Source organism: Durio zibethinus, chromosome 3 (assembly GCF_047325235.1).
Source record: "Durio zibethinus cultivar Kanyao isolate XHJ-2024 chromosome 3, ASM4732523v1, whole genome shotgun sequence".
Lineage (NCBI taxonomy): Eukaryota > Viridiplantae > Streptophyta > Magnoliopsida > Malvales > Malvaceae > Durio > Durio zibethinus.
The window spans coordinates 18,435,685-19,012,400 of record NC_143164.1 but is presented as its reverse complement, the minus strand read 5'-3'; positions in this window follow the sequence as shown (position 1 = coordinate 19,012,400).

Sequence of the window (576,716 nt, the reverse complement as noted above, 5' to 3'; positions counted from 1 at the left end):
TAAGTCAACCCATGAAATGAGCGTGCGGACGCTCAGCCGCCCAGAGAGGCAGGATGTGCAAGCCAGGGATCGAACGGGTGGTAGGTGGGTTCAAGCACATCTTCATATTTCTGCCTTGCCAATGCCATTTTTATGGCTTGTAAATTCATACAATGGTCCCCTATGCCTTCATGTGAAGTTTCATGGCAAGACGACCCGTTTTCCATTTTTCACGATTTTCAAAACCTTTTGCGGTTCGAGATTTTTTAAAATTTTTTTAGAAAGAGTTTTGTCCCCAAATTTGGTAGAGATGATCCTTGTATTTTTTTTCGCATGTTCAAAAAAATTCAGCTAAAAATTCTAAGTGGAGAAGATTTTGTGACCGTTTGAAAAAATTATCCCCATTCCAGACACTTTAATGGCTACTCGCAGCAAACCTATAAAATCTCAAATGCTCTTTAAGGGGGTGTGAGTTCTCGAGGTTTGATGAGGGATAGGGGGCCAATATAAGGGCCAAGTGCCAGCACCCATCGCACATCATGTGCGCAAACCCCCCCGGCCTCCCAATCACCGGAACCCCCAATGCCGCCAGTTAGGCTCTCCGACGATGCTCCGACGATGGTGCCCCGTGCAAAAAAAATGTGGCACCAGCACATGCCCGAGCCCAGCGTGTGCACCATGGCTCAAACTCTTAGACTGGGAATGAACTCCGTATGCTTAGACATGGAATGAACTCCGTATGCCTGAGCCAACCCACGAAACGAACGTGCGGGCACTCAGCCGGTCGGAGAGCCAGAATGCACAAGCTGGGGATCAGCCCAATCCCTCTCTGTGTGCTACTGGTCCCGCTACCACTACCCTCGGTTTGACTGGGGCTTAAACATGGAATGAACTCCCTATGCCTAAGCCAACCCATGAAACGGGCGTACGAGCGCTCAACCGATCGGAAAGGCAGAATGCGCATGCTGGGATCAGCCCGATCCCTCGTGTGTGCTGTCGATCCTGCAGCTGCAACCCTCGGTCTGGTTTGATCTTAGATTGGGAATGAACTCCGTATGCTTAGACTGGGGATGAACTCTTTATGCCTAAGTCAACCCATAAAATGAGCGTGCGGGCGCTTAACCGATCGGAGAGGCAGAATGCTTAAGCCGAGGATCGGCCTGATCCCCCTGCGTGCTGTCGATCCTGCTACTGGTCCTGCTACTGCAACCCTTGGTTCGGTCCGATCTTAGACTGGGAATGAACTCCATATGCTTAGACATGGAATGAACTCCGTATGCCTAAGCCAACCCACGAAACGAGCGTGCGGGTGCTCAGCCGACCGGAGAGGCAGAATGCGTAAGTCAGGGATCGACTTGGTCCCCACTGCGTGCTGTCGATCCTGCTACCACAACTCTCGGTCCGGTCCAATCTTAGACTGGGAATGAACTTCGTATGCCTAAGTCAACCCATGAAACGAGTGTTCAACGCTGAGCCAGCCGAAGAGGCATAATACGCAAGCCGGGGATCAGCCCAGTCCCTCTCTGTATGCTGTCGATCCCGCTGCCACTACCCTTGGTCTGAATGGGGCTTAAGCATGGAATGAACTCCCTATGCCTAAGCCAACCCACGAAACGGGCGTGTGGGCTCTCAGCCGACCGGAGAGGTAGAATACGCAAGTAGGGGATCGACCCGGTCCCTCCTGCATGCTGCCAATCCTACTATCGCAACCCTCGGTTTGGTCCAATCTTAGACTGGGAATGAACTCCATATGCTTAGACTAGGGATGAACTACGTACGCCTAAGTCAACCCATGAAACGAGCGTGCGAGCGCTCAGCCGGTTGGAGAGGCATAATGCATAAGTCGAAGATCAGCCCAATCCCCCTCTGTGTGCTGCCGATCTCGTTACTGATCCTGCTGCTACAACCCTCAGTCAGGCTAGGGCTTAGACATGGAATGAACTCCGTATGCCTAAGCCAACCCACGAAACGAGCGTACGGGCGCTCAGTCGGGGATCGAACGGGTGGTAGGTGGGTTCAAGCACATCTTCATATTTCTGCCATAAAAATGCCATTTTTATGGCTTGTAAATTCATACAATGGTCCCCTACACCTCCACGTGATGTTTCGTGGCAAGACGACTCGTTTTCTATTTTTCACGATTTTTGAAATTTTTTACGGTTCAGGATTTTTTAAAATTTTTTTAGAAATAGTTTTGTCCCTAAATTTGGTAGAGGTGATCCTTGTATTTTTGTTGGCATGCACCAAAAAATTCAGCTAAACACTCGAAGTGGAGAAGATTTTGTGACCGTTTGAAAAAAGTGTCGTCATTTCAAACACTTTAATGGCTACTGGCAGCAAACCTATAAAATCTCAAATGCTCTTTAAGGGGGTGTGAGTTCTCGAAGTTTGATGAGGGATAGGGGCCAATATAAGGGCCAAGTTCCAGCACCCATCGCACATCATGTGCGACCACCCCCCGGCCCCCCAATTGTCGAAACCTCCAATGCCGTCGGTTAGGCTCTCTGACGATGCTCTGACGATGGTGCCTCGGCTAAAAAATAGCGGTACCAGCACATGCCCAAGCCCAACATGTGCATTGTGGCTCAAACTCTTAGACTGGGAATGAACTCCGTATGCTTAGACATGGAATGAACTCCGTATGCCTATGCCAACCCACCAAACGAACGCGCCGGCGCTTAGCCAGCCGGAGAGGTAGAATGCGTAAGCCGAGGATCGGTCCGATCCCCCTCTGCATGCTGCTAGTATGACTGCCACAACCCTTGGTCCTGCTGGGGCTTAGACATGGAATGAACTCCCTATGCCTAAGCCAACCCACGAAACGGGCGTGCGATCGCTCAATCGGTCGGAGAGGTAGAATGCGCAAGCCAAGGATCGACCCGATCCCTCCTGTGTGCTGTCGATCCTACTACCGCAACCCTCGTTCCGGTTTGATCTTAGACTGGGAATGAACTCCGTATGCTTAGACTGGGGATGAACTCCGTATGCCTAAGTCAACCCACGAAACGAGCGTGCAGGCACTCAACCGATCGGAGAGGCAAATGCGTAAGCTAGGGATCGACCTGGTCCCCCCTACAAGCTGTCGATCCTGCTGCCGGTGCTGCTGCCACAACCCTCGATCTGGTCCGATATAGACTAGGAATGAACTCCGTATGCTGAGACATGGAATGAACTCTGTATGCCTAAGCCAACCCACGAAACGAGCGTGCGGGCGTTCAGTCGACCGGAGAGGCAGAATGCGTAAGTCAGGGACCGACCCGGTGCCCCCTGCATGCTGTCAATCCTACTACCGTAACCCTCGGTCCGGTCTGATCTTAGACTGGGAATGAACTCCGTATGCCTAAGCCAACCCATGAAACAAGCGTTCGGGCGTTGAGCTGGCCGGAGAGTCATAATTCACAAGCCGGGGATCAGCTCGGTCCCCCTCTGTGTTCTGCCAGTCCCGCTACCACCACCCTCGGTCCGACTGGGGCTTAGACATGGAATGAACTCCCTATGCCTAAGCCAAACCCGTATGCTTAGATTGGGAATGAACTTCAGACTGGTCCGATCTTAGACTGGGAGTGAACTCCGTATGCTTAGATTGGGGATGAACTCTGTATGCCTAAGTCAACCCACGAAACGAACGTACGGGCGCTTAGTCGATCGGAGAGGCTGGTCAGAGAGGCATAATTCACAAGTCGAGGAATAGCCCGGTCCCCCTCTGCGTGCTACCGATCCCACTGCCAGTCCTGCTACCATAACCCTCGATCCGATTCGGGCTTAGACATGGAATGAACTCCGTATGCCTAAGCCAACCGATGAAACGAGCGTGCGGGTGCTCAGTCGGTTGGAGAGGTAGAATGCGTAAGCCAAGGATCAGCCCGGTCCCCCCCTGTTTGCTATCGATCTTACTGCTGGTCCTGCTACCGCAACCGTCAGTTCGGTCTGATCTTAGACTGGGAATGAACTCCGTATGCTTAGACATGGAATGAAGTCCGTATGCCTAAGCCAACCCTCGAAACGAGCGTGCAGGCGCTGAGCCGACCCGATCCCCCCTACGTGCTGTCGATCCTGCTGTCGCAACCTTTGGTCCGACCTGATCTTAGACTTGGAATGAACTCTGTATGCCTAAGTTAACCCACGAAACGAGCATGCAGGCGCTGAGCCGACCGGAGAGGCATAATGCGCAAGTCGGGGATCGGCTCGATCCCCCTGTGCGTGCTGCCGGTCCCGCTGCCACAACCCTCGGTCTGGTTGGGGCTTAGACATTGAATGAACTCCCTATGCCTAAGCCAACCCACGAAACGGGCGTGTGGCCACTCAGTCGGCCAGAGAGGCAAAATGCGCAAGCCGAGGATCGGTCCGGTCCCCCCTGCGTGTTGTTGATCCTACTGTCGTAACCCTCAGTCCGGTCGGATCTTAGACTGGGAATGAACTCTGTATGCTTAGACTGGGGATGAACTCCGTATGCCTAAGTTAACCCATGAAACGAGCGTGCGGATGCTCAACCGACCAGAGAGGCAGGATGCGCAAGCTGGGGATCGAACGGACGGTAGGTGGGTTCAAGCACATCTTCATATTTCTGCCATGCCAATGCCATTTTTATGGCTTGTAAATTCATACAATGGTCCCCTATGCCTTCATGTGAAGTTTCGTGGCAAGACGACCCGTTTTCTATTTTTCACGATTTTTAAAACTTTTTATGGTCTGGGATTTTTTAAAATTTTTTTAGAAAGATTTTTGTCCCCAAATTTGGTAGAGATGATCCTTGTATTTTTGTTGGCATGCATAAAAAAATTCAGCTAAAAAATCGAAGTAGAGAAGATTTTGTGATCGTTTGAAAAAAGTGTCCCCATTTTAGACACTTTAATGGCTACTGGCAGCAAACCTATAAAATCTCAAATGCTCTTTAAGGGGGTGTGAGTTCTCAAGGTTTGATGAGGGATAGGGGGCCAATATAGGGGCCAAGTACCAGCACCCATCGGACACCATGTGCGCACACCCCCCGACCCCTTAATCGCTGAAACTAGCTATGCTGCCGGTTAGGCTCTCCGACGATGCTCCGGTGATGGTGCCCCAGGTGAAAAAAATGTGGCACTAGCACATGCTTGAGCCCATCATGTGCACCGTGCCTCAAACTCTTAGACTGGGAATGAACTCCGTATGCTTAGACATGGAATGAACTCCCTATGCCTAAGCCAACCCACGAAACGGGCGTGCGGGCGATCAGCCGGTCGGAGAGGTAGAATGCGTAAGCAGGGGACCGACCCGATCCCCCCTGCGTGCTATCGATCCTACTACTGCAACCCTCGGTCTGATCTGATCTTAGATTGGAAATGAACTCTGTATGCTTAAGCTAACCCACGAAATGAGCGTGCGGGCACCAAGCCGACCGAAAAGGCATAATGCGCAAGCCGACGATCAGCTCGGTCACCCCCTGCGTGCTGCCAATCCTGCTACCGCAACCCTTAGTCCGGTCCAATCTTAGACAGGGAATGGACTTCGTATGCTTAAACATGGAATGAACTCCGTATGCCTAAGCCAACCCACGAAACGAGCGAGCGGGTGCTCAGTCGGTCGAAGAGAAAGAATGCGTAAGTCAGGGATCGGCCCAGTCCCCCTTATGTGCTGTCGATCCAGTTGACGCAACCCTCGGTCCGATCTGATCTTAGACTGGGAATGAACTTCATACGCCTAAGTCAACCCATGAAACGAGCGTGTGGGCACTGAGCCAGCCGAAGAGGAATAATGCGTAAGCCGAGGATCGACCCGGTCCCCCTCTGCGTGCTACCAGTCCTGCTGCCACAACCCTCGGTCCGGCTAGGGCTTAGGCATAGAATGAACTCCCTATGCCTAAGCCAACCCACTAAACGGGCGTGCGGGCGCTCAGTCGGCTGGAGAGGGAAAACGTGCAAGCCGGGGATCGGTCCGATCCCCCTTTTGTGCTACCGATCCTGCTGCCGCAACCCTCGGTCTGGTTTGATCTTAGACTAGGAATGAACTCCGTATGCTTAGACTGGGGATGAACTCCGTATGCCTAAGTCAACCCACGAAATGAGCATGCTGGCGCTCAGTCGACCAGAGAGGTAGGATGCGCAAGTCGGGGATCGAACGGGTGGTAGGTGGGTTAAAGCACATCTTCATATTTCTACCATGCCAATGCCATTTTTATGGCTTGTAAATTCATACAATGGTCCCCTAAGCCTTCATGTGAAGTTTCATGGCAAGCCGACCCGTTTTCTATTTTTCACGATTTTCAATACTTTTTGCAGTTCGGGATTTTTTAAAATTGTTTTAGAAAGAGTTTTGTCCCCAAATCTATTAGAGGTTATCCTTGTATTTTTGTTGGCATGCATAAAAAAAATCAGCTAAAAAGTCGAAGTGGAGAAGATTTTGTGACCGTTTGAAAAAAGTGTCCCCATTTCAGACACTTTAATGGCTACTGGTAGCAAACCTATAAAATCTCAAATGCTCTTTAAGGGGGTGGGAGTTCTCGAGGTTTGATGAGGGATAGGGAGCCAATATAAGGGCCAAGTACCAGCACCTATCACACATCATGTGCGCACACCCCCTGGCCCCCCAATCGTCGGAACCTTCAATGCTGCCAGTTAGGCTCTCCGGCGATGGTGCCCCGGGTGAAAAAAATGTGGCACCAGCACATGCCCCAGCCCAGCATGTGCACCGTGGCTCAAAATCATAGACTGGGAATGAACTCCGTATGCTTAGACAAGGAATGAACTCCGTATGCCTAAGCCAACCGACGAAACGAGCGTGCGGGCGCTCAGTCAGTCGGAGAGGCAGAATGCGCAAGCCGGAGATCGGCCTGGTCCTCCTCTGCATGCTGCCAGTCCCGCTGCCACAACCCTTGGTCCTACTTGGGCTTAGACATGGAATGAACTCCCTATGCCTAAGCCAACACATGAAATGGGCGTGCGGGCGCTCAACCGACCGGAGAGGCAAAACGCACAAGCCGGGGATCAACCCGGTCCCCCCTGCGTGCTGCTGATCCTGTTGCCCAACCCTTGGTTCGATCCGATCTTAGACTAGGAATGAACTCCGTATGCTTAGACTGGGGATGAATTCCGTATGCCTAGGTCAACCCATGAAACGAGAGTGCGAGCGTTCAGCCGGTCAGAGAGGCATAATGTGCAAGCCGAGGATTAGCCTGGTCCCCCTCTACGTGCTATCGATCCCACTGTCGGTTCTGCTGCCACAACCCTCGGTCTGGCTGGGGCTCAGACATGGAATGAAGTTCGTATGGCAAAAGCAACCCATGAAACAAATGTGCGGGTGCTTAGCCGGTCGGAGAGGCTGAATGCGTAAGCTGGGGATCGGCCCGATCCCCCCTGCGTGCTGTCGATCCTGCTGCTGGTCCGGCTGCTGCAACCCTCGATCCGGTCCAATCTTAGACTGGGAATGAACTCCATATGCTTAGACATGGAATGAACTTCGTATGCCTAAGCCAACCCACGAAACGAGCGTCCAGGCACTCAGCCGGCTGGAGAGGCAGAATGCGTAAGTCAGGGATCGGTCCGGTCCTCCGCTGCGTGCTGTCGATCCTACTACTGCAACCCTCAGTTTGGTCTGATCTTAGACTGGGAATGAACTCCGTATGCGTAAGTCAACCCACGAAATGAGCGTGCGGGTGATGAGCTACCGGAGAGGTATAATACGAAAGCGGGGGATCGACCTGATCCACCTCTGCATGCTGTCGGTCCCGCTGGCACAACCCTCGATCCAATTGGGACTTAGAGATGGAATGAACTCCCTATGCCTAAGTTAACCCATGAAACAAGCGTGCGGGCGCTCAGTCGATCGGAGTGACAGAATACGCAAGCCGGGGATCGACCTGATCCCCTTTGCATGCTAGCAATCTTGCTGCTGCAACCCTCGGTCCGATCTGATCTTAGACTGGGAATGAACTCCATATGCTTAGATTGGGGATGAACTCCATATGCCTAAGTCAACCCACGAAACGAGTGTGTGCGTGCTCAGCTGACCAGAGAGGCAGGATGCGCAAGCCGGGGATCGAACGGGTGGTAGGTGGGTTCAAGCACATCTTCATATTTTTGCTGTGCCAATGCCATTTTTATGGCTTGTAAATTCATACAATGGTCCCCTAAGCCTTCATATGAAGTTTCGTGGCAAGATGACCCGTTTTCTAATTTTCACGATTTTCGAAACATTTTACGGTTCAGGATTTTTTAAAATTGTTTTAGAAAGAGTTTTGTCCCCAAATTTTGTGGTTGGCATGCACAAAAATATTTAGCTAAAAACTCGAAGTAGAGAAGATTTTGTGACTGTTTGAAAAAAGTGTCCCCATTTCAGACACTTTAATGGCTACTGGCAGCAAACCTATAAAATCTCAAATGCTTTTTAAGGGGGTCTGAGTTCTCGAGGTTTGATGAGGGATAGGGGGCCAATATAAGGGCCAAGTACCAGCACCCATCGGACATCATGGGCGCTCAGTCGGCCGGAGTGGCAGAATGTGCAAGCTGGGGACAGGCTCGATCCCCCCTACGTGCTGTCGATCCTACTGCTGCAACCTTTGGTCCGATCCAATCTTAGACAGGGAATGAACTCCGTATGCTTAAGTCAACCCATGAAACGAGTGTGCGGGTGTTGAGCTGGCCGAAGAGGCATAATGCGCAAGCCGGGTATCGACCCAATCCCCACTGCGTGCTGCCGATCTTGCTCTCACAACCCTCGGTCCGGCTGGGGCTTAGACATGGAATGAACTCCCTATGCCTAAGCCAACCCACGAAACGGGCGTGTTGGCACGCACAAAAAAATTCAGCTAAAAACTTGAAGTGGAGAAGATTTTGTGACCATTTGAAAAAAGTGTCCCCATTTTAGACACTTTAATGGCTACTGGCAGCAAACCTATAAAACTCAAATGCTCTTTAAAGGGGTGTGAGTTCTTAAGGTTTGATGAGTGATATGGGGCCAATATAAGGGCCAAGTACCAGCACCCATCACACATCATGTGCGTACACCCCCTGGCCCGCCAATCGTCGAACCTCGAATACCGTCGGTTAGGCTCTCCGATGATGCTTCGGTGATGCTCCGACGATGGTGCCCCAACCCTCGGTCCGGCTGGGGCTTAGACATGGAATGAACTCCCTATGCCTAACCAACTTATGAAACAGGCGTGTGGACGCTCAGCCGACCGAAGAGGCAGAATGCACAAGCGGGGATCGGCTCGGTCCCCCATGCGTGCTACCGATCCCGTTGTCGGTCCTGCTGTCACAACCCTCGGTCTGGTCTGATCTTAGACTGGGAATGAACTCCATATGCTTAGACATGGAATGAATTTCCTATGCCTAAGCCAACCCATGAAACAGGCGTGCGGGCGCTCAGCCAGCCGAAGAGGCAGAATGCGTAAGCCGGGGATCGGCCCGATCCCCCTTACGTGCTACCGATCTTACTGCCACAACCCTCGATCTGGTTCGATCTTAGACTGGGAATGAACTCCGTATGCTTAGACTGGGGATGAACTTTGTATACCTTAGTCAACTCACGAAACGAGCGTGCCGGCGCTCAGCTGGTCGGAGAGGCATAATGAGCAAGCCGGGGATCAACCCGATGCCCCACTGCATGCTGTCGATCCCGCTGTCACAACCCTCGGTCCGACTAGGGCTTAGTCATGGAATGAACTCCCTATGCCTAAGCCAACCCACGAAACGGGCGTGTTGGCGTGCATAAAAAAATTCAGCTAAAAACTCAAAGTGGAGAAGATTTTGTGACCGTTTGAAAAAGTGTCCCCATTTCAATCACTTTAATGGCTACCGGCAGCAAACCGATAAAATCTAAAATGCTCTTTAAGGGGGTGTGAGTTCTCGAGGTTTGATAAGTAATAGGGGGCCAATATAAGGGCTAAGTACCAGCACCCATCGCACATCATGTGCGCACACCCCCTAGCCCGCCAATCATCGAAACCCCCAATGCCGCCGATTAGGCTCTCCGACGATGCTCTGGTGATAGTGCCCCAACCTTCGATCCGGTTGGGGCTTAGACAAGGAACGAATTCCCTATGCCTAAGCCGACCCACAAAACGGGCGTGTGGGTGCTAGCGGGCCGGAGAGGCAGAATCCACAAGCCGGAGATCGGCTCGGTCCCCCCTGCGTGCTACTGATCCCGCTATCGGTCTTGCTACCACAACCCTCGGTCTGGTTTGATCTTAGATTGGGAATGAACTTCGTATGCTTAGACATGGAATGAACTCCCTATGCCTAAGCCAACCCATGAAACGGGCGTGCGGGCACTCAGCCAGCCGAAGAGGCAGAATGCGCAAGCCGAAGATCGACCCGATCCCCCCTACGTGCTGTCGATCTTACTGCCGTAGCCCTCGGTCCGGTCCAGTCTTAGACTGGGAATGAACTCTGTATGCTTAGACTGGGGATGAACTCCATATACCTTAGTCAACTCACGAAATGAGCGTGCGGTCGCTCAGCCGATCGGAGAGGCATAATGCGCAAGCCAGGAATCGGCCTGATCACCCACTGCGTACTGCAGATCCCGCTGTCACAACCCTCGGTTCAACTGGGGCTTAGACATGGAATGAACTCCCTATGCCTAAGGCAGCCCACGAAACGGGCGTGTTTGCATGCACAAAAAAATTCAGCTAAAAACTCGAAGTGGAGACGATTTTGTCACTGTTTGAAAAAAGTGTCCCCATTTCAGACACTTTAATGGCTACTGGCAGCAAACCTATCAAATCTCAAATGCTCTTTAAGGGGGTGTGAGTTCTCGAGGTTTGATGAGTGATAGGGGGCCAATATAAGGGCCAAGTACCAGCACCCATCGCACATCATGTGTGCACACCCCCTGGCCTGCAAATCGTCGGAACCTCCAATACCGTCGATTAGGCTCTCCGATGATGCTCTGGCGATGCTCCGACGATGGTGCCCCAACCCTCGGTCCCACTGGGGCTCAGACATGGAATGAACTCCCTATGCCTAAGCCAACCCACGAAATGGGTAGGTGGGTGCTTAGCCGGCTGGAGAGGCAGAATGCACAAGCCGGAGATCGACCCGATCCCCCCTGCGTGCTACCGATCCCATCGTCGATCCTGTTGCAATAACCCTCGGTCCGATCTGATCTTAGACTGGGAATAAACTCCGTATGCTTAGACATGGAATGAACTCCTTATGCCTAAGCCAGCCCACAAAATTGGTGTGCGGGCGCTCAGCCAGCCGAAGAGGCATAATGCGCAAGCTGGGGATTAGCCCGGTCACCCCTACATGCTGTCGATCCTGCTATCGCAACCCTCTGTCCGGTTTGGTCTTAGACTGGGAATGAACTCCATATGCTTAGACTGGGGATGAACTCCGTATGTCTAAGTCAACCCATGAAATGAGCGTGCGGGCGCTCAGTCGACCAGAGAGGCAGGATGCACAAGCCAGGGATCGAACGGGTGGTAGGTGGGTTCATGCACATCTACATATTTCTGCCATGCCAATGCCATTTTTATGGCTTGTAAATTCATACAATGGTCCCGTAAGCCTTCATGTGAAGTTTCGTGGCAAGACGACCCGTTTTCTATTTTTCATGATTTTTGAAACTTTTTACGGTTCGGGATTTTTTAAAATTTTTTTAGAAAGAGTATTGACCCCAAATTCGGTAGAGGTGATCCTTGTATTTTTTTTGGCATGCACAAAAAAATTCAGCTAAAAAATCGAAGTGGAGAAGATTTTGTGACCGTTTGAAAAAAATGTCCCTAATTCAGACACTTTAATGGTTACTGGTAGCAAACCTATAAAATCTCAAATGCTTTTTAAGGGGTGTGAGTTCTCGAGGTTTGATGAGAGATAGGGGGCCAATATAAGGGCCAAGTACCAGCACCCATCTTACATCATGTGCGCACACCCCCCGACCCCCCCAATCACCGAAACCCCCAATGTCGCCGGTTAGGCTCTCCGACAATGCTCCGACGATGGTGCCATGGGTGAAAAAATTACGGCACCAGCACATGCCCGAGCCTAGCATGTGCACCGAGGCTCAAAATCTTAGACTGGGAATGACCTCCGTATGCTTAGACATGGAATGAACTCCGTATGAATAAGCCAACCCATGAAACGAGCGTGCAGGCGCTCAACCGGTCGGAGAGGCAGAATGCACAGGCTGAGGATCGACCCGGTCCCCCCTGGGTGCTATCGATCCTGCTACCACAACCCTCGGTCCAATCCGATCTTAGACTAGGAATGAACTCTGTATGCATAAGTCAAACCATGAAACGAGTGTGCGGGTGCTGAACCGACTGAAGAGGCATAATGTGCAAGTCAGGGATCGGCCCGGTCCCCCTCTGCATGCTACCAGTCCCGCTACCATAACCCTTGGTCCGGTTGGGGCTTAGACATGGAATGAACTCTCTATGCCTAAGCCAACCCACGAAATGGGCGTACGGGCGCTCAACTGGCCAGAGAGGTAGAATACGCAAGCCGAAGATCGGCCCAGTCCCCCCTGCATGCTACCAATCCTGCTGTCGCAACCCTCAGTTTGGATCGATCTTAGACTAGGAATGAACTCCGTATGCTTAGATTGGGAATAAACTTCATATGCCTAAGTCAACGCATGAAACGAGCGTACGGGCGCTCAGCCAGCCGTAGAGGCCGGTAGGAGAGGCATAATGCACAAGCTGGGGATCAGCCCGATCTCTCTCTGTGTGCTACCGATCTCGCTGTCGGTCTTGCTACAACAACCCTCAGTCCGGCTGGGGCTTATACATGGAATGAACTCCCTACGCCTAAGCCAACCCATGAAACGAGCGTGCGGGCACTCAGCCAGTCGGAGAGGCAGAATGCGTAGGTCGGGGACCAGCCCAGTCCCTCTTACGTGCTATCGATCCTGCTGTCGCAACCCTCGGTCCAGTCTGATGTTAGACTGGGAATGAACTCCATATGCTTAGACTGGGGATGAACTCCGTATGCCTAAGTCAACCCACGAAACGAGTGTGTGGGCGCTCAACCGATCATAAAAGCATAATGCGCAAGTTGGGGATCAACCTGGTCCCCCTCTGCATGTTGCCGATCCCGCTGTCGGTCCTGCTACCACAACCTTCAGTCCGGCTTGAGCTTAGATATGGAATGAACTCCATATGCCTAAGCCAACCCATGAAACAAGCGTGCGGGCGCTTATTCGATCGGAGAGGTAGAATGCAAAAGTCAGGGACTGGCCCGGTCCCCCCTACGTGCTATCAATCCTGTTGCCACAAACCTCGGTTCAGTCTGATCTTAGACTGGGAATGAACTCCGTATGCCTAAGTCAATAGACGAAATGAGCGTTCGGGCGCTGAGCAGGTCAGAGAGGCATAATGCGTAAGCCGGGGATCAGCCCGATCCCCTTCTACGTTCTACCGGTCTCGCTGCCACAACCCACGGTCCGACTGGGGCTTTGACATGGAATGAACTCCCTATGCCTAAGCCAACCCACGAAACAGGCATGCGGGCGCTCAGCCTACCGGAGAGGTAGAACGCACAAGCCTGGTATCGACTCGGTCCCTCCTGCGTGCTGCAGATTCTGCTGCCGCAACCCTCGGTCCGATCTTAGACTGGGAATGAACTCTGTATGCTTAGATTGGGGACGAACTTCGTATGCCTAAGTCAACCCACGAAATGAGTGTGCGAACGATCAGCCGACCAGAGAGGCAGGATACGCAAGTCGGGGATCGAACGGGTGGTAGGTGGGTTCCAGCACATCTTCATATTTCTGCCATGCCAATGCCATTTTTATGGCTTGTAAATTCATAAAAGGTCCCCTATGCCTTCATGTGAAGTTTCGTGGCAAGATGACCTATTTTCTATTTTTCACGATTTTTGAAACTTTTTACGGTTTGAGATTTTTTAAAATTTTTTTAGAAAGAGTTTTGTCCCAAAATTGGTAAAGGTGATCCTTACACTTTTGTTGGTATGCACAAAAAAATTTAGCTAAAAACTCGAAGTGGAGAAGATTTTGTGATTATTTGAAAAAAGTGTCCCCATTTCAGACACTTTAATAGCTACTGGCAGCAAACCTATAAAATCTCAAATGCTCTTTAAGGGGGGTGAGTTCTCAAGGTTTGATGAGGGATAGGGGGCCAATATAAGGGCCAAGTACCAGCACCCATCGGACATCATGTGCGCACACCCCCCTGGCCCCCCAATCAACGAAACCCCCAATACCGCCGGTTAAGCTCTCCGGTGATGCTCTGGTCATGCTCCGACGATGGTGCCCCGGGCATAAAAAATGCAGCACCAGCACATGCCCAAGCCCAGCATGTGCACCGTGGCTCAAACTCTTAGACTGGGAATGAACTCCGTATGCTTGGACATGCAGTGAACTCTGTATGCCTAAGCCAACCCAAGAAATGGGCGTGCAGGCGCTCAGCCGGTCAGAGAGGCAGAATGAGTAAGCTAAGGATTGGCCCGGTCCCCTCTGCATACTGTCGATCCTGCTGCTGCAACCCTCGATTTGGTTACATCTTAGACTGGGAATGAACTCCGTATGCTTAGACTGGGGATGAACTCCGTATGGCTAAGTCAACCCACAAAACGAGTGTGCGGGCGCTCAGTTGGCCTGAGAGGCAGAATGCGTAAGCCAGGGATCGGCCCGATCCGCCCTGCGTGCTACCGATCCTACTGCTGGTCTTGCTGCTGCAACCCTTGGTCCGGTCTGATCTTAGACTTGGAATGAACTCTGTATGCTTACACATGGAATAAACTACATATGCCTAAGCATATTGCCATGCCAATGCCATTTTTATGGCTTCTAAATTCATACAATGGTCCCCTAAGCCTTCATGTGAAGTTTCATGGCAAGACGACCCGTTTTCTATTTTGCACGATTTTTGAAACTTTTTACGGTTTGGGATTTTTTAAAATTTTTTTAGAAAGAGTTTTGTCCCCAAATTTGGTAGAGGTTATCCTTCCATTTTTTCTGGCATGTATAAAAAACTTCAGCTAAAAACTTGAAGCGAAGAAAATTTTGTGACCGTTTGAAAAAAGTGTCCCCATTTCAGACACTTTAATGGCTACTGGCAGCAAACCTATAAAATCTCAAATGCTCTTTAAGGGGGTGTGAGTTCTCGAGGTTTGATTAGGGATAGGGGGCCAATATAAGGGCAAGTACCAGCACCCATCGCATATCTTGTGCGCACACCCCCCGGCCCCCCAATCGTCGAAACCCCCAATGCCGCCGGTTAGGCTCTGCGGTGATGGTACCCCGAGCAAAAAAAATACGGCACCAGCACATGTTTGAGCCCAACATGCACACCGTGGCTCAAACTCTTAGACTGCGAATGAACTCCGTATGCTTAGACATGGAATGAACTCCGTATGCCTAAGCCAACCCACGAAACGAGCGTGTGGGCGTTCAGTCGGGTGGAGAGGCAAAATGCGCAAGCTGGGGATTGGCCTGGTCCCCCTCTACGTTCTCCGATCCTGTTGCCACAACCCTTGGTCCGACTGGGGCTTAGACATGGAATGAACTCCCTATGCCTAAGCCAACGCACGAAACGGGCATGCGGGCGCTCAGTCGACTGGAGAGGCAGAATGCCCAATCTGGGGATCGGCTCGATCCCACCTACGTGCTGTCGATCCTGCTATCGTAACCCTCGGTCCAGTCTGATCCTACGTACACAAACTGGCTTTCTTGCCTCTTCCATGCCCATGCTCTTGGGCCTCTGGTTGTTGGCTAGCAATGTCGCTTTGGGATGCCATCTCTTCAATCACGATCTAACCTGCACAACACAAACACGCAGAATCGAACTCGCTCTGATACCAACTGTCACGGGCTCTGACCTTAGACTCAGAGACCGTGCGGTCTTAGGCTTGGAATCTCCTCTTTTATGCCTAAGTCAGCCTAAAACACAAGCGTGCGGGCATTAGAACAATGGGAAGGGCTGATTACGCATGTTAAAGAGAAACACGATAAGAAGACAGAATTCTGGAAATGCTCTTGTATTCACTGAAATAGAAGTGTTTGATGGTGTACAAATGAGGATGGACCAGCCCTCTATTTATAGTTGAGGCTCCAAGTACAACTTAATGGCATATCCCTCGAATAAAGGCTAAAATCATGGGATTATACAGATTACAATCAACCAGGATGCTAACTCCTGATTTTCAGGGTCAAGCAAATCTGTCGGGATGCTCCAGCTGAACCTGCCTGCTTCCAAAAGCTTCCCTTGCGTGTCCAGCACCTTGGGCCCTTCTGGATGTGGTACGGGTAGCTTGTATGCCAGGCCTTGGTCTCACGGGCTGGCCTGCAAGTTGGGCGGGCGTTCTGAACTCATTTGCTAGGCTTTGCACACAGATACCCGCCAGCATGCCTGGTCTACGGACCTTAACCTCTGGCTTGCCTGCTGGTGCACCTGATGTGCCTGGCGTGCCTGTCCAGGGCGTGACATTCTCCCCCACCTGATTGCATAACACCCTTGTTGCATCTTCTGCATAGTGCTGCCCGATCTGGTCCTCGAACTTCCCTAAGTCATCTGCTGGTTCCCAACTCACCTCACTGTCTGGAAGTCCCTTCTAGTGCACCAAGTACTCTTGTCTTGGCGATAATTCTTTCATCTCACCTCCCGGTCAACTATGATGCTGTGGACCTCCTTCTCATATGAGGCCCTTGCTCCCAATGGTGCATGCTTTGACTCTGCCTGTCCTGGATCTCCCTCATCCTTATGGAACGGCTTAAGCATGCTCACATAGAACATCGGGTGTACCCTCGGCTTGGGTGGCATATCCAGCTTGTAGGCAACCTTACCTACCCTCTTGACTACTCTGAAAGGTCCCTCATACCTCCGAACTAGGCCTTTGTGCAGCCCCTTATGGCGCACAATGGGATGCAGCTTCACCAACACCAAGTCTTCACCCTGGAACTGCACGTCCCGCCTATTCTGGTCTACCCACTTCTTCGACCTCTTGGTCGCCTTGTGTAGACAAACTCTGGCCAAGTTAGTTTGCTCCTACCATGCCTTGGCAAACTTGTATGCTGCTGGATTCAGCCCTGTATAACCTGCAGCAATCGAATCGGGTGTTAGTGGTTATTGCCCTATCACAACCTCAAATGGGCTCTGGTTCATTGCCTCGCTCCTTTGTAAGTTGTAGGAAAACTGCGCAATATCTAGCAGCTTTGGCCAGTCCTTTTGTGTGGCACTCACATAGTGCCTGAGGTAAATCTCCAATAGTCCATTTACTTGCTCTATCTGCCCATCAGCCTGTAGATGCATGCTGGTGGAAAAGTTCAAGTCTGACCCCAATAGCTTGAACAACTCAGTCCAGAACCTGCCTGTGAAATGCCCATCCCGATCACTAACAATGGTCCTCGGCACTCCCCAGTACTTAACCATGTTCTTCAAGAACAATCGAGCTGCCTCCTCGACTGGGCACTCCTTGGTTGCTGGAATGAAGATTCCATACTTGGAAAACCTGTCCACCACTACCATGATGCTTCCAAACCCTTTTGCTTTAGGTAGACTGACTATAAAGTCTAGATAAACACTCTCCCATGGTCGCTCTGGCACTGGCAATGGCTCTAAGAGACCCCCTGGTTTCTTGAGCTCCACGTTGTCCTGTTGGCACATAAGACAAGTCTTCACATAGGCCTCCACATCATCCCTCATGTGCGGCTAGTAGTATCGGTCCTTGATCAGCGCTAGGGTGCGGCTCACTCCGGGGTGTCCAGCCCATCTTGAATCATGGCATTCTTGCAAAACTTCCTTGTGGAGCTTCCCGTGCTGCGACACAAATAATCTACTACCCCTGGTGTACAACAACCCATCCTGCAACCAAAACTACCTAGTTTTACCTTGTTGGGCGTACTCCATCAAAGCCTTGGCTATAAGATCATGCGTAAGTCCCTTCTTGATGCGCGGCACCAGTGACCCCTCTGGTTGACTAATGACAGCAAGGTTAGCCTTTCTGCTCAGGGTGTCTGCCACTAGGTTCACCCGTCCTGGCTTGTACTCTATCTGAAAATCAAATTCTGTAAGAAAATCTTACCATCTCACCTGCTTGGGGGACAACTTCTTTTACGTCTGGAAGTAGCTGGTCACCACATTGTCCGTCCTCACCACGAACCTCGACCCCAACAGGTAATGGTGCCAAGTGCTCAAGCAGTGTACCACTGCAGTCATCTTCTTCTCTTGGACCGTGTACTTACGTTCAGTCTCGTTCAGCTTCTTGCTCTCGAACGCGACTGGACGTCCCTCCTGCATCAACACGCCCCCTATGGCAAAGTCTAATGCATCCGTATGTACCTTATACGACTTGGCATGGTCTGGCAAGGCCAAGACTGGCTCCTTGGTCATAGCCCGCTTCAACCTATCAAAGGCTTCCTGGCACCCTACGCTCCACTCCCATGCTCTCCCTTTCTTGAGCAAGTCAGTCAATGGCGTGGCTATTGCTGCGTGACCTTTGATGAAGTACCTATAGTAGTTAACCAGCCCAAGGAATGATCTCAACTTAGTGACCTTGGCTGGCGGTTGCCACTCCAGGATGGCGTGTATCTTGCCTTCATCTATGAGTATCCTACCACCTCCCACTATGTGGCCTAGGAACGGGATCTCTTGCTGGGTGAATGAGCACTTCTCCCTCTTGACAAACAGCTTGTGCACCCGCAACACCTCGAACACCTGTCTCAAGTGGTCTACATGCTCTCCCAAAGTCTGGCTGTAGATCACAATGTCATCCAAATAAACCACAACAAATCGATCAAGGAACGACTGAGGTACCTTGTTCATAAAGGTGTAAAATGTTACTGGGGCATTCGTGAGTCTGAAAGGCATCACCAAGAACTCATACGAACCATACCGAGTGACACATGCTGTCTTTGGCTCATCTCCCTCCATGATCTTGACTTGATAGTAGCCCGACCTCAAATCCAGCTTGGTGAACCACCTTACGCTCCCAAGTTGATCGAACGAGTTCACAATGAGTGGGATGGGGTACTTATTCTTGATGGTTAGCTTGTTCAAAGCTTGGTAGTCTATGCACAGCTACAACGACCCATCATGCTTGTGCTGGAATAGAACCGGTGCACCATAGGGCACCTTCGATGGCCTGATGAAGCCAGCATCAACTAACTCTTTGAGCTGCTTCCTCAACTCTTCCAACTCTGGTAGAGACATTCGATAAGGGGCTCTAGCTGGTGGCTTGGCCTCAAACACTAGCTCGATCTTGTGGTCCACCTCCCTCTTAGGTGGTAGCTTGCTAGGCAGCTTTGCGTGCATCACATCACTAAAGGTCTTCAGCACCTTTAACACCTCCAAGGGTGACTCGGTCTCTTTCTCCCTTGGCTCATCATATTTCAAAGCTGCCAAGAAGGTGTCTTCTTGTCTGCTTATCGCCTTGGCAAATTGGATGGTTGAGACCACCCGTGACCCAACTTCGAACCCTCTCCTCAATGGCACTAGGCATTGGCACTGTGCATCCAAGATGCAAACACAATCGACAAAAGGCACAAAGAGGGCATTAATCCGAACAAGGAAATCCAACCCAATCACAAACTCATAGTCGTCAAGGGGTATTACCTTTATGGTCTCCTTGCCTTTCCGGTCTCCAAGTTGCAACTCCATTCTTGGATTCACCATTTTGATGGTACCAATCCCTTTCTACACCTTTAGTCTGAGCTTCCGGGCTTTATCACCTGAAATAAAAAGATGTGAGGCACCTGTGTCCACCAGTGCATTCACCTTCTGACCCACAACCATTAGATCCGCAAACATCAAGCCCTTTGGCTTGCGGTTCCTCTTACTCTGGACAGCATTGAGCACCAACGACCCAAGCTTTGCTGCCCCTGACTCTGGCTCCTCGTCAAACTCCTTGTCTATAGCAGCCAGTTTGCCCTTCTGCGGGCAATTACGTGCTATGTGGCTCCCTCGACATAGGTAGCATGCTAGTGGCTCTCGGTCCCCTTTTGCTTTCCACTTGCCTGCTGGTGGCTTCCTCTCACCATCCTTGGTCAAATGGTCTCGATCTCCATCCTTGGACTCCTGGTCACGGTCCTTCCCTTTGGACTACTTCTTTCGATCCCTATCGTCCCTGCCCTTACCCTTGGGCTTGGTAGACTCGAACTTGTTCAAAGGTTTGAACTCTATCAAGGCCTCAGCAGTAGTCATGGCTTTAGCCAAGTCATGAACTCCTCTATTTTGTAGCTCATGCTTCACCCACGGCTTCAGCCCATCCATGAAAGCAAGTAAGGCATCCTTCTCACCTAGATTCGAGATCTGTAGCATCAGTTCAGAGAATTTTTGGACATACTCCCTTATGTCCCCTTGCTGGCTCAACCTGTGTAACTTTGCTCGCACCTCATCATCGGCATACTCCGGGTAACTCTGAACTCTTTTTGGAACTCTGCCTAGGTTCCAATCTTGGCGCTTCTACACCTGACATCATCACACCTGCACCTCCACCACAAAAGGCTACATTAGTGAGATACATAGCAGCGGTGCTTACCTTGATCGCCTCGTCTTACATGCCCATGGCCTGGAAGTACTGCTCCATACCCTATAGGTAGTTGTCTACTTCCTTGGCTGCCCTAGTCCCCTTGAACTCCTTAGGCCTGGGGACATCCAATCTGGACTTGGACACTCCAACAAACATGCCATTCCCTATGGCAGTCTTGCAAGCAATAAGCTCACTGGCAAGCTCTTCCATCCGCTGGCGCATGGCCTCCATGCCATCACGCAAGGTCAGCATTTCAGCCTCCAAGGTTTGATTCTTTTGGGTGAACACGTCCATGCCTTTGTTGAGAGCAGCTTCCATCTCACTTTGGATCTCCTCCCCCATGGAGTCTAGCGATGCAATGTGAGTCTCTACCTCCTCAAGCTTCTCCCTCATGTTGCCTACGATCACCTCTACCTTGGCCAGCCTACCGTCCATGGTAGACTAGATATCTCTAGAACTGGCTTACTTGCCTCTTCCACGCCCATGCTCCGGGGCCTCTGGTTGTTGGCTAGCAACGTCGCTTTGGGATGCCATCTCCTCAATCACGATCTAACCTGCACAACACAAACACATAGAATGAACTCACTCTGATACCAACTGTCACGGGCTCCGACCTTAGACTCAAAAACCGTGCGACCTTAGGCTTGGAATCTCCTTCTTTATGCCTAAGTCAGCCTAAAACACAAGCGTGCGGGCACTAGAATAATGGGAAGGGCTGATTACGCAAGTTAAAGAGAAACATGATAAGAAAATAGAATTTTGGAAATGCTCTTGTATTCACTGAAATAGAAGTGTTTAATGGTGTACAAATGAGGGTTGAGAAGCCCTCTATTTATAGTTGAGGCTCCAGCAACAACTTAATGGAATATCCCTAGAATAAAGGCTAAAATCATGGGATTATACAGATTACAATCAATCAGGATGCTAACTCCTGATTTTCAGGGTCAACCAAATCTGTCGGGATGCTCCAGCTGATCCTGCCTGCTTCCAGAAGCTTCCCTTGTGTGTCCAGCACCTTGGGCCCTTCTGGATGTGGTGTGGGCAGCTTGTATACCAGGCCTTGGTCTCACGGGCTGGCCTGCAAGTTGGGCAGGTGTTCTGAACTCGTTTGCTAGGCTTTGCGCATAGATACCCGCCAGTACGCCTGGTCTGTGGGCCTTAACCTCTTGCCCACCTGCTGGTGCACCTGATGTGCCTGGTGCGCCACAACCCTTGATTCAGCTGGGGCTTAGACATGCAATGAACTCCCTATGCCTAAGCCAACCCACGAAAAGGGTGTACGGGTGCTCAACCAGGCATAGAGGCAGAATGCGCAAGCCAAGGATCGGCCAGGTCCCCCTACGTGCTGTCGATCGTACTGCCACAACCCTCGGTCTAGTTTGATCTTAGACTGGGAATGAACTCCGTATGCTTAGGCTCAGGATCAACTTTGTATGCCTAAGTCAACCCACGAAACGAGCGTGCGGGCGCTCAGCCGACCAGAGAGGCAGCATGTGCAAGCCGGGGATCGAATAGGTGGTAGGTGGGTTCAAGCACATCTTCATATTTCTGCCATGCCAATGCCATTTTTATGGCTTGTAAATTCATACAATGGTCCCCTAAGCCTTCATGTGAAGTTTCATGGCAAGACGACCTGTTTTTCTATTTTTTATGATTTTTGAAACTTTTTACGGTTTGGAATTTTTTTAAATTTTTTTAGAAAGATTTTTGTCCCCAAATTTTTTAGAGGTGATCCTTTTATTTTTCTTGGCATGCACAAAAAAATTCAGCTAAAAACTCGAAGTGGAGAAGATTTTGTGCCCGTTTGAAAAAAGTGTCCCCATTTCAAACACTTTAATGGCTACTGGCAGCAAACCTATAAAATCTCAAATGCTCTTTAAGGGGGTGTGAGTTCTTGAGGTTTGATGAGGGATAGGGGGCCAATATAAGGGCCAAGTACCAGCACCCATCGTACATCATGTGTGCACACCCCCCGCCCCCCAATCACCGGAACCCTCAATGCCTCCGATTAGGCTCTTCGATGATGCTCCGACGATGGTGCCCCGGGCGAAAAAAATGCGGCACCAGCACATGCCTGAGCCCAGCATGTGCAGCATGGCTCAAAATATTAGACTGGGAATGAACTCCGTATGCTTAGACATGGAGTGAACTCCATATGCCTAAGCCAACCCACGAAACGAGCTTGCGGGCGCTCAACCGATCGGAGAGGCAGAATGCGCAAGCCGGAGATCAACCCGATCCCCCCTGTGTGCTATCGATCCTACTACCGCAACCCTCAATCCGATCTGATCTTAGACTGGGAATAAACTCCATATGCCTAAGTCAACCCACGAAACGAGCGTGCGGGCGCTGAGCCGACCGAAGAGGCATAATGCGCAAGCTGGGGATCAGCCCGGTCCCCCTCTACGTGCTGCCGGTCCCGCTGCCACAACCCTCGGTTCGGCTGGGGCTTAGACATGGAATGAACTCCCTATGCCTAAGCCAACCCATGAAACGGGCGTGTGGGCGCTCAGCCAGTCGGAGAGGTAGAATTTGTAAGCCAGGGATAGGCCCGGTCCCCCCTGCGTGCTGTCGATCCTACTGCCACAACCCTCAGTCCGATCCGATCTTAGACTGGGAATGAACTCTGTATGCTTAGATTGGGGATGAACTCCGTATGCCTAAGTCAACCCATGAAATGAGAGTGCGGGCACTCAGCCAGCCAGAGAGGCATAATGCGTAAGCCGAGGATCAGCCCGATCCCCCTCTGCGTGCTGTCGATCTCGCTGTCAATCCTGCTGCCACAACCCTCGGTCTGGCTGGGGCTTAGACATGGAATGAACTCTGTTTGCCTAAGCCAACCCACAAAACAAGCGTGCAGGTGCTCAGTCAGTCGGAGAGGCAGAATGTGCAAGTATGGGATCAGCCCGATCCCCTCTGCGTGCTGTCGATCCTGCTGCTGGTCCTGCTGTCACAACCCTCGGTCTGGTTCAATCTTAGACTGGGAATGAACTCCGTATGCTTAGACATGGATTGAACTTCGTATGCCTAAGCCAACCCATGAAATGAACGAACGGGCGTTCAACTGACCAGAGAGATAGAATGCACAACTCGGGGATCGACTCGGTCCCCCCTGCGTGCTGTCGATCCTACTACCACAATGCTCGGTTCGGTCCGATCTTAGACTGGGAATGAACTCTGTATGCCAAAGTCAACCCATGAAACGAGCGTGCGGGCGCTGAGCCGACAGAAGAGGCATAATGTGCAAGCCGGGGATCGGCCCAGTCCCCCTCTGCTTGCTACCGTTCCCGCTGCCACAACCCTCGGTCCAGCTGGAGATTAGGCATGGAATGAACTCCCTATGACTAAGCCAACCCACAAAACGGGCGTGCGGGCGCTCAGTCGATTGGAGAGGCAGAATGCGTAAGCCGGGGATCAGTTCGGTCCCCTCTTGTGTGATGTCGATCCTGCTGCCGCAACCCTCGATCCTATCCGATCTTAGACTAGGAATGAACTCCGTATGCTTATACTGGGGATGAACTCCGTATGCCTAAGTCAACCCATGAAACGAGCGTGCGGACGCTCAGCCGACCAGAGAGGCAGAATGTGCAAGCTGGGGATCGAACGGGAGGTAGGTGGGTTCAAGCATATCTTCATATTTCTGCCATGCCAATGCCATTTTTATGGCTTGTAAATTCATACAATGGTCCCCTAAGCCTTCATGTGAAGTTTCGTGGCAAGATGACCCGTTTTCTATTTTTCACGATTTTCAAAACTTTTTACGGTTCGAGATTTTTTTAAATTTTTTTAGAAAGAGTTTTGTCCCTAAATTTGGTAGAGGTGATCCTTGCATTTTTGTTGGCTTGCATAAAAAAATTCAGCTAAAAACTCGAAGTGGAGAAGATTTTGTGACCATTTGAAAAAAGAGTCCCCATTTTAGACACTTTAATGGCTACCGGCAGCAAACCTATAAAATCTCAAATGCTCTTTAAGAGGGTGTGAGTTCTCGAGGTTTGATGATGGATAGAGGACCAATAGAAGGGCCTGGTACCAGCACCCATCACACATCATATGCGCACACCCCCCGGACCCCCAATCGTCGGAACCCCTAATGCCGCCGATTAGGCTCTCCGACGATGCTTCGGCAATGCTCCAGCAATGGTGCCTCGGGTGAAAAAAATGCGGCACCAGCACATGCTCGAGCCCAGCATGTGCACCGTGGCTCAAAATCTTAGATTGCGAATGAACTCCATATGCTTAGATATGGAATCAATTCTGTATGCCTAGGCTAACCCACGAAATCAGCATGCGGGCATTCAGCTAGTCGGAGAGGCAGAATGCGCAAACCGGGGATCAACCCAGTCCCCCCTGCATGCTGTTGATCCTGCTGCCGCAACGCTCGGTCTAGTCTGATCTTAGACTGGGAATGAACTCTGTATGCATAAGTCAACCCATGAAATGAGCGTGCAGGCGCTGAGCCGATCGAAGAGGCATAATGCACAAGCCGGGCCGGTCCCTCTCTGCGTGCTGTCGATCCCACTGCCACAACCCTCGGTCTGGCTGGGGCTTAGACATGGAATGAACTCCCTATGCCTAAGCCAACCCATGAAACGGGCGTGCCGGTGCTCAACTGATCGGAGAGGTAGAATGCGTAAGTCGGGGATCGGCCCGATCCCCCCTGTATGCTGCCGATCCTACTACCGCAACCCTCGGTCCGGTCCAATCTTAGACTGGGAATGAACTCGTATACTTAGACTGGGGATGAACTCCATATGCCTAAGTCAACCCACGAAACGAGAGTGTGGGTGCTTAGCCGATCGGAGAGGTAGAATGCGCAAGTCGGGGATCGACCCGATCCCCCCTGCGTGCTGCTGATCCTGCTACCGCAACCCTCGATCCGGTCTAATCTTACGTTGGGAATGAACTCTGTATGCTTAGATTGGGGATGAACTCCGTATGCCTAAGTCAACCCACAAAATGAAAGTGCGGGCACTCAGCCGATCAGAGAGGCAGGATGTGCAAGCTGGGGATCAAACGGGTGGTGGGTGGGTTCAAGCACATCCTCATATTTCTGCCATGCCAATGTCATTTTTACAGCTTGTAAATTCATACAATGGTCCCCTAAGCCTTCATGTGAAGTTTCGTGGCAAGATGATCCGTTTTCTATTTTTCATGATTTTTGAAACTTTTTACGATTCGGGATTTTTTAAAATTTTTTTAGAAAGGGTTTTGTCCCCAAATTTGGTAGAGGTGATCCTTGTATTTTTTTTGGCATGGGAAAAATATTCAGCTAAAAACTCAAAGTGGAGAAGATTTTGTGACTGTTTGAAAAAAGTGTCCCCAATTTTAGAAACTTTAATGGCTACTGGCAGCAAACCTATAAAATCTCAAATGTTTTTTAAGGGGGTGTGAGTTCTCGAGGTTTGATGAGGTATAGGGGGCCAATATATGGGCCAAGTACCATCACCCATCTCACATCATGTGCACACACCCCCAGCCCCCCCAATCGTCGGAACCCCAATGCCGTCGGTTAGGCTCTCCGGTGATGCTCTGGCAATGGTGCCCGAGCAAAAAAATGCAGCACCAGCACATGCCTGAGCCCAGCATGTGCACCGTGGCTCAAAATCTTAGACTGGGAATGAACTCCGTATGCTTAGACATGGAATGAACTCCGTATGCCTAAGCCAACCCATGAAATGAGCGTGCGGGCGCTCAGTCGACCGAAGAGGTAGAATGCCCAAGTCGGGGATCGGCCTGGTCCCCCCTGCATGCTATCGATCCTGCTACCGCAATCCTCAGTCCAATCTGATCTTAGACTAGGAATGAACTCCATATGCATAAGTAAACCCACGAAACAAGTGTGCGGGCGCTGAGCCGGTCGAAGAGGCATAATGCACAAGCCGGTGATCGGCCTAGTCCCCCTCTGCGTGCTGCTGGTCCCGCTGCCACAACCCTCGGTCCGGCTGGGGCTTAGACATGGAATGAACTCCCTATGCCTAGGCCAACCCACGAAATGGGCGTGCGGGCGCTCAGCCGACCAGAGAGGCAGAATGCGCAAGCCGGGGATCGACCCGATCCCCCTTGCGTGCTGTCGATCTTGCTACCGCAACCCTCGATCCGGTCCGATCTTACATTGGGAATGAACTCTGTATGCTTAGACTGGGGATGAACTCCGTATGCCTAAGTCAACCCATGAAACGAAAGTGCTGGCGCTCAGCTGACCAGAGAAGCTGGATGCGCAAGCCGGGGATCGAATGGGTGGTAGGTGGGTTCAAGCACATCTTCATATTTCTGCCATGCCAATGCCATTTTTATGGCTTTTAAATTCATACAATGGTCCCCTAAGCCTTCATGTGAAGTTTCGTGGCAAGACGACCCGTTTTCTATTTTTCATGATTTTCGAAACTTTTTGCGGTTCGGGATTTTTTAAAATTTTTTTAGAAAGAGTTTTGTCCCCAAACTTCGTAGAGGTGATCCTTGTATTTTTGTTGGCATAGGAAAAATATTCAGCTAAAAACTCAAAGTAGAGAAGATTTTGTGACCGTTTGAAAAAAGTGTCCCCATTTTAGACACTTTAATGGCTACTGGCAGCAAACCTATAAAATCTCAAATGTTTTTTAAGGGGGTGTGAGTTCTCGAGGTTTGATGAGGTATAGGGGGCCAATATATGGGCCAAGTGCCAGCACCCATCGCACATCATGTGCGCACACCCCCCGGCCCCCCAATCATCGGAACCCCTAATGCCGTCGGTTAGGCTCTCCGGTGATGCTCTGGCGATGGTGCCCCGAGCAAAAAAATGCAGCACCAGCACATGCCTGAGCCCAGTATGTGCACCGTGGCTCAAAATCTTAGACTGGAATGAACTCCATATCCTTAGACATGGAATGAACTCCGTATGCCTAAGCCAACCCACGAAACAAGCGTGCGGGCCCTCAGCCAGCCTAAGAGGCCGAAATCAGAAGATGGGGATCGGCTCGGTCCCCCCCTGCGTGCTGTCGATCATGCTGCTGCAACCCTCAGTCCGGTCTGATCTTAGACTAGGAATGAACTCCGTATGCATAAGTCAACCCATGAAACGAGCGTGCGGGTGTTGAGCAGGCCGAAGAGGCATAATGCGCAAGCCGGGGATGGCTCGATCCCTCTCTACGTGCTGCCGGTCTCGCTGCCACAACCCTCGGTCCGGCTGGGGCTTAGACATGGAATGAACTCCCTATGCCTAAGATAACCCACGAAACAGGCGTGCGGGTGCTCATGCGGTCGGAGAGGCAGAATGCGCAAGCCAGGGATCGGCCAAGTCCCCCCTGCGTGCTGTCGATCCTGCTACCTCAACCCTCAGTCCGATCTGATCTTAGACTGGGGATGAACTTTGTATGCCTAAGTCAACCTCAAAACGAGCGTGCGGGTGCTCAGCCAGTCGAAGATGCATAATGCACAAGCCGAGGATCAGCCCGGTCCCCCTTTGTGTGTTGCCAATCCCGCTACCGGTCCTGCTACCATAACCCTCGGTTTGGCTGGGGCTTAGACATGGAATGAACTCCGTATGCCTAAGCCAACCCATGAAACGAGCGTATGGGTGCTCAACTGGCCGAAGAGGTAGAAAGCGCAAGCCGGGGATCAGTCGACTGGAGAGGCAGAATGCGTAAGCCGAGGATCGGCTCGATCCCCCTGCGTGCTGTCGATCCTGCTACCGCAACCCTTGGTCCGGTCTGATCTTAGACTAGGAATGAACTTCGTATGCCTAAGTCAACCCACAAAATGAGCATGTGGGCACTGAGCCAGCTGGAGAGGCATAATGCACAAGCTGGGGATCAGCCCAGTCCCCCTCTACATGTTGCCGATCCCACTGCCACAACCTTTGGTCCGGCTGGGGCTTAGACATGGAATGAACTCCCTATGCCTAAGCCAACCCATGAAACGGGCGTGCGGGGGCTCAGTCGGCCAAAGATGCAGAATGCGTAAGTCAGGGATGGCCCGGTCCCCCTTACGTGTTACTGATCCTGCTGTCGCAACCCTTGGTCCGGTCTGATCTTAGACTGGGAATGCACTCCGTATGCTTAGATTGGGGATGAACTCCGTATGCCGAAGTCAACCCACGAAACGAGCATGCAAGCGCTCAGCCTGTCGGAGAGGCCGACCGGAGAGGCATAATGCGTAAACCGGGGATCAGGCTGATCCCCCTTTGCGTGCTGTCGATCCCATCGCTTGTCCTGCTGCCACAACCCTCGATCTGGCTAGGGCTTAGACATGGAATGAACTCCATATGCCTAAGCCAACCCACAAAACGAGCATGCGGGCGCTCAACCAGCCAGAGAGGCAGAATGCACAAGTCGGGGATCGACCCGGTCCCCCCTTGCATGCTATCGATCCTGCTGCTGCAACCCTTGGTCCGGTTCAATCTTAGACTAGGAATGAACTCCGTATGCATAAGTCAACCCACGAAACGAGCGTACGGGCACTGAGCCAACCGAAGAGGCATAATGAGCAAGCTAAGGATCGGCCCGATTCCCCTCTGCATGCTGCCGGTCTCGCTGCCACAACCCTCGGTCCAGCTGGGGCTTAGACATGGAATGAACTCTTTATGCCTAAGCCAACCCATGAAACGGGCGTGCGGGCGCTCAGCTGGCTAGAGAGGTAGAATGCGTAAGCCGGGGATCGGCCCGGTCCCCCCTACATGTTGCCGATCTTATTGTCGCAACCCTCGTTCTGGCTCGATCTTAGACTGGGAATGAACTCCGTATGCTTAGATTAGGGATGAACTCCGTATGCCTAAGTCAACCCACGAAATGAGCATGCGGGTGCTCAACCGGTCGAAGAGGCATAATGCGCAAGTCGGGGATCAGCAAGGTCCCCCTCTCCGTGCTGCCGATCTCTTTGCCGGTTCTGCTACCATAACCCTCGGTCTGGGTGGGGATTAGACATGGAATGAACTCCGTATGCCTGAGCCAACCCATGAAACGAGCGTGTCGACACTCAGCCGACCGGAGAGGCAGAATGCACAAGCCAGGAATCGGCCCGGTCCCCTCCTGCGTGCTGTCGATCCTGCTGCTGGTCTTGCTGCCACAACCTTCAGTCCGGTCTAATCTTAGACTGGGAATGAACTCCGTATGCTTAGACATGGAATGAACTCTGTATGCCTAAGCTAACCCATGAAACGAGCGTGCGGGTGCTCAACCGGCCAGAGAGGCAGAATGCGCAAGCCGAGGATCGGCCCGGTCCCTTCTGCATGCTGTCAATCCTGCTATCGCAACCCTTGATCCGGTCTGATCTTAGACTAGGAATGAACTTCGTATGCCTAAGTCAACCCACGAAACAAGCGTACGGGCGCTGAGCCGACTAGAGAGGCATAATGCACAAGCTGGGGATCAGCTCGATCCCCCTTTATGTGCTGTCGATCCTGCTACCATAACCCTCGGTCCGGCTGGGGCTTAGACATGGAATGAACTCCGTATGCCTAAGCCAACCAACGAAATGAGTGTGTGGGTGCTCAGCCGATCGGAGAGGCAGAATGAGCAACCCGGGGGTCGGCCTGATCCCCCCTCCGTGCTGTCGATCCTGTTGCCGCAACCCTCGGTCCTGTTCGATCTTAGATTCGGAATGAACTCCGTATGCTTAGACTGGGGATCACCTCCGTCTACCTAAGTCAACCCACGAAACAAGCGTGCTGGCGCTCAATCGGTCGGAGAGGCATAATACGTAAGTCGAGGATCAACCCGATCCCCCTCTGCGTGCCATTGATCCCGCTGCCGGTCCTGCTGCCACAACCTTCGGTCTGGCTCGGGCTTAGACATGGAATGAACTCCGTATGCCTAAGCCAACCCATGAAACGAGCGTGCGGGCGCTCAGCCGGTCGAAAAGGCAGAATGCGTAAGTCGGGATTGGCCTGATCCCTCCTTGCATGCTGTCGATCTTGCTACTGGTCCTGCTGTCGCAACCCTTGGTCCGATCCGATCTTAGACTGGGAATGAACTCCATATGCTTAGACATGGAATGAACTCCGTATGCCTAAGCCAACCCATAAAACGAGCATGCGGGCGCTTAACCAACCGGAGAGGTAGAACGCGTAAGCCGAGGATTGGCCCGGTCCCCCCTACGTGCTATCGATCCTACTGCCACAACCCTCGGTCCGATCCGATCTTAGATTGGGAATGAACTCCGTATGCCTAAGTCAACCCACGAAATGAGCATGCGGGCGCTGAGCCGGCCAGATAGGCATAATGTGTAAGCCGGGGTTCGGCCCGATCCCTCTCTGCGTGCTATCGATCCCGCTGCCACAACCCCCGATCCGGCTAGGTCTTAGACATGGAATGAACTCCCTATGCCTAAGCCAACCCACGAAATGGGCGTGCAGGTGCTCAGTCGACTGGAGAGGCAGAATGCACAAGCCAGGGATCGGCCCGGTCCCCCCTGCGTGCTGCCGATCCTACTGCTGCAACCCTCGGTCCTGTCCGATCTTAGATTGGGAATGAACTTCGTATGCTTAGACTAGGGATGAACTTCGTATGCCTAAGTCAACCCACAAAACGAGCGTGCGGGCGCTCAACCGACCAGAGAGGCAGGATGCACAAGCTGAGGATCGAACGGGTGGTAGGTGGGTTCAAGCACATCTTCATATTTCTGCCATGCCAATGCCATTTTTATGACATGTAAATTTGTACAATGGTCCCCTAAGCCTTCATGGGAAGTTTCGTGGCAAGACGACCGTTTTCTATTTTTCATGATTTTCAAAACTTTTTTGCGGCTCGGGATTTTTTAAAATTTTTTTAGAAAGAGTTTTGTCCCTAAATTTGGTAGAGGTAATCCTTGTGTTTTTGTTAGCATGCAAAAAAAAATTCAGCTAAAAACTCAAAGTGGAGAAGATTTTGTGACCGTTTGAAAAAAGTGTCCCCATTTCAAACACTTTAATAGCTACTGGCAGCAAACCTATAAAATCTCAAATGCTCTTTAAGGGGGTGTGAGTTCTTGAGGTTTGATGAGGGATAGGGGGCCAATATAAGGGCCAAGTACCAGCACCCATTGTACATCATGTGCACACACCCCCTGCCCCCCCAATCATCGGAACCCCCAATGCCGTCGGTTAGGCTCTCCGGCGATGCTCCGACCATGGTGCCCCGGGCGAAAAAAATGCAGCACCAGCACATACCCGAGCCCAGCATGTGCATCATGGCTCAAAATCTTAGACTGGGAATGAACTCCGTATGCTTAGACGTGGAATGAACTCCGTATGCCTAAGCCAACCTACGAAACGAGCGTGTGGGTGTTCAACCGATCAGAGAGGCAGAATGCGCAAGCCAGGGATCAGCCCGATCCCCCCTACGTGTTGTCGATCCTGCTGCTGCAACCCTCGGTCTGGTCTAATCTTAGACTGGGAATGAACTCCGTATGCATAAGTCAACCCATGAAACAAGCGTGCGGGCGCTGAGCCGATCAAAGAGGCATAATGCGCAAGCCAAGGATCGGCTCGGTCCCCCTCTGCATGCTGCTGATCCTGCTGCCACAACCCTCGGTCCAGCTAGGGCTTAGATATGGAATGAACTCCCTATGCCTAAGCCAACCCACAAAATGGGCGTGCGGGGTCTCAACCGGTCGAAGAGGCAGAATGAGCAAACCGAGGATCGGCCCGATACCCCCGGCGTGCTACCTATCCCGCTGCCACAACCCTTGGCCCGGCTGGGGCTTAGACATGGAATTAACTCCCTATGACTAAGCCAACCCATGAAACGGGCATGCAGGGTGCTCAGCCAGCCGGAGAGGCAGAATACGCAAGCTGGGGATCGGCCCAGTCCCTCCTGCGTGCTGCCGCAACCCTCGGTCTGGTCTAATTTTAGACTGGGAATGAACTCCGTATGCTTAGATTGGGGATAAACTTCGTATGCCTAAGTCAACCCATGAAATGAGTGTACGGGCGCTCAACCGGTCGAAGAGGCATAATGCACAAATCGGGGATCAGCTCGATCCCCCTCTGCGTGCTGTCGATCCCACTGTCGGTCCTGCTGCCACAACCCTCGGTCCAACCGGGGCTTAGACATGGAATGAACTCCGTATGCCTAAGCCAACCCACGAAACGAGTGTGCAAGTGCTCAGCCGGTCAGAGAGGCAGAATGTGTAGGCCAGGGATCGGCCCGGTCCCCCCCTACGTGCTGCCGATCCTGCTGCTGGTCCTACTGCCGCAACCCTCGGTCCAGTCCGATCTTAGACTGGGAATGAACTTTGTATCCTTAGACATGGAATGAACGTCGTATGCCTAAGCCAACCCACGAAACGAGCGCGCGGGCGCTTAGCCGACCGGAAAGGTAGAATGCGCAAGCCAGGGATCGGCCTGATCCCTCCCTGCGTGCTATCGATCCTGCTACCGTAACCGTCTGATCTTAGACTGGGAATGAACTTCGTAAGACTAAGTCAACCCACGAAATAAGCGTGCGAGCGCTGAGTCGGTCGGAGAGGCATAATGCGCAAGCCTAGGATCAGCCTGATCCCGCTCTGTGTGCTGTCGATCCCGCTGCCACAACCCTCAGTCCGGTTGGGGCTTAGACATGGAATGAACTCCCTATGCCTAAGCCAACCCACGAAACAGGCGTCCGGGAGCTCGACCGGTTGGAGAGGCATAATGCGTAAGCCGGGGATTAGCCTGGTCACCCCTGTGTGCTACTGATCCTACTGTCGCAACCCTCGGTCCGATTTGATCTTAGACTGGGAATGAACTCTATATGCTTAGACTGGGGATGAACTCCGTTTGCCTAAGTCAACCCATGAAACGAGCGTGTGGGTGCTCAACCGACCAAAGAGGCAGGATGCGCAAGCCGGGGATCGAACGGGTGGTAGGTGGGTTCAAGCACATCTTCATATTTCAGCCATGCCAATGCCATTTTTATGGCTTGTAAATTCATACAATTTTCCCCTATGCTTTCATGTGATGTTTCGTGGCAAGATGACCTATTTTTATTTTTCACGATTTTCAAAACTTTTTACGGTTCGAGATTTTTTAAAATTTTTTTAGAAAGAGTTTGGTCCCCAAATTTGGTAGAGGTGATCCTTGTATTTTTGTTGGAATGCACAAAAAAATTCAGCTAAAAACTCGAAGTGGAGAAGATTTTGTGATCGTTTGAAAGAAGTGTCCCCATTTCAAACACTTTAATGGCTACTGGCAACAAACCTATAAAATCTGAAATGCTCTTTAAGGGGGTGTGAGTTCTTGATGTTTGATGAGGAATATGGGGCCATTATAAGGGCCAAGTGTCACACCCTGGGTGGGTGCACCAGGCACATCAAGCGCACCAACAGGTGAGCCAGAGGTTGAGGCCCGCAGACCAGGCCTGCTGGAGGGTATCTACGCGTAAAGCCTAGCAAACGAGTTCAGAACGCCCGCCCAACTTGCAGGCCAGCCCATGAGACCAAGGCTGGCATACAAGCTTCCCGCACCACATCCAAAAGGGCCAAGGTGCTGGACACGCAAGGGAAGCTTCTGGAAGCAGGCAGGATCTGCAGCAGCATCCTGGCAGATTTGGTTGACCCTGAAAATCAAGAGTTAGCATCCTGATTGATTGTAATCTATATAATCCCATGATTTTAGCCTTTATTCTAGGGATATTGCCATTAAGTGTAAGCTGGAGCCTCAACTATAAATAGAGGGCTGCTCTTCCCTCATTTGTACACCATCAAACACTTCTGTTTCAGTGAATACAAGAGCATTTCCAGAATTCTACCTTCTTATCTTGTATCTCTTTAACTTGCGTAATCAGCCCTTCCTATTGTTCTAGTGCCCGTACGCTTGTGTTTTAGGCTGACTTAGGCATAAAGGAGGAGATTCCAAGCCTAAGGCTGTACGGTTTTTGAGTCTAAGGTCGGAGCCCGTGACAGTTGGTATCAGAGCAAGTTCGATTCTGCGTGTTTGTGTTGTGCAGGTTAGAGAAGATGACATCCCAAAGTGATGCTGCTCACCAACAACCAAAGGCCCAGGAGCATGGGCATGGAAGAGGGAGGAAAGCCAATTCTAGAGATATCTGGTCTACCATGGACGATAGGCTGGCCAAGGTGGAGGTGACCATGGGCGACATGGGGGAAAAGCTTGAAGGGGTAGAGACTCACATTGCATCGCTAGACTCCATGGGGGAGGAGATCCAAAGTAAGCTGCAAGCTACTCTCAACAAAGGCTTGGACATGTTCACCCAAAAGAATCAGACCTTAGAGGCTGAAGTGCTGACCTTACGTGATGGCATGGAGGCCATGCGCTAGCGGATGGAGGAGCTTACCAGTGAGCTCGTTGCTTGCAAGACTGCCATTGGGAATGGCATGTTTACTGGAGTGTCCAAGTCCAGATTGGATGTCCCCAAGCCTAAGGAGTTCAAGGGGACTAAGGCAGCCAAGGAAGTAGATAACTACCTTTGGGGTCTGGAGCAGTACTTCCAAGCCATGGGCATGCAAGACGAGGCGATAAAGGTAAGCACCGCTGCTATGTATCTCACTGATGTAGCCTTATTGTGGTTAAGGCATAGGTGTGATGATGTCAGGCATGGGAGCACCAAGATTAGAACCTGGGCAGAGTTCCAAAAGGAGTTCAGAGAACAATTTTACCCAGAGTATATTGATGATGAGGCGCGGGGAAAGTTGCACAGGCTGAGCCAGCAAGGGAACATAAGGGAGTATGTCCAGAAATTCTCTGAACTGATGATATAGATCTCAGATCTAGGTGAGAAGGACGCCTTATTTGCTTTCATGGATGGGCTAAAGCCGTGGGTGAAGCATGAGCTACAAAGGAGAGGATTTCATGACTTGGCTAAAGCCATGACTATTGCCAAGGCCTTGATAGAGTTCAAGCCTCTGAACAAGTTCGAGTCTACCAAGCCTAAGGGTAAGGGCAGGGACGATAGAGATCGAAAGAAGCAATCCAAGGGGAAAGACTGTGATCGGGAGTCTAAGGATGGAGACCGAGATCGTTTAACCAAGGATGGCAAGAGGAAGCCACCAGTAGGAAAGTGGAAAGCAAAGGGGGACCGAGAGCCACTAGCATGCTACCTATGTGGAGGGAGCCACATAGCGCGTAATTACCCACAGAAGGGCAAGCTGGCTGCTGTAGACAAAGAGTCTGATGAGGAGCCAGAGTTAGGGGCAGCAAAGCTTGGGTCGTTGGTGCTCAATGTTGTCCAGAGTAAAGGGAACCGCAAGCCAAAGGGCTTAATGTTTACGGATCTGATGGTTGCGGGTTAGAAGGTGAGCACACTGGTGGACACAGGTGCTTCACATCTTTTTATTTCAGGTGATAGAGCCCGGAAGCTCAGACTAAAGGTGCAGAAAGGGACTGGTACCATCAAAACGGTGAACTCCAAGGAAGTTCCAGCCATTGGAGTATGCGAGGAGTGAAGTTGCAGCTTGGAGACTGGAAAGGCAAGGAGACCATTGAGGTAATACCCCTTGACGACTATGAGTTTGTGATTGGGTTGGATTTCCTTGTTCGGATTAACACCCTCATCGTGCCTTTTGCCGATTGTGTTTGCATCTTGGATGCACGGTGCCAATGCCTAGTGCCATTAAGGAGAGGGTCTGGAGTTGGGTCGTAGGTGGTGTCAACCATCCAATTTGCCAAGGCGGTAAACAGACAAGAAGACACCTTCTTGGCAGCCCTGAAATATGATGAGCCAAGGGAGAAGGAGATCGAGTCACCCTTGGAGGTGTTAAAGGTGCTAAAGACCTTTAGTGATGTGATGCCCACAAAGTTACCTAGCAAGCTACCACCTAAGAGAGAGGTGGACCACAAGATCGAGCTGGTGTCTGAGGCCAAGCCACCAGCTAGAGCCCCTTACCGAATGTCTCCACCAGAGTTAGAGGAGTTGAGGAAGTAGCTAAAGAGTTAGTTGATGTTGGCTTCATCAGGCCATCGAAAGCACCCTATGGTGCACTGGTTCTATTTCAATGCAAGCATGATGGGTTGTTGTGGCTATGCATAGACTACCGAGCTTTGAACAAGCTGACCATCAAGAACAAGTACCCCATCCCACTCATTGCAGACTTGTTCGATCAACTTGGGAGCGCAAAGTGGTTCACCAAGCTAGATTTGAGGTCAGGCTACTATCAAGTCAGGATCGCAAAGGGAGATGAGCCAAAGATAGCATGTGTCACTCGGCATGGTTCGTATGAGTTCTTGGTGATGCCTTTCAGGCTCACAAATGCCCTAGCAACATTCTGCACCCTTATGAACAAGGTACTTTAGTCATTCCTTGATCGGCTTATTATGGTTTATTTGGATGACATTGTGATCTATAGCTAGACTTTAGGAGAGCATGTAGACCACTTGAGATAGGTGTTCGAGGTGTTACGGGTGCACAAGCTATTTGTCAAGAGGGAGAAGTGCTTATTCGCCCAGCAGGAGATCCCGTTCCTTGGCCGCATAGTGGGAGATGGCAGGATACGCATGGATGAAGGCAAGATACACGCCATCTTGGAGTGGCAACCGCCAGCCAAGGTCACTGAGTTGAGATCGTTCCTTGGGTTGGTCAACTACTACAGGTGCTTCATCAAAGGTCATTCAGCAATAGCCACGCCATTGACTGACTTGCTCAAGAAAGGGAAAGAATGGGAGTGGAGCGCAGGGTGCCATGAAGCCTTTGATAGGTTGAAGCAGGCTGTGATCGGGGAGCCAGTCTTGGCCTTGCCAGACCATGCCAAGCCGTATGAGGTACATACGGATGCATCAGACTTTGCCATAGGGGGTGTGTTGATACAGGAGAGACGTCCAGTCGCGTTCGAGAGCATAAAGTTGAATGAGACTGAGCACAAGTACATGGTCCAAGAGAAGGAGATGACTGCAGTGGTGCACTGCTTGTGCACTTGGCGTCATTACCTGTTGGGGTCGAGGTTCTTGGTTAGGACGGACAATGTGGCAACCAGCTACTTCCAGATGCAGAAGAAGCTGTCCCTCAAGCAGGTGAGATGGCAAGATTTTCTTACGGAATTTGATTTCCAGATGGAGTACAAGCTGGGACTGGTGAACCTAGTGGCAGATGCCCTGAGTTGAAAGGCTAACTTTGTTGCCATTAGCCAACCAGAGGGGTCACTGGTGCCGCACATCAAGGAGGGAATTGTCCATGATCCTACAGCCAAGGCTTTGATGGAGTACGCCCAGCAAGGTAAGACTAGGCGGTTTTGGTTGCAGGATGGCTTGCTGTACACCAGGGGAAGTAGACTATTTGTGCCATAGCACGGGAAGCTCCATAAGGAAGTTTTGTAAGAATGCCATGATTCAAGGTGGGTTGGACACCCCGAAGTGAGCCGTACCTTGGTGTTGATCGAGGATCGGTACTACTGGCCGTACATGAGGGACGATGTGAAGGCCTATGTGAAGACTTGTCTTGTGTGCCAATAGGACAAGGTGGAGCTCAAGAAACCAGGTGGTCTCTTGGAGCCATTGCCAGTGCCAGAGCGACCATGGGAGAGTGTTTCTCTGGACTTTATAGTCAGTCTACCCAAAGCAGAAGGGTTTGGAAGCATCATGGTAGTGGTGGACAGGTTTTTTAAGTATGGGATCTTCATTCCAGCAACCAAGGAGTGCCCAGCCGAGGAGGCAGCTCGATTGTTCCAGAAAAACATGGTTAAGTACTAGGAAGTGCCAATGACCATTGTTAGTGATCGGGACGAGCGTTTCACGGGCAGGTTCTGGACTGAGTTGTTCAAGCTGTTGGGGTCAGACTTTAACTTTTCCACCAGCATGCATCCACAGACTGATGGGCAGACAGAATGAGTGAATAGACTATTGAAGGTCTACCTCAGGCACTATGTGAGTGCCACACAAAGGGACTGGCCACAGCTACTAGATATTGCATAGTTTTCCTACAACTTGCAAAGGAGCGAGGCAACGAACCAAAGCCCATTTGAGGTTGTGACAAGGCAACAACCACTAACACCCGATTCGATTGCTGCAGGTTATATAGGGTCGAATCTAGCAACATACAAGTTTGCCAAGGCATGGCAAGAGCAAACTGACTTGGCCAGAGTTTGCCTACACAAGGCGACTAAGAGGTCGAAGAAGTGGGCAGACCAGAATAGGCGGGATGTGCAGTTCCAGGTTGGAGACTTGGTATTGGTGATGCTGCATCCCATTGTGCGCCATAGGGGGCTGCACAAAGGCCTAGTTTGGAGGTATGAGGGACCTTTCCGAGTAGTCAAAAGGGTAGGCAAGGTTGCCTACAAGCTGGATATGCCACCCAAGCTGACGGTACACCCAGTGTTCCATGTGAGCATGCTCAAGCCGTTCCATAAGGATGAGGGAGATCCAGGATGGGCAGAGTCAAAGCGTGCGCCATTGGGAGCAAATGCCTCATATGAGAAGGAGGTCCACAGCATCATAGCTGATCGAGAGGTGAGACGGAAGAACTATCAGCCAAGACAAGAGTACTAGGTGCACTGGAAGAGACTTCCAGACAATGAGGCAAGCTGGGAACCAACAAATGACTTATGGTAGTTCGAGGACCAGATCAGGCAGTACCGTGCAGGCGCTCAGTCGGTCGGAGAAGTAGAATGCACAAGCCAGGGATCGGCCCGGTCCCTCCTGCGTGCTACCGATCCTACTGTTGCAACCCTCAGTCCTATCCGATCTTAGACTAGGAATGAACTTCGTATGCTTAGACTAGGGATGAACTCCGTATGCCTAAGTCAACCCACGAAATGAGCGTGCGGGCACTCAGTCGACCAGAGAGGCAGGATGCGCAAGCCGGGGATCGAATGGGTGGTAGGTGGGTTCAAGCACATCTTCATATTTCTGCCATGCCAATGCCATTTTTATGACATGTAAATTCATACAATGGTCCCTTAAGCCTTCATGTGACGTTTCGTGGCAAGACGACCATTTTCTATTTTTCATGATTTTCAAAACTTTTTTGTGGTTCGGGATTTTTTAAAAACTTTTTAGCAAGAGTTTTGTCCCTAAATTTGGTAGAGGTAATCCTTGTATTTTTTTTGGCATGCACAAAAAAATTCAGCTAAAAACTCAAAGTGGAGAAGATTTTGTGACCGTTTGAAAAAAGTGTCCCCATTTCAAACACTTTAATGGCTACTGGCAGCAAACCTATAAAATCTCAAATGCTCTTTAAGGGGGTATGAGTTCTCAAGGTTTGATGAGGGATAGGGGGCCAATATAAGGGCCAAGTACCAGCACCCATTGTACATCATGTGCGCACACCCCCTACCCCCCCAATTGCCGGAACCCCCAATGCTGTCGGTTAGGCTCTCCGGCGATGCTCCGACCATGGTGCCTCGGGCGAAAAAAATGCGGCACCAGCACATACCCGAGCCCAGCATGTGCATCGTGGCTGAAAATCTTAGACTGGGAATGAACTCTGTATGCTTAGACGTGGAATGAACTCCCTATGCCTAAGCCAACCCACGAAACGTGTGTGCGGGCGCTCAGCTGGCCGGAGAGGCAGAATGTGCAAGCCGGGGATCGACTCGATCCCCCCTGCGTGCTGCCGATCCTGCTGCCACAACCCTCGGTCCGGTCCAATCTTAGACTAGGAATGAACTCTGTATGCTTAGACTGGGGATGAACTTCGTATGCCTAAGTCAACCCATGAAACGAGTGTACGGGCGCTCAGCTGACCAGAGAGGCAGGATGTACAAGTCGGGGATCGAACATGTGGTAGGTGGGTTCAATCACATCTTCATATTTCTGCCATGCCAATGCCATTTTTATGGCTTGTAAATTCATACAATGGTCCCCTAAGCCTTCATGTTAAGTTTCGTGGCAAGACGATCCGTTTTCTATTTTTGACAATTTTTGAAACTTTTTGCGGTTCGGGATTTTTTAAAATTTTTTTAGAAAGATTTTTGTCCCCAAATTTGGTAGAGGTGATCCTTGTATTTTTTTTTGCATGCATAAAACAATTCAGCTAAACACTCGAAGTGGAGAAGATTTTGTGACCGTTTGAAAAAAGAGTCCCCATTTCAGACACTTTAGTGGCTATTGGCAGCAAACCTATAAAATCTCAAATGCTCTTTAAGGGGTGTGAGTTCTTGAGGTTTGATGAGGGATAGGGGGCCAATATAAGGGCCAAGAACCAGCACCCATCGTACATCATGTGCACACACTCCCCTGGCCGCCCCAATCGTCGAAACCTCAAATCCGTCGGTTAGGCTCTCCGGCGATGCTCCGACGATGCTCCGACGATGGTGCCCTGGGTGAAAAAAATGTGGTACCACCACATGCCCGAGCCCAGCATGTGCACCGTGGCTCAAAATCTTAGACTGGGAATGAACTTCATATGCTTAGACATGAAATGAACTCCGTATGCCTAAGCCAACCCATGGAATGAGCGTGCGGGCGCTCAGCCGGCCGGAGAAGCAGAATGCACAAGCCGGGGATCGGCCCATTCCCCCCAGCGTGCTATCAATCTTGCTGCTGCAACCCTTGGTCTGGTCTGATCTTAGACTGGGAATGAACTCCGTATGCATAAGTCAACCCACGAAACAAGTGTGCGGGTGCTGAGCCTACCGAAGAGGCATAATGCGCAAGCCGAGGATCAGCCCGATCCCCCTCTATGTGCTGTCGGTCTCGCTACCACAACCCTCGGTCCGGCTGGGGCTTAGACATGGAATGAACTCCCTATGCCTAAGCCAACCCATGAAACGGGCGTGCCGGCGCTTAGCCGGCTAGAGAGGCAGAATGCGCAAGCTGGGGATCAGCCCGGTCCCCCCTGCGTGCTGCCTATCCCGTTACCGGCCCTGCTGCCATAACCCTCAGTCCAGTTAGGGCTTACACATGGAATGAACTCCGTATGCCTAAGCCAACCCACGAAACGAGCATGCAGGCGCTCAGTCGGCTGGAGAGATAAAATGCGTAAGTCAGGGATCGACTCGGTCCCCCCTGCGTGCTGTCGATCCTGCTGCTGGTCCTGCTATCGCAACCCTCAGTCTGGTTCGATCTTAGACTGGGAATGAACTCTGTATGCTTAGACGTGGAATGAACTCCGTATTTCTAAGCCAACCCATGAAACGAGCGTGCGGGTGCTCAACAGGCCGAAGAGGTAGAATGCGCAAGTAGAAGATCGGCCCGGTCCCCCCTACATGCTGTCAATCCTGCTACTACAACCCTCGATCCAGTCTGATCTTAGACTAGGAAAGAACTCCGTATGCCTAAGTCAACCCAGGAAACGACCATGCGGGCGCTGAGCTGATCAGAGAGGCATAATGCGCAAGCTGGGGATCAACCCGAACCCCCTCTACGTGCTGTCGGTCCCGCTGCCACAACCCTCGATCCGACTGGGGCTTAGGCATGGAATGAACTCCCTATGCCTAAGCCAACCCATGAAACAGGCATCCGGGCGTTCTGCCGGCTGGAGAGGCAGAATGCACAAGTCGGGGATCAACCCGATCCTCCCTGCGTGTTGTCGATCCTGCAGCTGCAACCCTCGATCCGGTCCGACCTTAGACTAGGAATAAACTTCATATGCTTAGACTGGGGATGAACTCTGTATGCCTCATTCGACCCATGAAACGAGCGTGCAGGCGCTCAGCCGACCAGAGAGGCAGGATGCGCAAGCTGGGGATCGAACAGATGGTAGGTGGGTTCAAGCACATCTTCATATTTCTGCCATGCCAATGCCATTTTTATGGCTTGTAAATTCATACAATGGTCCCCGAAGCCTTCATGTCAAGTTTCGTGGCAAGATGACCCGTTTTTTATTTTTCATAATTTTTGAAACTTTTTACGTTTTGGGATTTTTGAAAATTTTTTTAGAAAGAGTTTTGTCCCCAAATTTTGTAGAGGTGATCCTTGTATTTTTTTTGGCACGCACAAAAAAATTCAGCTTAAAACTCGAAGTGGAGAAGATTTTGTGACCGTTTGAAAAAAATGTCCTCATTTCAGACACTTTAATGGCTACTGGCAGCAAACCTGTAAAATCTCAAATGCTCTTTAAGGGGTGTGAGTTCTCGAGGTTTGATGAGGGATAGGGGTCCAATATAAGGGCCAAGTACCAACACCCATGTGCGCACACCTCCCGGCCCCCCAATCATCGGAACCCCCAATGCTACCGGTTAGGCTCTCCAGCGACGCTCCGGTGATGGTGCCCCGGGCAAAAAAAATGCTGCACCAGCACATGCCCGAGCCCAGCATGTGCACCGTGGCTCAAAATCTTAAACTGATAATGAACTCCGTATGCTTAGACATGGAATGAACTCCGTATGCCTAAGCCAACCAACGGAACAGCATGCGGGCGCTCAACTGACCGGAGAGGCAGAATGCACAAGCTGGGGATCGGCCCTGTCCCCCCTGTGTGCTGTCGATCCTATTGTCGTAACTCTTGATCTGATCCAATCTTAGATAGGGAATGAACTCCGTATGCTTAAGTTAACCCATGAAACGAGCGTGTGAGCACTGAGCCGACCGGAGAGGCATAATGCGCAAGCCGGGGATCAGCCCGGTCCCCCTCTTCGTGCTACCGATCCCACTACCACAACCCTCGGTCCAGCTGGGGCTTGGACATGGAATGAACTCCCTATGCCTAAGCCAACCCAAGAAACGAGCGTGTGGGTGCTCAGCCGATCGGAAAGGCAGAATGCGAAAGTCAGGGATCGACCCGGTCCCCCCTGCGTGCTATCGATCCTGTTGCCGTAACCCTTGGTCTAGTCCGATCTCAGACTGGTAATGAACTTCGTATGCTTAGACTGGGGACGAACTCCGTTTGCCTAAGTCAACCCACGAAATGAGCATGCGAGCGCTCAGCCAACCAGAGAGGCAGGATGTGCAAGCCGGGGATCGAACGGGTGATAGGTGGGTTCAAGCACATCTTCATATTTCTGCCATGCCAATGCCATTTTTATGGCGTGCAAATTCATACAATGGTCCCCTAAGCCTTCATGTGAAGTTTCGTGGCAAGACGACCCGTTTTCTATTTTTCACGATTTTTAAAACTTTTTACCATTTGGGATTTTTTAAAATTTTTTTACAAAGAGTTTTGTCCCAAAATTTGGTAGAGGTGATCCTTGTATTTTTTTTTGGCATGCATAAAAACATTCAGCTAAAAACTCAAAGTGGACAAGATTTTGTGACCGTTTGAAAAAAGTGTCCCCATTTCAGACACTTTAATGGCTACTGGCAGCAAACCTATAAAATCTCAAATGCTCTTTAAGGGGGTGTGAGTTTTCGAGGTTTGATGAGGGATAGGGGGCCAATATAAGGGCCAAGTACCAGCAACCATCACACATCATGTGTGCACACCCCCTGAACCCCCAATCGTCGGAACCCCCAATACCGTCGGTTGGGCTTTCCGACGATGCTCCGACGATTGTGCCCCGGGCGAAAAAAATGCGGCACCAGCACATGCCCGAGCCCAACATGTGCACTGTGGCTCAAAATCTTAGGTTGGGAATGAACTCTGTATGCTTAGACATGGAATGAACTCCGTATGCCTAAGCCAACCCACAGAACGAGCGTGCCGGCGTTCAGCTGGCTGAAGAGGCAGAATGCGCAAGTCGGAGATCGGCCCGGTCCCCCCTACATGCTGTCAATCCAGATGCAGCAACCCTCGATCCGATCTGATCTTACACTGGGAATAAACTCTGTATGCATAAGTCAACCCATGAAACGAGCGTACGGGCGCTAAGCCGACCGAAGAGGCATAATGCGCAAGGTGGGGATCGACCCGGTCCTCTTCTGCGTGCTGTCGGTCCTGCTGCCACAACCCTCGATCTGGCTGGGGCTTAGACATGGACTGAATCGCTATACCTAAGCCAACCCACGAAACAGGCATGCGCGGGCTCAGCTAGCTGGAGAGGTAGAATGCGCAAGCTAGGGATAGGCTCGGCCCCCTTGCGTGCTGCCGATCTTGCTGTCGCAACCCATGGTTCGTTCCGATCTTAGACTGGGAATGAACTCCATATGCTTAGATTGGGGATGTCTGTATGCCTAAGTCAACCTATGAAACGAGCGTGCAGGTGCTCAACCGATCGGAGAGGCCAAACGGAGAGGCATAATGCGCAAGTCGGGGATCAACCAGGTCCCCCTTTACGTGTTGCCGATCCCGCTGCTGGTCCTACTGTCGCAACCCTCGGTCCAATGCGATCTTAGACTGGGAATGAACTCCATATGCTTAGACATGGAATGAACACTGTATGCCTAAGCTAACCCATGAAATGAGCATGCGGGCGCTCAGTCGGTCGGAGAGGCAGAATGTGCAAGCTGGGGATCGGCCCGATCCCCCCTACGTGCTACCGATCCTGCTGTCGCAACCCTCGATCCGATCCGATCTTAGACTGAGAATGAACTCTGTATGCTTAGACAGGGTATGAACTCTGTATGCGTAAGTCAACCCATGAAACAACCGTACGGGCGCTCAGCCAACCAGAGAGGCAGAATGCGCAAGCCAGGGATCGACTCGATCCCCCCTACGTGCTGTTGATCCTGCTGTCACAACCCTCGGTTCGGTCTAATCTTAGACTGGGAATGAACTCCATATGCCTAAGTCAACCCACGAAACGAGTGTGCGAGCGCTGAGCTAGACAGAGAGGCATAATGTGCAAGCCAGGGATCGGCCCGGTCCCCTTCTGTATGCTGTCGGTCCCGCTGCTACAACCCTCGATCCGGGTGGGAATTAGACATGGAATGAACTCCCTATGCCCAAGCCAACCCATGAAACGTGTGTGCGGGCGCTCAGCTGGCCGGAGAGGCAGAATGCGCAAGCCGAGGATCGACTCGGTCCCCCCTGCGTGCTGCCGATCCTGCTGCCGATCCTGCTATCGCAACCCTCGATCCGATCTGATCTTAGATTGGGAATGAACTCTGTATGCTTAGACTGGGGATGAACTTCGTATGCCTAAGTCAACCCACGAAACGAGTGTACGGACGCTCAGCTGACCAGGGAGGCAAGATGCGTAAGCCGGGGATCGAACATGTGGTAGGTGGGTTCAATCACATCTTCATATTTCTACCATGCCAATGCCATTTTTATGGCTTGTAAATTCATACAATGGTCCCCTAAGCCTTCATGTGAAGTTTCGTGGCAAGATGACCCGTTTTCTATTTTTCATGATTTTTGAAACATTTTGCGGTTCGGGATTTTTTAAAATTTTTTTAGAAAGAGTTTTGTCCCCAAATTTGGTAGAGGTGATCCTTGTATTTTTGTTGGCACGCATAAAAAAATTCAGCTAAAAACTCGAAGTGGAGAAGATTTGTGACTGTTTGAAAAAAGTGTCCCCATTTCAGACACTTTAATGGCTATTGGCAGCAAACCTATAAAATCTCAAATGCTCTTTAAGGGGGTGTGAGTTCTTGAGGTTTGATGAGGGATAGGGGGCCAATATAAGGCCCAAGTACCAGCACCCATCGCACATCATGTGCGCACACCCCCCGGCACCCCCAGTCGCCGGAACCCCCAATGCCGTCGATTAGGCTCTCCGGTGATGCTCCGACGATGCTCCGGCAATGGTGCCCCGGGGGAAAAAATGCAGCACCAGCACATGCCCGAGCCCAACATGTGCACCGTGGCTCAAAATCCTAGACTGGGAATAAACTCCGTATGCCTAAGCCAACCCACGAAACGAGTGTGCGGGCGCTCAGCCAGCCGGAGAGGCAGAATGCACAAGTCGAGAATCGGCCCGATCCCCCCTGCATGCGGTCGATCCTGCTGCCTCAACCCTCGATCCGGTCTGATCTTAGTTTGGGAATGAACTCCGTATGCATAAGTCAACCCATGAAATGAGCGTGCCGGCGCTAAGCCGGTCGAAGAGGCATAATGCGCACGCCAGGGATCGGCCCGGTACCTCTCTACGTGCTATCGGTCCCGCTGCCACAACCCTCGATCCGGCTAGGGCTTAGACATGGAATGAACTCCCTATGCCTAAGCCAGCCCACTAAATGGGCGTACAGGCACTCAGTCGACTGGAGAGGCAAAATGCCCAAGCAGGGTATCGACCCGGTCCCACCTGCGTGCTACTGATCCTGCTACCATAACCTTCGGTTCGATCTGATCTTAGACTGGGATTGAACTCTGTATGCTTAGACCGGGGATGAACTCCGCATGCCAAAGTTAACCAACAAAAGGAGTGTGCGAGTGCTCAGCCGGCCGGAGAGGCATAATGCGTAAGTCGAGGACTAAGTCGACCCACGAAACGAGCGTGCGGGCACTCAACTGGTCGGAGAGGCAAAATGTGCAAGCCGGGGATTAGCCTGGTCCCCTCTGCATGCTGTCGATCCTGTTGCTGGTCCTACTACCGTAACCCTCGGTCCAGTCTGATCTTAGGCATGGAATGAACTCCGTATGCCTAAGCCAACCCACAAAACGAACGTGCGGGCACTCAGCCAGTCGGAGAGGCAAAATGTGCAAGTTGGACCGGCTCGATCCCCCCTGCGTGCTATCGATCTTGCAGTCACAACCTTCGGCCCGATCCGATCTTAGACTAGGAATGAACTTCGTATGCATAAGTCAACCCACGAAAAGAGTGTGCGGGGGCTGAGCCAACCAGAGAGGCATAATACGTAAGCCAAGGATCGGCCCGTTCCCCCTCTGCGTGCTATCGATCCCACTGCCGGTCCTGCTGCCGGTTGGAGAGGTAGAATGCGTAAGCCGTGGATTGGCTCGGTCCCCCCTGCGTGCTGTCGATCTTGTGCTGGTCCTACTGCCACAACCCTCGGCCCAGTCTGATCTTAGACTGGGAATGAACTCCGTATACTTAGACATGGAATGAACTTCATATGCCTAAGCCAACCCATTAAACTAGCGTGCGGGCATTCAGTCGGCCGGAGAGGCAGAATGCGCAAGCCGGGGGCCCGGTACCCACCAGCGTGTTGTCGATCCTACTACCGTAACCCTCGGTCCGGTCTGATCTTAGACTGGGAATGAACTCCGTATGCATAAGTCAACCCATGAAACGAGCGTGCGGGTGCTAAGCCGAGGATCAACCCGGTCCCCCTCTGCGTGCTGCCAGTCCCGCTGCTGCAACCCTCGATCTGACTGGGGCTTAGACATGGAATGAACTCCCTATGCCTAAGCCAACCCATGAAATGGGCGTGCGGGTGCTTAGCTGGCCGGAGAGGCAGAATGCGCAAGTCGGGGACCCGCCCAGTCCCCCTTGCGTGCTGTCGATCCTACTGCCGCAACCTTCGGTCCGATCCGATCTTAGACTGGGAATAAACTTTGTATGCTTTGACTGGGGATGAACTCCATATGCATAAGTCAACCCAAGAAACGAGCGTGTGGGAGCTGAGCTGACCGAAGAGGCATAATGGGCAAGTCGGGGATCGACCTGGTCCCTCCTGCGTGCTGCCGATCCTGCTGCCGTAACCCTCGGTCCAGTTCGATCTTAGACTAGGAATGAACTCCGTATGCTTAGACTGGGGATGAACTCCGTATGCCTAAGTCAACCCACAAAACGAGCGTGCGGGCGCTCAGCCGGTCGAAGAGGCCAACCAAAGAGGTAGAATGCTCAAGCCGTTAATCGACCCGGTCCCCCCTGCGTGCTACCAATTCTACTGTTGCAACCCTCGGTCCGGTCCGATCTTAGACTGGGAATGAACTCTGTATACTTAGACATGGAATCAACTCCGTATGCCTAAGTCAACCCACGAAACGAGCATGCGGGCGCTCAGTCGGTCGGAGAGGCAGAATGTGCAAGTCGGGGACCGGCCTGATCCCCTCCTGCGTGCTATCGATCCTGCTATCGTAACCCTCGATCCGGTCTGATCTGAGACTGGGAATTAACTTCGTATGCCTAAGTCAACCCATGAAATGAGCATTCGGGCGTTGAGCCGGTCGGAGAGGCATAATGCGCAAGCCGGGGATAGGCCAGTCCCCCTCTACTTGCTGTCGATCCCGCTGCCACAACCCTCGATCCAGTTGGGGCTTAGACATGGAATGAACTCCGTATGCCTAAGCCAACCCACGAAACGGGCGTGCGGGCGCTTAGCCGACCGAAGAGGTAGAATGTGCAAGCCGGGGACCGGCCCGATCCCCCATGCGTGCTGTCGATCCTGCTGCCGCAACCCTCGGTCCGGTCTGGTCTTAGACTAGGAATAAACTCCGTATGCTTAGACTGGGGATGAACTCCGTATGCCTAAGTCAACCCATGAAACGAGCATGTGGAGAGGCATAATGTGCAAGCCGGGGATCAGCCCGGTCCCCCTCTACGTGCTGTCGATCCCGCTGTCGGTCCTGCTACCAGAACCTTCAGTCCGACTAAGGCTTAGACATGAAATGAACTCTGTATGCCTAAGCCAACCCACGAAATAAGCGTGCGGCGCTCAACCGGCCGGAGAGGTAGAATGCGTAAGCCGAGGATCGACTTGATCCCCCCTGCGTGCTACCGACCCACTGCCACAACCCTCGGTCTGGCTGGGGCTTAGACATGGAATGAACTCCCTATGCCTAAGCCAACCCACGAAACGGGTGTGCGGGCGTTCAACCGGTCGGAGAGGCAGAATGTGCAAGTCGAGGATCAGCCCAATCCCGTCTGCGTGCTGTCGATCCTGCTGCTGCAACCCTCGGCTCGGTTCGATCTTAGACTGGGAATGAACTCCGTATACTTAGACTGGGGATGAACTCCATATGCCTAAGTCAACCCATGAAACGAGCGTGCGGATGCTCAGCCGATCGAAAAGGCCGACCGGAGAGGCAGAATACGCAAGCTGAGGATCAACCTGATCCCCCATACGTGCGATCGATCTTGTTGCTGGTCTTGCTACTAGTCTTGCTGTCGTAACCCTTGATCCGATCCGATTTTAGATGGGAATGAACTCCGTATGCTTAGACACGGAATAAACTCTGTATGCGTAAGCCAACCCATGAAACGAGCGTACAGGCGCTTAACCGATCGAAGAGACAGAATGCGCAAGTCGGGGATCAGCCGGGTCCCTCTTACATGCTGTAGATCCTACTATCGCAAACTTCAGTCCGATCCCATCTTAGACTGGGAATGAACTTCGTATGCCTAAGTCAATACACAAAACAAGCATTCAGGCGTTAAGTCGGTCGGAGAGGCATAATGCGAAAGTCGGGGATCGGCGCGATCCCCCTCTGCATGCTGCCGGTCCCGCTACCACAACCCTTGGTCCGGCTAGGGCTTAGACATGGAATGAACTCCCTATGCCTAAGCCAACCCACGAGACGGGCGTGCGGGCGCTCAGTCGATCGGAAAGGCAGAATGCGTAAGCCGAGGATCGGTCCAGTCCCCTCTGTGTGCTGTCGATCCTACTGCCACAACCCTTGGTTCGGTCCGATCTTAGACTGGGAATGAACTCCGTATGCTTAGACTGGGTATGAACTCCGTATGCCTAAGTCAACCCACGAAACGAGCGTACGGGTGCTCAGTCGGTCGGAGAGGCATAATGCGCTTGTCAGGGATCAGCCCGGTCCTCCTCTGTGTGCTGCTGATCCCGCTGCCGGTCCTGCTGCCACAACCCTCGATCCAACTAGGGCTTCGACATGGAATGAACTCTGTATGCCTAAGCCAACCCACGAAACGAGCGTGCGGGTGCTCAGTCGACCAGAGAGGCAGAATGCACAAGCCGTGGATCAGCTCAATCCCCCTCTGCATGCTGCCGATCTTGCTTTCGATCCTGCTGCCACAACCCTCTGTCTGACTAGGGCTTAGACATGAAATGAACTTCGTATGCCTAAGCCAACCCACGAAACGAGCGTGCGGGTGCTCAGTCGGTCAGAGAGGCAGAATACGCAAGCCGAGGATCAACCCGATCCCCCCTGCATGCTACCGATCTTACTACTGGTCCTACTACCACAACCCTCGATCCGATCTGATCTTAGACTAGGAATGAACTCTGTATGCCTAAGTCAACCCATGAAATGAGTGTGCGGGCACTGAACCAGCCGGAGAGGCATAATGCGCAAGTCGGGGATCAGCCTGATCCCTTTCTGCATACCCTCGGTCCCACTACCACAACCCTCGGTCCGGCTGGGGCTTAGACATGGAATGAACTCCCTATGCCTAAGCCAACCCACGAAACGGGTATGTGGGTGCTCAGACGGTCGGAGAGGCAGAATGCCCAAGCCGGGGATCGGTTCGATCTTAGACTGGGAATGAACTTTGCATGCTTAGACTAAGGATGAACTCTGTATGCGTAAGTCAACCCACGAAATGAGCGTGTGGACGCTCAGCCGACCAGGGAGGCAGGATGCGTAGGCCGGGGATCGAACGGCTGGTAGGTGGGCTCAAGTACATCTTCATATTTTTGCCGTGCCAATGCCATTTTTATGGCTTGTGAATTCATAAAATGGTCCCCTACACCTTCATGTGAAGTTTCGTGGCAAGATGACCCGTTTTCTATTTTTCACGATTTTTGAAACTTTTTACGGTTCAGGATTTTTTAAAATTCTTTTCGAAAGAGTTTTGTCCCCAAATTTATTAGAGGTGATCCTTGTATTTTTGTTGGCATGCACAAAAAAATTTAGCCAAAAACTCAAAGTGGAGAAGATTTTGTGACCGTTTGAAAAAAGTGTCCCCATTTTAGACACTTTAATGGCTACTGGCAGCAAACCTATAAAATCTCAAATGCACTTTAAGGGGGTGTGAGTTCTCAAGGTTTGATGAGGGATAGGGGGCTAATATAAGAGCCAAGTACCAGCACCCATCACACATTATGTGCGCACACCCCCTGGCCCCCCAATCACTAGAACCCCAATGCCACCGGTTAGGCTCTCCGATGATGCTCCGACGATGGTTCGACGATGGTGCCCCGAGCAAAAAAAATGCAGCACCAGCACATGCCTGAGCCCAGCATGTGCACTGTGGCTTAAACTCTTAGACTGGGAATGAACTTCGTATGCTTAGACGTGGAATGAAATCCGTATGCCTAAGCCAAACCATGGAACGAACGTGCGGGCGGTCAGCCGGCCAGAGAGGCAGAATATGCAAGCCGGGGATCGGCTCGGTCCCCTTCTGCATGCTGTCGATCCTGTTGCCACAACCCTCAGTCCGGTTGGAGCTTAGACACGGAATGAACTCCCTATGCCTAAGCCAACCCATGAAACGGGCGTACGGGCGTTCAGCAGGCTGAAGAGGCAGAATGTGCAAGCCGGGGATCGGTCGGGTCCCCCCTATGTGCTGTCGATCCTACAACCGCAATGCTTGGTCTGGTTCGATCTTAGACTAGAATGAACTCCGTATGCTTAGACTAGGGAAGAACTCCGTATGCCTACGTCAACCCACGAAAGGAGCGTGCGCAAATCGGGGATCGACCTGGTCCCCCCTGTGTTCTGCCGTTCCTATTGCTGGTCTTGCTGTCGCAACCCTCAGTCTGGTCTGATCTTAGACTAGGAATGAACTCTGTATGCTTAGACATGGAATGAACTCCGTATGCCTAGGCCAACCCACAAAATGAGCATGCGGGCCCTCATCTGGCCGGAGTGGTAGAATGCACAAGTCGGGGACCGACCCGATCCCCCCTACGTGCTATCGATCCTGCTGTCGTAACCCTCGGTCTGGTTCGATCTTACATTAGGAATGAACTCCTATGCCCAAGTCAACCCACGAAACAAGCGATCGGGTGCTGAGCCGGTCGAAGAGGCATAATGCGCAAGCTTGGGATCGGTCTGGTCCCCCTTTGTGTGCTGCCGGTTCTGCTGCCACAACCTTTGATCCGACTTGGGCTTAGACATGGAATGAACTCCCTATGCCTAAGCCAACCAACAAAATTGGCATGCGGGCGATCAGTCGACCGGAGAGGTAGAATGCGCAAGCTAGGAATCGGCCTAGTCCCCCCTGCGTGCTGCTGATCCTGTTACCGCAACCCTAGGTCCGGTCCGATCTTAGACTGGGAATGAACTCCGTATGCTTAGACTGGGGATGAACTCCGTATGCCTAAGCCAACCCACGAAACGGGCATGCGAGTGCTCAGCCGGTCAGAGAGATAGAATACGTAAGCTGGGGATCAGCCCGATCCCCATTGCATGCTACTGATCCTGCTGCTGTAACCCTCGGTCCAATTCGATCTTAGACTAGGAATGCACTCCGTATGCTTAGACTGGGGATAAACTCTGTATGCCTAAGTCAACCCACGAAACGAGCGTACGGGCGCTCAACCGGCCGGAGAGGCAGAATGCGCAAGCAGGGGATCGGCCCGATCGCCCCCTGCATGCTACCGATCCTGCTGTTGGTCCTGCTGTCGAAACCCTCAGTCCAGTCTGATCTTAGACTGGGAATGAACTTCGTATGCTTAGATATGGAATGTACTCCATATGCCTAAGCCAACCCAAGAAACGAGCGTACGGGCGCTCAGTCGGCCAGAGAGGCAAAATGCGTAAGACGGGGATCGGCCCGATCCCCCCTTCGTGCTGTCAATCCTGCTGCCGCAGCCCTCAGTCCGATCCGATCTTAGACTAGGAATGAACTTCGTATGCCTAAGTCAACCCACGAAATGGGCGTTCGGGTGCTGAGCCAGTCGGAGAGGCATAATACGCAAGCCAAGGATCTACCTGGTCCCCCTCTATGTGCTACCAATCCCGCTGCCACAACCCTCGGTCCGGCTAGGGCTTAGACATGGAATGAACTCCATATGCCTAAGCCAACCCACGAAATGGGTGTGCGGGCACTCAACCGACCGGATAGGCAGAATGCACAAGTCGGGGATCGACCCGGTCCCCTCTTGCGTGCTGCTGATCCTGCTGCCGCAACACTCAATTCGATCTGATCTTAGATTGGGAATGAACTCCGTATGCTTAGACTGGGGATGAACTCCATATGCCTAAGTCAACCCACGAAATGAGCGTGCGGGTGCTCAGCCGGTCAGAAGGCCGATCGGAGAGGCATAATGCGGAAGCTGGTGATCAGCCTGATCCCTCATTACATGCTACTGATCCTACTACTATTCCTACTGTCGCAACCCTCGATCCGGTCTGATCTTAGACTGGGAATGAACTTCGTATGCTTAGACATGGAATGAACTCCGTATGCTTAAGCCAACCCACGAAACGAGCGTGTGGGTCCTCAGCCGGCCGGAGAGGTAGAATGCATAAGTTGGGGACCGGCACGGTCCCCCCTGTGTGCTTGTCGATCCTGCTGCCGCAACCCTCGGTCCGGTCTGATCTTAGATTGGGAATGAACTCCGTATGCGCAAGTCAACCCACGAAACGAGCGTGCGGGCGCTGAGCTAACCGGAGAGGCATAATGCGCAAGCCGAGGATTGGCCCGGTCCCCCTCTACGTGTTGCCGGTCCCACTACCACAACCCTCGGTCCGGCTAGGGCTTAGACATGGAATGAACTCCCTATGCCTAAGCCAACCCACGAAACGGGCATGCGGGCGTTCAGCCGGCCAGAGAGACAGAATGCGCAAGCAGGGGATCGGCCCGATACCCCCTGCGTGCTGTCGATCCTGCTACCGTAACCCTCGGTTCGGTCCGATCTTAGACTAGGAAGGAACTTCGTATGCTTAGACTGGGGATGAACTCTGTATGCCTAAGTCAACCCACAAAATGAGCGTGCGAGCGCTTAGCCGACCAGAGAGGCAGGATGCGCAAGCTGGGGATCGAATGGGTGGTAGGTCGGTTTAAGCACATCTTTATATTTCTACCATGCCAATGCCATTTTCATGGCTTGTAAATTCATACAATGGTCGCCTAAGCCTTCATGTGAAGTTTCGTGGCAAGATGACCTGTTTTCTATTTTTCACAAAATTTGAAACTTTTTACGGTTCGTGATTTTTTAAAATTCTTTTAGAAATAGTTTTGCCACCAAAATTCATAGAGGTGATCCTTGTATATTTTTTTCGCATGCACAAAAAAATTCAGCTAAAAACTCGAAGTGGAGAAGATTTTGTGACCGTTTGAAAAAAGTGTCCCCATTTTAGACACTTGAACGGCTACTGGCAGCAAACCTATAAAATCTCAAATGCTCTTTAAGGGGGTGTGAGTTCTCGAGGTTTGATGAGGGACAGGGAGCCAATATAAGGGCCAAGTACCAGCACCCATCACACATCATGTGCGCACACCCGCCGGCCCCCCCAATCGTCGGAACCCCCAATGCCGCCGGTTAGGCTCTCTGGCGATGCTCCGATGATTCTGCCCCAGGTGAAAAAAATGCGGCACCTGCACCTGCCCGAGCCCAACATGTGCACCATGGCTCAAAATCTTAGACTGGAATGAACTCTGTATGCTTAGACATGGAATGAACTTCGTATGCCTAAGCCAACCCACGAAACGAGCGTGCGGGCGCTCAGCCGATCAGAGTAGCAAAATGCGCAAGCCGGGGATCGGCCCGATCCCCCTCTACATGTTGCCGGTCCCACTGCCACAACCTCGGTCCAGCTAGGTCTTAGGCATGGAGTGAACTCCCTATGCCTAAGCCAACCCATGAAATGGGCGTATGGGCGCTCAATCGACCGGAGAGGCAGAATGCGTAAGCTAGGGATTGGCCCGATCCCCCCTGTGTGCTGTCGATCCTACTGCCGTATCCCTCAGTTTAATTCAATCTTAGACTGGGGATGAACTCCGTACACCTAAGTTAACCCTCGAAATGAGCGTGCACGCATTCAACCAATCGGAGAGGCCGGTCGGAGAGGCATCATGCATAAGTCGAGGATCAGCCCGATCCCCTTCTGCGTGCTATCAATCCCGCTGCCGGTCCTGCTACCACACCCTCGGTCTGGCTAGGGCTTAGACATGGAATGAACTCCGTATGCCTAAGCCAACCCACGAAACGAGCGTGCGGGCGCTTAGCCGACAGGAGAGGCAGAATACGCAACCTGGGGATCGAACGGGTGGTAGGTGGGTTCAAGCACATCTTCATATTTCTCCCCCTCCAATGCTAGTTTTATGGCTTGTAAATTCATACAATGGTCCCCTCAGTCTTCATGTGAAGTTTCGTGGCAAGATGACCCGTTTTCTATTTTTCATGATTTTCAAAACTTTTTGCCGTTCGGGATTTTTTAAAATTTTTTTAGAAAGCGTTTTGTCCCCAAATTTGGTAGAGGTGATCCTTGTATTTTTGTTGGCATGCACAAAAAAATTCCGCTAAAAACTCATGAAATGGGCGTGCTGTCGATCCTACTGGCACATCCTTCAGTCCGGTCTGATCTTAGACTGGGAATGAACTCAGTATGGTTAGACGTGGAATGAACTTGGTATGCCTAAGCCAACCCATAAAATGAGTTTCATTTTTTAAAATTTTTAACGATTGAAGATTTTTTAAAATTTTTTTAGAAAGAGTATTGTCTCCAAATTTGGTAGAGGTGATCCAATGGGATGAACTCCGTATGCCTAAGTTAACCCTCGAAACGAGCATGCGGGCACTCAGCCGGCCAGAGAGGCCGGTCGGAGAGGCATAATGCATAAGCCGAGGATCAGCTCGATCCCCCTCTGTGTACTGTCAATCCCGCTGCCGGTCTTGCTGCCACAACCCTCTGTCCGGCTGGGGCTTAGACATGGAATGAACTCCGTGTGCCTAAGCCAACCCACGAAACGAGCATGCGGGCGCTCAACCGATCGAAGAGGTGGAATGCGCAAGCCGGGGATCGGTCGATCCCCCCCTGCGTGCTGTCGATCCTATTGCTGGTCCTGCTGTCGCAACCCTCGGTCCGATCTGATCTTAGACTAGGAATGAACTCAGTATGGTTAGACGTGGAATGAACTTGGTATGCCTAAGCCAACCCATAAAATGAGCTTGTGGGCACTCAGCAAGCTGGAGAGGCAGATGCGCAAGCCAAGGATTGTCTCGATCCCCTTCTACGTGCTGTCGATCCTGCTGCAGCAACCCTCGGTCCGATTTGATCTTAGACTGGGAATGAACTCTGTATGTCTAAGTCAACCCATGAAATGAGCCTGCGGGCGTTGAGCCGACCGAAGAGGCATAATGCGCAAGCCAGGGATTGGCCCGGTCCCCTTTTGCGTGCTGCCAGTCCCGTTACCAAAACCCTCAGTCCGACTGGGGCTTAGACATGGAATGAACTCCTTATGCCTAAGCCAACCCATGAAACTGACGTTCGAGCACTCAGCCGATCGGAGAGGCAGAATGCGCAAGCCGGGGATCGGCCCGGTACCCCCTGCGTGCTGTCGATCCTGCTGTTGCAACCCTTGATCCGGTCTAATCTTAGACTGGGAATGAACTCCATATTCTTAGACTGGGGATGAACTCCGTATGCCTAAGTCAACCCACGAAATGAGCGTACGGACGCTCAGCCGACCAGAGAGGCAGGATGCTCAAGCCGGGGATCGAACGGGTGGTAGGTGGGTTCAAGCACATCTTCATATTTCTGCTGTGCCAATGCCATTTTTATGGCTTGTAAATTCATACAATGGTCCCCTAAGCCTTCATGTGAAGTTTCATGGCAAGACGACCCATTTTCTATTTTTCACGATTTTCAAAACTTTTAACGATTGAAGATTTTTTAAAATTTTTTTAGAAAGATTATTGTCTCCAAATTTGGTAGAGGTGATCCTGGTATTTTTCTTGGAAGGTACAAAAAAAGTCAGCTAAAAACTCGAAGTGGAGAAGATTTTGTGACCGTTTGAAAAAAGTGTCCCCATTTCAGACACTTCAATGGCTACTGGCAGCAAACCTATAAAATCTCAAATGCTCTTTAAAAGGGTGTGAGTTCTCGAGGTTTGATGAGGGACAGGGGGCCAATATAAGGGCCAACTACCAGCACCCATCGCACATCATGTGCGCATACCCCTCGGGCCCCCAATCGTCGGAACCCTCAATGCCACCGGTTAGGCTCTCCGGTGATGCTCCGACGATGGTGCCCCGAGCGAAAAAAATGCGGCACGAGCACATGCCTGAGCCCAGCATGTGCACCATGGCTCAAAATCTTAGATTTGGATTGAACTCCTATTGCTTAGACATGGAATGAACTCCGTATGCCTAAGCCAACCCACGAAACGAGCGTGCGAGCGCTCAGCAGGCCAGAGAGGCAAAATACGCAAGCCGGGGATTGACCCGGTCTGCCCCTGCTTGCTGTCAATCCTGTGGCAGCAACCCTCAGTTTGGTCTGATCTTAGACTGGGAATGAACTCCGTATGCATAAGTCAACCCACGAAACGAGCGTGCGTGTGCTGCACTGGTCGAAGAGGCATAATGCGCAAGCCGGGGATCGGTCCGGTCCCCCTTTACGTGTTGCCAATCCCACTGCCACAACCCTCTGTCCGGCTGGGACTTAGACATGGAATGAACTTCCTATGCCTAAGCCAACCCTCGAAACGGGCGTGCGGGCGCTCAGCCGACCGGAGAGGCAGAATGCGCAAGCCTGGGATCCACTCGGTCTCCCCTACGTGCTATCAATCCTGCTGCCACAACCCTCAGTCCGGTCCGATCTTAGACTGGGAATGAACTTCGTATGCTTAGACTGGAGATGAACTCTGTATGCCTAAGTCTACCCATGAAACAAGCGTGCGGGCGCTCAGCCGACCGGAGAGGCCAGTCGAAGAGGCATAATGCACAAGCTGGGGATCAGCCCGATCCCCTTCTGCGTGTTACCGATCTCACTGTCGATCCTGCTACCACAACCCTCAGTCTGGCTGGGGCTTAGACATTGAATGAACTCTGTATGCCTAAGCCAACCCACGAAATGAACGTACGGGCGCTTAGCCGGTCGGAGAGGCAAAATACGTAAGCCGAGGATCGGCCCGGTCCCTGCCTGTGTGCTACCGATCCTACTGCTGGTCTTGCTGCCTCAACCCTCGGTCCTGTCTGATCTTAGACTGTAAATGAACTTCGTATGCTTAGACATGGAATGAACTTCGTATGCCTAAGCCAACCCACGAAATGAGCGTACGGGCGCTCAGCCGGTCGAAGAGGCAGAATGTGTAAGCCGAGGATCGGCCCGATCCCACCCTACGTTTTATCAATCTTGCTACCGTAACTCTCGATCCAGTCCGATCTTAGACTGGGAATGAACTCCGTATGCCTAAGTCAACCCACGAAAGGAGCGTGTGGGCATTGAGCCGGTGAGATAGGCATAATGAACAAACCGGGGATCGACCCGGTCCCTCTCTACATGCTGTCGGTCCCGTTGCCACAACCCTCAGTCCGACTGCAGCATAGACATGGAATGAACTCCGTATGCCTAAGCCAACCCACAAAACGAATGTGCGGGCTTTCAGTCGGTCGGAGAGGCAGAATGCGTAAGCCGGGGATTGTCCTGGTCCCCCCTGCGTGCTGCCGATCCTGCTACCGAAACCCTCGGTCTGGTCCGATCTTAGACTGGGAATGAACTCTGTATGCCTAGACTACCGATGAACTCCGTATGCTTAAGTCAACCCACGAAACAAGTGTGCGAGCGCTCAGTAAGCCGGAGAAGCTGGCAGGAGATGCGTAATGCACAAGCCGGGGATCGGCTTGGTCCCCCTCTGCATGCTGCCGATGCTGGTCCTACTACCACAACCCTTGGTTCGGTTGGGGCTTAGACATGGAATGAACTCCGTATGCCTAAGCCAACCCACGAATCGAGCGTGCGGGAGCTCAGCTGGCCGGAGAGGTAGAATGCGTAAGTCGGAGATCGACCCGGTCCCCCCCTATGTGCTGTCGATCTTGTTGTTGGTCCTACTGCCGCAACCCTCAGTTCAGTCCAATCTTAGACTGGGAATGAACTCCGTATGCTTAGACATGGAATGAAATCTGTATGCCTAAGCCAACCCATGAAACAAGCGTGTGGGCGCTCAGCCAGTCGGAGAGGCGGAATGTGCAAGCTGGGGATCGACCCGATCCCCCCTGCGTGCTGTCAATCCTGCTACCTTAACCTTCGGTTCGATCCGATCTTAGACTGAGAATGAACTCCGTATGCCTAAGTCAACCCATGAAATGAGCGTAGGGGCACTGAGCCGACCGGGGAGCCATAATGCGCAAGCCGGGGATCGACTCGGTCCCCCTCTGTGTGCTGTCGGTCCCGCTACCACAACCCTTGGTTCGGCTGGGGCTTAGACATGGAATGAGCTCCCTATGCCTAAGCCAACCCATAAAACGGGCGTGCGGGCGCTCAGCTAGCCGAAGAGGTAGAATGCACAAGCTGAGGATCAATCTTTGAAGATCTTGTGACCGTTTGAAAAAAGTGTCCCCACTTTAGACACTTTAATGGCTACTGGCAACAAACCTATAAAATCTCAAATGCTCTTGAAAGGGGTGTGAGTTCTCGAGGTTTGATGAGGGATAGGGGACCAATATAAGGGCCACGTACCAGCACCCTTCGCACATCATGTGCATACACCCCCTGGCCCCCCAATCATCGGAACCCCCAACACCGCCGGTTAGGCTCTCCAACGATGCTCCGACGATGGTGCCTCGGGCGAAAAAAATACGCCACTAGCACATGCCCGAGCCCAGCATGTGCATCGTGGCTCAAAATCTTAGACGGGGAATAAACTCCGTATGCCTAAGCCAACCCACGAAACGAGCGTCCGGGCGCTCAGCCGGTTGGAGAGGTAGATGCGCAAGCAGGGGATTGGTTCGGTCCCCCCTGTGTGCTATCGATCCTGCTGCCGCATCATTCGGTCCGGTCTGACCTTAAACTGAGAATGAACTCCGTACGCATAAGTCAACACACGAAATGAACGTGCGGGTGCGAGTCGACCGAAGAGGCATAATGCCCAAGCCGGGGATCGACTCGATCCCCCTCTGCGTGCTGTCGGTCCCGCAGCCACAACCTCGGTCCGGTTGGGGCTTAGACATGGAATGAACCCCCTATGCCTAAGCCAACCCATGAAACGGGCGTGCGAGCGCTCAGTCAGCCGGAGAGGTAGAATGTGCAAGCCGAGGATCTGCCCAGTCCCACCTGCATCCTGTCAATCCTGCTGTCGCAACCCTCGATCCGATCTGATCTTAGACTGGGAATGCACTCCGTATGCTTAGATTGGGGATGAACTCTGTATGCCTAAGTCAAATCATGAAACGAGCGTGTGGGTGTTCAGCCGATCGGAGAGGCAGAATGCACAAGCTGGGGATCGACCCGATCCCCCCTGCATGCTGTCGATCCTGCTGCTAGTCCTACTACCGCAACCCTTGGTCGGATCTGATCTTAGACTGGGAATGAACTTCGTATGCTTAGACATGGAATGAACTTCGTATGGATAAGCCAACCCACGATACGAGCGTGCGGGCACTCAGCCGGCCGAAGAGGCAGAATACGTAAGCCAGGGATCGATCCAGTCCCTCCTGCGTGCTATCGATCCTGCTGTCGCAACCCTCGATCTGGTCCGATCTTAGACTGGGAATGAACTCCGTATGCCTAAGTCAACCCATGAAACGAGCATGCGAGCACTGAGCCAACCAGAGAGGCATAATGCGCAAGCTGGGGATCGACCCGATCCCCCTCTGTGTGCTGTCGGTCCCGCTGCCACATCCCTTGGTCCGGCTAGGGCTTAGACATGGAGTGAACTCCGTACACCTAAGCCAACCAACGAAACGAGTGTGCAGGCGCCCAACTGGCCGGAGAGGTAGAATGCACAAGTCGGGGATCAACCCGTTCCCCCCCTGCGTGCTGCCGATCCTACTACTGCAACCTTCGGTTTGGTTCGATCTTAGACTAGGAATAAACTCCATATGCTTAGACATGGAATGAACTCCGTATGCCTAAGCCAACCCATGAAACGAGCGTGCGGGCGCTCAGCCAGCCGGAGAGGTAGAATGTGCAAGCCGAGGATCGGCTCAGTCCACCCTTGCGTGCTGTCGATCCTGCTGCCGTAACCCTCATTCTGATCCGATCTTAGACTGGGAATGAACTCTGTATGCCTAAGTCAACCCATGAAACGAGCGTACGGGCACTGAGCCAGTCGGAGAGGCATAATGCGCAAGCCGGGGATCAGCCCGGTCCCCCTCTGCGTGCTGCTGGTCTTGCTGCCACAACCCTTGGTTCGGCTGGGGCTTAGACATGGAATGAGCTCCCTATGCCTAAGCCAAACCATGAAACGGGCGTGCGGGCACTCAGCCGGCTGGAGAGGTAGAATGCGCAAGTCGGGGATCGGCCTTTGAAGATCTTGTGACCATTTGAAAAAGTGTCCCCATTTTAGACACTTTAATGGCTACTGGCAGCAAACCTATAAAATCTCAAATGCTCTTTAAGGGGGTGTGAGTTCTCAGGGTTTGACGAGGGATAGGGGGCCAACATAAGGGCTAAGTACCAGCACACTTCACACATCATGTGCACACACCCCCCGGCCCCCCCAATCGCCGGAACCTCCAATGCCGCTGGTTAGGCTTTTCGACGATGGTGGCTCGGGCAAAAAAAATACGCCACCAGCACATGCCTGAGCACAACATGTGCACCGTGGCTCAAAATCTTAGACGGGGAATGAACTTCGTATGCTTAGACATGGAATGAACTTCGTATGCCTAAGCCAACCCACGAAATGAGCGTACGGGCACTCAGCCGATCGGAGAGGCAGAATGCGCAAGCAGGGGATCGGTTCAGTCCCCCCTACGTGCTGTCGATCCTACTACCGTAACCTTTCATCCGGTCCAATCTTAGACTGGGAATAAACTCCGTACGCATAAGTCAACCCACGAAACGAGCGTGCGGGGGCTGAGCCGACCAAAGAGGCATAATGCGCAAGCCGGGGATTAGCCTAGTCACCCTCTGCATGCTGCCGGTCCCGCTGTCGCAACCTCAGTCCGGCTGGGGCTTAGACATGGAATGAACTCCCAATGCCCAAGCCTACCCATGAAACGGGCGTGCGGACGCTCAGTCGGTCGGAGAGGTAGAATACACAAGCCAGGGATCGGCTCGGTCCCACCTGCATGCTGTCGATCCTGCCGCCGCAACCCTCGATCCGATTTGATCTTAGACTGGGAATGCACTCTGTATGCTTAGACTGGGGTTGAACTCCGTATGCCTAAGTCAACCCATGAAATGAGCGTGCGGGTGCTCAACCAGCCGGAGAGGTAGAATGCGCAAGCTGGGGATCAGCCCGATCCCCCCTATGTGCTATCGATCCTACTGCTAGTCCTACTGCTGCAACCCTCGATCCGGTCGGATCTTACACTGAGAATGAACTTCGTATGCTTAGACATGCAATGAACTTCGTATGGCTAAGCCAACCCACCAAATGAACGTGCGGGCGCTCAGTCGGTCGGAGAGGCAGAATGAGCAAGCTGGGGATCGGCCTGATCCCCCCCTGCGTGCTGCCGATCCTGCTGCTAGTCCTGCTGCTGCAACCCTCGGTCCGATCCGATCCTAGACTGGGAATGAACTCCATATGCTTAGACATGGAATGAACTTCGTATGGCTAAGCCAACCCACAAAACGAGCATGGGGGCACTCAGCCGGTCAAAGAGGCAGAATGTGTAAGTCAGGGATCGACCTGGTCCCCCCTGCATGCTGTCGATCTTGCTGCCGCAACCCTCGGTCTGGTTCGATCTTAGACTGGGAATGAACTTCGTATGCCTAAGTCAACCCACAAAACGAGCATGCAGGCACTGAGTCGACCAGAAAGGCATAATGCGCAAGCCAAGGATCGACCCGGTCCCCCTCTGCATGCTGCCGATCCCGCTGCCACAACCCTCGATCCGGCTAGGGCTTAGACATGGAATGAACTCCCTATGCCTAAGCCAACCCATGAAATGGGCGTGCGGGTGTTCAGCCGGTCAGAGAGGTAGAATGCGTAAGCTGGGGATTGGCCCAGTCCCCCCTGTGTGCTACCGATCATGCTGCCCTCAATCCAGTCCGATCTTAGAATGGGAATGAACTTCGTATGCTTAGACTGGGGATGAACTCCGTATGCCTAAGTCAACCCACAAAATGAGCGTGCGGGCGCTCAGCCGACCAGAGAGGCAGGATGCGTAAGCCGGGGATCGAACGGGTGGTAGGTGGGTTCAAGTACATCTTCATATTTCTACCATGCCAATACCTTTTTTTATGGCTTGTAAATTCATACAATGGTCCCCTAAGCCTTCATGTGAAGTTTCGTGGCAAGACGACCCGTTTTTTATTTTTCACGATTTTTAAAACTTTTTATAGTTCGAGATTTTTTAATATTTTTTTAGAAAGAGTTTTGTCCCCAAATTTGGTTGAGGTGATGCTTGTATTTTTGTTGGCTTGCACAAAAATTCAGCTAAAAACTCGAAGTGGAGAAGATTTTGTGACTGTTTGAAAAAAGTGTCCCCATTTCAGACACTTTAATGGCTACTGGCAGCAAACCTATAAAATCTCAAATGCTCTTTAAGGGGGTCTAAGTTCTCGAGGTTTGATGAGGGATAGGGGGCCAATATAAGGGCCAAGTGTCACACCCTGGGCAGGTGCACCAGGCACATCAGGCACACCAGCAGGTGAGCCAGAGGTTGAGGCCCGCAGACTAGGCGTGCTGGCGGGTATTTGCACGCAAGCAAACGAGTTCAGAACGCCCGCCCAACTTGCAGGCCAGCCCATGAGACCAAGGCCTGGTATACAAGCTGCCCGCACCACATCCAGAAGGGCCCAAGGTGCTGGACACACAAGGGAAGCTTATGGAAGCAGGCAGGATCAGCAGCAGTATCCTGGCAGATTTGGTTGACCCTAAAAATTACGAGTTAGCATCCTGATTGATTGTAATCTGTATAATCCCATGATTTTAGCCTTTGTTCTAGGGATATTGCCATTAAGTGTAAGCTAGAGCCTTAACTATAAATAGAGGGCTGTTCCTCCCTCATTTGTACACCATCAAACACTTCTGTTTTAATGAATACAAGAGCATTTCTAGAATTCTACCTTCTTATCCTATTTCTCTTTAACTTGTGTAATCAGCCCTTCCTGTTGTTCTAGTGCCCGTACGCTTGTGTTTTAGGCTGACTTAGGCTTAATGGAGGAGATTCCAAGCCTAAGGCCACATGGTTTCTGAGTCTAAGGTTAGAGCCTATGACAGTTGGTATCAGAGCAAGTTCAATTCTGCGTGTTTGTGTTGTGCAGGTTAGAGGAGATGGCATCCCAAAGTGATGCTGCTAACCAACAACTAGAGGTCCAGGAGCATGGGTGTGGAAGAGGGAGGAAAGCCAGTTCTAGAGATATCTAGTGTACCATGGACGGTAGGCTAGCCAAGGTGGAGGTGACCATGGGCGACATGGGGGAGAAGCTTGAGGGGGTAGAGACTCACATTGCATCGCTAGACTCCATGGGGGAGGAGATCCAAAGTGAGCTGCAAGCTGCTCTCAACAAAGGCTTGGAAGTGTTCACCCAAAAGAATCAGACCTTGGAGGCTGAAGTGCTGACCTTGCGCGATGGCATGGAGGCCATGCACCAGCGGATGGAGGAGCTTAACAGTGAGCTTGTTGCTTGTAAGACTGCCATTGGGAATGGCATGCTTGCTGGAGTGTCCAAGTCCAGATTGGATGTCCCTAAGCCTAAGGAGTTCAAGAGGACTAAGGGTGCCAAGGAAGTAGATAACTACCTTTAGGGTATGGAGCAGTACTTTCAGGCCATGGGCATGCAGGACGAGGCGATAAAGGTAAGCACCGCTGCTATGTATCTCACTGATGTAGCCTTATTGTGGTAGAGGCGTAAGTGTGATGATGTCAGGCGTGGGAGCGCCAAGATTGGAACTTGGGCAGAGTTCCAAAAGGAGTTCAAAGAACAATTTTACCTAGAGTATACCGATGATGAGGCACGGGCAAAGTTGCACAGGCTGAGCCAGCAAGGGGACATAAGGGAGTATGTCCAAAAATTCTCTGAACTGATGCTATAGATCTCGAATCTAGGTGAGAAGGACTCCTTATTTGCTTTCATGGATGGGTTGAAGCCGTGTGTGAAGCATGAGCTACAAAAGAGAGGAGTTCATGACTTGGCTAAAGCCATGACTACTGTCGAGGCCTTGATAGAGTTCAAGCCTCTGAACAAGTTCGAGTCTACCAAGCCTAAGGGTAAGGGTAGGGACGATAGGGATCAGAAGAAGCAGTCCAAGAGGAAGGACCATGACCGAGAGTCCAAGGATAGAGATCGAGACCATTCAACCAAAGATGGCGAGAGGAAGCCACCAGCAGGCAAGTGGAAAGCAAAAGGGGACCGAGAGCCACTAGCACGCTACCTATGTGGAGGGAGCCACATAGCGCGCAATTACCCACAGAAGGGCAAGCTGGCTACTGTAGACAAGGAGTTTGACGAGGAGCCAGAGTCAGGGGCAGCAAAGCTTGGGTCGTTGGTGCTCAATGCTATCCAGAGTAAGGGGAGTCGCAAGCCAAAGGGCTTGATATTTGCAGATCTGATGGTTACAGGTCAGAAGGTGAGCGCACTGGTGGACACAGGTGCCTCACATTTTTTTATTTCAGGTGATAGAGCCCGGAAGCTCGGACTAAAGGTGCAGAAAGGGATGGTACCATTAAAACGGTGAACTCCAAGGAAGTTCCAGCCATTGGAGTAGCGTGGGGAGTGGAGTTGCAGCTTGGAGACTGGAAAGGCAAGGAGACCATTGAGGTAATACCCCTTGACGACTATGAGTTTGTGATTAAGTTGGATTTCCTTGTTCGGATTAATGCCCTCCTTGTGCCTTTTGCCGATTGTGTTTGCATCTTGGATGCACGGTGCCAATGCCTAGTGCCATTGAGGAGAGGGTCTGGAGTTGGGTCGCAGGTGGTGTCAGCCATCTAATTTGCCAAGGCAGTAAGCAAACAAGAAGATACCTTTTTGGCAGCCCTGAAATATGATGAGCCAAGGGAAAAGGAGATCGAGTCACCCTTGGAGGTGCTAAAGGTGCTGAAGACCTTTAGTGATGTGATGCCCACAAAGCTACCTAGCAAGCTACCACCTAAGAGGGAGGTGGACCACAAGATCGAGCTGGTGTCCGAGGCTAAGCCACTAGCTAGAGCCCCTTACCAAATGTCTCCACCAGAGTTGGAGGAGTTCAGGAAGTAGCCCAAAGAGTTAGTTGATGCTGGCTTCATCAGGCCATCAATGGCACCCTATGGTGCACCAGTTCTATTTCAGCATAACCATGATGGGTTGTTGTGGTTGTGCATAGACTACCGGGCTTTGAACAAGCTGACCATCAAGAACAAGTACCCCATCCCACTCATTGCAGACTTGTTCGATCAACTTGGGAGCACAAAGTGGTTCACCAAGCTGGATTTAAGGTCAGGCTACTATCAAGTCAGGATCGCGAAGGGAGATGAGCCAAAGATAGCATGTGTCACTCGGTATGGTTCGTATGAGTTCTTGGTGATGCCTTTCGGACTCACGAACGCCCCAGCAACATTCTGCACCCTTATGAACAAGGTACTTTAGTCATTCCTTGATCGGTTTGTTGTGGTTTATTTGGATGACATTGTGATCTACAGTCAGACTTTGAGAGAGCATGTAGACCACTTGAGATAGGTGTTCGAGGTGTTGTGGGTGCACAAGCTATTTGTCAAGAGGGATAAGTGCTCATTCGCCTAGCAGGAGATCCCATTCCTTGGCCACATAATGGAAGGTGGTAGGATACGCATGGATGAAGGCAAGATACACGCCATCCTGGAGTGGCAACCGCCAGCCAAGGTCACTGAGTTGAGATTGATCCTTGGGCTGGTCAACTACTACAGGCGCTTCATCAAAGGTCACTCAGCAATAGCCACGCCATTGACTGGCTTGCTCAAGAAAGGGAAAGCATGGGAGTGGAACGCAGGGTGCCAGGAAGCCTTTGACAGGTTAAAGTGGACTGTGACTGAGGAACCAGTCTTGGCCTTGCCAAACCATGCCAAGCCATATGAGGTGCATACGGATGCATCAGACTTTGCCATAGGGGACTTGTTGATGCAGGAGGGACGTCCAGTTGCGTTTGAGAGCATGAAGCTGAATGAGACTGAGCTAAGTACACGGTCTAAGAGAAGGAGATGACTGCAGTGGTGCACTGCTCGCACACTTGGTGCCATTACCTATTGGGGTCGAGGTTTGTGGTTAGGACGAACAATGTGGTGACCAGCTACTTTTAGACGTAAAAGAAGCTATCCTCCAAGCAGGCGAGATGGCAAGATTTTCTTGTGGAATTTGATTTCCAGATGGAGTACAAGCCAGGGCGGGTGAACCTAGTGGCAGACACCCTGAGCAGGAAGGCTAACCTTGCTGCCATTAGCCAACCAGAGGGGTCACTAGTGCCGCGCATCAAGGAGGGACTTGTGCATGATCCTATAGCCAAGGCTTTGATGGAGTACACCCAGCAAGGTAAGACTAGGTGGTTTTGGTTACAGGATGGCCTGCTGTACACCAGGGGAAGTAGACTATTTGTGTCGCAGCACGGGAAGCTTCGCAATGAAGTTTTGCAAGAATGCCATGATTCAAGGTGGGCTAGACACCCCGGAGTGAGCCATACCTTGGCGTTGATCGAGGATCGGTACTACTGGCCGCATATGAGGGACGATATGGAGGCCTATGTGAAGACTTGTCTTGTGTGCCAACAGGACAAGGTAGAGCTCAAGAAACCAGGCAGTCTCTTGGAGCCATTGCTAGTGCCAGAGCGACCATGGAAGAGTGTTTCTCTGGACTTTATAGTTAGTCTACCCAAAGCAGAAGGGTTTGGAAGCATCATGGTAGTGGTGGACAGGTTTTCCAAGTATGGAATCTTCATTCCAGCAACCAAGAAGTGCCCAATCGAGGAGGCAACTTGATTGTTCCTGAAGAACTTTGTTAAGTATTGGGGAGTGCCGAGGACCATTGTTAGTGATCAGGACGAGCATTTCACAGGTAGGTTCTGGACTGAGTTGTTCAAGCTGTTGGGGTCAAACTTGAACTTTTCACCAGCATGCATTCGCAGACCGATGGGCAGATAGAATGAGTGAATGGACTATTGGAGGTCTACCTCAGGCACTATGTGAGTGCCATACAAAAGGACTGGCCAAAGCTGCTAGATATTGCATTGTTTTCCTACAACTTGCAAAGGAGCGAGGCAACGAACCAGAGCCCATTTGAGGTTATGACAGGGCAACAACCACTAACACCCAGTTTGATTGTTGTAGGTTATACAGGGCCAAATCCAGCAGCATACAAGTTTACCAAGGCATGGCAGGAGCAAGCTGACTTGGCCAGAGTTTGTCTTCACAAGGCGGCCAAGAGGTCGAATAAGTGGGCAGACCAGAATAGGCGGGACGTGTAGTTCCAGGTTGGAAACTTGGTGTTGGTGAAGCTGCATCCCATTGTGCGCCATAGAGGGCTGCACAAAGGCCTAGTCTGGAGGTATGAGGGACCTTTTCAAGTAGTCAAGAGGGTAGGCAAGGTTGCCTACAAGCTGGATATGCCACCCAAGCCGAGGGTACACCCGGTGTTCCATGTGAGCATGCTCAAGCCGTTCCATGAGAATGAGGGAGATCCAGGACGGGCAGAGTCAAAGCGTACGCCATTGGGAAAGGGCCTCATATGAGAAAGAGGTCCACAACATCATAGCTGATCGGGAGGTGAGACAGAAGAACTATCAGCCAAGACAAGAGTACTTAGTGCGCTGGAAGGGACTTCCAAATAGTGAGGTGAGCTGGGAACCAGTAGATGACTTATGGCAGTTCGGGTACCAAACCAGGCAGTACCATGTAGAAGATGCAACAAGGGTGTTGTGCAATCAGGTGGGGGAGAATGTCACGCCCTGGGTGGGCATGACAGGCACATCAGGTGCACCAGCAGGTGAGCTAGAGGTTGAGGCTCGTAAACCAGGCGTGCTGGCAGGTATCTGTGCGCAAAGCCTAGCAAACGAGTTTAGAACGCCCGCCCAACTTACAGGCTAGCCCGTGAGACCAAGGCCTAGCACACAAGCTGCCCGCACCACATCTAGAAGGGCCCAAGGTGCTGGACACGCAAGGGAAGCTTCTGGAAGCAGGCAGGATCAACAGCAGCATCTTGGCAGATTTGGTTGACCCTAAAAATCAGGAGGTAGCATTCTGATTGATTGTAATCTGTATAATCCCATGATTTTAGCCTTTATTCTAGGGATACTACCACTAAGTGTAAGCTGGAGCCTCAACTGTAACTAGAGGGCTGCTCCTCCCTCATTTGTACACCATCAAACACTTCCGTTTCAGTGAATACAAGAGCATTTCCAGAATTCTACCTTTTTATCCTGTTTCTCTTTAACTTGCATAATCAGCCCTTCCCGTTGTTCTAATGCCCGTATGCTTGTGTTTTAAGTTGACTTAGGCATAAAGGAGGAGATTCCAAGCCTAAGGCCGCATGGTTTCTAAGTTTATGGTCAGAGCCCGTGACACAAGTACCAGCACCATCACACATCATGTGCGCACACCCCCCGACCCCCCCAATCATCGAAACCCCGAATGCCGCCGGTTAGGCTCTCCGGTGATGCTCCGATGATGGTGCCCTAAGCGAAAAAAAGTGGCACCAGCACATGCCCGAGCCTAGCATGTGCACCGTGGCTCAAAATTTTAAACTGGGAATGAACTCTGTATGCCTAAGCCAACCCACAAAATGAGCATGCAAGCGCTCAGTAGGTCGGACAGGCAGAATGCACAAGCCAAGGATCAGCCCGGTCCACCCTGCGTGCTGCCGATCCTGCTGCTAGTCCTATTGTCGTAACCATCAGTCCGATCCAATCTTAGACTGGGAATGAACTCCGTATGCTTAGACTGGGGATGAACTCTGTATGCCTAAGTCAACCCATGAAACGAGCGTACGAGCGTTCAGCCGGCTGGAGAGGTCGGTCGAAGTGGCATAATGCGTAAGCCGGGGATCAGCTCGATCCCTCTCTTCATGTTACCAATCCCGCTACCAGTCTTACTACCACAACCCTCGGTCCAGCTAGGGCTTAGACATGGAATGAACTCCATATGCCTAAGCCAACCCATGAAACGAGTGTGCGGGCGCTCAATCGATTGGAGAGGCAGAATGTGCAAGCTGCGGATTGGCTCGGTCCCCCCTGCGTGCTGTCGATCCTATGCTGGTCTTGCTGTTGCAACCCTCGGTCCGGTCTGATCTTAGATTGGGAATGAACTCCGTATGCCTAAGCCAACCCATGAAACGAGCGTACAGGTGCTCAGCCAGCTGGAGAGGCAGAATGCGTAAGCCGAGGACTGGCCCGGTCCCCCCTATGTGCTATCGATCCTGCTACCGCAACCCTCGATCCAGTCCAATCTTAGACTGGGAATGAACTCTGTATGCCTAAGTCAACCCACGAAACGAGCGTGCGGGAATTAAGCCGACTGGAGAGGCATAATGCGTAAGTCAAGGACCGGCCCGGTCCCCCTCTACATGCTGCCGGTCCCGCAGTGACAACCCATGTTTCGGCTAGGGCTTACACATGGAATGAACTCCCTATGCCTAAGCCAACCCACGAAATGGGCGCGCGGGTGCTCAGCCGGCCGGAGAGACAAAATGCGCAAATCAGGGATCGACCCGATCCCCCCTGGGTGCTATCGATCCTGCTGTGCAACCCTTGATCCGGTCCAATCTTAGACAGGGAATGAACTCCGTATGCTTAGACTGGGGATGAACTCCGTATGCCTAAGTCAACCCATGAAACGAACGCGCGGGCACTCAGCCAACCAGAGAGGCAGGATGCGCAAGCCGGGGATCGAACGGGTGGTAGGTGGGTTCAAGCACATCTTCATATTTCTGCCATGCCAATGCCATTTTTATGGCTTGTAAATTCATACAATGGTCCCCTAAGCCTTCATGTGAAGTTTCATGGCAAGATGACCCATTTTCTATTTTTCACGATATTCAAAACTTTTTGCAGTTTGGGATTTTTTAAAATTTTTTTGGAAAGATTTTTGTCTCCAAATTTGGTAGAGGTGATCCTTGTATTTGTTTTGGCATGCACAAAAAAATTCAGCTAAAAACTCGGAGTGGAGAAGATTTTGTGACCATTTGAAAAAAGTGTCCCCATTTAAGACACTTTAATGGCTACTTGTAGCAAACATATAAAATCTCAAATGCTCTTTAAGGGGGTTTGAGTTCTCAAGGTTTGATGAGGGATAGGGGGCCAATATAAGGGCCAAGTACTAGCACCCATCGCACATCATGTGTGCACACCCCTCGGCCCCCCCAATCGTCGAAACCCCTAATGCCGCCGGTTAGGGTCTCCGACGATGCTTCGACGATGGTGCCTTGGGCGAAAAAAATGCGGCACTAGCACATGTCCAAGCCCAGCATGTGCATCGTGGCTCAAACTCTTAGACTTGAATGAACTCCGTATGCTTAGACATGGAACGAACTCCATATGCCTAAGACAACCCACGAAACGGCCGTGCGGGCGCTTAGTCGGTCGGAGAGGCAGAATGCGCAAGCCGAGGATCGGCCTGGTCCCCCTCTACATGATGCCGATCCTGCTACCACAACCCTCGGTTTGGCTAGGGCTTAGACATGGAATGAACTCCCTGTGCCTAAGCCAACCCACGGAATAGGCGTGCGGGCACTCAGCCTGTCGGGGAGGCAGAATGCGTAAGCTGGGGATCGGCCCAGTCCCCCCTGCGTGTTGCCGATCCTGCTGCCGCAACCTTCGGTCCGATTTGATCTTAGACTGGAAATGAACTCCGTATGCTTAGACTGGGGATGAACTCCGTATGCCTAAGTCAACCCACGAAACGAGCGTGTGGATGCTCAGTCGACCCGAGAGGCAGGATGCGCAAGCCGGGGATCGAACGGGTGGGATGTGGGTTCAAGCGCATCTTCATATTTCTGCCATGCCAATTCCATTATTATGGCTTGTAAATTCATACAATGGTCCCCTAAGCCTTCATGTGAAGTTTCGTGGCAAGACGACCCGCTTTCTATTTTTCACGATTTTTGAAACTTTTTATGGTTCGGGATTTTTTAAACTTTTTTTAGAATGAGTTTTGTCCCCAAATTTGGTAGAGGTGATCCTTTTATTTTTGTTGGCATGCACAAAAAAAATTCAGCAAAAAACTGGAAGTGGAGAAGATTTTGTGACCGTTTGAAAAAAGTGTCCCCATTTCAGACACTTTAATGGCTACTGGCAGCAAACCTATAAAATCTGAAATGCTCTTTAAGGGGGTGTGAGTTCTTGAGGTTTGGTAAGGCATAGGGGGCCAATATAAGGGCCAAGTACCAGCACCCATCGTACATCACGTGCGCACACCCCCCGGGCCCCCCAATCGTCGAAACCTTTAATGCTGTCGGTTAGGCTCTCCGGTGATGATCCAGCGATGGTGCCCTAGGCAAAAAAAATGTGGCACCAGCACTTGCCCGAGCCCAGCATGTGCACCGTGGCTCAAACTCTTAGACTGGGAATGAACTCCGTATGCCTAGACATGGAATGAACTTTGTATGCCTAAGCCAACCCACGAAACGAGCATACGGGCGATCAACCGGCTAGAGAGGTAGAATGCACAAGCCAAGGATTGGCTCGGTCCCCCTCTATGTGCTGCCAGTCCCACTGCCACAACCTTCAATTCGATTGGGGCTTAGACATGGAATGAACTCCCTATGCCTAAGCCAACCCATGAAACGGGCGTACGAGCATTCAGCTGACCGGAGAGGCAGAATGCGCAAGCCGAGGATCAGCCCGAGCCCCTCTGTGTGCTGTCGATCCTGCTGTCGTAACCCTCGGTCCAGTTTGATCTTAGACTGAGAATGAACTCTGTGTGCTTATATTGGGGATGAACTCCGTATGCCTAAGTCAACCCACAAAACGACCCTGCGGGCAGTCAGCCGATCGCAGAGGCTGACTGGAGAGGCAGAATACACAAGTCGGGGATCGGCCCGATCCCCCCCTGCGTGCTACCGATCTACTGCTAGTCCTGCTATCGTAACCCCCCGGTCTGGTCCTATCTTAGACTGGGAATGAACTCCGTATGCTTACACATGGAATGAACTCCGTATGCCAAAGCCAACCCACAAAATGAGCGTACGGGCGCTCAGCTGGCTGGAGAGGTAGAATGCGCAAGCCGGGGACTGACCTGGTCCCCCCTGCGTACTGTCAATCCAGCTATCGCAACGCTCAGTCTCGTCTGATCTTAGATTGGGAATGAACTCCATATGCCTAAGTCAACCCATGAAACGAGCATTCGGGCGCTGAGCTGGCCGGAGAGGCATAATGCGCAAGCCGGTCCCCCTTTGCATGTTGCCGATCCCACTACCATAACCCTTGATCCGGCTGGGGCTTAGACATGGAATGAACTCCCTATGCCTAAGCCAACCCATGAAACGGGCATGCGGGCAATCAGCCGGTCGGAGAGGCAGAATACGTAATCCGAGAATCGACCCGATCCCCCCTGCATGCCGTCGATCCTATTGCCACAAACCTCGATCCGATCTGATCTTAAATTTGGTATGAACTCTGTATGCTTAGACTGGGGATGAACTCCGTATGCCTAAGTCGACCCACGAAACGAGCGTGCGGGCACTCAGTCGACCGAGAGGTCAGCCGAAGAGGCATAATGCACAAGTCGGGGACCAGCCCGATCCCCCTTTGTGTGCTATCAATCCCGTTACCGGTCCTGCTGCCACAACCTTCGGTCCGACTGGAGCTTAGACATGGAATGAAATCCTTATGCCTAAGCCAACCCATGAAACGAGCGTGTGGGTGCTCAACCGACAGGAGAGGCAGAATGCGCAAGTCGGGGATCGGCCCGATCCCCCCTGCGTGCTGTTGATCCTGCTGTTGGTCTTGCTGCCACAACCCTCGGTCCGGTCCAATCTTAGACTGGGAATGAACTCCGTATGCTTAGACATGGAATGAACTCCGTATGCCTAAGCCAACCCACGAAACGAGCGTGCGGGCGTTCAATCGGCCGAAGAGGCAGAATGTACATGTTGGGGACCGGCCCGGTCCCCCCTGCGTGTTGTCGATCCTGCTGCCACAACCTTGGTTCGATCCGATCTTAGACTAGGAATGAACTTCGTATGCCTAAGTCAACCCACGAAATGAGGGTGCGGGCGCTCGGTCGATCGAAGAGGCCGATCGGAGAGGCATAATGCACAAGCCGGGGATCAGCCTGGTCCCCCTCTACGTGCTATCGATCCTATTACCGGTCTTGCTACCACAACCATTGGTCCGGTTGGGGCTTAGACATGGAATGAACTTCGTATGCCTAAGCCAACCCACGAAACGAGCGTGCGAGTGCTCAATCGACCGGAGAGGCAGAATGCGTAAGTCGAGGATCGGCCCGGTCCCCCTTTGCGTGCTGTCGGTCCCGCTACCACAACCCTTCGTCCAACTGGGGCTTAGACATGGAATGAACTCCCTATGCCTAAGCCAACCCATGAAACAGGCATGTGGGTCCTCAGCCGACCGGAGAGGTAGAATGCGTAAGTCACGGATCGACCTGGTCCCCCTGCGTGCTGTCGATCCTGCTACCGCAACCCTCAGTCTGGTCCGATCTTAGACTAGGATGAACTCCGTATGCTTAGACTAGGGATGAACTCCGTATGCCTAAGTCAACCCATGAAACGAGCGTACGGCTGCTCAACCGGTCGGAGAGGCCGACTGGAGAGTAGAATGCACAAGCCGGGGATCAACCCGGTCTACCCTGCGTGCTACCGATCCTGCTGCTGGTCCTGCTACCGCAACCCTTTGTTCGATTTGATCTTAGACTAGGAATGAACTCCGTATGGTTAGACATGGAATGAACTCCTTATGCCTAAGCCAACCCATGAAACGAGTGTGCGGGTGCTCAGCCGACCGGAGAGGCAGAATGTATAAGCCTGGGATAGGCCCAGTCCCCTCCTGCGTGCTGTCGATCCTACTACCGTAACCCTCGGTCTGGTCTGATCTTAGACTAGGAATGAACTCTGTATGCCTAAGTCAACCCATGAAATGAGCATTCGGGCACTGAGCCATCGGAGAGGCATAATGCGTAAGCCGGGGATCGGCTCGGTCCCCCTCTGTATACTGCTGGTCCCGCTGCCAGAACACTCAATTCGACTAGGGCTTGACATGGAATGAACTCCCTATGCCTGAGGCAACCAACGAAATGGGCGTGCGGGCAGCCGATCGGAGAGGCAGAATTCGCAAGCCGGGGATCGACCTGGTCCCCCCTACGTGCTGTCGATCCTGCTACCGTAACCATCGGTCCAGTCTGATCTTAGACAGGGAATGAACTCTGTATGCTTAGACTAGGGATGACCTCTGTATGCCTAAGTCAACCCACGAAATGAGCATACGAGCATTCAGTCGGCCGGAGACGCATAATGCGCAAGCCGAGGATCAGTCCGATCCCCCTCTGCGTGCTACCAATCCTGCTGCCTGTCTAACTACCACAACCCTAGGTCCGACTGGGGCTTAGACAAGGAATGAACTCCGTATGCCTAAGCCAACCCATAAAATGAGCGTGCGGGTGCTCAACCGACCAGAGAGGTAGAATGCACAAGCCGAGCATCAGCTCGATCCCCCCTACGTGCTGTCGATCCTACTATTGGTCCTACTGCCGCAACCCTCGGTCTGGTTTGATCTTAGATTGGGAATGAACTGTGCATGCTTAGACATGGAATGAACTCCGTATGCCTAAGCCAACCCATGAAATGAGCGTGTGGGCATTCTGTCGACCAGAGAGACAGAATGCGTAAGCTGGGGACCGGCTCGGTCCCCCTTGCATGTTGTCGATCCTACTACTGCAACCCTCGGTTCGGTCTGATCTTAGACTGGAAATGAACTCTGTATGCCTAAGCCAATGCATGAAATGAGTGTGTGGGCGCTGCACCGACCGGAGAGGCATAATGCGCCAGTCGGGGATCAGTCCGATCCCCCTCTGCGTGCTGCCGGTCCCGCTGGCACAACCCTCAGTTCGACTGGGGCTTAGACATGGATGAACTCCCTATGCATAAGCTAAAACATGAAATGGGCATACGGGCGCTCAGTCGGTTGGAGAGGCAGAATGCGTAAGCCGGGGATCAGCTCGATCCCCCTTACGTGCAACCTATCCTATTACCACAACCCTCGGTCTGATCTGATCTTAGAATGGGAATGAACTCCATATGCTCAGACTGGGGATGAACTCTGTATGCCTAAGTCAAACCACGAAATGAGCGTGCGGGTGCTCAACCGACTGGAAAGGCCGATCGGGGAGGCAGAATGCACAAGCTGGGGATCGGGTCGGTCCCCCCTACGTGCTGCCGATCCTGCTGCTGTAACCCTCGGTTCGGTTCGATCTTAGACTGGGAATGAACTCCATATGCTTAGACATGGAATGAACTCCGTATGCCTAAGCCAACCCATGAAACGAGCGTGCGGGCGTTCAGCCTACTGGGGAGGCAGAATACGTAACTCGAAGACCGACCCGGTCCCCCCTGCGTGTTGTCGATCCTACTGTCACAACCCTCAGTCTAGTCCGATCTTAGACTAGGAATGAACTCTGTATGCCTAAGTCAACCCACGGAATGAGCGTTCAGGCACTGAGTTGGCCGAAGAGGCATAATGCGCAAGCCAGGGATCGACCCGATCCCCCTTAACATGCTGCCGGTCCTGCTGCCACAACCCTCAGTCCATTTGGGGCTTAGACATGGAATGAACTCCCTATGCCTAAGCCAACCCATGAAACGGGCATGAGGGCACTCAGTCGACTGGAGAGGCAGAATGCGCAAGCTGAGGACCGGCTCGATCCCCCCTGCGTGCTATCGATCCTGCTGTCGTAACCTTCGATCCTGTCCAATCTTAGACTGGGAATGAACTCCATATGCTTAGATTGGGGATTAACTCCGTATGCCTAAGTCAACCCACGAAACAAGCATGCGGACGCTCAGCCGGGGATCGAACGGGTGATAGGTGGGTTCAAGCACATCTTCATATTTCTGCCATGCCAATGCCATTTTTATGGCTTGTAAATTCATACAATTTTCCCCTAAGCCTTCATGTGAAGTTTCATGGTAAGACGACCTGTTTTCTATTTTTCATGATTTTCAAAACCTTTTACGGTGATCCTTGTATTTTTGTTAGCATGCACAAAAAAATTCGGCTAAAAACTTGAAGTGGAGAAGATTTTGTGATCGTTTGAAAAAAGTGTCCCCTTTTCAGACACTTTAATGGCTACTGGCAGCAAACCTATAAAATCCCAAATGCTCTTTAAGGGCGTGTGAGTTCTCGAGGTTTAATGAGGGATAGGGGGCCAATATAAGGGTCAAGTGCCAGCACCCATCGCACATCATGTGCGCACACCCCCCGGCCCCCCAATCACCGGAACCCCCAATGCCTCATGTTAGGCTCTTTGACAATGCTCCGACGATGGTGCCCCAGGCGAAAAAAATGTGGCACCAGCACATGCCTAAGCTCAACATGTACACCGTGGCTCAAACTCTTAGACTGGGAATGAACTTTGTATGCTTAGACATGGAATGAACTCCGTATGCCAAAGCCAACCCATGAAACGAGCGTGCGAGACTCAGCTGACAGGAGAGGTAGAATGCACAAGTCAGTGATCGACCCGATCCACCTCTGTGTGCTGCCAGTCCTGCTACCACAACCCTCATTCCGACTAGGGCTTAGACATGGAATGAACTCTGTATGCCTAAGCCAACCCCCAAAATGGGCATGTGGGCGCTCAGCCGACTGGAGAGGCAGAATACCCAAGCTACGGATCAGCCTGATCCCCCCTGCGTGCTACCGATCCTGCTACCGCAACCCTCGGTCTGATCTGATCTTAGACTGGGAATGAACTCCATATGCTTAGACTAGGGATGAACCCGTATGCATAAGTCAACCCATGAAATAAGCATGCGGGCGCTCAACCGACTGGAGAGGCCGGTTGAGGAGGCAGAATGCATAAGCTAGGAATCGGCCCAGTCCCCCCTGCGTGCTGCCAATCCTGCTGTTGCAACCCTCGGTTCGATCCGATCTTAGACTGGGAATGAACTCCGTATACTTAGACTGGGGATGAACTTCGTATGCCTAAGCCAACCCACAAAACGAGCATGCAGGTGCTCAGCCAACTGAAGAGGCTGAATGCACAAGTCGAGGACCGACCCGATCCCCCCTACGTGCTGTCGATCCTGCTGCCGCAACCCTCGGTCCAGTCTGATCATAGACTGGGAATGAACTCCGTATGCCTATGTTAACCCATGAAACGAGCATTCGAGGGCTGAGCCGATCGTAGCGGCATAATGCACAAGCCAGGGATCGACCCGACCCCTCTCTGTGTGTTGCCGGTCCTACTGCCACAACTTTCAGTTTGACTGGGGCTTAGACATGGAATGAACTCCGTATGCCTAAGCGAACCCATGAAACGAGCGTGCGAGCGCTCAACCGATCGGAGAGGCAGAATGCCTAAGTCAACCCACGAAATGAGCATTCGGGCGCTGAGCCGGCCGGAGAGGCATAATGCGTAAGCTAGGGATCGACCCAATCCCCCTCTGCATGTTGCCGGTCCCGCTGCCACAACCCTCGATCCAACTAGGGCTTAGACATGGAATAAACTCCCTATGCCTAAGCCAACCCATAGAACGGGCGTGCGGGCGCTTAGCAGACCGGAGAGGCAGAATGCGCAAGCTGGGGAACGACACGGTTCTCCCTGCGTATTACCGATCCTACTGCCAAAACCTTCGGTCTGATTCAATCTTAGACTGTGAATGAACTTCGTATGCTTAGACTGGGATGAACTCCATAAGCCTAAGTCAACCGACGAAACAAGTGTGCGGGCGCTTAGTCGGTCAGAGAGGCAGAATGCGTAAGCTGAAGATCGGCCCGATCCCCCCTGCGTGCTACAAATCCTGCCATCGCAACCCTCGGTCCGATCTGATCTCAAACTGGGAATGAACTCCGTATGCTTAGACATGGAATGAACTCCGTATGCCTAAGCCAACCCATGAAACGAGTGTGCGGGTGCTCAGTCGACCAGAGAGGCAGAATGCGCAAGCCGAAGATCGGCTCAATCCCTCTTACATGCTGTCGATCCTACTATCACAACCTTCAGTCCGGTCTGATCTAAGATTGGGAATGAACTTCGTATGCCTAAGTCAACCCATGAAATGAGCTTTTCAGGTGCTAAGCCGACCAGAGAGGCATAATGCACAAGCCAGGGATCGACCTCGTCCCCCTCTACGTGCTACCGATCCCGCTGCCACAACCCTCGATCCGGCTGGGGCTTAGACATGGAATGAACTCTCTATGCCTAAGCCAACCCATGAAATGGGCATGTGGGCGCTCAGCCGGTCGAAGAGGTAGAATGCGCAAGCAGGGGATCGGCCCAGTTCCCCCAGTGCTACTGATCCAGCTGTCGCACCCCTCGGTCCGATCCGATCTTAGACTAGGAATGAACTCCGTATGCTTAGACTGGGGATGAACTCCGTATGCCTAATTCAACCCATGAAACGAGTGTACGGGCGCTCAACCGATCGAAGAGGCCGACCGGAGAGGCATAATGCACAAGTTGGGGATCAGCCTGGTCCCCCTCTGCGTGCTGCTGATTTTATTGCCGGTCCTGCTGCCACAACCCTCGGTCCGACTGGGGCTTAGACATGGAATGAACTTCGTATGCCTAAGCCAACCCACGAAATGAGCGCGCGGATGCTCAGTCAACTGGAGAGGCAGATTGTGCAACCCGGGGATCGACCCGATCGCCCCTTGCATGCTATTGATCCTGCTACTGGTCCTGCTACCGCAACCCTCAGTCCTGTCCAATCTTAGACTAGGAATGAACTCCGTATGCTTAGACATGGAATGAACTCCGTATGCCTAAGCCAACCCACGAAACGAGCATGCGGGTGGTCAGCCGACTGGAGAGGCAGAATGCGTAAGCCGGGGATCGACCCAGTCCCCCTTTCATGCTATCGATCCTGCTGTCGCAACCCTCGGTCTGATCCGATCTTAGACTGGGAATGAACTCTGTATGCCTAAGCCAACCCATGAAATGAGCGTGCAGGCGTTGAGCCGACCGGAGAGGCATAATGCGAAAGCCGGGGATTGGCGCGGCCCCTCTTTGCGTGTTGTCGGTCCCACTGCTATAACCCTAGGTCTGACTGGGGCTTAGACATGGAATGAACTCCCTATGCCTAAGCCAACCCATGAAACGGGTGTGCAGGCACTCAGTCGGCCGGAGAGGCAGAATGTGCAAGTCAGGGATCGACCCGGTCCCCCCTGCGTGCTGTCGATCCTGCTGTCGTAACCCTCGGTTCAATTTGATCTTAGACTGGGAATGAACTCCATTTGCTTAGACCAGGGATGAACTCCGTATGCCTAAGTCAACCCACGAAACGAGCGTGCGGACGCTCAGCCGACCAGAGAGGCAGGATGCGTAAGCCGGGGATCGAATGGGTGGTAGGTGGTTTCAAGCACATCTTCATATTTCTGCCATACCAATGCCATTTTTATGGCTTGTAAATTCATACAATGGTCCCTTACACCTTCATGTGAAGTTTCATGGCAAGACGACCCGTTTTCTATTTTTCATGATTTTTGAAACTTTTTGCGGTTCAGGATTTTTTAAAATTTTTTTAGAAAGAGTTTTGTCCCCAAATTTAGTAGAGGTGATCCTTGTATTTTTTTTTGGCATGCACAAAAAAAATTAGCCAAAAACTCAAAGTGGAGAAGATTTTGTGACTGTTTGAAAAAAGTGTCCCCATTTTAGACACTTTAATGGCTACTGGTAGCAAACCTATAAAATCTTAAATACTCTTTAACGTGGTGTGAGTTCTTGAGGTTTGATGAGGGATAAGGGGCAAATATAAGGACCAAGTACCAGAACCCATTGCACATCATGTGCGCACACCCCCCGGCCCCCCAATCGTCGGAACCACCAATGCTGTTGGTTAGGCTCTCCGACGATGGTGCCCCGGGCAAAAAAAATGCGGCACCAGCACATGCCCGAGCCCAGCATATGCACCATGGCTCAAACTCTTAGACTGGGAATGAACTCCATATGCTTAGAGATGGAATGAACTCCGTATGCCTAAGCCAGCCCACGAAACGAGCGTACGGGTGCTCGGCCGGTCGAAAGGCAGAATACGCAAGCCGGGGATCGGCCCGGTCCCCTCCTGTGTGCTGTTGATCCTGCTGCTAGTCTAGCTATCACAACCCTCAGTCCAGTCCAGTCCAGTCCAATCTTAGATTGGGAATGAACTCCGTATGCTTAGACTAGGGTTGAACTCCGTATGCCTAAGTCAACCCACGAAACGAGCGTACGGACGCTTAGCCGGTCGGGGAGGCATAATGCACAAGCCAGAGATCAGCCCGATCCCCCTCTGTGTGCTGTTGATCCTGTTGCTGGTCCTGCTGCCACAACCCTCAATTCGGCTGGGGCTTAGCCATGGAATGAACTCCGTATGCCTAAGCCTACCCATGAAACGAACGTGCGGGTGCTTAGCCGACCGGAGAGGCAGAATGCGCAAGCTGGGGATCAGCCTGATCCCCTCCTGCGTGCTATCGATCTTGCTGCTGGTCCTACTGCCGTAACCCTCGGTCCAATCTGATCTTAGACTGGGAATGAACTCCGTAAGCCTAAGCCAACCCACGAAACGAGCGTGCGGGCGCTCAGCCAATCGGAGAGGCAGAATGCGTAAGCCGGGGACCGACCCGATCCCCCTCTGCATGTTGTCGATCCTGCTGCCGCAACCCTTGGTCGGGTCTGATCTTAAACTGGGAATGAACTTCGTATGCCTAAGTCAACCCACGAAATGAGTGTATGGGCACTGAGCCAGTCGAACATGCATAATGCACAAGTCAGGGATCTGCCCGATCCCCCCTACGTGTTACCGGTCCCGCTGCCACAACCCTCGATCTGACTGGGGCTTAAACATGGAATGAACTCCCTATGCCTATGCCAATCCACTAAACGAGCGTGCGGGCACTCACTAAACGAGCGTGCGGGCACTCAGCCAGCCGAAGAGGCCGGCTAGAGAGGGAGAATGCGCAAGTCGGGCATCAGCTGCATCCCCCCTGCTTGCTGCCGATCCTGCTGCTGGTCCTGTCGCCGCAACTCTCGGTCCGATCCAATGTTAGACTGGGAATGAACTCCGTATGCTTAGACATGGAATAAACTCTATATGCCTAAGCCAACCCATGAAACGAGTGTGCAGGCGCTCAGCCAACCGGAGAGGCAGAATGTGTAAGTCAGGGACCGACTCGGTCCCTCCCTACGTGCTATCGATCTTGCTATCGTAACCCTTGGTCCGATCCAATCTTAGACTGGGAATGAACTCCGTATGCCTAAGTCAACCCATAAAATGAGCATTCGGGCACTGAACCGGCCGGAGAGGCATAACGGGCAAGTCGAGGATTGGCCCAGACCCCCTCTGCGTGCTGTCGATCCCACTACCACAACCATCGGTTTGACTGGGGCTTAGACATGCAATGAACTCCCTATGCCTAAGCCAACCCATGAAATGGGCGTGCGGGTGCTCGACCAGCCGGAGAGGCAAAATGCGTAAGCCAGGGATCGGCCCGATCCCCCCTACGTGCTACCAATCCTGCTGCGGCAACCCTCGGTCCAGTCCGCTCTTAAACTGGGAATGAACTCCATATGCTTAGACTGGGGATGAACTCTGTATGCTTAAGTCAACCCACAAAATGAGCGTGCGGGCGCTCAACCGACTGGAGAGGCCAACCGGAGAGACATAATGCACAAGCCGGGTATCAGCCCGATCCCACTCTGTATGCTACCGATCCCGCTGTCGGTCCTGCTGCCACAACCCTCGGTCCGGCTAGGGCTTAGACATGGAATGAAGTTTGATGCCTAACCCAACCCATGAAACGAGCATACGGGTGCTCAGTCGACTGGAGAGGTAGAATGCACAAGTCGAGGATCGGCCTGGTCCCCCCTGCGTGCTGTCGATCCTGCTGCTGGTCCTACTGTCGCAACCCTCAGTCCGGTTTGATCTTAGACTGGGAATGAACTCTGTATGCTTAGATATGGAATGAACTTCGTATGCCTAAGCCATCCCACAAAATGAGCATGCAGGTGGTCAACCGACCGGAGAGGTAGAATGCGCAAGTCGGGGATCGACCCAGTCCTACCCAACGTGCTGTTGATCCTGCTACCACAACCCTCAGTCTGGTCCGATCTTAGACTGGGAATGAACTCCGTATGCTTAGAGTGGGGATGAACTCCGTATGCTTAAACTGGGGATGAACTCCGTATGCCTAAGTCAACCCACGAAATGAGCGTGCAGGTGCTCAGTCGGTCAGAGAGGCAGAATGCGCAAGCCGGGGATCCGCCCGGTCCCCCTCTGCGTGCTGCTAGTCCCACTACCACAACCCTCGATCTGGCTACGACTTAGACATGAAATGAACTCCCTATGCCTAAGCCAACCCACGAAACGGGCGCGCGGGTGCTCAGTTGACCAGAAAGGTAGAATGCGTAAGTCGAGGATCAGCATGATCCCCCCTGCATGCTGTCGATCCTGCTGTCGCAACCCTCGATCCAGTTCGATCTTAGACTAGGGATGAATTCCGTATGCTTAGACAGGGGATGAACTTCGTATGACTAAGTCAACCCACAAAACAAGTGTGCGGGTGCTCAGCCAACCGAAAAGGGAGAATGCGTAAACCAGGGATCAGCTCGGTCCCCCTGCGTGCTGTCGATCCTGTTGCTGGTCTTACTGCCGCAACCCTCGGTCCAATCCAATCTTAGACTGGGAATGAACTCCATATGCTTAGACATGGAATGAATTTCGTATGCCTAAGCCAACCCACGAAACGAACGTGCTAGCGCTCAACCGGTCGAAGAAGCAGAATGCGCAAGCTGAGGACCGACCCGATCCCCCCTGCGTGTTGTTGATCCTGCTGCCTCAACCCTCAGTCTAGTCTGATCTTAGATTGGAAATGAACTCTGTATGCCTAAGTCAACCCACGAAACGAGTGTGCAGGCATTGAGCCGGTCGGAAAGGCATAATACGCAAGCCGAGGATCGACTCGATCCCCCTCTATGTGCTGCCAGTCCCGCTGCCATAACCCTCAGTCTGACTGGGGCTTAGACATGGAATGAACTCCCTATGCCTAAGCCAAACCATGAAACGGGCGTGCGGGCTGTCAGCCGACCGACGTGGCAGAATGCGCAATCTAGGGATCTACTCGGTCCCCCCTGCGTGCTATCGATCTTGCTGTCGCAACCCTCGATTCGGTCTGATCTTAGACTGGGAATGAACTCTGTATGCCTAGACTGGGGATGAACTCCATATGCCTAAGTCAACCCATGAAACGAGCGTGCGGACGCTTAGTCGACCAGAGAGGCAAGATGCGTAAGTCAGGGATCGAAGGGGTGGTAGGTGGGTTCAAGCACATCTTCATATGTGAATTCATTTTTATGGCTTGTAAATTCATACAATGGTCCCCTACGCCTTCATGTGAAGTTTCGTGGCAAAACGACCCGTTTTCTATTTTTCACGATTTTTGAAACTTTTTACGGTTCGAGATTTTTTAAAATTTTTTTTGAAAGATTTTTGTCCCTAAAATTGGTAGAGGTGATCTTTTCATTTTTTTGGCATGCACAAAAAAATTCAGCTAAAAACTCGAAGTTGAGAAGATTTTGTGACCGTTTGAAAAAAGTGTCCCAATTTCAGACACTTTAATGGCTACTAACAGCAAACCTATAAAATCTCAAATGCTCTTTAAAGGGGTGTGAGTTCTCGAGGTTTGATGAGGGATAGGGGGCCAATATAAGGGCCAAGTACTAGCACCCATCGCATATCATGCTTAGACTGGGGATGAGCTCTATATGCCTAAGTCAACCCACGAAACGAGCGTGCAGGCGCTCAACCAATCGGAGAGGCATAGTGCATAAGCCAGGATCATCCCGGTCCCCCTCTGCGTGCTGTCGATCCCGCTGCCAGTCCTGCTGCCACAACCCACGGTCTAGCTGGGGCTTAGACATGGAATGAACTTCGTATGCCTAAGCCAAGCCACGAAACGAGCATGCGGGCGCTCAGCCGACTGGAGAGGCAGAATGCACAAGCCAGGGATCGGCTCGATCCCCCCTGCGTGCTGTCGATCCTGTTGCTGGTCCTACGGCCGCAACCCTTAATCCGGTCTGATCTTAGACTGGGAATGAACTCTATATGCTTAGCATGGAATGAACTCCGTATGCCTAAGCCAACCTACGAAATGAGCGTGCGGGTGCTCAACCGACCGGAGAGCTAGAATGCGTAAGCCGAGGAACGGCTCGGTCCCCCCCTGCGTGCTGTCGATCCTGCTGTTGCAACCCTTGGTTCGGTCCGATCTTAGACTGGGAATGAACTCCGTATGCCTAAGTCAACCCACGAAACGAGCGTGCAGGTGCTGAGCCAGCCAAAGCTGCATAATGCCCAAGCCAGGGATCGGCCCGGTCCCTCTCTGCGTGCTGCCGGTCCCGCTACCACAACCCTCGGTCCAGTTGGGGCTTAGACATGGAATCAACTCCCTATGCCTAAGCCAACACACGAAACGGTCATGTGGGCGCTCAGTCGGCCGGAGAGGCAGAATGCGAAAGCCGAGGATCAGCCCAATCCCCCCTGCGTGCTGCCGATCCTGCTGCCGTAACCCTCGGTCTGGTTTGATCTTAAACTGGGAATGAACTCCATTTGCTTAGACTGGGGATGAACTCCGTATCCCTAAGTCAACCCAGGAAACGAGCGTGTGGGCACTCAGTCAGCCAGAGAGGTAGAATGCGCAAGCTGAAGATCGGCCCGATCCCCCCTGCGTGCTGTCGATCTTGCTATTGGTCCTGCTACCGCAAGCCTCGGTCCGGTCCGATCTGAGACTGGGAATGAACTCAGCATGCTTAGACATAGAATGAACTCTTTATGCCTAAGCCAACCCATGAAATGAGCATGCAGGCACTCAGCCGGTCGGAGAGGCAGAATGCGCAAGCCGGGATCAGCTCGGTCCCCCCTGGATGCTATCGATCCTGCCGCTATAACCCTCGGTCCGATCTGATCTTAGATTGGGAATGATCATTCGTATGCCTAAGTCAGCCAAGGAAATGAGTGTTCAGGCATTGAGCTGACCGAAAAGGCATAATGCGCAAGTCGGGGATCGACTCAGTCCCCCTCTGCGTGCTGTCGGTCCCGTTGCCACAACCCTCGGTCCAGCTGGGGCTTAGACATGGAATGAACTCCCTATGCCTAAGCCAAACCATGAAATGGGCGTGCGGGCACTCAGTCGATCGGAGAGGCAGAATGCGCAAGGCGGGGATCGACCCGATCCCCCCTGCATGCTACCGATCCTGCTACCGCAACCCTCGATTCGGTCAGATCTTAGACTGGGAATGAACTCCGTATGCCTAAGTCAACCCTCGAAAGGAGTGTGCGGTTGCTCAACCGGCCGAAGAGGCATAATGCACAAGCCAGGGATCAGCTCGGTCCCCCTCTGCGTGCTACCAATCCCGCTGCCGATCTTGCTGCCACAACCCTAGGTTCGGCTGGGGCTTAGACATGGAATGAACTCCGTATGCCTAAGCCAACCCATGAAATGAGCGTGCGGGCACTCAGCCAGCCGGAGAGGCAGAATGCGCAAGCCGGGGATCGGCCTGATCCCCCTACGTGCTGTCGATCCTACTGCTGCAACCATCTTAGACTGGGAATGAACTCCGTATGTTTAGACTAGGGATGAACTCCGTATGGCTAAGTCAACCCATGAAACGAACGTTCGGGCGCTCAGCCGACCAGAGAGGTAGGATGCGCAAGCCGGGGATCGAACGTGTGGTAGGTGGGTTCAAGCACATCTTCATTTTCCTGCCATGCCAATGCCATTTTTATGGCTTGTAAATTCATACAATGGTCCCCTAAGCCTTCATGTGAAGTTTCGTAGCAAGACGACCCATTTTCTATTTTGTGGTTCGGGATTTTTTAAAGTTTTTGTGGTTCAGGATTTTTTAAAATTTTTTTAGAAAAAATTTTCTCCCCAAATTTGGTAGAGGTGATCCTTGTATTTTTGTTGGCATGCATAAAAAAAGTCAGCTAAAAATTCGAAGTGGAGAAGATTTTGTGACCGTTTGAAAAAAGTTTCCCCATTTCAGACACTTTAATGGCTACTCGCAACAAACCTATAAAATCTCAAATGCTCTTTAAGGGGGTGTGAGTTCTCGAGCTTTGATGAGGGATAGGGGGCCAATAAAAGGCCAAGTACCAGCACCCATCGCACATCATGTGCGCACACCCCCCCGGCCCCCCAATGTCAGAACCCCAATGCCGTCGGTTAGGCTATCCGGTGATGCTCCGGTGATGCTCCGACGATGGTGCCCCGAGTGAAAAAAATGTGGCACCAGCACATGCCCGAGCCCAGCATGTGCACCGTGGTTCAAAATCGTAGACTGGGAATGAACTCCGTAAGCTTAGACATGGAATGAACTCCATATGCCTAAGCTAACCCACGAAACGAGCGTGTGGGCGCTCAGTCAGCCGGAGAGGCACAATGCGCAAGCTGGGGATCGACCCGATCCCCCCTGCGTATTGTTGATCCTACTGCCACAACCCTCGGTCTGGTTCGATCTTAGACTAGGAATGAACTTCGTATGCATAAGTCAACCCATGAAACGAGCGTACGGGCGCTGAGCCGGCCGAAGAGGCAAAATGCGCAAGCTGGGGATCGGCCCGATCCCCCTCTGCGTGCTGTCGGTCCCGCTGCCATAGCCCTTGGTCCGGCTGGGGATTAGACACGGAATGAACTTCCTCTACGTACTGCCGGGGATCAGCCCGATCCCCGTCTGCGTGCTGTCGATCCCGCTGCCGGTCTTGCTACAACAACCCTCGGTCCGACTGGGGCTTAGACATGGAATGAACTCCGTATGCCTAAGCCAACCAACGAAATGAGCGTACGGGCGCTCAGCAGGTCAGAGCGGTAGAATGTGCAAGCTGGGGATTGGCCCGGTCCCCCCTGCGTGCTGCCGATGCTGCTGCTGGTCCTGCTGTCGCAACCCTCGGTCTGGTCCGATCTTAGATTGGGAATGAACTCCGTATGCCTAAGTCAACCCATGAACAAGCGTGCGGGCACTGAGCCGATCAGAGAGGCATAATACGTAAGCTGGGGATCAACTCGATCGCCCTCTGTGTGCTGTCGGTCCCGCTGCCACAACCCTTGGTCCGACTGGGGCTTGGACATGGAATGAACTCCCTATGCCTAAGCCAACCCATGAAACGGGCATACGGGTGCTCAGTCGGGCGAAGAGGCAGATGCGTAAGCTGGGGATCGACTCAATCCTCCCTACGTACTGTCGATCTTGCTGCCGTAACCTTCGATCCGGTCCGATCTTAGATTGGGAATGAACTCCATATGCTTAGACTGGGGATGAACTCCGTATGCCTAAGTCAACCCACGAAACGAGCGTGCGAGCGCTCAATCGACCAGAGAGGTAGGATGCGTAAACCGGGGATCGAACGGGTGGTAGGTGGATTCAAGCACATCTTCATATTTCTGCCATACCAATGTCATTTTTATGGCTTGTAAATTGATACAATGGTCTCCTAAGCCTTCATATGAAGTTTCGTGGCAAGACGACCCGTTTTCTATTTTTCATGATTTTTAAAACTTTTTGCGGTTCAAGATTTTTTAAAATTTTTTTAGAAAGAGTTTTGTCCCCAAATTTGGTAAATGTGATCCTTGTATTTTTTTGGCATGCACAAAAAAATTCAGCCAAAAAATCGAAGTGGAGAAGATTTTGTGACCGTTTGAAAAAAGTGTCCCCATTTCAAACACTTTCATGGCTACTGGCAGCAAACCTATAAAATCTTAAATGCTTTTTAAGAGGGTGTGAGTTCTCGAGGTTTGATGAGGGATAGGGGGCCAATATAAGGGCCAAGTACCAGTACCCATTGCACATCATGTATGCACACCCCCTGGCCCCCCAATCACCGGAACCTCCAATGCCGTCGGTTAGGATGTCTGATGATGCTCCGACAATGGTGCCACAGGCGAAAAAAATGTGGCACCAGCACATGCCCGAGCCCAGCATGTGCACCGTGGCTCAAACTCTTAGACTGGGAATGAACTTCGTATGCTTAGACATGGAATGAACTCCGTATGCCTAAGCCAAGCCACGAAACGAGCGTGCGGGTGCTTAGTCGGCCAGAGAGGCAGAATGCGCAAGTCGAGGATCGGCCTAGTCCCCCCTTGCGTGCTGTCGATCTTGCTGCCTCAACCCTTGATTCGATCTAACCTTAGACTGGGAATGAACTCCGTATGCAAAAGTCAACCCACGAAATGAGCGTGCGGGCGATGAGCCGACCGAAGAGGCATAATTCCTAAGTTGGGGATCGACCCGATCCCCCTCTGCGTGCTGCCGGTCCCACTGCCACAACCTTCAGTCCGGATGGGGCTTAGACATGGAATGAACTCACTATGCCTAAGCCAACCCACGAAATGGTTGTGTGGGTGCTCAGTAAGCTGGAGAGGCAGAATGCGTAAGCCGGGGATCAGCTCGATCCCCCCTACGTGCTGTTGATCCCGCTACCGGTCCTGTTGCCACAACCCACGGTCCGACTGGGGCTTAGACATGGAATGAACTCTATATGCCTAGTCTGATCTTAGACTGGAAATGAACTCCGTATGCTTAGACTAGGGATGAACCCCGTATGCCTAAGTCAACCCATGAAACGAGATGCGGGTGCTCAACCGGCCGGAGAGGCATAATGTACAAGCCGAGGATCAGCCCAATCCCCCTTTGCGTGCTGTTGATCCCGCTGCCGGTCTTGTTGCCACAACCCATGGTCCGACTGGGGCTTAGACATGGAATGAACTCCGTATGCCTAAGCCAACCCATGAAACAAGCATACGGGCGCTCAACCGATCGGAGAGGCAAAATGCCCAAACCGGGGATCGGCCCGATCCCACCCTGCGTTCTGCCGTTCCTGCTGTTGGTCTTGCTGTCGCAACCCTCAGTCCGGTCTGATCTTAGACTGTGAATGAACTCCGTTTGCCTAAGTCAACCCATGAAACGAGCGTGCAGGCGCTGAGCCGGTCAGAAAGGCATAATGCGCAAGTCGGGGACCGACTCGGTCCCCCTCTGCGTGCTGCCGGTCCCATTGCCACAACCCTCGGTTTGACTGCGGCTTAGACATGGAATGAACTCCCTATGCCTAAGCCAACCCACGAAATGGGCTTGCTAGCACTCAGTCGGTCGGAGAGGCAGAATGCGCAAGCCAAGGATCGACCCGGTCCCCCCTGCGTGCTGTCGATCTTACTGTAGTAACCCTCGATCCGGTCTGATCTTAGACTGGGAATGAACTCCATAAGCATAGACTAGGGATGAACTCCGTATGCCTAAGTCAACCCACGAAACGAGCGTGCGGCCGCTCAGCTAACTAGAGAGGCAGGATGCGCAAGTCAGGGATCGAACGGGTGGTAAGTGTGTTCAAGCACATCTTCATATTTCTGCCATGCCAATGCCATTTTTATGGCTTGTAAATTCATACAATGGTCCCCTAAGCCTTCATGTGAAGTTTCGTGGCAAGACGACTCGTTTTCTATTTTTCATGATTTTTGAAACTTTTTACAGTTCGGGATTTTTTAAAATTTTTTTAGAAAGATTTTTGCCCCCAAATTTGTTTGAGGTGATCCTTGTATTTTTTTTGGCATGCACAAAAAAATTCAGCTAAAAATTCGAAGTGGAGAAGATTTTGTGACAATTCGAAAAAAGTGTCCCCATTTCAAACACTTTAATGGCTACAGGCAGCAAACCTATAAAATTTCAAATGCTCTTTAAGGGGGTGTGAGTTCTCGAGGTTTGATGAGGGATAGGGGGCCAATATAAAGGCCAAGTACCAGCACCCATCACACATCATGTGCGCACACCCCCCGGCCCCCCAATCACCGGAACCCCCAATACCGCCGGTTAAGCTCTCCGGTGATGCTCCGGCGATGCTCTGGCGATGGTACCTCGGGCAAAAAAAATGTGGCACCATCACATGCTCGAGGCCAGTATGTGCATCGTGGCTCAAAATCTTAGACTGGGAATGAACTCCGTATGCTTAGACATGGAATGAACTCCGTATGCCTAAGCCAACCCACGAAACGAGCGTACGGGCACTCAGTTAGTCGGAGAGGCAGAATGTGCAAGTCAGGGATCCGCTCGATCCCCCCTGCGTGCTATCGATCTTGTTGCCGCAACCTTTGGTCTAGTCTGATCTTAGACTGGGAATGAACTCCATTTGCATAAGTCAACCCACAAAATGAGCGTGCGGGCGCTGAATGGGCCGAAGAGGCATAATGCGTAAGCCGAGGATCAGCCCGATCCCCCTCTACGTACTGTCGGTCCCACTGCCACAACCCTCGGTTCGGCTGTGGCTTAGACATGGAATGAACTCCCTATGCCTAAGCCAACCCATGAAACGAGCGTGCGGACGCTCAACCGGTCGAAGAGGCAGAATGCATAAGCCGAGGATTGGCTTGGTCCCCCCTACATGCTACCGATACTGCTGCCGCAACCCTCGATCTGGTCTGATCGTAGACTCATAATGAACTCTGTATGCTTAGACTGGGGACGAACTCCGTATGCCTAAGTCAACCCACAAAACGAGCGTACGGACGCTTAGTCGACCGGAGAGGCCGGCCAGAGATGCATAATACGCAAGCCGAGGATCAGCCCGATCCCCCTCTACATGCTACCGATCCAGTTGTCGATCTTGCTACCACAACCCTCGGTCCGACTGGGGCTTAGACATGGAATGAACTCTGTATGCCTAAGCCAACCCGCAAAATGAGTGTGCGGGCGCTCAGCCGATCGGAGAGATAGAATGTGCAAGCAGGGGATCGACCCAATCCCCCCATGTGTGCTGTCAATCCTGCTACTGGTCCTGCTGTCGCAACCCTCGGTCTGGTCTGATCTTAGACTGGGAATGAACTCTATATGCTTAGACACGGAATGAACTCCGTATGCCTAAGCCAACCCATGAAATGAGGGTGAGGGCGCTCAGCCGACCAAAGAGGCAGAACGCGCAAGCAGAGGATCGGCCCAGTCCCCCCTGCGTGCTATCGATCCAACAGCCGTAACCCTCAGTCTAGTCCGATCTTAGACTGGGAATGAACTTTGTAAGCCTAAGTCAACCCACTAAATGAGCGTGCGGGCGCTGAGCCGACCGGAGAGGCATAATGCATAAGCCGGGGATCGGCCCGGTCCCCCTCTGCATTTTGCCAGTCCCGCTGCCACAACCCTCAGTCCGATTGGGGCTTAGACATGGAATGAACTCCCTATGCCTAAGCCAACCCATGAAATGGGCGTGCGGGCGCTCAGTCGACCGGAGAGGTAGAATGTGCAAGCTGGGGATCGGGCAAAAAAAATGTGGCACTAGCACGTGCCCGAGGCCAGCATTTGCACCATGGCTCAAAATCTTAGACTGGGAATGAACTCCGTATGCTTAGACATAAAATGAACTCCGTATGCCTAAGCCAACCAACGAAACGAGCGTGCGTGCGCTCAGCTGGCCAGAGAGGCAGAATGCGTAAGTCGGGGATCGACTCCATCCCCCCTGCGTGCTGTCGATCTTGCTGCCGCAACCCTCAGTCCGGTCCGATCTTAGACTGGGAATGAACTCCAATGCTTAGACTGGGGATGAACGCCGTATGCCTAAGTCAACCCACGAAATGAGCGTACGGGCGCTCAGCTGACCGAGAGACAGGATGCGCAAGCCAAGGATCGAACGGGTGGTAGGTGGGTTCAAGCACATATTCATATTTCTGCCATGCCAATGTCATTTTTATGGCTTGTAAGTTCATACAATGGTCCCCTAAGCCTTCATGTGAAGTTTCATGGCAAGACGACCCGTTTTCTATTTTTCACAATTTTCAAAACTTTTTACGGTTCGGGATTTTTTAAAAATTTTTTAGAAAGAGTTTTGTCCCCAAATTTGGTAGAGGTGATCCTTGTATTTTTGTTAGCATGCACAAAACAATTCAGCTAAAAACTCGAAGAGGAGAAGATTTTGTGACCGTTTGAAAAAAGTGTCCCCATTTCAGACATTTTCTTGGCTACTAGCAGCAAACCTATAAAATCTCAAATGCTCTTTTAGGGGGTGTGAGTTCTCGAGGTTTGATGATGGATAGGGGGCCAATATAAGGGCCAAGTACCAGCACCCATCGCACATCATGTGCGCACACCCCCTGGGCCCCTCAATCGTCGAAACCCCCAATGCTGCCGGTTAGGCTCTCCGGCGATGCTCCGATGATGGTGCCCCGGGTGAAAAAAATGCGGCACCAGCACATGCCCGAGCCCAGAATGTGCACCGTGGCTCAGAATCTTAGACTAGGAATGAACTCTGTATGCTTAGACATAGAATGAACTCTGTATGCCTAAGCCAACCCACGAAACGAGCATACGGGCTCTCAGCCGGTCGGAGAGGCAGAATGTGCAAGCCGGGGATCGGCCTGATCCCCCCCTATGTGCTATTGATCCTGCTACTACAACCTTCGATCCAATCTGATCTTAGACTGGGAATGAACTCCATATGCATAAGTCAACCCATGAAATGAGCGTGCGGACGCTGAGCCGGCCGAAGAGGTATAATGCGCAAGTCGGGGATCGGCCCGATCCCCCTCTACGTGCTGCCGGTCCCGCTACCACAACCCTCGGTCCAGCTGGGGCTTAGACATGGAATGAACTCCCTATGCCTAACCCAACCCATAAAACAGGCGTACGGGCGCTCAACCGACCGAAAAGGCAGAATGCGCAAGTCGGGGATCGGCCCGATGCCCCCTGCGTGCTGTCGATCCTATTGCCGCAACCCTCGATCCGATCCGATCTTAGACTGGGAATGAACTCTGTATGCTTAGACTGAGGATGAACTTCGTATGCCTAAGTCAACCCATCAAGCGAGCGTGGGGGCGCTCAGTCGACCAGAGAGGCAGGATGCGCAAGCCAAGGATCGAACGGGTGGTAGGTGGGTTCAAGCACATCTTCATATTTCTGCCATGCCAATGTCATTTTTATGGCTTGTAAATTCATACAATGGTCCCCTAAGCCTTCATGTGAAGTTTCGTGGCAAGACGACCCATTTTCTATTTTTCACGATTTTCAAAACTTTTTATGGTTTGGGATTTTTTAAAATTTTTTTAGAAAGAGTTTTCTCCCCAAATTTGGTAGAGGTGATCCTTGTATTGTTGTTGGCAAGCACAAAACAATTCAGCTAAAAACTCAAAGTGGAGAAGATTTTGTGACTGTTTGAAAAAAGTGTCCCCATTTCAGACACTTTCATGGCTACTGACAGCAAACCTATAAAATCTCAAATGCTCTTTAAGGGGGTGTGAGTTCTCGAGGTTTAATGAGGGATAGGTGGCCAATATAAGGGCTAAGTGTCATGCCCTGGGGGGTGCGCCAGGTGCATCAGGTGCACCAACAGGCAAGCCAGAGGTTGAGGCCCGCAGTTCAGGCGTACTGGCGGGTACCAGCATGCATCCGTAGACCGATGGGCAGACAGAATGAGTGAATGGACTATTAGAGGTCTACCTCAGGCACTATGTGAGTACCACACAAAAGGACTGGCCAAAGCTGCTAGATATTGTGCAGTTTTCCTATAACTTGCAAAGGAACGAGGCAACGAACCAGAGCCCATTTGAGGTTGTGACAGGGCGACAACCACTAACACCCGGTTCCATTGCTGCAGGTTATACAAGGTCGAATCCAGCAGCATACAATTTTGCCAAGGCATGGCAGGAGCAAACTAAGTTGACCAGAGTTTGTCTACACAAGGCGGCCAAGAGGTCGAAGAAGTGGGTAGACCAGAATAGGCGAGACGTGCAGTTCCAGGTTGGAGACTTGGTGTTGGTGAAGCTGCATCCCATTGTGCGTCATGGGGGGCTGCACAAAGGCCTAGTCCAGAGGTATGAGGGACCTTTTCAAGTAGTCAAGAGGGTAGGCAAGGTTGCCTACAAGCTGGATATGCCACCCAAGTCGAGGGTACACCCGGTGTTCCATGTGAGCATGCTCAAGCCATTCCATGAGGATGAGGGAGATCCAGGATAGACAGAGTCAAAGCGTACGCCATTGGGAGCAAGGGCCTCATATGAGAAGGAGGTCCTGATTGATTGTAATCTATATAATCCCATGATTTTAGCTTTTATTCTAGGGATATTGCCATTAAGTGTAAGCTGGAGCCTCAACTATAAATAGAGGGTTACTTCTCCCTCATTTGTACACCATCAAACACTTCTGTTTCAGTGAATACAAGAGCATTTCCAGAATTTTGCCTTCTTATCCTATTTCTCTTTAACTTGCGAAATCAGCCCTTCTCGTTGTTCTAGTGCCCGTACGCTTGTGTTTTAGGCTGACTTAGGCATAAAGGAGGAGATTCCAAGCCTAAGGCCGCATGGTTTCTGAGTCTAAGGTCGTGACACAAGTACCAGCACCCATCACACATCATGTGCGCACACCCCCCCGCCCCCTAATCGTCGGAACCCCCAATGCCATCGGTTACGCTCTCTGGTGATGCTCCGACGATAGTGCCCCGAGCAAAAACAAAAAGGCACCAGCACATGCCCAAGCCCAGCATGTGCACCGTGGCTCAAAATCTTAGACTGGAAATGAACTCCGTATGCCTAAGCCAACCCACGAAACGAGTGTGCGGGCGCTCAGCCAACCGGAGAGGTAGAATGTGCAAGTCAGGGATCGACCGGTCCCTCATACGTGCTATCGATCCTACTGCTGGTTTTCTTATTGCAACCCTCGGTCTGATCCAATCTTAGACTGGGAATGAACTCCGTATGCTTAGACTGGGGATGAACTCCGTATGCCTAAGTCAACCCATGAAATGAGCGTGCGGGCGCTCAGTCGGCCGGAGAGGCAGAATGCATAAGCCGAGGATCGAACCGATCCCCCCTGCATGCTGCCGATCCTGTTGCTGGTCCTGGTGCCGCAACCCTCGGTCTAGTCCGATCTTAGACTGGGAATGAACTCCGTATGCCTAAGTCAACCCATAAAACGAGCGTTCGGATATTGAGCCAACCGGAGAGGCATAATGCACAAGCCGAGGATCGGCTCGGTCCCCCTCTGCGTGCTACCGATCCCGCTACCACAACACTTGGTTCGGCTGGGGCTTAGACATGGAATGAACTCCCTATGCCTAAGCCAACCCACGAAATGGCCGTGCGGGCACTCATCCGATTGGAGAGGTAGAATGCGCATGCCAGGGATCTACCCGGTCCCTCCTGCATGCTGTCGATCCTGCTACCGCAACCCTCGGTCTGGTCTGATCTGATCTTAGACTGAGAATGAACTCCATATGCTTGGACTGGGGATGAACTCCGTATGCCTAAGTTAACCCACGAAATGAGCGTACGGGCGCTCAATCGACTAGAGAGGCCGGTCGTAGAGGCATAATGTGTGAACTGAGGATCGGCTCGATCCCTCTCTACGTCCTGCCGATCCCACTGCCGGTCCTGCTACCACAACCCTCGATCCGACTGGGGCTTAGACATGGAATGAACTCCGTATGCCTAAGCCAACCCATGAAACAAGCGTGCGGGTGCTCATTCGGTCGGAGAGGCAGAATGCGCAAGTCGGGGATCAACCCGATACCCTACTGCATGCTGTCGATCCTGCTATCGGTCCTACTGCCGTAACCCTTGATCTGGTCCGATCTTAGATTGGGAATGAACTTCGTATGCTTAGACATGTAATGAACTCCGTATGCCTAAGCCAACCCATGAAACGAGCGTGCGGGCGTTCAATCGACCGAAGAGGAAGAATGCGTAAGCCAAAGATCAGCTTGGTCCCCCCTGCATAATGTCAATCCTGCTGCTGCAACCCTCGGTCCAGTCTGATCTTAGACTAGGAATGAACTCCGTATGCCTAAGTCAACCCATGAAACGAGCGTTCGGGCATTGAGCCAGTTGGAGAGGCATAATGCGCAAGCCGAGGATCGACTCGGTCCCCCTCTACGTGCTATCGATCCCACTGCCACAACCCTCGGTTCAACTGGGGCTTAGACATAGAATGAACTCCCTATGCCTAAACCAACCCACGAAACGGGCGTACTGGCGCTCAGCCGATCGGAGAGGCAGAATGCACAAGCCGGGGATCAACCCGGTCCCCCCTACGTGCTGTCGATCCTGCTGCCACAACCCTCAGTCTGGTCTGATCTTGGACTGGGGATGAACTCTGTATGCTTAGACTGGGGATGAACTCCGTATGCCTAAGTCAACCCACGAAACAAGCGTGCGGGCACTCAGCAGGTCGGAGAGGCATAATGCGCACGCCGAGGATCAACCTGATCCCCTTCTGCTTGCTGTCAATCTCGCTGTCGGTCTTGCTACCACAACCCTCGATCCGACTGGGGCTTAGACATGGAATGAACTCCATATGCCTAAGCCAACCCACGAATTGAGCGTGCAGGTACTCAGCCGACCGGAGAGGCAAAATGCGTAAGCTGGGGATCGACCCGGTCCCCCCTATGTGCTATCAATCCTACTGTCACAACCCTTGGTCTGATCTAATGTTAGACTGGGAATGAACTCTGTATGCTTAGACTAGGGATGAACTCCATATGCCTAAGTCAACTCACAAAACGAGCGTGCGGGTGCTCAGTAGGCCGAAGAGGCCGGTCAGAGAGGTAGAATGCACAAGCCAAGGATCAACCCGATCCCCCTCTGCGTGCTGCTGATCCTGCTATTGGTCTTGCTACTGCAACCCTCAGTCCGATCCAATCTTAGACTGGGAATGAACTTCGTATGCTTAGACATGGAATGAACTTCGTATGCCTAAGCCAACCCATAAAACGAGCGTGCGGGTGCTCAACAGGTCGAAGAGGCAGAATGCGTAAGCCAGGGATCGACTCGGTCCCCCCTACGTGCTGTCAATCTTGCTGTCGTAACCCTCGGTCTGGTCTGATCTTAGACTGGGAATGAACTCCGTATGCCTAAGTCAACCCACGAAATGAGCATACGGGTGCTCAGCCACTCGGAGAGGCAGAATGCGTAAGCCAGGGATCGGCTTGGTCCCCCTGTGTGCTGCTGATCCTGCTGTCGCAACCCTCGGTCTGGTCCATTCTTAGACTGGGAATGAACTCCATATGCTTAGACTAGGGATGAACTCCGTATGCCTAAGTCCACCCATGAAATGAGCGTGTGGACGCTTAGTCGACCAGAGAGGTAGGATGCATAAGCCGAGGATCGAACGGGTGGTAGGTGGGTTCAAGCACATCTTCATATTTTTGCCATGGCAATGCCATTTTTATGGCTTGTAAATTCATACAATGGTCCCCTAAGCCTTCATGTGAAGTTTCCTGGCAAGACGAGCCGTTTTCTATTTTCCATGATTTTTGAAACTTTTTGAGGTTTGGGATTTTTTAAAATTTTGTTAGAAAGAGTTTTGTCCCCAAATTTGGTAAAGGTGATGCTTGTATTTTTGTTGGCATGCACAAAACAATTTAGCTAAAAACTCAAAGTGGAGAAGATTTTGTGACCATTTGAAAAAAGTGTCCCTATTTCAGACACTTTAATGGCTACTAGCAGCAAACCTATAAAATCTCAAATGCTCTTTAAGGGGGTGTGAGTTCTTGAGGTTTGATGAGAGATAGGGGGCCAATATAAGGGCCAAGTACCAGCACCCATCGCACATCATGTGCGCATACCCCCCGGCCCCCCCAATCGTCGAAACCCCCAATGCCTTCGGTTAGGCTCTCCGACGATGCTCTGGCGTATGCTTTGACATGGAATGAACTCCGTATGCCTAAGCCAACCCACGAAATGAACATGCGGGTACTCAGCCAGCCGAAGAGGTAGAATGCACAAGCCAGGAATCAGCCCGGTCCCCCTCTGCGTGCTGTCGGTCCCGCTGCCGCAACCCTTGGTCCGGTTGGGGCTTAGACATGGAATGAACTCCCTATGCCTAAGCCAACCCACGAAACGAGCGTGCAGGTGCTCAGCCAGTTGGAGAGGCAGAATGCGCAAGCCGGGGATCGGCCCGATCCCCCCTGCGTGCTACCGATCTTATTGTCGCAACCCTCGATCCGGTTCAATCTTAGACTGGGAACTCCTTATGCTTAGACTGGGGATGAACTCGTATGCCTAAGTCAACCCACGAAACGAGCGTGCGGGCGTTTAGCCGGCCGGAGAGGCTGGTTGGAGAGGTAGAATACGCAAGCTGACAATCAAACCGATCCTCCTCTGGGTGCTGTCGGTCCCGCTGCCACAACCCTCGATCCGGTTGGGGCTTAGACATGGAATGAACTCCCTATGCCTAAGCCAACCCAGAAAATGGGCGTGAGGGTGCTCAGCCATCCGGAGAGGCAGAATGCATAAGTTGAGGACCGCCTGGTCCCCTCTATGTGCTACTGATCTTGCTACCATAACCCTCAATCCGGTCTGATCTTAGACTGGGAATGAACTTCGTATGCTTAGACTGGGGATGAACTCCGTATGCCTAAGTCAACCCACAAAACGAGCGTATGGGTGCTCAACCGGTCGGAAAGACCGGTTAGAGAGCCGTAATGCATAAGTCAGGGATCAGCCCAATCCCCATCTGCATGTTGTCGATCCTGCTATCGGTCATGCTACCACAACCCTCGGTCCGACTGGGCCTTAGACATGGAGTGAACTCCGTATGCCTAAGCCAACCCACGAAATGAGTGTGCGAGCGCTTAGCCAGCCGGTGAGGTAGAATGCGTAAGCCGGGGATCGACCCGATCCTCTCCTACATGCTATCAATCCTACTGCTGGTCCTGCTACTGCAACCTTCAGTCCGATCCGATCTTAGACTGGGAATGAACTCCGTATGCTTAGAATGGAATGAAACGGGCGTGCAGGTATTCAGCCAATCGAAGAGGCGGAATACGCAAGCTGAGGACCAGCCCGATCCCACCCTGCGTGCTGTCGATCCTACTGCCGCAACCCTCGATCCGGTCTGATCTTAGATAGGAAATGAACTCCGTATGCCTAAGTCAACCCACAAAACAAGCGTGTGGGCCCTGAGCCAGCCAGAGAGGCATAATGCGCAAGCACGGGATCGGCCCGATCCCCCTCTGCGTGCCGTCGGTCCCGCTGCCATAACCCTCGGTCCGACTGGGGCTTAGACATGGAATGAAATCCCTATGCCTAAGCCAACCCACAAAACGGGCGTGTGGGCGCTCAGCCAGTCAGAGAGGAAGAATGTGCAAGACGGGGATCGACCTGGTCCCCCCTGCGAGCTACCGATCTTGCTGCCGTAACCCTCGATTCGGTTAGATCATAGACTGGGAATGAACTCCATTTGCTTAGACTAGAGATGAACTCCGTATGCCTAAGTCAACCCACAAAATGAGCGTGCGGGCGTTCAACCAGCCGAAGAGGTTGATCAAAGAGGCATAATGCACAAGCTGAGGATCAACCCGTTCCCCTTCTGCGTGCTACAGATACGGCTGTCGGTCCTGCTGCCATAACCCTCGGTCCGACTGGGGCTTAGACATGGAATAAACTTCGTATGCCTAAGCCAACCCAGGAAACGAGCGTGCGGGTGCTTAGCCGACTGGAGAGCCAGAATGTGCAAGTTGAGGATTGACCCAATCCTCCCTGTGTGCTGCCGATCCTACTGCTGGTCCTGCTGGTCCTGCTGTCGCAACCCTCGGTTCGATCTGATCTTAGACTGGGAATAAACTCCATATGCTTAGACATGGATTGAACTCTGTATGCCTAAGCCAACCCATGAAACGAGCATACGGGTGCTCAGTTGACCGAAGAGGCAGAATGCGTAAGTCGGGGATCGACCCGATCCCCCTTGCGTACTGTCGATCTTGCTGTCACAACCCTTGGTCCGATCCGATCTTAGACTGGGAATGAACTCCATTTGCCGAAGTCAACCCACGAAATGAGCGTGCGGGCACTGAACCGACCGGAGAGGCATAATGAGCAAGCCGAGGATCGACCCGATCCCTCTCTGCCATGACCCTCGGTCCTGCTAGGGCTTAGACATGGAATGAACTCCCTATGCCTAAGCCAACCCATGAAACGGACGTGCGGGCACTCAGCCAGTCGAAGAGGCAGAATGCGTAAGTTAGGGATGGGCCCGATCCCCCCTGCGTGCTACCGATCCTGCTACTGTAACCCTTGGTCCGGTTTGATCTTAGACTGGGAATGAACTCTGTATGCTTAGACTAGGGATGAACTCCGTATGCCTAAGTCAACCCACGAAATGAGCGTGCGGACGCTCAACCGACCAATGAAATAGGCGTGCGGGGGCTAAGCCAACCGGAGAGGCAGAACCCTTAGCTATCGATCCCGCTGTCACAACTCTCGGTCTGGCTGGGGCTTAGACATGGAATGAACTCCCTATGCCTAAGCCAACCTATGAAATAGGCATGCGGGCACTAAGCCAGCCGAAGAGGCAGAATGTGCAAGCCGGGGATCGGCCCGATCCCCCCTGCGTGCTGTAGATCCTGCGCTGTAACCCTCGGTCCAGTTTGATCTTAGACTGGGAATGAACTTTGTATGCTTAGACTGGGGTTGAACTCCGCATGCCTAAGTCAACCCACGAAACGAACGTGCGTGCGCTCAGTCGGTCGGAGAGGCAGAATGCGTAAGCCAGGGATCGGCCCGATCACCCCTTACGTTCTATCGATCCTGCTACTGGTCCTGCTACTACAAGCCTCGGTCCAATCCGATCATAGACTGGGAATGAACTCCGTATGCTTAGACATGAATGAACTCTGTATGCCTAAGCCAACCCACGAAACGAGCGTGCGGGCGCTCAGCCAGCAGGCCCGGTGCCCCCTGCGTACTGTCAATCCTGCTACCGTAACCCTCTGTCTGATTCGATCTTAGACTGGGAATGAACTTCGTACGCCTCAGTCAACCCACGAAATGAGCGTGCGGGCGTTGAGCTGGCCGGAGAGGCATAATGTGCAAGCCGGGGATCAGCTCGGTCCCCCTCTACGTGCTGCCGGTCCCGCTGCCACAACCCTCAGTCTGACTGGGGCTTAGACATAAAATGAACTCCCTATGCCTAAGCCAACCCACGAAACGGGCGCGCGTGCGCTCAGTCGGCCGGAGAGGCAGAATGCGCAAGCCGGGGATCGACCAGGTCCCCCCTGCATGTTATCAATCCTACTGTCGCAACTCTCGGTCCGGTCCAATCTTAGAATGGGATTGAACTCCATATGCTTTGACTGGGATGAACTCCGTATGCCTAAGTCAACCCATGAAATCAGCGTGCGGGTGCTCAGCCGACCAGAGAGGCAGGATGCTCAAGCCGAGAATCGAACGGGTGATAGGTGGGTTGAAGCACATCTTCATATTTCTGCCATGCCAATGCCATTTTTATGGCTTGTAAATTCATACAATGGTCCCCTAAGCCTTCATGTGAAGTTTCGTGGCAAGACGACCCGTTTTCTATTTTTCATAATTTTTGAAACCTTTTATGGTGCAGGATTTTTTTAAAATTTTTTAGAAAGAGTTTTGTCCCCAAATTTGTTAGAGGTGATCCTTGAATTTTTGTTGGCAAGCACAAAACAATTCACCTAAAAGTGTGATTTTGTGATCGTTTGAAAAAAGTGTCACTATTTCAGACACTTTAATAGCTACTGGCAGCAAACCTATAAAATCTCAAAAGCACTTTAAGGGGGTGTGAATTCTCAAGGTTTGATGAGGGATAGGGGGCCAATATAAGGGCCAAGTACCAGCACTCATCGCAGATAATGTGCGCACACCCCCTGGCCCCCCAATCGTCGGAACCCCCAATGCCATCGGTTAGGCTCTCCGGCGATGCTCCGACGATGGTGCCCCGAGCAAAAAAAATGTGGAACCATCACATGCCCGAGCCCAGCATGTGCACCGTGGCTCAAAATCTTAGACTGGGAATGAACTCCATTTGCTTAGACTTGGAATGAACTCCGTGTGCCTAAGCCAACCCACGAAACGAGCTTACGGGTGCTGAACTGGTCGGAGAGGCAGAATGCGTAAGCTGAGAAACGACCCGGTCCCCCCTGCATGTTGTCAATCCTTCAGCTGCAACCCTCGATTCAGTTTGATCTTAGATTGGGAATGAACTCTTTATGCATAAGTCAACCCATGAAATGAGGATGCGGGTGCTGAGCCGATCGGAGAGGCATAATGCGCAAGCCGGGATCAGTCCGATCCCCCTCTGTGTGCTACCGGTCCCGTTGCCACAACCCTCGGTCTGGTTGGGGCTTAGACATGGAATAAACTCCCTATGCCTAAGCCAACCCATGAAATGGGCGTGCGGGTGCTCAACCGATCGGGGAGGCAGAATGCGTAACTCGGGGATCGACCCAGTCCCCCCTGCGTGCTGCCTATCCTGGTCCCGCAACCCTCGGTCCGGTCTGATCTTAGACTGGGAATGAACTTCGTATGCTTAGACTGGGGATAAACTCCATATGCCTAAGTCAACCCATGAAACGAGCGTGCGAACGTTCAACTGGCCAGAGAGGCCAGCCGAAGAGGCATAATGTGCAAGTCGGGGATCAGCCCGATCACCCTCTGTGTGCTACCGATCCCGCTACTGGCCCCGCTACCACAACCCTCGGTCCAATTTAGGCTTAGACATGGAATGAACTCTGTATGCCTAAGCCAACCCATGGAACGAGCATGTGGGCGCTCAGCAGGCCGGAGAGGCAGAATGCGCGAGCCGGGGATCGGCCCGATCCCCCCTGCGTGCTACCAATCCTGCTGTCGCAACCTTCGATCCAATCCGATCTTAGACTGGGAATGAACTTCGTATGCTTAGACATGGAATGAACTCCGTACGCCTAAGCCAACCCACAAAACGAGCGTACAGGTGCTCAGTCGGTCGGAGACGTAGAATGCAAAAGCTAGGGATTGCCCTGGTCCCCCCTATGTGCTGTCAATCTTGCTACCGCAACCCTCGGTCTGGTCTGATCTTAGACTAGGAATGAACTCCATATGCCTAAGTCAACTCATGAAATGAGCATGCGGGCACTGAGCCGACAGGAGAGGCATAATGCATAAGTCGAAGATCGGCCCAGTCCTCCTCTGTGTGCTGTCAGTCCCGCAACCACAACCCTCGGCCCGACTGGGGCTCAAACATGGAATGAACTCCCTATGCCTAAGCCAACCCACGAAACAGGCGTGCAGGTGCTCAACCGGCTGGAGAGGCAGAATGCGCAAGTCGGGGATCGACCGGTCCCCCCTACGTGCTATCGATCCTATTGCCGCAACCCTCGATCCGATCTGATCTTAGACTAGGAATGAACTCCATATGCTTATACTGGGGATGAACTCCGTATACCTAAGTCAACCCACGAAATGAGGGTGCGGGCGCTAAGTCGACCAGAGAGGCAGGATGGGCAAGCCGGGGATCAAACGGGTAGTAGGTGGGTTCAAGCACATCTTCATGTTTATGCCATACCAATGCCATTTTTATGGCTTTTAAATTCATACAATGGTCCCCTAAGCCTTCATGTGAAGTTTCGTGGCAAGACGACCCATTTTCTATTTTTCATGATTTTTGAAACTTTTTGCAGTTCGGGATTTTTTAAAATTGTTTTGGAAAGAGTTTTCTCCCCAAATTTGGTAGAGGTGATCCTTGTATTTTTATTGGCATGCACAAAAAAATTCAGCTAAAAAATCAAAGTGGATAAGATTTTGTGACCGTTTCAAAAATGTGTTCTCATTTCAAACACTTTAATGGCTACTGGCAGCAAACCTATAAAATCTCAAATGCTCTTTAAGGGGGTGTGAGTTCTTGAGGTTTGATGAGGGATAGGGGGCCAATATAAGGGCCAAGTGTCATGCCCTGGGGGGGTGCACCAGGTGCATCAGGTGCACCAATAGGCAAGCCAGAGGTTGAGGCCCGCAGTCCAGGCGTGCTAGCGGGTATTTGCGCGCAAAGCCTAGCAAACGAGTTCAGAAAGCCCGCCCAACTTGCAGGCCAGCCCATGAGACCAAGGCCTGGTATACAAGCTGCCCCACCACATTCAGAAGGGACCAAGGTGCTGGACACGCAAGGGAAGCTTCTAGAAGCAGGCAGGATCAGCAGTAGTATCCTAGCAGATTTGGTTGACCCTGAAAATCAGGAGTTAGCATCCTGATGGATTGTAATCTGTATAATCCCATGATTTTAGCCTTTATTCTAGGGATATTGCCATTAAGTGTAAGTTGGAGCCTCAACTATAAATAGAAGGCTGCTCCTCCCTCATTTGTACACCATCAAAGACTTCTGTTTCAGTGAATACAAGAGCATTTCCAGAATTCTACCTTCTTCTCCTGTTTCTCTTTAACTTGCATAATCTGCCCTTCTCATTGTTCTAGTGCTCGTACGCTTGTGTTTTAGGCTGACTTAGGCATAAAGGAGGAGATTCCAAGCCTAAGGCCGCACGATTTTTGAGTCTAAGGTCGGAGCCTGTGACAGTTGGTATCAGAGCAAGTTCGATTCTGCGTGTTTGGATTGTGCAGGTTAGAGGAGATGGCATCCTAAAGTGACGCTGCTAACCAATAACCAGCGGCCCAGGAGCATGGGCTTGGAAGAGGGAGGAAAGCCAGTTCTAGAGATATCTGGTCTATCATGGACGGTAGGCTGGCCAAGGTGGAGGTGACCATGGGCGACATGAGGGAGAAGCTTGAGGGGGTAGAGACTCACATTGCATCGCAAGACTCCATGGGGGAGGAGATCCAAAGTGAGCTGCAAGTTGCTCTCAACAAAGGATTGGATGAGTTCACCCAAAAGAATCAGACCTTGGAGGCTGAAGTGCTAACGTTGCGCGATGGCATGGAGGCCATATGCCAGCGGATGGAAGAGCGTACCAGTGAGCTCGTTGCTTGCAAGACTGCCATTGGGAATGGCATGTTTGCTGGAGTGTCCAAGTCCAGATTGGATGTCCCTAAGCCTAAGGAGTTCAAGGGGACTAGGGTGGCCAAGGAAGTAGATAACTACCTTTGGGGTATATAACAGTACTTCCAGGCCATGGGCATGCAAAATGAGGCGATAAAGGTAAGCACCGCTGCTATGTATCTCACTGATGTAGCCTTATTGTGATGGAGGCGTAGGTGTGATGATGTCAGGTGCGGGAGCGGCAAGATTGGAACCTGGGCAAAGTTCCAAAAAGAGTTCAGAGAATAATTTTACCCGGAGTATGCCAATGATGAGGCACGGGCAAAGTTGGGCAAGCTGAGCCAGCAAGGGGACATAAGGGAGTATGTCAAAAAATCCTCTGAATTGATGCTATAGATCCTGGATCTAGGTGAGAAGGATGCCTTATTTGCTTTCATGGATGAGCTGAAGCCATAGGTGAAGCATGAGCTACAAAGGAGAGGAGTTCATGACTTGGCTAAAGCCATGACTACTGCCAAGGCCTTGATAGAGTTCAAGCCTCTGAACAAGTTCGAGTCTACCAAGCCCAAGGGTAAGGGCAGGGACGATAGGGATCGAAAGAAGCAGTCCAAGGGGAAAGATTGTGACCCGGAGTCTAAGGATGGAGATTGAGACCGTTCAACCAAGGATGGCGAGAGGAAGCCATCAACAGGCAAGTGGAAAGCAAAGGGGGACCGAGAGCCACTAGCATGCTACCTATGTGGAGGGAGCCACATAGCACGTAATTGCCCGTAGAAGGGCAAGCTGGCTGCTGTAGACAAAGAGTCTGACGAGGAGCCAGAGTCAGGGGTAGAAAAGCTTAGGTCATTGGTGCTCAATGCTGTCCAGAGTAAGGGGAGCTGCAAGCCAAAGGGCTTGATGTTTACAGATCTGATGGTTGCAGGTCAGAAGGTAAGCGTACTGGTGGACATAAGTGCCTCACATCTTTTTATTTTAGGTGATGGAGCCCGAAAGCTCAGACTAAAGGTGTAAAAAGGGACTGGTACCATCAAAACAGTGAACTCCAAGGAAGTTCCAGCCATTGGAGTAGTGCGGGGAGTGGAGTTGTAGCTTGGAGACTGGAAAGGCAAGGAGACCATTGAGTTAATACCCCTTGATGACTATGAGTTTATGATTGGGTTGGATTTCCTTGTTCGGATTAATGCCTTCCTTGTGCCTTTTGCCGATTGTGTTTGCATCTTGGATGCACGGTGCCAATGCCTAGTGCCATTGAAGAGAGTGTCTGGAGTTGGGTCGTGGGTGGTGTCAGCCATCCAATTTGCCAAGGTGGTAAGCAAACAAGAAGACACCTTCTTGGCAGCCCTGAAATATGATGAGCCAAGGGAAAAGGAGACTGAGTCACCCTTGGAGGTGCTAAAGGTGCTGAAGACCTTTAGTGATGTGATGCCCGTAAAGCTACCTAGCAAGCTACCACCTAAGAGGGAGGTGGATCACAAGATCGATCTGGTGTCGGAGGCCAAGCCATCAGCTAGAGCCCCTTATCGAATGTCTCCACCAGAGTTGGAGGAGTTGAGGAAGCAGCTGAAAGAGTTAGTTGATGCTGGCTTCATCAGGCCATCGAAGGCACCCTATGGTGTATCGGTTCTATTTCAGTGTAAGCATGATAGGTCATTGCGGCTGTGCATAGACTACCGGGCTTTGAACAAGCTGACCATCAAGAACAAGTACCCCATCCCACTCATTGTGGACTTGTTCGATCAACTTGGGAGCGCAAGGTGGTTCACCAAGCTGGATTTGAAGTCAAGCTACTATCAAGTCAGGATCATGGAGGGAGATGAGCCAAAGACAGCATGTGTCACTCGATATAGTTCGTATGAATTCTTGGTGATGCCTTTCGGACTCACGAACGCCCTAGGAACATTCTGCACCCTTATGAACAAGGTACTTCAGTCATTCTTTGATCAGTTTGTTGTGGTTTATTTGGATGACATTGTGATCTACAACCAGACTTTGGGAGAGCATGTAGACCACTTGAGACAGGTGTTCGAGGTGTTGCGGGTGCACAAGCTGTTTGTGAAGAGGGAGAAGTGCTCATTCGCCCAGCAGGAGATCCCGTTCCTTGGCCACATAGTGGGAGGTGGTAGGATACGCATGGATGAAGGCAAGATACACGCCATCCTGAAGTGGCAACCGCCAGCCAAGGTCACTGAGTTGAGATCATTCCTTGGGCTGGTCAACTACTATAGGCACTTTATCAAAGGTCACTCAGCAATAGCCATGCCATTGACTGACTTGCTCAAGAAAGGGAAAGCATGGGAGTGGAACGCAGGGTGCCAGGAAGCCTTTGACAGGTTGAAGTGGGCTATGACCGAGGAGCCAGTCTTGGCCTTGCCAGACCATGCCAAGCCATATCAGGTGCATACGGATGCATCAGACTTTGCCATAAGGGGTGTGTTGATGCAGGAGGGACGTCCAGTCACGTTCGAGAGCAGGAAGCTGAACGAGACTGAGGGCAAGTACACGGTCCAAGAGAAGGAGATAACTGCAGTGGTGCACTACTTGCGCACTTGGCGCCGTTACCTATTGGGGTCAAGGTTCATGGTTAGGACAGACAATGTGGCGACCAGCTACTTCCAGATGCAGAAGAAGCTATCCCCCAAGCAGACGAGATGGTAAGATTTTCTTACGGAATTTGATTTCCAAATGGAGTACAAGTCGGGGCAGGTGAACCTAGTGGCAGACACCTTGAGCAGGAAGGCTAACCTTGCTGCCATTAGCCAACCAGAGTGGTCACTGGTGTCGTGCATCAAGGAGGGACTTGTGCATGATCCTACAGCCAAGGCTTTGATGAAGTATGCCCAGTAAGGTAAGACTAGGCAATTTTAGTTACAGGATAGCTTGCTGTACACCAGGGGCAGTAGATTGTTTGTGCCGCAGCACGGAAAGCTCTGCAAGGAAGTTTTGCAAGAATGCCATGATTCAAGGTGTGCTGGACACCCCGGAGTGAGCTGTACCTTGGCACTGATCGAGGACCGGTACTACTGGCCGCACATGAGGGACGATATGAAGGCCTATGTGAAGAGTTGTCTTATGTGCCAACAGGACAAGGTGGAGCTCAAGAAACCAGGCGATCTCTTGGAGCCATTGCTAGAGCCAGAAACGACCATGGGAGAGTATTTCTCTAGACTTTATAGTCAGTCTACCTAAAGTAGAAGGGTTTGGAAGCATCATGGTAGTGGTGGATAGGTTTTCCAAGTATGGAATCTTCATTCCAGCAACCAAGGAGTGCCCAGTCGAGGAGGCAGCTCGATTGTTCCTGAAGAACATGGTTAAGTACTGAGGAGTGCCGAAGACCATTGTTAGTTATCAGGATGGACGTTTCACGGGCAGGTTCTAGACTGAGTTGTTCAAGCTGTTAGGGTCAGACTTGAACTTTTCCACCAGCATACATCCATAGATCGATGGGCAGACAGAACGAGTGAATGGACTATTAGAGGTCTACCTCAGGCATTATCTGAGTGCCACACAAAGGGACTGGCCAAAGCTACTAGATATTGTGCAGTTTTCCTACAACTTGTAAAGGAACGAGGCAACGAACCAGAGCCCATTTAAGGTTGTGACAGGGCAACAACCACTAACACCTGGTTCAATTGCTACAGGTTATACAGTGTCAAATCCAGCAGCATACAAGTTTGTCAAGGCATGGCAGGAGCAAACTGACTTGGCCAGAGTTTGTCTACATAAGGCGGCCAAGAGGTCAAAGAAGTGGACAGACCAGAATAGGCGGTACGTGCAGTTCCAGGTTGGAGACTTGGTGTTGGTGAAGCTGCATCCCATTGTACACCATAGGGGGCTGCACAAAGGCTTAGTCCAGAGGTATGAGGGACCTTTTCAAGTAGTCAAGAGGGTAGGCAAGGTTGCCTACAAGTTGGATATGCCACCCAAGCCAAGGGTACACCCGGTGTTCCATGTGAGCATTCTCAAGCCGTTCCATGAGGATGAGGGAGATCCAGGACGGGCAGAGTCAAAGCGTGCTCCATTGGGAGCAAGGGCCTCATATGAGAAGGTGGTCCACAGCATCATAACTGACCGAGAGGTGAGATGGAAGAACTATCAGCTAAGACAAGAGTACTTAGTGTGCTGGAAGGGACTTCCAGACAGTGAGGTGAGCTGGGAACTAGTAGATGACTTATGGCAGTTCAGGGACTAGATCAGGCAGTACCATGCAGAAGATGCAACGAGGGCGTTGCATAATCAGGTGGGGGAAATGTCACACCCTAGGCGGGCACGCCAGGCACATCAGGTGCACCAACAGGAGAGCCAAAGGTTGAGGCCCGCAGACCAGGCGTGCTGGGAGGTATCTACGCGCAAAGCCTAGCAAACGAGTTTAGAATGCTCGCCTAACTTGCAGGCCAGCCCGTGAGACCAAGGCCTGGCATACAAGCTGCTCGTACCACATCCAGAAGGGCCCAAGGTGCTAGACATGTAAGGGAAGCTTCTGGAAGTAGGCAGGATCAGCAGCAGCATCCTAGCAGATTTGGTTGACCTTGAAAATCAAGAGTTAGCATCCTGATTGATTGTAATCTATATAATCCCATGATTTTAGCCTTTATTCTAGGGATATTGCCATTAAGTGTAAGCTGGAGCCTCAACTATAAATAGAGGGCTACTCTTCCCTTATTTGTACACCATCAAACACTTCTATTTCAGTTAATACAAGAGCATTTCCAGAATTTTACCTTCTTATCCTGTTTCTCTTTAACTTGCATAATCAGCCCTTCCCATTGTTCTTGTGCTCATACGCTTGTGTTTTAGGTTGACTTAGGCATAAAGGAGGAGATTCCAAACCTAAGGCCATACGGTTTTTGAGTCTAAGGTTGGAGCCCGTGACACAAGTACCAGTACCCATCGCACATCTTGTGCGCACACCCCCTGACCCCCTTAATCACCGGAACCCCCAATGCCGTTGGTTAGGCTCTCCGACGATGCTCCGGTGATGCTCCGACGATGGTGCCTCGGGCAAAAAAAATGTGGCACCAGCACATGCCTGAGCCCAGCATGTGCATTGTGGCTCAAAATCTTAGGCTGGGAATGAACTCCGTACGCTTAGACATGGAATGAACTCTGTATGCCTAAGCCAACCCACGAAACGAGCGTGCGAGTGCTCAGCCGATCAGAGAGGTAGAATGCACAAGTCGAGGATTACCCGATCCCATCTGTGAACTATCGATCCTGCTGTCGCAACCTTCAGTTCGATCTGATTTTAGACTGGGAATGAACTCCGCATGCTTAAGTCAACCCACGAAACGAGTGTGCAGGCGCTGAGCCGATCGAAGAGACATAATGTGCAAGTCGGGGATCGGCCTGGTCCCCCTCTATATGCTACCAGTCCCACTGCCACAACCCTCGGTCTGGCTGGGGCTTAGACATGGAATGAACTCCCTATGCCTAAGCCAACCCATGAAATGGGCGTGTGGGTGCGCAGCCGGTCAAAGAGGTAGAATGCGCAAGCTAGGGATCGGCTTGCTCCCCCCTGCGTGCTGCCAATCTGACCGTCGTAACCCTCGATCTGGTTTGATCTTAGACTGGGAATGAACCCTGTATGCTTAGACTGGGGATAAACTCCGTATGCCTAAGTCAACCCACGAAACAAGCGTGTGGCACTCAGTCGGTCGAAAAGGCCAGCCAGAGAGCCATAATGCATAATTCAGGGATCAACCTGGTCCCCCTCTACGTGCTGTCGATCCCACTGCCGGTCCTGCTGCCACAACCCTCGAGCAGACTGGGGCTTAGACATGGAATGAACTCCGTATGCCTAAGCCAACCCATGAAATGAACGTGCGGGTGCTCAACCGATCGGAGAGGCAGAATGCGCAAGTCGAGGATCGGCCCGATCCCCTCCTGCGTGCTGTCGATCCTGCTGTTGGTCCTACTACCACAACCCTCGGTCTGGTCTGATCTTAGACTAGGAATGAATTTCGTATGCTTAGACATGGAATGAACTCCGTATGCCTAAGCCAACCCACAGAACGAGCATGTGGGCGCTCAGCCAGTCGGAGAGGCAGAATGCGTAAGTCGGGGATTGACCCGATCCCCCCTGTGTGCTATCGATCCTGCTGTCGTAACCCTCGATCCTGTCTGATCTTAGACTGGGAATGAACTCCGTATGCCTAAGTCAACCCATGAAATGAGTGTGCGGGCGCTGAACCAGTTGGAGAGGCATAATGCGCAAGCCGGGGATCGGCCTGGTCCCTCGCTGCGTGCTGCCGGTCCCACTACCATAACCCTCGGTCCGACTGGGGCTTAGACATGGAATGAACTCCCTATGCATAAGCCATCCCACGAAACGGGCGTGCGGGCGCTCAGCCGGCCAGAGAGGCAGAATGCGCAAGTCAGGGATCGACCCGATCCCCCCTGCATGTTGTCGATCCTGCTACCGCAACCCTCGATCCAGTCCGATCTTAGACTGGGAAAGAACTCTGTTAGCTTAGATTGAGGATGAACTCCGTATGACTAAGTCAACCCACGAAATGAGCGTGCGAGTCCTTAGCCAACCAGAGAGGCAGGATGCGCAAGCCAGAGATCAAACAGGTGGTAGGTGGGTTTAAGCACATCTTCATATTTCTGCCATGCCAATACCATTTGTATGGCTTGCAAATTCATACAATGGTCCCCTAAGCCTTCATGTGAAGTTTCATGGCAAGACGACCCTTTTTCTATTTTTCATGATTTTTGAAACTTTTTACGGTTCGGGATTTTTTAAAATTTTTTTAGAAAGATTTTTGTCCCCAAATTTGGTAGAGATGATCCCTGTATTTTGTTTAGCATGCATAAAAAAAGTCAGCTAAAAACTCGAAGTGGAGAAGATTTTGTGACCGTTTGAAAAAAGTATCCGCATTTCAGACATATTAATGGCTACTGGCAGCAAACCTATAAAATCTCAAATGCTCTTTAAGGGGGTGTGAGTTCTCGAGGTTTGATGAGGGATAGGGGGCCAATATAAGGGTCAAGTACCAGCACCCATCGCACATTATGTGCGCACACCCCCCGGTGCCCCCAATCGTCGAACCCCCAATGTCGTCGGTTAGACTCTCCCGCGATGCTCAGGTGATGATGCCTAGGGCAAAAAAAATGCGGCACCAGCACATGCTCGAGACCAGCATGTGCACCGTGGCTCAAAATCTTACTCTGGGAATGAACTTTGTATGCTTAGACATGGAATGAACTCTGTATGCCTAAGCCAACCCACGAAACGAGTGTATGGGCGCTGAGCCGGCCGAAGAGGCATAATGCGCAAATCGGGTTCGGCTCGATCCCCCTCTGCATGCTGCCGATCCCGCTGCCACAACCCTCAGTCTGGCTGGGGCTTAGACATGGAATGAACACCCTATGCCTAAGCCAACCCATGATACGGGCATGCGGGCGCTCAGCCGGTCGGAGAGGCAGAATGCGCAAGCCGGGGATCGGCCCGGTCCCCCCTGCGCACTACCGATCCTGCTGCCGTAACCCTCGATCCGATCAATCTTAGACTGGGAATGAACTCTATATGCTTAGACTGGGGATGAACTCCGTGTGCCTAAGTGAACCCACGAAACAAGCGTGCAGGTGCTCAGCCGACCGGAGAGGCATAATGCGTAAGCCGGGGATCAACCCGGTCCCCCTCTGCGTGCTGCTGGTCCTGCTGCCACAACCCTCGATCCAGTTGGGGCTTAGAGATGGAATGAACTCCGTATGGCTAAGCCAACCCACGAAACGAGCGTGCGGGCGCTCAGTCGACTGGAGAGACAGAATGCGCAAGCCGGGGATCGGCCAGGTTTGCCCCTACGTGCTACCGATCCTGCTATTGGTCCTACTGTTGCAACCCTCGATCCGGTCCGATCATAGACTGGGAATGAACTCCGTATGCTTAGACATGGAATAACTCCGTATGCCTAAGCCAACCCAGGAAACGGGTGTATGGGCGCTCAGCCGGTCGAAGAGGCAAAATGCCCAAGCTGAGAATCGGCTCGGTCCCCCCTGCATGCTACCGATCCTACTGCTGCAACCCTCGATCCGATCTGAGCCTAGATTGGGAATGAACTCCGTATGCCTAAGTCAACCCACGAAACGAGTGTGCGGGCACTCAGCCAACCAGAGAGGCAGGATGCAAAAGCTTGGGATCGAACACGTGGTAGGTGGGTTCAAGCACATCTTCATATTTTTGCCATGCCAATGCCATTTTTATGGCTTGTAAATTCATACAATGGTCCCCTAAGCCTTCATGTGAAGTTTCGTGGCAAGACGACCTGTTTTCTATTTTTCATGATTTTCAAAACTTTTTACGGTTCGAGATTTTTAAAATTTTTTTTAGAAATAATTTTGTCCCAAAATTGGCTGGAGGTGATCCTTGTATTTTTTTTGGCATGCACAAAAAAATTAAGCTAAAAACTCGAAGTGGAGAAGATTTTGTGACCATTTGAAAAAAGTGTCCCCATTTCAGACACTTTAATGGCTACTGGCAGCAAACCTATAAAATCTCAAATGCTCTTTGAGGGGGTGTGAGTTCTCGAGGTTTGATGTGGGATAGAGGGCCAATATAAGGGCCAAGTACCAGCACCCGTCGCACATCATGTGCACACACCCCGGCCCCCGCAATCACCAGAACCCCTAATGCCGTCGGTTAGACTCTCCAGCGATGCTCCGGCGATGGTGCCCCGGGTAAAAAAAATGTGGCACCAGCACATGCCCAAGCCCAGCATGTACACCGTGGCTCAAAATCTTAGACTGGGAATGAACTCTGTATGCTTAGACATGGAATGACCTCCGTATGCCTAAGCCAACTCACGAAACGAGCGTACTGGTGCTCAACCGGCCGGAGAGGCAGAATGTGCAAGCTAGGGATGGCCCAGTCCCCCCTGCGTGCTATTGATCCTACTACTGAAACCCTCACTCCAGTGTGATCTTAGACTAGGAATGAACTCCTATGCATAAGTCAACCCATGAAACGAGTGTGCGGGCGTTGAGCCGACTGAAGAGGCATAATCCGCAAGCCGTGGATCGACCCGGTCCCCCTCTGCGTGCTACCAGTCCCACTGCCACAACCCTTGGTTCGACTGGGCCTTAGACATGGAATGAACTCCCTATGCCTAACCCAACCTATGAAACGGGCGTGCGGGCGTTCGCGAGCGGGAGAGGTAGAATGCGTAAGCCGGGGATTGACCCGGTCCCCTCTGCGTGCTGTCGATCCTACTGTCGCAACCCTCAGTTCGATCCGATCTTAGACTGGGAATGAACTCCATATGCTTAGACTGGGGATGAACTCTGTATGCCTAAGTCAACCCACGAAACGAGCTTGCGGGTGTTCAGTCGACCGGAGAGGCCGGTCGGAAAGGCATAATGCACAAGCTAGGGATCAGCCTGATCCCTCTCTGCGTGCTACCGATCTCGCTATCGGTCCTGCTGCCACAACCCTCGGTCTGACTCGGGCTTAGACATGGAATGAACTCTGTAAGCCTAAGCCAACCCACGAAATGAGCGTACGGGCAGTTAGCCGATCGGAGAGGCAGAATGCGTAAGTCGAGGATCAGCGCGGTCCCTTCCTATGTGCTACCAATCCTGCTGCTGGTCCTGCTGTCGCAACCCTTGGTCCGGTCTGATCTTAGATTGGGAATGAACTCTGTATGCTTAGACATGGAATGAACTGTTTATGCCTAAGCCAACCCATGAAATGAGTGTGAGGGGGCTCAGTCAGCCGGAGAGGTAGAATGCACAAGCCGAGGATCAGCTCAGTCCCCCTACGTGTTGTCGATCTTGCTGCCGCAACCCTCGGTCCGATCTGATTTTAGACTGGGAATTAACTAAGTATGCCTAAGTCAACCCACGAAACGAGCGTGCGGGCGTTGAGCCAGTCGAAGAGGCATAATGCGCAAGCCGGGGATTGGCGTGGTCCCCTTCTGCGTGCTACCGATCCCATAGCCACAACCCTCGGTCCGACTGGGGCTTAGACATGGAATGAACTCCCTATGCCTAAGCCAACCCACGAAACAGGCGTACGGGCACTCAGCCGGTCAAAGAGGCAAAATGCGTAAGCCGGGGATCGGCCCGATCCCCCCTGCGTGCTACCGATCCTGCTGCCATAACCCTCGGTCCGGTGTAATCTTAGACTGGGAATGAACTTCGTATGCTTAGACTAGGGATGAACTCCGTATGCCTAAGTAAATCCACGAAACGAGCGTGCGGGAGCTCAGCCAACCGAAGAGGCCGGATGGAAAGGCATAATGCGTAAGCCGAAGATCAGCTCGATCCCTCTTTGTGTGCTACCGATCCCGCTACCGGTCCTGTTGTCACAACCCTCGGTCCAACTGGGGCTTAGACATGGAATGAACTCCGTATGCTCAGTCGACCGGACGGGCGTGCGGGTGCTCAGTCGACCAGAGAGGCAGAATGCACAAGCCGGGGATCAGCCTGGTCCCCCCTACGTGCTGTCGATCCTGCTGTCGCAACCCTCGGTCCGGTCCGATCTTAGACTTAGAGTGAACTCTGTATGCTTAGACTGGGGATGAACTCCGTATGCCTAAGTCAACCCCTGAAACGAGCATGCGGGCACTCAGTCGACCGTAGAGGCTTAATGCATAAGTCGAGGATAAGCCCTGTCCCCCTCTGCGTGCTATCGATCCCGCTGCCAATCTTGTTGCCACAACCCTCGGTTCGACTGGTGCTTAGACATGGAATGAACTCCGTATGCCTAAGCCAACCAATGAAACAAGCGTGTGGGCGCTTAGTCGATCGGAGAGGCAGAATGCGCAAGCCGAGGATCAGCTCGGTCTCCCCCTGCGTGCTATCGATCCTGCTGCTGGTCCTGTTACTGCAACCCTCGGTCTAGTCCGATCTTAGACTAGGAATGAACTCCGTATGCTTACACATGGAATGAACTCTGTATGCCTAAACCATCCCATGAAACGAACGTGCGGGCGCACAGTCGGTCGGAGAGGCAGAATGTGCAAGTCACCCTCTGCATGCTATCGATCTTGCTGCAACAACCCTCAGTCCGGTCCAATCTTAGACTGGGAATGAACTCCGTATGCCTAAGTCAACCCACGAAACGAGCGTACGGGCACTGAGCCGATCGGAGAGGCATAATGCGCAAGCTGGGGATCGGTCCGATCCCCCATTGCGTGCTGTCGGTCCTGCTGCCACAACCCTTGGTTTGGCCGGGGCTTAGACATGGAATGAACTCCCTATGCCTAAGCCAAGCCACCAAACGGGTGTGTGCGCACTCAGGTAGTCGGAGAGGCAGAATGCGCTTGCTGTCGATCCTATTGTCGCAACCCTTGGTCCGGTCCGATCTTAGACTTGGAATGAACTCCGTCTACTTAGATTGGGGATGAACTCTGTATGCCTAAGTCAATCCACAAAATAAGCGTGTGGGCGCTCAGCTGGCCGGAGAGGCATAATACATAAGTCGAGGATCAGTCCGGTCCCCCTCTGCGTGCTACCGATCCTGCTGCCGGTCCTACTACTACAACCCTCAATCTGGACAGGGCTTAGACATGGAATGAACTCAGTATGACTAAGCCAACCAATGAAACAAGCATGCGGGTGCTCAGCCGGTTGGAGAGGCAGAATGCGTAACCCGAGGATCGGCCCGATCCACCCCTGCATGCTTTCGATCCTGATGTTGGTCCTACTGCCGCAACCCTCGGTTCGATCTAATCTTAGATTGGGAATGAACTCCGTATGCTTAGACATGGAATGAACTTCGTATGCCTAAGCCAACCCACGAAACGAGTGCGCGGGCGCTTAGTCGGTCGGAGAGGTAAAATGTGTAAGCCGAGGACTGACCCGGTCCCCCCTATGTGCTGTCGATCCTACTGCCGCAACCTTCGGTCTGGTCTGATCATAGACTGGGAATGAACTCTATATGCCTAAGTCAACCCGCGAAACAAGCATGCGGGCACTGAGCCGGCCGAAGAGGCATAATGCGCAAGCCAGGGATTGGCCCGGTCCCCCTCTACGTGCTGTCGGTCCCGCTACCACAACCCTCGGTCTAGCTGGGGCTTAGACATGGAATGAACTCCCTATGCCTAAGCCAACCCACGAAACGGGCGTGCGGGCGCTCAGCCGACCGAAGAGGCAGAATACGCAAGCTGGGGATTGGCCCGGTCCACCCTGCGTGCTATTGATCCTGCTGCCGTAACCCTCGATTCGGTCTGATCTTAGACTGGGAATGAACTTCGTATGTTGAGACTGGGGATGAACTCCATATGCCTAAGTTATCCCATGAAACGAGCGTGCGGATGCTCAGCCAACCAGAGAGGCAGGATGTGCAAGCCGGGGATCGAACGGGTGGCAAGTGGGTTCAAGCACATCTTCATATTTCTGCCATGCCAATGCCATTTTTATGGCTTGTAAATTCATACAATGGTCCCCTAAGCTTTCATGTGAAGTTTCATGGCATGATTTTTGAAACTTTTTACGGTTCGAGATTTTTTAAAATTTTTTTAGAAAAGTTTTGTTCCCAAATTTGGTAGAGGTGATCCTTGTATTTTTGTTGGCATGCACAAAACAATTCAGCTAAAAACTCGAAGTGGAGAAGATTTTGTGACCGTTTGAAAAAAGTGTCCCCATTTTAGACACTTTAATGGCTACTAGTAGCAAACCTATAAAATCTCAAATGCTCTTTAAGGGCGTGTGAGTTCTCGAGGTTTGATGAGGGATAGGGGGCCAATATAAGGGCCAAGTACCAGTACCCATTGCACATCCTGTGTAGACACCCCCCGGCCCCCCCAATCGTCGGAACCCCCAATGCCGCTGGTTAGGCTCTCCGATGATGCTCAAGCGATGCCCCGACGATGTTGCCCTGGGCAAAAATAATGTGGCACCAGCACATGCCCGAGCCCAGTATGTGCACTGTGGCTCAAACTCTTAGACTGGGAATGAACTCCGTATGCTTAGACATGGAATGAACTCCGTACGCCTAAGCCAGCCCACGAAACGAGCGTGCGGGTGCTTAGCCGATCGGAGAGGCAGAATGCACAAGCCGGGAATCAACCCGATCCCCCTCTGCATGCCGCCGATCCCGCTACCACAACCCTCGGTCTGGCTGGGGCTTAGACATGAAATGAACTCCCTATGCTTAAGCCAACCCACGAAACGGGTGTACGGGCACTCAGCCGGTCGGGGAGGTAGAATGAGCAAGTCGGGGATCAGCCTGGTCCCCTCTGCATGCTGTCGATCCTGCTACCGCAACCCTCGGTCCGGTTCAATCTTAGACTGGGAATGAACTCCGTATGCTTAGACTGGGGATGAACTCCGTATGCCTAAGTCAACCCACAAAACGAGTGTGCGGACGTTCAGCTGACCAGAAAGGCAGGATGAGCAAGCCGAGGATTGAATGGGTGGTAGGTGGGTTCAAGCACATCTTCATATTTCTGCCCTACCAATGCAATTTTTATGGCTTGTAAATTCATAGAATGGTCCCCTAAGCCTTCATGTGAAGTTTCTGGCAAGACAACCCGTTTTCTAATTTTTAAAATTTTTGAAACTTTTTGCGGTTCGGGATTTTTTAAAATTTTTTAGAAAGAGTTCTATTCCCAAATTTGGCAGAGGTGATCCTTTTATTTTGGTTGGCATGCATAAAAAAATTCAGCCAAAAACTCGAGGTGGAGAAGATTTTGTGACCGTTTGAAAAAAGTGTCCCTATTTCAGACACTTTAATGGCTACTGGCAGCAAACCTATAAAATCTCAAATGCTCTTTAAGGGGGTGTGAGTTCTCAAGGTTTGATGAGGGATAGGGGGCCAATATAAGGGCCAAGTGTCATGCCAAGTGGCAAGATGACCCGTTTTCTATTTTTCACGATTTTCAAAACTTTTTGTGGTTCGGGATTTTTTAAAATTCTTTTGGAAAGAGTTTTGGCCCCAAATTTGGTAGAGGAGATCCTTGTATTTTTATTGGCATGCAGAAAAAAATTCAGCTAAAAACTCGAAGTGGAGAAGATTTTGTTACTGTTAGAAAAAAGTGTCGTCATTTCAGACACTTTAACGGCTACTGGCAGCAAACCTATAAAATCCCAAATGCTCTTTAAGGGGGTGTGAGTTCTCGAGCTTTGATGAGGGATAGGGGGCCAATATAAGGGCCAAGTACCAGCACCCATCACACATCATGTGCGAACACCCCCCGGCCCCCCAATCGATGGAACCCCTAATGCCGCCAGTTAGTCTCTCCGGCGATGCTCCAACAATGGTGCCTCGGGCAAAAAAAATGTGGAACCAGCACATGCCAAAGCCCAGTATGTTCACCATAGCTAAAACTCTTAGATTGGGAATGAACTCTGTATCCCTAGACATGGAATGAATTTCGTATGCCTAAGCCAACCCATGAAACAAGCGTGCGGGCACTCAACCGGTTGGAGAGGCAGAATGCACAAGTCGGGGATCGGCTCGGTCCCCCTCTTCATGTTGCCGGTCACACTACCACAACCCTCTCTCTAGTTGGGGCTTAGACATGGAATGAACTCCTATGCCTAAGCCAACCCACGAAATGGGCGTGCGGGCGCTCAACCGACCGGAGAGGTAGAATGCGCAAGCCGGGGATCGGCCTGGTCCCCCCTGCGTGTTGTCGATCCTGCTGTTGCAACCCTCGGTTCTATCTGATCTTAGGCTGGGAATGAACTCCATATGCTTAGACTGGGGATGAACTCCGTATGCCTAAGTCAACCCACGAAATGAGCGTGCGGACGCTCAGTCTACCGGAGAGGCAAAATGCGCAAGCCGGGGATCAGTCCGATCCACCCCTGCGGGCTACCGATCCTGCTACTGGTCCTACTACCGCAACCCTCGGTCCAGTCCGATCTTAGACTGGGAATAAACTCCGTATGCCTAAGCCAACCCATGAAACAAGCGTGCGGGCGCTCAGCCAGCCGAAGAGGCAGAATGCTCAAGCTGGGGATCGGCCCGTTCCCTCATGCGTGCTACCGATCTAGCTGCCACAACCCTCGGTCCGACTGGGGCTTAGACATGGAATGAACTCCCTATGCCTAAGCCAACCCACGAAATGGGCGTGCGGGCACTCAGCCAGCCGGAGGGGTAGAATGCGCAAGCTGGGGACCGGCCTGGTCCCCCCTGCGTGCTGTCGATCCTGCTGTCGTAACCCTCGATCCGGTCCGATCTTAGACTAGGAATGAACTCCGTATGCTTAGACTGGGGATGAACTCCGTATGACTAAGTCAACCCATGAAACGAGCGTGCGGGCGCTCAGCCGGTCGGAGAGGCATAATGCGTAAGCTGGGGATTAGCCCGATCCCCTTCTGCGTGCTACCAATCATGTTGTCGGCCCTGCTGCCACAACCCTCGGTTCGGCTGGGGCTTAGACATGGAATGAACTCCCTATGCCTAAGCCAACCCACAAAATGGGCGTGCGGGCGCTCAGCCGGTCGGAGAGGCAGAATGCGCAAGCCAAGGATCGAACGGGTGGTAAGTGGGTTCAAGCTCATCTTCATATTTCTGCCGTTCCAATGCCATTTTTATGGCTTGTAAATTCATTTAATGGTCCCCTAAGCCTTCATGTGAAGTTTCGTGGCAAGATGACCCGTTTTCTATTTTTCACGATTTTCAAAACTTTTTGTGGTTCAAGATTTTTTAAAATTCCTTTAGAAAGAGTTTTGGTCCCAAATTTGGTAGAGGAGATCCTTGTATTTTTATTGGCATGCAAAAAAAAATTCAGCTAAAAACTCGAAGTGGAGAATATTTTGTGACCGTTTGAAAAAAGTGTCCTCATTTAAGACACTTTAACGGCTACTGGCAGCAAACCTATAAAATCTCAAATGCTCTTTAAGGGGGTGTGAGTTCTTGAGGTTTGATGAGGGATAGAGGGCCAATATAAAGGCCAAGTACCAGCACCCATCGCACATCATGCGCGCACACTTCTGGCCCCCCAATCGTTGGAACCCTAATGCTGTTGGTTAGGCTCTCCAGCGATGCTCTGACGATGCTCCGACGATGCTCCGATGATGGTTCCCCGGGTGAAAAAAATACAGCACCAGCACAGGCCCAAGCCCAGCATGTGCACCGTGGCTCAAACTCTTAGACTTGGAATCAACTCCGTTTGTTTAGACATGGAATGAACTCCGTATGCCTAGGCTAACCCACGAAACGAGTGTGCGGGCGCTTAGCCGACAGGAGAGGTAGAATGTGCAAGTCAGGGATCAGCTCGGTCCCCTTCTGCATGCTGTCGGTCTCGCTGCCACAACCCTCGGTCGGACTGAGGCTTAGACATGGAATGAACTTCCTATGCCTAAGCCAACCCACCAAACGGGCGTGCGGGCGCTCAGCCGGTTGGAGAGGCAGAATGCGTAAGCCGGGGATTGGCTCATTCCCCCCAGCTTGCTATCGATCCTACTGTCGCAACCCTCGATCCGGTCCGATCTTAGACTGGGAATGAACTCCGTATGCTTAGACTGGGAATTAACTCTGTATGCCTAATTCAACTGACGAAACGAGCGTGCGGGCGCTCAGCCGGTCGGAGAGGCTGGCTGGAGAGGTAGATGCGCAAGCCGCAGATCCACCTGATCCCCCCTACATGCTGTCGATCCTGCTACTGGTCCTACTACCGCAACCCTCGGTCTGGTCCGATCTTAGACTGGGAATGAACTCCGTATGCTTAGACATGGAATGAACTCCGTATGCCTATGCCAACCCACGAAACGAGCGTATGAGCGCTCAGTCGATCGGAGAGGCAGAATGTGCAAACCGGGGATCGACCTTGTCCCCCCTGTGTGCTGTCGATCCTGCTGTCGCAACCCTCGGTCTGGTCCGATCTTAGACTGTGAATGAACTCCATATGCCTAAGTCAACCCACGAAATGAGCGTTCGGGAGCTGAGCTGATCGGAGAGGCATAATGTGTAAGCTGGGGATTGACCTGGTCCCCCTCTACGTGCTGTCGATCCCGCTGCCACAACCCTCGATCTGGTTAGGGCTTAGAAATGGAATGAACTCCCTACACCTAAGCCAACCTGCGAAATGGGCGTGCGGGCGCTCAGCCGGTCGGAGAGGCAGCATGCACAAGCCGGTGATCAGCCCGGTTCCTCTTACGTGCTGTCGATCCTGCTGTCGCAACCCTCAGTCCAGTCTGATCTTAGACAGGGAATGAACTCTATACGCTTAGATTGGGGATGAACACCGTATGCCTAAGTCAACCTATGAAATGAGCGTACGGATGTTCAACTGACTAGAGAGGCTGGTCGGAGAGGCATAATGCGCATGCCGGGGATCAGCCCGGTCTCTTTCTTTGTGCTGCCGATCCCGCTGTCGGTCCTGCTACCACAACCCTCAGTCTGACTGGAGCTTAGACATGAATGAACTCCCTAGGCCAAAGCCAACCCACGAAACAGGCGTGCGGGTGCTCAGTCGATCAGAGAGGTAGAATGCACAAGCCGGGGATCGGCTCGGTCCCCCATACGTGCTACTGATCCTGCTACCGTAACCCTCAGTCCGATTCGATCTTAGACTAGGAATGAACTCCGTATGCTTAGACTAGGGATGAACTCCGTATGCCTCAGTCAACCCATGAAACGAGCGTGTGGGCACTCAGCCGGCCGGATAGGCATAAGGCACATGTCGGGGATCAGCCCGGTAACCCTCTGTGTGCTGTCAATCCCACTACCGGTCCTGCTGCCACAACCCTCGGTCCGACTGGTGCTTAGACATGGAATGAACTCCGTATGCCTAAGCCAACCCATGAAATGAGTGTGCGAGCGCTCAGTCGATCGGAGAGGCAGAATGCGTAAGCCAGGGATCGGCCCGATCCCCTCCTGTGTGCTACGGATCCTGCTACTGGTCCTACTACCACAACCTTCGGTTTGGTCCGATCATAGACTGGGAATGAACTCCGTATGCCTAAGCCAACTCATGAAACGAGCGTGCGGGTGCTCAGCTAGCCGAAGATGTAGAATGCACAAGCCGGGGACCGACCCGATCCCCCCTACGTGCTATCGATGCTGCTGCTGCAACCCTCGGTCTGATCTGATCTTAGACTGGGAATGAACTCCGTATGCCTAACTCAACCCATGAAATGAGCGTGCGAGCGCTGAGCTGCTCGGAGAGGTGTAATGTGCAAGCCGGGGATCGACTCGATCCCCTTCTGCGTGCTGTTGGTCTCGCTGCCACAACCTTCGGTCCGGCTGGGGCTTAGACATGGAATGAACTCCCTATACCTAAGCCAACCCATGAAACGGGCATGCCAACGCTCAGCTGGTCAGAGATGTAGAATGCGTAAGTCGGGGATCGACCCGATCCCCCTTTTGTGCTGTCGATTCTGCTGCCTCAACCCTCGGTCCGATCTGATCTTAGACTGGGAATGAACTCTGTATGGTTAGACTGGGGATGAACTCCGTATGCCTAAGTCAACCCACGAAACGAGCGTGCGGGCGCTCAGCCGACCAGAGAGGCAGGATGCGCAAGCCGAGGATCGAACGGGTGGTAGGTGGGTCCAAGTACATCTTCATATTTCTGCCATGCCAATGCCATTTTTATGGCTTATAAATTCATACAATGGTCCCCTAAGCCTTCATGTGAATTTTCGTGGCAAGACGACCCGTTTTCTATTTTTCAAGATTTTTGAAACTTTTTGCAGTTCGGGATTTTTTTAAATTTTTTTAGAAAGAGTTTTGGCCCCAAATCTGGTAGAGGTGATCCTTGTATTTTTGTTGGTATGCACAAAAAAATTCAGCTAAAAACTGAAAGTGGAGAAGATTTTGTGATCGTTTGAAAAAAGTATCCCCATTTTAGACACTTTAATGGCTACTGGCAGCAAACCTATAAAATCTCAAATGCTCTTTAAAGGGGTGTGAGTTCTCAAGGTTTGATGAGGGATAGGGGGCCAATATAAGGGCCAAGTACCAGCACCCATTGCACATCATGTGCGCACACCCCCCGACCCCCCAATCGCCAGAACCCCCAATGCCATCGGTTAGGCTATTCGACGATGATGCCTCAGGCAAAAAATATGCGGCACCAGCACATTCCCTAGCCCAGCATGTGCACCGTGGCTCAAAATCTTAGACTGGGAATGAACTCCATATGCTTAGACATGCAATGAACTCTGTATGCCTAACCCAACCCACGAAACGAGCGTACGGGCACTCAATCGGTCGGAGAGGTAGAATGCGCAAGCCGAGGAACGGCCCGGTCCCCCCTGCATGTTGTCGATCCTGCTGCCACAACCCTCGATCCGATCTGATCTTAGATTGGGAATGAACTCCGTATGTATAAGTCAACCCACGAAACAAGCGTGCGGGCGCTGAGCCGATCGAAGATGCATAATGCGTAAACAGGGGATCGACTCGGTCCCCCTCGCGTGCTGCCGGTCCCGCTCCCACAACCGTTGGTTTGGCTAGGGCTTAGACATGGAATGAACTCCCTATGCCTAAGCCATCCCATGAAACAGGCATGCGGGAGCTAAGACGGTCGGAGAGGCAGAATGCGCAAGTCGGGGATTGGCCCGGTCCCCCTACGTGTTGTCGATCTTACTGCTGCAACCCTCGGTCTGGTCTGATCATAGACTGGGAATGAACTCTGTATGCTTAGACTGGGGATGAACTCCGTATGCCTAAGTCAACCCACAAAACGAGCATGTAGGCACTCAACCGATCGGAGAGGCATAATGCACAAGTCGGGGATCAGCCCGATCACCCTCTGCGTGCTGTCGATCCCGCTACCGGTCCTGCTGCCACAACCCTCAGTTTGACTGGGGCTTAAACATGGAATGAACTCTGTATGCCTAAGCCAACCCACAAAACAAGCGTGCAGGCGCTCAGCCGGTCGGAGAGGCAAAATGCGCAAGTCAGAGATCGGCTCGATCCCCCCTGCATGCTGTTGATCTCGCTGCTGGTCCTACTGCCGTAACCCTCGGTCCGATCCAATCTTAGACTGGGAATGAACTCTGTATGCTTAGACAAGGAATAGACTCCGTATGCCTAAGCCAACCCATGAAACGAGCGTGCGAGCACTCAGCCAGCTGGAGAGGTAGAATGCGCAAGTCAGGGACTGGCCCGATCCCCCTACATGCTATCACAACCCTTAGTCTGGTCCAATCTTAGACTGGGAATGAACTCTATATGCCTAAGTCAACCCATGAAATGAGCATGCAGGTGCTCAGCCAACTGAAGAGGCAGAATGCGCAAGCCAGGGATCGGCCCGATCCTCCCCTGGGTGCTCTCGATCCTGCTGTTGGTCCTGCTGCCGCAACCCTCAGTCCGGTTTGATCTTAGACTGGGAATAAACTCCGTATGCTTAGACATGGAATGAACTCCGTATGCCTAAGCCAACCCATGAAATGAGCGTGAGGGCGCAAGCTGGGGACTGGCTCAGTCCCCCCTATGCGCTGTCGATACTGCAGCCGCAACCCTCAGTCCGGTTTGATCTTAGACTGGGAATGGACTTCGTATGCATAAGTCAACCCACGAAACGAGCATGTGGGTGCTGAGTTGGCCGAAGAGGCATAATGCGCAATATGGGGATCGGCGCGGTCCCCCTCTGCGTACTACCGGTCCCGCTGCCACAACCCTCGGTCTGACTGGGGCTTAGACATGGAATGAACTCCCTATGCCTAAGCCAACTCACGAAACAAGCGTGCAGGTGCTCAGCTGGCCGGAGAGGTAGAATGCGCAAGTCGGGGATCGGTCTGGTCCCTCCTGCGTGCTGTCTATCCTGCTATCGCAACGCTCTGTCTGGTCCGATCTTAAACTGGGATTGAACTCCGTATGCTTAGACTAGGAATGAACTATGTATGCTTAGACTGGGGATGAACTCCGTATGCCTAAGTCAACCCACGAAACGAGCGTGCGAGCGCTCAGCCAACCAGAGAGGCAGGATACGCAAGCCGGGGATCGAACGAGTGGTAGGTGGGTTCAAGCACATCTTCATATTTCTGCCATCCCAATGCCATTTTTATGCCTTGTAAATTCATACAATGGTCCCCTAAGCCTTCATGTGAAGTTTCGTGGCAAGACGACCCATTTTCTATTTTTTACGATTTTTGAAACTTTTTGCGGTTCGGGATTTTTTAAAATTTTTTTGGAAATATCTTTTTCCCCAAATTTGGTATAGGTGATCCTTTTATTTTTGTTGGCATGCACAAAAAAATTCAGCTAAAAACTCGAAGTGGAGAACATTTTGTGATCGTTTGAAAAAAGTATCCCCATTTCAGACACTTTAATGGCTACTTGCAGCAAACCTATAAAATCTCAAATGCTCTTTAAGGGGGTGTGAGTTCTTAAGGTTTGATGAGGGATAGGGGGCCAATATAAGGGCCAAGTGTCACACCCTGGGCGGGCACGTCAGGCACATCAGGCACCCAAACAAGTGAGCCAGAGGTTGAGGCTCGTAGACCGGGTGTGCTGACGGGTATCTGCGCACAAAGCCTAGCGTGCTGCCGATCGTACTACCGTAACCCTCGGTCTAATCTGATCTTAGACTGGGAATGAACTCTGTATGCTTATATTGGGGATCAACTTCGTATGCCTAAGTCAACCCATGAAACGAGCATGCAGGTGCTCTGTCGGTCGGAGAGGCCGATCGGAGAGGCATAATGCGCAAGCCGGGATCAGCCGATCCCCCTTTACGTGCTACCGATCTCGCTGTCGATCCTGCTACCATAACCCTCAGTCCGACTGGGGCTTAGACATGGAATGAACTCCGTATGACTAAGCCAACCCACAAAATGAGCATACGGGTGCTCAGCCGATCGGAGAGGCAGAATGCACAAGCCGAGGATCGGCCTGGTCCCCCCTGCGTGCTGTCGATCCTCCTGCTGGTCCTGCTGTCGCAACCTCGGTCCGGTCCGATCTTAGACTAGGAATGAACTCTGTATGCTTAGACATGGAATGGACTCCGTATGCCTAAGCCAACCCACGAAATGAGCGTGCGGGCGTTCAGCCGGCCGGAGAGGCAGAATGCGCAAGCTGGGGATTGGTCCAGTCCCCCCTATGTGCTGTCGATCCTCCTGCTGCAACCCTTGGTCTGGTCTGATCTTAGACTAGGAATGAACTCCGTATGCCTAAGTCAACCATGAAACAAGCGTACGGGTGTTAAGCCTACCGAAGAGGCATAATGCGCAAGCCGGGGATCGGCCCGATCCCCTTCTACGTGCTGTCGGTCCCGTTGCCACAACCCTCAGTTCGGTTGGGGCTTAGAAATGGAATGAACTCCCTATGCCTAGGCCAACCCACGAAACGGGCGTGCAGGTGCTCAACCGGTCGGAGAGGCAGAATGCGCAAGCCAAGGATTGGCCCGATCCCCCCTGCGTGCTATCGATCCTACTGCCACAACCCTCGGTCCGATCCAATCTTAGATTGGGAATGAACTCCGTATGCTTAGACTGGGGATGAACTCTGTATTTCTAAGTCAACCCACGAAACGAGCGTGCGGGCGCTCAGTCGACCAGAGAGACAGGATGCGTAAACCGGGGATTGAACGGGTGGTAGGTGGGTTCAAGCACATCTTCATATTTCTGCCATGCCAATGCCATTTTTATGGCTTGTAAATTAATACAATGGTCCCCTAACCATTCATGTGAAGTTTCGTGGCAAGACGACCCGTTTTCTATTTTTCATGATTTTTGAAACATTTTGCGGTTCGGGATTTTTTTAAAAATTTTTTAGAAAGAGTTTTGTCCCCAAATTTGGTAGAGGTGATCATTGTATTTTTGTTGGCATGTACAAAAAAATTCAGCTAAAAACCTGAAGTGGAGAAGATTTTGTGACCGTTCGAAAAAAGTGTCCCCATTTCAAACACTTTAATGGCTACTGGCAGCAAACCTATAAAATCTCAAATGCTCTTTAAAGGGGTGTGAGTTCTCAAGGTTTGATGAGGGATAGGGGACCAATATAAGGGCCAAGTGTCATGCCCTGGGCGGGAGTGCCAGGCACATCAGGCGAGCCAGAGGTTGAGGCCCACAGATCAGGCGTGCTGGCGGGTATATGCGCACAAAGCCTAGCAAACGAGTTCAGAATGCCCGCCCAACTTGTAGGCCAGCCCATGAGACCCAAGCCTGGCATACAAGCTGCCCGTATCGCATCCAAAAGGGCCCAAGGTGCTGGACACGCAAGGGAAGCTTCTGGAAGTAGGCAGGATCAGTAGCAGCATCCTGGCAGATTTGGTTGACCCTAAAAATTAGGAGTTAGCATCCTGATTGATTGTAATCTGTATAATCCCATGATTTTAGCCTTTATTCATGGGATATTGCCATTAAGTGTAAGCTGGAGCCTCAACTACAAATAGAGGGCTGCTTCTCCCTCATTTGTACACCATCAAACCCTTCTGTTTCAGTGAATACAAGAGCATTTCCAAAATTCTGCCTTCTTATCATGTTTCTCTTTAACTTGCGTAATCAGCCCTTCCTGTTGTTCTAGTGCCGTACGCTTGTGTTTTAGGCTGACTTAGGCATAAAGGAGGAGATTCCAAGCCTAAGGCCGCACAGTTTCTGAGTCTAAGGTCGGAGCCCGTGATAGTTGGTATCAAAGCAAGTTCGATTCTGTGTGTTTGTGTTGTGCAGGTTAAATGAGATGGCATCCCAAAGTGACGCTGCTAACCAACAACTAGAGGCCCAGGAGCATGGGTGTGGAAGAGGGAGGAAAGCCAGTTCTAGAGATATCTGGTCTACCATGGATGGTAGGCTGGCCAAGGTGGAGGTGACCATGGGCGACATGGGGGAAAAGCTTGAAAGGGTAGAGACTCACATTGCATCACTAGCTCCATGGGGGAAAAGCTTGAAGGGGTAGAGACTCACATTGCATCACTAGACTCCAAAGTGAGCTACGAGCTGCTCTCAACAAAGGCTTGGACGTGTTCACCCAAAAGAATCAGACCTTAGAGGCTGAAGTGTTGACCTTGCGCGATGGCATGGAGGCCATGCACTGACGGATGGAGGAGCTTACCAGTGAGCTCGTTGCTTGCAAGACTGCCATTGGGAATGGCATGTTTGCTGGAGTGTCTAAGTCCAGATTGGATGTCCCCAAGCCTAAGGAGTTCAAGGGGACTAGGGCGGCCAAGGAAGTAGATAACTACCTTTGGGGTATGGAGCAGTACTTTCAGGCCATGGGCATGCAAGACGAGGCAATAAAGATAAGCACCGCTGCTATGTATCTCACTGATGTAGCCTTATTGTGGTAGAGGCAAAAGTGTGATGATGTCAGGCATGGGAGCACCAAGATTGGAACCTGGGCAGAGTTCCAAAAAGAGTTCAGAGAATAATTTTACTCGGAGTATGCCGATGATGAGGCACGGGCAAAGTTGCGCAGGCTGAGCCAGCAAGGGGACATAAGGGAGTATGTCCAAAAATTCTCTGAACTGATGCTACAGATCTTGGATCTAGGTGAGAAGGACACCTTATTTGCTTTCATGGATGGGCTGAAGTCATGGGTGAAGCATGAGCTACAAAGGAGAGGAGTTCATGACTTGGCTAAAGCCATGACTACTGCCGAGGCCTTGATAGAGTTCAAGCCTCTGAACAAGTTTGAGTCTACCAAGCCCAAGGGTAAAGGTAGGGACAATAGGGACCGGAAGAAGCAGTCCAAAGGGAAGGACTGCGAGCAGGAGTACAAGGATGAAGATCGAGACCGTTCAACCAAGGATGGTGAGAGGAAGCCACCAGCAGGTAAGTGGAAAGCAAAGGGGGACTGAGAGCCACCAGCATGCTACCTATGTGGAGGGAGCCACATAGCGCGCAATTACTGCAGAAGGGCAAGCTGGTTGCTGTAGACAAGGAGTCTGACGAGGAGCCAAAGTCAGGGGCAACAAAGCTTAGGTCGTTGGTGCTCAATGCTGTCCAAAGTAAGGGGAGTCGCAAGCCAAAGGGCTTGATGTTTGCGGATCTGAAGGTTGCGGGTCAGAAGGTGAGCGCACTAGTGGACACAAGTGCCTCACATCTTTTTATTTCAGGTGATAGAGCCTGAAAGCTCAGACTAAAGGTGCAGAAAGGGACTGGTACCATCAAAATGGTGAACTCCAATGAAGTTCCAGCCATTGGAGTAGCGCGGGGAGTGGAGTTGCAGCTTGGAGATGGGAAAGGCAAGAAGACCATTGAGGTAATACCCCTTGATGACTATGAGTTTGTGATTGGGTTGGATTTCCTTGTTCGGATTAATGCCCTCCTTGTGCCTTTTACCGATTGTGTTTGCATCTTGGATGCACAGTGCCAATGCCTAGTGCCATTGAGGAGAGGGTCTGGAGTTAGGTCACGGGTGGTGTCAGCCATCCAATTTGCCAAGGCGGTAAGCAGACAAGAAGACACCTTCTTGGCAGCCCTGAAATATGATGAGCCAAGGGAGAAGGAGACCGAGTCACCCTTGGAGGTGCTAAAGGTGCTGAAGACCTTTAGTGATGTGATGCTCGCCAAGTTACCTAGCAAGCTACCACCTAAGAGGGAGGTGGACCACAAGATCGAGCTGGTGTTTGAGGCCAAGCCACCAGCTAGAGCCCCTTACCAAATGTCTCCACCAGAGTTGGAGGAGTTGAGGAAGCAACTCAAAGAGTTAGTTGATGCTTGCTTCATCAGGCCATCAAAGGCACCCTATGGTGCATCGGTTCTATTTTAGTGCAAGCATGATGAGTCGTTACGACTGTGCATAGACTATCAGGCTTTGAACAAGCTGACTATCAAGAACAAGTACCCCATCCCACTCATTACGGACTTGTTCGATCAACTTGGGAGCGCAAGGTGGTTCACCAAGCTGGATTTGAGGTTAGGCTACTATCAAGTCAGGATCGCGGAGGAAGATGAGCTAAAGATAGCATGTGTCACTCGGTATGGTTCGTATGAGTTCTTGGTGATGCCTTTTGGACTCGCGAACGCCCCAGCAACATTCTGCACCCTTATGAACAAGGTACTTCAGTCATTCCTTGGTCACTTTGTTGTGGTTTATTTAGATGACATTGTGATCTACAGCCAGACTTTGGGAGAGCATGTAGACCACTTGAGATAGGTGTTCGAGGTGTTGCGGGCGCACAAGCTGTTTGTCAAGAGGGAGAAGTGCTCATTCACCCAGCAGGAGATCCCGTTCCTTGGCCACATAGTGGGAGGTGGCAGGATACGCATGGATGAAGGCAAGATACACGCCATCCTAGAGTGGCAACCACCAGCCAAGGTCACTAAGTTGAGATCGTTCTTTGGGCTGGTCAACTACTACAGGCACTTCATCAAAGGTCACTCAGCAATAGCCATGCCATTGACTGACTTGCTCAAGAAAGGGAAAGCATGGGAGTGGAGCGCAGGATGCCAGGAAGCCTTTGACAGGTTGAAGCGGGCTGTGACCGAGGAGCCAGTCTTGGCCTTGCCAGACCATACCAAGCCGTATGAGGTGCATACGGATGCATCAAATTTTGCCATAGGGGGCGTGTTGATGCAGGAGGGACGTCCAGTCACGTTCGAGAGCAGGAAGCTGAATGAGACTGAGCGCAAGTACACGGTCCAAGAGAAGGAGATGACTGTAGTGGTGCACTGCTTGCGCACTTGGTGCCATTACCTGTTGGGGTCGAGGTTCATGGTTAGGACGGACAATGTGGTGACCAGCTACTTCCAAACGCAGAAGAAGCTATCCCCCAAGCAGGCGAGATGGTAAGATTTTCTTACGAAATTTGATTTCTAGATGGAGTAGAAGCCGAGGCGGGTGAACCTAGTGGCAGACGCCCTGAACAGGAAGGCTAAACTTGCTACCATTAGCCAACCAGAGGGGTCACTGGTGTAAACATCAAGGAGGGACTTACGCATGATCCTACAGCCAAGGCTTTGATGGAGTACGCCCAACAAGGTAAGACTAGGCGGTTTTGATTACAAGATGGCTTGCTGTACACCAGGGGCAGTAGACTATTTGTGCTGCAGCACGGGTAGCTACGCAAGGAAGTTTTACAAGAATGCCATGATTCAAGGTGGGCTAGACACCTCGGAGTGAGCCATGCCTTAACGTTGATCAAGGACCGGTACTACTGGCCGCATATGAGGGATGATGTGGAGGCCTATGTGAAGACTTGTCTTGTGTGCCAACAGGACAAGGTGGAGCTCAAGAAACCAGGCGGTCTCTTGGAGCCATTTCCAGTGCCAGAGCGACCGTGGGAGGGTGTTTCTCTGGACTTTATAGTTGGTCTACCCAAAATAGAAGGGTTTGGAAGCATCATGGTAGTGGTGGACAGGTTTTCCAAGTATGGAATCTTCATTCCAGCAACCAAGGAGTGCCCAGCTGAGGAGGCAGCTCGATTATTGCTGAAGAACATGATTAAGTACTGGGGAGTGCCGAAGACCATTTTTAGTGATCGGGACAAGCATTTCATGGGCAGGTTCTGGATTAAGTTGTTTAAGCTGTTGGGGTCAGACTTAAACTTTTCCACCAACATGCATCCGCAGATCGATGGGTAGACAGAACGAGTGAATGGACTATTGGAGGTCTACCTCAGGCACTATGTGAGTGCCACACAAAGGGACTGGCCAAAGCTACTAGATATTGCACAGTTTTCCTACAACTTGCAAAGGAGCACGAGAAAATGAACCAGAGCCCATTTGAGGTTGTGACAGGGCAACAACCACTAACACCCGATTCGATTGCTACAGGTTATACAGGGTCGAATCCAGTAGCATACAAGTTTGCCAAGGCATGGCAAGAGCAAACTAACTTGGCCAGAGTTTGTCTACACAAGGCGGCCAAGAGGTCGAAGAAGTGGGCAGACCAGAATAGGCGGGACGTGCAGTTGCAGGTTGGAGACTTGGTGTTAGTGAAGCTGCATCCCATTGTGTGCCATAGGGGGCTGCACAAAGGCCTAGTCTGGAGGTATGAAGGACCTTTCCGAGTAGTCAAGAGGGTAGGCAAGGTTGCCTACAAGCTGGATATGCCACCCAAGCTGAGGGTACACCTAGTGTTCCACGTGAGCATGCTCAAGCCGTTCCATGAGGATGAGGGAGATCTAGAATCGGCAGAGTCAAAGTATGTGCCATTGGGAGCAAGGGCCTCATATGAAAAGGAGGTCCACAGCATCATAGTTGATCGGGAGGTGAGACGGAAGAACTATCAGCCAAGACAAGAGTACTTGGTGTGCTGGAAGGGACTTCCGGATAGTGAAGTGAGCTAGGAACTAGCAAATGACTTATGGCAGTTCGGGGACCAGATCAGGTAGTACCATGCAGAAGACTCAACGAGGGTGTTGTACAATCAGGTGAGGGAGAATGTCACACCTTAAGCGGGTGCGCCAGGCACATCAGGCGCACCAGCAGGCGAGCCAGAGGTTGAGGCCCGCAGACCAGGCGTGCTGGCGGGTATCTGTGCTCAAAGCCTAGCAAACGAGTTCAGAACTCCCACCCAACTTGCAGGCCAGCCCGTGAGACCAAGGCCTGGCATACAAGCTGCCCGCACCATACCCAGAAGGGCCTAAGGTGCTAGACATGCAAGGGAAGCTTCTGGAAGCAGGCAGGATCAGCACCAGCATCCTGGTAGATTTGGTTGACCCTAAAAATCAGGAGTTAGCATCCTGATTGATTGTAATCTGTATAATCCCATGATTTTAGCCTTTATTCTAGGGATATTGCCATTAAGTGTAAGCTGGAGCCTCAACTATAAATAGAGGGCTGCTCATCCCTCATTTGTACACCATCAAACACTTCCATTTTAGTGAATACAAGAGCATTTCCAAAATTTTGCCTTCTTATCCTGTTTCTCTTTAACTTGCATAATCAGCCCTTTCCATTGTTCTAGTGCTCGTACGCATGTGTTTTAGGCTGACTTAGGCATAAAGGAGCAGATTCTTGAGTCTAAGGTCAGAGCCAGTGACATAAGTACCAGCACCCATCGCACATCATGTGCGCACACCCCTCGGCCCCCCAATTGTCGGAACCCCTAATGCCACCGGTTAAGCTCTCCGACGATGCTCCGGTGATGGTGCCCCGGGCAAAAAAAATGCGGCACCAGCACATGCCTGAGCCTAGCATGTGCACCATGGCTCAAAATCTTAGACTGGGAATAAACTCCGTATGCTTAGACATGGAATGTACTTCATATGCCTAAGCCAACCCAAGAAATGAGCGTACGGGCGCTCAGCCAGTTGGAGAGGTAGAATGCACAAGCCGGGGATTGGCTCAGTCCCCCCTGCTTACTGTCGATCCTGCTGTCACAACCCTCAGTTCAGTCCGATCTTAGACTGGGAATGAACTCCATATGCATAAGTCAACCCATGAAACGAGCGTGTACGCACTGAGCCGGTCGAAGAGGCATAATGCGCAAGACGGGGATTGGCCCAGTCCCCCTCTACGTACTGCCAGTCCGGCTGCCATAACCCTCGGTCCAGCTGGGGCTTAGACATGGAATGAACTCCCTATGCCTAAGCCAACCCATGAAACGGACGTGCTGGCGCTCAGCCAGCCGAAGAGGCAGAATGCCCAAGCTGAGGATCGGGCCAATCCCAACTGCGTACTGTTGATCCTGCAGCCATAACCCTCGGTCCGATTCCATCTTAGACTGGGAATGAACTCCGTATGCTTAGACTGGGGATGAACTCCATTTGCCTAAGCCAACCCACGAAACAAGCATACGGGTGCTCAGCCGACCGGAGAGGCCGATCGGAGAGGCATAATGCGCAAGCCAGGGATCAACCCGGTCCTCCTATACGTGCTATCGATCCCGCTACCGATCCTACTACCACAACCCTCGATCTGACTGGGGCTTAGACATGGAAAGAACTCCGTATGCCTAAGCCAACCCATGAAACGAGCGTGCGGGCGCTCAGCTAGCCAGAGAGGCAGAATGTGCAAGCCAGGGATCGACCCGGTCCCCCCTACGTGCTGCCGATCCTGCTGCTGGTCCTACTACCGTAACCCTTGGTCCGATCCGATCTTAGACTAGGAATGAGCTCTGTATGCTTAGACATGAAATGAACTCCGTATGCCTCAGCCAACCCACGAAACGAGCGTGCGGGCACTCAGTCGATCGGAGAGGCAAAATGCACAAGCTAGGGATCAGCCCGATCCCCCCTTGCATGCTGTCGATCCTGCTACCGCAACCCTCGGTCCAGTCTGATCTTAGACTGGCAATGAACTCCGTATGCCTAAGTCAACCCACGAAATGAACGTTCGGGCGTTGAACCGGTCGAAGAGGCATAATGGACAAGCCGGGGATCGGCTCGATCCCTCTCGACGTGCTACTGGTCCCGCTGCCACAACACTCGGTTCAACTGGGGCTTAGACATGGAATGAACTCCCTATGCTTAAGCCAACCCATGAAAAGGGTGTACGGGCGCTCAGCCGTCTGGAGAGGTAGAATTCGCAAGCCGAGGATTGGCCCGGTCCCCCCTGCGTGCCACCGATCTTGCTGTTGCAACCCTCGGTCTGGTCCGATCTTACACTGGGAATGAATTCCATATGCTTAGATTGGGGATGAACTCTGTATGCCTAAGTCAACCCACAAAACGAGCGTGCGGGCACTCAACCAACCAGAGAGGCAGAATGCACAAGTCAGGGATCGGCCCGGTCCCCCCTACGTCCTATCGATCCTACTACTGGTCCTGCTATCGCAACCCTCAGTCCGATCTGATCTGAGACTGGGAATGAACGCTGCATGCTTAGACATCGAATGAACTCCGTATGCCTAAGCCAACCCATGAAACGAATGTGCAGGTGCTCAACCGGTCGGAGAGGTAGAATGCGTAAGTCAGGGATCGGCCCGATCCCCCCTGCGTGCTATCAATCCTGCTGCTGCATCCCTCGGTCCGGTCTGATCTTAGACTGGGAATGAACTCCGTATGCCTAAGTCAACCCATGAAACGAGCGTACGGGCGCTCAACCGGTCGGAGAGGTATAATGCACAAGCCGGGGATCGGCCTGATCCCCCTCTGCGTGCTGCCGATCCCGCTGCCACAACCCTCGGTCCAGCTAGGGCTTAGACATGGAATTAACTCCCTATGCCTAAGTTGACCAATGAAATGGGCATACGGACAGTCGCCCAGAGAGGAAGAATGCGTAAGCCAGGGATCGGCTCGGTCCCTCCTGCGTAATGAACTCCGCATGCTTAGACTGGGGATGAACTCCGTATGCCTAAGTCAACCCATGAAACATGCGTGTGGGCATTCAGCCAGCCAGAGAGGCTGACCGAAGAGGCATAATACGAAAACCGAGGATCAGCTCGATCCTCTTCTGCGTGTTGCCGATCCTGCTGCTACAACCCTCGATCTGACCGGGGCTTAGACATGGAATGAACTCCGTACGCCTAAGCCAACCCACAAAATGAGTGTGCAGGTGCTCAGTCGGTCGAAGAAGCAGAATGTGTAAGCTGGGGATAGGCTCGGTCCCTCTCTGTGTGCTACCAATCCTGCTGCTAGTCCTGCTACCGCAACCCTCGATCCGATCCGATCTTAGACTGGGAAAGAACTTCGTATGCTTAGACATGGAATGAACTCCGTATGCCTAAGCCAACCTGTGAAACGAGCGTACGGGTGCTCAGCCAATCGGGGATGCAGAATGCGCAAGCCGGGGATCGAACCAGTCCTCCTCTGTGTGCTACCGGTCCCGCTACCACAACCCTCGATCCCGCTGGGGCTTAGACATGGAATGAAATCCCTATGCCTAAGCCAGCCCACGAAACGGGCGTACAGGTGCTTAGCTGGCCGATCCCCCCTACATGCTGTCGATCCTGCTGCCGCAACCCCCGATCTGATTCAATCTTAGATTGGGAATGAACTCTGTATGCTTAGACTAGGGATGAACTCCTTATGCCTAAGCCAACCCATGAAACGAGCGTGCGGGCGCTCAGTCGGTCGGAGAGGCCAGTTAGAGAGGTAGAATACGCAAGTCAAGGATCAGCTCGGTCCCTCCTACATGCTGTCGATCCTGCTACTGGTCTTGCTGCAGCAACCCTCGATCTGGTTCGATCTTAAACTGAGAATGAACTCCGTATGCTTAGACATAGAATGAACTCCGTATGCCTAAGCGAACCTACAAAATGAGCGTGCGGGTGCTCAGCCGGTCAGAGAGGCAGAATGTGCAAGTCGAGGACCGACCAGGTCCCCCCTGCGTTCTATCAATCCTACTGCCGCAACGCTCGGTCTGATCCAATCTTAGACTAGGAATGAACTCCGTATGCCTAAGTCAACCCACAAAACAAGCGTTCGGGTGCTGAACTGACCGAAGAGGCATAATGCATAAGCTGAGGATCGAACGGGTCCCCCTCTGCGTGTTGTCGGTCCCGCTGCCACTACTCTCGGTCCGACTGGGGTTTAGATATGGAATGAACTCCCTATGCCTAAGCCAACCCACGAAACAGGCGTACGGGCGCTCAACCGACCAGAGAGGCAGAATGCGCAAATCGGGGATCGGCTTGGTCCCCCCTACATGCTACCGATCCTACTGTCGTAACCCTCGGTCCGGTTCGATCTTAGACTAGGAATGAACTCCGTATGCTTAGACTGGGGGTGAATTCTGTTTGCCTAAGTCAACCCATGAAACGAGCGTGCGGACGCTCAGTCGGCCGAAAAGGCCGATCAGAGAGGCATAATGCGTAAGTCGAAGATCAGCCTGGTCCCCCTTTACCTGCTATCGATCCCGCTGCTGGTCCTGCTACCACAACCTTCGGTCCGGCTGGGGCTTAGACATGGAATGAACTCCGTATGCCTAAGCCAACCCACTAAACGAGCGTGCGGGCACTCAGCCGACCGGAGAGGTAGAATGCGCAAGCCGGGGATCGATCCGATCCCCCCCTACATGTTGCTGATCCCGCTGCTGGTCTTGCTGTCTCAACCCTCGGTCTGGTCTGATCTTAGACATGGAATGAACTCCGTATGCTTAGACATGGAATGAAGTCCGTATGCCTAAGCCTACCCATGAAACAAACGTGCGGGCACTCAGTCGATTGGAGAGGTATAATGCACAAGCTAGGGATCGACCTGGTCCCCCTAGCGTGCTGTCGATCCTGTTGCCGCAACCCTCGGTCCGGTTCGATCTTAGACTACGAATGAACTCTGTATGCCTAAGTCAACCCACGAAACGAGCGTTCGGGCACTGAGCCAGTCGGAGAGGCATAATGTGCAAGCCGGGGATCGACTCGATCCCCCTCTGTGTGCTACCAGTCCCGCTGCCACAACCCTAGATCTGACTGGGGCTTAGACATGGAATGAACTCCCTATGCCTAAGCCAACCCACGAAACGGGCGTACGGACGCTCAGCCGACCGGAGAGGCAGAGTGCGTAGGCCGAGGATCGGCTTAATCCCCCCTGCGTGCTGTCGATCCTGCTGTCGCAACCCTCGGTCCGATCCGATCTTAAGCTGGGAATGAACTCCGTATGCTTAGACTAGGGATGAACTTCGTATCCCTAAGTCAACCCATGAAACGAGCGTGCAAGTGCTTAGCCCGTCAAAGAGGCATAATGCGCAAGCCGAGGATCAGCCCGGTCCCCCTCTACGTGCTGCTGATCTTGCTGCCGATCTTGCTGCCACAACCCTCGGTCTGACTGGGGCTTAGACATGGAACGAACTCCGTATGCCTAAGCCAACCCACGAAACGAGCGTACAGGCCCTCAGTCGGTCGGTGAGGCAGAATGCGCAAGTCGGGGACCAGCTCGATCCCCATTACGTGCTGTCGATCCTGTTGTCACAACCCTCCATCTGATCCGATCTTAAACTGGGAATGAACTCCATATGCCTAAGTCAACCCATGAAACGAGCATGCGGGCACTGAGCCGACCGGAGAGGCATAATGCGCAAATCAGGGATGGTCCGATCCTCCTCTGCGTGCTGTCGATCCCACTGCCACAACCCTCAGTCCGGCTAGGGCTTGGACATGGAATGAACTCCTTATGCCTAAGCCAACCCACGACACGGGCGTGCGGGCATTCAGCAGGCGGGACAGGCAAAATGCGCAAGCCGGGGATCGGCCCTATCCCCCCTGCGTGCTATCGATCTTGCTGCTACAACTCTCGGTCCAATCCGATCTTAGATTGGGAATGAACTCCGTATGCTTAGACATGGAATGAACTCCGTATGCCTAAGCCAACCCATGAAACGAGAGTGCGAGCACTTAGCCGGTCGGAGAGGCAGAATGCACAAGTCGGGGACCGACCCGGTCCCCCCTTGCGTTCTGTCGATCCTGCTGCCACAACCCTCAATCCAGTCCAATCTTAGACTGGGAATGAACTCTGTATGCCTAAGCCAACCCATAAAACAAGCGTTCGGGCACTGAGCCGGCCGGAGAGGCATAATGCGCAAGCTGGGGATCGATCCAGTCCCCCTCTGCTTGCTGTCGGTCGCACTGCCACAACCCTCGCTTTGGCTGGGGCTTAGACATGGAATGAACTCCCTATGCCCAAGCCAACCCATGAAACGGACGTGTGGGCACTCAGCTGGTGGGAGAGGCAGAATACGCAAGTCGGGGATCGGCCCGATCCCCCCTGCGTGCTACTGAACCTTCTACCACAACCCTCGGTCCGATCTGATCTTAGACTGGGAATGAACTTCGTATGCCTAAGTCAACCCATGAAACGAGTTTTCGGGCACTGAGCTGGCCGGAGAGGCATAATGCGCAAGCCGGGGATCAGCTCGATCCCCCTTTGCGTGCTGTCGGACCCACTGCCACAACCCTCGATCTGGCTGGGGCTTAGACATGGAATGAATTCCCTATGCCTAAGCCAACCCACGAAACAGGTGTGCGGGCACTCAGCTGGTCGGAGAGGCAGAATGCGCAAGCCGGGGATCGGTCCGATCCTTCCTACGTGCTGTCAAACCTTCTACCGAACCTTCTGCCGTAACCCTCAGTTCGATCCGATCCGATCTTAGACTGGGAATGAACTCCTTATGCTTAAACTAGGGATGAACTTTGTATGCCTAAGTCAACCCACGAAACGAGCGTGCGGGCGCTCAGCCAACCGAAGAGGCCCGCTTGAGAGGCATAATGCGTAAGTCGAGGATCAGCCCGGTCCGCCTCTACGTGCTGTCGATCCAGTTGCCAGTCCTGCTGCCACAACCCTTGGTCCGACTGGGGCTTAGACATGGAATGAACTCCGTATGCCTAAGCTAACCCACGAAACGAGCGTGCGAGCGCTCAGTCGACCGGAGAGGTAGAATGCGTTAGCTAGGGACCGGCCCGGTCCCCCCTACGTGCTGTCGATTGTGCTGCTGGTCCTGCTACTGCAACCCTCGGTCTGATCCGATCTTAGACTAGGAATGAACTCCGTATGCCTAAGTCAACCCACGAAATGAGCGTGCGGGCGCTGAGCCAGTCGAAGAGGCATAATGCGCAAGTCGGGGATCGGCCCGATCCCCTTCTACGTGCTACCGATCCCGTTGCCACAACCCTCGGTCTGGCTAGGGCTTAGACATGGAATGAACTCCCTAAGCCTAAGCCAACCCACGAAACGGACGTACGGGTGCTCAGCCGGTCGGAGAGGTAGAATGCGCAAGCCAGGGACCGGCCCGATCCCCCCTGCGTGCTATCAATCCTGCTGCCGCAACCCTCAATCCGGTCTGATCTTAGACTGGCAATGAACTCCGTATGCTTAGACTGGGGATGAACTACGTATGCCTAAGTCAACCCATGAAACGATCGTGCGGGCGCTCAACAGGCCGGAGGGCCGATCGGAAAGGCATAATGCACAAGCCAGGGATTAGCACGGTCCCCCTCTGCATGCTGTCGATCCCGCTACCGATCTTGCTACGACAACCCTTGGTCCGACTGGGGTTACAAATGGAATGAACTCCGTATGCCTAAGAAAACCCACGAAATGAGCGTGCGGGTGCTCAGTCGATCGGAGAGGCAGAATGCGCAACCCGGGGATCGATCCGGTGCCCCCTGTGTGCTGCCGATCCTTCTGCTGGTCCTGCTACCGTAACCCTCAGTCCACTCCGATCTTAGACTGGGAATGAACTCCGTATGCCTAAATCAACCCACAAAACGAGCGTGTGGGCGCTGAGCCAGTCGGAGAGGCATAATGCGCAAGTCAGGGATCAGCCCGATCCCTCTCTACGTGCTGTCGATCCCGCTGCCACAACCCTCGGTCCAGCTGGGGCTTAGACATGGAATGAACTCCCAAAGCCTAAGCCAACCCACGAAATGGGCGTGCGGGCGCTTAGCCGGTCGGAGAGGTGGAATGCGCAAGCCAGGGATCGACCCGATCCCTCCTGCGTGCTACAGATCCTACTGCCGCAACCCTCAGTTCGGTCTGATCTTAGAGTGGCAATGAACTTCGTATGCTTAGACTGGGGATGAACTACGTATGCCTAACTCAACCCACGAAACGAGCGTGCGGGTGCTCAACCGGCCGGAGGGCCGATCGAAGAGGCATAATGCACAAGCCGGGGATTAGCACGGTCCCCCTTTGCGTGCTACCAATCCCGCTGTCGGTCTTGGTGCCGCAACCTTCAGTTCAGTGAGGGCTTAGACATGGAATGAACTCCGTACGCCTAAGAAAACCCATGAAATGAGCGTGCAGGCGCTCAGTCGATCGGAGAGGTAGAATGCACAAGCCGGGGATCAGCCCGGTCCCCTCTGTGTGTTGTCATTCCTACTGCTGGTCCTGCTGCCGCAACCCTCAGTCCAGTCTGATCTTAGACTGGGAATGAACTCCGTATGCTTAGACATGGAATGAACTCCGTATGCCTAAGCAAACCCATGAAACGAGCGTGTGGGCACTCAGCCGATCGAAGAGGCAGAATGCACAAGCCAGGGACTGACTCGATCCCCATCTGCATGCTGTCGATCTTGCTGTCGCAACCCTCGGTCCAGTCCGATCTTAGACTAGGAATGAACTTCGTATGCCTAAGTCAACCCATGAAGCGAGCGTTTGGGTGTTGAGGCAGCCGGAGAGGTATAAGTCGCAAGCCAGAGATCGGCTCAATCCCCCTCTGCCACAACCCTCGGTCCGGCTGGGGCTTAGTCATGGAATGAACTCCCTATGCCTAAGCCAACCCATGAAACGGGTGTGGGGGTGCTCAGTCAACAGGAGAGGTAGAATGCGTAAGTCGGGGATGAGCCCGGTCCCCTCTGCGTGCAGCTGATCCTGCTGCTGCAACCCTTGATCTGATCCGATCTTAGACTGGGAATAAACTCTGTATGCTTAGACTGGGGATGAACTCCGCATGCCTATGTCAACCCATGAAACGAGAGTGCGGGCGCTCAACCGACCGGAGAGGCATAATGCACAAGCCGAGGATCAACCTGATCCCCTTCTGCATGCTACCGGTCCTACTGCCACAACCGGTCCTATTGCCACAACCCTCGGTCCGGTTGGGGCTTAGACATGGGATGAACTCCGTATGGCTAAGCCAACCCATGAACGAGGGTACGAACGCTCAGCCGATGGGAGAGGTAGAATGCGTAAGCCTGGGATCGGCTCAATCCCCCCTGCGTGCTGTCGATCCTGCTGCTGGTCCTGCTGTCGCAACACTCGATCCGATCCGATCTGAGACAGGGAATGAACTCCGTATGCTTAGACATGGAATGAATTTCATATGCCTAAGTCAACCCACAAAACGAGCGTGCGGGCACTGAGCCGGCCGAAAAGGTATAATGCGCAAGCCAGGGATCGGTTCGATCCCCCTCTGCGTGCTACCGGTACCGCTACCACAACCCTCGATCCAACTGGGGCATAGACATGGAATGAACTCCCTATGCCTAAGCCAACCCACAAAACGGGCGAGCGGGTGCTCAGCCGGTCGGAGAGGAAGAATGCGCAAGCCGGGGATCAGCCTAGTCCCCCCTGCATACTGTCGATCCTACTGCTGCAACCCTTGGTCCGGTCCAATCTTAGACTGGGAATGAACTCTGTATGCTTAGATTGGGGATGAACTCCGTATGCCTAAGTCAACCCACGAAACAAGCGTGCAGACGCTCAGCCCACCAGAGAGGCAGGATGCGCAAGCCGGGGATTGAACGGGTGGTAGGTGGGTTCAAGCACATCTTCATATTTTTTCCATGCCAATGCCATTTTTATGGCTTGTAAATTCATACAATGGTCCCCTACACCTCATGTGATGTTTTGTGGCAAGACGGCCCGTTTTCTATTTTTCATGATTTTTGAAACTTTTTGCGGTTCGGGATTTTTTAAAATTTTTTTGGAGAGAGTTTTGTCCATAAATTTGGTAGAGGTGATCCTTGTATTTTTATTGGCATGCATAAAAAAATTCAGCTAAAAAATCGAAGTGGAGAAGATTTTGTGAACGTTTGAAAAAAGTGTCCCCATTTCAGACACTTTAATGGCTACTGGCAGCAAACCTATAAAATCTCAAATGCTCTTTAAGGGGGTGTGAGTTCTTGAGGTTTGATGAGGGATAGGGGCCCAATATAAGGGCCAAGTACCAGCACCCATCGCACATCATGTGTGCACACCCCCCGACCCCCCCAATCGCCGGAACCCCCAATGCCGCCGGTTAGGCTCTCCGACGATGGTGCCTCGGGCAACAAAAATGCGACACCATCACATGCCCGAGCCCAGCATGTGCATCGTGACTCAAACTCTTAGACTTGGGAATGAACTCCGTATGCTTAGACATGGAATGAACTCCGTATGCCTAAGCCAACCCATGAAATGAGCGTGCGGGCGCTCAGTCGATCGGAGAGGCAGAATGCACAAGCCGGGGATCAGCCCGGTCCCCCCTGGCATGCTGTCGATCTTGCTGCTGCAACCCTCGATTCGATCCAATCTTATAGTGGGAATGAACTCCATATGCCTAAATATCAAATGCTCTTTAAGGGGGTGTGAGTTCACGAGGTTTGATGAGGGATAGGAGGCCAATATAAGGGCCAAGTACCAGCACCCATCGCACATCATGAGCGCACACCCCCTGGCCCCCCCAATCGCCGAAACCCCCAATGCTGCCGGTTAGGCTCTCTGATGATGTTTCGGTGATGGTGCCCCGGGTGAAAAAAATGCAGGAGTAGCACATGCCCGAGCCCAGCATGTGCATCGTGGCTCAAAATCTTAGACTGGGAATGAACTCCGTATGCTTAGACATGGAATGAACTCCGTATGCCTAAGCCAACCCATGAAACGAGTGTGTGGGCACTCAGCCGGCCGGAGAGGTAGAATGCGTAAGCGGGGGATCGACCCGGTCCGCCCCTACGTGCTATCGACCTGCTGTCGCAACCCTCGGTCCGATCCGATCTTAGACTGGGAATGAACGTCGTATGCATAAGTCAACCCATGAAACGAGCATGCGGGCGCTGAGCCGACTGAAGAGGTATAATGCGCAAGCCATTGATCGGCTCGATCCCCCTCTACGTGCCACCGATCTTGCTGCCACAACCCTCGGTCTGGCTGGAGCTTAGACATGGAGTGAACTCCCTATGCCTAAGCCTACCCACGAAACGGGTGTGCTGGCACTGAGGAAGCCGAAGAGGCATAATACACAAGTCGGGGATCGGCCCGATCCCCCTCTGCGTGCCGCTGGTCCAGCTACCACAACCCTCGGTCAGGCTGGGGCTTAGACATGGAATGAACTCCCTATGCCTAAGCCAACCCATGAAACGGGCGTGCCGGCACTCAGCCGACCGGAGAGGTAGAATGCGTAAACCAGGGATCGGCCCAATCCCCCCTACGTGCTGCCGATCCTGCTGTCACAACACTAGATCCGGCCCGATCCTAGATTGGGAATGAACTCTGTATGCTTAGACTAGGGATGAACTCCGTATGCCTAAGTCAACCCACGAAATGAGCGTGCGGGCGCTCAGTCAGCAGGAGAGGCTGATTGAAGAGGCATAATGCGTAAGCCGGGGATCAACCCGATCCCCCTTTGCATGCTGTCCATCCCGTTGCCGGTCCTGCTGCCACAACTCTCAGTCCAGCTGGGGCTTAGACATGGAATGAACTCTGTATGCCTAAGCCAACCCACGAAACGAGCGTGCGGGCGCTTAGCCGACCGGAGAGGTAGAATGCGTAAGCCGGGGATCGGCTTGGTCCCCCCTACGTGCTGCCGATCCTATTGCTGGTCTGACTGCCGTAACCCTCGATCCGGTCTGATCTTAGACTGGGAATGAACTCCGTATGCTTAGATAAGGAATGAACTCCATATGCCTAAGCCAACCCATGAAATGAGCGTACGTGCGGGTGCTCTGCCGACCAAAGAGGCAAAATGCACAAGCCGGGGATCGGCCCGGTCACCCTACATGCTGCCAATCCAACTACAGCAACCCTCGGTCTGCTTCGATCTTAGACATGGAATGAAATCTGTATGCCTAAGCCAACCCACAAAATGAGCGTATGGGCGCTCAGCCGGTCGAAGAGGCAGAATGCACAAGCCGGGGATCGGCCCATTCTCCCACTGCGTGCTGTCGGACTCACCGCCACAACCTTCGATCCGACTGGGGCTTAGACATGGAATGAACTCCCTATGCCTAAGCCAACCCATGAAACTGGTGTGCGGGCACTTAGCTGATCGGAGAGGCAGAATACGCAAGCCGGGGATCGACCCGGTCCCCCTATGTGCTGTCGATCCTGCTGCCACAACCCTCGGTCCGGTCCGATCTTAGACTGGGAATGAACTCCATATGCTTAGACTAGGGATGAACTCCGTATGCCTAGTTCAACCCATGAAATGAGTGTACGAGCGCTCAGCTGACCAGAGAGGTTGGTCAGAGAGGCAGAATGTGGAAGCCGAAGATCGGCCCGATCCTTCCCTACGTGCTGCCAATCCTACTGTTGGTCTTGCTACCGTAACCCTTGGTCCGGTCCGATCTAAGACTAGGAATGAACTCCGTATGCATAGACATGGAATGAACTCTGTATGCCTAAGCTAACCCATGAAACGAGCGTGCGGGCACTCAACCGATCGGAGAGGCGGAATGCATAAGCTGAGGATCAGCCCGGTTCCCCCTGCGTGCTGTCGATCTTGCTTTCGTAACCATCGATTCGGTCCACCTCTACGTGCTGTCGATCCTGCTACCACAACCCTCGGTCCGACTGGGGCTTAGACAAGGAATGATCTCCCTATACCTAAGCCAACCCACAAAATGGGCGTACAGGCGCTCAGCCGGTCAGAGAGGCAAAATACGCAAGCTGGTGATCGGCTCGGTCCCCCCTGTGAGCTACCGATCCTACTGCTATAACCCTCGATCCGGTCTGATCTTAGACTGGGAATGAACTCCGTATGCTTAGACTGGGGATGAACTCCGTATGCCTAAGTCAACCCATGAAACGAGCGTACGGGTGCTCAGCCAGCCGAAGAGGTAGTATGTCCAAGTCAGGGACCGACCCGGTCCCCTCTTACGTGTTGTCGATCCTGTTATTGCAACCCTTGGCTCTGTCTGATCTTAGACTAGGGATGAGCTCCGTATGCCTAAGTCAACCCATGAAACGAGTGTGCGGGCGCACAGCACCGGAGAGGCCGATCGAAGAGGTAGAATGTGAAAGCCGAGGATCGGCTCAATCCACCCCTACATGCTGTCGACCCTGTTGCTAGTCCTGCTACTACAACCCTCAGTCCGGTCCGATCTTAGACTGGGGATGAACTTCGTATGCCTAAGTCAACCCATGAAATTAGCGTACGAGTGCTCAGTAGGCTGGAGAGGCTAGCTGGAGAGGCAGAATGCGAAAGCCTGGGATCGGCTCGGTCCACCCCTGCATGCTGCCGATCCTACTGCTAGTCTTGCTACCACAACCCTCGGTCTGATCTAATCTTAGACTAGGAATGAACACTGTACGCTTAGACATGGAATGAATTCCGTATGCCTAAGCTAACCCACGAAACGAGCGTGTGGGCGCTCAGCCGATCAGAAAGGGAGAATACGCAAGCCAAAGATCGGCCCGATCAACCTACGTATGCTGTCGGTCTTGCTGCCACAACCCTCGGTCCGGTTGGGGCTTAGACATGGAATGAACTCCCTATGCCTAAGCCAACCCATGAAATGGGCGTGCGAGCGCTCAGTCGGTCAGAGAGGTAGAATGTGCAAGCTGAGGATCAGCCCGGTCCCCCTTGCGTGCTATCGATCCTGCTACCGCAACCTTCGGTTCGATCAGATCTTAGACTGGGAATGAACTCCATATGCTTAGACTGGGATGAACTCTGTATGCCTAAGTCAACCCATGAAATGAGCGTGCGGACGCTTTACCAACCAAAGAGGCAGGATGCGCAAGCCGGGGGTCGAACAGGTGGTAGGTGGGTTCAAGCACATCTTCATATTTCAGCCATGCCAATGCCATTTTTATGGCTTGTAAATTCAAACAATGGTCCCCTATGCCTTCGTGTGAAGTTTCGTGGCAAGACGACCCATTTTCTATTTTTTACGATTTTTGAAACTTTTTACGGTTCGGGATTTTTTAAAATTTTTTTGGAAAGAGTTTTGTCCCCAAATTTGGTAGAGGTGATCCTTGTATTTTTGTTGGCATGAACAATTCAGCTAAAAACTCGAAGTGGAGAAGATTTTGGGAACGTTTGAAAAAAGTGTCCCCATTTCAGACACTTTAATGGCTACTGGTAGCAAACCTATAAAATCTCAAATGCCCTTTAAGGGGGTGTGAGTTCTCAAGGTTTGATAAGGGATAGGGGGCCAATATAAGGGCCAAGTACCAGCACCCATCGCACGTCATGTGCGCACACCCCCGGCCCCCCTAATCGCTAGAACCCCTAATGCCACCAGTTAGGCTCTTCGGTGATGCTCCGACGATGGTGCCCCGTGCAAAAAAAATGCAGCCCCAGCACATGCCCGAGCCCAGCATGTGCACTATGGCTCAAACTCTTAGACTGGGAATGAATTTCGTATGCTTAGACATGGAATGAACTCCATATGCTTAAGCTAACCCACAAAACGAGCGTGTGGGCGCTTAGCCGGCCGGAGAGGTAGAAAATGCAAGCCGGGGATCAACTCGATCCCCCTCTGCGTCCAGTCGGTCCCGCTGCCACAACCCTCGGTTCGACTGGGGCTTAGACATGGAATGAACTCCCTATGCCTAAGCCAACCCACGAAATGAAGGTACGGGTGCTCATTCGATTGGAGAGACAGAATGCATAAGCCGGGGATCTGCCTAGTCCCCCCTGTGTGCTATCGATCCTGCTGTCGCAACCCTCGATCTGGTCTGATCTTAGAGGGGGCATGAACTCTGTATGCTTAGACCGGAGATGAACTCCGTACGTCTAAGTCAACCCATGAAATGAGCATACGAGCGCTCAGCCAGCCAGAGAGGCAGGATGAAGAGGTATAATGCACAAGCCGGGGATCAACCCAGTCCCCTCTACGTGTTGCCGATCCCACTATCAGTCCTGCTGCCATAACCCTCAGTCCGGCTGGGGCTTAGACATGGAATGAACTCCGTATGCCTAAGCCAACCCACAAAACGAGTGTGCGTGCACTCAATCAGCCATAGAGGCAGATTGCGCAAGTCAAGGAACGGCCTGGTCCCCCCTGCCTGCTGCTAATCCTACTGCTGGTCCTACTACCACAACCCTTGATCCAATCCGATTTTATACTGGAAATGAACTCCGTATGCTTAGATATGGAATGAACTCTATATGCCTAAGCCAACCCACGAAATGAGCTTGCGGGCCCTCAGCCGGCCGGAGAGGCAGAATGCACAAGCCAGGGACCATTTCGGTCCCCCCTACATGCTGTCGATCCTGCTATTGCAATCGTCGGTCCCATCCAATCTTAGACTAGGAATGAACTTTGTATGCTTAAGTCAACCCACGAAATGAGCGTGTGGGCGTTGAGCCAGCCGGAGAGGCATAATGCGTAAGCCGGGGATCGATCCGATCCCCTTCTGCATGCTACTGATCTTTCTGCATAACCCTCAGTTCGGTTGGGGCTTAGACATGGAATGAACTCCCTATGCCTAAGCCAACGCACGAAACGGGCGTGCGGGTGCTCAGCCGGTCGGAGAGGCAGAATGCGTAAGCCGAGGATACGTTCGATCCCCCCTGCGTGCTGTCGATCCTGCTGCCGTAACCCTCGATCCGGTCTGATGTTAGACTGGGAATGAACTCCGTATACTTAGACTAGAGATGAACTCCGTATGCCTAAGTCAACCCACGAAACGAGCATGTGGATGCTCAGCCGACCAGAGAGGTAGGATGCGTAAGCCGGGGATCGAACGGGTGGTAGAGGTGATCCTTGTATTTTTTTGGCATGCACAAAAACATTCAGGTAAAAACTCAAAGTGGAGAAGATTTTGTGACTGTTTGAAAAAAGTGTCCCCATTTCAGACACTTTAATGGCTACTGGCAGCAAACCTATAAAATCTCAAATTCTCTTTAAGGGGGTGTGAGTTCTCGAGGTTTGATGAGGGATAGGGGGCCAAAATAAGGGCCAAGTACCAGCACCCATCGCACATTATGTGCACACACCCCCCGACCCCCTAATCGCCGAAACCCTACTGCCATCAGTTAGGCTCTTCGACGATGATCCGACGATGATGCCTCGGGCGAAAAAAAATGCAACACCAGCACATGCCCGAGCCCAGCATGTACATCGGGGCTCAAACTCTTAGACTGGGAATGAACTCCGTATGCTTAGACAAGGAATGAACTCCATATGACTAAGCCAACCCACGAAATGAGCGTGCGGGCGCTCAGCCGATCGGAGAGGCAGAATGCGCAAGCTGGGGAACGGCCCGATCCCCTTCTGAGTGCTGCCAGTCTCACTGCCACAAACCTCGGTCTGGTTGTGGCTTAGACATGGAATGACCTCCTTATGCCTAAGCCAACCCACGAAACGGGCATGCGGGCGCTCAGCCGATCCCCGCTGCGTGCTATTGATCCTGCTGCCGCAACCCTCAGTCCGATTCGATCTCAGACTGGGAATGAACTCCATATGCTTAGACTGGGGATGAACTCTGTATGCCTAAGTCAACCCACAAAATGAGCGTGTGGGCGTTGAACCTGCCGGAGAGGCAGAATGCACCAGCCGAGGATCAGCCCGATCCCTCCTGCGTGCTGTCGATCCTACTGCTGGTCCTGCTGCCACAACCCTCGGTCCGACTAGGGCTTAGACATGGAATGAACTTCGTATGCCTAAGCCAACCCACGAAACGAGCATCCAGGAGCTCAGCCGACCGGAGAGGCAGAATGCGTAAGCCGACCACCGGCCCGGTACCCCCTGCGTGCTGTCGATCCTGCTGTCGCAACCCTCGATCCAGTTCGATCTTAGAATGAACTTCGTATGCCTAAGTCAACCCATGAAATGAGCGTTCGGGTGTTGAGCCAGTCGGAAAGGCATAATGTGCAAGTCGGGGATCAGCTCGGTCCCTCTCTGCATGCTGTCGATCTCGCTACCACAACCCTCAGTCCGGTTGGGGCTTAGACATGAAATGAACTCCTTATGCCTAAGCCAACCCACGAAATGGGCGTGCGGGCACTCAGTCGGCCAGAGAGGTAGAATGCGCAAGCCGGGGATCGGCCCGATCCCCCCAGCGTGCTGTCGATCTTACTACCGCAACCCTCGATCCAATTCGATGTTAGACTGGGAATGAACTCCGTATGCCTAAGTCAACCCAGGAAATGAGCGTGCGGGCACTCGATCGGCCGGAGAGGCCGGTCGGAGGGGCATAATCCACAAGCTGGGGATTAGCTCGGTCCCCCTCTGCGTGCTGTCGATCCCGCTACTGGTCCTGCTGCCACAACCCTCGGTCCGACTAGGGCTTAGACATGGAATGAACTCCGTATGCCTAAGCCAACCCACGAAATGAGCGTGCATACGCTCAGTCGACCAGAGATCCTCGATCCCCCTTGTGCGCTGTTGATCCTGTTACTGGTCCTGCTACCACAACCCTCAGTCTAGTCTGATCTTAGACTGGGAATGAACTCTGTATGCTTAGACATGGAATGAACTTCGTATACCTAAGCCAACCCACGAAACGAGCATACGGGCACTCAGCCGGTTGGAGAGGTAAAATGCACAAGTCGGGGACCAGCCCGATCCGCCCTGCGTGCTGTCAATCCTGCTGCCACAACCCTCGATCTGATCTGATCTTAGACTGGGAATGAACTCCGTATGCCTAAGTCAACCCATTAAACGAGCGTGCGGGCGCTGAGCCGGTCGGAGAGGCATAATGTGCAAGCTGAGGATCGGCCTGATCCCCCTCTACGTGCTGTCGATCCCACTGCCACAATCCTCGGTCCGACTGGGGCTTAGACATGGAATGAACTCCCTATGCCTAAGCCAACCCATGAAACGGGTGTACGGGCGCTTAGCCAGTCGGAGAGGCATAATGCGCAAGCCGGGGATCGACCGGTCCCCTTCTACGTGCTACCGATCTTGCTGCCACAACCATCGGTCTGGCTAGGGCTTAGACATTGAATGAACTCCCTATGCCTAAGCCAACAATGAAACGGCCGTACGGGTGCTCAACCGATCGGAGAGGCAGAATGCATAAGCCAGGGATCGACCCGATCCCCCCTATGTGCTATCGATCCTTCTGCCTCAACCCTCTGTCCGGTCGATCTTAGATTCAGAATGAACTCTGTATGCTTAGACTGGTGATGAACTTCGTATGCCTAAGTCAATCCACGAAACGAGCGTGCGGGCGCTCAGCCGACCAGAGAGGCAGGATGCGTAAGTCGGGGATCAAACGGGTGGTAGGTGGGTTCAAGCACATCTTCATATTTCTGCCATGCCAATGGCATTTTTATGGCTTGTAAATTCATACAATGGTCCCCTAAGCCTTCATGTGAAGTTTCGTGGCAAGACGACCCGTTTTCCATTTTTTACGATTTTCAAAACATCTTGCGGTTCGGGATTTTTTAAAATTTTTTTAGAAAGAGTTTTATCCCCAAATTTGGTAGAGGTGACCCTTGTATTTTTGTTGGCATGCAAAAAACAATTCAGCTAAAAACTCGAAGTGGAGAAGATTTTGTGACAGTTTGAAAAAAGTGCCCCCATTTCAGACACTTTAATGGCTACTAGCAGCAAACCTATAAAATCTCAAATGCTCTTTAAGGGGGTGTGAGTTCTCGAGGTTTGATGAGGGATAGGGGGCCAATATAAGGGCCAAGTACCAGCACCCATCGCACATCATGTGCGCACACCCCCGGCCCCCTAATCGTCAGAACCCCCAATGCCGCCGGTTAGGCTCTCCAGTGATGCTCCGGTGATGGTGCCCCGAGCGAAAAAAATGCGGCACCAGCACATGCCCAAGCCCACATGTGCACCGTGGCTTAGACTGGGAATGAACTCCATATGCTTAGACATGGAATGAACTCCGTATGCCTAAGCCAACCTACGAAATGAGCGTGCGGGCACTCAGCCGGCCAGAGAGGCAGAATGCTCAAGCCGGGGATCGACCTGGTTCCCCCCTGCATGTTGTCGATCCTACTGCCACAACCCTTGGTCCTGTCCGATCTTAGACTGGGAATGAACTTTGTATGCATAAGTCAACCCACGAAATGAGCGTACGGGCGTTGAGCCGATCGAAGAGGCATAATACGCAAGCTGGGGATCGGTCTGGTCCCCCTCTGCATGCTGATGGTCCGGCTACCACAACCCTCGGTCTGGCTAGGGCTTAGACATGGAATGAACTCCCTATAACTAAGCCAACCAATGAAACGGTCGTGCGGGCGCTCAGACGGTCGTGTGGGTGCTCAATCGGCCGGAAAGGTAGAATGCGCAAGCCGAGGATCGGCCTGGTCCCCCCTGCTGCTGCCGATCCTACTGTCGCAACCCTCAGTTCAGTCAAATCTTAGACTGGGAATGAACTCCATATGCTTAGACTGGGGATGAACTCTATATGCCTAAGTCCACGAAACGAGCATCCGGGTGCTCAGTCGGTCGAAGAGGCATAATGTGCAAGCCAAGGGTCAACCCGATCCCCCTCTACATGCTGTCGATCCCGCTGTCGGTCTTGCTGCCACAACCCTCAGTGCGGCTGGGGCTTAGACATGGAATGAACTCCTTATGCCTAAGCCAACCCACGAAACGTGCGTGCGGGCACTCAGTCGGCCGAAGAGGCAGAATTCGTAAGCCAGGGATCGGCTCGGTCCCCCCTGCGTGCTGTCAAACCTACTGTCGCAACCCTCGGTCTGGTCTGATCTTAGATTGGGAATGAACTCTGTATGCTTAGACTGGGGATGAACTCCATATTTCTAAGTCAACCTACGAAATGAGCGTGCGGGTGCTCAGCCAATGGAGAGGCTAGCTGGAGAGGCATAATGCGCAAGCCGGGGATCAGCCCGGTCCCCCTCTGGGTGCTGCCACAACCCTCGGTCCGGCTGGGGTTTAGACATGGAATGAACTTCGTATGCCTAAGCCAACCCATAAAATGAGCATGCGGGCGCTCAACCGACCGGAGAGGCAGAATGCAAAAGTTAGGGATCGGCCCAGTCCCACCTGTGTGCTGTCGATCCTGCTGCTGGTATTACTGTCGCAACCCTCGGACCGGTCCAATCTTAGACTGGGAATGAACTCCGTATGCTTAGACATGGAATGAACTCGTATGCCTAAGCCAACCCATGAAACGAGTGTGTGGACGCTCAGTCGACTAGAGAGACAGAATGCGCAAGCCGGGGACTGGCCCGATCCCCCCTGCGTGCTGTCGATCCTACTGCCACAACCCTCGGTCCGGTCCGATCTTAGACTGGGAATGAACTTCGTATGCCTAACTCAACCCATGAAATGTGCGTGCGGGCGTTGAGTCGGTCGAGAGGCATAATGTGCTAACCGAGGATCGACCCGATCCCCTTCTGCATGCTGCCAGCCCTGCTGCCACAACCCTCAGTCCGACTGGGGCATAGATATGGAATGAACTCCCTATACCTAAGCCAACCCACGAAACGGGCGTGCAGGCGCCCAGCCGGTTGGAGAGGCAGAATGTGTAAGTCAGGGATCGACTCGATCCCCCTGCGTGCTGTCGATCCTGTTGCCGCAACCCTCAGTCCGGTTCGATCTTAGACTGGAAATGAACTCCATATGCTTGGACTGGGGATGAACTCCGTATGCCTAAGTCAACCCACGAAACGAGCGTGCGGGCGCTCAGCCGACTGGAAAGGTTGGCCGGAGAGGCATAATGCGCAAGCTAGGGATCAGCCCGATCCCCCTCTGCATGCTGCCACAACCCTCGGTCTGGCTGGGCTTAGACATGGAATGAACTCCGTATGCCCAAGCCAACCCATGAAACGAGCATGCGGGCGCTCAGCTGGCCAGAGAGGTAGAATGCACAAGCTGGGGACCGATCCGGTCCCCCCTACGTGCTGTCGATCCTACTGCTGGTCCTGCTGCCGCAACCCTCGTTCCGGTCTGATCCTAGACTAGGAATGAACTCCGTATGCTTAGACATCGAATGAACTCCGTATGCCCAAGCCAACCCACGAAACGAGTGTACGGGCGCTCAGCCGGCTGGAGAGGCAAAATGGGCAAGTCGGGGACCGACCCAATCCCCCTAGCGTGCTGTCAATCCTGCTGCCGCAACCCTTGGTCTAGTCTGATCTTAGACTTTGAATGAAGTTTGTATGCCTAACTCAACCCATGAAACGAGCGTGCGGGCGCTGAGTCGGTTGGAGAGGCATAATGCACAAGCTGGGGATCGACCCGGTCCCCTTCTGCGTGCTACCAGTCCCGCTGCCACAACCCTCAGTTCGGCTGGGTCTTAGACATGGAATGAACTCCCTATGCCTAAGCCAACCCATGAAATGGGTGTGCGGGCACTCAGACGGTCGGAGAGGCAGAATGCGCAAGCCGGGGATCGACTCGATCCCCCCTATGTGCTACCGATCCTGCTGTCGCAACCCTTAGTCTTGTCCGATCTTAGACTGGGAATGAACTTCGTATGCTTAGACTGGGGATGAACTCCGTATGCCTAAGTCAACCCATGAAACGAGCGTGCGGACGCTCAGCCGACCAGAGAGGCAGGATGCGCAAGCCGGGGATCAAACGGGTGGTAGGTGGGTTCAAGCACATCTTCATATTTCTGCCATGCCAATGCCATTTTTATGGCTTGTAAATTCATAAAATGGTCCCCTAAGCCTTCATGTGAAGTTTCGTGGCAAGATGACCCGTTTTCTATTTTTCACGATTTTTGAAACTTTTTATGATTTGGGATTTTTTAAAATTTTTTGGGAAAGGGTTTTGTTCCCAAATTTGGTAGAGGTGATCCTTGTAATTTTTTTGGCATGCCCAAAAAAATTCAGCTAAGAACTCGAAATGGAGAAGATTTTGTGACCGTTTGAAAAAAGTGTCCCTATTTCAGACACTTTAATGGCTACTGGCAGCAAACCTATAAAATCTCAAATGCTCTTTAAGGGGGTGTAAGTTCTCAAAGTTTGAGGAGGGATAGGGGGCCAATATAAGGGCCAAGTACCAGCACCCATCACACATCATGTGTGCACACCCCCCGACCCCCCCAATCGTCGGAACCCCCAATGTCGTCGGTTATGCTCTCCGGCGATGCTCCGAGAATGCTCCGACGATGGTGCCCTGGGCGAAAAAAATATGACAACAGCACATGCCCAAGCCCAGCATGTGCACCGTGGCTCAAAATCTTAGATGGGAATGAACTCCGTATGCTTAGACATGGAATGAACTCCGTATGCCTAAGCTAACCCATGAAATGAGCGTGCGGGCGCTCAGCCGACCAGAGAGGCAGAATGCGCAAGTCGGGGATCGACTTGGTCCCCTCCTACGTGCTGTCGATCCTGCTACTGCAACCTTCAATTCGGTATGATCTTAGACTGGCAATGAACTCCGTATGCATAAGTCAACCCATGAAACGAGCGTACGGGCACTGTGCCGACCGAAGAGGCATAATGCGCAAGTCGAGGAACGGTTTGGTCCCCCTCTGCATGCTGTCGGTCTCGCTGCCACAACCCTCGACCTGGCTGGGGATTAGACATGGAATGAACTCCCTATGCCTAAGTCAACCCACAAAACGAGCGTGCGGGTGCTGAGCTGGCCGAAGAGGCATAATGCGCAAGTCGGGGACCGGCCCGGCCCCTTTCTGCGTGCTGTCGGTCCTGCTACCACAACCCTCAGTCTGACCTGGCTTAGACATGGAATGAACTCCCTATGCCTAAGCCAACCCACAAAATGGGTGTGCGGGCACTCAACCGGTCGGAGAGGCAGAATGCGCAAGCCAGGGTTCGGCCCGGTCCCTGCTGCGTGCAACCGATCCTGCTTCCGCAACCCTCGATCCGGTCTGATCTTAGATTGGGAATGAACTCTGTATGCTTAGACTGGAGATGAACTCTGTATGCCTAAGTAAACCCATGAAATGAGCATGCAGGCGCTCAGCCGGTCGGAGAGGCTGGCCAGAGAGGCATAATGCACAAGCCGAGGATCAACTCGGTCCCCCTCTGCGTGCTATCAGAACCCTCGATCTGGCTGGGGCTTAGACGTGGAATGAACTCCGTATGCCTAAGCCAACCCATGTAATGAGCGTGCGGGCGCTCAACCGACTAGAGAGGCAGAATGCGCAAGCTGAGGATCGGCTCGGTCCCCCCTGTGTGCTGCCGATCCTGCTGCTGGTATTGCTACCGTAACCCTTGGTCCGGTCCGATCTTAGATACGGAATGAACTCCGTATGCTTAGACGTAGAATGAACTCCGTATGCCTAAGCCAACACATGAAACGAACGTGCGGGCACTCAGCCAACCGGAGAGGCAGAATGTGCAAGCCAGGGACCGACCCGATCCCCCCTGCGTGCTGTCGATGATGCTACCGCAACCTTCGATCTGGTCCGATCTTAGATGGGAATCAACTCTGTATGCCTAAGTCAACCCATGAAATGAGTGTGCGGGCGTTGAGCCGGCCTGAGAGGCATAATGCGCAAGCCGAAGATCGGCCTGGCCCTCCTTTGCGTGCTACCGGTCCTGCTGCCACAACCCTTGATCTGGCTGTGGCTTAGACATGAAATGAACTCCCTAACCCTAAGCCAACTCATGAAACGGGCACGCGGGCTCTCAGCTGGCCGAAGAGGCAGAATGGGCAAGCCGAGGATCAGCTCGGTACCCCCTGCGTGCTGCCGATCCCGCTGCCACAGCCCTCGGTCTGGCTGGGGCTCAGACATGGAATGAACTCCCTATGCCTAAGCTAACCCATGAAACGGGCGTGCAGGGCGCTCAGCTGGTCGGAGAGGCAGAATGCGCAAGCTAGAGATCGGCCTAATCCCCCCTACGTGCTGCTGATCCTGTTGTCACAACCGAACGGAGAGGCAGAATGCGTATGCCGGGGATCAGCCCGGTCCCCCCTGTGTGCTATCGATCCTACTATCGCAACCTTCGGTCCGGTATGATCTTAGACTGGGAATGAACTCCATATGCTTAGACTGGGGATGAACTCCGTATAACTAAGTCAACCCATGAAACGAGTGTGCGGGCGCTCAACCGACGAGAGAGGCAGGATGTGTAAGCCGATAATCGAACGGATGGTAGGTGGGTTCAGGCACATCTTCATATTTCTGCCATGCCAATGCCATTTTTATGGCTTGTAAATTCATACAATGGTCCCCTAAGCCTTCATGTGAAGTTTCATGGCAAGACGACCCGTTTTCTATTTTTCACAATTTTTGAAACTTTTTGCGGTTTGGGATTTTTCAAAATTTTTTTAGAAGGCGTTTTGTCCCCAAATTTGGTAGAGGTGATCCTTGTATTTTTTTTGGCATGCACAAAAATTTTCAGCTAAAAACGTAAAGTGGAGAAGATTTTGTGACCGTTTGCAAAAAGTGTCCCCATTTCAGACACTTTAATGGCTATTGGCAGCAAACCTATAAAATCTCAAATGCTCTTAAGGGGGTGTGAGTTCTCGAGGTTTGATGAGGGATAGGGGGAAAATATAAGGGCCAAGTACCAGCACCCATCGCACATCATGTGCGCACACCCCCCGGCCCCCCATCCCGGAACCCCCAACGCCGCTGGTTAGGCTCTCCGGTGATGCTCTGACGAGGGTGCCCCGGGCGAAAAAAATGCGACACCAGCACATGCCCGAGCCCAGCATGTGCACCATGGCTCAAAATCTTAGACTAGGAATGAACTCTGTATGCTTAGACATGGAATGAACTCCGTATGCCTAAGCCAACCCACGAAATGAGCGTGCGGGAGCTCAGTCGGTCGGAGAGGCAAAATACGCAAGCCGAGGATCAGGTCGGTCCCCCCCCGTGTGCTATCGATCCTGCTGCCACAACCCTCAGTCCGATCTGATCTTAGACTTGGAATGAACTCCGTATGCTTAGACTGGGGATGAACTCTGTATGCCTAAGTCAAACCACGAAACGAGCGTGCCGGTGTTGAGCCGACCAAAGAGGCATAATGCACAAGTCGGGGACCAACTCGGTCCCCCTCTGCATGCTATCTGTCCCGCTACCACAACCCTCGGTCTGGCTGGGGCTTAGGCATGGAATGAACTCCCTATGCCTAAGCCAACCCACGAAATGGGCGCACGGGTGCTCAGCTGGTCGAAAAGGCAGAATGGGCAAGCCGGGGATCGGCCCAGTACCCCCTGCATGCTGTCGATCCCGCTGCCACAGCCCCCGATCTGGCTGGGGCTCGGACATGGAATGAACTCCCTATGCCTAAGCCAACCCATGAAACAGGCGTGCAGGGCGCTCAGCTGGTCGGAGAGGCAGAATGCGCAAGCCAGAGTTTGACCCAGTCCCCCCTGCGTGCTGCTGATCCTGTTGTCACAACCCTCGAATCGATTCGATCTTAAGCCAACCCACGAAATAGGCGTGCAGGCGCTCAGCCAGTCAGAGAGGCAGAATGCGCAAGTCGGGGATTGGCCCGGTCCCCCCAGCATGCTGTCAATCCTGCTACCGCACCCCTCGGTCTGGTTCGATCTTAGATTGGAAATGAACTCCGTATGCTTAGACTAGGGATGAACTCCGTATGCCTAAGTCCACCCATGGAACGAGTGTGCGGGCACTCAGCCGGTCGGGGAGGCATAATACGCAGGCCAGGGATCAACTTGGTCCCCCTCTACTTGCTGTCAATCCTGCTGCTAGTCTTGCTGTGACAGCCCTCGGTCTGGCTAGGGCTTAGACATGGAATGAACTCTGTATGCCTAAGCCAACCCACGAAACAATCGTGCGGGTGCTCAACCGACCGGAGAGGCAGAATGCGCAAGCTGGGGATCGACCCGATCCCTTCCTGTGTGCTACCAATCCTACTGTTGCAACCCTCGGTCTAGTTCGATCTTAGACTGGGAATGAACTCCATATGCTTATACATGGAATGAACTCTGTATGCCTAAGCCAACCCATGAAACGAGCGTATAGGCGCTCAGCCGGCAGGAGAGGTAGAATGCACAAGCCGTGGCCCGGCTCGGTCCCCCTGCATGCTGTCGATCCTGCTACTGTAACCCTCGGTTTGGTTCGATCTTAGACTGGGATTGAACTCTGTATGCCTAAGTCAACCCATGAAACGAGCATGCTAGTCCTACTAACGCTACCCTCGATCCGGTCCGATCTTAGACTGGGAACGAACTCTATATGCTTAGACATGGAATGAACTCCGTATACCTAAGCCAACCCATGAAATGAGTGTCCGGGCACTCAGCCGACCGGAGAGGTAGAATGCGCAAGCCAGGGACAGGCCCGGTCCCGCCTACGTGCTATCGATCCTGCTACCGTAACCCTCAGTCTGGTCTGATCTTAGACTGGGAATGAACTCTGTATGCTTAAGTCAACCCACGAAACAAACATTCTGACTCATGTGTAGAGGGAAATGAGCCAAAGACAGCATGTGTCACTCGGTATGGTTCGTATGGGTTCTTGGTGATGCCTTTCGGACTCACGAACACCCCAGCAACATTCTGCACCCTTATGAACAAGGTACTTCAGTCGTTCTTTGATCGGTTTGTTGTGGTTTATTTAGATGACATTGTGATCTACAGCCAGACTTTGGGAAAGCATGTAGACCACTTGAGATAGGTGTTCAAGGTGTTACGAGTGCACAAGCTATTTGTCAAGAGGGAGAAGTGCTTATTCGCCCAATAAGAGATCCCGTTCCTTGGCCATATAGTGGGAGGTGGCAAGATACACATGGATGAAGGCAAGATACACGCCATCCTGGAGTGGCAACCGCCAGCCAAGGTCACTAAGTCGAGATTGTTCCTTGGGCTAGTCAACTACTACAGGCGTTTCATCAAAGGTCACTCAGCAATAGCCACGCCATTGACTGACTTGCTCAAGAAAGGGAAAGCATGGGAGTGGAACGCAGGGTGCCAGGAAGCCTTTGACAGGTTGAAGCGGGCTGTGACCGAGGAGCCAGTCTTGGCCTTACAGACAATGCCAATCCGTATGAGGTGCATACGGATACATCAGACTTTGCCATAGGGGGCATGTTGATGCAGGAGGGACGTTTAGTTGTGTTCGAGAGCAGGAAGCTGAACGAGACTGAGCACAAGTACACGGTCCAAGAGAAGGAGATGACTGCAGTGGTGCACTACTTACGCACTTGGTGCCATTACCTGTTGGGGTCGAGGTTCGTGGTTAGGATGGATAATGTGGCGACCAGCTACTTCCAAACATAGAAGAAGCTATCCCCCAAACAGGCGAGATGGCAAGATTTTCTTGTGAAATTTGATTTCTAGATGGAGTACAAGCCAGGGCAGGTAAACCTAGTGAATGGACTTGAACTTTTCCACCAGCATGCATCCGCAGACCGATGGGTAGATAGAATAAGTGAATGGACTATTGGAGGTCTACCTCAGGCACTATGTGAGTGCCACACAAAGGGACTGGCCAAAGCTGCTAGATATTGAATTGTTTTCCTACAACTTGTAAAGAAGCGAGGCAATGAACCAGAGCCCATTTGAGGTTATGACAGGGCAACAACCACTAACATCCAGTTTGATTACTGCAGGTTATATAGGGCCAAATCCAGTAGCATACAAGTTTGCCAAGGCATGGCATGAGCAAACTGTCTTGGCCAGAGTTTGTCTACACAAGGCGACCAAGAGGTCAAAGAAGGGGGCAGACCAAAATAGGCGGGATGTGCAATTCCAGGTTGGAGACGTGGTGTTGGTGAAGCTGCATCCTATTGTGCACCATAGGGGGTTAAACAAAGGCCTAGCCCAAAGGTATGAGGGACCTTTCCGAGTAGTCAAGAGGGTAGGCAAGGTTGCCTACAAGCTAGATATGCCACCCAAGCCGAGGGTACACCCGATGTTCCATGTGAGCATGCTCAAGCCGTTCCATGAGGATAAGGGAGATCTAGGATGGGCAGAGTCAAAGCGTGCGCCATTGGGAGCAAGGGCCTCATATGAGAAGGAGGTCCACAGCATCATAGCTGACCGGAAGGTGAGACAGAAGAACTATCAGCCAAGATAAGAGTACTTGGTATGCTGGAAGGGACTTCCAGATAGTGAGGTGAACTGGGAACCAGCAGATGACTTATGGTAGTTCAGGGACCAGATCAGGTAGTACCATACAGAAGATGCAACGAGAGCATTGCGCAATCAGGTAGGGGAGAATGTCACACCCTGGGCAGGCACGCCAGGCACATCAGGCGCACCAGCAGGTGAGCCAGAGGTTGAGGCCCACAGACCAGGCGTACTGGCGGGTATCTACGTACAAAGCCTAGCAAACGAGTTCAGAATGCCTGCCCAACTTGCAGGCTAACCCGTGAGACAAAGGCCTGCATACAAGCTGCCCGCACCACATCTAGAAGGGCCTAAGGTGTTGGACACGTAAGGGAAGCTTTTGGAAGTAGGCAGCATCACCAGCAACATCATGGTAGATTTGGTTAACCCTGAAAATCAGGAGTTAGCATTCTGATTGATTGTAATCTGTATAATCCCATGATTTTAGCCTTTATTCTAGGGATATTTCCATTAAGTGTAAGCTAGAGCCTCAACTATAAATAGAGGGCTGCTCTTCCCTCATTTGTACACCATCAAACACTTTCATTTCAATGAATACAAGAGCATTTCCAGAATTCTGCCTTCTTATCTTGTTTCTCTTTAACTTGCGTAATTAGCCCTTCCTGTTGTTCTAGTGCCCGTACGCTTGTGTTTTAGGCTGACTTAGGCATAAAGGAGGAGATTCCAAGCCTAAGGTCGCACAGTTTCTAAGTCTAAGGTGGGAGCCCGTGACACAAGTACCAGCACCCATCGCACATCATGTGCGCACACCCCCCGACCCCCCCCAATCGTTGGAACCCCCAATGCCACCGGTTAGGCTCTCCGACGATGCTCCAGCGACGCTCCGACAATGCGACACCAGCACATGCCCGAGACCAGAATGTGTACCGTGGCTCAAAATCTTAGACTGAGATGAACTCCGTATGCGTAGACATGGAATGAACTCCGTATGCCTAAGCCAACCCACGAAATGAGCGTGCGGGCGCTCAACTGACCGAAGAGGAAGAATACGTAAGCTGGGGATCAGCCTGGTCACCCCTTACGTGCTATTGATCCTGCTATCGCAACCCTCAGTCTGGTCTGATCATAGACTGGGAATGAACTTCGTATGCATAAGTCAACCCACGAGCCGAGCGTGAGGGCGTTGAGCCGACCAAAGAGGCATAATGCACAAGTAGGGGATCAATTCGATCCCCCTCTGCATGGTGCTGGTCTCGCTGCCACAACCCTCGGTCTGGCTGGGGCTTAGACATGGAATGAACTCTCTATGAAGCCAACCAACGAAACGGGCATGTGGGCGCTCAACCGACCAGAGAGGCAGAATGCGTAAGTCGGGGATCGGCCCGGTACCCCCTGCGTGCTGTCGATCCTACTCCCTTAACCTCGGTCCAATCCGATCTTAGAATGGGAATGAACTCCGTATGCTTAGACTAGGGATGAACTCCGTATGCCTAAGTCAACCCATTAAACGAGCGTGCGGGCGCTCAACTTGCTGGAGAGGCAGGCCGGAGAGGCATAATGCGCAAGTCGGGGATCAGCCCGATCCCCCTCTGCGTGCTGTCAATCCCGCTACCGGTCCTGTTGCCACAACCTTCGGTTCGATTGGGGCTTAGACATGGAATGAACTTCGTATGCCTAAGCCAACCCATGAAACGAGCGTGCGGGTGCTCAGTCGGCCGAAAAGGTAGAATGCACAAGCCGGGGATCGGCCCGATCCCTCCTGCATGCTACCGATCCTGCTACTGGTCCTACTACCATAACCCTCGATCCGGTTTGATCTTAGACTGGGAATGAACTCCGTATGCTTAGACATGGAATGAACTTCGTATGCCTAAGCCAACCCATGAAACGAACGTGCGAGCGCTCAATTGGCCAGAAAGGCAGAATGCGCAAGCGGGGGATCGGCTCAATCCCCCCTACGTGCTATCGATCCTCTGCCGTAACCCTCGGTCTAGTCTGATCTTAGACTAGAAATGAACTCTGTATGCCTAAGTCAACCCACGAAATGAGCGTGTGGGCGCTGAGCTGGCCAGAGAGGCATAATGCATAAGCCGGGGATCGGCCCGGTCCCCTTCTGCCTGCTACCGATCTCATTGCCGTAACCCTTGGTCCGGATAGGGCTTAGACATGGAATGAACTCCCTATGCCTAAGCCAACCCACGAAACGGGCATGTGAGCGCTCAGCCGGCCGAAGAGGCAGAATGCACAAGCTGGGGATCAGCCCTGTCCCCCTTACGTGCTGTCGATCCTGCTACCGGAACCCTCAGTCCGGTCTGATCTTAGACTAGGAATGAACTTCATATGCTTAGACTAGGGATGAACTCCGTATGCCTAAGTCAACCCACGAAATGAGCGTGCAGGGGCTCAGCCGACCAGAGAGGCAAGATGCGCAAGCAGGGGATCGAACGGGTGGTAGGTGGGTTCAAGCACATCTTCATATTTCTGCCATGCCAATGCAATTTTTATGGCTTGTAAATTCATACAATGGTCCCCTAAGCCTTCATGTGAAGTTTCGTGGCAAGACGACCCGTTTTCTATTTTTCATGATTTTCTAAACTTTTTATAGTTCAGGATTTTTTAAAATTGGTAGAGGTGATCCTTGCATTCTTTTTGCCATTCACAAAAAAATTCAGCTAAAAAATCAAAGTGGAGAAGATTTTGTGATCGTTTGAAAAAAGTGTCCCCATTTCAGACACTTTAATGACTACTGGCAGCAAACCTATAAAATCTCAAATGTCTTTAAGGGGGTGTGAGTTCCCAAGGTTTGATGAGGGATAGGGGGCCAATATAAGGGCCAAGTACTAGCACCCATCGCACATAATGTGCACACACACCCCCGGCCCCCCCAATCGTCGGAACCCCCAATGCCTCCGGTTAAGCTCTCCGACGATGCTCCGGCGATGGTGCCCTGGGCGAAAAAAATGCGGCACCAGCACATGGCCGAGCCTAGCATGTGCACCGTGGCTGACACTCTTAGACTGGGAATGAACTCCGTATGCTTAGACATGGAATGAACTCCGTATGCCTAAGCCAACCCATGAAACGAGCGTGCGGGCGCTCAGCCGGTCGGAGAGGTAGAATGCGCAAGCCAAGGATCGACCCGGTCCCCCTCTGCGTGCTGCTGGCCCCGCTGCCACAACCCTCAGACCAGCTTGGGCTTAGACATTGAATGAACTCCCTATGCCTAAGCCAACCCACGAAACGGGCGTGCGGGTGCTCAGCCGGCCAGAGGCGCAGAATGCGCAAGCTGGGGATCGGCCTGGTCCCCCTGCATGCTGTCGATCTTGCTGCCTCAACCCTTAATCTAGTTCAATCTTAAACTGGGGAAGAACTCCACATTCTTAGACTGGGGATGAACTCCGTATGCCTAAGTCAACCCACGAAAAGAGTGTGCGGGTGCTTAGCCGGCCAGATAGGTAGAATCCGCAAGCTGGGGATCGGCCCGATCCCCTCTACGTGCTGCCGATCCTGCTGCTGGTCCTACTACCACAACCCTCAGTCCGGTCTGATCTTAGACTGGGAATGAACTCCATATGCTTAGACATGCAAGGAACTCCGTATGCCTAAGCCAACCCATGAAATGAGCGTGTGGGCGCTAAGCCGATCGAAGAGGTAGTATGTGCAAGTCGGGGATCGGCCCGATCCCCCCTACGTGCTGTCGGTCTTGCTGCTACAACCCTTGGTTTGGTTTGATCTTAGACTGGGAATGAACTCCGTATGCCTAAGTTAACCCACGAAATGAGCGTGCGGGCGCTAAGCCGACCGGAGAGGCGTAATGCGCAAGTCGAGGATCAGCCCGGTCCCCTTCTGCGTGCTGTCGATCTCACTGCCGATCCTGCTGCCACAACCCTCGATCCGATTGGGGCTTAGACATGGAATGAACTCTGTATACCTAAGCCAACCCATGAACCAGCGTGCGGGCGCATAGCAGACCGAAGAGGCAGAATGCGTAAGTCGGGGATCAGCCCGTTCCCCCTCTGCGCGCTACCAGTCTCACTACCACAACCCTCGGTCCGACTGGGGCTTAGACATGGAATGAACTCCATATGCCTAAGCCAACCCACGAAATGGGCGTGCGGGCTCTCAGCTGGCCGGAGAGGCAGAATGCGCAAGTCGGGGATCAGCCCGGTCCCCCCTACATGCTTCCGATCTTGCTGTCGCAACCCTCAATCCGATTAGATCTTAGACTGGGGATGAACTTCGTATGCCTAAGTCAACCCACGAAACAAGCGTGCAGACATTCAGTCGATCGGAAAGGTAGAATGCGCAAGCCGGGGATCAGTCCGGTGCCCCCCTGTGTGCTACCGATCCTACTGCTGGTCTTGCTGTCGTAACCCTCGTCCAGTCTGATCTTAGACTAGGAATGAACTCTGTATGCTTAGACATGGAATGAACTTCGTATGTCTAAGCCAACCCATGAAATGAGCATGCGGACGCTCAGCCGGCCAGAGAGGCAGAATGCGTAAGTCGGGGACCGGTCCAATCCCCCCTGTGTACCGTCGATCCTACTACCGTAACCCTCGGTCTAGTCCGATCTTAGACTGGGAATGAACTCCTATGCCTAAGTCAACCCATAAAACGAGCGTACGAGTGCTGAGCCAATCGGTGAGGCATAATGCACAAGCCAGGGATCGACCCGGTCCCTCCCTACGTGCTACCGATCCTGCAGTTGGTCCTGCTATCGTAACCCTCGATTTGGTCCGATCTTAGACTAGGAATGAACTCCGTATGCTTAGACATGGAATGAACTCTGTATGGCTAAGCCAACCCATGAAACGAACGTGCGGGCGCTCAACCTGCCAGAGAGGCAAAATGCGTAAACTAGGGATCGACCCGGTCCACCCTACGTTCTGCCATTGACTTAAGCATACAGAGTTCATATGCGTAAACACTCTGTATGCCATTGACTGACTTGCTCAAGAAAGGGAAAGCATGGGAATAGAGCGCATGGTGCCAGGAAGCCTTTGACAGGTTGAAGCAGACTATGACCGAGGAGCCAGTCTTGGCCTTGCCAGACCATGCCAAGCCGTATGAGGTGCATACGGATGCATCAGACTTTGCCATAGGGGGCGTGTTGATGCAGGAGGGATGTCCAGTCGCGTTCGAGAGTAGGAAGCTAAATGAGAGTGAGCGTAAGTACACGGTCCAAGAAAAAGAGATGACTGCAGTGGTGCACTGCTTGCACACTTGGCACCATTACCTGTTGGGGTTGAGGTTCGTGGTTAGGATGGACAATGTGGTGACCAGTTACTTTCAGACGTAGAAGAAGCTATCCCCCAAGCAGGCGAGATGGCAAGATTTTCTTACGAAATTTGATTTCCAGATGGAGTACAAGCTGGGGCGGGTGAACCTAGTGGCAGACGCCTTGAGCAGGAAGGCTAACCTTGCTGCCATTAGCCAACCAGAGGGGTCACTGGTGCCGCGCAATCAAGGAGGGACTTGCGCATGACCCTACAGCCAAGGCTTTGATGGAGTACACCCAACAAGGTAAGACTAGGTGGTTTTGGTTACAGGATGGCTTGCTGTACATCAGGGGAAGTAGACTGTTTGTGTCGCAGCACGAGAAGCTTCCCAAGGAAGTTTTGCAAGAATGCCATGATTCAAGGTGGCCTGGACACCCCGGAGTGAGCCGTACCTTGGCGTTGATCGAGGACCGGTACTACTGGCCACACATAAGGGACGATATGGAGGCCTATGTGAAACTTATCTAGTGTGCCAACAGGACAAGGTGGAGTTCAAGAAACCAGGCGGTCTCTTGGAGCCATTGCCAATGCCAGAACGACCATGGGATAGTGTTTCTCTGGACTTTATAGTCGGTCTACCCAAAGTAGAAGGGTTTGGAAGCATCATGGTAGTGGTGGACAGGTTTTCCAAGTATGGAATCTTCATTCCAGCAACCAAGGAGTTCCCAGCCGAGGAGGTAGCTTGATTGTTCCTGAAGAACATGGTTAAGTACTAGGGAGTGCCGATGACCATTGTTAGTGATCAAGACGGGCATTTCACGGGTAGGTTCTGGACTGAGTTGTTCAAGCTGTTGGGGTCAGACTTGAACTTTTCCACCAGCATGCATCCGCAAACTGATGGGCAGACAGAATGAGTGAATGGACTATTGGAGGTCTACCTCAGGCACTATGTGAGTGCCATACAAAGGGACTGGCCAAAGCTGCTAGATATTGCATAGTTTTCCTACAACTTGCAAAGGAGCGAGGCAACGAACCAGAGCCCATTTGAGGTTGTGACAGGGCAACAACCACTAACACCCGGTTTGATTGCTGCAGGTTATACAGGGCCAAATCCAGTAGCATACAAGTTTACCAAGGCATGGCAGGAGTAAACTGACTTGGCCAGAGTTTGTCTACACAAGGCGGCCAAGAGGTCGAAGAAGTCGGCAGACCAGAATAGGCGGGACGTGCAGTTCTAGGTTGGAAACTTGGTGTTGGTGAAGCTGCATCCCATTGTGCGCCATAGGGGGCTGCACAAAGGCCTAGTCCGGAGGTATGAGGGACCTTTTCGAGTAGTCAAGAGGGTAGGCAAGGTTGCCTATAAGCTGGATATGCCACCCAAATTGAGGGTACACCCGGTGTTCCATGTGAGCATGCTCAAGCCGTTCCATGAGAATGAGGGAGATCCAGGATGGGCAGAGTCAAAGCATACGCCATTGGGAAAGGGCCTCATATGAGAAAGAGGTCCACAGCATCATAGCTGACAGAGAGGTGAGATGGAAGAACTATCAGCCAAGACAAGAGTACTTGGTGCGCTGGAAGGGACTTCCAGACAATGAGGTGAGCTGGGAACCAGTAGATGACTTATGGTAGTTCAGGGACCAGATTGGGTAGTACCATGCAAAAAATGCAACAAGGGTGTTGTGCAATCAGGTGGGGGAGAATGTCACACCCTGGGTGGGCACGCCAGGCACATCAGGTGCACCAGCAGGTGAGCTAGAGGTTGAAGCCCGTAGACCAGATGTGCTGGCGGGTATCTGTGCGCAAAGCCTAGCAAATGAGTTCAGAACGCCCGCCCAACTTGCTAGCCAGCCCGTGAGAGCAAGGCCTAGCATACAAGCTGCCTGCACCACATCCAGAAGGGCCCAAGGTGTTGGACATGCAAGGAAAGCTTCTGGAAGCAGGCAGGATCAGCAGCAGCATCCTGGCAGATTTGGTTGACCCTGAAAATCAAGAGTTAGCATCCTGATTGATTGTAATCTGTATAATCCCATGATTTTAGCCTTTATTCTAGGGATACTACCATTAAGTGTAAGCTGGAGCCTCAACTGTAAATAGAGGGCTGCTCATCCCTTATTTGTACACCATCAAACACTTCCGTTTCAGTGAATACAAGAGTATTCCCAGAATTCTGCCTTCTTATCCTATTTCTCTTTAACTTGCGTAATCATCCCTTCCCGTTGTTCTAGTGCCTGTACGCTTGTGTTTTAGGTTGACTTAGGCATAAAGGAGGAGATTCCAAGCCTAAGGCCGCATGGTTTCTAAGTCTATGGTCAGAACCCGTGACACAAGTACCAGCACCCATCACACATCATGTACGCACACCCCCCCTGACCCCCCCAATCACCGGAACCCCTAATGCCGTCGGTTAGGCTCTCCGGCGATGCTCCAGCGAAGCTCTGACGATTGTGCTCCAGGCAAAAAAAAAGTGGCACCAGCACATGCCTGAGCCCAACATGTGCACCGTGGCTCAAAACCTTAGACTGGGAATGAACTCCGCATGCCTATGCTTACCCACAAAATGAGCGTACGGGCACTCAGTAGGTCGGAGAGGTAGAATGCACAAGCCGGGGATTGGCCCGATCCCTCCTGCATGTTGCCGATGCTGCTGTCGGTCCTGTAGCCGATCCTGCTGCCGGTCCTGTTGTCGTAACCCTCAGTCCGATCCGATCTTAGACTGGGAATGAACTCCGTATGCTTAGACTGGGGATGAACTCTGTATGCCTAAGTCAACCCACGAAACGATCGTACGGATGCTCAACCGGCCGGAGAGGCCAATCGAAGAGGCATAATGTGCAAGTCGAGGATCAGCTTGGTCCACCTTTTCGTGTTGCCGATCTCGCTGTTAGTCCTACTACCACAACCCTCAGTCCAGCTGGGGCTTAGACATGGAATGAACTCCATATGCCTAAGCCAACCCATGAAATGAGCGTGCGGGTGCTCAACTGATCGGAGAGGTAAAATGCGCAAGCCACGGATCGGCCTGATCCCCCCTTACGTGCTATCGATCCTGTGCTGGTCCTGCTACCGTAACCCTCGATCCGGACCGATCTTAGACTGGGAATGAACTCCGTATGCTTAGACATGGAATGAACTCTGTATGCCTAAGCCAACTGACGAAACGAGCGTGCAGGCTCTCAGCCAATCGGAGAGGCAGAATGCATAAGTCGAGGACTGACCCGGTCCCCCCTAAGTGCTGTCGATCCTGCTATCGGAACCCTCGATCCGATCCAATCTTAGACTGGGAATGAACTCCGTATGCCTAAGTCAATGCACGAAATGAGTGTTCGGGTGCTGAGCCGGTCAAAGTGGCATAATGCTCAAGTCGGGGATCGGCCTGGTCGTCCTCTGCATGCTGTCGGTCCCACTGCCACAACCCTCGATCTGACTGGGGCTTAGACATGGAATGAGCTCCCTACGTCTAAGCCAACCCACGAAACGGGCATGCGGGTGCTCAGTCAGTCGAAGAGGTAGAATGCACAAGTCGGGGATCGACCCGATCCCTCCTACGTACTACCGATCCTGCTGTCGCAACCCTTGGTCTGGTCTGATCATAGACTGGGAATGAACTCCGTATGATTAGACTAGGGATGAACTCCGTATGCCTAAGTCAACCCACGAAACGAGCGTGCGGTCACTCAGCCGGTCGGAAAGGCATAATGTGCAAGTCGAGGATCAGCTCGGTACCCCTCAGTCCGGCTGTTGCTTAGACATGGAATGAACTTCGTATGCCTAAGCCAACCCATGAAACAAGCGTGCGGGTGCTCAGCCGGCTAGAGAGGCAGAATGCACATGCCGGGGATTGGTCCGGTCCCCCCTACGTGCTACTAATCCTGCTATCGCAACCCTCGATTTGGTCTGATCTTAGACTGGGAATGAACTCCGTATGCTTAGACATGGAATGAACTCCGTATGCCTAAGCCAACCAATCAAACGAGCGTGTGGGCACTCAGCCGGTCAGAGAGGTAGAATGCATAAGCCAGGGACTGGCCCGATCCCCCCTGCGTGCTGTTGATCCTGTTGCTGCAACCCTCGGTTCAGTCCGATCTTAGACTGGGAATAAACTCCGTATGGATAAGTCAATGAACGAAACAAGTGTTCGAGCACTGAGTCAGTCGGAGTGGCATAATGTTCAAGCCGGGGATCAACCCGGTTGTCCTCTGCGTGCTGCCAGTCCCGCTGTCATAACCCTCAATCCGACTGGGGCTCGATCCCCCCTATGTGCTGCTTGTCCTGCTGTCGTAACCCTCGATTCGGTCTGATCTTAGACTGGGAATGAACTCCGTATGCTTAGACATGGAATGAACTCCGTATGCCTAAGCCAACCCACAAAATGAGTGTGCGGGCGCTTAGCTAGCCGAAGAGATAGAATGCGCAAGCCGAGGGTCAACCCAATCCCCCTACGTGCTGTCGATCCTGCTGTCGCAACCTTCGGTTTGATCCAATCTTAGACTGGGAATGAACTCCGTATGTCTAAGTCAACGCACGAAACGAGTGTTCGAGCACTGAGCCGATCGGAGTGGCATAATGCTCAAGCCAGGGATCGGCCCGGTTGTCCTCTGCCTGCTACCGGTCTTGTTGCCACAACCCTCGGTTTGACTGGGGCTTAGACATGGAATGAGCTCCCTATGCCTAAGCCAACCCACGAAATGGAGGTACGGGCGCTCAGTCGACCAGAGAGGCAGAATGCACAAGCCAGGGATAGGTTCGATCCCCGCTGCGTGCTGCCGATCCTGCTAGCACAACCCTCGGTTCGACGGTTGCTTAGACATGGAATGAACTCCGTATGCCTAAGCCAACCCATGAAACGAGCATGCAGGTGCTTAGCAGACTAAAGAGGCAGAATGCACAAGCCGGGGATCGACCTGATCCCTTCTACGACCTACCGATCTTATTGCTGGTCCTACTGTCACAACCCTCGGTTCGGTTTGATCTTAGGCTGGGAATGAACTCCATATGTTTAGACATGGAATGAACTCCGTATGCCTAAGCCAACCCACGAAACGAGCGTGCGGGCGCTCAGCCGGTCGGAGAGTTAGAATGCGTAAGCCAGGAACCGGTCCGATCCCCCTTGCGTGCTATCGATCCTGTTGTCGGAACCCTCGGTTTGGTCTGATCTTAGACTGGGAATGAACTCTGTATGCCTAAGTCAACCCACGAAATGAGCGTGCGGGGGCTGAGCTGGCCGGAGAGGAAAAATGCACAAGCCAGGGATCAGCCTGGTCCTCCTCTGCGTGCTGCCGGTCCCACTGCCACAACCCTCGATCCTGCTGGGGCTTAGACATGGAATGAACTCCCTATGCCTAAGCTAACCCACAAAACAGGCTTGCAAGCGCTCAGCCGGCCAGAGAGGCAGAATGCGCAAGCCGGGGATCGACCCGGTCCCCCCAACGTGCTATCGATCCTGCTACCGTAACCCTCGGTCCGGTCCAATCTTTGACTGGGAATGAACTTCGTATGCTTAGACTGGGGATGAATTCCGTATACCTAAGTCAACCTATGAAACGAGCGTGCAGGCGGTTAGCCGACCGGAGAGGCATGATGCATAAGCCGAGGATCGAACGGGTGGTAGGTGGGTTCAAGCACATGTTCATATTTCTTCCATGCCAATGCCATTTTTATGGCTTGTAAATTCATACAATGGTCCACTAAGCCTTCATGTGAAGTTTCGTGGCAAGACGACCCGTTTTCTATTTTTCACGATTTTTGAAAGCTTTTACGGTTCAGGATTTTTTAATTTTTTTAGAAAGAGTTTTGTTCCCAAATCTGGTAGACGTGATCCTTGCATTTTTTTTGGCATGCACAAAACAATTCAGCTAAAAACTTAAAGTGGAGAAGATTTTGTGACCGTTTGAAAAAAGTGTCCACATTTCAGACACTTTAATGGCTACTGGCAGCAAATTTATAAAATCTCAAATGCTCTTTAAGGGGGTGTGAGTTCTCGAGGAGGGATAGGGGGCCAATATAAGGGCCAAGTACCAGCACCCATCGCACATCATGTGCACACACCCCCCGGGCCCCCAATCGTCGGAACCTCCAATGCCGTCGGTTAGGCTTTTCAGTGATGCTCCGACAATGGTGCCCCGTGTGAAAAAAATGCGGCACCAGCACATGCCTGAAACCAGCATGTGCACCGTGGCTCAAACTCTTAGATTGGAATGAACTCCGTATGCTTAAACATGGAATGAACTTCGTATTCCTAAGCCAACCCACGAAATGAGCGTACGGGCACTCAGTCGGTCAGAGAGGCAGAATGCACAAGTCGGAGATCGGCCCGTCCCCCTCTACATGCTGCCGGTCCCACTGCCATAACCCTCGGTCCGACTAGGGCTTAGACATGGAATGAACTCCCTATGCCTAAGCCAACCCATGAAATGGGCGTGCAGGCACTCAACTGGCCGGAAAGATAGAATGCGCAAGCCGATGATCAGCCCGATCCCCCATACGTGCTACCGATCCTGCTGCCGCAACCCTTGATCCAGTCTGATCCTAGACTAGGAATGAACTCTGTATGCTTAGACTGGGGATGAACTCCGTATGCCTAAGTCAACCCCCGAAACGAGCGTGTGGGTGCTCAGCCGGTCGGAGAGGCAGATACGCAAGCCGGGGATCGATCCGGTTCCCCCTGCGTGCTACCGATCTTACTGTTGGTCCTGCTACCGTAACCCTCGGTCTGATCCAATCTTAGATTGGGAATGAACTCCGTATGCCTAAGTCGACCCACGAATTGAGCATTCGAGCGCTAAGCCGACTAGAGAGGCATAATGCGCAAGTCGGGGATCGGCCCGATCCCCCTCTACGTGCTACCGGTCCCGTTGCCACAACCCTCAGTTCGGCTAGGGCTTAGACATGGAACGAACTCGCTATGCCTAAGCCAACCCATAAAATGGGCGTGCAGGCGCTCAGCAGGTCGGAGAGGCAGAATGCGTAAGTCGAGGATCGACCTGACCCCCCTACGTGCTGTCGATCTTGCTGTCACAACCCTCGGTCCGGTTTGATCTTTGACTGGGAATGAACTCCGTATGCTTAGACTGGGGATGAACGCCGTATGCCTAAGTCAACCCATGAAATGAGTGTGCGGGCGCTCAGCCGGCCGGAAAGGTCGACTGGAGAGACAGAATGTGTAAGCCGGGGATCGACTCGGTCCCTCACAGTGTGCTACCAATCCTACTGTTGGTCCTACTACCGTAACCCTCGGTCTAGTCGAATCTTAGACTGGGAATGAACTCTGTATGCTTAGACATGGAATGAACTCCGTATGCTTACGCTAACCCACGGAACGAGCGTGCGGGCGCTCAACCGTCCAGAGAGGCAAAATGCGAAAGCCAGAGACCGGCCTGATCCCCCCCTGCGTGCTATCGATCCTACTGCCGTAACCCTCGGTCCGATCCAATCTTAGACTGGGAATGAACTCCGTATGAACAAGCGTTCGGGTGTTGAGCCGACCGGAGAGGCATAATGCGTAAGCCAAGGATCGGCCTGGTCCCCCTTTGTGTGTTGCAGGTCTCGCTTAGATCAGCCCGATCCCCCTCTGTGTGCCTAAGCCAACCCATGAAACAAGCATGCGGGTGCTCAACCGGCCGGAGAGGCAGAATGAGCAAGCCGGGGATCGACTCGGTCCCCCCTACGTGCTGTCGATCCTGCTACCGATCCTACTGTCGCAACCCTCGGTCCAATCCGATCTTAGACTGGGAATGAACTTCATATGCTTAGACATGGAATGAACTCCGTATGCCTATGCCAACCCACGGAACGAGCGTGCGGGCGCTCAGCCGACCGAAGAGACAAAATGCACGAGTCGAGGATCGACCCGTCCCGTCTGCGTGCTATCGATCCTGCTGCCACAACCCTCGGTCCGGTCCGATCTTAGACTGGAAATGAACTCTGTATGCCTAAGTCAACTCATGAAACGAGCGTGCTAGCACTGAGCTGACCAGAGAGGCATAATGCGCAAGCAGGGGAACGACCCGATCCCCCTCTGCGTGCTGTCGGTCCTGCTACCATAACCCTTGATCCGGCTGGGATTTGGACATGGAATGAACTCCCTATGCCTAAGCCAACCCATGAAATGGGCGTGTAGGTGCTCAACCGGTCGGAGAGGCAAAATGCGCAAGTCGAGGAACGGCCTAGTCCCCCTTCCGTGCTGTCGATCCTGCTGCCATAACCCTCAGTCCGGTTCGATCTTAGATTGGGAATGAACTCCGTATGCTTAGACTGGGGATGAACTCCGTATGACTAAGTCAACCCATGAAACGGGCTTGCAGGTGCTCAGCCGGTCGGAGAGGCAGAATGCGTAAGTCAGGGATCGGCCCTGTCCCCCCTACGTGCTACCGATCCTACTGCCGCAACCTTCAGTCCGATTTGATCTTAGACTGGGAATGAACTCCGTATACTTAGACTGGGGATGAACTCCGTATGCCTAAGTCAACCCACGAAACGAGCGTACGAGCGCTCAACCGGTCGGAGAGGCAGAATGCGCAAGCTGAGGATCGGTCTGGTCCCTCCTGCGTGCTGCCGATCCTGCTGCCGCAACCCTCATTCTGGTCCGTTCATAGACTGGAAATGAACTCCGTATGCTTAGACTGGGGATGAACTCCGTATGCCTAAGTCAACCAACGAAATGAGCGTGCAGGCGCTCAGCCAGCCGGAGAGGCATAATGCGAAAGTCGGGGATCAGCCTGGTCCCTCTCTGTGTGCTGTCGATCCCGCTGTCGATCCTGCTGCCATAACCCTCGGTCCAACTGGGGCTTAGACATGGAATGACCTCCGTATACCTAAGCCAACCCACGAAACGAACGTGCGGGTGCTCAGCCGGTCGGCGAGGCAGAATGCGCAAGCCGAGGATCGACCCGATCCCCCCCTCCGTGATACCGATCCTGCTGCCGCAACCCTCGGTCCGGTCTAAGCTTAGACTGGGAATGAACTCCGTATGCCTAAGCCAACCCAAGAAACGAGCGTGCGGGAGCTCAGTCGGCTGGAGAGGCAGAATGCACAAGCTGGGGATCGGCCCGATCCCCCCTGCGTGCTGTCGATCCTGCTGCCACAACCTTTGATCCGGTCTGATCTTAGACTGGGAATGAGCTCCGTATGCCTAAGTCAACCCATGAAACTTGCGCGTGGGAGCTGAGCCAGTTCGAGAGGCATAATGTGCAAGCCGGGGATCGACCCGATCCCCCTCTGCGTGCTACCGGTCTCATTACCAGAGCCCTCGATCCTGTTGGGGCTTAGACATGGAATGAACTCCCTATGCCTAAGCCAACCCACAAAATGGGCGTGCGGGTGCTTAGCCGGCCAAAGAGGCAGAATACGCAAGTCAGGGATCGGCCTGGTCCCCTCTGCGTGCTGCCGATACTGCTACCACAACCCTTGGTCTGGTCCGATCATAGACTGGGAATGAACGCCTTATGCTTAGACTGAGGATGAACTCCGTATGCCTAAGTCAACCCATGAAACGAGCATGCGGGCACTCAGTCGACCAGAGAGGCAAGATGCGCAAGCCGAAGATCGAACGGGTGGTAGCTGGGTTCAGGCACATCTTCATATTTTTGCAATTCCAATGCCATTTTTATGGCATGTAAATTCATACAATGGTCCCCTAAGCCTTCATGTGAAGTTTCGTGGCAAGACGACCCGTTTTCTATTTTTCATGATTTTTGAAACTTTTTATGGTTCGAGATTTTTTAAAATTTTTTTAGAAAGAGTTTTGTCCCAAAATTTGGTAGAGGTGATCCCTATATTTTTGTTGGCATGCACAAAACTATTCAGCTAAAAGCTCGAAGTGGAGAAGATTTTGTGACCGTTTGAAAAAAGTGTCCCTATTTCAGACACTTTAATGGCTACTGGTAGCAAACCTATAACATCTCAAATGCTCTTTCAGGGGGTGTGAGTTCTTGAGGTTTGATGAGGGGTAGGGGGCCAATATAAGGGCCAAGTACCAGCTCCCATTGCACATCATGTGCGCACACCCCCTGCCCCCCCAATCGTTAGAGCCCCTAATGCCGTCGGTTAGGTTCTCTGATGATGCTTCGGCGATGGTGCCCCGGGTGAAAAGAATACGGCACCAGCACATGCCTAAGCCCAGCATGTGCACCGTGGCTCAAAATCTTAGACTGGGAATGAACTCTGTATGCTTAGACATGGAATGAACTTCGTATGCCTAAGCCAACCTGCGAAACGAGCGTGCGGGCACTCAACCGGTCGGAGAGGCAGAATGAGCAAGTCGGGGATCGACCCGGTCCCCCTGCGTGCTGTCCATATTGCTACCACAACCCTTAGTTTGGTCCGATCTTAGACTGGAAAAAGAGCATAAGTTAACCCACGAAACGAGCGTACGGGTGCGGAGCTGACCGAAGAGGCATAATGTGCAAGCCGAGGAACGACCTGGTCCCCCTTTGCGTTCTGTCAGTCCTGCTGGCACAACCCTCGGTCCGGCTGGGGCTTAGACATGGAATGAACTCCCTATGCCTAAGCCAACCCACAAAACGGCCAGACGGGCACTGAGCCGGTCGAAGAGGCATAATGTGCAAGCTAGGGATCGGCTCGGTCCCCCTCTACGTGCGGTCAGTCCCACTGCCACAACCCTCAGTCTGACATTTGGTAGAGGTGATCCCTGTATTTTTGTCCCCAAATTTGGTAGAGGTGATCCCTGTAATTTTTGTTGGCATGCACAAAACTATTCAGCTAAAAACTCGAAGTGGAGAAGATTTTGTGATCGTTTGAAAAAAGTGTCCCCATTTCAGACACTTTAATGGCTATTGGCAGCAAACCTATAACATCTCAAATGCTCTTTAAGGGGGTGTGAGTTCTTGAGGTTTGATGAGGGGTAGGGCGCCAATATAAGGGCCAAGTACCAGCACCCATCGTACATCATGTGCGCACACCCCCCGGCCCCCCCAAACACCGAAACCCCTAATGCCACCGGTTAGGCTCCCCGACGACGCTCCGGTGATGCTTCGATGATGCTTTGGTGATGGTGCCCCAGGTGAAAAAAATACGGCACCAGTACATGCCCGAGCCCAGCATGTGCACCGTGGCTCAAAATCTTAGACTGGGAATGAACTCTGTATGCTTAGACATGGAATGAACTCCGTATGCCTAAGCAAACCCACGAAATGAGCGTGCGGGCACTTAGCCGGCCGAAGAGGCAGAATGCGTAAGCTTGGGATGAACTCCGTATGCCTAAGTCAAGCCAAGAAACGAGCGTGCGGATGCTTAGTCAGTTGGAGAGGCCGACTGGAGAGGCAGAATGCGCAAGCCGATGATCGACCAAGTCCCCCGTGCATGCTATCAATCTTGCTATTGGTCCTGCTACCGTAACCCTCGGTTCGGTCTGATCTTTGACTAGGAAAGAACTTCGGATGCTTAGACATGGAATAAACTCTGTATGCCTAAGCCAACACATGAAACGAGCGTGCGGGCACTCAACCGATCGGAGAGTTAGAATACGTAAGTCGAGGATGACCCGGTCCCCTTCTACGTGCTGTCGGTCCCGCTACCACAACCCTCGATCAGACTGGGGCTTAGACATGGAATGAACTCCCTATGCCAAAGCCAACCCACTAAACGGGCGTGCGGGCACTCAGTCGGTCGGAGAGGCAGAATGCATAAGCCGGGGATCGACTCGGCCCCCCCTGCGTGCTGCTGATCCTACTATCGTAACCCTCGATCTGATTAGATCTAAGACTGGGAATGAACTCCGTATGCTTAGACTGGGGATGAACTCCGTATCCCTAAGTCAACCAGCGAAACAAGCGTGCTGGCACTCAGCCCACCGGAGAGGCCGGCCGGAGACGCAAAATGCGCAAGCTGGGAGTCGACCCAGTCCCCCCTACGTGCTGTCGATCCTGCTGCTGGTCCTACTGCCATAACACTTGATCCTATCCGATCTTAGACTAGGAATGAACTCCATATGCCTAGACATGGAATAAACTCTGTATGCCTAAGCCAACCCACAAAACGAGCGTGCGGGCGCTCAACTGGTTGCAGAGGCAGAATACGTATATCGGGGATAGGCTCGATCCCCCTTGCATGCTGTTGATCCTGCTACCGTAACCCACGGTTTGGTCTGATCTTAGACTGGGAATGAACTCCGTATGCCTAAGTCAACCCAAGAAATGAGCGTTCGGGTGTTGAGTCGATCGAAGAGGCATAATGCGCAAGTCGGGGATCAGTTCGGTCCCCCTCTACGTGCTACCGGTCCTGCTGCCAGAACCCTCAGTCCGGTTGGGGCTTAGACATGGAATGAACTCCCTCTGCCTAAGCCAACCCACAAAACAGACGTGCGGGCGCTTAGTCGATCGGAGAGGCAAAATGCACAAGCCGGGGATCATCCCGGTACCCCCTGCGTGCTACCGATCCTGCTGCCGCAACCATCGGTCCCGTCCGATCTTAGATTGGGAATGAACTCCGTATGCTTAGATTGGGGATGAAGTTCATATGCCGAAGTCAACCCACGAAACGAACGTGTGGCTGTTCAGCTGACCGAAGAGGTCAGTCGGAGAGGCAAAATGCGCAAGCCGGGGATCAGCCTAGTCCCCCTCTGCGTGCTATCGATCTCGCTGTCGGTTCTGCTACCACAACCCTCGATCCGACTGGGGCTTAGACATGGGATGAACTCCGTATGCCTAAGCCAACCCATGAAACAAGTGTGCAGGCACTCAGTCGGTTGGACAAGCAGAATGCGTAAGCTAGGGATTGGCCTGATCCCCCCCTGTGTGTTATCGATCCTGCTGCTGGTCTTGCTGCTGTAACCCCAGGTCCGGTCTGATCTTAGACTGGGAATGAACTCTGTATGATTAGACATGGAATGAACTCCGTATGCCTAAGTCAACTCACGAAACGAGCATGCGGGCATTCAGCCGGTCAGAGAGGTTGGCCGAAAAGGCAAAATGCGTAAGCCAGGGATTAGCCCGGTCCCCCTCTTTGTGCTACCGATCCTGCTGCCAGTCCTGCTGCCACAACCTTTGGTCCAACTGGGGCTTAGACATGGAATGAACTCCGTATGCCTAAGCCAACCCATGAAACGAGTGTGCGGGCACTCAGTCGGCCTGAGAGATAGAATGCGCAAGCCGAGGATCGACCCAGTCCCTCCTACATGTTACCGATCCTACTGCTGGTCTTGCTATTGCAACCTTTGATCCGATCCGATCTTAGACTGGGAATGAACACCGTATGCTTAGACATTGAATGAACTCCGTATGCCTAAGCCAACCCACGAAAAGTGCGTGCGGGCACTCAGCCGATCGAAGAGGCAGAATGCACAAGTCAGGGATCAGCCCAACCCCCCTTGCGTGCTATCGATCCTACTGTCGTAACCCTCAGTCCAGTCCGATCTGAGACTGGGAATGAACTCCGTATGCCTAAGTCAACCCACGAAATGAGTGTGCGGGTGCTGAGTCGATCGCAGAGGCATAATGCGCAAGCCGGGGATAGCCCGATCCCCTTTTGTGTGCTGCCAGTCCCGTTGCCACAACCCTCAGTCCGACTGGGGCTTACACACGGAATGAACTCCCTATGCCTAAGCCAACCCATGAAACGGGTGTGCGGGCACTCAGTCGACCGGAGAGGCAGAATGCGCAAGCCGGGGATCAGCTTGGTCCCCCCTGCGTGCTATCGATCGTACTGTCGCAACCCTCGATCCGATCCGATCTTAGACTGGGAATGAACTCCGTATGCTTAGACTAGGGATGAACTCCGTATGCCTAAGTCAACCCACGAAACGAGCATACGGACGCTCAGCCGACCAGAGAGGCAAGATGCGTAAGCCGGGGATCGAACGGGTGGTAGGTGGGTTCAAGTACATCTTCATGTTTCTACCATGCCAATGCCATTTTTATGGCTTCATACAATGGTCCCCTACACCTTCATGTGAAGTTTCATGGCAAGATGACCCATTTTCTATTTTTCACGATTTTCAAAACTTTTTGTGGTTCGGCATTTTTTAAAATTTTTTTAGAAAGAGTTTTGTCCCCAAATTTGGTAGAGGTGATCCTTGTATTTTGTTGGCATGCATAAAAAAATTCAGCTAAAAACTCGAAGTGGAGAAGATTTTGTGACCGTTTGAAAAAAGTGTCCCCATTTCAGACACTTTAATGGCTACTGGCAGCAAACCTATAAAATCTCAAATGCTCTTTAAGGGGGTGTGAGTTCTCGAGGTTTGATGAGGGATAGGGGGCCAATATAAGGGCCAAGTACAGCACCCATCGCACATCATGTGCGCACACCCCCCGACCCCCCCAATCGTCGGAACCCCCAATGCTGCCGATTAGGCTCTCCGACGATGCTCCAGTGATGGTGCCCTGGGAGAAAAAAATGTGGCACCAGCACATGCCCGAGCCCAGTATGTGCACCGTCGCTCAAACTCTTAGACTGGGAATGAACTCCGTATGCTTAGACATGGAATGAACTCCGTATGCCTAAGCCAACCCATGAAACAAGCGTGCGGGCGCTCAGCCGACCGGAGAGGCAAAATGCGCAAGCTGGGGATCGGCCCAGTCCCACTGCCATAGCCCTCGGTCCGGCTGGGGCTTAGACATGGAATGAACTCCCTATGCCTAAGCCAACCCATGAAACGGGTGTGCGGGTGCTCAGTCGGTCGGAGAAGTAGAATGCGCAAGTCAGGGATCGGCCCGGTCCCCCTTATGTGCTGTTGATGCTACTGCCGCAACCCTCAGTCCGATTTGATCTTAGACTGGGAATGAACTCTGTTTGCTTAGACTGGAGATGAACTCCGTATGCCTAAGTCAACCCACGAAATTAGCGTGTGGGCGCTCAGCCAGCCGGAGAGGCAGAATGTGCAAGTCGGGGATCAACCCGATCCCCCCTACGTGCTGTTGATCCTGCTGCTAGTTCAGCTACGACAACCCTCAGTCTGGTCTGATCTTAGACTGGGAATGAACTCCGTATGCCTAGACATGGAATGAACTCTGTATGCCTAAGCCAACCCACAAAATGAACGTGCAGGCACTCAGCCAGTCGGAGAGGTAGAATGCATAAGCTAGGGATCAGTCCGGTCCCCCTCTGCGTGCTTTCGATCCTGCTGCCACAACCCTCAGTTCAGCTGGGGCTTAGACATGTAATGAACTCCCTATGCCTAAGCCATCCCACGAAACGGGCGTGTGGGTGCTCAGTCGGTCGAAGAGGCAGAATGTGTAAGCTGCAGATCGGCCCGGTCCCCCTTGTGTGCTACCGATCCTGCTACTGCAACCCTCGGTCTGGTTAAATCTTAGACTGGTAATGAACTCGGCATGCTTAGACTGGGGATGGACTCCGTATGCCTAAGTCAACTGATGAAACGAGTGTGCGGGTGCTCAGCCTGTCGGAGAGGCATAATACGGAAGTCGGGGATCAGTTCGGTCCCCCTCTACGTGCTGTCGATCCCGCTGCAGGTCTTGCTGCCACAACCCTCGGTCTGACTGGTGCTTAGACATGGAATGAACTCCCTATGCCTAAGCCAACCCACGAAACAAGCGTGTAGGTGCTCAGCCAGTTGATGAGGTAGAATGCGCAAGCCAGGGATCTGCCTGGTCCCCCTCTGTGTGCTGTCGATCCTACTGTTGGTCCTGTTGCCGCAACCCTCTCTTTGGTCTGATCTTAGACTGGGAATGAACTCCGTATGCTTAGACAGGGAATGAACTCCGTATGCCTAAGCCAACCCACGAAACGAACGTGCGGGCGCTCAGCCGGCCGGAGAGGCAAAATGCGCAAGCCAGGAATCTACCCGATTCCCCCTGTGTGCTGTTGATCCTGCTACCGCAACCCTCGGTCTGATCTGATCTTAGATTGGGAATGAACTCCGTATGCCTAAGTCAACCCATGAAACCAGCGTGGGGGTGCTAAGCCGATCGAAGAGGCATAATGCGTAAGCCGGGGATCGGGTCGGTCCCCCTCTGCAAGCTGCCAGTCCTACTGCCTTAATCATCGATCCAATTAGGGCTTAGACATGGAATGAACTCCCTATGCCTAAGCCAACCCATGAAACGGGTGTACGGGTGCTCAGTTGCCCGGAGAGGCGGAATGCGCAAGTCAAGGATCGATCCGATCCCCCTTGCGTGCTGTCGATCTTGCTACCGCAACCCTTGGTCCGGTCCGATCTTAGACTGGGAATGAACTCTGTATGCTTAGACTGGGAATGAACTCCATATGCCTAAGTCAACCCATGAAACGAGCGTGCGGGCGCTTAGCCGACCAGAGAGGCAAGATGCGCAAGTTAGGGATCGAACGGGTGGTAGGTGGGTTCAAGCACATCTTCATATTTCTGCCATGCCAATGCCATTTTTATGGCTTGTAAATTCATACAATGGTCCCCTAAGCCTTCATGTGAAGTTTCGTGGCAAGACGACCCATTTTCTATTTTTCACGATTTTTGAAACTTTTTACGGTTCGGGATTTTTCAAAATTTTTTTAGAAAGGGTTTTGTCCCCAAATTCGGTAGACGTGATCCTTGTATTTTTGTTGGAATGTGCAAAAAAATTTAGCTAAAAACCCGAAGTGGAGAAGATTTTGTGATCGTTTGAAAAAAGTGTCCCCATTTCAGACACTTTAATGGCTACTGGCAGCAAACCTATAAAATCTCAAATGCTCTTTAAGGGGGTGTGAGTTCTCGAGGTTTGATGAGGGATGGGGGGCCAATATAAGGGCCAAGTACTAGCACCCATCGCACATCATGTGTGCACACCCCCCGGTCCCACAATCACCGAAACCCCCAATGCCGTCGGTTAGGCTCTCTGGCGATGCTCCGGCAATGGTGCCCAGGGTTAAAAGAATACGGCACCAGCACATGCCCGAACTCAGCATGTGCATAAAGCGGGCGTACGGGTGGTCAACTGACCGGAGAGGCAGAATGTGCAAGCCGAGGTTGGCCCGATCCCCCTTACGTGCTGTCGATCCTGCTACCGCAACCCTCGATCTGGTCCAATCTTAGACTGGGAATGAACTCTATATGCTTAAACTGGGGATGAATTTTGTATGCCTAAGTCAACCCACAAAATGAACGTGCAGACGCTCAGCCGACCAAAGAGGCAGGAGGTGCAAGTCGAGGATTAAATGGGTGGTAGGTGGGTTCAAGCACATCTTCATATTTCTACCATGCCAATGCCATTTTTATGGCTTGTAAATTCATACAATGGTCCCCTAAGCCTTCATGTGAAGTTTCGTGGCAAGACGACCCGTTTTCTATTTTTCACGATTTTTGAAACTTTTTGAGGTTCGGGATTTTTTAAAATTGTTTTAGAAAGATTTTTGTCCCCAAATTTGGTAGAGGTGATCCTTGTATTTTTGTTGGCATGCACAAAAAAATTCAGCTAAAAACTTAAAGTGGAGAAGATTTTGTGATCATTTGAAAAAAGTGTCCCCATTTTAGACACTTTAATGGCTACTGGAAGCAAACCTATAAAATCTCAAATGCTCTTTAAGGGGGTGTGAGTTCTCGAGGTTTGATGAGGGATAGGGGGCCAATATAAGGGCCAAGTACCAGCACCCATCGCACATCATGTGCGCACAGCCCTCGGCCCCCCCAATCGTCGGAACCCCCACTGCCGTCGGTTAGGCTCTTCGGCGATGCTCCAACGATGGTGCCCCGGGTGAAAAAAATACGGCACCAGCACATGCCCAAGCCCAGCATGTGCACCGTGGCTCAAACTCTTAGACTAGGAATGAACTCCGTATGCTTAGACATGGAATGAACTCCGTATGCCTAAGCCAACCTATGGAACGAGCGTGCGGGCACTCAGACGACCGGAGAGGCAGAATGCTCATGCAGGGGATTGGCCCGCTCCCCCTCTACGTGCTGGCCATCCCACTGCAACAACCCTCGGTCCGGCTGGGGCTTAGACACGAAATGAACTCCCTATGCCTAAGCCAACCCACGAAACGGGCGTGTGGGCGCTCAGCCGACCGGAGAGGCAGAATGTGCAAGCTGGGGATCGGCCTGGTCCCCCCTGTGTGCTGCCGATCCTGCTACCGTAACCCTCAGTCTGGTTCGATCTTAGACTGGGAATGAACTTCGTATGCTTAGACTGGGGATGAACTTTGTATACCTAAGTCAACCCGTGAGACGAGCGCGCAGGCGCTCAGTCGGTGGGAGAGGTCGACTGGAGAGGCAGAATGCGTAAGCCAGGGATCGGCCCGATCCCCTCCTATGTGCTGTCGATCCTACTGCTGCAACCCTCAGTCCGGTCCAATCTTAGACTGGGAATGAACTTCGTATGCTTAGACATGGAATGAACTCCGTATGCCTCAGCCAACCCACAAAACGAGTGTGCAGGCGCTCAGCCGGTCGGAGAGGTAAAATGCGTAAGCCAGGGACCGACCTGGTCCCCCCTACGTGCTATCGATCCTGCTACTATAACCCTCGGTCCGGTCTGATCTTAGACAGGGAATGAACTCCGTATGCCTAAGTTAACCTACGAAACGAGTGTTCGGGCACTAAGCCGATAGGAGAGGCATAATGCACAAGCCGGGGATCAGCCTGGTCCCCCTCTGCGTGCTGCCGGACACGTTGCCACAACCCTCGGTCTGGCTAGGGCTTAGACATGGAATGAACTCCCTGTGCCTAAGCCAACCAATGAAACGGGCGTGCGGGCACTCAGCCGACTGGAGAGGCAGAATACGCAAGCCGGGGATCGACCAAGTCCTCCCTACGTGCTGCCGATCCTACTGTCACAACCCTCGGTCTGGTCCCATCTTAGATTGTGAATGAACTCTGTATGCTTAGACTGAGGATGAACTCCATATGCCTAAGTCAACCCATGAAACGAGGATACAGGCGCTCAGTCAACCGGAGAGGCCGGCCAAAGAGGCATAATTTGTAAGCCGAGGATCAGCTTGATCACCCTCTGTGTGCTGCCAATCCCACTGATGGTCCTGTTGCCATAACCCTCGGTCTGGCTGGTGCTTAGACATAGAATGAACTCCGTATGCCTAAGCCAACCCATGAAACAAGCGTGCGGGTGCTCAACCGGTCAGAGAGGTAGAATATGCAAGCCGGGGATCCACCCGGTCCCTCTTACGTGCTATCAATCTTGCAGTTGGTCCTGCTGCTGCAACCCTCGATTCGGTCTGATCTTAGATTGGGAATGAACTCCATATGCTTAGACATGGAATGAACTCCGTATGCCTAAGCCAACCCACAAAATGAGTGTGCGGGCGCTCAACCGACCAGAGAGGTAGAATGCGCAAGCAGGGGATCGGCCCAGTCCCTCCTGCGTGCTGTCGATCCTACTGTCGCAACCCTCAATCTGATCCTATCTTAGACTGGGAATGAACTCCGTATGCCTAAGTCAACCCACGAAGCAAGCGTGTGGGTGCTGAGCTGACCGGAGAGGCATAATGCATAAGCCGAGGATCGACCCGATCCCCTCTGCATGCTGTCGGTCCCGCTGCCACAACCCTCGGTTCGGCTGGGGCTTAGACATGGAATGAACTCCCTATGCCTAAGCCAACCCATGAAACGGGCGTGCGGGCGCTCAGCCGGTCGGAGAGGCAGAATCCGCATGCCGGGGATCGGCTCGGTCCCTCCTACGTGCTGTCGATCCTGCTACCGCAAACTTTGGTCCGATCCGATCTTAGACTGGGAATGAACTCCGTAAGCTTAGACTGGGGATGAACTCCGTATGCCTAAGTCAACCCATGAAACAAACGTGCGGACATTCAGCCAACCAGAGAGGCAGGATGTGCAAGCCGGGGATCGAACGGTTGGTATGTGGGTTCAAGCACATCTTCATATTTCTGCCATGCCAATGCCATTTTTATGGCTTGTAAATTCATACAATGGTCCCCTACGCCTTCATGTGAAGTTTCGTGGCAAGACGACCTGTTTTCTATTTTTCACGATTTTTGAAACATTTTACGGTTTAGGATTTTTTAAAATTTTTTTAGACTGAGTTTTGTCCCAAAATTTGGTAGAGGTGATCCTTGTATTTTTGGTGGCACGTACAAAAAAATTTAGCTAAAAACTCGAAGTGGAGAAGATTTTGTGACCGTTTGAAAAAAGTGTCCCCATTTCAGAAACTTTAATGGCTACTGGCAGCAAACCTATAAAATCTCAAATGCTCTTTAAGGGGGTGTGAGTTCTCGAGGTTTGATGAGGGATAGGGGGCCAAAATAAGGGCCAAGTACCAACACCCATCGCACATCATGTGCGCACACCCCCCGGCCCCCCTAAATGTCGGAACCCCCAATGCCGCCGGTTAGGCTCTCCGGTGATGCTCCGACGATGCTCCAACAATGGTGCCTCGGGTGAAAAAAATGTAGTACCAGCACATGCCTGAGCCCAGCACGTGCACCGTGGCTCAAACTCTTAGACTGGGAATGAACTCCATACACTTAGACATGGAATGAACTCTGTATGCCTAAGCCAACCCACGGAACGAGCATGCGGGTGCTTAGTAGGCCGGAGAGGCAGAATACGCAAGCCAGGGATTAGCCTGGTCCCCCTCTATGTGCTGCCAGTCTCGCTGCCACAACCCTCAGTCCACCTGGGGCTTAGACATGGAATGAACTCCCTATGCCTAAGCTAACCCATGAAACGGGCGTGCGGGCATTTGTCGATCGGAGAGGTAGAATGCACAAGCCAGGGATCGGCCCGATCCCCCCTATTGTTTGTCGATCCTGCTGCTGCAACCCTCGGTCCGATTAGATCTTAGACTGGGAATGAACTCCGTATGCTTAGACTAGGGATGAACTCCGTATCCCTAAGTCAACCCACGAAACGAGCGTGCGGGCACTCAGTCGGCTGGAGAGGTCGACCGAAGAGGCAAAATACGTAAGCCGGGGATAGGCCCCATCCCCCCCTGCATGCTACCGATCCTACTGCTGGTCCTGCTGTCGTAACCCTCTGTCCAGTCCGATCTTAGATTGGGAATGAACTCCGTATGCTTAGACATGGAATGGACTCCGTATGCCTAAGCCAACCCATGAAATGAGCGTGCGGGCGCTCAATCGACCAGAAAGGTAGAATGTGCAAGCCGGGGACTGGCTCGATCCCCCCTGCATGCTGACGATCCTACTACCACAACCCTCATTCCTGTCTGATCTTAGACTGGAAATGAATTTCGTATGCCTAAGTCAACCCATGAAACGAGCGTTCAGATGCTGAGCCGACCGGAGAGGCATAATGCGCAAGCCAGGGATCGACCCGATCCCCCTCTGTGTGCAGCTGATCCCGCTGCTACAACTCTCGATCCGGCTGGGGCTTAGACATGGAATGAACTCCCTATGCCTAAGCCAACCCATGAAACGGACGTGCGGGCACTCAGTCGATCGGAGAGGCAGAATACCCAAGCCAGGGATCGACCTAGTCACCCCTGCATGCTGTCGATCCTGCTACCGCAACCCTCGATCCGATCTGATCTTAGACTGGGAATGAACTCCGTATGCTTAGGCTGAGGATGAACTCCGTATGCCTAAGTCAACCAATGAAAAGAACGTGCAGGCGCTCAGCCAGCCGGAGAGGCATAATGCATAATTCGAGGATCAGTCTGATCCCCCTCTTCTTACTGTCGATCCCGCTGCCGGTCTTGCTGCCACAACCCTCGGTCTGACTGGGGCTTAGACATGGAATGAACTCCGTATTCCTAAGCCAACCCATGAAACGAGCGCACGGGCACTCAGCCCACTGGAGAGGTAGAATGTGCAAGTCGGGGATCGGCCAGGTCTCCCCCGACGTGCTGCCAATCCTGCTGCTGGTCCTGCTACAGTAACCCTCGGTCCGATCTGATCTTAGACTGGGAATGAACTCCGTATGCTTAGACATGGAATGAGCTCCGTATGACTAAGCCCACCCACGGAAAGAGCGTGCGTGTGCTCAGCAGGGCGAAGAGCCAGAATGCATAAGTTGGGGATCGGATTGGTCCCCCCTGCGTACTGTCGATCCTGCTGCCGCAACCCTCGGTCCATCTGATCTTAGATTAGGAATGAACTATGTATGCCTAAGTCAACCCACGAAACGAGCGTACGGGCGCTGAGCTGGCCGAAGAGGCATAATGCGTAAGCCGAGGATTGGCCTGATCCCCCTCTGCGTGCTGTCGGTCTCACTGCCACAACCCTCGGTCCGACTGGAGCTTAGACATGGAATGAACTCCTAATACCTAAGCCAACCCGTGAAACGGGCATGCGGGCTCTCAGTCGGCTGGAGAGGCAGAATGCGCAAGCCGGGGATCAGCCCGATCCCCCCTACGTGCTATCGATCCTGCTGTCGTAACCCTCGGTTTGGTCCGATCTTAGACTGGGAATGAACACCATATGCTTAGACTAGGGATGAACGCCGTATGCCTAACTCAACCCATGAAATGAGCGTACGGGTGCTCAATCGGCCGAAGAGGAGCTAAAGACGCATAATGCGAAGTCGGGGATCGGCTTGGTCCCCCTCTGCATGCTATCGATCCCGCTGCCGGTCCTGCTACCATAAACCTCGGTCCAACTGGGGCTTAGACATGGAATGAACTTCGTATGCCTAAGCCAACCCATGAAACGAGTGTACGGGCCCTCAGTCAGCCGGAGAGTAGAATGCACAAGTCGGGGATCGGCCCGATCCCCTTCTGCATGCTGTCAATCCTGCTGCTAGTCCTGCTGCTGCAACCCTAAGTCTGATCTGATCTTAGACTGGGAATGAACTCCGTATGCCTAAGTCAACCCATGAAACGAGCATGTCGACGCTCAGTCGACCAGAGAGGCAGGACGCACAAGTCGGGGATCGAACGGGTGGTAGGTGGGTTCAAGCACATCTTCATATTTTTGTCATGCCAATGCCATTTTTATGGCTTGTAAATTCAAAAAATTGTCCCCTATGCCTTCATGTGAAGTTTTGTGGCAAGACAACCCGTTTTCTATTTTTCACGATTTTCAAAACTTTTTACGGTTCAAGACTTTTTAAAACTTTTTTAGAAAGAGTTTTGTCCCCAAATTTGGTAGAGGTGATCCTTGTATTTTTGTTGGCATGCACAAAAATATTCAGCGAAAAACTCAAAGTGGAGAAGATTTTGTGACTATTTGAAAAAAGTGTCCCCATTTCAGACACTTTAATGGCTACTAGCAGCAAACCTATAAAATCTCAAATGCTCTTTAAGGGGGTGTGAGTTCTCGAGGTTTGATGAGGGATAGGGTGCCAATATAAGGGCCACGTACCAGCACCCATCGCACATCATGTGCACATACCCCCCCAGCCCCCCCAATCGTCGGAACCCCCAATGTCGCCTGTTAGGCTCTCGAGCGATGCCTCGATGATGGTGCCCCAGGCGAAAAAAATGTGGCACCAGCACATGCCCGAGCTTAGCATGTGTACCGTGGCTCAAACTCTTAGACTGGGAATGAACTCTGTATGCTTAGACATGGAATGAACTCCGTATGCCTAAGCTAACCCATGAAACGAGCGTGCGGGCGCTTAGCCGGCTGGAGAGGCAAAATGCACAAGCTGGGGATCAACCTGATCCCCCTTTGCGTGCTGTCGGTCCCACTGCCACAACCCTCGGTCCGGCTGGGGCTTAGACATGGAATTAACTCCCTATGCCTAAGCCAACCCACGAAACGGGCGTGCGGGCACTCAGCCGGTCGGAGAGGCAGAATGTGCAAGCCGGGGATCGGCCCAGTCCCCCCTGCGTGATGTCGATCCTACAGCCGTAACCCTCGATCCGATCCGATCATAGACTGGGAATGAACTCCGTATGCTTAGACTAGGGATGAACTCTGTATGCCAAAGTCAACCCATGAAACGAGCGTACAGGCACTCAGTCGGTCGGAGAGGCCGGTCGAAGAGGCATAATACGCTAGCTGGGGATTAGCCCGATCCCCCTCTGCGTGCTATCGATCCCGCTACCGATCTCACTACCATAACCCTCGGTCCGGTAGGGGCTTAGACGTGGAATGCACTCCGTATGCCTAAGCCAACCCACAAAACGAGCGTGCGAGCGCTCAACTGGCCGGAAAGGCAGAATGTGCAAGCCGAGGATCGGCCTGATCCCCCCTTTCGTGCTGCCAATCCTACTACCACAACCTTCGGTCCGGTCTGATCTTAGACTGGGAATGAACTCCGTATGATTAGACATGGAATGAACTCCGTATGCCTAAGCCAACCCACGAAACGGGCGTGCGGGCACTCAGCCGATCGGAGAGGCAGAATGCGCAAGCCGGGGATCGACCCGATCCCCCCTACGTGCTGTCGATCTTACTACCACAACCTTCAGTTTAGTCTGATCTTAGACTGGGAATGAACTCCGTATGCCTAATTCAACCCATGAAATGAGCGTGCGGGCGCTGAGCCGGTCAGAGAGGCATAATGCGCAAGCTGGGTGTCATGAGCCAACCTTGTATAGGGCCATGACCGAGACTTAGGTTGCCATAAGCCACCCATGTATAGGGCCATGGTCGGGTAGATCCCTAGTTCTAGGAAAAGTGTCTCCATTTCAAACATTGTAATGGTTACTAGTAGCATAGCTCTAAAATCTCTAAGTCTCTTTAGGGGGGGTGAACCGGTAGTGTAGTGTTGGGCTATCTCACCGGTTGCTATGTGAGCCTAGGCCACCCACCAAGGGCTGCCCCCCTGGCCCTGGTGATGGTGGGAGGTCGCGATGTATGATTCCCGACTATAATAAAACTCACCCCGATTGAATGTCCTGATTGTTGCCTCGATGTGTTTTTCTTTTTCTCGATGTGAATATGCCTTCTTGTGTGTGTGCTTGAGATCGATCTCGATATATTGTGTCTTATTGTGAATGCTTGGGACTAACCATGGCTTATGGTTATTTATTCAGATATCGATCTATTGAAGGCTGACTTGGTTGGAAGCACCCATTCAAGTGTCGCACGGTCTATTGCTTACTGAGAGAAAGCTTAGTTCGTGACATATGGTATAAGAGCACGATTGAGAAGTGCTAGAAAAATGAATGAGATGGCCATAAGTGGTGGACCCAATCATCAACAGAGAATTAAGGAACTTGAGGCCGCGGTGGCCGCAATGAAAACTCATATGGTGACTAAAGACCGAGTGAGAGAGATCGAGACAACCCAGCGGGAGTTGTCTGATACTCTCCACAACATGAGCGAAGAGGCTAGAGATGCCTTGAACATTCTCCAAAAGGAGTTTGAGGAGCTCAGAGCACAGGTGAGCATCCTACAAATGGCTGTGGCCAGATCTGGTTCGAGCTCGATGGAAAGGGAAAAAAGGCCTAAGGTGCCGGGGCCTCAATGCTATGAGGGGGCAAGGGATGCTAAGGAACTTGAAAATTTATTGTTTGACATGGAGCAGTACTTTCAAGCTGTACACACGGATTCAGAGGAAGACAAGGTAGCAATGGCGTCGATGTACCTCGCAGGGGATGCCAAGCTATGGTGGCACTCCAAGTTTATCGATGACGAGTGCCCGATTAAGACTTGGACAGATCTGAAGTGAGAATTGAAAAACCAGTTTTTCCCTGAGAATATGGAGTATATGGCTCGAAGGAGACTTCGAGAATTGGTGCAAACAGGAATGGTGCGAGAGTTTGTAAGGAGCTTTTCTACCTTGATGTTGGATATTCGGGACATGTCCGAAAAGGACAAGATGTTCTATTTTTTTAAGGGCCTTAAGCCCTGGGTAAGGACAGAACTACAAAGGCAGAAAGTGCAAGACATGGCCATGACCATGGCTGTAGCTGAATGTCTCCACGATTACAATGATGGCTCTTCAAAATGGAAAAATCCTCCATCAGCTGGCAGTAGCTTCAACTTTGGGAGTGGGGGAAAGATGACCAGGTTGGACTGGCCCTTCAGTGGGGGATCAGACAGGAGGTCCTTTGGTCGAGATAGCACCCAACCCAAGATAAGCAACGTAGGGATTTTCAAGCCTAGGTAACCGCTGGCTTGCTTTCTTTGCAAGGGGTCGCATCGGGTGGCTGAATGCCTGCACAGGGGAGCCCTTAATGCCTTAAGGACCTCGTCTCAAGAGTTTGCAAAAGTGCTAGAGAGTGTTGAAGAAGCTGAAGAGGAGCCAGCCAGGATGGGTTCAATAAAGTTCTTCAATGCCTTTCGCACCCAATTGAACACTATAAAGAAAGAGCAGAGTAGAGGCTTGATGTATGTGAACTTAATGATCAATGAGAAAGCCACTAAGGCTATGGTGGATACAGGTGCAATCGACACTTTCATCACACTAGAAGAAGCAAAAAGGTGTGGTCTTCAGATTAGTAAAAATTGTGGATGAATAAAGACGGTCAACTCGCCAGCCTTTACGATCAGTGGAAGCTCCAAGAGTGTGACAACCCGATTGGAGCCATGGGAAGGGAAGGTAGACTTTATAGTTTTCCCCATGGATGACTTTGATGTTGTTCTCGGATTGGACTTCATGATGTTGGCTCAGGTCATCCTTATCCCCGCTGCTAGCTGCTTGTTGTTCTTAGGGGAAAACCCATGTATGGTGCTAGCTAACATCTTAACAAAGAGTGGGAAGAAAATGATTTCAGCTTTGTAGTTTAAGGAAGGGGTAAAGAGAGGAGAACCCTCTTTGTGGTTGTGTCGATCTAAAAAAAAGGGTCAAAAGTAGAACCAATACCTGATGGTGTGGGAAAAGTGTTAGAAGAATTCGAAGAGGTGATGCCAAAGATGTTGCCTAAGGTTCTTACCCCTCGACGAGCAGTGGACCATGAAATTGAGCTCCTCCCAGGAGCAAAACCCCCTACTAAGAAAACAGTTAGATGAGCTACTACAAATCGAGTTCATCAGACCATCAAAGGCTCCTTTCGAAGCACCAGTGCTATTTCAGAAGAAGCATGATGGAAGTTTATGATTATGTGTTGACTACAGGGCCCTGAACAAAGTCACCGTAAGAAACAAATATCCTATCCCCCTTATAGTAGACTTGTTTGATTTGGCTACCATCAGGTCAAAATCGTTGAGAGAGATGAGCCAAAGACCATTTGTGTGACACGGTATGGTGCATTTGAATTTCTTGTTATACCTTTTGGACTGACCAATGCTCCTACCACATTTTGTACATTGATGAATCAGGTATTCCACGACTACTTAGATAAATTTGTAGTCATCTATTTAGACGATATAGTGGTATATAGCTCCACCTTGGAAGAACATAAAGAACACCTACGCTAGGTACTTCAAAGATTACAAGACCAGTAGTTATACGTAAAAAGGGAGAAGTGTGCATTTGCTCAGACCCAAATCCATTTTCTTGGTCACATTGTTGAACGTGGCCACATTCTAATGGACATGGAAAAGGTTAGGGCCATCAAGGAGTCGACAACACCGAAGAACGTTAGTGAGCTCTGCTCATTTTTGGGACTAGCCAACTATTATAGAAGGTTTGTGGAAGGGTACTCTCACAAGACCACGGCCCTCACGGAGCTATTGAAGAAGGAGCATAAATGGTGTTGGATGAGTGAGTGCCAAAAGGCCTTCGAGGGATTGAAAGATGCTATTATGAAGGATCCCATCTTAGCTCTCCCTGATATTGAAAAGCCTTTCGAAGTTCAGATGGATGCATCTGATTTTGCTATTGGATGAGTGCTTTTGCAACAACATCAATCGGTAGCGTTTGAAAGTAGGAAGCTAAGTGAAGCTGAAAGGAAATATACGGCCCAAGAAAAAGAACTCCTGGTAGTGGTTCACTACTTGAGGGCTTGGCGACATTACTTGTTGGGTTTACACTTTATCGTGAAGATAGACAATGTGGCCGTTAGCCATTTTCTCACCCAACTAAGGCTTACGGCAAAACAAGTTAGGTGGCAGGAATTTTTAATAGAGTTTGACTTTTATTTTGAGCATACCACTAGAAAGACCAATCAAGTGGCCGATGCATTGAGCAGGCGAGCAGATTTAGTGGCCCTTAGAAGAATTGCCCCAATGGCAGTTAGCAGAGCCACTACAGACATTCACAAGTTGATTGGAGATCACTTAGGGAAGGACCCACAAGCTTGTGCCATCCTGAAGCTAGTGGAAAAAGGCAAGTCCAAGTACTTCTGGCAAGAAAATGGGATCTTATGGACCAAGGGGCCTCGAGTATTTATGCCAAGAGTAGAAGGTCTGAAACAGATGCTGATAAGGGAATGTCATGACACACCATGGGCAGGACACCCGGGCTGGCAACACACTTTGGTGTTATTGAAACAGGGATACTATTGGCCTCACATGCCACAAGATGTGATGGACTATACGAAGACTTGCCTCATTTGCCAACAAGACAAGGTTGAAAGGAGGAAACTTACAGGCATGCTTGAACCACTACCAGTACCCGCCAAACCGTGGGAAAGCATCTCTCTCGATTTAATTTCGAGCCTACCAAGGTTGGTGACCTTGGAGCTATTTTGGTGGTGATTGACCGATTCTCTAAGTACACCACATTCATTCCCGCTCATAAGTATTGCACAGCAGAAGACACAGTTCGACTATTGTTCAAACATGTGGTCAAATATTAGGGCCTCCCTCAAAACATTATCAGCGATCGAGATCCGAGATTCATGGGGTCCTTCTGGAGAGAACTTTTCAAGATATTGAGGTCCCAACTCAACATCTCCTTAAGCTATCACCTTCAAACCGATGGTCAAACGGAATGGTTCAATGGATTATAATGGATTATTAGAGGAATACTTGAGGCACTTTGTTCAAGCTAATCAGAAAGATTGGCCTTCATTATTGGACATGGCTCAACTCTGCTTTAATTCCAACAAAAGCTCTTCCACCAATAAGAGCCCATTTGAGGCGGTCACCAGACAATTACCAAGGCTACCCCACACTTCCTTGGAACAATATAGAGGAAAGAATCCGAGAGCCTTCAATCTCAGCAAGAAGTGGAAACAAAACACAGAGATTGCATAAGCCTACCTAGAGAAAGCATCAAAGTGGATGAAGAAATAGGCAAACAAGGGTCGTAGGGCTCAACAATTTCAAGTTGGTGATTTGGTTCTTGTCCGACTAGTTCCTGAACAAACCAGGTTCTTGAGAAAATCGTAGACTGGTGCACAAATATGAAGGTCCAGTAAGGGTCCTTTCCAAGGTGAGGAATGCTTCTTACAAAATTGACCCACCAAAGTGGATAAAGGTGCACCCAATATTTCATGTGAGCAACCTGAAACCTTTCCATCCAGATCCTATAGATGCTAGCCAAAAGGAGCCAACCAGAGCTGCCATCACCATGAAGCCACCCTCAAAACGTCGAGTCAAAGAGATCTTAGCTGATAGGGAAACCAAGATATCTTGAAAACTAGTTCGGGAGTACTTAGTGAAGTGGAAGGGATTAGGACTAGAAAAAACCAGCTGGGAGAGAGAACATGACCTCCAGAGATTTCAAAAGAAGATCAAAAAATTTCAAGCCAGCAAGTTGACGAGGACGTCGATAGAATAGGTGGGGGAGGATGTCATGAGCCAACCTTGTATAGGGCCATGACCGGGACTTAGGTTGCCATAAGCCACCCATGTATAGGGCCATGGTCGGGTAGATCCCTTGTGCTAGGAAAAGTGTCCCTATTTCAAACATTGTAATGGTTACTGATAGCATAGCTCTAAAATCTCTAAGGCTCTTTAGGGGGGTGAGCCGGCAGCGTAGTGTTGGGCTGTCTCACCGATTGCTATGCGAGCCTAGGCCACCCACCAAGGGCTGCCCCCTGGCCCTGGTGATGGTGGGAGGTCTCGTTGTATGATTTTCAACTATAATAAAACTCACCCTGATTGAATGTCTCGATTGTCGCCTCGATGTGTTTTTTTTTTCTCGATGCGAATATGCCTTCTTGTGTGTGTGCTTGAGATCGATCTCGATATATTGTTTCTTATTGTGAATGCTTGGGACTAACCATGGCTTATGGTTATTTGTTCAGATGTCAATCTATTAAAGGCTGACTTGGTTGGGAGCGCCCATTCAAGTGTTGCATGATCTATTACTTGCTAAGAGAAAGCTTAGTCCGTGACACCAGGGATCGGCCCGATCCCCCTCTGCGTGCTGCCAGTCTCACTGCCATAACCCTCGGTCCGGCTGGGGCTTAGACATGGAATGAACTCCCTATGCCTAAGCCAACCAACAAAATGGTCGTACGGGTGCTTAGCTAGTCGGAGAGACAGAATACATAAGTCAGGGATCGGCTCGGTCCCCCCTGCGTACTGTCGATCCTGCTATCGCAACCCTCGGTCAGGTCCAATCTTAGATTGGGAATGAACTCCATATCCTTAGATTGGGGATGAACTCCATATGCCTAAGTCAACCTATGGAACGAGCTTGCGGGCACTCAACCGACCGGAGAGGCCGATCGGAGAGGCATAATGCGTAAGTCGGGGATCAACCCGATTCCCCTCTGCGTGCTATCGATCCCGCTATCGGTCCTGCTACCACAACCCCCGGTCCGACTAGGGCTTAGACATCGAACGAACTTCGTATGCCTAAGCCAACCCACGAAACGAGCGTACGGGTGCTCAGCCGGTAGGAAAGGCAGAATGCGCAAGCCGAGGATCGACCTGGTCCCCTCTGCGTGCTGCCCCGAGCAAATAAAATGTGGCACCAGCACATGCCCGAGCCCAGCATGTGCACCGTGGCTCAAAATCTTAGACTGGGAATGAACTCCGTATGCTTAGACATCGAATGAACTCCGTATGCCTAAGCCAACCCACGAAATGAGCGTGCGGGCGCTCAGTCAACCGGAGAGGCAGAATGTGCAAGCTGGGGATCGACCCAGTCCCCCCCTTCGTGCTGTCGATCCTACTACTACAACCCTCGGTTCAGTCTGATCTTAGACTGGGAATGAACTATGCATGCATAAGTCAACCCACGAAACGAGCGTGTGGACACCGAACCGATCGAAGAGGCATAATGTGCAAGTCGAGGATCGACCCGATCCCCCTCTGCATGCTGTTGGTCTTGCTGCCACAACCCTCGGTCCGGCTGGGGCTTAGACATGGAATGAACTCCCTATGCCTAAGCCAACCCACGAAATGGGCGTGCAGGCGCTCAGTCGATCGGAGAGGCAGAATACGCAAGTTGGGAATCAGCCCGATCCCTCCTGCGTGCTGCCAATCTTGCTGCCGTAACCCTTGGTTCGGCTTAATCTTAGACTGGGAATGAACTCCGTATGCTTAGACTGGGATGAACTCCGTATGCCTAAGTCAACCCATGAAATGAGCGTGCAGGCACTGAACCTATCGGAGAGACCGATCGAAAAGGCATAATGCGCAAGCCGGAATCAATCTGACCCTCCTCTGCGTGCTGCCGATCCCGCTGCCGGTCCTGCTGCCCCAACCCTTGGTCCGACTAGGGCTTACACATGGAACGAACTCCGTATGCCTAAGCCAACCCACGAAACGAGCGTACGGGTGCTCAACCAGTCGAAGAGGCAGAATGCACAAGCCGAGGATCGACCCGGTCCCCCCTGCGTGCTGTCGATCCTACTGCTGGACCTGCTGTCGCAAGCCTCGGTTTGGTCTGATCTTAGATTGGGAGTGAACTCCGTATGCTTAGACATGGAATGAACTCCGTATGCCTAAGCCAACCCACGAAACGAGCGTGTGGGCGCTCAACCGGCCAGAGAGGCAGAATACGCAAGTCGAGGATCGACTCAATACCCCCTGCGTGCTGTCGCAACCTTCGGTTCGATCCAATCTTAAATTGGGAATGAACTTCGTATGCCTAAGTCAACCCACGAAACGAGCATACGGGCGCTGAGCCGGTCGGATAGGCATAATGCGCAAGCCAAGGATCGATCTGGTTGGGGCTTAGACATGAAATAAACTCCCTATGCCTAAGCTAACCCATGAAATGGGCGTGTGGGCGCTCAACCATCGGAGAGGCAGAATGTGCAAGCCGGGGATCGGCCCGGTCCCCACTGCGTGCTACCGATCCTGTTACCGCAACCCTCGGTCCAGTCCGATCTTAGATTGGGAATGAACTTCGTATGCTTAGACTGGGGATGAACTCCGTATGCCTAAGTCAACCCATGAAACGAGCATACGGGCGCTCAGCCAACCGGAGAGGCAGGATGCGTAAGCTGGGGATCGAACGGGTGGTAAGTGGGTTCAAGAACATCTTCATATTTCTGCCATGCCAATGCAATTTTTATGGCTTGTAAATTCATACGATTGTCCCCTAAGCCTTCATGTGAAGTTTCGTGGCAAGACGACCCGTTTTCTATTTTTCACGATTTTTGAAACTTTTTGCGGTTTGGGATTTTTTAAAATTTTTTTGGAAAGAGTTTTGTCCCTAAATTTGGTAGAGATCATTCTTGTATTTTTGTTGGCATGCACAAAAATATTCAGCAAAAAACTTGGAGTGGAAAAGATTTTGTGACCCTTGTAGACACCCAATTTGGTCCAAGCTCGGATCAATTGGGCCTGGTCCAAATGGGTAAGTTCAATTTTATTTTTGTTATTTTTTATTTTTTTATTATTTTATTCTATATTTTATGTATATATTTTCCTTTATATCCTATGTATTTATTATTTATTTATTATTACTATTTATTAATATATATATTATTTTATATTTTATTTATTTTTGTATTTTTATTTATCTAATTATATATCTGTTATTATTATTATTTTTTATTTATCCTATAATATTTTTTTGATTTATCTTTTCTAATTATCTATTATTTTTTTTATTTGATTTTTATTTTGGAAGGTTGAGATTGAAGGCTGAAGAATCCTAATGGGAATGTGGATTCAATCAGAAGAGTCCAGATTGGATTCAAAGATTGAATCCCCGTCCAAAGAGGAATTGGGATTGATCAGAAACTCCTGATCAATCCCTATAAAAGGGACCTCTTGGAACAGAAACACATAGAGAGAAAAAACGTGAGCAAATCTATTGATTTGAGAGATAGAAGAGTATAGAAGGCTAAGAAGTATTCTGGGAGTTAGTAGGAATTTTTTTGAAGATTTTGGGTGATTTTTTTCTGGGAATTTCTAGAAAATTCTAGATTTCGGTTGAATTTTTTGACGAAAGTTAAATTTTTCGACCAAAATTTTGGCCAACTTTGAAGTTTTCGACAAGTGCCCAGTTTTCAGTGACCTTTCCCAGAAACCGACCACCTTCCGGCCAACTTTCGACCAACTTCCGGCCAAAAATCTAGATTCCGGTAAAATTTTTCAAAATCCGACGTACATTCAACTGGAGTTCTTTAGTAGTTTAGAGAGAAACGGGAGAGAAGGGAAAGAAGAGAGAGAGAGGGAAAGAGCTTTTTGTCGAAAAACAGAGGGAAGAGCCTTATATACCCTCCCAAAACGACGTCGTTTTTGCCTTAAGTGACCCAGAGGATCCGCGTGTTTTGCCGAGATCCGACCCAACCCGAGCGTCGACTCGCTTCCTGACCTGCGCGTGTCTGCCCCCTCCGAGTCGAGCCGAGCAGGGCCAAGCTCCAAAGCCGCTTCTTCGAGCCATTTTTTCTTCCTTGAGCCGAGCCAACCCGTACTCCGAGCAGCTCCAGGTTTTTTTTTTTTGAATTTATTTTATTTTATTTATTATTTGTTTTATTTTATTTATTAGATTAGGTTTATTTAGTATCCTTTTTACCTTTATTTTATTTTTTATCTTGGTTTTACTTTTCTTTATTTTATTTTATTTTTTATTTTCACTTTTATTTTGTTTTATTATTTTATTTTCTTTAAATAAAAATCAAAAAAGAATATTTTTGGGGAAAAGTTGAAAGTATCAATTTTCCTTAAAAATAAATTTTCAAAAAAAGGTTTTTGAGGAAAAGTTGAAAGTATCAATTTTCCTTGAAAATAAAAGTTTTCAAAAAATATTTTTGGGGAAAAGTTGAAAGTATCAATTTTCCTTAAAAATAAATTTTCAAAAAAATCAATTTTTAGGGAAAAGTTGAAAGTATCAATTTTTCTTAAAAATAAATTTTCAAAAAAATCAATTTTTGAGGAAAAGTTGAAAGTATCAATTTTTTCTGCACAAAAACAATCATTCTTTCCTTCCTTTTTATTTTGATTTTGATTTTGATTTTTTCTTTAAATAATCCAACGATGGAGCCTCTGCAAGTGAAACAGTAGTCTTTCTTGCATACTCTTGAGGTGAGGGATTTTCTTAATTTTCTGCTAAAAGTATTAGAGTCAATTGAGAATAATTTCCAATAATTAATTACTTGGTAAAATTTTAAGGCTCATTGGATAACATAAATTTCAGTTGGTACCATCTTTTGATGGGCATTGTGAGGGTGCTATAACCTTCCTCACATGTAACCGAACTCCCGAACCCTGTTCTGGTTAGTAGACCTGAACCTATTCTTTTAGGGACCCTTAAACTTAAGTGTTCCCTAAAAGGACAGATTCCATAGGTGGCCAATCGCACCTAGATAAAAAAAGATTGGTGGCGACTCCTAAAAGTCAATGTCTAGTGATAGATCCCCAGATCTAGACGTTCTGATATAGCTTGGTGACTCCACCGGGGACTTTGAGAGTCAGGCCAGCAAATAATTTGTGTTATCCAAAAGCCTAATAAAATTGAACCCTTTTGTATATATGTATTATTATTCATTCATGTTTATTTACTTTATTAATTATGTCATTCATGTGCATGTGCATAACATGAGCTCTATACCCGAGTTTCGTCCCTCTAGGAGGCAGTAAAGTACCTATTGCTTTCGTGAGGTCTAATGCCTCCGCAGTGGCTAGCGAAATACTCCCACTCAAATTGAACCTTTTTCGCTTGTAGCCTGTAATGGGTGAGGATTAGGGTGCCTTACTAGTCTGTGATGGACAAGGATGTAAGGAACAATTTGAGGACCTTTAGAATTTGACCCTAAAACCGCATATGGTGAACCTTAAGAGTGCCTAACCTATAGATAAAGCCATCACTCTTCCCTTTTAGAATTGACCAAAAGCATAGGATTCATTCCTTTTACTTTGTGTGATGTTTAAATTTACTTAGTTATTTGTTCTTTTTTTTTGGGTATACTAACCTTTTTCTTATTCTTTTGCATTGGTTCATACGCATATCATAAAGTTGCATAAAGAACATTTGCTTGAAAAATGGTCTTCAACAAATTTTTTTTCACGGACGCCAATGAACGCTTAGTTTGTTCTTCATCAATATTAGCACCCTGTGGGACACCTAATAAAGTAAGAGCCCAGTCAGAAAAGATTCAACTGAAGATGGGAGATTGCTTGCCAATTGGGTATGACTCTACTCTATCTCAAGAAACATCTATCCTCCTCAAACAGAATAAGTTAGAGGATTTGGTTGATATCTGGAAGAAGATGAGTTTGTCAAGACAAGAGCAGTTTTGTCAGAAACATGGGCATATAGCACACCTTCTAGCAGTGGTTGTTGATGATCAACTAATCAGAACTACAGCACAATTCTGGGATCTTGCATACAAGTGCTTCATCTTTAATGAAGCTGATATGACTCCCACCATCAAAGAATACTTGATTTTGTTGGGTCTACACCTCAAGACTCCTGACAAGATATATGTCAAAAAACATAAGTCAGGATTTCGTAAAAGTCTGGCTCAATTCATGGGGATAGACAAGGAAGTTGTGGATTCTCATACAAAGAAGAAACAAGAACAGGTCTGCCTACCTTGGAAGTTCTTTCATGAGTTTCTGATACAGCATGCCAATGAAGAACGAGGGTTAGACATATTTGCCTTGGCTATATACGGACTAGTAATCTTTCCAAAAGTTTTGGGGTATGTTGAAATAGCAGTGGTTGATTTCTTCGAGAGTGTGATCAATGGTTGTAATCCTTCAATGGTAATATTAGCAGAGACTATCAGATCTTTGAGTTATTGTCATCGGAATGGAGGGCACTTCATAGGATGCATACAGTTATTGTACTTGTGGATGAAACGCCATTTTGAACAAGGAAATGGTGCTTTCTCGAAGCTTTATATTCGTAATCATTTTTCGATCAAAGAATTCTATGAAAGATGGTGGTCAAAGCGGAAGTCTAAACAAGAATGGATAACTTTCTTACAAAAATTGAAAAGTGCCAGGGTGAGATGGTTAGCCCCATGGATGAATCGTGAGCCTATGTTGTATCAATGTGGGGATAGTACAGTGGTTCCACCTCTGGGTTTATGAGGAGTAACAAATTATGCACCACTCTTAGTGAGAAGGCAATTGGGGGGAGAACAGTTTATTCCTATGACATATGGGCTTCATCAGTTAAACTTCTCTTATAGTGAGCCTAAAGCATTTCAAAAGATGAATGAGATGATTAAAGCATGGAAAAATCCCCAAAGAGTGAGTCCTGGACCGTTCACTGAAAAAGTCACCCCAGGGTACTTGGTTTGGAAAACAAAGAGAAGACAAGAAATGGTATTCACTTATGAAATCTCTCAACCACCAACAGAAGAAAAACTTGAAGAGACACCATCAAAGTTAGAGCTGGCAACAAAAGAATTTGAGTTTGAAAAGATCAAGTTAAAGAAAGAAATTCAGGAACTTCAAGAAAAAAAAGCCTAGTGGAAAGGTAGAGCCGAAAGTTATGAAGTTAAAGTTCACAAGATTGCTAGAGAACGTGATACAGCTACTGAAGATCTAGCAAAGTTACACCAGGAGCATAAGAGGCTATGTGTGACAGAAAGGGCCAAAGAAATAACAATTGTCGAGCTGACTGAGGAAAATACAAGATTAAAACAAGAGTATGCCGAATTGGAAGAAGAAAGTACCGAAGTACAGGCAAAAATTAACATGCTAAATAGTTATTTGAGCAGGTTAAGTCAAAAGTTAGATGAACAAGGAGACCATATCACTGCATTGGTTAGAGAACATAGAGAATTATCATACCAAGTCTGGTGTGGTAAAAGAGAGAACCTAGAAAGGTAGAAATACATTGAGCACTTAACAACCCAAATTCATAAAGGGGTGTGTAAGGCAAGAGAGATAGTGGAAGAGGCAGAGGCATTAAGACAAGTGGTGGCCCTAGTAGGAGAACATGGACAGCATCTCTTGAACTTCATAGAAGAAGCCAAGGCCGAGTATGAACAAATCAAACAATTTTATGGTTATAATTCTAGGATGATAAACTCAATGTAGATCAAAGTTTTTTTGGAATAAATGAAATTTTTTAGTTGAATACCATTTTAAGGCAAATGTTCTTTGCATACATGTATTTTTCATTCATTGCATTCTCATTCATTACACTTAACAAAGCAACCATGTGATGATCATGTAAATTTACTAATTCTGAGATATGGTACTCAAGGTCCCAGGATAGCTCCATCTAGTGAAAATCCTGCCTATCGATACAACACAAGATCTAGAGCAAGGCAAATGGAGGAAAAAGGTTCCCATAGATTTGAAAACATAGAAAAAGCACAAGAGAAGATTGAAAGTGAGCTAAGCAAGATTCTGGAGGCTCTTAATAATATGAATAAAAGAAAAGGAGTTGAGAAAATACAAGCCACCAAGTTCCCCCATTACAAGAAGTGGCTGACCCTTTGTACCCTCCAGGTTTTGGCCCACCTCAGGCCCAGTCTGCCCAAGAGGTCCCGCCACAACACTTCGCATATCCAACATATCCTGGAATGCCATCAACTTTCAACCCAGGGCAGTATAATAGTTATATAAATCCTGTCTTCACTGAAAAGGCAACAGAACCAATTCTTGATCTAGATGATTTAAAAGAGAAGGAGAAGGAAAAAATGAGAGTGGAAGTTCAGGAAAGTTCCAAGATTAGCATGCTAGAGTAAAGACTAAGGGCTGTGGAAGGATTCAGCTTTTATGGGTCGATTAATGCTACTGGGCTCTACTTAGTTCCTGATGTGGTTATCCCCCATAAGTTTAAAGCACCGAAATTTAAAAAATATGACGGTACAAAGTGCCCCAAAACCCACATCACCATGTATTGTAGGAAGATGGCAGCTCATGTGCATGATGAAAAATTATTGATGCATGTTTTCCAGGACAGTCTTACTGGCTCTGTGGCTAGATGGTATGTTCAGTTGGACAGGACTCGCATTCGCTCTTGGAGCGATATGACACATGACTTTATCAGTCAATATCGACATATCATCGATTTGGCCCCTGATCGTTTGTCTTTATAGAATCTGGGAAAAAAGGCAAACGAGTCTTTTAAAGAGTATGCCCAGAGATGGAGGGATGTTGCTTCTCAGGTACAACCTCCTCTGACTGAGAAAGAAACTACAGTGCTATTTCTTAGCACTTTAAAACCTCCCTATTATGAAAAGATGATAGGGAATGCAACGAAAAATTTTGCTGATATGGTAATCTCAGGAGAAATCATTGAGAGTGCCATCAAAAATGGCAAGCTAGAAGGAAATGAAGCATCTAGCAAAAGAGTCCTAAAGAAAAAAGAAACTGAAGCTCAAGCTGTGAGCTTTGATAGACAGCAACTTAGAGGTTATTCACCTTACCCACCACCAGAATATCTGCCATATCACCCCGCTGTAAATAACACTTCCTTTCACCCATACCAACCATTTACACAACCACCATACCCCCAAACATATCAAGCCCCTCATAGACCCCAAAATACCATGTACAGTCGTAACATTCAAAGACCCCATAATCACCCAACTAACCCTATTGGTGGCTCGCGGGAGCAACGAACTACTTGTGAGAAACCTATTTTTGACCCAATTGTAATTACCTATTTGGAATTATATAAGGAGCTCTACAATAATCATTTGATTGCTCCAAGTAAATTGGAACCCTTCAAGCCACCTTACCCCAAGTGTTATGATCCCACCGTCCACTGTGACTACCATTATGGGATTGCTGGTCACTCTACCAAAAATTGCACTACCCTGAAACATAAAGTGCAACGGTTGATCAAGGATGGGATGATTTGCTTTGATACTGAAGGGATGACTGCGTCGAATGTTAGTGGCAATCCTTTACCAAATCATAATGTGAATGCTATAGGTGAAGAACATGAGTGCCATATGAAGAAGGAAGTGGCAAATATTAAGACACCTCTTAGCCAACTATTTGATATTTTACGAAGAGCAGACATGAAACAACTAGTAAGTCCACACATCTATCATGGAGCATATATAGCTGGCACCAGTTGTAAGTATCATAGTGGGGTAATGGGCCATTCCATTAAGACCTGTGAGCAGTTTCACCAAGAGGTGCAAAAACTCTTAGATTCACATCAAATGGAGATTTATGAAGAAAGAAAAGACTTGAAGAATGCTAAAGTGTACATGACTGATAGGCCTGTAAAGTTGTTTCCAAAACTAGTGACAATTCAGTGTGGGAACAAACCAAAGTCAGTCATAGATAAACTCCTCTCCAGGCTGGTAACTTTTAAAGTCTCGATTCCTTTTCCATACAAAGATGATAAAGCTGTACCCTGGAAATATGGCTGTGACACTGTAGTTTAGGGGCAGAAAGAAGAGGTCTCCAAAGTTAATGCTTCCAATATAACTGGTGTAGGAGGCATTACTGGAAGTGGGAGATGTTACACTCCAGAAATGTTAGAGAAAGCTAGAAGGGAGAAAGCTAAAGAAGGAGAAAGATGAAATAATCCTGAGATAGAACTTGAAGAAGATCAACCAAAGCCAGTATCAGAAAGAGAGGCTTGTGAATTTTTGAAGCTGGTAAAACATAGTGAGTATTCTATTGTGAAACAGTTGAATAAAATGCCAGCTCGAATCTCATTATTATCAATGTTGCTGAACTCAGAGGCACACCGAAACGCCCTACTGAAAGTGTTGAATCAGGCATACGTGGCACATAATGTATCTGTTGAATATGTGAACCACTTGGCTGGAAATTTAGTCATGCCAAATCACATTTCATTCAGCTATGATGAGATTCCTTTGGAGGGAAAAAGAAATGCCAAGGCTCTACATATCACAGTCAAGTGCAAGAGCCATATTATAGCTAAGGTCCTTATCGATAATGGCTCTGCTATCAACATCATGCCTATGTCAACTTTGGCAAGGCTACCCATTGATTATTCTCATATGAGGGATAGTCAGATGATTGTGAGAGCCTTTGATGGGACCAAAAAAGAAGTCTTGGGGGATATTGAAATGCCTTTACAAATTGGGCCTTGCACCTTCAATATAAAATTTCAAGTGATGGATATCTCTCCATCCTACAGCTGTCTGTTAGGAAGACCATGGATTCACATGGCAGGAGCTGTGCCTTCTACTTTGCACCAGAAGATCAAGTTCAATGTAGAAGGTCAATTGGTAGTGGTAGTTGGGGAGGAAGACATGCTAGTGACCTAACCATTGAACACTCCATACGTAGAAGCTACCGAAGAAGCATTGGAATGCTCCTATCGATCTTTTGAATTGGTCAATTCTATAGGGGAAGGATTTTAAAGTCAACTTTTTTCAAAGATAGTGGTGAGCCAAGTCATCAACAAGGGCTGGTATCCAGGACTTGGGCTAGGCAAAAACTTACATGGAATTAAAGAACCTCCAACAATAATAAACAATAACGACAGGGTGGGCCTAGGCTATGAGATGGCAGAGTGGGAAGTCAAAAGAAGGCCATCAAGAAAGACAGCAAGATTGATGTTTATCCCACACTTGTATGAAACCTTCAGACCTGGAAGATTCATGTACCCAGATGCAAGCAAAAGTGTGGAAGATGATTTTGCCCAGTTAGCCATTAATGTTGTTGAAGATTAAGTGAGGGTTAATCAAGAGGAGTGGGTTTGCCTTTGTCTACCAGATTTTGAGCTCAATAATTGGAGTGCCATCGAGATGCCTTTGACTTTTGATTTTGATACAATGTAATTGTAACATCCCAACAGCTATTGCCTAAGGCATTGGGGTGATCTTTTTTGTTCGGGCCATTCATCATTTATTATTTTTAATAAAAATTAAGAAGTATGCATTTTCATTCATTTCTTCTTGTGTCTTCATTATTTTCATCTCTCCAAGCACATCTTGCCAACATATCCTATTTCATTCAATTGCAGGTCTTTAAATGAACATGAAGATAATCATGATAGCAATCAAGAGGTTAGCTTTGAGAATTCAATTAACACTGATGAACTTGACAATGAAGAAAATTCTGAAGAATATGTTATGCCTCCGGACCTAATGAGGATGATTGAATAAGAGAATAAGCCAATTGAGCCTCATCAGAAGGTAGTGGACTTAGTGAATCTGGGAGATGAAGAAAATAAAAAAGAGGTTAGAATGGGCACTTCACTTTCATCTAGAGATAGGCAACGATTGGCAGACCTACTTCAAGAATTTATAGATATATTTGCTTGGTCTTATCAGGATATACCAGGGCTGAGCACGGAAATAGTGGAGCACAGGTTACCTTTAAAGCCAGAATGTAAGCCAGTTTAGTAGAAACTGAGACGGATGAAGCCCAAAATTCTACTAAAGATTAAAGAGGAGGTGAAGAAACAATTTGATGCAGGTTTTCTACAAGTGGCTAAGTATCCAGAATAGGTAGCCAATATAGTCCCAGTTCTTAAAAAAGATGGAAAAGTATGAATGTGTGTAGACTATCGGGACTTGAATAAGGCTAGTTCAAAGGATAACTTTCCTTTGCCTCATATTAACAAACTGGTAGATATCATGGCTAAGCATTCGATTTTCTCCTTTATGGATGGTTTTTCGGGGTATAATTAGATAAAAATGGCTGCGGAGGATATGGAAAAGACTACTTTTGTGACCATGTAGGGAACCTTCTGCTATAAAGTCATGCCTTTTGGGCTAAAGAATGCTGGGGCAACATATCAAAGAGCCATGGTAACACTATTCCATGACATGATGCACAAAGAGATTAAGGTGTATGTAGACGATATGATTGCAAAGTCTTGTGAGGATGAAGATCATGTTACTAGCCTCAGAAAGTTATTTGAAAGATTGAGAAAATTTCAGCTCAAATTAAACCCAGCCAAGTGCACCTTTGGGGTAAAGTCAGGGAAGTTGCTAGGCTTTGTGGTCAGTGAAAGAGGAATTGAAGTCGATCTCGATAAGATATGGGCCATCCAAAATTTGTCACCTTCCAACACACCAAAAGAAGTTCGAGGTTTTTTGGGGAGATTGAACTACATTTCTCGGTTCATCTCTCAGCTTACTTACAAATGTGATCCCATATTTAAGCTTCTCCGTAAGAATAATCCTGGGAAATGGAATGAAGAATGTCAAGAGGCGTTTGATTAAATTAAGCAATATTTATCGAACCCTCCAGTATTGGTGCCACCTATTCCAGGGAAACCTTTAATCTTATACTTAACCGTATGTGAAAATTCAATGGGATGTGTGTTGGGACAGCAAGACGAGGCCAACTGAAAGGAGAGAGCTATTTACTATCTGAGTAAAAAGTTCACTGAATATGAATCCAAGTATTCTTCATTGGAGAAAATGTGTTGTGCATTAGCGTGGACTGCCAAAAGACTCGGATAGTATATGCTCTATCATACTACATGGCTCATAGCGAAACTGGATCCAATTAAGTATATCTTCGAGAAACCTTCTTTATCTGGGAGAATCGCTAGATGGCAAGTAATGCTCTCGAAATACAATATTATATACGTGAGCCAAAAAGCAATAAAAGGAGGCACTATAGCAAAATTTCTTACAGATCGTGCTACTGAAGACTATGAGCCGATGAAGCTGGAATTCCTTGACGAAGACTTAATGACTATTTCCCAACCGGAAGAAGGGGAACATGTAGAAAAATTTTGGAGAATGTACTTTGATGGAGCTGCTAATGCCTTGGGGCATGAAATTGGGGCAATTCTGATTTCTCCAAAAGAACAATACTGTCCTATAACAGCGAGGTTAAATTTTAATTGCACAAACAACATCGCTGAATATGAGCATGTGTCCTGGGCTTGCAAGCTGCTATAGATAGAAGAGTGAAAGTACTGAAAGTGTTTGGAGACTCAGCTCTAGTCATATATCCATTGAAAGAAGAATGGGAGATGAGAGATTCAAAACTCATTCCGTATCATAAGTATATTCTAGAGTTAATGAAACAATTTGAAGATATCCAGTTTGATCACTTACCTCGAGAAGAGAATTTGATTGCTGATGCATTGGCTACTTTGGCTACAATGATTCGAGTTAATGATAATACCGACATTCAGCCCATCAAGTTAGATGTTAAGGATATACCAACTTATTGTTCTAATGTAGAGGGAGAAGAAGATGGAAAGCCTTGGTATTATGACATCTTACAGTATGTCAATGATCAGTAGTATCCAGTTCAAGCAACAAAAAATGATAAAAAGGTCATTCAAAGATTGGCTATGAGCTTTTTCTTAGATGGGGATGTCCTGTACAAAAGAAGCAAGGATCAAGTATTATTGAGGTGCTTAAATGAGACTGAAGCGAAGAAAATCATTAAAAAGGTGCATGATGGAATATGTGGGTTACATACTAGTGGACATGTGATGGCAAGACAGATCATGAGAGCGGGATATTACTGGTTGACGATGGAGAATGATTGCATTGACTATGCTCGTAAATGCCATAAATGCTGGATATATGCTGATAAGATCCATGCTCCACCATCTGCTTTACATGTTATGGCACCACCATGGCCATTTTCAATGTGGGGCATGGATGTCATTGGCCCAATCACCCCAAAGGCCTCTAACCGGCACAGATTCATTTTTGTGATGATAGATTATTTCACAAAATGGGTAGAAGCAGCATCATATGCAAATGTGACACGCTCCGTGGTTTGTAAGTTCATAAAAAAAGAGATCATCTGTAGATATGGACTTTCGGAGAGAATTATTTCAGATAATGCTAAGAATCTAAATAGTAAGATGATGCAAGATATATGTGCTCAATACAAGATCAAGCATCATAACTCGGTACCATACCATCTGAAAATGAATGGGAAAGTTGAGGCAGCCAATAAGAACATAAAAAGGATTTTAGAGAAGATGATCGAGACTTACAAAGATTGGCATAAGAAGTTGCCATTTGCATTGCATGCATATCAAACATCAGTTCATACCTCTACTGGGGCAACCCCATTTTCTTTTGTTTATGGGATGGAAGCTGTATTACCAGTGGAAGTAGAGTTCCCCTCTTTGAGAGTTTTAAAAAAAATTGAGTTGGAAGAAGCTGAATGGATCTGAGAATGTTATGAGCAGTTAAATTTCATAGAAGAAAAGAGATTGATTGCATTGTGCCACGGTCAGCTATATCAAAGGAGAATGATGAGGGCTCATGATAAGAAGACTCGGCCCCATTGCTTTCGAGAAGGAGAGTTGGTTTTGAAAAGAATTCTCTCAATCCAGCATGATAGTAGAGGAAAATGGACTCCAAATTGGGAAGGGCCGTATGTGGTGAAACGAGCTTTTTCTGGTGGAGCGCTAATACTGACTGAGATGGATGGAAATGATTTACCCCATCCTATAAATTCTGATGCTGTGAAGAAATACTATGCTTGAAAAAAATGAAAAAATGAAAAAATGATGAAATAAAAAAAGAGAAAAAATGAAAAAGTGAAAAAATAAAAAAAATAAAAAAATGAAAAAAGAAAAAGTGAAAAAGGAGGACTCAAGGCAAAAACCCTAAAAAGGCGATTTGAGTCATAGGGGGTTTGTTTAAGTTGAAAACCTAAAAAGGCAGCTTAGATAAGGAGAATACAGCATTGAATTTAAAAGTCCGCTGATATGGAGGCTAGCAAATTCGAAAGAGTTCCAAGTTGTTAAATACATCAAAGGATTGAGTTTTCAGAAAAAAACATTGAGATGTGTTATCATGATTATCTGATTGTTCATTTTGGGCTTTGTCCCCATACCTATCCTTGTAATTCTTTCTTGGCCAAAGTTTGCCAACATTTTGCTAATAAAAAAAACATTTTATTTCATTCTTTGTGCCTTTTTCTGATGACTGTTTCCCAACCATTCATATTCCTTTCTTCTTAGTACCCCACCATGGAAGAAATGTGCAAATGCATTCTTACTTTTTGAGTTTGAAATAATGATTGATGAATGAATAACAATGTAAAAAGATTTTTTACATTACCTTGAATAAATCAAGAGTGATAAAAGCAGAATCGAGATGTTCAGTTCCTGATTAGGACATTGAATCTGGGAAGAGATTTTTTTACAGGAAGATTATGAGTGGAAGAAACAATTAAGAGCTACACTGGTTCAATCTTCGAAGAGCAGTGTAATTGGATCTCTGAAGAATCAAAAGGCTTGATGCCTAAGAGAAAGCTTGAGAAACTTGAGTACCATACATTGAACAGGAATTAATTGGCCAACATTTGCATAGCATGCATTGAAATTCATATGCATTTGCATAGCATACACTACTTTCAGGAAAGTATAGTGTATAGATTCAAGAAGCAGGGGTGTTCCAACATCCCACATAGAGAAGACATATATCAAGATATTTTGCAAAATTGAAAAAGGAAAAGCTTGTCAGGTAAGTTCCTAATCCTTGAAATAGGATGTCTTTTGGTATCAAGGTTGATTTATAAGACCTTTGGGCGTAATCTCCTGAAATTCCTTCAAACACAACTCTCAACTCTTTTGGACATGATTGTCAAGGAGCAATTTACTTTTCAAAAGTCATGGTGCCTCTGTTTAGAGGAGCAATTTACTTTTCAAAGTCATAGTGCCTCTGTTTAGAGGAGCAATTTACTTTTCAAAAGTCGTGGTGCCTCTGTTTAGAGAAGCAATTTACTTTCAAAGTCGTGGTGCCTCTGTTTAGAGGAGCAATTTACTTTCAAAGTCATGGTGCCTCTGTTCTGTTTAGAGGAACAATTTACTTTTCAAAAGTCATGGTGCCTCTATTTAGAGGAGCAATTTATTTTTTCAAAGTCGTTGAGCCTCTGTTTAGAGGAGCTTTGGTTAAAAAAAAAAACAAAAACAAAAACAAAAGCAAACAAAAAAAAAACAAAAAATATAAAAAAATCAAAAAATGAAAATGTTGAGTTGAATTTTGATTGGGTGTCTACGTCTTTGCGCAATTTCTGTTTTACAGAACATGTGCAAAGAGGGGCAGCTGTACACACCCAATTTGGTCCAGGCCCGGATCAATTAGGCCTAGTCCAAATGGGTAAGTCCAATTTTATTTTTGTTATTTTTTATTTTTTTTATTATTTTATTCTATATTTTATGTATATATTTTCCTTTATATCCTATGTATTTATTATTTATTTATTATTACTATTTATTAATATATATTTTTTATTTTTTATTTTCTTTATTTTTGTATTTTTATTTATCTAATTATATATCTGTTATTATTATTATTTTTTATTTATCCTATAATATTTTTTTGATTTATCTTTTCTAATTATCTATTTTTTTATTTGATTTTTATTTTGGAAGGTTGAGATTGAAGGCTGAAGAATCCTACTGGGAATAGGGATTGAATCAGAAGAGTCCAGATTGGATTCAAAGATTGAATCCTTGTCTAAATAAGAATTGGGATTGATCAGAAACTCTTGATCAATCCCTATAAAAGGGACCTCTTGGAACAGAAACACAAAGAGAGAAAAAATGTGAGCAAAGCTACTGATTTGAGAGATAGAAGAGTATAAAAGGCTAAGAAGTATTCTGGGAGTTAGTAGGAATTTTTTTGAAGATTTTGGGTGATTTTTTCTGGGAATTTTTGGAAAATTCCAGATTTCGGTTGAATTTTTCGACGAAAGTTGAATTTTTCGATGAAAATTCTGACCAACTTTGAAGTTTCCGGTGAGCTGCCCAGTTTTCGGTGACATTTCCCAGAAACCGACCACCTTCGGCCAACTTCCGGCCAAAAATCTAGATTCTGACGAAATTTTCCAGAATCTGACGTACATTCAACCGGAGTTCTTCAGCAGTTTAGAGAGAAGCAAGAGAGAAGGGAAAGAAGAGAGAGAGAGGGAAGGAGCTTTCTGTCGAAAAACAGAGGAAAGAGCCTTATATACCCTACCAAAATGACTTCGCTTTTACCTTAAGTGACCTAGAGGATCCGCGTGTTTTGCCGAGATCCGACCCGACCCGAGCGTCGACCCGTTTCTTGACCCGTGCATGCCCTTTCGAGCCGAGCCGTACTCCGAGCCGCTCCAGGTTTTTTTTTTAATTTTTTATTTATTATTTGTTTTTTTTATTTATTAGATTAGGTTTATTTAGTATCCTTTTTACCTTTATTTTATTTTTTATCTTGGTTTTACTTTTCTTTTTTTTATTTTATTTTTTTATTTTCACTTTTATTTTGTTTTATTATTTTATTTTCTTTAAATAAAAATCAAAAAAGAATATTTTGGGGAAAAGTTGAAAGTATCAATTTTCCTTGAAAATAAAAGTTTTCAAAAAATATTTTTGGGGAAAAGTTGAAAGTATCAATTTTCCTTAAAAATAAATTTTCAAAAAAATCAATTTTTGGGGAAAAGTTGAAAGTATCAATTTTCCTTAAAAATAAATTTTCAAAAAAATCAATTTTTGGGGAAAATTTGAAAGTATCAATTTTCCTTAAAAATAAATTTTCAAAAAAATCAATTTTTGAGGAAAAGTTGAAAGTATCAATTTTTCTTGCATAAAAACAATCATTCTTTCCTTCCTTTTTATTTTGATTTTGATTTTGATTTTGATTTTTTCTTTAAATAATCCGACGATGGAGTCTCTGCAAGTGAAACAATAGTCTTTCTTGCATACTCTTGAGGTGAGGGAATTTTCTCAATTTTTTGCTAAAAGTATTAGAGTCAATTGAGAATAATTTCTAATAATTAATTACTTGGTAAAATTTTAAGGCTCATTGGATAACACAAATTTCAGCTGGTACCATCTTTTGATTGGTGTTGTGAGGGTGCTATAACCTTCCTCACACGTAATCAAACTCTCGAACCCTGTTCTGGTTAGTAGACCTGAACCTATTTTTTTAGGGACCCTTAAACTTAGGAGTTCCCTAAAAGGACAGATTACATAGGTGGCCAATCGCACCTAGATAAAAAAAGATTGGTGGCGACTCCTAAAAGTCAATGTGTAGCGATAGATCCCCGGATCTAGATGTTCTGATACAACCCTTTGAAAAAAGTGTCCCCATTTCAGACACTTTAATAGCTACTGGCAGCAAACCTATAAAATCTCAAATGCTCTTTAAGGGGGTGTGAGTTCTCGAGGTTTGATGAGGGATAGGGGGCCAATATAAGGGCCAAGTACCAGCACCCATCGCACATCATGTGTGCACACCCCCCGACCCCCCCAATTGCCGGAACCCCCAATGCCACCGGCTATGCTCTCCAGCGATGCTCTGGTGATGGTGCCTCGGGTGAAAAAAATACGGCACCAGTACATGCCCTAGCCCAGCATGTGCACCGTGGCTCAAAATCTTAGACTGGGAATGAACTCTATATGCTTAGACATGGAATGAACTCCGTATGCCGAAGCCAACCCACGAAATGAGAGTGCGGGCGCTCAGCCGATTGGAGAGGCAAAATGTGTAAGCCGGGGATCGGCCTGATCCCCCCTGTGTGCTGTCGATCCTGCTGCCTCAACCCTTGGTCCGATCCGATCTTAGACTGGGAATGAACTCTGTATGCATAAGTCAACCCATGAAATGAGCGTGCGGGCACTCAGCCGATCGAAGAGGCAGAATGCACAAGATGGGGATCGACCCGATCCCCCCTACGGGCTATCAATCTTGCTGCCGCAACCCTCGGTCCGGTCTGATCTCATACTAGGAATGAATGCCGTATGCCTAAGTCAACTCACGAAACAAGCATGTGGGCGTTGAACCGGCTGGAGAGGCATAATGCGCAAGCCGGGGATCGTCCTGATCCCCCTCTGCGTGCTATCGGTCCCGCTGCCACAACCCTCGGTCCGGCTGGGGCTTAGACATGGAATGAACTCCCTATGCCTAAGCCCACCCACAAAACGGGCATGCGGGCACTCAGCCGATCGAAGAGGTAGAATGCACAAGCCGGAGATCGGCCCAGTCCCCTTTGCGTGCTGCCGAGCTTACTGTCGCAACCCTTGGTCCAGTCTGATCTTAGACTGGGAATGAACTCCGTATGCTTAGACTGGGAATGAACTCCGTATGCTTAGACTGGGGATGAACTCCGTATTCCTAAGTCAACCCACGAAACGAATGTGCAGGCGTTCAGCCGACCAGAGAGGTAGGATACGCAAGCCGGGGACCGAACCAGTGGTAGGTGGGTTCAAGCACATCTTCATATTTTTGCCGTGCAATTGCCATTTTTATGGCTTGTAAATTCCCAGTCCGATCTTAGACTGGGAATGAACTCCATATGCTTAGACATGGAATGAACCCTATATGCCTAAGCCAACCCACGAAAGGAGCGTGCGGGCGCTCAGCCGATCGGAGAGGTAGAAAGCGCAAGCCGGGGATCGACCCGGTCCCCCCCCGCATGCTGTCGATCTTGCTGTCGCAACCCTTGGTCCGATCTGATCTTAGACTGGGAATGAACTCCGTATGCCTAAGTTAACCCACAAAATGAGCGTGCGGGCACTAAGCCGGCCGAAAAGGCATAATGCGCAAGCTAGGGATTGGCCCAATCCCCCTCTGCGTGCTGTCGGTCCCGCTGCCACAACCCTCGGTCCAGCTGGGGCTTAGAAATGGAATGAACTCCCTATGCCTAAGCCAACCCATGAAACGGGCGTGCGGGCACTCAGCTGATCGGAGAGGCAGAATGCGCAAGTCAAGATTCAGCCCGATCCCCCCTGCGTGCTGCAGATCCTGCTGCCACAACCCTCGATTCGGTTCAATCTTAGATTGGGAACGAACTTCGTATGCTTAGACTAAGAATGAACTCCGTATGCATAAGTCAACCCACAAAACGAGCATGCGGGTGCTGAGCCGGCCGAAGAGGCATAATGCACAAGCCAGGGATCGACCCGATCCCCCCCTACGTGCTACCGGTCCCGCTGCCATAACCCTCGTTCCGGATTGGGCTTAGACATGGAATGAACTCCCTATGCCTAAGCCAACCAACGAAACGAGCGTGCGGGCACCCAGTCGGTCGGAGAGGCAAAATGCGCAAGCTGGGGATTGGCCTGGTCCCCCTGCGTGCTACCAATCTTACTGTCGCAACCCTCGGTCCGGTCTGATCTTAGACTGGGAATGAACTCCGTATGCTTAGACTAAGGATGAACTCTGTATGACTAAGTCAACCCATGAAATGAGCGTGCGGGCACTCAGCCGATCGGAGAGGCCGATCGAAGAGGCATAATGCGCAACCCTCGATCCGACTGGGGCTTAGACATGGAATGAACTCCGTATGCTGAAGCCAACCAATGAAATGAACATGCAGGTGCTCAGCCGGCTGGAGAGGCAGAATGCGCAAGCCGGGGATCAGCCCGATCCCCCCTTGCGTGCTATCTATCCTACTGCTGGTCCTGCTGCCGCAACCCTCGGTCCGGTCCAATCTTAGGCTGGGAATGAACTCCGTATGCTTAGACATGGAATGAACTCTGTATGCCTAAGCCAACCCACGAAATGAGCGTGCGGGTGCTCAGCTGGTCGAAGAGGCAGAATGCGTAAGCCAGGGACCAGTCCGGTCCCCCTGCGTGCTGTTGATCCTGCTGCCGCAACCCTCGGTCTGGTCCGATCTTAGACAAGGAATGAACTCCGTATGCCTAAGTCAACCCACGAAATGAGCGTGCGGGCACTGAGCTAGGGATCGGCCTGGTCCCCCTCTGCGTGCTACCGGTCCCGCTGCCACAACCCTCGATTGGGCTGGGGCTTAGACATGGAATGAACTCACTATGCCTAAGCAAACCCACGAAACAGGCGTGCGGGTGCTCAACTGGCCGGAGAGGCAGAATGTGCAAGCTGGGGATTGGCCCGGTCCCCCCTGCGTCCTGTCGATCCTGCTATCGCAACCCTCGGTCTGGTCCGATCTTAGACTATGAATGAACTCCGTATGCTTGGACTGGGGATGAACTCCGTATGCCTAAGTCAACCCACGAAACGAGCATACGGGCACTCAGTCGGCCTCTCCATAATGTGCAAGCTGGGGATCAGCCTGGTCCCCCTCTACATGCTGTCGATCCTGCTGTCGGTCCTGCTGCCACAACCCTCGGTCTAGCTGGGGCTCAGTCCAACCAATGAAACGAGTGTACGGGCACTCAGCCGGCTGGAGAGGCAGAATGTACAAGTCAGGGATTCGTCTGGTCTCCCCCTGCGTGTTGCCGATCCTGCTACTAGTTCTACTGTCGCAACCCTCGATCTGATTCGATCTTAGACTAGGAATGAACTCCGTATCCTTAGACATGGAATGAACTCCGTATGGCTAAGCCAACCGACGAAACGAGCGTGCGGGCGCTCAGCCGGCCGGGGAGGTAGAATGCACAAGTCGGGGATCGACCTGGTCCCCCCCTGCGTGCTGTCGATCCTGCTGCCGCAACCCTTGGTCCAATCCAATCTTAGACTGGGAATGAACTCCGTATGCCTAAGTCAACCCATTAAATGAGCGTACGGGCGCTGAGCCGATCGGAGAGACATAATGCGCAAGTCAGGGATCGGTCCGATCCCCCTTTGCGTCCTGTCGATCCCGCTACCACAACCCTCGGCCCAACTATGGCTTAGACATCAAATGAACTCCCTATGCCTTAGCCAACCCACGAAACTGGCGTGCGGGCACTCAGCCGACTGGAGAGGCAGAATGCGCAAACCGGGGATTGGCTTGGTCCCCCTTGCGTGCTACCGATCCTACTACCGTAACCCTCGGTCCGATCTGATCTTAGACTGGGAATGAACTCTGCATGCTTAGACTGGGGATGAACTCTGTATGTCTAAGTCCACCCATGAAATGAGCGTGCGGACGCTCGGCTGACCAGAGAGGCAGGGCGCACAAGCCATGGATCGAACGGGTGGTAGGTGGGTTCAAGCATATCTTCATATTTCTGCCATGCCAATGCCATTTTTATGGCTTGTAAATTCATACAATGGTCCCCTAAGCCTTCATGTCAAGTTTCGTGGCAAGACGACCCGTTTTTTATTTTTCATGATTTTTGAAACTTTTTACGGTTTGGGATTTTTTAAAATTTTTTTAGAAAGAGTTTTGTCCCCAAATTTGGTAGAGGTGATCCCTATATTTTTTTTTGCATGCACCAAAAACTTTAGCCAAAAACTCGAGGTGGAGAAGATTTTGTGACCGTTTGAAAAAAGTGTCCCCATTTCAGACACTTTAATGGCTACTGGCAGCAAACCTATAAAATCTCAAATGCTCTTTAAGGGGGTGCGAGTTCTTGAGGTTTGATGAGGGATAGGGGGCCAATATAAGGGCCATGTACCAGCACATCACACATCATGTGCGCACATCCCCCCGGCCCCCTATCGTCAGAACCCCCAATGCCGTCGGTTAGGCTATCCGGCAATGCTCCGGCGATGCTCCAACGATGCTCCAGCGATGGTGCCCCGAGTGAAAAAAATGCAGCACCAACACATGCCCGAGCCCAGCATGTGCATTATGGCTCAAACTCTTAGACTGGGAATGAACTCTGTATGCTTAAACATGGAATGAACTCCGTACGCCTAAGCCAACCCGCGAAACGAGCGTGTGGGTGCTCAGTCGGCCAGAGAGGCAGAATGCACAAGCCGAGGATCGACCCAGTCCCCCTCTGCATGCTGTCGGTCTCGCTACCACAACCCTCGGTCTGGCTGGGGATTAGACATAGAATGAACTCCCTATGCCTAAGCCAACCTACGAAACGGACGTGTGGACGCTCAGCCGATCAGAGAGGAACAATGCGTAAGTCGGGGATCGACCCGGTCCCCCTTATGTACTGCCGATCCTGCTACCACAACCGTCGGTCTGATCTGATCTTAGATCGGGAATGAACTCCGTATGCTTAGATTGGGGATGAATTTCCAATGCCACCGGTTAGGCTCTCCGATGATGCTCCGGTGATGGCACCTCGGGCAAAAAAAATACGGCACCAGCACATGCCTGAGCCTAGCATGTACACCATGGCTCAAACTCTTAGACTGGGAATGAACTCTATATGCTTAGACATGGAATGAACTCCGTATGCCTAAGCCAACCCATAAAATGAGTGTACGGGTGCTCAGTCAGCCAGAGAGGCAGAATGCGTAAGCCGGGGATCGACCCGATCCCCCACTGCGTGCTGTCGATCCTACTGCTGGTCCTATTGCCGCAACCCTCGGTTTGGTCCAATCTTAGATTGGGAATGAACTCCATATGCTTAGACATGGAATGAACTCTATATGCCTAAGCCAACCCACGAAATGAGCGTGAGGGTGCTCAGTCGATCGGAGAGGCAGAATGCGCAAGCCAGGGACCGACTCTATCCCCCACTGCGTGCTATCGATCCTGCTGCCACAACCCTCGATCCGGTCTGATCTTAGACTGGAAAAGAACTCCGTATGCCTAAGTCGACCCATGAAACGAGCGTTCGGGTGCTGAGCCGATCGAAAAGGCATAATGCGCAAGCCGGGGATCGACCCTGTCCCCATCTGTGTGCTGCTAGTCCCATTGCCACAACCCTCGGTCTGGCTGGGGCTTAGACATGGAATGAACTCCCTATGCCTAAGCCAACCCATGAAATGGGTGTGCGGGAGCTTAACCGGCCGGAGAGGCAGAAAGCGCAAGTGGAGGATCGACCCGATCCCCCCTGCGTCATGTCGATCCTGCTACCGCAACGCTTGGTCCGGTCCGATCTTAGACTAGGAATGAACTCCGTATGCTTAGACTGGGGATGAACTACCTATGCCTAAGTCAACTCACGAAAAGAGCGTACGGGTGCTCAGCCGGTTGAAGAGGCCTAATGCGTAAACCGGGGATCAGCCTGGGCCCCCTCTACGTGCTGTCGATCTCGCTGTCGGTCCTGCTGCCACAACCCTCGATCTGACTGGGGCTAAGACACAGAATGAACTCCGTCTGCCTAAGCCAACCAACGAAACAAGTGTGCGGGAGCTCAGCTGGCCGAAGAGGCAGAATGTGCAAGCCAGGGATCGGCCCGATCTCCCCCTGCATGCTACCGATCCTGCTGCTGGTCCTACTGTCGCAACCCTCGATCCGGTTCGATCTTAGACTGGGAATGAACTCCGTATCCTTAGACATGGAATGAACTCTGTATGGCTAAGCCAATCCATGAAACGAGCGTGCGGGCGCTCAGCCGACCGGAGAGGTAGAATGCACAAGCCGAGGACTGGCTCGATCCACCCCTGCGTGCTGTCGATCCTGCTACCACAACCCTCAGTCCAGTCCGATCTTAGACTAGGATTGAACTCCGTATGCCTAAGTCAACCCATGAAATGAGTGTGTGGGCACTGAGCCGACCGGAGAGGCATAATGCGCAAGCTGGGGATTGGCCCGGTCCCCCTCTGTGTCCTGCCGATCCCGCTACCACAACCCTCGGTCTGGCTAGGGCTTAGACATGGAATGAACTCCCTATGCCTTAGTCAACCCATGAAACGGGCGTGCGGGCTCTCAGCCGGCTGGAAAGGCAGAATACGTAAACCAGGGATCGGCCTGATCCCCCTGCGTGCTACCGATCCTGCTGCTGCAACCCTCGGTCCAGTCTGATCTTAGACTGGGAATGAACTCTGCATGCTTAGATTGGGGATGAACTCCGTATGCCTAAGTCAACCCACGAAACGAGCGTGCGGATGCTCAGCCGACTAGAGAGGCAGGGTGTGCAAGCCAGGGATCGAACGGGTGGTAGGTGGGTTCAAGCACATCTTCATATTTCTACCATGCCAATGCCATTTTTATGGCTTGTAAATTCATACAATGGTCCCCTAAGCCTTCATGTCAAGTTTCGTGCCAAGACGACCCGTTTTCTATTTTTCATGTTTTTGAAACTTCTTGCAGTTTGGGATTTTTTAAAATTTTTTTAGAAAGAGTTTTGTCCCCAAATTTGGTAGAGGTGATCCTTGTATTTTTTTTGGCATGCACCAAAAACTTCAGCTAAAAACTCAAGGTGTAGAAGATTTTGTGACCGTTTGAAAAAAGTGTCCCCATTTTAGACGCTTTAATGGCTACTGGCAGCAAACCTATAAAATCTCAAATGCTCTTTAAGGGGGTGTGAGTTCTCGAGGTTTGATGAGGGATAGGGGGCCAATATAAGGGCCAGGTACCAGCACCCATCAAACATCATGTGTGCACACCCCCCCGGCCCCCCAATCGTCGGAACCCCCAATGCCACCGGTTAGGCTCTCTGGTGATGCTCCGGCGATGCTCTGGCGATTGTTCTCCAGGTGAAAAAAATGCAGCACCAGCACATGCCCAAGCCCAGCGTGTGCATCATGGCCCAAACTCTTAGACTGTGAATGAACTCCGTATGCTTTGACATGGAATGAACTCCATATGCCTAAGCTAACCCACGAAATGAGTGTACAGGCGCTCAGCCGGCTAGAGAGGCAGAATACGCAAGCCGGGGATCGACCCAGTCCCCCTCTGCATGCTATCAGTCCCGCTGCCATAACCCTCAGTCTGACTGGGGATTAGACATGGAATGAACTCCCTATGCCTAAGCCAACCCATGAAACGGGCGTGCGGGCGCTCAGCCGTTCTAAGAGGAAGAATGCGCAAGTCGGGGATCGACTCGATCCCCCTTGCGTGCTGCCGATCCTGCTACCGCAACCCTCGGTCTGATCTGATCTTAGACTGGGAATGAACTCCGTATGCTTAGACCAATTAGGCTCTCCGGTGATGCTCCGGTGATGGTGGCCCGGGCAAAAACAATGCGACACCAGCACATGCCCAAGCCCAGCATGTGCATCGTGGCTCAAACTCTTAGACTAGGAATGAACTCCGTATGTTTAGACATGGAATGAACTCTGTATGCCTAAGCCAACCCATGAAATGAGCGTGCGGGCGCTCAGCCAATCGGAGAGGCAGAATACGCAAGTCGAGGATCGACCCGGTCTCCCCCTGCGTGCTGCTGATCCTGCTGCCGCAACCCTCGGTCCGGTCTGATCTTAGATTGGGAATGAACTCTGTATGCTTAGACATGGAATGAACTCTGTATGCCTAAGCCAACCCATGAAATGAGCGTGAGGGTGCTCAGTCGATCGGAGAGGCAGAATGCTCATGTCGGGGACCGACTCGATCGCCCCTACGTGCTGTTGATCCTACTGCTGCAACCCTCAGTCTGGTCCCATCTTAGATTGGGAATAAACTCCGTATGCCTAAGTCAACCCACGAAACGAGCGTTCGGGCACTGAGCCAGCCAGAGAGGCATTATGCGCAAGCCGGGGATCGACTCGATCCCCCTTTACGTGTTACCGGTCCCACTGCCACAACCCTAGGTCTGGTTGGGGCTTAGACATGGAATGAACTCCCTATGCCTAAGCCAACCCACGAAACGGGCGTGCGGGAGCTTAGTCGATCGGAGAGGCAGAATGCGCAAGCCGGGGATCGATCTGGTCCCCCCCTGTGATGTCGATCCTACCGCTGCAACCCTCGGTTCGGTCCGATCTTAGACTGGGAATGAACTCTGTATGCTTAGCCTGGGGATGAACTATGTATGCCTAAGTCAACCCATCAAAAGAGCGTACGAGCGCTCAGCCGGCTGAAGAGGCCGGCCGGAGAGACATAATGCGTAAGTCAGGGATCAGCCTGATCCCCCTCTACGTGCTACCGATCTCGCTGTCGGTCCTGCTGCCACAACCCTCGGTCCGACAGGGGCTTAGACATGGAATGGACTCCGTATGCCAAAGCCAACCAATGAAACGAGCGTGCGGGCGCTCAGTCGGCCAAAGAGGCAGAATGTGCAAGTCGGGGATCGGCCCGGTCTCCCTCTACATGCTGTCGATCCTACTGCTGGTCCTACTATCGCAACCCTTGATCCGATTCAATCTTAGACTGGGAATGAACTTCATATCCTTAAATGTGGAATGAACTCTGTATGGCTAAGCCAACCCACGAAACGAGCAAGCGGGCGTTCAGCCGACCGAAGAGGTAGAATGCGTAAGTCGAGGACCAGCCCAGTCCCTCCTGCGTACTGTCGATCCTGCTGTCGCAACCCTCGATCCGGTCTGATCTTAGACTGGGAATGAACTCTGTATGCCTAAGCCAACCCATGAAATGAGCGTGCGGGCACTGAGCCAACCGGAGAGGCATAATACGCAAGCCAGGGATCGACCCGGTCCCTCTCTGTGTGCTGCCAGTCCCGCTACCACAACCCTCAGTCTGACTGGGGCTTAGACATGGAATGAACTCCCTATGGCTAACCCAACCCACAAAATGGGCGTGCGGGCGCTCAGCCGGTTGGAGAGGTAGAATGCAGAAGCCGGGGATCGGCCCGATCCCCCTTACGTGCTGTTGAGTTGGCATCCCAAAGTGACGAGGAGCCAGAGTCAGGGGCAATAAAGCTTAGGTCATTGGTGCTCCATGCTGTCCAGAGTAAGGGGAGCCGTAAGCCAAAGGGCTTGATGTTTGCAGATCTGATGGTTGTAGGTCAGAAGGTAAGCGCACTGGTGGACACAGGTGCCTCACATCTTTTTATTTCAGGTGATAGAGCCCGAAAGCTCAGACTAAAGGTGTAGAAAGGGACTGGTACCATCAAAACGTGAACTCCAATGAAGTTCTAGCCATTGGAGTAGCGCAGGGAGTGGAGTTACAGTTTGGAGACTGGAAAGGCAAGGAGACCATTGAGGTAATACCCTTTGACAACTATGAGTTTGTGATTGGGTTGGATTTCCTTGTTCGGATTAACGCCCTCCTTGTGCCTTTTGCCAATTGTGTTTGCATCTTGGATGCACGGTGCCAATGCCTAGTGCCATTGAAGAGAGGGTCTGGAGTTGGGTCGCGGGGGGTGTCAACCATCCAATTTGCCAAGGCGGTAAGCAGACAAGAAGACACCTTCTTGGCAGCCCTGAAATATGATGAGCTAAGGGAGAAGGAGATCGAGTCACCCTTGGAGGTGCTAAAGGTGCTGAAGACCTTTAATGATGTGATGCCTGCAAAGCTACCTAGCAAGCTACCACCTAAGAGAGAGGTGGACCACAAGATCGAGCTGGTGTTCGAGGCCAAGCCACCAGCTAGAGCCCCTTACCGAATGTCTCCACCAGAGTTGGAGGAGTTGAGGAAGCAGCTCAAAGAGTTAGTTGATGCTAGCTTCATCAGGCCATCGAAGGCACCTTATGGTGCACCGATTCTATTTTACCGCAAGCATGATGGGTCGTTGTGGCTGTGCATAGACTACTGGGTTTTGAACAAGCTGACCATTAAGAACAAGTACCCTATCCCACTCATTACGGACTTGTTCGATCAACTTGGGAGTGTAAGGTGGTTCACCAAGCTGGATTTGAGGTCAGGCTACTATCAAGTCAGGATCACGGAGGGAGATGAGCTAAAGACAGCATGTGTCACTCGGTATGGTTCGTATGAGTTCTTGGTGATGCCTTTCGGACTCATGAACACCCCAGCAACATTCTGCACCCTTATGAACAAGGTACTTCAGTCATTCCTTGATCAGTTTGTTGTGGTTTATTTGGATGACATTGTGATCTACAGCCAAACTTTGGGAGAGCATGTAAACCACTTGAGACAGGTGTTCGAGGTGTTATGGGCACACAAGCTGTTTGTCAAGAGGGAGAAGTGCTCATTCGCCCAGTAGGAGATTGGGACGGGGAGTGTACTGGGGAGTGTCGAGGACCATTGTTAGTGATCGGGACGGGCATTTCACGGGTAGGTTCTAGACTGAGTTGTTCAAGCTATTGGGGTCAGACTTGAACTTTTCCACCAGCATGCATCCACAGACCGATGGGCAGACAAAACAAGTGAATGGACTATTGGAGGTCTACCTCAGGCACTATGTGAGTGCCACACAAAGGGACTGGCCAAAGCTGCTAGATATTGCATAGTTTTCCTACAACTTGCAAAGGAGCGAGGCAACGAACCAGAGCCCATTTGAGGTTGTGGCAGGGCAACAACCACTAACACCTGGTTCAATTGCTACAAGTTATACAGGGCCAAATCCAGTAGCATAAAAGTTTGCCAAGGCATGACAGGAGCAAACTGACTTGGCCAGAGTTTGTCTACACAAGGCGGCCAAGAGGTCGAAGAAGTGGGCAGACCATAATAGGCAGGACGTGCAGTTCCAAGTTGGAGACTTGGTGTTGGTGAAGCTGCATCCCATTGTGCGCCATAGGGGGCTGCACAAAGGCCTAGTTCAGAGCTATGAGAGACCTTTTTGAGTAGTCAAGAGGGTAGGCAAGGTTCCCTACAAGCTGGATATGCCACCCAAGTCGAGGGTACACTTGGTGTTCCATGTAAGCATGCTCAAGCCGTTCCATGAGGATGAGGGAGATCCAGGACGGGCAGAGTCAAAGCGTGCGCCATTGGGAGCAAGGGCCTCATATGAGAAGGAGGTCCACAGCATCAAAGCTGACTAGGAGGTGAGACGGAAGAACTATCAGCCAAGACAAAAGTACTTGGTGTGCTGGAAGGGACTCCCAGACATAGAGGCAAGCTGGGAACCAGCAGATGACTTATGGCAGTTCGGGGACCAGATCAGGCAGTACCATGCAGAAGATGTAACGAGGGCGTTGCACAATCAGGTGGGGGAGAATGTCTAACCCTGGATGGGCACGCCAGGCACATCAGGCGCACCAGCAGGCGAGCCAGAGGTTGAGGCCCGCAGACCAGGGGTGCTGGCGGGTATCTATGCGCAAAGCCTAGCAAACAAGTTCAGAACGTCCACCCAACTTGCAAGCCAACCCGTGAGACCAAGACCTAGCATACAAGCTGCCTGTACCACATCCAGAAGGGCCCAAGGTGCTGGACATGCAAGGGAAGCTTCTCGAAGCAGGTAGGATCAGCAGCAGCATCCTGGCAAATTTGGTTGACCCTGAAAATCAGGAGTTAGCATCCTGATTGATTGTAATCTGTATAATCCCATGATTTTAGCCTTTATGGAGCCTCAACCATAAATAGAGGGCTGCTCTTCCCTCATTTATACACCATCAAACACTTTCGTTTCAGTGAATACAAGAGTATTTCTAGAATTCTGCCTTCTTATCCTGTTTCTCTTTAACTTGCGTAATCAGCCCTTCCCGTTGTTCTAGTGCCTGTATGCTTGTGTTTTAGGCTGACTTAGGCATAAAAGAGGAGATTCCAAGCCTCAGGCCACACGGTTTCTGAGTTTAAGGTTAGAGCCCGTGACATAAGTACCAGCACCCATCGCACATCATGTGCGCATACCCCCCGGCCCCCCAATCACCAGAACCCCCAATGCCATCGGTTAGGCTCTCCAGTGATGCTCCGACGATGGTGCCCCGGGTGAAAAAAATGCGACACCAGCACATGCCTGAGCCCAGCATGTGCACTGTGGCTCAAAATCTTAGACTGGGAATGAATTCCGTACGTTTAGACATGGAATGAACTCCGTATGCCTAAGCCAAACCACGAAATGAGCGTGCGGGCACTCAGCCGATCGAAAAGGTATAATGCACAAGCCGAGGATCAGCTCGATCCCCCACTGTGTGCTACCGGTCCCACTGCCACAACCCTCAATCCGACTAGGGCTTAGACATGGAATGAACTCCCTATGCCTAAGCCAACCCATGAAACGGGCATGCAGGCGCTCAGCCGGCCAGAGAGGCAGAATGCGCAAGTCGGGGATCAGCTCGATCCCCCTGCGTGCTGTCGATCCTGCTATCGCAACCTTCGATCCGATTTGATCTTAGACTGGGGATGCACTCCATATGCTTATACTGGGGATGAACTCCGTATGCCTAAGTCAACCCATGAAATAAGCATATAGGCACTCAACTGACTGGAGAGGTCGGTCGAAGAGGCATAATGCACAAGCCGAGGATCAGCCTAATCCTTCTCTGCTTGCTGTCGATCCCGTTGTCGGTCTTGCTACCATAACCCTCAGTTCGACTAGGGCTTAGACATGAAATGAACTCCGTATGCCTAAGCCAACCCATGAAACGAGCGTGCAGGCGCTCAGTCGGTCGGAGAGGCAGAATGCGCAAGCCGGGGATCGACCTGGTCCCCCATGTGTACTGTCGATCCTACTGCTGTCCTGCTGTTACAACCCTCGATCTGGTCTGATCTTAGACTGAGAATGAACTCCGTATGCTTAGACATGGAATGAACTCTGTATGCCTAAGCCAACCTATGAAATGAGCATACGGGCGCTCAGTCGATCGGAGAGGTAGAATGTGCAAGCAGAGGATTGGCCTGGACCCCCTGCGTGCTATCGATCCTACTACCATAACCCTCAGTTCGATCTGATCTTAGACTCAGAATGAACTTCGTATGCCTAAGTCAACCCACAAAACGAGCGCACGGGTGCTAAATCGGTTGGAGAGGCATAATACGCAAGTCAAGGATCAGCCTGATCCTCCCTACGTACTACAGATCCTGCTGTTGGTTCTGCTACCGTAACCATCAGTTCGATCCAATCATAAACTGGGAATGAACTCTGAATGCTTAGACATGGAATGAACTCCATATGCTTAAGCCAACCAACGAAACGAGTGTGCGGGCGCTCAGCTGGTCAGAAAGGCAGAATGCACAAGCTGGGGACCATCCTGGTCCCTCACTACGTGCTGTCGATCCTACTGCCACAACCCTCGGTTCAGTCTGATCTTAGACTGGGAATGAACTCCGTATGCCTAAGTCAACCCACGAAATGAACATTCAAGCGCTGAGCCGACCGGAGAGGCATAATGCGTAAGTCGAGGATCGGCCCAATCCTCCTCTGCATGCTGTCGATCCCACTGCCACAACCCTCGGTTCGACTGGGGCTTAGACATGGAATGAACTCCCTATGCCTAAGCCAACCCACAAAATGAGCATACGGGCGCTCAGCCAGCCGAAGACGTAAAATACGTAAGTCGGGGATCGGCTCAGTCCCCCCTGCGTGCTGTCGTAACCCTTGGTCCGGTTCGATCTTAGACTGGGAATGAACTCCGTATGCTTAGACTGGGGATGAACTCCCTATGCCTAAGTCAACCTATGAAACGAAAGTGCAGCCACTCAGCCGATCGGAGAGGCCGATCAGAGAGACATAATGCGCAGGCCAGGAATCAACCCAATCCCCCTCTGTATGCTACTGATCCCACTATCGGTCTTGCTGCCACAACCTTCGGTTCGGCTGGAGCTTATACATGGAATAAACTCCGTATGCCTAAGCCAACCCATGAAATGAGCGTACGGGCGCTCAGCCGACCAGAGAGGCAGAATGCATAAGCTGGAGATCAACCAGTCCCCCCTGCATGCTACCAATCCTGCTGCTGGTCCTGCTACCGTAACCCTTGGTCCGATCCGATCTTAGACTGGAAATAAACTCCATATGCGTAGACATGGAATGAACTCTGTATGCCTAAGCCAACCCATGAAACGAGCGTGCGGGCACTCAGTCGACCGGAGAGGCAGAATGCGTAAGCCGGGGATCGGCCCAGTCCCCCTATGTGCTGTCGATCTTACTGCTGATCCTACTGTCGCAACCCTCTATCCGATCTGATCTTAGACTGGGAATGAACTCCTTATGCTTAGACATGGAATGAACTCCGTATGCTTAAGCCAACCCACGAATCGAGCGTATGGGTACTCAACCAGCTGGAGAGGGAGAATGCGCAAGCCGAGGATCGACCCGATCCCCCCTGCGTGCTGTTGAACCTGCTGCCACAACCCTCAGTTCGGTCTGATCATAGACTAGGAATGAACTTCGTATGCTTAAGTCAACCCATAAAATGAACGTGTGGGCCTGAACCAGCTGGAGAGGCATAATGCGCAAGCTGGGGATCAGCCCGATCCCCCTCTGCGTGCTACAGGTCCCGCTGCCACAACCCTTAAATTGGCTGGGGCTTAGACATGGAATGAACTCTGTATGCCTAAGCCAACCCATGAAACAGACGTGCGGGCACTCGGTCGGTCGAAGAGGTAGAATACGTAAGCCAGGGACCGGTCTGATCGCTCTACATGCTGTCGATCCTACTGCCACAACCCTTAATTGGATATGATCTTAGACTGGGAATGAACTCTGTATGCTTAGACTGGGGATGAACTCCGTATGCCTAAGTCAACCCATGAAACGAGCGTGTGGACGCTCAACCGACCAGAGAGGTAAGATGCGTAAGCCAAGGATCGAACGGATGGTAAGTGGGTTCAAGCACATCTTCATATTTCTACCATGCCAATGCTATTTTTATGGCTTGTAAATTCATACAATGGTCCCCTAAGCCTTTATGTGAAGTTTCGTGGCAAGACGATCCGTTTTCTATTTTTCACGATTTTTGAAACTTTTTACAGTTTGGGATTTTTTAAAATTTTTTTAGAAAGATTTTTGTGTCCAAATTTGGTAGAGGTGATCCTTGTAATTTTGTCGGCATGCATAAAAAAATTCAGCTAAAAACTCGAAGTGGAGAAGATTTTGTGACCGTTTGAAAAAAGTGTCCCCATTTCAGACACTTTAATGGCTACTGGCAGCAAACCTATAAAATCTCAAATGCTCTTTAAGGGGGTGTGAGTTCTTGAGGTTTGATGAGGGATAGGGGGCCAATATAAGGGCCAAGTACCAGCACCCATCGCACATCTTGTGCGCACACCCCCCGGCCCCCCCAATCGCCGGAATCTCCAATGCCTCCAGTTAGGCTCTCCGGTGATGCTCCGACGATGGTGCCTAGGGCAAAAAAAATGTGACACTAGCACATGCCCAAGCCTAGCATGTGCACTGTGGCTCAAACTCTTACACTGGGAATGAACTCCGTATGCCTAAGACAACCCACGAAATGAGCGTGCGGGCGCTCAGCCGACCGGAGAGGCAAAATGCACAAGTCGAGGATCGGCCCGGTCCCCCTCTGCATGCTGGCGATCCCACTGGCACAACCCTCGGTCCGGCTAGGGCTTATACATGGAATGAACTCCCTACACCTAAGCCAACCCACGAAACGTGCGTGCGGGCGCTCAACCAGCCGAAGAGGCAGAATGCACAAGCCAGGGACCGACCCGGTCCCCCTACGTGCTGCCAATCCTACTGTCGTAACCCTCGGTCTAATCTGATCTTAGACTGAGAATGAACTCTGTATGCTTAGATTGGGGATGAACTCTGTATGCCTAAGTCAAACCATGAAACGAGCGTGCGGGCGCTCAGCTGGCCGGACAGGTAGAATGTGCAAGTCGGGGATCGGCCCGATCCCACCCTGTGTGCTGTCGATCCTACTGCTGGTCCTATATCGCAACCCTCGATCCGGTCTGATCTTAGGCTGGGAATGAACTCCGTATGCCTAAGCCAACCCACGAAATGAGCTTGTGGGCGCTCAGCCTGCCGAAGAGGCAGAATGCGCAAGTCGGGACCGACCCGGTCACCCCCTGCGTTCTGTCAATCCTGCTGCCGTAACCCTCGGTCCGGTCCTATCTTACACTGGGAATGAACTCCGTATGCCTAAGTCAACCCATGAAATGAGCGTACGAGCATTGAGCCAGTCGAAGAGGCATAATGCGTAAGTTGAGGATCGGCCCGGTTCCCCTCTGTGTGCTGTTGGTCCCGCTGCCATAACCCTCGGTCCGACTGGGGCTTAGACATGGAATGAACTCCCTATGCCTAAGTCAACCCATGAAACGGGCATACGGACGCTCAGCCGATCGAAGAGGTAGAATGCGCAAACCGAGGATCGGCCCGGTCCCCTCTGCGTGCTGTCAATCCTACTACCGTAACCCACAGTCTGGTCTGATCTTAGACTGGGAATGAACTCCGCATGCCTAAGTCAACCCACGAAACAAGCATATGGGCACTGAGCCAGTCGGAGAGGCATAATGCGCAAGCCGAGGATCGGCTCAGTCCCCATTTGCATGCTGCCGATCCCCCTGCCACAACCCTCGGTCCGGCTCAGCCGACCAGAGAGGCAGGATGCGCAAGCTGGGGATCGAACGGGTGGTAGGTTGGTTTAAGCACATCTTCATATTTCTGCCTTGCCAATGCCATTTTTATGGCTTGTAAATTCATGCAATGGTCCCCTAAGCCTTCATGTGAAGTTTCATGGCAAGACGACTCATTTTCTATTTTTCACGATTTTCAAAACTTTTTACAGTTTGGGATTTTTTAAAATTTTTTTAGAAAGAGTTTTCTCACCAAATTTTGTAGAGGTGATCCTTGTATTTTTTTTGGCATGCACAAAAAAATTCAGCTAAAAACTCGAAGTGGAGAAGATTTTGTAACCGTTTGAAAAAGGTGTCCCCATTTCAGACACTTTAATGGCTACTGGTAGCAAACCTATAAAATCTCAAATGCTCTTTCAGGGGGTGTGAGTTCTCGATGTTCGATGAGGGATAGGGGGCCAATATAAGGGCCAAGTGCCAGCACCCATCGTACATCATGTGTGCACACCACCCCGACCCCCCAATCGTCGGAACCCCCAATGCCGTCGGTTAGGCTCTCCCACGATGCTTCAGTGATGGTGCCTCGGGCGAAAAAAATGTGGCACCAGCACATGCCCGAGCCCAGCATGTGCACCGTGGCTTAAACTCTTAGACTGGGAATGAACTCCATATGCTTAGACATGGAATGAACTCCGTATCCCTAAGCCAACCCAGGAAACGAGGGTACGGGCGCTCAGCCGACTAGAGAGGCAGAATGCGTAAGCCGACCAGAGAGACAGAATGCCGCAACCCTCGATCCAGTCCAATCTTAGACTGGGAATGAACTTCGTATGCTTAGACTGGGGATCAACTCCGTATGCCTAAGTCAACCCACAAAATGAGCGTACGGGTGCTCAACCGACCGGAAAGGCCGGCCGAAGGGGTAAAATACGAAAGCTGGGGATCGGCCCGGCCCCCCTATGTGCTGTCGATCCTGCTGCTGGTCCTGCTGCTGCAACCCTCGATCCAATCCAATCTTAGACTGGGAATGAACTCCATATGCTTAGACATGGAATGAACTCTGTATGCCTAAGCCAACCCACAAAACGAGCGTGCGAGCGCTCAACCGGCCAGAGAGGTAGAATGAGTAGGTCGGGGACCGGCTCGATCCCCCCCTACGTGCTGTCGATCCTGTTACCGCAACCCTCGGTCCAGTCCGATCTTAGATTGGGAATGAACTCTGTATGTCTAAGTCAACCCACGAAATGAGCGTTCGGGCGTTGAGTCGACTGAAGAGGCATAATGCCAAGCCCGGTCCCCCTCTGCGTGCTGCTTAGACTGGGAATGAAGTCCATATGTTTAGACTAGGGATGAACTCCGTATGCCTAAGTCAACGAACGAAACGAGCGTGTAGGCGCTCAACCGACCGGAGAGGCATAATGCGTGCTGTCGATCCCTCTCTGCGTGCTGTCGATCCCTCTCTGCGTGCTGTCGATCCCGCTGCCGATCCTGCTGCCATAACCCTCGGTCCGGCTGGGGCTTAAACATGGAATGAACTCCATATGCCTAAACCAACCCATGAAATGAGCATGTGGGCACTCAGTCGGTCGAAGAGGCAGAATGCGTAAGCCAGGGATCGACCCGGTCCCCCCTGCCATGTTGTCGATCCTGCTGTTGGTCCTGCTACCGCAACCCTCGGTCCGATCTGATCTTAGATTGGGAAAGAACTTAGCATGCTTAGACATGGAATGAACTCCGCATACCTAAGCCAACCCACGAAATGAGCGTACGGGCACTTAGCTGGCCGGAGAGGTAGAATGCGCAAGCTGGGGACCGACCCAGTCCCCCCCTGTGTACTGTCGATCCTGCTATCGGAACCCTTGGTCCGATCCGATCTTAGACTGGGAATGAACTCCGTATGCCTAAGTCAACCCATGAAACGAGCGTGCGGGCACTGAGAATGCCGGAGAGGCATAATGCACCAGCCGGGGATCGGCCCGATCCCCCTCTACGTGTTACCGGTCCCGCTACCAGAACCCTCGGTCCGACTGGGGCTTGGACATGGAATGAACTCCCTATGCCTAAGCCAACCCACGAAATGAGTGTGCGGGCGCTTAGCCAGCTGGAGAGGCAGAATACGCAAGCAGGGGATCGGCCTGGTCCTCCCTGCGTGTGTCGATCCTGCTGCCGCAACCCTCGATCCAGTCTGATCTTAGACTGGGAATGAACTTCGTATGCTTAGACTGGGGATGAACTCCATATGCCTAAGTCAACCCATGAAACGAGCGTGCGGACGCTCAGCCGACCAGAGAGGCAGGATGCGCAAGCCGGGGATCGAACGGGTGGTAGGTGGGTTCAAGCACATCTTCATATTTATGCCATGCCAATGCCATTTTTATGGCTTGTAAGTTCATACAATGGTCCCCTAGGCCTTCATTTGAAGTTTCGTGGCAAGACGACCCGTTTTCTATTTCTCACGATTTTTGAAACTTTTTACTATTCGAGATTTTTCAAAATTTTTTTAAAAAGAGTTTTGTCCCCAAATTTGTTAGAGGTGATCCTTGTATTTTTGTTGGCATGCAAAAAATCTTAGACTGGGAATGAACTCCGTATGCTTAGACATGGAATGAACTCCGTATTCTTCAACCAAACCATGAAACAAGCGTGCGGGCGCTCAACCGACCGAAGAGGCAAAATGTGCAAGCCGAGGATCGACCCGATCCTGCTGCCACAACCCTCGGTCTGATTCAATCTTAGATTGGGAATGAACTCTGTATGCCTAAGTCAACCCACGAAATGAGCATTCGGGCGCTGAGCTGACCGGAGAGGCATAATGCGGAAGCCATGGATCAGCCCGGGCCCCCTCTGCGTGCTGCTTAGACTGGGAATGAACTCCATATGCTTAGATTGGGGATGAACTCGGTATGCCTAGGTAAACCCATGAAATGAGCGTGCGAGCGCTCAACCGACCGGACAGGCCGGTCGGAGAGGCATAATGCGCAAGCTGGGGATCAGCCCGGTCCCCCTTGCATGCTACCGATCCTGTTGCCGCAACCCTCGGTCCGATCTGATCTTAGACTGGGAATGAACTCTGTATGGTTAGACATGGAATGAACTCCATATGCCTAAGCCAACCCACAAAATGAGCATACGGGCACTCAGCTGGTCGGAGAGGCAGAATGCGCAAACCGCGGACCGGTCAGGTCCCCCCTACATGCTGTCGATTCTGTTGCCGCAACCCTCGGTCTGGTCTGATCTTAGACTGGGAATGAACTCCGTATGCTTAAGTCAACCCACGAAATGAGTGTTCAAGCACTGAGCCGACTGGAGAGGCATAATGCGTAAGCCGGGGATCGACCCGATCCCCCTCTGCGTGCTATCGATCCCACTGCCACAACCCTCGATCCGGCTGGGGCTTAGACATGGAATGAACTCCCTATGCCTAAGCCAACCCATGAAACGGGCATGAGGGTGCTCAGCCGACCCGAGAGGGAAAATGCACAAGCCAGGGATCGGCCCGGTCCCCACTGCATGCTATCAATCTTGCTACCGTAACCCTCGGTCTAGTCCGATATTAGACTGGGAATGAACTCCGTATGCTTACACTGGGGATGAACTCCATATGCCTAAGTCAACCCACGAAACGAGCGTGCGGGCGTTCAGTTGGCCGGAGAGGCAGAATGCGTAAGTCGAGGATCGGCTCAGCCCCCCTGCGTGCTATCGATCCTACTGCAGGTCTTGCTGCCGTAACCCTCAGTCTGGTCTGATCTTAGACTGGGAATGAACTCCGTATGCTTAGATATGGAATGAACTTCGTATGCCAAAGCCAACCCACGAAACGAGCGTACGGGCGCTCAATCGGCCGGAGAGGCAGAATGCGCAAGCCAAGGACCGACCCGATCCCCCCTGCGTGCTGTCGATCTTGCTGCTGCAACCCTCAGTCTGGTCTGATCTTAGACTGTGAATGAACTCCGTATGCCTAAGTCGACCCACGAAACAAGCGTGTAGGCACTGAGCCAACCGGAGAGGCATAATACACAAGCCGGGGATCGGCTCGATCCTCTTCTATGTGCTATCGATCCCGCTACCGTAACCCTCAGTTCGGCTGGGGCTTAGACATGGAATGAACTCCCTATGCCTAAGCCAACCCACGAAACGAGCGTGCAGGTGCTCAGTCGCCTGGAGAGGTAGAATATGCAAGCTTGGGATCAGCTCGATCCCCCCTACGTTCTGTCGATCCTACCGTCGCAACCCTCGATCCAGTTTGATCTTAGACTGGGAATAAACTTCGTATGCCTAAGTCAACCCATGAAACGAGTGTGCGAACGCTCAGCCGACCAGAGAGGCAGGATGCGCAAGTCAGGGATCGAACGGGTGGTAGGTGGGTTCAAGCACATTTTCATATTTCTGCCATGCCAATGCCATTTTTATGGCTTGTAAATTCATACGATGGTCCCCTAAGCCTTCATATGTAGTTTCATGGCAAGACGGCCCATTTTTCTATTTTTTACGATTTTCAAAACATTTTATGGTTCGAGATTTTTTAAAATTTTTTTAAAAAGAGTTTTGTCCCCAAATTTTGTAAAGCTGATCCTTGTATTTTTTTTGGCATGCACAAAAAATTTTCAGCTAAAAACTCGAAATGGAGAAGATTTTGTGACCATTTGAAAAAAGTGTCCGTATTTCATACACTTTAATGGGTACTGGTAGCAAACCTATAAAATCTCAAACGCTCTTTAAGGGGGTGTGAGTTCTCCAGGTTTGATGAGGGATAGGGGGCCAATATAAGGGCCAAGTACCAGCACCCATTGCAAATCATGTGCGCACACCCCCCGACCCCATAATCGTCGGAACCCCCAATGCCACCGGTTAGACTCTCCGGTGATGCTCCGACGATGGTGCCTCGAGTGAAAAAAATACGGCACCAGCACATGCCCGAGCCCAGCATGTGCACTGTAGCTCAAAATCTTACACTGGAATGAACTCCGTATGCTTAGACATGGAATGAACTCCGTATGCCTAAGCCAACCCACGAAATGAACGTGAGGGCGCTCAGCCGGTCGAAGAGGCAGAATGCGCAAGCCGGGGATCGGTCCGATTGCCTCATATGTGCTGTCGATCTTCCTGCCACAACCCTCGATCCAGTCTGATCTTACACTGGGAATGAACTCCGTATGCATAAGTCAACCCACGAAATAAGCGTGCAGGCGCTGAGCCGGTCGGGGATTGGCCTGGTCCCCCTCTGCGTGCTGCCAGTCCTGCTGCCACAACCCTCGGTCCGACTGGGGTTTGGACATGGAATGAACTCCCTATGCCTAAGCCAACCCAAGAAACGGGGGTGTGGGCACTCAATCGGTCGGACAGGTAGAATGCGTAAGCCGAGGATCGGCTCGGTCCCCCCTGCGTGCTGTCGATCCTACTGCCGCAACCCTCGGTCCGGTCTGATCTTAGACTGGGAATGAACTCCGTATGCTTACACTGGAGATGAACTCCGTATGCCTAAGTCAACCCATGAAATGAGCGTGCAGGCGCTCAGCCGGTTGGAGAGGCAGAATGCGCAAGCCGGGGATCGGCCCGGTCCCCCCTGTTTGTTGTTGATCCTACTTCTGGTCCTGCTGTCGCAACCCTTGGTCCGCTTCGATCTTAGACTGGGAATGAACTCCTTATGCTTAGACATGGAATGAACTCTGTATGCCTAAGCCAACCCATGAAACGAGTGTGCGGGCGCTCAGCCGGCCAGAGAGGCAGAATGCACAAGCTGGGGAACGACCCGGTCCCCCCTATGTGCGATCGATCCTGCTGCTGCAACCCTCGGTCCAATCCGATCTTAGACTGGGAATGAACTCCGTATGCCTAAGTCAACCCACGAAACGAGCGTGCGGATGCTGAGCCGGTCGGAGAGGCATAATGCGCAAGCCGGGGATCAGCCCAATCCCCCTCTGCATGCTGTCGATCCCACTGTCGATCCTGCTGCCACAACCCTCGATCCGGCTGGGGCTTAGACATGGAATGAACTTCGTATGCCTAAGCCAACCCATGAAACGAGTGTGTGGGTGCTCTGTTGGTCGGAGAGGTAGAATGCGCAAGTCAGGGATCAGCCCGATCCCCCTCTACGTGCTGTCGATCCCACTGTTGGTCTTGCTGCTGGTCCTACTGCCACAACCCTCGGCCCGGTAGGGGCTTAGAGATGGAATGAACTCCGTATGCCTAAGCCAACCTACAAAACGAGCGTGCGGGCGCTCTACCGACCGGAGAGGCAAAATGCACAATCCGGGGATCGACCCGGTCCCCCCTGCGTGCTACCGATCCTGCTGCTGGTCCTGCTGCCGCAACCCTCGGTCCGGTCTGATCTTAGACTGGGAATGAACTCCGTATGCTTAGACATGGAATGAACTCCGTATGCCTAAGCCAACCCACGAAACGAGCGTACGGGCGCTCAGCCGGTCGAAAAGGTAGAATGCGCGAGCAGGGGATCAGCCCGATCCCCTCCTACGTGGTGTCGATCCTGCTGTCGTAACCCTTGGTCCGGTCCTATCTTAGACAGGGAATGAACTCTGTATGCCTAAGTCAACCCATGAGACAAGCGTGCGGGTGTTGAGCCGATCAGAGAGGCATAATGCACAAGCCGAGGATCGGCCCGGTCCCCCTCTGCGTGCTACCGGCCCCGCTGCTACAACCCTCGATCCGACTAGGGCTTAGACATGGAATGAACTCCCTATGCCTAAGCCATCCCATGAAACGGTCGTGTGGGTGCTCAGCTGGCTGAAGTGGTAGAATGTGCAAGCCGAGGATCGACCCGGTCCCCCCTGCGTGCTGTCGATCCTGCTGTCGCAACCCTCGATCCGATCCGATCTTAGACTGGGAATGAACTCCGTATGCTTAGACTGGGGATGAACTCTGTATGCCTAAGTTAACCCACGAAATGAGCGTGCGGGCGCTCAACCGACCGGAGAGGCAGAATGCACAAACTAGGGATCGGCCCGGTCCCCCCTATGTGCTGTCGATCCTACTGCCGCAACCCTCGGTCCGGTTTGATCTTACACTGAGAATGAACTCTGTAAGCCTAAGTCAACCCACGAAACAATCGTGCGAGCGCTGAGCTGGCCGAAAAGGCATAATACGCAAGCCAGGGATCGACCCGGTCCCCCTCTACATGCTGTCGATCCCGCTGCCACAACCCTCGGTCCGGCTGGAGCTTACACATGGAATGAACTCCCTATGCCTAAGCCAACACATGAAATGGGTGTGTGGGCAGTCATCCGACCGGAGAGGTAAAATGCGTAAGCCGGGGATCGGCTCGATCCCCCTGCGTGCTGCAGATCCCGTTGCCACAACCCTCGGTCCCACTGGGACTTAGACATGGAATGAACTCCCTATGCCTAAGCCAACCCATGAAATGGACGTACGGGTGCTCAGTTGGTCGGAGAGGCGAAATGCGCAAGTCGAGAATCAGCCCGATCCCCCCCGCGTGCTGCCGATCCTACTTTCACAACCTTCGGTCCGATCCGATCTTAGACTGGGAATGAACTCCGTATGCTTAGATTGGGGATGAACTTCATATGCCTAATTCAACCCATGAAACGAGCGTACGGGCGCTCAACCAACCGGAGAGGTCGATCGGAGAGGCATAATGCACAAGCCGGGGATCAGCCGATCCTCCTCTGGGTGCTGTCGATCACACTACCGGTCCTGCTACCACAACCCTCGATCCGACTGGGGCTTAGACATGGAATGAACTCCATATGCCTAAGCCAACCCACGAAATGAGCGTGCGGCCGTTCAGCCAGTTGGAGAGGCAGAATTCGCAAGCCGAGGATCAGCTCGATCCCCCCCTACGTGCTGCCTATCCTACTACTAGTCCTACTGCCGCAACCCTTGGTCCGGTCTGATCTTGGACTGGGAATGAACTCCGTATGCTTAGACATGGAATGAACTCCGTACGCCTAAGCCAACCCACGAAACGAGCGTGAGGGTGCTTAGCCGATGAAGAGGCAGAATGCGTCAACCAGGGATCGACCCGATCCCCTTTGCATGCTATCGATCCTGCTAACGCAACGCTTGGTCCAGTCTGATCTTAGACTGAGAATGAACTCTGTATGCCTAAGTCAACCCATGAAATGAGCGTACGGGCACTGCGCTGACCGAAGAGGCATAATGCGCAAGCCGAGGTTCGACCCGGTCCCCCTCTGCGTGCTGCCGGTCCCACTGCCACAACCCTCGGTCTGACTGGGGCTTAGACAAGGAATGAACTCCCTATGCCTAAGCCAACCCATGAAACGGGTGTGTGGGCGCTCAGCTGACCGGAGAGGTAGAATGTGCAAGCCGGGGATTGGCTCGATCCCCCCTGCGTGCTACCAATCCTGTTGCCGTAACCCTTGGTCTGATCCAATCTTAGATTGGGAATGAACTCCATATGCTTAGACTGGGGATGAACTTCGTATGCCTAAGTCAACACACGAAACGAGCGTGCGGGCGCTCAATCGACCAGAGTGGCAGGATGCGCAAGTCGGGGATCGAACGGATGATAGGTGGGTTCAAGCATATCTTCATATTTATGCCATTCCAATGCCATTTTTATGGCTTGTAAATTCATACAATGGTCCCCTAAGCCTTCATGTGAAGTTTCATGGCAAGACGACTCATTTTCTATTTTTCACAATTTTTGAAACATTTTGCGGTTCGGGATTTTTTAAAATTTTTTTAGAAAGAGTTTTGTCCCCAAATTTGGTAGAGGTGATCCTTGTATTTTTGTTGGCGTGCAAAAACAAATTCAGTTAAAAACTCGAAGTGAAGAAGATTTTGTGATCGTTTGAAAAAAGTGTCCCCATTTCAGACACTTTAATGGCTACTGGCAGCAAACCTATAAAATCTCAAATGCTTTTTAAAGGGGTGTGAGTTCTCGAGGTTTAATGAGGGATAAGGGGCCAATATAAGGGCCAAGTGTCACACCTTGGGCGGGGGCACCAGGCACATCAGATGCACCAGTAGGCAAGCCAGAGGTTGAGGCCCGCAGACCAGACGTGCTGGCAGGTATCTGCGTGCAAAGCCTAGCAAACGAGTTCAGAACGCCCGCCCAAGTTGCAGGCCAGCCTGTGAGACCAAGGCCTGGCATACAAGCTACTCGTACCACATCCAGAAGGGCCCAAGGTGCTGGACATGCAAGGGAAGCTTCTGGAAGCAGGCACGATCAGCAGCAACATCCTGGCAGATTTGGTTGACCCTGAAAATCAGGAGTTAGCATCCTGATTGATTGTAATCTGTATAATCCCATGATTTTAGCCTTTATTCTAGGGATATTACCATTAAGTGTAAGTTGGAGCCTCAACTATAAATAGAGGGCTGCTCCTCCCTCATTTGTACACCATCAAACACTTCTATTTCAGTGAATACAAGAGCATTTCCAGAATTCTGCCTTCTTATCCTGTTTCTCTTTAACTTATGTAATCAGCCCTTCCTGTTGTTCTAGTGCCCGTACGCTTGTTTTTTAGGCTGACTTTGGCATAAAGGAGGAGATTCCAAGCCTAAAGTCGCACGGTTTCTGAGTCTGAGGTTGGAGCCCATGACAGTTGGTATCAGAGCAAGTTCGCTTCTATGTGTTTGTGTTGTGCAGGTTAGAGGAGATGGCATCCCAAAGTGACATTGCTAACCAACAACCAGAGGCCCAGGAGCATGGGCGTGGAAGAGGGAGGAAAGCCAATTCTAGAGATATCTGGTCTACCATGGACGGTAGGCTGGCCAAGGCGGAGGTGACCATGGGCGACATAGGGGAGAAGCTTGAGGGGGTAGAGACTCACATTGCATCACTAGACTCCATGGGGGAGGAGATCCAAAGTGAGCTGCAAGCTGCTCTCAACGAAGGCTTGGACATGTTCACCTAAAAGAATCAGACCTTGGAGGCTGAAGTGCTGACCTTGCGCGATGGCATGGAGGCCATGCACCAGCGGATGGAGGAGCTTACCAGTGAGCTCGTTGCTTGCAAGACTACCATTGGGAATGGCATGTTTGCTAGAGTGTCCAAGTCCAGATTGGATGTCCCCAAGCTTAAGGAGTTCAAGGGGACTAGGGCGGTCAAGGAAGTAGATAACTACCTTTGAGGTATGGAGCAGTACTTCCAGGCTATGGGCATGCAAGATGAGGCGATAAAAGTAAGCACTGCTGCTATGTATCTCACTGATGTAGCCTTATTGTGGTAGAGGCACAGGTGTGATGATGTCAGGTGTGGGAGCGCCAAGATTAGAACCTGGGTAGAGTTCCAAAAGGAGTTCAAAGAACAATTTTACCTGGAGTATGTCGATGATGAGGCACGGGCAAAGTTACGTAGGTTGAGCCAGCAAAGGGACATAAGGGAGTATGTCCAAAAATTCTCTGAACTGATGCTACAGATCTCGGATCTAGGTGAGAAGGATGCCTTATTTGCTTTCATGGATGGGCTGAAGTCGTGGGTGAAGCATGAGCTACAAAGGAGAGGAGTTCATGACTTGGCTAAAGCCATGACTACTACCAAGGCCTTGATAGAGTTCAAGCCTCTGAACAAGTTCAAGTCTACCAAGCCCAAGGGTAAGGGCAGGGACGATAGGGATCGGAAGAAGTAGTCCAAGGGGAAGGACTATGATCGGGAGTCCAAGGATGGAGACCGAGACCATTCAATCAAGGATGGCGAGAGGAAGCCACCAGCAGGCAAGTGGAAAGCAAAAGGGGACTGAGAGCCACTAGCATGCTACCTATGTGGAGGGAGCCACATAGCACGTAATTACCCATAGAAGGGCAAGCTGGCTGCTGTAGACAAGGAGTTTAATAAAAAGCCAGAGTCAGAGGCAGCAAAGCTTGGGTTGTTGGTGCTCAATGCTGTCCAGAGTAAGGGGAGCCGTAAGCCAAAGGGTTTGATGTTTACGGATCTGATGGTTGCGGGTCAGAAGGTGAGCACACTGGTGGACACAGGTACCTCACATCTTTTTATTTCAGGTGATAGAGCCTAGAAGCTCGGACTAAAGGTGTAGAAAGGGATTGGTACCATCAAAATGGTGAACTCCAAGAAAGTTCCAACCATTGGAGTAGTGCGGGGAGTGGAGTTGTAGCTTGGAGACTGGAAAGGCAAGGAGACCATTGAGGTAATACCCCTTGACGACTATGAGTTTGTGATTGGGTTGGATTTCCTTATTCGGATTAACACCCTCCTTGTGCCTTTTGTCGATTGTGTTTGCATCTTAGATGCACGGTGCCAATACCTAGTGCCATTGAGGAGAGGGCCTGGAGTTGGGTCACAGGTGGTGTCAGCCATCCAATTTGCCGAGGCGGTAAGCAAACAAGAAGACACCTTCTTAGCAACCCTGAAATATGATGAGCCAAGGGAGAAGGAGATCGAGTCACCCTTGGAGGTGCTAAAGGTGCTGAAGACCTTTAGTGATGTGATGCCCGTAAAGCTACCTAGCAAGCTACCACCTAAGAAGGAGGTGGACCACAAGATCGAGCTGGTGTCTAAGGCCAAGCCACCAACTAGAGCCCCTTTTCGAATGTCTCCACCAGAGTTGGAAGAGTTAACGAAGTAGCTCAAAGAGTTAGTTGATGCTGGCTTCATCCGACCATCGAAGGCACCCTATGGTGCATCAATTCTATTTCAGCGCAAGCATGATGGGTCGTTGCGGCTGTGCATAGACTATCGGGCTTTGAACAAGCTGACCATCAAGAACAAGTACCCTATCCCACTCATTACGGACTTGTTCGATCAACTTGGGAGCGCAAGGTGGTTCACCAAGCTGGATTTGAGGTCAGGCTACTATCAAGTCAGGATCGCAGAAGGAGATGAGCCAAAGATAGCATGTGTCACTCGGTATGGTTCGTATGAGTTCTTGGTGATGCCTTTCAGACTCACGAACACCTCAGCAACATTCTGCACCCTTATGAACAAGGTACTTCAGTCATTTCTTAATCAGTTTGTTGTGGTTTATTTGGATGACATTGTGATCTATAGCCAGACTTTGGGAGAGCATATAGACCACTTGAGATAGGTGTTCGAGGTGTTACGAGCACACAAGCTGTTTGTCAAGAGGGAGAAGTGCTCATTCACCTAACAGTAGATCTCTTTCCTTGGCCACATAGTGAGAGGTGGCAGGATACGCATGGATGAAGGTAAGATACACGCCATCCTGAAGTGGCAACCACCAGCCAAGGTCACTGAGTTGAGATCATTCCTTGGGCTGGTCAACTACTACAGGCACTTCATCAAAGGTCACCCAGCAGTAGCCACGCCATTGACTGACTTGCTCAAGGAAGGGAAAGCATGGGAGTGGAACGCAGGGTGCCAGGAAGCCTTTGATAGGTTGAAGTGGGCTGTGACTGAGGAGCCAGTCTTGGCCTTGCTAGACCATGCCTAGCCGTATGAGATACGTACGAATGCATCAAACTTTGCCATAGGGGGCGTGTTGATGCAGGAAGGACGTCTAGTCACGTTCAAGAGTAGGAAGTTAAACGAGATTGAGCGTAAGTACACGATCCAAGAGAAGGAGATGACTGCAGTGGTGCACTACTTGTGCACTTGGTGCCATTACCTGTTGGGGTCGAGGTTCATGGTTAGGACAGACAATGTGGCGACCAGCTACTTTCAGACGCAGAAGACCCAAGTAGGCGAGATGGCAAGATTTTCTTACGAAATTTGATTTCCAGATGGAGTACAAGCCGGGACGGGTGAACCTAGTAGCAGATGCCCTGAGCAGAAAGGCTAACCTTGCTACCATTAGCCAACCAGAGGGGTCACTGGTGCCGCGCATCAAGGAGGGACTTACGCATGATCCTACAGCCAAGGCTTTGATGGAGTACGCCCAGCAAGGTAAGACTAGGCAGTTTTGGTTGCAGGATGGCTTGCTGTACACTAGGGGTAGTAGACTGTTTGTGCCATAGCACGGGAAGCTCTGCAAGGAAGTTTTGCAAGAATGCATGATTCAAGGTGGGCTGGACACCCCGGAGTGAGCAGTACCTTGGTGTTGATCGAGGACCGGTACTACTAGCCGCACATGAAGGACGATGTGAAGGCCTATGTGAAGACTTGTCTTGTGTGCCAAAAGGACAAGGTGGAGCTCAAGAAACTAGGCGGTCTCTTGGAGCAATTGCCAGTGCCAGAGCGACCATGGGAGAGTGTTTCTCTGGACTTTATAGTTGGTCTACCCAAAGCAGAAGGGTTTGGAAACATCATGGTAGTGGTGGACAATTTTTCCAAGTATGGAATCTTCATTCTAGCAACCAAGGAGTGCCCAGTCGAGGAGGCAGCTCAATTGTTCCTGAGGAACATGGTTAAGTACTGGGGAGTGCCAAGGACCATTGTTAGTGATCGAGACGGGCGTTTCACGACCAGGTTTTGGACTGAGTTATTCAAGCTGTTGGGGTCAGACTTAAACTTTTCCACCAACATGCATCCGTGATCGATGGGTAGACAGAACGAGTGAATGGACTATTGGATGTCTACTTCAGGCACTATGTGAGTGCCACATAAAGGGATTGGCCAATGCTGCTAGATATTGCGTAGTTTTCCTACAACTTGCAAAGGAGCGAGGCAACGAACCAGAGCCCATTTAAGGTTATGATAGGGCAACAACCACTAACACCCAGTTCGATTGTTGCAGGTTATACAGGGCTGAATCCAGCAGCATACAAGTTTGCCAAGGCAAGGCAGGAGCAAACTGACTTGGCCAGAGTTTGTCTACACAAGGCAGCCAAGAGGTTGAAAAAGTGGGCAAACCAGAATAGGTGGGACGTGCAGTTCCAGGTTGGAGACTTGGTATTGGTGAAGCTACATCCCATTGTGCGCCATAGGGGGTTGCACAAAGGCCTAGTCCGGAGGTACAAGGGACCTTTTCGAGTAGTCAAGAGGGTAGGCAAGGTTGCCTACAAGCTGGATATGCCACCTAAGCCGAGGGTACACCCGATGTTCCATGTCAGCATGCTCAAGCCGTTCCATAAGGATGAAGGAGATCCAGGATGGGCAGAGTCAAAACGTGCACCATTGGGAGCAAGGGCCTCATATGAGAAGGAGGTCCACAGCATCATAGCGAACCAGGAGGTGAGACGGAAGAACTATCAGCCAAGACAAGAGTACTTGGTGCGCTGGAAGGGACTTCCAGATAGTGAGGTGAGCTGGGGACCAGCAAATGACTTATGGCAGTTCAGGGACCAGATCAGGCAGTACCATGCAAAAAATGCAACGAGGGCATTGTACAATCAGGTGGGGGAGAATGTCATGCCCTGGGCGATCACGCCAGGCATATCAGGTGCACCAGCAGGTGAGCCAGAGGTTGAAACCCGTAGACCAAGTGTGCTGGTGGGTATCTACGCACAAAGCCTAGCAAACGAGTTCAGAATGCCCACCCAACTTGCAGGCAACCCGTGAGACCAAGGCCTAGCATACAAGCTTCCTGCACCACATCCAGAAGGGCCCAAGGTGCTGGACACGCAAGCAAGCTTCTGGAAGCAGGCAGGATCAGCAGTAGCATCCTGGCAGATTTGGTTGACCCTAAAAATCAGGAGTTAGCATCCTGATTGATTGTAATCTGTATAATCCCATGATTTTAGCCTTTATTCTAGGGATATTGCCATTAAGTGTAAGCGGGAGCCTCAACTATAAATAGAGGGTTGCTCCTCCCTTATTTGTAAACCATCAAACACTTTCGTTTCAGTGAATACAAGAGCATTTCTAGAATTCTGCCTTCTTATCTTGTTTCTCTTTAACTTGCGTAATTAGCCCTTCCCATTGTTCTAGTGCCCGTACGCTTGTGTTTTAGGCTGACTTTGGCATAAAAGAGGAGATTTCAAGCCCAAGGTCGCACGATTTCTGAGTCTAAGGTCAGAGCTCGTGACACAGGTACCAGCACCTATCGCACATCATGTGCGTACACCCCCCGACTCTCCCAATCACCAGAACCCCCAATACCGCTGGTTAGGCTCTCCGACGATGCTCCGGTGATGCTCCGGCGATGCTCTGATGATGGTGCCTCGAGCAAAAAAAATGCAGCACCAACAGATGCCCGGGCCTAGCATGTGCACCGTGGCTCAAAATCTTAGATTGGGAATGAACTCCGTATGCATAGACTGGGGATGAAATCCGTATGCCTAAGTCAACCCATGAAACGAGTGTGCGGGCACTCAGCCAGTCGATGAGGCATAATACGCAAGTCGGGGATCAGTCCAGTCCTCCTCTGCGTGCTGTCGATTCAGCTGCCGATCCCGCTACCACAACCCTCGGTCCGACTGGGGCTTAGACATGGAATGAACTCCGTATGCCTAAGCCAACCCACAAAACAAGTGTGCGAGCACTCAGTCGGCCAGAAAGGCAGAATTCGCAAGTTGGGGATCGACCCGATCTGCCCCTGTGTGCTACCGATCCTGCTGTCGTAACCCTTGGTCCGATCCAATCTTAGACTGAGAATGAACTTCATATGCTTAGACATGGAATAAACTCCGTATGCCTAAGCCAACCCACGAAACGAGCGTTTGGGCACTCAGTCGGCCGTAGAGGCAAAATGCACAAGCCGAGGATCGGCCCAGTCCCTCCTGTGTGCTGTTGATCCTACTGTCGTAACCATCTGTCCAGTCTGATCTTAGACTAGGAATGAACTCCGTATGCCTAAGTCAACCCACAAAATGAGCGTGCAAGCGCTCAGTGGACCAGAGAGGCAGGATGCGCAAGCCGAGGATCGAATGGGTGGTAGGTGGGTTCAAGCACATATTCATATTTCTGCTGTGCCAATGCCATTTTTGTGGCTTGTAAATTCATACAATGGTCCCCTAAGCCTTCATGTGAAGTTTCGTGGCAAGACGACCCGTTTTCTATTTTTCACGATTTTTGAAACTTTTTGTGGTTCGAGATTTTTTAAAATTTTTTTAGAAAGAGTTTTGTCCCCAAATTTGGTAGAGGTGATCCTTGTATTTTTATTGGCATGCACAAACAAATTCAGCTAATAACGTGAAGTGAAGAAGATTTTGTGAATGTTTGAAAAAAGTATCCCCATTTCAGACACTTTAATGGCTACTGGTAGCAAACCTATAAAATCTCAAATGCTCTTTAAGGGGGTGTGAGTTCTAGAGGTTTGATGAGGGATAGGGGGCCAATATAAGGGCCAAGTACCAGCACCCATCACACATCATGTGCACACACCCCCCGGCCCCCCCAATCGTCGAAACCCCCAACACCGTTGGTTAGGTTCTCCGACGATGCTCCGATGATGGTGCCCTGGGCAAAAAAAATGCGGCACCAGCACATGCCCGAGCCCAGGGTGTGCACCGTGGCTCAAACTCTTAGACTGGGAATGAACTCCGTATGCTTAGACATGGAATGAACTTCGTATGCCTAAGCTAACCCATGAAACGAGCGTGCGGGCGCTCAGCCGACCGGAGAGGGAGAATGCGCAAGCCGGGGATCAACCCGGTCCCCCCTATGTGCTATCGATCCTGCTACTACAACCCTCTATCCGGTCCAATCTTAGACTGGGAATGAACTCCGTATGCATAAGTCAACCCATGAAATGAGCGTGCGAGTGTTGAGCAAGTCGAAGAGGCATAATAGGCAAATCGAGGATTGACTCGGTCCCCCTCTGCGTGCTATCTGTCCCACTGTCTCAACCCTCGGCCCGACTGGGGCTAAGACATGGAATGAACTCCCTATGCCTAAGCCAACCCATCAAACAAACGTGCGGGTGCTTAGACTGGGAATAAACTCCGTATGCTTAGACTGGGGATGAACTTCGTATGCCTAAGTCAATCGACGAAACGAGCATATAGGTGCTCAGCCGGTCAGAAAAGCCAATCGGTGTGGCATAATGCGCAAGTCAAGGATCAGCCTGGTCTTCCTCTGCGTGCTGCCGATCTCGCTGCTGGTCCTACAGCCACAACCCTTGGTCCAGCTGGGGCATAGACTTGGAATGAACTCCCTATGCCTAAGCCAACCCATGAAACGGGCGTGTGGGCGTTCAGTCGGTCGGAGAGGCAGAATGCGCAAGCCAAGGATCGACCCGGTCCCCCCTGTATGCTGTCGATTCTGCTACCGTAACCATCGGTCTAGTCCGATCTTAGACTCGGAATGAACTCCGTATGCTTAGACTGGGGATGGACTCTGTATGCCTAAGTCAACCCACGAAACGAGCGTGTGGGCGTTTAGCTAGCCGAAGAGGTCGATCGAAAAGGCACAATGCGGAAGTTAAGGATTGACTCGATCCCCCCTTTCATGCTGCCACTCCTACTACTGGTTCTACTATCGTAACCCTCGGTCCGGTCCGATCTTAGACTGGGAATGAACTTCGTATGCTTAGACATGGAATGAACTCTGTATGCCTAAGCCAACCCATGAAACGAGCTTGCAGGCACTCAACCGGTCGGAGAGACAGAATGCGTAAGCCAGGGATCAGCCCGGTCCCCCTTGCATGCTATCGATCCTGCTGCCGAAACCCTCAGACCGATCCGATCTTAGATTGGGAATGAACTTCATATGCCTAAGTCAACTCATGAAACGAGTGTGCGGGCACTGAGCCGATCGAAGAGGCATAATGCGCAAGCCAGGGACCGGCCCGAACCCCCGCTACGTGCTGTTGGTCCCGCTACCACAACCCTCGGTTTGACTGGGGCTTAGACATGGAATGAACTCCCTATGCCTAAGCCAACCCACAAAACGGGCATGCGAGCGCTCAGTCAGCCAGAGAGGCAGAATGCACAAGCTGGGGATTGACCTAGTCCCCCCTACGTGCTGTCGATCCTGCTGGCGTAACCCTCGGTCTGGTCCAATCTTAGACTGGGAATGAACTCCATATGCTTAGACTAGGGATGAACTCCGTATGCCTAAGTCAACCCATGAAACGAGCGTGCGGGTGCTCAGTCAACTAGAGAAGCAAGATGCGCAAGCCGAGGATCGAACGGGTGGTAGGTGGGTTCAGTCACATCTTCATATTTCTGCCATGCCAATGCCATTTTTATGGCTTGTAAATTCATACAATGGTCCCCTAAGCCTTCATGTGAAGTTTCATGGCAAGACGACCCGTTTTCTATTTTTCACGATTTTCAAAACGTCTTGCGGTTCGAGATTTTTAAAATTTTTTTAGAAAGAGTTTTGTCCCCAAATTTGGTAGAGGTGACCCTTGTATTTTTGTTGGCATGCACAAAACAATTCAGCTAAAAACTCGAAGTGGAGAAGATTTTGTGACCGTTTGAAAAAAGTGTCCCCATTTTAGACACTTTAATTGCTACTAGCAGCAACCTATAAAATCTCAAATGCTCTTTAAGGGGGTGTGAGTTCTCGAGGTTTGATGAGGGATAGGGGGCCAATATAAGGGCCAAGTACCAGCACCCATCGCACATCAGGTGCGCATACCTCCCGACCCCCCCGATCACCGGAACCCCTAATGCTGTCGGTTACGCTCTTCGACGATGCTCCGGTGATGGTGCCCCGGGGGAAAAAATATGGCACAAACACATGCCCAAGCCCAGCATGTGCACTGTGGCTCAAAATCTTAGACTGGGAATTAACTCCGTATGCCTAAGGCAACCCATGAAACGAGCGTACGGGCGCTCAGCAGGCCAGAGAAGCAGAATCCGTAAGCCGGGGATCGACCCAGTCCCTCCTGCGTGCTATCGATCCTTGTGCTGCAACCCTCAGTCCGGTCCGATCTTAGACTGGGAATGAACTCTGTATGCATAAGTCAACCCACAAAATGAGCATGTGGGTGCTGAGCTGATCGAAGAGGCATAATGCGTAAGCCAAGGATCAGCCCAGTCCCTCTCTGCTTGCTGCAGGTCCCGCTGTAACAACCCTCGGTCCGGCTGGGGCTTAGACATGGAATGAACTCTGTATACCTAAGCCAACCCATGAAACAGGCGTACGGGCGCTCAGCCGGCAGGAGAGGCAAAATGCACAAATCAGGGATCGGCCCAGTCCCCTGCGTGCTGTCGATCCTGTTGCCGTAACCCTCAATCCAGTCTGATCTTAAACTGGGAATGAACTCTGTATCCTTAGGCTGGGGATGAACTCCGTATGCCTAAGTCTACCCACAAAATGAGCATGCGGGTGCCCAATAGGCCGGAGAGGTTGGTCAGAGAGGTATAATGCACAAGCCAGGGATCAGCCCAGTCCCCCTCTACGTGCTGCCGATCTCGCTTCCGGTCCTGCAACCACAACCCTCGGTTCATCTGGGGCTTAGACATGGAATGAACTCCGTATGTCTAAGCCAACCCATGAAACGAGCGTGCAAGTGCTTAGTCAGCCGGAGAGGCAGAATGTAAAAGCCGAGGATTGGCCCGGTCCACCCCTGCGTGCTACCGTTCTTGCTGCTGGTCCTACTGTCGTAAGCCTCAGTTTGGTCCGATCTTAGATTGGGAATGAACTCCGTATGCTTAGACATCGAAAGAACTCTGTATGCCTAAGCTAACCCACGAAATGAACGTGTGGGTGCTCAACCGACCGGAGAGGTAGAATGCGTAAGTCGAGGATCGACCTGATCCCCCCTACGTGCTGCCGATCCTGCAGCCTTAACCCTCGGTCTGGTCCGATCTTAGACTAGAAATGAACTTCGTATGCCTAAGTCAACCCACGAAACGAGTGTGCGGGCGTTGAGCCTGCCAGAGAGGCATAATGCGCAAGCCGGAGATCGATCCGATCCCCCTCTACCTGTTGCCAGTCCCACTGCCACAACCCTCAGTCCGGCTAGGGCTTAGACATGGAATGAACTCCCTATGCCTAAGCCAACCCATGAAACGGGCGTGCGGGCGCTCAATCGGTCGGAGAGGAAGAATGCACAAGCCGGGGATCGGCCCGATCCCTCCTGTGTGCTGCCGATCCTGCTATCGTAACCCTCGATCCGGTCCGATGTTAGACTGGGAATGCACTTCGTATGCTTAGACTGGGAATGAACTTCGTATGCCTAAGTCAACCCACGAAACAGGTGTGCGGGTGTTGACCCGGCCGGAGAGGCATGACGCGTAAACCGAGGATCGGTCCGGTCCCTTTCTGCATGTTATCGATCCCATTGTCACAACCTTTGGTCCGGCTGGGGCTTAGACATGGAACAAACTCACTATGCCTAAGCTAACCCACGAAACGGGCGTGCGGGCGCTCAGCCAGCCGGAGAGGCAGCATGTGCAAGCCGAGGATCGCCCGGTCCCCCCTGCGTGTTGTCGATCCTGCTGCCCTCGGTCCGATCCGATCCTAGACTGTGAATGAACTCCGTATGCTTAGACTGGGGATAAACTTCGTATGCCTAAGTCAACCCACAAAACGAGTGTGCGGGTGCTCAGTCGGCCTGAGAGGCATAATGCGCAAGCCGGGGATCAGCCCGGTCCCCCGCTACTTTTTGTCGGTCCCGCTGCCACAACCTTCGGTCCGGCTGGGGCTTATACATGTAATGAACTCCCTATGCCTAAGCCAACCCACGAAACGAGCGTGCGGGTGCTCAGCCCGCCGAAGAGGCAGAATGCGCAAGCCAAGGATCGGCCTGGTCCCCCTGCATGCTGTAGATCCTGCTGCTTGTCCTACTACCGTAACCCTCGATCCAGACCGATCTTAGACTGGGAATGAACTCCATATGCTTAGACATGGAATGAACTCCGTATGCCTAAGCCAATCGATGAAACGAGCGTGCGGGCACTCAGCCGGCTGGAAAGGCAGAATGCGTAAGTTGGGGATCGGCCCGATCCCCCCTTGGGTGCTATCGATCTTGCTGCCGCAACCCTCGGTCTGGTCTGATCTTAGACTGGGAAATAACTCCGTATGCGTAAGTTAACCCACAAAATGAGCGTGCAGGCACTGAGCTAGCCGAAATGGCATAATGCGCAAGCCAGGGATCGGCTCGGTCCCCTTCTGCGTGCTGCCTGTCCTGCTACCACAACCCTCGATCCGGCTAGGGCTTAGACATGGAATGAACTCCCTATGCCTAAGCCAACCCATGAAACGGACGTCCGGAGAGGCAGAATGCGTAAGCCGGGGATTAACCCGATCCCCGTCTACGTGCTGTCGATCCTGCTACTGTAACCCTCGGTCCGGTCCGATCTTAGACTGGGAATGGACTCTGTATGCCTGAGTCAACCCATGAAACGAGTGTACTGGCGTTGAGCCTATCAGAGAGGCATAATGCACAAGCCGAGGATCGACCCGATCCCCCTCTACCTACTACCGGTCCCGCTGCCACAACCCTCGGTTCGGTTGGGGCTTACACAAGGAATGAACTCCCTATGCCTAAGCCAACCCATGAAACGGGCGTGCGGGCGCTCAGCTGATCGGAGAGGTAGAATGCGAAAGCCGGGGATCAGCTCGATCCCCCCTGCGTGCTGCCAATCCTGCTGCCACAACCCTCGGTCTGGTTCGATCTTAGACTGGGAATGAACTTCGTATGCTTAGACGGGGGACGAACTCTGTATGCCTAAGTCAACCCACGAAACGAGTGTGCAGGTGCTCAGCCGGCCGGAGAGGCATAATGTGCAAGTCGAGGATCAACCTGGTCCCATTCTACATGTTGTCGATCCCGCTACCGGTCTTACTGCCACAACCCATAGTCCGGCTGGCACTTAGACATGGAATGAACTCTGTATGCCTAAGCCAACCCATGAAACGAGCGTGTGGGCACTTAGCCGGCCGGAGAGGCAGATTGCGCAAGCCGGGGATCGGCCCGGTCCCTCCCTGTATGATGCCGATCCTACTGTTGGTCCTGCTACCGTAACCCTCGGTCTGGTCCGATCTTAGACTGGGAATGAACTTCGTATGCTTACACATGGAATGAAATCTGCTTGCCTAAGCCAACCCACGAAACGAGCGTACGTGCGGGCGTTCAACCGGACGGAAAGGTAGAATGCGTAAGACGGGGATCAGCCAGGTTCCCCCTACGTGCTGTCGATCTTACGGTCGTAACCCTCAGTTCGGTCTGATCTTAGATTGGAAATGAACTCCGTATGCCTAATTCAACCAATGAAACGAGCGTGCGGGTGTTAAGCCGATCGAAAATGCATAATGCGCAAGCCAGGGATCGGCCCGGTCCCCCTCTGTGTGCTGTCAATCTCGCTGCCACATCCCTCGATTCGGTTGGCACTTAGACATGGAATGAACTCCCTATGCCTAAGCCAACCCACAAAACGGGTGTGCGGGCGCTCAACCGACCGGAGAGGCAGAATCCGCAAGTCGGGGATCGGTTCGATCCCCTCTGCATGCTATCGATTCTGCTGTTGCAACCCTCAATTCGGTCTGATCTTAGATTGGGAATGAACTCCGTATGCTTAGACTGGGGATGAACTTCGTATGCGTAAGTCAACCCATGGAACGAGCACACGGGCGCTCAGCCGACCAGAGAGGCAGGATGCGCAAGCCGAGGATCGAACGGATGGTAGGTGGGTTCAAGCACATCTTCATATTTCTGCCATGCCAATGCCATTTTTATGTCTTGTAAATTCATACAATGGTCCCCTAAGCCTTCATGTGAAGTTTCATGGCAGGACGACCCGTTTTCTATTTTTCACAATTTTTAATACTTTTTACGGTTTGAGATTTTTTTAAATTTTTTTAGAAAGAGTTTTGTCCTGAAATTTGGTAGAGGTGATCCTTGTATTTTTATTGGCATGCACAAAATAATTCAGCTCAAAACTCGAAGTGGAGAAGATTTTGTGACCGTTTGAAAAAAGTGTCCCCATTTCAGACACTTTAATGGCTACTGGCAGCAAACCTATAAAATCTCAAATGCTCTTTAAGGGGGTGTGAGTTCTTGAGGTTTGATGAGGGATAGGGGGCCAATATAAGGGCCAAGTAGCAGCACCCATCGTACATCTTGTGCGAACAGCCCCCGGCCCTCAATCGCCGAAACCTCCAATGCTACCGATTATGCTTTCTGACGATGCTCCGATGATGCTCCGACGATGGTGCCCCGGGCGAAAAAAATGCAGCAGCAGCACATGCCCGAGCCCAACAAGTGTACCATGGCTCAAAATATTAGACTGGGAATGAACTCCGTATGCTTAGACATGGAATGAACTCCGTATGCCTAAGCCAACGCACGAAATGAGCGTGCGGGCGCTCAGCCGGTCAGAGAGGCAGAATGCACAAGCCGGGGATCGGCCCGATCCTCCCCTATGTGCTGTCGATCCTGCTGCCGCAACCCTCAGTTTGGTCCAATCTTAGATTGGGAATGAACTCTGTATGCATAAGTCAACCCATGAAACGAGCGTACGGGCGCTGAGCGGGTCAAAGAGGCGTAATGCGCAAGCCGTGGATCAACCCCGTCCCCTTTTGTGTGCTATCGATCCCGTTGCCATAACCCTCGATTCTGCTGGGGCTTAGACATGGAATGAACTCCCTATGCCTAACCCAACCCACGAAACGGGCGTGCGGGTGCTCAGCCGGCCTAAGAGGTAGAATGCGCCAGTCGGGGATCGACTCAGTCCCCTCTGCGTGCTGTCGATCTTGCTGCTGGAACCCTCGGTCCGATCTGATCTCAGACTGGGAATGAACTACATATGCTTAGACTGGGATGAACTCCGTATGCATAAGTCAACCCACAAAATGAGCGTGCGGTCGCTCAGTCAGTCGGAGGGGAGGAATGTGCAAGCTGGGGATCAGCTCGGTCCCCCTTTGCATGCTGTCGATCCCGCTACCGGTCCTGCTGCCACAACCCCCAGTCTGACTGAGGCTTAGACATGGAATGAACTCCGTATGCCAAAGCCAACCCATGAAATGAGGTACGGGCACTCAGTCGATCGGAGAGGCAGAATACGCAAGCCGGGGATCGACCCGATCCCCCCTGCGTGCTGTCGATCCTGCTACTGGTCCAACTACCGCAACCCTCGATCTGATCCGATCTTAGACTGGGAATGAACTCCATATGATTAGACATGGAATGAACTCCGTATGCCTAAGCTGACCCACGAAACGAGCGAGCGTGCGGGTGCTCAGCCGATCGAAAAGGTAGAATGCACAAGTCGGGGATCGACCGATCCCCCCTACATGCTGTTGATCCTACTACCGCAACCCTCAGTCCGATCTGATCTTAGACTGGAAATGAACTCCGTATGCCTAAGTCAACCCATGAAACAGCGTACGGGCGCTGAGTCGAACAGAGAGGCATAATCTGCAAGCTGAGGATCGGCCCAGTCCCCCTCTGTGTACTGTCGATCCCGTTGCCACAACCCTCGGTCCGGTTGGGGCTTAGACATGGAATGAACTCCCTATGCCTAAGCCTACCCATGAAAGGGGCGTGCAGGCGCTCAGCCTGCCGGAGAGGCAGAATGTGCAAGCCGGGGACCGGCTCGATCCCCCTTGCATGCTACCGATCCTGCTGCCGTAACCCTCGATCCGGTCTGATCTTAGACTGGGAATGAACTCTGTATACTTAGACTGAGGATGAACTCCGTATGCGTAAGTCAACCCATGAAATGAGCATGCGGGTGCTCAGCCGACCAGAGAGGCAGGATGCACAAGCTGAGGATCGAACGGGTGGTAGGTGGGTTCAAGCACATCTTCATATTTTTGCCATGCCAATGCCATTTTTATGGCTTGTAAATTCATACAATGGTCCCCTAAGCCTTCATGTGAAGTTTCGTGGCAAGACGACCCGTTTTCTATTTTTCATGATTTTTGAAACTTTTTACTGTTCGAGATTTTTTAAAATTTTTTTAGAAATAGTTTTGTCCCCAAATTTGGTAGAGGTGAGCCTTCTATTTTTGTTGGCATCCACAAAAAAAATTCAGGTAAAAACTCGAAGTGGAGAAGATTTTGTGACCGTTTGAAAAAAGTGTCCCCATTTCAGACACTTTAATGGCTACTGGCAGTAAAACTATAAAATATCAAATGCTCATTAAGGGGGTGTGAGTTCTTGAGGTTTGATGAGGGATAGGGGGCCAATATAAGGGCCAAGTACCAGCACCCATCACACATCATGTGCGCACACCCCCCGGCCCCCCAATCATCGAAACCTAAAATGCCGTCGGTTAGGCTCTCCGGTGATGGTGCCCCGGGCAAAAAAAATACGGTAGCAGTACATGCCCGTGCCCAGCATGTGCCCTGTGGCTCATAATCTTACACTGGTAATGAACTCTGTATGCTTAGACAAGGAATGAACTCCGTATGCTTAGACATGGAATGAACTCCGTATGCTTAAGCCAACCCACGAAACGAGTGTGCGGCCACTCAACCAGCCGGAGAGGTAGAATGCGTAAGTCAAGGATCGACCCGGTCCCCCCTACATGCTGCCAATCCTGCTGCTGGTCCTGCTGCCACAACCCTCGGTCCGGTCCGATCTTAGATTGGGAATGAACTCCGTATGCATAGACTTGGAATGAACTCTGCATGCCTAAGCAAACCCACGAAACGAGTGTGCGGGCGTTCAGCCAGCCGGAGAGGCAGAATGCAATAGCTGGGGACCGGCCCGGTCCCCCCTACGTGCTATCGATCCTGCGACTACAACCCTTGGTCCAATCCTATCTTAGAATGGGAATGAACTCCGTATGCCTAAGTCAACCCATGAAATGAGCATCTGGATGCTGAGTCGACCGAAGAGGCATAATGCATAAGTCGGGGATTGGCCCGATCCCCATCTAAGTGCTGCTGGTCCTGCTGCCACAACCCTCGATCTGGCTGGGGCTTAGACATGGAATGAACTCCCTATGCCTAAGCCAACCCATGAAACGGGCGTGCGGGCGCTCACCCAGCAGAAGAGGTAGAATGCGAAAGTCGAGGATCAGCTCGATACCCCCTGCGTGCTGTTGATCCTGCTGTCGCAACCCTCAGTTAGGTCCGATCTTAGACTGGGAATAAACTCTGTATACTTAGACTGAGGATGAACTCCGTATGCCTAAGTGAACCCATAAAAAGAGCGTGCAGGCGCTTAGCAGGCCAAAAGGGCATAATGCGCAAGTCGGGGATCAGCCCGATCCCCCTCTGCGTGCTGTCGATCCCGCTACCGGTCCTGCTGCCACAACCCTTGGTCCGACTGGGGCTTAGACATGGAATGAACTCCGTATGCCTAACCCAACCAACGAAATGAGAGTACGGGCACTCAGCTGATCAAAGAGGCAGAATGCGCAAGCCGGGGATCAGCCCGGTCACCCCTGCGTGCTGCCGATCCTGCTGCTAGTCCTGCTGTCGCAACCCTCGGTCCAGTCTGATCTTAGACTGGGAATGAACTCTATATGCTTAGACATGGAATGAACTTCGTATGCCTAAGCCAACCCACAAAATGAACGTGCGGGCACTCAGCCGATCAGAGAGACAGAATGCGCAAGTCAGGGACCGACCCAATCCCCCCTGCGTGCTATCAATCCTGCTACCGTAACCCTCGGTCCAGTCTGATCTTAGACTGGGAGTGAACTCTGTATGCCTAAGCCAACCCACGAAATGAGCGTTCGGGTGCTGAGCTGATCGGAGAGGCATAATGCGTAAGCTGAGGATCAGCCCAATCCCCCTCTGCATGTTGTCGGTCCCGCTGCCACAACCCTCAGTTCCGTTGGTCTTTAGACATGGAATGAATCCCTATGCCTAAGCCAACTCACGAAACGGGCGTACGGGCGTACGGGCGCTCAGCCGACTGGAGAGCCAGAATGCGTAAGCCGGGGATTGGTCTGGTCTACCTTGCATGCTGCCGATCCAACTACCGCAACCCTCGGTCCGGTTCGATCTTAGATTGGGAATGAACTACGTACGCTTAGACTGGGGATGAACTCCGTATGCCTAAGTCAACCCATGAAACAAGCGTGTAGGTGCTCAGTTGACCGGAGAGGCCGATCGGAGAGGCATAATGCACAAGCTGGGGATCAGGTTAGTCCTTCTCACGTGCCGGGTATCAGCCTAGTCCCCCTCGATCCGATCCAATCTTAAACTGGGGATGAACTCCGTATGCCTAAGTTAACCCATGAAACGAGCGTGCGGGCACTCAGTCAATCGGAGAGGTAGAATGCGCAAGCTGGGGATCGGCCGGTCCCCTAGTGTTCTGTCGATCCTACTGCTGGTCCTACTACCGCAAGTCTCAATCTGATCCGATCTTAAACTGGGAATGAACTCCGTACGCTTAGACATGGAATGAACTCCGTAAGCATATAGACGCTCAACCGGCTGGAGAGGCAGAATGTGTAAGTCGGGGACCGATCGATCCCCCCTGCATGCTGTCGATCCTGCTGCTGCAACCCTCGGTCCGGTCCGATCTTAGACTGGGAATGAACTCCGTATGCCTAAGTCAACCCATGAAATGAGCGTTTGGGCATTGAGCCAGCCGGAGAGGCATAATACGCAAGCCGGGGATCGGCCCGATCCCCCTATGTGTGCTGCCGGTCCCGTTGCCACAACACTCGGTCCGACTGGGGCTTAGACATGGAATGAACTCCCTATGCCTAAGCCAACCCACGAAATGGACGTGCGGATGCTCAGCCAGCCGGAGAGGTAGAATGCGCAAGCCAGGGATCGGTCCGGTCACCTCTGCATGGTGTCGATCCTACACCGTAACCCTCAATTCGATCTAAACTTAGACTGGGAATGAACTCCGTATGCTTAGACTGGGGATGAACTCCGTATGCTTAAGTCAACCCACAAAAATGAGTGTACAGCCGTTCAGCCAGTCGAAGAGGCATAATGCACAAGCCAGGGATCAGCCCGATCGCCCTCTACGCGCTGTCGATCCCACTGCCGGCCCTACTGCCGGTCCTACTGCCACAACCTTCGACCCGACTGGGGCTTAGACATGGAATGAACTTCGTATGCCTAAGCCAACCCACGAAATGAGCGTGCGGGCGCTCAACCAACCGAAGAGGCAGAATGCACAAGCTGGGGATTGGCCCGATCCGCCCCAGCGTGCTGCCAATCCTGCTGTTGGTCCTACTGTCATAACCCTCGATCCAGTCTGATCTTAGACTGGGAATGAACTCCATATGCTTAGACATGGAATGAACTCCGTATGCCTAAGGCAATCCACGAAACAAGCGTACGGGTGCTCAACTGGCCGAAGAGGTAGAATGCACAAGCCGGGGATCGACCCGATCACCTCCTACGTGCTATCGATCTTGCTGCTGCAACCCTCAGTCCGGTCTGATCTTAGACTGGGAATGAACTCCGTATGCCTAAGTCAACCCATGAAACGAGTGTACGGGCGTTGAGCTAGCCGAAAAGGCATAATGTGTAAGCCGAGGATCGACCCGATCCTTCTCTGCGTGCTGTCGATCCCGCTGCCACAACCCTCGGTCCAGCTGGGGCTTAGACATGGAATGAACTCCCTATGCCTAAGCCAACCCAAGAAATGGGTGTACGGGTGCTCAACCGGCCGGAGAGGCAGAGTGCACAAGCCAGGGATAGGCCTGGGCCCCCCTGCGGCTGCCGATCCTACTGTCATAACCCTCGGTCCGGTCCGATCTTAGACTAGGAATGAACTCCGTATGCTTAGACATGGAATGAACTCTGTATGCCTAAGCCAACCCACGAAACGAGCGTGTGGGCGCACAACCTGTCGAAGAGGCAGAATGCGTAAGCTAGGGATCGGCCCGGTCCCCCCTATGTGCTGTCAGTCCTGCTGCTGTAACCCTCAGTCCAGTTCGATCTTAGACTAGGAATGAACTCCGTATGCCTAAGTCAACCCACGAAATGAGCGTTCGGGCATTGAGCTGGTCGGAGAGGTATAATGCGCAAGCTGGGGATCGGCCTGGTCCCCCTCTACGTGCTACCAGTCCCGCTGCTGCAACCCTCGGTCCGGCTAGGGCTTCGACATGGAATGAACTCCCTATGCCTAAGCCAACCCATGAAATGGGCGTGCGGGTACTAAGCTGGCCGAAGAGGCAGAATGCGTAAGTCGAGGATCAGCCCGATCCCCCCTACGTGCTACCGAACCTTCTGTCGCAACCTTCGATCTGGTTCGATCTTAGACTGGAATGAACTCCATATGCTTAGACTGGGGATGAACTCTGTATGCCTAAGTCAAGCCACCAAACGAGCATGCGGGTGCTCAGCCAGCCGCAGAGGCCAACTATAGAGGCATAATGCGTAAGCCAAAGATCAGCCCGGTCCCCTTCTACGTGCTGTCTATCCCATTGCTGGTCCTGCTGCCGCAACCCTCAGTCCGGTTGGGGCTTAAACATGGAATGAACTGCGTATGCCTAAGCCAACCCATGAAATGAGCGTGCGGGCGCTCAGTCGATCGGAGAGGTAGAATGCGCAAGTCGAGGATCAACTCGGTCCCCCTTACGTGCTGCCGATCTTACTGCTAGTACTACTATTGCAACCCTCGATCTGATCAGATCTTACACTGGGAATGAACTTCGTATGCCTAAGTCAACCCACAAAATGAGCATGCGGGCGCTGACCCAATCGGAAAGGCAAAATGCGAAAGTCGGGGATCGATCGGATCCTCTTCTACGTGCTACCGGTCCCACTGCCACAACCCTCGGTCTAGCTGGGGCTTAGACATAGAATGAACTCCCTATGCCTAAGCCAACCCATGGAATGGGTGTGCGGGCGCTCAGCCGGTCGGAGAGGCAGAATGCGTAAGCCGAGGATCGACCCGGTCCCCCCTGCGTGCTGTCGATCCTGCTGCCGTAACCCTCGGTCCGATATGATCTTAGACTTGGAATAAACTCCATATGCTTAGACTGGGGATGAACTCCATATGCCTAAGTCAACCCATGAAACGAGCGTGCGGACGCTCAGCTGACCAGAGAGGCAGGATGCGCAAGCTAGGGATCGAACGGGTGGTAGGTGGGTTCAAGCACATCTTCATATTTCTGCCATGCCAATACCATTTTTTTGGCTGGTAAATTCATACAATGGTCCCCTACGCCTTCATGTGAAGTTTCATGGCAAGACGACCTGTTTTCTATTTTTCACGATTTTCAAAACTTTTTGCGGTTCGGGATTTTTTAAAAATTTTTTAGAAATAGTTTTGTCCCCAAATTTGGTAGAGGTGATCCTTGTGTTTATGTTGACATGCACAAAACAATTTAGAAAAAAAATCGAAGTGGAGAGGATTTTGTCACCGTTTGAAAAAAGTGTCCCCATTTCAGACACTTTAATGGCTACTGGCAGCAAACTTATAAAATCTCAAATGCTCTTTAAGGGGGTGTGAGTTCTTGAGGTTTGATGAGGGATAGGGGGCCAATATAAAGGCCAAGTACCAGCACCCATCGCATATCATGTGCGCACACCCCCCCGGCCCCCACAATCGCCAGAACCCCCAATGCCGCCGGTTAGGCTCTCCGGCCATGCTCCGACGATGGTGCCCCGAGCAAAAAAAATGTGGCACAAGCACATGCCCGAGCCCAGCATGTGCACCGTGGCTCAAACTCTTAGACTGGGAATGAACTTTGTATGCTTAGACATGGAATGAACTCCGTATGCCTAAGCTAACCCACTAAACAAGTGTACGGGCGCTCAGTCGGTCGGAGAGGCAGAATGCACAAGCCAGGGATCGGATCGGTCCCCCTCTGTGTGCTGCCGATCCCACTACCACAACCCTCGATTCAGCTAGGGCTTAGACATGGAATGAACTCCCTATGCCTAAGCTAACCCATGAAACGGGCGTGCGGGAGCTCAGCCGACCGGAGAGGCAGAATGCGTAAGTCGGGGATCGGCCCGGTCCGATCTTAGACTAGGAATGAACTCCATATGCTTAGACTGGGGATGAACTCTGTATGCCTAACTGAACCCACGAAATGAGCGTGCGGATGCTCAGCCGACCAGAGAGGCAGGATGATCAAGTCGGGGATCGAACGGGTGGTAGGTGGGTTCAAGCACATCTTCATATTTCTGCCATGCCAATGCCATTTTTATGGCTTGTCAATTCATATCATGGTCCCTTACACCTTCATGTGAAGTTTCGTGGCAAGACGACTTGTTTTCTATTTTTCAAGATTTTTGAAACTTTTTGCGGTTTGGGATTTTTTAAAAAATTTTTAGAAAGAGTTTTGTCCCCAAATTTGGTAGAGGTGATCCTTGTATTTTTGTTGGCATGCATAAAAAAATTCAGCATAAAACTAGAAGTCGAGAAGTTTTTGTGGCCGTTTGAAAAAAGTGTCCCCATTTCAGACACTTTAATGGCTACTGGCAGCAAACCTATAAAATCTAAAATGCTCTTCAAGGGGGTGTGAGCTCTCGAGGTTTGATGAGGGATAGGTGGCCAATATAAGGGCCAAGTACCAGCACCCATCGCACATCATGTGCGCACACCCCTCCGGCCCCCCCAATCGTCGGAACCCCCAATGACACCTGTTAAGCTCCGACGGTGGTGCCCCGTGCGAAAAAAATACGGCACCAGCACATGCTCGAGCCCAACATGTGCACTGTGGCTCAAACTCTTAGACTGGGAATGAACTCCGTATGCTTAGACATGGAATGAACTCTGTATGCCTAAGCTAACCCACGAAACGAGCGTGCGGGTGCTCAGTCGGCCGGAGAGGCAAAATGCACAAGCCGGGGATCAGCCCGGTCCCCCTCTGCGTGCTGTCAGTCCCGCTGCCACAACCCTCAATCTGGCCGGGGCTTAGACATGGAATGAACTCCCTATGCCTAAGCCAACCCACGAAACGGGCATGCGAGCACTCAATCGGCTGAAGAGGCAGAATGCGTAAGCCAGGGATCGGCCTGGTCCCCCTGCATGCTGTCAATTCTTCTGTTGCAACCCTCAGTCCAGTTTGGTCTTAGACTGGGAATGAACTCCGTATGCTTAGACTGGGTTGAACTCCGTATGCCTAAGTCAACCCATGAAGCAAGCGTTCAGGTGCTCAGCCAGTCAAAGAGGTCGGCCGAAGAGGTAGAATGCGCAAGCCGGGGATCAGCCCGATCCCCCCTGCGTGCTGCCAATCCTGTTGCTGGTCCTGCTGCTGTAACCCTCGGTCCAGTCCGATCTTAGACTGGGAATTAACTCTATATGCTTAGACATGGAATGAACTCCGTACACCTAAGCCAAGCCAGAAAACGAGCGTGCGAGCGCTCAGCCGACTGGAGAGGCAGAATTCGCAAGTCAAGGACTGGCCCGATCCCCCTATGTGCTGTTGATCTGGCTGCTGGTCCTGCTGTCACAACCCTTGGTCCAGTCCGATCTTAGATTGGGAATGAACTCCATATGCTTAGACATGGAATGAACTCCGTATGCCTAAGCCAACGCACGAAACGAGCATGCGGGTGCTCAGTCGATCGGAGAGGCAGAATGCGCAAGCTGGGGATCACCCCAGTCCCCCCTATGTGCTGTGATCCGACTGTCGCAACCCTTAATCTGATCCAATCTTAGACTGGGAATGAACTCCGTATGCCTAAGTCAACCCACGGAACGAGCGTTCGAGTGTTGAGCCGACCAGAGAGGCATAATGTGCAAGCCAAGGATCAGCCCGGTGCCCCTCTGCGTGCTGTCGATCCCGCTGCGACAACCCTCAGTCCGGCTGGGGCTTATACATGGAATGAACTCCCTACGCCTAAGCAAACCCATGAAAAGGGCGTGCGGGCGCTTAGCCGATCGGAGAGGCAGAATGCGCAGGTCGAGGATCGGCCCGATCCCCCCTACGTGCTACCGATCCTACTACCGCAACCTTCCGACCGATTCGATCTTAGATTGGGAATGAACATCGTATGCTTACACTGGGGATGGACTTCGTATGCCTAAGTCATCTCACGAAATGAGCGTGCGGGCGCTCAGCTGGTCGAAAAGGCCGGTCAGAGAGGCATAATACGTGAGTCGGGGATCAGCCTGGTCCCCCTCTACGTGCTACCGATCCCACTGACGGTCCTACTACCACAACCCTATGTCTGGCTGGGGCTTAGACATGGAATGAACTCCGTTTGCCTAAGCCAACCCACGAAACGAGCGTGCGGGCATTCAGTCGGTCGGAGAGGCAGAATGCGCAAGCCAGGGATTGGTTCGATCCCTCCTGCGTGCTACCGATCCTACTGCTGGTCCTACTACCGTAACCCTCGGTCCGATCTAATCTTAGACTGGGAATGAACTCCATATGCTTAGACATAGAATGAACTCCATATGCCTAAGCCAACCCACGAAACAAGCGTACGGGCACTGAGCCGGTCAGAGAGGCAGAATGCGCAATCCGGGGTCTGACCCGATCCACCCCTGCATGCTATCAATCCTGCTATTGTAACCCTTAGTCCAGTTCGATCTTAGACTGGGAATGAACTCCGTATGCCTAAGTCAACCCACGAAATGACCGTGTGGGCTTTGAGCCGACCGGAGAGGCATAATGCGCAAGTTGGGGATCGACCCAATCCCCCTCTGTGTGCTGTCGGTCCTGCTGCCACAACCTTCGGTCCGGCTGCCACAACCTTCGGTCCGGCTGCCACAACCTTCGGTCCGGCTGGGGCTTAGCCATGGAATGAGCTCCCTATGCCTAAGCCAACCCATGAAATGGGCGTGTGGGTGCTCAACCGACCGGAGAGGAAGAATGCGCAAGTCGGGGATCGACCCAGTCCCCCCTGCATGCTGTCGATCCTACTGTTGCAACCCTCGGTCCAGTCTAATCTGAGACTGGGAATAAACTTCGAATGCCTAAGTCAACCCATGAAACGAGCGTACGGATGCCCAGCCGACCAGAGAGGCAGGATACGCAAGCCGGGGATCAAACGGGTGGTATGTGGGTTCAAGCACATATTCATATTTTTGCTGTGCCAATGCCATTTTTATGGCTTTTAAATTCATACAATGTTCCCCTATCCTTCATGTGAAGTTTCGTGGCAAGGGGACCTGTTTTCTATTTTTCACGATTTTTGAAACTTTATATGGTTTGGGATTGTTTAAAATTCTTTTAGAAAGAGTTTTGTCCCCAAATTTGGTAGAAGTGATCCTTGTATTTTTGTTGGCATGCACAAAAACATTCAGCTAAAAACTCGAAGTGGAGAAGATTTTGTGACCGTTTGAAAAAACTGTCCCCATGTCAGACACTTTAATGGCTACTGGCAACAAACCTAAAAAGTCTCAAATGCTCTTTAAGGGGGTGTGAGTTCTCGAGGTTTGATGAGGGATAGGGGGCCAATAAAAGGGCCAACTACCAGCACCCATCGCACATCATGTGCGCACACCCCCCGGCCCCCCAATCGCCGGAACCCCTAATGCCGCCGGTTAGGCTCTCTGGTGATGCTCCGACGATGGTGCCTCTAGCAAAAAAAATACGGCACCAGCACATGCTCGAGCCCAGCATGTGCACTGTGGCTCAAACTCTTAGACTGGGAATGAACTCTGTATGCTTAGACATGGAATGAACTCTGTATGCCTAAGCCAACCCACGAAATAAGCGTGCGGTCGCTCAGTCGGCCGGAGAGGCAGAATGCACAAGCTGGGGATCGACCTGGTCTCCCTCTGCGTGCTACAGGTCCCGCTGCCACAACCTTCGGTCTGGCTGGGTCTTAGACATGGAATGAACTCCCTATGCCTAAGCCAACCCACGAAACGGGTGTGCGGGCGCTCAACCGACCGGAGAGGCAGAATGCGCAAGCCGAGGATCGGCCCGATCTCCCCTGTGTGCTATTGTTCCTGCTGCCGCAACCCTCAGTTCGGTTCAATCTTAGACTGGGAATGAACTTCGTATACTTAGATTGGGGATGAACTTCGTATGCCTAAGTCAACCCACAAAACGAGCGTGCGGGTGATCAACCGATCGGAGAGGCCAGCTGGCGAGGTAGAATGTACAAGCCGAGGATCAGCCCGTTCCCCCATTACGTGCTGTCAATCCTGCTGTTGGTCCTATGGCCGCAACCCTCGGTCTGATCAGATCTTAGACTGGGAATGAACTCCGTATGCTTAGACAAGGAATGAACTCCATATTCCTAAGCCAACCCATGAAACGAGCGTGCTAGCGCTAAGTAGGCCGGAGAGGCAGAATGCGCAAGCTGGGGATCAACCCGATCCCCCCTACGTGCTGTCGATCCTGATGTCCCAACCCTCGATCCAGTCTGATCTTAGACTGGGGATGAACTTCGTATGCCTAAGTCAACCCACGACACGAGCGTGCGGGCGCTCAACCGGTAAGAGAGGCAGAATGCGCAAGTTGGGGATCAGCTTGGTCCCCCTACGTGTTGTCAGTCCTGCTGTCGCAACCCTCGGTCCGGTCCGATCTTAGAGTGGGAATGAACTCCGTATTCTTAGACATGGAATGAACACTGTATGCCTAAGCCAACCCACGAAACGAGCATGCGGGCGCTCAGCCGACTAGAGAGGCAGAATGCGTAAGCTGGGGATCGACCTGGTCCCCCTACGTGCTGTCGATCTTACTACCACAACCCTCGATCTGGTCTGATCTTAGACTGGGAATGAACTTCGTATGCCTCAGTCAACCCACGAAACAAGCATTCGGGCATTGAGCCTACCGGAGAGGCATAATGCACAAACCAGGGATCGACCCAGTCCCCCTCTGCGTGCTGTCGGTCCTACTGCCACAACCCTCGGTCTGACTGGGGCTTAGACATGGAATGAACTCCCTATGCCTAAGCTAACCCACGAAACAGGCGTGCGGGCGCTCAGCCAGTCGGAGAGGCAGAATGCGCAAGCCGGGGGCCGACCCGATCCTTTCTGCATGCTGTTAACTGGAGAGGCTAGTCGAAAAGGCATAATGTGCAAGTCAAGGATCAACCCGATCCCTTTCTGCATGCTGTCGATCTTGCTGCCGGTCCTGCTGCCACAACCCTCGGTCCGGCTGGGGCTTAGACATGGAATGAACTCCGTATGCCTAAGCCAACCAATGAAATGAGCGTGCGGGTGCTCAGCCGGCCGAAAAGGCAAAATGCGCAAGCTAGGGACCGACCTAGTCCCCCCTGCATGCTGTCGATCTTGCTACCGCAACCCTCGGTCTGGTCTGATCTTAGACTGGGAATGAACTTCGTATGCCTAAGTCAACCCATGAAACAAGCATTCGGGCGCTGAGCCTGCCGGAGACGCATAATGTGCAAGCCAGGGATCGACCCAGTCCCCCTCTACGTGCTGTCGGTCCGTTACCACAACCCTTGGCCCGGTTGGGGCTTCGACATTGAATGAACTCCCTATGCCTAAGCCAACCCACGAAACGGACGTACAGGCACTCAGCCAACCGAAGAGGCAGAATGCACAAGCCGGGGATCGATCCTGTCCCCCCTGCATGCTGTCGATCCTACTTCTGGTCCTACTACCGCAAGCCTTGGTCTGATCCGATCTTAGACAGGGAATGAACTCCGTATGCTTAGGCATGGAATGAACTCCGTATGCCTAAGCCAACCCACGAAACGAGCATACGGGCGCTCAGTCGGCCGGAGAGGCAAAATGTGCAAGTCGGGGACCGACCCGGTCCTTTCTGCGTGCTATTGATCCTGCTGCCGTAACCCTCGATCCGATCTGATCTTAGTTTAGGAATGAACTCCGTATGCCTAAGTCAACCCACGAAACAAGCATGCAGGCGTTGAGCCGATCGGAGAGGCATAATGTGCAAGCCGGGGATTGGTCTGATCCCCCTCTACGTGCTGTCGATCCTGCTACCGCAACCCTCGATCCGGTCCGATCTTAGACTAGGAATGAACTTCATATGCTTAGACCAGGGATGAACTCCGTATGCCTAAGTCAACCAACGAAATGAGCGTGCAGGCGCTCAGCCGACCAGAGAGACAGGATGCGCAAACTGGGGATCAAACGGGTGGTAGGTGGGTACAAGCACATCTTCATATTTCTGCCATGCCAATGCCTTTTTTATGGCTTTTAAATTCATACAATGGTCCCCTAAGCCTTCATGTGAAGTTTCGTGGCAAGACAATCCGTTTTCTATTTTTCACGATTTTTCAAACTTTTTCCGGTTTGGGATTTTTTTAAATTTTTTTAGAAAGATTTTTGCCCCCAAATTTGGTAGAGGTGGTCCTTGTATTTTTTTTGGCATGCACAAAAAAATTCAGTTAAAAACTTGAAATGGAGAAGATTTTGTGACCATTTGAAAAAAGTGTCCCCATTTCAGACACTTTAATGGCTACTGGCAGCAAACCTATAAAATCTCAAATGCTCTTTAAGGGGGTGTGAGTTCTCAAGGTTTGATGAGGGATAGGGGGCCAATATAAGGGCCAAGTACCAGCACCCATCACACATCATGTGCGCACACCCCCTAGCCCCCAATCACCGGAACCCCCAATGCCGCCAGTTAGGCTCTCCGACGATGGTGCCACGGGCAAAAAAAATGTGGCACCAGCACATGCCCGAGCCCAGCATGTGCACCGTGGCTCAAAATCTTAGACTGTGAATGAACTCTATATGCTTAGACATGGAATGAACTCCGTATGCCTAAGCCAACCAACGAAATGAGCGTGCGGGCGCTCAGCCAATCGGAGAGGCAGAAAGAGCAAGTCGGGGATCAGCCCGGTCCCCCCTACGTGCTGTCGATCCTGCTATCATAACCCTTAGTCCGATCTGATCTTAGACTGGGAATAAACTCTGTATGCATAAGTCAACCCACAAAATGAGCGTGCGGCACTAAGCCGGTCGAAGAGGCATAATGCATAAGCTGTGGATCGACCCGATCCCCCTCTGTGTGCTATTGGTCCTGTTACCACAACCCTCAGTCTGACTGGGGGTTAGACACAGAATGAACTCCTTATGCCTAAGCTAACCCACAAAACGAGCGTGCGGGCGCTTAGTCGGCCGGAGAGGCAAAATGCGTAAGTCGAGGATCGACCCAGTCCCCCCTGCATGCTGTCGATCCTGCTGTCGCAACCCTCAGTCTAGTCTGATCTTAGACTGGGAATGAACTTCGTATGCTTAGATTGGAGATGAACTCTATATGCCTAAGTCAACCCACGAAACGAGTGTGTGGGCGCTCAGCTAGCCGAAGAGACTGGCCGAAGTGGCATAATGCGCCAGTTGGGGATCAGCCTAGTCCCCCTCTGTGTGCTGTCGATCCCGCTATCAGTCCTGCTGCCACAACCCTCGGTCCGACTGACGCTTAGACATGGAATGAACTTCGTATGCCTAAACTAACCCACGAAATGAGCGTGTGGGTGCTTAGTCGGCCGGAGAGGTAGAATGAGCAAGCCGGGGATTGTCCTGGTCCCCCCCACGTGCTACTGATCCTGCTGCTAGTCCTACTACCATAACCCTCAGTCCGGTCTGATCTTAGACTGGGAATGAACTTCGTATGCTTAGACATGGAATGAACTCCGTATGTCTAAGCCAACCCACGAAACGAGCGTATGGGTGCTCAGTCGGTCGGAAAGGCAAAATGCGTAAGCCAGGGATCGGCCCAGTCCCTCTTGCGTGCGATCGATCCTGCTGCTACAACCCTCGATCCAATCTGATCTTAGGCTGGGAATGAACTTTGTATGCCTAAGTCAACCCACGAAACGAGCGTACAGGCGCTGAGCCGGCCGGAAAGGCATAATGCGCAAGCCGGGTGTCATGAGCCAACCTTGTATAGGGCCATGATCGAGACTTAGGTTACCATAAGCCACCCATGTATAGGGCCATGGCCAGGTATATCCCTTGTGCTAGGAAAAGTGTCCCCATTTCAAACATTGTAATGGTTACTGGTAGCATAGCTCTAAAATCTCTAAGGCTCTTTAGGGGGTAAGCCGGCAGCGTAGTGTTGGGCTATCTCCCTGGTTGCTATGCGAGCCTAGGCCACCCACCAAGGGCTACCCCCTGGCCCTGGTGATGGTGGGAGGTCTTGATGTATGATTCCTGACTATAATAAAACTCACCCCGATTGAATGTCCCGATTGTTGCCTCAATGTGTTTTTCTTTTTCTCGATGCGAATATGCCTTCTTGTGTGTGTGCTTGAGATCGATCTCGATATATTGTGTCTTATTGTGAATGCTTAGGACTAACCATGGCTTATGGTTATTTGTTCAGATATTGATCTATTGAAGGTTGACTTGGTTGGGAGCACCCATTCAAGTGCCGCACAGTCTATTGCTTGCTGAGAGAAAGCTTAGTCCGTGACACGTGGTATTAGAGCACGGTTGAGAAGTGCGAGAAAAATGGATGAGATGGCCACAAGTGGTGGACCCAATCATCAACAGAGAATTGAGGAACTTGAGGCCGCGGTGGCCGCAATGAAAACTCATATGGCAACTAAAGATCGAGTGAGGGAGATCGAGACAACCCACAACGTGAGCGAAGAGGCTAGGGATGCCTTGAACATTCTCCAAAAGGAGTTTGAGGAGCTCAGAGCACAGGTGAGCATCCTACAAATGGCTGTGGCTAGATCGAGTTCAAGCTCGATGGAAAGGGGAAGAAGGCCCAAGGTGCCGGAGCCTCGATGCGATGAGGGGGCAAGGGATGCTAAGGAACTTGAAAATTTCTTGTTTGACATGGAGCAGTACTTTCGAGCTGTACACACGGATTCAAAGGAAGACAAGGTAGCAATGGCATCGATGTACCTCGCAGGGGATGCCAAGCTATGGTGGCGTTCCAAGTTTGTCGATGACAAGTGCTCGATTAAGACTTGGATGGATCTGAAGTGAGAATTGAAAAACCAGTTTTTCCCTGAGAATGTGGAGTATATGGCTCGAAGGAGACTTCAAGAATTGGTGCAAACAGGAACGGTGCGAGAGTTTGTAAGGAGCTTTTCTACCCTGATGTTGGATATTCGAGACATGTCCGAAAAGGACAAGATGTTCTATTTTCTTGAGGGCCTCAAGCCTTGGGCGAAGATAGAACTACAATGGCAGAAAGTGCAAGATGTGGCCATGGCCATGGCTGCAGCTGAATGCCTCCACGATTACAATGATGGCTTTTCAAAACAAAAAAATCCTTCATCAGCTGGCAGTAGCTTCAACTTTGGGAGTGGAGGAAAGATGACCAGGTTGGACTGGCCCTTCAATGGGGGATCAGATAGGAGGTCCTTTGGTCGAGATAGCACCTAACCCAAGACAAGCAACGCAGGGATTTTCAAGCCTAGGCAACCGCTAGCTTGCTTTCTTTGCAAGGGACCACATCGGGTGGCTGAATGCCCACACAAGGGAGCCCTTAATGCCTTAAAGACCTTATCTCAAGAGTCCACAAAAGTGCCAGAGAGCGTTGAAGAAGCTGAAGAGGAGCCAGCCATGATGGGTTCAATAAGGTTCCTTAATGCCCTCTGCACCCAATTGAACACTATAAAGAAAGAGCAGAGTAGAGGCTTGATGTATGTGAACTTGATGATCAATGAGAAAGCCACTAAGGCTATGGTGGATACGGGTGCAACCGACACTTTCATCACACCAGAAGAAGCAAAAAGGTGTGGTCTTCAGATTAGTAAAGATGTGCATGAATGAAGGCGGTCAACTTGCCAGCCTTTATGATCAGTGGAAGCTCCAAGAGTGTGACAACCTGATTAAGGCCATGGGAAGGGAAGGTAGACTTTACAGTTTCCCCCATGGATGACTTTGATGTTGTTATCGGATTGGACGTCATGATGTTGGCTCAGGTCATCCTTATCCCCGCCGCTAGCTGCTTGTTGTTCTTAGGGGAAAACCCATGTGTGGTGCCAGCCAACATCTTACCAAAGAGTGGGAAGAAAATGATTTCAGCTTTGCAGTTCAAGAAAGGGGTAAAGAGAGGGGAACCCTCTTTTGTGGCTGTATCGATCTACAAAAAAGGGTCGAAAGTAGAACCAATACCTGATGGTGTGGGAAAAATGTTGGAAGAATTCAAAGAGGTAATGCCAGAGATGTTGCCTAAGGTTCTACCCCTTCGACGAGCAGTGGACCAGGAAATTGAGCTCCTCTCAGGAGCGAAACCCCCTGCTAGAGCTCTTTATCGCATGGCCCCACCAGAGTTGGCTGAACTAAGAAAATAGTTAGATGAGCTGCTACAAGTCAGGTTCATCAGACCATCAAAGGCTCCTTTCGAAACACCAGTGCTATTTCAGAAGAAGCATGATGGAAGTTTATGATTATGTGTTGACTATAGGGCCCTGAACAAAGTCACCGTAAGAAACAAATATCCCATCCCCCTTATAGCAGACTTGTTTGATCAATTGAGCTGGGCCAAGTACTTTTCCAAATTGGACTTGAGATCTGGCTACCATCAGGTCAGAATCATTGAGGGAGATGAGCCAAAGACCACTTGTGTGACACGGTATGGTGCATTTGAATTTCTTGTTATGCCCTTTAGACTGACCAATGCTCTTGCCACATTTTGTACATTGATGAATCAGGTATTCCATGACTACCTAGACAAATTTGTAGTCATCTATTTAGATGATATAGTGGTATATAGCTCCACCTTGGAAGAACATCAAGAACACCTACGTCAGGTACTTCAAAGATTACAGGACCACTAGTTATACGTAAAAAGGGAGAAGTGTGCATTTGCTCAGACCCAAATCCATTTTTTCGGTCACATTGTCGAATGTGGCCACATTTGAATAGACATGGAAAAGGTTAGGGCCATTAAGGAGTGGACAACACCGAAGAACATTAGTGAGCTCCGCTCATTTTTTAGACTAGCCAACTATTATAGAAGGTTTATGGAAGGGTACTCTCGTAAGACCACGGCCTTCACGGAGCTATTGAAAAAGAAGCATAAATGGTGTTGGACGAGTGAGTGCCAAGAGCGTTTCGAGGGATTGAAAGATGCTATTATGAAGTATCCCATCTTAGCTCTCCCTAATATTGAAAAGCCTTTCGAAGTTCAGACGGATGCATCTGATTTTGCTATTAGAGGAGTGCTTTTGCAACAACATCAACCGGTAGCATTTGAAAGTAGGAAGCTAAGTGAAGCTGAAAAGAAATTTATGACCCAAGAAAAAGAACTCCTGGTGGTGGTTCATTGCTTAAGGGCTTGGCGACATTACTTGTTGGGTTCACACTTTGTCGTGAAGACAGACAATGTGGCCGTTAGCCATTTTCTCACCCAACCAAGGCTTACGACAAAACAAGCTAGGTGGTAGGAATTTTTAGTAGAGTTCAACTTTTGTTTTGAGCACACCGTTAGAAAGACCAATCAAGTGGTCGATGCATTGAGTAGGTGAGCAGATTTAGCGGCCCTTAGAAGAATTACCCCAATGGTGACTAGCAGAGCCACTACAGACATCACAAGTTGATTAGAGATCACTTAGGAAAGGACCTACAAGCTTGTGCCATCCTGAAGCTAGTGGAAGAAGGGAAGTCCAAGTACTTCTGGCAAGAAAATGGGATCTTATGAACCAAGGGGCCTCGAGTGTTTGTGCCAAGAGCAGAAGGTTTGAGACAGATGCTGATGAGGGAATGTCATGACACACCATGGGCGGGACACCCGGGCTGGCAATGCACTTTGGCATTATTGAAACAGGGATACTATTGGCCTCACATGCGACAAGATGTGATGGACTATACGAAGACTTGCCTCATTTGCCAACAAGACAAGGTTGAAAGAAGGAAACCTATAGGCATGCTTAAACCACTACCAGTACCTGCCAAACCGTGGGAAAGCATCTCTCTCGATTTAATTTCGAGCCTACCCAAGGTTGGTGACCTCGGAGCTATTTTGGTGGTGATTGACCGGTTCTCTAAGTACACCACATTCATTCCTGCTCACAAGTATTGCACAATGGAAGACAGAGCTCGACTATTGTTCAAACATGTGGTCAAATACTGGGGCCTCCCTCAAAACATTGTTAACAATCGAGATCCGAGATTCATGGGGTCTTTCTGAAGAGAACTTTTCAAGATATTGGGGTCCTAACTCAACATCTCCTCAAGCTATCACCTTCAAACCGATGGTCAAATGGAACGGTTCAATGAATTATTAGAGGAATACTTGAGGCACTTTGTTCGAGCCAATCAGAAAGACTGGCCTTCATTATTGGACATGGCTCAACTCTGCTTTAATTCCAACAAAAGCTCTTCCACCAATAAGAGCCCATTTGAGGTGGTCACTAGACAATTACCAAGGCTACCCCACACTTCCTTGGAATAATATGGAGGAAAGAATCTGAGAGCCTTCAATCTCAGCAAGGAGTGGAAACAAAACACAGAGATTGCACAAGCTTACCTGGAAAAAGCATCAAAGCGGATGAAGAAATGGGTAGACAAGGGTCGTAGGGCTCAACAATTTCAAGTTGGTGATTTGGTTCTTATTCGGCTAGTTCTTGAACAAACTAGGTTCTTGAGAAAGAAAGATCATAGACTGGTGCATAAATATGAAGGTCCAGTAATCCAAGGTGGGGAATGCTTCTTACAAAATCGACCCACCAAAGTGGATGAAGGTGCACCCAGTATTTCATGTGAGCAACCTGAAACTTTTCCATGCAGATCCTACAGATGCTAGCCAAAGAGAGCCGACCAGAGCTGTCATCACCATGAAGCCACCCTCAGAGCGTCGAGTCAAAGAGATCTTAGTTGACAGGGAAACCAAGATATCTCGAAGACTAGTTTGGGAGTACTTAGTGAAGTGGAAGGGATTAGGACTAGAAGAAACCAACTGGGAGAGAGAACACGACCTCCAGAGATTTCAAAGGAAGATCAAAGAATTTCAAGCCAGCAAGTCGACTAGGACGTCGATAGAATAGGTGGGGGAGGATGTCATGAGCCAACCTTGTATAGGGCCATGATCGGGACTTATGTTGCCATAAGCCACCCATGTATAGGGCCATGGCTGGGTAGATCCCTTGTGCTAGGAAAAGTGTCCCCATTTCAAACATTGTAATGGTTACTGGTAGCATAGCTCTAAAATCTCTAAGGCTCTTTAGGGGGTGAGCTGACAGCGTAGTGTTGGGCTGTCTCACCGGTTGCTATACGAGTCTAGGCCACCCACCAAGGGCTGCCCCCTAGCCCTGGTGATGGTGGGAGGTCCTAATGTATAATTCCTGACTATAATAAAACTCACCCTGATTGAATGTCCCGATTGTTACCTCGATGTGTTTTTCTTTTTCTCGATGCGAATATGCCTTCTTGTGTGTGTGCTTGAGATCGATCTCGATATATTGTGTCTTATTGTGAATGCTTGGGACTAACCATGGCTTACAGTTATTTGTTTAGATATCGATCTATTGAAGGCTGACTTTGTTGGGAGCACCCATTCAAGTGCCGCACGGTCTATTGCTTGCTGAGAGAAAGCTTAGTCTGTGACACCGGGGACCGGTCGGGTCCCTCTCTGCGTGCTGTCGGTCCCACTACCATAACCCTTGGTCTGGCTGGGGCTTAGACATGGAATGAACTCCCTATGCCTAAGCTAACCCATGAAATGGGCGTGCGGGCGCTCAATCGGTCGAAGAGGCAAAATGCGCGAGCTGGGGATCAGCCCGGTCCCCCCTACGTGCTGCCGATCCTACTGTCACAACCCTCGGTCCGGTTCGATCTTAGACTGGGAATGAACTCCGCATGCATAGATTGGGGATGAACTCCGTATGTCTAAGTCAACCCACGAAATGAGCGTGTGGGCACTTAGCCGGTCGGAGAGGCCGATCGGAGAGGCATAATGCATAAGCCGAAGATCAGCCCAGTTCCCCTCTACATGCTACCGATACCGCTATCGATCCTGCTGCCACAACCTTCGGTCCAGCTAGGGCTTAGACATGGAATGAACTCCATATGCCTAAGCCAATCCACAAAATGAACGTGCGGGCGCTCAGCCAGTCGGAGAGGCAGAATACACAAGCCGGGGATCGGTCCGGTCCCCCCTGCATGTTGTCGATCCTGCTGCTGGTCCTACCGCCTCAACCCTTGGTCCGGTCCGATCTTAGATTGGGAATGAACTCCATTTGCTTAGACATGGAATAAACTCCGTATGCCTAAGCAAACCCACGAAACGAGCGCGAGGGTGCTCAACCGATCAGAGAGGCAGAATGCACAAGCCAAAGATCTACCCGGTCCTCCCCTGCGTGCTGTCGATCCTGCTGCCGCAACCCTCGGTTCGGGTCGATCTTAGACTAGGAATGAACTCTATATGCCTAATTCAACCCATGAAACGAGCGTGTGGGCACTGAGCCAATCGGAAAGCCATAATGCGCAAGTCGGGGTTCAGCCCGATCCCCATCTGCATGCTGTCGGTCCCCCTACCACAACCCTCAGTCCGGCTGGAGCTTAGACATGGAATGAACTCCCTACGCCTAAGCCAACACATGAAACAGGCGTACGGGTGCTCAACCGACAAGAGAGGCAGAATGCGTAAGCCAGGGATTGGCTCGGTCCCCTCTATGTGCTGTCGATCCTACTACTGTAACCCTCCATCTGATTTAATCTTAGACTGGGAATTAACTCGATATACTTAGACTGGGGATGAACTTCGTATGCCTAAGTCAACCCATCATAAGAGCGTGCGGGTGCTTAACCGGTCGAAAAAGTCGGTCGGAGAGGCATAATGCGCAAGTCGGGAATCCTTGTATTTGGTAGAGGAGATCCTTGTATTTGGTAGAGGCATGCATAAAAACATTCAGCTAAAAACTCGAAGTGGAGAAGATTTTGTGATCGTTTGAAAAAAGTGTCCCCATTTCAAATACTTTAACGGCTACTGGCAGCAAACCGATAAAATCTCAAATGCTCTTTAAGGGGGTGTGAGTTCTCGAGGTTTGATGAGGGATAGGGGCCAATATAAGGGCCAAGTACCAGCACCCATCGCACATCATGTGCGCACACCCCCGGCCCCCCCAATCGTCAGAACCGCCAATGTCACCGGATAGGCTCTCTGGCGATGCTCCGGTGATGCTCCGACGATGGTGCCCCAAGCAAAAAAAATGCGACACCAGTACATACCCAATCCCAACACGTGCACCGTGGCTCCAAATCTTAGACCGGAATGAACTCCGTATGCTTAGACATTGAATGAACTCCGTATGCCTAAGCCAACCCACAAAACGAGTGTGCGGGCGCTCAACCGATCGGAGAGGTAGAATGCGCAAGTCAGGGATCGGCCCGGTCCCCCCCTGTGTGCTATCAATACTGCTGTGCAACCCTCAGTCTGATTTGATCTTAGACTGGGAATGAACTCCGTATGCATAAGTCAACCCACGAAATGAGCGTGCTGACACTGAGCCGACCGAAGAGGCATAATGCGCAAGCCGAGGATCAACCCGATCCCCTTCTGCGTGCTGCTGGTCTCGCTACCACAACCCTCGATCTGGCTGGGGCTTAGACATGGAATGAACTCCCTATGCCTAAGCCAACCCATGAAACGGGCGTACGAGCGCTCAACCGGCCGAGAGGCGGAATACGCAAGCTGGGGATCGACCTGGTCCCCCTTGCATGCCGCCGATCCTGCTGTCGCAACCCTTGGTCTGATCCGATCTTAGACTGGGAATGAACTCCGTACGCTTAGACTGCGGATGAACTCCGTATCCCTAAGTTAACATACGAAACGAGTGTACGGCCGGTCAGCCAACTGAAGAGGCCAGTCGAAGAGGCATAATGCGCAAGCCGGGGATTAGCCCAGTCCCCCTCTATGTGCTGTCGGTCCTGCTGCCTTAACCCTCAGTCTAGCTGGGGCTTAGACATGGAATGAACTCCGTATGCCTAAGCCAACCCACGAAACGAGCGTGCGGGTGCTCAGCCGACCGGAGAGGTAGAATATGCAAGCCGAGGATCGGTCCAGTCCCTCACTTCGTGCTGTTGATCCTGCTGCTGGTCCTGTTACCGCAACCCTCGGTTTGGTCCGATCTTAGACTGGGAATGAACTCCGTATGCCTAAGTTAACCTATGAAATGAGCGTGCGGCACTCAGCCGACCGGAAAGGCAAAATTCGCTAGCGGGGACCGACCCGATCCCCCCTTGCGTGCTGTCGATCTTGCTATGCAACCCATGGTCCGATCCAATCTTAGACTGGGAATGAACTCCGTATGCCTAAGTCAACCTACGAAATGAACGTGCAGGCGCTGAGTCGGCTGGAGAGGCAGAATGCGTAAGCTGGGGATCGGCCCGGTCTCTATTACATGCTGCCGATCCTGCTACCGCATCCCTCGGGTTGGTTTGATCTTAGACTGGGAATGAACTCTGTATGCTTAAACTGGGGATGAACTTCGTATGCCTAAGTCAACCAACGAAACGAACGTGCAGACGCTCAGCCGACCAGAGAGGCAGGATGCGTAAGCCAAAGATTGAACGGGTGGTAGGTGGGTTCAAGCACATCTTCATATTTCTGCCATACCAATGCCATTTTTATGGCTTGTAAATTCATACAATGGTCCCCTAAGCCTTCATGTGAAGTTTCGTGACAAGAAAACCGTTTTCTATTTTTCACTTTTTTTGAAACTTTTTACGGTTCGAGATTTTTTCAAAATTTTTTTAGAAAGTGTTTTGTCCCCAAATTTGGTAGAGGTGATCCTTGTATTTTTCTTGGCAAGTATAAAAAAATTCAGCTAAAAACTCAAAGTGGAGAAGATTTTGTGACCGTTTCAAAAAAGTGTCCCCATTTCAGACACTTTAATGGCTACTGGCAGCAAACCTATAAAATCGCAAATGCTCTTTAAGGGGGTGTGAGTTCTCGAGGTTTGATGAGGGATAGGGGGCCAATATAAGGGCCAAGTACCAGCACCCATCGCACATCATGCGCGCACACCCCCCGGCCCCCCCAATCGTCGGAACCCCCAATACCGCCGGTTAGGCTCTCCGGCGATGCTCCGACAATGCTCCGACGATGGTGCCCTGGGCGAAAAAAATGCGGCACCAGCACATGCCCGAGCCCAGCATGTGCACCGTGGCTTAAAATCTTAGACTGGGAATGAACTCTGTATGCCTAGACATGGAATGAACTCCGTATGCCTAAGCCAACCCACGAAACAAGCATGCGGGTGCTCAGTCGGCCAGAGTGGTAGAATGCACAAGCTGAGTATCGGCCCGATCCCCTCGGCGTGCTGTCAATCCTTCTGCTGCAACCCTCGGTCCAGTCCGATCTTAGACTGGGAATGAACTTCGTATGCATAAGTCAACCCATGAAACGAGTGTGCGGGCGCTGAGCCGATCGAAAAGGCATAATACGCAAGTCGAGGGTCGACCCGGTCCCCCTCTACGTGCTGCCAGTCCCGTTGCCACAACCCTCGGTCCGGCTGGGGCTTAGACATGGAATGAACTCCCTATGCCTAAGCCAACCCATGAAACGGGCGTGTGGGAGCTCAGTCGGTCGGAGAGGCAGAATGCGTAAGTCGAGGATCGGCCATGTCCCCGTGCGTGCCGCTGATCCTACTGCCACAACCCTCGATCCGATCCGATCTTGGACTGGGAATGAACTCTGTATGCTCAGACTGGTGATGAACTTCATATGGCTAAGTCAACCCATGGCCAATATAAGGGCCAATATAAGGGCCAATATAGGGGCCAATATAAGGGCCAAGTACCAGCAACCATCACACATCATGTGCGCACAACCCCCGGCCCCCCCAATCGTCGGAAACCCCAATGCCGCCGGTTAGGCTCTCCGGTGATGCTTCGGCGATGGTGCCCCGGGCAAAAAAAATACGGCCCCAGCACATGCCCAAGCCCAACATGTGCACCGTGGCTCCAAATATTTGATTGGAATGAACTCCGTATGCTTAGACATTGAATGAACTCCGTATGCCTAAGCCAACCCACAAAATGAGAGTACGGGTGCCCAGCCGATCGGAGAGGCATAATGCACAAGCCAGGGATCAGCCCGATCCCCCTCTGCATGCTACCGATCCCGCTGCCAGTCCTGCTGCCACAACCCTCAGTCCGACTGGGGCTTAGACATGGAATGAACCCCGTATGCCTCAGCCAACCCACGAAACGAGCGTGCGGGCGCTCAGCCGACTGGAGAGGCAGAATGCGCAAGCCGGGGATCAGTCTGGTCCCTTTTGCGTTCTGTAGATCCCGCTACCGTAACCTTCGATCCCATTTGATCTTAGACTGGCAATGAACTCCGTATGCATAAGTCAACCAACGAAACAAGCGTTCGGGCGTTGAACCGGCCAAAGAGGCATAATGCGCAAGCCGGGGATCGGCCCGGTCCCCCTCTGCGTACTGTCGATCCCGCTGCCACAAACCTCGGTCTGGCTGGGGCTTAGACATGGAATGAACTCCCTATGCCTAACCCAACACACGTAACGGGTGTACGGGCGCTCAACCGGTTGGAGGGGCAGAATGCGCAAGCCGGGGATCGACCCGGTCCCCCTTGCGTGCTGTCGATCCTACTGACGCAACCCTCGGTCTGGTCCAATCTTAGACTGGGAATGAACTCTGTATGCTTAGACTAGGGATGAACTCCGTATGCCTAAGTCAACCCACAAAACGAACGTGCTAGAGCTCAATCGGCCGGAGAGGCCGACTGGAGAGGCATAATGCATAAGTCAGGGATCAGCCTGCGTGCTATCGATCCCGCTGCCGGTCCTACTGCCACAACCTTCGGTCTGGCTGGGGCTTAGACATGGAATGAACTTCGTATGCCTAAGCCAACCCACGAATCAAGCGCGCGAGCGCTCAGCTGGTCGGAGAGGTAGAATGCTAAGTCGGGGATCGGCCCAGTCCCCTACTACGTGCTGTCGATCCTACTGCCACAACCCTCGGTCCGGTCTGATCTTAGACTAGGAATGAACTCTGTATGCATAAGTTAACCCATGAAATGAGCGTACGAGCGCTGAGCTGATCGAAGAGGCATAATGCGCAAGCCAGGGATCGACCCGGTCCCCCTTTGTGTGCTGCAGGTCCGGCTGCCACAACCCTTGATCCGACTGGGGCTTAAACATGGAATGAACTCCCTATGCCTAAGCCAACCCACGAAACGGGCGTGCGGGCGCTCAGTCCATGGGAGAGGTAGAATGCCCAAGTCGGGGATCAGCCCGGTCCCCCCTGCGTGCTGTCGATCTTACGGTGGTAACCCTCGATCCGATCCGATCTTAGACTGAGAATGAACTTCGTATGCTTAGACTAGGGATGAACTCCGTATGCCGAAGTCAACCCATGAAACGAGCGTGTGGGTGCTTAGCTGGCCAGATAGGCATAATGCGCAAGCCGGGGATTAGCCCGATCCCCTTTTGTGTGCTGTCGATCCCACTACCGGTCCTGCTGCCAGAACCTTCGGTCCGACTGGGGCTTAGACATGGAATGAACTCTGTATGCCCAAGGCAACCCACGAAACGAGCGTACGGGCGCTCAGCTGGCTGAAGAGGCAGAATGCGCAAGCCGAGAATCGACCCGGTCCCCCTTGCGTGCTATCGATCCTACTACTACAACCCTCGGTCCGGTCCCATCTTAGACTGAGAATTAACTCTGTATGAATAAGTCAACCCATGAAATGAGCGTGCAGTCGCTGAGCTGACCGAAGAGGCATAATGCGCAAGTCGAAGATCGGACTGGTCCCCCTCTCCGTACTGTCGGTCCCGCTGCCACAACCCTCAGTCTGGCTGGGGCTTAGACATGGAATGAACTCCCTATGCTTAAGCCAACCCACGAAATGGGCATGTGGGTGCTCAATCGATCGGAGAGGCAGAAAGCGTAAGCCGAGGACCTGCCCGGTCTCCCTACGTGCTGTCGATCCTACTGTCGCAACCCTCGATCTGATCTGATCTGATCTGATCCAATCTTAGACTGGGAATGAACTCTGTGTGCTTAGACTGGGGATGAACTCCGTATGCCTAAGTCAACCCACGAAACGAGCGTGCGGGTGCTCAGCCGGCCAGAAAGGCATAATGCGTAAGCCGAGGATGAGCACGGTCCCCCTCTACATGCTGTCGATCTCGCTACCAGTCCTGCTACCATAACCCTCAGTCCGACTGGGGCTTAGACATGGAATGAACTTCGTATGCACAAAAAAATTCAGTTAAAAACTTGAAGTGGAGAAGATTTTGTGACTATTTGAAAAAAGTGTTCCCATTTCAGACACTTTAATTGCTACTGGCAGCAAACCTATAAAATGTCAAATACTCTTTAAGGGGGTGTGAGTTCTCGAGGTTTGATGAGGGATAGGGGGCCAATATAAGGGCCAAGTGTCATGCCCTGGGCGGGCGCGCCAGGCACATCAGACGCACCAGCAGGCGAGCCGAGGTTGAGGCCTGCAGACAAGGCGCGCTGGCGGGTATCTACGCGCAAAGCCTAGCAAACATGTTTAGAACACCCGCCTAACTTGCAGGCCAGCCGTGAGACCAAGGCCTGGCATACAAGTTGCCCGCACCACATCCAGAAGAGCCCAAGGTGCTGGACACGCAAGGGAAGCTTCTGGAAGCAGGCAGGATCAGCAGCAGCATCCTGGTAGATTTGGTTGACCCTAAAAATCAAGAGTTAGCATCCTGATTGATTGTAATCTGTATAATCCCATGATTTTAGCCTTTATTCTAGGGATATTGCCATTAAGTGTAAGTTGGAGCCTATAAATAGAGGGCTACTCCTCCCTCATTTGTACACCATCAAACATTTCTATTTCAGTGAATACAAGAGCATTTCCAGAATTCTGCCTTCTTATCCTGTTTCTCTTTAACTTGCATAATCAGCCCTTCCTGTTGTTCTAGTGCCCGTACGTTTGTGTTTTAGGCTAACTTAGGCATAAAGGAGGAGATTCCAAGCCTAAGGTCGCATGATTTCTGAGTCTAAGGTTGGAGCCCATGACAGTTGGTATCAAAGCAAGTTTGATTCTGCGTGTTTGTGTTGTGCAGGTTAGAGGAGATGGCATCCTAAAGTGATGCTGCTAACCAACAACCAGAGGCTCAGGAGCATTGGTGTGGAAGAGGGAGGAAAGCCAGTTCTAGAGATATCTGGTTTACCATGGACGGTAGGCTGGCCAAGGTGGAGGTGACCATGGGCGACATGGGGGAGAAGCTTGAGGGGGTAGAGACTCACATTGCATTGCTAGACTCCATGAGGGAGGAGATCCAAAGTGAGCTGCAAGCTGCTCTCAACAAAGGCTTGGACGTGTTCACTAAAAAGAATCATACCTTAGAGGCTGAAGTGATGACCTTGCGCGATGGCATGGAGGCCATGCGCCAGCGGATGGAGGAGCTTACTAGTGAGCTCATTGCTTGCAAGACTGCCACTGGGAATGGCATGTTTGCTGGAGTGTCCAAGTCCAGATTGGATGTCCCCAAGCCTAAGGAGTTCAAGGGGACTAGAGCGGCCAAGGAAGTAGATAACTACCTTTGGGGTATGGAGCAGTACTTTCAGGCCATGGGCATGCAAGATGAGGTGATAAAGGTAAGCACCGCTACTATGTATCTCACTGATGTAGCCTTATTGTGGTAGAGGCACATGTGTGATGATGTTAGGCGTGGGTGTGCCAAGATTGGAACCTGGGCAGAGTTTCAAAAGGAGTTCAGAGAACAATTTTACTCAGAGTATGCTGATGATGAGGCGCGGGCAAAGTCGCACAGGCTGAGCCAGCAAGGGGATATAAGGGAGTATGTCCAAAAATTCTCTGAACTGATGCTACAGATCTTGGATCTAGGTGAGAAGGACACCTTATTTGCTTTCATGGATGTGCTGAAGTCGTGGGTGAAGCATGAGCTACAAAGGAGAGGAGTTCATGACTTGGCTAAAGCCGTGACTACTGTCCAGACCTTGATAGAGTTCAAGCCTCTGAACAAGTTCGAGTCTACCAAGCCCAAGGGTAAGGGTAGGGAGGATAGGGATCGAAAAAAGTAGTCCAAAAGAAAGGATCGTGATCGAGAGTCCAAGGATGGAGATCGAGACCGTTCAACCAAGGATGGTGAGAGGAAGCCACCAGCAGGTAAGTGGAAAGCAAAAGGGGACTGAGAACCACTAGCATGCTACCTATGTGGAGGGAGCCACATAGCGTGCAATTACCCGTAGAAGGGCAAGCTGGCTGCTGTACACAAGCAGTCTGACGAGGAGCCAGAGTCAGGGGCAGCAAAGCTTGGGTCGTTGGTGCTCAATGCTGTCCAGAGTAAGGGAAGCCGCAAGCCAAAGGGCTTGATGTTTGCGGATCTGATGGTTCCGGGTCAGAAGGTGAGCGCACTTGTGGACATAGGTGCCTCACATCTTTTTATTTTAGGTGATAGAGCCCTAAAGCTCGGACTAAAGGTACAGAAAAAGATTGGTACCATCAAAACGGTGAACTCCAAGGAAGTTTCAGCCATTGGAGTAGCGCGGGGAGTGGAGTTACAGTTGCAGCTTGGAGACTGGTGCATCGGTTCTATTTCAGGCCATCGAAGGCACCCTATCGGTTCTATAAGGGCCAAGTACCAGCACCCATCGCACATCATGTACGCACACCCCCCAGCCCCCCAATCGCTGAAACCCCTAATGTCGTTGATTAGGCTCTCCGACGATGCTCTGGCGATGGTGCCCCGGGCAAAAAAATGTGGCACCAGTACATGCCCGAGCCCAGCATGTGCACCGTGGCTCAAAATCTTAGACTGGGAATTAACTCTGTATGCTTAGACATGGAATGAACTCCGTATGTCTAGGCCAACCCATGAAACGAGCGTGTGGGTGCTCAGCCGGCCGGAGAGGCAGAATGCACAAGCCAGGGATTGGCCTGGTCCCCCCCAGCGTGCTATCGATCCTGCTGCCCCAACCCTCTATCTGGTCCAATCTTAGACTAGGAATGAACCCCTTGTGCATAAGTCAACCCACGAAATGAGCGTGCGGGCGCTGAGCCTGTCGAAGAGGCATAATGCGCAAGCCGGAGATCAGCCCGGTCCCCTTCTGCGTGCTGCTGGTCCCGCTGCCACAGCTCTCGGTTTGGCTGGGGCTTAGACGTGGAATGAACTCCCTATGCTTAAGCCAACCCACGAAACAGGCGTACGGGCGCTCAACTGGCCGGAAAGGCAGAATGCACAAGCCGAGGATCGACCCGATCCCACTTGCATGCTACCGATCCTACTATCGCAACCCTCGATCCGATCTGATCTTAGATTGGGAATGAACTCCGTATGCTTAGATTGGGGATGAACTTCGTATGCCTAAGTCAACCCATGAAATGAGCGTGCAGGCGCTCAGCCGGTCGGAGAGGCACAATGCGCAAGCTGAGGATCAGCCCGGTCCCCGTCTGCGTGCTGTCGATCCCACTGTCGGTCCTACTGCCACAACCCTCAGTCCGGTTGGGGCTTAGACATGGAATGAACTTTGTATGCCTAAGCCAACCCATGAAACGAGCGTGCGGGTGCTCAGCCGGTCGGAGAGGCAGAATATGCAAGCCAGGGATCGACTCGATCCCCTCTGCGTGCTGTCGATCCTGCTACCGCAACCCTTGGTTTGGTCTGATCTTAGACTGGGAATGAACTTTGTATGCTTAGACATGGAATGAACTCTGTATGCCTAAGCCAACCCACGAAACGAGCGTGCGGGCATTCAATCAGTCGGAAAGGCAGAATGCACAAGTCAGGGATCGGCCCAGTCCCCCCTGCATGCTGGGGATCTTGTTGCAGCAACCCTCGATCCGGTTTTAGACTGCGAATGAAGTCTATATGCTTAGACTGGGGATGAACTCTGTATGCCAAAGTCAACCCACGAATCGAACGTGCTCAGTCGGTGAGAGAGGCCAACCGAAGAGGCAAAATGCACAAGTCGGGGATTGACCCGATCCCCCTTGCGTGCTGTCGATCCTGCTACCGCAACCCTCAGTCTGGTCTAATCTTAGACTGAGAATCAACTCTGTATGCCTAACTCAACCCACGAAACGAGCATACGGGCGTTGACCCGATCGAAAAGTTATAATGCGTAAGCCGAGGACCGGCTCGATCCCCCCTGCATGCTGTCGATCCTGCTACCGTAACCCTCGGTCCGATTCAATCTTAGACTGGGAATGAACTTTGTATGCCTAAGTCAACCCACGAAACGAGCGTACGGGCGTTGACCCGGCTGGAGAGTTATAATGCACAAGCCAGGGATCGGCCTGATCCCCCTCTGCGTGCTGTCGGTCCCACTGCCACAACCCTCAGTTCGGCTGGGGCTTAGACATGGAATGAACTCCCTCTGCCTAAGCCAACCCATGAAATGGGCGTGCGGGCGCTCAGCCGACCGAAGAGGCAGAATGCACAAGCTAGGGATCGGCCCGATCCCCCCTACGTGTTGTCGATCCTGCTACCATAACCCTTGGTCCGGTCCGATCTTAGACTGGGAATGAACTCCATATGCTTAGACTGGGGATGAACAAGCGTACGGGCGCTCAGTCGACTAGAGAGGCCGATCGGAGAGGCAAAATGTGCAAGTCGAGGATCGGCTCGGTCCTCCCTTACGTGTTACCGATCTTACTGCTGGTCTTGCTGCCGTAACCCTCGATCCAGTCTGATCTTAGACTGGGAATGAACTCTGTATGCTTACACATGGAATGAACTCTGTATGCCTAAGCCAATCGATGAATCGAGCGTGCGGGCGCTCAGCCGGTCGAAGAGGCAGAATGCTAAGCTAGGGATCGGCCTAATCCCCCCTGCATGCTATCGATCTTGCTACCATAACCTTCGGTCTGATTCGATCTTAGACTGGGAATGAACTCTGTATACCTAAGTCAACCCACGAAACGAGCGTTCAGGCACTTAGCCAGTCGAAGAGGCATAACACGTAGGTCAGGGATCAGCTCGATCCCACTCTGCGTGCTGCCAATCCCGCTACCACAATCATCGGTCCGACTGGGGCTTAGACATGGAATGAACTCCCTATGCCTAAGCTAACCCATGAAATGGGCGTACGGGCACTTAGTCGGCCGGAAAGGTAGAATACGTAAGTCAGGGATCGGTCGGGTCCCCTTTACATGTTGTCGATCCTGCTACCGCAACCCTCGGTACGGTTCGATCTTAGACTGGGAATGAACTCCGTATGCTTAGACTGGGGATCAACTCCGTATGCTTAGACTAGGGATCAACTCCGTATGCCTAAGTCAACCCATGAAATGAGCGTGCGGGGGCTCAACCAGCCGAAGAGGTCGGTCGGAGAGGCATAATGCGCAAGTCAGGGATCAACCTGGTCCCCTTCTACGTGCTGCCGATCCCGCTGTCGGTCCTGTTGCCACAACCCTCGATCCGGCTGGGGCTTAGACATGGAACGAACTCCATATGCCTAACCCAACCCAAGAAATGAGCGTGCGGGTGCTCAGTCAGCTGGAGAGGTAGAATGTGAAAGTCGGGGATCGGCCCGATCCCCCCCTGCGTGCTATCGATGCTACTGTTGGTCTTACTACCGCAACCCTCGGTCTGGTTTGATCTTAGACTGGGAATGAACTCCGTATGCTTAGACATGGAATGAACTCCACATGCCTAAGCCAACCCACGAAACGAGCATGCAGGCGCTCAGTCGACTGGAGAGATAGAATGTGTAAGCCGAGGACCTTTCTGATCACCCCTTGTGTGCTGTCGATCCTGCTGCCATGACCCTCGATCCGATCCAATCTTAGATTAGGAATGAACCCCGTATGCCTAAGTCAACCCACGAAACAAGAGTGCGGGCACTGACCTGGCCGGAAAGGCATAATGTGCAAGCCAGGGATCGGCCCAGTCCCCCTCTGCGTGCTGTTGGTCCCGCTGCCACAACCCTCGGTCCGACTGGGGCTTAGTCATGGAATGAACTCCCTATGCCTAAGCCAACCCATGAAACAGATGTGCGGGCACTCAGTCGGTCGGAGAGGCAGAATGCGCAAGTCGGGGATCGACCCGATCCCCCCTGCGTGCTATCGATCCTGCTGCCGCAACCCTCGGTCCGGTCCGATCTTAGATTGGAAATGAACTTCGTATGCTTAGACTGGGGATGAATTTCATATGCCTAAGTCAACCCACGAAACGAGCGTGCGGGTGCTCAACCGGCTGGCCTCTCCTTGAATTTTTGTTGGCATGCACAAAAAAATTCAGCTAAAAACTCGAAGTGGAGAAGATATCATGATTGTTTGAAAAAATTGTCTCATTTCGGACACTTTAATGGCTACTAGCAGCAAACATATAAAATCTCAAATGCTCTTTACGGGGGTGTGAGTTCTCAAGGTTTGATGAGGGATAGGGGGCCAATATAAAGGCCAAGTACCAGCACCCATCGCACATCATGTGCGCACCCCCTCGGCCCCCCCAATCGTCGGAACCTCCAATGCAGTCGGTTAGGCTCTCCGATGATGCTCTGGCAATGCTCCGGTGATGGTGCCCTAGGCGAAAAAAATGCGGCACTAGCGCATGCCCGAGCCCAACATGTGCACCGTGGCTCAAACTCTTAGACTGGGATGAACTCCGTATGCTTAGACATGGAATGAACTCCGTATGCCTAAGCCAACCCACGAAACAAGCATGCGGTCGCTCAGCCGGTCGGAGAGGTAAAATGCGCAAGCCGGGGATCGGCCCGATCCCCCTCTGTATGCTGTCAGTCCCGCTGCCACAACCCTTAGTCCGACTGGGGCTCAGACATGGAATGAACTCCCTATGCCTAAGCCAACCAACAATGTGCGGGTGCTCAACCGATTAGAGAGGCAGAATGAGTAAGCAGGGGATCAGCCCGATCCCCCCTGCGTGCTACTGATCCTACTACCATAACCCTCAGTCTGGTTCGATCTTAGACTGGGAATGAACTCATATGCTTAGACTGGGGATGAACTCCGTATGCCTAAGTCAACACACAAAATGAGCGTGCGGGCACTCGGCTGTCAGGAGAGGTCGACCAGAGAGGCAGAATGCGCAAGTCAGAGATCGGCCCGATCCCCCTATGTGTTATCGATCCTGCTGTTAGTCCTCCTTCCGTAACCCTCGGTCCAGTCCGATCTTAGATTGGGAATGAAGTCCATATGCTTAGACATAGAATGAAGTCCGTATGCCTAGCCAACCCACGAAATGAGTGTGTGGGCACTCAGCCGGCCAGAGAGGCAGAATGCGTAAGTCAGGGACCAGCTCGGTCCCCCCCTGTGTGCTATCGATCCTACTACCGTAACCCTCAATCCGATCCTATCTTAGACTGGGATCAAAGTCCGTATGCCTAAGTCAACCCACGAAATGAGCGTTCGGGTGCTGAGCTGGCTGGAGAGGCATAATGCGCAAGCCGGGGATCGTCCCGATCCCCCTCTGTGTGCTATCGGTCCTGCAGCCACAACCCTCGGTCTGGCTGGGGCTTAGACATGGAATGAACTCCCAATGCCTAATCCAACCCACGAAGCGGGCGTGCGTGCACTCAATCGGCCAGAGAGGTAGAATACGCAAGCCAAGAACTGGCCCGGTCCCTCTTGCATGCTATCGATCCTGCTGTCGTAACCTTCAATCCGGTCCGATCTTAGACTGGGAATGAACTTCGTATGTTTAGATTGGGGATGAACTCTGTATGCCTAAGTCAACCCATGAAATGAGCGTGCGGGCGCTCAATCGACCGGAGAGGCCGGCCGGAGAGGCATAATGCGCAAGCTAAAGATCAGCTCGGTCCCCCTCTACGTGCTGCCGATCCAGCTGCCGGTCTTGCTGCCACAACCCTCGATCCAGCTGGGGCTTAGACATGGAATGAACTCTGTATGCCTATGCTAACCCACGAAATGAGCGTGCGGGCACTCAGCCAGTCGGAGAGGCAGAATGTGCAAGCCGGGGATCGGCCCGGTCCCCCTACGTGCTGCTGGTCCTGCTGTTGGTCCTGCTACCACAACCTTCGATCCGGTCCAATCTTAGACTGAGAATGAACTCCGTATGCTTAGACATGGAATGAACTCCGTATGCCTAAGCCAACCAATGAAACGAGCATCGGGGTGCACAACCGATCGGAGAGGCAGAATGCGTAAGCCAGGGGTCGACCCGGTCCCCCCTACATGTTGTCGATCCTACTATTGCAACCCTCACTCTGGGCCAATCTTAGACTGGGAATGAACTCTGTATGCCTAAGTCAACCCATGAAATGAGTGTGTGGGCACTGAGCAGGCTGGAGAGGCACAATGCGCAAGCCGGGGATCGACCGGTCCCCCTCTGCATGCTGCCAGTCCCGCTGCCATAACCCTTGGTCCGACTGGGGCGTGCGGGCGCTCAGTCGGTCGGAGAGGCATAATACGTAAGCCAGGGATCAGCCCGGTCCCCCCTGCGTGCTACCGATCCTGCTATCACAACCCTCGGTCCAGTCCGATCTTAGACTGGGAATGAACTCCATATGCTTAGACTGGGGTTGAGCTCCGTATGTCTAAGCCAACCCACGAAACGAGCGTGCGGGTGCTTAGCCGGTCGGAGAGGCAAAATGCACAAGTCAGGGACCGGCTCGATCCCCCCCTGCGTGCTATCGATCTTGCTACCGTAACCCTCAGTCTGGTCTGATCTTAGACTGTGAATGAACTCCGTATGCCGAACTCAACCCATGAAATGTGCATTCAAGTGCTGAGTCAATCAGAGAGGCATAATGCGCAAGCCGAGGATCGGTCTGGTCCCCCTCTGCGTGCTGTCAGTCCCGCTGCCACAACCCTCGATCCGGTTGGGGCTTAGACATGGAATGAACTCCCTATGCCTAAGCCAACCCACCAAACGGGCGTGCGGGTACTCAGCCATCCGGAGAGGTAGAATGCGCAAGCTTGGGATCGGCCCGGTCCCCTCTGCGTGCTACCGATCTTGCTACCGCAACCCTCGATCTGGTCTGATCTTAGACTGGGAATGAACTCCATAATATGCTTAGACTAGGGATGAACTCCGTATACCTAAGTCAACCCACGAAATGAGCGTGCGGGCGGTCAGCCGGCCGGAGAGGCCCGTCAGAGAGGCATAATGCACAAGCCGGGGATCAGCCCGGCCCCCCTCTACATGCTTCGATCCCGCTGCCAGTCCTACTGCCATAACCCTCGGTCCGGCTTGGGCTTAGACATGGAATGAACTCTGTATGCCTAACTCAACCCACAAAATGAGCGTGCGGGCACTCAACCGATCGGAGAGGCAGAATGTGCAAGCCGAGGATCGACCCGGTCCCCCCTACGTGCTGTCGATCCTGCTGCCACAACCCTCAGTCTGGTCCGATCTTAGACTGGGAATGAACTCCATATGGTTAGACTGGGGATAAACTCCATATGCCTAAGTCAACCCACGAAACAAGCGTGTGGACACTAAGTCGACCAGAGAGGCAGGATGCGTAAGCCGGGGATCGAACAGGTGGTAGGTGGGTTCAAGCACATCTTCATATTTCTACCATGCCAATGCCATTTTTATGGCTTGTAAATTCATACAATGGTCCCCTATGCCTTCATGTGAAGTTTCGTGGCAAGACGACCCGTTTTCTATTTTTCACGATTTTTGAAACTTTTTACGGTTTGAGATTTTTTAAAATTTTTTTAGAAATAGTTTTGTCCCCAAATTTGGTAGAGGTGATCCTTGTTTTTTTTTTTTTGGCATGCACGAAAAAATTCAGCTAAAAACTTAAAGTGGAGAAGATTTTGTGACCGTTTGAAAAAAGTGTCCCTATTTCAGACACTTTAATGGCTACTGGCAGCATACCTACAAAATCTCAAATGCTCTTTAAAGGGGTGTGAGTTCTCAAGGTTTGATGAGGGATAGGGGGCCAATATAATGGCCAAGTACCAGCACCCTCTGACAATGGTGCCCTAGGCGAAAAAAAATATGGCACCAGCACATGCTCGAGCCCAGTATGTGGACTGGGAATGAACTCCATATGCTTAGACATGGAATGAACTTCGTATGCCTAAGCCAACCCACAAAATGAGCGTGCGGGCGCTAAGCATGTTAGACATGCAGAATGCGCAAGCCAGGGATCGGCCCGGTCCCCCTCTACGTGCTGCCAATCCCGCTGCCACAACCATCGATCCGACTGAGGCTTAGACATGGAATGAACTCCCTATGCCTAAGCCAACCCACGAAACGGGCGTCCAGGCACTCAGTTGGCCGGAGAGGCAGAATGTACAACTCGAGGATCGGCCCAGTCCCTCCTACGTGCTACCGATCCTGTTGCCGTAACCCTCGGTCCAGTTCGATCTTAGACTGGGAATGAACTCTGTATGCTTAGATTGGGGATGAACTTCGTATGCCTAAGTCAACCCACGAAACAAGCGCGCGGCGTTCAGCAGGCCGGAGAGGCCGGTCGAAGTGGTAGAATGCGAAAGTCAGGGATCGACCCAGTTCCCCCTGCATGCTGTCGATCTTTCTACTGGTCTTGCTATCACAACCCTCGATCCGGTCCGATCTTAGACTGGGAATGAACTCCGTAGGCTTAGACATGGAATGAACTCCGTATGCCTAAGCCAACCCATAAAACGAGCGTGCGGGCGCTCAACTGGCCGGAGAGGCAGAATGCGCAAGCCGGGGATCGGCCTGGTCTCCCCTGCGTGCTGTCGATCCTGCTACTACAACCCTCGATTTGGTCTGATCTTATACTGGGAATGAACTCCATATGCTTAGACATGGAATGAACTCCGTATGCCTAAGCCAACCCATGAAACGAGCGTGCGAGCGCTAAGCCGGCTGGAGAGGCATAATGCGCAAGTCGGGGATTGGCCCGATCCCCCTCTGCGTGCTGCCGGTCCCACTACCACAACCCTCAGTCTGGCTGGGGCTTAGACATGGAACGAAATGGGCATGCAGGCGCTCAGCCAACTGGAGAGGCAGAATGCGTAAGCCAGGGATCAGCCCGGTCCCCCCTGCGTGCTGTCGATCCTGCTGCCGCAACCCTCCGTTCGGTTCAATTTTAGACTGGGAATGAACTCCTTATGCTTAGACATGGAATGAACTCTGTATGCCTAAGCTAACCCACAAAACGAATGTGCGGGCGCTCAGCCGGCCGGAGAGGCAGAATGCGCAAGCTGAGGATCGGCTCAGTCCCTCCTACGTGCTGTCGATCCTACTGCTGCCACCCTCAGTCCAGTTTGATCTTAGACTGGGAATGAACTCCGTATGCTTAGACTGGGGATGAACTCCGTATGCCTAAGTCAACCCACGAAACGAGCGTGCAGACGCTCAGCCGACCAGAGAGACAGGATGCGCAAGCCGAGGATCAAACGGGTGGTAGGTGGGTTCAAGCACATCATCATATTTCTGACATGCCAATGCCATTTTTATGGCTTGTAAATTCATACAATGGTCCCCTACGCCTTCATGTGAAGTTTTGTGGGAAGACGAACCATTTTCTATTTTTCACGATTTTCAAAACTTTTTACGGTTCGGGATTTTTTAAAATTTTTTTAGAAAGCGTTTTGTCCCCAAATTTGGTGGAGGTGATCCTTGTAGTTTTGTTGGCTTGCACAAAAACATTTAGCTAAAAACTCGAAGTGGAGAAGATTTGGTGACCATTTGAAAAAAGTGTCCCCATTTCAGACACTTTAATGGCTACTGGCAGCAAACCTATAAAATCTCAAATTCTCTTTAAGGGGGTGTGAGTTCTCGAGGTTTGATGAGGGATAGGGGGCCAATATAAGGGCCAAGTGTCACACCCTGGGAGGGGTGCACTAGGCACATCAGGTGCACCAGCAGGTGAGCCAGAGGTTGAGGCCCGTAGACCAGGTGTGCTGGAGGGTATCTGCGCGTAAAGCCTAGCAAACGTGTTCAGAACGCTCGCCCAACTTGCAGGCTAGCTCGTGAGACCAAGTGCTGGCATACAAGATACCCACACCACATCCAGAAGGGCCCAAGGTGCTGGACACGCAAGGGAAGCTTCTGGAAGCAGGCAGGATCTGTAGCAGTATCCTGGCAGATTTGGTTGACCATAAAAATCTAGAGTTAGAATCCTGATTGATTGTAATCCGTATAATCCCATGATTTTAGCCTTTATTCTAGGGATATTGCCATTAAGTGTAAGCTGGAGCCTCAACTATAAATACAGGGCTGTTCCTCCCTCATTTGTACACCATCAAACGCTTCTGTTTCAGTGAATACAAGAGCATTTCCAGAATTCTACCTTCTTATCCTTTTTCTCTTTAACTTGCGTAATCATCGCTTCCTATTGTTCTAGTGCCTATACGCTTGTGTTTTAGGCTGACTTAGGCATAAAGGAGGAGATTCCAAGCCTAAGGCCGCACGGTTTCTGAGTCTAAGGTCAGAGCCCGTGACAGTTGGTATCATAGCAAGTTCGATTCTGCATGTTTGTGTTGTGCAGGTTAGAGGAGATGGCATCCCAAAGTGACGCTGCTAACCAACAACCAGAGGCCCAGGAGCATGGGCGTGGAAGAGGGATGAAAGCCAGTTCTAGAGATATCTAGTCTACCATGGACGGTAGGCTGGCCAAGGTGGAGGTGACCATGGGCGACATGGGGGAGAAGCTTGAAGGGGTAGAGACTCACATTGCATCACTAGACTCCACGAGGGAGGAGATCCAAAGTGAGTTGCAAGCTGCTCTCAACAAAGGCTTGGACGTGTTCACCCAAAAGAATCCGACCTTGGAGGTTGAAGTGCTGACCTTGCACAATGGCATGGAGGCCATGCGCCAGCGGATGGAGGAGCTTACCAGTGAGCTCGTTGCTTGCAAGACTGCCATTGGGAATGGCATGTTTGCTAGAGTGTCTAAGTCTAGATTGGATGTCCCCAAGCCTAAAGAGTTTAAGGGGACTAGGGTGGCCAAGGAAGTAGATAACTACCTTTGGGGTATGGAGCAGTACTTCTAGGCCATGGGCATGCAAGACGAGGCGATAAAAGAAAGCACCGCTACTATGTATCTCACTGATGTAGCCTTATTGTGGTAGAGGCGTAGGTGTGATGATGTCAGGCATGGAAGTGCCAAGATTGGAACCTGGGCAGAGTTCCAAAAGGAGTTCAGAGAATAATTTTACCCAGAGTATGCTGATGATGAGGCGCGGGCAAAGTTGCGCAGGCTGAGCCAGCAAGGGGACATAAGGGAGTATGTCCAAAAATTCTCTAAACTGATGCTACAGATCTCGAATCTAGGTGAGAAGGACACCTTATTTGCTTTCATGGATGGGCTGAAGCCGTGGGTGAAGCATGAGCTGCAAAGGAGAGGAGTTCATGACTTGGCTAAAGCCATGACTACTGCCGAGGCCTTGATAGAGTTCAAGCCTCTGAACAAGTTCGAGTCTACCAAGCCCAAGGGTAAGGGCAGGGACGATAGGGACTAAAAGAAGCAGTCCAAAGGGAAGGACCGTGATCGAGAGTCCAAGGATGGAGATCGAGACCATTCAACCAAGGATGGCGAGAGAAAGCCACCAGCAGGCAACTGGAAAGCAAATGGGGACCGAGAGCCACTAGCATGCTACCTATGTGGAGGGAGCCACATAGCGCGCAATTGCCCGCAGAAGGGCAAGCTGGCTGCTATAGACAAGGAGTCTGACGAGGAGCCAGAGTTAGGGGCAGCAAAGCTTGGGTCGTTGGTGCTCAATGCTGTCCAGAGTAAGGGGAGCCGCAAGCCAAAAGGCTTGATGTTTACGGATCTGATGGTTGCGGGTCAAAAGGTAAGCGCACTGGTGGACATAGGTGCCTCACATCTTTTTATTTCAGGTGATAGAGCCTAGAAGCTCAGACTAAAGGTGCAAAAAGGGACTGGTACCATCAAAACGGTGAACTCTAATAAAGTTTCAGCCATTAGAGTAGCACGGGGAGTGGAGTTGTAGCTTGGAGACTGGAAAGGTAAGGAGACCATTGAGGTAATACCCCTTGACGACTATGAGTTTGTGATTGGGTTGGATTTCCTTCTTCGGATTAACGCCCTCCTTGTGCCTTTTGCTGATTGTGTTTGCATCTTGGATGCACGGTGCCAATGCCTAGTGCCATTAAGGAGAGGGTCTGGAGTTGGGTCACGGGTGGTGTCAGCCATCCAATTTGCCAAGGCGGTAAGCAGACAAGAAGACACCTTTTTGGCAGCCCTGAAATATGATGAGCCAAGGGAGAAAGAGATTGAGTCACCCATGGAGGTGCTAAAGGTGCTGAAGACCTTTAGTGATGTGATGCCCGCAAAGCTACCTAGCATGCTACCACCTAAGAGGGAGGTGGACCACAAGATCGAGCTAGTGTCTGAGGCCAAGCCACCAGCTAGAGCCCCTTACCGAATGTCTCCACCAGAGTTGGAGGAGTTGAGGAAGTAGCTCAAAGAGTTAGCTGATGCTGGCTTCATCAAGCCATCGAAGGCACCCTATGGTGCACCGGTTCTATTTCAGTGCAAGCATGATGGGTCGTTGTGGCTGTGCATAGACTACCGGGCTTTGAACAAGCTGACCATCAAGAACAAGTACCCCATCCCACTCATTGCGGACTTGTTCAATCAACTTGGGAGCGCAAGGTGGTTCACCAAGCTGGATTTTAGGTCAGGCTACTATCAAGTCAGGATCGCAGAGGGAGATAAGCCAAAGACAGCATGTGTCACTCGATGTGGTTCGTATAAGTTCTTGGTGATACCTTTCGGACTCACAAACGCCCTAGCAACATTTTGCACCCTTATGAACAAGGTACTTCAGTCATTCCTTGATCGGTTTGTTATGGTTTATTTGGATGACATTGTGATCTACAGCCAGACTTTGGGAGAGCATGTAGACCACTTGAGACAGGTGTTCGAGGTGTTGTGGGTGCACAAGCTGTTTGTCAAGAGGGAGAAGTGCTCATTCGTCTAGCAGGAGATCCCGTTCCTTGGCCACATAGTGGGAGGTGGCAGGATACGCATGGATGAAGGCAAGATACATGCCATCTTAGAGTGGCGACCGCCAGCCAAGGTCACTGAGTTGAGATTGTTCCTTGGGCTGGTCAACTACTACATGCATTTCATCAAAGGTCACTTAGCAATAGCCACACCATTTACTGACTTGCTTAAGAAAGGGAAAGCATGGGAGTGGAGCGCAGGGTGCCAGGAAGCCTTTGACAGGTTAAAGCGGGCTGTGATCGAAGAGCCAGTTGTGGCCTTGCCAGACCATGCCAAGCCGTATGAGGTGCATACGGATGCATCAGACTTTGCCATAAGGGGCGTGTTGATTAGGAAGGACATCCAGTCGCGTTCGAGAGCTAGAAGCTGAATGAGACTAAGCGTAAGTACATGGTCCAAGAGAAGGAGATGACTATAGTGGGGCACTGCTTGCACACTTGGTGCCATTACCTGTTGGGGTCGAGGTTCATGGTTAGGATGGACAATGTGGCGACCAGCTACTTCCAGACGCAGAAGAAGCTATCCCCCAAGAAGGTGAGATGGCAAGATTTTCTTACGGAATTTGATTTCCAGATGGAGTACAAGCTGGGGCGGGCGAACCTAGTGGTAAACACCCTGAGTAGGAAGGCTAACCTTGCTGCCATTAGCCAACCAGACGGGTCACTGGTGCCACGCATCAAGGAAGGACTTACGCATGATCCTACAGCTAAGGCTTTGATGGAGTATGCCTAGTAAGGTAAGACTAGGCGGTTCTGGTTGCAGGATGGCTTGCTGTACACCAGGGGTAGTAGACTATTTGTGCCACAGTACGAGAAGCTTCGCAAGGAAGTTTTACAAGAATGCCATGATTCAAGGTGGGTTGGACACCCCGGAGTGAGCCGTACCTTAGCGCTGATCGACGATCAATACTATCGGCCGCACATGAGGGAGGATGTGGAGGCCTATGTGAAGACTTATCTTTTGTGCCAACAGGACAAAGTGGAGCTCAAGAAACCAGGCGGTCTATTGGAGCCATTGCCAGTGCCAGAGTGACCATGGGAGAGTGTTTCTCTGGACTTTATAATTGGTTTACCCAAAGCAGAAGGGTTTGGAAGCATCATGGTAGTGGTGGATAGGTTTTTCAAGTATGGAATCTTCATTCCAGCAACCAAGGAGTGCCCAGTCGAGGAGGCAGCTCAATTGTTCCTGAAGAACATGGTTAAGTACTGGGGGTGTCGAGGACCATTGTTAGTGATCGGGACGGGCGTTTCACGGGTAGGTTATGGACTGAGTTGTTCAAGTTATTGGGGTCAGACTTGAACTTTTCCACCAGCATGCATCCGCAGATCGATGGGTTCACAGAATGAGTGAATGGACTATTGGAGGTCTACCTCAGGCACTATGTGAGTGCCACACAAAGGGACTGGCCAAAGCTGTTAGATATTGCATAGTTTTCCTACAACTTGCAAAGGAGTGAGGCAACGAACCAGAGCCCATTTGAGGTTGTGATAGGGCAACAACCACTAACACCTGGTTCAATTGCTGCAGGTTATACAAGGCCGAATCCAGTAGCATACAAGTTTGCCAAGGCATGCCAGGAGCAAACTGACTTGGCTAGAGTTTGTCTACACAAGGCGGCCAAGAGGTCGAAGAAGTGGGTAGACCAGAATAGGTGGGACGTGCAGTTCCAGGTTGGAGACTTGGTGTTGGTGAAGCTACATCCCATTGTGCACCATAGGGGGCTGCACAAAGGCCTAGTCCAAAGGTATGAGGGACCTTTTCGAGTAGTCAAGAGGGTAGGTAAGGTTGCCTACAAGCTGGATATGCCACCCAAGCTGAGGGTACACCCGGTGTTCCATGTGGATGAGGGAGATCCAGGATGGGCAGAGTCAAAGTGTGCGCCATTGGGAGTAAAGGCCTCATATGAGAAGGAGGTCCATAGCATCATAGCTGACCTAGAGGTGAGACAGAAGAACTATCAGCCAAAACAATAGTACTTGGTGCGCTAGAAGGGACTTTCAGACAGTGAGGTGAGTTGGGAACCAGCAGATGACTTATGGCAGTTCGGGGACCAGATCAGGTAGTACCATGCAGAGGATGCAATAGGGCATTGCACAATCAGGTGAGGGAGATTGTCACGCCCTGGGTGGGTGCCCCAAGCACATCAGGCGCACCAGCAGGTGAGCCAAAGGTTGAGACCCACAGACCAGGCGTGCTAGCAGGTATCTACACGTAAAGCCTAGCAAACGAGTTCAGAACACCCTTCCAACTTGCAGGCCAGCCCGTGAGACCAAGGCTTGGCATACAAGCTGCTCACACCACATCTAGAAGGGCCCAAGGTGGTAAACTCGTAAGGGAAGCTTCTGGAAGCAGGCAGGATCAGCAGTAGCATCCTGGCAGTTTGGTTGACCCTGAAAATCATGACTTAGCATCCTAGTTGATTGTAATCTATATAATCCCTTAATTTACCCTTTATTCTAGGGATATTGCCATTAAGTGTAAGCTGGAGCCTCAACTATAAATAAAGGGCTGCTCCTCCCTCATTTGTACACCATCAAACACTTTCATTTCAGTGAATACAAGAGCATTTCCAAAATTATGCCTTCTTATCCTATTTCTCTTTAACTTGCGTAATCAGCCCTTTCCGTTGTTCTAGTGCCCGTACGCTTGTGTTTTAGGCTAACTTAGGCATAAAGGAGGAGATTCCAAGCCTAAGGCCGCACGGTTTCTGAGTCTAAGGTCGGAGCCCGTGACACAAGTACCAGCACCCATCGCACATCATGTGCGCACACCCTCCCGGCTCCCCCAATCACCGAAACCCCCAATGACACCGGTTAGGCTCTCCGGTGATGCTCTGACGATGTTCCAGCAATGGTACCTTGGGTAAAAAAAATGCGGCACCAGCACATACCCGAGCCCAGCATGTGCACTGTGGCTCAAAATCTTAGGCTGGGAATGAACTTCGTATGCTTAGACATGGAATGAACTCCGTATGCCTAAGCCAACCAACGAAATGAGCGTGCGGGTGCTCAGCCGATCGGAGAGGCAGAATGTGCAAGCTAGGGATCGACCCGATCCCCCCTGTGTGCTGTCGATCCTGCTGTCACAACCCTCGGTCTGATCTGATCTTAGACTGGGAATGAACTCCGTATGCATAAGTCAACCCACGAAACGAGCGTGCGAGCGCTGAGCCGACCGAAGAGGCATAATGCGCAAGCCGAGATTGGCCCGGTCCCCCTCTGCGTGCTACCGGTCCCGCTGCCACAACCCTCGGTTCGGCTGGGGCTTAGACATGGAATGAACTCCCTATGCCTAAGCCAACCCACGAAATGACCTGAGAGGCAGGATGCGCAAGCCAGGGATGGAATGGGTGGTAGGTGGGTTCAAGCACATCTTCATATTTCTGCCATGCCAATGCCATTTTTATGGCTTGTAAATTCATACAATGGTCCCCTAAGCCTTCATGTGAAGTTTCTTGGCAAGACGACCCGTTTTCTATTTTTCACGATTTTTGAAACTTTTACGGTTCGAGATTTTTTAAAATTTTTTTAGAAAGAGTTTTGTCCCCAAACTTGGTAAAGGTGATCCTTGTATTTTTGTTGGCATGCACAAAAACATTCAGCTAAAAACTTGAAGTGGAGAAGATTTTGTGATCGTTTGAAAAAAGTGTCCCCATTTCAGACACTTTAATGGCTACTGGCAGCAAACCTATAAAATCTCAAATGCTCTTTAAGGGGGTGTGAGTTCTCAAGGTTTGATGAAGGATAAGGGGCCAATATAAGGGCCAGGTACTAGCACCCATCGCACATCATGTGCGTCCACCCCCCAGCCCCCTTAACCATCGAAACCCCCAATGCCATCGATTAGGCTCTCCGGTGATGCTCCGACGATGGTGCCCTGGGCAAAAAAAATACGGCACCAGCACATGCCCGAGCCCAGCATGTGCACCATGGCTCAAAATCTTAGACTGGGAATGAACTCTGTATGCTTAGACATGGAATGAACTCCGTATGCCTAAGCCAACCCACGAAACGAGCGTGCGGGCACTCAATCGACCGGAGAGGCATAATGCGTAAGCCGGGGATCAGCCTGGTCCCCCTCTACATGTTGCCGGTCCTACTGCCACAACCCTCAGTCTGGCTGGGGCTTCGACATGCAATGACCTCCCTATGCCTAAGCCAACCCACGAAACGGGTGTGCAAGCGCTCAGTCGATCGGAGAGGCAGAATGCACAAGCCGGGGATCGGCTCGATCCCCCCAGTGTGCTATCGATCCTGCTGTCGCAACCCTTGGTTTGGTCCAATCTTAGACTAGGAATGAACTCCGTATGCTTAGACTGGGGATGGACTCTGTATGCCTAAGTCAACCCACAAAATGAACGTACGGGCACTCAGCCGGCCAGAGAGATCGGTCAGAGTGGCATAATGTGCAAGCCAAGGATCAGCCCTGTCCCCCTCTGTGGGCTACCGATCTTGCTGCCGGTCCCGCTGCCACAACCCTCGGTTCAGCTGGGGCTTAGACATGGAATGAACTCCGTATGCCTAAGCCAACGCACGAAACGAGCGTGCAGGCGCTCAGCCGACTGGAGAGGCAGAATGCGCAAGCTACGGATCGACCCGATCCCCCCTGCATGCTACCGATCCTGCTGCTGGTCCTGTTGCCGCAACCCTCAGTCTGGTCTGATCTTAGACTAGGAATGAACTCGATATGCTTAGACAAGGAAAGCACTCCGTATGCCTAAGCCAACCCACAAAACGAGCGTGCAGGCGCTCAGCAGGCTGAAGAGGCAGATTGCGTAAGCCGGGGATTAGCCCGATCCCCCCTGCGTGTTGTTGATCTTGCTACCACAACCCTCAGTTCGGTCTGATCTTAGACTGGGAATGAACTCCGTATGCCTAAGCCAACCCACGAAACAAGCGTACAGGCGGTGAGTCCGTCGGAGAGGCATAATGCGCAAGTCGAGGATTGGCTCGGTCCCCCTCTGCGTGCTGTCGGTCCCACTGCCACAACCCTCGGTCTGGCTGGAGCTTCAACATGGAATGAACTCCCTATGCCTAAGCCAACCCACAAAACGGGCGTGCTTACACTCAGCCGATCAGAGAGGCATAATGCACAAGTCGAGGATCGGCCCAGTCCCGCCTGCGTGCTGCCGATCCTGCTACCGCAACCCTCGATCCAATCCGATCTTAGACTGGGAATGAACTCCGTATGCTTACACTGGGGATGAACTCCATATGCCTAAGTCAAACCACGAAACGAGCGTGCTGGCACTCAAGCCGACCAAAGAGACAGGATGCGCAAGCCGGGGATCGAACGGGTAGCAGCTGGGTTCAAGCACATCTTTATATTTCTGCCATGCCAATGAAATTTTTATGGCTTGTAAATTCATACAATGGTCCCCTAAGCCTTCATGTGAAGTTTCGTGGCAAGACGACCCGTTTTCTATTTTTCCTGATTTTTGAAACTTTTTGCAGTTCGAGATTTTTTAAAATTTTTTTAGAAAGCGTTTTGTCCCCAAATTTATTAGAGCTGATCCTTGTATTTTTATTGGCATGCACAAAAAAATTCAACTAAAAACTCGAAGTGGAGAAGATTTTGTGACCATTTGAAAAACGTGTCCCCATTTTAGACACTTTAATGGCTACTAGAAGCAAACCTATAAAATCTAAAATGCTCTTTAAGGGGGTGTGAGTTCTCGAGGCTTGATGAGGGATAGGGGGCCAATATAAGGGCCAAGAACCAGCACCCATCACACATCATGTGCGCACACCCCCCTGGCCCCTCCAATCGTCGAAACCGCTGTCGGTTAGGCTCTCCGACAATGCTCCGACGATGGTGCCCCGGGCGAAAAAAATGCAGCACCAGCACATGCCCGAGACCAGCATGTGCACCGTGGCTCAAAATCTTAGACTAGGAATGAACTCTGTCTGCTTAGGCATGGAATGAACTCCGTATGCCTAAGCCAACCCATGAAACGAGCGTGCGAGCGCTCAACCGATCGGAGAGGCAGAATGCGCAAGCCGGGGATCGACCCGGTCCCCCTCTTCGTGCTGTCGATCCCGCTGCCACAACCTTCGGTCCGACTTGGGCTTAGACATGGAATGAACTCCCTATGCCTAAGCCATCCCATGAAACGGGCGTGCGGGCTCTCAGCCGGCTGGAGAGGCAGAATGCGTAAGCCGAGGATCGGCCCGGTCACCCCTGCGTGCCGTAACCATCGGTTCAGTTTGATCTTAGATTGGGAATGAACTTTGTATGCTTAGACTGGGGATGAACTCCATATGCCTAAGTCAACCCACGAAATGAGCGTGCGGGCGCACAGCAAGTCAGAGAGGCCGGCCGTAGAGGTATAATGCGCAAATTGGGGATCAGCCTGGTCCCCCTCTGCATGCTGCCAATCCCGTTGTCGGTCCTGCTACCACAACCCTCGATCCGATTGGCGCTTAGACATGGAATGAACTCCGTATGCCTAAGCCAACCCACGAAACGAGCGTGCGGGCGCTCAGTCGACGGGAGAGGCAAAATGCACAAGCCGAGGACTGGCCCGATCCCCTCTGCATGCTACCGATCCTATTACTGGTCCTGCTACCGTAATCCTCGATCCGGTTCGATTTTACACTGGGAATGAACTCTGTATGCTTAGACATGGAATGAACTTTGTATGCCTAAGCCAACCCATAAAATGAGTGTGCAGGCACTCAGCCGGTCGGAGTGGCAGAATGAGCAATCCGGGGATCGACCCGGTCCCCCCTGCGTGCTGTTGATCCTAGTGTCATAACCCTCAGTCCGGTCCTATCTTAGTCTGGGAATGAACTTCGTATGCCTAAGTCAACCCATAAAACGAGCGTGCGGGCGCTGAGCACGGCCGAAGAGGCATAATGCGCAAGTCGGGGATCGGCCCGATCCCTCTCTACGTGCTGTCGGTTCCGCTGCCACAACCCTCAATCCGACTGGGGCTTAGACATGGAATGAACTCCCTATGCCTAAGCCAACCTATGAAATGGGCGTGCAGGCGCTCAGCCGGCCGGAGAGGCAGAATGCGCAAGCTGGGGATCGACCTGGTCCCCCTTGCGTGCTGTCGATCCTACTACCGCAACCCTCGATCTGGTCTGATCTTAGATTGGGAATGAGCTCTATATGCTTAGACCAGGGATGAACTCCGTATGCCTAAGTCAACCTACAAAATGAGCGTCGGGCTCTCAGCCAACCAGAGAGGTAGGATGCGCAAGCCAACGATCCAACGGGTGGTAGGTGGGTTCAAGCATATCTTCATATTTTTGCCATGCCAACACCATTTTTATGGCTTGTAAATTCGTATAGTGGCCCCCTAAGCCTTCATGTGAAGTTTCTTGGCAAGACGACCCGTTTTCTATTTTTCACGATTTTTGAAACTTTTTGCGGCTCATGATTTTTTAAAATTTTTTTAGAAAGAATTTTGTCCCCAAATTTGGTAGAGGTGATCCTTGTATTTTTTTTGGCATGCACAAAAAATTCAGCTAAAAACTCGAAGTGGAGAAGATTTTGCGACCATTTGAAAAAAGTGTCCCCATTTCAGACACTTTAATGGCTACTGGCAGCAAACCTATAAAATCTCAAATGCTCTTTAAGGGGGTGTGAGTTCTCGAGGTTTGATGAGGGATAGGGGGCCAATATAAGGGCCATGTACTAGCACCCATCACACATCATGTACGCACACCCCCCGGCCCCCCCAATCGTCGGAACCCCCGTTGCCACCTGTTAGGCTCTCCGACGATGCTCCGACGATGGTGCCCCGGGTGAAAAAAATGTGGCACCAGCACATGCCGGAGCCCAGCATGTGCATCGTGGCTCAAAATCTTAGACTAGGAATTAACTCCGTATGCTTAGACATGGAATGATCTCCGTGTGCCTAAGCCAACCCACGAAACGAGTGTGCGGGCGCTCAACCGGTCGGAGAGGCAGAATGCGCAAGTCAGGGATCAACCCGGTGCCCCCCAACGTGTTATCGATCCTACTGCCATAACCTTCGTTCCGGTCTAATCTTATACTGGGAATGAACTTCGTATACATAAGTCAACCCACGAAACGAGTGTGCGGGCGTTGAGCTGACTGAAGAGGCATAATGCGTAAGCCAGGGATCAGCCCGGTCCTCCTCTACGGGCTGTCGGTCCCGCTGCCCAATCCTCGGTCCGACTGGGGCTTAGACATGGAATGAACTCCCTATGCCTAAGCCAACCCACGAAACGGGTGTACGGGCGCTCAGCCGGCCGGAGAGGCAGACTGTGCAAGTCAGGGATCGGCCTGGTCCCCCCTGCGTGCTTCTGATCCTGCTACCGCAACCCTTGGTCTGGTCTGATCTTAGGCTGGGAATGAACTCTGTATGCCTAAGTCAACCCATCAAACGAGCGTGCGGGCGTTCAGTCGACTGGAAAGGCATAATACGCAAGCTGGGGATTAGCCCGGTCCCCCTCTGCGTGCTGTCGATCCTACTGCCACAACCCTCGGTCCAGTTGCGGCTTAGACATGGAATGAACTCCGTATGCCTAAGCCAATCCATGAAACGAGCGTGCGGGTGCTCAATCGATCGGAGAGGCAGAATGCGCAAGCTAGGGATCGGCTCGGTCCCCCCTGCGTGCTGTCGATCCTACTGCCGCAACCCTCTATCCGGTCCGATCTTAGACTGGGAATGAACTCCGTATGCTTAGACATGGAATTAACTCCGTATGCCTAAACTAACCCATGAAACGAGCGCGCGGGTGTTCAACCGATCGGAGAGGCAGAATGCACAAATCGGGGACCGACCCAATCCCCCCTACGTGCTGTCGATCCTGCTACCGCAACCCTCAGTTCGGTTCGATCTTAGACTAGGAATGAACTCCGTATGCCTAAATCAACTCACGAAATGAGCGTGCGGGCGCTGAGCCAGCCTAAGAGGCATAATGCACAATCTGGGGAGTGACCCGATCCCCCTCTGCGTGCTGCCGGTCCCACTGCCACAACCCTTGGTCTGGCTGGGGCTTAGACATGGAATGAACTCCGTATGCCTAAGCCAACCCACGAAACGAGCGTGCGGGCACTCAGCCGACCAGAGAGGCAGGATGTGCAAGCTGGGGATCGAACGGGTGGTAAGTGGGTTCATGCACATCTTCATATTTCTACCATGCCAATGCCATTTTTATGGCTTGTAAATTCAAAAAATGGTCCCCTAAGCCTTCATGTGAAGTTTCGTGGCAAGACGACCCGTTTTCTATTTTTCATGATTTTGGAAACTTTTTACGATTCAGGATTTTTTAAAATTTTTTTTGAAAGAGTTTTGTAACCAAATTTGGTAGAGGTGATCCTTGTATTTTTGTTGGCATGCATAAAAACATTCAGCTAAAAACTCGAAGTGGAGAAGAATTTGTGACCATTTGAAAAAAGTGTCCGCATTTCAGACACTTTAATGGCTACTGGCAGCAAACCTATAAAATCTCAAATGCTCTTTAAGGGGTTGTGAGTTCTCGAGGTTTGATAAGAGATAGAGGGCCAATATAAGGGCTAAGTACCAACACCCATCACACATCATGTGCACACACCCCCCGGACCCCCCAATCGTCGGAACCCCCAATGCCGCCGATTAGGCTCTCCGACGATGCTCCGATGATGGTGCCCCGGGCGAAAAAAATGCAGCCCCAACACATGCCCGAGCCCAGCATGTGCACCGTGGCTCAAAATCTTAGACTGGGAATGAACTCTGTATGCTTAGGCATGGAATGAACTCCGTATGCCTAAGCCAACCCACGAAATGAGCATGCGGGCACTCAGCCAGCAGGAGAGGTAGAATGTGCAAGCCAGGGATCGACTCGGTCCCCCCTGCGTGCTGTGGATCCTGCTGCCGCAACCCTTGGTCTGGTTTGATCTTAGACTATGAATGAACTTCGTATGCATAAGTCAACCCATGAAATGAGCGTGCGGGCGTTGAGCCGGTCGAAGAGGCATAATGTGTAAGTCGAGGATCAACCCGGTCCCCCTCTGCGTGCTATCGATCTCGCTGCCACAACCTTCGGTTCGACTGGGGCTTAGACATGGAATGAACTCCCTATGCCTAAGCCAACCCATGAAACAGGCATGCAGGTGCTCAACCGATCGGAGAGGTAGAATGCACAAGCCAGGGATCGATTCGGTCCTCTCTACATGCTGCCGATCCTGCTGTTGGAGCCCTCTGTCCAGTCTGATCTTAGACTGGGAATGAACTCCATATGCTTAGACTAGGGATGAACTCCGTATGCCTAAGTCAACCCACGAAACGAGCGTACGGGCGATCAGCCGGTCGAAGAGGCCGACCGAAGTAGCATAATACGCAAGCCAAGGATCAGCCCGGTCCCCCTCTACGTGATGCCGATCCCGCTGCTGGTCTTCCTACCACAACCCTCGATCCGGCTGGGGCTTAGACATGGAATGAACTCCATATGGCTAAGCCAACCCACGAAATGAGCAGCGGGCGCTCAGTCAGCCAGAGAGCCTAAATGCACAAGCCGGGGATCAACCTGATCCCCCCTGCGTGCTGACGATCCTGCTGCTGGTCCTGCTATCGCAACCCTCAGTCTGGTCTGATCTTAGACTGGGAATGAACTCTGGATACTTAAGTCCACCCATGAAATGAGCGTGTGGGCGTTGAGCTGGCCAAAGAGGCATAATGTGCAAGGCAGGGATCGACCCGGTCCCCCTCTGCGTGCTATCGGTCCCACTGCCACAACCCTCTATCCGACTGGGGCTTAGACATTGAATGAACTCCCTACGCCTAAGCCAACCCACGAAATGGGTGTGCGGGCACTCAGCTGGTCGGAGAGGTAGAATGCGTAAGTCATGGATCAGTCCGGTCCTTCCCTGCGTCCTGTCGATCCTACTGCTGGTCCTGCTATCGTAACCCTCGGTCCGATTCGATCTTAGACTGGGAATGAACTCTGAATGCTTAGACATGGAATAAACTCTGTATGCCTAAGCCAACCCATGAAACGAGCGTGCGGGCACTCAGCTGGCCGGAGAGGCAGAATGCATAAGCTAGGGATTGACCCGGTCTCCCCTGTGTGTTATTGATCCTGCTACCGCAACCCTCGGTCTGGTCCGATCTTAGACTGGGAATGAACTCCGTATGCTTAGACATGGAATGAACTCCATATGCCTAGGCCAACCCACGAAACGAGCGTGCGAGCGCTCAGCTGGTCGGAGAGGCTGGTCGGAGAGGCATAATGCCCAAGCCGAGGATTAGCCCGATCCCCCTCTGCGCGCTGCTGATGCTGCTATTGGTCCTATTGCTAGAACCCTCGGTCCGACTGGGGCTTAGACATGGAATGAACTCCGTATGCCTAAGCCAACCCACGAAACGAGCGTGTGGTGCTTAATCGATCAGAGAGGCAGAATGCACAAGCCGGGGATCGGCTCTGTACCCCCTATGTGCTACCGATCCTGCTGCCGTAACCCTCGATCCGATCTAATCTTAGAATGGGAATTAACTCCATACACTTAGACATGGAATGAACTCCATATGCCTAAGCCAACCAACGAAACGAGCGTGCGGGCACTCAGCCGACCGGAAAGGTAGAATGCATAAGCCGGGGATCGACTCACCCCCCCTGCATGCTGTTGATCCTACTGCGCAACCCTCAGTCTGGTCCGATCGTAGACTGGGAATGAACTCCGTATGCCTAAGTCAACCCACAAAATGAACGTGCGGGTGTTGAGCCGGCCAGAGAGGCATAATACGCAAGCTGGGAATCACCCCGGTCCCCCTCTGCGTGCTGCCAGTCTCACTGCCACAACCCTCGGTCCGACTGGGGCTTAGACATGGAATGAACTCCTTATGCCTAAGCCAACCCACAAAACGGGCGTGCGGGCGCTCAGCCGGCCGGAGAGGCAGAATGTGCAAGCCAGGGATTGTCTCGGTCCCCCCTGCGTGCTGCCCATCCTGCTGTCGCAACCCTCGGTCTGGTCCGATCTTAGACTGGGAATGAACTTCGTATGCTTAGACTGGGGATGAACTCCGTATGCCTAAGTCAACCCATGAAACGAGCGTGCGGGTGCTTAGCCGACCAGAGAGGCAGGATGCGCAAGCTGAGGATCGAACGCGTGGTAGATGGGTTCAAGCACGTCTTCATATTTTTGCAATGCCAATGCCATTTTTATGGTGTGTAAATTCATACATTGGTCCCCTAAGCCTTCATGTGAAGTTTCTTGGCAAGAGGACCCGTTTCTATTTTTCATGATTTTTGAAACTTTTTGCGGTTCGAAATTTTTTAAAACTTTTTTAGAAAGAGTTTTGTCCCCAAATTTGGTAGAGGTCATCCCTATATTTTTTTTGGCATGCACAAAAAAAATTCAGCTAAAAACTCGGAGTGGAGAAGATTTTGTGACCATTTGAAAAAAGTGTCCCCATTACAAACACTTTAAAGGCTACTGGCAGCAAACCTATAAAATCTAAACTGCTCTTTAAGGGGGTGTGAGTTCTCGAGGTTTGATGAGGGATAGAGGCCCAATATAAGGGCCACGTACCAGCACCCATCGCACATCATGTGCGCACACCCCCGGCCCCCCCAATCGTCGGAACCCCCAATGCCACTCGTTAGGCTCTCCGACGATGCTCCGACGATGGTGCCCTAAGCGAAAAAAATACGGCACCAGCACATGCTCGAGCCCAGCATGTGCACGGTGGCTCAAAATTTTAGACTGGGAATGAACTCCGTATGCTTAAACATGGAATGAATTTCGTATGCCTAAGCCAACTCATGAAACGAGAGTACGGGTGCTCAGCCGGCCAGAGAGGCAGAATGCGTAAGCCGGGGATCAGCTCGGTCCCCCCTATGTGCTACCAATCCTGCTTTCACAACCCTCGGTCCAGTCTGATCTTAGACTGGCAATGAACTCCGTATGCATAAGTTAACCCACGAAACGCGTATGCGGGCGCTGAGCCAGCTGAAAAGGCATACTGTGCAAGTCAGGGATCGGCCCAGTCCCCCTCTACGTGCTACCGGTCTGGCTGGGGCTTAGACATGGAATGAACACCCTATGCCTAAGCCAACCCATGGAATGGGCGTACAGGCGCTCAGTCGATCGGAGAGGCAGAATGTGCAAGCCGGGGATTGGCCCAGTCCCCCTTGCGTGCTGCTGCTCCTGCTGCTCGTCCTGCTGCCGCAACCCTCGATTCGGTCTGATCTTAGACTGGGAATGAACTCCGTATGCTTAGACATGGAATGAACTCCATATGCCAAAGCCAACCCACGAAACGAGCGTGCGAGCGCTCAACCGATCGGAGAGGTAAAATGCACAAGTCGGGGATCGACTCGGTCCCTCACTGCATGCTGTCGATCCTGCTACTGGTGTTGCTGCTGCAACCCTCGGTCCGATCCAATCTTAGACTGGGAATGAACTCTGTACGCTTAGACATGGAATGAACTCCATATGCCTAAGGCAACCCATGAAATGAGCGTACGGGTGCTCAGCTGGTCAGAGAGGTAGAAGCGCAAGCCGAGGATCGACCTGGTCCCCCCTACGTGCTGTCGATCCTGCTGCCACAACCCTCAGTCCGGTCTGATCTTAGACTAGGAATGAACTTCGTATGCCTAAGTCAACCCACGAAACAAGTGTGCGGGCACTGAGTCAGCTAGAGAGGCATAATGCGTAAGCTGGGGATCGGTTTGGTCCCCTTCTGTGTGCTACTGGTCCCGCTGCCACAACCTTCAGCCCGACTGGGGTTTAGTCATGGAATGAACTCCCTATTTCTAAGCCAACCCATGAAACGGGCATGCGAACGCTCAACCGATCGGAGAGGCAGAATGTGCAAGCCGGGGATCAGCCCAGTCCCCCCTATGTGCTACCGATCCTGCTACCGTAACCCTCGATCCGGTCTGATTTTAGACTGGGAATAAACTTCGTATGCTTAGATTGGGGATGAACTCTGTATGCTTAAACTGGGGATGAACTCCGTATGCCTAAGTCAACCCATGAAACGAGCATACGGGCACTCAGCTGGTCGAAGAGGCCGATCAGAGAGGCAGAAAGTGCAAGTCGAGGATTAGCCCGGTCCCCCTTGTGTGCTATCGATCCTATTGCCGCAACCCTCAGTCTGGTCTGATCTTAGACTAGGAATGAACTCTGTATGCTTAGACATGGAATGAACTCCATATGCCTAAGCCAACCCGCAAAACGAGCGTACAGGCGCTCAGCCGGTCGGAGAGGCAGAATGCACAAGTCGGGTACAGCCCGATCCCTCCCTGCGTGCTATCGATCTTGCTGCCACAACCCTTAGTCCGATCTGATCTTAGACTGGGGATGAACTCTGTATGCCTAAGTCAACCCACGAAATGAGCGTACGGGCGCTCAGCAGACCAGAGAGACAGGATGCGCAAGCCAGGGATCGAACGGGTGGTAGGTGGTTTCAAGCACATCTTCATATTTCTGTTATGCCAATGCCATTTTTATGGCATGTAAATTCATATAATGGTCCCCTAAGCCTTCATGTGAAGTTTCGTGGCAAGACGACCCATTTTCTATTTTTCATGATTTTTAAAACTTTTTACAGTTCAGGATTTTTTAAACTTTTTTTAGAAAGCGTTTTGTTCCCAAATTTGGTATAGGTGATCCTTGTAATTTTGTTGGCATGCACAAAAAAATTCACCTAAAAACTCAAAGTGGAGAAGATTTTGTGACCGTTTGAAAAAAGTGTCCTTATTTTAGACACTTTAATGGCTACTTGCAGCAAACCTATAAACTCTCAAATGCTCTTTAAGGGGGTGTGAGTTCTCGAGGTTTGATGAGGGATAGGGGGCCAATATAAGGGCCAAGTTTCAAGCCCTGGGTGGGCGTGCCAGGCACATCAGGCGCACCAGCAGGTAAGCTAGAGGTTGAGGCCCGCAGACTAGGCGTGCTGGCGGGTATCTGCACGTAAAGCCTAGCGTGCTGCCGATCTTGCTGTCGCAACCCTCGATTTGATCCGATCTTAGACTGGGAATGAACTCCGTATGCTTAGATTGGGGATGAACTTCGTATGCCTAAGTCAACCGATGAAACTAGCATACGGGCGTTCAACCGACCGGAGAGGTCGGTCGGAGAGGCATAATGCGCAAGCTGGGGATTAGCCCGGTCCCCCTCTGCATGCTGCCGATCCCGCTGCCAGTCCTGCTACTACAACCCTTGATCCTGCTGGGGCTTAGACATGGAATGAACTCCGTATGCCTAAGCCAACCCACGAAACGAGCATGTGGGCGCTCAGCCGATCAAAGAGGCAGAATGTGCAAGCCAAGGATCGGCCTGGTCCCCCCTGCGTGCTATCTATCCTGCTGTTGGTCCTGCTACCGCAACCCTCAGTCTGGTCTGATCTTAGACTGGGAATGAACTCCTATTCTTAGACATGGAATGAACTCCGTATGCCTAAGCCAACCCACTAAACGAGCGTACGGGCGCTCAGTCGGTCGAAGAGGCAGAATGCACAAGCCGGGGATCAGCCCGATCCCCCCCTGCGTGCTATCGATCCTGCTATCGTAACCCTTGGTCCGGTCTGATCTTAGACTAGGAATGAACTCTGTATGCCTAAGTCAACCAATAAAAGGAGCGTGCGGGTGCTGAGCCGATCGGAGAGGCATAATGCGCAACCCGAAGATCGGCCTGGTCCCCCTCTGCGTGCTGCCGGTCCCGCTGCCACAACCCTCTATCTGACTAGGGCTTAGACATTGAATGAACTCCCTATGCCTAAGCCAACCCACGAAATGGGCGTGCGGGCGCTCAGCCGGTCGGAGAGGCAGAATGTGTAAGCCGGGGATTGGCCTGGTCCCCCCTGCGTGCTGTCGATCCTGCTGCCGCAACCCTTGGTCCGGTTCTATCTTACACTGGGAATGAACTCTGTATGCTTAGACTAGGAATGAACTCCGTAAGCCTAAGTCATCCCATGAAACGAGTGTGTGGGCGCTCAGCCGACTAGAGAGGTAGGATGCGCAAACCGGGGATCGAACGAGTGATAGGTGGGTTCAAGCACATCTTCCTATTTCTGCCATGCCAATGCCATTTTTATGGCTTGTAAATTCATACAATGGTCCCCTAAGCCTTCATGTGAAGTTTCATGGCAAGACGACCCATTTTCTATTTTTCGTGATTTTTGAAACATTTTGTAGTTCAGGATTTTTTAAAAATTTTTTAGAAAGAGTTTTGTTCCCAAATTTGGTATAGGTGATCCTTTTATTTTTTTTGGCATGCACAAAAAAATTCAGCTAAAAACTCGAAGTGGAGAAGATTTTGTGACCGTTTGAAAAAAGTGTCCCCATTTCAGACACTTTAATGGCTACTGGCAGCAAACCTATAAAATCTCAAATGCTCTTTAAGAGGGTGTGAGTTCTCAAGGTTTGAGGAGGGATAGGGGGCCAATATAAAGGCCAAGTGTCATGCCCTGGGCGGGCAAGCGAGGCACATCAGGCGCACCAGCAGGCGAGCCAGAGGTTGAGGCCTGCAGACCAGGCGTGCCAGCGGGTATCTGCACGCAAAGCGTAGCAAACGAGTTCAGAACGCCCGCCCAACTTGAAGGCCAGCCCGTGAGACCAAGGTCTAGCATACAAGCTGCTCGCACCACATCCAGAAGGGCCCAAGGTGCTGGACATGCAAGGGAAGCTTCTGGAAGCAGGCAGGATTAGCAGCAGCATCCTGGCATATTTGGTTGACCCTGAAAATCAGGAGTTAGCATCTTGATTGATTGCCATTAAGTGTAAGCTGGAGCCTCAACTACAAATAGAGGGCTGCTCCTCCCTCATTTGTACACCATCAAACACTTCTGTTTCAGTGAATACAAGAGCATTTCCAGAATTTTGCCTTCTTATCCTGTTTCTCTTTAACTTGCATAAGCAGCCCTTCCTATTGTTCTAGTGCCCGTACGCTTGTGTTTTAGGCTGACTTAGGCATAAAGGAGGAGATTCCAAGCCTAAGGCCGCACGGTTTATGAGTCTAAGGTCGGAGCCCATGACAGTTGGTATCAGAGCAAGTTTGATTCTGCGTGTTTGTGTTATGCAGGTTAAAGGAGATGGCATCCCAAAGTGACGCTGCTAACCAACAACTAGAGGCCCAGGAGCATGGGCATGGAAGAGGGAAGAAAGCCAGTTGTAGAGATATCTGGTCTACCATGGATGGTAGGCTAGCCAAGGTGGAGGTGACCATGGGCGACATGGGGAAGAAGCTTGAAGGGGTAGAGACTCACATTGCATCGCTAGACTCCATAGGGGAGGAGATCCAAAGTGAGCTGCAAGCTGCTCTCAACAAAGGCTTGGATGTGTTCACCCAAAAGAATCAGACCTTGGAGGCTGAAGTGCTGACCTTGCGCGATGGCATGGAGGCCATGTGCCAGCGGATGGAGGAGCTTACCAGTGAGCTCGTTGCTTGCAAGACTGCCATTGGGAATGCATGTTTGCTGGAGTGTCCAAGTCCAGATTGGATGTCCCCAAGCCTAAGGAGTTCAAGGGGACTAGGGCAGCCAAGGAAATAGATAACTACCTTTGGGGTATGAAGCAGTACTTCCAAGCCATGGGCAAGTAAGACGAGGTGATAAAGGTAAGCACCACTGCTATGTATCTCATTGATGTAGCCTTATTGTGGTAGAGGCACAAGTGTGATGATGTCAGAGTTTCAAAAAGAGTTCAGAGAACAATTTTACCAGGAGTATACCGATGATGAGGCATGGGCAAAGTTGCACAGGCTGAGCCAGCAAGGGGACATAAGGGAGTATGTCTAAAATTTCTCTAAACTGATGCTACAGATCTCGGATCTAGGTGAAAAGGACACCTTATTTACTTTCATGGATGGGCTGAAGCCATGGGTGAAGCATGAGCTACAAAGGAGAGGAGTTCATGATTTGGCTAAAGCCATGACTACTGTCGAGGCCTTGATAGAGTTCAAGCCTCTGAACAAGTTCGAGTCTACCAAGCCCAAGGGTAAGGGTAAGGACAATAGGGACCGAAAGAAGTAGTCCAAAGGGAAGGACCGTGATCGGGAGTCCAAGGATGGAGACCGTGACCGAGAGTCCAAGGATGGCGAGAGGAAGCCACCAGGAGGCAAGTGGAAAGCAAAGGGGGACCGAGAGCCACTAGCATGCTTCCAATGTGGAGGGAGCCACATAGCACGTAATTGCCCACAGAAGGGCAAGCTGGCTGCTGTAGACAAGGAGTCTGACGAAGAGCCAAAGTCAGGGGCAGCAAAGCTTGGGTCGTTGGTGCTCAATGCTATCCAGAGTAAGAGGAGCCGCAAGCCAAAGGGCTTGATGTTTACGGATCTGATGGTTGCAGGTCAGAAGATGAGTGCACTGATGGACACAAGTGCCTCACATCTTTTTATTTTAGGTGATAGAACCCGAAAGCTCAGACTAAAGGTGCAGAAAGGGACTGGTACCATCAAAACGGTGAACTCTAATGAAGTTCCAACCATTGGAGTAGCGCGGGGAGTGGAGTTGCAGCTTGGAGACTAGAAAGGCAAGGAGACCATTGAGGTAATACCCCTTGACGACTATGAGTTTGTGATTGGGTTGGATTTCCTTGTTCGGATTAACGCCCTCCTTGTGCCTTTTGTCGATTGTGTCTGCATCTTGGATGCATGGTGCCAATGCCTAGTGCCATTGAGGAGAGGGTCTGGAGTTGGGTCGCGGGTGGTGTCAGCCATCCAATTTGCCAAGGCGGTAAGCAGACAAGAAGACACCTTCTTGGCAGCCCTGAAATATGATGAGCCAAGGGAGAAGGAGACCGAGTCACCTTTGGAGGTGCTAAAGACCTTTAGTGATGTCATGCCCACAAAGCTACCACCTAAAAGGGAGGTGGACCACAAGATCGAGCTGGTGTCCAAGGCCAAGGCACCAGCTAGAGCCCCTTACCGAATGTCTCCACCAGAGTTGGAGGAGTTGAGGAAGTAGCTCAAAGAGTTAGTTGATGCTGGCTTCATCAGGCCATCGAAGGCACCCTATGGTGCACCGGTTCTATTTCAGTGCAAGCATGATGGGTCATTACGGCTGTGCATAGACTATCAGGCTTTGGACAAGCTAACCACAAGAACAAGTACCCCATCCCACTCATTGCGGACTTGCTCGATCAACTTGGGAGTGCAAGGTGGTTCACCAAGATGGATTTGAGGTCAGGCTACTATCAAGTCAGGATCGCGGAGGGAGATGAGCCAAAGACAGCATGTGTCACTCGGTATGGTTCGTATGAGTTCTTGGTTATGCCTTTTGGACTCACAAACGCCCCAACAACATTTTGCACCCTTATGAACAAGGTACTTCAGTCATTCCTTGATCGGTTTGTTGTGGTTTATTTGGATGACATTGTGATCTATAGCCAGACTTTGGGAGAGCATGTAGACCACTTGAGACAGGTGTTCGAGGTGTTGCGGGCGCACAAGCTGTTTGTCAAGAGGGAGAAATGCTCATTCGCCTAGCAGGAGATCCCGTTCCTTGGCCACATAGTGGGAGGTGGCAGGATATGCATGGATGAAGGCAAGATACACGTCATCCTGGAGTGGCAACCGCCAGCCAAGGTCACTGAGTTGAGATCATTCCTTGGGCTGGTACACTACTACAGGCGCTTCATCAAAGGTCACTCAGCAATAGCCACGCCATTGACTGACTTGCTCAAGAAAGGGAAAGCATGGGAGTGGAGCGTAGGGTGCCAGGAAGCCTTTGATAGGTTGAAGCGGGCTGTGACCGAGGAGCCAATCTTGGCCTTGCCAGACCATGCCAAGCCATATGAGGTGCATACGGATGCATCAGACTTTGCCATAGGGGGCGTATTGATGCAGGAGGGATGTCCAGTCGCGTTCGAGAGCAGGAAGCTGAACGAGATTGAGCGTAAATGCATGGTCCAAGAGAAGGAGATGACTACAGTGGTGCACTGCTTGCGCACTTGGCACCATTACCTGTTGGGGTCGAGGTTCATGGTTAGGATGGACAATGTGGCGACCAGCTACTTCTAGACGTAGAAGAAGCTATCCCTCCAGCAGGCGAGATGGCAAGATTTTCTTACGGAATTTGATTTCCAGATGGAGTACAAGCCAGGGTGGGCGAACCTAGTGGCAGACGCCCTGAGGAAGAAGGCTAACCTTACTGCCATTAGCCAACCAGAGGGGTCACTGGTGTCGCGCATCAAGGAGGGACTTACGCATGATCCTACAGCCAAGGGTTTGATGGAGTACGCCCAGTAAGGTAAGACCAGGTGGTTTTGGTTACAGGATGGCTTGCTATACACCAGGGGCAGTAAACTATTTGTTCCGCAGCACGGGAAGCTTCGCAAGGAAGTTTTACAAGAATGCCATGATTCAAGGTGGGCTGGACACCCAGGAGTGAGCCGTACCTTGGCGTTAATCGAGGATTGATACTACTGGCTGCACATAAGGGACGATGTGGAGGCCTATATAAAGACTTGTCTTGTGTGCCAACAGGACAAGGTGGAGCTCAAGAAACCAGGTGATCTCTTGGAGCCATTGCCAGTGCCAGAGCGACCATGGGAGAGTGTTTCTCTACACTTTATAGTTGGTTTACCCAAAGCAGAAGGGTTTGGAAGCATCATGGTAGTGGTGGACAGGTTTTCCAAGTATGGAATCTTCATTCCAGGAACCAAGGAGTGCCCAGTCGAAGAGGCAACTCGATTGTTCCTGAAGAACATGGTTAAGTACTGGAGAGTGCCGAGAACCATTGTTAGTGATCGGGATGGGCGTTTCACGGGCAGGTTCTGGACTGAGTTGGTCAAGCTGTTAGGGTCAGACTTGAACTTTTCCACCAGCATGCATCTGCAGACCGATGGGCAGATAGAACGAGTGAATGGACTATTAGAGGTCTACCTCAGGCACTATGTGAGTGCCACACAAAGGGACTAGCCAAAGCTGCTAGATATTGCACAGTTTTCCTACAACTTGCAAAGGAGCGAGGCAACAAACCAGAGCCCATTTGAGGTTGTGACAGGGCAACAACCACTAACACCTGGTTCGATTGCTACAGGTTATACAGGGTCGAATCCAGCAGCATACAAGTTTGCCAAGGCATGGCAGGAGCAAACTGACTTGGCCAGAGTTTGTCTACACAAGGCGACCAAGAGGTCAAAGAAGTGGGTAGACCAGAATAGGCGGGACATGCAGTTCCAGGTTGGAGACTTGGTGTTAGTGAAGCTACATCCAATTGTGCACCATAAGGGGCTGCACAAAGGCCTAGTTCGGAGGTATGAAGGACCTTTTCGAGTAGTGAAGAGGGTAGGCAAGGTTGCCTACAAGCTGGATATGCCACCCAAGCCGAAGGTACACCCGGTGTTCCATGTGAGCATGCTCAAGTCATTCCATGAGGATGAGGGAGATCCAGGATGGGCAGAGTCAAAGTGTGCACCATTAGGAGCAAGGGCCTCATATGAAAAGGAGGTCCACAGCATCATAGCTGACTAGGAGGTGAGACAGAAGAACAATCAGCCAAGACAAGAGTACTTGATGCGCTGGAAGGGACTTCTAGACAATGAGGTGAGCTGGGAACCAACAGATGACTTATGGCAGTTCAGGGACCAGATCAGGTAGTACCATGCAGAAGATGCAACAAGGGCGTTGCACAATTAGGTGGGGGAGAATGTCACGCCCTGGGCAGGTGCGGCAGGCACATCAGGTGCACTAGTAGGCGAGCCAGAGGTTGAGGCCTATAGACCCAGGCATGCTGGCGGGTATCTGCACGCAAAGCCTAGTAAACGAGTTCAGAATGCCCGCCCAACTTGCAGGCCAGCCCATGAGACCAAGGCCTGGAATTCAAGCTGCCCACACCACATCCAGAAGGGCCTAAGGTGCTGGACACGCAAAGGAAGCTTCTGGAAGTAGGCAGGATCAACAGCAGCATCCTGGCATATTGGGTTGACCCTGAAAATTAGGAGTTAGCATCCTGATTGATTGTAATCTGTATAATCCCATGATTTTAGCCTTTATTCTAGGGATATTGCCATTAAGTGTAAGCTGGTGCCCCAACTATAAATAAAAGGTTGCTCTTCCCTCATTTGTACACCATCAAACACTTTCGTTTCAGTGAATACAAGAGCATTTCCAGAATTTTTCCTTCTTATCCTGTTTCTCTTTAACTTGCATAATCAGCCCTTCCCGTTGTTCTAGTGCCCGTACGCTTGTGTTTTTGGTTGACTTAGGCATAAAGGAAGAGATTCCAAGCCTAAGGCCGCACGGTTTCTGAGTCTAAGGTTGGAGCTCATGACATAAATACCGGCACCCATCGTACATCATGTGCGCACACCCCCCCAGCCCCCCAATCGTCAAAACCCCGAATGCCACCGGTTAGGCTCTCCGACGATGCTCCGGTGATGGTGCCTCGGGCAAAAAAAATATGGCACCAGCACATGCCCGAGCCTAGTATGTGCACCGTGGCTCAAAATCTTAGAATGGGAATGAACTCCGTATGCTTAGACATTGAATGAACTCCGTATGCCTAAGCTAACCCACGAAACGAGCGTGCGGGCGCTCAGCTGGCCGAAGAGGCAGAATGCACAAGTCAGGGATTAGCCTGATCCCCCCTACGTGCTATCGATCTTGCTGTCGTAACCCTCGATCCGGTTGGATCTTAGACTGGGAATGAACTCTGTACGTATAAGTCAACCCACGAAACGAGCGTGTGGGCACTGAGCTGGCCGAAGAGGCATAATGCGCAAGCTGAGGATTGGCCCGATCCTCGCTGCCATAACCCTTGGTTCGGCTGGGGTTTAGACATGGAATGAACTCCCTATGCCTGAACCAACCCATGAAACGGGTGTGCAGGCACTCAACCGACCGAAGAGGCAGAATGTGCAAGCCGGGGATCGGCCTGGTCCCCCCTGCGTGCTATCGATCCTGCGGCCGCAACCCTCGGTCCGGTCCGATCTTAGACTGGGAATGAACTCCGTATGCTTAGACTGGGGATGAACTCCATTTGCCTAAGTCAACCCATGAAACGAGCATGCGAGCGCTCAGCCGATCGAAAAGGTCGATCGGAGAGGCATAATACGCAAGTCGGGGATCAGCCTGGTCCCTCTCTATGTGTTGCCGATCCTGCTGCCATAACCCTCGGTCCGGCTGGGGCTTAGACATCAAATGAACTCCATATGCCTAAGCCAACCGATGAAATGAGTGGGCAAGCGCTCGGTCGGCCGGAGACGTAGAATACGCAAGCCGGGGCTTGGTTCGGTCCCTCCTACGCGCTGTCGATCCTGCTGCTGGTCTTTCTACCGCAACCTTTGATCTCGATCCGATCTTAGACTGGGAATGAACTCCATATGCTTAGACATGGAATGAACTCCGTATGCCTTAGCCAATACACGAAACGAGCGTGCGGGTCGCTCAGTTGACCGAAAAGGCAGAATGCGTGAGCCGAGGATCAGCCCGGTCCCTCTGCATGCTGTCGATACTGCTGCCAAAACCCTCGGTTCGATCTGATCTTAGACTGGGAATGAACTCCATATGCCTAAGTCAACCCATTAAATGAGTGTTCGGGCATTGAGCCGAACGGAGAGGCATAATGCGCAAGCCAAGGATTGGCCCGATCCCCTTCTACATGCTGTCGGTCCCGCTGCCACAACCCTTAGTCCGACTGGGGCTTAGACATGGAATGAACTCCCTATGACTAAGCCAACCCACGAAACGGACGTGCAAGCGCTCAGCCAGTTAGAGAGGCAGAAAGTGCAAGCCGGGGATCCATTCGGTCCCCCTTACATGCTACCGATCCTGCTACCGTAACCCTTGGTCCGATTCGATCTTAGACTGGGAATGAATTTCGTATGCTTAGACTGGGGATGAACTCCGTATGCCTAAGTTAACCCATGAAACGAGCGTGCGGACGCTCAGTCGGCCAGAGAGGTCGGTTGAAAAGGCATAATGTGCAAGCTAGGGATCAACTCGGTCCCCCTCTACGTGCTGTCGATCCCACTATCGGTCCTGTTGCCACAACCCTTGGTCCAGCTAAGGCTTAGACATGGAATGAACTCCGTTTGCCTAAGCTAACCCACGAAACGAGCGTCCGGGTGAGAGGCCGGTCGGAGAGGCAAAATACGTAAGCCTGGGATCGACCCGGTCCCTTTACGTGCTGTTGATCCTGCTGCTGGTCCTGCTGCCGCAACCCTCGATCCGGTCTGATCTTAGACTAGGAATGAACTCCGTATGCTTAGACATGGAATGAACTCCGTATACCTAAGCCAACCCACGAAATGAGCGTGCGGGCACTCAGCCGATCGAAGAGGTAAAATGCGCAAGCCAGGGATCGGTCCAGTCCCCCCTGTGTGCTGTGGATCTTGCTACCACAACCCTCAGTTCGATCTGATCTTAGACTGGGAATGAACTCTGTATGCCTACGTCAACCCACGGAACGAGCGTTCGGGCGTTAAGCCGGCCGGAGAGGCATAATGCTCAAGTCGGGGATCGAGCTCTACGTGCTGTCGGTCCTGCTACCGTAACGCCCGATCTGATCTGATCTTAGACTGGGAATGAACTCCGTATGCTTAGACTGGGGATGAACTCCGTATGCCTAAGTCAACCCAAGAAACAAGCGTGCGGGAGCTCAGCCAGTTGAAGAGGCATAATGCGTAAGTCGGGGATCAGTTCGATCCCCCTCTACGTGCTGTCGATCCCGCTGCCGATCCTGCTGCCACAACACTCGGTCCAGCTGGGGCTTAGACATGGAATGAACTCCGCATGCCTAAGTTAACCCATGAAATGAGCGTGCGTGCGCTCAGTCAGTCAAAGAGGAAAAATGCGCAAGCCATGGATCGGCCCGATCCCCTCCTGCGTGCTGTCGATCTTGCTGCTGGTCCTACTACCGCAACCCTTGGTCCGACCCGATCTTAGAATGGGATTGAACTCTGTATGCTTAGACATAGAATGAACTCCGTATGCCTAAGCCAACCCATGAAACGAGCGTGTGGGTACTCAACCGGTCGGAGAGGCAGAATGCGCAAGCCAGGGACCGACCCGATCCCTCTTGCGTGCTGTCGGTACCGTTACCACAACCCTCGATCCAGTCCGATCTTAGACTGGGAATGAACTCCGTATGCCTAAGTCAACCCACGATACGAGTGTACTAGCGTTGAGCCGACCGGTGAGGTGTAATGCATAAATCAAGGATCAGCCCGATCCCCCTCTGCGTGCTATCGGTCCCACTGCCACAACCCTCGGTCTGACTGGGGCTTAGACATGGAATGAACTCCCTATGCCTAAGCCAACCCACGAAACGGACGTGCGGGTACTCAACCGATCGGAGAGGTAGAATGTGCAATATGAGGATCGGCCCGGTCCCTCTTGCGTGCTACTGATCGTGCCACTGCAACCCTCGGTCTGATCCGATCTTAGATTGGGAATGAACTCCATATGCTTAGATTGGGGATGAACTCCGTATGCCTAAGTCAACCCATGAAACGAGCGTGCGGACGCTCAGCCGACCGGAGAGACTGGTCGGAGAGGCAGAATGCACAAGTCAGGGATCGACCCGGTCCCCCCTGTGCGTTGTCTATCCTGTTGCTGCTGCTGCTGCCACAACCCTCGGTCCAGTCTGATCTTAGACTGGGAATGATCTCCATATGCTTAGTAATGGAATGAACGTCGTATGCCTAAGCCAACCCACGAAATGAACGTACGAGCACTCAACTGGCCGAAGAGGCAGAATGCACAAGTCGGGGATCAGCCTGATCCCCCTTGCGTGCTACCGATCCTGCTGCCACAACCCTCGATCCGGTTCGATCTTAGACTGGGAATGAACTCCGTATGCATAAGTCAACCCACGGAACGAGCGTGCGGGCGCTGAGCGGGTCGAAGAGGCATAATGCACAAGCTAGGGATCGGCCTGATCACCCTCTACGTGCTATCGGTCCCGCTGCCACAACCCTTAGTCTGGCTGGGGCTTAGACATGGAATCAACTGCCTATGCCTAAGCCAACCGACAAAATGGGCATGCGGGCACTCAGCCAACCAGAGAGACAGAATGTGAAGCCGGGGATTAGCCCGGTCCCCCCTACGTGCTACCGATCCTACTACCGCAACCCTCGATCTGATCCGATCTTAGACTGGGAATGAACTCCGTATGCTTAGACTAGGGATGAACTCCATATGCTTAGACTGGGGATGAACTCTGTATGCCTAAGTCAACCTACGAAACAAGCGTACGGGCGCTCAGCAGGTCGGAGAGGCATAATGCGCAAGTCAGGGATCAGCCCGATTGCCCTTTACGTGCTGCCGAACTCGTTGTCGGTCTTACTGCCACAAACCTCGATACAGATGGGGCTTAGACATGGAATGAACTCCGTATGCCTAAGCCAACCCACGAAACAAGCGTGTGGGTGCTCAGTCGGCCAGAGAGGCAGAATGTGCAAGCCGGGGATCGGCCCAATCCCTCCTACGTGCTGTCGATCCTACTACCGCAACCCTCGGTCCGGTCTGATCTTAGACTAGGAATGAACTCCGTATGCTTAAGTCAACCCACGAAACGAGCGTTCAGGCGTTGAGCTAGCCAGAGCGGCATAATGTGCAAGCCGGGGATCGACCTAATCCCCCTCTGCGTGCTGCCGGTCCCGTTGCCACAACCCTGGTCCGACTGGGGCTTAGACATGGAACGAACTCCCTATGCCTAAGCCAACCCACGAAACGGTCGTGTGGACGCTCAGCCGGTCGAAAAGGCAGAATGCACAAGTTAGGGATCGGCCCGGTCCCTCTTGCGTGCTGTCGATCTTGCTTTTGCAACCCTCGATTCGGTCCGATCTTAGACTGGGAATGAACTCCGTATGCTTAGACTGGGGATGAACTTCGTATGCCTAAGTCAACCCATGAAACGAGCGTGCGGGCACTCAGCCGACCAAAGAGGTAGGATGCGCAAGCCGGGGATCGAACGGGTGGTATGTGGGTGCCAATGCCATTTTTATGGCTTGTAAATTCATAAAATGTTCCCCTAAGCCTTCATGTGAAGTTTCATGGCAGGACGACCCGTTTTCTATTTTTCATGATTTTTAAAACTTTTTACGGTTCAGGATTTTTTAAAATGTTTTTAGAGAAACTTTTGTCCCCAAATTTGTAGAGGTGATCCTTGTATTTTTGTTGGCATGCATAAAACAATTCAGCTAAAAATTGAAAGTGGAGAAGATTTTGTGACCGTTTGAAAAAAGTGTCCCTATTTCAGACACTTTAATGGCTACTGGCCACAAACCTATAAAATTTCTAATGCTCTTTAAAGGGGTGTGAGTTCTCAAGGTTTGATGAGGGATATGGGGCCAATATAAGGGCCAAGTACCAGCACCCATTGCACATAATGTGTGCACACCCCCTGGCCCCCCTAATCACTGAAACCCTCAATGCCGCCGGTTAGGCTCTCTGACGATGCTCCGACGATGGTGCCCCGGGCAAAAAAAATACGGCACCAGCACATGCTCGAGCCCAGCATGTGCACTGTCACTCAAAATCTTAGACTTAGAATGAACTCCGTATGCCTAAGCCAACCCCCGAAACGAGCGTGCGGGTGCTCAGCCGACTGGAGAGGCAGAATGCGAAAGCTGGGTATCGGCCTGGCCCCCCTGCGTACTGTCGATCTTGCTGCCGCAACCCTCGGTCCGGTTCGATCTTAGACTAGGAATGAACTTCGTATGCATAAGTCAACCCACGAAACGAGCGTGCGGGTGTTGAGCCGGTCAGAGAGGCATAAAGCGCAAGTCGAGGATCTACCTGGTCCCCCTCTGTGTGCTGTCGGTCCCGCTACCACAACCGTCGGTCCGACTGGGGCTTAGACATGGAATGAACTCCCTATGCCTAAGCCAACCCATGAAACGGGCGTGCGGGTGCTCGGCCGGTCAGAGAGGCAGAATGCGTAAGCTGGGGATTGGCCCGGTCCCTCCTGCGTGCTGTCGATCCTACTGCTGCAACCTTCAGTCTGGTCTGATCTTAGACTAGGAATGAACTCCGTATGCTTAGACTGGGGATGAACTCCGTATGCCTAAGTGAACCCACGAAACAAGCATGCGGGTGCTCAACTGGTCGGAGAGGCATAATGCATAAGTCGGGGATCAGCCCGATCCCCTTCTACGTGCTACCGATCCCACTGCCGATCCTTCTACCACAACCCTCTGTCAGACTGGGCCTTAGCCATGGAATGAACTTCGTACGCCTAAGCCAACCCATGAAACGAGGGTACGGGCGCTCAGCCGATTGGAGAGGCAAAATGCGCAAGCCGGGGATCGGCTCAGTCCCCCCATGCATGTTACCGATCCTGTTGCCGCAAACCTCGATCCGATCCGATCTTAGACCAGGAATGAACTTCGTATGCTTCGATATGGAATGAACTTCGTATGCCTAAGCCAGCCCACGAAACGAGCAAGCGTCCGGGCGCTCAGCCGATCGGAGAGGCAGAACGCACAAGCCGGGGACCGACCCGATCCCCCCTACGTGTTGTCGATCCTGCTGCCGCAACCCTCGATCTGGCCTAATCTTAGACTGGTAATGAACTCTATCTGCCTAAGTCAACCCATGAAACGATCGTGCAGACGCTGAGCCAGTCGGAGAGGCAGAATGCACAAGTCGAGGATCGGTCCGATCCCTCTTTGTGTGCTGTCGGTCCCACTGCCATAACCCTCGGTTCGACTGGGGCTTAGACATGGACTAAACTCCCTATGCCTAAGCCAACCCACTAAACAGGCGTGCGGGCGCACAGCCGATCGGAGAGGCAGAATGCGCAAGCCGGGGATCAACCCGATCCCCCTTACGTGCTGTCGATCCTGCTACCGCAACCCTCAATATGGTTTGATCTTAGATTGGGAATGAACTCCATATGCTTAGACTGGGGATGAACTCCGTATGCCTAAGTCAACCCACGAAATGAGCGTGCGGGCACTCAGCCAGCCGGAGAGGCAAAATGCGTAAGCCGAGGATCGAATGGGTGGTAGGTGGGTTCAAGCACATCTTCAAATTTCTACCATGCCGATGCCATTTTTATGGCTTGTAAATTGATACAATGATCCCCTAAGCCTTCATGTGAAGTTTCATGGCAAGACAACCCATTTTCTATTTTTCACGATTTTTGAAACTTTTTGTGGTTCAAGATTTTTTAAAATTTTTTTAGAAAGTGTTTTGTCCCCAAATTTGGTAGAGGTGATCCTTATATTTTTTTTGGCATGCAAAAAAAAATTCAGCTAAAAACTCGAACTGGAGATGATTTTGTGACCGTTTGAAAAAAGTGTCCCCATTTCAGACACTTTAATGGCTACTGGCAGCAAACCTATAAAATCTCAAATGCTCTTTAAAGGGGTGTGAGTTCTCGAGGTTTGATGAGGGATAGGGGGCAATATAATGGCCAAGTACCAGCACCCATTGCACATCATGTGCGCACAGCCCCCGGCCCCCCAATCGCTGGAACCCCTAATACCGTCAGTTAGGCTCTCCAGCGATGCTTCGACGATGGTGCCCCGGGCAAAAAAAATGCGGCACCAACACATGCCCAAGCCCAGCATGTGCACCGTGGCTCAAACTCTTAGACTGGGAATGAACTTCGTATGCTTAGAGATGGAATGAACTTCATATGCCTAAGCCAACTCATGAAATGAGCGTGCGGGTGCTCAGCCGGTCGGAGAGGCAGAATGCGCAAGCTGGGGATCGGTTCGGTCCCCCTCTGTGTGCTGCTAGTCCCGTTGCCACAACCCTCGGTCTAGCTGGGGCTTAGAGATGGAATGAACTCCCTATGTGTAAGCTAACCCACGAAACGGGCCTACGGGCACTCAGTCGGTCGGCGAGGTAGAATGCCCAAGCTGGGGATCGACCCGATCCCCCCTGCGTGCTGTCGATCCTGCTGTCGCAACCCTCTGTCTGGTTCGATCTTAGATTAGGAATGAACTCTGTATGCTTAGACTACGTATGAACTCCGTATGGCTAAGTCAACCCACGATGCGAGCGTACGGGCGCTCAACCGACTGGAGAGGTAAAATACGCAAGTCGGGGATCGGCCCGGTCCCCCCCTGCGTGCTATCGATCCTGCTGTTGGTCTTGTTGCTGCCAGCCTCGGACCGATCTGATCTTAGTTTGGGAATGAACTCTGTATGCTTAGACATGGAATGAACTCTATATGTGTAAGCCAATCCACGAAACGAGTCTGCGGGTGCTCAACCGGCCAAAGAGGTAGAATGCGCAAGCTGGGGATCGGCCCGGTCCCCCTTACGTGCTGTCGATCCTGCTACCCCAACCCTCAGTCTGATCTGATCTTAGGCTGGGAATGAACTCCGTATGCCTAAGTCAAACCATGAAACGAGTGTTCGGGCGCTGAGCCGACCCAAGAGGCATAATGCGTAACTCGGGGATCGACCCGGTCCCCCTCTGTGTGCTGTCGATCCCGCTGCCACAACCCTTAGTTCTGGTGGGGCTTAGACATGGAATGAACTCCCTATGCCTAAGCCAACCCATGAAACGGCGTACGGTCACTTAGCTGGCCGGAGTGGCAGAATGCGTAAGCCAGGGATCTGTCCTGTCCCCCCTGCATGCTGTCGATCCTACTGCCGTAACCCTCGATCCGGTCTGATCTTAGACTGGGAATGAACTTCGTATGCTTTGACTGGGGATGACTTCCGTATGCCTAAGTCAACCTATGAAACTAATGTGCGGGTGCTCTACCGGTCGGAGAGGCCGATCGGAGAGATATAATGCACAAGCCGGGGATCAGCTCGACCTTTCTCTGCATGCTACCGATCTCGCTGTCGGTCCTACTGCCACAACCCTCGGTTTGACTGGGGCTTAGACATGGAATGAACTCTGTATGCCTAAGCCAACCCATGAAACGAGCGTGCGAGCGCTCAGCCGATCGGAGAGACAGAATGCACAAGTCGGGGATCGGCCCGATCCCCCCTACATGCTGTCAATCCTGCTACCGCAACCCTCAATCCGATTCGATCTTAGACTAGGAATGAACTCCGTATGCTTAGAATGGGGATGAACTCTGTATGCCTAAGTCAACCCACAAAATGAGTGTGCGGGTGCTCAGCCGACCGAAGAGGCCGGTCGGAGAGGTAGATGCGCAAGCTGGGGATCGACTCGATCCCCCTTGTGTGCTATCGATTCTGCTACTGGTCCTACTGTCGTAACCCTCGATCTGGTCTGATCTTTGACTGGGAATGAACTCCGTATGCTTAGACGTGGAATGAACTCCATATGCCTAAGCCAACACACGAAATGAGCGTGTGAGCGCTCAGCTGGCTGGAGAGGCAGAATGCGCAAGCCGGGGATCGACCCGATCCCCCCTATGTGCTATCGATCCTGCTGTTGGAACCAATGGTCCGGTTTGATCTTAGACTAGGAATGAAGTTCGTATGCCTAAGTCAACCCATGAAACAAGCGTTTGGGCGTTGAGCCAACCGGAGGGGCATAATGCCCAAGCTGGGGATCAGTTCGGTCCCCCCTGCATGTTACCGGTCCCACTGCCGGTCCTGCTACTATAACCCTCGGTTCGACTGGGGCTTAGACATTGAATGAACTCCATATGCCTGAGCTAACCCATGAAATGAGCTTACGAGCGTTTAGCTGGTCGAAGAGGCAGAATGTGCAAGCCGGGCATCGGCCCGATCCCCTCTACGTACTGTCAATCCTACTACTGGTCCTGCTATCGTAACCCTCAGTTCGATTCGATCTTAGACTGGGAATGAACTCCATATGCTTAGACATGGAATGAACTCTGTATGCCTAAGCCAACTGACAAAACGAGCGTGCGGGTGCTGAGCCGGTTCGAGAGGCACAATGCACAAGCTGGGGATTGGCCCGGTCCCCCTCTACATGCTGTCGATCCCGCTGCCACAACCCTTAGTTTCGCTGGGGCTTAGACATGGAATGAACTCCCTATGCCTAAGCCAACCCACGAAACGGGCGTACGGGTGCTCAGCCGGCCGGAGAGGCAGAATGCACAAGCCAAGGATCAGTCCGGTCCCCCTCTGTATGCTGTCGATCCTGCTGCCGCAACCCGCGATCCAGTCCAATCTTAGACTGGGAATGAACTTTGTATGCTTAGACTGAGGATGACCTCTGTATGCCTAAGTCAACCTATGAAACGAGCGTACGGGCGCTCAGCCGGTCGGAGAGGCCAGTCGGAGAGACATAACACACAAGCCGGGGATCAGCCCGATCCCTCTCTGCGTGCTGTCGATCCCGCTACCAGTCCTACTACCACAACCCTCAGTTCGACTGGGGCTTAGACATGGAATGAACTCGGTATGCCTAAGCCAACCCACGAAACGAGCGTGCGGGCGCTCAACCGACCAGAGAGGCAGAATGCGCAAGCCAGGGATAGGCTTGATCCACCCCTGCGTGCTGTCGATCCTACTGGCGTAACCCTCGGTCCGGTCCAATCTTAGACTGGGAATGAACTTCGTATGCCTAAGTCAACCCACAAAATTAGCGTGCGGGCACTAAGCCGACCAGAGAGGCATAATGCGCAAGCCGAGGATCGGGTCGATCCCTCTTTGCGTGCTGTCAATCTCGCTGCCACAACCCTCGGTTCGACTGGGGCTTAGACATGGAATGAACTCCCTATGCCTAAGCCAACCCACGAAACGGGAGTGCGGGCATTCAGCCGACCGGAGAGGCAGAATGCGTAAGCCGGGGATCGGGTCGGTCCCCCCTGCGTGCTGCCGATCCTACTGCTGCAACCCTCGGTCTGATTAGATCTTAGACTAGGAATGAACTTCGTATGCTTAGACTGGGGATGAACTCCATATGCCTAAGTTAACCCACGAAACGAGCGTGCAGGCGCTCAGCCGACCAGAGAGGCAAGATACGTAAGCCGAGGATCGAACGAATGGTAGGTTGGTTCAAGCACATCTTCATATTTTTGACATGCCAATGCCATTTTTATGGCTTTTAAATTCATACAGTGGTCCTCTAAGCCTTCATGTGAAGTTTCGTGGCAAGACGACCAGTTTTCTATTTTTCATGATTTTTAAAACTTTTTACGGTTCGAGATTTTTAAAATTTTTTTAGAAATAGTTTTGTCCCCAAAATTGGTAGAGGTGATCCTTGTATTTTTTTTGGCATGCACAAAAAAATTCAGCTAAAAACTCGAAGTGGAGAAGATTTTGTGACCGTTTGGAAAAAGTGTCCCCATTTCAGACACTTTAATGGCTACTGGCAGCAAACCTATAAAATCTCAAATGCTCTTTAAGGGGGTGTGAGTTCTCGAGGTTTGATGAGGGATAGAGGGCCAATATAAGGGCCAAGTAACAGCACCCATCGCACATCATGTGCGCACACCCCCCGGCCCCCCCAATCGTCGGAACCCCTAATGCCGCCTGTTAGGCTCTCCGACGATGCTTCGGCAATGCTTCGACGATGCTCCGGTGATGGTGCCCCGGGTGAAAAAAATGTGGCACCAGCACATGCCCAAGTCCAGCATGTGCACCATGGCTCAAAATCTTAGACTGGAAATGAACTCTGTATGCTTAGACATGGAATGAACTCCGTATGCCTAAGCCAACCAATGAAATGACCGTGCGGGCGTTCAGCCGACCGAAGAGGCAGAATACGCAAGTCAGGGATCAGCCCCGTCTCCCCCTGCGTGCTGTCGATCCTACTGCCGCAACCCTCGGTTTGGTCTGATCTTAGACTGGAATGAACTCCGTATGCATAAGTTAACCCATGAAACGAGCGTGCGGGTGTTGGGCCGACCGAAGAGGCATAATGTGCAAGCCGAGGATCGGCTCGATCCCCCTCTACGTGCTGCCGGTCCCACTGTGACAACCCTCAGTCCGGCTGGGGCTTAGACATGGAATGAACTCCCTATGCCTAAGCCAAACCATGAAACGGGCGTGCGGGTGCTCAGCCGGTCGGAGAGGTAGAATGCGCAAGTCAGGGATCGACTTGGTACGCATTGCGTGCTGTCGATCCTACTGCCTCAACCCTTGGTCCGATCTGATCTTAGACTGGGAATGAACTCCATATGCTTAGACTGAGGATGAACTCCGTATGCCTAAGTCAACCCACGAAATGAGCGTGCGGGCACTCAACCGGCCAGAGAGGCTGGTCAAAGAGGCATAATGCGCAAGTCGACGATCAGCCCGATCCCCCTCTGCATGCTGTCGATCCCTCTGCCGGTCCTGCTACCACAACCCTCGGTCCGACTGGGGCTTAGACATGGAATGAACTCCGTATGCCTAAGCCAACCTATGAAATGAGCGTGCAAGCGCTCAGCCGACCGGAGAGGCAGAATGCACAAGTCGGGGATCAGTCTGGTCCCCTCTTCGTGCTGCCGATCCTGCTGCTGGTCCTGCTACCTCAACCCTCAGTCCGATCCGATCTTAGACTGGGAATGAACTCCGTATGCTTAGACATGGAATGAACTCCGTATGCCTAAGCCAACCCATGAAACAAGAATGCAATCGCTCAGCCGGTCGGAGAGGCAGAATGGCAAGTCGAGGATCGGCCTAGTCCCCATGCGTGCTATCGATCCTACTGTCGCAACCCTCAGTCTGGTCTGATCTTAGACTAGGAATGAACTCCGTATGCCTAAGTCAACCCATAAAACGAGCATGCAGGTGCTGAGTCAGCTGAAGAGGCATAATGCCTAAGCCGGGTGTCATGAGCCAACCTTGTATAGGGCCATGACCGAGACTTAGGTTGCCATAAGCCACCCATGTATAGGGCCATGGCCGGGTAGATCCCTTGTGCTAGGAAAAGTGTCCCCATTTCAAACATTGTAATGGTTACTGGTAGCATAGCTCTAAAATTCTGAGGCTCTTTAGGGGGGTGAGCCGGCAGCGTAGTGTTGGGCAGTCTCACCGGTTACTATGCGAGCCTAGGCCATCCACCAAGGGCTACCCTCCTGGCCCTGATGATGGTGGGAGGTCCAGATGTATGATTCTCGACTATAATAAAACTCACCCCGATTGAATGTCCCGATGGTTGCCTCGATGTGTTTTTCTTTTTCTCGATGTGAATATGGCTTCTTGTGTGTGTGCTTGAGATCGATCTCGATATATTGTGTCTTATTGTGAACGCTTGGGACTAACCATGGCTTATGGTTTTTTGTTCAGATATCGATCTATTGAAGGCTAACTTGGTTGGGAGTGCCCATTCAAGTGCCGCACGGTCTATTGCTTGTTGAGAGAAAGCTTAGTCTGTGACACGTGGTATCAGAGCACGGTTGAGAAGTGCTGAAAAAATGGATGAGATGGCTACAAGTGGTGGACCCAATCATCAACAGAGAATTGAGGAACTTGAGGCCGCGGTGGCCACAATGAAAACTCATATGGCAACTAAAGACCGAGTGAGGGAGATCGAGACAACCCAACGAGAGTTGTCTGATACTCTCCACAATGTGAACGAAGAGGCTAGAGATGCCTTGAACATTCTCCAAAAGGAGTTTGAGGAGCTCAGAGCACAAGTGAGCATCTTACAAATGGTTGTGGCCAGATCGGGTTCGAGCTCGATGGAAAGGGGAAAAAGGCCCAAGGTGCCAGAGCTTCGATGCTATGAGGGGGCAAGGGATGCTAAGAAACTTGAAAATTTCTTGTTTGACATGGAGTAGTACTTTTGAGCTATACACACAGATTCAAAGGAAGACAAGGTAGCAATGGCATCGATGTACCTCATAGGGGATGCCAAGCTGTGGTGGCATTCCAAGTTTGTCGATAATGAGTGCCCAATTAAGACTTGGATGGATCTAAAGCAAGAATTGAAAAACCAATTTTTCCCTGAGAATATGGAGTATATGGCTCGAAGGAGACTGCAAGAATTGGTGCAAACAAAAACGGTGCGAGAGTTTGTAAGGAGCTTTTCTACCCTGATGTTGGATATTTGAGACATGTCTGAAAAGGATAAGATGTTCTATTTTCTTGAGGGCCTCAAGCCTTGGGTGAGGACAGAACTACAAAGGCAGAAAAGTGCAAGATGTGGCCACGGCCATGGCTGCAGCTGAACGTCTCCACGATTACAATGATGGCTCTTCAAAACGGAAAAATCCTCCATCAACTGGCAGTAGCTTCAACTTTGGGAGTAGGGGAAAGATAAGCAGGTTGGACCGACCCTTCAGTGGGGGATCAGACAGGAGGTCCTTTGGTCGAGATAGTACCCAACCCAAGACAAGCAATGTGGGGATTTTCAAGCCTAGGCAACCGCTAGCTTGCTTTCTTTGCAAGGGGCCACATCAGGTGGCTGAATGCCCACATAGGGGAGCCCTTGCCTTAAGAACCTCGTCTCAAGAGTCTGTAAAAGCACCAAAGAGCATTGAAGAAGCTGAAGAGGACCCAGCCAGGATGGGTTCAATAAGGTTATTAATGCCCTTCACACCCAATTGAACACTATAAAGAAAGAGCAAAGTAGAGGCTTGATGTATGTGAACTTGACGATCAATGAGAAAGCCACTAAGGCTATGGTGGATACGGGTGCAGCCGACACTTTCATCACACCAGAAGAAGCAAAAAGGTGTGGTCTTCAGATTAGTAAAGACTGTGGACAAATGAAGGTGGTCAACTCACCAGCCTTTACGATCAGTGGAAGCTCCAAGAGTATGACAACCCAATTGGGGCCATGGGAAAGGAAGGTACCATGGATGACTTTGATGTTATTCTCAGATTGGACTTCATGATGTTGGCTCAGGTCATCCCTATCCCCGCCACTAGCTACTCGTTGTTCTTAAGGGAAAACCCATGTGTGGTGCCAACCAATATCTTACCAAAGAGTGGAAAGAAAATGATTTCAGCTTTGCAGTTCAAGAAAGGGGTAAAGAGAGGGGAACCCTCCTTTGTGGCTGTGTCGATCTACAAAGAAGGGTCGAAAGTAGAACCAATACCTGATGGTGTGGGAAAAGTGTTAGAAGAATTCAAAGAGGTGATGCCAAAGATATTGCCTAAGGTTCTACCCCTCAACAAGCAGTGGACCATGAAATTGAGCTCCTCTCAGGAGCAAAACCCCCTGCTAGAGGTCCTTACTGCATGGCCCCGCCAGAGTTGGCCGAACTAAGAAAATAGTTAGATGAGCTGTTACAAGTCGGGTTCATCAGACCATCAAAGGCTCTTTTCAGAGTGCCAGTGCTATTTTAGAAGAAGCATGATGAAAGTTTACGATTATGTGTTGACTACAGGGCCCAGAACAAAGTCACCGTAGGAAACAAATATCCCATCCCCCTTATAGCAGACTTGTTTGATCAATTGAGCTGGGCCAAGTACTTTTCCAAATTGGACCTGAGATCTAGCTACCATCAGGTCAGAATTGTTGAGGGAAATGAGCCAAAAACCACTTGTGTGACACGGTATGGTGCATTTGAATTTCTTGTTATGCCCTTTGGACTGACCAATGCTCCTACCACATTTTGTACATTGATGAATCAGGTATTCCATGACTACCTAGACAAATTTGTAGTCATTTATTTAGATGATATAGTGGTATATAGCTCCACCTTGGAAGAACATCAAGAACACCTACGCCAGGTACTTCAAAGATTACCAGTTATACGTAAAAAGGGAGAAGTGTGCATTTGCTCAGACCCAAATCCATTTTCTCGGTCACATTGTCAAACGTGGCCACATTCGAATGGACATGGAAAAGGTTCGGGCCATCAAGGAGTGGACAACATCGAAGAACATTAGTGAGCTCCGCTCATTTTTGGGACTAGCCAACTATTATAAAAGGTTTGTGGAAGGGTACTCTCGCAAGACCACGGCCCTCATGAAGCTATTGAAGAAGGAGCATAAATGGTGTTGGATGAGTGAGTGCCAAGAGGCCTTCGAGGGATTGAAAGATACTATTATGAAGGATCCCATCTTAGCTCTCCTTGATATTGAAAAGCCTTTCGAAGTTCAGACGGATGCATCTGATTTTGCTATTGGAAAAGTGCTTTTACAACAACATCAATCGGTAGTGTTTGAAAGTAGGAAGCTAAGTGAAGCTGAAAAGAAATATACGGCCCAAGAAAAAGAACTCCTGGCAGTGGTTCACTGCTTGAGGGCTTGGCAACATTACTTGTTGGGTTCACACTTTGTTGTGAAGACAGACAATACAGCCGTTAGCCATTTTCTCACCCAACCAAGGCTTATGGCAAAACAAGCTAGGTGGCAGAAATTTTTAGCAGAGTTTGACTTTTATTTTGAGAACACCGCTGGAAAGACCAATCAAGTGGCCGATGCATTGAGCAGGTGAGCAGATTTAGTAGCCCTTAGAAGAATTACCCCAATGGTGGCTAGTAGAGCCACTACAGACATTCACAAATTGATTGGAGATCACTTAGGGAAGGACCCGTAAGCTTGTGCCATCCTAAAGCTAGTGGAAGAAGGGAAGTCCAAGTACTTCTAGCAAGAAAATGGGATCTTATGGACCAAGGGGCCTCGAGTGTTTGTGCCAAGAGTAGAAGGTCTGAGACAGATGCTGATGAGGGAATGTCATGACACACCATGGGCGGGACACCCGGGTTGGCTATGCACTTTGGTGTTATTAAAATAGGGATACTATTGGCCTCACATGCGACAAGATGTGATGGATTATACGAAGAGTTGCCTCATTTGCCAGCAAGACAAGGTTGAAAGGAGGAAACCTGTAGGCATGCTTGAACCACTACAAGTACCTATTAAACCATGGGAAAGCCTCTCCCTCAATTTAATTTCAACCCTACCCAAGGTTGGTGACCTTGGAGCTATTTTAGTGGTGATTGACCGGTTCTCTAAGTACACCACATTCATTCCCGCTCACAAGTATTGCACAGTGAAAGACACAGCTCGACTATTGTTCAAACATGTGGTCAAATACTAGGGCCTCCCTCAAAACATTCTCAGTGATCGAGATCCAAGATTCACGGGGTCCTTCTGGAAAGAACTTTTCAAGATATTGGGGTCCCAACTCAATATCTCCTCAAGCTATCACCCTTAAATCGATAGTCAAACGAAATGGTTCAACGGATTATTAGAGGAATACTTGAGGCACTTTGTTCAAGCCAATCAGAAAGACCAGCCTTTATTATTGGACATAGCTCAACTCTGCTTTAATTCCAATAAAAGCTCTTTCACCAATAAGAGCCCATTTGAGGTGGTCACCAGACAATTACCAAGGCTACCCCACACTTCCTTGGAACAATATAGAGGAAAGAATCTTAGAGCCTTCAATCTCAGCAAGGAGTGGAAACAAAACACAGAGATTGCACAAGCCTACCTAGAGAAAGCATCAAAGCGAATGAAGAAATGGGTAGACAAGGGTTGTAGGGCTCAACAATTTCAAATTGGTGATTTGGTTCTTGTCCGACTAGTTCCTAAACAAACCAGGTTCTTGAGAAAGAGAGATCATACACTGGTGCATAAATATGAAGGTCTAGTAAGGGTCCTTCCCAAGGTGAGGAATGCTTCTTACAAAATCGACCCACTAAAGTGGATGAAGGTGCACCCAGTATTTCATGTGAGTAACTTGAAACCTTTCCATGTAGATCCTACAGATGCTAGCTAAAGGGAGCCAACCAGAGCCACTATCACCATGAAGCCACCCTCAGAGCATCGAGTCGAAGAAATCTTAGCTGATAGGGAAACCAAGATATCTCGAAAACTAGTTTGGGAGTACTTAGTGAAGTGGGAGGGATTAGGACTAGAAGAAACCAGCTGGGAGAGAGAACACGACCTCCAGAGATTTTAAAGAAAGATCAAAGAATTTCAAGCCAGCAAGTCGACGAGGACGTCGATAGAATAGGTGGGGGAGGATGTCATGAGCCAACCTTGTATAGGGCCATGACTGGGACTTAGGTTGCCATAAGCCACCCATGTATAGGGCCATGGCCGGGTAGATCCCTTGTGCTAGGAAAAGTGTCCCCATTTCAAACATTGTAATGTTTACTAGTAGCATAGCTCTAAAATCTCTAAGGCTCTTTAGGGGGTGAGCCGGAGCGTAGTGTTGGGCTGTCTCACCGGTTGCTATGTGAGCCTAGGCCACCCACCAAGGGTTGCCCCCTGGCCCTGGTGATGGTGGGAGGTCCTGATGTATGATTCTCGACTATAATAAAACTCACCCCGATTGAATGTCCTGATGGTTGCCTCGATGTGTTTTTCTTTTTCTCGATGCGAATATGCCTTTTTGTGTGTGTGCTTGAGATCAATCTCGATATATTGTGTCTTATTGTGAATGCTTGGGACTAACCATGGCTTATGGTTATTTGTTTAGATATCGATCTATCGAAGGTCGACTTGGTTGGGAGTGCCCATTCAAGTGCCGCACGATCTATTGCTTGCTGAGAGAAAGCTTAGTCCAAGACACCAGGGACCAGCTCGATCCCCCTCTGCGTGCTGTCGATCCTGCTGCCACAATCCTCGGTCCAGCTTGGGATTAGATATGGAATGACCTCCCTATGCCTAAGCCAACATACGAAACGGGCGTGCGGGCGCTTAATCGACCAGAGAGACAAAATGCGCAAGCCGGGGATCGACCCGATCCCCCCTGTGTGCTGCCGATCCTACTGTCGCAACCCTCGGTCCAGTCCAATCTTAGACTGGGAATGAACTCTGTATGCTTAGACTGGAGATGAACTCCGTATGACTAAGTCAACCCACGAAATGAGCGTGCGGGCGCTCAGCCAGCCAGAGAGGCAGAATGCGTAAGTCGGGGATCGAATGGGTGGCAGGTGGGTTCAAGCACATCTTCATATTTCTACCATTCCAATGCCATTTTTATGGCTTGTAAATTCATACAATGGTCCCCTAAGCCTTCATGTGAAGTTTCGTGGCAAGACGACCCGTTTTCTATTTTTCATGATTTTTGAAACTTTTTGCGGTTCGAGATTTTTTAAAATTTTTTTAGAAAGAGTTTTGTCCCTAAATTTAGAGGTGATCCTTGTATTTTTGCTGGCATGCACAAAAAAATTCAGCTAAACACTCGAAGTGGAGAAGATTTTGTGACCCTTTGAAAAAAGTGTCCCTATTTCAGACACTTTAATGGCTACTGGCAGCAAACGTATAAAATCTCAAATGCTCTTTAAGGGAGTGTGAGTTCCCAAGGTTTGATGAGGGATAGGGGGCCAATATAAGGGCCAAGTACCAGCACCCATCGCACATCATGTGCGCACACCCCCCGACCCCCCAATCGTCGGAACCCGTAATGTCGCCGGCTAGGCTCTCTGACGATACTCCGACGATGCTCTGACGATTGTGCCTGAGAGAAAAAAAATGTGGCACCAGCACATGCCCGAGCCCAGCATGTGCACCGTGGCTCAAAATCTTAGACTGAAAATGAACTCCGTATGCTTAGACAGGGAACGAACTCCGTATGCTTAGACAGGGAACGAACTTCGTATGCCTAAGCCAACCTACGAAATGAGCGTGCGGGCGTTCAGCTGGCCGGAAAGGCAGAATGCGCAAGCCAGAGATCAGCCCAATCCCCCCCTATGTGTTGTCGATCCTGCTACCACAACCCTCGGTCTGGTCCGATCTTCGACTGGGAATGAACTCCGTATGCATAAGTCAACCCACGGAACGAGCGTGCGAGCGGTGAACCTGCCGAAGAGGCATAATGCGCAAGTTGAAGATTGGCCCGGTCCCCTTCAGCATGCTACCGGTCCCGCTGCCACAACCCTCAGTCGAGCTGGGGCTTAGACATGGAATGAACTCCCTATGCCTAAGCCAACCCATGAAATGGGCGTGCAGGCGCTTAGCCGGCCGGAGAGGCAGAATGTGCAAGCTAGGGATGAGCCCGATCCCCCTTACGTGCTATCGATCCTACTGCCGCAACCCTCGGTTTGGTCTGATCTTAGACTAGGAATGAACTTCGTATGCTTAGACTGGGGATGAACTCCGTATGCCTAAGTCAACCCATGAAACGAGCGTGCGGGCGCTCGGTTGGTCGAAGAGGCATAATGCGTAAGTCGGGGATCAGTCCGGTCCCCCTCTACGTGCTGCCGATCTCGCTACCGGTCCTGCTGCCACAAACCTCGGTCTGGCTAGGGCTTAGACATGGAATGAACTCCATCTGCCTAAGCCAACCCACGAAACGAGCATATGGGCGCTCAGCCAACCGGAGAGGCAGAATGTGCAAGTAGGGGATCAGCCTGATCCCCCCCTGCATGCTGTCGATCCTACTACTGGTCCTGATGCCACAACCCTCGGTCCAGTCTGATCTTAGACTGGGAATGAACTCTGTATGCTTAGACATGGAACGAACTTTGTATGCCTAAGCCAACCCACGAAACGAGTGTACGGGTACTCAACCAGTCAGAGAGGCAGAATGCATAAGTCGGGGATCGACCCGGTCCCCCCTACGTGCTATCAATCTTACTGTTGCAACCCTCGATCTAGTTTGATCTTAGACTGGGAATGAACTTTGTATGCCTAAGTCAACCAACGAAACGAGCGTGTGGGTGCCGAACCAGTCGGAGAGGCATAATGCGTAAGCCGAGGATCGACCCAATCCCCCTCTACGTGCTACCGGTCCCGCTGCCACAACCCTCGATCCGAATGGGGCTTAGACAAGGAATGAACTCCCTATGCCTAAGCCAACCCACGAAACGGGTGTGTGGGCGCTCAACCGGCCAGAGAGGTAGAATGTGCAAGCCGGGGATCGGCCCAGTCCCTCCTGCGTGCTGCCAATCCGGCTATCGTAACCTTCGGTCTGATCTGATCTTAGACTGGGAATGAACTCTGTATGCTTAGACTAGGGATGAACTCCGTATGCCTAAGTCAACCCACGATACGAGCGTGCGGGCGCTCAGCCGACCAGAGAGGCAGGATGCGCAAGTCGGGGATCGAATGGGTGGTAGGTGGGTTCAAGCTTATCTTCATATTTCTGCCATGCCAATGCCATTTTTATGGCTTGTAAATTCATACAATGGTCCCCTAAGCCTTCATGTGAAGTTTCTTGGCAAGACGACCCGTTTTCTATTTTTCACGATTCGGGATTGTTTAAAATTTTTTTAGAAAGAGTTTTGCCCCCAAATTTGTTAGAGGTGATCCTTGTATTTTTGTTGGTATGCAAAAAAAATTCAGGTAAAAACTCGAAGTGGAGAACATTTTGTGAGCATTTGAAAAAAGTGTCCCCATTTCAGACACTTTAATGGCTACTGGCAACAAACCTATAAAATCTTAAATTCTCTTTAAGGAGGTGTGAGTTCTCGAGGTTTAATGAGGGATAGGGGGCCAATATAAGGGCCAAGTACCAGCACCCATCACACATCATGGGCGCACATCCCCCCGGCCACCCCAATCATCGGAACCCCTAATGCCGCCGGTTAGGCTCTCCAGTGATGCTCCAACGATGGTGCCCCGGGCGAAAAAAATACGGCACCAGCACATGCTCGAGCCCAGCATGTGCACTGTGGCTCAAAATCTTAGGCTGGGAATGTACTCCGTATGCTTAGACATGGAATGAACACCGTACGCCTAAGCCAACCCATGAAATGAGTGTACGGGTGCTCAACCGGTCGGAGAGGCAGAATGCACAAGCCGGGGTTCGGCCCGGTCCCCCCTACGTGCTGTCGATCCTGCTACCGCAACCCTCGGTCCGGTTCAATCTTAGACTAGGAATGAACTCTGTATGCATAAGTCAACCCCCGAAACAAGTGTGCGGGCGCTGAGCCGATCGAAGAGGCATAATGCGCAAGCCGGGGATCGACCTGGTCCCTTTCTGTATGCTGCCGATCCCGCTGCCACAACCCTCGGTTCGGCTGGGGCTTAGACATGGAATTAACTCCCTATGCCTAAGTCAACCCACGAAACGGGTGTGCGGGCGCTCAGCCGGCTGGAGAGGCAGAATGCACAAGCTTGGGATAGGCCCGATCCCCCCTGCGTGCTGCTGATCTTGCTACCGCAACCCCCGGTCTAGTCTGATCTTAGATTGAAAATGATCTTCATATGCTTAGATTGGGGATGAACTCCGTATACCTAAGTCAACTCACGAAATGAGTGTACGGGCACCCAGCCGACCGGAGAGGCAGAATGCACAAGCCGGGGATCGACCCGATCCCCCCTGCATGCTACCGATCCTGCTGTTGGTCCTGTTACCGCAACCCTCGGTCTAATCTTATCTTAGACTGGGAATGAACTCCGTATGCTTAGACATGGAATGAACTCCGTATGCCTAAGCCAACCCATAAAACGAGCGTGCGAGTGCTCAGCCGACCGGAGAGGCAGAATGCACAAGCTGGGGGTCGGCCCGGTCCCCCCTTGCGTGCTATAGATCCTGCTGCCGTAACCCTCGGTCCGATCTGATCTTAGACTGGGAATGAACTCCGTATGCCTAAGTCAACCCACGAAACGAGCGTACGGGCACTGAGCCGGCTGGAGAGGCATAATGCACAAGTCAGAGATCGACTCGGTCCCCCTCTGCGTGCTGTCGATCCCGCTGCCACAACCCTCAGTCCGGCTGGGGCTTAGACATGGAATGAACTCCCTATGGCTAAGCCAACTCATGAAATGGATGTGCGGGTGCTCAGCCGGTTGGAAAGGCAGAATGCGCAAGCCGAGGATCGGCTCGATCCCCCCTGCATGTTGCCGATCCTACTACCGCAACCCTCGGTCCGGTCTGATCTTAGACTGGCAATGAACTTCGTATGCTTAGGCTGGGGATGAACTTCGTATGCCTAAGTCAACCCACGAAATGAGCGTGCGGGTGCTCAACCGATTGGAGAGGCAAAATGCGCAAGCCGGGGATCGGTCCGGTCCCCCCTGCGTGCTGTCGATCCTGCTGCTAGTCCTGCTGCCGCAACCCTCAGTCCAGTTTGATCTTTGACTAGGAATGAACTCTGCATGCTTAAACATGGAATGAACTCTGTGTGCCTAAGCCAACCCACGAAATGAGCGTGCAGGCGCTTAGCCGGTCGGAGAGGCAAAATGCACAAGCCGGGGACCGACCCGATCCCCCCTGCGTGCTGTAGATCCTGTTGCCACAACCCTCAGTTCGGTCCGATCTTAGACTGGGAATGAACTTCGTATGCCAAAGTCAACCCACGAAATGAGCGTGCGGGCACTGAGCAGGCTGGAGAGGCGTAATGCACAAGTCGGGGATCGACCCGGTCCCCCTCTGCGTGCTGTCGATCCCGCTACCACAACCCTCTGTCCGGTTGGGGCTTAGACATGGAATGAACTCCGTATGCCTCAGCCAACCCATGAAACAGGCGTGCGGGCGCTCAGTCGGTCGGGGAGGCAGAATGCGCAAGCCAAGGAACGGCCCGGTCCCCCCTGCACCGTGGCTCAAAATCTTAGACTGGGAATGAACTCCGTATGCTTAGATAGGGAACGAACTCCATATGCCTAAGCCAACCCACGAAACGAGCGTGCGAGCGCTCAGCTGGCCGAAGAGGCAGAATGCGCAAGCCAGGGATTGGCCCAATCCCCCTCTGCGTGCTATCGATCCTGCTACCGCAACCCTCGATCCGGTCCGATCTTAGACTAGGAATGAACTTCGTATGCATAAGTCAACCCATGGAACGAGCGTGCGAGCGGTGAGCCTGCCGAAGAGGCATAATGCGCAAGCCGAGGATCGGCCCGGTCCCCCTCAGCATGCTGTCGGTCCCGCTACCACAACCCTCAGTCCAGCTGGGGCTTAGACATGGAATGAACTCCCTATGCCTAAGCCAAACCATAAAACGGGCGTACAGGCGCTTAGCCGGTAGGAGATCCAGAATGTGCAAGCCGGGGATGAGCCCGGTCCCCCTTGCGTGCTGTCGATCCTGCTGTCGTAACCCTTGGTCTGGTCCAATCTTAGACTGGGAATGAACTCTGTATGCTTAGATTGGGGATGAACTCTGTACGCCTAAGTCAACCCATGAAACAAGCATACGGGCGCTCAGCCGACCATAGAGGAAGGATGCACAAACCGGGGATCGAACGGGTGGTAGGTGGTTTCAAGCACCTCTTCATATTTCTGCCATGCCAATGCCATTTTTATGGCTTGTAAATTCATACAATGGTCCCCTAAGCCTTCATGTGAAGTTTCGTGGCAAGATGACCTGTTTTCTATTTTTCATGATTTTCGAAACGTTTTGCGGTTCGAGATTTTTTAAAATTTTTTTAGAAAGATTTTTGTCCCTAAATTTGGTAAAGGTGATCCTTGTATTTTTTTTGGCATGCACAAAAACATTCAGCTAAAAACTTGAAGTGGAGAAGATTTTGTGACCGTTTGAAAAAAGTGTCCCCAATTCAGACACTTTAATGGCTACTGGCAGCAAACCTATAAAATCTCAAATGCTCTTTAAGGGGGTGTGAGTTCTCGAGGTTTGATGAGGGATAAGGGGCCAATATAAGGGCCAAGTACCAGCACCCATCACACATCATGTACGTACAGCCCTCGGCCCCCCTCAATGGCCGGAACCCCCATTGCCTTCGATTAGGCTCTCCGATGATGCTCCGGCGATGCTCTGGCGATGGTGCCCCAGGTGAAAAAAATGCGGCACCAGCACATGCTCGAGCCCAGTATGTGCACCGTGGCTCAAAATCTTAGACTGGGAATGAACTCCGTATGCTTAGACATGGAATGAACTCCGTACGCCTAAGCCAACCCACGAAATGAGCGTGCGGGCGCTCAGCAGGTCAGAGAGGCAGAATGTGCAAGTCGGGGATCAACCTGGTCGCCCCTGTATGCTATCGATCCTGCTACTGCAACCTCAGTTTGGTCCGATCTTAGACTGGGAATGAACTCCGTATGCATAGTCAACCCACAAAATGAGCGTGCGAGCGCTGAGCCGGCCGAAGAGGCACAATGCGCAAGCCAGGGATCGACCATGTCCCCTTCTGTGTGCTGTCGGTCCTCCTGCCACAACCCTCGGTCTGGCTAGGGCTTAGACATGGAATGAACTCCCTATGCCTAAGCCAACCCACGACACGGGCATGCAGGCGTTCAGCCGACTGGAGAGACAGAACGCGCAAGCTGGGGATCGGCTCGGTTCGCCCTCTGTGCTATCGATCTTGCTGTCGCAACCCTCGATCCTGTCCGATCTTAGACTGGGAATGAACTCCGTATGCTTAGACTGGGGATTAACTCGTATGCCTAACACAACCCACGGAGCAAGTGTACGGGCGCTAAGCCGATCGAAGAGGCACAATGCGTAAGCCAAGGATCGGCCCGATCCCCCTCTGCATGCTGCCGGTCTGGCTGCCACAACCCTCGGTCTGGCTGGGGCTTAGACATGGAATGAACTCCCTATGCCTAGGCCAACCCATGAAACTGGCGTGCAGGTGTTCAGCCGATTGGAGAGGCAGAATGCGGAAGCCGGAGATCAGTTCGGTCCCTCCTGCGTGCTGCCGATCCTGCTGCCGTAACCATCGATTCGGTTCAATCTTAGACTGGGAATGAACTTCGTATGCTTAGACTAGGGATGAACTCCGTATGCCTAAGTCAACCCACGAAACGAGCGTGCGGGTGCTCAGTCGGTCGGAGAGGCCAACCGGAGAGGCATAATGCGCAAGTCGGGGATCAGCCCGATCCCCCTCTACGTGCTGCCAATCCTGCTGCCAGTCTTGCTGCCACAACCATCGGTCCAGCTGGCTCTTAGACATGGAATGAACTCCCTATGCCTAAGCCAACCCACGAAATGAGCATGGGGGTGCTCTCTAGCCGGAGTGGCAGAATGCGCAAGCCGGGGATCGACCCGATCCCCCCTGCATGCTGTCAATCCTGCTGCTGGTCCTACTGTCGCAACCCTCAGTCCGGTTCGATCTTAGACTGGGAATGAACTCCGTATGCTTAAACATGGAATGAACTTTGTGTGCCTAAGCCAACCCACGAAACGAGCGTGCAGGCGCTCAGCTGGCTGGAGATGCAGAATGCGCAAGTCGGGGACCGACTCGGTCCCCCCGGCGTGCTGTAGATCTTGCTACCACAACCCTCGATCCGATCTGATCTTAGACTGGGAATGAACTCCGTATGCCTAAGTCAACACATGAAACGAGAGTACGGGCGCTGAGCCGATCGAAGAGGCGTAATGCACAAGCCGGGGATCAACCTGGTCCCTCTCTGCGTGCTGTAGATCTTGCTGCTACAACCCTCGGTCCGGCTGGGGCTTGGACATGAAATGAACTCTGTATGCCTAAGCCAACCCATGAAATAGGCGTGTGGGCGCTCAGCCGGCCGGAGAGGCAGAATGCGTAAGTCGGGGATCGGACGGATGGTGGGTTGGTTCAAGCACATCTTCATATGTCGGCCATGCCAATGCCATTTTTATGGCTTGTAAATTCGTACAATGGTCCCCTAAGCCTTCATGTGAAGTTTCGTGGCAAGACGACCCGTTTTCTATTTTTCATGATTTTCAAAACTTTTTACGGTTCAAGATTTTTTAAAATTTTTTTAGAAAGAGTTTTGTCCCCAAATTTGGTAGAGGTGATCCTTGTATTTTTGTTGGCATGCACAAAAAAATTCAGCTAAAACTCGAAGTGGAGAAGATTTTGTGACCGTTTGAAAAAAGTGTCCCCATTTTAGACACTTTAATGGCTACTGGCAGCAAACCTATAAAATCTCAAATTCTCTTTAAGGGGGTGCGAGTTCTCGAGGTTTGATGAGGGATAAGGGGCCAATATAAGGGCCAAGTACCAGCACCCATCGTACATCATGTATGCACATCCCCCGGCCCCCCCAATCGTCGGAACACCCAATGCTACCGTAACCTTCGGTCCGGTTCAATCTTAGATTGGGAATGAACTTTGTATGCTTAGACATGGAATGAACTCCGTATGCCTAAGCCAACCAACGAAACGAGCGTGAAGGTACTCAATCGGCCGAAGAGGGAGAATGAGCAAGCTGGGGATCAACCCGATCCCCTCCTGCGTGCTGTCGATCCTGCTATTGCAATCTTCAGTCTGATCTTAGATTGGGAATAAGCTCTGTATGCCTAAGACAAACCATGAAACGAGCGTTCGGGCACTGAGTCGGCCGGAGAGGCATAATGCGTAAGCCAGTGATCAGCTCGGTCCCCCTCTGTGTGCTACCAGTCTCGCTACCACAACCGTCGGTCCGACTGGGGTTTAGACATGGAATGAACTCCCTATGCCTAACCCAACCCATGAAACGGGCGTACGGGCGCTCAACCGACCAGAGAGGTAGAATGCGCAAGCCGAGGATCGGCCCAATCCCCCCTAGTGCTATCGATCCTACTACCGCAACCCTCGATCCGATTCAATCTTAGACTGGGAATGAACTCCGTATGCTTAGACTGGGGATGAACTCCATATGCCTATGTCAACCCATGAAACGAGCGTGCGGGCGCTCAACCGATCAGAGAGGCAAAATATACAAGCCGTGGATCGGCCCGAGCCCCCCTACATGCTGTCGATCCTGCTGCTGGTCTTGCTATCGGTCCTGCTGCCGCAACCCTCAGTCCGGTTCGATCTTAGACTGGAATGAACTCTGTATGCCTAAGCCAACCCACGAAACGAGTGTGCGGGCACTCAATCTATCGGAGAGGCAGAATGCGTAAGCTGAGGATCGGCCCGACCCCCCTTGCATGTTGTTGATCCTGCTGCTACAATCTTTGGTCCAATCTTAAACCGAGAATGAGCTCTGTATGCCTAAGACAACCCACGAAACGAGTGTTTGGGCGTTGAGCCAGCCAGAGAGGCATAATGCGCAAGCCGGTGATCGGCTCGGTCCCCCTCTACGTGCTATCGATCTCACTGCCACAAGCCTTGGTCTGGCTAGGGCTTAGACATGGAATGAACACCCTATGCCTAAGCCAACCCATGAAACAGGCGTGTGGGCACTCAACCAACCGAAAAGGCAGAATGTGCAAGCCGAGGATCGGCCCGGTCCCCCTTGGGTGCTACCGATCCTGCTATCGCAACCCTCGGTCTGATTCAATCTTAGACTGGGAATGAACTCTGTATGCTTAGACTGGGGATGAACTCCGTATGCCTAAGTCAACCCACGAAATGAGCGTGCGGGTGCTCAACCGACCGGAGAGGCATAATGCGCAAGTCGAGGATCAACCCGATCCCTCTCTGCGTGCTGTCGATCCCACTGCCGATCCTACTACCACAACCGTCGGTCTGACTGGGGCTTAGACATGGAATGAACTCCCTATGCCTAAGCCAACCTATGAAACGGGTGTGCGGGCGCTCAGTCGGTTGAAAAGGCAAAATACGCAAGTCAGGGATCGGCCCGATCCCCCCTGCAAGCTGTCGATCCCGCTGTTGCAACCCTCTCTACGTGCTGCCAATCACGCTGTCGATCCTGCTGCCACAACCCTCAGTCCGGCTGGGCTTAGACATGGAATGAACTCCGTATGCCTAAGCCAACCCACGAAATGAGCATGCGGGCGCTCAGTCGGTCGGAGAGGTAAAATACGCAAGCCGGGGATCGGCCTGATCCCCCTGCGTGCTGCCGATCCTGCTGCAGTAACCCTCGATTTGGTCCAATCTTAGACTGGGAATGAACTTCGTATGCTTAGAAATGGAATGAACTCCATATGCCTAAGCCAACCCATGAAACGAGCGTCCAGGCGCTCAACCGTTCGGAGAGGCAGAATGCGTAAGTCGGGGACCGACCCGATCCCCTCTTGCGTGCTATCGATCCTGCTGCCACAACCCTCGGTTCGGTCTGATCTTAAACTGGGAATGAACTTTGTATGCGTAAGTGAACCCATGAAATGAGCATACGGGCGCTGAGCGGGTCGGAGAGGCATAATGCGCAAGTCGGGGATCGATCTGATCCCTCTCTACGTGCTGTCGGTCTCACTGTCCCAACCCTCAATCCAGTTGGGGTTTAAACATGGAATGAACTCCCTATGTCTAAGCTGACCCACGAAATGGGCGTGCGGGTGCTCAGCCGGCCAGACAGGCAGAATGCGCAAGCCGAGGATCGGTCTGGTCCCTCCTGCGTGCTATCGATCCTACTGTCGAAACCCTCGGTCCAGTCTGCTCTTAGATTGGGAATGAACTCCGTATGCTTAGACTGGGGATGAACTTCGTATGCCTAAGTCAACCCATGAAACGAGCGTACGGACGCTCAGTCGACCAGTTAGGCAGGATGCGCAAGTCGGGGATTGAATGGGTGGTAGGTGGGTTCAAACACATCTCCATATTTCTGTCGTGCCAATGCCATTTTTATATCCTATAAATTCATACAATGGTCCCCTACGCCTTCATGTGAAGTTTCGTGACAAGACGACCCGTTTTCTATTTTTCATGATTTTTGAAACTTTTTACGGTTCGAGATTTTTTAAAATTCTTTTAGAAATAGTTTTGTCATCAAATTTGGTAGAGATGATCCTTGTATTTTTGTTGGCATGCCCAAAAATATTCAGCTAAAACCTTGAAGTGGAGAAGATTTTGTGACCATTTGAAAAAAGTGTCCCCATTTCAGACACTTTAATTACTACTGGTCGCAAACCTATAAAATCTCAAATGCGCTTTAAGGGGGTGTGAGTTCTCGAGGTTTGATAAGGGATAGGGGGCAATATAAGGGCCAAGTACCAGCACCCATCGCACATCATGTGTGCACACCGCCCCGGCCCCCCTAATCACCAGAACGCCCAATGTCATCAGTTAGGCTCTCCGATGATGCTCCGACGATGGTGCCCCGGGTGAAAAAAATGTGGCACTAGCACATGCCCGAGCCTAGCATGTGCACCGTGGCTCAAAATCTTAGACTGGAAATGAACTCCATATGCTTAGACATGGAATGAACTCCGTATGCCTAAGCCAACCCACGAAACGAGCGTGCGGGCGCTCAGCCAACCAAAGAGACAGAATGCCTAAGCCGGGGATCGGCCCGATCCCCCTTGCATGCTATCGATCCTGCTACCACAACCCTCGGTCGATCCTATCTTAGACTGGGAATGAACTCTGTATGTATAAGTCAACCCATGAAATGAGCATACGGGCACTGAGTCGGCCGAAGAGGCATAATACGAAAGCCGAGGATCGGTCCGATCCCCCTCTGCCACAACCCTCGATCCGGTTGGGGCTTAGACATGGAATGAACTCCCTATGCCTAAGCCAGCCCACGAAACAGGTGTGTGGGTCCCCCCAGCGTGCTACCCATCTTGTAGTCGCAACCCTCGATCTGGTCTGATCTTAGACTAGGAATGAACTCCGTATGCTTGGACTGGGGATGAACTCCGTATGCCTAAGTCAACCCATGAAACGAGCGTGCGGGTTCTCAACCGACCAGAGAGGTCGATCAAAGAGGCATAATGCGTAAGTCGGGGATTAGCCCGGCCCCTCTCTGTGTGCTATCGATCCCGCTACCAGTCCTGCTACCACAACCCTCGGTCTGGCTGGGGCTTAGACATGGAATGAACTCCGTATGCCTAATCCAACCCATGAAACGAGTGTACGGGCGCTCAGCCGATCGGAGAGGTAGAATGCGCAAGCCAGGGATTGGCCCGGTCCCCCTTGCATAATGTCGATCCTGCTGCTTCAACCCTCGATCCGATCTGATCTTAGACTGGAAATGAACTCCGTATGCTTAGACTGGGGATGAACTCTGTATGCCTAATTCAACCCACGAAATGAGCGTGCAGGCACTCAGCCGACCGAAGAGGCATAATGCGTAAGCCGTGCTGCCGATCCTGCTGTTGCAACCCTCGGTCCTGTCTGATCTTAGACTGGAATGAATTCCATATGCTTAGACTGGGGATGAACTTCGTTTACCTAAGTCAACCCACGAAATGACCGTACGGGTGCTTAGCCGGCCAAAAAGGCATAATAAGCAAGCCGGGGATCAGCCCGATCCCCCTCTGTATACTATCGATCCCGCTGTCGGTCCTGCTACCACAACCCTCGTTTTGGATGGGGCTTAGACATTGAATGAACTCCGTATGCCTAAGCCAACCCATGAAATGAGCGAGCGGGTGCTCAATCGGCCGAAGAGGCAGAATGTGCAAGCCAGGGATCAGCCCGGTCCCCCCTGTGGGCTACCAATCTTGCTGCTGGTCCTGCTGTCATAACCCTCAGTCCAGTCCGATCTTAGGCTAGGAATGAACTCTGTATGCTTAGACATAGAATGAACTCCGTATGCCTAAGCCAACCCACAAAATGAGCATTCGTGCAGGCGTTCAACCGACCGAAGAGGCAGAATGCGCAAGCCAGAGATTGGCCCGGTCCCCCTCTGCGCGTTGTCGATCCTACTGTCGCAACCATCGGTTCGGTCTGATCTTAGACTAGGAATGAGCTCTGTATGCTTGGGCTTAGACATGGAATGAACTCCCTATGCCTAAGCCAACCCATGAAACAGGCGTGCAGGCACTCAACTGGCCGGAGAGGCAGAATGCGCAAGCCGAGGATCGACTCGGTCCCCCTACGTGCTGCTGATCCTGCTGCCACAACCTTCGATCCGGTCCTATCTTAGACTGGGAATGAACTCCGTATGCTTAGACTGGGGATGAACTCCGTATGCCTAAGTCAACCCACAAAACGAGTGTACGGGCACTCAGCCGACCAGAGAGCCAGGATGCGTAAGCTGGGGATAGAACGGGTGGCAGGTGTGTTCAAGCACATCTTCATATTTCTACCATGCCGATTCCATTTTTATGGCTTGTAAATTCATACAATGGTCCCGTAAGCCTTCATGTGAAGTTTCATGGCAAGACGACTTGTTTTCTATTTTTCATAATTTTTGAAAATTTTTATGGTTCGGGATTTTTTAAAATTTTTTTAAAAAGAGTTTTGTCCCTGAATTTCGTAGAGGTGATCCTTGTATTTTTGTTAGTATGCACAAAACAATTCAGCTACAAACTCAAAGTGGAGAAGATTTTGTGACCGTTTGAAAAAAGTGTCCCCATTTCAGATAGTTTAATGGCTACTGGCAGCAAACCTATAAAATCTCAAATGCTCTTTAAGGGGGTGTCAGTTCTCGAGGTTTGATGAGTGATAGGGGGCCAATATAAGGGCCAAGTACCAGCACCTATCGCACATCACGTGCGCACACCCCCTGGCCCCCCAATCGTCGGAACCCCCAATGTCGTCGGCTAGGCTCTTCGGGCGATGCTCCGGCGATGGTGCCTCGGGCGAAAAAAATGTGGCACCAGCACATGCCCGAGCCCAGTATGTGCACCGTGGCTGAAAATCTTAGACTAGCAAAGAACTCCGTATGCCTAAGCCAACCCACGAAACGAGCGTGCGAACACTCAGTCGATCGGAGAGGCAGAATGCGCAAATCGGGGATCAGCCCGATCCCCCCATGCATGCTGTCGATCCTACTGCCGCAACCCTCAATCCGATCTGATCTTCGATTGGGAATGAACTCCGTATGCATAAGTCAACCCATGAAACAAGCGTACGGGCGCTGAGCCGGCCGAAGAGGCATAATGTACAAGTCAGGGATCGGCCCGATCCCCCTCTACGTGCTGCCGGTCCTGCTGGCACGACCCTCGGTCCGAATGGGCCTTAAACATTGAATGAACTCCCTATGCCTAAGCCAACCCAAGAAATGGGCGTGCGGGTGCTCAGTCAGCCGGAGAGGTAGAATGCGCAAGCCGGGGATTGGCACGATCCCCCTTGCATGCTGCTGATCATGCTGTCGCAACCCTCAGTCCGATCTGATTTTAGACTGGGAATGAACTCCGTATGCTTAGACTAGGGATGAACTCCGTATGCCTAAGTCAACCCACGAAATGACCGTGCGGGTGCTCAGCCAGTCGGAGAGGTTGGTCGGAGAGGCATAATGTGCAAGCCGGGGATCAACCCGATCCTCCTCTGCGTCCTACCAATCCCGTTGCCGGTCCTGCTGCCATAACCCTCCTACGTGCTACCGATCCTGCTACTAGTCCTACTGTTGCAACCCTCGGTCCGGTTTGATCTTAGACTAGGAATGAACTCCGTATGCTTAGACATGGAATGAACTCTGTATGCCTAAGCTAACCCACGAAACGAGCATGTGGGCGCTCAGCCCGTCAGAGAGGCAGAATGCACAAGCTGGGGATCGGCCCAGTCCGTCCTACGTGCTGTCGATCCTACTACCGCAACACTCAGTTTGGTCCGATCTTAGACTGGGAATGAACTCCGTATGACTAAGTCAACCCATAAAATGAACGTGCGAGCACTGAGCCGGTCGAAGAGGCATAATGCACAAGCCGGGGATCAACCCGGTCCCCATCTGCATGCTGTCAGTCTCGCTGCCACAACCCTTGTTTCGGCTAGGGCTTAGACATGGAATGAACTCCATATGCCTAAGCCAACCCACGAAATGAGCGTGCGGGTGCTCAGTCGGTCGGAGAGGTAGAATGCGCAAGCCGGGGATCGGCCCGGTCCCCCTTGCATGCTGTCGCAACCCTCGGTCCCGTCCGATCTTAGACTGGGAATGAACTCCGTTTGCTTAGACTGGGGATGAACTCCGTATGCCTAAGTCAACCCATGAAACGAGCATACGAGTGCTCAACAAATTGGAGAGGCCGACCAGAGAGGCATAATGTGCAAGCCGGGGATTAGGCTGATCCCCTTCTCCGTGCTGTCGATCCCGCTAACTAAGTCAACCCACAAAATGAGCGTGCGAGCACTGAGTCGGTCGAAGAGGCATAATGCACAAGCCGGGGATCAGCCTGGTCCCCCTCTACGTGCTATCAATCTCATTGCCACAACCCTCATTTCGGCTGGGGCTTAGACATGGAATGAACTCCCTATGCCTAAGCCAACCCACGAAACGGGGGTGCGGGTGCTCAGTCGATCGGAGAGGTAGAATGCGCAAGCCGGGGATCGGCCCGGTCCCCTCTACGTTCTGCCGATCCTGCTGTCGTAACCCTCGATCCGATATTATCTTAGACTGGGAATGAACTCCGTTTGCTTAGACTGGGGATGAACTCCGTATGCCTAAGTCAACCCACGAAATGAGTGTGCGAGCGCGCAACCAACCGGAGAGGCCGACCGGAGAGGCATAATGCACAAGCCAGGGATCAGGCCGATCCCTTTCTACGTGCTGTCGATCCCGCTGTCGGTCCTGCTGCCACAACCCTCAATCCGGCTGGGGCTTAGACATGGAATGAACTCCGTATGCCTAAGCCAACCCACGAAACAAGCGTATGGGTGCTCAGCCGACCCGAGAGGCAGAATGCATAAGCCGAGGATCGACCCGGTCCTCCCTGCGTGCTGTCAATCCTACTACTGCAACCCTCGGTCTGGTCTGATCTTAGACTAGGAATGAACTCAATATGCCTAAATCAACCCACGAAACGAGCGTGCGGGCGCTGATCCAGTCGGAGAGGCATAATGCGCAAGTCGGGGATCGGCCTGATCCCTATCTGCGTGCTACCGATCCCACTGCCACAACCCTCGGACCGACTAGGGCTTAGACATGGAATGAACTCCCTATGCCTCAGCCAACCCACGAAAGGAGTGAGCGGGCGCTCAGTTGGCCGGAAAGGTAGAATGCGCAAGCCGAGGATCAACTAGGTCCTCCTCTGCGTGCTGCCGGTCCTGCTACCACAACCCTCGATCCGGCTGGGGCATAGACATGGAATGAACTCCCTATGCCTAAGCCAACCCATGAAACGGGCATGCGGGCGCTCAGCAGGCCGGAGAGGTAAAATACGCAAGCTGGGGATCGGCTCGATCCCTCCTGCGTACTACCGATCTTGCTGCCGCAACTCTCAGTCCGGTCTGATCTTAGAATGGGAAGGAACTCTGTATACTTAGACTAGGGATGAACTCTGTATGCCATAGTCAACCCACGAAACGAGCATGCGGACGCTCAGCCGACCAGAGAGGCAGGATGCGCAAGTCGGGAATCAAACAGCTGGTAGGTGGGTTCAAGCACATCTTCATATTTCTGCCATGCCACTACCATTTTTATGGCTTGTAAATTCATACAATGGTCTCCTAAGCCTTCATGTGAAGTGTCGTGGCAAGACGACCCATTTTCTATTTTTTGTGATTTTTGAAACTTTTTGCGGTTTGAGATTTTTTAAAATTTTTTTAGAAAGAGTTTTGTCCCAAAATTTGGTAGAGTTGATCCTTTTATTTTTGTTGGCATGTACAAAAACATTCAGCTAAAAACTCGAAGTGGAGAAGATTTTGTGACCATTTGAAAAAAGTGTCCCCATTTCAGACACTTTAATGGCTACTCGTAGCAAACCTATAAAATCTCAAATGCTCTCTAAGGGGGTGTGATTTCTCGAGGTTTGATGAGGGATAGGGGGCCAATATAAGGGCCAACTACCAGCACCCATCGCACATCATGTGCGCACACCCCCTGGCCCCCCAATCATCGGAACCTCCAATGTCGCCGATTAGGCTCTCCGACGATGCTCTAGCGATGGTGCCCCGGGCAAAAAAAATGCGGCACCAGCATATGCCCGAGCCCAGCATGTGTACTGTGGCTCAAACTCTTAGACTGTGAATGAACTCTGTTTGCTTAGACATGGAATGAACTCCATATGACTAAGCCAACCCACAAAACAAGCGTGCGGGCACTCAGTCGGCCTGAGAGAAAGAATGTGCAAGCCGGGGAACGGTCTGGTCCCCCTCTGCATGCTGTCGGTCCCACTGTTGGCTATGGCTTAGACATGGAATGAACTACCTATGTCTAAGCCAACCCACGAAATGAGCACGCGGGAGCTCAGCCGACCAGAGAGGGAGAATGCACAAGTCAGGGATCGGCCCGGTCCCCCCTGCATGCTGTCGATCCCGTTGCCGTAACCCTTGGTCCGGTTTGATCTGAGAATGGGAATGAACTCCATCTACTTAGACTAAGGATGAACTCCAACTGCCTAAGTCAACCCATGAAACGAGCGTGCGGGCGCTCAACAGGTCGGAGAGGCAGAATGCGCAAGCTGAGGATCGGCCCGATCCCCCCTACGTGCTATCGATCCTACCGCTGGTCCTGCTGCCGTAACCCTCAGTCCGGTCCGATCTTAGACTGGGAATGAACTCCGTATGCTTAGACATGGAGTGAACTCCGTATGCCTAAGCCAACACACGAAACGAGCGTGCGGGTGCTCAGCCCACTGGAGAGGCAGAATGCATAAGCCGGGGATCGGTCCGGTCCGCCTTTGTATGCTGCTTGTCCCACTGCCACAACCCTCGGTCTGGCTAGGGCTTAGACATGGAAAGAACTCCCTATGCCTAAGCCAACCCATGAAACGGGCGTGCGGATGCTCAGCCGATCGGAGAGGCAGAATGCACAAGCCGGGGATAGGCCCGGTCCCCCCTACATACTATCGATCTTGCTGTTGCAACCCTCGGTTCGATCTGATCATAGATTGGGAATGAACTCTATATGCTTTAACTGGGGATGAACTTCGTATGCCTAAGTCAACCCATGAAACGAGTGTGCGGGTGGTCAACCGACCGGAGAGGCCGATTAGAGAGGCAAAATGCGCAAGCCGGGGATCCGCTCGATCCACCCCTGCGTGCTACTGATCCTACTGCTAATCCTACTGTCGCAACCCTCGGTCCAGTCCAATCTTAGACTAGGAATGAACTCCGTATACTTATACATGGAATGAACTTCGTATGCCAAAGCAAACCCACGAAACGAGCATGTGGGTACTCAGCCAACCGGAGAGGCAGAATGCGCAAGCCGCAGACTGGCCTGATCCCCCCTGTGTGCTGTCGATCCTGCTGCTGTAACCCTCAGTCTGGTCTAATCTTAGATTGGGAATGAACTACGTATGCCTATGTCAACCCACGAAACGAACGTTCGGGTGCTGAACCGGTCGGAAAGGCATAATGTGCAAGCTGGGGATTGACCCGATCCCCCTCAGCATGTTGTCGGTCCTGCAGCCACAACCCTCAGTCCGGTTGGGGCTTAGACATGGAATGAACTCCCTATGCCTAAGCCAACCCACGAAATGGGCGTTCGGGCACTCAACCGACCGGGGAGGCAGAATGCGCAAGCTGGTGATCGGCCCAGACCCCCCTTCGTGCTACCGATCCTGCTACCGCAACCCTCAGTCCGGTCTAATCTTAGACTGGGAATGAACTCCATATGCTTATACTGGGGATGAACTCTGTATGCCTAAGTCAACCCACGAAACAAGCATGCGAGCGCTCACCCAATCGGAGAGGCCGACCGAAAAGGCATAATGCGCAAGTCGAGGATCAGCCTGGTCCCTCTCTGCATGCTGTCAAACCCACTGTCGGTCCTACTGCCACAACCCTCGGTCCAACTGGGGCTTAGACATGGAATGAACTCCCTAAGCCTAAGCCAACCCAAGAAACGAGCGTGCGGGCACTCAGTCGACCGGAGAGGTAGAATGCGCAAGCCGAGGAACGACCCGATCCCCTCTGCGTGCTGTCGATCCTGTTGATGGACCTACTACCATAATCCTTGATCCGATCTGATCTTAGACTGGGAATGAACTCCGTATGCTTAGACATGGAATGAACTCCGTATGCCTAAGCCAACCCACGAAACGAGCACGCAGGCGCTTAGTCGGTCGGAGAGGCAGAATGTGTAAGCTGAGGATCGGCTCGGTCCCCCCTACATGCTGCCAATCCTACTGTCGCAACCCTCCATCCGATCTGATCTTAGACTGGGAATGAACTCCGTATGCTTAGACGTGGAATAAACTCCGTATGCCTAAGCTAACCCACGAAATGAGCATCCGGGCATTAACTGGCCGGAGGGCAGAATGAGCAAGCCGGGGATCACCCTGGTCCCCCCTGGGTGCTGTCGATCCTACTGCCGCAACCCTCAATCCAGTCCGATTTAGACTAGGAAAGAACTCCGTATGCATAAGTCAACCCACGAAATGAACGTGCGGGCGCTGAGCTAGCCGAAGAGGCATAATGCGCAAGCCGGGGATCAGCCCAGTCCCCCTCTATGTGCTGCCATTCCCGCTACCACAACCCTTGGTCCGGCTGGGGCTTAGACATGGAATGAACTCCCTATGCCTAAGCTAACCCATGAAACGGGCGTGTGGGCGTTCAGCTGGCCGGAGAGGCTAAATGTGCAAGCCGGGGATTGGCCCGATCCCCCCTGCGTGCTGTCGATCCTACTGTCGCAACCCTCGATCTGGTTCGATCTTAGACTGGGAATGAACTCTGTATGCTTAGACTAGGGATGAACTCCGTATGCCTAAGTCATCCCACGAAACGAGCGTGTAGGTGCTCAACCGATCGGAAAGGCATAATGCATAAGTCGGGGATCAACCCAGTCCCCCTCTGCGTGCTGTCGATCCCGCTGTCGGTCCTACTATAGCAACCCCTGATGCGGCTGGGGTTTAGCATGGAATGAACTCCGTATGCCTAAGCCAACCCACGAAATGAGCATGTGGTCGGTCAGTCGATCGGAGAGGCAGAATATGCAAATCGGGGATCAGCCCGGTCCCCCCCTGCGTGCTACCGATCCTACTGCTGGTCCTGCTACCGCAACCTTCAGTTCGGTCCAATCTTAAATTGGGAATGAACTCCGTATGCTTAGACATGTAATGAACTCCGTATGCCTAAGCCAACCCACGAAGCGAGCGTGTAGGCACTAAGCCGGTCGGAGAGGCAGAATACGCAAGCGGGGGATCGACCCATTCTCAGCTTACGTGCTGTCGATCCTAAAGCTACAACCCTCAGTCTGGTCTGATCTTAGTTTGAGAATGAACTTCGTATGCCTAAGTTATCCCATGAAACGAGCATGCGGGCGCTCAACCGACCACAGAGGCTGGATGCGTAAGCCGTGGATCGAACGGGTGGTAGGTGGGTTTAAGCACATCTTCATATTTCTACAATGCCAATGCCATTTTTATGGCTTTTAAATTCAGACAATGGTCCCCTAAGCCTTCATGTGAAGTTTCATGGCAAAATGACCCGTTTTTTATTTTTCAAGATTTTTGAAACTTTTTACGGTTTGGGATTTTTTAAATTTTTTCTGGAAGTCTTTTTGTCCCAAAAGTTGGTAGAGGTGATCCTGTATTTTTGTTGGCATGCATAAAAAAATTCAGCTAAAAACTCGAAGTGGAGAAGATTTTGTGACCGTTTGAAAAAAGTGTCCCCATTTCAGACACTTTAATGGCTACTGGCAGCAAACCTATAAAATCTCAAATGCTTTTTAAGGGGGTGTGAGTTCTCGAGGTTTGATGAGGGATAGGGGGCTAATATAAGGGCCAAGTACCAGCACCCATCGCACATCATGTGCGCACATCCCCCGACCCCCCCAATCGCCGGAACCTCCAATACCACCGGTTAGGCTCTCCGACGATGGTGCCCCGGGTGAAAAAAATGCGGCACCAGCACACGCTGGAGCCCAGTATGTGCACCGTGGCTCAAAATCTTAGACTGGGAATGAACACCGTATGCTTAGACATGGAATGAACTCCGTATGCCTAAGCCAACCCACGAAACGAGCGTACGGGTGCTCAGTCGGCCGGAGAGGCAGAATGCGCAAGTGGGGGATCAACCCGATCCCCCCTACATGCTATCGATCCTGCTGTCGGTCCGATCTGATGTTACACTAGGAATGAACTTCGTATGCATAAGTCAACCCATGAAATGAGCGTGCGGGTGCTGAACCGACCGAAGAGGCATAATGCGTAAGTCGAGGATTGGCCCAGTCCCCCTCTGCGTGCTGTTGGTTCCGTTACCATAACCCTCGGTCCGGCTGGGGCTTAGACATGGAATGAACTGGCTATGCCTAAGCCAACCCTCGAAACGGGCGTGCGGGCACTCAGCCGACCAGAGAGGCACAATGCACAAGCCGGGATAGGCCAGGTCCCCCTGCGTGCTGTCGTTCCTGTTGTCGTAACCCTCGGTCTAGTCCGATCTTAAACTGGGAATGAACTCTGTCTGCTTAGACTGGAGATGAACTCCGTATGCCTAAGTCAACCCATGAAACGAGTGTGCGGGCACTCAGTCAGTTGGAGAGGCCGGTCGGAGAGGCATAATGTGCAAGCCGGGGATCAGCCTGATCCCCCTCTGAATGCTACCGATCTCGCTGTCGGTCCTGCTACCACAACCCTCGGTCCGGCTGGGGCTTAGACATGGAATGAACTCAGTATGCCTAAGCCATCCCATGAAACGAGCGTGCAGACGCTCAGCCGACCAGAGAAGTAAAATGCGCAAGCTGGGGATCGGCCCGGTCCCCCCCTGCATGCTACCGATTCGACTGCTGGTCCTGCTGTCGCAACCCTTGGTCCGATCCGATCTGAGATTGAGAATGAACTCCGTATGCTTAGACATGGAATGAACTCCGTATGCCTAAGCCAACCCACGAAACGAGCGTGCGTGCGGGTGCTCAACCGGCCAGAGAGGCAAAATACACAAGTCGGGGACCTGCCCGGTCCCCTCTTGCGTGCTTCGATACTACTGCCGTAACCCTCGGTCTGGTTCGATCTTAGACTGGGAATGAACTCCGTATGCCTAAGTCAACCCATGAAACGAGCATGCAGGTGCTGAACCAATCAGAGAGGTAGAATGCGTAAATTAGGGATCGGCCCGATCCCCTCTACGTGCTGTCAGTCTCGTTGCCACAACCCTCGGTCCGACTAGGGCTTAGACATGGAATGAACTGCCTATGCCTAAGCCAACCCACGAAATGGGTGCACGGGCGTTCAGCGGGCCGGAGAGGCAGAATGCGAAAGCCGAGGATCGATCCGGTCACCCCTGCATGCTATTGATCCTGCTGCCGTAACCCTCGATCTGGTCTGATCTTAGACTGGGAATGAACTCCATATTCTTAGACTGGGGATGAACTCTGTATGTCGAAGTCAACCCACGAAATGAGCGTGCGGGCGCTCGACCGACCAGAAAGGCAGGATACACAAGCCGGGGATTGAACGGGTGGTAGGTGGGTTCATGCGCATCTTCATATTTCTGCCATGCCAATGCCATTTTTATGCCTTGTAAAGTCATACAATGGTCCCCTAAGCCTTCATGTCAAGTTTCGTGGCAAGACGACCCATTTTCTATTTTTCAAGATTTTTGAAATGTTTTACGGTTCAGGATTTTTTAAAATTTTTTTAGAAAGAGTTTTGTCCCCAAATTTGGTAGAGGTGATACTTTTATTTTTTTTGGCATGCATAAAAAAATTTAGCTAAAAACTCGAAGTGGAGAAGATTTTGTGACCGTTTGCAAAAAGTGTCCCCATTTCAGACACTTTAATGGCTACTAGCAGGAAACCTATAAAATCTCAATGCTCTTTAAGGGGGTGTGAGTTCTCGAGGTTTGATGAGGGATAGGGGGCCAATGTAAGGGCCAAGTACCAGCACCCATCGCACATCACGTGCGCACACCCCCCGGCCCCCCCAATCACCGGAACCCCCAATGCCGCCTGTTAGGCTCTCCGGTGATGCTCCGATGATGGTACCCCGGGCGAAAAAAATGTGGCACCAGTGCATGCCTGAGCCCAGCATGTGCACCGTCACTTAAAATCTTAGACTAGGAATGAACTTCATATGCTTAGACATGGAATGAACTTCGTATGCCTAAGCCAACCCACGAAATGAGCATGCCATCGCTCAGTCGGCCAGAGAGGTAGCATGCGCAAGCCGGGGATCGGCCCGGTCCCCTCCTGCGTGCTGTCGATCCTGCTGCCTTAACCCTCGGTACGGTTCAATCTTAGACTGGGAATGAACTCCGTATGCATAAGTCAACCCACGAAACGAGCGTGCGGGCGTTGAGCTGGCCGAAGAGGCATAATGCGCAAGCCAGGGACCGGCTCGGTCCCCCTCTGCATGCTGTCGGTCCCACTGCCACAACCCTCGGTCCGACTGGGGCTTAGACATTAAATGAACTCCCTATGCCTAAGCCAACTCCCTATGCCTAAGTCAACCCATGAAATGAGCGTGCGGGCGCTCGACTGACCAGAGAGGCAGGATGCGTAAGCCGTGAATCAAACCGGTGATAGGTGGGTTCAAGCACATCTTCATATTTCTGCCATGCCAATGCCATTTTTATGGCTTGTAAATTCAGACAATGGTCCCCTAAGCCTTCATGTGAAGTTTTGTGGCAAGATGACCCATTTTTTATTTTTCATAATTTTTAAAACTTTTTACGGTTCGGGATTTTTTAAAATTTTTTTAGAAAGACTTTTGTCCCTAAATTTGGTAGAGGTGATCCTTGTATTTTTTTTTTGGCATGCACAAAAAAATTCAGCTAAAAACTTGAAGTGGAGTAGATTTTGTGACCGTTTGAAAAAAGTGTCCCCATTTCAGACACTTTAATGGCTACTGGCAGCAAACCTATAAAATCTCAAATGCGCTTTAAGGGGGTGTGAGTTCTCGAGGTTTGATGAGGGATAGGGGGCCAATATAAGGGCCAAGTACCAGCACCCATCGCACATCATGTGCGCACAACCCCCGCCTCCCCAATGGCCGGAACCCCCAATGCCTCCGGTTAGGCTCTCCGGCGATGCTCCAGTGATGGTGCCCAGGGTGAAAAAAATGCGGCACCAGCACATGCCTGAGCCCAGCATGTGCACCGTGGCTCAAAATCTTAGACTGGGATGAACTCCGTATGCTTAGTCGTTGAATGAACTCCGTATGCCTAAGCCAACCTACGAAATGAGCGTATGGGCGCTTAACCGTCTGGAGAGGCAAAATGCGTAAGCCGGGGATCAGCCCGATCCCCCCTGCGTGTTGTTGATCCTGCTACTGCAACCCTCGGTCCGGTCAGATCTTAGGTTGGGAATAAACTCCATATGCATAAGTCAACCCACAAAACGAGCGTGCGGGAGCTCAGCAAGCCGAAGAGGCATAATGCCCAGTCCCTCTCTGCGTGCCGCCGGTCCCACTACCACAACCCTCGGTCCAGCTAGGGCTTAGACATGGAATGAACTCTGTATGCCTAAGGCAACCCACGAAATGAATGTGCAGGCGCTCAGCCGACCGGAGAGGCAGAATGCACAAGCCAGGGATTAGCGGTGTCCCCCCTGCGTGCTACCGATCCTGCTGCCGTAACCCTCGGTCCGATCCGATCTTAGACTAGGAATGAACTCCGTATGCCTAAGTCAACCCATGAAATGAGTGTCCGGGCACTCAGCTGGTCGGAGGGGCATAATACACAAGCTGGGGTCAGCCCGATCCCCCTCTGTGTGTTGCCGATCCCGCTGCGACAACCCTCGGTCCGACAGGGCGTTAGACATGGAATGAACTCCCTATGCCTAAGCCAACCCACGAAACGGGCGTGCGGACGTTCAGTCGGTGGGAGACATAGAATGCGTAAGCCGAGGATTGGCCCGGTCCCCCTTGCGTGCTACCGATCCTACTGCTACAACCCTCAGTTCGAACCGATCCTAGACTGGGAATGAACTCTGTATGCTTAGATTAGGGATGAATTTCGCATGCCTAAGTCAACCCATGAAACGAGCATGAGGGCACTCAGCCGATCAGAGAGGCATAATGTGCAAGCCAGGGATCAGTCCGGTCCCCCTCTGTGTGCTATCGATCCCGCTGCCGGTCCTGCCACAACCCTCGGTCCGGTTGGGGCTCAGACATGGAATGAACTCCGTATGCCTAAGCCAACCCCCGAAACGAGCGTGCGGGTGCTCAACCAGCCGGAGAGGCAGAATGCACAAGCTGGGGATCGGCCCGATCCCCCCTGCGTGCTGTCGATCCTGTTACTGGTCCTGCTGTCACAACCCTCGATCTAGTCTGATCTTAGACTGGGAATGAACTGCGTATGCTTAGACATGGAATGAACTTCGTATGGCTAAGCCAACCCACGAAATGAGCGTACGGGCGCTTAGCCGACTGGAAAGGCAGAATGCGCTAGCCAGGGATCGGCCCGATCCCCCCTGCGTACTGTCAATCCTGCTGCTGCAACCCTTGGTCCGGTCTGATCTTAGTCTAGGAATGAACTCCGTATGAACAGGTCAACCCACGAAATGAGCGTACGGGCACTGAGCCACCGAAGAGGCATAATGCGCAAGTTGGGGATGGCCCGGTCCCCCTCTGCGTGTTGCAGGTCCCACTGCCACAACCTCTGGTCCAACAGGGGCTTAGACATGGAATGAACTCCCTACGCCTAAGCCAACCCACGAAACGGGCGTGCGGGCGCTCAGTCGGTCGAAGAGGCATAATGTGCAAGCCGAGGATCAGTTCGATCACCCTTTGCATGCTACCGATCCCGCTACCGATCCTGCAACCACAACCCTCAGTCCGGCTGGGGTTTAGACATGGAATGAACTCCATATACCTAAGCCAACCCACGAAATGAGCATGCGGGTGCTCAACTGGCTGGAGAGGTAGAATGCGCAAGCTGAGGATCGGCCTGGTCTCCCCCTATGTGCTATCGATCCTGCTGTTGGTCCTGCTGTCGCAACCTTCGGTCTGGTCTGATCTTAGACTAGGAATGAACTCTGTAAGCTTAGACATGGAATGAACTCCCTACGCCTAAGCCAACCCACGAAGCGGGCATGCGGGCACTCAATCGGTCGGAGAGGCAGAATGCACAAGCCAGGGATTGACCCGATCCCCCCTACGTGCTACCGATCCTGCTACCACAACCCTCGATCTGGTCTGATCTTAGACTGGGAGTGAACTCTGTATGCTTAGACTGGGGATGAACTCCGTATGCCTAAGTCAACCCATGAAACGAAGGTGTGGGTGCTCAGTCGACCAGAGGGGCAGGACGCGTAAGTCGGGGATCGAACGGGTGGTAGGTGGGTTCAAGCACATCTTCATATTTCTGCCATGCCAATGCCATTTTTATGGTGTGTAAATTCATACAATGGTCCCCTAAGCCTTCATGTGAAGTTTCGTGGCAAGACGACCCATTTTCTATTTTTCACGATTTTTAAAACTTTTTATAGTTTGGGATTTTTTAAAAGAAAGAGTTTTGTCCCCAAATTTGGTAGATGTAATCCTTGTATTTTTGTTGGAATGCAAAAAAAAATTTAGCTAAAAAATCGAAGTGGAGAAGATTTTGTGACCGTTTGAAAAAAGTGTCCCCATTTCAGACACTTTAATGGCTACTGGCAGCAAACCTATAAAATCTCAAATTCTCTTTAAGGGGGTTTGAGTTCTCGAGGTTTGATGAGGGATAGGGGGCCAATATAAGGGCCAAGTACCAGCACCCATCGCACATCATGTGTGCACACCCCCCGGCACCCCCAATCGTCGAAACCCCTAATGCTGCCAGTTAGGCTCTCCGGCGACGCTCCGACGATGGTGCCCCGGGCAAAAAAAATGGGCACCAGCACATGCCCGAGCCCAGCATGTGCACCATGGCTCAAAATCTTAGACTGGGAATGAACTCCGTATGCTTAGACATGGAATGAACTCCATATGCCTAAGCCAACCTACGAAACGAACATGTGGGAGCTCAGCAGACCGGAGAGGCATAATGCACAAGATGGGGATCGACCCGGTCCCCCTCTGTGTGCTGTCGATTCCGCTGCCCCAACCCTTGGTCCAGTTGGGGCTTAGACATGGAATGAACTCCCTATGCCTAAGCCAACCCACGAAACGGGCGTGCGGGTGCTCAGCCGATCAGAGAGGCAGAATGCGCAAGCCGGGGATCAGCTCGGTCCCCCCTGCATGCTACCGATCCTACTGCCTCAACCCTCGGTCCAGTCCAATCTTAGACTGGGAATGAACTTTGTATGCTTAGATTAGGGATGAACTTCGTATGCCTAAGTTAACCCACGAAATGAGCGTGCGGACGCTCAGCCAGTCAGAGAGGCCGACCTGAGAGGCATAATGCACAAGCCGGGGATCAGCTCGATCCCCCTCTACGTGCTGCTGATCCCGCTACTAGTCCTACTACCACAACCCTCGGTCCGGCTAGGGCTTAGATATGGAATGAACTTCGTACGCCTAAGCCAACCCACGAAACGAGCGTGCAGGCGCTCGGTCGATCGGAGAGGCAGAAACCTCAAGCCGGGGATCGGTCTGGTCCCCCCTGCGTGCTGCCGATCCTGCTGTGGTCCTGCTGCCGCAACCCTCGGTCAGGTCTGATCTTAGACTGGGAATGAACTCCATATGCTTAGACATGGAATGAACTCCGTATGCCTAAGCCAACCCAAGAAACGAGCGTGCGGGTGCTCAGCCGGTCGAAGAGGCAGAATACGTAGGCCGGGGATCAGCCCGATCCCTCCTACGTGCTGTCGATCCTGCTACTGCAATCCTCGATCCAGTCCAGTCTTAGACTGGGAATGAACTCCGTATGCCTAAGTCAACCCACGAAACGAGCATGTGAGCACTGAGCCGGCCAGGGAGGCATAATGCGTAAGCCGAGGATCAGCCCGATCCCCCTTTGTGTGCTGCTGATCCCATAGCCACAGCCCTCGGTCTGACTAGGGCTTAGACATTGAATCAACTCCTATGCCTAAGCCAACGCACGAAACGGGCGTACGGGTGCTCAGCCGACTGGAAAGGCAGAATGCGCAAGCTGGGGATTGGCCCGGTCCCCTCTGCGTGTTGTCGATCCTATGGCCACAACCCTTGCTCCAATCTGATCTTAGACTGGGAATGAACTTCGTATGCTTAGACTAGGGATGAACTCCGTATGCCTAACTCAACCCATAAAACAAGCGTGCGGGCGCTTAACCACCAGAAAGGCAGGATGAGCAAGCCAGGGATCGAATGGATGGTAGGTGGGTTCAAGGATGTCTTCATATTTCTGCCATGTCAATGCCATTTTTATGGCTTGTAAATTCATACAATGGTCCCCTAAGCCTTCATGTGAAGTTTCGTGGCAAGATGACCCGTTTTCTATTTTTCACGATTTTCGAAACATTTTACGATTCGAGATTTTTTAAAAATTTTTTACAAAGAGTTTTGTCCCCAAATTTGGTAGAGGTGATCCTTGTATTTTTTTTTTGCATGCACAAAAACATTCAGCTAAAAACTCAAAGTCGAGAAGATTTTGTGACCGTTTGAAAAAAGTGTCCCCATTTCAGACACTTTAATGGCCAGTGGCAGCAAACCTATAAAATCTCAAATGCTCTTTAAGGGGGTGTGAGTTCTCGAGGTTTGATGAGGGATAGGGGGCCAATATAAGGGCCAAGTGTCACACCCTGGGCGGGCACACCAGGCACATCAGGTGCACTAGCAGGCGAGCCAGAGGTTGAGGCCTGCAGACCAGGTGTGCTGGCGGGTATCTGCCCGTAAAGCCTAGCAAACGAGTTCAGAATGCCCGCCCAACTTGCAAGCCAGCCTGTGAGACCAAGGCCTAGCATACAAGCTGCCCGCACCACATCCAGAAGGGCCAAAGGTGCTGGACATGCAAGGGAAGCTTCTGGAAGCAAGCAGGATCAGCAGAGCATCCTGGCAGATTTGGTTGACCCTGAAAATTAGGAGTTAGCATCCTGATTGATTGTAATCTATATAATCCCATGATTTTAGCCTTTATTCTAGGGATATTGCCATTAATTGTAAGCTAGAGCCTCAACTATAAATAGAGGGCTGCTCCTCCCTTATTTGTACACCATCAGACACTTTTGTTTCAGTGAATACAAGAGCATTTCTAGAATTCTGCCTTCTTATCCTATTTCTCTTTAATTTGCGTAATCAGCCCTTCCTATTGTTCTAGTGCCCGTACGCTTGTGTTTTAGGTTGACTTAGGCATAAAGGAGGAGATTCCAAGCCTAAGGCCGCACGGTTTTTGAGTCTAAGGTCAGAACCTGTGACAGTTGGTATCAGAGCAAGTTTGATTCTGCGTGTTTGTGTTGTGCAGGTTAGAGGAGATGGCATCCCAAAGTGACGTTGCTAACCAACAACCAGAGGCCCAGGACCATGGGTGTGGAAAAGGGAGGAAAGCCAGTTCTAGAGATATCTTGTCTGCCATGGACGGTAGGCTGGCCAAGGTGGAGGTGACCATGGGCGACATGGGGGAGAAGCTTGAGGGGGTAGAGACTCACATTGCATTGCTAGACTCCATGGGGGAGGAGATCCAAAGTGAGCTGCAAGCTACTTTCAACAAAAGCTTGGACGTGTTCACCCAAAAGAATCAGACCTTTGAGGCTGAAGTGCTGACCTTGGGCGATGGCATGGAGGCCATGCGCCAGTGGATGGAGGAGCTTACCAGTGAGCTTGTTGCTTGCAAGACTGCCATTGGGAATGGCATGTTTGCTGGAGTGTCCAAGTCCAGATTGGATGTCCCCAAGCCTAAGGAGTTCAAGGGGACTAGGGCAGCCAAGGAAGTAGATTACTACCTTTGGGGTATGGAGCAGTACTTCCAGGCCATGGGCATTCAAGACGAGGCGATAAAGGTAAGCACCGCTGCTATGTATCTCCCTGATGTAGCCTTATTATGGTAGAGGTGCAGGTGTGATGATGTCAGGCGTGGGTGCATCAAGATTGGAACCTGGGCAGAGTTCCAAAAGGAGTTCAGAGAATAATTTTACCTGGAGTATGCCGATGATGAGGCACGGGCAAAGTTACGCAGGCTGAGCCAGTAAGGGGACATAAGGGAGTATGTCCAAAAATTCTCTGAACTGATGCTACAGATCTCAGATCTAGGTGAGAAGGACACCTTATTTGCTTTCATGGATGGGCTGAAGTCGTGGGTGAAGCATGAGCTACAAAGAAGAGGAGTTCATGACTTGGCTAATGCCATGACTACTACCGAGGCCTTGATAGAGTTCAAGCCTCTGAACAAGTTCGAGTCTACCAAGCCCAAGGGTAAGGGTAGGGACGATAGGGATCAAAAGAAGCAGTCTAAGGGGAAGGACTGTGACCGGGAGTCCAAGGATAGAGACCGAGACTATTCAACCAAAGATGGCAAGAGGAAGCCACCAGCAGGCAAGTGGAAAGCAAAGGGGGACCGAGAGCCACTAGCATGCTACCTATGTAGAGAGAGCCATATAGCGCGCAATTACCCACAGAAGGGCAAGCTGGCTGCTGTAGATAAGGAGTCTGATGAGGAACCAGAGTCAGGGGCAGCAAAGCTTGGGTCGTTGGTGCTCAATGCTATCCAGAGTAAGGGGAGCCGCAAGCCAAAGGGCTTAATGTTTGTAGATCTAATGGTTACGGGTTAGAAGGTGAGCACACTAGTGGACACAGGTGCCTCACATCTTTTTATTTCAGGTGATAGAGCCTGGAAGCTCGAACTAAAGGTGCAGAAAGGGACTGGTACCGTCAAAATGGTGAACTCTAATGAAGTTCCAGCCATTGGAGTAGCGCGGGGAGTGGAGTTACAGCTTGGAGACTGGAAAGGCAAGGAGACCATTGAGGTAATACCCCTTAATGACTATGAGTTTGTGATTGGGTTGGATTTCCTTGTTCGGATTAACGCCCTCATTGTGCCTTTTGTCAATTGTGTTTGCATCTTGGATGCACGGTGCCAATGCCTAGTGCCATTGAGGAGAGGGTCTGGAGTTAGGTCGCGGGTGGTGTCAGCCATCCAATTTGCCAAGGCGATAAGCAGACAAGAAGACACCTTCTTGGCAGCCCTAAAATATGATGAGCCAAGGGAGAAGGAGACCGAGTCACCCTTGGACTTGCTAAAGGTGATGAAGACCTTTAGTGATGTGATACCCACAAAGCTACCTAGCAAGCTACCACCTAAGAGGGAGGTGGACCACAAGATCGAGTTGGTGTCCGAGGCCAAGCCACCAGCTAGAGCCCTTTACCAAATGTCTCCACCAGAGTTGGAAGAGTTGAGGAAGCAGCTCAAAGAGTTACTTGATGCTGGCTTCATCAGGCCATCGAAGGCACCCTATGGTGCACCGATTCTATTTCAGCACAAGCATGATGGGTCGTTGCGACTGTGCATAGACTACTAGGCTTTGAATAAGCTGACGATCAAGAACAAGTACCCCATCCCACTCATTGCAAACTTGTTCGATCAACTTGGGAGCGCAAGGTGGTTCACCAAGCTGGATTTGAGGTCAGGCTACTATCAAGTCAGGATCGTGAAGGGAGATGAGCCAAAGATAGCATGTGTCACTCGGTATGGTTCGTATGAGTTCTTGGTGATGCCTTTCAAACTCACGAACGCCCCAGCAACATTCTGCACCCTTATGAATAAGGTACTTCAGTCATTCCTTGATTGGTTTGTTATGGTTTATTTGGATGACATTGTAATCTACAGCCAGACTTTGGGAGAGCATGTAGACCACTTCAGACAAGTGTTCGAGGTGTTGCGGGTAAACAAGCTATTTGTCAAGAGGGAGAAGTGCTCATTCACCCAGCAGGAGATCTCATTCCTTGGCCGCATAGTGGGAAGTGGCAGGATACGCATGGATGAAGGCAAGATACATGCCATCCTGGAGTGACAACCGCCAGTCAAGGTCACTGAGTTGAGATCATTCCTTAGGCTGGTCAACTACTATAGGCGCTTCAACAAAGGTCACTCAGCAATAGCCACACCATTGACTGACTTGCTCAAGAAAAGGAAAGCTGGGAGTGGAGCGCAGGGTGCCAGGAAGCCTTTGATAGGTTGAAGCGGGCTGTGATCGAGGAGCCAGTCTTGGCCTTGTCAGACCATGCCAAGCATTATGAGGTGCATACGGATGCATCAAACTTTGCCATAGGGGGCGTGTTGATGTAGGAGGGACGTCCAGTCACATTCAAGAGCAGAAAGCTGAACGAGACTGAGTGCAAGTACACGGTCCAAGAGAAGGAGATGACTGTAGTGGTGCACTGCTTGCGCACTTGGTGCCATTACCTATTAGGGTCGAGGTTTATGGTTAGGACGGACAATGTGGCGACCAGTTACTTCCAGACGCAGAAGAAGCTATCCCTCAAGTAGGTGAGATGGAAAGATTTTCTTTAGGAATATGATTTCCAGATGGAGTACAAGCAGGGGTGGGCAAACCTAGTGGCAGACGCCCTGAGCAAGAAGGCTAACCTTGCTACCATTAGCCAACCAGAGGGGTCACTGGTGTCGCGCATCAAGGAGGGACTTGCGCATGATCCTACAGCCAAGGCTTTGATAGAGTACGCCCAGCAAGGTAAGACTAGGTGGTTTTGGTTGTAGGATGGCTTGTTGTACACCAGGGGCAATAGACTGTTTGTGCCGTAGCACGGGAAACTCCGTAAGGAAGTTTTGCAAGAATGCCATGATTCAAGGTGGGTTGGACACCCCGGAGTGAGTTGTACCTTGGCACTGATCAAGGATCGATACTACTGGCCGCACATGAGGGATGATGTAGAGGCCTATGTGAAGACTTGTCTTGTGTGCCAACAGGACAAGGTGGAGCTCAAGAAACCAGGCGGTCTCTTAGAGCCATTGCCAGTGCCAAAGCGACCATGGGAGAGTGTTTCTCTGGACTTTATAGTCAGTCTACCAAAGCAGAAGGGTTTGGAAGCATCATGGTAGTGGTGGACAGGTTTTCCAAGTATGGAATCTTCATTCCAGCAACCAAGGAGTGCCCAGCCGAGGAGGCAGCTCGAAATTTCCTAAAGAACATGGTTAAGTACTGGGGAGTGCCGAAGACCATTGTTAGTGATCGGGATGGGCATTTTACGGGCAGGTTCTGGACTGAGTTGTTCAAGCTGTTGGGGTCAGACTTGAACTTTTTCACCAGCATGCATCCATAGACCGATGGGCAGATAGAATGACTGAATGGACTATTGGAGGTCTACCTCAGGTAGTATGTGAGTCCCACACAAAGGGACTTGCCAAAGCTGCTAGATATTACGTAGTTTTCCTACAACTTGCAAAGGAGCGAGGCAACGAACTAGAGCCCATTTAAGGTTGTGACAGGGCAACAACCACTAACACCTGGTTCGATTGCTGCAGGATATACAAGGTCAAATCCAGCAGCATACAAGTTTGCCAAGGCATGGCAGGAGCAAACTGACTTGGCCAGAGTTTGTCTACACAAGGCGGCCAAGAGGTCGAAGAAGTGGGCAGACCAAAATAAGTGGGACGTGCAGTTCCAGGTTGGAGACTTGATGTTAGTGAAGCTGCATCCCATTATGCACCATAGGGGGCTATACAAAGGCCTAGTCCAGAGGTATGAGGGTCTTTTTCGAGTAGTCAAGAGGGTAGGCAAGGTTGCCTACAAGCTGGATATGCCACCCAAGCTAAGGGTACACCCGATGTTCCATGTGAGCATGCTCAAGCCGTTCCATGAGGATGAGGGAGATCCAGGACAGGCAGAGTCAAAGCGTACGCCATTGGGAGCAAGGGCCTTATATGAGAAAGAGGTCCAAAGCATCATAGCTGATCGGGAGGTGAGATGAAAGAACTATCAGCCAAGATAAGAGTACTTGGTGCACTGGAAGGGACTTCCAAACAGTGAGATGAGCTGGGAACCAGCAAATTACTTATGGCAGTTTGAGGACCAGAATAGGCAATACCATGCAGAAGACGTAACGAGGGCATTGCGCAATCAGGTGGGGGAGAATGTCACACCCTGGGCGGGCGCGCCAGGCACATCAAGTGCACCAGCAGGTGAGCCAGAGGTTGAGGCTTGCAGACCAGGCGTGCAGGCAGGTATCTGTATGCAAAGCCTAGCAAACAAGTTCAAAACGCCTGCCCAACTTGTAGGCCAGCCCATGAGACCAAGGCCTGGCATACAAGTTACCTGTACCACATCCAGAAGGGCCCAAGGTGCTGGACAAGCAAGGGAAGCTTCTGGAAGCAGGTAGGATCAGCAGCAGCATCCTGGTAGATTTGGTTGACCCTAAAAATTAGGAGTTAGCATCCTGATTGATTGTAATCTATATAATCCCATGATTTTAGCCTTTATTCTAGGGATATTGCCATTAAGTGTAAGCTGGAACCTCAACTATAAATAGAGGGCTATTCCTCCCTTATTTGTACACCATCAAACACTTCCGTTTCAGTGAATACAAGAGCATTTCCAAAATTCTACCTTCTTATCCTGTTTCTCTTTAAGTTACGTAATCAGCCCTTTCCGTTGTTCTAGTGCCTGTACGCTTGTGTTTTAGGCTGACTTAGGCATAAAGGAGGAGATTCCAAGCCTAAGGCCGCACGATTTCTGAGTCTAAGGTCAGAACTCGTGACACAAGTACCAGCACCCATCGCACATCATGTGCACACCCCCCCGGCCCCCTCAATCGTCGAAACCCCCAATGCTGCCTATTAGGCTCTCCGACGATGCTCCGACGATGGTACCTCGGGTGAAAAATATGCAGCACTAGCACATGCCCTAGCCCAGCATGTGCACCGTGGCTCAAAATCTTAGACTGGGAATGAACTTCATATGCTTAGACATGGAATGAACTCCGTATGCCTAAGCCAACCCACGAAATGAACGTGCGGGTGCTCAACCGGCCGGAGAGGTAGAATGCGTGGCCGTAACCCTCGGTCCAGTTTGATCTTAGACTGGAATGAACTCCGTATGCTTAGACTGGGGACAAACTCCGTATGCCTAAGTCAACCCATGAAACCAGTGTGCGGGCACTCAGCCGGCCGGAGAGGCTGATCGGAGAGGCATAATGCATAAGCCGAGGATCAGCCCAATCCCCCTCTGCGTGCTGCTGATCCCCTGTCGGTCCTGCTGCCACAACCCTCGGTCTGGCTAAGGCTTAGACATAGAATGAACTCCGTATGCCTAAGCTAACCCAGGAAACGAGCGTGCGGGCGCTCAACCGATCGGAGAGGCAGAATGTGCAAGTCGGGGATCAGCTCGATCCCGCCTTACGTGTTGTCGGTCCTACTGCTGGTCCTGCTGTCGCAACCCTCGGTCTGATCCAATCTTAGACAGGGAATGAACTGCGGATGCTTAGACATTGAATAAACTCCGTACGCCTAAGCCAACCCATGAAATGAGCGTGCGGGCACTCAGCCGACCGGAGAGGCAGAATGCGTAAGTCGAAGATCGGCTCGATCCCCCCTGCGTACTGTCGATCCTATTGCTACAACCCTCGATCCGATCCAATCTTAGACTAGGAATGAACTCTGTATACCTAACACAACCCACGAAATGAGCGTTCAGACATTGAGCCGATCAGAGAGGCATAATACGCAAGCCGAGGATCAGCCCGATCCCTTTCTGTGTGCTACCGATCTCGTTGCCACAACCCTCGGTTCGGTTGGAGCTTAGACATGGAATGAACTCCCTATGCCTAAGCCAACCCACGAAACGGGCGTTCGGGCATTTAGCCGGCCAGAGAGGCAGAATGCGCAAGCCGGGGATCAGCCCGATCCCCCTCTGCGTGCTGTCGATCCTACTACCACAACCCTCGATCCAGTCTGATCTTAGACTGGGAATGAACTTCGTATGCTTAGACTGGGGACAAACTCCATATGACTAAGTCAACCCATAAAATGAGTGTGTGGGTGCTCAACCAGCCAGAGAGGCCGACCGGAGAGGTATAATGCACAAGCCGAGGATCAGCCCGATCCCCCTCTGCATGCTGCCGATCTCACTGCCGGTCCTGCTACCCCAACCCTCGTTCTGGCTAGGGCTTAGCATGGAATGAATGCCATATAACTAAGCCAACCCATGAAACGGGCGTGCGGGCGCTTAGTCGGTCGGAAAGGTAGAATGCGTAAGCCGGGGATCAGCCCGGTCCCCCCTGCGCGCTGTCGATCCTGCTACCGCAACCCTCGGTCCGGTCTGATCTTAGACTGGGAATGAACTCCGTATGCTTAGAATGGTGATGAACTCCATATGCCTAAGTCGACCCATGAAACGAGCGTGCGGGCGCTCAATCGACCAGAGAGGCAGGATGCGCAAGCTGGGGATCGAACGGGTGGTAGGTGGGTTCAAGCACATCTTCATATTTCTGCCATGCCAATGCCATTTTTATGGCTTGTAAATTCATACAATGGTCCCCTAAGCTTTCATGTGAAGTTTCGTGGCAAGATGACCCATTTTCTATTTTTCACAATTTTTAAAACTTTTTTCGGTTCGAGATTTTTTAAAATTTTTTTAGAAAGAGTTTCATCCCCGAATTTGGTAGAGGTGATCCTTGTATTTTTGTTGGTATGCACAAAAACATTCAGCTAAAAACTCAAAGTTGAGAAGATTTTGTGACCGTTTGAAAAAAGTGTCCCCATTACGGACACTTTAATGGCTACTGGCAGCAAACCTATAAAATCTCAAATGCTCTTTAAGGGGGTGTGAGTTCTTGAGGTTTGATGAGGGATAGAGGGCCAATATAAGGGCCAAGTATTAGCACCCATCACACATCATGTGCGCACACCCCCCCGACCCCCCCAATCGTCGGAACCCCCAATGCCGCTGGTTAGGCTCTCCGGCGATGCTTCGGCGATGGTGCCCCGGGCAGAAAAAAATGCGGCACCAGCACATGCCCGAGCCCAGCATGTGTACCGTGGCTCAAAATCTTAGACTGCGAATGAACTCCGTATGCTTAGACATGGAATAAACTTCGTATGCCTAAGCCAACCCACGAAACGAGCGTGCGGGCGCTCAGCTGGCCGGAGAGGCAGAATGCGCAAGCCAAGGATCGACCCGATCCCCCCTACGTGTTGTCGATCCTACTACCACAACCCTTGGTCTAGTCTGATCTTAGACTGGGAATGAACTCCGTGTGCATAAGTCAACCCACGAAACGAGCGTGCGGGCACTGAGTCGATCGAAGAGGCATAATGAGCAAACCGATGATCGGCCCGGTCCCCCTCTACGTGCTGTCGGTCCCGCTGCCACAACCCTCGATCCGACTGGGGCTTAGACATGGAATGAACTCCCTATGCCTAAGCCAACCCATGAAACGGACGTGCGGGTGCTCAGCCGGCCGGAGAGGCAGAATGCGTAAGCTGGGGATCACCTCGGTCCCCCCTGCGTGTTGCCAATCCTGCTACCGTAACCCTCAGTCCAGTCTGATCTTACACTGGGAATGAACTCTGTGTGCTTAGACTGGGGATGAACTCCATATGCCTAAGTCAACCTATGAAACGAGCGTGTGGGCGCTTAGTCGGCCAGAGAGGCCGGCTAGAGAGGCATAATGCGTAAGCCAGAGATCAGCCCGGTCCCCCTCTGCATGCTGTCGATCCCGCTACTGGTCCTACTACCACAACCCTCGGTTCAGCTGGGGCTTAGACATGGAATGAACTCCGTATGCCTAAGCCAACCCATGAAATGAGCGTGCGGGTGCTCAGCCGGCCGGAGAGGCAAAATGTGCAAGCCGGGGATCGACCCGATCCCCCCTACGTGCTGTCAATCCTACTACTGGTCCTACTGTCACAACCCTCAATCCGGTCTGATCTTAGACTGGGAATGAACTCCGTATGCTTAGACATGGAATGAACTCCGTATGCCTAAGCCAACCCATAAAACGAGCGAGCGGGCGCTCAGCCGGCCAGAGAGGCAGAATGCATATGCTGGGGATCGACCCGATCCCCCCTACGTGCTGTCAATCCTGTTGTCGTAACCCTCGATCTGGTCCGATCTTAGACTGGGAATGAACTGCGTATGCCTAAGTCAACCCACGAAACGAGCATACGGGTGCTGAGCCTTCCAGAGAGGCATAATGCGCAAGCCGGGGATCAACTCAGACCCCCTCCGTGTGCTATCAATCCCGCTGCCACAACCCTCAGTCCGGCTGGGGCTTAGAGATGGAATGAACTCCCTATACCTAAGCCAATCCATGAAACGGGCATGCGGGCGCTCAGCCGGTCGGAGAGGCAGAATGCCCAAGCTGGGGATCACCTCGATCCCCCTACGTGCTACCGATCCTACTATCGTAACCCTGGTTCGGTCCGATCTTAGACTGGGAATGAACTTCGTATGCTTAGACTGGGGATGAACTCAATATGCCTAAGTCAACCCACGAAACAAGCGTACGGGCGCTCAGCCGACCAGAGAGGTAGGATGCGTAAGCCGAGGATCAAACGAGTGGTAGGTGGGTTCAAGCACATCTTCATATTTTCTGCCATGCCAATGCCATTTTTATGGCTTGTAAATTCATACAATGGTCCCCTAAGCCTTCATGTGAAGTTTCATGGTAAGACGACCCGTTTTCTATATTTCAAGATTTTTGAAACTTTTTCCAGTTCAGGATTTTTTAAAATTTTTTAGAAAGAGTTTTATCCCTAGGTTTGGTAGAGGTGATCCTTGTATTTTTGTTGGCATGCAAAAAAAAAAAATTCAGCTATAAACTCGAAGTGGGGAAGATTTTGTGACCATTTGAAAAAAGTGTCCCCATTTCAGACACTTTAATGGCTATTGGCAGCAAACCTATAAAATCTTAAATGCTCTTTAAGGGGGTGTGAGTTCTCAAGGTTTGATGAGGGATAGGGGGCCAATATAAAGGCCAACTACCAGCACCCATCGCACATCATGAGCGCACACCCCCCGGCCCCCCCAACTACCAGCGAAGGTGCTCCAGGCGAAAAAAATGTGGCACCAGCACATGCTTGAGCCCAGCATGTGCACCGTGGCTCAAAATCTTAGACTGGGAATGAGCTTCATATGCTTAGACATGGATTGAACTCCGTATGCCTAAGCCAACCCACGGAACAAACTTGCGGGTGTTCAGTCGGCCAGAGAGGCAGAATGCGTAAGTCGAGGATCGACCCGATCCCCTCTATGTGCTATCAATCCTACTGTCACAACCCTCGGTCCGGTCTGATCTTAGACTAGGAATGAACATCGTATGCATAAGTCAACCCACGAAATGAGCGTGTGGGAGCTGAGCCGACCGAAGAGGCATAATACGCAAGCCGAGGATCGGCCCGATCTCCCTCTACATGCTGTCGATCCCGTTGCCAGTCCTGCTACCACAACCCTCGGTTCGGCTGGGGCTCAGACATGGTATGAACTCCGTATGCCTAAGCCAACCCATGAAATTAGCGTGTGGGTGCTCAGTCGGCCGGAGAGGCAAATGCGTAAGCCGAGGATCGTCCCGGTCCCCCCTACGTGCTGTCGATACTACTACTGGTCCTGCTGTCACAACCCTCAGTTCAGTCTGATCTTAGACTGGGAATGAACTCGTATGCTTAGACATGGAATGAACTCCGTATGCCTAAGCCAACCCATAAAACGAGCGTACGGGCGCTCAGCCGGTTGGAGAGGCAAAATGCGCAAGCTAGGGATCGGGTCGGTCCCCCCTGTGTGCTGTCGATCCTGCTACCGCAACCCTCAATCCGGTCCAATCTTAGATTGGGAATGAACTCCGTATGCTTAAGTCAACCCACGAAAGGAGTGTGCAGGCGTTGACCGACCGAAGAGGCATAATGTGCAAGTTGGGGATCGACCCGATCCCTCTCTGTGTGCTATCGATCCCACTGCCACAACCCTCGGTCTGGCTGGGCCTTAGACATGGAATGAACTCCCTATGCCTAAGCCAACCAACGAAACGGTCGTGCAGGCGCTCAGCCGGCCGGAGAGGCAGAATGCGCAAGCTGGGGATCGACTCGATCCCCCCGCGTGCTGCCTATTCTGCTGCCGCAACCCTCTGTCTAGTTTGATCTTAGACTGGGAATGAACTCCGTATGCTTAGACTGGGGATGAACTCCGTATGCCTAAGTTAACCCATGAAACGAGCATGCAGGCACTCAGCCGACCAGAGGGGATCGAACGAGTGGTAGGTGGGTTCAAGCAAATCTTCATATTTCTGCCATGCCAATGCCATTTTTATGGTGTGTAAATTCATACAACGGTCCCCTAAGCCTTCATGTGAAGTTTCGTGGCAAGACAACCCGTTTTCTATTTTTCACGATTTTCAAAACTTTTTGCGGTTCAGGATTTCTTTAAAATTTTTTTAGAATGATTTTTGTCCCCAAATTTGGTAGAGGTGATCCTTGTATTTTTGTTGGCATGCATAAAAAAATTCAGCTAAAAACTCAAAGTGGAGAAGATTTTGTGACCATTTGAAAAAAGTGTCCCCATTTCAGACACTTTAATGGCTACTGGCAGCAAACCTATAAAATCTCAAATGCTCTTTAAGGGGGTGTGAGTTTTCGAGGTTTGATGAGGGGTAGGGGACCAAGATAAGGGCCAAGTACTAGCACCGATCACACATCATGTGCGCACACCCCCCGGCCCCCCCAATCATCGAAACCCCCAATGCCGCCAGTTAGGCTCTCTGGCGATGCTCCAGTGATGTGCCCCGGGCGAAAAAAATGTGGCACCAGCACATGAGCAAGCCCAGCATGTGCACCGTGGCTCAAACTATTGGATTGGGAATGAACTCCGTATGCTTAGAAATTGAATGAACTCTGTATGCCTAAGCCAACCCATGAAACGAGCGTGCGGGCGCTCAACCGATCGGAGAGGCATAATGCGCAAGCCGAGGATCGGCCTGGTCCCCCTCAGCGTGCTGTCGGTCCCGCTGCCACAACCCTCGGTCCGGCTGGGGCTTAGACACGAAATGAACTCCTTATGCCTAAGCAAACCCACGTAACGGGCGTGCAAGCGCTCAACCGGCTGGAGAGGCAGAATGCGTAAGCCAGGGATCGGTTCGGTCCCCCTGCGTGCTGTCGATCTTGCTGCCGCAACCCTCGGTCCGGTCCGATCTTAGACTAGGAATGAACTCCGTATGCTTAGACTAGGGATGAACTTCGTATGCTTTAGTCAACCCACGAAACGAGCGTGCGGGTGCTCAGTCGATCGGTGAGGCTGAATGCGCAAGCCGGGGATCCACCCGGTCCCCCCTGTGTGCTACCGATCCTGCTGCTGGTCCTGCTACCGTAACCCTCAGTTCGGTTCGATCATAGACTGAGTGCAAGTACATGGTCCAAGAGAAGGAGATGACTGCAATGGTGCATTACTTACGCACTTGGCGCCATTACCTGTTGGGGTTGAGGTTCGTGGTTAGGACAGACAATGTGGCGACCAGCTACTTCCAGACGTAGAAGAAGTTGTCCCCCAAGTAGGCGAGATGGCAAGATTTTCTTACGGAATTTGATTTCTAGATGGAGTAGAAGTGGGGGTGAGTGAACCTAGTGGCAGATGCCCTGAGCAGGAAGGCTAACCTTGCTGCCATTAGCCAACCAGAGGGGTCACTGGTGCTGCTCATCAAGGAGGGACTTGTGCATGATCCTACTGCCAAGGCTTTGATGGAGTACGCCCAACAAGGTAAGACTAGGTGGTTTTGGTTGTAGGATGGCTTGCTGTACACCAGGGGAAGTAGACTGTTTGTGCTGTAGCACGAGAAGCTCTGATTCAAGGTGGGCTGGACACCCCGGAGTGAGTTGTACCTTGGCGTTGATCGAGGATCGGTACTACTAGCCGCACATGAGGGATGATGTGGAGGCCTATGTGAAGACTTGTCTTCTGTGCCAATAGGACAAGGTGGAGCTCAAGAAACCAGGCGGTCTCTTGGAGCCCTTGCTAGTGCCAAAGCGACCATGGGAGAGTGTTTCTCTGGACTTTATAGTCGGTCTACCCAAAGCAAAAGGGTTTGGAAGCATCATGGTAGTGGTGGATAGGTTTTCCAAGTATGGAATCTTCATTCCAGCAACCAAGGAGTGCCCAACCGATGAGGCAGCTCGATTGTTCCTGAAGAACATGGTTAAGTACTGGGGAGTGCCGAGGACCATTGTTAGTGATCGGGACGGGCGTTTCACAGGTAGGTTTTGGACTGAGTTGTTCAAGCTATTAGGGTCAGACTTGAACTTTTCCACCAGCATGCATCCGTAGATCGATGGAAAGACAGAATGAGTGAATGGACTATTGAAGGTCTACCTCATGCACTATGTGAGTGCCACACAAAGGGACTGGCCAAAGCTGCTAGATATTGTGCAGTTTTCCTACAACTTGCAAAGGAACGAGGTAACGAACCAGAGCCCATTTGAGGTTGTGACAGGGCAACAACCACTAACACCCGGTTTGATTGCTGCAGGTTATATAGGGCCGAATCCAACAGCATACAAGTTTGCCAAGGCATATCAGGAGCAAACTGACTTGGCCAGAGTTTGTCTACACAAGGCGGCCAAGAGGTCGAAGAAGTGGGCAGACCAGAATAGGCGGGACGTGCAGTTCCAGGTTGGAGACTTGGTATTGGTGAAGCTGCATCCCATTGTGTGCCATAGGGGGCTGCACAAAGGCCTAGTCCGGAGGTATGAGGGACCTTTCCGAGTAGTCAAGAGGGTAGGCAAGGTTGCCTACAAGCTGGATATGCCACCTAAGCTGAGGGTACACCCGGTGTTCCATGTGAGCATGCTCAAGCCGTTCCATGAGGATGAGGGAGATCCATGATGGGTAGAGTCAAAGCGTGCGCCATTGGGAGCAAGGGCCTCATATGAGAAGGAGGTCCACAGCATCATAGCTGACTGGGAGGTGAGACAGAAGAACGATCATCCAAATCAAGAGTACTTGGTGTGCTGGAAGGGTCTTCCAGACAGTGAGGCAAGCTGGGAACCAGCAGATGACTTATGGCAGTTCGGGGACCAGATCAGGTAGTACCATGCAGAAGACTCAATGAGGGCATTACGCAATCAGGTGGGGGAGAATGTCACACCCTGGACAAGCGCGCCAGGCACATCAGGCGCACCAGCAGGTGAGCCAGAGGTTCAGGCCCGCAGACCAGGCGTGCTGGTAGGTATCTGTGCGCAAAGCCTAGCAAACGAGTTCAGAACGCCCGCCCAACTTGCAGGCCAGCCCGTGAGACCAAGGCTTGGCATACAAGCTGCCCGCACCACATCCAGAAGGGCCCAAGGTGCTGGACACGCAAGGGAAGCTTCTGGAAGCAGGCAGGATCAGGAGCAGCATCCTGGCAGATTTGGTTGACCCTGAAAATCAAGAGTTAGCATCTTGATTGATTGTAATCTATATAATCCCATGATTTTAGCCTTTATTCTAAGGATATTGCCATTAAGTGTAAGCTGGAGCCTCAACTATAAATAGAGAGCTGCTCCTTCCTCATTTGTACACCATCAAACACTTCTGTTTCAGTGAATACAAGAGCATTTCCAGAATTCTGCCTTCTTATCCTGTTTCTCTTTAACTTGCGTAATCAGCCCTTCCCATTATTCTAGTGCCCATTCGCTTGTGTTTTAGGCTGACTTAGGCATAAAAGAGGAGATTCCAAGCCTAAGGCCGCACAATTTCTGAGTCTAAGGTCGGAGCTCGTGACATAAGTACCAGCACCCATCGCACATCATGTGCGTAAACCCCCCGACTCCCCAACCATCGGAACCCCCAATGTCGCCGGTTAGGCTCTCCGACGATGCTCTAGCAATGCTCCGACAATGGTGGCCCAGGAAAAAAAAATGCGGCTCTAGAACATGCCTAAGCCCAGCATGTGCACCGTGGCTCAAAATCTTAGGCTGGGAATGAACTCCGCATGCTTAGACATGGAATGAACTTTGTATGCCTAAGCCAACCCACGAAATGAGTGTGCGGGCACTCCGTCGGCCGAAGAGGTAGAATGCGCAAGTCAGGGATTGGCCTGATCCCCTCATGCGTGCTGTCGATCCTGCTGCTGCAACCCTCGATCCGGTTTGATCTTAGACTGGGAATGAACTCCGTATGCATAAGTCAACCCATGAAACGAGCGTGCAAGCGTTGAGCAGGCCGAAGAGGCATAATGCGAAAGTCAAGGATCAGCCCGATCAACTTTTACATGTTGTCGGTCCCGCTGCCACAACCCTCGATCCGGTTGGGGCTTACACATGGAATGAACTTCGTATGCCTAAGCCAACCCACGAAACGGGTGTGTGGGCGCTCAACCGGCCGGAGAGGCAAAATGCACAAGTCAGGGATCGACCCGATCCCCCCTGCGTGCTACAGATCCTGCTGCCGCAACCCTCAGTCTCATCCGATCTTAGGTTGGGAATGAACACTGTATGCTTAGACTGGGGATGAACTCCGTATGCCTAAGTCAACCCATGAAACGAGCGTGCGGGCACTCAGTAGGCCGTAGAGGCCGATCGAAGAGGCATAATGCGTAAGACGGGGATCAGCCCAATCCCCCTCTGCATGCTACTGATCCCACTGCCGGTCTTGTGGCACAACCCTCAGTCCGACTGGGGCTTAGACATGGAATGAACTCCGTATGCCTAAGCCAATCGATGAAACGAGCGTGCGGGTGCTTAGTCGAACAGAAAGGCAGAATGTGCAAGCCGGGGTTCGACCCGATCCCCCCTGCGTGCTATCGATCTTGCTACCGCAACCCTCGGTCTGGTCTGGTCTTAGACTGGGAATGACCTCCGTATGCATAAGTCAACCCACGAAACGAGCGTACGGGCGTTGAGCCGGTCGGAGAGGCATAATGTGCAAGCCGGGGATCGACCCGGTCCCCCTCTGTGTGTTACCGATCCCACTGCCGATCCTGCTGCCACAACCCTTGGTCTGGCTGGGGCTTAGAAATTGAATGAACTCTGTATGCCTATGCCAACCCATGAAATGAGCGTGCGGTCGGAGAGGCAGAATGCCAAGCGACGGATTGGCCCGGTCCCCCTGCGTGCTGTCATCCTATGTTGGTCCTACTGTCGCAACCCTTGGACCGGTCCGATCTTAGACTGGGAATGAACTCTGTATGCTTAGACATGGAATGAACTCCGTATGCCTCAGCCAACCCACGAAAAGAGTGTGCGGGTGCTCAGTCTACTGGAGAGGCAAAATGGGCAAGCCGGGGACCGGCCTGGTCCCTCCCTGCGTGCTATCGATCCTGCTACCGTAACCCTCAGTTCGGTCTGATCTTAGACTAAGAATGAAGTCTGTAAGCATAAGTCAACCCATGAATCGAGCGTACGGGCGCTGAGCTGACCGGAAAGGCATAATGCGCAAGCCGGGGATCGACTCGATCCCCCTCTACGTGCTACCAAACCCGCTGTCGATCCTGCTGCCACAACCCTCGGTCCAACTAGGGCTTAGATATGGATTGAACTCCGTATGCCTAAGCCAACCCACGAAACGAGCGTACGGGCGCTCAACCAACCGGAGAGGCAAAATGCGCAAGCCGTGGATTGGCCCAGTCCCCTTGCGTACTGTCGATCCTATGCTGGTCCTGCTGTCGCAACCCTCGATCCGATCTGATCTTAGACTGGGAATGAACTCCGTATGCTTAGACATGGAATGAACTCCATATGCCTAAGCCAACCTAGGAAACGGGCGTGCGGGCGCTCAGCCGGTCGGAGAGGTAGAATGCCCAAGTCGGGGATCAACCCGATCCCTCCTACGTGCTGTCAATCCTGCTGCTGGTCCTACTGCTACAACCTTAAGTCCAGTCTGATCTTAGACTGGGAATGAACTCCGTATGCTTAGGCATGGAATGAACTTTGTATGCCTAAGCCAACCCATGAAACAAGCTTGTGGGCACTCAGCCGACCAAAGAGGTCGGTTGGAGAGGCATAATGTGTGAGTCACGGAGTAGCCTGATCCCCCTTTACGTGCTGCTGATCCTGCTGTCGGTCCTACAGCCACAACCCTTAATCCGGCTGGTGCTTAGACATGGAATGAACTTCGTATGCCTAAGCCAAGCCATGAAATGAGCGTACGGGCGCTCAGCCGGTCAAAGAGGCAGAATACGCAAGCCAGGGATCAGCCCGATCCCCCCCTGCGTGCTACCGATCCTGCTGCTAGTCTTACTACCGCAACCATCGGTTTAGTCTGATATTAGACTGGGAATGAACTCCGTATGTCTAAGCCAACCCATGAAAGAAGCGTGCGGGCGCTCAACCAGACGAAGAGGCAGAATGCGTAAGTCGGGGACCAGCCTGATCCCCCCTTGTGTGCTATCGATCCTACTGTCGTAACCATCGGTCCGATCTGTTCGTAGACTGGGAATGAACTCCGTATGCCTAAGTCAACCCATGAAATGAGCGTGAGGGTGCTAGGCAGGCCGGAGAGGCATAATGCGCAAGCCTTGGATCGATCCGGTCCCCCTCTACATGCTGCCGGTCCCGCTACCACAACCCTCTGTCCAGCTGGGGCTTAGACATGGAATGAACTCCCTATGCCTAAGCCAACCCATGAAATGGGCGTGTGGGCGCTCAGTCGACCGGAGAGGCAGAAGGCGTAAGTCGGAGATCAGCCCGATCCACCCCTTTGTGCTATTGATCCTGCAGTTGCAACCCTCGGTCCGGTTCGATTTTAGACTGGGAATAAACTCCGTATGCCTAAGTCAACCTACGAAATGAGCGTACGGGCACTGAGCCAACCGGAAAGGCATAATGCGCAAGCTAAGGATCGGCCCGATCCCTCTCTGCGTGCTGCCGGTCCCGTTGCCACAACCATTTGTCTGGCTGGGGTTTAGACATGGAGTGAACTCCCTATGCCCAAACCAACCCATGAAACGGGTGTGCGAACGCTCAACCGATCGGAGAGGGAGAATGCGCAAGTCGAGGATCGGCCCGATCCCTATGTGCTATCGATCCTGCTTTTGGTCCTGCTGCTGTAACCCTCAGTCCGGTCCGATCTTTGACTGGGAATGAACTCCGTATGCTTAGGCATGGAATGAACTCCGTATGCCTAAGCCAACCCATGAAACGAGCGTGCGGGCGCTCAGCCAGCCATAGAGGTAGAAGGTGCAAGTCGGGGACCGATCCGGTCCCCCTTGCGTGCTGTCAATCCTGCTGTCACAATCCTCGATCTGGTATGATCTTAGATTGGGAATGAACTTTGTATGCCTAAGTCAACCCATGAAACGAGCCTACGGGCGTTGAGCCTGCCGGAGAGGCATAATGCGCAAGCCGGGGATCGGCCCGATCCTCCTCTGCATGTTATCGGTCCCGCTGCCACAACCCTCGATCCGGCTGGGGCTTAGACATGGAATGAACTCTTTATGCCTAAGCCAACCCACAAAACGGGCGTGCGGGTGCTCAGCAGGCCAGAGAGGCAGAATGCGCAAGCCAGGGATTAACCCGGTCCCCCTATGTGCTGCCGATCCTGCTATCGCAAACCTCCATCCGGTCCGATCTCAGACTGGGAATGAACCTTTTATGCTTAGACTGGGGATGAACTTCGTATGCCTAAGTCAACCCATGAAACGAGCGTATGGACTCTCAGCTGACCAGAGAGGCAGGATGCGTAAGCCGAGGATCGAACGGTGGTAGGTGAGTTCAAGCACATCTTCATATTTCTGCCATGTCAATGCCATTTTTATGGCTTGTAAATTCATACAATGGTCCCCTAAGCCTTCATATGAAGTTTCGTGGCAAGACGACCCATTTTTTATTTTTCACGATTTTTGAAACTTTTTTCGGTTTTGGATTTTTTAAAATTTTTTTAGATAGAGTTTTGTCCCCAAATTTGGTAGAGGTGATCCTCATATTTTTTTTGGTATGCACAAAAACATTTAGGTAAAAACTTGAAGTGGAGAAGATTTTGTGACCGTTTGAAAAAAGTGTCCCCATTTCAGACACTTTAATGGCTACTGGCAGCAAACCTATAAAATCTCAAATGCTCCTAAGGGGGTGTGAGTTCTCGAGGTTTGATGAGGGATAGGGGGCCAATATAAAGGCCAAGTACCAGCACCCATCGCACATCATGTGTGCACACCCCCTAGCCCCCCCAATCATCGGAACCCCCAATGCCACCGGTTAGGCTCTCCGGCGATGCTCCGACGATGGTGCCCCAGGCAAAAAAAATGTGGCTCGAGCACATGCTCAAGCCCAGCACGTGCACCGTGGCTCAAAATCTTAGACTGGGAGTGAACTCCGTATGCTTAGACATGGAATGAACTCCGTATGCCTAAGCCAACCCACGAAACGAGCGTACGGGCACTCAGCTTGGCGGAGAGGCAAAATGCGTAAGCCGAGGATCGGCCTGGTCCCCCCTGCATGCTGCAATCCTGCTGCCGCAACCCTCAGTCCAGTCTAATCTTAAACTAGGAATGAACTCCGTATGCTTAGACTTGGGATGAACTCCATATGCCTAAGTCAACCCATGAAACAAGCGTTTGGGCATTCAGTCGACCGGAAAGGTCGGCTGGAGAGGCATAATGTTCAAACTGGGGATCAGCTCGGTCCTCCTCTGCATGCTACCGATCTTGCTACCGGTCATGCTACCGATCTTGCTACCGGTCTTGCTACCACAACCCTCAGTCTGGCTGGCGCTTAGACATGGAATGAACTCCGTATGCCTAAGCTAACCCACGAAATGAGCGTGCGGGCGCTCAGCCAATCAGAGAGGCAGAATGTGAAAGCCAGGGATCGGCCCGATCCCTCCCTGCATGCTACCGATCCTACTGCTGGTCCCATAGCCGCAACCCTCGGTCCGGTCCGATCTTAGACTGAGAATGAACTCTGTATGCTTAGACATGGAATGAACTTCGTATGCCTAAGCCAACCCATGAAATGAGCGTGCGGGCACTCAGCCAGTCGGATAGACAGAATGCGTAAGCCAGGGACCGACCCGATCCCTCCCTGCGTGCTGTCGATCCTGCTGCCACAACCCTCGGTCTGGTCTGATCTTACATTGGGAATTAACTTCGTATGCCTAAGTCAACCCACGAAACGAGTGTACGGGTGCTAAACTGACTGGAGAGGCATAATGCGCAAGCCAGGGATCGGCCCGGTCCCTCTCTACGTGCTGTCGGTCTCGTTGCCACAACCCTCTATCCGATTGGGCCTTAAACATGGAATGAACTCCCTATGCCTAAGCCAACCCATGAAACAGGCGTGCAGGTGCTCAGCCGACCAGAGAGGCAGAACGCACAGGCCGAGGATCGGCCCGGTCCTCCCTGGCTGCTACCAATCTTGTTACCGTAACCCTCGGTCTGGTCTGATATTAGACTGGGAATGAACTCTGTATGCTTAGACTGGGGATGAACTTCGTATGCCTAAGTAAACCTATGAAACGAGCATACGGGCCCCCTATATCTATTGGTCCTACTGCCGTAACCCTTGATTTGGTCTGATCTTAGACTGGGAATGAACTCCGTATGCTTAGACTGGGGATGAACTCTGTATGCCTAAGTCAACCCACGAAATGAGCATGCGGGCGCTCAGCCGGCTGGAGAGGCATAATACGCAAGTCGGGGATCAGCTTGATTCCCCTCTGCGTGCTGCCGAACCTGCTATCGATCCTACTGCCACAACCCTCGGTCTGGCTGGGGCTTAGACGTGGAATGAACTCCGTATGCCTAAGCCATCCCACGAAATGAGCGTGCGGGTGCTCAACCGGCTGGAGAGGTAGAATGCACAAGCCGAGGATCGGCTCGATCCTCCCTGTGTGCTATCGATCCTACTGCTGGTCCTGCTACCGTAACCCTCAGTCCGATCCGATCTTAGACTGGGAATGAACTCCGTATGTTTAGACATGGAATTAACTCCGTATGCCTAAGCCAACCCATAAAATGAACGTGCGGGTGCTCAACCGACCGGAGAGGCAAAATGCGTAAGTCGAGGACCACCGCGATCCCCCTTGCGTGCTGTCGATCCTACGGCCACAACCCTTAGTTCGGGTCGATCTTAGACTAGAAATGAACTCCGTATGCCTAAGTCAACCCATGAAACGAGCGTATTGGTGCTAATCCAACTAGAGAGGCATAATGCGCAAGCCGAGGATTGGCTCAATCCCCCTCTACGTGCTGTCGGTCCCGCCACCACAACCCTCGGTCCGACTGGGGCTTAGACATGGAATGAACTCCCTATGCCTAAGCCAACTGATAAAACGGGCGTGCGGGCACTCAACAGGCCGGAGAGGCAGAATGCCCAAACTGGAGATCGGCCTGGTCCCCCCTACGAGCTGCCGATCCTGCTACCGTAACCCTCGGTCCTATCTGATCTTAGACTGGGAATGAACTCTATATGCTTAGACTGGGGATGAACTCCGTATGCCTAAGTCAACCTACGAAACGAGCGTGCGGACGCTCAGTCGACCAGAGATGCAGGATGCGCAAGCCGAGGATGAACGGGTGGTAGGTGGGTTCAAGCACATCTTCATATTTATGCCATGCCAATGCCATTTTTATGGCTTGTAAACTCATACAATGGTCCCCTAAGCCTTCATGTGAAGTTTCGTGGCAAGACGACTTGTTTTCTATTTTTCATGATTTTTGAAACTTTTTACGGTTCGGGATTTTTTAACATTTTTTTAGAAAAATTTTTGTCCCTAAATTTCATAGAGGTTATCCTTTTATTTTTGTTGGCATGCACAAAAAATTCAGCTAAAATTTCGAAGTGGAGAAGATTTTGTGAGCGTTTGAAAAAAGTGTCCCCATTTCAGACACTTTAATGGCTACTGGGAGCAAACCTATAAAATCTCAGATGCTCTTTAAGGCGGTTTGAGTTCTCGAGGTTTGATGAGGGATAGGGGGCCAATATAAGGGCCAAGTACCAGCACCCATCGCACATCATGTGCGCACACCCCCCGACCCCCCCAATCACCGGAACCCCCAATGTCGTCGGTTAGGCTCTCTGGCGATACTCCGGTGATGGTACCCCAGGCAAAAAAAATGCGACACCAGTATAGGCTCGATGAGGCATAATGCACAAGCCAGAGATCAGCTCGGTACCCCTCTGCATGCTACCAATTCCACTTTCGATCCTGCTGCCACAACCCTTGGTCCGGCTGGAGCTTAGACATGGAATGAACTCCGTATGCCTAAGCGAACCCACGAAACAACCGTGCGGGCACTCAACCGACCGGAGAGGTAGAATGCGCAAGCCGTAGATCGGCCTGGTCCCCCCTGCATCCTGTCGATCCTGTGCTAGTCCTGCTGCCGTAACCCTCAGTCTGGTTCAGCTACCGTAACCCTCAGTCCGATCTGATCTTAGACTGGGTATGAACTCCGTATGCGTAGACATGGAATGAACTCTGTATGCCTAAGCCAACCCAAGAAACGAGCGTGCAGGCGCTCAGTCGATCGGAAAGGCAGAATGAGCAAGCCGAGGACTGGCCCGATCCCCCCTACGTGCTGTCGATCCTACTATCATAACCCTCAGTCCAGTCTGATCTTAGACTGGGAATAAACTCCGTATGCCAAAGTCAACCCATGAAATGAGCATGTGGGCATTGAGCCGGCCAGAGAGGCATAATGTGCAAGCCGAGGATCGACCCGGTCCTCCTCTGCATGCTGCTGGTCCTGCTGCCACAACCCTCGGTCCGGCTGGGGCTTAGACATGGAATTAACTCCCTATGCCTAAGCCAGCCCATGAAATGGGCGTGCGGGCAGTCAGTCAGTCAGAGAGGCAGAATGCGCAAGCCGGGGATCGACCCGGTCCCCCCTGGGTGTTGTCGATCCTACTGCTGCAACCCTTGGTCCGGTTTGATCTTAGACTAGGAATGAACTCCATATGCTTAGACTGGGGATGACCTCTATATGCCTAAGTCAACCCACTAAACGGCCGTGCGGGCGCTCAGCCGACCAGAGAGGTAGGATGCGCAAGCTGGGGATCGAACGGGTGGTAGGTGGTTTCAAGCATCTTCATATTTCTGCCATGCCAATGCCATTTTTATGGCTTGTAAATTCATACAATGGTCCCTCAAGCCTTCATGTGAAGTTTCGTGGCAAGACGACCCGTTTTCTATTTTTCACGATTTTTAAAACTTTTTATGATTCGAGATTTTTTAAATTTTTTTAGGAAGATTTTTGTCCCTAAAATTGGTAGAGGTGATCCTTGTATTTTTTTTGGCATGCACAAAAAAATTAAGCTAAAAACTCAAAGTGGAGAAGATTTTGTGGCCGTTTGAAAAAAGTGTCCCCATTCCAGACATTTTAATGGCTACTGGCAGCAAACCTATAAAATCTCAAACGCTATTTAAGCGGGTGTGAGTTCTTGAGGTTTGATGAGGGATAGGGGGTCAATATAAAGGCCAAGTACCAGCACCCATCGCACATCATGTGCGCACACCCCCTTGGCCCCCCAATCGTCGGAACCCCCAATGCCGTCGGTTAGGCTTTTCGACGATGGTGCCCCGTGCGAAAAAAAATGCGGCACCAGCACAGGCCCGAAACCAACATGTGCACCGTGGCTCAAACTCTTAGACTGGAATGAACTCCGTATGCTTAGACATGGAATGAACTCCGTATGCCTAAGCTAACCCACGAAACGAGTGTGGGGGCGCTCAGTTGGTCGGAGAGGCAGAATGCGCAAGCCGGGGATCGAGTCGGTCCCCCTTTGTGTGCTGCCAATCCCGTTACCACAACCCTCAGTCTGGCTGGGGCTTAGACATGTAATGAACTCCCTATGCCTAAGCCAACCCACGAAACGGGCATGCGGGCGCTCAGTCGGTCGGAGAGGTAGAATGTGCAAGCCGGGGATCTGCCCGGTCCCCCCTGCGTGCTATCGATCCTGCTGCCGCAACCCTCAATCCAGTCTGATCTTAGACTGGGAATGAACTCTGTATGCTTAGATTGGGGATGAACTTCGTATGCCTAAGTTAACCCCCTCAACAAGCGTACGAGCGCTCAACCGGTCGGAGAGGTAGATGAGCAAGTCGGGGATCGACCCGATCCCCCCTGCGTGCTGCCTATCCTGCTACCGCAACCTTCGGTCTGATCCAATCTTAGACTAGGAATGAACTTCGTATGCTTAGACACGGAATGAACTCCGTATGCCTAAGCCAGCCCACGAAACGAGCGCGCGGGCGCTCAGTCGGTCGGAGAGGCAGAATGAGCAAGCCAGGGATTGGCCCGGTCCCCACCTACGTGCTGTCGATATTGCTGCTATAACCCTCGGTTCGATCCAATCTTAGACTGGGAATGAACTCCGTATGCTTAAGTCAACCCACAAAATGAGCGTGCGGGCGTTGAGCCGACCGGATAGGCATAATGTGCAAGCCGGGGATCGGCCCGATCCCTCTCTGTGTGATGCTGGTCCCATCGCCATAGCCCTCGGTCCGACTGGGGCTTAGACATGGAATGAACTCCCTATGCCTAAGCCAACCCGTGGCACGAGCGTGTGGGCGCTTAGCCGATCGGAGAGGTAGAATGCGTAAGCCGGGGATCGGCCCGGTCCCCCCTGCGTGCTGCCGATCCTGCTACTGTAACCCTCGATCCAGTCTGATCTTAGACTGGGAATAAACTCCGTTTGCTTTGGCTGGGGATGAACTTCGTATGCCTAAGTCAACCCATGAAACGAGCGTGCGAACACTCAGCTGACCAGAGAGGCAGGATGCGCAAGTCGGGGATCGAACTGGTGGTAGGTGGATTCAAGCACATCTTCATATTTCTACCATGCCAATGCCATTTTTATGGCTTGTAAATTCATACAATGGTCCCCTAAGCCTTCATGTGAAGTTTCGTGGCAAGATGACCCGTTTTCTATTTTTCATGATTTTTGAAACTTTTTACGGTTCAGGATTTTTTAAAATTCTTTTAGAAAGAGTTTTGTCCCCAAATTTGGTAGAGGTGATCCTTGTATTTTTGTTGGCATGCACAAAACAATTCAGCAAAAAACTCGAAGTGGAGGAGATTTTGTGACCGTTTGAAAAAAGTGTCCTCATTTCAGACACTTTAATTGCTACTGGCAGCAAACCTATAAAATCTCAAATACTCTTTAAGGGGGTGTGAGTTCTCGAGGTTTGATGAGGGATAGGGGGCCAATATAAGGGCCAAGTACCAGCACCCATCGCACATCATGTACGCACACCCCCCGACCCCCCCAATCGTCGGAACCCCCAATACCTTCGGTAAGGCTCTCCGACGATGCTCCAGTGATGGTGCCTGGGGCGAAAAAAATGTGGCACTAGCACATGCCCGAGCCCAGCATGTGCATCGTGGCTCAAACTCTTCGACTAGGAATGAACTCCGTATGCTTAGACATGGAATGAACTCCGTATGCCTAAGCCAACCCACAAAATGAGCGCGCAGGCATTCAGCCGACCGGAGAGGCAGAATGCACAAGCCGGAGATTGGCTCGGTCCCTCCTTTGTGCTGCCGATCCTGTTACCGCAACCCTTGGTCAGATCTGATCTTAGACTGGGAATGAACTCTGTATGCTTAGACTGGGGATGAACTCCGTATGCCTAAATCAACCCACGAAACAAGCGTGCGAGTGCTCAACCGGCCGCAGAGGCCAACCGGAGAGGTAAAATATGCAAGCCGGGGATCAGTCCGGTCCCCCCTATGTGCTACCAATCCTGTTGTTGGTCCTGCTACCATAACCCTCGGTCCGATCCAATCTTAGACTGGGAATGAACTCCGTATGCTTAGACATGGAATGAACTCCGTATGCCTAAGCCAACCCATGAAACGAGCGTACGGGCGCTCAGCCTACTGGAGAGGTAGAATGCATAAGCCAGGGATCGACCTGGTCCCCCCTGCATGCTGTCGATCCTGCTATCGTAACGCTTGGTCTGGTTCGATCTTAGATTGGGAATGAGCTCAGTATGTCTAAGTCAACCCATGAAACGAGTGTTCGGGCGTTGAGCTGGCCGGAGAGGCATAATGCCAAGCCAGGGATCGACCCGGTTCGCCTCTATGTGCTATCGGTCTCGCTTCCACAACCCTCGTTCTGGCTAGGGTCTAGACATGGAATGAACTCCCTATGCCTAAGCCAACCCATGAAACAGCCATGCGGGCGCTCAGTCAGTCGGAGACGCAGAATGCACAAGCCGAGAATCGACCCGATCCCCTTTGCGTGCTACCGATCCTATTGCCACAACCCTCGATCTGGTTCGATCTTAGACTGGGAATGAACTCCGTATGCTTAGACTGGGGATGAACTCCGTATGCCTAAGTCAACCCACGAAATGAACATGCGGGCGCTTAGCTGGCCGGAGAGGTCGGCCAGAGAGGCATAATGCACAAGTCAGGGATCAGCCAATCTCGTTCTACGTGCTGTCGATCCCGTTGTCAATCCTGCTGCCACAACCCTCGGTTTGACTGGGGCTTTGACATGGAATGAACTTCGTATGCCTAAGCCAACCCACGAAACGAGAGTGCGGGTGCTCAGTCGACAGGAGAGGCAGAATGCGCAAGCTGAGGATCGACCCGGTCCCCCCTACGTACTACTGATCCTGCTGCTAGTTCTGCTACCGCAACCTTCGGTCTGGTCCGATCTTAGACTGGGAATGAACTCCGTATGCTTAGACATGGAATGAACTCCGTATGCCTAAGCCAACCAACAAAACGAGTGTACGGGCGCTCAACCGGTCGAGGAGGCAGAATGTGCAAGCCGGGGACCGGCCTGATCCCCCCTGCGTACTGTCGATCCTGTTGCCACAACTCTCAGTCCGGTCCGATCTTAGACTAGGAATGAACTCCGTATGCCTAAGTCAACCCACGAAATGAGCGTGCGAGCACTCAGCCGATCGGAGAGGTATAACAGGGAATGAACTCCGTATGCCTACGCCAACCCATCGCACATCATGTGCGCACACCCCCCCGAACCCCCAATCTTCGGAACCCCCAATGCCGTCGGTTAAGCTCTCCGACGATCCTCCGGCGATCCTCCGGCGATGGTGACCCGGGCGAAAAAAATGTAGCACCAGCATATGCCCGAGCCCAGCATGTACATCGTGGCTCAAACTCTTAGACTGAGAATGAACTCCGTATGCTTAGACATGGAATGAACTCTGTATGCCTAAGCAAACCCACGAAACGAGCGTGCGGGCGCTCAGTAGGCCAGAGAGGCAAAATGTGCAAGCCAGGGATCGGCACAGTCCCCCTTTGTGTGCTGTCAGTCCTACTGCCACAACCTCTAGTCCGATTGGGGGTTAGACATTGAATGAACTCCCTATGCCTAAGCCAACCCATGAAATAGCCATGCGGGCACTTAGCCAGCCGAAAAGGTAGAACACGCAAGCCGGGGATCAGCCCGGTCCCCCCTGCGTGCTGTCGATCCTGCTACCGCAACCCTCGGTTCGGTTCGATCTTAGACTGGGAATGAACTCCGTATGCTTAGACTGGGGATGAACTACGTATGCCTAAGTCAGTCGGAGAGGCAGAATGCGCAAGCCGGGGATCGGCCCTCTGCGTGCTATCGATCCTGCTGCTGGTCCTGCTGCCACAACCCTCGGTCCGATCCGATCTTAGACTGGGAATGAATTCCGTATGCCTAAGCCAACCCATGAAACGAGCGTACGGGTGTTGAGCCGGCCGACTCGATCCCCCCTACGTGCTGTCGATCCTGCTGCCGCAACCCTCGGTCCTGTCTGATCTTAGACTGGGAATGAACTCCGTATGCCTAAGTTAACCCATGAAACGAGCGTGCGGGCGTTGAGCCGACCGAAGAGGTATAATGCACAAGCCAGGGATCGACCTGATCCCCCTCTGCGTGCTGCTGGTCCCGCTGCCACAACCCTCGGTCAGACTGGGGCTTAGACATGGAATGAACTCCCTATGCCTAAGCCAATCCACGAAACGAGCGTACGGGCGCTCAGCCAGCCGGAGAGGCAGAATGTGCAAGCCGAGGATTGGCCCGGTCCCCCCTGCGTGCTGTCGATCCTACTGCTGTAACCCTCGGTTCGGTCTGATCTTAGACTGGGAATGAACTCCATATGCTTAGACTAGGGATGAACTCCGTATGCCTAAGTCAACCCACGAAACGAGCATGCGAACGCTTAGCCGACTAGAGAGGCAGGATGCGTAAGCCGAGGATCGAACGGGTGGTAGGTGGGTTCAACCACATCTTCATATTTCTGCCATGCCAATTCCATTTTTATTGCTTGTAAATTCATACAAATCCCTACGCCTTCATGTGAAGTTTCGTGGCAAGATGACCCGTTTTTTATTGTTCACGATTTTCAAAACTTTTTACGATTCAAGATTTTTTAAAATTTTTTTAGAGAGAGTTTTGTCCCCAAATTTGGTAGAGGTGATCCTTGTATTTTTTTTGGCATGCGCAAAACAATTCAGCTAAAAACTTGAAGTGGAGAAGATTTTGTGACCGTTTGAAAAAAGTGTCCCCATTTCAGACACTTTAATGGCTACTGGCAGCAAACCTATAAAATCTCAAATGCTTTTTAAGGGGGTGTTAGTTCTCAAGGTTTGATGAGGGATACGGGGCCAATATAAGGGCCAAGTACCAGCACCCATCGCACATCATGTGCGCACACCCCCCAGCCCCCTAATCACCGAAACCCTCAATGCCACCAGTTAGGCTTTCCGACGATGCTCCGGTGATGGTGCCCCGAGCAAAAAAAATGCGGCACCAACACATGCCCGAGCCCAAGATGTGCACTATGGCTCAAACTCTTAGACTGGGAATGAACTCCGTATGCTTAGACATGGAATGAAATCCATATGCTTAAGCCAACACATGCAACGAGCGTGCGGGAGCTCAGCCGGCTGGAGAGGCAGAAAGCGTAAGTCGAGAATGGGCCTGGTCCCCCTCTGCGTGTTGTTGATCCTGCTGCCACAACCCTCGGTCTGGCTGGGGCTTAGACATGGAACGAACTCCCTATGCCTAAGCCAACCCACGAAATGGGCGTGCAGGCGCTCAGCCGAAAGGAGAGGCAGAATGCGCAAGCCGGGGATCAGCCCGGTCCCCCCTATGTGCTATCGATTCTGCAGCCGCAAACCTTGGTCCGCTTCAATCTTAGACTGGGAATGAACCCCGTATGCTTAGATCAGGGATGAACTCTGTATGCCTAACTCAACCCATGAAACGAGCATGCGGGCGCTTAGTCGGTCAGAGAGGCCGACCGGAGAGGCATAATACGCAAGCTGGGGATCAGCCCAGTCCCCCTTGGGTGCTACCCATCCTACTGCCTGTCCTGCTACCACAACCCTCGGTGCGGCTGGGGCTTAGACATGGAATGAACTCCGTATGCCTAAGCCAACCTAGGAAACGAGCGTACGGGCACTCAGCTGGTCGGAGGGTAGAATACACAAGCCGAGGATCGGATCGATCCCCCCTACGTGCTGCTGATCTTGCTGCTGGTCCTGCTACCACAACCCCCGGTCTGATCCGATCTTAGATTAGGAATGAACTTCGTATGCTTAGACATGGAATGAACTCCGTATGCCTAACCCAACCCACGAAACGAGCGTGTCGACGCTCAGCTGGCCGAAGAGGTAGAATGTACAAACCGACGATCGGCTCGATCCCCGCTGCTTGCTATCAATTTTACTGCCGCAACGCTCGGTCCGATCTGATCTTAGTCTAGTAATGAACTCTGCATGCCTAAGTCAACCCACGAAACGAGCGATCGGGGGCTAAGGCGACCGGAGAGGCATAATGCACAAGCCAAGGATCGACTCGGTCCCTCTCTGCGTGCTGTCGGTCTCGCTGCCACAACCCTCGGTCCAACTGGGGCTTAGACATGGAATAAACTCCCTATGCCTAAGCCAACCCATGAAACGGGCGTGCGGGCGGACAGCCAACCGGAGAGGCAGAATGCCCAAGCCGGGGAACGGCACGGTCCCTTCAACAAACTGTCGATCCTACTGCCGCAACCCTCAGTCTGGTCCGATCTTAGACTGGGAATGAACTCCGTATGCTTAGACTAGTGATGAACTCCGTATGCCTAAGTCAACCCATGAAATGAGCGTACGGGTGCTCAGCCTGTCGGAGAGGCCGGCCAGAGAGGCATAATGCGCAAGCCGGGGATCAGCCCTATCCCCCTCTACATGCTGTCGATCCTGCTGTCGGTTCTGCTGCCACATCCCTCAGATCGGCTGGGGATTAGACATGGAATGAACTCCGTATCCCTAAGCTAACCCATGAAACGAGCGTGTGGGCCTCAGCCGGTCGGAGAGGTAGAATGCGTAAGCCGGGCAGGCGATGGTGCCCCGGATAAAAAAAATGCAGCACTCGCACATGCCCAAGCCCAGCATGTGCACCGTGGCTCAAACTCTTAGACTAGGAATGAACTCCGTATGCTTAGACATGGAACGAACTCCGTATGCCTAAGCTAACCCATGAAGCGAGCGTGCGGGTGCTCAGTCGATCGGAGAGGAAGAATGCGCAAGCCGAGGATTGACCCGATCCCCTTCTGCGTGATGTCAGTCCCGCTGCCACAACCCTCAGTCCGGCTAGGGCTTAGATATGGAATGAACTCCCTATGCCGAAGCCAACCCATGAAACAGGCGTGCAAGCGCTCAATCGACCGGAGCGGCAGAATGCGCAAGCCGGGGATCAGCCCGATCCCCTCTGCGTGCTGTCGATCCTACTGTCGCAACCCTCAACCCTGTTCGATCTTAGACTAGGAATGAACTCCGTCTGCTTAGACTGGGGATGAACTCCGTATGCCTAAGTCAACCCACAAAACAAGCGTGCGTGCGCTTAGCCAATCGAAGAGGCCAGCCAGAGAGGCAAAATGCGTAAGCCAGGGATCAACCTGATCCCCCCTGCGTGCTACCGATCCTGCTGCTGGTCCTGCTGCCACAACCCTCAGTCCGATCTGATCTTAGACTAGGAATGAACTCCGTATGCTTAGACATGGAATGAACTCCGTATGCCTAAGCCAACCCATGAAACGAGCGTGCGGGTGCTCAACCGGGTGAAGAGGTAGAATACGTAAGTCAGGGACCAGCCCAGTCCCTCCCTACGTACTGTGGATCTTGTTGCCACAACCCTCGGTTCGATCCGATCTTAGACTGGGAATGAACTCCGTATGCCTAAGTCAACCCATGAAACGAGCGTTTGGGCGTTGAGCCGACTGGAGAGGCATAATGCGTAAGCCGAGGATCAGCCCAATCCCTCTCTGCATGCTGCAGGTCCCGCTACCACAACCCTTGGTCTGACTGGGGCTTAGACATGGAATGAACTCCCTATGCCTAAGCTAACCAACGAAACGGGCATGCAGGCGCTCAGCCAGTCGAAGAGGCAGAATGCGCAAGCCAGGGATCGGCCTGATCCCCTTTGCGTGCTGTCGATCCTGCTGTCGCAAACCTCGATCTGGTCTGATCTTAGGCTGGGAATGAACTCTGTATGCTTAGACTAGGGATGAACTCCTATGCCTAAGTCAACCCATGAAATGAGCATGCGGGCACTCAGCCGGCCAGAGAGGCATAATGCGTAAGCCGGGGATCAACCCGATCCCCCTCTGCGTGCTACCGATCTTGCTACCGGTCCTGCTGCCATAACCCTCGGTCCAGCTGGGGCTTAGACAAGGGAACTCAGTATGCCTAAGCCAACCCACGAAATGAGCGTGGGGGTGCTCAGCCGACCGGAGAGGCAGAATGCGCAAGCTAAGGATCGGTTCGGTCCCCCTCTGCATGCTGTCGATCTCGCTGCCACAACCCTTGGTTCGGCTGGGGCTTAGACATGGAATGAACTCCCTATGTCAAAAAAAACCCACAAAACAGGCGTGCGGGTGCTCAGCCGATCGGAGAGGCGGAATGCACAAGCCTGGGATCGGCTCGATCCCCCCTACGTGCTACGGATCCTGTTGTAGCAACCCTCGATCCCGTTCGATCTTAGACTGGGAATGAACTCCGTATGCTTAGACTGGGGATGATGGTGTACAAATGAGGGTGGAGCAGCCCTCTATTTATAGTTGAGGCTCCAGCTACAACTTAATGGCATATCCCTAGAATAAAGGCTAAAATCATGGGATTATACAGATTACAATCAATCAGGATGCTAACTCCTGATTTTTAGGGTCAACCAAATCTGTCAGGATGCTCCAATTGATCTTGCATGCATCCAGAAGCTTCCCTTGCCTGTCCAGCACCTTGGGCCCTTCTGGATCTGGTATGGGCAGCTTGTATGCCAGGCCTTGGTCTTACGAGCTGGCCTGCAAGTTGGGCAGGCATTCTTAACTCGTTCGTTAGGCTTTGCGCACAGATACCAGCCAGCACGCCTGGTCTGTGGGCCTTAACCTCTGGCTCGCCTGTTGGTGCGCCTGATGTGCCTGGCACGCCCACCCAGGGCATGACACGAGTGCTCAACCGGTCGAAGAGGTAGAATACGTAAGCTAGGGATCGGCCCGATCCCACCCTGCGTGCTGTCGATCCTGCTGCTGGTCCTGCTACCGTAACCCTTGATCCAGTCCGATCTTAGACTAGAAATGAACTCAGCATGCTTAAACTGGGGATGAACTCCGTATGCCTAAGTCAACCCATGAAACGAGCGTATGGGCGCTGAGCCGACTGGAGAGGCATAATGCGCAAGACGGGGATTGGCTCAGTCCCCCTCTACGTCCTGCCAGTCCCGCTGCCACAACCATCGGTTCGGTTGGGGCTTGACATGGAATGAACTCCCTATGCCTAAGCCAACCCACGAAACGGGCGTGTGGGCGCTCAACCGGTGGGAGAGGCAGAATACGCAAGCCAGGGATCAGCCCGATCCCCGCTACGTACTGTCGATCCTGTAGCCACAACCCTCGGTCCAGTCCAATCTTAGACTGGGAATGAACTCTGTATGCTTAGACTGGGGATGAACTCCATATGCCTAAGTCAACCCACGAAACAAGCGTGCGGGCGCTTAGCTGAGCAGAGAGGCAGGATGCGCAAGTCATGGATCGAACGGGTGGTAGGTGGGTTCAAGCACATCTTCATATTTCTGCCATGCCAATGCCATTTTTATGGCTTGTAAATTCATACAATGGTCCCCTAAGCCTTCATGTGAAGTTTCGTGGCAAGACAACCCGTTTTCTATTTTTCATAATTTTCAAAACTTTTTGTGGTTCGGGATTTTTTAAAATTTTTTTCGAAAGATTTTTGTCCCCAAATTTGGTAGAAGTGATCCTTTTATTTTTGTTGGCATGCACAAAAAAATTCAGCTAAAAACTCCAAGTGGAGAATATTTTGTGACCGTTTGAAAAAGGTGTCCCCATTTTAGACACTTTAATGGCTACTGGCAGCAAACTGATAAAATCTCAAACGCTCTTTAAGGCGGTGTGAGTTCTCGAGGTTTGATGAGGGATAGGGGGCCAATATAAGGGCCAGGTACCAGCTCCCATCGTACATCATGTGCAAACACCCCCCGGCCCCCTATCGTCGGAACCCTTAATGCTGTCAGTTAGGCTCTCCGATGATGCTCCGATGATGCTCCGACGATGGTGCCCCGGGTGAAAAAAATGCGGCACCAGCACATGCTCGAGCCCAGCATGTGCACCGTGGCTCAAAATCTTAAATTGGGAATGAACTCCATATGCTTAGACATGGAATGAACTCCGATGCCTAGGCCAACCCATGAAACGAGCGTGCGGGCGCTCAGCCGACAGGAGAGGAAGAATGCGAAAATCGAGGATCGACCCGGTCCCCCCCTACATGCTATTGATCCTATTATCGCAACCCTCAGTCCAGTCTGATCTTAGACTGGGAATGAACTCCGTATGCATAAGTCAACCCACGAAACGAGTGTGCGGGCGTTGAGCCGGTCGAAGAGGCATAATGCGCAAGCCAGCTATTGGCCCGATCCCCCTCTGCATGCTGCCAGTCCCACTGCCACAACCCTCAATCCGGCTGGGGCTTAGACATGGAATGAACTCCCTATGCCGAAGCCAACCCATGAAACGGGTGTGCGGGCGCTCAACCGATCGGAGAGGTAGAATGAGCAAGCCGGGGATCAGCCCAGTCCCCCCTACGTGCTGTCGATCCTGCTACCGCAACCCTCGGTCTGGTCCGATATTATATTGGGAATGAACTCGTATGCTTAGATTGGGGATGAACTTCGTATGACTAAGTCAACCCACGAAATGAGCGTGCATGCGCTCACCCAGTCGGAGAGGCATAATACGCAAGTCGGGGATCAGCCCGGTCCCCCTCTGCATGTAGCCGATCCCACTGCTAGTCATTCTGCCACAACCCTCGGTCTAGCTGGGGCTTAGACATTGAATGAACTCCGTATGCCTAAGCCAAGCCACAAAACGAGCATGCGGGCGCTCAACCGGCCGGAGAGGTAGAATGTGCAAGTCAGAGATTGACCTGGTCCCCCCCTGCGTGCTGTCGATCCTCCTGCTGGTCCTGCTGCCGCAACCCTCGGTCTGGCCCGATCTTAGACTGGGAATGAACTCCATATGCTTAGACATGGAATGAACTCCGTATGCATAAGTCAACCCATGAAACGAGCGTACGGGCGCTGAACCGGTCGGGGAGGCATAATGCACAGGCCGAGGATCGACCCGATCCCCCTCTGCGTGCTGCCAGTCCCGCTGCCACAACCCTCGGTCCGACTAGGGCTTAGACATGGAATGAACTCCCTATGCCTAAGGCAACCCATGAAATGGGCGTGCGGGCACTCAGCAGGTCGGAGAGGCAAAATGCGCAAGCCAGGGATCGACCCAATCCCCCCTACGTGCGACCGATCCTACTATCGCAACCCTCGGTCCGGTCTGATCTTAGGCTGGGAATAAACTCCGTATGCTTAAACTAGGGATGAACTCCGTATGCTTAAACTAGGGATGAACTCCGTATGCCTAAGTCAACCCACGAAACGAGCGTGCGGGCACTCAGCCAACCAGAGAGGCAGGATGCGCAAGCCGGGGATCGAACGGGTGATAGGTGGGTTCAAGCACATCTTCATATTTCTGCCATGCCAATGCCATTTTTATGGCTTGCAAATTCATAGAATGGTCCCCTAAGCCTTCACGTGAAGTTTCATGCCAAGACGACCCGTTTTCTATTTTTCATGATTTTTGAAACTTTTTACGTTTCGAGATTTTTTAAAATTTTTTTAGAAAACTTTTTGTCCCCAAATTTGGTAGAGGTGACCCTTGTATTTTTTTTGGCATGCACGAAAAAATTAAGCTAAAAACTCAAAGTGGAGAAGATTTTGTGATCGTTTGAAAAAAGTGTCCCCATTTTAGACACTTTAATGGCTACAGGCAGCAAACCTATAAAATCTCAAATGCTCTTTAAGAGGGTGTGAGTTCTCGAGATTTGATGAGGGATAGGGAGCCAATATAAGGGCCAAGTACCGGCACCCATTGCACATCATGTGCGTACACCTCCCGGCCCCCCAATCGTTAGAACCCCTAATGCCCGCCTGTTAGGCTCTCCGCCGATGCTGCCTCGAGCAAAAAAAATGCGGCACTAGCACATGCCCAAGCCCAGCATGTGTACCGTGGCTCAAAATCTTAGACTGGAATGAACTCCATATGCTTAGAAATGGAATGAACTTCATATGCCTAAGCCAATCCACGAAACGAACGTACGGGCGCTCAGTCGGCTGGAGAGGCAAAATGCACAAGCCGGGGATTGGCCCGGTCCCCCCTGCGTGCTGTCGATCCTGCTACCGCAACCCTCGATTCGGTCTGATCTTAGACTGGGAATGAACTCCGTATGCTTAGACATGGAATGAAATCCGTATGCCTAAGCCAACCTACGAAACGAGCGTGCGGGTGCTCAGCCAACCGGAGAGGCAAAATACGCAAGCCGAGGATCGGCCCGATCCCCCCTGCTTGCTGCTGATCTTGCTGCTGGTCCTGCTGCCACAACCCTCGGTCTGGTCTGATCTTAGACTGGGAATGAACTCCGTATGCTTAGACATGGAATGAACTTTATATGCCTATGCCAACCCATGAAACGAGCGTGGGACGCTTAGCCGGTCGGAGAGGTAGATGCATAAGCCGAAGATCGGCCTGGTCCCACCTATCTGCTGTCGATTCTGCTATCGCAACGCTCGGTCTGGTCTGATCTTAGATTGGGAATGAACTCCGCATGCCTAAGTCAACCCACGAAACGAGCGTTCAGGCACTGAGCCGATCGGAGAGGCATAATGCACAAGCCGGGGATCCACCCGATCCCCCTCTGAGTGCTGCCAGTCCCTCTACCACAACCCTCGATCCAGCTGGGGCTTAGACATGGAATAAACTCCCTATGCCTAAGCCAACCCATGAAACGGACGTGCGGGCGCTCAGCCAACCGAAGAGGCAGAATGCGTAAGCCGGGGAACGGCACGGTCCCCCCTGCGTACTGTCGATCCTACTATCGCAACTCTCGGTCCGATCTGATCTTAGATTGGGAATGAACTCCGTATGCTTAGACATGGAATGAACTCTGTATGCCTAAGCCAACCCACGAAACGAGCGTGCAGGTGATCAGCCGACCGGAGAGGTAGAATGTGCAAGCCGGGGATCGGCCCGATCCCCCCTACGTGATGCCGTAACCTTCTGTCTGGTTTGATCTTAGACTGGGAATGAACTCCGTATGCCTAAGACAACCCACGAAACGAGCGTTTGGGTGCTAAGCCGGACGGAGAGGCATAATGTGCAAGCCGGGGATCGGCTCGGTCCCCCTCTGCGTGCTGTCGATCCCGATGCCACAACCCTCGGTCTGGCTGGGGCTTAGACATGGAATAAACTCCTTATGCCTAAGCCAACCCACGAAACGGGCATGCGGGTGCTCAATCGATCGGAGAGGCAGAATGCGCAAGCCAGAGATCGGTCCGGTCCCCCCTGCATGCTGTCGATCCTGCTACCGCAACCCTCGATCCGATCTAATCTTAGACTGAGAATGAACTCTATATGCTTAGACTGGGGATGAACTCCGTATGCCTAAGTCAACCCATAAAACGAGCGTGCGGGCGCTCAACCGGTAGAAGAGGCTTACCGAAGAGGCATAGTGCACAAGCTGGGGATCAACTCGGTCCCCCTCTACGTGCTGCCGATTCCACTATCGGTCCTGCTGCCACAACCCTCGGTTTGACTTGGGCTTTGACATAGAATGAACTCCGTATGCCTAAGCCAACCCACGAAACGAGCGTATGAATGCTCAACCGATCGGAGAGGCAGAATGCACAAGCCGGGGATCAGCCCGATCCCCCCTTGCATGCTGCCGATCCTGCTACTGGTCCTGCTACCGTAACCCTCGGTCTGGTCGAATCTTAGACTGTGAATGAACTCCGTATGCCTAAGCCAACCCACAAAACGAGCGTACAGGCACTCAGCCGGTCGGAGAGGCAAAATGCGTAAGTCGGGGACCAGCCCGATCCCCCCTGCTTACTGTCGATCTTGCTGTCGCAACCCTCGGTCTGGTTCGATCTTAGACTAGGATTGAACTCCGTATGCCTAAGTCAACCCATGAAACGAGCGTACGGTGCTGAGCCGGTCAGAGAGGCATAATGCGTAAGCAAGGGATCGGCCCGGTCCCCCTCTGCGTGTTGTCGGTCCCGCTGCCATAACCCTAGGTCCGGCTAGGACTTAGACATGGAATGAACTCCCTATGCCTAAGCCAACCCATGAAACAGGCGTGTAGGCGCTCAGCTGGCCGAAGAGGTAGAATATGCAAGCCGGGGATCGACCCGATCCCCCCTGCGTGCTGTCGATCCTGTTGCCGTAACCCTCAGTCCAGTCTGATCTTAGACTGGGAATGAACTCCACGTGCTTAAACTGGGGATGAACTCTATATGCCTAAGTCAATCCACAAAACGAGCATGCGGACGCTCAGCCGACCAGAGAGGTAGGATGCGTAAGCCGGGGATCGAACGGGTGGTAGGTGGGTTCAAGCACATCTTCATATTTCTGCCGTGCCAATGCCATTTTTATGGCTTGTAAATTCATACAATGGTCCCCTATGCCTTCATGTGAAGTTTCGTGGCAAGACGACCCATTTTCTATTTTTCATGATTTTTAAAACTTTTTACGGTTCGAGATTTTTTAAAAATTTTTTAGAAAGAGTTTTGCCCCAAAATTTTGTAGAGATGATCCTTGTATTTTTTTTAGGATGCATGAAAAATTCAGCTAAAAACTCGAAGTGGCAAGATGACCCGTTTTCTATTTTTCAAGATTTTTGAAATGTTTTACGGTTCAAGATTTTTTAAAATTTTTTTAGAAAGAGTTTTGTCCCCAAATTTGGTAGAGGTGATACTTTTATTTTTGTTGGCATGCACAAAAAAATTTAGCTAAAAACTCGAAGTGGAGAAGATTTTGTGACCGTTTGCAAAAAGTGTCCCCATTTCAGACACTTTAATGGCTACTAGCAGCAAACCTATAAAATCTCAAATGCTCTTTAAGGGGGTGTGAGTTCTCGAGGTTTGATGAGGGATAGGGGGCCAATATAAGGGCCAAGTACCAGCACCCATCGCACATCATGTACGCACACCCCCCGGCCCCCCCAATCACCGGAACCTCCAATGCCGCCAGTTAGGCTCTCCGGTGATGCTCTGACGATGCTCCAGTGATGGTCCCTCGAGCGGAGAAAATACGACACCAGCACATGCCCGAGCCCAGCATGTTCACCGTTGCTCAAACTCTTAGACTGGGAATGAACTCCATATGCTTAGACATGGAATGAACTCCGTATGCCTAAGCCAACCCATGAAATGAACATGCGGGCGCTCAAACGACTGGAGAGGCAGAATGCACAAGATAGGGATCAACCTAGTCCCCTTCTGTGTGCTGCCGGTCCCGCTACCCCAACCCTCGGTCCAACTGGGGCTTAGAAATGAAATGAACTCCCTATGCCTAAGCCAACCCACAAAACGGGCGTGCGAGTGCTCATCCGGCCGGAGAGGCAGAATGCGAAAGCCAAGTATTAGCCTGGTGCCATCTGTATACTGCTGATCCTGCTCTCACAACCCTCAGTCCGGTTCGATCTTAGACTGGGAATGAACTCTGTAAGCCTAAGTCAACCCATGAAATGAGTGTGCGGGTGCTCAGTCGGTTGGAGAGGTAGAATGCGCAAGCCGAGGATCGACCCGATCCCCCTTACGTGCTGTCGATCCTGCTGCTAGTCCTGCTACCGCAACCCTTGCCCAATCTGATCTTAGACTGGGAATGAACTCCGTATGCTTAGACATGGAATGAACTCCGTATACCCAAGCCAACCCACAAAACGAGCGTGCGGGCACTCAACTGGTCGGAGAGGCAGAATGCGAAAGCTGAGGATCGACCTGGCCCTTCCTTGCGTGCTGTCGATCCTGCTGCCATAACCTTCCGTCCGGTCCGATCTTAGACTGGGAATGAGCTACGTATGCCTAAGTCAACCCATGAAACGAGCATTCGGGCGTTGAGCCGATCGAAGAGAAATAATGCGCAAGTCGGGGATCGACCCGGTCCCCTTCTGCGTGCTGCCGGTCCCGCTGCCATAACCCTCGGTCTGGCTGGGGCTTAGACATGGAATGAACTCCCTATGCCTAAGCCAACCCACGAAACTACCGTGCGGGTGCTCAGCCAGCTGGAGAGGCAGAATGCGCAAGCCAGGGATCGGCCCAGTCCCTTATGTGTGCTATCGATCTTGCTGTTGCAACCCTCGGTCCGGTCCGATCTTAGACTGGGAATGAACTCTGTATGCTTAGACTTGGGATGAACTTTGTATGCCTAAGTCAACCCATGAAATGAACGTGTGGGTGCTCAGCTGGCCGGAGAGGCCGGTCGAAGAGGCATAATGCACAAGCCGGGGATCAACCCGGTCCCCCTCTACGTGCTGCCAATTTCGTTGCCTGTCCTACTACCACAACCCTCAGTCCGACTGGGGCTTAGACATGGAATGAACTCTGTATGCCTAAACTAACCCACGAAACGAGCGTGTGGGTACTCAGCCGATCGGAGAGGTAGAATGTGCAAATCAGGGATCGATCCGGTCCCCCCTGCATGCTACTGATCCTGCTGCTGGTCCTGCTACCGTAACCCTCAATCCAATCTAATCTTAGACTAGGAATGAACTCCGTATGCCTAAGCCAACCCACAAAACGAACATGCGAGCGCTCAACCAGTCGGATAAGCAGAATGCGCAAGCCGGGGACGGACCCGGTCCCCCCTACGTGCTGTCGATCCTGCTGTCGAAACCCTCGGTCCGATCTGATCTTAGACTGGGAATGAACTCCGCTCGCCTAAGTCAAGCCACGAAATGAACATGCGGCCGCTGAGCCGATCGGTATGGCATAATGCACAAGCCGGGGATCGACTTTTTCCCCTCTACATGCTATCGATCTCGTTGCCACAACCCTCAGTCCGGCTGGGGCTTAGACATGGAATGAACTCTCTATGCCTAAGCCAACCCATGAAACGGGTGTATGGACACTCAGCCGACCGGAGAGACAGAATGCGCAAGCCGGGGATTGGCCCGATCCCCCCTGCATGCTGTCGATCCTGCTGTCGCAACCCTTGGTCTGGTCTGATCTGAGACTGGGAATGAACTCCATATGCTTAGACTAGGGATGAACTCTGTATGCCTAAGTCAACCCCCAAAACGAGCGTGCGGACGCTCAACCGACAAGAGAGGCAGGATGCATAAGCCGGGGATCGAACGGGTGGTTGGTGGGTTCAAGCACATCTTCATATTTCTGCCATGCCAATGCCATTTTTATTGCTTGTAAATTCATACAATGGTCCCTACACCTTCATGTGAAGTTTCATGGCAAGACGACCTGTTTTCTATTTTTCATGATTTTCAAAACTTTTTACGGTTCGAGATTTTTTAAAATTTTTTTAGAAAGAGTTTTGCCCCAACATTTGGCAGAGGTGATGCTTTTATTTTTTTTGGTGTACACAAAACATTTAGTTAAAAAACTCGAAGTGGAGAAGATTTTGTGATCGTTCGAAAAAAGTGTCCCTATTTCAAACACTTTAATGGCTACTGGCAGTAAACCTATAAAATCTTAAATGCACTTTAAGGGGGTGTGAGTTTTCAAGGTTTGATGAGGGATAGGGGGCCAATATAAGGGCCAACTACCAACACCCATCGCACATCATGTGCGCACACCCCCACGGCCCCCCAATCACCGGAACCCCCAATGCCACTGGTTAGGCTCTCCGGCGATGCTCCGATGATGCTACGGTGATGGTGCCTCAGGCAAAGAAAATGCAGCACCAGCACGTGCCCAAGCCCAGCATGTGCACCATGGCTCAAACTCTTAGACTGGGAATGAACTCCGTATGCTTAGACATGGAATGAACTCCGTATGCCTAAGCTAACCCACGAAGCGAGCGTACGGGTGCTCAGTCGACCGAAAAGGCAGAATGCGCAAGTCGGGGATCGACCTGGTCCCCCTCTGTGTGCTGTCGGTCCTGCTGCTACAACCCTCAGTTCAGCTGGGGCTTAGACATGGAATGAACTCCCTATGCCGAAGCCAACCCACGAAACGGGCGTGCGGGCGCTCAGCTGATCGGAGAGGCAGAATGCGCAAGTCGAGGATTGGCCTGGTCTCTTCTGCATGCTGCCGATCCTGTTGCCACAACCCTCGGCCCGGTCCGATCTTAGACTAGGAATGAACTCTGTTTGCTTAGACTGGGGATGAACTTCGTATGCCTAAGTCAACACACGGAACAAGCGTGCGTGCGCTCAGCCGGTCAGAAAGGCCAGCCAAAGAGGTAGAATGCACAAGCCAAGGATTTGCCCAATCCCCCTTACATGCTACCGATCTTGCTGCCACAACCCTCAGTCCGGTCTGATCTTAAACTAGGAATGAACTCCGTATGCTTGACATGGAATGAACTCTGTATGCCTAAGCCAACCCATGAAACGAGCGTGCAGGTGCTCAACCGAATGGAGAGGTAGAATGTGCAAGTTGAGGACTAGCCAGGTCCCTCCCTGCGTACTGTCGATCCTATTGCCGCAACCCTGATTCTGGTCTGATCTTAGACTGGGAATGAACTCCGTATGCCTAAGTCAACCCATGAAACAAGCGTTCGGGCGTTGAGCTAATCGGAGAGGCATAATGAGCAAGCCGGGGATCGGCTCGATCCCCCTCTGCGTGCTACCAGTCCCGCTGCCACAACCCTCGGTTCGACTGGGGCTTAGACATGGAATGAACTCCCTATGCCTAAGCCAACCCACGAAACGGGCGTACGGGCGCTCAGCCAGTCGGTGAGGCAAAATGCGTAAGCCAGGGATCGGCCCGGTCCCCCCTACGTGCTGCTGATTTTGCTATCGCAACCCTCAGTCCGGTCTGATCTTAGGTTGGGAATGAACTCCGTATGCTTAGACTGGGGATGAACTCCGTATGCCTAAGTCAACCCACGAAACAAGCGTGCGGGCGTTCAGCCGACCGGAGAGGCCAACCGGAGAGGCATAATGTGCAAGCCGGGGATCAACCCAGTCCCCCTTTGCATGCTGCTGATCTCGCTGTCGGTCCTGCTGCCATAACCCTCGGTTCGACTAGGGCTTAGACATGGAATGAACTCTGTATGACTAAGCCAACCCACGAAACAAGTGTGCGGGCGTTCAGCCGGCTGGAGAGGCAAAATGCGTAAGCCTGGGATCGGCCCGATCCCCCCTACATGCTGTCGATCCTGCTCTCGTAACCCTAGGTTCAATTTGATTTTAGACTGGGAATGAACTCCGTATGCCTAAGTCAACCCATGAAACGAGCGTACGGGCGCTCAACCGGCTGGAGTGGCATAATGAACAAGCCGGGGATCAGCCTGATCCCCCTCTGCGTGCTGCCGGTCCTGCTGTCAGAACCCTCGGTCCACCTGGGGCTTAGACATGGAATGAACTCCTTATGCCTAAGCCAACCCATGAAACGGGCGTGCGGGGCTCAGTCGACCGAAGAGGCAGAATGCACAAGACAGGGATCGACCCGATCCCTCATACCTGCCGCCGATCCTACTACCACAACCCTCGGTCTGGTCTGATCTTAGACTGGGAATGAACTCTGTATGCTTAGTCTGGGGATGAACTCCATATGGCTAAGTCAGCCCACGAAATGAGCGTGCAAACCCTCAGTCGACCAGAAAGACAGGATGAGCAAGCCAGGGATCGAACAGGTGGTAGGTGGGTTCAAGCACATCTTCATATTTCTACCATGCCAATGCCATTTTTATGGCTTGTAAATTTATACAATGGCCCCCTAAGCCTTCATGTGAAGTTTCGTGGCAAGACGACCCGTTTTCTATTTTTCATGATTTTTAAAACTTTTTGCGGTTCTAGATTTTTTAAAATTTTTTTGCAAAGAGTTTGGTCCCAAAATTTGGTTGAGGAGATCCTTGTATTTTTTTTGGCATGTGTAAAAAAATTCAGATAAAAACTCGAAGTGGAGAAGATTTTGTGACCATTTCAAAAAAGTGTCCCCATTTCAGACACTTTAATGGCTACTGGCAGCAAACCTATAAAATCTCAAGTGCTCTTTAAGGGGGTTTGAGTTCTCAAAGTTTGATGGGGGATAGGGGGCCAATATAAGGGCCAAGTACCAGCACCCATCGCACATCATGTGGGCACACCTCCCAGCCCCCTAATTGCCCGAACCCCAATGCCGTCGGTTAGGTTCTCCGGTGATGCTCCGGCGATGGTGCCCCGGGTGAAAAAACTGTGGCACCAGTACATGCCCGAGTCCAGCATGTGCACCGTGGCTCAAAATCTTAGACTGGGAATGAACTCCGTATGCTTAGACATAGAATGAACTCTGCATGCCTAAGCCAACCTATAAAATGAGCATGCGGGCGCTCAGCTGGCCGGAGAGGCAGAATACGCAAGCCGAGGATCGGCCCGATTCTCCCCTACGTGTTGTCAATTATGCTGCCGCAACCCTCAGTCCGGTCTGATCTTAGACTGGGAATGAACTCTATATGCATAAGTCAACCCACGAAATGAGCGTATGGGCGCTGAGCCGGCCGAAGAGGCATAATGCGCAAGCCAGGGATCGGCTCGATCCGCCTCTGCGTGCTGCCAGTCCCACTACCACAACCCTCAGTCTAGTTGGGGCTTAGACATGGAATGAACTCCCTATGCCTAAGCCAACCCACGAAACGGGCGTTCGGGTGCTCATCCGATCGGAGAGGTAGAATGCCCAAGTCAGGGATCGGCCTGGTCCCCCTTGCGTGCTGCCGATCCCGCTGCCATAACCCTCGGTCCAGCTGGGGCTTAGAAATGGAATGAACTACCTATGCCTAAGCCAACCCATGAAACGGGCGTGTGGGAACTCAGCCGACCGGAGAGGCAGAATGCGCAAGTCAGGGATCGGCCTGATCCCCCCTGCATGCTGTCGATCCTGCTGCCGTTACCCTCGGTCCGATTTGATCTTAGACTGGAATGAACTCCATATGCTTAGATTGGGGATGAACTTCGTATGCCTAAGTCAACCCACGAAACGAGAGTGCAGTTGCTGGAAAGGTCAGCCGGAGAGGCATAATGCGTTAGCCAGGGATCAGCCCGATCCCCCTCTGTATGCTGTCGATCCCGCTGCCGGTGATGCTACCACAACCCTTGGTCCAGCTGGGGCTTAGACATGGAATAAACTCTGTATGCCTAAGCCAACCAACAAAACGAGCGTGAGCGCGATCAGCTGGCCGGAGAGACAGAATGTGCAAGCAGGGGATCCCCCTCTATGTGCTGTCGATCCTATTGCCGCAACCCTCATTCTGGTCTGATCTTAGACTGGGAATGAACTCCGTATGCCTAAGTCAACACATGAAACAAGCGTTCGGGCGTTGAGCTAACCGGAGAGGCATAATGAGCAAGCCGGGGATCGGCTCGATCCCCATCTGCGTACTACCAGTCCCGCTGCCACAACCCTCAGTTCGACTGGGGCTTAGACATGGAATGAACTCCGTATGCCTAAGCCAACCCACAAAATGAGCGTGTGGGCGCTCAACCGGCTGTAGAGGCAGAATGCGTAAGCTGTGGATTGGCCCGGTCCCCTGTGCGTGCTATCGATCCTACGGCTGCAACCCTCGGTCCGGTCTGATCTTAGACTGGGAATGAACTCCGTATGCTTAAGTCAACCCATGAAACGATCGTGCGGGCACTGAGCCGACCGGAGAGGCATAATGTCCAAGCTGGGGATTGCCCCGGTCCCCTTCTGCGTGCTGTCGGTCCCGCTATCACAACCCTCGGTCTGGCTAGGGTTTAGACATGGAATGAACTCCCTATGCCTAAGTGAACCCACAAAATGGGCATGCAGGCAATCAGCCGATCGGAGAGGCAGAATGTGCAAGCCGGGGATTGGCCCAGTCCCTCCTACGTACTGTCGATCCTGTTGCCGCAACCCTCGGTCCGTCTGGTCTTAGATTGGGAATGAACTCTATATGCTTAGACTAGGGATGAACTTTGTATGCCTAAGTCAACCCACGAAACGAGCATGCGGGCGCTCAACCGACCGGAGAGGCAGGATGCGCAAGCCGAAGATCGAACGGGTGGTAGGTGGGTTCAAGCACATCTTCATATTTGTGCCATGCCAATGCCATTTTTATGGCTTGTAAATTCATACAATGGTCCCCTAAGCCTTCATGTGAAGTTTCATGGCAAGACAACCAGTTTTCTATTTTCCATGATTTTTGAAACATTTTACGGTTCGAGATTGTTTAAAATTTTTTTAGAAAGTGTTTGGTCCCCAAATTTGGTAGAGGTGATCCTTGTATTTTGTTGGCATGCACAAAAAAATTCAGCTAAAAACTCGAAATGGAGAAGATTTTGCGATCGTTTGAAAAAAGTATCCCCATTTCAGACACTTTAATGGCTACTGGCTGCAAACCTATAAAATCTCAAATGCTCTTTAAGGGGTGTGAGTTCTTGAGGTTTGATGAGGGAAAGGGGGCCAATATAAGGGCCAAGTGTCACACCCTGGGTGGGTGCGCCAGGCACATCAGACGCACCAGCAGGCGAGCCAGAGGTTGAAGCCTACAAACCAGGCTTGCTGGCGGGTATCTGCGCGTAAAGCCTAGCAAACGAGTTCAGAACGCCCGCCTAACTTGCAGGCCAGCCCGTTAGACCAAGGCCTGGCATACAAGCTACCTGTACCACATCCAGAAGGGCCCAAGGTGCTGGACATGCAAGGGAAGCTTCTGGAAGCAGGCAGGATCAACAGCAGCATCCTGGCAGATTTGGTTGACCTTGAAAATTAGGAGTTAGCATCCTGATTGATTGTAATCTGTATAATCCCATGATTTTAGCCTTTATTCTAGGGATATTGCCATTAAGTGTAAGATAGAGCCTCAACTATAAATAGAGGGCTACTCCTCCCTCATTTGTACACCATCAAACACTTCTGTTTCAATGAATACAAGAGCATTTCCAGAATTCTGCCTTCTTATCTTGTTTCTCTTTAACTTGCGTAATCAGCCCTTCTTGTTGTTCTAGTGCCCGTACGCTTGTGTTTTAGGCTGACTTAGGCATAAAGGAGGAGATTCCAAGCCTAAGGCCACACAGTTTTTGAGTCAAAGGTCGGAGCCCATGACAGTTGGTATTAGAGCAAGTTTGATTCTACGTGTTTCTATTGTGCAGGTTAGAGGAGATGGCATCTCAAAGTGACACTGCTAACCAACAACCAGAGGCCTAGGAGCATGGGCATGGAAGAGGGAGGAAAGCCAGTTCTAGAGATATCTGATCTACCATGGACAGTAGGCTGGCCAAGGTGGAGGTGACCATGGGCGACATGGGGGAGAAGCTTGAGGGGGTAGAGACTCACATTGCATCGCTAGACTCCATGGGAGAGAAGATCCAAAGTGAGCTGCAAGCTGCTCTCAACAAAGGCTTGGACGTGTTCACCTAAAAGAATCAGACCTTGAAGGCTGAAGTGCTAACCTTGTGTGATGGCATGGAGGCCATGCGTCAGTGGATGGAAGAGCTTACCAGTGAGCTCGTTGCTTGCAAGACTGCCATTAGGAATGGCATGTTTGCTGGAGTGTCCAAGTCCAGATTGGATGTCCCCAAGCCTAAGGAGTTCAAGGGGACTAGGGCAGCCAAGGAAGTAGATAACTACCTTTGGGGTATGGACCAGTACTTCCAGGCCATGGGCATACAAGATGAGGCGATAAAGGTAAGCACCGCTACTATGTATCTCACTGATGTAGCCTTATTGTGGTAAAGGTGCAAGTGTGATGATGTCAGGCGTGGGAGCACCAAGATTGGAACCTGGATAGAGTTCCAAAAAGAGTTCAGAGAACAATTTTACCCGGAGTATGTCGATGATAAGGCGCGGGCAAAGTTGCGCAGTTTGAGCCAGCAAAGGGACATAAGGGAGTATCTCCAAAAATTCTCTGAACTGATGCTATAGATCTTAGATCTAGACAGGAATGATGCCTTATTTACTTTCTTAGATGGGCTGAAGCCATGGGTGAAGCATGAGCTACAAAAGAGAGGAGTTCATGACTTGGCTAAAGCCATGACTACTGTCGAGGCCTTGATAGAGTTCAAGCCTCTGAACAAGTTTGAGTCTACCAAGCCCAAGGGTAAGGGCATGGACGATAGGGACTGAAAGAAGCAGTCCAAGGGGAAGGATCGTGACTGGGAGTCCAAGGATGGAGACCGAGACCGTTCAACCAAGGATGGCGAGAGAAAGCCACCAGCAGGCAAGTGGAAAGCAATAGGAGACTGAGAGCCACTAGCATGCTACCTATGTGGAAGGAGCCACATAACGGGGCAATTAGCCATAGAAAGGCAAGCTGGCTGCTATAGACAAGGAGTCTGATGAGGAGCCAGAGTCAGGGGCAACAAAGCTTGGGTCGTTGGTGCTCAATGCTGTCCAGAGTAAGGAGAGCTGCAAGCCAAAGGGCTTGATGTTTCTGGATCTGATGGTTGCGGGTCAGAAGGTGAGCGCACTGGTGGACACAGGTGCCTCACATCTTTTTATTTCAGGTGATAGAGCTTGAAAGCTCAGACTAAAGGTGCAAAAAGGGATTGGTACCATCAAAACGATGAACTCCAAGGAAGTTCCAACCATTGGAGTAGTGCGCGGAGTGGAGTTATAGCGAAGTTTCGTGGCAGGACGACCCGTTTTCTATTTTTCATGATTTTCAAAACTTTTTGCGATTTGGGATTTTTTAAAATTTTTTTAGAAAGAGTTTTGTCCCTAAATTTGGTAGAGGTGATCCTTGTATTTTTGTTGGCATGCACAAAACAATTCATCTAAAAAATCAAAGTGGAGAAAATTTTGTGACTGTTTGAAAAAAGTGTCCCCATTTTAAACACTTTAATGGCTACTGGCAGCTAACCTATAAAATCTCAAATGCTCTTGAAGGGGGTGTGAGTTCTCGAGGTTTCATGAGGGATAGGGGGCCAATATAAGGGCCAAGTACCAGCACCCATCGCACATCATGTACACACACCCCCCGGCCCCCCCAATCGCCGGAACCCCCAATGCCGCCGGTTAGGCTCTCCGGTGATGCTCCGGCGATGCTCTGGCGATGGTGCCCCGGGCGAAAAAAATGTGGCACCAGCACATGCTCGAGCCCAACATGTGCACCATGGCTCAAAATATTAGATTGGGAATGAACTCCGTATGCTTAGACTTGGAATGAACTCTGTATGCCTAAGCCAACCCACGAAATGAGCGTACAGGCGCTCAGCCGGTCGGAGAGGCAGAATGCGCAAGTTGGGGATCGGTCCGGTCCCCTCCTATGTTTTGTCGATCCTGCTACCGCAACCCTCGATCCAATCCTATCTTAGACTGGGAATGAACCCCATATGGATTAGTCAACCCATGAAACGAGCGTACAGGCGCTGAGCCGATCGAAGAGGCATAATGAGCAAGTCGGGGATCGGCCCGGTCCCCCTCTGTGTGCTGCCGGTCCCACTATCGAAACCCTCGATCCGGCTGGGGCTTAGACATGGAATTAACTCCCTATGCCTAAGCCAACCCACAAAACGGGTGTGCGGGCGCTCAGCCGATCGGAGAGGTAGAATGCACAAGTCGGGGATCGGCCCGGTCCCCCCTGCGTGCTACCGATCCTGCTACCACAACCCTCGATCCAGTCTGATCTTAGACTGGGAATGAACTCAATATGCTTAGACTGGGGATGAACTCTGTATGCCTAAGTCAACCCATGAAACGAGCGTGCGGGCGCTCAGCCAACCAGATAGGCAGGATGCGCAAGCCAGGGATCAAACGGGTGGTAGGTGGGTTCAAGCGCATCTTCATATTTCTGCCATGCCAATGCTATTTTTATGGCTTGTAAATTCATACAATGGTCCCCTAAGCCTTCATGTGAAGTTTCATGGCAAGACGACCCGTTTTCTATTTTTCACGATTTTCAAAACTTTTTACGGTTCGAGATTTTTTAGAATTTTTTTAGAAGGAGTTTTGTTCCCAAAATTGGTAGAGGTGATTCCTGTATTTTTGTTGGCATGCACAAAAAAATTCAGCTAAAAACTCGAAGTGGAGAAGATTTTCCTATAAAATCTCAAATGCTCTTTAAGGGGTGTGAGTTCTCGAAGTTTGATGAGGGATAGGGGTCCAATATAAGGGCCAAGTACCAGCACCCATTGCACATCATGTGCACACACCCCCCGGCCCCCCCAATCATTGGAAACCCCAATGCCACCGGTTAGGCTCTCCGACGATGGTGCCCGGGCGAAAAAAATGTAGCACCGGCATATGCCCGAGCCCACCATGTGCACCGTGGCTCAAAATCTTAGAATGGGAGTCAACTCCGTATGCTTAGACATGGAATGAACTCCATATGCCTAAGCCAACTCACGAAACAAGCGTGCGGGCGCTCAGTTGGTCGGAGAGACAGAATGCACAAGTCGGGGATCGACTTGGTCCCCCCTACATGTTGTCGATCCTGCTGTCGTAACCCCCGGTTCGATCGATCTTAGACTGGGAATGAACTTTGTATGCATAAGTCAACCCATGAAACGAGTGTGCGGGCACTAAGCCGACCGAAGAGGCATAATGCGCAAGCCGGGGATTGGCCGGACCCACTCTGCATGCTATCGGTCCCGCTGCCACAGCCCCTGGTCCGACTGGGGCTTAGACTTGGAATGAACTCCCTATGCCTAAGCCAACCCATGAAATGGGCATGCGGGCATTAAGCCGATCGGAGAGGCAGAATACGCAAGCCAGGGATTGGCCCGGTCCACCCTGTGTGCTACCGATCATGCTGTCGCAACCCTCGGTCTGCTCTAATCTTAGACTGGGAATGAACTCTGTATGCTTAGACTAGGGATGAACTCCGTATGCCTAAGTCAACCCATGACACGAACGTGCGGATGCTCAACCAACCAAAGAGGTAGGATGCGCAAGCTGAGGATCGAACGGGTAGTAGGTGGGTTCAAGCACATCTTCATATTTCTGTCATGCCAATGCCATTTTTATGGCCTGTAAATTCATACAATGGTCCTCTAAGCTTTCATGTGAAGTTTCGTGGCAAGACGACCCGTTTTTTATTTTTCATGATTTTTGAAACTTTTTGCAGTTAGGGATTTTTTAAAATTTTTTTAGAAAGAGTTTTGTCCCCAAATTTGGTAGAGGCAATCCTTTTATTTTTGTTGGCATGCACAAAAAAATTCAGCTAAAAACTCGAAGTGGAGAAATTTTGTGACCGTTTGAAAAAAGTGTCCCCATTTCAGACACTTTAATTGCTACTGGTAGCAAACCTATAAAATCTCAAATGCTCTTTAAGGGGTTGTGAGTTCTCTAGGTTTGATGAGGGATAGGGGGCCAATATAAGGGCCAAGTACCAGCACCCATCGCACATCATGTGCGCACACCCCCTGGCCCGCCCAATCGTCGGAACCCCCAATGCTATCGGTTAAGCTCTCCGACGATGCTCCGACAATGGTGCCCCGGGTGAAAAAATGCAGCACCAGGACATTCCCAAGCCCAGTATGTGCACCGTGGCTCAAACTCTTAGATTGGGAATGAACTCCATATGCTTAGACATGGAATGAACTCCGTATGCCTAAGCCAACCCATGAAACGAGCGTACGAGCGCTCAACCGATCGGAAAGGTAGAATGCACAAGCCGAGAATCGACCCGGTCCCCCTTTGGGTGCTGTCAGTCCCACTGTAACAACCCTCGGTCTGGCTAGGGCTTAAGCATGGAATGAACTCCCTATGCCTAAGTCAACCCATGAAACGGGCGTGCGGCCGCTCAGCTTGCATGCTGTCGATCCTGCTGTCGCAACCCTCGGTTTGGTCTGATCTTAGATTGGGAATGAACTTCGTATTCTTACACTGGGGATGAACTCCGTATGCCTAAGTTGACCCATGAAATGAATGTGCGGGCACTCAGCTGATCGGAGAGGTCAATCGGAGAGGCAGAATGCGCAAGCTGGGGATCGGCCTGATCCCCACTATGTGCTATCGATCCTACTGCTGGTCTACTGTCGCAACCCTTTTTTCAGTCCGATCCTAGACTAGGAATGAACTCTGTATGCTTAGATATGGAATGAACCCTGTATGCCTAAGCCAACCCATGAAACGAGCGTGCGGGTGCTCAGCTGATCGGAGAGGCAGAATGCGTAAGTCGGGGACCGGCCCGATCCCCCCTACGTGCTATCGATCCTGCTGCCTCAATCCTCAGTCCGGTCCGATCTTATACTGGGAATGAACTATGTATGCCTAAGTCAACCCATGAAATCAGCGTTCGGGTGCTGAACAGGCTGGAGAGGCATAATGCGCAAGCCAGGGATCGACCCGATCCCTCCCTACGTGCTGTCGATCCTACTGTCGCAACCCTCAGTCCAGTTCGATCTTACACTGGGAATGAACTACGTATGCCTAAGTCAACCCATGAAATCAGCGTTCGGGTGCTAAGCCAGCTGGAGAGGCATAATGCGCAAGCCAGGGATCGGCCCGATCCCCCTCTACCAGCTGGCGGTCTTGCTACCGCAACCATCTGTCCGGCTGGGGCTTAGACATGGAATGAACTCCGTATGCCTAAGCCAACACACGAAACGAGCATGTGGGTGCTCAATCGACTAGAAAGGCAGAATGTGCAAGCTGGGGATCAGCCCAGTCCCCCCCTGCGTGCTGTTGGTCCCGCTGCCACAACCCTCGGTCCGGTTAGGGCTTAGACATGGAATCAACTCCCTACGCCTAAGCCAACCCACGAAACAAGCTTGCGGGGGCTCAGCCGACTGGAGAGGTAGAATGCGCAAGCCAGAGATCGACCCGATCCCCCCTGTGTGCTGCCGATCCTGCTGCTGTAACCCTCGGTTCGGTCCGATCCTAGACTGGGAATGAACTTCATATGCTTAGACTGGGGATGAACTCCGTATGCCTAAGTCAACTCATGAAACGAGCGTGCGGGTGCTCAGCCAGTCGAAGAGCCCGGCCGGAGAGGCATAATGCCTAAGCTGAGGATCATCCCGATCCCCCTCTGTGTGCTACCGATCCCGCTGTCAGTCATGCTGCCACAACCCTCAGTTCGACTGGGGCTTAGACGTGGAATGAACTCCGTATGCTTAAGCCAACCCACGAAACGAGCTTACGGGCGCTCAACCGATCGGAGAGGCAGAATGCGGAAGCCGGGGCCCAGCCCAATCCCCCATGCGTGCTATCCGTCCTGCTGTCGTAACCCTCGGTCTGATCCGATCTTAGACTAGGAATCAACTCACGTATGCCTAAGTCAACCCACGAAACAAGCGTGCGGGCGCTGAGTAAGGCGGAGAGGCATAATGCGCCAGTCGAGGATCGGCCTGGTCCCTCTCTGCGTGTTGTCGATCCCGCTGCCACAACCCTCGGTCCAGTTGGGGCTTAGACATGGAATGAAGTCCCTATGCCTAAGCCAACCCATGAAACGGGCGTACGGTCGCTCAGCCAGCTAGAGAGGCAGAATGCGCAAGCTGGGGATCAGCCTGATCCTCTCTGCGTGCTGTCGATCCTGCTACCGTAACCCTCAGTCCGGTCCGATCTTAGACTGGGACTGAACTTCATATGCTTACACTAGGGATGAACTCCGTATGCTTAAGTCAACCAACAAAACGAGCGTGCGGACGCTCAGTCGACCAGAGAGGCAAGATGCGCAAGCCGAGGATTGATCGGGTGGTATGTGGGTTCAAGCACATCTTCATATTTTTGCCATGCCAATGCCATTTTTATGGCTTGTAAATTCATACAATGGTCCTCTAAGCCTTCATGTGAAGTTTCGTGGCAAGATGACCCGTTTTCTATTTTTCATGATTTTCAAAACTTTTTACGGTTCAGGATTTTTTAAACTTTTTTTAGAAAGGGTTTTGTCCCCAAATTTGGTAGAGGTGATCCTTGTATTATTTTTGGCATGCATAAAAATATTTAGCTAAAAACTCGAAGTGGAGAAGATTTTGTCACCGTTTGAAAAAAGTGTCCCCATTTCAGACACTTTAATGGCTACTGGCAGCAAACCTATAAAATGTCAAATGCTCTTTAAGGGATGTGAGTTTTCGAGGTTTGATGAAGGATAGGGGGCCAATATAAAGGCCAAGTACCAGCACCCATCGCACATCATGTGCGCACACCCCCCGGCCCCCAATCGCCGGAACCCCTAATGCCGTCGGTTAGGCTTTCTGATGTTGCTTCGTTGATGCTCCGATGATGGTGCCCGGGTGTGAGTTCATGAGGTTTGACCATTCCCACATCATGCACGCATACCCCCCGGCTCCCCCAATCATCGGAACCCCCAATGCCGCCGATTAGGTTCTCCGGTGATGCTCTTGTGATGCTCCGACGATGGAGCCACGAGCGAAAAAAATGTGGCACCAGCACATGCCCGAGCCCAGCATGTGCATTGTGGCTCAAACTCTTAGACTGGGAATGAACTCTATATGCTTAGACATGGAATGAACTTCGTATGCCTCAGCCAACCCACGAAATGAGTGTGCCAACGCTCAACCGGTCGGAGAGGCAGAATGCGTAAGTCGGGGATCGGCCCAGTCCCCCTCTGCGTGTTGCCGATCCCGCTGGCACAACCCTCGGTCCGGCTGGGGCTTAGACATGGAATGAACTCTATGAAACGAGCGTGTGGGCGCTCAGTCGACTGGAGCGGTAGAATGTGCATGTCGGGGATCGGCCTGATCCCCCCTGCGTGCTGTCGATCTTGCTACTGGTCCTGCTGCCGCAACCCTCAGTCCGGTCCGATATTAGATAGGGAATGAACTCCGGATGCTTAGACTTGGAATGAACTCTGTATGCTAAGCAAACCCACGAAGCGAGCATGTGCGCACTCAGCTGATCGAAGAGGAAGAATGCGTAATTCGGGGACCGGCCCAGTCCCCTTTGACTGCTGTCAATCCTACTGTCGTAACCCTCAGTCTGGTCCGATCTTAGACTGGGAATAAACTCCGTATGCCTAAGACCACCCACGAAATGAGCATTCGGGTGCTGAGCCGATCGAGGAGGCATAATGCGCAAGCCGGGATCGGCCCGCAAACCTCGATCCGCCTGGGGCTTAGACATGAATGATCTCCCTATGCCTAAGTCAACCCACGAAATGGGCGTGCGGGCGTTCAGCCGGTCGGAGAGGTAGAATGCACAAGCCGTGGATCGGCCCAGTCCCCCCTGAATGCTGCCGATCCTGCTGCCACAACCCTCGGTCCGGTCCGATCTTAGACTGGGAATGAACTCCGTATGCTTAGACTGGGGATGAACTCCGTATGCCTAAGTCAACCCACGAAACGAGCGTGCGGACGCTCAGTCGGCTGTAGAGGCCGACTGAAGAGGCATAATGCGTAAGCCGAGGATCACCCTGGTCCTCCTCTGCATGCCGCCGATCCCACTACCGGTTCTATTGCCACAACCATCGGTCCGGCTGGGGCTTAAACAAGGAATGAACTCTGTATGCCTAAGCCAACCCAGGAAACAAGCGTGTGGGCGCTCAGGCGACTGGAGAGGTAGAATGCACAAGTCGGGGATCGACCCGATCCCTCCTACGTGCTGTCGATCCTGCTGCTGCTCCTGCTACCGCAACCATCAGTCCAGTCCGATCTTAGACTGGGAATGAACTCCGTATGCTTAGACATGAAATGAACTCCGTATGCCTAAGCTAACCCATGAAACGAGCATACAATTGCTCAGTCGGCTGGAGAGGCCGACCGGAGAGGCAAAATGTGCAAGCCGGGGATCAGCTCGATCCCCCCTTACGTGCTACTGGTCCTGCTGCCTCAACCCTCAATCTGATCCGATCTTAGATTGGGAATGTACTCCTATGCTTAGACATGGAATGAACTCCGTATGCCTGAGCTAACCCATGAAACGAGCGTGCTGGCGCTTAGCCAGTCGGAGAGCAGAATGGGCAAGCCGGGGACCGGCCCGATCCCCCCTGCGTGCTATCGATCTTGCTACCGTAACTCTTAGTTTGGTCTTATCTTAGACTGGGAATGAACTCCGTATGCCTAAGTCAACCCATGAAATGAGCGTTCGAGCACTAAGTCGACTGGAGAGGCATAATGTGCAAGCCGAGGATCGACCCGATCCCCCTCTACGTGCTACCAATCCTGCTACCACAACCCTCGATTTGGCTGGGGCTTAGACATGGAATGAACTCCCTATGCCTAAGCCAACCCACGAAATGGGCGTGCAGGCGCTCAGCCGGCCAGAGAGGAAGAATGCACAAGCCGGGGACCGACCCGATCCCCCTCACATGCTGTCGATCCTACTACCACAACCCTTGATTTGGTTCGATCTTACACTGGGAATGAACTTCGTATGCCTAAGTTAACCCATGAAACGAACATACAGACGCTCAGCCGACCAGAGAGGCAGGATGTGCAAGCCGCGGATCGAACGGGTGGTAGGTGGGTTCAAGCACATCTTCATATTTATACCATGCCAATGCCATTTTTATGGCTTGTAAATTCATACAATGGTCCCCTATGCCTTCATGTGAAGTTTCGTCGCAAGACGACCCATTTTCTATTTTTCTTGATTTTTGAAACTTTTTGCAGTTCGGGATTTTTTTAAATTTTTTTAGAAAGAGTTTTGTCCCCAAATTTGGTAGTGGTGATCCCTATATTTTTTTTGGCATGCACAAAAAAATTTTGCTAAAAACTAGAAGTGGAGAAGATTTTGTGATCATTTGAAAAAAGTGTCCTCATTTCAGACACTTTAATGGCTACTGGCAGCAAACCTATAAAATCTCAAATGCTCTTTAAGAGGGTGTGAGTTCTCAAGGTTTGATGAGGGATAAAGGACCAATATAAGGGCCAAGTACCAACAGCCATCGCACATCATGTGCGCACACCCCCCGACCCCCCCAATCGCCGGAACCCCCAATGCCGCCGGTTAGGCTCTCCGATAATGCTCCGGTGATGGTGCCCTGAGCGAAAAAAATGCAGCACCAGCACATGCCCGAGCCCACCATGTGCACCGTTGCTCAAACTCTTAGAATGAACTCCGTATGCTTAGACATGGAATGAACTCCTTATGGCTAAGCCAACCCACGAAACGAGCGTGCGGGCACTCAACCGATCGGAGAGGTAGAATGCACAAGCCGAGGATTGGACTGGTCCACCTCTGTGTGCTGTCAGTCCCGCTGCCACAACCCTCAGTCCGACTGGGGCTTAGACATGGAATGAACTCCCTATGCCTAAGCCAACCCACGAAACGGGTGTGCAGGTGCCCAATCGGTCGGAGAGGCAGAATGCGCAAGTCGGGGATCAGCTCGGCCCCCCCTGCATGCTGTTGATCTTGCTGCCGCAACCCTCGGTCTGATTAGATCTTAGACTAGGAATGAACTCTGTATGCTTAGATTGGGGATGAACTCCGTATGCCTAAGTCAACCCACAAAACGAGTGTGCGAGCGTTCAGTCGGCCGGAGAGGCAAAATGCACAAGTTGGGGATCAGCTCGATCCCCCCTGCGTGTTGTCGATCCTGCTGCTGGTCCTGCTATCGTAACCCTTGGTCCGGTCCGATCTTAGACTGGGAATGAACTCCATATGCTTAGACATGGAATTAACTCCGTATGCCTAAGCCAACGCACGAAACGAGCGTGCGGGCGCTTAGTCGATCGAAGATGTAGAATGTGCAAGCCAGGGACCAACCTAGTCCCCACCACGTGCTGTCGATCCTGCTACCACAACCTTCGGTCCGGTCTGATGTTAGACTAGGAATAAACTCCGTATGCCTAAATCAACCCATGAAACAAGCATTCGGGGGCTGAGCTGGCCGGAGAGGCATAATGTGCAAGCCAGGGATCGGCACGGTCCCCCTCTGTGTGCTATCGGTCCCGCTGCCACAACCCTTGGTTTGGCTGGGTCTTAGACATGGAATGAACTCCCTATGCCTAAGCCAACCCATGAAACGGGCATACGGGTGCTCAGTCGGTCGGAGAGGCAGAATGCACAAGCCGGGGATCAGCCCGGTCCCCCCTATGTGCTATCGATCCAAGTGTCAAAACCCTCGGTCTGGTCTGATCTTAGACTGGGAATGAACTTCATATGCTTAGACTAGGGATGAACTCCATATGCATAACTCAACCCACGAAACGAGCGTACGGGTGTTCAGTCGGTCGGAGAGGCACAATGCATAAGCCGGGGATCAGCTCGGTCCCCCTCTACGTGCTACCGATCTAGCTGCCGATCCTGCTGCCACAACACTCGGTCCAGCTGGGGCTCCGTATGCTGGGAATGAACTCCAAATGCTTAGACATGGAATTAACTCTGTATGCCTAAGCCAACCCACGAAATGAGTGTACGGGTGCTCAGCCGACCGAAGAGGTAGAATGCGCAAGTCGGGGACCGATCCGATCCCCCCTGCGTGCTGTCAATCCTGCTGCCACAACCCTCGGTCCAGTCCGATCTTAGACTGGGAATGAACTCCGTATGCTTAAGTAAACCCATGTAACGAGTGTACGGGCGTTGAGCTAACTGAAGAGGCATAATGCGCAAGCTGAGATCGGCTCGGTCCCCCTCTATGTGCTGCCGGTCCCGCTGCCACAACCCTCAATCCGACTGGGGCTTAGACATGGAATGAACTCCCTATGCCTAAGCCAACCCACGAAACGGGTGTACGGGCACTCAGCCGACTGGAGAGACAGAATGCGCAAGCCAGGGATCAGCCCGGTCCCCCCTGCATGCTACCGATCCTGCTGTCGCAACCCTCGGTCCGGACCGATCTTAGACTGGGAATGAATTTTGTATGCTTAGACTGGGGATGAACTCCGTATGCATAAGTCAACCCACAAAACGAGCGTGCCGGCGCTCAGTCGATCGGAGAGGCCGGTCGAAGAGGCAAAATGTACAAGCTGGGGAACAACCCGATCCCCCTCTGCATGTTGCCGATCCCGTTGCTGGTCCTGCTACCACAACCCTCGGTTCGACTGGGGCTTAGACATGGAATGAACTTTGTATGCCTAAGCCAACCCACGGAACGAGCATGAGGGCACTCAGTCGGCTGGAGAGGTAGAATGCGTAAGCCAGGGATCGACCTGATCCCCCCTGCGTGCTGTCGATCCTGCTGCTGGTCTTGTTGTCGTAAACCTCGCTCCGGTCCGATCTTAGGCTAGGAATGAACTCTGTATGCTTAGACATGGAATGAACTCCGTATGCCAAAGCCAACCCACAAAACGAGCGTACGGGCGCTCAGCCGATCGTAAAGCCAGAATAGGTAAGCTGGGAACTGACTCGGTGCCCCCCAGTGTGCTTTCGATCTTACTGCTGCAACCCTCGGTCCGGTCCGATCTTAGATTGGGAATGAACTCCGTATGCCTAAGTCAACCCATAAAACATGCGTGCGGGCACTGAGCTGGCTGGAGAGGCATAATGCGTAAGTCGAGGATCGACCTGGTCCCCCTCTGCATGCTGCCGGTGCCGCTGCCACAACCCTTGGTCCGGCTGGGGCTTAGACATGGAATGAACTCCCTATGCCTAAGCCAACCCATGAAACAGGCATGCGGGTGCTCGGCCGGTCGGAGAGGCAGAATGCGCAAGCCGGGGATCAGCCCACTCCCCCCTGCGTGCTGTCGATCCTACTATCACAACCCTCAGTCCGATCTGATCTTAGACTGGGAATGAACTCAATATGCTTAGACTAGGGATGAACTCTGTATGCCTAAGTCAACCCACGAAATGAGCGTGTGGACGCTCAGCCGACTAGAGAGGTAGGATGCGCAAGCTGGGGATCGAACAGGTGGTAGGTGGGTTCAAGCACATCTTCATATTTCTGCCATGCCAATGCCATTTTTATGGCTTTTAAATTCATAAATGGTCCCCTAAGCCTTCATGTGACGTTTCGTGGCAAGACGAACCGTTTTCTATTTTTCACAATTTTCGAAACTTTTTAAGGTTCGAGATTTTTTAAAATTGTTTTAGAAGACTTTTGTCCCCAAATTTGGTAGAGGTGATCCATGTATTTTTTTTGGCATGCACAAAAAAATTCAGGTAAAAACTCGAAGTGGAGAAGATTTTGTGACCGTTTGAAAAAAGTGTCCCCATTTCAGACACTTTAATGGCTACTGGCATCAAACCTATAAAATCTCAAATGCTCTTTAAGGGGGTGTGAGTTCTCGAGGTTTGATGAGGGATAGGGGGTCGAGGTTTGATAAGGGATAGGGGGCCAATATAGGGGCCAATATAAGGGCCAAGTACTAGCACCCATCGCACATCATGTGCGCACACCCCCCCGACCACACCAATTGTTGGAACCCCCCAATGCCGTCGGTTAGGCTCTCTGGCGATGCTTCGGCAATGGTGCCCCGGGCAAAAAAAATGCGGCACCAGCACATGCCCGAGTCCAGCATGTGCACCTTGGCTCAAAGTCTTAGACTACGAATGACCTCCGTATGCTTAGATATGGAATGAACTCCGTATGCCTAAGCCAACCCATGAAACGAGTGTGCGGGCGCTTGGCCGGCCAGAGAGGCAGAATGCGCAAGCCGAGGATCAACCCGGTCCCCCTCTGCATGCTGCTGGTCCCGCTGCCACAACCCTCGGTCCGACTAAGGCTTAGACATGGACTGAACTCCCTATGCCTAAGCCAACCAACGAAACGTGCGTACGGGCGCTCAGTCAGCCGAAAAGGCAGAATGCGCAAGCCAGATCCACCCGGTCCCCCCTGCATGCTGTCGATCTTGCTGTCGCAACCCTTGGTCCAGTCGATCTTAGACTGGGAAAGAACTCCATATGCTTAGACTGGGGATGAACTCCGTATGCCTAAGTCAACCCACGAAATGAGCGTGCGGGTACTCAATCAACCGGAGAGGTTTGTCGAAGAGGTAGAATGCATAAGTTGGGGGTTGACCCAATCCCCCCTGCATGCTGTCGATCCTGCTCCTGGTCTTGATGTCGTAACCCTTGGTATGGTCCAATCTTAGACTAGGAATGAACTCTGTATGCTTAGACATGGAATGAACTTTGTATGCCTAAGCCAACCCACGAAACGAGCGTGCGGGCCATGTACCGGCACCCATCGCACATCATGTGTGCACACCCCCCTAGCCCCCATAATCGTCGAAACCCCCAATGCCATCGGTTAGGCTCTCCGACGATGCTCCGACGATGGTGACTCGGGCGAAAAAAATGTGGCACCAATACATGCCCGGGCCCAGCATATGCACCTTGGCTCAAACTCTTAGATTGGGAATGAACTCCGTATGCTTAGACAAGGAATGAACTCCGTATGCCTAAGCCAACCCACGAAACGAGCATGCGGGTGCTCAACCGGCCAGAGAGGTAGAATGCATAAGTCGAGGATCGACCCGGTCCCCCTCTACGCGCTGTCGGTCCCGCTGCCACAACCCTCGATCTGGCAGGGGCTTAGACATGGAATGAACTCCCTATACCCAAGCCAACCCATGAAACGGGCTGTTGCTGGTCCTACTGCCGCTTTGTGTGCTACTGATCCTGTTGCTGGTCCTGCTGTCGTAACCCTCGATCTGGTCTGATCTTACACTGGGAATGAACTTTGTATGCTTAGACATGGAATGAACTCTGTATGCCTAAGCCAACGCACGAAACGAGCGTGCGGGTGCTCAGCCGGTCGAAGAGGCAAAATGCGTAAGCCGAGGATCGGCCCGGTCGCCCCTACGTGCTGTCGATCCTGCTGCCACAACCCTCGATCCGACTGGGGCTTAGACATGGAATGAACTCCTTATGCCTAACCCAACCCACGAAACGTGCGTGTGGGTAGTCAGCCAGCCAGAGAGGAAGAATGCGCAATCCAGGGATTGGCCCGATCCCCTTCTGCGTGCTGCCGGTCCCGTTGCCACAACCCTCGGTCTGGCTGTGGCTTAGACGTGGAATGAACTCCCTATGCCTAAGCCAACCCATGAAACGTGCGTGTGGGCAGTCAGCCAGCCAGAGAGGCAAAATGCGCAAGCCAGGGATCAGCCCGGTCCCCCCCTGTGTGCAGTCGATGCTGCTGCTGGTCCTGCTGCCGCAACCCTCGATCCGATTCAATCTTAGACTAGGAATGAACTCCATATGCTTAGACATGGAATTAACTCCGTATGCCTAAGCCAACCCACGAAATAAGCATGCGGGCACTCAGCTGGTCGGAGAGGCAGAATACGCAAGTCTGGGTCCGACTCGATCGCCCCTACGTGCTGTCGATCCTGCTGCCGCAACACTCGGTCCAGTCCGATCTTAGACTGGGAATGAACTTCGTATGCCTAAGTCATCCCACAAAATGAGCGTGCGGGCACTGAGCCGGGCGGAGAGGCATAATGCGCAAGCCGGGATCGACCCGATCCCCCTCTGCGTGCTGTCGGTCCCGCTGCCACAACCCTTGGTCCGACTGGGGCTTAGGCATGGAATGAACTCCCTATGCCTAAGCCAACCCACAAAATGTGCGTGCGGGCACTCAGCCAACCGGAGAGGCAGAATGTGTAAGCCAGGGATCAACCCGGTCCCCCTTGCATGCTGTCGATCCTGCTGTCGCAACCCTCGGTCCGGTCTGATCTTAGACTGGGAATGAACTCCATATGCTTAGACTGGGGATGAACTTCGTATGCCTAAGTCAACCCATGAAATGAGTGTGTGGATGCTCAGTCGACCAGAGAGGCAGGATGCACAAGCCGAGGATCGAACGGCTGGTAGGTGGGTTCAAGCACATCTTCATATTTCTGCCATGCCAATGCCATTTTTATGGCATGTAAATTTATACAATGCACATGGAATGAACTCCATATGCCTAAGCCAACCCACGAAACGAGCGTGCGGGCGCTCAGTCGACTGGAGAGGCAGAATGGGCAAGCTGAGGATCAGCCTAGTCCACCTTTGCGTGCTGTCGATCCCGCTGCCACAACCTTCGGTTCAGCTAGGGCTTAGATATGGAATTAACTCCTTATGCCTAAGCCAACCAACGAAACGGGTGTGCGGGCACTCAGTCGGCCAGAAAGGTAGAATGCGCAAGTCGGGGATCAGCCCGGTCCCCTCTGTGTGCTGCTGATCCTGCTACCACAACCTCAGTCCGATTAGTTCTTAGACTAGGAATGAACTCTGTATGCTTAGACTGGGGATTAACTCCATATGCCTAAGTCAACCCACGAAATGAGTGTGCGGGCACTCAGCCGGCCGAAGAGGCAGAATGCGCAAGCCAGGGATTGACCCGATCCCCCCTGCGTGCTGTCGATCCTGCTGCTGGTCTTACTATTGCAACCCTCGATCCGGTCCAATCTTAGACTGGGAATGAACTCCATATGCTTAGATATGGAATGAACTCCATATGCCTAAGCCAACCGACAAAACGAGCGTGCGGGCGCTTAGTCGATCGGAGAGGCTGAATGCACAAGTCGGGGATCGGCCCGGTCCCTCCCTGTGTGCTGTCGATCCTGCTACCGCAACCCTTGGTCCAATCCAATCTTACACTGGGAATGAACTCCGTATGCCTAAGTCAACCCACGAAATAAGCGTTCGGGCGCTGAGCCGGTCGAAAATGCATAATGCGCAAGTCGGGGACCAGCCCGATCCCCCTCTGTGTGCTATGGGTCCCGCTGCCACATCCCTCGGTCCGACTGGGGCTTAGACATGGAATGAACTCCCTATGGTTAAGCCAACCCATGAAACGGGCATACGGGCACTCAGTCGGTCGGAGAGGCAGAATGCGCAAGTCGGGGACCGACCCGGTCCCCCCTACGTGCTATTGATCCTGCTACCGCAACTCTCGATCTGATCCGATCTTAGACTGGGAATGAACTTTGTATGCTTAGACTGGGGATGAACTCTGTTTGCCTAAGTCAACCCACGAAACGAGCGTGCGGACCCTTAGCCGACCAGAGAGGCAGGATGCGCACACCGGGGATCGAACGGGTGGTAGGTGGGTTCAAGCACATCTTCATATTTCTGTCATGCCAAAGCCATTTTTATGGCTTGTAAATTCATACAATGGTCCCATACACCTTCTTGTGAAGTTTCGTGGGAAGATGACCCGTTTTCTATTTTTCATGATTTTTGAAACCTTTTGCGGTTTGGGATTTTTTTAAATTTTTTTACAAAGAGTTTTGTCCCCAAATTTGGTAGAAGTGATCCTTGTATTTTTTTTGGCATGCATAAAACAATTCAGCTAAAAACTCGAAGTGGAAAAGATTTTGTGACCATTTGAAAAAAGTGTCCCCATTTCAGACACTTTAATAGCTACTGGCAGTAAACCTATAAAATCTCAAATGCTCTTTCAGGGGGTGTGAGTTCTCAAGGTTTGATGAGGGATAGGGGGCCAATATAAGGGCCAAGTACCAGCACCCATCGCACATCATGTGCGCACACCCCCCGGCCCCCAATCACCGAAACCCTCAATGCCGTCGGTTAGGCTCTTCGGCGATGCTCCGACGATGCTCCGACGATGGTGCTTTGGCCGAAAAAAATGCAGCACCAGCATGTGCACCATGGCTCAAACTCTTAGACTGGGAATGAACTCCGTATGCCTAAGCCAACCTATGAAACGAGCGTGCGGGCGCTCAGTCGGATGGAGAGGCAGAATACGCAAGCCGGGGATTAGCCCGATCCCCCTCTGCGTGCTACCGGTCCCGCTGCCACAATCTTCGGTCCGACTGGGGCTTATACATGGAATGAACACCCTATGCCTTAGCCAACCCATGAAACGGGCGTGCAGGCACTCAGTCAGTCGGAGAGGCAGAATGCAAAAATCGAGGATCGACCTGATCCCCCTGCGTTCTATCGATCTTGCTACCGTAACCCTCGGCCCGGTTCGATCTTAGACTAGGAATGATCTCCGTATGCTTAGACTGTGGATGAACTCCGTATGCATAAGTTAACCCATGAAACGAGCGTGTGGGCACTCAACCGACCGAAGAGGTCGGTCGGAGAGGCAGAATATGCAAGTCGGGGATCGACCTGGTCCCTCTTGCGTGCTGTCGATCCTGCTACTGGTCCTGCTACCGCAACCCTTAGTCCGATCCGATCTTAGATTGAGAATGAACTCCATATGCTTAGACATGGAATGAACTCCGTATGCCTAAGGCAACCCACAAAACGAATGTACGGGCACTCAGCCGACCGGAGAGGTAAAATGCATAAGTCGGGGACCTGCCCGATCCCCCCTGCGTCTTGTCGATCCTACTACCGCAACCCTTGGTCCATTTTGATCTTAGATTGGGAATGAACTCTGTATGCCTAAGTCAACCCATGAAACGAGTGTTCTGGCATTGAGCCGGTCGGAGAGGCATAATGCGCAAGCCGGGGATCGACTCGGTCCCCCTCTGCGAGTTGCTAGTCTCGCTGCCACAACCCTCAGTCCGGCTGGGGTGTAGACATGGAATGAACTCCCTATGCCTAAGCCAACTCACGACACAGGCGTCCGGGCGCTCAACCTGTCGGAGAGGTAGAATGCGCAAGCCGGGGATCGGCCTGGTCGCCCTTGTATGCTACCGATCCTGCTGCCGCAACCTTCGGTTCGGTCTGATGTTAGACTGGGAATGAACTCCGTATGCTTAGACTGGGGATGAACTCTGTATGCCTAAGTCAACCCACGAAATGAGCATGTGGGCGCTCAGCCAACCAGAGAGGTCGACCAAAGAGGCATAATACGCAAGCCGGGGATCAACCCAATCACCCTCTGCGTGCTGTCGATCCTGCTGTCGGTCCTGCTGCCACAACCCTCGTTCCGGTTGGGGCTTAGACATGGAATGAACTCCGTATGCCTAAGCTAACCCACGAAACGAGCATGCAGGCGCTCAACCGGCTGAAGAGCCAGAATGCGCAAGCCGAGGATCAGCCCGATCCCCCCTATGTGCTACCTATCTTGGTGCCGTAACCCTCGGTCTGGTATGATCTTAGACTGGGAATGAACTTCGTATGCTTAGACATGGAATGAACTCCGTATACCTAAGCCAACCCATGAAACGAGCGTGCGAGTGCTCAGCTGACCGAAAAGGCAAAATTGCACAAGTTGGGACTGGCCCGGTCCCCCCTATGTGCTGTCGATCCTACTGTTGCAACCCTTGGTCCGATCAGATCTTAGACTGGGAATGAACTCTGTATGCCTAAGTCAACTCACGAAACGAGCGTGCGGGCGCTAAGCCAGCCAGAGAGTCATAATGCGCAAGTCGGGGATCGGCCCAGTCCCCCTCTGCATGCTGCCAGTCCTGCTACCACAACCCTCGGTCTGATGGGGGCTTAGACATGGAATGAACTCCCTATGCCTAAGCCAACCCATGAAACGGGCATGCGGGCACTCAACCGGCCAAAGAGGCAAAATGCGTAAGTCGGGGATCGGTTCGGTCCCCCTTGCGTGCTGTCGATCTTGCTGCTGCAACCCTCAGTTCGGTTAGATCTTAGACTGGGAATGAACTCCGTATGCTCAGACTGGGGATGAACTCTGTATGCCTAAGTCAACCCACGAAATGAACGTGCGGGTGCACAGCCGGTTGGAGAGATAGAATGCATAAGCCGAAGATCGACCCGATCCCCTCTACGTGCTATCGATCCTGCTGCTGGTCCTACTATCGCAACCCTTGATCCGGATCGATCTTAGACTGGGAATGAACTCTGTCTGCTTAGACATGGAATAAACTCCGTATGCCTAAGCCAACCCATGAAACGAGCGTGCGGGCGTTCAACCGGCCGGAGAGGTAGAATGCGCAAGCTATGGAAAAGCCCGATCCCCCTGCGTGCTATCGATCCTTCTACTGCAACCCTCAGTCCGGCCTGATCTTAGACTAGGAATGAACTCCGTATGCTAAGTCAACCCACGAAATGAGCGTTCGGGCGTTGAGCCAACCGGAGAGGCATAATGCGCAAGCCGACGATCGGCCCGGTCCCCCTCTGTGTGCTGTCGGTCCCGCTGCCACAACTGTCGGTTTGGCTGGGGCTTAGACTTGGAATGAACTCCCTATGCCTAAGCCTACCCACGAAACAGGTGTGCGGGCACTCAGCCGGTCGGAGAGGCAGAATACACAAGCGGGGGATCGGCTCTGTCCCCCTGTATGCTACCGATTCTGCTGCCGCAACCCTCATCCGATCTTAGACTGGGAATGAACTCCATATGCTTAGACTGGGGATGAAGTCCGTATGCCTAAGTCAACCCACGAAACGAGTGTCTGGTGCTCAGTCGATCGGAGAGGCATAATGTGCAAGCCAGGGATCAGCCTGGTCCCTCTCTGCGTGCTACCGATCCTGCTACTGGTAATGTTGCCACAACCCTTGATCCAGCTGGGGCTTAGACTTAGAATGAACTCCGTATGCCTAAGCCAACCCATGAAACGAGTGTGCGGGTGCTTAACCGAACGGAGAGGTAGAATGCCCAAGCCGGGGACCGACTGATCCCCCCTACGTGCTGTCGATCCTACTGCCGCAACCCTCGGTCCGATCCAATCTTAGACTTGGAATGAACTCCGTATGCCTAAGTCAACCCACGAAACGAGCGTGCGGGCACTGAGCCAGTTGAAGATGCATAATGCGCAAGTCGGGGATCGATCCGATCCCCCTCTGCGTGTTACCGGTCCCACTACCACAACCCTAGATCCGATTGGGGCTTAGACATGGAATGAACTCCCTATGCCTAAGCCAACCCACGAAACGGGCGTGCAGGCGCTCAGCCGACTGGAGAGGCAGCATGTGCAAGTCAGGGATCGGCTGGTTCCCCCCTGCGTGCTACCGATCCTGCTATCGTAATCCTCGGTCCGATCCAATTTTAGATCGGGAATGAACACCGTATGCTTAGGCTGGGGATGAACTCCGTATGCCTAAGTCAACCCATGAAACGAGCGTGCGGACGCTCAACCGACCAGAGAGACAAGATGCACAAGCCGGGGATCGAACGGGTGGTAGGTGGGTTCAAGCACATCTTCATATTTCTGCCATGCCAATGCCATTATTATGGCTTGTAAATTCATACAATGGTCCCCTACGCCTTCATGTGAAGTTTCATGGCAAGACAACCCGTTTTCTATTTTTCATGATTTTTGAAACTTTTTAAGGTTCGGGATTTTTTAAAAATTTTTTAGAAAGAGTTTTGTCCCCAACTTTGGTAGAGGTGATCCTTTTATTTTTGCTGGCATGCACAAAAAAATTCAACTAAAAACTTGAAGTGAAGAAGATTTTTTGACCGTTTGAAAAAAGTATCTCCATTTCAGACACTTTAATGGCTACTGGAAGCAAACCTATATAATCTCAAATGCTCTTTAAGGGGGTGTGAGTTTTCGAAGTTTGATGAAGGATAGGGGGCCAATATAAGGGCCAAGTACCAGCACCCATCGCATATCATGTGCGCACACCCCCCGGCCCCCTCAATCGTTGGAACACCCAATGCCGCCGATTAGGCTCTTCGACGAAGCTCTGGCGATGGTGCCCCGGGTGAAAAAAACACGGCACCAGCACATTCCTGAGCCCAACATGTGCACCATGGCTCAAACTCTTAGACTGGGAATGAACTCCATATGCTTAGACATGGAATGAACTCCGTATGCCTAAGCCAACCAACGAAACTAGCGTTCGGGCGCTCAGTCGATCGGAGAGGCAGAATGCGCAAGCAGGGGATCGGCTCGGTCCCCCTCTGTGTGCTGTCGGTCCCACTGCCACAACCCTCAGTCCAGCTGGGGCTTAGACATGGAATCAACTCCCTATGCCTAAGCCAACCCACGAAACGGGTGTGCAGGCGCTCAGCCAGCCAGAGAGGCATAACGCCCAAGCTGGGGATCAGCCCGGTCCCCCCTGCGTGCTATCGATCCTGCTGCAGCAACCCTCAATCTAGTTAGATCTTAGACTGGGAATGAACTCCGTATGCTTAGACTAGGGATGAACTCCGTATGCTTAAGTCAACCCACAAAATGAGTGTGCGGGCGCTCAGTCGGTCGGAGGGGCCGGTCGAAGAGGCAGAATGCGCAAGCTGGGGATCAGCCTGATCCCCCCTGTGTGTTGTCGATCCTGCTGCTGGTCCTACTGTCGTAACCCTCAGTCTGATCTGATCTTAGACTGGGAATGAACTCCGTATCCCTAAGCCAACCCATGAAATGAGTGTGCGGGTGCTCAACCGACCAGAGAGGCAAAATGCGCAAGCCAGGGATTGACCTGGTCCCCTCTTGCGTGCTGTCGATCCTGCTGCCGCAACCCTCGATCCGGTCTGATCTTAGATTGGGAATGAACTCCGTACGCCTAAGCTGGCCCACGAAATGAGTGTTCGAGTGCTGAGCCGGTCGGAGAGGCATAATGCGCAACTCGAGGATCAGCCCGATCCCCCTCTGCGTGCTGTCGGTCTCGTTGCCACAACCCTCAGTCTGGCTGGGGCTTAGACGTGGAATGAACTCCCTACGCCTAAGCCAACCCACGAAACGGGCATACGGGTGCTCAGCTGGTCGGAGAGGCAGAATGCGCAAGTCGAGGATCGGCTTGGTCCCCCCTGCGTGCTACCGATCCTACTGTCGCAACCCTCTATCCATTCCGATCTTAGACTGAGGATGAACTCCGTATGCTTAGACTGGGGATGAACTTCATATGCCTAACTCAACCCACGAAACGAGTGTGCAGGTGCTCAGCTGACCGAAGAGGCCGACCGAAGAGGCATAATGCGCAAGCCGAGGATCAGCCCGATCCCCCTCTGCGTACTATCGATCCCACTATCGGTCCTACTACCACAACCCACGGTCCAGCTAGGGCTTCGGCATGGAATGAATTGTGTATGCCTAAGCCAACCCGTAAAACGAGCGTGTGGATGCTCAACCAGTCGGAGAGGCAGAATGCGCAAGCCGGGGATCGACCCGGTCCCCCCTACGTGCTGCCAATCCTGCTGTTGGTCCTACTACCACAACCCTCAGTCCAGTCCGATATTAGACTGGGAATGAACTCCGTATGCCTAAGTCAACCCATGAAACAAGCGTACGGGCGTTGAGCTGGCCGGAGAGGCATAATGCACAAGCCGGGGATCGGCCCTATCCCCCTCTGCGTACTGCCGGTCTCGTTGCCGTCGGTCCAGCTGGGGCTTAGACATGGAATGAACTCCCTATGCCTAAGCCAACCCACGAAACGGGCGTGCGGGCGCTCAGCCGGTCGGAGAGGCAGAATGCGCATGCCGGGGATCGGTCCGATCACCTCTGCGTGCTGCAGATCCTACTACTGCAACCCTTGATCCGGTCCAATCTTAGACTAGGAATGAACTCAGTATGCTTAGAATAGGGATGAACTCCGTATACCTAAGTCAACCCATGAAATGAACATGCAGACGCTCTGCCGACCAGAGAGGCAGGATGCGCAAGTTGGGGATCGAACGAGTGGTAGGTGGGTGCAAGCACATCTTCATATTTCTGCCATGTCAATGCCATTTTTATGGCTTGTAAATTCATACAATGGTCCCCTACGACTTCATGTGAAGTTTCATGGCAAGACGACCCGTTTTTTATTTTTCATGATTTTCAAAATGTTTTGCAGTTCGGGATTTTTTTAAATTTTTTTAGAAAGTGTTTTGTCCCCAAATTTGGTAGAGGTGATCCTTGTATTTCTGTTGGCACGTGAAAAAATATTCAGCAAAAAATTCGAAGTGGAGAAGATTTTGTGTCCGTTTGAAAAAAGTGTCCCCATTTCAGACACTTTAATGGCTACTGGCAGCAAACCTATAAAATCTCAAATGCTCTTTAAGGGGGTGTAAGTTCTCGAGGTTTGATGAGGCATAGGGGGCCAATATAAGGGCCAAGTCCCAGCACCCATCACACATCATGTGGGCACACCCCCCTGCACCCCCAATCATCGGAACCCCCAATGCCGTCGATTCGGCTCTCCGACGTTGCTCTGGTGACGGTGCCCTGAGCGAAAAAAATGCGTGCCCAGCATGTGCATCATGGCTCAAACTCTTAGACTGGGAATGAACTCTGTATGCTTAGACATGGAATAAACTCCGTATGCCTAAGCCAATCGACAAAACGAGCGTGCGGGCGCTCAGCCTGCTGGAGAGGCAGAATGCACAAGACGGGGATGGACCCGGTCCCCCTTCGCGTGCTGTCGATCCCGCTGCCACAACCCTCAGTCCGGCTGGGGCTTAGCCATGGAATGAACTCCCTATGCCTAATCCAACCCACAAAACGGGCGTGCGGGCACTCAGCCGGCCGAAGAGGCAGAATGCGCATGCTGGGGATCGACATGGTCCCCCTTGCTGCCGCAATACTCAGTCTGGTTTGATCTTACACTGGGAATGAACTCTGCTTGCTTAGACTGGGGATAAACTTCGTATGCCTAAGTCAACCCATGAAACGAGAGTGCGGGTGCTCAACCGGTCAGAAAGGTCGGCCGGAGAGGCAGAATGCGTAAGCTGGGGATCGACCCGATCCCCTCCTGCATGCTGTCGGTCCTGCTGTTGGTCCTGCTGCAGCAACGCTCGGTCCGATTTCATCTTAGACTGGGAATGAACTCTGTATGCTTAGACATGGAATGAACTCTGTATGCCTAAGCCAACCCACGGAACGAGCGTACGGGCGTTCAGCCGGTCAGAGAGGTAGAATGCACAAGCCGAGGATTGTCTCGATCCCCACCTGCGTGCTGTCGATCCTGCTATCACAACACTCAGTCTGATCTGATCTTTTACTGGTAATGAACTCTGTATGCCTAAGCCAACCCATGAAACAAGCGTTCAGGCGTTGAGCCGGTCGAAGAGGCATAATGCGTAAGCCAGGGATCGTCCCGGTCCCCCTCTGCATGCTGCCGATCCCGCTGCCACAACCCTTAGTCCAGCTGGGGCTTAGACATGGAATGAACTCCGTATGCCTAAGCCAACCCATGAAACCAGCGTGCGGGCGCTCAGCCAGTCGGAGTGGCAGAATGCGTAAGTCGAGGATCGACCCGGTCCCCCCTACGTGCTGTCGATCCTACTACTGGTCCTACTACCGCAACCCTTGGTCCGATCTGATCTTAGACTAGGAATGAACTCTGTATGCTTAGACATGGAATGAACTTCGTATGCCTAAGCCAACCTAAGAAACGAGCGTGCGGGCGCTCAACCGCCCGGAGAGGTAGAATGCGTAAGCCGGGGACCAGCCTGATCCCCTCTGTGTGCTGTCGATCCTACTGCCGCAACCCTCGATCCGGTCTGATCTTAGACTGGGAATGAACTCCGTATGCCTAAGTCAACCCACGAAACAAGCGTGTGGCACTGAGCCGACCGGAGAGGCATAATGTGCAAGTCGAGGATCGACCCGATGCCCCTCTGCGTCTTACCGATACCGCTGCCACAACCCTCGGTCCGACTGGGGCTTAGACATGGAATGAACTCCCTATGCCTAAGCCAACCCACGAAACGAACGTACGGGTACTCAGTCGACCGGAGAGCCAGAATGCGTAAGCCGAGGATCGGCCCGATCCCCCCTGCGTGCTATCGATCCTGCTACCGTAACTCTCGGTCTGGTTCATCTTAAACTGGGAATGACCTCCGTATGCTTAGATTGGGGATGAACTCCGTATGCCTAAGTCAACCCATGAAATGAGCATGCAAGCGCTCAGCCGGTTGAGGAGGCTAGCCGGAGAGGCAGAATGCGCAAGCCGGGGATTGACCCAGTTCCTCCCTACGTGCGGCCGATCCTACTGTTGGTCCTGCTGCCGTAACCTTCGGTCCGGTCCGATCTTAGATTGGGAATGAACTCCATATGCTTAGACATGGAATGAACTCCGTATGCCTAAGCCAACCCATGAAATGAGCGTACGGGTGCTCAGCCGACCAGAGAGGCAGAATGCGCAAGCCAGGGACCAGCCCCGTCCCCCCTGCGTGCTGTCGATCCTACTGTCGCAACCCTCGGTCCAATCCAATCTTAGACTGGGAATGAACTCCGCATGCCTAAGTCAACCCACAAAATGAGCGTGCGGGCGCTCAACCGACTGGAGAGGCAGAATGCGCAAGCCGGGGATCGGCTCGGTCCCCCCTACGTGCTGTCGATCCTACTGTCACAACCCTCGGTTCGGTCCAATCTTAGACTCAGAATGAACTTTGTACTCTTAGACTGGGGATGAACTCCGTATGCCTAAGCGAACCCATGAAATGAGCGTCCGGACGCTCAGCCGACCAGAGAGGTAGGATGCGCAAGCTTGGGATCGAACGGGTGGTAGGTGGGTTCAAGCACATCTTCATATTTTCGCCATACCAATGCCATTTTTATGGCTTGTAAATTCATAGAATGGTCCCCTACGCCTTCATGTGAAGTTTCTTGGCAAGACGACCTGTTTTCTATTTTTCACGATTTCCAAAACTTTTTACGGTTCTGGATTTTTGAAAAAACTTTTAGAAAGTGTTTTGTCCCCAAATTTGGTAGAGGTGATCCTTGTATTTTTTTTGGAATGCACAAAAAAATTCAGCTAAAAACTCGAAGTGGATAAGATTTTGTGACCATTTGACAAAAGTGTCCCAATTTCAGACACTTTAATGGCTACTGGCAGCAAACCTATAAAATCTCAAACGCTCTTTAAGGGGGTGTGAGTTCTCGAGGTTTGATGATGGATAGGGGGCCAAAATAAGAGCCAAGTACCAGCACCCATCGTACATCATGTGCGCACACCCCCCGGCCCCCCCAATCATCAGAACCCCCAATGCCACCGGTTAGGCTCTCCGGCGATGCTCCGGCGATGGATCCTCAGGAGAAAAAAATGCAGCACCAGCACATGCGCAAGCCCAGCTTGTGCATCGCGGCTCAAACTCTTAGACTGGGAATGAACTTCGTACGCTTAGTCATGGAATAAACTCTGTATGCCTAAGCCAACCCACGAAACGAGCGTTCGGGCGCTCAGCCGACCAGAGAGGCAGAATGTGCAAGCCGGGGATCGGCCCATTCCCCCTCTGTGTGCTGTCGAAACCACTGCCAAAACCCTCGATCCGGCTGGGGCTTAGACATGGAATGAACTCCCTATGCCTAAGCCAACCCACGAAACGGGTGTGCGGGTGCTCAGCCTACCAGAGAGGTAGAATGTGCAAGCCGGGGATCGACCCGATCCCCCTTGCGTGCTACCAATCCTGCTACCGCAACCCTTGGTCTGGTTCAATCTTACACTGGGAATGAACTCCGCATGCCTAAGTCAACCCACGAAACGAGCGTGGGGGCGCTGAGCAGGTCGGAGAGGCATAATGCGTAAGCTGGGGATCGACGCGACCGCCTCTGCGTGCTGCCGGTCCCGCTGCCACAACCCTTAGCCCGACTGGGGCTTATATATGGAATGAACTCCCTATGCCTAAGCCAACCCACGAAACGGGCGTATGGGTGCTCAGCCAACTGGAGAGGCAGAATGTGCAAGCCGGGGATCAGCCCGATCCCCCCTGCGTGCTACCGATCCTGCTGCCGCAACCCTCGGCCTGGTCCGATCTTAGGCTGGGAATGAACTCCTTATGCTTAGACTGGGAATAAACTTCGTATGCCTAAGTTAACCCACGAAACGAGCTTGCGGACGCTCAGCCGACCAGAGAGGCAAGATGAGTAAGCCGAGGGTCAAACGGGTGGTAGGTGGGTTCAAGCACATCTTCATATTTCTTCCATGCCAATGCCATTTTTATGGCTTGTAAATTCATACAATGTTCCCCTACGCCTTCATGTGAAGTTTCGTGGCAAGACGACCCGTTCTCTATTTTTCATGATTTTTGAAACTTTTTGCGGTTCGAGATTTTATAAAAATTTTTTAGAAAGAGTTTTGTCCCCAAATTTGGTAGAGGTGATCCTTGTATTTTTGTTGGCATGCATAAAAAAATTCAGCTAGAAACTCGAAGTGGAGAAGATTTTGTGACCATTTGAAAAAAGTGTCCCCATTTCAGATACTTTAATGGCTATTGGTAGCAAACCTATAAAATCTCAAATGCTCTTTAAGGGGGTGTGAGTTCTCAAGGTTTGATGAGGGATAGGGGGCTAATATAAGGGCCAAGTACCAGCACCCATAGCACATCATGTGGGCACACCCCCCGGCCCCCCCAATTGTCGAAACCCCCAATGCCACCGGTTAGGCTCTTCGACGACGCTCCGACGATGGTGCCTCAAGCGAAAAAAATGTGGCACCAGCACATGCCCGAGCCCAGCATGTGCACCGTGGCTCAAACTCTTCGACTGGGAATGAACTCTGTATGCTTAAGCTAACCCACGAAACAAGCGTGCGGGCGTTCAGCCGGCCGGAGAGGTAAAATGCCCAAGTCGAGGATCGACCCGATCCCTCACTACGTGTTGCTGGTCCCGCTGCCACAACCCTCGGTCCGGCTGGGGCTTAGACTTGGAATGAACTCCCTATGCCTAAGCCAATGCATGAAACAGGCGTACGGGCACTCAACCGACCGGAGAGGCAGAATACGCAAGCCGGGGATTAGCAAGGTCCCGCTCTGCGTGCTTTCGGTTCCGCTGCCACAACCCTCGGTCTGGCTGGGGCGTAGACATGGAATGAACTCCCTATGTCTAAACCAACCCATGAAACGGGCGTGCGGACGCTCAGCTGGTCGGAGAGGCAGAATGCGCAAGCCAGGGATCAGCCCGGTCCCTCCTGCGTGCTATTGATCCTGCTGTCGCAACCCTCGATCTGGTCTGATTTTAGAATGGGAATGAACTCCGTATGCTTAGACTGGAGATGAACTCCGTATGCCTATGTCAACCCACGAAACGAGCGTGCGGGCGCTCAGCTGACCAGAGAGGCAGGATGCATAAGCCGAGGATCAAACGGGTGGTATTCAAGCACATATTCATATTTCTACCATGCCAATGCCATTTTTATGGCTTGTAAATTCATACAACGGTCCCCTAAGCCTTCATGTGAAGTTTCGTGGCAAGATGACCTATTTTCTATTTTTCATGATTTTTGAAAGTTTTTGCAGTTCGGGATTTTTTAAATTTTTTTAGAAAGAGTTTTGTCCCCAAATTTGGTAGAAGTGATCCTTGTATTTTTGTTGGCATGCATAAAAAAATTCAGCTAAAAACTCGAAGTGGAGAAGATTTTGTGACCATTTGAAAAAAATGTCCCCATTTCAGATACTTTAATGGCTATTGGTAGCAAACCTATAAAATCTCAAATGCTCTTTAAGGGGGTGTGAGTTCCCGAGGTTTGATGAGGGATAGTGGGCTAATATACGGGCCAAGTACTAGCACCCATCGCACATCATGTGCGCACACCCCCCCGGGCCCCCAATCGTCGAAACCTCCAATGCCACCGGTTAGGCTCTTCGGCGACGCTCCGACGATGGTGCCCTGAGCGAAAAAAATGCGGCACCAGCACATGCCCGAGCCCAGCATGTGCACCGTGGCTCAAACTCTTAGACTGGGAATGAACTTCGTATGCCTAAGCCAACCCACGAAACAAGCGTGCGGGCGCTTAGCCAGCCGGAGAGGCAAAATGCGCAAGCCGGGGATCAGCCCGATCCCCCTCTACGTCTTGCTGGTCCCGCTGCCACAACCCTTGGTCCGGCTGGGGCTTAGACATGGAATGAACTCCCTATGCCTAAGCCAACGCATGAAACGGGCGTGCGGGTGCTCGACTGACCGGAGAGGTAGAATGTGCAAGCCGCGGATCGACTCGATCCCCCTCTACGTACTGTCGGTCCCGCTGCCACAACCCTCGATCCGGTTGGGGCATAGACATGGAATGAACTCCCTATGTCTAAGCCAACTCATGAAATGGGCGTGTGGAGGCTCAACCGATCGGAGAGGCAGAATGCGCAAGCCAGGGATCGACCCGATCCCCCCTGCGTGCTGTCGATCCTGCTATCGCAACCCTCGATCCGGTCTGATCTTACACAACTCCGTATACTTGATTGGAGATGAACTCTGTATGCCTAAGTCAACCCACGAAACGAGCGTGCGGGTGCTCAGCTGACCAGAGAGGCAGGATACGTAAGCCGGGTATCGAATGGGTGGTATTCAAGCACATATTCATATTTCTGCCATGTCAATGCCATTTTTATGGCTTGTAAATTCATACAACGGTCCCCTAAGCCTTCATGTGAAGTTTCGTGGCAAGACGGCCCGTTTTGTATTTTTCATGATTTTTGAAACTTTTTACGGTTCGGGATTTTTTAAATTTTTTTAGAAAGAGTTTTGTCCCCAAATTTGGTAGAGGTGATCCTTGTATTTTTGTAGGCATGCACAAAAAAATTCAGCTAAAAACGCAGAGTGGAGAAGATTTTGTGACCGTTTGAAAAAAGTGTCCCCATTTCAGACACATTAATGGCTATTGGCAGCAAACCTATAAAATCTCAAATGCTCTTTAAGGGGGTGTGAGTTCTTGAGGTTTTATGAGGGATAGGCAGCCAATATAAGGGCCAAGTACCAGCACCCATCACAGATCATGTGCGCACACCCCCCCAGTCCCCCCAATCATCGGAACCCCCAATGTCACCGGTTAGGCTCTCCAGCGATGCTCCGACATTGCTCCGACGATGGTGCCCCAGGCAAAAAAAATGCGGCACCAGCACATGCCCGAGCCCAGCATGTGCATCGTGGCTCAAAATCTTAGACTGGGAATGAACTCCGTATTCTTAGACATGGAATGAACTTCGTATGCCTAAGCCAACCCACGAAAGGAGCATGCGGGCACTCCGTCGGCCGAAGAGGCAGAATGCACAAGCTGGGGATCGGCCCTTTCCCCCCTATGTGCTGTTGATCCTGCTAATGCAACCCTTGGTTCGATCCGATCTTAGGCTGAGAATGAACTCCGTATGCATAAGTCAGTCAACCCACAAAATGAGCGTGCGGGCACTGAGCCGGCCGAGGAGGTATAATGCGTAAGCCAAGGATTGGCCCAGTCCCCCTTTGTGAGCTGTCAGTCCCACTACCACAACCTTCTGTTCAGCTGGGGCTTAGACATGGAATGAACTCCCTATGCCTAAGCCAACCCACGAAATGGGTGTGCGGGCGCTCAGCCGGTTGGAGAGGTAGAATGCACAAGCCGGGGATCGGCCCGATCCCCCCTGCGTACTGTCGATCCTGCTGCTGGTCCTACTGTCGCAACCCTCGATCTGATCCGATCTTAGACTAGGAATGAACTTCGTATGCTTAGAGATGGAATAAACTCTGTATGCCTAAGCCAACCCACGAAACGAGCATGTGGGCGCTCCACCGGTCGGAGAGGCAGAATGCGTAAGTCCGAGATCGGCCTGGTCCCCCCCTGCATGCTATCGATCCTACTGCGCAACCCTCGATCCGGTCCGATCTTTGATTGGGAATGAACTTCATATGCCTAAGTCAACCCACGAAATGAGTGTACAGGCACTGAGCCGATCGGAGAGGCATAATGTGCAAGCCGGGGATCGACCCGATCCCCCTCTGCATTCTGTCGGTCCCGCTGCCCCAACCCTCAGTTCGACCAGGGCTTAGACATGGAATGAACTCCCTATGCCTAGGCAACCCACGAAATGGGCGTACGGGCGTTCAGCCGATCGAGGAGGCAGAATGCGCGAGCCAAAGATCGGCCCGGTCCCCCATCGTGCTACCGATCCTACTGCTGCAACCTTCGATCTAGTCCGATCTTACACTGGGAATGAACTCCGTATGCTTAGACTGGGGATGAACTTCGTATGCCTAAGTCAACCCATGAAACGAGCGTGCGGGCACGCAGCCGACCAGAGAGGCAAGATGCGTAAGCCGGGGATCGAACGGGTGGTAGGTGGGTTCAAGCACATCTTCATATTTCTGCCATGACAATGCCATTTTTATGGCTTGTAAATTCATACAATGGTCGCTTAAGCCTTCATGTGAAGTGTCGTGGCAAGATGACCCGTTTTCTATTTTTCACGATTTTCAAAATTTTTTGCGGTTCAAGATTTTTTTTAATTTTTTTAGAAAGAGTTTTGTCCCCAAATTTGGTAGAGGTGATCCTTGTATTTTTGTTGCACGCATAAAACAATTCAGCTAAAAACTCGAAGTGGAGAAGATTTTGTGATCGTTTGAAAAAAGTGTCCCCATTCCGGACACTTTAATGGCTACAGGCAGCAAACCTATAAAATCTCAAATGCTCTTTAAAGGGGTGTGAGTTCTCGACATTTGATGAGGGATAGGGGGCCAATATAAGGGCCACGTACTAGCAGCCATTGCACATCATGATGAGGGTTAGGCTCTCCGGCGATGCTCCGGTGATGCTCCGACGATGGTGCCCCGAGCGAAAAAAATGTGGCACCAACACATGCCTGAGCCTAGCATGTACACCGTGGCTCAAACTCTTAGACTGGGAATGAACTCCGTATGCTTAGACATGGAATGAACTCCGTATGCCTAAGCCAACCCACGAAATGAGCGTGCAGGCAGTCAGCGTGCTATCGATCCTGCTACCGCAACCCTCGGTCCAGTCTGATCTTAGACTGGGAATGAACTTTGTATGCCTAAGTCAACCCACAAAACTTGCGTGCAGGTGCTGAGTCGGTCGGAGAGGCATAATGCACAAGCCGGGGATCGGCCCGATCCCCCTCTGCGTGCTGTCGGTCCCACTGCCACAACCTTCGGTCCGGTTGGGGCTTAGACATGAAATAAACTCCTTATGCCTAAGCCAGCCCACGAAACGGGCGTGCGGGTGCTCAGTCAGTCGGAGAGGTAGAATGCGCAAGCCAGGGATTGGCCCGGTCACCCCTGTGTGTTGTCGATCCTACTGCCGGAACCCTCGATCCAGTCCGATCTTAGACTGGGAATGAACTCCGTATGCTTAGACTGGGGATGAACTCCGTATACCTAAGTCAACCCACGAAACGAGCGTGCGGCGCTCAACCGACCAGAGAGGCAGGATGCGTAAGCCGGGGATCGAACGGGTGGTAGGTGGGTTCAAGGACATCTTCATATTTCTGCCATGCCAATGCCATTTTTATGGCTTGTAAATTCATACAATGGTCCCCTCAGCCTTCATGTGAAGTTTCATAGCAAGACGAATCGTTTTCCATTTTTCACGATTTTCAAAACATTTTGCAGTTCGAGATTTTTTAAAATTGTTTTAGAAAGAGTTTTGTCCCTAAATTTGGTAAGGTGATCCTTGTATTTTTGTTGGCATGCAAAAAAAAAATTCAGCTAAAAAATCGAAGTGAAGATTTTGTGACCGTTTGAAAAAAATGTCCCCATTTCAGACACTTTAATGGCTACTGACAGCAAACCTATAAAATCTCAAATGCTCTTTAAGGGGGTGTGAGTTCTTGAGGTTTGATGAGGGATAGAGGGCCAATATAAGGGCCAATTGCCATGCCTTGGGAGGGGCACGCCAGGCACATCAGGCGCACCAGCAGGCGAGCCAGAGGTTGAGGCCCGTAGACCAGGCGTGCTGGCGGGTATCTATGTGCAAAGCCTAGCAAACGAGTTTAGAACATCTGCCCAACTTGCCGGCTAGCTCGTGAGACCAAGGCCTGGCATACAAGCTACCCGCACCACATCCAGAAGGGCCCAAGGTGCTGGACACACAAGGGAAGCTTCTGGAAGCAGGCAGGATCAACAGTAGCATCCTAGCAGATTTGGTTGACTCTGAAAATCAGGAGTTAGCATCCTGATTGATTGTAATCTGTATAATCCCATGATTTTAGCCTTTATTCTAGGGATATTGCCATTAAGTGTAAGTTGGAGCCTCAACTATAAATAGAGGGCTACTCCTCCCTCATTTGTATACCATCAAACACTTCTGTTTCAGTGAATACAAGAGCATTTCCAGAATTCTACCTTCTTATCCTGTTTCTCTTTAACTTGCGTAATCAGCCCTTCCTATTGTTCTAGTGCCCGTACACTTGTGTTTTAGGCTGACTTAGGCAAAAATGAGGAGATTCCAAACCTAAGGCCGCACGGTTTCTGAGTCTAAGGTCAGAGCCCGTGATAGTTGTGCAGGTTAAAGAAGATGGCATCCCAAAGTGATGCTGCTAACCAACAACCAGAGGCCCAGGAGCATGGGTGTGGAAGAGGGAGAAAAGCCAATTCTAGAGATATCTGATCTACCATGGACGGTAGGCTGGCCAAGGTGGAGGTGACCATGGGCGACATGGGGGAGAAGCTTGAGGGGGTAGAGACTCACATTGCATTGCTAGACTCCATGAGGAAGGAGATCCAAAGTGAGCTACAAGCTGCTCTCAACAAAAGCTTGGATGTGTTCACCCAAAAGAATCAGACCTTGGAGGCTAAAATGCTAACCTTGCACGATGGCATGGAGGCCATGTCTGAGCGGATGGAGGAGCTTACCAGTGAGCTCGTTGCTTGCAAGACTGCCATTAGGAATGGCATGTTTGCTGGAGTGTCCAAGTCCAGATTGGATGTCCCTAAGCCTAAGGAGTTCAAGGGGACTAGGGTGGCCAAGGAAGTAGATAACTACCTTTGGGTTATAGAGCAGTACTTTCAGGCCATGGGCATGCAAGATGAGGCGATAAAGGTAAGCACCGCTACTATGTATCTCACTGATGTAGCCTTATTATGGTAGAGGCATAGGTGTGATGATGTCAGGCATGGGAGCGCCAAGATTGGAACCTGGGCAGAGTTCCAAAAGGAGTTCAGAGAATAATTTTACCTGGAGTATGCCGATGATGAGGCACAAGCAAAGTTGTACAGGCTAAGCCAGTAAGGGGACATAAGGGAGTATGTCTAAAAATTCTCTGAACTGATGCTATAGATCTCGGATCTAGGTGATAAGGATGCCTTATTTACTTTCATGGATGGGCTAAAGCCATGAGTGAAGCATGAGCTACAAAGGAGAGGAGTTCATGACTTGGCTAAAGCCATGACTACTGTCGAGGCCTTGATAGAGTTCAAGCCTCTGAACAAGTTCAAGTTTACCAAGCCCAAGGGTAAGGGCAAGGACGATAGGGACCGAAAGAAGCAGTCCAAGGGGAAGGACTGTGACCGGGAGTGCAAGGATGGAGATCGAGACCGTTCAACCAAAGATGGCGAGAGGAAGCCACCAGCAGGCAAGTGGAAAGCAAAGGGGGACCGAAAGCCACTAGCATGCTACCTATGTGGAGGGAGCCACATAGCGCGTAATTACCTGCAGAAGGGCAAGCTGGCTACTATAGACAAGGAGTCTGACGAGGAGCCAGAGTCAGGGGCAGCAAAGCTTGGGTCGTTGGTGCTCAATGCTATCCAGAGTAAGGGGAGTCGTAAGCCAAAGGGCTTGATGTTTACGGATTTGATGGTTACGGGTCAGAAGGTGAGTGCACTGGTGGACACAGGTGCCTCACATCTTTTTATTTCAGGTGATAGAGCCCGGAAGCTCGGACTAAAGGTGCAGAAAGGGATTGGTACCATCAAAACGATGAACTCCAATGAAGTTCCAGCCATTGGAGTAGCGCGAGGAGTGGAGTTGCAGCTTGGAGACTGGAAAGGCAAGGAGACCATTGAGGTAATACCCCTTGACGACTATGAGTTTGTGATTGGGTTGGATTTCCTTGTTCAGATTAACACTTTCCTTGTGCCTTTTGCTGATTGTGTTTGCATCTTGGATGCACGGTGCCAATGCCTAGTGCCATTGAAGAGAGGGTCTGGAGTTGGGTCGCGGGTGGTGTCAGCCATCCAATTTGCCAAGGCGGTAAGCAGACAAGAAGACACCTTCTTGGCCACCCTGGAATATGATGAGCCAAGGGAGAAAGAGACCGAGTCACCCTTGGAGGTGCTAAAGGTGCTAAAGAACTTTAGTGATGTGATGCCCGCAAAGCTACCTAGCAAGCTACCACCTAAGAGGGAGGTGGACCACAAGATCAAGCTGGTGTCCGAGGCCAAGCCACCAGCTAAAGCCCCTTACTGAATGTCTCCACTAGAGTTGGAGGAGTTGAGGAAGCAGCTCAAAGAGTTTATTGATGCTGGCTTCATCAGGCCATCAAAGGCACCTTATGGTGCACCGATTCTATTTTAGCACAAGCATGATGGGTCGTTGTGACTGTGCATAGACTATCGGGCTTTGAACAAGCTGACCATCAAGAACAAGTACCCCATCCCACTCATTGCGGACTTGTTCGATCAACTTGGGAGCGCAAGGTGGTTCACCAAGCTGGATTTCAGGTCAGGCTACTATCAAGTCAGGATCACGGAGGGAGATGAGCCAAAGACAGCATGTGTCACTCGGTATGGTTCGTATGAGTTCTTGGTGATGCCTTTTGGACTCACGAATGCCCTAACAACATTTTGCACCCTTATGAACAAGGTACTTCAGTCATTCCTTAATCGGTTTGTTGTGGTTTATTTGGATGACATTGTGATCTATAGCCAGACTTTGGGAGAGCATGTAGACCACTTGAGACAGGTGTTCGAGGTGTTGTGGGTGGACAAGCTGTTTGTCAATAGGGAGAAGTGCTCATTCACCCAGCAGGAGATCCCGTTCCTTGGCCACATAATGGGAGGTGGCAGGATATGCATGGATGAAGGCAAGATACATGCCATCTTGGAGTGGCAACGGCCAGCTAAGGTCACTGAGTTGAGATCGTTCGTTGGGCTGGCCAACTATTACAGGCGCTTCATCAAAGGTCATTCAGCAATAACCACGCCATTGACTGACTTGCTAAAGAAAGGGAAAGCATGGGAGTGGAGCGCAGGGTGCCAGGAAACCTTTGACAGGTTGAAGCGGGCTGTGATCGAGGAGCTAGTCTTGGCCTTGCCAGACCATGCCAAGCTATATGAGGTGCATACGGATGCATCATACTTTGCCATATGGGGCGTGTTGATGCAGGAGGGATGTCCAGTTGCATTCGAGAATAGAAAGCTGAACGAGATTGAGCACAAGTACATGGTCCAAGAGAAAAAGATGACGCGGTGGTGCACTACTTGTGCACTTGGTGCCATTACCTGATAGGGTCGAGGTTCATGGTTAAGATGGACAATGTGGTGACCAGCTACTTCTAAACGTAAAAGAAGCTATCCCCCAAGCAGGCGAGATGGTAAGATTTTCTTACGAAATTTGATTTCCAGATGGAGTACAAGCCGGGACGGGCGAACCTAGTGGCAGACGCCCTGAGCAGGAAGGCTAACCTTGCTACCATTAGCCAACCAGAGGGGTCATTGGTGCCGCACATCAAGAAGGGACTTGCGCATGATCCTACAGCCAAGGCTTTGATGGAGTATGCCCAGCAAGGTAAGACTAGGCAATTTTGGTTGCAGGATGGCTTGCTGTACACCAGGGGCAGTAGACTATTTGTGCCGTAGCATGGGAAGCTCTGCAAGGAAGTTTTACAAGAATGCCATGATTCAAGGTGGGCTGGACACCCCGGAGTGAGCCATACCTTGGCGCTGATCAAGGATCGGTACTACTGGTCGTACATGAAGGACTATGTGGAGGCATATGTGAAGACTTGTCTTGTGTGCCAACAGGACAAGGTGGAGCTCAAGAAACTAGGCGGTCTCTTGGAGCCATTGCCAGTGCCAAAGTGACCATGGGAGAGTGTTTCTCTGGACTTTATAGTCGGTCTACCCAATGCAGAAGGGTTTGGAAGCATCATGGTAGAGGTGGACATGTTTTCCAAGTATGGAATCTTCATTCCAGCAACCAAGGAGTGCCCAACCGAGGAGGCAGCTCGATTGTTCCTGAAGAACATGGTTAAGTATTGGGGAGTGCTGAGGACCATTGTTAGTGATCGGGACGGGCGTTTCAGGGGCAAGTTCTGGACTGAGTTGTTCAAGCTATCGGGGTTAGACTTGAACTTTTCCACCAGCATGCATTCGCAAATCGATGGGCAGACAGAACGAGTGAATAGACTATTGGAGGTCTACCTCAAGCACTATGTGAGTGCCACATAAAGGGACTGGCCAAAGCTACTAGATATTGCATAGTTTTCCTACAACTTGCAAAGGAGCGAGGTAACGAACCAGAGCCCATTTGAGGTTGTGACAGGGGAACAACCACTAACACCCGGTTCGATGGCTATAGGTTATACAAGGCTGAATCCAGTAGCATACAAGTTTGCCAAGGCATGTCATGAGCAAACTAACTTGGCCAGAGTTTGTCTACACAAGGCGGCCAAGAGGTCGAAGAAGTGGGCAGACCAGAATAGGTGGGACGTGCAGTTCCAGGTTGGAGACTTGGTGTTGGTGAAGCTGCATCCCATTGTGCGCCATAGGGGGCTGCACAAAGGCCTAGTCTAAAGGTATGAGGGACCTTTCTGAGTAGTCAAGAGGGTAGGCAAGGTTGCCTACAAGCTGGATATGCCACTCAAGCCAAGGGTACACCCGATGTTCCATGTGAGCATGCTCAAGCCATTCCATGAGAATGAGGGAGATCCATGACGGGCAAAGTCAAAGTGTGTGCCATTGGGAGCAAGGGCCTCATATGAGAAGGAGGTCCACAGCATCATAGCTGACCGGAAGGTGAGATGAAAGAAATATCAGCCAAGACAAGAGTACTTGGTGCGTTGGAAGGGACTTCTAGATAGTGAGGTGAGCTGGGAACCAACAGATGACTTATGGCAGTTCGGGGACCAGATCAGGCAGTACCATGCAAAAAATGCAACGAGGGCATTACATAATCTGGTGGGGGAGAATATCATGCCCTGGGCAGGCGTGCTAGGCACATTAGGTGCACCGGCAGGCGAGCCAAAGGTTAAGGCCCGCAGACCAGGCGTGCTGGCAGGTATCTGCATGCAAAGCCTAGCAAACGAGTTCAGAATGCCCGCCCAACTTGCAGGCCAGCCCGTGAGACCAAGGCCTGGCATACAAGCTGCCCGTACCACATCCAGAAGGGCCCAAGGTGCTGGACATACAAGGAAAGCTTCTGGAAGCAAGCAGGATCAGCAGTAGCATCCTGGTAGATTTGGTTGACCCTGAAAATCAGGAGTTAGCATCCTGATTGATTGTAATCTATATAATCCCATGGTTTTAGCCTTTATTCTAGGGATATTGCCATTAAGTGTAAGCTGGAGCCTCAACTATAAATAGAGAGTTGTTCCTCCCTCATTTGTACACCATCAAACACTTCCGTTTCAGTGAATACAAGAGCATTTCCAGAATTCTACCTTCTTATCCTGTTTCTCTTTAACTTGCGTAATCAGCCCTTCCCGTTGTTCTAGTGCCTGTATGCTTGTGTTTTAGGCTGACTTAGGCATAAAGGAGGAGATTCAAAGCCTAAGGCCGCATGGTTTCTAAGTTTAAGGTCGGAGCCCATGACACAAGTACCAGCACCCATCGCACATCATGTGCGCACACCCCCTCGGCCCCCCAATCATCGGAACCCCCAACGTCGTCGGTTAGTTTCTCCAGTGATGCTCCGATGATGCTGCCCCGGGCAAAAAAAATATGGCACCAGCACATGTCTGAGCCCAACATGTGCACCGTGGCTCAAAATCTTAGATTGGGAAAGAACTCCATATGCTTAGACATGGAATGAACTCCATATGCCTAAGCCAACCCACGAAACGAGCGTACGGGCACTTAGCCGACCAGAGAGGTAGAATGCACAAGCTGAAGATCAGCTCGATCCCCCTTTGTGTGCTGTCGATCCTACTACCGCAACCCTCGGTCCGGTCTGATCTTAGACTGGGAATGAACTCCGTATGTATAAGTCAACCCATAAAACGAGCGTGCGGGCATTGAGCCAGTCGAAGATGCATAATGCACAAGCCGAGGATCGGCCCAGTCCCCCTCTACGTGCTGCCCGTCCCGCTACCACAACCCTCGATCCGACTGGGGCTTAGACATGAAATGAACTCCCTATGCCTAAGCCAACCCACGAAACAGGCATGCGGGCGCTCAGCCGGCCGGAGAGGCAGAATGCGAAAGCCGGGGATCGACCTGGTCCCCCCCAGCGTGCTGTCGATCCTGCTACCGTAACCTTCGATCTGGTCCAATTTTAGACTGGGAATGAACTCCATATGCTTAGACTGAGGATGAATTCCGTATGCCTAAGTCAACCCTCGAAACGAGTGTGTGGGCGCTCAGCCAGCCAGAGAGGCATAATGCATAAGTCGGGGATTAGCCCGGTCCCCCACTGCATGCTACCGATCCCACTGCCATAACCCTCGATCTGGCTGGGGCTTAGACATGGAATGAACTCCCTATGCTGAAGCCAACCCACAAAACGGGCGTGCGGGCGCTCAGTCGGTTGGAGAGGTAGAATGTCCAAGCCGGGTATCGACCCGATCCCCCTAAGTGCTGCCGATCCTACTGTAGCAACCCTCGATCTGGCTCGATCTTAGACTGGGAATGAACTCCGTATGCTTAGACTGGGGATGAACTCCGTATGCCTAAGTCAACCCACGGAATGAGCGTCGGGGCGCTCAACCGGTCGGAGAGGCATAATGCGTAAGTCGAGGATTAGCTCGATCCCCCGCTGTGTGCTGTCGGTCACGCTGCCACAACCTTCGGTCTGACTGGGGCTTAGACATGGAATCAACTACCTATGCCTAAGCCAACCCACGAAATGGGCGTGCGGGCACTTAGCCGGTCGGAAAGGTAGAATGCGCATGCCGGGGATCGACCTGATTCCCCTGCGTGCTGTCGATCCTGCTGTCGTAACCCTTAGTCCGATCCGATCTTAGACTAAGAATGAACTTCATATTATTAGACTGGGGATGAACTCCGCTTGCCTAAGTCAACCAACAAAATGAGCGTGTGGGCACTCAGTCAGTCGGAGAGGCATAAATCGAAAGTCGGGGATCAGCCCGATCCCCCGCTGCGTGCTACCGGTCTCGCTGCCACAACCCTCGGTCCGGTTGGGGCTTAGACATGGAATGAACTCCTTATGCCTAAGCCAACCCACGAAACGAGCATGTGGGTGCTCAGCTAGCTGGAGAGGCAGAATGTGCAAGCCAGGGATCGGTCTGGTCCCTTTCTGCGTGATGTCGATCCTGCTGTCGCAACCCTCAATTTGGACCGATCTTAGACTGTGAATGAACTCTGTATGCTTAGACATGGAATGAAATCTGTATGCCTAAGCCAACCTATGAAACGAGCGTGCGGCCGCTTAGTCGACCGGAGAGGCAGAATGCCTAAGCTAGTGATCGACCCGGTCCCCCCTACATGCTATCGATCCTACTGCCACAACCCTCGGTCCGATCCAATCTTAGACTGGGAATGAACTCCGTATGTGTAAGTCAACCCATGAAACGAGTGTGCGGGTGTTGAGCCAGCCGAAAAGGCATAATGCGCAACCCAGGAATCGGCCCAGTCACCCTCTGCGTGCTGCCGGTCCAGCTGCCACAACCCTCGATCCCGTTGGGGCTTAGAGATGGAATGAACTCCCTACGCCTAAGCCAACCCACGAAACAGGCATTCGGGCGCTCAGTCGACCGAAGAGGCAGAATGCGCAAGCTGGGGATCGGCCTAGTCCCCCCTACGTGCTGCTGATCCTGCTGCCGCAACCTTTGGTCTGATCCGATCTTAGACTGGGAATGAACTCCATATGCTTAGACATGCAATGAACTCCGTATGCCTAAGTTAACCCATGAAACGAGCGTGCGGGCGCTCAGCCGACCAAATAGGCAGGATGCGCAAGCCGGGGATCGAATGGGCGGTAGGTGGGTTCAAGCACATCTTCATATTTCTACCATGGAAATGCCATTTTTATGGCTTGTAAATTCATACAATGGTTCCCTAAGCCTTCATGTGAAGTTTCGTGGCAAGACGACACGTTTTCTATTTTTCGTGATTTTTGAAACTTTTTAAGGTTCAGGATTTTTTAAAATTTTTATAGAAAGAGTTTTGTCCCCAAATTTGGTAGAGGTGATCCTTTTATTTTTTTTTGGCATGCACAAAAAAATTCAGCTAAAAACTCGAAGTGGAGAAGATTTTGTGATCGTTTGAAAAAAGTGTCCCCATTTCAGACACTTTAATGGCTATTGGCGGCAAACCTATAAAATCTCAAATGCTCTTTAAGGGGGTGTGAGTTTTGATGAGGGATAGATGGCCAATATAAGGGCCAAGTACCAGCACCCATCGCACATCATGTGCGCACACCTCCGGCCCCCCCAATCGTCGGAACCCCCAATGCCGCCGGTTAGGCTCTCCGGCGATGCTCCAGCGATGGTGCCCCAGGCAAAAACAATGCGGCACTAGCACATGCCTGAGCCCAGCATGTGCACCGTGGGTCAAAATCATAGACTGGGAATGAACTCCATATGCTTAGACAAGGAATGAACTCCGTATGCCTAAGACAACCCACAAAACGAGCGTACGGGTGCTCAGCCGGCCGGAGAGGCAAAATGCGCAAGCCGAGGATCAACCCGGTCCCCCCTGGTGTTGTCGATCCTGCTGCCGCAACCCTTGGTCCGATTCAATCTTAGACTGGGAATGAACTCTGTATGCCTAAGTCAACCCACGAAACGACCGTGCGAGCGCTGAGCTGACCGGAGAGGCATAATGCGCAAGTCAGGGATCAGCCCGATCCCCTTCTGTGCTGCCAGCCCCGTTGCCACAACCCTCGGACTGGCTGGGGCTTAGACATGGAATGAACTCCCTATGCCTAAGCCATCCCATGAAACGGCCGTGTGGGTGCTCAGTCGACCGGAGAGGTAAAATGCGCAAGCTAAGGATTAGCCCGGTCCCCCCTGCGTGCTGTCTATCCTACTGCCGTAACCCTCGGTCCAGTCTGATCATAGACTGGGAATGAACTCCGTATGCTTGGACTAGGGATGAACTCCGTATGCCTAAGTCAACCCATGAAACGAGCGTACGAGCGCTCAGCCGACCGGAGAGGCATAATTCGTAAGTCGAGGATTAGCCCGGTCCCCCTCTACATGCTGTCGATCCCACTGTCAGTCCTGCTGCCACAACCCTCGGTTCGGCTAGGGCTTAGACATGGAATGAACTCCGTATGCCTAAGCCAACCCACATAACGAGCGTGCGGGCGCTCAGCCTACCGGAGAGGCAAATGCACAAGTCAGGGATCAGCCCGGTCCCTCCCTACGTGCCGTCGATCCTGCTGCAGTCCTGCTACCGTAACCCTCAATCTGATCTGATCTTAGACTGGGAATGAACTCCGTAGGCTTAGACATGGAATGAACTCCGTATGCCTAAGCCAACCCACGAAATGAGCGTGCAAGCACTTAGCGGTCGGAGAGGCAGAATGTGCAAGCCAGGGATTGGCTCGGTGCCCCCTGCGTGCTATCGATCCTGCTACCACAACCCTCTGTCCGATCTAATCTTAGACTGGGAATGAACTCCGTATGCCTAAGTCAACCCACGAAACGAGCTTGCGGGTGCTGAGCTGGCTGGAGAGGCATAATGCGCAAGCCGAGGATCGGCCCGATCCCCTTTGCGTGCTACTGGTCCCGTGCCACAACCCTCGGTCCGACTGGGGCTTAGACATGGAATGACCTCCCTATGCCTAAGCCAACCCGCGAAACGAGTGTGCAAGTGCTCAGCTAATCAGAAAGGCATGATGCGTAAGCCGTCGCATGGGTGGTAGGTGGGTTCAAGCACATCTTCATATTTTTGTCGTGCCAATGCCATTTTTATGGCTTGTAAATTCATACAATGGTCCCCTAATCCTTCATGTGAAGTTTCATGGCAAGACAACCCGTTTTCTATTTTTAATGATTGTTGAAACTTTTTACGGTTCGGGATTTTTTAAAATTTTTTTAGAAAGAGTTTCTCCCCAAATTTGGTAGAGGTGATCCTTGTATTTTTGTTGGCATGCATAAAAAAATTCAGCTAAAAACTCGAAGTGGAGAAGATTTTGTGACCGTTTGAAAAAAGTGTCCCCATTCCAGACACTTTAATGGCTACTGGCAGCAAACCTATAAAATCTCAAATACTCTTTAAGGGGGTGTGAATTCTCAAGGTTTGATGATGGATAGGGGGCCAATATAAGGGCCAACTACCAGCACCCATCGCACATCATGTGCGCACACCCCCCGGCCCCCCAATCGCCGGAACCTCCAATGCCGTCGGTTAGGCTCTCCGACGATGCTCTGACGATGGTGCCCCGGGCAAAAAAAATACGGCACCAGCACATGCTAGAGCCCAGCATGTGCACTGTGGCTCAAAATTTTAGACTGGGAATGAACTCCATATGCTTAGACATGGAATAACCTCCGTAGGCCTAAGCCAACCCACAAAACGAGCGTGTGGGCGCTCAACCGGTCGAAGAGGCACAATTCGCAAGTCGGGGATCGACCCGATCCCCTCCTACGTGCTGTCAATCCTGCTACTGTAACCCTCAGTCCGGTCTGATCTTAGACTGGGAATGAACTCCGTTTGCCTAAGTCAACCCAGGAAACGAGAGTTCGGGCACTATGCCAGTCGGAGAGGCATAATGCACAAGTCGAGGATCGGCTCGATCCCCCTCTGATTGCTGTCGGTCCCGCTGCCACAACCCTCAGTCTGGCTGGGGCTTAGACATGGAATGAACTCCCTATGCCGAAGCTAACCCACGAAACGGGCATGCGGGCATTCCGTCGGCCAAAGATGTAGAATACGTAAGCCGGGGATCGGCTCGATCCCCTTGCGTGCTATCGATCATGCTGCCGCAACCCTCGGTCTGATCCAATCTTAGATTGGGACTGAACTCCATATGCTTAGACTGGGAATGAACTCCGTATGCCTAAGTCAACCCTCGAAACGAGTGTGCGGGCACTCAACCAACCGGTGAGGCATAATGCACAAGCTGGGGATCAGCCCAGTCCCCCTCTGCGTGCTGTTGATCCCGTTGCCGGTCCTACTGCCACAACCCTCGATCCAGCTGGGGCTTAAGAATGGAACGAACTCTGTATGCCTAAGCCAACCCACGAAATGAGCATGTGGGTGCTCAGCCAGCCTGGGAGGTAGACTGCGTAAGTCGAGGATCGGCTCGGTCCCCCCCTGCGTGCTGTCGATCCTGCTATTGGTCCTACCACCGCAACCATCGGTCCGATCTGATCTTAGACTGGGAATGAACTCCGTATGCTTAAACATGGAATGAACTCTGTATGCCTAAGCCAACCCATGAAACGGGCATGCGGGCGCTCATTCGATCGGAGACGCAGAATGCACAGGCCAGGGACCAACCCGATCTCCCACTACGTGCTATCGATCCTGCTACCACAACCCTCAGTCTGGTCTGATCTTAGACTAGGAATGAACTTCGTATGCCTAAGTCAACCCACGAAACAAGCGTGCGGGCGCTGGGCTGACCGGTGAGGCATAATGCGAAAGTTGGGGCTCGTCCTGATCCCCTTCTACGTGCTATCGATCCCGCTGCCACAACCCTCGGTCCGACTGGGGCTTGGACATGGAATGAACTCCCTATGCCTAAGCCAACCAATGAAACGGGCGTATGGGGCCTCAGCCGGCTGGAGAGGCAGAATGCGCATGCTGGGGATCGGCCCGGTCCCCCTATGTGCTGCCGATCCTGCTGCTGTAACCCTCGGTCTGATCCAATCTTAGACTGGGAATGAACTCCGTATGCTTAGACTAGGGATGAACTCCGTATACCTAGGTCAACCCACGAAACGAGCGTGCGGACGCTCAGCTGACCAGAGAGGCAGGATGCGCAAGTCGGGGATCGAATGGGTGGTAGGTGGGTTCAAGCACATCTTCATATTTCTACCATTCCAATGCCATTTTTATGGCTTGTAAATTCATACAACCCCTACACCTTCATGTGAAGTTTCATGGCAAGACGACCCGTTTTCTATTTTTCACGATTTTTGAAACTTTTTGCGGTTAGGGATTTTTTAAAATTTTTTTAGAAAGAGTTTTGTCCCCAAATTTGGTAGATGTGATCCTTGTATTTTTGTTGGCATGCACAAAACAATTCAGATAAAAACTCAAAGTGTAGAAGATTTTGTGACTGTTTGAAAAAAGTGTCCCTATTTCAGACACTTTAATGGCTACTGGCAGCAAACCTATAAAATCTCAAATGCTCTTTAAGGGGGTGTGAGTTCTTGAGGTTTGATGAAGGATAGGGGGCCAATATAAGGGCCAAGTACCAGCACCCATCTCACATCATGTGCGCACACCCCCGGCCCCCCCAGTCGTTGGAACCCCTAATGCCGCCGGTTAGGCTCTCCGACGATGCTCCGACGATGCTATGGCAATGATGCCCCGGGCGGAAAAAATGCAGTACCAGCACCAGCACATGCTCGAGCCCAACATGTGCATTGTGGGTAAAACTCTTAGACTGGGAATGAACTCCATATGCTTAGACATGGAATGAACTTCGTACGCCTAAGGCAACCCACGAAATGAGCGCGCGGGCGCTCAGCCAGCCGGAGAGGTAGAATGTGCAAGCCGGGAATCGACTCACTCCCCCTCTATCTTCTGTCAGTCTAGCTACAACAACCCTCAGTCTGGCTGGGCCTTAGACATGGAATGAACTCCCTATGCCTAAGCCAACCCATGGAATGGGCATGCGGGCATTCAGCCGATCAAAGAGGCAGAATGCGCGAGCCGAGGATCGGCTCGGTCCCCCTTGCGTGCTGTTGATCCTGCTACTGCAACCCTCAGTCCGATTAGATCTTAGACTGGGAATGAACTCCGTATGCTTAGACTGAGGATGAACTCCATATGCCTAAGTCAACCCATGAAATGAACGTGCAGGCGCTCAGTCCGCCGGAGAGGTCGACAAGAGAGGTAGAATGTGCAAGTCGGGGATCGACTTGGTCCCCCCTTGCGTGCTGCCGATCCTGCTACCACAACCCTCGGTTCGATCCGAATTTAGACTGGGAATGAGCGTGCGGGCGTTCAGCTGACCGAAGAGGCAGAAGGCGTAAGTCGAGGACCAGCTCGATCCCCCTTACGTGCTGTCGATCCTGCTATTGCAACCCTCGGTCCGGTCTGATCTTAGACTGGAAATCAACTCCGTATGCCTAAGTCAACCCACCAAATGAGCGTTCGGTCGCTGAGCCAATCGGAGAGGCATAATGCGCAAGCCGAGGATCGGCCCGGTCCCCCTCTGCGTGCTGTCGGTCTCGCTGCCACAACCCTCAGTCTGACTGGGGCTTAGACATGGAATGAACTCCCTATGCCTAAGCCAACCCATGAAACGAGCGTGCGGGCAGTCAACCGGCCGAAGAGGTAGAATGCGCAAGTCAGGGATTGGCTCGGTTGCCCCTGCGTGCTGTCGATCCTTCTGTCACAACCCTCGATCCGGTTCGATCTTAGACTGGGAATGAACTCCTATGCTTAGACTGGGGATGAACTCCGTATGCCTAAGTCAACCCATGAAACGAGCGTGCGAGCGCTCAGCCGGCCGAAGAGGCTAGCCAGAGAGGCATAATGCGTAAGCCGAGGATCAACTTGGTCCCTCTCTGTGTGCTGCCAATCCCGCTGTCGGTCTTGCTGTCACAACCCTCGGTTGGGCTGGGGCTTAGACATGGAATGAACTCTGTATGCCTAAGCCAACCCATGGAACGAGCGTGCGAGTGCTCAACTGAACGGAGAGGTAGAATGCGTAAGCTGGGGATTGGCTCGGTCCCTTTCTGTGTGCTGTCGATCCTACTACTGGTCCTACTACCTTAACCCTCAGTCTGGTCCGATCTTAGACTGGGAATGAACTCCGTATGCTTAGACATAGAATGAACTTCGTATGCTTAAGCCAACCCACGAAACGAGCATGCGGGTGATCCGCCGGTCGGAGAGGCAGAAATCGCAAGCTGAGGACCGACCCAGTCCCTCCCTCCGTGCTATTGATTCTACTACTGTAACCCTTGGTCCGGTCCGATCTTAGACTGGGAATGAACTCCGTATGCCTAAGTCAACCCATGAAACGAGCATGCGGGTGCTGAGCCAGCCGAAAAGGCATAATACGCAAGCCGGGGATCGGTCTGATCCCCCTCTGCGTGCTGCCGGTCTTGTTGCCACAACCCTCGGTCCGACTGGGGCTTGGAATGAACTACCTATGCCTAAGCCAACTCATGAAATGGGCGTGCAGGCGCTTAGCCGACCGGAGAGGCATAATGCGTAAGCCGGGGATCGGCCTGGTCCCCCCTGCGTGTTGTCGATCCTGCTATCGTAACCCTCGATCCGGTCCGATCTTAAACTGGGAATGAACTCTTTATGCTTAGACTGGGGATCAACTCCGTATGCCTAAGTCAACCCATGAAACGAGCGTGCGGGTGCTCAGTCAGTCGGAAAGGCATAATGCGTAAGTCGGGGATCAGCCCGGTCCCCTTCTTCGTGCTGTCGATCTCGCTGCCGGTCCCGCTATCACAACGCTTGGTCTAGTTGGGGCTTAGACATGGAATGAACTCCGTATGCCTAAGCCAACCCACAAAACGAGCGTGCGGGTGCTCAGTCGGCTGGAGAGGTAGAATGCGCAAGCTGGGGATTAGCCTGATCCCCCTCTGCGTGTTGTCGATCCTGCTGCTGGTCCTGTTGCCGCAACCCTCGATCCGGTCTGATCTTAGACTGGGAATGAACTCCGTACGCTTAGACATGGAATGAACTCCGTATGCGTAAGTCAACCCACGAAACAGGCGTGCGGGCGCTCAGCCAGCCGGAGAGGCAGAATGCCCAAGTTGAGGATCGATTCGATCCCCCCTACGTGCTACTGATCCTGCTATCGCAACCCTCGGTCCAGTCTGATCTTAGACTAGGAATGAACTCCATATGCTTAGACTGGGGATGAACTCCGTTTGCCTAAGTCAACCCATGAAATGAGCATGCGGACGCTCAGTCGACTAGAGAGGTAGGATGCGCAAGCCGGGGATCAAACGGGTGGTAGGTGGGTTCAAGCACATCTTCATATTCTGCCATGCCAATGCCATTTTTATGGCTTGTAAATTCATACAATGGTCCCCTAAGCCTTCATGTGAAGTTTTGTGGCAAGACGACCCGTTTTCTTTTTTTCACAATTTTCAAAACTTTTTACGGTTCGAGATTTTTTGAAAATTCTTTTAGTAAGAGTTTTGTCCCTAAATTTGGTAGAGGTGATCCTTGTATTTTTGTTGGCTAGCACAAAATAATTCAGCTAAAAACTCGATGTGGAGAAGATTTTGTGACCATTTGAAAAAGTGTCCCCATTTCAGACACTTTAATGGCTACTGGCAGCAAACCTATAAAATCTCAAATGCTCTTTAAGGGCTCGAGGTTTGATGAGGGATAGGGGGCCAATATAAGGGCCAAGTACCAGCACCCATCGCACATCATGTGCGCACACCCCTCCGGCCCCCACAATCGTCAGAACCCCCAATGCCGCCAGTTAGGCTCTCCGATGATGCTTCGACGATGCTCCGTCGATGGTGCCCCAGGCGAAAAAAATGCAGCACCAGCACATGCTTGAGCCCAGCATGTGCATCGTGGCTTAAAATCTTAGACATGGAATGAACTTCGTATGCCTAAGCCAACCCACGAAACGACCGTGCGGGCACTCAGCCGGTCGGAGAGGCAGTATGTGCAAGCCGAGGATCGGCCCGATCCCCCCTACGTGTTGTTGATCCTGCTGTCGCAACGCTCAGTCCAGTCTGAACTTAGACTGGAATGAACTCCGTATGCTTAGACTGGGTATGAACTCCGTATGCCTATGTCAACCCATAAAATGAGCATGCGGGTGCTCAGCCGGTCGGAGAGGCATAATACGCAAGCCGGGGATCAACCCGATCCCCCTTTGTGTGCTACCGATCCCGCTGTCGGTCCTACTGCCACAACCCTCGGTTCGACCTGGGCTTAGACATGGAATGAACTCTGTATGCCTAAGCTAACCCATAAAACGAGCGTGCGGGCCCTCAGCCGGCAGGAGAGGCAGAATGCGTAAGTCGAGGATCGGCCTGTTTCCCCCTTGCGTGCTGTCAATCCTGCTGTCGTAACCCTCGATCTGGTATGATCTTAGACTGGTAATGAACTCCGTATGCATAAGTCAACCCATGAAACAAGCGTACGGGCACTGAGCCGATTGAAGTGTCATAATGCGCAAGCCAGGAATCGACCCGGTCCCCCTCTGCGTACTGTCAGTCCCGCTGCCACAACCCTCGATCCGACTGGGGCTTAGACATGGAATGAACTCCCTATGCCTAAGCCAACCCACGAAACGGGTGTGCGGGTGCTCAATCATTCGGAGAGGCAGAATGTGCAAGCCAGGGATTGGCCCGATCCCTCCTACGTGCTGTTGATCCTACTACAGCAACCCTCGGTCTGGTCTGATCTTGGACTGGGAATTGACTCCGTATGCTTAGACTAGGGATGAACTCTGTATGCCTTAGTCAACCCATGAAATGAGCGTACGAGAGCTCAGCCGGCTAGAGAGACCGACCGGAGAGGCATAATACGTAAGCCGGGGATCAGTTCAATCCCCCTCTATATGCTACCGATCCCACTGCCGGTCCTGCTGCCACAACCCTCAGTTCGGCTGGGGCTTAGACATGGAATGAACTCCGTATGCCTAAGCCAACCCATGAAACGAGCGTGCGGATGTCACGGGCTCTGACCTTAGACTTAGAAATCGGTGGCCTTAGGCTTGGAATCTCCTCCTTTATGCCTAAGTCAGCCTAAAACACAAGCGTGTGGGCACTAGAACAATGGGAAGGGTTGATTACGCAAGTTAAAATGAAACAGGATAAGAAGACAGGATTTTGGAAATGCTCTTGTATTCATTGAAACAGAAGTGTTTCATGGTGTACAAATGAGGGTGGAGCAGCCCTCTATTTATAGTTGAGGCTCCAGCTACAACTTAATGGCATATCTCTAGAATAAAGGCTAAAATCATGGGATTATACAGATTACAATCAATCAGGATGCTAACTCTTGATTTTCAGGGTCAACCAAATCTGCCAGGATGCTCTAGTTGATCCTGCCTGCTTCCAAAAGCTTCCCTTGCGTGTCCAGCACCTTGGGCCCTTCTGGATATGGTGCGGGCAGCTTCTATGCCAGGCCTTGGTCTCATGGGCTAGCCTGCAAGTTGGGCGGGTGTTCTGAACTCGTTTGTTAGGCTTTACGCACAGATACCCGCTAGCATGCCTGGTCTACGGGCCTTAACCTTTGGCTCACCTGTTGGTGGGCCTGATGTGCCTGGCGCGCCCTCCCCCTCTGTACGTTGTCGATCCTGCTGCTAGTCCTGTTGCTGCTACCCTCGGTCTGATCTGATCTTAGACTAGGAATGAACTCCATATGCTTAGACATGGAATGAACTCCGTATGCCTAAGCCAACCCATGAAACGAGCGTGCGGGCGATCAACCAGTTGGAGAGGCAGAAAAGCACAAGCCGGGGATCGACCCAGTCCTCCCCTGCGTGCTGCTGATCCTGTTGCCATAATCCTTACTCCGGTCCAATCTTAAACTAGGAATGAACTCCATATGCCTAAGCCAACCCACGAAATGGGCGTGCGGGTGCTCAACCTATCGTAGAGGCAGAATGCACAAGTCGAGGATCGGCCCGGTCCCCCTGCGTGCTGCCGATCCTGCTGTCGCAACCCTCGGTCCAGTCTGATCTTAGACTGGGATTGAACTCTGTATGCCTAGGCTGGGGATGAACTCTGTATGCCTAAGTCAACCCATGAAATGAGCGTGCGGGCGTTCAACCGACCGGAGAGGCAGGATGCGCAAGCCATGGATCGAACGGGTGGTAGGTGGGTTCAAGCACATCTTCATATTTCTGCAATGCCAATGCCATTTTTATGGCTTGTAAATTCATACAATGGTCCCCTAAGCCTTCATGTGAAGTTTCATGGCAAGATGACCCATTTTCTATTTTTCAAGATTTTTGACACTTTTTACGGTTCGGGATTTTTTAAAATTTTTTTAGAAAGATTTTTGTCCCCAAAATTGTTAGAGGTGATCCTTGTATTTTTCTTGGCATGAACACAAAAATTCAGCAAAACACTTGAAATGGAGAAGATTTTGTGCCCCGTATGCCTAAGCCAACCGACCGAAGAGGCAGAATGCGCAAGCTGGGGACCGGCTCGATCCCCCTTGCGTGCTGTCGATCCTGCTGCTGCAACCCTCGGTCCGGTCCAATCTTAGACTGTGAATGAACTCCGTTTGACTAAGTCAACCCATGAAACGAGTGTGCGGACGCTGAGCCGATCGGAGAGGCATAATGTGCCAGCCAGGGATCGACCCGATCCCCCTCTGCGTGCTGTCGGTCCCGCTGCCACGACCCTCGGTCTGACTGGGGCTTAGACATGGAATGAACTCCCTATACCTAAGCAAACCCATGAAACAGGCGTGCGGGCACTCAGTCAGTCAGAGAGGCAGAATGCACAAGCCGGGGATCGGCCCGGTCCCCCCTGCATGCTGTCGATCCTACTGCCACAACCCTCAGTCCAATCCGATCTTAGATTGGGAATGAACTATGTATGCTTAGATTGGGAATGAACTATGTATGCTTAGACTGGGAATGAACTCTGTATGCCTAAGTCAACCCACGAAACGTGCGTGCGGACGCTCAGCCAACCAGAGAGGCAGGATGCGCAAGCCGAGGATCGAACTGGTGGTAGGTGGGTTCAAGCACATCTTCATATTTATGCCAAGCCAATGCCATTTTTATGGCTTGTAAATTCATACAATGGTCCCCTAAGCCTTCATGTGATGTTTCGTAGCAAGACGACCCGTTTTCTATTTTTCATGATTTTTGAAACTTTTTACAGTTTGGGATTTTTTAAAATTTTTTTAGAAAGCTTTTTGACCCCAAATTTAGTAGAGGTGATCCTTGTATTTTTTTTGGCATGCCCAAAAAATTTAGCTAAAAACTCGAAGTGGAAAAGATTTTGTGGCCGTTTGAAAAAAGTGTCCCCATTTTAGACACTTTAATGGCTACTGGTAACAAACCTTTAAAATCTCAAATGCTCTTTAAGGGGGTGTGAGTTCTAGAGGTTTGATAAGGGATAGGGGGCCAATATAAGGGCCAAGTACCAGCACCCATTGCACATCATGTGCGCACACCCACCCAGCCCCCCAATCATCGGAACCCCCTAATGCCGTCGGTTAGGCTCTCTGGCGATGCTCCGGTGATGGTGCCCTGGGCAAAAAAAATGCGGCACCAGCACATGCTTGAGCCCAGCAAAAAAAATGCTGGTCCTGCTGCCGCAAGCCTCGGTTTGATCCGACCTTAGACTGGGAATGAACTCTGTATGCTTAGACAAGGAATGAACTCCGTATGCCTAAGCCAACCCACGAAACGAGCGTGCAGGCGCTCAACCGACCGGAGAGGTAGAATGCGCAAGTCGGGGATCGACCCGGTCCCCCCCTACTTGCTGTCAATCCTACTCCTAGTCCTACTATCGCAACCCTCGGTCCGGTCTAATCTTAGACTGGGAATGAACTCCATATGCTTAGACATGGAATGAACTTCGTATGCCTAAGGCAACCCACGAAACGAGCGTGCGAGTGCTCAACCGACCGGAGAGACAGAATCCGTAAGCCAGGGACCGACCCATTCCCCCCTGCATGCTGTTGATCCTGCTATCGTAACCCTCAGTTCGGTTCTATCTTAGACTAGGAATGAACTCCGTATGCCTAAGTCAACCCACAAAACAAGCCTACGGGCGCTGAGTCGACCGGAGAGGTGTAATGCATAAGCCAGGGATCGGTCCGATCCCCCTTTGCGTGCTACCGTTCCCGCTGCCACAACCCTCGATCCGGCTGGGGCTTAGACATGGAATGAACTCCCTATGCCTAAGCCAACCCATGAAATGGGCGTTTGGTCACTCAGTCGACCGGAGAGGCAGAATGCACAAGCTGGGTTTCGGCCTGGTTCCCCCTGCGTGCTGTCAATCCTGCTGCTGTAACCCTCGGTCCAGTCTGATCTTAGACTAGGAATGAACTTCGTATGCTTAGACTGGGGATGAACTTCGTATGCCTAAGTCAACCCACGAAACGATCACGTGGGTGCTCAACTGGCTGGAGAGGTCGGTCAGAGAGGTAGAATGCGCAAGTCAGGGATCAGCCCGGTCCCCCCTGCGTGTTGTCGATCCTGCAGCAAGTTCGCTACCGTAACCCTCAGTCCGGTCTGATCTTAGGCTGGGAATGAACTCCGTATGCTTAGATGTGGAATGAACTCTGTATGCCTAAGCCAACCCATGAAACGAGCGTATGGTTGCTCAACCGGTCAGAGAGGCATAATGCGCAGGCCGAGCACCGGTTTGGTCCGCCCTGCATGCTGTCGATCTTGCTAGCGCAACCCTCGATCCGATCTGATCTTAGACTAGGAATGAACTCCGTATGCCTAAGTCAACCCACGAAACGAGCGTTCGGGCGCTGAGCCAGTCAGAGAGGCATAATGCGTAAGCTGGGGATCGGCCCGAGCCCCCTCTGTGTGCTGTCGGTCCCACTGCCACAACCCTCAGTCTGACTGGGGCTTAGACATTGGAATGAACTCCCTATGCCTAAGCCGACCCACGAAACGGGCGTACGGGCGCTCAGCCAACCGGAGAGGCAGAATGCGCAAGTCGAGGATTGACCCGGTCCCCCCTGGGTGCTGTCGATCCTACTGTCGTAACCCTCGGTCTGGTCCGATTGTGGACTAGGAAAGAACTCTGTATTCCTAAGTCAACGCATGAAATGAGCATACGAGCGCTCAGCTAGCTGGAGAGATCGGCCGAAGAGGCATAATACGCAAGCCAGGGATCAGTCTGGTCCCCCTCTACGTGCTGTCGATCCTACTGTCGGTCCTGCTGCCACAATCTTCGGTCCGACAGGGGCTTAGACAAGGAATGAACTCCGTATGCCTAAGCCAACCCACGAAACGAGCGTGCAGGTGCTCAGCCAGCCGGAGAGGCAGAATATGCAAGCCGGGGATTTGCCCGATCCACCCCTGCATGCTATCGATCCTACTGCTGGTCTTGCTGCCATAACCCTTGGTCCGATCCAATCTTAGACTGGGAATGAACTCTGTATGCTTAGACATAGAATGAACTCCATATGCCTAAGCCAACCCATGAAACGAGCGTGCGGGTGCTTAGCCAACCGGAGAGGCAGAATGCGTAAGCCGGGGACCGGCCCGATCCCCCCTGCGTGCTGTCGATCCTACTACTGCAACCCTTGGTCCGGTCTGATCTTAGACTAGGAATGAACTCCGTGGCCTAAGTCAACCCACAAAACGAGTGTGCCTAAGCCAACCCTTGAAACGGGCATGCAGGCGCTCAGCCGGCCAGAGAGGCAGGATGCGCAAGCCGGGGATCGAACGAGTGGTAGGTGGGTTCAAGCACATCTTCATATTTCTACCATGCCAATGCCATTTTTATGGCTTGTAAATTCATTCAATGGTCCCCTATGCCTTCATGTGAAGTTTCGTGGCAAGACGACCCGTTTTTTTTTTTCAAGATTTTTGAAACTTTTTGTGGTTCGGGATTTTTTAAAATTCTTTTAAAAAGAGTTTTGTCCCCAAATTTGGTAGAGGTGATCCTTGTATTTTTGTTGGCATGCATAAAAAATTCAGCTAAAAACTCAAAGTGGAGAAGATTTTGTGATCGTTTGAAAAAAGTGTCCCCATTTCAAACACTTTAATGGCTACTGGCAGCAAACCTATAAAATCTCAAATGCTTTTTAAGGGGTGTGAGTTCTCGAGGTTTGATGAGGGATAGGGGCCCAATATAAGGGCCAAGTACCAGCACCCATCGCACATCATTTGTGCACACCCCCTCGGCCCCCCTATTGCCGAAACCCCCAATGCTGTCGGATAGGCTCTCCGACGATGCTCTGACGATGCTCCGACGATGGTGCCCTAGGTGAAAAAAATGCAGCACCAGCACATGCCCGAGCCCAGCATGTGCACCATGGCTCAAACTCTTAGACTGGGAATGAACTCCGTATGCTTAGACATGGAATGAACTTCGTATGTCTAAGCCAACCCACGAAATGAGTGTGCGGGTGCTCAGTTGGCTGGAGAGGCAGAATGTGCAAGTCGGGGATTGGTTCAATCCCCCTCTACGTGCTACAGGTCCCGTTGCCACATCCCTCGGTCCATCTTGGGCTTAGACATGGAATGAACTCCCTACGCCTAAGCCAACCCATGAAACGGGCATGCGGACGCTCAGCCGGCCAGAGAGGCAGAATGCCCAAGTAGGGGATCAGCTCAGTGCCCCTCTGTGTGCTGTCGATCCTGCTGCCGTAACCCTCAGTCCGGTTCAATCTTAGATTGGGAATGAACTCTGTATGCTTAGACTTGGGATGAACTCCGTATGCCTAAGTCAACCCATGAAACGAGCGTGCGGGCGCTCAACCGACCGAAGAGGCAGAATGCGTAAGTCGAGGACCGACCTGGTCCCCCCTGCATGCTGTCGATCCTGCTACTAGTCCTACTACCGCAAGCCTCTGTCCGGTTCGATCTTAGACTAGGAATGAACTTCGTATGCTTAGACATGGAATGAACTCCGTATGCCTAAGCCAACCCACGAAACGAGCTTGCGGACGCTCTGCCGACCAGAGAGGCAGGATGCGTAAGCTAGGGATCGAACGGATGGTAGGTGGGTTCATGCACATCTTCATATTTCTGCCATGCCAATGCCATTTTTGTGGCTTGTAAATTCATACAATGGTCCCGTTCACCTTCACGTGAAGTTTCGTGGCAAGATGACCCGTTTTTTATTTTTCATGATTTTTGAAACTTTTTACGGTTCTGGATTTTTTAAAATTTTTTTAGAAAGAATTTTGTCCCCAAATTTGGTAGAGGTGATGCTTGTATTTTTTTTGGCATGTACAAAAAAATTCAACCAATAACTCGAAGTGGAGAATATTTTGTGACCGTTTGAAAAAAGTTTCCCCATTTCAGACATTTTAATGGCTACTGGCAACAAACCTATAAAATCTCAAATGCTCTTTAAGGGGGTGTGAGTTCTTGAGGTTTGATGAGGGATAGGGGGCCAATATAAGGGCCAAGTACCAGCACCCATCGCACATCATGTGCGCACACCCCCGACCCCCCCAATCGTCGAAACCCCCAATGCTGCCGGATAGGCTCTCCGGTGATGCTCCAGCGATGGTGCCCCGGGCGAAAAAAATGTAGCACCAGCACATGCCTGAGCCCAACATGTGCACCGTGGCTCAAACTCTTAGACTAGGAATGAACTCCGTATGCCTAAGCCAACCCACGAAACGAGCGTGCGGGCGCTCAGCCAGTTGGAGAGCTAGAATGCACAAGCTGGGGATCGACCCGGTCCCCCTCTACGTGCTGCAGGTCCCGCTGCCACAACCCTCGGTCTGGCTAGGGTTTATACATGGAATGAACTCCCTATGCCTAAGCCAACACATGAAATAGGCATGTGGGCACTCAGCCGGTCGGAGAGGCAGAATGCGCAAGCCGGGGATTGAGTTGGTCCCCCCTGCGTGCTACCGATCTTGCTGCCGCAACCCTCGGTCTGGTTCGATCTTAGACTAGGAATGAACTCTATAAGCTTAGACTGGGGATGAACTTCGTATGCCTAAGCCAACCCATGAAATGAACGTGCAGGCGCTCAACTGGCCGGAGAGGCAGAATGCACAAGCCGGGGATCGACCCGGTCCCCCTCTACGTGCTGTCAGTCGCGTTGCCACAACCCTCGGTCCGGCTGGGGCTTAGACGTGAAATGAACTCCCTATGCCTAAGCCAACACACGAAATGGGCATGCGGGCACTCAGCCAGTCAGAGAGGCAGAATGCGCAAGCCGAGGATCGGCTTGGTCCCCCCTGCGTGCTACCGATCTTGCTGCTGCAACCCTCAGTCCGGTTCGATCTTAGACTGGGAATGAACTTTGTATGCTTAGACTGGGGATGAACTCCGTATGCCTAAGTCAACCCACGAAACAAGCATGCGGCCACTCTACCGATCAGAGAGGTCAGCTAGAGAGGCAGAACGTGCAAGCCAGAGATCGACCCGGTCCCTCCCGACGTGCTACCGATCCTGCTACTGGTCCTGCTGCCACAACCCTCGGTTCGATCCGATCTTAGACTGGGAATGAACTCCGTATGCTTAGACATGGAATGAACTCTGTATGTCGCAACCCTTGGTCCCCCTCTACATGCTGTCGGTCCTGCTGCCACAACCCTCGATTCGGTTGGGGCTTAGACATGGAATGAACTCCTTATGCCTAAGCCAACCCACGAAACGGGCGTGCGGGCGCTCAGCCAGTCGGGGAGGTAGAATGCGTAAGCCAGGGATCAACCTGGTCCGCCTACGTGCTGCCGATCTTGATGTTGAAACCCTCAGTCTGGTTCGACCGAGGATGAACTCCGTATGCTTAGATCGGGGATGAACTCCATATGCCTAAGTCAACCCATGAAACGAGCGTACGGGCGCTCAACTGGCCGGAGAGGCCAGCTGGAGAAGTATAATATACAAGCCAAGGATCAGCCCGATCCCACTCTGCGAGCTGTCAATCCTGCTGTCGATCCTGCTGCCACAACCCTCGGTCCGACTGGGGCTTAGACATGGAATGAACTTTGTATGCCTAAGCCAACCCACGGAATGAGCGTGCGGGCTTTCAGCCGGCCGGAGAGGTAGAATACGCAAGCTAGGGACCGGTCCGGTCCCCCCCTGTGTGCTATCGATTCTGCTGCCATAACCCTCAGTTCAGTCTGATCTTAGACTGAGAATGAACTCCGTATGCCTAAGTCAACCCACGAAATGAGCATGCGGGTGCTGAGCTAGCCGGAGAGGCATAATACGCAAGCTGGGGATCGGCTCGATCCCCCTCTATGTGCTGTCGGTCCCGCAGCCACAACCCTCGGTCCAGCTAGGACTTAGACGTGGAACAAACTCCCTATGGCTAAGCCAACCCACGAAATGGACGTGCGGGCGCTCAGCCGACCGGAGAGGCAGAGTGCACAAGTCGGGGATCGGCCCGATCCCCCTGCGTGTTGTCGATCCTGCTGCCACAAGCCTAGGTCCGGTCTGATCTTAAACTGGGAATGAACTCCATTTGCTTAGACTGGGGATGAACTCCATATGCATAAGCCAGGGATCGAACGGATGGTAGGTGGGTTCAAGCACATCTTCATATTTCTACCATGCCAATGCCATTTTTATGGCTTGTAAATTGATACAACGGTCCCCTACACCTTCATGTGAAGTTTCATCGTAAGACGACCCGTTTTCTATTTTTCACAATTTTTGAAACTTTTTACAGTTCAAGAATTTTTAAAATTTTTTTAGAAAGTTTTGTCTCCAAATTTGGTAGAGGTGATCCTTTTATTTTTTTTGGCATGCACAAAAACATTCAGCTAAAAACTCAAAGTGGAGAAGATTTTGTGACCGTTTGAAAAAAGTGTCCCCATGTCAGACACTTTAATGGCTACTGGCAGTAAACCTATAAAATCTCAAATGCTCTTTAAGGGGGTGTGAGTTCTTGAGGTTTGATGAGGGATAGGGGGCCAATATAAGGGCCAAGTACCAGCACCCATCGCACGTCATGTGCGCACACCCCCCGGCACACCAAACGTCGGAACCCTCAATGTCGTCGGTTAGGCTCTCTGACGATGCTCAGACGATGCTCCGGCGATGGTGCCCCGGGGGAAAAAAAGGTGGCACCTGCACATGCCCGAGCCTAGCATGTGCGTTGTGGCTCAAACTCTTAGACTAGGAATGAACTCTATATGCTTAGACATGGAATGAACTCCGCATGCCTAAGCCAACCCACAAAACGAACGTGTGGGCACTCAGTTGGTCGGAGAGGTAGAATGCGCAAGCCGGGGATCAACCCAGTCCCCCTCTGCGTGCTATCAGTCTCGCTGCCACAACCCTCGGTCCGGCTGGGGCTTAGACATGGAATGAACTCCCTGTGCCTAAGCCAACCCACGAAACGGGCGTGCGGGCGCTCGACCGGTCGGAGAGGCAGAATGCGAAAGCTAGGCATCAGCTCGATCACCCCTGCGTGCTGTTGATCCTGCTGTCGCAACCTTCGATCCGGTTTGATGTTAGACCGGGAATGAACTCCCTACGCTTAGACTGGGGATGAATGCCGTATGCCTAAGTCAACCCACTAAACGAGCGTGCGAGCGCTCAGCCAATCGGAGAGGCCAGCCGGTGAGGCAGAATGCGTAAGCTGAGGATTGGCCCAGTACCTCCTTACGTGCTACCGATCCTGCTGCTGGTCCTGCGGTCCCAATCCTCAATCCGATCCAATCATAGAATGGGAATGAACACCATACACTTAGACATGGAATGAACTCTGTATGCCTAAGCCAACCCATGAAACGAGCGTACGGCCACTTAGCCGGTCGAAGAGGTAGAATGCACAAGTCGGGGATCGGCCCCATCCCCCCTGCGTGCTGTCGATCCTACTGTCGTAACCCTCAGTCCGGTCTGATCTTAGACTAGGAATGAACTCTGTATGCCTAAGTTAACCAACGAAACAAGCATTCGGGCGCTGAGTCAGTCGGAGAGGCATAATGCGCAAGCTAGCGATCAACCTGATCCCCCTCTGCATGCTGTCGGATTCGCTGCCACAACCCTCGATCTGACTGGGGCTTAGACATGGAATGAACTCCCTATGCCCAAGCCAACCCATGAAACGGGTGTGCAGGCGCTCAGCTAGCCGGAGAGGTAGAAAGTGCAAGTTGGGGATCGACTCGGTCCCCCCTGTGTGCTGTCGATCCTGCTGTTGCAACCCTTGGTCCAGTCCGATCTTAGACTAGAATAAACTTCGTATGCTTAGACTGGGAATGAACTCTGTATGCCTAAGTCAACCCATGAAATGACCGCGCGGATGTTCAGCCGATCGGAGAGGCCAGCTGGTGAGGTAGAATGTGCAAGCCGAGGATCGACCTGATCCCCCCTACGTGCTTACCGATCCTGGTGCTGGTCCTATGGCCGTAATCCTTGGTCCAGTCCGATCTTAGACTGGGAATGAACTCCGTATGCTTAGACATGGAATGAACTCGGTATGCCCAAGCCAACCTCCAAAACGAGCGTACAGGTGCTCAGCCGATCGGAGAGGCAGAATGAGCACACCGAGAATCGGCCTGATCCCCCCCTACGTGCTGTCGATGCTGCTACCGCAACCCTCGATCTGATCCGATCTTAGACTGGGAATGAACTCCATATGCATAAGTCAACCCACGAAATAAGCGTACAGGCACTGAGCCGGCCGAAGACGCATAATGCGCAAGCCAGGGATCGGCCCGGTCCCCCTCTACGTGCTACCGGTCCCACTGCCACAACCCTCAGTCTGACTAGGGCTTAGACATGGAATGAACTCCCTATGCCTAAGCCAACCCACGAAACGGGCATGCGGACGCTCAGCCGATCGGAGAGGCAAAATGCGCAAGTTGGGGATCGGCCCGGTCCCCCCTGCGTGCTGCCGATCCTGCTACCGTAACCCTCAGTCCGGTCTGATCCTAGACTGGGAATGAACTCTGTATGCTTAGATTGGGGATGAACTCCGTATGGGTATGTCAACACATGAAACGAGCGTGCGGGCGCTCAGCCAGCAGGAGAGGAATAATGCGTAAGCTGAGGATCAGCCCGGTCCCCCTCTGCGTGCTGTCGATCTCGCTGCCAGTCCTACTGCCACAACCCTCGGTTTGATTACAGCTTAGACATGGAATGAACTCCCTATGCCTAAGCCAACCCACGAAATAGGCATGGGGGCACTCAGCCGACTGGAGAGGCAGAATGCGCAAGTTAGGGATCGGCTCGATCCCCCCTGCGTGTTGCCGATCCTGCTACCGCAACCCTCGGTCCGATCTGATCTTAGACTAGGAATGAACTTCGTATGCTTAGACTGGAGATGAACTTCGTATGCCTAAGTCAACCCACGAAACAAGCGTGCGGGTGCTTAGCCGACCAGAGAGGCAGGATGCGCAAGTCGGGGATCGAACGGGTGGTAGGTGGGTTCAAGCACATGTTCATATTTCTACCGTGTCGATGCCATTTTTATGGATTGTAAATTTATACAATGGTCCCCTAAGCCTTCATATGAAGTTTCGCAACAAGACGACCCGTTTTCTATTTTTTACGATTTTCAAAACTTTTTACGGTTCGAGATTTTTTTAAATTTTTTCAGAAAGAGTTTTGTCCCCAAATTTGGTAGAGGTGATCCTTGTATTTTTGTTGGCATGCACAAACAAATTCAACTAAAAACCCAAAGTGGAGAAGATTTTGTGACCCTTTGAAAAAAGTGTCCCCATTTTAGACACTTTAATGGCTACTGGTAGCAAACCTATAAAATCTCAAATGCTCTTTAAGGGGGTGAGAGATCTCGAGGTTTGATGAGGGATAGGGGGCCAATATAAGGGCCAAGTACCAGCACCCATCACACATCATGTGCGCACACCCCCCGGCCCCCCAATCGTCGGAACCCCTAACGCCGCCGGTTAGGCTCTCCGGCGATGCTCCGGCGATGCCCTGGCGATGGTGCCCCGGGCAAAAAAAATGCGGCACCAGCATATGCTAGAGCCCAGCATGTGCACCGTGGCTCAAAATTTTAGACTGGGAATGAGCTTCGTATGCTTAGACATGGAATGAACTCCATATGCCTAAGCCAACCGACGAAACGAGCATACGGGCGCTCAGCCGGCCAGAGAGGCAGAATACGCAAGCCGAGGATTGGCCAGCTCCCCCCTACGTGCTGTCGATCCTGTTCCCACAACCTTCGATCCGATCCAATCTTAGACTGGGAATGAACTCCATATACATAAGTCAACCCACGAAACGAGCATCCGAGCGCTGAGCCAGCCGAAGAGGCATAATGTGCAAGCCGAGGATCGGCCCGATCCCCCTCTGTGTGCTGTCGGTCCCACTGCCACAACCCTCGATCTGACTGGGGCTTAGACATGGAATGAACTCCCTATGCCTAAGCCAACCCATGAAACTGGCGTGCGGGGGCTTAGCTGATCAGAGAGGCAGAATGCACAAGCCGGGGATCGGCCTGGTCCCCCTTCATGCTGTCGATCCGGCTACTGCAACCCTCGGTCTGGTTTGATCTTAGATTGGGAATGAACTTTGTATGCTTAGACTGGGGATGAACTCTGTATGCCTAAGTCATCCCATGAAACAAGCGTGTGGGTGCTCAGCCGATCGGAGAGGCCTACCGGAGAGGCATAATACGCAAGCCGGGGATCAACCTGGTCCCCCTTTGCGTGTTGTCGATCCCATTGCCGATCTCGCTGCCGATCCTACTGCCACAACCCTCGGTCAGGCTGGGGCTTAGACATGGAATGAACTCCGTAAGCCTAAGCCAACCCACGAAATGAGCGTGCGAGCGCTAAGCAGGTCGAAGAGGCAGAATGCGCAAGCCGGGGATCGACCCGATCCCCCCTGCGTGCTATCGATGCTGCTGCTGGTCTTGCTGCCGCAACCCTCGGTCCGGTCTGATGTTAGATTGGGAATGAACTCTGTATGCTTAGACATGGAATGAACTCCGTATGCCTAAGCCAACCCATGAAACGAGCGTGCAGGCGCTCAACTGATCGGAGAGGTAGAATGCGCAAGCCGGGGATCGACCCGATCCCCCCTGTGTGTTGTCGATGCTGCTGCCACAACCCTCGGTCTGGTCTGATCTTAGACTTGGAATGAACTCTGTATGGCTAAGTCAACCCACAATATGAGCGTGCGGGTGCTGAACCGACCGGAGAGGCATAATGCGTAAGTCGAGGATCGGCCCGATTCCCCTCTGCGTGTTGTTGGTCCCACTGCCACAACCCTCGGTCCGACTGGGCTTAGACATGGAATGAAACGGGCGTGCGGGCGCTTAGCCAATCGAAGAGGTAGATGCGCAAGCCAGGGATCGGCCCGATCCCTCTCGTGCTACCAATCCTGCTACCGCAACCCTCGATCCGGTCTGATCTTAGATTGGGAATAAACTCTGTATGCTTAGACTGGGGATGAACTTTGTATGCCTAAGTTAACCCATGAAACGAGCGTGTGGGCGCTCAATCGATCGGAGTGGTCGATCAAAGAGGCATAATATGAAAGCCGGGGATCAACCCGGTCCCCCTCTGCGTGCTACCGATCCAGCTGTCGGTCTTGCTGCAACAACAATCGGTTCGATTGGGGCTTAGACATGGAATGAACTTCGTATGCCTAAGCCAACCCATGAAACGAGCGTGCGGGCGCTCAACCGATCGAAGAGGTAGAATGAGTAAGCCGGGGGTCGACCCGGTCCCCCTCTGCATGCTGTCGATCCTGCTGTTGGTCCTACTGTCACAACCCTTGATCCGGTCCGATCTTAGATTGGGAATGAACTCTATATGCTTAGACATGGAATGAACTTTGTATGCCTAGGCTAACCCATGAAACGAACGTGCAGGCGCTCAGCCAAACGGAGAGGCAGAATGCGCAAGCCAGGGATCATCCCGATCCCCCTTGCGTGCTATCAATCCTACTGCCGCAACCCTCGGTCCGGTTTGATCTTAGACTGGGAATGAACTCCGTATGCCTAAGTCAACCCACAAAATGTGTGTACGGGCGTTGAGCTGGCCGGAGAGGCATAATGCGTAAGCCAGGGATCGACCCGATCCCCCTCTGCATGCTGCCAGTCCCGCTGCCACAACCCTCGATTTGATTGGGGCTTAAACATGGAATGAACTCCCTATGCCTAAGCCAACCCACGAAACGGGCGTGCGAGCACTCAGCCAGCCGGAGAGGCAAAATGCGTAAGTCGGGGATCGACTCGGTACCCCCTGCGTGCTGTCGATCCTACTGCCGCAACCCTCGGTCCGGTCTGATCTTAGACTGGGAATGAACTTCGTATGCTTAGACTAGGGATGAACTCCGTATACCTAAGTCAACCCACGAAACGAGCGTGTGGGTGCCCTACCGGCCGAAAAGGCAGAGTGCGTAAGCCGAGGATCAACCTAGTCCCCCCCTGCATGCTATCGATCCTACTGCTAGTCCTGCTACCGTAACCCTCGGTCTGGTCCGATCTTAGACTGGGAATGAACTCCGTATGCCTAAGCCAACCCACGAAATGAGCGTGCGAGTGCTCAGGCGGTCGGAGAGGCAGAATACGCAAGTTGGGGATCGGCTCGATCCCCCTGCGTGTTGTTGATCTTGCTGCTACAACCTTCGGTCCAGTCTGATCTTAGACTGGGAATGAACTCCGTATGCCTAAGTCAACCAACGAAACGAGCGTGCAGGCACTGAGCTGGCCGGAGAGGCATAATGCACAAGTCGGGGATCGGCCTGATCCCCCTCTACGTGCTACTGGTCTTGCTGCCACAACCCTCGGTCTGGCTGGGATTAGACATGGAATGAACTCCCTATGCCTAAGCCAACCCACGAAACGGGCATGCAGGCGCTCAGCCGGTCGGAGAGGTAGAATGAGCAAACCGGGGATCGGCCTGATCCCTCCTGCGTGCTGTTGATCCTGCTGCCACAACCCTCGATCCGGTCCGATCTTAGACTACGAATGAACTCTGTATGCCTAAGTCAACCCATGAAACGAGCGTGCAGGCGCTGAGCCGACCAGAGAGGCATAATGCGCAAGTCGGGGATCGACCTGGTCCCCCTCTGCGTGTTGCTGGTCCCGCTGCCACAACGCTCAGTCCGGCTGGGCTTAGACATGGAATGAACTCCCTATGCCTAAGCCAACCCACGAAACGGGCTGCGGGCACTTAGCCGGTCGGAGAGGCAGAATGCACAAGCCGGGGTTCAACCTGGTCCCCCCTGCGTGCTATCGATCCTACTGTCGCAACCCTCGGTCCGATCCGATCATGGACTGGGAATGAACTCTGTATGCTTAGACATGAAATGAAGTCCGTATGCCTAAGCCAACCCACGAAATGAACGTACGAGCGCTCAGCCAATCAGAGAGGCAGAACACGCAAGCCGGGGATCGGCCCGGTCCCCCCCTCCGTGCTGTCGATCCTGCTACCACAACCTTCGGTCCGGTCTGATCTTAGACTGGGAATGAACTCCGTATGCCTAAGTCAACCCACGAAACGAGCATGCAGGCGTTGAGCCGATCGGAGAGGCATAATACGCAAGTCAGAGATCGGCCCGGTCCCCTTCTGCGTGCTGCTGGTCCCGCTGCCACAACCCTCGATCCGATTGGGCTTAGACATGGAATGAACTCCCTATGCCTAAGCCAACCCACGAAACGGGCGTTCGGGTGCTCAGTCGACCGGAGGGGCATAATGCGCAAGCCAGGGATCGGCCCGGTCCCCCCTGCGTGCTGTCGATCTTGCTACTACAACCCTCGGTCTAGTCTGATCTTAGACTGGGAATGAACTCCGTATGCCTAAGTCAACCCACCAAATGAGTGTGCAAGTGCTGAGCCGGTCGAAGAGGCATAATGCGCAAGTCGAGGATCAGCCCGGTCCCCCTTTGCGTGCTACCTGTCTCGCTGCAACAACCCTCGGTCCGACTGGGCTTAAACATGGAATGAACTCCCTATGCCTAAGCCAACCCACGAAACGGGCGTCCGGGCACTCAGCCGACCGGAGAGGTAGAATGCGCAAGCCGGGGATCGGCCCAGTCCCCCATGCATGCTGTCGATCCTGCTGCTACAACCCTCGGTCTGGTCCGATCTTAGATTGTGATTGAACTCCGTATGCCTAAGTCAACCCATGAAATGAGCGTGCAGGCGCTGAACCGATCGAAGAGGCATAATGCGCAAGTCGGGGATCAGCCCGATCCCCCTCTGCGTGCTGCTGGTCCCGCTGCCACAACCCTCGGTTCGGCTGGGCTTAGACATGGAATGAACTCCCTATGCCTAAGCCAACCCACGGAACGGGCGTGCGGGCACTTATTCGATCGGAGAGGCAGAATGCGCAAGTCGAGGTTCGTCCCAGTCCCCCCTGCGTGCTATCGATCCTACTGTCGCAACCCTCGGTCCGGTTCGATCATGGACTGGGAATGAACTTCGTATGCTTAGACTGAGGATGAACTTCGTATGCCTAAGTCGACCCACGAAACGAGCGTGCAGGCGCTCAGTCGACCAGAGAGGCAGGATGTGCAAGCCGGGGATCGAACGGGTGGTAGGTGAGGTCAAGCGCATCTTCATATTTCTGCCATGCCAATGCCATTTTTATGGCTTGCAAATTCATACAATGGTCCCCTAAACCTTCATGTGAAGTTTCGTGGCAAGACGACCCATTTTCTATTTTTCATGATTTTTAAAACTTTTTACGGTTCGGGATTTTTTAAAATTTTTTTAGAAAGAGTTTTGTCCCCAAAATTGTAGAGGTGATCCTTGTTTTTTTGTTGGCATGCACAAAAAAATTCAGCTAAAAACTCAAAGTGGAGAAGATTTTGTGACCGTTTGAAAAAAGTGTCCCCATTTCAGACACTTTAATGGCTACTGGCAGCAAACCTATAAAATCTCAAATGCACTTTAAGGGGGTGTGAGTTCTCAAGGTTTGATGAGGGATAGGGGGCCAATATAAGGGTCAAGTTTCATGCCCTGGGCAGGTGCGCCAGGCACATCAGGCGCACCAGTAGGCGAGCCCGAGGTTGAGGCCCGCAGACCAGGTGTGCTGGCGGGTATCTGCGCGTAAAGCCTAGCAAACGAGTTCAGAACACCCGCCCAACTTACAGGCCAGCCCGTGAGACCAAGGCCTGGCATAAAAGCTGCCCGCACCACATCCAGAAGGGCCCAAGGTGCTGGACACGCAAGGGAAGCTTCTGGAAGCAGGCAGGATCAGCAGCAGCATCCTGGCAGATTTGGTTGACCCTGAAAATCAGGAGTTAGCATCCTGATTGATTGTAATCTGTATAATCCCATGATTTTAGCCTTTATTCTAGGGATATTGCCATTAAGTGTAAGCTAGAGCCTCATTTGTACACCATCAAACACTTCTAGTTTAGTGAATACAAGAGCATTTCCAAAATTCTGCCTTTTATCCTGTTTCTCTTTAACTTGCGTAATCAGCCCTTCCTGTTGTTCTAGTGCCCATACGCTTGTGTTTTAGGCTGACTTAGGCATAAAGAAGGAGATTCCAAGCCTAAGGCTGATCGGTTTCTAAGTCTAAGGTTGGAGCCCGTGACAGTTGGTATCAGAGCAAGTTCAATTCTCCATGTTTATGTTGTGCAGGTTAGAGGAGATGGCATCCCAAAGTGACGCTGCTAACCAACAACCAGAGGCCCAGGAGCATGGGCGTGGAAGAGGGAGGAAAGCCAGCTCTAGAGATATCTAGTCTACCATGGACGGTAGGCTGGCCAAGGTGGAGGTGACCATGGGTGACATGGGGGAAAAGCTTGAGGGGGTAGAGACTCACATTCCATTGCTAGACTCCATGGGAGAAGAGATCAAAAGTGAGCTGCAAGCTGCTCTCAACAAAGGCTTGGATGTGTTCACCCAAAAGAATCAGACCTTGGAGGCTGAAATGCTGACCTTGCACGATGGCATGGAGGCCATGTGCCAGCGGATGGAGGAGCTTACCAGTGAGCTCGTTGCTTGCAAGACTGCCATTGGGAATGGCATGTTTACTGGAGTGTCCAAGTCCAGATTGGATGTCCCCAAGCCTAAGGAGTTCAAGGGGATGAGGGTGGCCAAGGAAGTAGATAACTACCTTTGGGGTATGGAGCACTACTTCCAGGCCATGGGCATGCAATACGAGGCGATAAAGGTAAGCACCGCTGCTATGTATCTCACTGATGTAGCCTTATTGTGGTAGAGGTGCAGGTGTGATGATGTTAGGTGTGGGAGCACCAAGATTGGAACCTAGATAGAGTTCCAAAAGGAGTTCAGAGAACAATTTTACCCGGAGTATGCTGATGATGAGGCACGGGTAAAGTTGCACAAGCTGAGCTAGCAAGGGGACATAAGGGAGTATGTCCAGAAATTTTTTGAACTGATGCTACAGATCTCAGATCTAGGTGAGAAGGATGCCTTATTTGCTTTCATGGATGGGCTGAAGCCATGGGTGAAGCATAAGCTACAAAGGAGAGGAGTTCATGACTTGGCTAATGCCATGACTACTGCCAAGGCCTTGATAGAGTTCAAGCCTCTAAACAAGTTCGAGTTTACCAAGCCCAAGGGTAAGGGTAGGGATGATAGGGATTGAAAGAAGCAGTCCAAGGGGAAGGACCGTGATCGAGAGTCCAAAGATGGAGATCGAGACAGTTCAACCAAAGATGGTGAGAGAAAGCCACCAGCAAGCAAGTGGAAAGCAAAAGGGGATCGAGAGCCACTAGCCTGCTACCTATGTGGAGGGAGCCACATAGCGCACAATTACCCGCAAAAGGGCAAGCTGGCTGTTGTAGACAAGGAGTCTGATGAGGAGCCAGAGTCAAGGCTAGCAAAGCTTAGGTCGTTGGTGCTCAATGCTATCCAGAGTAAGGGGAGTCGCAAGCCAAAGGGCTTGATGTTTGTGGATCTGATGGTTGTGGGTTAGAAGGTGAGCGCACTAGTGGACACAGGTACCTCACATCTTTTTATTTCAGGTGATAGAGCCCGAAAGCTTAGACTAAAGGTGCAGAAAAGGACTGGTACCATCAAAACGATGAACTCCAAGGAAGTTCCAGCCATTGGAGTAGCGCGGGGAGTGGAGTTGTAGCTTGGAGACTGGAAAGGTAAGGAGACCATTGAGGTAATACACCTTGACGACTATGAGTTTATGATTGGGTTGGATTTCCTTGTTCGGATTAATGCCCTCCTTGTGCCTTTTATCGGTTGTGTTTGCATCTTGGATGCACGGTGCCAATGCCTAATGCCATTGAAGAGAGGTTCTGGAGTTGGGTCGCGAGTGGTGTCAGCCATCCAATTTGCCAAGGCGATAAGCAGACAAGAAGACACCTTCTTGGCAGCCTTGAAATATGATGAGCCAAGGGAAAAGGAAACCAAGTCACCCTTGGAGGTGCTAAAGGTGCTGAAAACCTTTAGTGATGTGATGCCTGCAAAGCTACCTAGCAAGCTACCACCTAAGAGAGAGGTGAACCAGAAGATCGAGCTAGTGTTCGAGGCCAAACCACCAGCTAGAGCCCTTACCGAATGTCTCCACTAGAGTTGGAGGAGTTGAGGAAGTAGCTCAAAGAGTTAGTTGATGTTGGCTTCATCAGGCTATCGAAGGCACCCTATGGTGCACCAGTTCTATTTCAGTGCAAGCATGATGGGTCGTTGCGGCTATGCATAGACTATTGGGCCTTGAACAAGTTGACCATCAAGAACAAGTACCCCATCCCACTCATTGCGGACTTGTTCGATCAACTTGGGAGCGCAAGGTGGTTCACCAAGCTGGATTTGAGGTCAAGCTACTATCAAGTCAGGATCGCGGAGGGAGATGAGCCAAAGATAGCATGTGTCACTCGGTATGGTTCGTATGAGTTGTTAGTGATGCCTTTCGGACTCAGAACGCCCCAGCAACATTCTGCACCCCTATGAACAAGGTACTTCAGTCATTCCTTGATCGGTTTGTTGTGGTTTATTTGGATGACATTGTGATCTATAGCCAGACTTTGGGAGAGCATGTAGACCACTTGAGACAGGTGTTCGAGGTGTTATGGGTGCACAAGCTATTTGTCAAGAGGGAAAAGTGCTCATTCACCCAGTAGGAGATCCCGTTCCTTGGCCACATAGTGGGAGGTGGCAAGATACGCATGGATGAAGGGAAGATACATGCCATCCTGGAGTGGCAACCGCTAGCCAAGGTCACTGAGTTGAGATCGTTCCTTGGGCTGGTTAACTACTATAGGCGCTTCATCAAAGGTCACTCAACAATAGCCACGCCATTAACTGACTTGCTCGAGAAAGGGAAAGCATGGGAGTGGTGCACAGGGTGCCAAGAAGCCTTTGATAGGTTGAAGCGGGCTGTGATCGAGGAGCCAGTCTTGGCCTTGCCAGACCATGCTAAGCCGTATGAGGTGCATACGGATGCATCAGACTTTGCCATAGGGGGCGTGTTGATGCAGGAGGGACGTCCAGTTATGTTCGAGAACAAGAAGCTGAACGAGACTGAGTGCAAGTACACGGTCCAAGAGAAAGAGATGACTACAGTGGTGCACTACTTGCGCACATGGTGCCATTACCTGTTGGGGCCATGGTTTGTGGTTAGGATGGACAATGTGGCGACCAGCTACTTCCAGACGCAGAAGAAGCTATCCCCCAAGCAGGCGAGATGGCAAGATTTTCTTGCAGAATTTGATTTCCAGATGGAGTACAAACCGAGGTGGGAGAACCTAGTGGCAGACACCCTGAGCAGGAAGGCTAACCTTGCTGCCATTAGCCAACCAGAGGGGTCACTGGTGCCACGCATCAAAGAGGGACTTGTGCATGATCCTACATCCAAGGCTTTGATGGAGTACGCCCAGCAAGGTAAGACTAGGCGATTTTGGTTGCAGGATGGCTTGCTGTACAACAGGGGAAGTAGACTGTTTATGCCATAGCACAGGAAGCTCCGCAAGGAAGTTTTACAAGAATGCCATGATTCAAGGTAGGCTGGACACCCAGAGTGACCCATACCTTGGCGTTGATCGAAGACCGGTACTACTAGCTGCACATGAGGGACGATTTGGAGGCCTATGTTAAGGCTTGTCTTGTGTGCCAACAGGACAAGGTGGAACTCAAGAAACCAGGTGATCTCTTGGAGCCATTGCCAGTGCTAGAGCGACCATGGGAGAGTGTTTCTTTGGACTTTATAGGTGGTCTACCCAAAGCAGAAGGGTTTGAAAGCATCATGGTAGTGATGGACAGGTTTTCCAAGTATGGAATCTTCATTCCAGCAACCAAGGAGTGCCCAATCGAGGAGGCAGCTCGATTGTTCCTAAAGAACATGGTTAAGTACTGGGGAGTGCCGAGGACCATTGTTAGTGATCGGGACGGGCATTTCACGGGCAGGTTCTGGACTGAGTTGTTCAAGCTGTTAGGGTCAGACTTGAACTTTTCCACCAGCATGCATCCATAGACCGATGGGCAGATAGAACAAGTGAATGGACTATTGGAGGTCTACCTCAGGCACTATGTGAGTGCCATACAAAGGGACTGGCCAAAGCTGCTAGATATTGCATAGTTTTCCTATAACTTGCAAAGGAGCGAGGCAACGAACCAGTGCCCATTTGAGGTTGTGACAGGGCAACAACCACTAACACCCGGTTCGATTGCTGCAGGTTATACAGGGCTGAATCCAGCAGCATACAAGTTTGCCAAGGCATGGCAGGAGTAAACTGACTTGGCCAGAGTTTGTCTACACAAGGCGACCAAGAGGTCGAAGAAGTGGGCAGACCAGAATAGGTGGGATATGCAGTTTCAGGTTGGAGACTTGGTGTTGGTGAAGCTGCATACCATTGTGCACCATAGGGGGCTGCACAAAGGCCTAGTCCGAAGGTATGAGGGACCTTTACGAGTAGTCAAGAGGGTAGGCAAGGTTGCCTACAAGCTAGATATGCCACCCAAGCTGAGGGTACACCCGGTGTTCCATGTGAGCATGCTCAAGCCATTCCATGAGGATAAGGGAGATCTAGGACGGGTAGAGTCAAAACGTGTGCCATTGGGAGCAAGGGCCTCATATGAGAAGGAGGTCCACAGCATCATAGCTGATCGGGAGGTGAGACGAAAGAACTATCAGCTAAGACAAGAGTACTTGGTGTGCTAGAAGGGACTTCCAGATAGTGAGGCGAGCTGGGAACTAGCAGATGACTTATGGCAGTTTGAGGACCAAATCAGGTAGTACCATGCAGAAGACATAATGAGGGCATTGTGCAATCAGGTGAGGGAGAATGTCACACCCTGGACGGGCACGCCAGGCACATCAGGCGCACCAGTAGGTGAGCCAGAGGTTGAGGCCCGTAGATCAGGTGTGCTGGCGGGTATCTACGTGTAAAGCCAAGCAAACGAGTTCAGAACACCTGACCAACTTGCAGGCTAGCCCGTGAGACCAAAGCCTGGTATACAAGCTACCCGCACCACATCCAGAAAGGCCCAAGGTGCTGGACATGCAAGGGAAGCTTCTGGAAGCAGGCAGGATCAGCAACAGCATCCTGGTAGATTTGGTTGACCCTGAAAATCAGGAGTTAGCATCCTGATTGATTGTAATCTGTATAATCCCATGATTTTAGCCTTTATTCTAGGGATATTACCATTAAGTGTAAGCTAGAGCCTCAACTATAAATAGAGGGCTGTTTCTCCCTCATTTGTACACAATCAAACACTTTCGTTTCAGTGAATACAAGAGCATTTCTAGAATTCTACCTTCTTATCCTATTTCTCTTTAACTTGCGTAATCAGCCCTTCCCATTGTTCTAGTGCCCGTATGCTTGTGTTTTAGGCTGACTTAAGCATAAAGGAGGAGATTCAAGCCTAAGGCTGCACGGTTTCTGAGTCTAAGATCGGAGCCCGTGACACAAGTACTAGCACCCATCGCACATCATGTGCGCACACCCCCCAATCGTCGGAACCCCCAATGTCGCCGGTTAGGCTCTCCAGTGATGCTCCAACGATGGTGCCCCAGGCAAAAAAAAAGTGGCACCAGCACATGCCGACCTGTTCCCCCCTGCATACTCCGACGGAGAGGCAGAATGCGCAAGTCGAGGACCGACCTGTTCCCCCCTGCATGCTGTCGATCCTACTATCGCAACCCTCAGTCTGGTTCGATCTTAGACCAGGAATGAACTCCGTATGCCTAAGTCAACCCACTAAATGAGCGTGCGGGTGCTGAGCCGGTCGGAGAGGCATAATGCGCAAATCAGGGCCGTTCCCCTCTGCGTGCTACCGGTCCCGCTGCCACAACCCTTGGTCTGGCTGGGGCTTAGAAATTGAATTAACTCCTTATGCCATAACCCTTAGCCGATCAGAACGACAGAATGCACAAGCCGGGGATCGAGCCAGTCGGCCGGAGAGGTAGAATGTGCAAGCCAGGGACTGACCCGGTCCCTCTGTACGTGCTGTCGATCCTACTATCGTAACCCTCGATCCGCTCCGATCTGAGACTAGGAATGAACTCCGTATGCCTAAGTCAACCCACACAACGAGCATTCGAGCGCTGAGCCTATCGGAGAGGCATAATACATAAGTTGGGGATCAGCCCGGACCTTTTCTGCGTACTGTCGGTCTCACTACCACAACCTTCGGTTCGATTGGGGCTTAGACATGGAATGAACTGCCTATGCCAAAGCCAACCCATGAAACAAGCATACGGGCACTCAGTCGGCTGGAGAGGCAGAATGTTTAAGTCGAGGGTGGGCCCGATCCCCCCTGTGTGCTATCGATCCTGCTACCGCAACCCTCGGTCCGGTCCGATCTTAGACTGGGAATGAACTCCGTATGCTTAGACTAGGGTTGAACTCCGTATGCTTAGACTGGGAATGAACTCCGTATGCCTAAGTCGACCCACAGAATGAGCGTTCGGGCGCTGCGCCGATCAGAGAGGCATAATGCACAAGCCGGGGATCGGCCCGGTCCCCCTCTGTGTACTGCCGGTCCCGTTGCCACAACCCTCGGTCCGACTGGGGCTTAGACATGGAATGAACTCCCTATGCCTAAGCCAACCCACGAAACGGGTGTGCGGGTGCTCAACTGGCCGGAGAGGCAGAATGTGCAAGCCAGGGATCGGCCCGGTCCACCCTACATGCTGCCACAACCTTCGATCCGGTCCGATCTTAGACTGGGGATGAACTCCGTATGCCTAAGTCAACCCATGAAACGAGCGTGCAGGTGCTCAGTCGGCCAGAGAGGCATAATGAACAAGCTGGGGATCGGCTCGGTCCCCCTACATGCTGTCGATCTTGCTGCTGCAACCGTCGGTTTGATCCGATCTTAGACTGGGAATGAACTGCGTATGCCTAAGTCAACCCATTAAACGAGCGTGCAGGAGCTGAGCCAGCCGAAGTGGCATAACGCGCAAGCCGAGGATGGGCCCGGTCCCCCTTTACGAGCTATCGATCCCGCAGCCACAACACTTGGTCAGGCTGGGGCTTAGACATGGAATGAACTCCGTATGCCTAAGCCAACCCACGAAATGAGCGTGAGGGCGCTCAGTCGGCCGGAGAGGCAGAATGCACAAGCCGAGGACCGACCCGATCCCACCCTACGTGCTATCGATCCTACTGCCGCAGCCCTCGATCCGGTCTGATCTTAGACTGGGAGTGAACTCCGTATGCCTAAGTCAACCCACGAAATGAGTGTTCGGGCACTGAGCTGGCCGAAGTGGCATAATGCGCAAGCCGGGGATTGGCTCGGTCCCCCTCTGCGTGCTGTCGATCCCGCTACCACAACCCTCGGTCTGGCTGAGGCTTAGACATGGAATGAACCCCCGATGCCTAAGCCAACCCACGAAATGGGCGTGCGAGTGCTCCGCCGGCCGGAGAGGCAGAATGCGCAAGCTGGGGATCGACCCGGTCCCCCCTACGTGCTGTCGATCCTCGTGCCGCAACCTCGATCCGGTCCAATCTTAGACTGGGAATAAACTCCGTATGCTTAGACTGGGGATGAACTCCGTATGCCTAAGTCAACCCACGAAACGAGCGCACGGGCACTTAACCTGTCGGAGAGGCATAATACGCAAGCCGGGGATCAGCTCGGTCCCTCTCTGCGTCCTGTCGATCCCACTGCCGGTCTTGCTACCACAACCCTTGGTTCGATTGGGGATTAGACATGGAATGAACTCCGTATGCCTAAACCAACCCATGACACAAGCGTGCGGGCGCTCAACCGATCGGAGAGGCAGAATGCGCAAACCGGAGATCGGGCCGATCCCCCTACATGCTGTCGATCCTGCTGGTTGTCCTACTACCACAACCCTCAGTCCGGTCCGATCTTAGACTAGGAATGAACTCTGCATGCTTAGACATGGAATGAACTCCGTATGCCTAAGCCAACCCACGAAACAAGCGTACAGGCGTTCAACCGGTTGGAGAGGCAGAATGCGCAAGCCAGGGTTTAGCCTGATCCCCCCTTGCGTGCTGTCGATCCTGCTACCATAACCCTCGGTCCAGTCTGATCTTAGACTGGGAATGAACTCCGTATGCCTAAGTCAACCCACGAAATGAGCGTCCGGGCGTTGAGCTGGCCGGAGAGGCATAATGCACAACCCAGGGATCGGCCTGGTCCCCCTCTGTGTGCTGCCGATCCCACTGCCACAACCCTCGGTCTGGCTGGGGCTTAGACATGGAATGAATTTCCTATGCCTAAGCCAACCCACGAAATGGGCGTGCGGGTGCTCAACCAATTGGAGAGGCAAAAAGCGCAAGCCGGGGATCGACCCGTTCCTCCCTGCGTGCTATCGATCTTGCTGCCACAATCCTCGGTCCAATCCTATCTTAGACTGGGAATGAACTCCATATGCTTAGACTGGGGATGAACTCCGTATGCCTAAGTCAACCCACGAAATGAGCGTGCGGGCGCTCAACCGACCAGAGGGGCAGGATGTGCAAGCCGGGGATCGAATGCGTGGTAAGTGGGTTCAAGCACATCTTCATATTTTTGCTGTGCCAATGCCTTTTTTATGGCTTGTAAATTCATACAATAGTCCCCTAAGCCTTCATGTGAAGTTTAGTGGCAAGACGCGCCGTTTCTATTTTTCATGATTTTTGAAACTTTTTACGATTTGAGATTTTTTAAAATTTTTTTAGAAGGAGTTTTGTCCCCAAATTTGGTAGAGGTGATCCTTTTATTTTTGTTGGCACGCAAAAAAAAATTAGCTAAAAACTCGAAGTGGGGAAGATTTTGTGACCGTTTGAAAAAAGTGTCCCCATTTCAGACACTTTAATGGCTACTGGCAGCAAACCTATAAAATCTCAAATGCTCTTTAAGGGGGTGTGAGTTCTCGAGGTTTGATGAGGGATAGGGGGCCAATATATGAGCCAAGTACCAGCACCCATCGCACATCATGTGTGCACACGCCCCGGCCCCCCAATCATCGGAACCCCCAATGCCTCCGGTTAGGCTCTCCGGTGATGCTCCGACGATGGTGCTCCGGGTGAAAAAAATGCGGCACCAGCACATGCCCAAGCCCAGCATGTGCACCGTGGCTCAAAATCTTAGATTGGGAATGAACTCTGTATGCTTAGACATGGAATGAACTCCGTATGCCTAAGCCAACCTATGAAATGAGCGTGCGGGCGCTCGGCCGACTAGAGAGGCAAAATGCGCAAGTCGGGTATCAGCCCGGTCCCCCCTACGTGCTATCGATCCTACTGCCACAACCCTCCATCCGGTTGGATCTTAGACTAGGAATGAACTCTGTATGCATAAGTCAACCCACGAAACGAACGTGCGGCCGCTCAGCCGACCGAAGAGGCATAATGTTCAAGACAGGGATCGGTTCGGTCCCCCTCTACGTGCTGTCGGTCCGCTGCCACAACCCTCGGTCCAGCTGGGGCTTAGACATGGAATGAACTCCCTATGCCTAAGCCAACCCATAAAACGGACGTGCGGGCGCTCAGCTGGTCGGAGAGGCATAATGCGCAAGCTGGGGATCGGCCCGGTCCCCCCTGCATGCTACCGATCCTACTGCCGCAACCCTCAGTCCGGACCGATCTTAGACTGGGAATGAACTCCGTATGCTTAGATTTGGGATGAGCTTTGTATGCCTAAGTCAACCCACAAAATGAGCGTGTAGGAGCTCATCCGGTCGAAGAGGCCGATCGGAGAGGCATAATGCGTAAGCCTGGGATCAGCCCAGTCCCCCTCTACATGCTACCGATCCCGCTGTCGGTCCTGCTGCCACAACCCTCGGTCCAGCTAGGGCTTAGACATGGAATGAACTTCGTATGCCTAAGCCAACCCACGAAACGAGCGTGCGAGTGCTCATCCGATCGAAGAGGCAGAATGCATAAGTCGGGGACTGGCCCAATCCCTCCTGCGTGCTGCCTATCCTGCTGCTGGTCCTACTATCGCAACCCTCGATCCGGTCTGATCTTAGACTGGGAATGAACTCCATATGCTTAGACATGGAATGAACTCCGTATGCTTAAGCCAACCCATGAAATGAGTGTGCGGGTGCTTAGCCAACCGGAGATGCATAATGCGCAAGCCGGGGATCAGCCCAGTCCCCCTCTGCATGTTGTCAAACCCGCTGCCGGTCTTGCTACCACAACCCTCGGTCTGGCTAGGGCTTAGACATGCAATGAACTCCGTATGCCTAAGCCAACCCATGAAATGACCGTGCGGACGCTCAGCCGGTCGGAGAGGCAGAATGCGCAAGCCGGGGATCGGCCTGATCCCTCTTGTGTGCTGTCTATCCTACTGCCGCAGCCCTCGATCTAGACCGATCTTAGACTGGGAATGAACTCTGTATGCTTAGATTGGGGATGAACTTCGTATGCCTAAGTCAACCCACGAAACGAGCGTGTGGGTGCTCAGCTAGCCAGAGAGGCCAGCCTGAGAGGTATAATGCGCAAGCCAGAGATCAGCCCGATCCCTCTCTACATGCTGCTGATCCCGCTGCTAGTCCTGCTGCCACAACCCTCGGTCCGACTGGGGCTTAGACATGGAATGAACTCCGTATGCCTAAGCCAACCCCCGAAACAAGCGTGCGGGTGCTCAACCGGCCGGAGAGGTAGAATGCGCAAGCAGAGGATCGACCCGGTCCCTCCCTGCGTGTTGCTGATCCTGCTACTGGTCCTACTACCGTAACCCTCAATCTGGTCTGATCTTAGACTGGGAGTGAACTCCGTATGCTTAGACATGGAATGAACTCCGTAGGCCTAAGCCAACCCACGAAAAGAGCGTGCGGGCGCTCAGCCGGCCGGAGAGGTAGAATACGCAAGTCGAGAATCCGCTCGGTCCCCCCTGCGTGCTGTCGATCCTGCTGCCGCAACCCTCGGTCTTATACGATCTTAGTCTGGGAATGAACTCCTTATGCATAAGTCAACCCATGAAACAAAAGTGCGGGCGCTGAGCCGGTCGAAGAGACATAATGCGCAAGTCGAGGATCGGCCCGGTCCCCCTCTACGTGCTGCAGGTCCCACTGCCAAAACCCTCGATCTGACTGGGGCTTAGACATGGAATGAAATCCCTACACCTAAGCCAACCCATGAAACGGACGTGCGGCCGCCCAGCCAATCGAAGATGTAGAATGCGCAAGCCAGGGATTGGCCTGATCCCCCCTGCGTGCTACCGATCCTACTACCACAACCCTCGATCCGGTCCGATCTTAGACTGGGAATGAACTTCGTATGCTTAGACTGGGGATGAACTTCGTATGCCTAAGTCAACCCACGAAACGAGCGTGCGGGCGCTCAGCCGGCCAGAGAGGTAAAATGTATAAGCCGAGGATCAGCCTGGTCCCCCCCTGCATGCTGCCGATCCAACTGCCGGTCCTGCTACCACCCTCGGTCCGATTGGGGCTTAGACATGGAATGAACTCTGTATGCCTAAGCTAACCCATGAAACAAGTGTGCGGGCACTCAACCAACCGGAGAGGCAGAATGCGCAAGCTGGGGATCGGCCCGATCCCCCCTGCGTGCTAGCAATCCTGCTATTGGTCCTGCTACTGCAACCCTCGGTCCGATCTGATCTTAGACTGGGAATGAACTCCGTATGCTTAGACATGGAATGAACTCCATGTGCCTAAGCTGACCCACGAAACGAGCATGCGGGCACTCTACCGACCGGAGAGGCAGAATGCACAAGTCGGGGATCAGCCCGGTCCCCCCTGCGTGGTATCGATCCTGCTATTGCAACCCTCGGTCTGGTCTGAACTTAGACTGGTAATGAACTCTGTATGCCTAAGTCAACCCATGAAATGAGCGTGCGGCGCTGAGCCGATCGGAGAGGCATAATGCGCAAGTCAGGGATCGACCCGGTCCCCCTCTGCGTGCTGTCGGTCCCGCTGCCACAACCCTCGGTTCGGTTGGGGCTTAGACATGGAATAAACTCACTATGCCTAAACCAACCCACGAAACGGGCATGCGGGTGCTCAGCCGGCCGAAGAGGCAGAATGCGCAAGCCAGGGATCGGCCCGGTCCCCCCTGCGTGCTGTCGATCCTGCTGCCGCAACCCTCGATCCAGTTTGATCTTAGACTGGGAATGAACTCTGTATGCTTAGACTGGGGATGAACTCCGTATGCCTAAGTCAACCTATGAAACGAGCGTGCGGGCGCTTAGCCGACCAGAGGGGCAGGATGCTCAAGCCGGGGATCGAAAGGGTGGTAGGTGGGTTCAAGCACATCTTCATATTTCTGCCATGCCAATGCCATTTTTATGGAGTGTAAATTCATACAATGGTCCCCTAAGACTTCATGTGAAGTTTTGTGGCAAGACGACCCGTTTTCTATTTTTCACCATTTTTGAAACGTTTTACGATTTGGGATTTTGTAAAATTTTTTTAGAAAGAGTTTTGTCCCCAAATTTGGTAGAGGTGATCCTTGTATTTTTGTTGGCGTGCACAAAAACATTCAGCTAAAAATTTGAAGTGGAGAAGATTTTGTGACCGTTTGAAAAAAGTATCCTCATTTCCGACACTTTAATAGCTACTGGCAGCAAACCTATAAAATCTCAAATGCTCTTTAAGGGGGTGTGAGTTCTCAAGGTTTGATGAGGGATAGGGGGCCAATATAAGGACCAAGTACTAGCACCCATCGCACATATTGTGCGCACACCCCCTGGCCCCCCTAATCGTCGTAACCCCCAATGTCGCCGGTTAGGCTCTCCGGTGATGCTCCGACGATGGTGCCCTGGGCGAAAAAAAATGCGGTACCAACACATGCCCGAGCCCAGCATGTGCACCGTGGCTCAAAATCTTAGACTGGGACTCCGTATGCTTAGACATGGAATGAACTCCGTATGCCTAAGCCAACCTACGAAACGAGCGTGCGGGCGCTTAGTCGATCGGAGAGGCATAATGCACAAGACGGGGATTGGCCCGATCCCCCTCTGTGTGCTACTGGTCCTGCTGCCACAACCCTCGGTCCAGTTGGGGCTTAGACATTGAATGAACTCCCTATGCCTAAGCCAACCCACGAAACGGGCGTGCGGGTGCTCAGCCAGTCGGAGAGGCAGAATGCGCAAGCCGGGGATCGGCCCGGTCCCCCTTGCATGCTGCCGATCCTGCTGTCGCAACCCTCGATCCGATCCGATCTTAGACTGGGGATGAACTCCGTATGCTTAGATTGGGGATGAACTTTGTATGCCTAAGTCAACCCACGAAACGAGCGTACAGGAGCTCAGCCGACCGGAGAGGTCGGCCTGAGAGGCATAATGCGCAAGCCGGGGATCAGCCCAATCCCCCTCTGCATGCTGTCGATCCCACCGTCGGTCCTGTTGCCAAACCCTTAGTCCGGCTAGGGCTTAGACATGGAATGAACTTCATATGCCTAAGCCAACCCACGAAATGAGCGTGCAGGCGCTCGACCGGTCGGAGAGGCAGAATGCGCAAGTCAGGGATTGGCTCGGTCTCCCTTGCATGCTATCGATCCTGCTATTGGTCCTGCTACAGCAACCGTTAGTCCAATCCGATCTTAGACTGGGAATGAACTCCGTATGCTTAGATATGGAATGAATTTCGTATGCCTAAGCCAACCCACAAAACGAGCGTACGGGCGCTCAGCCGACCGAAGAGGCAGAATGCCCAAGCCGAGGATCGACCCTGTCCCCCCTATGTGCTGTCGATCCTGCTGCTACAACCTCAGTCCGATCCGATCTTAGACTGGGAATGAACTCTGTATGCCCAAGTCAACCCACGAAATGAGCGTACGGGCACTGAGCCGACCGGGGAGGCATAATGCACAAATCGGGGATCGGCCTGGTCCCCCTTTGCGTGCTACCAGTCCCGCTGCCACAACCCTCAGTCTGGTTGGGGCTTAGACATGGAATGAACTCCCTATGCCTAAGCCAACCCATGAAACGGGCGTGCGGGCGCTCAACCGACCGGAGAGGTAGAATGCGCAAACCGGGGATTGGCCCGGTCCCTCCTGCGTGCTGTCGATCCTGCTGCCGCAACCCTCGGTTCGGACCGATCTTAGACTGGGAATGAACTCCGTATGCTTAGACTGGGGATGAACTCCGTATGCCTAAGTCAACCCATGAAACGAGCATGCGGGCGCTCACCCGACCAAAGAGGCAGGATGCGCAAGCCAGGGATCGAACGGGTGGTAGGTCGGTTCAAGCACATCTTCATATTTCTACCATGCCAATGCCATTTTTATGGCTTGTAAATTCATACAATGGTCCCCTAAGCCTTCATGTAAAGTTTCATGGCAAGACGACCTGTTTTCTATTTGTCACAATTTTCAAAATATTTTACGGTTCGAGATTTTTTAAAATTTTTTTAGAAAAAGTTTTGTCCCCAAATTTGGTAGAGGTGATCCTTGTATTTTTTTTGGCATGCACAAAAACATTCAGCTAAAAGCTCGAAGTGGAGAAGATTTTGTGACCGTTTGAAAAAATTGTCCCCATTTCAGACACTTTAATGGCTACTGGCAGCAAACCTATAAAATCTCAAATGCTTTTTAAGGGGGTGTGAGTTCTCGAGGTTTGATGAGGGATAGGGGGCCAATATAAGGGCCAAGTGTCACACCTTGGGCAGGCGCGCCAGGCACATCAGGCACACCAGCAAGTGAGCCAGAGGTTGAGGCCTGTAGACCAGGTGTGCTGGCGGGTTTTTGTGCGCAAAGCCTAGCAAACGAGTTCAGAGCACCCGCCCAACTTTTAGGCCAGCCCGTGAGATCAAGGCCTAGCATACAAGCTGCCCGCACCACATCCAGAAGGACCAAAGGTGCTGGACACACAAGGGAAGCTTTTGGAAGCAGGCAGGATCAACAGCAGCATCCTGGCAGATTTGGTTGACCCTGAAAATCAAGAGTTAGCATCCTGATTGATTGTAATCTATATAATCCCATGATTTTAGCCTTTATTCTTGGGATATTGCCATTAAGTGTAAGCTGGAGCCTCAACTATAAATAGAGGGCTGCTCTTCCCTCATTTGTACAATATCAAACACTTCTGTTTCAGTGAATAAAAGAGCATTTCCAGAATTCTGCCTTCTTATCTTGTTTCTCTTTAACTTGCGTAATCAGCCCTTCCTGTTGTTCTAGTGCCCGTACGCTTGTGTTTTAGGCTGACTTAGGCATAAAGGAGGAGATTCCAAGCCTAAGGTCGCATGGTTTCTGAGTCTAAGGTCGGAGCCCGTGACAGTTGGTATCAGCGCAAGTTCGATTCTATGTGTTTGTGTTGTGCAGGTTAGAGGAGATGGCATCCCAAAATGACGCTGCTAACCAACAACCAAAGGCCCAGGAGCATGGGTGTGGAAGAGGGAGGAAAGCCAGATCTAGAGATATTTAGTATACCATGGATGGTAGGCTGGCCAAGGTGGAGGTGACCATGGGCGACGTGAAGGAGAAGCTTGAGGGGGTAGAGACTCACATTACATCACTAGACTCCATGGGGGAGGAGATCCAAAGTGAGCTGCAAGCTGCTCTCAACAAAGGCCTGGACGTGTTCACCCAAAAGAATCAGACCTTGGAGGCTGAAGTGCTAACCTTGTGCGATGGCATGGAGGCCATGTGCCAGCAGATGGAGGAGCTTACCAGTGAGCTTGTTGCTTGCAAGACTGCCATTGGGAATGGCATGTTTGCTGGAGTGTCCAAGTTTAGATTGGATGTCCCCAAGCCTAAGGAGTTCAAGGGGACTAGGGCGGCCAAGGAAGTAGATAACTACCTTTAGGGTATGGAGTAGTACTTCCAGGCCATGGGCATGCAAGACGAGGCGATAAAGGTAAGCACCGCTGCTATGTATCTCACGGATGTAGCCTTATTATGGTAAAGGCGCAGGTGTGATGATGTCAGGCATGGGAGTGCCAAGATTGGAACCTGGGCAGAGTTTCAATGGGAGTTCAGAGAACAATTTTACCCGGAGTATGCCGATGATGAGGTGCGGGCAAAGTTACGCTGGCTGAGCTAGCAAGGGGACATAAGGGAGTATGTCCAAAAATTCTCTGAGCTGATGCTATAGATCTCAGATCTAGGTGAGAAGGATGCCTTATTTGCTTTCATGGATGGGCTAAAGCCATGGGTGAAGCATGAGCTACAAAGGAGAGGAGTTCATGACTTGGCTAAAGCCATGACTACTACCGAGACCTTGATAGAGTTCAAGCCTCTGAACAAGTTCGAGTCTACCAAGCCCAAGGGTAAGGGCAGGGATGATAGGGATCAGAAGAAGTAGTCCAAGGGGAAGGATCGTGACCAAGAGTCCAAGGATAGAGATCGAGACCGTTCAACCAAGGATGGCGAGAGGAAGCCACCAGCAGGCAAGTGGAAAGCAAAGGGGGATCGAGAGCCACTAGCATGCTACCTATGTGGAGGGAGCCATATAGCACGTAATTACCCGTAGAAGGGCAAGCTGGCTGGTGTAGACAAGGAGTCTGACAAGAGCCAGTGTCAAGGGTAGCAAAGCTTAGGTCGTTGGTGCTCATTGCTGTCTAGAGTAAGGGGAGCCGCAAGCCAAAGGGCTTGATGTTTATGGATCTGATGGTTGTGGGTCAGAAGGTGAGCGTACTAGTGGACATAGGTGCCTCACATCTTTTTATTTCAGGTGATAGAGCCCGGAAGCTCAGACTCAAGGTGCAGAAAGGGACTGTTACCATCAAAACGGTGAACTCCAATGAAGTTCCAGCCATTGAAGTAGCGCGGGGAGTGGAGTTACAGCTTGGAGACTGGAAAGACAAGGAGACCATTGAGGTAATACCCCTTGACGACTATGAGTTTGTGATTGGGTTGGATTTCCTTGTTCAGATTAATACCCTCCTTGTGCCTTTTGCCGATTGTGTTTGCATCTTGGATGCACGGTGCCAATGCCTAGTGCCATTGAGGAGAGGGTCTGGAGTTAGGTCATGGGTGGTGTCAGCCATCCAATTTGCCAAGGCGATAAGCAGACAAGAAGACACCTTCTTGGTAGCCCTAAAATATGATGAGCCAAGGGAGAAAGAGATCGAGTCACCCTTGGAAGTGCTAAAGGTGCTGAAGACCTTTAGTGATGTGATGCCCGTAAAGCTACCTAGCAAGCTACCACCTAAGAGGGAGGTGGACCAGAAGATCGAGCTGGTGTTCGAGGCTAAGCCACCAGCTAGAGCCCCTTACCGAATGTCTCTACTAGAGTTGGAGGAGTTGAGCAAGTAGCTCAAAGAGTTAGTTGATGCTGGCTTCATCAGGCCATCGAAGGCACCTATGGTGCACCGATTCTATTTCAGCGCAAGCATGATGGGTCGTTGCGACTGTGCATAGACTACCGGGCTTTGAACAAGCTGACCATCAAGAACAAGTACTCCATCCCACTCATTGCAGACTTGTTCGATCAACTTGGGAGCGCAAGGTTGTTCACCAAGCTGGATTTGAGGTTAGGCTACTATCAAGTCAGGATCGCGGAGGGAGATGAGCCAAAGACAGCATGTGTCACTCGGTATGGTTCGTATGAGTTCTTGGTGATGCCTTTCAAACTCACGAATGCCCCAGCAACATTCTGCCCCCTTATGAACAAGGTACTTCAGTCATTCCTTGATCGGTTTGTTATGGTTTATTTGGATGACATTGTGATCTACAGCCAAACTTTGGGAGAGCATGTAGACCACTTGAGACAGGTGTTTGAGGTGTTGTGGGTGCACAAGCTGTTTGTTAAAAGGGAGAAGTGCTCATTCTCCCAGCAGGAGATCCCGTTCCTTGGCCACATAGTGGGAGGTGGCAGGATATGCATGGATGAAGGCAAGATACATGCCATCCTAGAATGGCAACAGCCAACCAAGGTCACTGAGTTGAGATCATTCCTTGGGCTGGTCAACTACTATAGGCACTTCATCAAAGGTCACTCAGCAATAGCCACGCCATTGACTGACTTGCTCAAGAAAGAGAAAGCATGGGAGTGGAGCGCAGGGTGCCAGGAAGCCTTTGATAGGTTGAAGCGGGCTGTGACTGAGGAGCCAGTCTTGGCCTTGCCAGACCATGCCAAGCCTTATGAGGTGTATACGGATGCATCAAACTTTGCCATAGGGGGTGTGTTGATGTAGGAGGGACGTCCAGTCACATTCGAGAATAGGAAGTTGAACGAGATTGAACGCAGGTACACGATCCAACAGAAGGAGATGACTGCAATGGTGCACTGCTTACGCACTTGGTGCCATTACCTGTTGGGGTCGAGGTTCATGGTTAGGATGGACAATGTGGCGACCAGCTACTTTCAGACGTAGAAGAAGCTATCCCTTAAGCATGTGAGATGGCAAGATTTTCTTACAGAATTTGATTTCCAGATGGAGTACAAGCTGGGGTTTGTGAACCTAGTGGCAGATGCCCTGAGCAGGAAGGCTAACCTTGCTGCCATTAACCAATCAGAAGGGTCACTAGTGTCACGCATGAAGAAGGGACTTGCGCATGATCCTACAGCCAAGGCTTTGATGGAGTATGCCTAGCAAGGTAAGACTAGGTGATTTTGGTTGTAGGATGGCGTGCTGTACACCAGGGGCAATAGATTGTTTATGCCATAGCACGAGAAGCTCTGCAAGGAAGTTTTGCAAGAATGCCATGATTCAAGGTGGGCTGGACACCCCGGAGTGAGTCGTACCTTGGCACTGATCGAGGACTGGTACTACTGGCCGCACATGAGGGACGATGTGGAGGCCTATGTGAAGACTTGTCTTGTGTGCCAATAGAACAAAGTGGAGCTCAAGAAACTAGGCGATCTCTTAGAGCCATTGCCAGTGCCAGAGTAACCATGGGATAGTGTTTCTTTGGACTTTATAGTCGGTCTACCCAAAGTAGAAGGGTTTGGAAGCATCATGGTAATGGTGGATAGGTTTTCCAAGTATGGAATCTTCATTCCAGCAACCAAGGAGTGCCCAGCCGAGGAGATAGCTCGATTGTTCTTGAAGAACATGGTTAAGTATTGGGGAGTGTCGAGGACCATTGTTAGTGATCGAGATGGGCATTTCACAGGTAGGTTCTGGACTGAGTTGTTCAAGCTGTTGGGGTCAGACTTGAACTTTTCCACCAGCATGCATCTACAGACTGATGGGCAGACAGAATGAGTGAATGGACTATTGGAGGTCTACCTCAGGCACTATGTGAGTGCCACATAAAGGGACTGGCCAAAGCTGCTAGATATTGCGTAGTTTTCCTACAACTTGCAAAGGAGCGAGGCAACGAACCAGAGCCCATTTAAGGTTGTGACAGAGCAACAACCACTAACACCCGGTTCGATTGCTGCAGGTTATACAGGGTCAAATCCAGCTACATACAAGTTTGCCAAGGCATGGCAGAAGCAAACTGACTTGGCCAGAGTTTGTCTACACAAGGCGGCCAAGAGGTCGAAGAAGTGGGCAGACCAAAATAGGTGGGACGTGCAGTTCCAGGTTGGAAACTTGGTGTTGGTGAAGTTGCATCCTATTGTGCGCCACAGGGGGCTACACAAAGGCCTAGTCCGGAGGTATGAGGGACCTTTCTGAGTAGTCAAAAGGGTAGGCAAGGTTGCCTACAAGCTGGATATGCCACCCAAGCCGAGGGTACACCTGGTGTTCCATGTGAGCATGCTCAAGCCGTTCCATGAGGATGAGGGAGATCCAGGACGGGCAGAGTCAAAGCGTACGCCATTGGGAGCAAGGGCCTCATATGAGAAGGAGGTCCACAGCATCATAGCTGATCGAGAGGTGAGACAGAAGAACTATCAGCCAAGACAAGAGTACTTGGTGCACTGGAAGGTACTTTCAGACAGTGAGGTGAGCTAGGAACCAGCAGATGACTTATGGCAGTTCAGGGACCAGAATAGGTAGTACCATGCAGAAGACACAACGACGGCATTGCACAATCAGGTGGGGGAGAATGTCACACCCTGGGCAGGCGTGCCAGGCACATCAGGCGCACTAGCAGGTGAGTCAGAGGTTGAGGCCCGTAGACCAAGCGTGCTGGCGGGTATCTAAGCGCAAAGCCTAGCAAACGAGTTCAGAACGCCCGCCCAACTTGCAGGCCAGCCCATGAGACCAAGGCCTGGTACACAAGCTGTCGCACCACATCCAGAAGGGCCCAAGGTGCTGGACACACAAGGGAAGCTTCTGAAAGTAGGCAGGATCAGCAGCAGCATCCTGGTAGATTTGGTTGACCCTGAAAATTAAGAGTTAGCATCCTGATTGATTGTAATCTGTATAATCCCATGATTTTAGCCTTTATTCTAGGGATATTGCCATTAAGTGTAAGCTGGAGCCTCAACTATAAATAGAGGGCTGTTCATTCCTCGTTTGTACACCATCAAACACTTCCGCTTCAGTGAATACAAGAGCACTTCCAGAATTATGCCTTCTTATCCTATTTCTCTTTCACTTGTGTAATCAGCCTTTTCTGCTCTTCTAGTGCCCGTACGCTTGTGTTTTAGGCTGACTTAGGCATAAAGGAGGAGATTCCAAGCGTAAGGCCGCACGGTTTCTAAGTCTAAGGTCGAAGCCCGTGACACAAGTACCAGCACCCATCGCACATCATGTGCGCACACCCCCCCGGCCCCCCCAATCGTCGAAACCTCCAATGCCGCCGGTTAGGCTCTCTGGTGATGCTCCGTCGATGGTGCCCCGAGCGAAAAAAATGTAACACCAGCACATGCCCGAGCCCAACATGTGCACCGTGGCTCAAAATCTTAGATTGGGAATGAACTCCGTATGCTTAGACATGGAATGAACTCCATATGCCTAAGCCAACCCACGAAACGAGCGTGCGGGCACTCAGCCGACCGGAGAGGCAGAATGCGCAAGTCAGGGATCGACCTGGTCCCCCCTGCGTGCTGTTGATCCTACTACCGCAACCCTCAGCTCGATCTGATCTTAGACTGGGAATGAACTTCGTATGCATAATTCAACCCACGAAACAAGCGTGCGGGCGCTGAGCTGGCCAAAGAGGCATAATGCGCAAGCAGCGGATCGGCCCGGTCCCCCTCTACATGCTATCGGTCCCGCTGCCACAACCCTCGGTCTAGCTAGTGCTTAGAAATCGAATGAACTCCCTATGCCTAAGCCAACCCATGAAATGGGTGTGCGGGCGCTTAGCCGGCCAGAGTGGTAGAATGCGCAAGCCAGGAATCGACCCGGTCCCCCATACGTGCTGCCGATCCTGCTGTCGCAACCCTTAGTCCGATCCGATCTTAGACTGGGAATGAACTCCGTATGCTTAGACTTTGGATGAACTCCGTATGCCTAAGTCAACTTACGAAACGAGCGTACGGGCGCTCTGTCGGCCGGAGAGGCATAATACACAAGCCGGGGATCAACCCGATCCCCCTCTGCGTGCTGTCGACCCCGCTGCCGATCCTGCTGGCACAACCCTCGATCCGACTGGGGCTTAGACATGGAATGAACTCCGTATGCCTAAGCCAACCCACGAAACGAGCGTACGGGCGCTCAGCCGATCGGAGAGGCAGAATGCGCAAGTCAGAGATCGGTCCGGTCTCCCCTGCGTGCTGTTGATCCTGCTGCCGCAACCCTCGACTCAGTCTGATCTTAGACTGGGAATGAACTCCGTATGCATAAGTCAACCCATAAAACAAGCGTGCGGGTGCTGAGCCAGCCAAAGAGGCATAATGCGCAAGTCGGGGATCGGCCCGATCCCCCCTGCATGCTGTCGATCCTACTGCTGGTCCTGCTGTCGCAACCCTCGGTCTGGTCCGATCTTAGACTGGGAATGAACTCTGTATGCTTAGACATGGAATGAACTCTGTATGCCTAAGCCAACCCACGAAACGAGCGTGCGGGAGCTCAGCCGGCCGGAGAGGCAAAATGCGCAAGCTAGGGATCGACCCGGTCCCCCCTTGTGTGCTATTGATCCTGCTGCCTCAACCCTCGGTCTGATCCAATCTTAGACTGGTAATGAACTTTGTATGCCTAAGTCAACCCACGAAACAAGCGTGCGGGCGCTGAGCCGGTCGGAGAGGTATAATGCGCAAGCCGGGGATCAGCCCGGTCCCCCTCTATGTGCTGCCAGTCCCGCTGCCACAACCCTCGGTCCGATTACAGCTTAGACATGGAATGAACTCCTTATGCCTAAGCCAACCCACGAAACAGGAGTGCGGGCGCTCAGCTGGCCGGAGCGGCAGAATGCGCAAGCCGGGGATCGGTCTGATCCCCCCTACGTGCTACCGATCCTACTGCCGCAACCCTCGGTCCGGTCTGATCTTAGATTGGGAATGAACTCTGTATGCTTAGACTGGGGATAAACTCCGTATGCCTAAGTCAACCGACGAAACAAGTGTGCGGGCGCTCAGCCAACCAGAGAGACAGGATGCGCAAGTCGGGGATCGAACGGGTGGTAGGTGGGTTCAAGCACATCTTCATATTTCTGTCATGCCAATGCCATTTTTATGGCTTGTAAATTCATACAATGGTCCCCTAAGCCTTCATGTAAAGTTTCGTGGCAAGACGACCCGTTTTCTATTTTTCACGATTTTCAAAACTTTTTGCAGATTGGGATTTTTTTAAAATTTTTTTAGAATACGTTTTGTCCCTGAATTTGGTAGAGGTGATCCTTGTTTTTTTTTTGGCTTGCGTAAAAAAATTCAGCTAAAAACTCGAAGCGGAGAAGATGTTGTGACCGTTTGAAAAAAGTGTCCCCATTTTAGACACTTTAATGGCTACTGGCAGCAAACCTATAAAATGTCAAATGCTCCTTAAGGGGGTGTGAGTTCTCAAGGTTTGATGATGGATAGGGGGCCAATATAAGGGCCAGGTACCAGCACCCATCGCACATCATGTGCGCACACCCCCTCGGACCCCCAATCGTCAGAACCCCTAATACCGTCGGTTAGGCTCTCCGATGATGCTCCGACGATGCTCCAGCGATGGTGCCCCAGGTGAAAAAAATGCGGCACCAGCACATGCCCATTCCCAGCATGTGCACTGTGGCTCAAAAACTTAGACTGTTAATGAACTCCGTATGCTTAGACATGGAATGAACTCCGTATGCCTAGGCCAACTGACGAAACGAGCGTGCGGGTGCTCAGCCAGTCGGAGAGGCAGAATGTGCAAGCCGAGGATCGACCTGATCCCCCCCTGCATGCTGTCGATCCTGTTGCCGTAACCCTCAGTCCAGTCTCATCTTAGACTGGGAATGAACTCCATATGCATAAGTCAACCCACGAAACTAGCGTGTGGGAACTGAGCCGATCGAAGAGGCATAATGCGCAAGTCGGGGATCGGCCCAGTCCCCCTCTATGTGCTACCGGTCCCACTGCCACAACCCTCGATCCAGCTGGGGCTTAGACATGGAATGAACTCCCTATGCCTAAGCCAACCCACGAAATGGGCGTGCGGGTGCTCAGCCGGCCGGAGAGGCAGAATGCGTAAGCCGGGGATCGGCCTGGTCCCTCCTGCGTGCTGTCGATCCTGCTACCGCAACCCTCGGTCTGGTCCGATCTTAGATTGGGAATGAACTCGTATGCTTAGAGTGGGGATGAACTCCGTATGCCTAATTCAACCCACAAAACGAGCGTGCGGGCGCTCTGCCAGCCGAAGAGGCATAATGGGCAAGTCAGGGATCAGCCCGGTCCCTTTCTGCGTGCAGTCGATCCCGCTGCCGGTCCTGCTACCACAACCCTCAATCCGACTGGGGCTTAGACATGGAATAAACTCCGTATGCCTAAGCCAACCCATGAAACGAGCGTGCGGGCACTCAGTTGGCCGAAAAGGCAGAATACGCAAGCCGGGGATCGGCCCGGTCCCCCCTGCGTGCTGCTGGTCCTGCTGCAGCAACCCTTGGTCTGATCCAATCTTAGACTGGGAATGAACTCCATATGCTTACACATGGAATGAACTCCGTATGCCTAAGCCAACCCACGAAACGAGCGTGCGGGCGCTCAGCCGGTCGGAGAGGTAGAACGTGTAAGCCGAGGACCGACCCGGTCCCCCTATGTGCTGTCGATCCTACTACCGCAACCCTTAGTCCGGTCCGATCTTAGACTGGGAATGAACTTCGTATGCCTAAGTTAACCCATGAAACGAGCGTGCAGGCACTGAGCTGATCGGAGAGGCATAATGCGCAAGCCGGGGATTGGCTCGGTCCCCCTTTGCATACTATCGATCCCACTGCCACAACCCCCGGTCCGGCTGGGGCTTAGACTTGGAATGAACTCCCTATGTTTAAGCCAACCCACGAATCGGGAGTGCGGGTGCTCAGTTGGCCGGAGAGGCAGAATGTGCAAGTCGAGATCAACCTGATCCCCCTGTGTGTTGCTGATCCTGCTGTCGCAACCCTCGGTCCGATCTGATCTTAAGCTAGGAATGAACTCCGTATGCTTAGACTGGGGATGAACTCCGTATGCCTAAGTCAACCCACGAAACGAAAGTGCGGGCGTTCAGTCGACCAGAGAGGCAGGATGCGCAAGCCAGGGATCGACCGGGTGGTAGGTGGGTTCAAGCACATCTTCATATTTCTGCCATTCCAATGCCATTTTTATGGCTTGTAAATTCATACAACGGTACCCTAAGCCTTCATGTGAAGTTTCATGGCAAGACGACCCGTTTTCTATTTTTCACTATTTTCAAAACCTTTTGCGATTCGAGTTTTTTTAAAATTTGTTTAGAAAGAGTTTTGTCCCCAAATTTGGTAGAGGTGATCCCTGTATTTTTGTTGGCATGCAAAAAAAATCAGCTAAAAACTTAAAATGGAGAAGATTTTGTGATCGTTTGAAAAAAGTGTCCCCATTTCAGACACTTTAATGGCTTCTGGCAGGAAACCTATAAAATCTCAAATGCTCTTTAAGGGGGTCTGAGTTCTGGAGGTTTGATGAGGGATAGGGGGCCAATATAAGGGCCAAGTACCAGCACCCACTGCACATCATGTGCGCACACCCCCAAGCCCCCTATCGCCGGAACCCTCAATGCCGCTGGTTAGGATCTCCAACGATGTTCCGACGATGGTGCCCCGGGTGAAAAAACTGCGGCATAGCATATGCCCGAGCCCAGCATGTGCATCGTGGCTCAAAATCTTAGACTACGAATGAACTCTGTATGCTTAGACATGGAATGAACTCCATATGCCTAAGCCAACCCACGAATCGGACGTGCGGGCGCTCAGCCGGCCGGAGAGGCAGAATGCGCAAGTCAAGATCAACCCGATCCCCTCTGCGTGCTGTCGGTCCTGCTACCGCAACCCTCGGTCCGGTCTGTTCTTAGGCTGGGAATGAACTCCATAAGCTTAGACTGGGGATGAACTCCGTATGCCTAAGTCAACCCACGAAACGAAAGTATGGGCGCTCAGCCGACCAGAGAGGCAAGATGTGCAAGCCGGGGATCGAACAGGTGGTAGGTGGGTTCAAGCACATCTTCATATTTCTGCCATGCCAATGCCATTTTTATGGCTTGAAAATTCATACAATGGTCCCCTAAGCCTTCATGTGAAGTTTCGTGGCAAGACGACCTGTTTTCTATTTTTCATTATTTTTAAAACCTTTTGCGGTTCGGGTTTTTTTAAAATTTGTTTAGAAAGAGTTTTGTCCCCAAATATGGTAAAGGTGATCCTTGTATTTTTGTTGGCATGCAAAAAAAAATCAGCTAAAAACTTAAAGCAGAGAAGATTTTGTGACCGTTTGAAAAAAGTGTCCCCATTTCAGACACTTTAATGGCTTCTGGCAGCAAACCTATAAAATCTCAAATGCTATTTAAGGTGGTGTGAGTTATGGAGGTTTGATGAGGGATAGGGGGCCAATATAAGGGCCAAGTACCAGCACCCACCGCACATCATGTGCGCACACCCCCAAGCCCCCTATCACCGGAACCCCCAATGTCGCTGGTTAGGATCTCCGACGATGTTCTGACAATGGTGCCCCAGGCGAAAAAAATGTGGCACCAGCATATGCCCGAGGCCAGCATGTGCATCGTGGCTCAAAATCTTAGACTAGGAATGAACTCCGTATGCTTAGACATGGAATGAACTCCATATGCCTAAGCCAACCCACGAATCAGACGTACGGGCGCTCAGTCGGCCGGAGAGGCAGAATACGCAAGTCAAGATCAACTCGATCCCCCCTGCGTGCTGTCGGTCCTGCTGTCCCAACCCTCGGTCCGGTCTGCTCTTAGGCTGGGAATGAACTCCGTAAGCTTAGACTGGAGATGAACTCCGTATGCCTAAGTCAACCCACGAAACGAAAGTGTGGGCGCTCAGCCGACCAGAGAGGCAGGATGTGCAAGCCGGGAATCGAATGGGTGGTAGGTGGGTTCAAGCACATTTTCATATTTCTTCCATGCCAATGCCATTTTTATGGCTTGTAAATTCATACAATGGTCCCCTAAGCCTTCATGTGAAGTTTCGTGGTAAGACGACCCGTTTTCTATTTTTCACTATTTCAAAACCTTTTGCGGTTCGGGTTTTCTTAAAATTTGTTTAGAAAGAGTTTTGTCCCCAAATTTGGTAGAGGTGATCCTTGTATTTTTGTTGGCATGCAAAAAAAAAATCAGCTAAAAACTTAAACCGGAGAAGATTTTGTGACCGTTTGAAAAAAGTGTCCCCATTTCAGACACTTTAATGGCTTCTGGCAGCAAACCTATAAAATCTCAAATGCTCTTTAAGGGGGTGTGAGTTCTGGAGGTTTGATGAGGGATAGGGGGCCAATATAAGGGCCAAGTACCAGCACGCACCGCACATCATGTGCGCACACCCCCCAGCCCCCTATTGTCGGAACCCCCAATGCCGCTGGTTAGGATCTCCGACGATGTTCTGACGATGGTGCCCCGGGCAAAAAAAGTGCAGCACCAGCACATGCCCGAGCCCAGCATGTGCATCGTGGCTCAAAATCTTAGACTAGGAATGAACTCCGTATGCTTAGACATGGAATGAACTCCATATGCCTAAGCCAACCCATGAATCGGGCGTCCGGGCGGTCAGCCGGCTGGAGAGGCAGAATGCGCAAGTCAAGATCAACTCGATCCCCCCTACGTGCTGCCGGTCCGGCTGCCGGAACCCTCGGTCCGATCTGCTCTTAGGCTGGGGATGAACTCCATAAGCTTAGACTGGGGATGAACTCCGTATGCCTAAGTCAACCCATGAAACGAAAGTGTGGGCGCTCAGCCGACCAGAGAGGCAGGATGTGCAAGTCGGGGATCGAACGGGTGGTAGGTGGGTTCAAGCACATCTTCATATTTTTGCCATGCCAATGCCATTTTTATGGCTTGTAAATTCATACAATGGTCCCCTAAGCCTTCATGTGAAGTTTCGTGGCAAGACGACCCCTTTTCTATTTTTCACTATTTTCAAAACCTTTTACGGTTCGGGTTTCTTTAAAATTTTTTTAGAAAGAGCCTTGTTCCCAAATTTGGTAGAGTGATCGTTGTATTTTTTTTGGCGTGCACAAAAAAATTCAGCTAAAAACTCAAAGTGGAGAAGATTTTGTGACTGTTTGGAAAAAGTGTCCCCATTTCAGACGCTTTAATGGCTACTGGCAGCAATCCTATAAAATCTCAAATGCTCTTTAAGGGGGTGAGAGTTCTCAAAGTTTGATGAGGTATAGGGGGCCAATATAAGGGCCAAGTGCCAGCACCCATCGCACATCATGTGCGCACACCCCTCGACCCCACCAATCACAGGAACCCCCAATGCCGTCGGTTAGGATCTCCGGCGGTGCTCCGGTGAGGGTGCCCCAGGCAAAACAAATGCGGCACCAGCACAAGCCCTAGCCCAGCATGTGCACCTGGCTCAAAATCCTAGATTGGGAATGAACTCTGTATGCTTAGACATGGAATGAACTCCATATGCCTAATCCAACCCACAAAATGAGCGTACGAGCGCTCAGTCGATCGGAGAGGCAAAATGCGTAAGCCGGGGATCGGCCCGGTCCCCCTCTGTGTGCTGTCAATCTTGCTGCTGCAACCCTCGGTCCGGTCTGATCTTAGACTGGGAATGAACTCCGTATGCATAAGTCGACCCACGAAACGAGCGTGCGGGCACTGACCCGGTCGAAGAGGCATAATGCGCAAGCCGAGGATCGACCCGGTCCCCCTCTACATGCTGCCAGTCCCGCTGCCACAACCCTCAGTTCGGTTGGGGCTTAGACATGGAATGAACTCTTTATGCCTAAGCCAACCCATGAAACGGGCGTGCCGGCGCTCGGCCAGTCGAAGAGGTAGAATGCGCAAGTCGGGGATCGACCCGGTCCCCCCTGCGTGCTACCGATCTTGCTATCGCAACCCTCGATCTGATCTGATCTTAGATTCGGAATGAACTCCGTATGCTTAGACTGGGGATGAACTCCGTATGCCTAAGTCAACTCACGAAACGAGCGTGCGGGCGCTCAGGCGGTCGGAGAGGCATAATGCGCAAGATGGGGATCAGCTTGACCCCCCCTGCATACTGTCAATCCTGCTGTCGTAACCCTCGGTCTGATTCGATCTTAGACTAGGAATGAACTCCGTATGCATAAGTCAAGCCACGAATCGAGCGTGCGGGCCCTGAGCCAGCCGAAGAGGCATAATGCATAAGCTAGGGATCGATCCGGTCCCCTTCTGCGTGCTGCCGGTCTCGCTGCCACAGCCCTCGGTCCGGTTGGGGCTTAGACATGGAATGAACTCCCTATGCCTAAGCCAACCCACGAAATGGGCGTGCGGTCGCTCAGCCGACCAGAGAGGCAGAATGCGCAAGCTAGGGATTGGCCCGATCCACCCTACGAGCTATCGATCCTGCTGTCGCAACCCTCGGTCCGGCCTAATCTTATACTGGGAATGAACTCCGTATGCTTAGACTGGTGATGAACTCCGTATGCCAACCCACGGAACGAGCATACGGGTGCTCAGCCTATCAGAGAGGTCGACCGAGAGGCGTAATGCACAAGTTGGGGATCAGCCCAGTCCCCCTCTACGTGCTACCGATCCCGTAGCCAGTCCTACTGCCACAACCCTCAGTTCGGCTGGGCCTTAGACATGGAATGAACTCTATATGCCTAAGCCAACCTATGGAACAAGCGTACGGGTGCTTAACCGACCGGAGAGGTAGAATGTGTAAGCCGGGGATTGGCCCGGTCCCCCCTGCGTACTGTCGATCCTTCTACTGGTCTTGCTATCGCAACCTATGATCCGATCCGACCTTAGGTTGGGAATGAACTCCGTATGCTTAGACATGGAATGAACTCTGTATGCCTAAGCTGGGGATCGGCACGGTCCCCCTCTGTGCGTTGTCGATCCCACTACCATAACCCTCGATCCGACTGGGGCTGAGACATGGAATGAACTCCCTATGCCTAAGCCAACCCATGAAACGGGCGTGTGATTGCTCAGTCAGCCAGGTAGGTAGAATGCGCAAGCCGGGGACCGGCTCGGTCCCCTCCTGCATGCTATCGATCCTGCTATCGTAACCCTCAGTCTGATCCGATCTTAAACTGGGAATGAACTCTGTATGCCTAACTCAACCCACGAAATGAGCGTGCGGGTGCTGAACTGATCGAAGAGGCATAATGCGTAAGCCGAGGATCAGCCCAGTCCACCTCTGCATGCTGTCGGTTCCACTGCAACAACCCTCGGTCTGACTGGGGTTTAGACATGGAATGAACTCTGTATGGCTAAGCCAACCCAGGAAATGAACGTGCGGGGGCTCAGCCGATCGAAGAGGCAGAATGCATAGGCCAGGGATCGGCCCGATCCCCCCTGCATGCTGTCGATCCTGCCGTCGCAACCCTCAGTCTGGTCTGATCTTAGACTAGGAATGAACTCTGTATGCATAAGTCAACCCACGAAACGAGCGTACGGGTGCTGACCCAACCGAAGAGGCATAATGCGCAAGCCGGGGATCGACCTGGTCCCCCTCTACGTGCTGCTAGTCCCGCTGCCACAACCCTCGATCCGGCTGGGGCTTAAACATGGAATGAACTCCCTATGCCTTAGCCAACCCACAAATCGAACGTGCGGGTGCTCAACCGGCCAGAGAGGTAGAATGCGTAAGCCGAGGATCGACTTGATCCCCTCTGCGTGCTGTCGATCCTACTATCGTAACCCTGGGTCCAGTCCGATCTTAGACTGAGAATGAACTCCGTATGCTTAGATTGGGGATGAACTCCATATGCCTAAGTCAACTCACAAAACGAACGTGTGGGCGCTCAGCCGACCAGAGAGGCAGGATGCGTAACCCGGGGATCGAACGGGTGGTAGGTGGGTTCAAGCACATCTTCATATTTCTATCATGCCAATGCCATTTTTATGGCTTGTAGATTCATACAATGGTCCCCTAAGCCTTCATGTGAAGTTTCATGGCAAGACGGCCCGTTTTCTATTTTTCACGATTTTTGAAACTTTTTACGGTTCAGGATTTTTTAAAATTTTTTTAGAAAGAGTTTTGTCCTGAAATTTGGTAGAGGTGATCCTTGTATTTTTGTTGGCATGCCCAAAACAATTCAGCTAAAAACTCGAAGTGGAGAAGATTTTGTGATCATTTGAAAAAAGTGTCCCCTTTTTAGACATTTTAATGGCTACTGGTAGCAAACCAATAAAATCTCAAATGCTCTTTAAGGGGGTGTGAGTTCTCGAGGTTTGATGACGGATAGGGGGCCAATATAGGGCCAAGTACCAGCACCCATTGCACATCATGTGCGCACACCCCTCCGGGCCCCCCAATTGCCGGAACCCCCAATGCCGTTGGTTAGGATCTCCGATGATGCTTCGGCGATGGTGCCTCGAGCGAAAAAAAATGCGGCACCAGCACATGCCCAAGCCCAGCATGTGCACCGTGGCTCAAAATCTTAGACTGGGAATGAACTCCATATGCCTAAGCTAATCCACGAAATGAGCATGCGGGTGCTCAACCGACCAGAGAGGTAGAATACGCAAGTGTGCTATCGATCCTTCTACGCAACCCTTGATCTGATCCGATCTTAGACTAGGAATGAACTTTGTATGCATAAGTCAACCCATGAAATGAGTGTGCGGGCACTGAGCCAGCCAAAGAGGCATAATGTGCAAGCCGAGGACCAGCCCGGTCCCCCTGTTCGTGCTGCCAGTCCCGCTGCCACAACCCTCAGTCCGGCTGGGGCTTAGACATGGAATGAACTCCCTATGCCTAAGCCAACCCATGAAACGAGCGTGCGGGCACTCAGCCAAGTCCCCCTCGACATGCTACCGATCCCGCTGTCGGTCCTGCTGCCATAAACTTCGGTCCGACTGGGGCTTAGACGTGGAATGAACTCTGTATGCCTAAGCCAACCCACAAAATGAGTGTGCAGGCGCTCAATCGGTCAGAGAGGGAGATTACGCAAGCCGAGGATCAGCCTGATCATCCCCTGTATGCTATCCATCCTGCTGCTAGTCCTGCTATCGCAACCCTTGGTCCGGTCTGATCTTACACTGGGAATGAACTTCGTATGCTTAGACATGGAATGAATTCCGTATGCCTAAACCAACCCACGAAATGAGCGTACGGGCGCTCTGTCGGCCGGAGAGGTAGAATGTGAAAGTTTGGGATGGACCCGGTCCCCTCCTATGAGCTGTCGATCCTACTGCCGCAACCCTCGATCTGATCCGATCTTAGATTGGGAATGAACTCCGTATGCCCAAGTCAACCCATGAAACGAGTGTGCAGGTGCTGAGCCAGCCGGAGAGGCATAATGCGCAAGCCAGGGATCGACCCGGTCCCCCTCTGCGTGCTGCCAGTCCGGCTACCACAACCCTCAGTCTGGCTGGCGCTTACACATGAAATGAACTCCCTATGCCTAAGCCAACCCATGAAACGGGCATGCGGGCGCTCAGTCGGCCGGAGAGGCAGAATGCGCAAGCCAGGGATCGACCCGGTCCCCCTTGTGTACTGTCGATCCTACTGTCGCAACCTTTGGTCTGATCCAATCCTAGATAGGGAATGAACTCCATATGCTTAGACTGGGGATGAACTCCGTATCTCTAAGTCCCCCCGAGAAACGAGCGTGCGGGCGCTCAGCCGAAGAGAGACGCAGGATGCGCAAGCCGGGGATCGAATGGGTGGTAGGTGGGTTCAAGCACATCTTCATATTTCTCCCACGCCAATGCCATTTTTATGGCTTGTAAATTCATACAATGGTCCCCTAAGCCTTCATGTGAAGTTTCGTGGCAAGACGACCCGTTTTCTATTTTTCACGATTTTTGAAACTTTTTGGGTTCGGGATTTTTTAAAATTTTTTTAGAAAGAGTATTTTTTTTTAGAAAGACGATCCTTGTATTTTTTTTGGCATGCACAAAAAAATTCAGCTAAAAACTCGAAGTGGAGAAGATTTTGTGACCGTTTGAAAAAAGTGTCCCCATTTTAGACACTTTAATGGCTACTGGCAGCAAACCTATAAAATCTCAAATGCTCTTTAAGGGGGTGTGAGTTCTCAAGGTTTGATGAGGGATAGGGGGCCAATATAAGGGCCAAGTACCAGTACCCATCGCACATCATGTGCGCACACCCCCGGGCCCACCCAATCGTCGGAACCCCCAATGCCGCCAGTTAGGATCTTCGACGATGCTCCGACGATGGTGCCCCGGGCGAAAAAAATGTGGCACCAGCACATGCCGAAGCCCAGCATGTGCACCATGGATCAAAATCTTAGACTGGGAATGAACTCCATATGCTTAGACATGGAATGAACTTCGTATGCCTAAGCCAAGCCATGAAACGAATGTGCAGGCGCTCAGTCGACTGGAGAGATAGAATGCACAAGTCGGGGATTGGCCTGGTCCCCCCTATGTACTGTTGATCCTGCTACTGCAACCGTCGGTCCGGTCCAATCTTAGATTGGGAATGAACTCCGTATGCATAAGTTAACCCATGAAACGAGCGTGCGGGCGCTGAGCCAGTCGAAGAGGCATAATGCGTAAATCGGGGATCGACCCGGTCCCCCTCTACGTGCTACCGGTCCCACTGCCACAACCCTCAGTCCGGCTGGGGCTTAGACATGGAATGAACTCCCTATGCCTAAGCCAACCCACGAAACGGGCGTATGGCCGCTCAGCTGGCCGAAGAGGCAGAATGCGTAAGCTGGGGATCGGCCCGGTCCCCCCTGTATGCTGCCGATCCTGCTGTCGCAACCCTCGATCTGGTTCGATCTTAGACTGGGAATGAACTCCGTATGCTTAGACTAGGGATGAACTCCGTATGCCTAAGTCAACCCACGGGTGGTAGGTGGGTTCAAGCACATCTTTATATTTCTGCTGTGCCAATTCCATTTTTATCGCTTGTAAATTCATACAATGGTCCCCGAAGCCTTCATGTGAAGTTTCGTGGCAAGATGACCCGTTTTCTATTTTTCACGATTTTTGAAACTTTTTACAGTTCGAGATTTTTTAAAATTTTTTTAGAAAGAGTTTTGTCCCCAAATTTGGTAGAGGTGATCCTTGTATTTTTGTTGGCATGCACAAAAAAAATTCAGACAAAAACTCGAAGTGGAGAAGATTTTGTGACCGTTTGAAAAAAGTGTCCCCATTTCAGACACTTTAATGGCTACTGGCAGCAAACCTATAAAATCTCAAATGCTCTTTAAGGGGGTGTGAGTTCTTGAGGTTTGATGAGAGATAGGGGGCCAATATAAGGGCCAAGTGTCAGCGCCCATTGCACATCATGTGCGCACACCCCCTTGACCTCCCCAATCGTCGGAACCCCCAATGCTGCCTGTTAGGCTCTGCGGTGATGCTCCGACGATGGTGCCCCGGGTGAAAAAATTGCAACACTAGCACATGCCCGAGCCCAGCATGTGCATCATGGCCCAAAATCTTAGACTGCAAATGAACTCCGTATGCTTAGACATGGAATGAACTCCGTATGCCTAATCTAACCCATGAAACGAGCATGCGGGCGCTCAGCCGACCGGAGAGGCATAATGCGTAAGCCGACGACCGGCCTGGTTCCCTCTGTGTGCTATGAATCCTGCTGCCAGAACCCTCGGTCTGATACGATCTTAGACTAGGAATGAACTCTGTATGCTTAGACTAGGGATGAACTCCGTACGCCTAAGTCAACCCATGAAACAAGCGTGCGGGCACTCAGCCGGCTGGAGAGGCATAATACGCAAGCTAGGGATTAGCCCGATCCCCCTCTACATGCTGCTGATCCCGCTACCACAACCCTTGGTCTGGCTGGGGCTTAGACATGGAATGAACTCCCTATGCCTAAGCCAACCCAAGAAACTGGGGTGCGAGCGCTCAGCCAACCGGAGAGGCAGAATGTGCAAGATAGGGATCGGCCCGGTCCCCCCAGCGTGCTGTCGAACCTGCTGTCGCAACCCTTGATCCGGTCTGATCTTAGACTGGGAATGAACTTGGTATGCTTAGACTAGGGATGAACTCTGTATGCCTAAGTCAACCCATGAAACGAGCGTGCGGGTGCTTAGCCGATCGGAGAGGCATAATGCGCAAGTCGGGGATCAGTCCGGTTCCCCTCTGCATGCTATTGATCTCGCTGCTAGTCCTGCTACCACAACCCTCGATCCGGCTAGGGCTTAGACATGGAATGAACTCCATATGCCTAAGCCAACCCACAAAACGAGTGTGCTGGCGCTCGGCCAGTCAGAGAGGCAGAATGTGAAAATCGAGGATCGACCCGGTTCACCCCTGCATGCTGTCGATCCTGCTATCGTAACTCTCGATCTGGTCTGATCTTAGACTGGGAATGAACTCTGTATGCATAAGTCAACCCACGAAACGAGTGTGCAGGCACTGAGCCGACCGAAGAGGCATAATGCACAAGCCAGGGATCGGCCCGATCCCCCTCTGCGCGCTGTTGGTCCCGTTACCACAACCCTCGGTCCAGCTGGGGCTTAGACATGGAATGAACTCCCTATGCCTAAGCCAACCCATGAAATGGGCGTGCGGGAGCTGAGCCGGCTGGAGAGGTAGATTGCGCAAGCCAGGGATTGGCCCGGTCCCCCCCGCGTGCTGTCAATCCTGCTGCTGCAACCCTCAGTCAGGTTCGATCTTAGAGTGGGAATGAACTCTGTATGCTTAGACTGGGGATGAACTCCGTATGCCTAAGTCAACCCACCAAACGAGCGTGCGGGTGCTCAGCCGGTCGGAGAGGCATAATGCGCAAGGTCCCTCTCTGTGTGCTGTCGATCCCGCTGCCGGTCCTGCTGCCACAACCCTCAGTCCGGCTAGGGCTTAGACATGGAATGAACTCCGTATGCCTAAGCCAACCCACAAAATGAGCGTGCGGGTGCTCAGCCAACCGAAGAGGTAGAATGCGCAAGCCAGGAATCGGCTCGATCCCTCTTACGTGCTGCCGATCCTACTGTTGGTCCTGCTGCCGTAACCCTCAGTCTGGTCCGATCTTAGACTGGGAATGAACTTCGTATGCTTAGACATGGAATGAACTACGTATGCCTAAGCCAACCCACAAAACGAGCGTACGGGCGCTCAACCGGTCGGAGAGGTAAAATGTGCAAGCCGAGGATCAACCCGATCCCCCCTGTGTGCTGTCGATCCTACTGCAACCCTCGGTCCAGCCCGATCTTAGACTAGGAATGAACTCTGTATGCCTAAGTCAACCCACGACACGAGCGTGCGGGCGCTGAGCCAGCCAGAGAGGCATAATACGCAAGCCGGGGATCGACTCAGTCCCCCCCTGCGTGCTGTCGGTCTCGCTACCACAACCCTCGGTCCGGCTGGGGCTTAGACATGTAATGAACTCCGTATGCCTAAGCTAACCCACGAAAGGAACGTGCGGGCACTCAGCCGGCCGGAGAGGTAGAATACGCAAGCCGGGGATCAGCCCGGTCCCTCCTGCATGCTGTTGATCCTGCTATCACAACCCTCGGTTCAGTCCGATCTTAGACTGGGAATGAACTCCGTATGCTTAGACTGGGGATGAACTCCGTATGCCTAAGTCAACCCATGAAACAAATGTGCGGGCGCTCAGCCGGTCGGAGAGGAATAATACGTAAGCTGGGGATCAGCCCGATCCCCCTCTACATGCTGTCGATCCTGCTATCGGTCCTACTGCAACAACCTTCGATCTAGCATAGAATGAACTCTGTATGCCTAAGCCAACCCACAAAATAAGCGTGCAGGCACTCAATGGGTCGAAAAGGCAGAATGCGCAAGCTGGGGATCGACTCAGTCCCCCTCTGCGTGCTGTCGATCCTACTGCTGGTCCTACTGTCGTAACCCTCGATCCAGTCCAATCTTAGACTGGGAATGAACTCTGTAAGCTTAGACATGGAATGAACTCCGTATGCCTAAGCCAACCCACAAAACGAGCGTGCGGGTGCTCAGTCGGTCGGAGAGGCAGAATGCGCAAGTCGGGGATTGGCCCGGTCCACCCCTACGTGCTATCGATCCTACTACCGTAACCCTTGGTCCGGTCTGATCTTAGACTGAGAATGAACTCCATATGCCTAAGTCAACCCATGAAATGAGCGTACGGGCACTGAGCCGACCGGATAGGCATAATGTGCAATCCGGAGATTGGCCCGGTCTTCCTCTGCGTGCTGCCGGTCCCGCTGCCACAGCCCTCGATCCGGCTGGGGCTTAGACATGGAATGAGCTCCCTATGACTAAGCCAACCCACGAAACGGGCATGCAGGCCCTTACCCGGTCGGAGAGGCAGAATGCGCAAGCCGAGGATCAACTCAGTCCCCCTATGTGCTGTCGATCCTGCTACCGCAACCCTCGGTCCAATTCGATCTTAGATTGGGAATGAACTCTGTATGCTTAGACTAGGGATGAACTCCGTATGAGTAAGTCAACCCATGAAATGAGCGTACGAGCGCTCAGCCGACCAAAGAGGCAGGATGCACAAGCCGGGGATCGAATGGGTGATAGGTGGGTTCAAGCACATCTTTATATTTTTGCCATGCCAATGCCATTTTTATGGTGTGTAAATTCATACAATGGTCCCCTAAGCCTTCATGTGAAGTTTCGTGGCAAGACGACCCGTTTTCTATTTTTCATGATTTTCAAACCTTTTTGCTGTTCGAGATTTTTTAAAATTTTTTTAGAAAGAGTTTTGTCCCCAAATTTGGTAGAGATGATCCTTGTATTTTCTTTTGGCATGCACAAAAAAATTCAGCTAAAAATTGGAAGTGGAGAAGATTTTGTGACCGTTCGAAAAAAGTGTCCCCATTTCAGACACTTTAATGGCTACTGGCAGCAAACCTATAAAATCTCAAATGCTCTTTAAGGGGGTGTGAGTTCTTGAGGTTTGATGAGGGATAGGGGCCAATATAAGGGCCAAGTACCAGTACCCATCGCACATCACATGCGCACACCCCCTCGGCCCCCCCAATCGTCGGAACCTCCAATGCCACCTGTTAGGCTCTTCGGTGATGCTCCGAAGATGCTTCAATGATGGTGCCCCGGGTGAAAAAAATGTGGCACCAGCACATGCCCAAGCCTAGCATGTTCATCGTGGCTCAAAATCTTAGACTGGGAATGAACTCCGTATGCTTAGACGTGGAATGAACTCCGTATGCCTAAGCCAACTTATGAAATGAACGTGCAGGCGTTCAGCCAGTCGGAGAGGCAGAATGCACAAATCGGTGATCGACCCGGTCCCCCCTACGTGCTATCGATCCTGCTGCTACAACCCTTGGCCCGGTCCAATCTTAGACTAGGAATGAACTCTTTATGCATAAGTTAACCCATGAAACGAGCGTGTGGGTGCTGAGCCGGTCGAACAGGCATAATGCATAAGCCGGGGATAGGCTCGGTCCCCCTCTGCGTGCTGCCGGTCCTGCTACCACAACCCTCAGTCTGGCTGGGGCTTAGACATGGAATGAACTCCCTATGCCTAAGCCAACCTACGAAACGGGCGTGCGGGTGCTAAGCCAGTCGGAGAGGTAGAATGCAAAAGTCAAGGATCGGCCCAGTCCCCCCTGTGTGCTACCGATCCCACTGCCATGACCCTCAGTCTGGCTGGGGCTTAGACGTGGAATGAACTCCCTATGACTAAGCCAACCCACAAAACAGGCATACAGGGCATTCAGCAGGCCGGATAGCCAGAATACACAAGCCGAGGATCGGCCCGGTCCCTCCTGCGTGTGTTGATTCTGCTACCGCAACCCTCGGCCTGGTCCGATCGTGGACTGGGAATGAACTTCGTATGCTTAGATTGATGATGAACTTCGTATGCCTAAGTCAACCCATGAAAGGAGCGTACGGGGGCTCAGTCAGCCGGAGAGGCCGGTCGGAGAGGCATAATACACAAACCAAGGATCAACCGATCCCCCTCTGCGTGCTGCTGATCCCGTTACCGGTCCTGCTGCCACAACCCTCGGTTCGGCTGGGGATTAGACATGGAATGAACTCCGTATGCCTAAGCCAACCCACGAAACGAGCGTGTGGGAGCTTAGTCGACCAGAGAGGTAGAATGCGTAAGCCGGGGATTAACCCGATCCCTCCCTGCATGTTGTCGATCTTGCTGCTGCAACCCTTGGTCTGATCTGATCTTAGACTGGGAATAAACTCCGTATGCCTAAGTCAACCCACGAAATGAGCGTGCGGGCGTTGAACCGGCTGGAGAGGCATAATGCGCAAGCCAGGGATCGACCCGATCCCTCTCTATGTGTTGTCGGTCCCACTGCCACAACCCTCAGTCCAACTAGGGCTTAGACATGGATTGAACTCCCTATGCCTAAGTCAACCCACAAAATGGGCATGCGAGCGCTCGACCGGTCGGAGAGGTAGAATGAGCATGTCAGGGATTGGCCTGGTCTCCCCTACGTGCTGTCGATCCTACTGCCATAACCCTCAGTCTGGTCTGATCTTAGACTGGGAATGAACTCCGTATGCTTAGACTGGGGATGAACTCCGTATGCCTAAGTCAACCCACGAAACGAGCGTGCGGGCGCTCAACCGACCAGAGAGGCAGGATGCGCAAGCCAGGGGATCAAACGGGTGGTAGGTACGTTCAAGCACATCTTCATATTTCTACCACGCCAATGCCATTTTTATGGCTTGTAAATTCATACAATTTTCCCCTAAGCCTTCATGTGAAGTTTCGTGGCAAGATGACCCGTTTTCTATTTTTCACGATTTTCAAAACTTTTTGTGGTTCGGGATTTTTTAAAATTTTTTTAGAAAGAGTTTTGTCCCTAAATTTGGTAGAGGTGATCCTTGTATTTTTTTTGGCATGCACAAAAAAATTGAGCTAAAAACTAGAAGTGGAGAAGATTTTGTGACTGTTTGAAAAAGGTTTCCCCATTTCAGACACTTTAATGGTTACTGGCAGCAAACCTATAAAATCTCAAATGCTCTTTAAAGGGGTGTGAGTTCTTGAGGTTTGATGAGGGATAGGGGGCCAATATAAGGGCCAAGTGTCACACCCTAGGTGGGCGTGCTAGGCACATCAGGCACACCAGCAGGTGAGCCAAAGGTTAAGGCCCGCAGACCAGGCATGCTGGCGGGTGCTTGCACGCAAAGCCTAGCAAATGAGTTCAGAACGCCCGCCGAACTTGTAGGCCAGCCCGTGAGATCAAGGCCTGGCATACAAGCTGCCCACACCTCATCTAAAAGGGCCTAAGGTACTGGACATGCAAGGGAAGCTTCTGGAAGTAGGCAGGATCAGCAGTAGCATCCTGGCAGATTTGGTTGACCCTGAAAATCAGGAGTTAGCATCTTGATTGATTGTAATCTGTATAATCCCATGATTTTAGCCTTTATTCTAGGGATATTGCCATTAAGTGTAAGCTGGAGCCTCAACTATAAATAGAGGGCTGCTTCTCCCTCATTTGTACACCATCAAACACTTCTGTTTCAGTGAATACAAGAGCATTTCCAGAATTCTACCTTCTTATCATGTTTCTCTTTAACTTACGTAATCAGCCCTTTCTGTTGTTCTAGTGCCCATACGCTTGTGTTTTAGGCTGAATTAGGCATAAAGGATGAGATTCCAAGCCTAAGGCCGCACAGTTTCTGAGTCTAAGGTCGGAGCCCGTGACAGTTGGTATCAGAGCAAGTTTCGATTCTGTGTGTTTGTGTTGTGCAGGTTAGAGGAGATGGCATCCCAAAGTGACGCTGCTAACCAACAACCAAAGGCCCAGAAGCATGGGTGTGGAAGAGGGAGGAAAACCAATTTTAGAGATATCTGGTCTACCATGGACGGTAGGCTGGCCAAGGTGGAGGTGACCATGGGCGACATGGGGGAGAAGCTTGAGGGGGTAGAGACTCACATTGCATCGCTAGACTCCATGGGGGAGGAGATCCAAAGTGAGCTGCAAGCTGCTCTCAACAAAGGCTTGGACGTGTTCACCCAAAAGAATCAGACCTTGGAGGCTGAAGTGCTGACCTTGCGCGATGGCATGGAGACCATGTGCCAGCGGATGGAGGAGCTTACCAGTGAGCTCGTTGCTTGCAAGACTGCCATTGGGAATGGCATGTTTGCTGGAGTGTCCAAGTTTAGATTGGATGTCCCCAAGCCTAAGGAGTTCAAGGGGACTAGGGCGGCCAAGAAAGTAGATAACTACCTTTGGGGTATGGAGCAGTACTTTTAGGCCATGGGCATGCAAGATGAGGTGATAAAGGTAAGCACCGCTGCTATGTATCTCACTGATATAGCCTTATTGTGGTAGAGGCACAGGTGTGATGATGTCAGGTGTGGGAGCACCAAGATTGGAACCTGGGCAGAGTTCTAAAAAAAGTTCAAAGAACAATGCCGATGATGAGGCACGGACAAAGTTACGCAGGCTGAGCCAGGAAGGGGACATAAGGGAGTATGTCTAGAAATTCTCTGAACTGATGCTACAGATCTCGGATCTTGGTGAGAAGGACACCTTATTTGCTTTCATGGATGGGCTGAAGCTGTGGGTGAAGCATGAGCTACAAAGGAGAGAAGTTCATGTCTTGGCTAAAGCCATGACTACTTCCGAGGCCTTGATAGAGTTCAAGCCTCTGAACAAGTTCGAGTCTACCAAGCCCAAGGGTAAGGGTAGGGATGATAGAGATCAAAAGAAGCAGCTCAAGGGGAAAGACTGTGATCGGGAGTCCAAGGATGGAGACCGAGACCGTTCAACCAATGATGGTGAGAGGAAGCCACCAGTAGGCAAGTGGAAAGCAAAAGGGGACCGAGAGCCACTAGCATGCTACCTATGTAGAGGGAGCCACATAGCGTGCAATTACCCACAGAAGGGCAAGTTGGCTGCTGTAGACAAGGAGTCTGATGAGGAGCCAGAGTCAGGGGCAGTAAAGCTTGGGTCGTTGATGCTCAATGCTGTCAGAGTAAGGGGAACCGCAAGCCAAAGGGCTTAATGTTTGCGGATCTGATGGTTACGGATCAGAAGGTGAGTGCACTGGTGGACACAGGTGCTCACATCTTTTTATTTCAGGTGATAGAGCTCGGAAGCTCAGACTAAAGGTGCAGAAAGGGATTGGTACCATCAAAACGGTGAACTCCAAGGAAGTTCCAGCCATTGGAGTAGCGCGGGGAGTGGAATTGTAGCTTGGAGACTGGAAAGGCAAGGAGACCATTGAGGTAATACCCCTTGATGACTATGAGTTTGTGATTGGGTTGGATTTTCTTATTCGGATTAAGCCCTCCTTGTGCCTTTTGTTGATTGTGTTTGCATCTTGGATGCACGGTGCCAATGCCTAGTGCCATTAAGGAGAGGGTCTGGAGTTAGGTCACGGGTGGTGTTAGCCATCCAATTTGCCAAGGCGGTAAGCAGACAAGAAGACACCTTCTTGGCAACCCTGAAATATGATGAGCCAAGGGAGAAAGAGACCGAGTCACCCTTGGAGGTGCTAAAAGTGCTGAAGACCTTTAGTGATGTGATGCCTGCAAAGCTACCTAGCAAGCTACCACCTAAGAGGGAGGTGGACCACAAGATCGACCTGGTGTTCGAGGCCAAGCCACTAGCTAGAGCCCCTTATCGAATGTCTTTACTAGAGTTGGAGGAGTTGAGGAAGCAGCTCAAAGAGTTAGTTGATGCTGGCTTCATCAGGCCATCGAAGGCACCCTATGGTGCACCAGTTCTATTTCAGCGCAAGCATGATGGGTTGTTGCGGCTGTCCATAGACTACTGGGCTTTGAACAAGCTGACCATCAAGAACAAGTACCCCATCCCACTCATTGTGGACTTGTTCGATCAACTTGAGAGCGCAATGTGGTTCACCAAGCTAGATTTGAGGTCAGGCTACTATCAAGTTAGGATCGTAGAGGGAGATGAGCCAAAGATAGCGTGTCACTCGGTATGGTTCGTATGAGTTCTTGGTGATGCCTTTCAGACTCATGAACGCCCCAGCAACATTCTGCACCCTTATGAACAAGGTACTTCAATCATTCCTTGATCGGTTTGTTGTGGTTTATTTGGATGACATTGTGATCTACAGCCAAACTTTGGGAGAGCATGTAGACCACTTGAGACAGGTGTTCGAGGTGTTGTGGGCACACAAGCTATTTGTCAAGAGGGAGAAGTGCTCATTCACCCAGCAGGAGATCCCGTTCCTTGGCCACATAGTGGGAGGTGGTAGGATACGCATGGATGAAGGCAAGATACACGCCATCCTGGAGTGGCAACCGCTAGCCAAGGTCACTGAGTAGAGATCATTCCTTGGGCTGGTCAACTACTACAGGCGCTTCATCAAAGGTCACTCAGCAATAGCCACGCCATTGACTGACTTGTTCAAGAAAGGGAAAGCATGGGAGTGGAGCGCAGGGTGCCAGGAAGCCTTTGACAGGTTGAAGCGGACTGTGATCGAGGAGCCAGTCTTGGCCTTGCCAGACCATGCCAAGCCGTATGGGGTGCATACGAATACATCAGACTTTGCCACAGGGGGCATGTTGATGCAGGAGGGACGTCCAGTCACGTTCGAGAGCAGGAAGCTGAACGAGACTGAGTGCAAGTACACGGTCCAAGAGAAGAAGATGATTGCAGTGGTGCACTGCTTGTGCACTTGGTGCCATTACCTGTTAGGGTCGAGGTTCATGGTTAGGACAGACAATGTGGTGACCAGCTACTTCTAGACGTAGAAGAAGCTATCCCCCAAGCAGGCGAGATGGCAAGATTTTCTTGTAGAATTTGATTTCCAGATGGAGTACAAGCCGGGGTGGGTGAACCTAGTGGTAGATGCCCTGAGCAGGAAGGCTAACCTTGCTGCCATTAGCCAACCAGAGGGGTCACTGGTGCCGTACATCAAGGAGGGACTTGTGCATGATCTACAGCCAAGGCTTTGATGGAGTACGCCCAGCAAGGTAGACTAGGTGATTTTGGTTGCAGGATGGCTTGCTGTACACCAGGGGAAGTAGACTGTTTGTGTCGTAGCACGGGAAGCTCCGTAAGGAAGTTTTACAAGAATGCCATGATTCAAGGTGGGTTGGACACCTCGGAGTGAGCTGTACCTTGGCATTGATCGAGGACCGATACTACTGGCCGCACATGAAGGATGATGTGGAGGCCTATGTGAAGACTTGTCTGGTGTGCCAACAGGACAAGGTGGAGCTCAAGAAACCAGGCGGTCTCTTGAAGCCATTGCTAGTGCTAGAGTGACCATGGGAGAGTGTTTCTCTGGACTTTATAGTGAGTCTACCCAAAGCAGAAAGTTTTGGAAGCATCATGGTAGTGGTGGATAGGTTTTCCATGTATGGAATCTTCATTCCAGCAACCAAGGAGTGCCCAGCCGAGGAGGCAGCTTGATTGTTCCTAAAGAACATGGTTAAGTACTGGGAAGTACCGAGGACCATTGCTAGTGATCAGGACAGGCGTTTCATGGGTAGGTTCTGCATTGAGTTGTTCAAGCTGTTGGGGTCAGACTTGAACTTTTCCACCAACAAGCATCCACAGACCAATGAGCAGACAGAACGAGTGAATAGACTATTGAAGGTCTACCTCAGGCACTATGTGAGTGCCACATAAAGGGACTGGCCAAAGCTGCTAGATATTGTGCAGTTTTCCTACAACTTGCAAAGGAGCGAGGCAACGAACCAGAGCCCATTTGAGGTTGTGATAGGGCATCAACCACTAACACCCGATTCGATTGCTGCAGGTTATACAGGGCCGAATCCAGTAGCATACAAGTTTGCCAAGGCATGGTAGAAGCAAACTGACTTGGCCAGAGTTTGTCTACATAAGGTGACCAAAAGGTCAAGGAAGTGGGCAGACCAGAATCGGCGGGACGTGCAGTTCCAGGTTGGAGACTTTGTATTGGTGAAGCTGCATCCCATTATGCGCCACAGGAGGCTACACAAAGGCCTACTCCAGAGGTATGAGGGACCTTTTCGAGTAGTCAAGAGGGTAGGCAAGGTTGCCTACAAGCTGGATATGCCACCCAAGTCGAGGGTACACCCGATGTTCCATGTGAGCATGCTCAAGCCGTTCCATGAGGATGAAGGAGATCCAGGATGGGCAAAGTCAAAGCGTGTGCCATTGGGAGCAAGGGCCTCATATGAGAAGGAGGTCCACAGTATCATAGCTGATCAGGAGGTGAGACGAAAGAACTATCAGCCAAGACAAGAGTACTTGGTGCACTGGAATGGACTTCCAGATAGTGAGGCAAGCTGGGAACTAGCAGGTGACTTATGGCAGTTCGGGGACCAAATCAAGTAGTACCATGCAGAAAATGCAATGAGGGCATTGCAAAATCCGGTGGGGGAGAATGTCACACCCTGGGTGGGCACGCCAGGTACATCAGGCGCACCAGCAGGTGAGCCAGAGGTTGAGGCCCACAGACCAGGCGTGCTGGCGGGTATCTACGCGCAAATCCTAGCAAACGAGTTCAGAACACCCGCCCAACTTGTAGGCCAGCTCGTGAGACCAAGGCCTGGCATACAAGCTGCCAGCACCACATCTAGAAGGGCCCAAGGTGCTAGACACACAAGGGAAGCTTCTGGAAGTAGGCAGGATCAGCAGCAGCATCCTGACAGATTTGGTTGACCCTAAAAATTAGGAGTTAGCATCCTGATTGATTGTAATCTGTATAATCCCATGATTTTAGCCTTTATTCTAAGGATATTGCCATTAAGTGTAAGCTGGAGCCTCAACTATAAATAGAGAGCTGCTCCTCCCTCATTTGTACACCATCAAACACTTCTGTTTCAGTGAATACAAGAGCATTTCCAGAATTCTACCTTTTTATCGTATTTCTCTTTAACTTGCGTAATCAGCCCTTCCCATTGTTCTAGTGCTCGTACGCTTGTGTTTTAGGCTGACTTAGGCATAAAGGATGAGATTCCAAGCCTAAGGCCGCATGGTTTCTGAGTCTAAGGTCAGAGCCCATGACACAAGTAACAGTACCCATCGTACATCATGTGCGCACACCTCCCCGGCCCCCCCAATCGCCAGAACCCCCAATGCCATCGGTTAGGCTCTCTGACGATGCTCCGATGATGCTTCAACAATAGTGCCCCGGGTAATAAAAATGTGGCACCAGCACATGCCCGAGCCCAGCATGTGAACGTGGCTCAAAATCTTACACTGGGAATGAACTCCGTATGCTTAGACATGGAATGAACTCCGTATGCCTAACCAACCCACGAAACGAGCGTATGGGCGCTTAGTCGACCGGAGAGGTAGAATGCGCAAGTCAGGGATCGGCCCGATCCCCCCCTGCATGCTGTCGATCCTGCTGCTGCAACCCTCGATCTGATCCGATCTTAGACTGGGAATGTACTCCGTATGCATAAGTCAACCCACGAAACGAGTGTCCGGGCGCTGAGCCGGCCGAAGAGGCATAATGCGCAAGTCGGGGATCGACCCGGTCACCCTCTGCATGCTGTCGATCCCGCTGCCACAACCCTCGGTCTGGCTGGGGCTTAGACATGGAATTAACTCCCTATGCCTAAGCCAACCCACGAAACAAGTGTGCAGGCACTCAGCCGCTCGAAGAGGCAGAATGCACAAACCGGGGATCGACCCAATCCCCCCTGCGTGCTACGGATCCTGCTTCCGTAACCCTCGATCTCATCTGATCTTAGATTGGGAATGAACTGTGTATGCCTAAGTCAACCCACGAAACGAGCCTGCGGGCGCTCAGTCGGCCGTAGAGGCCGATCGGAGAGGCATAATGCACAAGCCAGGGATCAGCCCAGTCCCCCTCTGTATGCTGTCGATCCCGCTACCTATCCTGCTGCCACAATCCTCGGTCCGACTGTGGCTTAGACATGGAATGAACTCCGTATGCCTAAGCCAACCCATGAAACAAGCGTGCGGGCGCTCAGTCGGTCAGAGAGGCAGAATGCGCAAGCCGGGGATCGGCCTGGTCCCCCCTGCGTTCTGTCGATCCTACTATTGGTCTTGCTGCCACAGCCCTTGGTTCGATCCGATCTTAGACTGGGAATGAACTCCATATGCTTAGACATGGAATGAACTCCGTATGCCTATGCCAACCCACAAAATGAGCCTGCGGGCCCTCGACCAGCCGGAGAGGTGGAATGCGTAAGCCGGGGATCGACCCGATCCCCCCTGCGTGCTGTCGATCCTGCTACTACAACCCTCAGTCCGATCTGATGTTAGACTGGGGATGAACTCCGTATGCCTAAGTCAACCCACAAAACGAGTGTGCTGGCGCTCAGCCGACCAGAGAGGGGGATGCGCAAGCCGGGGATCGAACGGGTGGTAGGTGGGTTCAAGCATATCTTCATATTTCTACCATGCCAATGCCATTTTTATGGCTTGTAAATTCATGCAATAGTCCCTGAAGCCTTCACGTGAAGTTTCATGGCAAGATGACCCGTTTTCTATTTTTTATGATTTTTGAAACTTTTTACGGTTTGGGATTTTTTAAAACTATTTTAGAAAGAGTTTTATCCCCAAATTTGGTAGAGGTGATCCTTGTATTTTTTTTGGCAAGCATAAAAAAATTCAGCTAAAAACTCAAAGTGGAGAAGATTTTGTGACCGTTTGAAAAAAGTGTCCCCATTTCAGACACTTTAATGGCTACTGGCAGCAAACCTATAAAATCTCAAATGCTCTTTAAGGGGGTGTGAGTTCTTGAGGTTTGATGAGGGATAGGGGGTCAATATAAGGGCCAAGTACCAGCACCCATCGCACATCATGTACACACACCCCCGGCCCCCCATCACCGGAACCCCCGATGCCAACAGTTAGGCTCTCCGGTGATGCTCCGGTGATGGTGCCCCGGGCGAAAAAACTGCTGCACCAGCACATGCCTGAGCCTAGCATGTGCACCATGGCTCAAAATCTTAGACTGGGAATGAACTCCGTATGCCTAAGTCAACCCACGAAAGGAGCATGTGGGCACTGAGCCGGTCGGAGAGGCATAATGCGCAAGCCGGGGATCACCCAGTCACCCTCTTCGTGCTGCCAATCCCACTGCCACAACCCTCAGTACGGCTGGGGCTTAGACATGGAATGAACTCCCTATGCCTAAGCCAACCCATGAAACGGGCGTGCGGGTGCTCAGTTGGCCGGAGAGGCAGAATGCGCAAGCCGAGGATCAGCCCGGTCCCCCCTGCGTGCTGTCAATCGTGCTGTCGCAACCCTTGGTTCGGTCTAATCTTAGACTGGTAATGAACTCTGTATGTTTAGATTGGGGATGAACTTTGTATGCCTAAGTCAACCCACAAAATGAGCATGCGGGCGCTCAGCCGACCAGAGAGGCAAGATGCGTAAGCCGGGGATCGAATGGGTGGTAGGTGGGTTCAAGCACGTCTTCATATTTTCTGCCATGCCAATGCCATTTTGATGGTGCACAAATTCATACAATGGTCCCCTAAGCCTTCATGTGAAGTTTTGTGGCAAGACGACCCATTTTCTATTTTTCACGATTTTTGAAACTTTTTACGGTTTGGGATTTTTTAAACTTTTTTTAGAAAGACTTTTGTCCCAAAATTTTGGTAGAGGTGATCCTTGTATTTTTGTTGGCATGCACAAAAAAATTCAGCTAAAAACTCAAAGTGGAGAAGATTTTTTGACCGTTTGAAAAAAGTGTCCCCATTTCAGACACTTTAATGGCTACTGGCAGCAAAGCTATAAAATCTCAAATGCTCTTTAAAGGGGTGTGAGTTTTCAAGGTTTGATGAGGGATAGGGGGTCAATATAAGGGCCAAGTACCAGCACCCATCGCACATCATGTGTGCACACCCCCGGGCCCCTCCAATTGCCGGAACCCCCAATGCCGTCGATTGGGCTCTCCGGTGATGCTCCGGTGATTGTGCCCCGAGTGAAAAAAATACGGCACCAGCACATGCCCGAGCCCAGCATGTGCACCGTGGGTCAAAATCTTAGACTGGGAATGAACTCCGTATGCTTAGACATGGAATGAACTCTGTATGCCTAAGCCAACCCACGAAACGAGCGTGCAGGTGCTCAGCCGATCGGAGAGGCAAAATGCACGAGCCGGAGATAGGCCCGATCCCCCCTGTGTGCTGTCGATCTTGCTGCCATAACCCTCGGTCCGATCCGATCTTACACTGGGAATGAACTCTGTATGCATAAGTCAACCCACGAAACGAGCGTGCGGGCGCTGAGCCGGTCCCCCTCTACGTATTGTCGGTCCCGCTGTCACAACCCTCGGTTCGGCTGGGGCTTAGACATGGAATGAACTCCCTATGCCTAAGCCAACCCATGAAATGGGTGTGCGGGTGCTCAACCGACCGAAGAGGCAGAATGCGTAAGTCGAGGATCGGCCCGGTCCCCCCTTCGTGCTGCCGATCCTGCTATCGCAACCCTCGGTCCAGTCCGATCTTAGACTGGGAATGAATTCTGTATGCTTAGACTGTGGATGAACTCCGTATGCCTAAGTCAACCCATGAAACGAGCGTACGGACGCTCAGTCGGCCGGACAGGCATAATGCACAAGTCGGGGATCAGTCAGGTCCCCCTCTACGTGCTGTCGATCCCGCTGCTAGTCCTGCTACCACAACCCTCTATTCGGCTGGGGCTTAGACATGGAATGAACTTCGTATGCCTAAGCCAACCCACGAAATAAGTGTGCGGGTGCTCAGCCGGTTGGAGAGGAAAAATGCGCAAGTCGGCGATTGACTCGATCCCTTCTGCGTGCTATCGATCCTGCTTTGGTCCTACAGTCGCAACCCTCGGTCTGGTCCGATCTTAGACTGGGAATGAACTCGTATGCTTAGACATGGAATGAACTCTGTATGCCTAAGCCAACCCACGAAACGAGCGTACAGGCGCTCAGTCGATCGAAGAGGCAGAATGCGTAAGCCGGGGATCGACCCGGTCACCCCCTGCGTGCTGTCGATCCTGTTGCTGGTCTTGCTACCATAACCCTTGGTCCGGTCCAATCTTAGACTGGGAATGAACTTTGTATTCTTAGACATGGAATGAACTCCATATGCCTAAGCTAACCCACAAAACGAGCGTGCGGGCGCTCTGCCGACCGGAGAGGTAGAATGAGCAAGCTGAGGACCGGCCCAGTCCCCCCTGCATGCTGTCGATCCTGTTGCCACAACCCTCGATCCGGTCTGATCATGGACTAGGAATGAACTCCGTATGCCTAAGTCAACCCACAAAATGAGCATGCGGGCACTGAGCCGGTCGGAGAGGCATAATGTGTAAGCCAGGGATTGGCCTGATCCCCCTTTGTGTGCTGTCGATCTCGCTGCCACAACACTCGGTCCGGCTGGGGCTTAGACATGGAATGAACTCCCTATGCCTAAGCCAACCCATGAAACGGACGTGCGGGTGCTTAGCCAACCGGAGAGGCAGATTGCGCAAGCTGGGGATCGGCTCGTTCCCCCCTGCATGCTACCAATCCTGTTGTCGTAACCCTTGGTCCAGTCTGATCTTAGACTGGGAATGAACTCCGTATGTTTAGACTAGGGATGAACTCCGTATGCCTAAGTCAACCCACGAAACGAGCGTGTGGACGCTCAGCCGACCAGAGAAGCAGGATCCGCAAGTCGGGGATCGAACGGGCGGTAGGTAGGTTCAAGCACATCTGCATATTTCTGCCATGCCAATGCCATTCTTATGGCTTGTAAATTCATACAATGGTCCCCTACACCTTCATGTGAAGTTTCATGGCAAGATAACCCGTTTTCTATTTTTCACGATTTTCAAAACTTTTTACGGCTCGGGATTTTTTAAAATCTTTTTAGAAAGAGTATTGTCCCCAAATTTGGTAGAGGTGATCCTTGTATTTTTGTTGGCATGCACAAAAAAATTAAGCTAAAAACTCAATGTGGAGAAGATTTTGTGACCATTTGAAAAAAGTGCCTCCATTTCAGACACTTTAATGGCTACTGACAGCAAACCTATAAAATCCCAAATGCTCTTTAAGGGGGTATGAGTTCTCAAGGTTTGATGAGGGATAGGGGGCCAATATAAGGGCCAAATACTAGCACCCATCGCACATCATGTGTGCACACCCCCCGGCCCCCCCAATCATCGAAACCACTAATGGCGTCGGTTGGGCTCTCCGGCAATGCTCCGGCGATGGAGCCCCGGGCGAAAAAAATGTGACACCAACAGATGCCCAAGCCCAGCATGTGGATCGTGGCTCAAACTCTTAGACTGGGAATGAACTCCGTATGCTTAGACATGGAATGAACTCTGTATGCCTAAGCCAACCCACGAACCGAGCGTGCGGGGGCTCAGCCGGTCGGAGATGCGGAATATGCAAGTTAGGGATTAGCCCGGTCCCCCTTGCGTGCTGCTGGTCTCACTGCCACAACCCTCAGTCCAGCTGGGGCTTAGACATGGAATGAACTCCCTATGCCTATGCCAACCCATGAAACGGACGTGCGGGCGCTCAATGCGTCGGAGAGGCAGAATGCGCAAGTCGGGGATCAGCCCAGTCCCCCCTGCGTGCTGTCGATCCTACTGCCGCAACCCTTGGACCGGTTCGATCTTAGACTCAGAATGAACTTCGTATGCTTAGACATGGAATGAACTTCGTATGCCTAAGTCAACCCACGAAACGAGCGTGCGGGCGCTCAGCAAGCCGGAGAGGCAGAATGCGCAAGTCGGGGATTGACCCGGTCCCCCCTTCATGCTGTCGATCCTGCTGTTGGTATTGCTTTTGCAACCCTCGATCCGGTCCAATCTTAGACTGGGAATGAACTCCATATGCTTAGACATGGAATGAACTCCGTATGCCTAAGCCAACCCATGAAACGAGCGTGCGGGCGTTCAACCAGCCAGAGAGGTAGAATAAAAAAATAGGGACCAGCTCGATCCCCCCTACATGCTATCGATCCTGTTACTGCAACCCTCGGTCCGGTCCGATCTTAGACTGGGAATGAACTCCGTATGCCTAAGTCAACCCACGAAATGAGCGTACGGCGCTGAGCTGACTGGAGAGGCATAATGCATAAGCTGGGGATCGGCCCGGTCTCCCTCTGCGTGCTGTCAGCCCCGCTGCCACAACCCTCGATCTGGCTAAGGCTTAGACATGGAATGAACTCCCTATGACTAAGCCAACCCATAAAACGGGCGTGCGGGCACTCAATCAGTCAGAGAGGCAGAATGCGTAAGCCAGGGATCGACCTGATCCCCCATGCGTGCTGCTGTTCCTAGTACCGCAACCCTCGGTTCGATCCAATCTTGGACTGGAAATGAACTCCATATGCTTAGACTAGGGATAAACTCCGTATGCCTAAGTCAACCAACGAAACGAACGTGTGCGCACTCAGCCGACCAGAGAGGCAGGATGCGCAAGCCAGGGATCGGCCTGGTCCCCCCTGCATGCTGCCAATCCTACTGTCGTAACCCTCGATCCGATCTGATCTTAGACTGGGAATGAACTCTGTATGCTTAGACTGGGGATGAACTCCTTATGCCTAAGCCAACCCGTGAAACGAGCGTATGGACGCTCAGCCGACCGGAGAGGTTGACCGGAGAGGCATAATGCACAAGTCGGGGATCAACCCGGTTCCCCTCTGCCAGCTGCCGATCCCGCTGTCGGTCCTGCTGCCATAACCCTAAGCCAGGCTGGGGGTTAGACATGGAATGAACTTCATATCCCTAAGCCAACCCATGAAACGAGCGTGCGGGTGCTCAACCGATCGAAGAGGCAGAATGCGCAAGCCGGGGATCGACCCGATCCCCTCTGTGTGCTGTCGATCCTGCTGCTGGTCCTGCTGCCACAATCGTTGGTCCGGTCCGATCTTACACTGGGAATGAACTCCATATGCTTAGACATGGAATGAACTACATATGCCTAAGCCAACCCACAAAATGAGCGTTCGGGCATTCAACTGACCGGAGAGGCAGAATGCGCAAGCTGAGGATCGACCCGATCCCCCCTACGTGCTGTCGATCCTGCTACCGCAACCCTCGATCCGATTCGATCTTAGACTGGGAATGAACTTTGTATGCCTAAGTCAACCCATCAAACGAGCGTACAGGCGCTGAGCCGGCCAGAGAGGCCTAATGCGTAAGTCGAGGATCGACTCGGTCCCCCCTGCATGCTGCCGGTCCCGCTGTCACAACCCTCAGACCAACTAGAAATTAGACATGGAATGAACTCCCTATGCCTAAGCCAACCCACGAAACGGGCGTGCGGGCGCTCAGCCTGCCAAAGATGTAGAATGTGCAAGCCGGGGATCGGCCTGAACCCTCATGCGTGCTACCGATCCTGCTGCCGTAACTCTCGGTCCGGTTCGATCTTAGACTGGAAATGAACTTTGTATGCTTAGACTGGGGATGAACTCCATATACCTAAGTCAACCCGTGAAACGAGCGTACAGATGCTCAACCGGTGGGAGAGGCCGACCGGAGAGGCATAATACGTAAGTCAGGGATCAGCCTGATCCCCCTCTGCGTGCTACCGATCTCGCTGTCGGTCCTGCTATCACAACCCTCGATCGGGCTGGGGCTTAGACATGGAATGAACTTCGTATCCCTAAGCCAACCCACGAAACGAACGTGCAGGCGCTCAGCCGGTCGGAAAGGCAGAATGCGCAAGCCGGGGACCGTTGGTCCTGCTGTCGATCCTGCTACTGGTCCTACTGCCACAACCGTTGGTCCGGTCTGATCTTAGACTGGGAATGAACTCCATATGCTTAGACATGGAATGAACTCCGTATGCCTAAGCCAACCCATGAAACGAGCGTGCGGGCGTTCAATCGGTCGGAGAGGTAGAATCAAAAATCGAGGACCAGCTCGATCCCCCATACGTGCTGTCGATCCTGTTACTGCAACCCTCGATCTGATCTAATCTTAGACTGGGAATGAAGTCTGTATGCCTAAGTCAACCCATGAAATGAGCATACGGGCGCTGAGCAGGCCGGAGAGGCATAATGCGCAAGCCGGGGATCGGCCCGGTCCCCCTCTGCGCGCTGTCGGTCCCGTTGCCACAACCCTCAAATCGGCTGGGAATTAGACATGGAATGAACTCCCTATGCCTAAGCCAACCCATGAAACGGGCGTGCGGGCGCTCAGTCGGCCGGAGAGGCAGAATGCGCAAGCCTGGGATCAACCAGTCCCTCCTGCATGCTGTCGATCCTGCTGTCGCAACCCTCGGTCTGGTCTGATCTTAGACTAGGAATGAACTCTGTATGCTTAGATTGGGGATGAACTTCGTATGCCTAAGTCAACCCATGAAACGAGCGTGCGGGCGCTCAGCCGACCAGAGAGGCAGGATGCGCAGGCTGGGGATCGAACGGGTGGTAGGTGGGTTCAAGCACATCTTCATATTTCTACCATGCCAATGCCATTTTTATGGCTTGTAAATTCATACAATGGTCCCTAAGTCTTCATGTGAAGTTTCGTGGCAAGACGACCCGTCTTCTATTTTTCATGATTTTCGAAAACTTTTTACGGTTCGGGATATTTTAAAATTTTTTTAGAAAGATTTTTGTCCCCAAAATTGGTAGAGGTGATCCTTTTATTTTTGTTGGCATGCACAAAAAAATTCAGCTAAAAACTTGAAGTGGAGAAGATTTTGTGACCATTTGAAAAAAGTGTCCCCATTTCAGGCACTTTAATGGCTACTGTCAGCAAACCTGTAAAATCTCAAATGCTCTTTAAGGGGGTGTGAGTTCTCAAGGTTTGATGAGGGATAGGGGGCCAATATATGGGCCAAGTACCAGCACGCATCGCACATAATGTGTGCACACCCCCCGGCCCCCCCAATTGCCAACACCCCAAATCCGTCAGTTAAGCTCTCTGACGATGCTCCAACGATGGTTCCCCGGGCAAAAAAAATGTGGCACCAGCACATGCCCGAGCCCAGCATGTGCACCGTGGCTCAAAATGTTAGATTGGGAATGAACTTCGTATGCTTAGACATGTAATGAACTCCGTATGCCTAAGCCAACCCACGGAATGAGCGTACCGACGCTCAGCCGGCCAGAGAGGCAGAATGCGCAAGCCGGGGATCGGCCCGTTCCCCCCTTGTGTGCTGTCAATCCTGCTGCCACAACCCTCAATCCGGTCTGATCTTAGACTGGGAATGAACTCCATATGCCTAAGTCAACCCACGAAACGAGCGTACGGGTGCTGAGCCTACCGAAGAGGCATAATGCGCAAGCTGGGAATCAACCCGATCCCCCTCTACGTGCTGTCAGTCCCACTACCGCAACCCTCAGCCTGGCTGGGGCTTAGACATGGAATGAACTCCCTATGCCCAAGCCAACCCATGAAACGGGCGTACGGGCGCTCAGCCGACCGGAGAGGTAGAATGCGCAAGTCGAGGATCGACCCAGTCCCCCCTACGTGCTGTCGTAACCCTCGGTCCGATTCAATCTTAGATTGGGAATGAACTCCGTATGCTTAGACATTGAATGAACTTCGTATGCCTAAGCCAACCCATGAAACGAGCGTGCGGGTGCTCAGCCGACCGGAGAGGCAGAATGCGTAAGCCAGGGATGGCACGGTCCCCCCTGCGTGCTGTCGATCCTACTGCTACAACCCTCGATTCGGTCTAATCTTAGACTGGGAATGAACTCCATATGCCTAAGTCAACCCTCGAAACAAGCGTGTGGGCACAGAGCCGGTCGGAGAGGCATAATGCGCAAGTCGGGGATCGGCCCGGTCCCCCTCTACATGCTACCAGTCCCACTGCCCAAACCCTCGGTCCGGTTGGGCTTAGACATGGAATGATCTCCCTATGCCTAAGCCAATCCATGAAACGGGCGTGCAGGCATTCAGCCGACCGGAGAGGCAGAATGCGCAAGTCAGGGATCGCACCGATCCCCCCTGCGTGTTGTCGATCCTGCTGCTGCAATCCTCGGTCCAGTCTGACCTTAGACTGGGAATGAACTCCGTATGCTTAGACATGGAATGAACTCCGTATGCCTAAGCCAACCCACAAAATGAGCGTGCGGGCGCTCAGCCAATCGGAGAGGCAGAATGCGCAAGCCACGGATCTGCCCAGTCCCCCCTGCGTGCTATTGTTCTTGCTGCCACAACCCTCGGTCTGGTTCGATCTTAGACTGGGAATGAATTCGTATGCCTAAGTTAACCCACGAAATGAGCATGCGGGCACTGAGCCGGCGGAGAGGCATAATGCGCAAGCCAGGGATCGGCCCGATCCCCCTTTTCGTGCTACCGATCCCGCTACCACAACCCTCGGTCCGGCTGGGGCTTACACATGGAATGAACTCTCTATGCCTAAGCCAACCCACGAAACAGGCATGCGGACGCTCAGCCGGCTGGAGAGGCATAATGCGCAAGCTGGGGATCGGCCCGGTCCCCCCTGCGTGCTACCGATCTTGCTGCCACAACCCTCGGTCCAGTCCGATCTTAGACTGGGAATGAACTCCGTATGCTTAGACTGGGGATGAACTTCGTATGCCTAAGTCAACCCACGAAACGAGCATGCGGGCGCTCAACCGACCAAAGAGGCATGATGCGCAAGCCGAGGATCGAACGAGTGGTAGGTGGGTTCAAGCACATCTTCATATTTCTGCCGTGCGAATGCTATTTTTATGGTGTGCAAATTCATACAATGGTCCCTTAAGCCTTCATGTGAAGTTTCGTGGCAAGACGACCCATTTTCTATTTTTCATGATTTTTGAAACTTTTTATGGTTCGGGATTTTTTAAAGTTTTTTAGAAAGAGTTTTGTCCCAAAATTTGGTAGAGGTGATCCTTGTATTTATGTTGGCGTGCATAAAAAAATTCAGCTAAAAACTCGAAGTGGAGAAGATTTTGTGACCGTTTGAAAAAATTGTCCCCATTTTAGACACTTTAATGGCTACTGGCAACAAACTTATAAAATCTCAAATGCTCTTTAAGGGGGTGTGAGTTTTCAAGGTTTGATGAGGGATAGGGGGCCAATATAAGGGCCAAGTACCAGCACCCATCGCACATCATTGTGCACACCCCCTCGGCCCTCCCAATTGTCAGAACCCCTAATGACGCCGGTTAGGCTCTCTGGCGATGCTCCGACGATGGTTCCTCGGGTGAAAAAAAAGTGGCACCAGCACATGCCCAAGCCCAGCATGTGCACCGTGGCTCAAAATCTTAGACTGGGAATGAACTCCGTTTGCTTAGACATGGAATGAACTCCGTATGCCTAAGCCAACCCACGGAACGAGCGTGCGCGCGCTCAACCGACCAGAGAGGCAGAACGCGCAAGGCGGAGATCGACCCGGTCCCCCCTTACGTGCTGTCGATCCTACTGTGCAACCCTCGGTCCGATCTGATCTTACACTGGGAATGAACTCTGTATGCATAAGTCAACCCACGAAACGAGCGTGCGGGCATTGAGCCGGCCGAAGAGGCATAATGCGCAAGGCAGGGATTGGCCCGATCCCCCGCTACGTGCTGTTGGTCCCGCTGCCACAACCCTCAGTCTGACTGGGGCTTAGACATGGAATGAACTCCCTATGCTTAAGCCAACCCACGAAACGGGCGTACGGGCGCTCAGCCGATTGGAGTGACAGAATGCGCAAGCCGAGGATCAGCCTGATCCCCCCTACGTGCTGTCGATCCTACTGTCGTAACCCTCGATCCGGTCTGATCTTAGACTGGAATGAACTTTGTATGCTTAGACTGGGGATGAACTTCGTATGCTTAAGTCAACCCATAAAACGAGTGTGCGGGCGCTCAGCCGACCGGAGAGGCCGACCAGAGAGGCATAATGTGCAAGTCAGGGATTAGCCAAGTCCTCCTCTGCGTGCTCTCGATCCTGTTGCCGGTCTTGCTACCACAACCCTCAGTCCGGGTAGGGCTTAGACATGGAATAAACTCCGTATGCCTAAGCCAACAAACAAAACAAGCGTGCGGGCGCTCAGCCGGTCGAAGAGGCAGAATGCGTAAGCCAGAGATTGGCTCGATCCCCCCTGTGTGCTACCGATCCTGTTGCTGGTCCTGCTACCGTAACCGTCGATCCGATCTGATCTTAGAATGGGAATGAACTTCGTATGCTTAGACATGGAATGAACTCCGTATGCCTAAGCCAACCCATGAAACGAGCGTGTGGGTGCTCAACTGGTCGGAGAGGCAGAATGCGCAAGCCGGGGATCAGCCCGATCCCCCCTGCATGCTGTCGATCCTGCTACCGCAACCCTCGGTCCGGTCCCCCCTGCGTGCTATTGATCTTGCTGCCACAACCCTCGGTCCGGTCCGATCTTAGACTGGGAATGAACTTCGTATGCCTAAGTCAACCCACGAAACGAGCGTACGGACGCTGAGCCGGTCGGAGAGGCATAATGTGCAAGCCGGGGATTGGCCCGATCCCCTTTTTCGTGCTACCGATCCTGCTGCCACAACCCTCGGTCTGGCTGGGGCTTAGACATGGAATGAACTCCCTATGCCTAAGCCAACCACGAAACGGGCGTGCGGGCGCTCAGTCGGCCAAAGAGGTAGAATGGGCAAGCCGGGGATTGGCTCGGTCCCCCTTGCTTGCTGTAGATCCTACTGTCGCAACCCTCGGTCCAGTCAATCTTAGACTAGGAATGAACTCCGCATGCTTAGACAGGGGATGAATTCCGTATGCCTAAGTCAACCCACGAAACGAGCGTGCGGGCGCTCAGCCGACCAGAGAGGCAAGATGCGCAAGACGGAGATCGAATAGGTGGTAGGCGGGTTCAAGCACATCTTCATATTTCTACTGTTCCAATGCCATTTTTATGGGTTGTAAATTCATACAATGGTCCCCTAAGCCTTCATGTGAAGTTTCGTGGCAAGATGACCCGTTTTCTATTTTTCACGATTTTCAAAACTTTTTGCGGTTCAGGATTTTTTTAAATTTTTTTAGAAAGAGTTTTGTCCCCAAATTTGGTAAAGGTCATCTTTGTATTTTTGTTGGAATGCACAAAATAATTCAGCTAAAAAATCGAAGTGGAGAAGATTTTGTGACCGTTTCAAAAAAGTGTCCCCATTTTAGACACTTTAATGGCTATTGGCAGGAAACCTATAAAATCTCAAATGCTCTTTAAGGGGGTGTGAGTTCTCGAGGTTTGATGAGGGATAGGGGGCCAATATAAGGGCCAAGTACCAGCACCCATCGCACGTCATGTGCGCACACCCCCCGGCCCCCCAATCATCGAAACCCCCAATGTCGTCGATTAGGCTCTCCGACGATGCTCCGAGATGGTGCCCCGAGGGAAAAAAATGCGGTACCAGTACATGCCCTAGCCTAGCATGTGCACCATGGCTCAAAATATTAGACTGAGAATGAACTCCGTATGCTTAGACATGGAATGAACTCCGTAAGCCTAAGCCAACCCACGAAACGAGCGTGCGGGCGCTCAGCCAGTCGGAGAGGCAGAATGCGCAAGTCGGGGATCAGCCCGGTCCCCCCTGCATGTTGTTGATCTTGCTACCACAACCCTCGATCTGGTCCATTCTGAGACTGGGAATGAACTCCCTATGCCTAAGCCAACCCACAAAACAGGCGTGCAGGCGCTCAGCCGGCCGAAGAGGCAGAATGCGCAAGTCGGGGATCGACCCGATCCCCCTGCGTGCTGTCGATCCTGCTGCCACAACCCTTGGTCCGATCCAATCTTAGACTGGGAATGAACTTCGTATGCTTAGACTAAGGATGAACTTCATATGCCTAAGTCAACCCACGAAACGAGCGTGCAAGGGCTCAATCGGTCGGAGAGGCATAATGTGCAAGCCGGGGATCAGCCCGACCCCTTTCTACGTGCTACCGATCCCGTTGTCAGTCCTGCTACCACAATCCTTGGTCCAGCTGGTGCTTAGACATGGAATGAATTCCATATGCCTAAGCCAACCCACGAAATGAGTGTGTGGGCGCTCAGCCGACCGGAAAGGCAGAATGCGTAAGCCGGGGATCGGCCCGATCCCCTCTGCATGCTACCGATCCTGCTAATGGTCCTGCTACCGCAACCTTCGATCCGATCCAATCTTAGACTGGGAATGAACTCCATATGCTTAGACTGGGGATGAACTCCGTATGCCTAAGTCAACCCACGAAACGAGCATGTGGGCGCTCAACCGGCCGGAGAGGCCGATCGAAGAGGCATAATGCACAAGCCGAGGATCAACCCGGTCCCCCTCTGTGTCCTGCCAATTCTGCTACTGGTCTTGCTACCACAATCCTCGGTTCGACTGGGGTTTAGGCTTAGAATGAACTCCATATGCCTAAGCCAACCCGCGAAATGAGCGTGCGGGCGCTCAGCCGATCGGAGAGGCAGAATGGGCAAGCCGAGGACCAGTCTGGTCCCCCCTGCGTTCTGTCAATCCTACTGTCGTAACTCTCGATCCGGTCCGATCTTAGACTGGGAATGAACTCTGTATGCATAAGTCAACCCACGAAACGAGCGTACGGGTGCTGAACCGACCGGAGAGGCATAATGCACAAGCCTGGGATCGGCCCGGTCCCCCTCTGCGTGCTACCGATCCTGCTACCACAACCCTCGGTCTGGCTGGGGTTTAGACATGGAGTGAACTCCCTATGCCTAACCCAACGCACGAAACGGGCATGCGGGCGCTCAGCCTGTTGGAGAGGAAGAATGCGTAAGTCGGGGATTGGCCTAGTCCCCCCCGCGTGCTATCGATCCTGCTACCGTAACCCTCAGTCCGGTCTGATCATAGACTGGGAGTGAGCTCCATATGCTTAGACTGGGGATGAACTTCGTATGCCTAAGTCAACCCATGAAACGAGCATGCGGGTGCTCAGTCGACTAGAGAGGCAGGATGCACAAGTCGGGGATCGAACGAGTGGTAGGTGGGTTCAAGCACATCTTCATATTTTTGACATGCCAATGCCATTTTTATGGCTTGTAAATTCATACATTGGTCCCCTAAGCCTTCATGTGAAGTTTCACGGCAAGACGACCCATTTTCTATTTTTCATGATTTTTGAAACTTTTTACGGTTTGGGATTTTTTAAAATTTTTCTAGAAAGAGTTTTGTCCCCAAATTTGGTAGAGGTGATCCTTGTATTTTTGTTGGCATGCACAAAAAACTCGAAGTGGAGAATATTTTGTGACCATTTGAAAAAAGTGTCCCCATTTCAGACACTTTAATGGCTATTGACAGGAAACCTATAAAATCCCAAATGCTCTTTAAGGGGGCGTGAGTTCTCGAGGTTTGATGAGGGATAGGGGGCCAATATAAGGGCCAAGTACCAGCACCCATCGCACATCATGTGCATACACCCCCCGGCCCCCCAATCACCGGAACCTCAAATGTCGCCTGTTAGGCTCTCCGACAATGCTCCGGCGATGGTGCCCCGGGCAAAAAAAATGCAGCACCAGCACATGCCCAAGCCCAGCATGTGCACCGTGGCTCAAAATCTTAGACTGGGAATGAACTCTGTATGCTTAGACATGGAATGAACTCCGTATGCCTAAGCCAACCCACGAAACGAGCGTGCGGGCACTCAACCGGTCGGAGAGGCAAAATGCGCAAGTCGGGGATCGGCCCGGTCCCCCCTATGTGCTGTCGATCCTACTGCCACAATCCTCGATCCAACCCAATCTTAGACTGGGAATGAACTCCATATGCATAAGTCAACCCATGAAACGAGCGTGCGACCGTTGAGCCAACCGAAGAGGCATAATGCGCAAGCCGGGGATCGGCTCGATCCCCCTCTACGTGCTGTTGATCCTGCTGCCACAACCCTCGGTCCGACTAGGGCATAGACATGGAATGAACTTCCTATGCCAAAGCCAACCCATGGAACGTACGTGCGGGCGCTCAACTGACCGGAGAGGCAGAAGCACAAGTAGGGGATCAACCCGGTCCCCCCTGTATGCTGTCGATCTTGCTGTCGCAACCCTCGGTCCAGTCCGATCTTAGACTGGGAATGAACTCCATATGCTTAGACTGGGGATGAACTCCGTATGCATAAGTCAACCCATGAAACGAGCGTTCGGGCGCTAAGCCGGTCGAAGAGGCATAATGCGTAAGCCGGGGATCGACCCGATTGCCCTCTGCGTGTTGCCGGAACCCCAGCCACAACCCTCGGTCCTGCTGGGGCTTAGACATGGAATGAACTCCCTATGCCTAAGCCAACCCACGAAACGGGCGTGCGGGTGCTCAGCCAATCGGAGAGGCAGAATGCGTAAGCCGAGGATCGGCCCGGTCCCCCCTGCATGCTATCGATCCTGCTGTCGCAACCGTCGGTCCGGTCCGATCTTAGACTGAGAATGAACTCCATATGCTTAGACTGGGGATGAACTCCGAATGCCTAAGTCAACCCACGAAACGAGCATGCAGGTGCTCAGCAGACTAGAGAGGCAGGATGCGCAAGCCGGGGATCGAACGGGTGGTAGGTGGGTTCAAGCACATCTTCATATTTCTGCCATGACAATGCCATTTTTATGGCTTGTAAATTCATACAATGGTCCCCTAAGCCTTCATGTGAAGTTTCGTGGCAAGACGACCCATTTTCTATTTTTCACGAAACTTTTTACGGTTTGGGATTTTTTTAAATTTTTTTAGAAAGAGTTTTGTCCCCAAATTTGGTAGAGGTGATCCTTGTATTTTTGTTGGCATGCACAAAAAACTCGAAGTGGAGAAGATTTTGTGACCGTTTGAAAAAAGTGTCCCCATTTTAGACACTTTAATGGCTACTGACAGCAAACCTATAAAATCTCAAATGCTCTTTAAGGGAGTGTGAGTTCTAGAGGTTTGATGAGGGATAGGGGGCCAATATAAGGGCCAAGTACCAGCACCCATCGCACATCTTGTGCGCACACCCCTCCGGCCCCCCAATCGTCGAAACCCCCAATGCTGCCGGTTAGGCTCTCCGGTGATGCTCCAGCGATGGTGCCCCGGGCGAAAAAAATGCGGCACCAGCACATGCCTGAGCCCAGCATGTGCACCGTGGCTCAAAATCTTAGACTAGGAAGGAACTCCGTATGCTTAGACATGGAATGAACTCCGTATGCCAAAGCCAACCCATGAAACGAGTGTACGTGCGGTCAGTCGGTCGGAGAGGTAGAATGCGCAAGCCAGGGATCGACCCGGTCCCCCTCTGTGTGCTGTTGATCCTGCTGCTGCAACCCTCGATCCGGTCTGATCTTAGACTGGGAATGAACTACGTATGCATAAGTCAACCCACAAAACGAGCGTGCGGGCGTTGAGCGGACCGAAGAGGCATAATGCGCAAGCTAGGGATCGGCTCGGTCCCCCTCTACATGCTGCCGGTCCAGCTGCCACAACCCTTGATCTGACTAGGGCATAGATATGGAACGAACTCCCTATGCCTAAGCCAACCCATGAAATGGGAGTGCGGGCGCTCAGCCGACCAAAGAGGCAGAATACGCAAGTCGGGGATCGGCCCGATCCCCCCTGCGTGCTCCCGATCCTGCTGTCACAACCCTCGGTCCAGTCCGATCTTAGACTGGGAATGAACTTCGTATGCTTAGACTGGGGATGAACTCCGTATGCATAAGTCAACCCAAGAAATGAGCGTGCGGGCGCTGAGCCGGTCGAAGAGGCATAATGCGCAAGTCGAGGATCGGCCCGGTCCCTCTCTGCATGCTATCGGACCCGCAGCCACAACCCTCGGTCCGACTAGGGCTTAGACATGGAATGAACTCCCTATGCCTAAGCCAACCCGTGAAATGGGCGTGCGGGTGCTCAGCTGGTCGGAGAGGCAGAATGCGCAAGCCGGGGATCAGCTCGGTCCACCCTGCGTGATGCCGATCCTACTGTCGCAGCCATCGGTCCAGTTCGATCTTAGATTGGGAATGAACTCCATATGCTTAGACTGGGGATGAACTCCGTATGCCTAAGTCAACCCACGAAACGAGCGTGCGGGCGCTCAGCCAGTTGAAGAGGCAGAATGCGCAAGCCAGGGATCGGCCCAGTCCCCCCTGCGTGCTACCGATCCTACTACTGGTCCTGCTACCGTAATCCTCGATCCAATCTGATCTTAGACTGGGAAAGAACTCATAGGCTTATACATGAAATAAACTCCGTACACCTAAGCATACCCACGAAACGAGCGTGCGGGCACTTAGCCAGTCAGAGAGGCAGAATGCATAAGCAGGGGACCGGCCAGGTCCCCCCATGTGTGCTGTCGATCCTACTGTCGTAACCCTCGGTCCGGTCTGATCTTAGACTGGGAATAAACTCTGTATGCCTAAGTCAACCCACGAAATGAGCATGCGGGCGCTGAGCCGGTAGGAGAGGCATAATACGCAAGCCCGAGATCGGCCCGGTCTTCCTCTGCGTGCTGCCGGTCCTGCTGCCACAACCCTTGGTCCGGCTGGGGTTAGACATGGAATGAACTCCCTATGCCTAAGCCAACAAATGAAACGGGCGTGCGAGCACTTAGCCGGTCAGAGAGGCAGATTACGCAAGTCGGGGATTGCCCCGGTCCCCCCGCGTGCTGTTGATCCTGCTGCCGCAACCCTCGGTTCGGTCCGATCTTATATTGAGAATGAACTCTGTATGCTTAGACATGGAATGAACTCCGTATGCCTAAGCCAACCCACGAAACGAGCGTGCAGGTGCTCAACCGCCGGAGAGCTAGAATGCGCAAGTCGGGGACCGGTCTGGTCCTCCTCTACGTGCTGCCAATCCTGCAGCCGGTCCTGCTACCACAACTCTTAGTCCGACTGGGGCTTAGACATGGAATGAACTCCGTATGCCTAAGCCAACCCACGAAATGAGCTTGTGGGCGCTCAGCCGACCGGAGAGACAGAATGCGCAAGTCGGGGACCGACTCGATCCCCCCTGGGTGCTGTCGATCCTGCTGCCGCAACCCTCAATCTGATCTGATCTTAGATTGGAAATGAAGTTTGTATGCTTAAGTCAACCCATGAAACAAGTGTGCGGGTGCTGAGCCAGCCGGAAAGGCATAATGCACAAGCCGGGGATCGGCCCGATCCCCCTCTGCGTGCTACCAATCCTGCTGCCACAACCCTTGACCTGGCAGGGGCTTAGACATGGAATGAACTCCCTATGCCTAAGCCAACCCACGAAATAGGTGTACGGGTGCTCAACCGATCGGAGAGGCAGAATGCGCAAGCCATGGACTGGCCCTGTCTCCCTTGCATGCTGCTGATTTTGCTACCGCAACCCTCGATCCAGTCCGATCTTAGACTGGGAATGAACTCCGTATGCTTAGACTGGGGATGAACTCCGTACGCCTAAGTCAACCCACGAAACGAGCGTGCTAGCGCTCAGCCGATCGGAGAGGTAGAATGCGCTAGTTGGGGATTAACCCAGTCCTCCCTACGTGCTTCTGATCCTGCTGCTGGTTCTGCTGCCGTAAACCTCGGTCTAGTCCGATCTTAGATTGGATTGAACTCCGTATGCTTAGACATGGAATGAACTCCGCATGCCTAAGCCAACCCACGAAACGAGCGTACGGGCGCTCAGCCGATCGGAGAGGTAGAATGCACAAGCCGGGGATCGACACGATCCCACCCTGTGTGCTGTCGATCCTGCTACCGTAACCCTTGATCCGGTCTGGTCTTAGACTAGGAATGAACTTCGTATGCCTAAGTCAACCAACAAAATGAGCATTCGGGGGCTGAGCCAACCGGAGAAGCGTAATGCACAAGCCAGGGATCGGCCCGATCCCCCTCTGCGTGCTGCCAGTCCCGCTACCACAACCCTCGATCCGGTTGGGTCTTAGACATGGAATGAACTCCCTATGCCTAAGCTACCCTCGATCCGGTTGGGTCTTAGACATGGAATGAACTCCCTATGCCTAAGCTAACCCACGAAACGGGCGTGCGGGTGCTCCGCCGGTCGGAGAGTCAGAGTGCGCAAGCTGGGGATCGGCTCGGTCCTCCTATGTGCTGTCGATCCTGCTGTCGTAACCCTCGATCCGGTCTGATCTTTGACTGGGAATGAACTCTGCATACTTAGACTGGGGATGAACTCTGTATGCCTAAGTCAACCAACAAAACGAGCATGTGGGTTCTTAGCCGATCAGAGAGGCTAGTCAGAGAGGCATATTACGCAGGTCGGGGATCAGCCTGATCCCTCTCAGCGTGCTGTCGATCCCGTTGCCGATCTTGCTGCCACAGCCCTCGATCCGATTGGGGCTTAGAAATGGAATGAACTCCGTATGCCTAAGCCAACGCACGAAACGAGTGTGCGGGCACTCAATCGGTCGAAGAGGCAGAATGCACAAGTCGGGGATCAGTCTGATCCCCCCCTGCGTGCTGTTGATCCTGCTGCTGGTCTTGCTGTCGCAACCCTCGGTCCGATCTCATCTTACACTGGGAATGAACTCTGTATGCTTAGACATGGAATGAACTCTGTATGCCTAAGCTAACACACAAAACAAGCATACGGGCGCTCAATCGACCGAAAAGGCAGAATGTGCAAGCCAGGAATTAGCCCGGTCCCCCCCTGCGTGCTGTCGATCTTGCTGCCGTAACCCTCGGTTCGATCTGATCTTAGACTGGGAATGAACTCCGTATGCCTAAGTCAACCCATGAAATGAGCGTGCGGGCGCTGAGCCGATCGGAGAGGCATAATGCGCAAGTCGGGGATCGGCCCGATCCCCCTCTATGTGCTATCAGTCCCGCTACCACAACCCTCAGTCTGGTTGGGGCTTAGACACAGAATGAACTCCCTATGCCTAAGCCAACCCATGAAACGGGCGTGCGGGCACTCAGCCGACCGGAAAGGCAGAATGCGCAAGCCGGGGATCGGCCCGGTCACCCCTACATGCTGCCGATCCTGCTGTCGCAACCCTCGGTCCGATCCAATCTTAGACTGGGAATGAACTCCGTATGCTTAGTCTGGGGATAAACTCCGTATGCCTATGTCAACCCACGAAACGAGTGTATGGACGCTCAGTAGACCAAATAGGCAGGATGCATAAGCCGAGGATCGAACAGGTGGTAGGTGAGTTCAATCACATCATCATATTTCTGCTGTGCCAACGCCATTTTTATGGCTTTTAAATTCATACAATGGTCCCCTAAGCCTTCATGTGAAGTTTCGTGGCAAGATGACCCGTTTTCTATTTTTCATGATTTTCGAAACTTTTTACGGTTCGGGATTTTTTTGAAATTTTTTTACAAAGAGTTTTCTCCCAAAATTAGGTAGAGGTGATCCTTGTATTTTTGTTGGCATGCACAAAACAATTCAGCTAAAAACGTGAAGTGGAGAAGATTTTGTGATCGTTTGAAAAAAGTGTCCTCATTTTTGACACTTTAATGGCTACTGGCAGCAAACCTATAAAATCTCAAATGCTCTTTAAGGGGGGTGAGTTCTCGAGGTTTGATGAGGGATAGGGGGCCAATATAAGGGCCAAGTACCAGCACCCATATCACATCTTGTGCGCACACCCCCTGGCCCCCCAATCACCGGAACCCCCAATGTCGTCGGTTAGGCTCTCCGACAATGCTCCGGAGATGGTGCCCCATGCGAAAAAAATGCCGTACCAGCACATGCCCGAGCCCAGCATGTGCATCATGGCTCAAACTCTTAGACTGGGAAGGAACTCCGTATGCTTAGACATGGAATGAACTCCGTATGCCTAAGCCAACCCACGAAACGAGCGTGCGGGCGCTCAGCTGGTCGGAGAGGCAGAATGCGTAAGCCGGGGATCGACTTGATCCCTTTCTGCATGCTGTTGATCTTAGACTGGGAATGAACTCTATATGCTTAGACTGGGGATGAACTCCGTTGCCTAAGTCAACCCACGAAACGAGCGTGCGGGTGTTTAGTCGGCCAGAGAGGCATAATGCGCAAGCTGGGGATCAGCCCGATCCCCCTTTTTATGCTGCTGATCTCGCTATCAGTCTTGCTACCACAGCCCTTGATACAGCTGGGGCTTAGACATTGAATGAACTTCGTATGCCTAAGCCAACCCACGAAACGAGCGTGCGAGAGCTCAGCCAGTCGGAGAGGCAGAATGCGCAAGCTGGGGATCAGCCCGATCCCCCTACGTGCTACCGATCCTGCTGCTGGTCTTACAACCGCAACCCTCGGTTTAGTCCAATCTTAGATTGGGAATGAACTTCGTATGCCTAAGCCAACCAACGAAATGAGCGTGGGGGCACTCAGCCGACTGCAGAGGCAGAATGCACAAGCCGGGGACCGGTCTGGTCCCTTCTGTATGCTATCGATCCTACTGCCGTCACCCTCGGTCTGGTCTGATCTTAGACTGGGAATGAACTCCGTATGCCTAAGTCAACCCACGAAACGAGAGTGCAGGTGCTGAGCTAGTCGAAGAGGCATAACGTGCAAGCCGGGGATCGACCCGGTCCCCTCTACTTGCTGCCGGTCTCGCTGCCACAACCCTCGGTCTGATTGGGGCTTAGACATGGAATGAACTCCCTATGCCTAAGCCAACCCATGAAACGGGCGTACGGGCGCTCAGCTGACCGGAGAGGCAGAATGCGTAAGCCGGGGATCAGCCCGATGCACCCCTGCGTGCTGTCGATCCTGCTATCGCAACCCTTGGTCTGGTCCAATCTTAGACTGGGAATGAACTCCGTACGCCTAAGTCAACCCATAAAATGAGAGTACGGGTGCTAAGCCGGTCGGAGAGGCACAATGCGCAAGCCAGGGATCAACCCGATCCCCCTCTACGAGCTGCCAGTCCCATTGCCGCAACACTTAGTCCGGCTGGGACTTAGACATGGAATGAACTCCCTATGCCTAAGCCAACCCATGAAACGGGTGTGCGGGCACTCAGCCGACTGGATAGGCAGAATGCGCGAGCCGATGATCAGCTCGGTCCCCCCTGCGTGCTGCCGACCCTGCTGTCGCAACCCTCAGTTCGATCCGATCTTAGACTGAGAGTGAACTCTGTATGCTTAGACTGGGGATGAACTCCGTATGCCTAAGTCAACCCACGAAGCGAGTGTACAAGCGCTCAACTAGTTGGAGAGGGCGACTGGAAAGACAGAATACACAAGTTGGGGATCGACCCGGTCTCCCCCTGTATGCTGTCGATCCTACTATTGGTCCTACTACCGTAACCCTTGGTCCGGTCCGATCATAGACTGGGAATGAACTCCGTATGCCTAAGCTAATCCATGAAATGAACGTGCGGGCGCTCAGCTGGTTGGAGAGGTAGAATGCGCAAGTCGGGGACCGGCCCAGTCTACCCTACGTGCTATCGATCCTGCTGTCGTAACCCTCAGTCCGGTCCGATCTTAGACTGGGAATTAACTCCGTATGCCTAAGTCAACCCACGAAACGAGCGTTCGGGCACTGAGCTGATCGGAGAGGCATGATGCGCAAGCCGGGGATTGACCCGTTCCCCCTCTGCGTGCTACCGGTCGCATTGCCATAACCTTCGGTCCGACTGGGCCTTAGACATGGAATGAACTCCCTATGCCTAAGCCAACCCGCGAAACGGGCCTGCGGCCGTTCAGTTGGCCGGAGAGGCAGAATGTGCAAGCCAGGGATTAGCTCGATCCCCCTCTGCATGCTGCCGATCCTGCTACCGGTCCTGCTGCCACAACCCTCGGTCCGGCTAGGGCTTAGACATGGAATGAACTTCTTATGCCTAAGCCAACCCACGAAATGAGCGTGCGGGCACTCAGTCGGCTGGAGAGGTAGAATGCGTAAGCCGGGCATCGACCCAGTCCCCCCCTGCGTGCTACCGATCCTGCTACCGCAACCCTCGGTCCGGTCCGATCTTAGACTGGGAATGAACTCCGCATGGTTAGACATGGAATGAACTCTATATGCCTAAGCCAACCCACGAAACGAGCATGCGGGCGCTCAGCCGACCAGAGACGCAGAATGCACAAGCCTGGGATCGACCCGATCCCCCTTGCGTGCTATCGATCCTGTTGCTGTAACCCTTGGTTCGGTTCGATCTTAGACTGGGAATGAACTCTGTCTGCCTAAGTCAACCCACAAAACGCGCGTGAGGGTGTTGAGCCGGTCGGAGAGGCATAATGCGCAAGCCGGGGATCGACCCGATCCCCCTCCGCGTGCTACCGATCCCACTGCCACAACCCCCGATCCGGCTGAGGCTTGGACATGAAATGACCTCCCTATGCCTAAGCCAACCCACGAAATGGGCGTGCGGGCACTCAGCCGACCGAAAAGGTAGAATGCACAACCTGGGCATCGGTCCGATCCCCCTTGCGTGCTGTCGATCCTGCTGCCGCAATCCTCGGTCCGATCTGATCTTAGACTAGGAATGAACTCTGTATGCTTAGAGTGGGGATGAACTCTGTATGCCTAATTCAATCCACGAAACGAGCATGCGGATGCTCAGCCGACCAGAGAGGCAGGATGCGCAAGTCGGGGATCGAACGAGTGGTAGGTAGGTTCAAGCACATCTTCATATTTCTGCCCTGCCAATGCCATTTTTATGGCTTGTAAATTCATACAATGGTCCCCTACGCCTTCATGTGAAGTTTCGTGACAAGACGACCCGTTTTCTATTTTTCATGATTTTTGAAACTTTTTTCGATTCGGGATTTTTTAAAATTTTTTTAGAAAGAGTTTTGTCCCCAAATTTGGCAGAGATGATCCTTGTATTTTTTTTGGCATGCAAAAAAAAAATTCAGCTAAAAACTCAAAGTGGAGAAGATTTTGTGACCGTTTGAAAAAAGTGTCCCCATTACAGACACTTTAATGGCTACTGGCAACAAACCTATGAAATCTCAAATGCTCTTTAAGGGGTGTGAGTTCTCAGGGTTTGATGAGGGATAGGGGGCTAGTATAAGGGCCAAGTACCAGCACCCATCACACATCATGTGCGCATACCCCCTGGCCCTCCCAATCGTTGGATACCGGTTAGGCTCTCCGGTGATGCTCCGACGATGGTGCCTCGTGCAAAAAACATACGGCACCAGTACATGCCTGAGCCCAGCATGTGCACCATGGCTCAAACTCTTAGACTGGGAATTAACTTCGTATGCTTAGACATTGAATGAATTCTATATGCCTAAGCCAACCCATCAAATGAGCATGCGGGTGCTCAACCGATCGGAAAGGTAGAATGCTTAAGCCGGGGATCGGCCTAGTCCCCCCTACGTGCTATCGATCTTGCTACCACAACCCTCGGTCTGGTTTGATCTTAGACTGGGAATGAACTCCGTATGCTTAGACTGGGGATGAACTCCATATGCCTAAGTCAACCCACGAAACGAGCGTGCGGACGCTCAGTCGGTCGGAGAGGCAGAATGCATAAGCCGAGGATCGACCCGATCCCCCCCTGTGTGCTACCGATCCTGCTACTGGTCCTGCTACTGGAACCCTTGGTCCGGTCTGATCTTAGACTGGGAATGAACTTCGTATGCTTAGACATGGAATGAACTCCGTATGCCTAAGCCAACCAACGAAACGAGTGTACGGGTACTCAGCCGGCCGGAGAGGTAGAATGCGTAAGTCGGGGACCGGCCCAGTCCCCCTGCGTGCTGTCGATCCTGCTACCACAACCCTCAGTCCTGTCCAATCTTACACTGGGAATGAACTTCGTATGTCAAAATTAACCCACGAAACAAGCGTTCGGGCGCTGAGCCGGTCAAAGAGGCATAATGCGCAAGCCTGGGATCGGCCCGGTCCCCCTCTGCGTGCTATCGATCCCGCTGCCACAACCCTCGATCTGGCTGGGGCTCAGACATGGAATGAACTCCTTATGCCCAACCCAACCCATGAAATGGGCGTACGGGCCCTCAGCCGGTCGAAGAGGTAGAATGCGCAAGTCGGGGATCAGCTCGGTCCCCCCTGCGTGCTGTCGATCCTGCGCCGCAACCCTCAGTTCGGTCTGATCTTAGACTGGGAAAGAACTCCATATGCTTAGACTGGGGATGAACTCCGTATGCCTAAGTCAACCCATGAAATGAGCGTACGAGCGCCCAGCTGGCCGTAGAGGCCGATCGGAGAGGCATAATACGTAGGTCGAGGATCAGCCCGATCCCTCTCTGCGTGCTACCAATCCCGTTGCCGATCTTGCTGCCATAACCCTAGGTTCGACTGGTGCTTAGACATGGAATGAACTCCGTATGCCTAAGCCAACCCATGAAATGAGCGTGCAGGCGATCAGTCGATCAGAGAGACAGAACGCGCAAGCTGAGGATCGACCCAATCCTTCCCTGCATGCTGTCGATCCTGCTACTGGTCCTGCTATCTCAACCCTCGGTCCAGTCTGATCTTTGGCTAGGAATGAACTATGTATGGTTAGACTTGGAACGAACTCCGTATGCCTAAGCCAACCCATGAAACGAGCGTGTGGGTGCTCAGCCGATAGAAGAGGCAGAATGTGCAAGCCGGGGTCTGGCCCGATCCCCTCCTGCGTGCTGTCAATCTTACTACCGCAACCCATGGTCTGGTCCGATCTTAGACTGGGAATGAACTCCATATGCCTAAGTCAACCCACGAAATAAGCGTACGGGCGCGGAGCCGGTAGGAGAGGCATAATGCGCAAGCCGAAGATCAGCCCATTACCCCTCTGCGTACTACCCGTCCCACTACCAGAACCCTCGGTCTAGCTAGGGCTTAGACATGGAATGAACTATCTATGCCTAAGCCAACCCATGAAACGGGCGTGCGGGCATTCAGCCGGTCAGAGAGGCAGAATGCGCAAGCCAGGGATCAACCTGGTCCCTCCTGCGTGCTGTCGATCCTGCTGCCGCAACCCTCGGTCCAATCCAATCTTAGACTGGGAATGAACTCCATATGCTTAGACTGGAGATGAACTCCGTATGCCTAAGTCAACCCACGAAACGAGCGTGCGGATGCTCAGCCGACCAGAGAGGCAGGATGCGCAAGCCGAGGATCGAACAGGTGGTAGGTGGGTTCAAGCACATCTTCATATTTTTGCCATGCCAATGCCATTTTTATGGCTTGTAAATTAATACAATGGTCCCCTACGCCTTCATGTGAAGTTTGTGGCAAGATGACCTGTTTTCTATTTTTCAAGATTTTCAAAACTTTTTACGGTTCGGGATTTTTTAAAATTTTTTTAGAAAGCGTTTTGTCCCCAAATTTGGAAGAGGTGATCCTTGTATTTTTCTTGGCATGCACAAAAAATTTCAGCTTAAAACTCGAAGTCGAGAAGATTTTGTGACTATTTGAGAAAAGTGTCCCCATTTCAGACACTTTAATGGCTACTGGCAGCAAACCTATAAAATCTCAAATGCTCTTTAAAGGGTTGTGAGTTCTCGAGGTTTGATGACGGATAGGGGGACAATATAAGGGCCTAGTACCAGCACCCATTGCACATCAAGTGTGCACGCCCCCCGGCCCCCCAATCGTCGGAATCCCCAATACCGTTGGTTAGGCTCTCCGGTGATGCTCCGATGATGGTGCCCCATGCGAAAAAAATATGGCACCAGCACATAACCGAGCACAGCATGTGCACCGTGGCTTAAACTCTTAGACTGGGAATGAACTCCGTATGCTTAGACATGTAATGAACTCCGTATGCCTAACCCAACCCATGAAACGAGCGTGCAGGCGCTCAGCCGATCGGAGAGGCAGAATGCGCAAGTCGGGGATCGACTCGGTCCCTCTGCATGCTGCCGATCCTATTATCGCAACCCTCAGTCTTGTTTGATCTTAGACTGGGAATGAACTCCGTATGCTTAGACTGGAAATGAACTCCGTATGCTTAGACTGGGATGAATTCCGTATGCCTAAGTCAACCCACGAAACAAGCATGCGGGCGCTCAGCCGGTCGGAAAGGCAGAATGCATAAGCTGAGGATCAGCCCGATCCCCCTCTGCGTGCTACCAATCCTACTGCTAGTCCTGCTGCCGAAACCCTCGGTCCGGTCCGATCTTAGACTGGGAATGAACTCCGTATGCCTAAGCCAACCCACAAAATGAGCGTACAAGTGCTCAGCCGGCTGGAGATGTAGAATGCGCAAGCTGGGGACTAGCCCGGTCCCCCCTACGTGCTGTCGATCCTGCTATCACAACCCTCAGTCTGGTCTGATCTTAGACTAGTAATGAACTCCGTATGCCTAAGTCAACCCACGAAATGAGCGTTAGGGCACTGAGCCGACCGGAGAGGCATAATGCACAAGCCGGGGATCAGCTCGATCCCTCTCTGCGTGCTGCCGGTCTCGGTGCCACTACCCTTGGTCCGGCTGGGGCTTAGACATGGAATGAACTCCTATGCCTAAGCCAACCCATGAAATGGGAGTGCAGGTGATCAATCGATCGGGGAGACAGAATGCGCAAGCGGGGAATAGGCCCGGTCCACTTGCGTGCTGTCGATCCTGCTACCGTAACCCTCGGTTCGATCTGATCTTGGATTGGGAATGAACTCCATATGCCTACGTCAACCCACGAAAAGAGCGTGCGGGAGCTCAACCAGCCGGAGAGGTCGACCGGAGAGGCATAATGGGTAAGCCGAGGATCAGCCTGATCCCCCTCTGCGTGCTGCTGATCCCGCTGCCAGTCCTACTACCACAACCCTCAGTTCGGTAGGGGCTTACACATGAAATTAACTCCGTATGCCTAAGCCAACCCATGAAACGAGTGTACGGGCGCTCAACCGACTGGAGAGGTAGAATGCGTAAGTCGAGGACCGTCCCGGTCCCTCATGCGTGCTGTCGATCCTACTACCGCAACCCTCGGTCTGATCCGATCTTAGACTGGGAATGAACTCCGTATGCCTAAGTCAACCCACGAAATGAGCGTTCGGGCACTGAGTCGATCGGAGAGGCATAATGTGCAAGCTAGGGATCAGCTCGGTCCCTCTTTGCGTGCTACTGGTCTCGGTGCCACAACCCTCGGTCCGGCTGGCGCTTAGACATGGAATGAACTCCTATGCCTAAGCCAACCCATGAAATGGGCATGCAGGTGATCAACCGACCGGGGAGGCAGAATGCGTAAGTCGAGGATCGGCCCGGTCCCCTTGCGTGCTATCGATCCTGATGCTACAACCCTCGGTTCAATCTGATCTTAGACTGGGAATGAACTCTATTTTTCTAAGTCAACCCACGAAACGAGCATGCGAGCGCTCAGCCGGTTGGAGAGGCCGATCGGAGAGGCATAATGCGTAAGTCAGGGATCAGCTCGGTCCCCCTCTGCATGCTATCAATCCCGCTGTCGGTCCTACTGCCACAACCCTCAGTCCGGCTAGGGCTTAGACATGGAATGACCTCCGTATGCCTAAGCCAACCCACAAAATGAGCGTGCAGGCGCTCAATCGGCCGGAGAGGTAGAATGCACAAGCCGAGGATCTGCCCGGTCCCCCTCTGCGTGCTGTCGGTCCCGCTGCCACAACCTTCGGTCCGACTGGAGCTTAGACATGGAATGAACTCCCTATACCTAAGGCAACCCACAAAACGGGTGTGCGGGCGCTCAGCCGACCGGAGTGGCAAAATGCGCAACGCGGGGATCGGCCAGGTCCCCCTGCGTGCTGCCGATCCTGCTACCGTAACCTTCGCTCCGGTTCGATCTTAGACTGGGAATGAACTCCGTATGCTTAGACTGGGATGAACTCCGTATGTCTAAGTCAACCCATGAAACAAGCGTACGGACGTTCAATCGATTGGAGAGGCCGGCCAGAGAGGTAGAATGCGTAAGCCAGAGATCGGCCCGATCCCCCCTACATGCTACCGATCCTGCTACTGGTCTTACTATCGTAACCCTTGGTCCAGTCTGATCTTAGATTGGGAATGGACTCCATATGCTTAGACATGGAATGAACTCTCTATGCCTAAGCCAACACACGAAACAGGCGTGCGGGCGCTGAGACGGTCGGAGAGGCAGAATCGCAAGGCGGGGATCAGCCCGATCCCCCCTGCGTGCTGCCGATCCTACTGCCGCAACCCTCGGTCTGGTTCGATCTTAGACTGGGAATGAACTCCGTATGCTTAGACTGGGGATGAACTCCGTATGCCTAAGTCAACCCATGAAACGAGCGTACGGGCGCTCAATCGGTCGGAGAGCCTGGGCGAAGAGGCAGAATGTGGAAGCCAGGGATCAGCTCGGTCCCCCCTATGTGCTGCTGATACTGCTGCTGGTCCTACTGCCGTAACCCTCGGTCCGGTCTGATCTTAGACTGGGAATGAACTCCGTATGCCTAAGCCAACCCATGAAATGAGCGTGCGGGTGCTCAGCTGGTCGGAGAGGCAGAATGCGCAAGCTGGGGATTGATCGGTCCACCTTGCGTGCTGTTGATCCTACTGTCGCAACCCTCAGTCTGATCCGATCCTAGACTGGGAATGAACTCCGTATGCCTAACTCAACCCACGAAATGAGCGTACGGCCGCTGAGCTGGCCGGAGAGGCATAATGCGCAAGCCGAGGATCGACTCGATCCCTCTCTGCATACTGTTGGTCCCGCTGCCACAACCCTCGGTCTAGCTGGAGCTTAGACATGGAATGAACTCCCTATGCCTAAGCCAACCCACGAAACGGGCGTGCGGGCACTCAGCCGGTCGGAAAGGTAGAATGCGCAAGATGGGGATCGACCTGGTCCCCCCTGCGTGCTGTCGATCCTACTGTCGCAACCCTCGGTCTGGTTCAATCTTAGACTGGGAATGAACTCTGTATGCTTAGACTGGGGATGAAGTATGACTAAGTCAACCCATGAAATGAGGGTACGGGCGCTCAACCGGTCGGAGAGGCTGGCCGGAAAGGCTGGCCGGAGAGGCTGGCCGGAGAGGCAGAATGTGCAAGCCACGGATCAACTCGGTTCCCCCTACGTGCTGCCGATCCTACTGCTGGTCCTGCTATCGTAACCCTCAATCCAGTCTGATCTTAGACAGGGAATGAACTCTGTATGCTTAGACATGAAATGAACTCTGTATGCCTAAGCCAACCCATGAAACGAATGTGCGGGTGCTCAATCGATTGGAGAGGCAGAATGCGCAAGCCGGGGATCGGCCGATCCACCCAACATGCTATCGATCCTACTGTCGCAACCCTCAGTCCAATCTGATCTTAGACTGGGAATGAACTCCATATGCCTAACTCAACCCATGAAATGAGCGTACGGGGGCTGAGCCGACCGGAGAGGCATACTACGCAAGCCAAGGATCGACCCGATCCCCCTCTGCATGCTATCGGTCCCGCTGCCATAACCCTCGATCCGGCTGGGGCTTAGACATGGAATGAACTCCCTGTGCCTAAGCCAACCCACAAAACGGGCGTGCGGGCGCTCAGCCATCGATTAGGCTCTCCGGTGATGCTCCAACGATGGTGCCCCAGGTAAAAAAAATGCGGCACCAGCACATGCTCGAGCCTAGCATGTGCACCGTGGCTCAAAATCTTAGACTAGGAATGAACTCCGTATGCCTAAGCCAACCCACGAAATGAGCGTACGGGTGGTCAGCCGACCGGAGAGGCAGAATGTGCAAGCCGGGGATTAGCCTGGTCCCCTCTGCGTGCTGTCGATCATGCTGCCGTAACCCTCGATCTGGTCTGACCTTAGACTTGGAATGAACTCCGTATGCATAAGTCAACCCATGAAACGATAGCACGGGCACTAAGTCAGAGAGGCATAAAGTGCAAGCCAGAAATCGGCTCGGTACCCCTCTAAGTGCTGTCGGTCCCGCTGCCATAACCCTCTGTCCGACTGAGGCCTAGACATGGAATGAACTCCCTATGCCTAAGCCAACCCACAAAATGGCCGAGCGGGTGCCCAACCGGTAGGAGAGGCAGAATGCGCAAGTCAGGGATCAGCCCAGTCCCCCCTGCATGCTGTCGATCCTGCTACCGTAATCTTCGGTTTGGTCTGATCTTAGACTGGGAATGAACTCCGTATGCTTAGACTAGGGATGAACTCCGTATGCCTAAGTCAACCCATGAAACAAGCGTGCGGGCACTGAGCCAGTCGAAAAGGCCGATCAGAGAGACATAATGCGTAAGCCGAGGATCAACTCGGTCCCCCCTGTGTGTTGTCGATCCTGCTACTGCAACCCTCCGTCCAGTCTAATCTTAGACTGGGAATGAACTCCGTATGCTTAGATCAGGGATGAACTCCGTATACCTAAGTCAACCCATTAAACGAGCGTGCGGGCGCTCAGCCGGTCGAAGAGGCCGATCGAAGAGACAGAATGCACAAGTCGGGGATCAGCCCGGTCCCCCCTACGTGCTGCCGATCCTACTGCTGCAACCCTCGGTCCAATCCGATCTTAGACTGGGAATGAACTCCACATGCTTAGACTGGGGATGAACTCCGTATGCCTAAGTGAACCCATGAAACAAGCATGCGGGCACTTAGCCGACCAGAGAGGCCAGTCGGAGAGGCAGAATACGTAAGTCGGGGATCGACCCGATCCCCCTTACGTGCTGTCGATCTTGTTACCGCAACCCTCAATTCAGTCTGATCTTAGACTGGGAATGAACTCTGTATGCTTAGACTAGGGATGAACTTCATATGCCTACGTCAACCCACGAAACGACCGTGCGGGTGCTCAGCCGACTAGAGAGGCAGGATGCGTAAGTCGGGGATCGAATGGGTGGTAGGTGGGTTCAAGCACATCTTCATATTTCTACTGTGCCAATGCCATTTTTATGGCTTGTAAATTCATACAATGGTCCCCTAAGCCTTCATGTGAAGTTTCGTGGCAAGACGACCCATTTTCTATTTTTAATGATTTTTGAAACTTTTTACGGTTTGGGATTTTTTGAAAACTTTTTTAGAAAGAGTTTTGTCCCCAAAATTGGTAGAGGTGATCCTTATATTTTTGTTGGCAAGCATAAAAAAATTCAACTAAAAACTCAAAGTGGAGAAGATTTTGTGACTGTTTCAAAAAAGTGTCCCCATTTCAGACACTTTAATGGCTACTGGCAGCAAACCTATAAAATCTCAAATGCTCTTTAAGGGGGTGTGAGTTCTTGAAGTTTGATGAGAGATAGGGGGCCAATATAAGGGCCAAGTACCAGCACCCATCGCTCATCATTTGCATACACCTCCCTGGCCCCCCAATCGTCGGAACCCCCAATGCCGCCGGTTTGGCTCTCCGGCGATGCTCCGACGTTGCTCCACAATGGTGCCCCAAGCGAAAAAAATATGGCACCAGCACATGCCTGAGCCCAGCATGTGCACCATGGCTCAAAATCTTAGACTGGGAATGAACTCCGTATGCTTAGAAATGGAATGAACTCCGTATGCCGAAGCCAACCCATGAAACGAGCGTGCGGGCGCTCAATTGACCGGAGAGGCAGAATGCGCAAGCTGGGGATCGGCTCGATCCCCCCTGCGTGCTATCAATCTTGATGCTGCAACCCTCGGTCCGATCCGATCCTAGACTGGTAATGAACTCCGTACGTATAAGTCAACCTATAAAACGAGAGTGCGAGTGCTGAGCCGACCGAAGAGGCATAATGCACAAGCCGAGGATCGGCCTGGTCCCCCTCTGAGTGCTGCCAGTCCCGTTGCCATAACCCTCGGTCTGGCTAGGGTTTAGACATGGAATGAACTCCCTATGCCTAAGCCAACCCACAAAATGGGCATACGGGCATTCAGTCGACCGGAGAGGCAGAATGTGCAATCCGGGGATCGGCCCGATCCCCCCTACATGCTACCAATCCTACTGCTGGTCCTACTACCGCAACCCTCGATCCGGTCTGATATTAGACTCGGAATGAACTCCATATGCTTAGACATGGAATGAACTCCGTATGTCTAAGTCAACCCATGAAACGAGCGTGTGGGCGATGAGTCGACTGGAGAGGCATAATGCGCAATCCGGGGATCGACCCAATCCCCCTTTGTGTGCTGCTGGTCCCGCTGCCACAACCCTTGGTCCGGTTGGGGCTTAGACATGGAATGAACTCCCTTTGCATAAGCCAACCCACAAAATGGGTGTAAGGGTGCTCAGCCAACTGGAAAGGCAGATGCGCAAGCCGGGGATCAGCCCGGTCCCTTTTACATGCTGTCGATCCTACTGTTACAACCCTCAGTCTGGTCTGATCTTAGACTGGGAATGAACTCCGTATGCCTAAGGCAACCCACAAAATGAGCATGTGGGCGTTGAGCCGATCGGAAAGGCATAATCTGCAAGTCAGGGATCAGCTCGGTCCCCCTCTACATGTTGTCGGTCCCGCTGCCACAACCCTCGATCCCTATTTCAGACACTTTAATGGCTACTGGTAGCAAACCTATAAAATCTCAAATGCCCTTTAAGGGGGTGTGAGTTCTCAAGGTTTGATGAGGGATAGGGGGCCAATATAAGGGCCAAGTACCAGCACCCATCGCACATCATGTGCACACACCTCCCTGGCCCCCCAATCGTCGGAACCCCCAATGCCGTCAGTTTGGCTCTCCGGTGATGCTCCGACATTGCTCCGGCAATGGTGCCTTGGGCGAAAAAAATATGGCACCAACACATGCCTGAGCCCAGCATGTGCACCATGGCTCAAAATCTTAGACTGGGAATGAACTCCGTATGCTTAGAAATGGAATGAACTTTGTATGCCTAAGCCAACCCATGAAATGCGCGTGCGGGCGCTCAACTTACCGGAGAGGCAGAATGCGCAAGCCGGGGATCGGCTTGGTTCCCCCTGCATGCTATCAATCTTGATGTGAAGGTGGGTTCAAGCACATCTTCATATTTCTGTTGTGCCAATGCCATTTTTATGGCTTGTAAATTCATACAATGGTCCCCTAAGCCTTCATGTGAAGTTTCGTGGCAAGACGACCCATTTTCTATTTTTAATGATTTTTGAAACTTTTTACGGTTCGGGATTTTTTGAAAACTTTTTTAGAAAGAGTTTTGTCCCCAAAATTGGTAGAGGTGATCCTTGTGTTTTTGTTGGCAAGCATAAAAAAATTCAGCTAAAAACTCAAAGTGGAGAAGATTTTGTGACTGTTTCAGAAAAGTGTTCCCATTTCAGACACTTTAATGGCTACTGGCAGCAAACCTATAAAATCTCAAATGCTCTTTAAGGGGGTGTGAGTTCTTGAAGTTTGATGAGGGATAGGGGGCCAATATAAGGGCCAAGTACCAGCACCCATCGCACATCATGTGCATACACCTCCCTGGCCCCCCAATCGTCGGAACCCCCAATGCCGCCGGTTTGGCTCTCCGGCGATGCTCCGACGTTGCTCCCACAATGGTGCCCCAGGCGAAAAAAATATGGCACCAGCACATGCCTGAGCCCAGCATGTGCACCATGGCTCAAAATCTTAGACTGGGAATGAACTCCGTATGCTTAGAAATGGAATGAACTCCGTATGCCTAAGCCAACCCATGAAACGAGCGTACGGGCGCTCAGCCACCGGAGAAGCAGAATGCGCAAGCCGGGGATCAGCTTGGTCCCCCCTGCTGCTATCAATCTTGATGCCTCAACCCTCAGTCCGATCCGATCCTAAACTGGAATGAACTCCATATGTATAAGTTAACCCACGAAACGAGAGTGCGGGCGCTGAGCCGATTGAAGAGGCATAATGCACAAGTCGGGGATCGGCCCGATGCCCCTCTGAGTGCTGCCAGTCCCTTGCCATAACCCTCGGTCTGGCTAGGGTTTATACATGGAATGAACTCCCTATGCCTAAGCAAACCCATGAAACGGGCGTATGGGCATTCAGCCGACCGGAGAGGCAGAATGTGCAAGCCGGGGATTGGCCCGGTCCCTCCCTGCATGCTACCGATCTTACTACTGGCCTACTACTGGTCCTACTACCGCAACCCTCAGTTCAGTCCGATCTTAGACTGGGAATGAACTCCGTATGCTTAGACATGGAATGAACTCCGTATGCCTAAGTCAACCTATGAAATGAGCGTGCGGGTGATGAGTCGACCGGAGAGGCATAATGCGCAAGTCGGGGATCGACCCAATCCCCCTCTACGTGCTGTCGGTCTCGCTGCCACAACCCTCAGTCCGGCTGAGGCTTAGACATGGAATGAACTCCCTATGCCTAAGCCAACCCACAAAATGGGTGTACGGGCGCTCAACCAGCTGGAAAGGCAGATGCGCAAGCCGGGGATCGACCCGGTCCCCCCTGCATGCTGTCGATCCTACTGTTACAACCCTCAGTCTGGTCTGATCTTAGACTGGGAATGAACTTCGTATGCCTAAGTCAACCCACAAAACGAGCATGTGGGCGCTGAGCTAACCGAAGAGGCATAATGTGCAAGTCGGGGATCAGCCCGGTCCCCCTCTATGTGTTGTCGGTCCCACTGCCACAACCCTCGGTCCCCATTTCAGACACTTTAATGGCTACTGGCAGCAAACCTATAAAATCTCAAATGCTCTTTAAGAGGGTGTGAGTTCTCGAGGTTTGATGAAGGATAATGGGCCAATATAAGGGCCAAATACCAGCACCCATCGCACATCATGTGCGCACACCCCCCGGCCCCCAATCATCGGAACCCCCAATGCCATCGGTTAGTCTCTCCAGCGATGCTCCGACGATGGTGCCCCGAGAGAAAAAAATATGGCACCAGCACATGCTTGAGCCCAGCATGTGCACCATGGCTCAAAATCTTAGACTAGGAATGAACTCCATATGCTTAGACATGCAATGAACTTCATATGCCTAAGCCAACCCATGAAACGAGAGTGTGGGCACTCAGCCGATCGGAGAGGTAGAATGCGCAAGCCGGGGATTGACTCAGTCTCCACCTACGTGCTGTCGATCTTGCTGCCACAACCCTCGGTCTGATCCGATCTTAGACTGGAAATGAACTCCGTATGCCTAAGCCAACCCACGAAATGAGCGTGCGGGCGCTGAGCCGATCGAAGAGGCATAATACGTAAGTTGGGGATCGGCCCGGTCCTCCTCTGCGTGCTGCCGGTCCCGCTGCCACAACCCTCGGTCCGACTGGGTCTTAGACATGGAATGAACTCCCTATGCCTAAGTCAACCCACGAAACGAGCGTGTGGGTACTCAGCTGGCCAGAGAGGCCAGTCGGAGAGGCATAATGTGCAAGCCGGGGATCAGCCAGGTCCTCCTCTGCGTGCTGCCAATCCCGCTATCGGTCCTGCTGCCACAACCCTTGGTCCGAAAGGGTTTTAGACATGGAATGAACTCACTATGCCTAAGCCAACCCACGAAACAGGCGTACGGATGATCAGCCGACTGGAGAGGTAGAATGCGCAAGCCGGGGATCGGCTCGATCCCCCCTGCTTGCTACCGATCCTGCTGTCGCAACCCTTGGTCTGGTTTGATCTTAGACTGGGAATGAACTCCGTATGCTTAGACTGGGGATGAACTCCGTATGCCTAAGTAAACCCACAAAATGAGCGTGCTGGCGCTCAGCCGACCAAAAAGGCAGGATGCGCAAGCCGGAGATCGAACGGGTGGTAGGTGGGTTCAAGCACATCTTCATATTTCTGCCATGCCAATGCCATTTTTATGGCTTGTAAATTCATAGAATGGTCCCCTAAGTCTTCATGTGAAGTTTCGTGGCAAGACGAACCATTTTCTATTTTCCATGATTTTTGAAACTTTTTACGGTTCAGAATTTTTTAAAAATTTTTTTAGAAAGAGTTTTGTCCCCAAAATTGGTAGAGGTGATCCTTGTATTTTTGTTGGCATGCACAAAAAAATTCAGCTAAAAAATCAAAGTGGAGAAGATTTTGTGACTGTTTGAAAAAAGTGTCCCCATTTTAGTCACTTTAATGGCTACTGGCAGCAAACCTATAAAATGTCAAATGCTCTTTAAGGGGGTGTGAGTTCTCGAGGTTTGATGAGGGATAGGGGGCCAATATAAAGGCCAAGTACCAGCACCCATCGCACATCATGTGCGCACACCCCCCCGACCCCCCAATTGCCGGAACCCCCAATGCCGCCGGTTAAGCTCTCCGATGATGCTTTGACGATGGTGCCCCGAGCGAAAAAAATACGGCACCAGCACATGCCCGAGCTCAACATGTGCACCATGGCTTAACATCTTAGACTGGGAATGAACTCCGTATGCTTAGACTAGGGATGAACTCTGAATGCCTAAGTCAACCCCAAGAAACGAGCATGCGGGGGCTCAGTCGACCGGAAAGGCCGGCCGGAGAGGCATAATGCGCAAGTTGGGGTTCAACCCGATACCCCTCTACGTGCTGTCGATCAGGCTGCTGGACTTGCTGCCACAACCCTCAGTCCAGCTGGGGCTTAGACATGGAATGAACTCCGTATGCCTAAGGCAACCCACGAAACGAGTGTGTGGGCACTCAACCGATCGGAGAGGCAGAATGCGCAAGCCGGGGATCGGCCCGATCCCCCCTTATGTGCTGGCAATCCTGCTGCTGGTCCTACTACTGCAACCCTCGGTCTGGTCCAATCTTAGACTGGGAATGAACTATGTATGCTTAGACATGGAATGAACTCTGTATGCCTAAGCCAACCCATGAAACGAGCGTTCGGGCGCTCAGTCGATTGGAGAGGCAGAATTCACAAGTCGGGGATCGGCCCGGTCCCCCCTGCGTGCTGTCAATCCTACTACTGTAACCCTCAGTCTAGTCCGATCTTAGACTGGGAATGAACTTCATATGCCTAAGTTAACCCACGAAATGAGCGTGCGGGCGCTGAGCCGACCCGGAGAGGCATAATGCGCAAGTCGGGGATCGGCCCGATCCCCCTTTACATGCTGTTGGTCCCGCTGCCACAACCCTCGGTTCGGCTGGGGCTTAGACATGGAATGAACTCCCTATGCCTAAGCCAAGCCATGAAATGGGCGTACGGGCGCTCAGCCGGCCGAAGAGGCAAAATGCACAAGCCAGGGATTGGCTCGGTCCCTCCTGCGTGCTGTCGATCCTGCTACCATAACCTTCGGTTCGGTCCTATCTTAGACTGGGAATGAACTCCGTATGCTTAGACTGGGGATGAACTCCGTATGCCTAAGTCAACCTATAAAATGGGCGTGTGGATGCTCAGCTGACCAGAGAGGCAGAATGTGTAAGTCGGGGACTGGCCCGATCCCCCCACGTGCTGTCGATCCTACTACCGCAACCCTTGGTCCGGTCCGATCTTATACTCGAAATAAACTTTGTATGCCTAAGTCAACCCATGAAACGAGCATGTGGGTGCCCAGCCGATCGGCCTCTCCTTGTATTTTTGTTGGCATGCACAAAAAAATTCAACTAAAAACTCGAAGTGGAGAAGATTTTGTGACCGTTTGAAAAAAGTGTCTCCATTTCAGACACTTTAATGGCTACTGGCAGCAAACCTATAAAATCTCAAATGCTCTTTAAGGGGGTGTGAGTTCTCGAGGTTTGATGAGGGATAGGGGGCCAATATAAGGGCCAAGTACCAGCACCCATCGGACATCATGTGTGCACCCCCTCGGCCCCCCCAATCGCCGAAACCCCCAATGCAGCCAGTTAGGCTCTCCGATGATGCTCTGGCATTGGTCCGACGATGGTGCCTCGAGCGAAAAAAATATGACACCAGCACATGCCCAAGACCAACATGTGCACCGTGGCTCAAACTCTTAGACTGGGAATGAACTCTGTATGGTTAGACATGGTACGAACTCCGTATGCCTAAGCCAACCCCCGAAACAAGCATGCGATCGCTCGACCGACTGGAGAGGCAGAATGCGTAAGCCAGGGATCGACCCGGTCCCCTTCTGCATGCTACCAATCCCGCTACCACAACCTTCATTCCGGCTGGGGCTTAGACATGGAATGAACTCCCTATGCCTAAGCCAACCAACGAAACAGGCGTGCGGGCGCTCAGCTGGTCGGAGAGGCAGAATGCGTAAGTAGGGGATCAGCCTGGTCCCCCCTACGTGCTACCGATCTTACTACCGCAACCCTCGATCCGATCCGATCTTAGACTAGAAATGAACTCTGTATGCTTAGACTAAGGATGAACTCCGTATGCCTAAGTCAACCCACGAAACGAGCGTGAGGGCGCTTAGCTGGCCAAAGAGGCTGGTCGGAGAGGTAGAATGCACAAGCCGAGGATCGGTCCGGTCCCCCCTACATGCTACTGATGCTGCTTGTCATTAGCCACCCTTGTATAGGGCCATGACCGGGACTTAGGTTGCCATGAGCCACCCATGTATAGGACCATGGCCGGGTAGATCCCTTGTGCTAGGAAAAGTGTCCCCATTTCAAACATTGTAACGGTTACTGGTAGCATAGCTCTAAAAGTTCTAAGGCTCTTTAGGGGGGGTGAGCCGACAGCGTAGTGTTGGGCCGTCTCACCGGGTGCTATGTGAGCTTAGGCCACCCACCAAGGGCTACCCCCTGGCCCTGGTGATGGTGGGAGGTCCCGATGTATGATTCCCATTTATAATATAATTCCCCGATTGAATGCCTGATTGTTGTCTCGATGTGTTTCTTTCTTTCTCGATGTGAATGTGCCTTGTTGTGTGTATGCTTGATATTGACCTCGATATATTGTGCCTTATTGTGAATGCTTGAGACTAACCATGGTTTATGGTTATTTGTTCAAATCTCGATCTATTGAAGGCTGACTTGGGTGGAAGCATCCATTCAAGTGCCACACGGGCTAGTGCTTGTTGAGAGAAAGTTTAGTCCGTGACACGTGGTATCAGAGCACGGTTGAGAAGTGCTAGAGAAATGGATGAGATGGCCACAAGTGGTGGACCAGATCATCAATAGAGAATTGAGGAACTAGAGGTCGCGATAGCTGCAATGAAAACTCATATGGTGATAAAAGATCGAGTGAGGGAGATCGAGACAACCCAGCGGGAGTTGTCCGATACTCTCCACAATGTGAGCGAAGAGGCTAGAGATGGCTTGAACATTCTCCAAAAGGAGTTTGAGGAGCTCAGGGCCCAGGTGAGCATCCTATAAATGGCTGTGGCCAGATTGGGTTTGAGTTCGATGGACAGGGGACAAAGGCCCAAGGTGCCGAAGCCTCGATGCTATGAGGGGGCAAGGGATGCTAAGGAACTTGAGAACTTCTTGTTTGACATGGAACAATACTTCCGAGCTGTACACACAAGTTCAGAGGAAGACAAGGTGACAATGGCATTAATGTACCTCACAGGGGATGCCAAGTTGTGGTGGCGCTCCAAGTTTGTCGATGACGAGTGCCTGATTAAGACTTGGACGGATCTGAAGCGAGAACTGAAAAACCAATTTTTTCTGGAGAATGTGGAGTATATGGCTCGGAAGAGACTTCGAGAGTTGGTGCAAACCGGAACGGTGCGAGAGTTCGTAAGGAACTTTTCTACCCTGATGCTAGATATTCGAGACATGTCCGAAAAGGACAAGATGTTCTATTTTCTCGAGGGCTTCAAGCCGTGGGCGAGAACAGAGCTACTAAGGCAGAAAGTGCAAGATGTGGCCACGGCCATGGCTACAGCGGAATGTCTTCATGATTACAATGATGGCTCCTTAAAACAGAAAAATCCTCCATCAATTGGCAGTAGCTTTAACCTTGGGAGTGAGGGAAAGATGACTAGGTTGGACCGACTCTTCAGTGGGGGATCAAACATGAGGTCCTTTGGGTGAGATAGCACCCAGCCCAAGACAAACATCGCAGGGATTTTCAGGCCCAGACAACCACTAGCTTGCTTTCTTTGCAAGGGGCCGCATCGAGTGGCTGAATGCTCGCACCGAGGAGCCCTTAATGCCTTAAGGACCTCATCCCAAGAGTTCGCAAAAGCACCAGAGAGCGTTGAAGAAGCTGAAGAGGAGCCAGCCAGGATGGGCTCAATAAGGTTCCTCAGTGACGTCTGCACCCAATTGAACACTATAAAGAAAGAGCAAAGTAGAGGCTTGATGTACGTGAACTTGACGATCAATGGGAAAGCCACCAAGGCCATGGTGGATACGGGTGCAACCGACACTTTCATCACACCAGAAGAAGCAAAAAGGTCTGGTCTTCTAATTAGTAAAGACTGTGGGCGAATGAAGGCGATCAATTCGCCAGCCTTTGCGATCAGTGGAAGCTCGAAAAGTGTGACAACCCGATTGGGGCCATGGGAAGGGAAGGTAGACTTCACAGTCTCCCCTATGGATGACTTTGATGTCATTCTCAGATTAGACTTCATGACGTTGGCTCAGGCGATCCCTATCCTCGCTGCTAGCTGCTTGTTGTTCTTAGGAGAACACCCATGTGTGGTGCCAGCCAATATCTTGCCAAAGAGTGGGAAGAAAATGATTTTGGCTTTGCAATTCAAGAAAGGGGTAAAGAGAGGGGAACCCTTGTTTGTGGCCATGTCGATCTACAAAGAAGGGTCGGAAGTAGAACCAATACCCAATGGCGTAAAGAAAGTGTTGGAAGAATTCAGAGAGGTGATGCCAGAGATGTTGCCTAAGGTTCTACCCCCTTGACAAGCAGTGGACCACGAAATTGAGCTCCTCCCAAGAGCAAAATCCCCTGCTAGAGCTCCCTATCGCATGGCCCCGCCAGAGTTGGTCGAGCTGAGAAAACAGTTAGATGAGCTTCTACAAGTCGGGTTCATCCGACCATTAAAGGCTCCTTTCGGAGTGCCAGTGCTATTCCAAAAGAAGCATGATGGGAGTTTGCACTTATGTGTTGACTACAGGGTCCTGAACAAAGTCACCGTAAGAAACAAATATCCTATCCCGCTTATAGCTGACTTATTTGATCAATTGAGCCGGGCCAAGTACTTCTCCAAACTGGACCTGAGATCTGGATACCATCAGGTCAGAATCATTGAGGGAGATGAGCCAAAGACCACTTGTGTAACACGGTATGGCACATTTGAATTTCTTGTTATGCCCTTTGGACTAACCAATGCTCCTACCACATTTTGTACATTGATGAATCAGGTGTTCCATGACTACCTTGAAAAATTTGTAGTCATTTATTTAGACGATATAGTGGTGTACAACTCCACCTTGGAAGAACATCAAGAACACCTACGCCGGGTTTTTGAAAGGCTGCAAGACCACCAGTTATATGTAAAAAGGGAGAAATGCACGTTTGCTCAGACCCAAATCCACTTCCTCGATCACATTGTCGAACGTGGCCACATTCGAATGGACATGGAAAAGGTTAGGGCCATTAAAGAGTGGACTACACCAAAGAATGTTAGTGAACTCCGCTCATTTTTGGGACTAGCCAACTATTATAGAAGGTTTGTGGAAGGGTACTCTCACAAGACCACGGCCCTCACGGAGTTATTGAAGAAGGAGCATAAATGGTGTTGGACCAACGAGTGCCAGGAGGCCTTTGAGAGATTGAAAGATGCTATTATGAAAGATCCCATCTTAGCTCTCCCAAATATTGAAAAGCCTTTTGAAGTTCAGACAGATGCATCAAATTTTGCTATTGGAGGTGTGCTTTTACAACAACATCACCCGATAGCATTTGAAAGTAGGAAGCTAAGTGAAGCGGAGAGGAAATATACGGCCTAGGAAAAAGAGCTCCTGGCGGTGGTTCATTGCTTGAGGGCTTGGCGACATTACTTGTTGGGTTCACACTTTGTCGTGAAGATGGACAACGCAGCCGTTAGCCACTTTCTCACCCAACCAAGGCTTATGGCGAAACAAGCTAGGTGGCAGGAATTCTTAGTGGAGTTCGACTTTCACCTTGAGCATACCGCTGGAAAGACCAATCAAGTGGCGGATGCATTGAGCAGGCGACCAGAGTTGGCGGCCCTCAGAAGAATGGCCCCAATGGCAACTAGTAGAGCCAGTACGGACATTCATAAGTTGATTGGAGATCATCTAGGGAAGGACCCACAAGCCTGTGCCATCTTGAAGCTAGTGGAAGAAGGGAAATCCAAATACTTCTGGCAAGAAAATGGTGTCTTGTGGACCAAGGGGCCGTGAGTGTTTGTGCCGAGAGTAGGAGGGCTGAGACAAATGCTGATGAGGGAATGCCATGACACCCCATGGGCGGGACACCCAGGCTGGCAACGCACTTTAGCATTACTGAAACAAGGATACTATTGGCCCCACATGCGACAAGATGTGATGGACTACACGAAGACTTGCCTCATTTGCCAACAAGATAAAGTCGAAAAGAGGAAACCTGCAGGCATGCTGGAACCATTACCGGTACCCACCAAACCATGGGAAAGCATCTCCCTCGATTTCATTTCGAGCCTACCTAAGGTTAGGGATCTTGGAACTATCTTGGTGGTAATTGATCGGTTCTCCAAGTATGCCACATTCATCCCCGCTCACAAGTATTGTACAGCAGAAGACACAGCTTGACTATTGTTTAAACATGTGGTCAAATATTGGGGCCTCCCTCAAAACATCGTCAGTGATAGAGATCCGAGATTCACGGGGTCCTTTTGGAGGGAACTTTTAAAGATTTTGGGGTCCCAACTCAACATCTCTTTGAGCTACCATCCTCAGACCGATGGCCAAACAAAACATTTCAATGGATTGTTGGAGGAATATTTGAGGCACTTTGTCCAAGCCAATCAAAAGGACTGGCCTTCATTGTTGGACGTTGCTCAACTCTGCTTCAATTCCAACAAGAGCTCTTCCACTAACAAGAGCCCATTTGAGGTGGTCACTGGACAACTACCAAGGCTACCCCACACTTCCTTGGAACAATATAGAGGAAAGAATCCGAGAGCTTTTAACTTCAGCAAGGAGTGGAAACAAAACACAGAGATTGCACAAGCTTACCTGGAGAAGGCATCAAAGCGGATAAAGAAATGGGTAGACAAGAATCGCAGAGCTCAGCAATTCCAAGTTGGTGATTTGGTTTTGGTCCGACTAGTTCCAAAACAAACCAGGTTCTTAAGAAAGAGAGATCATAGACTGGTGCGCAAATATGAAGGTCTAGTAAGGGTCATTTCCAAGGTGGGGAATGTTTCTTACAAAATCGACCCACCGAAGTGGATAAAGGTGCACCCAATATTTCATGTAAGCAACCTGAAGCCTTTCCATGCAGATCCTACAGATATTAGCCGAAGGGAGCCAACCAGAGCCGCCATCACCATGAAGCCACCCTCAGAGCGTCGAGTCGAAGAGATCTTAGCTGACAGGGAAACCAAGATATCTCGAAGACTAGTTCGGGAATACTTAGTGAAGTGGGAGGGCTTAGGACTAGAAGAAACCAGCTGGGAGAGAGAACACGACCTCTACAGATTTCAAAGGAAGATTAAAGAATTTCAAGCCAGCAAGTCGACGAGGACGTCGATAGAATAGGTAGGGGAGGATGTCATGAGCCACCCTTGTATAGGGCCATGACCGGGACTTAGGTTGCCATGAGCCACCCATGTATAGGGCCATGGCCGGGTAGATCCCTTGTGCTAGGAAAAGTGTCCCCATTTCAAACATTGTAACGGTTACTGGTAGCATAGCTCTAAAAGTTCTAAGGCTCTTTAGGGGGGTGAGCCAGCAGCGTAGTGTTGGGCCGTCTCACCGGGTGCTATGTGAGCTTAGGCCACCCACCAAGGGTTGCCCCCCTGGTCCTGGTGATGGTGGGAGGTCCCGATGTATGATTCCCATTTATAATATAATTCTTCGATTGAATGCCCGATTGTTGTCTCGATGTGTTTCTTTCTTTCTCGATGTAAATGTGCCTTGTTGTGTGTAAGCTTGAGATTGACCTCGATATATTGTGCCTTATTGTGAATGCTTGAGACTAACCATGGTTTATGGTTATTTGTTCAGATCTCGATCTATTAAAGGTTGACTTGGGTGGAAGCGTCCATTCAAGTGCCACACGGGCTAGTGCTTGTTGAGAGAAAGCTTAGTCTGTGACACTGCTACTGGTCTTACTGCCGCAACCCTCGGTCCGATTCGATCTTAGACTGGGAATGAACTCTGTATACTTAGACAAGGAATGAACTCCGTATGTCTAAGCCAACCCATGAAACAAGTGTGTGGGCACTCAGCCGACCGAAAGGCAGAATGCGAAAGTCGGGGACCGGCCCGGTCCCTCCTGCGTGCTGTCGATCCTGCTATCGTAACCCTCAATCCAGTCTGATCTTAGACTGGGAATGAACTCTGTACGCCTAAGTTAACCCATGAAACGAGCGTTGGGCGCTGAGCAGGCCGATGAGGCATAATGGGCAAGTCGAGGATCATCCCGGTCCCCCTCTGCGTGCTGTCAGTCTCGCTGCCACAACCCTCAGTCTGACTGGGGCTTAGACATTGAATGAACTCCCTATGCTGAAGCCAACCAATGAAGCGGGCGTGCATGCACTCAATCGGCCGGAGTGGTAGAATGCATAAGCCGGGGACTGGCCCGATCCCCCCTGCGTGCTGTCGATCCTGCTGTCGCAACCCTCGGTCCAATCTGATCTTAGACTGGGAATGAAATATGTATGCTTAGACTGGGAATGAGCTCCATATGCCTAAGTCAACCCACGAAATGAGCGTACGGACACTCAGTCGACCGAAAAGGCATAATACGCAAGTCGGGGATCAGTCCGGCCCCCCTCTACGTACTATCGATCACACTACGGTCTTGCTACCACAACCCTCTGTCCACCTGGGGCTTAGACATGGAATGAACTCCGTATACCTAAGCCAACCCACGAAATGAGCGTGCGGGCGCTCAGCCGGTTGGAGAGGTAGAATGCGTAAATCGGGGATCGACGTGGTCCCCCTTGCGTGATACCGATCCTGCTGCTGGTCCTGCTGCCAGAACCCTCGATCTAGTCTGATCTTAGACTGGCAATGAACTACATATGCTTACACATGGAATGAACTCCGTATGCCTAAGCCAACCTACGAAACGAGTGTGCGGGCGGACAACCGGCCGGAGAGGCAGAATGCGCAAGCCTAGGGCCGACCAGTTCCCCCCTTGTGTGCTGTCGATCTGGTCATCGCAACCCATGGTTCGAGCCAATCTTAGACTGGGAATGAACTCTGTATGCCTAAGTCAACCTACAAAACGAGCGTGCGAGTGCTGTGCCGATCGGAAAGGCATAATGCGCAAGTCGGGGATCGGCCCGACCCCCTCTCCATGCCGTCGGTCCCGTTGCCACAACCCTCGATCCGGCTGGGGCTTTGACATGAATGAACTCTCTACGCCTAAGCCAACCCACAAAATGGGGGTGCTCAGCCGGCCGGAGAGGCAGAATACGTAAGCTGGGGATTAGCCTGGTCCCCCCTACGTGCTACCGATCCTGCTGTCGCAACCCTCAGTCTAGTCCGATCTTAGACTGAGAATGAACTCGGTATGTTTAGACTGGGGTTGAGCTCCGAATGCCTAAGCCAACCCACGAAACGAGCGGGCGGGCGCTCAGCCGGTCGGAAAGGCTGAATGCATAAGCTGGGGATCGACCCAATCCCCCCCTGTGTACTATCGATCCTGCTACCGCAACCCTCGGTCCGGTTGGATCTTGGACTAGGAATGAACTCCGTATGCTGAAGTCAATCCACGAAATGAGCGTTCGAGCGTTGAGCCGACCGAAGAGGCATAATGCATAAGCCGAGGATCAGCCCGGTCCCCCCCTGTGTGCTGTCGATCCTGTTACTGGTCCTGTTGCCACAACCCTCGGTCCAGTCTGATCTTAGGTTGGGAAAGAACTCCATATGCTTAGACATTGAATGAACTCCGTATGCCTAAGCCAACATACGAAACGAGCGTGCGAGCGCTCAGCCGATCGAAGAGGTAGAATGTGCAAGTCGAGGACCGACCTGATCTCCCCTGCATGTTGTCGATCCTGCTACCGGAACCCTTAGTCCGGTCTGATCTTAAAATGGGAATGAACTCCGTATGCCTAAGTCAACCCACGAAACGAGCGTTCGGGCACTGAGTCGGCCGGAGAGACATAATGCACAAGTCGGGGATCAGCCCAGTCCCCCTCTACGTGCTGCCAGTCCCACTGCCACAACCCACGGTCCGGCTGGGGCTTAGACATGGAATGAACTCCCTATGCCTAAGCCAACCCATGAAACGAGCGTGCGGGCGCTCAGCCGACTGGAGAGGCAGAATGCAAAAGCAGGGGATCGGCCTAGTCCCCCCTGCGTGCTGTCGATCTTGCTGTCGCAACCTTCTGTCCAGTCCGATCTTAGACTGGAAATGAACTCCATATGCTAAGACTGGAGATTAACTCCATATGCCTAAGTCAACCCACGAAACGAGCGTGCGGGCGCTCAGCCAGTCGGAGAGGCATAATGCGCAAGCCGAGGTTCAGCCCGGTCCCCCTCTGCGTGCTGCCAATCTCGCTGCCAATCCTGCGGCCACAACCCTCGGTCCGACTGGGGCTTAGACATGGAATGAACGCCGTATGCCTAAGCCAACCCACGAAACGAGCGTGCGGGCGTTTAACTGGCTGGAGAGGCAGAATGCACAAGACGGTGATCGACTCGATCCTCCCTACATGCTATCGATCCTGCTACTGGTCCTGCTATCGTAACACTCAGTTCGATTCGATCTTAGACTGGGAATGAACTCCGTATGCTTAGACATGGAATGAACTTCGTATGCCTAAGCCAACCCACGAAACGAGCGTGCGGGCGCTCAGCGTGCTACCGATCCCACTGCCACAACCCTCGGTCCGACTAGGGCTTTGACATGGAATGAACTCCCTATGCCTAAGCCAACCCACGAAACGGGCGTGCGGGTGTTCAGCCAGTCGGAGAGGCAGAATGCGTAAGTCGAGGATCGGCCTGATCCCTCCTGCGTGCTGTCGATCCTGTTGCCACAACCCTCGGTCCGATTCAATCTTAGACTGGGAATGAACTCCGTATGCTTAGACTGGGGATGAACTCCATATGCCTAAGTCAATCCACGAAACGAGTGTGCGGGTGCTCAGTTAGCCAGAGAGGCCGGTCGGAGAGGCAGAATACGTAAGCCTGGCATCGACCCGATCCCCCCTACGTGCTGTGGATCTTACTACTGCAACCCTCGCTTCGATCTGATCTTAGACTAGGAATGAACTCCATATGCTTAGACATGGAATGAACTCTGTATGCCTAAGCCAACCCATAAAACAAGCGTGCAGGTGTTCAGTCGTCTGGAGAGGCAGAACGCACAAGCCAGGGACTGGCTCGGTGCCCTCCTGCGTGCTGTCGATCCTATTGCTATAACCCTCGGTCTGGTCTGATCTTAGACTGGGAATAAACTCTGTATGCCTAAGTCGACCCATGAAATGAGCGTTCGGGCATTGAGCCGACTGGAGAGGCATAATGCGTAAGCCAGGGATCGACTCGGTCCCTCTCTGCATGCTGCCGATCCCGTTGCCACAACCCTCGATCCGGCTGGGGCTTAGGCATGGAATGAACTCCCTATGCCTAAGCCAAACCACGAAACGGGCATGTGGGTGATCAGCCGACTGGAGAGGCAGAATGTGTAAGTCAGGGGTCGACTTGGTCCCCCTTGCGTGCTGCCGATCCTGCTACCGTAACCCTCGATCTGGTTCAGTCTTAGACTGGGAATGAACTCTGTATGCTTAGACTGGGGATGAACTCCTTATGCCTAAGTCAACCCATGAAACGAGCGTACGGGTGTTCAGTCGATCGGGGAGGCCGATCGAAGAGGCAGAATACGCAAGCTGGCGATCGGTCCGGTCCCCCTACGTGCTATTGATCTCACTGTGGCAACCCTCGGTCCGATCTGATGTTAAACTGGGAATGAACGCCATATGCTTAGACATGGGATGAACTCCGTATGCCTAAGCCAACGCACGAAACGAATGTGCGGGTGCTCAGTCGGTCGAAGAGGCAGAATGAACAAGTCGGGGACCGACCTGGTCCCCCCTGTGTTCTATCGATCCTACTACGACAACCCTCAGTCTAGCTAGGGCTTAGACATGGAATGAACTCCCTATGAAGCCAACCTACGAAACGGGCGTGCGGGCGCTCAGCCGACCGGAGAGGTAGAATGCGTAAGCTGGGGATCGACCCGGTCCCCCCTGGGTGTTGTCGATCCTGCTGCCGTAACCCTCGATCCGGTCTGATCTTAGACTGGGAATGAACTCCGTATGCTTAGACTGGGGATGAACTCCGTATGCCTAATTCAACCCACGAAATGAGCGTACGGGCGCTCAACCGACCAGAGAGGCATAATGAGCAAGTCGGGGATCAACCCGGTCCCCCTCTACGTGCTGTCGATCCTGCTGTCGGTCCTTCTGCCACAACCCTCGATTCGGCTAGGGCTTAGACATGGAATGAACTCCGCATGCCTACGCCAACCCATGAAACGAGCGTGCGGGCGCTCAACCGATCGTAGAGGCAGAATGCGCAAGCCGAGGATCAGCCCGGTCCCCCCTACATGTTGTTGATCCTACTACCATAACCCTCAGTCTGATCTAATCTTAGACTGGGAATGAACTCCGTATGCCTAAGTTAACCCACGGAATGATCGTTCGGGAGTTGAGCCAGTCGAAGAGGCATAATGTGCAAGTCGAGGATCGGCTCGATCCCTTTCTGCGTGCTACCAGTCCCGCTGCCACAACCCTCGGTCCGACTGGGGCTTAGACATGGAATGAACTCTGAATGCCTAAGCCAACCACGAAACAAGCGTGCGGGCACTCAGCATGCCGGAGAGGTAAAATGTGCATGCTAGGGATCCGCCCAGTCCCCCCTGCGTGCTGTCGATCCTGCTGCTGCAACCCTCGGTTCGTTTCGATCTTAGACTAGGAATGAACTCTGTATGCTTAGACTGGGGATGAACTCCGTATGCCTAAGTCAACCCACGAAACAAGCGTGCGGGCGCTCAGCCGGTCGGAGTGGCTGGTCGGAGAGGCAAAATGCGTAAGTCGGGGATCAGCCCTGTGCCTTCTTGCGTGCTGCCGATCCCATTGCTGGTCCTGCTGCCACAACACTCGGTCTAACTGGGGCTTAGACATGGAATGAACTCCGTATGCTTAAGCCAACCCACGAAACGAGCGTACGAACACTCAGCTGGCCGGGTAGGCAGAATGCGTAAGTCGAGGATCGACCCAGTCCCCCTGCGTGCTGTAGATCCTACTGCTGGTCCTGCTGTCGCAACCCTCTGTCCGGTTTGATCTTAGACTGGGAATGAACTCTGTATGCTTAGACATGGAATGAACTCCGTATGCCTCAGCCAACCCATGAAACGAGCGTACGGGCGCTTAGTCGACTAGAGAGGCAGAATGCACAAGTCGGGGACTGACCCGATCCCCCCCAGCATGCTGTCGATCCTGCTGCCCCAACCCTCAGTCTGATCCAATCTTAGACTGGGAATGAACTTCGTATGCCTAAGTCAACCCATGAAATGAGCGGGCAGGCGCTGAGCCAGTCGGAGAGGCATAATGCGCAAGTCGATGATGGGCTCGATCCCCCTCTGCTTGCTGCCAGTCCCGCTGCCACAACCTTCGGTCCGGCTAGGGCTTAGACATGGAATGAACTCCGTATGCCTAAGCCAACCCACGAAATGAGCGTGCGGGCACTCAGCCAGTCGGAGAGGCAGAATGCGCAAGCCGAGGATCAGCTCGGTCTGCCCCTACGTGCTATCGATCCTGCTGTTGGTCCTACTATCGCAACCCTCGGTTCGGTCTGATCTTAGACTGGGAATGAACTCCGTATGCTTAGACATGGAATAAACTCCATATGCCTAAGCCAACCCATGAAACGAGCATGCGGGCACTCAGTCGATCGAAGAGGCAGAATGCACAAGCCGGGGACCAACCCAATCCCCCCTGCATGCTGCTGATCCTGCTACCGCAACCCTTGATCTGGTTCGATATTAGACTAGGAATGAACTCTGTATGCTTAGACTGGGGATGAACTCTGTATGCCTAAGTCAACCCATGAAATGAGCGTGCGGGCACTCAGCCGGAAAAAGTCGATCCCATTACCGATCTTGCTGCTACAACCCTCGGTCCGGCTGGGGCTTAGACATGGAATGAACTCCGTATGCCTAAGCCAACCCATGAAACCAGCGTGCGGGTGCTCAGCTGGCCGGAGAGGAAGAATGTGCAAGTCAGGGATCGACCTGGTCCCCCTATGTGCTGTCAATCCTATTGCTAGTCCTGCTGTCATAACCCTCGATCCGATCCGATCTTAGACTAGGAATGAACTCCGTATGCTTAGACATGGAATGAACTCCGTATACCTAAGCCAACCCACGAAACGAGAGTTCGGGTGCTCAGCCGACCGAAGAGGCAAAATGCACAAGCCGAGGATTGGCCCGATCCTCTCCTGCGTGCTATCGATCTTGCTATTGCAACCCTCGATCCGATCCGATATTAGACTGGCAATGAACTCCGTATGCCTAAGTCATCCCACGAAACGAGCGTGCGGGCGCTGAGCCGACTGGATAGGCATAATGCGTAAGTCGGGAACGGCTCGATCCCCGTCTGCATGTTGCTGGTCCCGCTACCACAACCCTCCTTCCAGCTGGGGCTTAGACATGGAATGAACTTCTTATGGCTAAGCCAACCCATGAAATGGGCGTGCGGGTGCTCAATCGGTCGGAGAGGCAGAATACGTAAGCCGGGGATT